Source organism: Rhinolophus sinicus, linkage group LG18 (genome assembly GCF_036562045.2).
Source record: "Rhinolophus sinicus isolate RSC01 linkage group LG18, ASM3656204v1, whole genome shotgun sequence".
Classification (NCBI taxonomy): Eukaryota; Metazoa; Chordata; class Mammalia; order Chiroptera; family Rhinolophidae; genus Rhinolophus; species Rhinolophus sinicus.
In genome coordinates, this window is record NC_133767.1 from 16,772,286 (window position 1) to 17,334,490 (window position 562,205).

General features: G+C 51.5%; 12 protein-coding genes and 1 long non-coding RNA gene across 49 annotated transcripts; 4 read left to right on the forward strand and 9 right to left on the reverse strand.

Moving 5' to 3' along the window:
- Nucleotides 1–4,132: 4,132 nt before the first annotated feature.
- Nucleotides 4,133–197,036, reverse strand: GSG1L (GSG1 like). Of its 2 annotated transcripts, XM_074322757.1 has the most exons (7): nucleotides 196,408–197,036; nucleotides 123,434–123,481; nucleotides 72,258–72,410; nucleotides 35,640–35,751; nucleotides 30,428–30,595; nucleotides 19,787–19,860; nucleotides 4,133–6,848 (listed from the first exon to the last, which is right to left on the reverse strand). In XM_074322757.1, the coding sequence occupies exons 1-7, from the start codon at nucleotides 196,742–196,744 to the stop codon at nucleotides 6,751–6,753; spliced, it is 990 nt and encodes a 329-aa protein (XP_074178858.1). In that variant the 5' UTR covers nucleotides 196,745–197,036; the 3' UTR covers nucleotides 4,133–6,750. The 2 variants fall into 2 exon arrangements, with proteins under 2 accessions (XP_074178858.1, XP_074178859.1); XM_074322758.1 differs by lacking the exon at nucleotides 72,258–72,410 and having other exon boundaries at nucleotides 6,605–6,848; nucleotides 196,408–196,872.
- A 17,702-nt stretch (nucleotides 197,037–214,738) lies between these two features.
- Nucleotides 214,739–314,766, reverse strand: XPO6 (exportin 6). Of its 2 annotated transcripts, XM_019754694.2 has the most exons (24): nucleotides 314,150–314,766; nucleotides 285,794–285,884; nucleotides 282,934–283,046; nucleotides 281,913–282,110; nucleotides 275,333–275,492; nucleotides 273,430–273,507; nucleotides 265,326–265,779; nucleotides 262,003–262,129; nucleotides 257,408–257,517; nucleotides 248,316–248,424; nucleotides 246,929–247,021; nucleotides 245,762–245,831; nucleotides 239,480–239,639; nucleotides 236,315–236,407; nucleotides 232,972–233,116; nucleotides 231,340–231,486; nucleotides 230,415–230,604; nucleotides 223,094–223,249; nucleotides 221,938–222,052; nucleotides 221,621–221,792; nucleotides 219,915–220,076; nucleotides 218,075–218,173; nucleotides 217,735–217,965; nucleotides 214,739–215,406 (listed from the first exon to the last, which is right to left on the reverse strand). In XM_019754694.2, the coding sequence occupies exons 1-24, from the start codon at nucleotides 314,150–314,152 to the stop codon at nucleotides 215,305–215,307; spliced, it is 3,378 nt and encodes a 1,125-aa protein (XP_019610253.2). In that variant the 5' UTR covers nucleotides 314,153–314,766; the 3' UTR covers nucleotides 214,739–215,304. The 2 variants fall into 2 exon arrangements, with proteins under 2 accessions (XP_019610253.2, XP_074179080.1); XM_074322979.1 differs by lacking the exons at nucleotides 282,934–283,046; nucleotides 285,794–285,884 and having other exon boundaries at nucleotides 314,150–314,249.
- Nucleotides 314,767–338,985: 24,219 nt separating this feature from the next.
- Nucleotides 338,986–388,346, forward strand: SBK1 (SH3 domain binding kinase 1). 2 transcript variants are annotated; one of them, XM_074322971.1, is made up of 4 exons: nucleotides 338,986–339,758; nucleotides 382,175–382,407; nucleotides 383,808–384,010; nucleotides 384,834–388,346. In XM_074322971.1, the coding sequence occupies exons 2-4, from the start codon at nucleotides 382,182–382,184 to the stop codon at nucleotides 385,665–385,667; spliced, it is 1,263 nt and encodes a 420-aa protein (XP_074179072.1). In that variant the 5' UTR covers nucleotides 338,986–339,758; nucleotides 382,175–382,181; the 3' UTR covers nucleotides 385,668–388,346. The 2 variants fall into 2 exon arrangements, with proteins under 2 accessions (XP_074179072.1, XP_019610290.2); XM_019754731.2 differs by lacking the exon at nucleotides 338,986–339,758 and adding an exon at nucleotides 367,163–367,988.
- Nucleotides 388,347–421,182: 32,836 nt separating this feature from the next.
- Nucleotides 421,183–426,674, reverse strand: LAT (linker for activation of T cells). The gene is made up of 12 exons (XM_074322593.1): nucleotides 426,216–426,674; nucleotides 425,994–426,021; nucleotides 425,870–425,904; nucleotides 425,559–425,646; nucleotides 425,363–425,427; nucleotides 425,239–425,268; nucleotides 425,095–425,158; nucleotides 424,931–425,025; nucleotides 423,293–423,355; nucleotides 423,014–423,076; nucleotides 422,838–422,923; nucleotides 421,183–422,351 (listed from the first exon to the last, which is right to left on the reverse strand). Exons 1-11 carry the CDS (start codon nucleotides 426,316–426,318, stop codon nucleotides 422,856–422,858), a joined length of 702 nt encoding a protein of 233 aa, XP_074178694.1. The 5' UTR covers nucleotides 426,319–426,674; the 3' UTR covers nucleotides 421,183–422,351; nucleotides 422,838–422,855.
- Nucleotides 426,675–427,142: 468 nt separating this feature from the next.
- Nucleotides 427,143–435,000, reverse strand: SPNS1 (SPNS lysolipid transporter 1, lysophospholipid). Of its 3 annotated transcripts, none has more exons than XM_019754727.2 (13): nucleotides 434,861–435,000; nucleotides 434,318–434,609; nucleotides 434,157–434,222; nucleotides 432,031–432,167; nucleotides 430,801–430,952; nucleotides 430,634–430,700; nucleotides 429,748–429,893; nucleotides 429,362–429,517; nucleotides 428,989–429,178; nucleotides 428,585–428,650; nucleotides 428,241–428,339; nucleotides 427,748–427,919; nucleotides 427,143–427,481 (listed from the first exon to the last, which is right to left on the reverse strand). In XM_019754727.2, exons 2-13 carry the CDS (start codon nucleotides 434,556–434,558, stop codon nucleotides 427,387–427,389), a joined length of 1,587 nt encoding a protein of 528 aa, XP_019610286.2. In that variant the 5' UTR covers nucleotides 434,559–434,609; nucleotides 434,861–435,000; the 3' UTR covers nucleotides 427,143–427,386. The 3 variants fall into 3 exon arrangements, with proteins under 3 accessions (XP_019610286.2, XP_019610288.2, XP_074178692.1); XM_019754729.2 differs by having other exon boundaries at nucleotides 434,879–434,985; XM_074322591.1 differs by having other exon boundaries at nucleotides 434,318–434,625; nucleotides 434,861–434,976.
- Nucleotides 435,001–442,185: 7,185 nt separating this feature from the next.
- NFATC2IP (nuclear factor of activated T cells 2 interacting protein) lies at nucleotides 442,186–456,765 on the reverse strand. 3 transcript variants are annotated; one of them, XM_074322582.1, is made up of 8 exons: nucleotides 456,310–456,763; nucleotides 455,541–455,613; nucleotides 448,069–448,186; nucleotides 447,291–447,371; nucleotides 446,999–447,185; nucleotides 445,927–446,071; nucleotides 445,686–445,795; nucleotides 442,186–444,313 (listed from the first exon to the last, which is right to left on the reverse strand). In XM_074322582.1, exons 1-8 carry the CDS (start codon nucleotides 456,742–456,744, stop codon nucleotides 444,155–444,157), a joined length of 1,308 nt encoding a protein of 435 aa, XP_074178683.1. In that variant the 5' UTR covers nucleotides 456,745–456,763; the 3' UTR covers nucleotides 442,186–444,154. The 3 variants fall into 3 exon arrangements, with proteins under 3 accessions (XP_074178683.1, XP_074178684.1, XP_074178685.1); XM_074322583.1 differs by lacking the exon at nucleotides 445,686–445,795 and having other exon boundaries at nucleotides 443,823–444,313; nucleotides 456,310–456,764; XM_074322584.1 differs by lacking the exons at nucleotides 445,686–445,795; nucleotides 445,927–446,071 and having other exon boundaries at nucleotides 444,017–444,313; nucleotides 456,310–456,765.
- Nucleotides 456,766–461,486: 4,721 nt separating this feature from the next.
- On the reverse strand, nucleotides 461,487–471,042 carry CD19 (CD19 molecule). Of its 4 annotated transcripts, none has more exons than XM_019754770.2 (17): nucleotides 470,906–471,042; nucleotides 467,785–467,950; nucleotides 467,248–467,420; nucleotides 466,746–467,009; nucleotides 466,215–466,418; nucleotides 465,783–466,076; nucleotides 464,634–464,741; nucleotides 464,315–464,363; nucleotides 463,906–463,994; nucleotides 463,383–463,493; nucleotides 463,156–463,260; nucleotides 463,005–463,073; nucleotides 462,841–462,900; nucleotides 462,661–462,717; nucleotides 462,032–462,124; nucleotides 461,832–461,933; nucleotides 461,487–461,666 (listed from the first exon to the last, which is right to left on the reverse strand). In XM_019754770.2, the coding sequence occupies exons 2-16, from the start codon at nucleotides 467,787–467,789 to the stop codon at nucleotides 461,842–461,844; spliced, it is 1,773 nt and encodes a 590-aa protein (XP_019610329.2). In that variant the 5' UTR covers nucleotides 467,790–467,950; nucleotides 470,906–471,042; the 3' UTR covers nucleotides 461,487–461,666; nucleotides 461,832–461,841. The 4 variants fall into 4 exon arrangements, with proteins under 4 accessions (XP_019610329.2, XP_019610330.2, XP_074178999.1 ...); XM_019754771.2 differs by having other exon boundaries at nucleotides 461,487–461,680; XM_074322898.1 differs by lacking the exon at nucleotides 470,906–471,042 and adding an exon at nucleotides 468,807–468,934.
- A 1,333-nt stretch (nucleotides 471,043–472,375) lies between these two features.
- Nucleotides 472,376–484,943, forward strand: RABEP2 (rabaptin, RAB GTPase binding effector protein 2). Its single transcript, XM_019754701.2, has 13 exons — nucleotides 472,376–472,838; nucleotides 473,321–473,530; nucleotides 476,838–476,995; nucleotides 479,210–479,320; nucleotides 479,408–479,755; nucleotides 480,592–480,687; nucleotides 480,776–480,874; nucleotides 482,107–482,250; nucleotides 483,110–483,287; nucleotides 483,426–483,437; nucleotides 483,522–483,577; nucleotides 483,813–483,929; nucleotides 484,344–484,943. The coding sequence occupies exons 1-13, from the start codon at nucleotides 472,520–472,522 to the stop codon at nucleotides 484,443–484,445; spliced, it is 1,950 nt and encodes a 649-aa protein (XP_019610260.2). The 5' UTR covers nucleotides 472,376–472,519; the 3' UTR covers nucleotides 484,446–484,943.
- On the reverse strand, nucleotides 484,900–500,576 carry ATP2A1 (ATPase sarcoplasmic/endoplasmic reticulum Ca2+ transporting 1). Of its 2 annotated transcripts, XM_019754695.2 has the most exons (23): nucleotides 500,262–500,576; nucleotides 499,904–499,921; nucleotides 499,390–499,472; nucleotides 497,866–497,970; nucleotides 497,058–497,196; nucleotides 495,061–495,141; nucleotides 493,709–493,794; nucleotides 493,287–493,584; nucleotides 492,964–493,130; nucleotides 491,322–491,410; nucleotides 490,956–491,058; nucleotides 490,604–490,735; nucleotides 488,968–489,090; nucleotides 488,630–488,848; nucleotides 487,530–487,865; nucleotides 487,166–487,386; nucleotides 486,868–487,070; nucleotides 486,599–486,684; nucleotides 486,363–486,496; nucleotides 486,132–486,249; nucleotides 485,894–486,011; nucleotides 485,584–485,628; nucleotides 484,900–485,181 (listed from the first exon to the last, which is right to left on the reverse strand). In XM_019754695.2, the coding sequence occupies exons 1-22, from the start codon at nucleotides 500,377–500,379 to the stop codon at nucleotides 485,624–485,626; spliced, it is 2,982 nt and encodes a 993-aa protein (XP_019610254.1). In that variant the 5' UTR covers nucleotides 500,380–500,576; the 3' UTR covers nucleotides 484,900–485,181; nucleotides 485,584–485,623. The 2 variants fall into 2 exon arrangements, with proteins under 2 accessions (XP_019610254.1, XP_074178997.1); XM_074322896.1 differs by lacking the exon at nucleotides 485,584–485,628.
- A 4,415-nt stretch (nucleotides 500,577–504,991) lies between these two features.
- SH2B1 (SH2B adaptor protein 1) lies at nucleotides 504,992–512,991 on the reverse strand. Of its 5 annotated transcripts, none has more exons than XM_019754699.2 (10): nucleotides 512,848–512,991; nucleotides 509,852–510,873; nucleotides 509,493–509,594; nucleotides 509,172–509,263; nucleotides 508,904–509,079; nucleotides 507,190–507,393; nucleotides 506,773–506,984; nucleotides 506,468–506,639; nucleotides 505,905–506,004; nucleotides 504,992–505,752 (listed from the first exon to the last, which is right to left on the reverse strand). In XM_019754699.2, exons 2-10 carry the CDS (start codon nucleotides 510,782–510,784, stop codon nucleotides 505,716–505,718), a joined length of 2,028 nt encoding a protein of 675 aa, XP_019610258.2. In that variant the 5' UTR covers nucleotides 510,785–510,873; nucleotides 512,848–512,991; the 3' UTR covers nucleotides 504,992–505,715. The 5 variants fall into 5 exon arrangements, with proteins under 5 accessions (XP_019610258.2, XP_074178998.1, XP_019610255.2 ...); XM_074322897.1 differs by having other exon boundaries at nucleotides 506,412–506,639; XM_019754696.2 differs by lacking the exon at nucleotides 505,905–506,004.
- A 9,070-nt stretch (nucleotides 512,992–522,061) lies between these two features.
- Nucleotides 522,062–525,617, forward strand: TUFM (Tu translation elongation factor, mitochondrial). The gene is made up of 10 exons (XM_019754718.2): nucleotides 522,062–522,414; nucleotides 522,518–522,712; nucleotides 523,168–523,334; nucleotides 523,508–523,612; nucleotides 523,697–523,861; nucleotides 523,991–524,123; nucleotides 524,208–524,312; nucleotides 524,430–524,581; nucleotides 524,664–524,783; nucleotides 525,263–525,617. The coding sequence occupies exons 1-10, from the start codon at nucleotides 522,372–522,374 to the stop codon at nucleotides 525,434–525,436; spliced, it is 1,359 nt and encodes a 452-aa protein (XP_019610277.1). The 5' UTR covers nucleotides 522,062–522,371; the 3' UTR covers nucleotides 525,437–525,617.
- A 1,572-nt stretch (nucleotides 525,618–527,189) lies between these two features.
- On the reverse strand, nucleotides 527,190–539,729 carry ATXN2L (ataxin 2 like). Of its 22 annotated transcripts, none has more exons than XM_074322891.1 (24): nucleotides 538,905–539,728; nucleotides 537,327–537,363; nucleotides 537,049–537,105; nucleotides 536,892–536,963; nucleotides 536,153–536,303; nucleotides 535,639–535,763; nucleotides 534,212–534,303; nucleotides 533,556–533,756; nucleotides 532,834–533,009; nucleotides 532,563–532,676; nucleotides 531,839–532,051; nucleotides 531,678–531,749; nucleotides 531,392–531,462; nucleotides 530,927–531,219; nucleotides 530,784–530,853; nucleotides 530,108–530,254; nucleotides 529,937–530,009; nucleotides 529,656–529,843; nucleotides 529,196–529,325; nucleotides 528,985–529,106; nucleotides 528,597–528,809; nucleotides 528,298–528,487; nucleotides 527,935–527,971; nucleotides 527,190–527,670 (listed from the first exon to the last, which is right to left on the reverse strand). In XM_074322891.1, the coding sequence occupies exons 1-23, from the start codon at nucleotides 539,204–539,206 to the stop codon at nucleotides 527,940–527,942; spliced, it is 3,141 nt and encodes a 1,046-aa protein (XP_074178992.1). In that variant the 5' UTR covers nucleotides 539,207–539,728; the 3' UTR covers nucleotides 527,190–527,670; nucleotides 527,935–527,939. The 22 variants fall into 22 exon arrangements, 16 of the variants coding, with proteins under 16 accessions (XP_074178992.1, XP_074178991.1, XP_074178995.1 ...); XM_074322890.1 differs by having other exon boundaries at nucleotides 527,190–527,693; XR_012493179.1 differs by having other exon boundaries at nucleotides 527,190–527,693; nucleotides 527,935–528,487; nucleotides 531,839–532,033.
- On the forward strand, nucleotides 538,392–547,083 carry LOC141569486 (uncharacterized). The gene is made up of 4 exons (XR_012493185.1): nucleotides 538,392–538,527; nucleotides 542,484–542,587; nucleotides 544,773–544,972; nucleotides 546,968–547,083. It is a non-coding gene; the product is annotated as an uncharacterized LOC141569486 (long non-coding RNA).
- Nucleotides 547,084–562,205: the final 15,122 nt, after the last annotated feature.

Here is a 562,205-nt window from a genome sequence, read left to right on the forward strand (position 1 = left end):
GAATCTCCCCGCAGACCTCCATCCCCGTCTCTGTCCAGCAGTGGGACGGACCTGCTTCCGTCTGTCTGTCTGTCTATTTGGCTCCAGACAGACAGCTCCGGCATTGGCAGCCTGAGCTCGGAAGGAGCCAGAAGGCCCCCAAAGCTTCCGAGGCCGTTTTTGCAGCCGACAGGTGGCACTGCCCCAGGCCCAGGCGTTTGCCCAGATGTCCTGGTCGTCCCCAGGCTGCCCCGCCCACCCCACTCAGGGCCAGGATGGTCCCTTTCTGAGGCCGCAAGCCCCTCTCAGCCTCATGAGTGAAGCTGCAGGTCGCATCTGGTGGCTCAGCCTTCTCAGGGTCGGCTGGCTGTGCGGGTTTGGGCAATTCCCGCTTCCCTGGAAAAACTGGGCGATCTGGGAGCTCTGGTCCCACATTCCTGGGTGGCTCCTGAGCCCGGGCAGGTGCTCGCCAGGTCCCCGAGTCCCCACCAGCCCTTTTGTCTCCCACTCGCCTGCTTCCCTCACCTGTGTGACCTTCACAGTTTGTACCCTTGAGACACAGGCCCTGAATGGGGGGAGCAGGACCAGATGGGGTGACAGTGTGGAAAGTGCCCGTGGGAGTCCCCCCGGGTGTGCAGAGGGCTCTCCTGGGCCCTGGGACTCAAACCTCCGGATGCAGGCAGGCCGCAGGGAGGCAGGCAGGGCCTCTGTTCAATGAGTCGCATTCCCGCGGGCTGTGGGGCTGAGTGCCCGCTGTGCAGGCCTGTCCCTGGACCGCTGTGTGATGGTGGCATTCACGACACCACTTCCAGGCTCCCAGCCTCTGGGAAACTGCTCCACTCGCGGCCCCTGCTGAAGGGCCAGACTTTGGCAGCCATATGGTGGTGTGACCTTGGCAAAGGCTTCCCTACCCAGCAGGGTGCCAGCCAGCAGTGCCTGATTCAGGGAGGTGCGGTGGGCACCCTTAGTTAGAGCAGCTCCTGGGAGGGGGATGCACTCGCTAAGCTCCGTGATGACCCTCACCTTACAGGTGTGCAAACGGGCTGTCACAGTAAGAGAACCACCTAGGGGCACGCCCGGCTCCACACACGCTCCTCACCAGCACCCCCGCCCCCCCACCCCTGCCCCCTCCAGGCCCATCTCAACTCCCAGGCACCTACTTGGCTTCAGCTGCCTGGTACTCGGAGGGCACTAGCCTGGGAGCAGGTCACTCTCACTCCTCTTGCCAACTCTTGCCCCGTTCTGTTGCTTCACTCCATCCCCCCCACACACACCCTGGAAGTTCCCAGAGGGGCCGGGAGGGTCCGAAGAAGGGTGCTGGGTCTGCCGGGGGGCTTCTCCCTTTCAGAGTCCCCTTCCCGCTCCCGCTGGAGTCCCAGGGCCACCCCCCACCACGTCCTGGCCATTCCTGCCAGCTGCCCACTGCCCTCCCCTAAGGCTCAGACAGTTACCAGTTCAGGATGAAAGTGACCAAGAAGGGTGTGGGGACAGAGTCCCAGGAAAGCAGTTTCCAGGCTCTCGGCCTCACGTGGAAAGGTGCTGGCTCAGGTAGTAGATGGTCATCAGCTGTGACTGGTTGGCCATCAGCTGTAACCGGTTAGCATTAGCTACTGATATAACTGCCGTGGCTGAGCTAGGAGGGTTGTTGGTTGGTTAGTGGAGAAGCGGATGGAGGATTTGGCTCCTGCTTCCTGTGTCTCCAACCCAGCCGCCAGCGAGACTATAGTGGTGTGACTCCCCTACCTATGGCTCTGTGGGTGTTCCTTTTTGGCCTCACCATGTCCTGTGTTCTTGTGCGGGGAGTGGGAGCTGAGACCCCGCATGACAAAGGAGGGCTGGGTGGCTCAGTTGGTTAAAGCACGAGCTCTCAATAAGGTTGCCGGTTCAATTCCCGCTGCGCCCCCTGCAACTGAAGATTGAAAACGGCAACTGGACTTGGAGCTGAGCTGCGCCCTCCTGAACTAGATTGAAGGACAACAACTTGGAGCTGATGGGCCCTGGAGAAACACACTGTTCCCCAATATTCCCCAATAAAATTAAAAAATAATAAAAAACGTGAAAAAACGTGACCAAGAGGCAATTGCCAGGGAGTGGGGCAGGGCCGTGAAGAAGGGCAGAGCCGATTTCTTGTCTGTCCTCGCAGTAAATCCTCATGAGGAGACTGGCTTTTCCTCATGACTGACGGTCCCCGCCGGGCTGAGCTGTCCTCAGTCCCACGGCTGCTCATCCACTTCCACCCGTGCAGCAGCCGATTTGTTTCCTGCCCCATAGCCCCTGAGTGAAAGGGCTGACTGGGCAGAGCTGAACTCCAGCCCAATCCCCTCCCAGCTGTGCTTCCAGCTGAGGCTCCGCGGTTTGCTTGTGGGGGTTGGTTGGGGACAGGAGCTTCCCAGATTCATCGGGGGGGGGGGGCATCTTCTCCTGATTTCCGCCAAGGCCCCCTCCACCCCGTTTCACGGCAGCACAGCATCCATACCCAAACCGGGCTCCCTCATGCCCCCCACGCCCCTCACCCCCCACCCCCCACGCCACTCACCCCCCTCACCCGTCCAAGCCACGCCCGCCCGTGATAGTTCTCTCCATCCCCAGTGCCACAGCATAAGCCCCACTGTCCCCACCAGCTCCCTCTCTGGCCACCCTGCGTCTGTCCCACACCTCGTCTCCCAGGGCCTCCCTGTGCACAACCAGCACAACCTCCCAGATGCAGAGCTGAGCATGGCCACCTCTTCAAACCCTCCCTCCTATCAATGGCTCCCTGGGGGCCCCCAGGTGAAGGGCAAACTCCTGACATAACCTGTCCTGTGCTCCTGCCACACACAGCTGTGTGGCGTTCCTTGCAGCCCCAGGGCCTTTGCACGTGCTGCGGCTTCTGCCCACACACCTTGCCGCTTCCTTCCTCATTTTCCCGTCCCTGCTGCAACGGCCCTTCCTCTGAGAGGCCCGCCCTCACCCCTCCAGTTCCAATCAGGTCTTTCCTTCGTTCATCTGTCGCGGTTCTCACATTCTGAAGCGACATTTCATTGTTGAAATGAACTCCGCAGCCCCAGATGCTTTCCTCCATCCTCACTTCCTCCCAGCAAAGGGTCACATCCCGGCAGCAGCGGCTCTTCCCAGGGGATGAGCCTCCCAGCCTGGCTGTCCTCGGGTCTCGCTGTTTCGGACGAACGCCCATGAATCAAGTTGACGTTTCCATTACCGGAGGCTGGATGGGCTGGCTGTGGTGGGGGCGGCGGGGAGATGGCTCGTCACACAGCCACCAGCCAAAGAGGGACATGAGCCCAGTGACTGCCCATCAGCCCTCCGCCCAAGGGAAGGACTGTGGCTCTGAGGACTCACTGCTCCTGGGGAGAGAGGGGGACGTGGGCAAACGAGAGGGCAGAGCCCCATTTCAGAGCACCGAGCGTGTGCAGACACGTGCCCAGGGCCAGCACACGCACCCATGAGTGTGTGCACGGGCCAACAGGAACACAGGCATGACAGTGCCGTGGGCACACGCTAGCACGCGTGCACACGTAACGTGCTACCTTGAGCTGGTGCAGCGTGCAGGCTGGCGTGGCACGCAAGCCCAGGGCGTGTGGCTACAGGGACGAGGGGTCCGGGTGCCCAGAGCAGGACAAGCGCATGAGAAGTACTCTGAGTGGGGGGTCAGGCCAGCTTCTGGGGGTCAAGGCGAAAGGCAAACACCCAAAGCCAACAGCCATTCAGGGGTCAGCACATGTCTGCTCAGCACAAGGGTTGGAGCTGGCAGAGCTGTTTGCAGGAGCAGGAGGAAGGGGCCTCTGCTCCCGCTTCCAGCTTCCCGTGTGCTCAGCCAGGCCCCCCCAGCCTTCAAGCCAGGTGGCCCCCCTCATGCCAGATGTGAGCAGACAGTGCCCCGTGCTGCCATCATGAAGACAGCCTCCAGAACCCTCAGCAGGGACCCACTGGGACCCCGCACCCAGCCTGCCTGGAAGTGCTCCTTCCGTCTCACCAGCAGCCTTCTTGCTGCAGGCTCTGTGAGGCTGAAAGACAGCTAGTTCTCACGCCTGCGCAGGAGGCGCCCTGGAGGGGACAGAAGGACTTGACACCCGAGTGACCTCCTTCCCCTCCCTCCCTGGCCTGTGCAGGCGGAGAATGTCCCCCACTTGAGCTGTTTTCACACCATAATCACATAGCACTTGCACAATTTTTTATTGAATATTTTTCTTTACGCTGACTCTGTTTCTTTCTACTTAAATGCCTATTTTGGTTCCATCCTAAGCAGTAACATCTGTGAATTCATGGCACTTGTGTGCCCGTTTGACATTTTTTTCTTAGTACACATTTACATAAACACAACTATTAAAATAGATTAAAATTTTGCCCATGTGTCACCTAGAATCACCTCCTGGACCTCAGTCCACGTGCCAACTTCAGAAGGACCCCAGGTGACATTAAAGAGGTCCGAGGTGCCAGGGTCCTGGGCCAGTTTCCCGTGAGACTCATCCGTGCCCAGCACCAGACCTGCAGCACTTTTTCTGGCCCCGAGGCCAAAGCCCAAAATCCTTGTCCTGACATTCAAGGCCTTGGAACGGGGCCCGGCCTCTCTCCCAGACCCCTCTCCTGCCCCGCACAATAGGTCTGAAATATTTCCTGAACAAATGGAGACTGGGTGAATGAAGCACTCACTTGGTTAATCCACGCACGAATGAATGGGCACACACCTCCACCCGCTGTCCCTGGGGCACCGGACTCCAGACCTCTGACCCTGGCCCCCACCCAGCCTCACCTGAGCTCACCACCACGTTCTCTTCCGTCCGCATCTGTCCACCCCAAGCCTATTGATTTTCCCGCCTGACTAGTTCCTCCACCCTTTTCTCTCCCTTCGAGTGTGGTCAAGAGGAGGGGACGGGGCTTCCCACGTCTTCTCTGCCCACAGCTCCGGTGACGTCCAAGATGCACGCCACACTCCACTCTGCCGAAAGCAGCCGGGCTGCTGCGGGCCTGGGACAAAGTCTACGCTTCCTCAGGGGCTCCGTCCCCTCTGGCCCCCACAGCTGGCTTTCTCATCACCCCTGTGCCCTCCTGCTCTCCACACCTGCCGTCTAGACTATTCCAAAGTCCCCACAATGTTCTTGCCTTTCCTTCCACACTCCTGCCTGTCTGACATCGAGATATTCTTCACGTCTTGGCTTAAGTGTCATGTCCCCAAAGGAGGCTCCCCTCACCCCTCACCCCTGCCAGCATGTGCCACCTTGGGCTCCCACAGCCCCCCGTGTACCCCCAGCAAAGCCCTTACTCCGTACCAGGCTCTGTTCTAAACGCTTCACGTACATCAGCTCATTGAACCCTTAGAATAGCTTTAGAGGTAAATACGAGGAGGGTCCCATGTGCCCATGGGGACGAGGCACAGACAGGGCGTGCAACTGGCCCGAGGTCTCAGGTGGAGGGGCTGCGATCTGGACCCCGCTGTCTGGCCCGGAGCCGGGCGCCACAGCACGTCACACACTGAATTATAATCGTCCGTCTCATTATCCGTCCTGCTCGTCTGTGAGCTGCGCGAGGGCAGACACCCTCGCTGGATGTTCAATGTCCAATCTCAAGAGCCGCCCACTGTGCTTGGCCCACAGCAGGGGCACGATGGATCGTATCACTGGAGAGATGATACACAGATGGGTGATTGGATATGACGATGGTGATGCATGAAAGGATGATGGATGGATGGATACAAGGAGCAATGACAACTGATGGGTGGACGATGGATGGATGGATAATGGACGCGTGATGGATGATGGATGCGTGATGGATGATGGATGGGTGATGGATGGCTAAATGGCTGATGGCTTTATGGAAAAGTGAAGAGCATTCTCCGCTCTGGGGAATGCTCTAGAAATCCTTCTGGAAAAGGGACGAGGCCTCTTGGAATCAGGATTCCTGGTTCAAACCTCGGCGCTGCCATTTGCTAGCTCTGTGGTCTTGGGGGCAAGTTTCTCCATCTCTGTGACCCTAAGTGTCCTCATCTTTATAATAGGAATCTGTTTCCTCAGGCATCCAAGACCCGGGATTTGATGGAAAGGTGGCTGTAGACATGGGGGTAGGGCGGCTTTGGGTCTGGGGGTGAGGGCCTCCCTACATCTCCCGTCTGCACAGTGCCCCACCTTGCCCGCCCTCTGGAACCCAAAGCAGCCTGCCAGCCTGGCTCCATCGTGACCCCAGCCGCAAACCCAGCCTGGTGGAGGCTTCCTGCCTCCCACAGCTCAGCGACCACAGCACACGCGGGCCGTCTCCCCTTCGGCTCCCTGAGGACCCAATAGGATGGGGCCGGGAAGAGGCAGCCACAGCCCAGGGAGCAATGGGCCTCCACACACAGCAAGAAGCAGGTTCAACAAGCATTTATTGAGCCCCTGCTGTGTGGCCCCCGTGCACCTCCTTCAGGAAGCCCCACCCACACCCTGCCCCTTGCAGGGCTCTGCAAGGCTGGGCACCCCCTGAACTTCCTGGCTGGCTCGGGGGTCCCCAGGCTTTCAGTGGCCAATGTCCATGTTTTTCCTGGCATCCCAGCTGCACCCAGCAGGCTCTGCATGTGATGGTGCCAAGAGTCAGGAGTCGCTGTCCCAAAGTCACTCGGTGCAGCTGTGTGTGTCCCCACAGGCCACGGCGGCCCCAGGGCCACTCTCTGAGACCCAGGCAGCGGTGGGCAGCAGGTCTGGTGTCCCCCACACAGGCTGGCTGAGTTCAGAGGCCAGGTCTGCACGGTCGCCAGACCAGTGGCCTTGTGGTGGCCTGAGGTCTGGGGGCCAGGCCGGCTCTCGGTCACACCCAGTGCCCCAGGACCCAGCACTGGCGGCTCAGCTCTGCTGCCTCCTGCGCAGAGCTCCGGGGCCAGGAATCTGCCATGGGCGGCTGGTGACCTGCCGAGAGACAGGGGGTCAGTGCCAACGGCTGTCCTCTCACCCACACCGCTCTGCCCACTGCCCCACCCACTCACCACCCGCCCACCCTCCAACACTCCTCTCCACCCGTCTACCAACCCGCGTGCAGCTCTCTACCCGTCAGTCCACTCACCACCCACACCCAGCTCTCTGTGCCCTCCCATGCCCCCATTACCCACCATCTACCCACCAGTTCACGGCACTAAGACATGCATACATGTGCCAGTGTCTGCTGCCCTCCAGGTCTCAGCCACCAAAATATGCTCCACTCCACTCCCGCTTCCCACCCACAACTCCCCACAGCCGTGCCCCCCACCTGCCAGCACGCCCACCTCGCATGCCCCTCCAGCCCCGCTGCTCACATGCAATCGACCTGCCACCCTCAAACCAGACCCGCCCACTCGTCCATGTCCACGTCTTCTCTACTTCCCGACCTGCTGACACATCCGCCACCTCACCAAGACCCCAAGCCCCATCTTCCTGCCCCAACCCCCCAATCCTCCTTCCAACAGCCCCCCTCCAACCCTGCACACCCAGCTACCTGCACATTCACACACCCCACACCCAGCTACTCACCCACTCAGGCCATCTACCCACCCACGTCTCACCTCCCCACACCCTCCGTGAACCGCCCTGCCCTTCTCCTGCCATGTCCCCTGCCCTGCAGTCACCTCCACCTACCCATCCACCATCTGCCAGTCAGGCGTCCCTGACCCCACTGTGGCCTCCACGCGCTAAAGGCTGGGAGGACACGCGAACCGCCTCCTGGGCCGTCCTTACTGAGTCTGAGCAGCCCCACGGCCACGGCAGAGGACAGAGGCCACCCCTCCCCACCACCGCCCCCTGCTAGGGATGGTTGGGCCTTGGGAGGCCGGGCCTTTGTCCTGACCCCACGCGCTCAGCAGCGCGCTCCCTTCCTCCGTACAAACGTCACCTTGGCGTTTCCCACGCACTAGAACCACGTCCATCTCCACACTGACCAGCCTAAAATGTTCTCGTATCTACTGTGAACCAAACCCTCGTCTTCCCTGCTACAGGAAACGCCCCCACATCCTCTCCTCGGCGCTCAGGGGTCTTCACCATCTTGGAGCATCCACCCCGAGTGGCTTTCCCCAGCTTCACCTCATTAGACGGGGAGCCCCGGAGAGCGATGGCTCGACCCAGGAAGGCTGCTCCACGGGGACGATGGAGGTGGAGCCGGAGAGAGGAAGCAAAGGGAGGGCAGACTGGCGTGGTGGGCTCTCTGGGGGTGACAGGGGCACTAACTGCCACCCAGCACTTAAGATCCATCCATCCACCTATATTCCAGTCTCAAGCCTGGGACGCAGCTGCCACCATTTCACAGATGATGGAGCCGAGACTCAGCAAGGATAAACGGCCCCCTTAGGATTCACGGCTATAGCGGAGCTGGATTGAATCAACTTCTTCCCGATTCCAAATTTCCTTGTTCAAAGAAATTTGCTCCATTCCCCCCCCCCCACCCACCCCTTTGAGCTCTAACAGATGCTCAGACGTCCTTGTCATTCCTTAGGGTCAGACAGGTCTTTACAGCCCCTTGAGGTGAGGGTTCCTGCTGAAGCCAAGCTCCTGCTTGCACACCTCCAAGGACAGACTGCTCATTCCTCTTCCTGCACCTCCAAAGCAGCCCTGACTGTGGGGGATTCTCCCTTATAAATAAGGCTGGAAGGCAACAGGCAGAAATGAAGACGGTTTTGTCCATGGTGGGGGTTGGGGTGCCCTTTTTTTGGCTCTGGTTTTCTTTCTTTCTGTTTTTAATAATCTTTAATGTTGGATGGTGCTTTGCTAATTTTACTGTATTTTTAAAGGAGTGGGAAACATTTGGCAAACATTCTGGAATCATTTGGCCCCAGGAAAAACATTTGCTTTGGCCCCAGTCACTGAAACCATTGTATTCTTTGGAAGTGCTTGCTGCCGAGTGATAGGTGTTTGGGTTTTTGGTGTTTTTTCTTTTTCTTTTTTTTTTTTTTTTTAATCTGGAAGCAAATATTTGGTGTACAGAAAGGTTTATTTTTCTAAATGAGTATTTAGAAGTGGTTGTAGCTGCTCTTACCATTGCAAGAGGCGGAACCTTGGAGAATTCACTGCAACACAGAGAAAGTGATCACGAATTTTTAAGGAATAACAAAGACCACAATCGGGGGCCGGCCCAGTGGCTCAGGCAGTTGGAGCTCCGTGCTCCTAACTCCGAAAGCTGCCGGTTCGATTCCCACATGGGCCAGTGGGCTCTCAACTACAAGGTTGCCAGTTCAATTCCTCGACTCCCACAAGGGATGGTGGGCTCTGCCCCCTGCAACTAAGATTGAACACGGCACCTTGAGCTGAGCTGCCGCTGAGCTCCCGGATGGCTCAGTTGGTTGGAGCGTGTCCTCTCAACCACAGGTTGCCAGTTCGACTCCCACAAGGGATGGTGGGCTGTGCCCCCTGCAACTAGCAATGGCAACTGGACCTGGAGCTGAGCTGCGCCCTCCACAACTAAGATTGAAAGGACAACAACTTGACTTGGAAAAAGTCCTGGAAGTACACACTGTTCCCCAATAAATTCCTGTTCCCCCTCCCCAATAAAATCTTTAAAAAAAAAAAAAGGAAGACCACAATCGCTATCCTTCCTTGGGTTAAAATCAGGTTCCCTGTCCCTGGATCCCGAGGCCAAATCATTAATAACGGGGCCCTGTTCCCTCTCCAGGCTCCCGGGAGAGACTTGGTGCCCAGAGGCATTTACAGAAGGGAGAGGGGGCTCTGTCCTCACACCTGAGCACCCCGCCAGCCCACCAGGACTCCCCACTCACTTCCCTGCTCCAGTCCCTTTACTTTGGGGCCAGTCACCAGCCAGGAAAACAAACAAACCTTATGCTGCAGATGGAGGAATCCCACTTCAAAATGTCTACGGCCCACGCCATGACGTAAAAGCCATTTCTCAGCTCTGGACAAGTGCCGCTGTGGGGAATGCGAGCTCAGATCTCGCCAAAAGTTCAGAGAAACAGAAAATTGGGATTTCGAAATAAAATTAAATCTCCTGGCTTTTAAATGATGACAACTAAGGTTTTTAAAACCTTTTCAACCACCTGCGGACCGTTGAAGGCGCATTTCTGACCTGTTTCCCCAGAATTGCGTCTTTGTTCTGTGGCTTTGCATGGTCTGGTCTGGGCCAGGGTCACCTCCCCTGCGGTTCTCTGGCTGCTGACTCCCCCACTCCTCTTTCAAATGCTCCCTCCTCTGTGCCCCACAACACGCTGCATTCCCCTCTCCCTGTGCTCGTCACTTTGTGTTGTGGGGTCTTCCCAACTAACCTGGGGACTCAAGGCAGGCAGAGAGCAGGTCAACTTCATCCTGGAGCCCTCGGCCCCCAGCCCCCGGCAGGGCACGGAGCAGTGCTGAGCTGACTTTATAACACAGGAGGGAACCATGCAGCAGGAGGACGGAGTGGTTCCTACGCTGCAGGGATGGGCTCCACCTACCCTTCCTAGTGTGAGATTCTGGACACTGTGAGGTCCTTTGCAGCCTCTCCTTTGGGGGAAAAAACTGGGCTTGCAGTCTCATAGTCAAATGTTCAAATCCAGACTCCTTCCGTAATAAGTTGTGTGACTTTTTAAAGCTGTGTGTCTTTTGACAAGTAACTTCCCTTCTCTGGGACTGCAAAGGGATGTGAGTTACAAAAGAATCAATAGGTGCCCTGAATAGAAATACTTCATTATCCGATTTCAGATAGCTGTGAAAATAAAATGCCATAAATAGCTGGTGGGGGTTCAGTTCAATCGCCTCTCTTCACAGATGGGGCAGCCGAGGCCCATAAGTGGGAAGAGTTTTATCCAAGGACCCACTCCTAGGGTTGGTGGCAAGTACTGTGTTTTAAACTCCCTTGAAACCTCCCAGGCTTAGCAGAGTATCCAGCACAGAGGGGGTTCTCAGATGGGGTCTCTCTTCCCTTTTTAATCCAAATGTTAAAACATGGACATTTTTAACATCCGTCTCTTCTAGTCCTAACTTCCCAATCCTTCAGTGGGAAATCAGTCTTACACTCTCTCCAAAGGGCCGGCCTGGTGGCTCAGGCGGTTGGAGCACGTCCTCTCAACCACAAGGTTGCCAGTTCGACTCCCACAAGGGATGGTGGGCTGTGCCCCCTGCAACTAGCAATGGCAACTGGACCTGGAGCTGAGCTGCGCCCTCCACAACTAAGATTGAAAGGACAACAACTTGACTTGGAAAAAGTCCTGGAAGTACACACTGTTCCCCAATAAATTCCTGTTCCCCCTCCCCAATAAAATCTTTAAAAAAAAAAAAGGAAGACCACAATCGCTATCCTTCCTTGGGTTAAAATCAGGTTCCCTGTCCCTGGATCCCGAGGCCAAATCATTAATAACGGGGCCCTGTTCCCTCTCCAGGCTCCCGGGAGAGACTTGGTGCCCAGAGGCATTTACAGAAGGGAGAGGGGGCTCTGTCCTCACACCTGAGCACCCCGCCAGCCCACCAGGACTCCCCACTCACTTCCCTGCTCCAGTCCCTTTACTTTGGGGCCAGTCACCAGCCAGGAAAACAAACAAACCTTATGCTGCAGATGGAGGAATCCCACTTCAAAATGTCTACGGCCCACGCCATGACGTAAAAGCCATTTCTCAGCTCTGGACAAGTGCCGCTGTGGGGAATGCGAGCTCAGATCTCTCCAAAAGTTCAGAGAAACAGAAAATTGGGATTTCGAAATAAAATAAAATCTCCTGGCTTTTAAATGATGACAACTAAGGTTTTTAAAACCTTTTCAACCACCTGCGGACCGTTGAAGGCGCATTTCTGACCTGTTTCCCCAGAATTGCGTCTTTGTTCTGTGGCTTTGCATGGTCTGGTCTGGGCCAGGGTCACCTCCCCTGCGGTTCTCTGGCTGCTGACTCCCCGACTCCTCTTTCAAATGCTCCCTCCTCTGTGCCCCACGACATGCTGCATTCCCCTCTCCCTGTGCTCGTCACTTTGTGTTGTGGGGTCTTCCCAACTAACCTGGGGACTCAAGGCAGGCAGAGAGCAGGTCAACTTTGTCCTGGAGCCCTCGGCCCCCGGCCCCCGGCAGGGCACGGAGCAGTGCTGAGCTGACTTTATAACACAGGAGGGAACCATGCAGCAGGAGGACGGAGTGGTTCCTATGCTGCAGGGATGGGCTCCACCTACCCTTCCTAGTGTGAGATTCTGGACACTGTGAGGTCCTTTGCAGCCTCTCCTTTGGGGGGAAAAACTGGGCTTTCAGTCTCATAGTCAAATGTTCAAATCCAGACTCCTTCCGTAATGAGTTGTGTGACTTTTTAAAGCTGTGTGCCTTTTGACAAGTAACTTCCCTTCTCTGGGACTGCAAAGGGATGTGAGTTACAAAAGAATCAATAGGTGCCCTGCATAGAAATACTTCATTATCCGATTTCAGATAGCTGTGAAAATAAAATGCCATAAATAGCTGGTGGGGGTTCGGTTCAATAGCCTCTCTTCACAGATGGGGCAGCCGAGGCCCATAAGTGGGAAGAGTTTTATCCAAGGACCCACTCCTAGGGTTGGTGGCAAGTACTGTGTTTTAAACTCCCTTGAAACCTCCCAGGCTTAGCAGAGTATCCAGCACAGAGGGGGTTCTCAGATGGGGTCTCTCTTCCCTTTTTAATCCAAATGTCAAAACATGGACATTTTTAACATCCGTCTCTTCTAGTCCTAACTTCCCAATCCTTCAGTGGGAAAGCAGTCTTACACTCTCGCCAAAGGGCCGGCCCGGTGGCTCAGGCGGTTGGAGCGCGTCCTCTCAAACACAAGATTGCCGGTTTGAGTCCCGCAAGGGATGGTGGGCTGTGCCCCCTGCAACTAGAAATGGCAACTGGACCTGGAGCTGAGCTGCGCCCTCCACAACTAAGACTGAAAGGACAACAACTTGACTTGGAAAAAAGTCCTGGAAGTACACACTGTTCCCCAATAAAGTCCTGTCCCCTTCCCCAATAAAAAAAAACAATCTTTAAAAAAACAAACAACAAACAATCTCTCTCCAAGGCACCAAGAACTGGGGGATCACTTTCAGTTGCGCTGAATTGAATGAATTCACATCCCAAATGGATTCATTCTGTTGGGGGCCCTTCAATGCCACACAACGTGCAGATGGGGAAAGCGGGGCTCTCAGAGGGGAGGTGAAGGGGCTCTGCAGCTGGTAGAGGAATCAGAGGGCAGACGGGGCTCAGCGGTGGCCAGGCAGCTGGTATGGGCGCTGCTGACCCCATAGCAGCCCAGCCTGGCATGGAAGCGCTGGATCCCTTGACAAGGGAGCGCTTTGTGGAGACCACCCGCTGTCCAAGGTGCTGAACACCTCTCTCCAGGACTCCTGGCCCATCCAGAGCTGCTGTCTGGCTGCCCAACCTTGAACCCTGCCCTCTACAGAGTTGAGACGCGGAGAGTGATGGAGAAATGCTCCAAGGTTAGCACCGAGGTGCCAGGCTTTGGAGACCCTGCAGCTAGTGACACCACCACCCCTCTTCCGTTGCCTAAAATGTCACAACCTCGGCAAAGGCACCCTGACGGCCTCTCCGAGTCAACTCTGCTCTGTAAACCTGGACCGTGAGGAAGCTCCGAGAGGCCATCACATACGGTAACGTCCGTTTACATACTAGTTCCCTCCCAGTTTCCATTCTAGGCTGCATGCAGCTTGAGGACACAGACTAGCTCCACTTTTATTCACCCGTGTCCCCAGCGCAATTCCAGGCACAGTGCTGTGTTGATAGGTCTGTTGAATGAATAAATGATGGCGGATTTGGGAAGAACAGGTTTGTTCTACGTGGAGAGAAAGGTTGGGTTTTCTGCTCCACTTTGGGGGCAGGTTTCCTTAGGAGATGCAATGGGGGCCCCCTCCTGCTCTTCACTAGACTTCACCTTCTGGGATCCCATATTTTGGGGCTAAACTATTCTTTTCATCTCTTTTTCAGTTGAAAACGAGCTGGGTCCACGAAACCCGCCACCTCTCCCCAGAGCCACTGATTCCTTCATTCCCTTATTAAACATTTGTTGTGTGCCTACTATGTGTCAGCCTCCATATTGGGTGCTGGGTCTACAGACACGAGTGAGACGCAGACCCGCCCTCCGGGTGTTCAGTCTAGGGAAGGAGGCAGACACGTCTATGAAGCGACAAGAGCCAACTTGCCTTCAGCTCCTACTGTGCCGGGAGCCATTCACTGTGCCCCAGGTTCACCGGCTCATTTAATCATCAGAAATATGTATGAGTTAGGTGTCATTACTATGCCCATTTTATGGACGAGGAAACTGAGGCCCAGATAGGTTAAGTCATCTGTCAAAGGTCTCACTACTGAGATGTGAACCCAGGCAGCCTCACTCCAAAGGCTGGGCTCGTAACCACCATAAAATTCTGCCTCATAGATGCAAGCACCCGGACAAGTTAATGGGAAGACGAAGGGAACCATCTCTGCCGGGATGGGGAGGGGCTGGCTGTCATTCCCAGACATTCAAGCTCGACTTTGAAAACACTTGTCACGTTCATGGTTCCACTGGTTTTCGCCGAACTGAGGGAGCAGGTGATTTCAGGCAGAAGGAACAGGGTGTGAAATAGTTTCTTGGCAGGTAAATGCGGTTTCCAGGAGGTGTGAAACACCTGGCAATGTTGGTGTTTGGAGGAAAGCAAGGTATGGAAAGCAGGGCACAGGGGGCTGGCTGGGTGAGGAGTGGAGGGGTGGCTGCATAAGTTTCTGGGTGTAAAGCCCAGCTGGCCCCCCGGGAGGTGAGGGGCTCCTCTGTCCCTGGGGAGTTACCCGATGACATTCCTGGCCTGCCCTAAACCAAGGCATTGGAAGCTCCAGGGAAATCTGTATTTTCACAACTGTTCCCAAGTGTTTCTTAGGATTGCGTGTGATTGGAGGAGCCCTGCTTCAGGCAAAACCAGGCATAAGAAGAATAATGGCATAGCTTTAGTTTGGAGTCACCCAGACTTGTGACCCAAGACAAATGACTATTTCTGGAAACCCAAGGATCCTCACCTATAAAATGGAAATACTCCTTAGAGCAAAACACTGAGAACAAAGTGAGTGGAATCAGTCGCCGGAAAGGGATTGGTGACGGACTAAGGGGCTGCCACATGCACGTGGGAACAGAGTCCCTGTACCTCGTGACATTGTCATTCTAGCGGGGGAAGAGTTAGCAAAGAAGGACTCAGGGTGACGGGCGACTGAAAGAGAAGTGCAGCTGGGGGGGGCTGGCCAGGGAAAGCCTCTGCCGCCACCGGGCGTGGAGCTGGGGTGGGTTGGCGCGGAATTGGCTCTAGACGCAGCAGTTTCCGTCCAGAAGCTGCTGGATCGTCCAGCCGAGGGACAAATGTAGGCTCACGCCTGGCAGCAGCTTTGACACACAGCCCAGCGCTGAGTACGGCTCAGAAGCAACACCACTGGGAATTTGCTAGAAATGCAGAATTCCAGGCCCCATCCAGCCGTCCTGAGTCAGAAACTCAGGGGTGGGCCCTGTAACCCACGCGTCCAGGAGCCTCCCAGGTGATTCTGAGGCTGACACCGAGTTGGAGATCTCAACCCCAGTGCCAGGGTCTCAGATACGTCCCAGCTGCAGGCCCGTCTGGGGGCCCAGCAGGTGCCACTGACACTTATTTCAGAAATATTGTTTCCATTTTAATAAAGGAAGCAGATTAGAGCAGGACTATATTGGATTTGATTTTAATCTAATAAAAATACCAAGTTGCTCTGAGCCCAGAAAAGTTCTTCCTTGCAATTCCCTCTGCTATTCTGAGGGCAGCAGTGGCAGAGACTCCTGTAGATGGAGCTCCCAGAAGCCACCTCTCTATCCAGCAAGCGACAGCTTCTTGCCCAGTCCAGCTTTAAGGACACACCTGGCAGAATCAAAAGCTTGTCTTGGGCATTGAACTTGACAGCTGCCATCAGCCGCAAACTCCAGTTGCCCCGAAAGGAAGATGCAAACACCTGGCTCATACGGCAACGCCACCTCCGTCAAATGTCACCTCTGATGTGCTTCTGAGCTAGCTGGTGGCACTGCAGAGCCCCAAAGGCAGGTTTCAAAAGCAAACTCTTTCCTCGGGAAAGAGAAATTGTGGCAGAATCCATATCACAGTAGCCCAAGGAAAAAAATAGCAAATGTGGAGCGGTGAAGATAACCAGAAGTTCATATACCTGTTTCTGTAAAAGTGGCTGTGGGTGTGGGGGAGATAGTGGGATAAACCTGAGGGTGAGAGCCAGCAATCGAGCACCGGCTGTGTGCCAGGCACTGCTCTCGGCTCCCAGGATCCAGACATGAACCAGACAAGAAAGGGTGACCGTTCTGGTGGAAGTTAGTGCAGGGAGGCAACAAAACAAGAACCAGGTACATAGATAGATAATTTCAGAGAAGGGCAGACGCTCTGAAGAACAGAAAACAAGGCGCTATGAGGGCAGCTGGGGGAGCAGGTGCAGCTCCGGGGAAGCAGCCTTCCGGCTGAAACTTAAAGATGAGACAAAATGAGTGGAGCAAAGGTTTAGAGGGAAAGCGAGACAGGCGGCGCGGACAGCGAGTGCAAGGACTCCATGAGAGAAAGAGCAAGGCCAGGGTGTGTGGAGCAGAATGAGGGAGAGGGTGAAAGGAATGAGGCCAGGTGTCGGGGCGAGAGCAGAACAGCCTTGCTCCCAGGGTGAGGGGGAAAGGTCTACACGCCCAGCTGAGCTGTACGCAGCAGGGGAGCAGAGATCTCAGCCGAGTCAGTTTGCCTTTTGCTCTTTAGTTGCCGCTGTGCACAAGCAGAGCCGTCCTTCCCAGGGCTGTACCGGCAGACAAGCCAGAAGGCTATGAAGTGCTTCGCGGAGACCGCACACAGAAAGCGTTTCATGACGTGGGCGCCCTGGCACCCCTCCTCCCCACTCCCCTGTGCCCGAAAGTCAGCCCACCACAAAAGCTGAGCAGCTGCTTGGTGCAGAAATATTGCAAAACTCAACCAGGCATTTCGAAAATATTTTCTTGGCCAAAAACCCACTAGCAGCTAAGAGGCTGCCTTCTGGAGATGGCTTCGTTTTCCTGGATGGACTGGTCAGGCTGCTTTTCCAGCCCACGGGCGGCGCTGGGAGGACCAATCACGCATGCTGCACCACGAACCCTCACGCTGCCCAGGCCTGGCAGGAGGGGCGTGCCCAGCCCGTGGAGCCGCTGAGCGCCAGGCAGCAGCTCGCTCTGGTGGCTCAGGGCTTGGGCTCTGGAGTCAGATGGGCCGAGTGCAGATCCCAGCCCTGCCACTTCCCGGCACAGCATAACCCTGGGCCTCGCTTTCCCTGTCTGTAAAATGGGCTGTATTTAGGATTGAATGAATGGATTACGTGAAGTCGTCAGAATGTACACAAGGCTGAGATGCGATCATCACACCGGGTGGCACTGAGCTCCTGCTGGGGGTTCTTCTCACCATCAAGGCCCGGGATCATTATTACAGCTGCAGAAGTCTACCAGGTTGGACCACCCTTGGCTAAGAACCCACCCCGCCCCGCCCCTGCACCCCCACCCCACCCCAAGCTGGAGGAGGTGTCTGCACTGACCCCAGGGTAGCTCCGGCCACACAGCACAGCAGGAGCCTGGGAGCTGCCCGGTCCAGGCTCACTATTCATCTCCCTGCTCCAGACCCACCACGGGACCCTGCCCAGGGAAGCATTTTCAGGAAAGATTTGTTGAGTAAATGAATGGATAAACGACCTTCATGTGGCCACGGACGCAGCCCAGCTCAGGATAACTAGTGACCAACGCTCTTCCACAGGCATTAAGCCCTCACTGGGGAAACTCCTCCCTCAGCTCTGGCAGCAGATGGGGCCTTCTTCTTCATTGTCCTTTTAACTCTGGGACCCTGGCACCTGGGCTGGTCCCCTGGGAAGCACAGCCGTCCCAGCTCGCTCATCTACCTGATAAAAGGCACATCTGGCAGAGCTGCTGTGGGATCCGAAGTCCCCCCCCCCCCCCAGGAAGCTGGGATTGGGAAACCTCTGGGGGCAGCTGACAGCTTTCTGCAGCCCCTCCCCCTATCCTTCCTCAGCTCCTCTGGGAGCCCCAGGGAGTTCAGACCGCATTGCTTCCCTGCCTCTCCCCATCCTACCTTCTCCCTGGACGATCTCAGCAACGCTACCTGCACCCCCAACTCTACACACCCCTCAGACTCTACACACACAGACAAAGCACCACTGTGCCACACAAACCGGTCCCCCCCAAAGCACCAGAGATGGAGCGCACACTGACCCCCGCTGCACCAGGGCTCTGCCCCTCCCCCCGCAGGCACCCTCCCCAGCCCAGCAGCCCTCAAACAATGACGAGGAAAGTCGCAGTCATATCTGGGGTGTGATTCAGACTGAGCGCTGCACTGGCTGCCTGAGTCCCCCTGGGGGGCCGGGTGACTGCTGGGCCAGGTGCCTTTCCCCACCGCCTCCCTCTCCCCATTTAGTGCCCCTCCCCTGCTCCCACCAGGGTTTTCTGGGGTCACACCAATGACCTACTTGCTGTTGAATCCTTATCTCAGGACCTGCTTCTGGGGGAACCCAAATTGAGACACTGACAGTTCTTCTAGCAAAGAGTTCTTGAATCTACCCCTTTTATCTCCACTGGCTCCAACCCTTTTCCCACATTGCAGACGAAGGGAGGGCGGGAAGGAGGGATATGAATATATAGACACGGTACATAGATGTACAACTAATTAAATAATTTGGATGTGTCTCTTCCCAGCTCAAAGGGCCCCGGGCCGGTGCCTCCTCTGAGAGTCTCCTTAGAAAGACCAGACCCTCTGCTCTGCTCCCACCAGGCCTCCTCCCGACCTCCTCACCCACCTGTCTCCTCCCTCCCGTCAGAGCCATTCCTCGCTCAGTTACTAGGATCACAGGATTTGGAGTTAGACAGACCTGAGTTCCACTCTCCACTGTCTTAGTTTGGGTCTCCCAGAGCAGTCCCTGAAATAGGAATTCGAGTGTAGAGAAGATCTTAAGGAGAGAAGGCAAGTGGCCCCCGGAACAAGGCGGCCCACCCAGGGCGGGCTGCTAACCCTGGTAACGCCAGACTCCAATCCTGCAGGGGGCTCAGTGCCATCCCACTGGAGGGGCAGGGAGCTTCCCGGCACTTCCCGCCCTTCTGTGGGTGCAGGTGGGGGGGGGGCCTCAGGCGCTGGAAGACACCAGAACTTCCTAAAGGAGCTGAGGGGCGTGGGCAGGGCACTGACAGCCTCTGCTCTAACTGCTCTTCCACTGACTCGCTGAGCTGTGTGGCCTTGGGCAAGTCACTCCACCTCTCTGAGCCTTCATCTCCTCATTGGCAATATATGGAATCATTTCTGCAGGGGCTGTGGGTCATGTGGGTCGGCCAGCACACAAGATCGGGCATGAAAAGCCCTTGGTTGGGGGTGAAGTGGCAGGAAGCCCGTGATGGGGATTCAGCAAGCTCAGCTGAGGTTCTGCCATTTTAACTTGAACCTCATGTTAATTCTTTCTCTTTCTGGAGTGAGACCCTGCCCCCTGTACCTCCCTCTTGCTTCCTGGCCCAGACCTTTGTCTTCCTAATGGGAGCCCTAGATTCTGTCCATGGCATCCCCACACCGAGGCTTGCTTTCAGGGTCAGTGCTTTGGAAGCTGTTTGGCAAGTTCAGCCCTTGAGGCCAGCGGCTAACCCCGGCCTGGGCGTGAGTGTTGCCTGCCCGTCCTGACACACCCCAGCCTCCGTCATGCTTTCTTGGCTTTCCCACCGCGAATGTGAGGGCCGTGGCTGCTGTGCAGACAACTCGCTCCGCTAAGAACCCAGCCTCAGTTTCCCCATCTGTCGTGCGTGTCTGTGGGACCGAGCAGGGTTGCGGGGAGAGGTTGGCGGGCTCATCTCCAGGGTCTTTCTCCTCAGCCAGCCCAGAACCTGTCACACAGGCTCCTGCAGGTGAGGCCACTTACGGGTGGGGTGTCTCTCGTGGTGACGGCAATCTAAGCGAAGGTCTTCTTCCTCGCTCCCATCCCCCTTCTCCATCCTGGAAAGAAAAGAACCCGACAATTGTGTGAGAAAGAGCAGGCTGAGCTGCAGAGACCGGGACCTGGAGAAGGGCAGCCCCTCCCCCACCCACGGAGAGCATTTGTGAAGCAACTTTGCCCCCTGAGAGCTTTCCCACCATCCTGGGAGAGGGGTGTCATTCTTTCCACTGTACTGATGAAGAAACCGAGCCATCGGAAGGCGGTGTGACCGACCTGGTGGGACCCAGCTGATGAATTAGAGGCGGAACAGGGACGTAAATGCACGTGCTCTCACAAAAAGACGGTCAGTTATTGTGCAAATGGTAGCTTGCAAAGGCACGGGTTTGGTTAGATTTGCTTAAAAACTGTACTGAGATGCACAATCATTTGGCTGAATATATATCGAAAGCCTAATGGTGATTAGCCCTTGATAACGTAGGTATCGTGGATGAAATCTAGAGCCTTCTTTTCCAACTTCCCTCTATTTTCGGATTTGGGGACAACAGACTTTTATTAGCCTTGTCACTCTGCTTTACTCAATTAAAACTCTTCCTAAAGCCAGTTCTACATATAAACAAATTCCCGGGCTTCTGACGCCTGGCACAGCGACCTTTCCCACCGACAACTGTGAGGGTCTCTCAGGAGTGGCCTCCTTCTCCTCTGGCACCTCCAGATCCCTGCAGTCCCAGAGGGCACTGCCTGCACTGGCGTGGCAGGCGTGGCACGGGTGACAGGGGGTGACGAGCACGGAGCAGAGCCCGACAGGCTCAGAGCAGGACAGCTGCAGGCTCTCTAACACGGCTCCAGGCCCAGACGCTCGTGTCCACCACCGATGACGGGCCAGAGAGTGGGAAGGGCCTTTTCCCCCACTGCACTCATGCGTCTGTAACCCACCTAAGTCCCAGAGCCCTGCGGGGTCCAGTCCAAATGTGCACCCCCTTCAGAGAAACAGTCTGGTCCCTGATGTAGAAACCACTGCAACCACTGTGTGTCCTAAGCCCGAAAGCACGCCCAGCCCTGCACCTGTGGCCGCACAGCCTGCGGTTTCCCTCCATCCCTCGCTTTCTACTCGCCTGCCGCTGTCCTGAAACCTCTCCCGCCTCATGTCTCACGCTCAGAGCTTCTCCAAAACTCTCCCCGGGGCTCTCCGCATCCTCTTGCCTTTCCTCCACCCTGCTTTTCTCTCCACTGCTACCCTCTTTGTTCCCATGCAAGGAAGTCTCAACACTCTCCAAGCAAGGGCCCCGCTCCTCTTTTCTGATTCTGCCCATCACCTCTTATTCCCAGTAACACGGCCGGCTGGGTCCTGAGGCTGGACGAGGTATGGGGCAGGTGGTGAGTGACAAGCCAGCAACTTGGGAAATGGTCTTAGGGGGGGAAGGACTCCTGCACTGGTGAGCTCGGTCCCCTCAGGTTACTCATTCAGTCACGCAACAGGGATTTCCTGAGGCCCTACTGTGTGCGCTTTGCACCAGATGCTGTGTGGACAGTAGGTCCGCTTCTTAGTCTCTGCTTTCAGAGCTCCCAGTCTGGTAGGTAGGGTGCTGAGCTCGGACTCTAGTTAGCCAATGACAGGCACCAACACATCCCACCCACGCCTGCCCGCGTTGTCCCCACTAAGGGACCAGGCCTGTGCTCCGCAGGAGGCAAACTCTGAACATAGTTCCGGTTTACAAACGCCTTCTGGGGCCTGGCGGGGGGGGGGGGGGTTGCAGATGGCAGAACGAAGGCCTGAGTGAGGGTGCTATGGGATGGTTCCATTTAAGGGGAGATGTTTTGTCTTTTAGTGGAAAAAAATCATTGTTCTTTTCCGGATAGCACAGGTTTAAAAAAAAAAAAAAATCCAGCTTCATAAAGACAGCAAAAGCCCCCCTGGGTAATGACACCTCCATGGTGAGTAGTTTCGTGCTTATCTTGTCAGAATTAATACTTTTTTATATTCATGGCCTCAAATGAAACACACTCTTATAATCTGATGTCTCGAATGTACCCATATACTTCCAACATCTTCCGATATCAGCACACACGAATTTCACTCCCTTTTCTTTCCTGACAGTATGTGGGGGGGAAAATTAACGTTCAGTACCCTCTTGATAAGCATTTGGGTGTTTTCCAGTTTTTTTCACTCTTCCGAGTAATGTTGCAGGTGGAGCCCACAAGGGGTTCCCGTCCGCAGAGACATTCACGGCCCGTGTCACGGGTCCTGAAGCTGCGGCTGGATTCGAACCCTGGATGGGAGGCTGGGCCCGATAACTGAGCCCAACCTCATTCCAGAGCGACACTGGCCTGGCCTGCCCGGGGCGGCCTCGGGGTAAAGAGACAGCAGTCCTGCCGTGCAGTGGGCCCCCCACACCCCTGGACTTCACAGCTGTAACCTTGAGTGACCCCTTGATCCTCCCAGGCTCCCAGTTCTCATGGCTTCTGACCCTGAGTTATCTTCCTCCAGGCCTCAGAACCTCAGCCCGGGGAGACGGGCCGGGGAGCAAAGGGGCTGATGTCTAAGGAGAAACCAGCCCTCCTGGCACCTGGCAGACCCTCGGTCTCCCCGCTCATCTTAACCTCGCTGTAAAGATGCCCAAAGGCGAGCAGTGAAATTAGCATATGAACGGGCACCTGCCAGCGAGTGAGCACCTGTGTGGGTCGGGCCCTGGGTGGCCCTTGAGGAGCCTTTGAGAAGCCCCACCTGTTGTACATAAGCAAACAGTCACGTGAATGCGTGAATACGATAGAGTTTAAACTAGAGGCTGTTAAGAAGGCTGAATGGAGGGAATGTCTAATCCAGGGGTTGGCAAACTTTTTCTGTAAAGGTCTAGATGGTACATATGTGAGGCCATATGGTCACTGTCACGGCTACTCAAATGCCCTTGTAGTTCGAGAGCAGCTGCACACGATACACAAACAAACGGGCGAGTTATTTAGTAAACGTCCGTGTCTGGCAGGTGGTGGCCTGGATTTAGCTTTCGGGAGATGCTGTGTTAACTTTCGGTCCCGCCCGCACTTCTCAACTTGGAGGCCCACTGAAGTCACCTGGGATTTTAAATTACCCGGTGATTGCAACGTGCAGCCAGGGTTGAGAACCGTTCGTGTCAGGGCAACGTTTCCCAAACTTGACGGTGCCCATAGATCATCAGAGGAGCTTGTTAAAATGCAGATTCCGGCTCAGCAGGTCTGGGGTGGGGCCTGAGGTTCTGCATTTCTAACAGGTTCCCAGGTGAGACCCAGGCACGACCCCGGCTTTGGGTGTCTGGGGGGCTCCCCTAAGCTTCAGCCCGGTCGTCCTTCCCAGGGCTCTAGGCTGCCATCCGGGGGCCCAGGCCTCCAGGTCCTCCCCATAGGACTGGCTACAAATGGGCATCACCAAGGAGCCAGCAGTAGTGACACTCGGGCATGAGGGCTCCAGGGGCCCTCCCAGCGCTCATTTCCCCGCAGCTGGCTGACATTTCAGAGGAAAGACGGGTGCTCAGGGAGTGGCCGCCCTCCCACCTGCTCTTCCCACCACATTTTGATCGGTTTCTACCTCATGGACCATTCTGTGCTGTTCGCTTTCCTTTCACGGGTCATGGTCAGCGATCTAACCCATCTGATGGGGGGAGTCGGGCGAGGGCCCGGGGTCTCTTTGTGCCATCTCTAATTTCAGGGCGCCACACTCCTCTCAAGAAAAACACAGCCATTTCAAAGAACCCCAATAAAGAGTGATGAAGTGTGAGGTGGCGCTGAGACATAACGTTCAAGCAGGGGAAGTGGAAACGGGGTGAGAGGAGCTGTGAAGGAACGGGTCTCCGAGGTTAAACGTCTAGGCAGAGGACAGACAGAACCGCAGTTTTTCAACGATCCAGTTTGCAATAGAATAAAGGCTCACATGACAAGGGATGTTGGCAAATGAATGACCACACGTAGGAAATAAGGTTCCATCACGGGAGGGAGATGAGGGTAAAGGGGATCAAATATAAGGTGATGGAAGGAGAACTGACTCTGGGTGGTGAACACACAATGGGATTTATAGATGATGTAATACAGAATTGTACACCTGAAATCTATGTAATTTTACTAACAATTGTCACCCCAATACATTAAAAAAAAAAAAGGGAAAAAAAAGATTCCATCACATCACATCGTTTAAGTGCCACTCCAAGATGGGGGGAAATAAATGGGTTTTTAAAAAAAATTCCCTTTTTTTCTTTTCCCGTTTTATGAGTCACATCGTCATAATGCAAAACCTTGGGGCAGCACAGAGACAATACGGATGCCTGGGGTCCTCCCCTAAGCCTGGTGTGCAGCTGACCGGCTGGTCTCCCGTTCCTCCAATATTGGGTTTTCAAAAGACACGTCTAGATGTTATCACCTTGAGATTATTCTCTGAACTGAATGGGTTAGAAACTATTACTTAGAAAAACAATGACTAGGATTCGTGGAGCCCCCACCTGTACCCTCAACAGCCTCCCGGGGGCTCCGAGGGCCCCATGACAACATGAAAACATCTCTAGACTTGGTTTATCTCGAAAGTCTCTTTCTCAGCCCAGCCTCGGCTACAAGGGGAATGGACTAGTGAGGGAGCAAAGTCCCAGAGCCCGAGTGTGGTACTGTTCAGCTTGGCAGCTGGGGAAACAGTGGGAAGGTCAAGCGAGCCAGACCACGGGCAGCTCCCAGAGGGCAAAGGTCACCTGGCCTGAAAGATGGGCCAGTGACAGGGCCTGGAGGCTCCCTCCGAGAGGACTTGCCCTCTGCTCTGTCACTCTCTCCATCCAGCCCCATATTCTGGAATAAAGAACGGGACATGGCATGTGCCCCTGTGTCCCAGGAGTCTGCAGGGTTACCTGTGGGGCTAGACCTATGACGAGTGCCGTGGACGGGCCTCGGGCTGGGCGAGGACGGGTCTGGTCTGTTTTGGGATCAATACGTGAGGTGTGACCTGCAGGCCCCAAGGAATGGGGGGCGCTCCAGGCAGAGAGGGTGGCAGTCCAGAGGCCTCATGGAGGCAGGAGAATGGCCAGTCTGGGGACCGGTGGAGGTCTGCAGGGGTGCTGTGTGCAGGGGGCCCCAGGGGCCATGGTGGCAGTGGAGACCTCGAAAGTCACGCGAGGAGCTGGGCCCGTCCTGGAGCTGTGGGAAGTCGCTGCAGTGCTTTAGGCAGAAAGATGGGTACAGGTACCTAATCGTGTTAGCATAGGGAAGCCATAGCATTCTGTCTCCCGGGGAGGACAGACGAGGGGAAAAAGTCACATGTGGGACGACATGGGACATCCACACAGGAGGAAAGGGCTGACGTGGCCTCGGCTAGGATGGCGGGAGCCGAGAGAAATGAGCTGCAGGGAAATAAATGCACTGGATTGGTGCTGACCCGGCCATGGGGGCGTGAGGACTTGCAGATGTCTGGCTGCCACCAGCAGGGCCCCCAAGGACAGAGATGCGGGACTAGGACTGGGTTTGGGGACACCAGCACGAGTGGGTCTTGGCCATTGAGAAAATCCCAAGGGAAAACGCCAAGGAGACAGCGGGATGTGGAGTCAGGCGTCTGGAGTGGACTGAAAATGTGGGAGTCCGGGCGCAGGTGTGGCCACGGTGACTAAAGTCATGTGAGGGGAGAAGTGGGGCCCAGAACTGACCGTGGGGGCATCGCCCTGTAACAGGAGGGGGGGAGGAGGTGCTGGTGGGAGGAGGAAGAGGAGGAGGGGGAGGAGGAGGAGGGGAGGAGGGAGACGGGTGGGAGCCCAGGGGGAGGGTGTATGCAGAGCACCCAGGCTGCTGGGAGCTCTTTTGGGGGGGAAAAGGGGCAGGAGAGCAGACTGCAGAGGGTCGTGCTGTGCGTGGCAAGTGAGAAAGTGGAGATGAGCCTTTCTAAAAGTTTCCCTCCAGCAGACAGGCTCGAGCAGAGCTGTGAGGAGTGGGGTCCCCGCGCCCCAATCTGCACCAGCCCTTGCCTCCTGAGGGATGGCAGCTGGGAAGCAGATGGGGTGCATTTCTATTTCACCTTCTCATCCCGATTCGTGATTCACTCCGTTGCCACTGCAGCTGCCGCCAGCCCCCACCCGAAACGCTGTGGGAGGATGAACGGGCCGAGACCCCGGCTAACTCCCACCCATCTCCTACTCTCACATCACACCAAACTGCTAAGATTTTCCTAAATACACATGTGTGTCCCCCGTCTTGGCCTTTGCTCATTCCTGCGTTTGCTGCCTGTGCCTGAGGACGCCTTCTCGCACCCACCGCCCATCTGGCCGGTGAGCGCTGTGAGTGTCTTTAAAATCTGGGCTCAAGGGTCTCATCTATGAAGGCTTTCTGTCCTCTCCCTCCCCCCGGGGTGGGGGGGGGTCAGCCCTTCACCTGGAGTCGCCCCCAGCAGACCCACCCATCACAGCACCCATGGCACTTTGCCACACTCAGCAGCGCCAGGGCCAGAGGGCCAGGCAGGTGACAGCGGCAGGCGCTCCCCTGTCCAGCCTATTGTCACCATGTCAACATGTCACCAGGGGCCCAGTGTTTCCAGACCCTCAGCTTTCTCATGACAAGCCAAAAACCTTGATGTTTTTTAAAACAAGAAATCTCTTGATTTTTAAAACTCACACAATACTTAAGAAATGTAAAACCATCATAGGGGCCAAACTAAGCACATCTACAGGCAAAATTCTCTGAGGGCCTCTCGTTGGCAACGTGTGTTATGCTCTCTTCTCCGGCACAGGCTGTGTCTGTACAGGGGAAGGTTTCTGGCAGCGGTAGGGAGTGGGGACCCCCCGCCTCCGCTTTGTGCCAGAAACTTAATCGCATCATCTCATGTAAGCCTCACATCAAAACTGCAAAAAAAGTTCCAGCCCATTTTCCAGCCAGAAAAACTGAGGCACAGAGGCTGTGCATTCACAGCTAATAAACCACAGAGTTCATTTCAACTCTGGTCTATTTCTTCATGTCTCCTGCTGGGGTTAAATGAGTGCGTACAGGTAGGTGCCAGAAGAGTGCTGGCAACGGGAGACAGTGTACAACTTGGTGCTACGATGAACAGCATCGGCATTATGGACACTCAGCACTGTAACTCACTGAGCTCCTATGGATCCAGGGACCCGGGACCACGTGGAAAGCAAGGACACCCTCTCGCAGCGAGCACACAGGAGGAGGCAGACCCAGACAAGAAAGCAAGTGAATCAACAAGCTCAGAGAGGTACGCGCTGCCATGCAAGGTGGAGTGACCGAGGGTGATCTGAGTGGAGCAGGAGCTGCCCTCTCTGGGTCTTTTGCTCCCCCCACCAGCCCCGTCCCCAAGCTTTCCTGTGGGAGGCAGATGGATGTTCATTCAGTGCCGCTGAAATCCCCCTGGAGTCCAATCCAATGGGTCTCATTTAACTTCCACACCTTATTACTTGGACCCTCCCCTCGAGAGGCCACATTAAGATGCTTTCCTTGGGAAGAATACACAGGTGACACTGGGAGGGTTTAATTCCAGAAGTTTCTCCTAGCAGGCCAGGCTGCTCAGAGGCATAGGGTATAGGCTCCCTCTACCCCACACCCAACACGTGTGCATACTGGCCCCTGGGCTATTCTCTCCTCTCTCCTCTCCTCTCTCTCTCTCTCCCCCTCCACCCCTCCCTTCCTTCCTTTTTCTGCACATCGCCATGTTTCAGAGCCCCTGAAAACCTGTCAGGATTTCAACTCCTCCTTAGACCTGCAATAGCCTCACTCCTACAGAGAAAAATCCAACAGGACCGGGGTGGGATGAGGCTGGGTGGGGGTTCAGGCCCTTCCTGCTCCCTCAGTCCCCCCAGCCCCAGGTCACCATCTTGCCCTCAGCCAGGAGGACGGCAGTAGAAGCCTAGATGAAGTGAATCCACCACCTCTCCAGCTGGTGACGGGGAGACCCTGCCCGCCCTCCCCCGGGCACGAATCCTCTTACCCCCTCTGCATTCATGACCTGCCTTGCATGTCACCTGCCCTCACGCTGTGGGCCTCGTGGACTCCCCTCAGTGCCAGGCACAGACTACTGCTCAGTCCTGAGAGGCCACATATCCCAGGGACTGACCTGGTTCAAATCCCAGCATTGGCACTTACCAGCTGTGTGACCTTGAACAAGCCACTTTACCTCTCTGTGCCTTGATTGCACATCTATAAAGTGGGGATACAACAGTCCCTACTACCTCACAGAGGTGCTGTGGATTTAGCGCCTAAGGCATTTAGAGTCGTGTCTGGCACAGGGCAAGTACCACGTAATTGTCGGCTGTGCTCATATGAGAATTACAGTCGTAAAATCTAAAGCGCCATCTTCATCTCCATCCTGAGCTCACCATTCCTGAACTTTATCCACTGCATCTGTAGCAGAAGGGACAGGAACTCACACACACACAAAACGCCCTCCCTGTGTCCAGCACATTACCTGACTTATCAAATGTGAGCCTTCCCAGGACGCCTCTGGGCCTTCCCAGGATGCCACTCTGGGCTCTCCCACTGTGAGTCACAGGAAACCAGACCAGAGGGGCTAAGTGACTTGCCCTGAGACACACAGCAGCAAAATGACAGAACTGGAACACTCACTGAAGTAGGGGCGGGGTGGGGTGTGCTCCAAAACCCTGCTCTACCTACAGCACTCCCCGGAATCCCCAAGGAGTAGGAAACATGCACAGGTGGTGCCCTGGATCTCTTCCTATGTCCCTAGCTGCAGGCGGGGGGACCTGGCCACTGCAGGATTTCAGCCCCGCCGCTGGGCCACCTGCAAACCTGTGCAGAGATCTGTTCCTGCGTTCGAGGCTCCTTGTGGGGAAGGTACCAAAAAAAAAGACAGAAAAAAATTAGGACAGCCCAGCTAAGCGGAAATGCTCTCCTCGGAGAGGAAGGGAAATAAAATTTGATGAACCCCTGCATAACGCTCAAGTTATGAATGTGGAAAGTGATATCCGGCACGGACGCTGGGAAGCAGTCATCTCCACACCGTTGGGGCCCGAGCAGTTAGGGACCATTCGAACCGGGGCACCAGCTGACAAAGCCTCTTGGTACGAAGCAGCCCTGTCTTCTGCCTCAGCAAAACAAGGTTGCCACAGATGCCCCAGGCTCCCCCACAGCTCAGGGGACAATTGATATAGTGTTAAGGGGAGGGTTAGACATCCAGCTGTTTATATGGCTGCTCTACACATTTCCTGAGCGCCCTCCATGGGTCCCACCTTCCTAGTGGACATGCTCTGGCCACAGCTGCGGGCGAGGCAGGCCATATGCCAGGTGAGCCCGACCTCCCTGGCCACAGCTGACTCACCTGGACACCTGCTCTGGGACTTTGGTGGCAGGAGTGGGGGGTGGGGGAGTGCTGGGATGCTGACTCTGATGGTTGTGGGGCTCGAGCTGAAAGGGCACGAGGCAGTCAGGGCTGAGGTCTCCAAAGAAGAGATTTAGTCAAACACAAACACACATACACACACACACTTAATGAGCACTTACTAGGTGCCTGGCTCAGTTCTAGGTGCTCAGAATACAGTGGGGACAGGACAACACAGCCCTTCTATCGTGAAGCTCACCGTCTACACACCATCAAACAGATAAACAAACGGAATGAGGTCAGACTGTACAGGTGCTGTGATAAAAACATAGCAGCGGGGTAGAGCGTAACCAGGAGAGGGTGTAGGGGGCGTGTGCAAATTTAGGCCAAGTGATTATGGAAGACGTCACTGAGTAGAGGCCTGAGTGAGCCAGCCAGGTGAGTTTTCTAGGCAGGCACACAGCAGGTGCAAAGGACCCAAGGTGGCGTGAGCTGGCAGTGTTCAAGGCACAGAAAGGAGGCCCACGTGACAGAGATGACAGCTTCTGTAACAGAGAGAGGTCCCTGTGTGGCCCCCACTGTGGCCTGCCATGTGACCCCTTGGCTTGCACCCCTTCCACGTGCCCCACGGAGAGTCCGACTCCTCAATGCTGCCCAGTTGCACAGCTTCCTGCCCCCTTTTCCTACTCAGACTCGGTCCTGAGAACCTTTCACTTCCCTGCCACGGAAAGACATTGTGGCGTGGCCAATCGGCTGCCCCAGAAACAGACTGTGTGATAAGACTTTGGGTAAGGTCGTTTCTGCAGGAGGTGGTCCCAGGAAATATGCTAACCATGTGCCTGCCTGTCCTTCCACCCACCCATCCATCCACACATACGTACATACATACATACATACATACACCGCCATCGACTGTCACCTCCTCCGTTCCCAGCTGGACTCTGAGGATTCAGGTGACCAGATGTGGTCCCTTCCCTCCAGGAGCCCCCATTCTCTAGTTGCCATCCCCAGTCCCGCTGCTGCTCCTCTTGTCACTCAGCGCTGTGACAGCCCAACAAGGACACCTCCGCTCAGCCTTTGCGTGCCTTGGTTCTAAGACGCGTGGGGCCAAATGGCAAACACTCCAGTGCAATTTCCTTCCTGCTTTCTCAGGTGCTGCTTACCTAGGCCTGCGGCAACCTGACGCCCCATAACACAGCAAAATGTCCCAGGAATTCCAACACAGTGGGGTCCACACTGCCTCGTTCAGTCGGCCCCTTGCACCCCCACCCCCCCAGAACACTTCTGTCAGACCACGACTGGAGCCCTGCGGCCACCGAGCCTACACCCCGGTGATGGCCGAGGCGACCGTGTGCACTGACCTCTCCCGGAAGTACTTGATGGCTTCAGGGTCTATGAAGGTCGGCTCCTCGCGGTAACCCTGCTCGAAGACCTTGCGCTTGTGCCGGAACTCAATGACCGTCTTGGTGTAGGAGTTGAGTGTGGTCACAGAGGCTGCCATGCAGCAGGTAAAGGAGCCCCACGCCAGGCTGCCGAGAGGTGAGGAGAGAGGTGCCAGTGAGGGGGGGCAGGGGCAGCGAGCCCACCCACCGCGCGTCCCTCCGCGGCCCCCTCACATCTGCGGGAAGACAGTCTTGTTTGACCCCTGTAATGCACACGTGACAGAGGTCGTTCCTGGGAGGCGAAAAGAGAACGAGTCACGCCCCCCCCGGGGGCCCACGCCGGGAAGGTCACCCGGATACACGCCTGCTTGTGCTGCGTCTTGGAGGATGAGTCAGGGTTTGCAGGGGAAAGGCCATTCCAGGAAGAGGGCAGAGTGTGCGCCAAGGCACGGAGGCAGGCGGCCTCGGAACCTTCCACAAACTAGGGGGTTGGGCATGCTGGAGCAAGAGGGTTGGAGCTGATGATAGAGAAGTAGATGGGGGGCAGACACCCTAAAGCCTGGGTTTCCATGGGAGTTAAATTACTTTCGTTCACGTGTGACCTTGGCGGAGATGCCTAACCTTCTGCCTCAGTCCTGACAGCCATTTTAAGGGACGTAACGAGAGCTCCACCTCGCAGGCTTGTTGCAAGCATTGAAGGAGGTGACGATCCGTTAAAAAAGCGTCTTAGAGTAGGGCTGGGCACAAAGCAGGTGGCACCAACCTTAATCTTACCCCGTCCCTTCCCCTCCCTGGGGGGCCTGCCTTGGCATTGTCACAGGCAGACCCGGAGAGAGCGGAGACCCAGAGCTGGAAAAAGGAGCCGGCAGGAGAGCTGGAGGGTTCAGCGCGAGAGCAGAGGCTGCAGCCAGGGCTGGACCCTAATGAAATACTTAAGTCCGGGGAACCAACGTGAGCAACAAGCCAGGTGGGGGATGGGCCCCGGGCGAGTAGAGCGCGGGCTGCGTGCGCGCTCCCTGGCTCGCATCCTCTGGGATGTTTGGGTCACGTGCTTCTATACTCAAAGGCCCAATGTCATTATCACCATTTATCATCACTGTCTCTTACCGAGCACGCTAAGAGCTTGGTCCCACAGTCCTGACAACGGCCCCTAAACTTACATTCTATTAGCTCTGCCCTCCAGACGGACGCTGAGGCGCAGAGAGACTGGCTCGCCTGCCTGTAAGGCCAGCATTCTCTACTCAGTGGTCACACACGTGGTTTCACAGGGTCCTCATGGTAACTTGTCTCCAAAGAAGGCCCCCGTGAGCCACACGTCCTGGGGCTCATGGTTCCTTGGCTCCTTCTCGATGAATCTGGCCCCATCAGATGCCCTTGCACCACAGAATACAGCAGAACTGACCCTGTCCCAAGGTCATCAAATAAACTCGTAGCTTCTGCTTGGATCTCTGGGAACGCTCGCTCCCTGCCGGGACCCAGCCACAGGCTGGGAAGCCGCTCCTGGGGGCAGCCCTGTCTGCGCCCCCGGTGCCCACCGCAGCCTGCCAGCCCCATGTGGGCCCGTCTTGGCCACCCAACCTGGCAGTGCCCCAGATGACCCCAGGGCCAGCTGACATAGGACTGAGGCCACCCACTGAGAGCAGTCAGCCCACTGAACCGTGACAGGTGATCAGACATTGTTATTTTTTGCCACTAAATTTTGGAGTGATGTGTGATACATCAACTGAGCACAGGAGTGCCACTCACAGGAGTTCCGTGTGGTGGAAACTCAGGCTACGCCCGTTTTACGGCTGAGGACACCAAGGCACAGGGAGGGTGAGTGACTTGGCCAAAGTCCACAGCTGGCAAGAGTCAGAGGCAGGAGCTGTGGCAGAGGCCCCCCGTCACCACCCGTGCACACTGCCTCAGAGGCCCAGCACGGCATGTCAGGGTCAGGTCTAACCTAACCCGGTGAGGTCAGACTCACCAGGCGACCTTCACCTTGCTGAGCAGGTGTCCCTCCCAGGAGCTGGCCTCCTCCCACCCCCCTCAAGCCCCTGTAGTCTGTTCTTTCCTGCTGGGCCAGCAGACAGAGGCTGCTGCGGTCTTGCCTTGGAGCTGGTCTGCTCTCCAGCGCCTGGGGCTCTGGGGCCGGAATTTTGACAAATGGCCTGACACATATTAAACAAGAGAGATGACACTGCATACCCCTGGCAAGGCCCCAGATGCGAGGGATGAAAAATAGAGCTGATCCATCTTGCAGGCCTCGGTGACAAGGAGAAATGGACCAGCCCCAATAGGGGCTGCAAGTGAAATGGGAGTCCGCTGCTGCTTGGGAGGACGGCCCAAGGGAGCAGAGCAGCAGGGCAGGACACGCGGCTTCCAGGGCAAAAGGTTCGCGTGGCAATAGCTGCGGGCTCGGTTCTAGGCGCTGAGTGCCATGGGCTTCAGGGAAGAGAGGCCTGTGGGAGGATGGGGTTTGGAATCCTGGGCAAGTGACTTAGCCTCAGTTTCCACATATGCAATAACAGTATATCAATAATGGTAACATTAAAAGAGCCGGTGTTCACCGCACACTCGTATGTGTCAAATAGTGTGCCAAGCACCCGTGAACTGTCGTACTGTTACCCCATCGTCTCCTAGAGGCAGGTTGGAAGCATGGGCTCTGGAGCCAGACTGCCTGGGTTCAAATCCCGACTCTGCCACTCACAGGCTGGCTTACCTTGGGCACATTACTCAAGTTCTCTGTGCTTCCTTTTACCCTCCACGTAGGGCCCACCTCACACATTGTCGTGATGACACGCCTGTGGTCAGTACATGTAAGAGAATCGTACAGATGGCCAACACTCAAAAATGTCCATTCCGTTCCTTTGTCTCCTGCTCTAACTCAAAATAACTAACCTCCAAGGTGAGGATCTCAGGAAGTAACTTCCAGTACGGGAAAGGAAGGATGCATAAAAGGGAGCCAGAGCCTGTGCCGGTTCCCTGCCGTGATTCTACATAAAAGGAGTCGGGGATGGTGTTGACGGGTCAGGGTCCCTTTAAGCCACACAGAGCGGGGGAAGGGGCAGAAATGTAGCAGGAGTCACCACTGCTCTGCAGTGGGGTCTTTCTTAGTCATAGCTCTTCCTGCCCCATCCTGACCACCTTTCCCCAAAGATGCTCTCTCACCACCACGTCCTTCCATCTGCTGTTCCCGCTGCCCAACACACTAGCTTATCCCCTCCTCTGCCTGTTTTCCTGACCACATTCTTTCCTGAGGACCCCCCCGCCAGGAGCTGTGTCAGTGACCACTCCTCTGTGCTCCCACAGTTGTCTGTGGGGACCCACCCCCAGCATCATAGCACAGTTCATGTGTCTCGGTTGGGTTGCAATGCTGTCTTGGCCACTGTCGTACACCCGCTTCCCTGCCACCCTGCACCTAGGAGACTGGTCCCAAGTACGTGCTCAATAAACGTGTTAAATGACTGAGTGGATAAAGGGTCCCCAGCCACCAGAACCAGACCTGCTGACCCTGGGGAACGGACGACTGTGGTCACTGTCTTTCCAGCACATATTCCTTCTTCTGATAACAGCCCACTCCACCCCCACCTCACCCGCAAATTTTCCACTGGGGACCTCCCCTTTTCCTCTCTCTGTCCAAGGCTTTGGGTGGGGCCAGCACCATCCTCTGGACCATGTGACTCAGGCCAGGCCAATTAGAGCAGCCCAGTTTCCTCAGGGCCTAAAATCATTGGTTGAGGGATGGTCACGTGAGTTCAGCTGAGACAGTGAAAGTCATCACCAGGGTTTTGGCTGGAAATACTGGAAAGAAGTCCCAACTCTCTGCTCATATTGCTACATTTGTAAGATGTAAGCCTAGAACTGGGTATGCCAATCACCATTGTTATCCCTTGGGGAAAAGATGCTTGTGAATGGAGCCATCACAAAGGGAACAGAGACAAACAAGAGGGAGAGAATGACTGAGTCTCTAATGAATCCCCCTGGTCGCCTGGATCCAGCCATGCCTGAAGGAGACTTTTGGTTGCTCATTCAGCATCCATTCCACCCACTCACCATTTGAGAGCTTTTGACTCATGCCTAGCTCCAGAGATGGGCCTGGTCAAGCTGAGCTGATAAGCTCATGACATTCCCCCAGCCGTGGTGCTTATTTAAGAGAGAGAAAATGGCCTAAGTTGTGCTCATCAGAGGGAAGCTTGGGATTTTAGGCAACACTGGGGAAAGAGAAGCCCTGTCTTTCCCTGTATGTGAAGGAAGAAGCACCAGCCTCAGGAAGAGCTGTCTGACCACCAGGAGGGACGCCTGCCCAGGGACAGAGTTAACGTGAGGGGGCAATGCTCAGACGATCACAGAAGATGAGAACTCAGGCCTGATGACATCAGCAATGCTGGACCGAGCGGACCCGGAAGTCCATACCACAGCTGCACTTTCCATGTTCAGGAACCAGTGAGTTTGCATATCGCTTAGACTAGTGTGGGTGGATGTCTCACTTACAACCCACACCCCCTACCTGACCCACTTGTACTTTCCAGTTACATGAACTAATACCAATCCTTGTTTACTTAAGCTTGGGGTTCCATCACTTGCAAGCAAAAGAATCCTGACAGATTCTGCCTTTCTGTTGCACACCGTGCTCTGAGGTGCTGACCCTGCCCCCTCACTGGGGTCCCCCTAACCCGTTGGGCCACCCAGAACCCTCCATGGCTCACATGCCTGCAGGTCTCAATACTTTCTATCTCCAGCAGCTACTAAGGCAGGGGTTGGCAAGCTTGCTTTGCCCAGGGCCAGGCAGTAAATATTTTAGGCTTTGTGGGTCATTCAGCCTCTGTCACAACTGCTCAACTCTACCCCAGAGCGAGAAAACAGCCGTAGACAACATATAAATGATGACCGTGGCTGTGTCCCAATAAAACTTTATTTATGGACACTCAATTTGCATTTCACATCATTTTCCCATTTCACAAAATATGATTCTCCTTTTGATTTATTTTCCAGCATTTAAAACGCAAAACCGTCCTTTGCTTGAGGGCTGATTAAAAGAGGTGGTGGGCTGGATTTAGTCCGCATCCCCGAGTTCGCTCCCAGGTCTAGTGTCTCAAAGCACCTTTGGACTCTGGACTTTGTACCCCGCCTTCCTCTGTACCGCTACTGGGCTGAGCTGAAGTCCCAGCATGCCTCGGGGCTCTGTGTCTGACAGTCACAAGCCACTTACCAGAAGGACCACCCGTAGTCCCAGGAATGGGGTCTCCAGTCTTCAGGGCCAAGGCTCACGGTGACCTGGAACACCTGTGTGTACATCATGTGGGCCACCATTCCCAGGAGACCTGTGGGCAGAGCAGAGAGAGGCATCAGCAAGCCAGGTGGGGCCGTGTGCAGCGCCACCGGCCTGTTAGTGCTGGGGGACAACGTGGATCCCCCCAACCCCCCCACCCCCACCTGGGGAGGACGGTTGCCCGGATCAGAGCACAGGAGGCCAGACAGAGGCAGTTTCTAAGCCAGCGGACGAGCTTGAGTTGGAGCCAGAGAGCAAAGGGCAGCCCTGGAGAAACTGAAGCAAGGGAGACAGAGTCAGATCTGCGTACGGAGGGGCAAACTGTCTCCATTAAGAACCAGGTAAGTAAATATTTTTGGCTCTATGGGCCACTTGGTCCTGTTGCAACTATTCAGCTCTACTGCTGTCGTGCAAAGGAGCCATGGACCGTATGTCAATGGATGAGCATGGATGTGTTCCAATAAAACTTTATTTACAAAAGCAGGATCGGGCAGGGTGTAGCCCGTGGGCTGTGGTCTGCTGATGCCCGTGTTAGAGGCTCATTCGGGAGAAGCAGCCTAGAGAATGGTTTTCAAACTGCAGGTTTTTCTTCACTCACTAGACTAGTGGGTCAGGAAGACAACTCTACAGATTGCAACCAGCAGTACAAAAAAAAAAAAAAAAAAAAAGAATGGAATGGAATCGAACAGAAATATCTGCTACCATCGAATGTAGCAGGAGTAAATATTGTTTTGAGTGCCTGTGTGTGGGTGGTGATTGTAACATGAAAGGTTTTTCTGTGGCTCGTGGTCAAAATCCTTTGAGCCCACTGGCTGGGAGAACTGTGATTCCAAGCCATCTGCGCAGGGACCCGCTCTCCCCCATGTCACTGGGCAGTGCTGGGCAAGGCCCTTCACGCCTCTGAGCTCAGCTCTCCCAACCCTAAGATGGGGATTATGACAGCTAAGGGGAAGAAGAGTGCGTGAGACGAGGCAGCCTCGGGCTCTGGTGCCCACAGGACATGCACTCGTCACAGCCACCAGGGTTATTTGACACCTGGGGACACTTCTCTGGGTGAACTATGGTATCTGGATCCCTCATGGGTGTCACGGTGTGGGGCGACCTGGCATGGACCCCACTTCAGAAGGAGTGATATAGTATTGATGAGGAGGGATGGGGTCGGTGACAAGAGGAAGAAAGGAAACCAGTAAGGCTTGTGCACCTACTGTGTGCCAAGCACTCTGTCAGACTCCTTCACTTCCATGATCATTTCTTAACCTTCCCAACAACCCTCTGAAGTGCATGACCCTGATCATCGAATTTTCTCCAGAGGCTCCAGTGTGCTCAGGTTGCCTTCCTGTCCCTTGTCCCCAGGCCTGATGGAGACAGAGGGCTCGGAAGAGGTGGTCTGTGGCTCTGGGTCGGGATCAGCTCTCGTGGACACTTCCCACTGCTCTCTGACCTCAGATGAAGACTATTCTCCAGGGGGGCACCTGCATCAGGGAATCCAGGGGAAGGGTGACCATGGCAGGTGCTGAGCCCCCCAGAGGCCCCCTAAAGGCTCAGCCTCCCCCAGGCCCTCTGTGCCACACCCCACCCTTCATCACCCAGTGGGTGTGCTGGAGCTTCTCTGCTCCCTCTGCCTTGGTTCTGCTGGAAGGAGGAGACAAGGGGGTAAGCCATACGGATATCTTATTTTTATTTACTGGACACAATTCTTGGTGAACTTGCCAAATGTACATAACACATGTAGCTTATTTTTTAGAACAGGTGCGTGGGATTCCCTGATAACGATGTACTGTGTTTTATCCATCGATGATACCTGAAGTTACTTCCAGTTTTTGTTCTATAAACAATACTGCAATGAACACCCTTCTTCCAGTCTCACACAAATCCTCACTGAGACTTGACATTATAAACATTAATAATTTACCCATCGCGTGGTGAAAATGACACCTCAGCATCGTTTGCTTTGTATTTCCCTCATTATTGGTGAGCCTGGGCATTGTCCTCATGTTTATTAACCGTTTCTATTTCTTTTCCGATGAATGTGCCTGTCTGTATCCTTTGTCAGTTTCCTTCCTTCCTTCCTTCCTTCCTTCCTTCCTTCCTTCCTTCCTTCCTTCCTTCCTTCCTTCCTTCCTTCCTTTTTATCTGTTCCATTATCCATTGGTAGGAATTCTTTATATATGCTGGCTACTAATCCTGTCTGTTTATTAAATAGTTTACTGCTTGTCTTTTCCCATAGACAGATTTTTTTTTAAAGTAACAGACTTTACTTTTTTAGAGCCGTTTTGGGTTTACATAAAAATTGAGCAGAAGGTGCAGAGTTCCCATACGCCCCCTCTCTCTGCTCCTGTGGTACATACGTCACAATTGATGAACCAATATCAGTACATTATCATTAACTAAATTGATAGAGTATGCTAAAGTTCACTCTGCGTTGTACAGTTGTAGATTTTGACAAATGTTAGTGACACGTATCCACCATTATTGTGTTGAACAGTTTCATGGCCCTGAAAATCCCGTGTGCTCCGTTTATTCATCTATCCCTCCCGACCCCCACTGGGCCCCTGGCAACCACTGATCTTTTCATTGTCTCCATCGTTGTGCGTTTTCCAGGATGTCAGAGCTGGAATCACACAGTGTGTAGCTTCTCATTTAATAATCGGGATTTAAGTTTCTTCCATGTTTTTTCATGGCTGAATAGCTCATTTATTTTTACTGATGAACAATATTCCATTGTCTGGATGTGCCATGGAGTATTTATTTATTCACCCATTGAAGAAAGTCTTAGCTGCTTCCAATTTTTGGCAACAAAGCTGCTTTTGTCATACATTTTGATGTTTGATATAGTCAAATTTTATCAACTTTTTCCTTCTTGGTTTACACTTCCTGTGTCTACGTTAAGAAAACCAACACCATAAACACATTCTCCTAGACTTTTCTAACATACTTTTAGGTATTTGTGTTAATTCATCTGGAATTTATCTTGGTGAATGGTGTGAGGTAAGGATCTAACTTAATTTTTTTTGTTGTTTTTTTGGAAGGGAAACAGGACTTTATTGGGGAACAGTGTGTACTTCCAGGACTTTTTCCAAGCCAAGTTGTTGTCCTTTCAATTTTAGTTGTGGAGGGCACAGCCCAGCTCCAGGTCCAGTTGCCGTTACTAGTTGCAGGGGGCACAGCCCACTATCCCTTGCGGGAGTCAAACCAGCAACTTTGTGGTTGACAGGACGTGCTCCAACCAACTGAGCCATCCGGGAGCTCAGCGACAGCTCAGCTCAAGGTGCCATGTTCAATCTTAGTTGCAGGGGGCAGAGCCCACCATCCCTTGCGGGAGTCGAGGAATTGAACTGGCAACCTTGTGGTTGAGAGCCCACTGGCCCACGTGGGAATAGAACCAGCAGTCTTCGGCGTTAGGAGCACGGAGCTCTAACCGCCTGAGCCACCCGGCCGGTCCCAAATTAATTTTCTTAAATGAAAAAGCTAATTGCTTTGAACCCTTACAGAATGAACCAATCTCTCTCCACTGGTTTTAAATAACACATTCACACCATATTCCAAGCCCCACAGGTACATGAATCTATGTCCTACCCCTCATCATTCTGTGCCATGGAGCTCTCTGTCCCTGTGTCAGAGCCACACTGCTTTACTTAGTATAACTTACGGTGGAGCCTGTTACCTAGAAGGACATGTCTCCCCTCCTCCCTCCCAGTGCTCACTCCCTCTGCAATGGTTGCCCTACCCGGGAGCCCTGCCCCCCGGCTGGACCCCGACCCCTTCCTTAGCCCCCACCAGTACCCTCCTGAGGTCTGGACTTTGCTCTCCAAACCTCAGCTTTGCAACTTCTTCAGTTTCTTCCTCACATGAACAAGTCTAGATGCTCTCTGAGTTATATGACCTCTCAGTGCCTTGGTTTTCTCATCTATAAAATGGGAATAGTAGTAGACATTAGCAATTCCAATGAACATCCACTAAAGAAAGAATACATTCCTGAGAAGGCCCACTCCTTCTATCAAGACAGCGGAGACAGAACAGTATTTTAACACAAAACCTCGGCTTGACCCAGAAGCTGGACCCAGCCTGCTGGCAGAATAATTAATTTTCTGAATTGTTGGTTTAGAAAAGCATTGATCTCTCAATTGAACTCCATTTATCCCCAAATCTGAAAGGCCATGCTTTAAGAAAATTCAATAGATGAAAATTGCAATTCACTCAAAGATTGATTGGTGAAATTCTTGGATTGCATTTTAAAAATGCGGCTTCAAAAACCTGGCTCTCACCTGCGTTTCTGGAAGCATGTTTGTAAAGGGAGGTCCACCAACCGCTAGCATCTGTCACACGAACCCTCAGCAGAAGGAATTGTTTCCAATTCGTCTAAATTAAAAAGTGGCTTTCTGATGAGTTATGGCACCTCCTAAATTAGTGGCGGCTAAATGAACAAGGCTTCCTGCCGCAGCAGCTTCCTAGAGGGACCCACACCAGGAAAATCAGAGTTGTAAATCTCTTGCCCTCCTGTGGTTTCTGGAATCTCCCCCTCCTGACACCATAAACGGAATTCCCAGCCTGTGGGATGAGGCCGGCATGGCCCCTCCCTTCCTGGGGAACCCTGGAGGTGGGGGCTGCTGGCCAGGGCTCAGAGCTGCTCTGGACATGGTATCACCCAGAGCAGCAAGAGCTGTGTCGCGCCCAGCCTTGCCCTCACCAGTCAGACTGAGGGAGCCGAATTCTGTTGTCAAGTCCAGAGGGGCTGGCGTGGGGCCTGAATGAAGACACAATGTCAGGAGGATCAAAGATGAGCCCAGAGTAAAGCAGGGTGAAGCCAAGTCAAAGAGAGGGTCTGGTGTACTAGCTATGTGAGCTTGGGTAGGCTACCTCACCTTTCTGTGCCTCAGTTTCTTCTCCTGTAAAATGGGGATAACAGTCCCCACCTCATAGATTGGCGTCAGGATTGTGGCTTATGCTTCTAAAGTACTTAGAACAGTGCTTGGCACATAATAAACTCAATATCAGTGTTTCTTGAATGAATGAATGCATGAATGAATGAATGCATGCATGAATGAATGAATGAATGCATGCATGAATGCCTGGGACTCAGTGCATTGACTCACTAGACTACACACTAGCGCTGGGACTAAGTCTGTTTTGCTCTCCACTGAGTCCCCAGCACCTAGCCCAGGGCCTACCACACAGTGAATCGTCAATATGTGTTTGTTGAATGAATACGTGACCGTTGATTGCAAGTCACTTGCTGGTGTCAGGCTGCCTGGTGTAAAGATCTAGGGTCTGGGATATGTCTGGGCTAGGAGACGGCAAGATGTGAAAACTTGTGAGAGCAAGTTGTCAGCGTGAGCAAATGTCAGCGTCAGCACTCATTTATCCATCATTCACATTCCAGACACTGTGATGGGGGGTCGGTGGGGGGAGACTGGAATTAACCGACAGATGCCTGCTCTCAAGGGTCTCATGTTGTAGTGGGGAGACGCAAACAACGAGCACGCGATCTGAGAAAATGTCAGGTCGTGAAAAGGGCCGTGATGAAAATAAAAGAGCAAAGTACCAGAGAGTGAGTGCCTGGGGGCCATTTCAGAGTGGGCGGTCAGGGAGGGCCTCTCCGAGGAGGTGCCATTTCAGCAGAGGCTTGAAAGGGGAGCTGGAGGCAGCCACGTGGAGGCTGGGGGAAGAACATTCCAGAAAGAAAGGGCAAAGCCTTAAAGGCAGGACACAGCCTGACCTGTCAGGGAAAGGAGAGTAGACACTGGCACAGGGAGAGAGGGTAGGGTGGAGATGGCCAGGAAGGAGGGCAGAGGCCAGGTCACCCAGAGCTGCAGCCTCAGTGAAGAGCCTGGCTTTAACTCTAGGGATGATGGGAAACCAGGGGAAACCGTGAGCAGGGGCCTCATTGCTGTTTCAGGGTTGTTCTGGTTACTTTGTGAAGACAGATGATGGGTGTGGGGGAGGGGAGGGAGCCCTGTTGGGCGGCGGTTCTGGCCGAATTGCTGTTGGGCAGCTGATGGTGCCATTTTACTAAGATAAAGAAGACGCAGGGAGGAAGACGTTTGGGGGGGCAGAACCCCACTTGGGCCGTATTTGTGGGACATGCCTGTTTTATACCCAAGGTGAGATGTCACACAAACAGCTGGGTGTATACGTTTGAGGTTCAGGGGGCAGCCAGAGCTGGAGGTTTCACTGCATGAGCCCCTGGCATCTGTATGTGGGTCAAGACGACACCCCCTGGAGAGACTGGAGAGAGAGCAGAGAAGGGCCCAGATGGAGCCCGAGGGGCCAGCAGTGGAGGCCAAGGAGAGGCCTGGGCAGCAGGAGACACCAGACACCAGCCATGGAGGAGGGAGTGGCCCTTCATCAAAGATGAATGGCCGTTGGATTTGCCACCATGGAGGCAACAGGTGGGCACTGATGATTAACAGAGGCTCGGCTGGAACAGGCGGAAAGAAAGGAAACAGCCAACACTCGAGAGAAGGCGGAGAAGGAGGCACAACGTGCATGGCTGGTGGAGAAGCAGAAACGGGGGGAGCTGGGGAGCGCCTGGGCTTCGAGGAGGGGTCCCGAGGGAGGAGGGATCCCCAAAGTGACCAACTGGCAGGGAGAGAGTGATGGTGCAGGGCGTCCCCCCAGGGCAACTGCTGGGGCAAGAGAGAAAGAAGCCGGAAGTGTGGGCGGTTCTAGAAGACAAAGGGCTGGCTTGGACGGGAGCTGGGACACCTGGCCCAAGGACACAGGCAGGGGAGTGCAGACCCCAGTACTGGGGCGGCTTTGCCTCCCTCCTCCCCACCGAGGGGGGGCAGGCCAGCAGCTGACAGCCCCCCAGCAAGGCGGATGGTGTGTGGAGGGGGGTGGGGGGAGGTTGAGGAGTGAGGAGAAGGTGTGAACCAGTCTTTCCAGAGAGCAGGAAAACACAGACAAACCGGGGTGTGCACGTGGTCGGTGGGGCAGAGCGGAGGGAGTGCGCGCTGTGCACACAGGTTTAAGCGGAGCCCAGGCAGCACAGCTGGCCATGCCAGCGGTGCCTCCTCAGTCTGGGGGACACACAGTGGTGCCAGCCCATGATTCCTCTCTGGGGAGCGGGGGGATGGCTCCTGGCCCAGGAAACCCTCCCGGTCTGGAGATGCTGCCATCAGGATGGGATCTAAAGCAGACGCCCCGCTGACTCCCAGCATTCCTCTCGCATCCGGCCAGCCTCTCTTGCAAGATTGGATGCATTTTGCTGATGGCACGCTCCATTTAATTGAGGTATCAGGGAAGTGGCTGGTTAATTAACTTGTAATAGAGTTTATTTTAAAACATGCTAAGTTATTACTTAGAACACTCGGAGAGCACTCACGTCGACATAAATATTCTCGTGTCTGTGGATGTGATACCGATTTGCCGGCATCCACGCATGTCCTGTCAGGGACACAGGACATGGAGGGGCTGGTCAGCCCTGGGAGGAAGGTGAAGTCAGGTGACATATGGTAGGTGGCAGCAAAGGGACACCCCCCTCGAGGTGGCCTGACATTTAGTGAGTCACTGAGCATATACTGAGCCCCTGCTCTGGGCCAGACCTCCTTCTCGCTGTGGGGACACACCTGGAACAAGTGACCTGGCCCCCAATGCTGGGGGGGAGAGACAGACAAATTGGGGGCGGAGCAGCCACTAGGGCAAACCCAGGGGACCATGGGAAACCTAGCTGGGGAAAGGCTTCCAGAGGAGGTAACCTCCAGCTGAGAGATGAAGGGTCAGAGGGAGCAGGAAGCTGGGCCTGGCTGTGGGACCAGCTCCGGCAGAGCCCACAGGCAAAGCAGTTCGGTGGGGCTGCCACGAGCCATTAGGGCACATGGGTGGGGAGAGCAGCCGCTGGAGGGATGAACAAATCACTGCACAAAAAGTTCTGGAGCCATCTTAGGGAGTTGGATGTATCCTGAGGGCAATGGGCAGGAAACGGACAATGGTAGGCTAGCCAGGGGGTGACAGGTCTCTAGCTGCTGTGTGGAAGCTGAGAAGGGAGGTGGGAGCAGGGAGGCCCTGGAGGGGCAGAGTCAGCCCCCAGAGCGAGAGGGCACTGGGCCAGGGCCAGGGGTGGGCAGGTCCCCGGGGGAGCCACAGAGTGCCTGGCCCTGCTGGGATGGATGAATTCCCAGCAAAGCCCTGGCTGAGGAACCGGGACGGACTGGGGGAGCTGGTGGGACTGAGCCAATTCATATTGGCCCCAAAATCTCCTCCCACAGAAAACTTTGAGATTCTAAAGGCTGGCATCTCATGACACCGATCAGTGGGGGGCCGACAGAAAACATAAATCTATTTTATAAATTACCTGTGCGTATCTAAAATCCCCAGATGCTGTCCCAGCAGGGACCAAAGGCTGACTGTGCCCCGTGCTCTCCAGCCCCGGGGGGTGGGGGGTGGTGGGGGGGGAGGGACACCCATGCCACCAGGTCTACCTGCACTTAACACCATCCCCAAGAAGCTGAGCTGATATGTTTCAAGTTTGCCGAGATCTATTTTTAAAGAACAGGCTATTTTTAGATACTCTCCCGAGATCCCGCAGCCTCTCCGGGTAGCATATTTCAGGATTTACAAAGTCCTTCCTTACAGAGAACCTAAATCTTTCCAGCTACAATTTAAGCTCATTTCTTGCTCTGCCCTCTGAGGACCAGGGGGCTGAACGGCTGGCATCTCCTTGAGAGGAACCTTTCAGGCGTTGGGCAGTTACTGAGTCATCCCTCCTTCCTGTCTTCTTGGCACTCGCTCATCCTGGTTACTCCCCTTCTGCAAAGGTCTCCATCTAGACCACTGGAGTCATTCTCACCACTCTGTGTGGATACTGCCCATTTCTATCTGCCTTTCAAAGCGAAGGGGCTCACATCGGAGGTGGCATTTTATGGGAGACCTTCCCGTTTCAAGTAATAGGTTCACTAAACCTCCCCCCATCCCCCACCTCCCCTGCCCCCGCACAGCCTCCATCCAGCCCTGAGGCAGGGAATGGGCTCAGACCCTGTCCCCTAGGCGGGTCTGGAAGCGTCAGGAGGCCGTGACCCTGGTTCCTGGTGACTCTTGGGGTCGCCCAGGGCAATTTGGTGGTGGAAGGATTTTTGAGATTCATAGGTATTAATGCTGTCGCCACCGTTCCCTGTTACCCGCCTTCATTCCGGTAGCTAGCTATAAGGTCTCCACGGCCGCAGGGCACAGCTGTCACAGAAGACCGAGAAAACAGGACTGAAAGTCCTCAGGGATTTCAAAAGCCTACAGGCAGGCAGGCGTTTGAAGAAAAGGTTTGGAAGAACCTGATCAAGCAAATCTGCCCCTCGCCCTGGAGACCAGGTAGACCAGTCACCTGTCTCGGGGTGGGGGGAAGAAGGGGAGGAGGGGGAGAGGCTGGTGGGTCCCAGCAGAGAGTCCAGCTACAGAGACATGAGCATGGCACCTTCTGAGGACCCCCGATCCAGTATGTCTCCGGGAGCACAGAGGAGTGAAGCCAGCGCCACGACCCGAGCGCACACCGGACATCCTGGGAGCCGGGCCACGTGCTCGCAGACTCAGCCCGCATGTCCTCTGTGCAGAAAGAGTGATGGGATATTCATAAGCCCCCCAAGACGGAGGTGGGCCATCTCCCTAGAGGACGATGGTGGGAGAGGGAGGAGAGAGGCCCCTGGCCTGTGCTTGGGTGGGAATGAGTAAAGCAAGCTGGCGATCTCACACAGACACTCAGGACCCCTGGACGTGTACACACTCCCCAGCGCTCAGCCCTGCACCCCTCTCCTTAGCCCTCTCCCACATTCCACCCCAGAAAGTCACCTGCCGTGGGCACAAGGTCTTGACATTCTGCCCAGGCCTTGGACTAGGTTTGCCTCTGTAGACAGGTAGGGGCCACACGGACGGCCCCGGCCCTGTCTGCCGTGTGGCACCTTCTCAGCAGCTCCCAGCCAGCCCCACCCTAGCCTCTGGCTTCCTGCTGCTACATGGAGATCCCACACTTAGTAAGAGCCGGTCCGGGAGCTGTGAGAGAACAAGCAGACAGACTGCAGGGCAGAAGAGGAGGCAGTGCGAACGGCTCCCACAGGCCTCGACGACCTGTTCAGCTCTCCACATGTCCTTCTAGACACAACTGCCTGAGGCTGAGGAGACCATATCATTTATTGCCCAAATCAGAACACTTGAGCGAAAGGGGCCACCATTAACAATCACCCTGGGAAGCAGCCGTACAGGCACTGGATAATGACGGCAGGAAAAATGAATGGGGATGAGCCTCAGTCTCTCCAGGGATCCCTTTCCCCTTCCAGGGACTGACCATTTGATGCTCACAGCAGTCCTACTAATGTGCCCATTTCACAGGTGACAAAAAAGTGTGTTGAGGAGACGGCAAGAGCCTGACAGACAATGGGGAATCCAGGGGCGACACCCCTGTTTCTTCTTTACCAAATTTTCATTCATTCCGCGTATATAACTACCGAACGTCTGCTACACGCCAGGCGCTGTACTAAGAGCTGGAGAAAGAGACAAACGAGACCCACTGGCCCCTGCCTGCTGGAAGCTTCCCCTCCAGTGGCGGAGACAAACACAAGCAGAAATCCACTGCCAGGTCAGACAGGAGACGGGAGGTGCAGCGGCCACAGGAGCCCACATCTGGGGGCCTCAGTTCTGGGGATCAGGGAGGGCGTCCCTGGGGTGTGGCGTTTCAGCTGAGGCTGAAGCAGCTGGAGGAGTGGCCAGTCAGAGCTGCCGAGTATGGAGCACAGCCCCCTGGGAGCGCACGCTTACTTGAGACCAGGAGTCTCGAATCTCAGCACTACTGCTATCTGGGGCCCGACAACCGCTGGTGTAGGGGGCTGTCCTGGCCTCTATCCATGAGATGCCAGGAACTTTACCTCCCCCTCCCCAAGTTGTGACACCCAAAAATGTCTCTACACATCACCAAATGTCCCTGGGGTGGCGTGGGGGGGCGGAGGGAGCAAAATCCTCCCCCATTCAGACCACTGTTTTAGATGCTACGTAAACATTTGCACAACGGTCATGCTTTTATTTTTATAGTTCTCTTCTACGGATTACACGTGGTACCGGCTTTTCATTTCCGGTAGTGATCTGAAGATTCCTTTCTGAATAAATTCAAGTTTCAAAAACCAGTGAGTGATTTAGAGAAAAATGTTAACATAAATACTGGGACGTGATTGTGGGTGGCAAGGGTCGTGGCTAGAGAACGCACACGGCTGAAAAGTGAGAGATACTGGATCAGGAGAGAGCGTGAGGCCCCCAAGGGCACTGAGGCTGTGGCACGTTTCAGGGTACATGGGGGCAGACTCAGGGGAGCCTCAAGCTGAGTGTGACATGCTTGGGGATCCCTCGGGAGCACAGCCTTTCCGTCTGCAGCTCAAGGCCAGTTTCCTCCACCCTGGCTGCACAGCTTCTCTTGGGCTGGTCACCAGAGGAAGGAATTGTCTTAACTTTTGGGGCCCCTGAATAAGGACCGGCAGGCACACCTTGCTTCGCTGAGCTTTTGACAGCCCACCCCCCACCAAGCAAATCTATCGGCCCCATTTCTCCAACAGGCTCAGATGATGGTTGGCATTTTTCAGCAAGGAAGTATTTTTTTAATTAAGGCACGTGCACTGTTTCTAGATATAATGCTCGTGCACACTTAATCGGTTATAGTCTAGTGTAAAACATAACTTTTATGGGCACCGGGAAACAAAAAACTTCGTGTGGCTCGCTTTATTGCCACATTCGCTTTACGGCTGGGGATGTGGAAGGGACCTGCCACATCTCTGAGGTCTGCCTGAGGCAAGATGCTTGCACTAGGAAAGGCGGGGGGTGGGGGTGTTCTGCAATCAGTGGGGTGGGGGGAGCACACTGGACACCCTATCCCACCATCCTCAGGCATGTGCTCTTAGGGACCCCTGGGCAGAGCCCTCCCTGTGGCCCTGTTCTCTCTTTCTGCCTCTGGCTCTGTCTCTTTGTATCTCTGCCTTTGACTCTTACTGTCTGGTTCTCTCTCTCTCTCTCTCTCCCTCTCTCTCTCTCTCTCTCTCTCTCTCTCTCTCTCCCAGGAATATTGAGTTAAATGCGCCCATGTCACAGGCAGGAATATTCACTGTATTCAGGCCTCCAGTCACCTCCCACTTGGCCCTAAGGGACCCTGTCCTACACAGAGAGACCTGTGATGGGTTTGGGGCTGAAGCCTCAGGCCCCCCCCTCCCTAGCTCACGCCTCCGCATCAGCACAGAGGAGCCTTCATAACCAGCCTGGAGAACCTTCCTCCCAGAGCAATCCTTCTACCCCTCCCCTTGCATTAGCTGAAATGCAAATCCTACTCTTCTGGCCATTTAGGTTTTAAGTGCTCTGAGCGTCCACACTTCCCCGGAGCAACACTGGGATACCAGCCAATTAGTTTCACTGCCCAGAAAGCTGCCTGCGCGGGAGGAAAATGAGAGCGGCCGCCTGGCTGCAGAAGCCCCGGAGAGCACCACCTCTGGACAGCCCTTCCTTCCCCGGGCACTTTACAGTTTGCAAAGCACCTGACTGTCCCACGTCACATGCCATCTGTGCCTTACCCCAGGGAGGCTCCGTTTCGTTACCCACTATTTGACAGATAAGCAAGTGAAGTTCAGAGAAGTGAAAAAATCCACCCAGGGTCACACAGCATGGAAGAGTGTGTGTTCCGATCCAGGTCTGCCCCAGTCCAATGTTTATCATTCCACCACAGCCTCCTTCATTCATTCATTCATTCATTCATTCCACAAATATTTCTTAAGCACTTACTATGTGCCAGGCTCCCTTCGTGGCACAGGAAATGAAGGCATATATAAGACAAACCAGCTCCCTGCCCTCCCAGAGCTGATATCCTTCAGAAGGAAGGTAGAAAATAAACACACACAATTAAAATTCAGAGTTTAACAAATGCTAGGAAGGAAAAGAGGTGGATGAGGAAAAGAGTGGTAGTTAGTGTGGCCAAGGCGTCAGGACAGGCCTCTCTGGGAAGGTGACATCTAGGCTGAGACCTGAAATCCTGTTTGCAAGATGCTGAGGAACAGGGGAGAGTGACGGGTCCCCCCAGCAAGGCCCTGCCAGGCTGCCACACAGACTCGTGGCCACAGGCCCGGCTGCCCTGCTCCTGGCGCAGGCCTCCCAGGGCTGGGGTCTGCGTGAGCCTTCCCTCCTTAGGGTTCCTCTAGGGATGGCCCTGTACACCCCACCCTGCACCCCCAAAGCTGCCAGAGGCCTTCCCCAACCAAACTGCCGAGTTCCCTCCCAACCACTGACGGTCCTCTAGGGGCCATCTCCCCACCTCTGCACCCCAGACTAGACCCTCGCTCCCACCCTGGCCCTCTTCCGAAGCCCCATCAGAGGCTGTCACGGGAGGCTGGACAGTGAGAACTCAGGCGTCACACTGCCTGGGTCCAACTGCTGCCTCCCACTCTCACTGGCTGCGTGACCTGGACAACCTGGTGAAATGCTCTGTGCCTCCGTTTCCCCGTCTAGTTGTGAGAATGAGCTCACGCGGCTCTGTAAGTGCTGAGGCCACGCACTGCCGGCCTCACCCCTCTGACGCCAAGACTCCTGCTGCAGCGCTGCCCCCGCCAGGTCCAACTTCAATGGCGGCTGACACGCCTGCACAGAGTCAGGTCTCCCCATTTCTCTGGACCCTGCTCTCCCACTCCTGCTGGCTCCCCGATAACCCCACCGCCCACTCTCAGCTCACTCCTTTCCCCACCAGACCCAGGTCGACTTTATGACACAATGACTGACGCCTGTTTGGCCATGACTTGTCCCCGCAAAGGGGGTTCAGAAATGACATGTGTGTCCTCACAGAGAAGGGAGGGAGCTTTGAGAGAATGCAGAGTGGGACACTCCAGGCACACCAGGGGCAGGAGGAAGTCCTCACAGGGTGACAGGGGCTACCGGGTGACCAATCTGAAGCTGCCATCACGAGGTACCTGACTGCACAGCAGGCAGGAACTCAAGATGGACCATCTCACTGATTCCACACGGGGACTTTATGAGGGAGGAATTGCTATCATTTCTCCTTAACAGATAGGGAGACTGAGGCTCGGAAAGCTTACGACCCTGCGTGGAGGGCCAGGAGGGCTGGCTCCCGAGGGGGCGCCCTTGGCTATTACTCTGCTGCCCGTGGAAAGGCCAGGTTCTCCAGAGAAATGATCCCATCCCTGCCCGCCCACACAGCCTGCACCTCAGGAGAGGAGCTATGGGTAAAGTTGATAAGAAAAATGTAAATCTGGCTGGAGAGGAGGAGCACGAGGTCATCAGAGGCGGCCTCAGGCTGCCAGGAATGGAGCCCCGGAGAATCAGGTCAGACGTGGGCGCGGGGAAGGCTGTGGCTGGTGACGCAGATCTTGCTTGTCATGTCACTGGTGGACTTTTACGCGGTCTCCACCCAGCGGGTCTTCGAGTTCCCGGGCCTCACCAGGACTTGCCGTGTCCTGTGGGCGGCGTGTGGCTCGGCTCTGTCCAGAGAGAGGATGAGAGGCCAGCAGGGTCTCCGTCCAGCCTGCCAGACGCCCTGGGACACCTGCCCAGACATCCCAGCCTTCAGGTCTCAAACACCGGCCTGCCACCTGTCCATCTTCTCTGGTCACACGGCCATGTCCCTCACGACATCCAGCAGGGAAGATCCCTGCCCTGGAGTCAAGCCCAGGCCTGGAATCTCAATTCTGCAACTTCCCAGCTGTGGGTCCATGGACATGTCACGTACCATCTCTGCGTCCCTGTTTTCTCATTTGGAAAGTGGGGAGAATAAATGCCTAGTTACATCCACTCATATAACCAATTCTCCTCGAGCACATATTGTGTGCCAGATGTTTTTCGAAGTCTTGGGGACACCATGGAGAGCAAGACAGAGTCCCTGCCCTTCAGTGGGTGCTGACATTCAGTGGGTGACACAGACAGTACATGTCACGTCCAGGAAGAAACAGAGTGGAGACCCAGAGTGACCGGGAGAAGTTACTTCGGATGAGATGGTCAGGGAGGGCGTCTCTCTGGGAAGGGGCTTCACGCTGGAACTTGAAAGATAAGTAGTCTGTCATGAGAACGGCTGGGGAGAGTCCCAGGCAGAGGGGACAGCAAGTGCCAAGGCCCTAGGACAGGACAAAGGGTCAGTGTGGCTGGAGCCTGGGAGGGAGGGTATGAGGGGCACAGGGGGAGGGGAAGGGCCAGTGGGGGTGGGATTTTATTCAGATCACAGCAGGAAGCCACTGGAAGGTTTTCAGCAGAGGGGGATAACACATCCCCATTTATGCGGGGAAACACAAAGCACACAATAAGTGCTTGATAAATGCTGGGGGAACTTATGTGGTCTCCACCCCAGTGCGTCTCAGAGCCTCCAGGCCTCACCAGCCTGGTCATGTCACATGAGCAGTGTCGCTCAGCTTTATGGGCGGGGGTGGGGGGAGGGAGAAGTCGGAGGGGGCAGCAGCTTCTCCCTCCTTTGGCAGATTCTGCCAGCCGGCCACCTTCCCAGAGATAAATGGTGGGCCAGGCAAGCTCAACTCATTGTCTCAAAATAGCCACCAGGGAATTCCCAGCATCTGGGAAAAGCACACAGAAGACACTGTTTGTGAGAAGTGTTTTCCAAGGATGGCAACTGCCATCGAGATCGAGGGGATACATCCTCCAAGGGGCTCTTATACTCCCCAGCCATGGGGGGCAGCAGCACAGCCTCCTGGAGGGAGGGGGTCAGACGGAGGAAAGACAGGAGGGAGCCTGGGACACAGCCCAGCCCTGTCGTGTGAAACAGCCAGGGCAGGCCTCCAGGCCCAGGCCGGGACCAGGCAGGTGAAGGGCACACAGGTCCCCCAGAGGGGGCCAGCAGGAAAGCCCGCTCCATGCAGGGGAATTCGGCAATGGCTGTCAAACCTGAAAACGCACCTTCCTTTTGACCCAGCAATTCCACTTCCAGGAATTTACCCTCAGATATAGCTGCATTTGTGGTCAAAAGTATATGGATACCGAGATTCATTGCAGCAGAGGACGGAAAACACCCGCAGAGTTCACCAACGGGGCTAACGGATGCTGACACTAGGTTTCAAAAAGACTGCGGCTTCCATTTGGGTTCTTTCTCTTTCTTGGAGGAAGCAAACTGCTGTGCTGTGACCAGCCCTGGGGAGAAGCCCGCATGACAGGGCATGGCACTGAGGTCCCAAGGCCCATGAGGCCGTCACACCATGACAGTGGGCTCAGAACTGGGTCCTTCAGCCCCAGTCAAGTACTGAGGTGACTGAGCCCCAGCCGACAGCCTGACTGTGACCTCAAGAGAAACTTGGAGCCAGAGTTTTAAACTAAGCTACACCCAGGATCCTGACCACAGAAACTGCAAATGTGTTGTTTTTAGTTGCTACAGTTTGGGGTAATTTGTTACACAGCAATAAGGAACTAATTCAACTTCTGTCAGGTTTCTGTTCAAATGTCCCTTTTCCAAAACGACCTTCCCTTATCACTTATAACAGATACCTTCCCCCACCTGTATAGCACACATCACCACCTGATATGTCATTTGTACATTTATCTATTAACGATCTCCCCCTATTAGCATACCAGCCCCCTGAGAGCAGAAGTGGTATCTGTTTTGTTCACTGCGTTCCAGGGTCTGCAGGGCCTGGAACGGTGCCCAGCACATAGTAGGGGTACACTAAATACTAAGTTAATAATTAGTGAGTGAAAAAGAAGTAGGTAGACTAAAATATGCTGACCGAGAATGACCTCCAAGAAAAATACTAAGTGAGAAAAGCAAGGCACGGGAAAGTGAGTCTGCTGTGCTACCGCATATTTTCTTTTTTTTTTTTTTAAGATTTTATTGGGGAAGGGGAACAGGACTTTATTGGGGGAACAGTGTGTACTTCCAGGACTTTTTTTTTCCAAGTCAAGTTGTTGTCCTTTCAGTGTTAGTTAGGGAGGGCGCAGCTCAGCTCCAGGTCCAGTTGCCGTTACTAGTTGCAGGGGGCACAGCCCACCATCCCTTGCGGGAGTCGAACTGGCAACCTTGTGGTTGAGAGGACTCACTCCAACCAACTGAGCCATCTGGGAGGCAGCTCAGCTCAGCTCAAGGTGCCGTGTTCAATTTTAGTTGCAGGGGACGGAGCCCACCATCCCTTGCAGGACTCGAGGAATTGAACCGGCAACCTTGTGGTTGAGAGCCCATTGGCCCATGTGGGAATCAAACCAGCGCCTTCGGAGTTAGGAGCACGGAGCTCTAACTGCCTGAGCCACTGGGCCAGCCCCCGCATATTTTTAAAATATTTAGAATAATTTTGGAAGGATAGACGAGAAACTGGTAACAGTGGTTGAGGAAGGTGTCCCAAAGGAGATGTTATCTGACCTGGGGCTTGAGGGGAAGGCGGGGGGGAAAGGAACAGTGTTTTAGGCAGGAGAAGCAGCATGGGTCCCCTCTGGAGACCAAGATGGCACCAGCCCCAGACACTCTTCTCTGAGGCAGCCCAGCCTGCCCCCACACCCCCTTGGCTCCTGGCCACACGTAGCTCCGGTCCAGTAACCTCCGGGACTCCCTGCTTGCTCCCGAACTCATCCTGCTCTGCTCCAGGCCCGCCAGGCTCCGGCCCTTGGTCTTCTTGCTCCTGGCCTGGACCTCAGAGGGTGTCTTCCCGAACTGGATTCATCCAGACAGAACCACCCACAGCCCCTTTGGCTGTATGGCCTCCTGACCACCCTGAGCAGCGTCCCCTGCCCCAGCACCACTGGGGATCCACCTGGCTGTTCTGTCTGCTTGACCAGGAGCCCCGTAGGCCTTCTCAGTCCCTGGGGGATTCAGGCAATGGCCACCTGGTGGGGAGTGGAGGTGGAAGTGGCCTCAGGGGATAAACATGAACAGCGGAGGTTAGCTGTACCTCCCCAGCCCTCTGTTTATGCTCTAACCACAGACAGTAAAGACACTTTCATAGTTTCTCTTGCTCTCTCTCTGTTCCTTCCCCATTTTACTCTGTATGTCTCTCTCGGCCTCTCTCGTTCCATCTCTGTCTCTTGGTATCTCTATGATTCTCTGTCTCACACACATATACATCCTTCCCTCTCTTCTGCTCTGGTCTGTGCTCCCCCTCGTCCCCCCCATGGTCACTGTAATACCAAATCACCACCACCTACCGCCATTCAAATCACCAAACTGCCATGATATTACCAGTTCTGTTACAGTCATCATCTTAAGAGCCGTCCACATGCGAGCAGCAGGCTGAGTACTTTACACGTGCTCACTCCTGAAATACGTGCAGCTATGGGGGAAGGGGAAACTAAGGCTCAGGGAAGACAGAGAACTTGGCCGAAGGCACAGAGCTGGCGGCAAGACCAGGAGTCACACCCAGGCTCTCGGCCCTGCATCCCCGCCCAAGGTGGCTTCTCACTGTCACTTTCTCAGACCTACAATGGAGCACTTATTAGGGAGTCTCCAGCTTGCACCCCAAGAATGAGCTCAGGCTGATACATGCAGCTCATGCCCAGCCCCCCTCCATTCCCTATCAGTGCCCACTCTGGCCCGGGGCCAAGGAGACAGCTGCCTGTTTGAGGGGGCAGGAAGATTTCGAGGTCTCCCCCAAGCACCTCCTACCACACCCGACCCCATGGAGCAGGTTTCTGGTATGTGCCTCTTGTCAACAAGCACTGACGACGGCCAACTCCGAGCCAGGTACTAGGGTCCCAGGAAGAACAAGGCCGACTCGGTCCTGCCCTAAAGCAGCAAGGCACCTGCACATTGGTGACCAGGTGGGAAACCCTGGGCGCAGACGGTGGGCCTGGCCCCCACCTGCATCAGTCGCTGGCAGTGCAGACAAGCGGTCCCCACACCATGAGCCAGTCAGCCCTTGCCCACCATGTGTAAGAGACTCCAGAGGGCAGCCTTCTCCCCTACAACAGGCCTCCGGCCTCAGTTTCCCTGCCTAGTTCCCTCCCCAGCCCATTCCCCCAGAGCTGGATCCTATGCCTGCACAGTCCCCCGCTGGCTGGAGTCCTGGCCACCAGGAAGGGGGAGGACAACGCGTTCCTCCTGGGACCTCCAGTTGCCCAGCCAGTCTGCCAGGCTTCCTCCTAGGGTCACGCCCCCCGGCTCTGCCACTTCCTGGCCACGCCCCTCAGAGTCCAACCTTCTACTGAGAAGAGCCTCCTCCTGTGGCCCCAGAGACCAGGCTCCTGAGCCCCCCAATCGCTTGCTACACCCACTCACTCCACTAACGGTTCAAACCACTAGAACCGAGCACTTCCAGGACCAAGGGTTTTACTTCCAATTTTTATGAAACTTATTAAAATCGTTGTGTCTTCCTATCCCCCAAAGTCCAATTTCCGCCTGGCTCTGTGCCTGGGGCCAGGCTCATTTGTATGAAAAGCCCAGTGGCCTGCATATTCCCCCAGTCCTTGTTTCCAAGAGCGTGCAGAATTTGGTAGCATTTTAATCACCAGCCTCACTGAGGCCGAGGACACAGCCCGCCCCTGAGCCTCACCCCTAAAAGACATGCTGGCTGCCTGCCAACTGACAGGTCCTGGTTCCCTTCTAGAATCTTCTGACCCCTCTGCAGGCCACTGGCTGCTAACACTCCAATTCATTCATTCAACTAACATTTATTAAGTGTCCTTTATATGCAAAGCGTTAGACCAGCCACTGGGGACCCAGCTGTGAGTATGGCATGGCCATTCCCCTGAGGCTAATGAGGAGAATGACATAAACAGTGAAACAAAATCAATGGTTACAAATGCTAACATAGAAATATATACAGTCATGACCGAAAACTGGCTGAATCCAACCTGCAGATGTTGGCTAGAGCTGTACAAACTGATTCCTTTTTTTTTTTTTTTGCCAGCATTTACAAATCTGGAGGATTTCCACTAAAATATGGGAGCTTGGCTTCTCTCGTAAAAATCAGAGACTCTGGCAACACTGGGCCCACGTGTCCCCTTGGGAACACTTAGCCAGGGCTGATGGGAGCTGTGGCTCACAGACCACACCATACCCATCGTCTGCCTGTCCGCTGTCCCTGCCGTTCCTGCAGGGTCCTGCTCACTCAGTCACATTTCCTTCAGAGCCACCGAAGGCATTTGCCTGTTCGACCCTGAAAGGAGCCTGAGGGAGAGAAGAGGTCAGCTTCACCTGGGCGTGGGGAACCCTCGGGAGGGGCGGGGAGCTTCAAGCTGGGCCTGGAACCATCGGCATTTGTTCAGAGGGGAGAGAGGGGGAGGTGACGAAGAAGTGAGGCAGCCAGGGCAGTGTGAACTGGGGCAAGTGTGAACTGGGGCAGTGTGAACCGGGCAGTGTGAGTCAGTCAGTGTGAGCCAGGGAGTGTGAGCAGGGGCAGTGTGAACTGGGCAGTGTGAGCTGGGCAGTGTGAGTCAGTCAGTGTGAGCCAGGGCAGTGTGAACTGGGCAGTGTGAGCCGGGCAGTGTTAGCCAGCGAGTGTGAGCCAGGCAGTGTGAGCCGCCCAGGCAGAGGCAGGGAGGTGTGACATAGCCAGTCCCAGCCCTCCCAGTCCTGCTGGTTTCGGTACTGCCTGCTCTGATGGGGGTCCTGACTCAAGACTGTCCCAGTTCTACTTGCGATCTCCTGGGACCAGCCATGGTCAGGTGAGTGCGGACCACAAAGTGGAGGGGACATCAAAAGGAGAGGTTTCCAACCAGATCACCTCTCAGGCACCCTCTCACTCTAACTGGAATTTCTGAAAAAGAAAAGCTTCTTATTCGAAAACAATTAGACATTCACAGGAGGTTGCAAAGAATGCCCAAGGAGGTCTTATGCACCTTCCCTCAGTGTTAACACTTACGTAACACCGTTGGTCCTCAGTCTACTATCAGTGCCTCGAGAAGCTGACTTTGACACAATCCATGCCGTTGATTCTGATTTCACCAGTTATGCGTGCACCCAGGAGGGTGTGTGCACCCAGCTCTGCGGCCCTGGGTCCACACCGGCCTGGTGCACACATGCACTGCTCCGTGATGCCAAGTTCAACTGCACAGGATGACTACGCAAGTCAGCAGAAACCACAGCCAGTCAGGGAATTAGACGAGGGCAGAGACCAGCCCCAAGGCTCCCAGGGCCGTGGCTCAGCTCACCTCGAAGCAGGCTCTGCAGGGATGGTCTCACTAGAAGGCCACGATCACCCAAGCACATGCAAAAAGAGAAAGAAAATCTAACGCTTTATGTAGCAAGCACAGATGCATGTAATATACATAAGCAGATATACAGTCTATCTGTGGAGTTCAAAACCTCACGAGGGGATGGGCATTAGAAAAATGAAGTCTAAAAAGTGGAGACAGAATACAAAAGAGGTTGATAAACGGTCCTGGCAGCACGTCTTGGCCTCCTGCCTGTGAGTCAGAGGGAGGAGGCTGCCCGGCTGGCAGGAGGCAGAACAGGACCTTCAAAAAGGCACTCTGAGCACCTCACACCCCTGGTCTAGAACCATCACTGGCTCCCTACTGCCTCCAGAGCAAGTCTAAACTGCCCAGCATGGCCGCCTCTCCAGCCACATCTCTCCCCGCAGCCCCCAGGCCTACAGCTCATGTCACAGCTGCAGGAAACCATGGGTTCACCTTTATTCTCCAAACCCTGCCTGCCTCCTTGCCTTCTGCCTGAAATGCCTTTCCTCCATTCTTTACTCCATCTTTGTTCAAAGAACAGTCAACCTGTCACCTCTGTGAAGGTTCCCTCACCTTTTCAGGTCTCCAGGTGCCTGCCCGTGTCGTTCAGGCTTCCGTGGCCGCCTTTAACACATCATACTGTCACGCAGCTGCAGCTTAGGTGGTTTCTCCTACTGGCATCTGAGTTCCGTGGAGACGGGACTGCGTCTTACTCACCTGCAGCATCTAACCGGCATCTCAAGTCAGCGGCCCCAGATTGGACCTCCCGACCCCCTGAAATGCTCCATCCACCCAGTCTGCCCACCGACTCAGGACTGTCCATCCTGTGGTTCAGGGTACAAATCCCAGAATCAACTGTGACTCCTCCTTCTCTCAATCTCTCTCCATCATCGCCACTTCCATCACCACCACCATCTCCATCCCCGTCCCCTTCTCCATCTCCATCTCAATCTCTCCTACCGTGTTTCCCCGAAAATGAGACCTAGTCAGACAATCAGCTCTAATGCGTCTTTTAGACCAAAAATTAATATAAGACTGGGTCTTATTTTACTATAAGACCCAATCTTATATAATATATAATATAATATAATATAATATAATATAATACAATACAATACAATACAATACAATACAATACTGGGTCTTATATTAATTTTTGCTCCAAAAGACGCATTAGAGCTGATCGTCCGGCTGGGTCTTATTTCCGGGGAAACGTGGAACATCTGATCCATCAGTGCATTCTGTTCGCGCTGCATTTAAAACGTAGCCAGACGCCAACTACCTCTCACACCTCCATGGCTGCCACCCTGGTCTCAGCCACCTGCGTCTCTCACCTGGATCATTGCAGCAGCCTCCTCCCCGGTCTCCCTGCTTCTGCCCTTCTCAACATGGCTGCCACTCTGATCCCTTAAGAATAGGTGAGATCGTGCTTCTCTGATCAGAATCCTCCAGGGCTCGCCACGTCCTGGGGTCAAAGCCAAAGTCCTCACCATGGCCGGCAAAGCCTCCACAATCTAACTCCTTCTTCCTCTGGTCCCTCGTGACCTTCTACCACTCTCAATCTTGCTCATTCCACCCCAGGCACATGGCTTCCATTCTTCAGGAAACACCAGACACACTCCTACCCCAGGGCCTTTGCACTTACTGTTCCCTCTCTGGAATGCTCTTCCCCAGATATTCACATGACTCCCTCACTTCCTCCAAGTCTCTACTGAAATCTCACTCTGCGGAGAGGTCTTCCCTGAGCGATCTATCTAAAATAGCCCCTCCTTCCGTTATTCTCTAGCTCCTTACTTCTTGTCAAAGCGTTTATTACCACCTGACATTATTTCATCATAGCACCTTTGTTTATCTAATTATTTGTCCATCTCCCCACACACACTAGATTGTACATTCCACCAGAACAAGGAGGGTGTGTGTTTTGATCACCATTGTATCTCCCAGATCTAGAACAGGACCCGACAAACTATGGCCCTTGGTCAATAGCCTGTTTTGGTAAACAAAGCCCCCCCCACACCGTTTTATGGAGGTATAATGGACACATAGGATTGTATTAGGTTTAGGTGATGGATGATCTGATATACCAAATCACATCATGATTTCATATTTGCGTATGTTGCAAAATGATCACCGCAAGAAGTTTAGTTATCCATCCGTCACCTCACATAGGGACAATTTTTGTTTCTTGTGATGAGAACTTTTAAGATCTACTCTGATAACAACTTGCAAATATACAACCCAGTATATTAACCGCAGTCACCAGGCTGATCATGAGACCCAGGGCTTATTGGTCTTATAACTAGGAGCATGTGCTTTCTGATGACCTTCACCCATCTCACCCAACCCTCCTCCCACCAATCTGTTCTCTGCATCTGTTGAGCTTGGTTTCTTTAAATTCCACATATAAGTGAGATCATACAGTACTTGTCTTTCTCTGTCTGACTTATTTTACTCAGGACCATGACCTCGAGGTTCGTCTATGTTGTCACGGATGGCAGAATTTCCTTCCTTTTTATGGATGAATAGTGTTCAAATGTATACAAGCACCATGTTTTCTTTATTCATTCCTCTGTAGAAGGACGCTATGGTGTTTCCGTGTCTTGGCTCTTGAAAACAATGTTGCAATGGACATGGGGGTGCAGGTATCTCTTCAAGATAGTGATTTCATTTTTTGGGATAAATACACAGAAATGGAATTGCTGAATATATGGCAGCTCTTTTTTTTTAATGTATTTCCTTTTTTAAATTAGTTTCAGGTACACAAGACAAAGTAATACTTAGACGTTTCTCATTTATATCCCTCACACTGTGTGAACCCCCCTCCCCCATCCACTATCCCTCTGACATCACACAGAGCCATTACATTTCCACTGTCTCTATTCCTAATGCTGTACTCTGCTTCCTGTAACAATAACATACAAATATATAAATATACATACATATATATATTTATATAAAATTATAGTTGGCATTCAGTATTGTTCAGCTTCAGGTGTGCTGTGCAGTGATCAGGCATCTACATCATCCCTGAGGTGGTCTCCCAAATGGGACATGTGTCCATTGGATACCCTACAAAATCTTTACTGTATTGATTACGTTCCCCAAATTAATTTTCAAAACCCCGTGGCCATCTTGTGGTTACCGACTGTTTTCTAATCCCCTCACCTTCCCCCTTATCCCCACCCCCCCCGCCCCTCTAGCAACCCTCAGTTTTTCCTCTGTCTCCAAAACTCTTTCTAATTAGTTCATTCACTTATTCTTTTCTTTAGATTCCGCATATAAGTGAGATCATATGGTATTTGTCTTTCTCTGTCTGACTTATTTCACTTAACATAATGTTCTCTAGGTCCATCCAAGTTGTTGCAAATGGTAAGATTTCTTTCTTCTTTATGGCTGCGTAATACTCTATGCTATAAATGTACCACAGTTTCTTAATCCAGTCATCTACCGATGGGCATTTCAGTTGTTTCCATGTCTTGGCTATTGTGTATAGTGCTGCAATAAACATAGGGGTGCATAGAGATTTTTGAATTACAGTTTTGGATTTCTCCGGATAGATAGCTAGGAGTGGGATTGCTGGATCATAAGGTAGTTCCATTTTCAGATTTTTGAGATACCTCCATACTGTTTTCCATAGTGGCTGCACCAGTCTGCAATCCCACCAACAGTGCACAAGGGTTCCCTTTTCTCCACATCCATGCCAGCCCTTGCTGTTTGTTGATTTATTGACGATAGCCATCCTGACTGGGGTGAGGTGGTATCTCATTGTGGTTTCTATTTGCATTTCTCTGATGGTTAGTGAGGTCGAGCATTTCTTCATGTGTCTGTTTGTATGGCAGCTCTTTAATTTTCTGAGGAACTGCCATACTTTTTGGACCAGGCCCGTGTCCATCACTTTCATGTTGTCTATAGTTTCTTTCAGCAGCAGAGGTGAGTCATTGTGGCAGAGACCTATGGCCTGCAAAGCCCAAAATATTTACTATCTGTCCCTTTTACAGAAAAAGTTTGCTGACCCCTGTTCTAGAACAATAGGAGCTCAATAAATATTGGTTGAGTGAATGAATGAACCAATGGTAGCAACAGCTATGGCTGTTCTCAGAATTCTCCCACGGTAATTCGTTAAGAATAAACACACATGGGGCCGGCCCGGTGGCTCAGGCAGTTAGAGCGCCATGCTCCTGGCTCCGAAGGCTGCCGGTTTGGTTCCCACATGGGCCAGTGGGCTCTCAACCACAAGGGTGCCAGTTCAATTGCTCAACTCCCACAAGGGATGGTGGGCTGTGCCCCCTGCAACTAGTAATGGCAACTGGACCTGGAGTTGAGCTGCGCCTGCCACAACTAAGATTGAAAGGACAACAACTTGACTTGGAAAAAAAAAAAAGAAAAGAAAAGGCCTGGAAGTACACACTGTTCCCCAATAAAGTCCTATTCCCCTTCCCCAATAAAATCTTTAAAAAAAAAAAGAAAAGAAAAGAATAAACACACACAAATACACACAGCTGTATTTCAGGCTTTATTCAACAGTGGAGGGTCCCCAAGTGCCCAGGAGTTGGAGAGAGGGCTAATCATGGGATTGATCTTGATAATGGCCTAGTACACGGGTAGGCTCAGGACGTGTTGGTGTCTTTGCTACTGTTTGGCTCCTGTGGATGAAGGAGATAAACAGACCTTCTAGGAGGGACGGAGACAAACACATAGAGACACAGGGAGGGAGGGAGGGAGGGAGGGAGGGAGGGAGGGAGGGAGGGAGGGAGGGAGGGAGGGAGGGAGGGAGAGAGGGTAGGGAGGAGGGAGGGAGGGAGGGAGGGAAGGGAGGGAGGGAGGGGAGGAAGAAGAAATGAAGGAAGGATGGAAGCTGCCTGACCCCTCAGCCTGTCTGCACTTGTCCTCCTGTTAATAAAGATGCTGGGACTGTCCTGGGCAACCAGGACACATGGTCACGTCCCCTTAAGCACACTCAGCGCCTGCACTGGTGCCACTGTCCTCCCCGAAAGCCCGACCGTGCGTAACAAGCATGTACTGAGAACACGCCACATGTCTCCGTGCTCCACTGGCTTTTCACGTGGCTGATTTCACTTCATTGCTCAAACCCGTCTTTGCGCTGCTTTGTCAGCTGGGACGCAGGGGCTCGGAGAATATGCGCCACTTCTAGGCCGCACAGTTTAGAGATGGCCCAGCGGGGGCTTGGTCCTGTCTGGCCAGTTCCAAAGCCCACGTCGCACCGGTGGCAAGTTGCAAACCCCAAAGCTCCCACACCGACGACGCCTGGGTGCCTCGCCCCGTGTGTCCCTGTGCATTGCCCTCGTGCGTCCGACGGGGCAGCACCTTGGGATGCAGCAGCGAAGGAGGGAGACCAGGCCCCTGCCCTGACGGAGCCGACTGTCTAGGGCAGCGCTTCTCAACCGAGTGTGACTCTGCTTCCCGAGGGACCTCTGGCAACGTCTGGAGACATTTTGGGTTGTCAGGATTTGGGAGGGGGGTGTCCCTGGCACCTGGAAGGCAAAGGCCAAGGAGGCGGCTGGACACGCAGTGCCCAGGACAGCCCCTCGCCCCACAGCAAAGCGCGGTCCAGCACCCAGTGTGGGGCCAAGGCTGAGAAACCCGGTCTGGAGCGGGAGGTGGAGCAGCGGCCACCTCACCACGTTAGGGTATAAGTGCTTGTCTCCACTTCACCTGCGTTTGTGAGCGTCTACCACCTTCTAGGTGCTGCTCGGAAAGCAGTAAGTGCCGTGAGGGATACGAAAACCGGAGAGAATGGGACATGGGCAGGGGAGGGCGGAAAGGGAAGCCCTCAGGGAGATGACATTTGAGGGGACACCTGACTGATCAAGGAAGGGAGCCAGGAGGGGGGGGAAAGCCGTGGAGCCGCAGCCGCCCAGCCTGGGCAGGAACAGGCTCCGAGCACGAGGACCAGCGAGGAGGGGGCTGCGTGGTGCAAGATGAGGTTACAGAGCAGGGCAGAGGCCGTTTCAGAGTCAGGGGAAAGAGTTTGGATTTTATTCTACGAGTGTAACGTTTGCTACATACCAACTAGAAATGACAAAAACAGACGCCGTTAAAATAACAACACCCATAACATGGTCAGATTGGGCTCAGTTAAGAGAAGACGTCTGTGTGTTTCTCAATGTCTAGAGGGGCTGGGACTCGATCACGCAGAGAGCTGTGCCTTGGATGAACATCGACTTTCGTTGAGGGGAAGCAGAGTTGGCCACCCTAAAATATGCCTTTTTTTTTAAGGTATTATTTTAAGTTGGTTATTTTTAAGAAATGAAAGACAGGAAAAACCTTTGACCTTCCCCCTACCTGCCTAAAGGAATTTAGACAGAGGACCTGCTTCACGAAGGGAGCTGTCATCATGCATAACTGTAGCGTGATATGAATTAACTACGGCAGACAGGGAGGAACCCAGCACCGCCTTCTGTTCAAAGCCCTCTTACCAAACATTTGCTCTGCTACGGTATCTCCACGTGAACTGCCTTCCTGCACCCTTTCTCCTTAGCTCAAGATGGCATATTGTACACCTGACATCTATGTAACTTTACTAACAATTGTCACCCCAATCAACTTTAATTAAAAAAATATAAAGATGGCATATAAGCCCCAACTGTCCGATTTGTCCTAGGGTCTTATGGAATCCACGTATGTACACATGTAACACATTTGGTCATTTTCTCCTGTGACTCTGTCTGATGTTCGTTTCATTATTAGTCCAGCCAGAAGATCTGAGAATGGCAGAAGGAAAATTATTTTTCTTCCCCCACAAGGCCAATTGTGTGTTTGCAAAGGGACCGACAGGCAAATAGTGTGGCTGAATAATATTTTGAGATGTTAATTCATGATTGTCGCCCTGTATTTTCCCCCTTTCCTGCCCCTTCATTCTGTGGGTAAGAGACTCTGGAGTTCCTGGTCCCAGAGGTTTTACATGAAAGGGGGGAAGGAAAACCCATCTGCAAGCCCTTCCCTTCTGGCTTTCATCTTTAGAAGCCTAATTTACTGAGAAGATTAGGTCAGGGGCCTCTGAGCAGGGAGAGAAAGAGTGAGCTGTCTTCTAACCATCAGGGCAAAAAAGGGTTGGATTTTTTTGGCTGGGGCAGGAAAGGCGCTGAGGGTTTGCAGTGATGTTTTGTTGGCTGGCACGATGGTTTAAAACATGTTGAAGAAAAAGTTAAACGTAGGGTTACCAGGTGACCCAACAATTCCTCTCCTGGGAAAACACGTGTCCACACACATGCTTGGACACACATGTTCGTAGCAATATTATTCATACCAGCCCCAAAGTGGAAACAACACACGTATCCATCAACTGATAAATGGAGAAACTTGATGTAGTTTATCTGTGCCGTGGAACAGTATTTGTCAATAAAAAGGAATGGAGGCCTGGCACATGCTACGCTGTGGAGGAACCCTGAAAACACCATGTTAATTGAAAGAAGCCAGTCATAAAAGACCATCCAGGGTATGGCTCCATTTATGGAAACTGTCCAGAGCAGGCAAATCTATGGTGATAGAAAGTAGATCAGTGACTGCCTGGGACTGGGGGATGTTGGTGAAAAGCAGGGCGTGACTGCTAGCAGGTATGAGATTTCTTTGGCGTGATGAAAATATTTGGAAATTACAACACCATGATGGATTAAACACTATAGATTGTGCACTTTAAATGGGTGAATTTTACAATATGTAAATTCTATGCCAATAAAGCTGTTTAAAAAACATTTTTAAATGAAAAAATCAGGGGATTTTCCTAAAAAAAAACAGAGTTTGGCTTTCCTTGAATGCCACACATATGTCTCCGTGGCAACAATGCATTCCCAAGCTGGCCACCATCCTCACATTCACTGCTGTATCACATCTGGCCAGCTCTGCCACTTCATGTCACCTCCATGGTCCCAGGGGCCACTGGACTTGAGACCTCTGAACTGGAGGAACGAGACCACAGGGACCGAAGTTACCAGGTTCATTCTCCGCTCTCCCCTCTGGCCCCAGCAGCCACGAGCCCTGGGGACGTGAGGGACCCTGTGGATAGGCAGTAGCAGCTCAGCAGTAACCCACCAGGACCCACCTCACAGTAAAGCACAGGAGGTCTGCAGCCAGGATTGGCACTTACCTGCTCTGTGCCTCAGTTTGCTCGACTATAAAATAGGGATAATATAGTAACTACCATCAAAGGGTTTGACAAGAGGTGACGTGCTTAGAACGGTGCCTTGCACATAATAGGTGCTCAATAAATGAAAATTATTGAGCCTCTAATTTCCTGTCTGCAATTTCAAACCCCTAGAAGTTCTGAAATCTGAAAGCTGCTTCATAACTCGTTCTGGCCTCAAAACCTGACTTGGTCCGAACTCATTTAGCAGCCAAGCCTGACCGGAATGGGTGAGGGCTATTGTTTATCTTTAATTATTCCCCATCATATGAAGAGTCATGGGTTTTACTGCAGAAATACGAATGCGCTTTCCCCCAGGGTACCGCCCCAGCTCCCTGCTGGGGTGTTGTGAAATAGCTGGTCTGTGCATTACGTCACCCCAAATCTGAAAAGTTCTCAATTCTGGAGCCGTCCTAGCCTCCTGGGTCTCAGGTCGGGGACTGGGACCTGCATGATAAAGATGATGATGACACGACTAGACCTCACCCTGTCTTTATCTGACACTGCATATGACAAGTGACAATTGTTGCACAGCCCCAGGCAAAGACAGGGGGGGAGAAGCCGCCCAAATTCTGAAGATAAGTCTGGTACTAGGCTGGAAGCATGAAAGCACAGAAATAAAATTAAGTTCCTCTCCAGAAATGACAGGGCTACCGTGCTCCTCGCACACCTGGCTTCAGGGGAAACTGACCCGGCCAGGTTAGCTCAGTTTGGGGGTGCTTTGGGCGGTCCACCACCTCATGGCACAGGTTTGGAGGCGGCAAACCGGGGTGTCCCCACCCTGCCAGGGCCTCCCACCGGGGCCACGCAGGCCCAGCCCTCCTGCAAATGTTACGGCGTCTGTCCCAAGTCAGAGAACTACCAGGGGCCTCCCTCCCTCAAATGTTATCCATGGCTCCAGTCTGCCCAGCCAAACATAAGCTGCGGGCAGGCGACACCTCAGCCTAGGTAGAGCTCCTGTCTGCCTATCCAGGCCCTCAGTTGTGCATCAGAGAATTCGACGGGCCTGTTCCCTAGTTCCTGGGAGGGAGACTGCACCCTTGGAATTTCCTGAGAAGAGGGGTGTCTCTGTTCATGAGTCCCTCAGATCACATAGGAGTTCCTGCTAGTGAATGAGATGACCAGGATGGGGGCTGGTCACCAGAAAGACCCCCCATGATTAGAGGGTTAGGGCTTTGAGCCAGCCTGCCCTCCGGGAAGCGGGAAAGGGGGGAGCCAGAGTTTGAGTCCAAGTGTGGCCGATGAGTCAATCAAGCATGTCTATATAATGAACCTCCAGTAAAAACTGGACACCGACCAGGCCCAAGTGAGCTCCCTGGGTAATGAACACACTGAGGGGACGGTCCTGGGGGTGGGGTGAGGCACCCTGATTCCACCAGACGGGTGAGGGTGGGCGCAGAAGCCTGCACCTGAGACCCCGAGCAGGCGTCTCTTCCTGTGGCTGGCTCATGTGCACCTTTAATAACACTGTAATCCTAAGTCCAGCATTTTCCTGAGATGTGTGAAAGGCTCTGGTGAATTAGCAAACCTGAGGGGCTGGTGAGAACCCTGACTTTGCAGCTGGCTGGGCAGAAGCGAGGGTGACAGAGGGATGCTGGCATCTGCGGGTGGTAGGGGGGTGGGGGTGGCTGTCTTGCTGGGAACCGTGACATCTGATACTAGCTCCCGGCGGATAGTGTCAGAACCATCTCACAGCGCACCAGCGGGGGTGAGGACACCCCTCTTTCTGTGGCAGACCTGTCAGACCCCCATCCGTATCCCCTTGGCCCATGCCAGAGGTCACCTGCGGTATGGGGTAGGCAGTTCCTGTGTGTGAGTGGCTTCCTTCCTCAATCACCTGCTTTCTCAAGTGGAGAAGGCTAGACGTTCTGGGGGTGACTGTCTCCAGAGTGACCCTAAACCTGTGACAGACGGGGGCAGGTGGACCAACACCACAGCCCTCTCACCCCTGTGGGCAGTTGAGTGTTGTACACAGTCTCTCGGAGCGCCCCCTGCAGGCCGGACCCCAGTTTCCCTCAGCGGTCACTTGCTCATCAACACCCCCTTCAGTGGCCCGTCCCCCTTCCTGTCTTTCATCCCCACTCTCCCGTCCTACTTCCTGGGGTCACTTCCCAAATAAACTACTTTCACCTACATTGTCATCTCAGGGTCTGTTTTGGAGGTACCCCAATGAAGACATCTGCCATTCTTGGGGTTGACCCCCTGATACTCTCTCAAGTTGACAAGCCATGGGGACTTGCAGTCAGCCAGTTCCTTTGGGCATCCCCTTGCCCACCACTGCATAACAATCCTGATTGGTCTGGGGCTAAGCCTACACCCCGGGTGTGCCGAGGGACCCAGGCAGGGCTAATCAGAGTCTTTTATCCTCCGGCATGCTGATTGGTTCAGGAATGAGCCTCTGAATCTAGTTGGTCCAATCATAGGCCTCCTTGGAGTTTTGCAGGACTTTTGCAAGAGCTCTTGCTACCTCTGGAATCTTACGTAAGCCTGGGGCTGCTTATATCCTCTCTCCACATGGACAGGACTGACTGAGAATGACACTAACGCAGAAGGAGGCAGAGTTTGGAGATACAGATTCCTGATGACGTGATCACCTGGATGCAGCCGTGCCTGAAGCCTAACCACACCGCACTTTTCCATTCTATGAACCTATGGATTTCGACCACCACCCCCGTTTTCTCCTTCAGCTGATTTGATTGGGTCCTTGTCATTTGCAAGCAAAAGAATCTCTAATAATATGGAAATACTCATTTCTCTGACTTAGAGCCTCTGTACTTTTAGACACAAAAACACATAAAAGTACTTGCTCTCTATACTATGGGCAAAAGATCCAGGCTGGTCTGGGCAGGGGAGCTGAACAGAGAGGGCATGACCCACAGTGGCAGGGTGGACAGTGGAGTTAAGATCTCAGGAAACTCATCCTATAATATTATGTGGCGGTTTACAGTAAGAAGTTATAAATCACTACACCAAGTGTAAGTGCCAAGAAAAAGCCAAGGAGTGAAGGGAAACGTGGACGGGGGAGGAATTTAAGACCACAGGAAACCTCACCTGGGGGGAAGCTGCTCTGACGGAACCCCAAACTGAGAGCCAAGCTTCCTGGCAACCAATGAAAAGGCACAGCTCATGTTCCCTCAGAGAAAGCAGCCTGGGACCAGGGCCGGAGGCAGGTGACTCTGCAAACGTGCCTTCTGGAAACTCACAGGCTTCGTGGCTCCTGGGGCTGGAGACCCCCCGCCCCCTAGGGGAGCAGCACTTTTACCTGCCCCACAGCTCGGTTCCCGAGGATTTGGGGACCCTGTGGGATCTGCACACTTGGTCCCTCGGGCACCACCCCACAGGTCCCCAAACCTCTGTCCAAAATACCCCGGTGGTGTCTACCTCACTGCAAATAGCTCCTGAAATTCTTTTAAGTGTTTCTAACGGTTACGACCCAAAACCTCCTTCAAAGAAAGACATACACGATTCTAACTTGAGTTCCCATTCGAAACGTCCACTAGCTCTGTAGTTTTGGTCACAGAAACAGCAAAACATTCATCTTTCCATCACACTGCATTAGGTTGCCTTTCAAATTTAGCATATTCCGCATTTTTAAAAGAGAACTTAAAACAAAAATTTTCAAATCACACATTACGCATCTAATATAACAAAATAATGTATAAAACATGGTTGAAGGTTAAGAAATCAATTACAAGATTTATAGCGAGGTACTATGCAGTTAAATATATGTTATATTATGAAACCAAATATGCCAAGATTACATAAAATCTAAGGTCCTGGCTTCCTGGCCCCCAACGAGCTGCCTCGTCCTGGGTCATTTTTTGTTTAACTGCAAATTGTCCTTGCTCCTGAACAAAACAGAGTTTGCTGACTTTTCCATGAGGTCTGGTTATTTCCTGGAAGTGCACATGGAATTCTCCAAGTGACTTTCTTTGTTTCCTAAGTAGATCAGCCTCATTTTTCAGGGGAACTGGGGAAGAACAGACATCGTCCAGTCTGCCCTCAGTCCCTCGTGGGACATAAGAGCCTGGCCTCCGGGGGGGAGGGCCTGGGGGCTCTCGCCCTCTCTATCCCCTCTCAGCTGAGGCCGCAGGACTGGGGGGAGCTGGGCTGGAACTGGCCTTGCTCCATCCTGAGTGATGGAGAGAAGCTGTGGCCCCATGATGGGCCCCAGGCACTTCTGCCTTCACGGAGCTGGTCCTCCAGAAAAGAATTATTAACCATTACATTTTATGACTGTGATGGCAGAAAGACAAATATCATCCAGTCCAGATTCATTCTTATGCCTTCATTCTGATTATCTTCTTTTTTCTTCCTGCTGATTTTAAAAGCAGGCAAAAGCATGTCGCGGATCCCAAGACGTAGGCTGAGCTCTGAGCTCTGGACCAGTGGGCTCACCTTCCCAGCCCCACCTCCGGCCCTCGGGCCGAGCGCTCTGTGCAGCCACCCTTCTGTCCGTCAGGGTCACGTGGCTGGGAAGACAGCCCTGCCGGTGGGGCCCTGCCACCCCTCCTCAATCTCTGAAAGTCTGAACCCCTGCACCCCAAGCTCAGTGGGGCAAGGCTGGTCCCTGGGGCCATGAGCTGCTTTTAGTTTATTTCAGGACAGCTAGCAAGAGTAATGACACAATGACAACCTGAAGTCCCCATGCTAAGCCCTGCCCGAAGCCCTTTATGTGGCAGGCTCTGGGGTTCAGCTACGCGACTGGCGTGACTGCAGGAGTCGGTTTTCTTGTCTGCAGTAGGGATGTGTTCATCCTTCCTTCCCTCCCAAGGATATTAACACCCGTGGCAGACGGGCTGGGCTGGTGCCACCCCCCCGCTGCCCCCCCAGTCACCATTGGCTACTAGGATTCATCATAACTGGTTCATTACAATAATTAATTGTAATAATTAGTTCCAGTAGAGGTTGCCCCCCCTCCCCGCTTTCTCCTCTAGCCTAGAAGGGGTGACCTTGGCTGAGGACCCCTCAGTGTAAGCTGGTCCCATGGACTCAGTCGAAAGATCTCCCCAATCCTGCTCGTTCCTTCTGGAAGCCCAGCCCCTCCTCGCCTGTCGCCCCCTTTGCTCTGTTCTCAAGGGGCTCCCGAAGTCCCAGTTGCTCAGGGCCAGGCAGGTCCGAGGCTCCGCTCTCCCCCGGTGTCCTGTTTCTCCAGGGTTTACCTTTTCCCAGGCGTGAATATAAAATTCTTTCTCTCCACCACCTGCTACTTCGGTCTTATTCCATCATCCAACTACTACATGCTTCTCAGTTACTGTTTTCTGAGACTTAAAAGTCTTCTCCCTCCCACGCCTGCCCGGTCACTCCTGCAGCTCCAGGCTGTGAAAACACAGGGCTCTGATGCCAGCATGAGCCAGAATTAATCCAGCTCCACAACTGACCAGCTGTGTGACCTTGGGCAAGTCAATTAACCTCCCTGAGCCCTGCATTTTTCATCTGCCTGAAATTACTGCGATGAGCTTATTTTCTATAAACTAAAGCTAGATGGAAACCGGGGTTTGTTTTGGCAGGTGGAAACTTTGATCAGCTCTTGGAGGTCGGGGAAGAGCCACCCACCCCTGCCTCACAAAAGGCCTGCTTAAGGAACTGGAGGTGGCTGCTTAGGGCCGTTCACCAGGTTTGTTTTGTGACTGGAGCAAGCTGGTTGAGGGGGTGGGTTGGCTGCTCGGTGAAGGGGAAGAAAAAGAGATGAAGCCAGTGAGAAAATCACTGCAGCTTTAAGACAGTCACCCAGCTCTCCAGTCTCCTCCGCCAGCATGTCTGCTCTCCCTGTTCTCTGCCTGCCCGCCATCCCCAACTACTTGCTTGACGTTTCCAGAACTGCCACCTCACGAGGCTGTGGCTTCTGCTGTTCCCTCCACCGGGAATGCCCTCCCCAAGCTGTCCGTCAAGCAAACGCTGACATTTTTTCCAAGTCTCAGCTCAAATGGTGCCTTCCCCACGCCGCGCCCCACCTACTGCCACCCCCTGGGCAAACGTGGGTGCCCCTGCTGCAGGACTGACCACGCCCAGGACACACAGGTCAAGGCCCCACCCCCTGCCATGTTACTGTCGTTTGACAGTGAATCTGTGTCTCTACCAAACTGCAAACTTCAGGGGGGCAAGGACCCAGTTTTTTGCCCAGCAGATCTTCCAATGAATGTTGGTTGAGTAAATGAATAAAAGATGAAAAAAATAAACAGACTCTGTCTGTAATAGCTGGGGGTGGCGTGAGCCAATGGACACTGTTATGAGGATCACTGTATCCCCCCATCCTCTCCCCTCCCCTCCCCTCCTCTCTCCTCTTCTCTCCTCACCTTTCCTTTCCTTTTGTGGTTAGATTTCCCACATCCTGGGAATGACAGGTCACACATGTTTTGATCTATGGAATGTGCTCTAATTTATTGAATTCAGCTCTCTTTTCTTTGAGGGCTCCCTCTGTTATATACACAGACCTCAATTAGGGGGCGATTATTTCCCTTACCAAAAGGCTCGGCGCTTTGGTTTCATTAAATAGAGAGTTCTTCCAATGCATGAAGAACGGGATTAGATTTATAGAAATTCAATTTACATTTGGCTTTTTAGGAACAGACGTCTTGCACAGCCAAGCCACCGCTCTGTCAGGCCGCCTGAAGTTATAGTTTATGGGCTCCTTTCATTTCCTTCTGGCACACTCCCGCTTAACCCCTTATGGTCTGGACCAATCGAAACCACTCTGGGCGCCTGGCCGCCTAAACCAAGGGCTGCTTCTTGGAATCGCCCATCGGCCCCTCCCCGCGTTACATGATGCTGTTGATTCTCCCCTTCTTCCTAAAACCCTCCAAATCCTTGGCTCCCTGGCCTCTGCCCACCCCACACTCGCCCCTGAGCCTCCAGATGCGTCTGGTGACCCAGCTTCCCGCTGGGCACCTCCACGTGGATGTGTCAAAGGCAAAAACGCTAAAGCAGACGGGAGCCCGCCATCCCCAGATGGGTTCCGTTTCACATCCCTGGGGAAGACACCACGGTGCGCCCATTCTCACGACCATCTCCCTCTCCCTCCTGCCACAGATCTAATCCATCACCAAGCCGTCAGGCAGTCATCTCCCCAATACGCCTCAAGCCGACCCACCTGTCTCTGCCTCACATTAAGTTCCATGAGCGGGGGAACCGCCGGTTTCTCTTCATGCCCATAACCCAGTACTTACTAGCACAGTGCCCGGGATGCAACAAGACACTCGATAAGCACGCGCTGAATGAGTGAGTAAGTGAGCGAAGAAACCCCATTTTACACATTGTAACACTGAGGCTCAGAGAAGAGCAGTGGAACAACCAGTACTCAGCCCGAGGGTGGCTCGGGGGCCCACGTGCCCCCTGCTCTACGCACCTGCCCAGGGCGCCTGCCTTACCTGAGAGCACCGTGAAGACGGCCGCGAAGGCGTTGAGCTTGAGTCCGTCGATGACATTGCTGGAGTGGAAAAGCTCGAGACACATGAGGCTGAAGCCGACCACCAGCAACAGGATATAGAGCACCTCGGAGACGACCGACAGCCACAGGACCCCTGCACGATGGAGGCGGGGCGTGAGAGGGGGGCGCAGCCTGGACGCTCCCGGGGGCAGCCTCCCCACGCCCCTGGTCGGGGGATCCACTGGTTCTAGAATAGACCTCAGTTGGAGAATGGGTCCCGAGGAGGGTACGGCCGTCAGGGCCACCCATCCTCCTCACCAGACTAACTCAGGAACCCAAGCCTAAGTCAGTCGGATGTGGCACGCTCGGGGTGACGGTTACTGGTGCAGGGTGGCACGTGACCGACAAGTGGGCCCACTCAGATGGGAGGGAAGACCTTCCATCCCATAGCTACGTGCCAGCCTCTCTTTCTCTTGTCATCTGTGAGACGCCTGCCACGGGGAGCCAGGAGGACCTCTGCCTTAGGATGGAGCTGACACTGTAGTTACCCAGTAAGTGACGGAAAGGTGCCCGCATCGGGCCAGGCAATCACCACCCGGAAGGCTTCCCAGAGGTCAAGCGGGTCCGCGTGATATGCTATTATCTGCAGCTCTAAGCACCCCAACACACGACACCTCCAGTTTTATCTGCCCTGTACCCCACTCCACTTTTTTCTAGAAACCACCACTGCTGCTCCCCCAGCTTCACCTTGTGGTTCTCGGAGGAACTGTCACGCTCTGCTGTGGTCCCACCCTTCTGGGCACAGCTGACTGGTCTGATCAGGTGACCTGTAAGCGGCCAATCAAAGCCCTTCTCTAGGACAGTGCCCCTGGAAACATGGAAGTAGATGGGGAAAGAGGCTCGGATGAGATTCCAGGTACTCTGACAGCGTGAGTGCCTGGTTCCAGCTGTTCCTGAAGCCCAGATGCACCCCTGGCCTTGCAGCAGTGTGGCTGTTCAAACCTTTGTGTATTCCCTAAGACAGCACAGCTCCCCTTTCCCCCAAATTGGTCCACACTGGGTTACCATCATTTGCTACTTAGTTTAGGGAGCACCTTCTGTTTCTCCCACCCCACGGTATATCATCTTCTCCTTACATATCCTTTGTTCGGAGAGCACCTTCCTTCTGTCTGTTTATGCAGTTTGGTTGCAACTGACCGCCTCTTGGCTCCATGTTGGGGCAGAGGACTCATGTCTGGCCAATCAGAGCTCTACGTTCCCCCCGCCCCCCGCCAGGACTCTAATCACTGGTTCAGGAATGAGCCTCTGAGCCTCTCTGTGCCTCAGTTTCTTCACCTATAAAATGGGGATCATAATAACAACTATTTCACAGAATCGTGCTGAGGATTCAATTACACAGCAATGAAAAGGGGTCATGCTCAGCATGGAGTGACCCCTCAATTCACGTGCATTATTACAATTGTTTTATGGGAGGAACATGGTGGAGGATTGGAAATGGAGCCTGGTGGCTCTTGCGTGAGGTCAAGGCTACAGAGAGAGTCAAGAGGGAGACATGAAACTGACCTATACGCAGATAAGATTTCTGAGGCAAAGGGTGGAGAGTAGACAATGGAACACATCCACGTGACCTCCCAAGCCTCACTAACCACATGGTTTGAGCAAGGTCCCTCCTTTAGAGAAGGGACCGTGGACCAGGCTTGCCCAGCCAGAGATGGACACAAGACTCGAGTCGTTTTTCCGAGACTCAGCCACAGGACTTGTGCTGGAACTACTGGGAGATAAGATTCCTTTCTTTCCACCGGTTTTGAGGCCTGGAAGATGTAAGGAAGGAACTGACTGACTCACCAAGCGACCAGGAGCAGAGCCAAGAGATGGAGGAAGAGTGTGTCCTGTGTCATTGTTGGAGCCCCTAGATCCAGCCATGCCTGAAGCTGCCTTTCAATCACACAAACCAATTAATACCTTGCCTTTGCCTAAGCGGGTCTGAGGTAGAATTTCTATCACTTACAACCAGCAGTCCTGATCCTCAGCTGCTCTGTTCTCTGAAACTCTCAGACATGTTCCTTCCTACTTCTCTGCCTTTGCACAAGTGGTTCCTTCCCCAGAGTATCCCAGGGACATCCAAGGGAAGTTATTTAGTGAAGGAAGCAAACAAACAGCAATTTCGGAGTCTCTCTCTGCTCCCTGAGGAAAAACACAGGTTCTCAAACACACACTGTCATCCGTGGCACAATGGAGCTTTTAGAGCTTTGGAGAACTCTTCTTTCTTTTCTTTTTTTTTTTTTTTTTAACAAAAATATCGCATCTCCTGGGCAATCCCTTGGATTTCTGTAAGAGAATAATGTGCACTTGGCAGCCTGGATGTTGTTTCAACACCCCCTGGCTCCGCACACTCGCAGCCTCCCAGGCCGGGCACTGGCCCAAGGCCCACCGAGCAGCAGGGGAGAAGGCAGGAGATGCAGGGCTGCCCCTGCATCTCCTTCCAACAGCCTCTGCCTCCAGCTGCTGTTGTCCCGCTAATGGGCCAGTGACACTCCTCACCACGGTGGCTCTGATTCAGTTGCCTCCCCCACACCCAAGAGCCCCACTCCCCCAGGGGCTGCTGTCATCCTGCCCACGTGAGCCCTGGGCCCCCACAGCTCCCCTCATAACAGGGCCCAGCTCTGCTCTTTTAGGTGGGATGGGAGTTGGCGCGGTGCAGGGAGTGGGGGAATGCTTGGGAAGTAAGTGAACCATGGAGAAACAGGCACCGCATTCTCAGATGCCTGACTGGGGTTATGCTTCTGATTCCCCCCAGATTTCTTTCCCTATCTGCCCACTGGGCTAGGAGCATCTGTCTGAAAGCTCCAGCCCACCCCAGAAACCGAATAACAATAAGGAGTGTTGTTGTTATGCTATTAGTAGCAACAAGAGGCTCAGAAACAGGCCAGCAGGTATTGGGCGTTTATCACCTGCCAAATCACCTGGATGACGGCGCTCCACTCACGCCTCTCACACCACCTTTTACTGTTTCTCTCCCTGGAGGAGTGTCCTTGGGCAGCTGGACTCCATTTTGCCACCTTCAATTACAAAGTGCCTGGAAATGGACATTTCCCTCTGTGCTCTCGTCCAGCGGCAGCTGACCGGTGGCCCGGCCCTGTGGCTCTGGCTGAGACAACCCTGGGATGTGACCCACACTGCAGAGCCCCCCACCCCCATCCTGGGGGCAACACTGCAGCTGCTTCCCTGGGCCTTGGACTGACACTGTCCCCTTATTTGCCTTCCTCCTTCCCCAGCTGGCTTCCCACTTTTCCTACCATTCTCCCCTGGGGCGTTTCCTTTATGAATCACCTACGTGGATCCCCACCTCAGGGTCTGCTTCTAGGAAATCGGACCTCAGTCGCGAGTATACACATGCATTACCCCCCCAGTCCTCCTAACCACTGTGCACCCATTTTACAGATGAGCAAGTTTAGGATCACAGAGATTGAGCAACTGGTCTACACATCTAGATAGCGGGTTAGTCTGGATTCAAACCCAGACTGTAACTCCAGGAACCATCATGGGGAGGGAGGTTGTAAGCTGGCAGGATATTGGGGACACCTTGAAATCATTGTTCTCCACAATCGGGCTGGTCACAGGGGCCCGTCTGGGTAGGGAGGCGTAGGGTTCCTTGGCCACAGTTCTCGTTTACATGCTCTCCAGCGTCCCAGACAACTCCTGAACCAGGATTCCTGCAAGTGACGGCCACTGAGTGGGAAAGGAGTGGCGGGGCCTTCCGTTCCCAGGGGCACTGAGCCCCGCGGGCCAGCGGGGGCGTGGGGAAGGAGGCTACGGGCAACAGCTGGATCCTGAAGGTCTCGCGAGGCACAGACGGGAGGGCGTGTGGTGGGGACAACAGATGGAAGCTTTCGCCACACTCCATCCGAGAGATGACTGTGGTCTGGGTCGTGGCGATGACGGCAGGATGAGTGCGGGACTCCAGCGGTCCCGAGAGGCAGGCTCGGCCTGCTGACCCATGAAGGTGATGGGAAGGGACAAGGAATAGTCCAGAGGGGGCTGTGCTTCCGGCTTGGGCACCTGAGCAGGTGACTGAGTGCTTCTCTGAGAACGAGACTATGCTAAGGCCCAAAGAAGATGAGGCCCCTTCTGGACTGGGGTGACGTAGCCGCTATAACTGTCCCATAGATGGCAGCTGCCTGTGCAAAGCACGTGGGGCAAAAGCAGAAACGGGGAGATGTGGAATCCACGGAACATCAATAATCCAGGGGCGGGGCTCTAAAGGTGGGGTGACACGGCGTGTCCCACCCATCCCTGCCCACAGCACTCAGTGCCCAGTGCCACCTGCCAGCACCTGCAGTCCTCTGCCCTGGTCTCCAGAGCCCACCCTCCACCTTCCCCCACCTTTGCAGCAGGCTGGGGACTCAGGCCTCCCTGCCCTCCACCCCCAGCAGCAGCCCTCAACCAATGCCAGGAGTGAGCTGATGAGTAATGGGTGGGGGGTGCTATCTACATGTCTGTTTCCCACGAGGAGAGAGGTGGTGTTAAGGGTGTTGAACCCCAACATTAAATTGCCTGAATCATAGAGTGTAAAAGCTATTCCCTTTTCCATTAATATTTAAATTCGTAACACCTCCATCAGGAGTCTCTGTCTGGTGCTAAGGTATCCTGAACACCTTTCCAACACTTGTTAATTGCTTTTTTAAGAAAAACGAGGGCTCAGAATCTTCAACAGTTCCTAGGCAGACCCGGAGAACGTTTCAACAGTCACATTCTGTGCTAGTGCTTCTCGGCGCCCCAGCCTCTCCCTCCCTGTACTCCCTAGAAAGCATTACCAGGCTTCCTGGCCCTGGGTCAGCCATGGGGGCACTGGCTGGAAACCGGAGGACAAAGGGTCAGCGTGTCTCTGCCCTGCTCGCTTTCCGTCTTGAGCCACTTTCCTGGTGGTGGCCTCCTCCTCCTCACCATGACGACAGCTCCAAGGTTCATGGTCACTTCTGCAGCTCTTACAGCCTCCAGAACAGGGCTCCCGCCCTTTTCTCCTTCCGCCCACCCCGGGCTGGTAACGGCGCCCAGCTTCTGGGAGTCTGGGTCTCTTAGCCCTTCCTCTGCCTCTGTAAGAAGTTCTTTCATTCAAGTGCCTTCCTTTGAACCATTTGGGGGATTCTGTTCGCTGCAGGGACCCTCCCTGACACATCCTTTTTATGACAAGGGATCTAATCAGGGTAACGATCTAAGCCAGGGGTCTCTGTGTGGCCGCCTGACCAGCGGCAGCCGCCGTTGGGAACTTTGGAAGCCAATTCTTGCGCCTCACCCCAGACTTACCGAATCAGAAACTCAAGAGGGGGACCACTCCTGGTTTTCAGGGGCCCTCCAGATTATGCAGTGCACACCCACATAGGGCCACCCCTGATCTAAAGATCCCTTCTAAACGTAGGCATAAGAGAGTGAGTGGACTTCAGGAAAAACTGAGTCAATGCTAGCCGGTCGGTGCCAGCATCTGGCAAACAGAGAGCAGCTGGAGCGGGAATGATGAAACAAGTGCACACTGCCTGGATACAAATAGCGCTCACACTTACTGTGCGTGCAGTGACACGCACGCATGTGCGAAGAAAGGAAGTGCGAAGGACAGTGGGCTGGCATCTCTGGGCAGACCCAGGGGGCCTTGCCCTGGTGACACCAGGAAAAGCTCACTAATCACGGAGATGATTGTTTCGAGTCTCCGAGTCTCTGAAACTTGCTGCTAATGGCTTGATTTGCCGCTGAGAACCGGTGACCTCCAGGAACAGAAGAAAGGAAATGATTTCTCATCAGGAGTGAGGCTGGTGGGGTGACAGCTAATCCTGTTAGCTGCACTTCTTGCCTTTTTAAAAAACAGCTTTGTGGCACCAACTCTGACCCCGCATTGATGGAATTGATGGGTTTGCAAGAACGGTTTCCCTTTCGTCCCATCCCTCCCTTACTGAGACAGTTTCCAGAGCCAGCTCCCTGGCTGAGCAGAAAATCATGGGCGGGAAGCTTGTCTGGGGTGTGTGACCCTGGCTGGGGCCTCACCCCTCTGTCTCCCGGTTTCTGCCCGTGAAAAATGGGCATACCAAACTTGTCGTGAGCATTCAATGAGACACTGTCTATAAATCACAGAAGCTGACACTTGGAGAGTATTCCAGAAAGCTAAGTATTACTATTACTGTCTAATAAGTATAATTATTAGCAATTATAATAATTAGAAGAGGCTGTGAGGCGTAGGAGTGAAAAGCACAGACCTGGGCCAAACCACCTAGATGGACGCCCAGTCCTACCAGTTACTCACTGGGACACTGGGCACGTGACACGGTATGTTCCCCTTGGGCCTGTTTTCTTGCTTGTAAATTGGGGATAGAGATCGTACCCACTTCATGGATTATTGTGAGGATAAACTGAGGCAACCAATGAGTGATGTGCGTCTGGCGGTGCCTGGCACACAGCAAATGTTACACAAGCATTACTGGTACTATTACTGTGTGGTTGGTATTCCCATGGGATGCAGCCCGGGCAGCCTGGAACACGTGCGTCTCAGCCACTGGAAAAATAAAACCCTTCTGGGGAGCAGAGGGAATTATGGCACAATCATACGAAATCCCAAGATGCAATGGCACTTCAAGAGAAAACATTTTTCCCTCCAAACCCATCCGTTTAATATGTCAAATCAATAAGTCACGGGGCTCGGTGACACGCTCCCTGAAACCCAGCAAGTGAAATCATGTAAATGACGTGGGCCTGGGCACAGGGGCTGAGGTTTTGTGGGGAAAGGGGCTCAGAGAGGACCTGCAGCGCGGCCAATGGATGGTGGCTGCAGCCCTGGGTTCCAGCCCTGCTGCTGTGGGACTTCTGGAAGGTCCCTGTGCCTCAGTCTCCCTCCCAGTAGGAGAAGTGGATTCCCAAACAAGCTGCCTACAGGCCAAATCCAGCCAGCAAACATGACTTGTTTGGCCCACACAGTATTTCAAAAATATCTGAATTCATTATCTGCACTTAAAAATAGGAGACTTCACATAAAAATACAGATTTCTGGATTCGTTTGCAAAACGGTTGGATGCGGCACTACTGGACCTGCCTCTCCGCATGATGACAACCGTGGGGCTGGGCGGGGCCTCACGCAGCGCACAGGCGGAGGGGCGAGCACGGAGCCCCACCCCGCCCACCCCCGGACCCGCCACCCCCGCGCGGTTCCTGCCTCGCTCAGTTTACAGCCCCCGCAGGAGGACGGCGAAAGTCGTTTCTGCCCCTGACACTCCAGCGGTGTGACATCGTAAGGCCCTACAGGGCCGTCCCTGTCACCGACATGTGGGAGTGGAAGAGACAGCAAACGCTCCCATATCCAGCTTGCTCAGGAACAGGGGCTTCTAACAAACGCCACGCCACCCCACACACGAGGGTGCCAATTTTAAAAGGGTGAGATGGAAAGGAAAGGCATTCAGCTCTAAAAATACGCCTGGATGGGTTTAAATGAGCCAGACCAGTGATGTGAGAGCGATTTCCCAAGAGCCGTCAGCATCGCCGGTCTGAGAGGTCCCGTGAGGTGCCCACGGCCACGACCTGGGGAATCTCCCTTTAGTGAGACAGGACCTCCGAGGCTTTGACTGGAGGGCGCATGCCGACCCCCGGGGACTGTCCTTGTGGGATGTGCAGAAACACTGGGAACGCTGATTGGCTGTTCCAATGCCAAACAGTGCGCTGCCCTGGAAACGCAGGGCCTGGTGGGGCTGTTCTCTGTGTCACCACTTCTAGAGCCTCATGACTCAAAGCCGGGTCCACAGAGCAGCAGCAGAAGCCCCTGGGAGCCTGTGGGAAATACAGAATCTCGGCCCCACCCAGACCGACTGACTCAAGATCTGCCTTTTAAGCAGATCCCCAGGGGGTCTGGTCAAGTGTGAGGAGCTCCACTCTAGAGGGTGACATTCAGGTGCCTTAGTGTGGCTGTCAGGGCCACACAGGCTGACAGGCGGGTCCCAGGCAGCTTCACTGAGCGTTGAACATTCCGCACCCTGTCGTGTCTCCAGCAGGGCCCCAGCCCTGGGACAGCTGTCCCCTTCTGGCCGGCAGACACCCACCACATCCTAAAACACTCCAGAAAGCCCACGTCCAAAAGCCACGTCCTCACATGGCAGAAGGGACTCTGCAGGCGCAGCTGTAAGCTTGAGAAGGGGACGTTATCTTGGATTATTTGATGGCGCCAAGGTAATCACCGGATCCTTATAAGAGGGAGGCAAGAGGGTCCGAGTCAGGAACAGGAACTGTGACAACAGAAGCAGAGGTTGGAGTGACCTGGGGTCATGAGCCAAGGAATGCAGCAGCCTAGAGAAGCTGGAAAAGGTAAGGACACAGGCTCTCAAGGAGCCTCCAGAAAGGGAGACACAACTGCTGAGTCTTTGACTTTAGCCCATAAGACTCATTCCAGAATTCTGACCCCCAGAACCATAAGATAATAAATCCATGTTGTTTTAAGCCATTAAGTCTGTGCTAATCTCTCACAGCAGCAATAAGACACGAACACACCTTCTTTCTTCATTCAAGGTCACCTCCTCTAAGAAGCCTTGCCTGACCACCCTAGCCCTCGCTGTGGCCCTCAGACAAACCTCAGCAAAGAAGGATGTTCCTTCACCCCTTTCAGGTCAATGCCTCACTGAGGTGGAGAGAGCCTGAATGTGGAGGTTAAGCAGGTCTGAACTCGACCTTGAGCCTCAGGCTCTTTGGCTATAAAATGGAGTCAACACTGCCAATCTCACACGTTTTCAGGCTGAGCTAAATTGGATTCTGCTGCAAACTCTCCAAGTGGTTTCTGGCACACTCCAAGTCCTCTGCAAATGCCAGTGTCGCAAGCTGGCGAGTTGGGCCCGGAAAATCAAGTCTTTCTCCTCTGCTCCCACAACGGGACAGACGAGTTTACTGCTGGAACGGATGGTGACAATGGCGTCTTGCTCCCTAGAATTCCACCACGCTCCCGTCTGTGTCAATTTAGAAATGACTCTACCAGACATGCCCTTTAGAAATGGCTCTGTGGAATCTGGGGACAGTCCCTGAGTATTTGAGATGTGTCGTGGTGCCCTTGACCTTCAGCATCCGATGACAATGATCTTTCTCTTTAGAATCCAGAAACTGGCCTTGAAAATAAGCTCTGGCCCCATGGGCTGGGACCTGGGAAGGAGGCGGGAAGAACACAGACTCCACGGGCGAGATGTGGCCCCATCCCCCACCCCCCATCTGCGTGGGAAAGTTCTCTCACCTCCCTGGGCCTCCCCTGCCCCCATCTCTAAATGGGGTTGCTGTGAAGGCAAAGGAAATAGGACAGGTAGGTCAGAAGTTACAACCCAGCCTAAAGTCAAGTTTTTGAGTTTTTGTTCTGTTTTCTTTTTTGTTTGTTCTGTCTCTCTACCTCTCTCTGTGCGTCTCTCTGCCTCTCTCTGTCTCTCTTGGTATATGTGGCATTTTAAACAATTGGAATTAGATGCTAACATTTAAAAATGGGAAAATCACATGAAAATTTAGACGCTTGGAAATCTGGCAGACCAGGGCCACATTCCCCCATGAAGACGGAGGCTGGCGCTGAGCGGTGGCAGCTCCCTGCAGGCAGGTGGGTCCTCTCCACTTTCCACAGTCCCCACCCTGCCGTGGAGGCTGAGCACCAGCCCAGGGAATCACCCCAGAGCACAGAAGGGTACCTCGCAATGAGAGCTGGAAGAAAGCAGCGAGAGGGGAGAAAAGGCCAGGTGGTGTGCAGTCGGGGACAGAGCTGGGCAGGGCTTGGGAGGAGGTTGGCATGGGAGGCTGGCATAGGCCCTGCATCAAGAGGGCCTGCCAGACACCCGCTGCTTACTTGCCAGCTGCCAGCCAGGAGGAGTGGCCCCTGAAAAACATGCCTGTGGAGATTTCCAGTCAAGATGGCAGACTAGGTAAATGCTGTCCTCACCTCCTCTCAGGAACACATCAGTTACAAACCACAGAACAGCCGTCATTGAGCATTGCCTGAAGTCTAGTTGAATAGAAGCCCTACAACCACGGACATACAGAAGAAGACACCGCGAGACTGCCCCTCCCTAGATCAGGGTATCAGTGCTGGGGAGAGAAGTCCCCATAACTTCTAGCTGTGAAAACCAGCAGATTGTGGCTGAGTGAGACAGAGGGCAGCTGCACTCCCAGGCACTCTTCTCAAAGGGACCACGCATGGACTTACTCACTGATGGAATCACTCGCTCTGAGCTTCAGTGCTGGGGCAGCAGCTCGAAACGTCCCAGGGACATATGATTAGGAACTGAGTTGTCTGGCTTCAGGGTGAGGGCTTGAGGGGCAGCTTTCTCCCCAAGGGACGGAGAAGCTGGTGGAAGCCATTGTTTCTTTGTTAAGACCTCCCCTCCCAGCGTGCAGATGCAGGCAGACACCATATCTGAGTCTCCGTTAAACTGGTTAACACCTTTCATCTGTCCCGCCCTGTGATTCCCCGAGACCCCACCCAGCATTTGGGCACACCCAAGCCACTTCCAGTGGCCTTTCTGTATAAACAGCCTGCCTTGGCTTATGCTACAGACATTCCTAAAACCTCTCAAAGGTTCACAAAACCCAAACAAGCAGCATTTGGCTTTGACACGTCCCGTACCTCTGGCTGAGCAGCCCTAAACCCATCACTAGCAACAGCTGCCTTGGTTTGCAGCTTGGCCTCTCAAGGCATCTCCAAACCGAGTGTGAGCAGCAGCCATCTCTGGATTGCTTTGTGGCTCATGCCAGGTGGCCCCAGGCAGGGCACAGACTGTGGCTGAACTTGGCCTGCAGTGGGTCCCCTCCCAGGAGGCCCCAGGGCTGGCAGACCCAGTGGCCAGCTTCAGACTGGGCCAGAGCATCATGGCCACCTCCAAGGATGACACACCCAAAGGGGACACTGGGCAGGCACCAGAGCCCCGCTAAAGTGAATCCTGCTCTGTAGGATCAGCCCCTGCACCACAGCTCCTCCCCTGTAGTCACGGCCAGTCCTCACAGCCAATCAGCCTGCTGGTCAATCACTCACACTAATGTGCAAACAACAACCAAGTTTCAACTACCACAGGAGGGCACACACAACCCACACAAGGGACACATTCCCAGCTCAGGTGACCAGGGAGACTGTGCCACTGAGCTCCACAGCACACCTATTACTTAAGGCCACTCTACCATGACCTGGAGGCATAGCAGCCCTACCTATACACAGAAACAGACACAGGGAGGCAGCCAAAACGGGGAGACAAAAAATCATGTCCCAAATAAAGGAACAGAACAAAGCTACAGAAAATGAACTAAACAAAATGGAGACAAGTAATCTACCAGATGCAGAGCTCCAAACACTGGATATAAGGATGCTGAATGAGAACTTCAGCAAAGAGTTAAGAAATAAAAAAAATGGAGACAGAAAACATAAAAAAGAACCAGTCAGAAATAAATAATACAGTAACTGAGATGAAGAATACATTAGAGAGAATCAACAGCAGATTAGATGAAGCAGAGGACTGAAACAGCAATTTAGAAAATAAGGTAGCAGAAAACACCCAATCGGAACACCAAAAAGAAAAAAGAATCCCCCCAAATGAGGATAGTTTAAAGGGTCTCTGGGACAACATCAAGAACACCAACATTCACATCACAGGGGTACCAGAAGGAGAAGAGAGAGAGCAAGGAATTGAAAATCTATTTGGAGAAATAATGACTGAAAACCTCCCTAACCTGGTGAAGGAAATAGACATACAAGCCCAGGAAGCACAGAGAGTCCCAAATAAGATGAACCCGAGGAGGCCCACACCTAGACACATTGTAATTAAAATGCCAAAGGTTAAAGACAAAGAGAGAATCTTAAAAGCAGCAAGAGAAAAGCAGTTAGTTACCTACAAGGGAGCTCCCATAAGACTGTCAGCTGATTTCTCAACAGAAACTTTGCAGGCCTGAAGGGAATGGCAGGAAATATTCAAAGTGCTGAAAAGCAAGGACCTACAATCAAGATTACTCTACCCAGCACAGCTATCATTTAGAATTGAAGGACAGATAAAGATCCTCCCAGACAAGAAAAAACTAAAGGAGTTCACCAACACCAAACAAGTATTACAAGGAATCTTAGAGGGACTTTTTAAAGACCAAAAATAAAAACTAAAAAATGTGAAAAATAAACATCAATTACTACATATGTAGCAACAATAACTTTAAATCTAAAAGGATTAAATACTCCAATCAAAAGATAGGTAGCTGAAAGGATAAGAAAACAAGACGCTTACATATACTACCTACAAGAGACTCACTTCAGACTGAAAGACACACAAAGACTGAAAGTAAAGGGATGAAAAAAGATATTTCATGAAAAGAAATGAATGAATGAATAAATAAAAGCTGAAGTAGCAATACTTAAACCAGACAAAATAGACTTTAAAACAAAGGCTGTAAGAAGTGACAAAGAAGGACCCAGTAATCCCACTTCTAGATATGTATCTGAAGAAACCCAAACACTACTTTGAGGTGAGATATGTATCCATAAGTTCATTGCAGCATTGTTTACAATGGCCAAGATGTGGAGGAAGCCTGGGTGTCCATCAATGGAAGAATGGATAAAGAGGAGGTGGTACATACTATGTTTTCCCGAAAATAAGACCTAAATGGAAAATAAGATTTTTCAGGATGACATCCCCTGAACATAAGCCCTAATGCATCTTTTGGAGCAAAAATTAATATAAGGCCCAGTCTTATTTTCGGGGAAACATGGTATATACAACAGAATATTGCTCGGCCAGGGAAGGGAATGGGTTCCTGCCATCTGTGGTGACATGGATGGACCTGGAGGGTATGGTGCTGAGTGGAGTGTGTCAGACAGAGAAAGACAGATGCAATGTGATTTCACTTATATGTGGAATCTAAAGAACAAAATAAACAAACACATGAAACAGAAAGAAACAAATTCATAGATACAGAAAATATTTTGATGGTTGCCAGATGGGAGGGAGGTTGGGAATGAGTGAGAAAGGGAAGGGATTAAGAAGTGCAAATTGGTTGTTACACAGTAGTTATGGGGATGTAGGTATAGCATAAGGAATACAGTGAATAATACTGTAATAACTATATACGGTGTCAGATGGGTACCAGATTTATTGGGGTGATAGATGGGAGGGGAGTTGAGGGGCAGGGTGGAAAAGGTGAAGGCATTAAGCAGTACAAATTGGTAGTTACAAAATAGTCCTGGGGAGGTAAAGTAAAGCACAGGGAATACAGTCAATAATATGGTAATATGGCCAGGTGTGTGCTAGATTAGTCAGGGGGATCACTTCTTAAATTATATAAATGTCTAACCACTATGCTGTACGCCTGAAATTAATATAAAATAGTGTTGAATGTCAACTGTAATTGAAAATTTTAAAAAGGGACAGAAAAGGTGAAGGGGCATAAGAGGTCCAAATCTCCAGGTATAAAACAGTAAGTCATGGGGATGTAATGAACAGCCTGGGGAATATAGTCAGTAATACTGTGACAGCGTGGGACGGTGTCAGATGGTGCTGGGCTTACGGTGAGCCCTTCTTTGGGTATGTAAATGTTGAATAACTCTGGTGTACCCCTGAAACTAATATTGTGCGTTAGCTATATTTTAATAAAAATCTTTAAAAGAAAAAAAAAATCATGCCTGTGAACATAGAATGGGGCTGGTCACTGCGGACAAAAGAAAAGAAGGAAAATGCTTACTTTCCCAGTGGGTAAGGGCATGGCTTGGGTAGCCAGACCACCTGCAGGCAAACCCCAGCTCTGCTGCTGACTTGCTGTGTGCCCTTGGGCAAGTTACTTCACCTCTCTGAGCCTCAGTTTCCTCATCTGCCTCAGGTGGTTGCAAGAATTAAATGAGACATGTAAAGAGGCATAACCCAGGTTTAGTTCATGAGAGACCTCAATATGTGCTAGCTGTCCCCATTTAACAGATAAGAACATTAAGGTTGAGAAAAAAGAAAGACAAAGACTCATCTGTCTCAAGCGTGACAGAGCCAGGCTAAGTGGGTGGTAGGGAGACACTGTCCAATGGGGTGCCATGGATTCAATATGTGCCCCGGACCCCAAGACCAGGCAGGCTCTATCCCACTGCCCTTTGCCTCCCTGCTGAATCCGGGGGCTCCTGTGGCCCTGATGGCATTTGACTTCCCCTCCCTAACCCTGACCTCTAAAGTAAGTGTCTCTCCTCCCTTAAACCTGTGAAATAGCAGTTACTGCACCAAACCAATGTCTGAAACCCAGACTCTGTGTCAGCTACTATGGGGGGTGCACAGGCGAACAGGACTTAGGTCCAGCCCTCTGGGAACCCCAAATTTAACCTGAGGGGTAAGATACCCCCCGCCCAATAATGACAACTATCTTTTATGTCACCCAAGCAGTGCCACCCATGGTGCCAGGCCCTTGTAAATAAAAACCCCTTTCATCTCCACAACAACCCTATGACTTGGGTGCTATTATTATCTCCAGGGTATAGATGAGAGGAAACTGAGGCACAGAGAGGTTAAGCACCCAGCCAAGAACCCCAGCTAGTAAGAGAAAGAGCTGGGCTTTAAAGCCCGGCCAGACCCCTGCACTACAAGCCTGGCTGGCCTCCTGGCTCTGTTTGCCAGCGCGACAAAGGGTCTTTGCAATGACCCCCTGAGTGGCCTGGACGGTTCCTCCCAACAAGCATTGGAGTTAGGCGCTGCGCGCTCCATCTTACAGATGAGAACACTGAGGCACAAAGGAGGCAAGTGATTTTCCGAGGTCCCACAGTGGAGGCGCCCCGCTCTGCCTGCGACCCCCCCCCCAGCTCTTTGCAGGGGTTCTGCGCCTCTCTAGGCCAGGGACCCCTATGGCATCTCATGAAGTCTAAGTGCTTTCTCTGAATACGGTTTTAAATGGATAAACATACAGAGGATTACAAAGGAAACTGATTATATTGGAATGGAGTTATCAAGACATTTTAAAAAAATCAGATTATAAGATTAACCCACATGCTGCTTTACTAATGCATGAAATAACAAGATCTAGTGGAAGTCTAATAACTTCCACCACTTGGAAGCAGCAAGAAGGAAGAGCTTTCAAGATCTCCACAAACCCAGTCACGTGCCATAAAAGTCTGCGAGGCCCATGGGCGAAAAATCCCAGGTGGGGCTGGGACTCCACACGCCACAGAGGGAAAGATTAACTGTCAATCAGTGGCCCCCACCCCCCCGTCAGCCTTATCTCCCCAGCCTCATTTCCAACACAAACGTACGAAACTCATTCCCACCTCAAGGCTTTTGCACATGCTCTCCCCACCTTTGCGAGAAACATGGAGACAAGGAATATTTTACTTCCTTCCTTAAGTAAAGGCACAGGCACAATCATACATGAGAAGGGACACTGCTTCCATGTCAGGATGTGGTGACAACCGCAGCCATCAGAAGGGCCCATATCCCGGATAAAGGGAGAGGCCGCAGCTCAGTGCCAACTAACTGGTGGGTGTGTGTAACCAGGCTTGCCAAATCTTACAGCTTTTCCAAGGAAGCCAGAAATACTGATTTGTATGCGACACGCCCCATTTGGAAACCTCAGCGATGAATTCTAATGTTTTCAAACACCACGTGAGTCAATTAAACACAGGCGAGGCATGCTGGCCGTAGGGCACCAAAGCACAACCCTTCACAGACCTCAACTTCCAGTCCTAACTGTGTCCACGCCACTGCCTTGCTCTGATGGTAAAAATTCACCCCAGAGAGAGACCACGAATCAAACAAGGTCACACAGCCTCCAGGAGCACACTGGGCTCCAAGCCGGGACGTCTGATTCTTCCCAACCAACTTTTCTTTAAGTCCTGCTATGTACTAGGCGAGACCACACACAGGCGGATAATGCCACCCAAGTTAATGCCAGCAACTCTAAGGCAAGCTGGACAGAACAAGGAAAAAAATGTGGGCAGAAATCTTTTAGGGCTTATCTGCAAGGAAGCGTGAAGAAGGGTTAGTGGAGCAAAGGATGGACTTCTGAGTAGGACACTGCGGGGTGGGGGGAACGCCTGACTGACTGTGCCCGAGTCTCTCTTGCACTCCAATCTCTATTTTATTACCCAGGAAGACAGAATCTTTTCTTTTGCTACCCTCACCCTCCATCTAGCAGAAGGTTATAAAAATATCTAGACTCCCCAATTCAGGGGTTTATTCTCACATCTGGGAAGCACCCACAAAGCCTTTGCCAATATAAATGGCATTTCCTTTGGTATTTTTAAAGTTCAGAGGATCCAAGAAGCTCTGCCAGCTGGAGGGGGCCTTGGAGACCACAGCTTCCAAGCGCTTCATGAATGAGGTTTAAAAACAAAATGTTTTTACGGAGGCCCCAAAGGTTAGATTTCCAGATATCTCACACACACACACAAAAGAAATGAACATAGTGAAAATCATGTGGACAAGTATATTCTAACTCACTAGTAATCAAATTTAAATTAAAACATTCATGTGATGGCACTCCTGGCTGGTATGCTGAGCAAAGGTTTTCAAAAGGTTTTTCTTTCTGGTAGAAGACAGTGAAGGGAAAGCGGGTTTCCCCTGCAGGAACATTTACTTCTCACTGAATAGTCATGTGGTTCCCCCACATTCCCCAGGGCCCTGCACAGATGGGAAGGGCCGGGTGACTGGCCCCGGCCCCTGGGCTCTGAGCAGACACAGGCCTCACTTTTGAGCAAATGCTGAGAAACGGAAGCATGTGACCTCTCCAGCGCTCACCGCCCCCACCCCCCCCAGCTTACAGGGAGTTGGAGCCACATGTTGAGAGGCTGGTGTGCCCATTAGACTGGGTCCCTTTGCACCTAACTGTTCCTTCTAAAATGTTCGTTCCTCTTATCCTCACATGGCTGACTTCTTGTCTCCACTCAGGTCTCAGAAGAAATGCCACCTCCTCAGACAGGATCCAGAAAGGTCCCCATCTGCCCACCAATCCCACCTTCCTCTCCCTGGACCCTCCCCACTCTTGTTTAATTGTCTTCCTAGCAGCTTTCCCATTTTGAAATGATCATATTCTTGACTCAGTCTCCTCATCTGTGAAATGGGCAATCAGACTCAACAGTTCCTAAGGGTCCTTCCTCTCCAACATGACTCCCGAGACCCTAGTAGGTACCAACACCCTTCTCGGCCACCACTCACTCCCGCTCCTGGGCCCTGGGCCAGCCCAGCCTCCCTTTTGGGAATAGAACCTGAATTTCCTTCCAGGGACCACAGTTCCCCGACTCTCAGCCCTTGTGCTGTGGTGTGGTGGGTCAGACTACCCTTCCCAGTTCTAGCTGGACTGTGACCCAGGCCACAGTGGTTGGTTCGGGGATGGGCACGTGACTCAAGCTGGGCCAATCAGAGCCAGCCCTGGGACTTTGGAAAAGAGACGGTCCCTTGCCATTGGGGGTTGCTAAGCTGGAGAGGATGGAAGCCTAGCAATGTTGGGGGGCAACTCTACCACTCCATAGCCCACCTGAGAAGGAAGCTGGCACAGAGACTCCAACCAGAGAGAGGAGCTGCCTCCTGAGAGTATGGTGGGCCCAGTGTGGTGGCTGAGACCTACCCCTGAGTTACGTGAGCAACTGCCTCATTTTACCCAAGATTGTTGGAATACGTTTTCTGTCTCTTGCAGCCAAAACAGCTTTTAGCCTGCACTGTCCCTGTGAGGCTGTTTGTCACAGCCCCCAATGTTTGTTTATTGGTGAGTGTCCCTCCCAGGCTCTGAGCTCCCCAAGGCTCTGGCCTGTCTGCCCCTCCACAGCCCTGGCTGAGCGACTGGAGGACACAGGAGCTCAGGGTCCTTAATTGGGGAGCTGCTCTGTCAGTTCTAGAAGCTTCAGGCTGTGTAATCTGAGCAATTAACCTTTCTGCAGAGGCCAACGCCAATTATACCCTGGGGGCCATGTGTGGCATCTGTGTAGCAGACCAAGTGCCTCCACCGGATGCCTTGGTTTTTGCAGGACGAATGAGGCACAATCAATCCTTCCAGCCCCACTGCTGCTGCCCTGTCAGCCTGGCGTTTCTTCTTGTGGCCGCAGCCACTTCCTCCTTCCTCCCCTCTTCTTGCTGGCCCCTCATGTCCATTCCCCCCAAACTCGTCCACTGTGACCTCTGCAACGTCATCTGCAACTTGCCCAGGCCCCAGTCCTCCAGCGCCCCTAAACCCTGTGGGGTAGGTTGCAGACATGGCCCCAGGCTTCACCTTTTTGTGCATCTGTGCCTTCTGCAGTAGCCCCCTGCTCAGACTTGGGGCTCAGCCATGTGACCTGCTATGGCCAGTGGGGTGCTAGCAAGTGGGACACAGCACATTGCATAACTGGGGGGTGCCCTCTCACTCCCCGCTCTGCTATCGCCAGAAGGTCATGCCGGGGACAGCCTGCGGGAGGCTGGGGGACCCGTAGAGCAGGGCTGGGTCCTCGTCATCCCAGCTGAGGCCAGGGTGGCTCAGTGACACTCCGGCTGCACCCAGACATGTAAGCAAGGCAGCTGAGGTCTGCAGGGCACCTGGCCAAGCTCCCCTGGGACTTGAGCTTGTTCCCGCACACCTGCGAGGGCTGGGTTCGCACGCGGCGTTACTGTGGCAAGAGATAAGCAGCACATCTCCATCCCCCAAATACCTCCAGCCTTCGCGGGCGCTCTCCCATCTGCCGGGCGGCCTCCCTGCTCCCCGCTCTCATCTGCCTGGCCAACTCCTACACATCCCTCAATGCTCGGCTCAATGTCTCGTCCAACATGAAGTTACCTTCAGCGACTTCCTCCCCCAGCCCTGCCCCGGGGCCCATCAGTCATTCTTGGAGCCTCTGCAACACCACTCTGTTAAAACAGGCTGCAGTCAGATGGAGGGGTCCACGGGCTGGCACCACTGCTCACTAGCTCTGGGGGCTTTGGGCCCATCAGTTCACTTTTCTAAACCTGTTTCCTCACCGGAAAGTGAGGACGAGGATAAGAGCACGTGCTCGCAGACCATCCACGGGAGCGGCTGAGCCGGGTCTGGCAAGAAAGAAATGGGCTGAAACCCAGCGGTTGCCCTTGTCACTCTGGAGCTTACCGTACCACGAGGCAAGTCTGATCTGCCGCCCCCCACGAGATGTGGGGCCCTCGGAATCAGGACCCATACCTTGTTCACCACTGTTTGCAGGGAGCCTGGCCCAGAGAAGGAAATCTAACGCAACGATGGAGAAGGTAAAGAAACTGACCCAACACCCACCATGACCCCCCCACTCCACGCAGCTCTGGATACGCCGGCGCTGCCAATTCTCTGAGGAGGGCACAGAGAGTCCCATTTTGTTGCGAAGAAAACCATTGTTCAGAGACGCAACGTAACGTGCCTATGATCACAGGGCATTTATAAATATAAATATAGCAAATACATAAATATGATATTATAAATAAAAAGTTTGCTGAACCCTAGACTAGAGCAATGAGCTACACTCACAGACCGAACTTCATCATTTTCATTTTTTAAACTTGGTTTTTAAAAATTGAAAGTATTACATGCTCATTGTGAAAAACTTTGAAAATACAGAAACATGAAAAACAACAACACAATTTCTGTATAAGATCACCACCCGGCAATAGCCATTGGTGAACTTGGGGGATAGTTCCTTCTGTTTTTCCTTCTTGACTGTATCTGTGGGTTTCTCTCCCGCCCTATAACCGGGAACACGCTGATCATGCCATTTTGCTGCTTTTGACTTAATATCATCTCAGGAGCATTTTTCTGTGTGGCTTAATTACATTCAATTTTTGCTATGATAAGTAATGATGCGATTAGCATCCTTGTACACACATTTTTGTTGACAATATGAAATATTATATAGTCGTCCAAAATGAATTCTTCAAGGAATTCTAATGATATAGAGCCGGCCACGGCTGCACAAATGATACTGGCAAACAGACTGGAAGCCCTGCGGATGGCCTGGCGGTCGGAGGATCGTTACATGAACTTGGTACCTCACGGGATGCAATATCCTGTAGCACTTAAACGTGACGATCACAGAGAACAGAAACATGGCTACCTTACGGAGCCTCAGTTTCCTTATCTGCAAAGTGGGGCTACACCTTGCGGAGGATTAAAGAAGATGACATTTTTAACGCCTCCAGCACAAATCAGCCTGGCTGAACGCTGTACCCTCTACGAGAGCCATTACTATTTAAAAGGAGGGGGAATAGGATACAAGCAGCGGGAAAAGGGGGAAAGCAGGTTGATAGGTTAGTCCTGCCTCCTACCAGCTGTTAAATAGTTTGGAGCTTGCCCCTGGCTACCCCCACGCCGAGGGAAAGCAAGTGTCTGGAAGGGGCCCCAGCAAAGCGGCAGGCGCTACACTCCCAGCGCTCTGCAGCTACGGGATTACTGTTCCCCCATCATTTGTGTCATAATTGAAGGGCCGTGATCTCAAATGGCTTTGATGAGAACCTACCTGCAACCAAGAAAGGAGCAAATGGCTCCTGATGGCAGACATAATGGATCCGCTACCACACAGGCACTGATGGGCTCTGAGGTAGGGCCCAGCCGAGGGCTGGGGCAACTGCTGGTGGGGACAGAGAAGCATTTGGTCCCCAAAGGGTGCGTGCAAGCATGTGTGTGTGTGTGTGTGTGTGTGTGTGTGTACGTGCACACACCTGGTTTCAAACCCAGGAGGCAGAGAGGGGCAGGGTGGGGGTCTGAACACGTGGCATGCTGCCAAGAAGTCTGGTGATTTAGGGCTGGCTGGGGTGGAGGGCTTGCCAGACTTCTACTTCAGATAGAAAAGAAATATTTGAAAGCAAAGCAATCCATGAACACCAGGAGGCCTTGGGGGCATCAATAAAGATGGCACACAACGCAGGGCAGCGAGCAAACAACCACAGTGGAGAGCCAACCTGGTCTTACTCATCCCCCGAACGAACGCTGAGTGAGAGGCACAGAGGACACGGCTGAGACCGGAACCATGAATCTACTCCCTGCAGAGACTGAAAATAAACAAGCTGCGAAATAAGTGCGATCCGTCCGACAGTGAAGCCGTAGCAGAGTGGCTGAGGGTACAGAATCCAGAGCCAGATTGTGTGGGTCCCAATTCTGGCTCTGCCCCTTTCTATGTGTGATCTTGGGCAAGTCATGTAACCTCTTTGTAATGACGCTGCTGGCGGCCTGGCCAAGTCCCCCTTCCACTGAGACTGCAGGCAACTGAAGGTTTACGCAGCCTTCAGCCGAACTGGAGCCGTCTCAGCTAAGAGATTTTGTTCCTCTCTCTCACCCCTCACGCAGCCAATGAGAGGAAAGGCCCTCCCCTGTGGCTGAAGGTGGGAGCAACTCTCCACGCCATTCACTCTCCAGACCTCCCCCCAGGGCCCGGCAGGAGCCAGTCTCTTAGACACCACGTCCTTGCTTAGACTTTCCCTGTCACATCTCACTTCCTTCACGCCCCTTCTCTTAAAAGCATCAGCCCCAAAATTCAAGGGCACCAGAATCCCCCTTTTAGGCTCTGTTTCTAGGGAACCCAGCTTCAGACACACTCACTCTTCATCGGCAAAATGGGGACAATAATAGCACCGCGCTCACAAAATTGTTGTTGACGATTAAATAGGTTAATAGATTTCCCGTTTTCCCCAGCTCGACTGAGATGTAACTGACATGGAACATTGTGAAAGTTGAAAGTGTACAACACGATGATTTGAGATACATGTACACTGTGAAATAATCACAAGAAGGTTAACGTATTTCTATGGAGGCTTAGAACAGCTCATTATAAATGCTATTTAAGCATTCACTACTGAAAAAAATTAAATTGTTTAATGCAAACGTGTCGAAGGAGCTACATTAGCTAAGAGTGTCCAGGGAAGGTGTCTATGAGGAGGTTACACCTGAGCTAAATTCTGAGCGATGGGAAGGAGCTGGCAAAGGGAAGAGCTGCATCACGAGAGAGCCATGCACAGCAAGTGCAAAGGTCCTGCGGTGGAAACAATCTTGCTTTGGGTTTCGTTCTTGCAACAGAAAGGCCAGTGTGGCTGGCTGCCCAGAGGGTTTTCAGTAAGTGTGTAGAATACTTTGATTTACATTTGCAGATCCCTGTGGCTGATGGGTTGAGAGCGCATTTACTAGCTGAACAAGTCTTTCCTGGTGGCCAGTTTCGTACAAGGCAGTGCAACAAAGACTATTGTGAAGGACTGGAAGACGGGCCTAACCTCAAGGGGCTCAAATGCAGAAAGGCAGTGAGCCTGGCATCAGTCCTCTACAATCCAGAAAGTACTGTGGGCTGACACAGAGGGGCAGGTGAAAGCTGCAGGAGTGAGGGGTGGGAGGTGCTGGACCTTAAACAATCACAGGAATGTAGATGGAGAGAGAGGGGTTATTGCAGGTGGAGGGAACAGAATGAGCAAAGGCACAGAGGTGGGAAGGAGGAGACTACGGGGGGGATTTAAAAGTCCATTCACCTGCAGTACAAGATGCCCTCATCTGAGGCCAGAGAGCCTGTGGAGACAGGTCGTGGGAAATCGTGGGTGCCAGGTGAGAATCTGAACATGCCTGCTAAAGCAGTGGAGAACTAGCCTCAAAGTTTTGAAGAGATGAGTTTTAAACCATTTGTTTGTTGCATATGGAATATGAAATGTATATCAGTCGTCTTTGAGTTGTGAGGGATAGAAAAAGCAACCCAGACAGGCTGAGACAGAGAATAGTTTTTATCAGCTGAAAAGTGTCAAGGCAGGTCCACCTTCAGGACCAGCTGGATCCAGGACCTCTACCTTTTGGCTCCACATTGTGGCGTGGTCCTCATGCAGTGGCAAGACAGCTGCTGGTAGCCTTCAAGCCAGTGGAGTGCTGGCAAGCCGGCTGTGGGGGGAAATATCCCTGATGGGTGGCAAATACTTCTACTGTGATTGATTTTGAGCTACCAATGTGACATCACTGAATGCGAGTTGACAAGATGTGCAAACTCAGGTTTCGAGGCCACAGGAAATAGCCCGAGTACATGCAGGCCTGTCTCCTACCACCTGCAAATCCACAGGCACAATCCTCCTCCAGGCGGTTGCAGCAAACATTTCATTACATCGCAACTTCTGTCTGGTCATGGAGACATCTCTGGACCCACCGCCATGGCCACGGATGACGGTGCAGGCCTGGGTCTTACGCCATGTTCTCAGCCTCAAAGCACGTGGCCTGAGCTTACACAGGACTTGGTGACCTCTCAGAAAACTGGAGATGGTTACCAGAAGAAGGGGTACTGGAGGGGAGGCCAATGCAATGGATCGTGCATGAGAAAACTGCACGAGAATTACTGAATGAGAAAACGGCCATGAAAACTCTTTGCAAAGTGGGAAGCCCTGTATAAGCTCCCTCACTTGCTGGACACTTTTATTCTTAGCCTGCTGCTCCAAGATGCTGATACATGTGACTTAAAGCCCCATAAAATGCTACTGCAGACACCTCCGGGAGCTTGTGGTCGTGAGACGAATGCTGCACAGCCCCCTTTCCTCACCCGTGGCAGACATTGCTAATTGATCATGGCACTTTCCCACAGAGCCTGGGTGAGACTCACAATCCTTCTCCACAAAGCTGTCCAGGCAGGCACGACCGAGCAGAGAAGGGGTGAAAGACAAAAATCTTCTTGTTATCCTGAAACGAGTCCAACTCATCACAAACCAGAGGAGAAACAGGCCCAGAGAGGGGTACCACTGGCCCATTTCACTGAACAAGCGATTAGCAGTGCTTCCAGCTCTTAATTAAACCTGGTAACATCCAAGATGACTCATATGGAGGGATGAGTCAGGAGCAAAGAAGGTTCAAGGACGTGGGGGACGCCCAAAGTGGTAATGGCTTCACATCGCCATTGGAATAAACTCCAAATTCCCTGTGATGGACTCAAGGCTTTCTATCAGCTGGCCCCTGCCTTTCTCTCTGGCTTCATCTCCGACCGCCTCCCCTCCCATGCCCCAGCCGTTCTGTCTGTTCCCCCCATCATTGTTTTGGCAGGAGGTCCCCCAGGGGAAACAAAGGCGTTCCCACAAGCCCCAGGCTCACATCCCCCCAGCTGAGCCCACAAGCCCCACAGAAGGAGAGCTCCCCTTTCCTGGCAACTGCAGCAAGACCTCCAGGCTTGAGTCTCAGGGGGCGACTAGGAGCCAGAACCCATCACGGCAGCCAAGGGGATAGAAAACTCGCATTGGCTGGGCCTGGATCCTGTGCCCACCCCTGGAGAGCAGAGTCACAGATAGTAATGGAGAGGTGGCTTCCCATGAAGAAATTACAGTGAGTGACAAAGGAAGGGAGAATGGGTTCCACATTACACTCTGGTTGACAATGCAGAGTCCATACAATTTGGTTGTCACCTGGAAGGAGGCATAGGAGACAGGTGGTCTAAATGCTTATTTATGTCCTAGGACCAAGAGCAAGGGGTGCAGAGGTAAATGGATCCACTTGTATCCCATCTCCCCTCATGAGGGTCCATCCTACCCCATGACAAAGGGCATGTTCAGAGGGGGTGGAAATATTGAGGCATCTTGCCTGGAGGGAAGGGACCTCTTATGATGTCATCAGAATGTCCTCCTTTGAGGCCCTACATGGCCATTGTACTTCCAGAGGGCAAAAGAAAAAAGAAGATGTGTCCTATTTTAAGCTCCCCCCCCAAGCTCTGAATAGCCAGCTCTCACGTCCAGGTTCCTGCAACATCCAGGCTCGGTGGTGCCACGATCAATTAGCAATGTCTGCTGTGGGTGGAGGAGTGGACACAGTGGTTGGCCTGCTGTGTAGTTGCTGACCCCAGTCCATGGACTTTCTTGGACTCTAGCATGGTTGCCGAGGCCAAAAAGACCGCCTCCTGGACTTGAGCTGTCAGCACACCAGGCTGACTTACTTAAAATGAACAGAATCACGAAGTCGTTATTTAACGGCTGCAAAGCACTTCCAGGAGTCTTTGGGGGCAGAAGCCACCACCTCCAGGGGAACAGCAGCACGTTCTGTCCTCCACCCCGGCTGCGTGACCCTCTCTCTTTCATCCTCTCTCCCGTAGCAAGTGTTTTCCCACTTGCTCTCTCATCTTCCAAAACGGGAACGAGCCATGTTTTGCTCAGGAAAACGCAGAGCATCCCGGGAGCGTGGGTACAGGCGCCATGCCGGGAAGCCGCTGTGCATCCCTGCACGCGCCCGCCCCCCTCCCAGCGGCAGCCTGCGGCAGCCCTGTGAAGGGCTGAAAGGCCCTCAGGGAACCTGTAATTAAATCCCAGCAGACTGCCAAGTCTCCTCCTTGCAAGGGGAGAAAAGAGCAAGGCGCAGCGGGAGTGTCCAGACAGAGCTGAGCAGAGACAAGCAGCCAGGGACAGAGGTGGCTGGCCAAGAGCAGACAGCGTGGGGAGCTGGGGATACGTTTCGTCCCAGGGAACGTGGGGGCCAGATGGAAGCAGGTGATTTCTGGCCAGGCCCAGAAAGGGAAGGACTAGAAACTTTTACATTCTGTGCGATGGAAAGGAATCAGCCCGGGTCCCTACTCATTCTAAAACTCTATTACCCATCAATCCAGCTGGCGAGCAAACATTTGCTGGGACCAGAACCTCTCATCACGCATACATCCATTGTGTCATTCCCCTGCCCTAATACGGCCTGATTCTCAGCAGATATGCACATGTGCAGCCATTGATGGCTCAAATAGTGACATCCTTTCATATCAGTGTGGACCGATAAGCAGTTGCTATTCTGAGCACCCCCCCCAGATGACCCCCATGCACACCGCTCCCCCCTCTCTCCAAGATGTGCTGCAGCCACACAGCCAGCAGCTACTGTTCTTCCTGTGGAGTCTTCAAGATTTTGAATATCATTCTTCTTGCTGTTTGAAGTCCATAGCCTTTCACCTGGCGTGTCCGTTCTAACTCCCACTCTAACTCAACTTTCCAGCCCCATGTGCCACAACCCAACCGCCACGAACCCCAGTGACCTGCACACAAGGCACATTCTCGCTACCTGGATTTCCCTCCCCCTTACCTTTCCTCCCAACTCCTACCCCTCCTCCAAAAGCCTTCTCAATTCATGCCCCAGGTCGTCACTGAGCTTCGTGCCCACTCAGGGAACTGGCTTGAAAGCTTGGATACGGCCTTGTGGATAACAAGGTTTCTATCGGTTTCTTTTCCAAGTTCCTGTTTTTGTGACGTGGCTTCGATGGGCGCCCTCTCCTACAATGAGTACTCGGCTCTGACCATACCGACCACCCACCGTTTCTGGCAGCAGCAAGCAGCAAGGAGACAGACCAAGGCGTCAGGATGTCACAATGTCTAGGAACGCAAGCCAAGCCCCCAAGACCACCAGGAGTGCCTCTCCTTCCTTCCCCCCATCCACTGGGTCCTCCAGTCAACTATCCTGATGAACAGAACGGAACAAACCAATCCATTAACACTTCATTTATTTACCTTTGCCGTGACCAGGCCCATACATATCTCTTTATCTACCTTGAAAACGACTTATTTCTCTCTCCTCTGCACTTCTCTAGTTCCTCCACCTCTCTTGTGGCCACAAGACTGTCAAACCTGCAATTTCCACCTGTTTATCATGCCTGCGTCTCCAATGCCTGCTGTGCAAGGTATTTGTCTAATTCCATTGATCCACTGTATTCTATTTCTCCCAACAAAACATAACTAGAAAACATTTCCCAACCTGTATGGCTTTATAATTATACTTTTCTCTCCCGTGCCTATAATCAAATATATCTTGTATACGTCTTGCTTAACCTACCACATTTCCTTACTGCTTTACAAATAGATTGGCCCCCATCGATGGCCCCCATCAGCTCTAGGGGAAGACGGAGTCTCTGATGCAGGGGCTGAGCTGGATTCCCTTCCCTGGGGCTCCCTCCCCATCTCCTTTCCGTTTGTTCACTCTGCAGTTTGCCATCTCGCAGGACCCCAGCTTTCAGCACTGCCCGCTGGACAGCTCCCCAGCTCCATTTGCCATGGGTTCCAGTGCAGTGTTGGATGGCGCTCAATGCTACACACCAGCCTTCTCCCCAAACACAGAAAGGGAGAGGCATCTATGCTGATGTTCACGAATCTCCTCATCCTCCCTCGTGCTCCAGAACGGCTCCACCATTTCATCATTTCAACATGCTATTTGCATATATACATATTTGACCAATCGAACCCGTATTTACTGGCTGGGTAAAACCTGGTGTGGGGACATGGGCGGGACATGATCAGCAAGCTTTTCTCTGCTCTCTGGCCAGGGACCAGCCTCTGTGTGCCCAGCACAGGTCAGCCAGCTGGGCAACCGTTGCTGAGCCTCTGTCCCTGCACCCCAACAGGCTCCAGACACGCCCCCCCACACACAGCCAGGACAAGGACCCTCTCACCCCCACATCCCTGACTCACTCTGTCAATGCCCAGCCCTATGGCAAAAGGGGGAGACTTCACCAGAAACCCATGGTGCACAGGGTACCACGGAAAGTGCCAGGAAGAAAGAGTGTCCCTGGGAAGCTGTGTTGGCTGTTGGAAGTGAGGAGGTGTGGAATGTAAGGTTAGACAGAGGCCACACTGGGGAAAATGTTTAAATACTTATTGAAGAAGGCTGGACTCAGAATTTGGGGGCCCTGGGAAGCCACTGAAGATTTCAGAGAAGAAAAAAGACACAGAAGAGCTGAGCTTTTGGGGGGGGGAATCTGCATGTGGATACAGGATGCACAACAGGGGAGAGATGGGTAAAAGGAGGCCAGTCAGAAGAGGCCATGGTCATCCGAGGATGGTGGCACAGGCTCACTCCATGGCCGCACTCAAGGGAAGGAGGTGAGAGAGTCCCCCAGGCAGGGAGGTGGGCCCCACAGGACCAGCGGTACTTCATGTCAGGACAGGCACCCAGGGGCAGCAGGTGACGAGATGAACCAAGCCGGCAGAGAAGCAAGGACACAGGACCTACCAAGAATACAGCCCCGCCTGTAGGGTGCATGGAGTCCGGATTTCCAGGCGAGGTACCAGCACCTCCAGTGGTGACAGCAGAGAGCAGCCCAGGAGACCCAAACAAAATGCATTTGCTTCTGCCAACATCAGAGGGGAAGAAAACAACGAGCTGAATGAAGGGCTGTGCGTTGTTAAAGTCAGGGAGGCATGTTCTGTGGAAGTTTTCGTGCATGAATTGCAGTGGGACTTCTCACAGGACTTCAATAAAACAGGCTTCATGGACAGGAGACAAAGAAAAGAAGAGACAAAGCCTCATCTACCGTTCTGGTCCCATCTTCTCCAAGGAGAGATGGTAATGTCGGATGCCATCATGGAAATTCTCTACAACTGCCTGACCGCAAGTGGGTCTGGGCTCAGTCCTGGCTCTATGACGTGTGGGAAGAGTCATCCATTGATTTGTTCCTTCACAGATGCATTCATTTACCCTCAGACATGTAGTAAGAACCTGCTACAAGCCAGGCACTGGGCCAGAAACAGCCATGATCAAGGTAGTTACGGTCCTTGCGTCTGCAGAGTTCGTTGTCAGTCTAGTGGGAGGGGGAGGGGGTATAGACAAGGGCAGCTTGATTGAAAAAACGCTTTGACAAGGAATCCCAGGGGAGAAGCAACAAGCTGGAAGACACAACGTCTGAGGCAAGGCCTGAGGAGTGAGAGGGAGTTACCTAAGTAGACATCAGGGAAGCGTCTACTGGGATGCAATTTAATTATCACAACACTGCGAGGCGGCTATTCCTACGAGCCTCGCTTTCCAATGAGGAAACTGAGGCTCCTCTTCAGAGACTGACGCCAAACCCAAGCCTTGACCTCCACACCCTCCATCTTGGTGAGATGACCTTGGCATCTCCCAGGCCCCTCGGATCCCCCTTCCATCTACCCTCCACACAGCAGCCAGAGGGACCTTTTGAAAACGCAAATCTGAGCTTGTCACCCCCTACCACAATCCTGCAGCGGCTTCCCTTACGATTCAGATGGAGGAAAGACACCTGACCATAGACTTCTGGGTCCGGTGTGGTCTGGCCCCTCCCCTGTCTCCACACTCACCCTCAAACCCCCTCCCCAGTGCCACAGGCCCTTTGCACATGCTGTTCCCTGCCTAGAATACTCCTCCACACCTTCCCCGCCTCCACCAAGCTCCAACCTTAGTTGGCTCACACCTATCCCTCAGTTCTCAGCCCAACTGTCACCTCCTCCAGGACACTCTGTGACTTCCCAGTCTAGGCAAATTTCCTTTGTTGTATCTAGAAATCATCCTTTCATTAGACCCATGATTCTCTACTCTGGCCACACACTGGGATCATCGAGGGAGGATTTAAAGAGCACTGTTGCCCAGACCCCAGCCCAGGTCCAAACTGTTTCTTAAAATCTCCAAGGCGGAGCCACCCTGGAGCACCAGTGCCTTAGCATGCATGTTTGCCCCCTCCACTAGACTGTAAGCTCCATGAGGGCACAGCGTTTCCCCAGTACTGCTCACGGTTCCTGAGAAAGTGGGCACTCAGCAGATGAGGGTAACATCACAGCCAGTACGTGCCAGGCCCGCGGACTTCAGGTGTACTGCCTCGTTCAGTCTCACCCAAACCCTGCCAGGTAGGAATTGCTAATAGTCCCATTTGACAGATGATGAAACTGAGGCTCAGGAGGCCAGGATCGAGATCAGGGAGAGAAGCAAGTCCCCGGGTGTGGATTCTAGCCCCTGCCCATCTGACTCCAGAACTTTCTCCCTCCTCAACTCTGCCCATCTCCTTAAGATGTGGTAAAAAAAAAAAAAATCTGTGAAGATGCCACCACTGAGTAGTTAAGTGTTTGACTTGGTCCTTCCCGGTCTCTTGGCCCCTGGGCCTAGTTCTAAGGAAAACGAAACCCTTGTGAGTGGAGAGAAAACCAAACAAAGACCCATGACCGTGACCATGACCCAGGCTCCCCAGCGTCTTGGATCCACTTCACACCAGGGAGAAGCCTCTAATTGGATTCCCTTCAGTGGAGCGCAAGCTTCCTGCTGACATGGGGCTGGTGGCAGAAGGCACCTTGAAGGGTGGGTCAGATGATCCCCCAGCAGCCCAGGGCCTCCGCAGCTTTGATGCTCGCTGGAAGCCACAGGCAGCTGAGGGCCATTCTGAGCTCCCTCCCAGGAGACGCGACCCCCGCCCCGAGCTCAGTCTAATACAAAGCCAGAGACTGGAAGGGGAGGTTAGAGTCTGGTTATGGGTTTCTGTCCCTCTGAGCGGTCCTCCTCATGAACTAGGAGACTGAAAAATCTCTCCGAGCCACCGAATGATGACACATGGAGTGAATGAAAGGGTGGGGACTCGGGAGAGCAGTAGTTCTCAGCCCTGGCTGCCAGAGGAGTTTTAAAAAAAATAATGGTGCCCGGGTGCTACCTCAGGCCTACTGCATCTGAGTCTGTTAAGGTGGGTGGGGCTCAGGTACATCTTGTTTCTTTAAAGCTCCCCAGGTGGTTGCAATGTGCAGCCAGACTCGAGAACTGCTGCACTAAAGGATAAACGGTTCTTGGAGCTGATGGAGGGTGAAATGGTAGAGTACAAGGGGTGGGGGTGGGATCACCCAGCCCATCCTCCCTTCTGATAACACCTGCCTGGTCTTCTTTAGGGAACCACCCCTCCCCTACCCACCGTCATTCAGGCAGTTTGGGACAGCTCACTCCTAGCCCCAGATGGTCGCATGACATAGGCCTGGCCAATCAGAGCTTTGCATCTCCCTAACAACAGTGTGATTTAGGAAGGGTACGTAGCCCAAATCATCCCAGTGAGAATCAGCCTGGGGGTTTTGTGGCTACTGCTGAGAGAGAAAAAAAAAAGTTCTCTCCCCTCTGGGATTGCTATGTATGGACCCCCCAGCAGTCATTTTGTCACCTGTTGGAAAGAGCGGGCCTGAGAATGAAGCCGTAACAGAGGAATCACAGAGCCAACGGCTGAAGAGGGAGTTTGAGTCCTGGATCCAGCCATACCTGAAGTCTGCCCTTCAGTTACTTGGGCCCCCAAATTCCCTTTTTCCTTTCAGTCTGTCTGAGTTGTATGGTTTTAAAAAGCCTTAACTGCCATGGGTATGTCTGCTCCCTGGTGAGCTTGGTGAGGTGGGGCTGTGGGCCAGATTCCATCCGCCATGCCCCAGGGCACCCAGCACAGCGTGAGAGGATGAGGAAGGGGCGGGCAGGGTCCCAGCTCTCTGCACTTCTCCATGGCATTCTCTTCCTTTCCTGCTCTTTTGGTCTCCGACAGCCCAGGTTACACCCCAGAAACAAGCCTGTGCTGGGAAAGCAGCAGCCGAGTCTCCCCTATGCATGTGGCACCTACTGGCTGCCTCACCGTGTGTGTTAGAGTCAGAGACCTGCATTTGAGCACCAGCTCCGCCTCTTAGCCAGGGACAAGACTTACATGTCTCTGAGAATGAGGGTCTCCTTGAATCTCAGTTCCAACCTATTGCTACGGCTTTGGGCAGGTCACATGACCCCTCTGAGCCTCTATTTCCTCAAACAGTAGTTTTACGGGTGCCTACTCGGTGTCAGGAGCTGCTCTCATTGCTTTTCTATAATGCCCCACTGACCCACATGGCTGGCACCCTCTCCTCCTTTGGGTTTTTACTCAAATGACACCCTCCCAGGGAGGCCTTCCTCCAGCCCCCTGCTTACATGGCAACCCCCCTGCTCCGTCTTCCTCCTTACACGTCACACCGTCTAAATACTCTGTGGGCTGCGTACTCATTTCTTGTCTGAGTCCCCCCATTGGAATGGGAAGGTAGGATTGCTTTCCTTTTATTCATTGCTGGATCCTAGGACCTAGCATGTGCCCAGCACATAGTAGGTGTTCAATCAGTGTTTGTTGACTGAATGAATGGATTCAGTCCTCACAAACATCCAGTGAAGTGGGTCCTGTTATCAGCCCTGACGTGATATCATTACCCTTGAAAATTCAATGTGTAGGAGACCTCCCCAGCACATAGTAGGTCCTCGACTGATGCGATTCAGATATGCTCTTTTATGATTCCAGAGCAACCTGAGAAAGAAGAGCTTAAGGATGCCTTGTCAGCCATCTCCCAGGTCAAATAATTTGACATCTGCTTCTTCACTCAGGTTCTTTGTGAGGCCAATCACAGCACAACAAGCTCCCCATCTCAGAGCTGCTAATGAAGGTTGAATAACAAATGCCAGGGCAAAACAGAGGAGGCTGGACGGCGTTCCGGCTGCAATCTCCCGCCGGGGCCCACTGCACGCCCTGCTTGGACCTCAGCCCCACGTTCCTTCCAGACAGCCTCCACTCTGCTACCCCGGCCCAGCCCTCGGCCCAGCCCCTGGAGAAAAACACACAAAGGGCAGGATGTGAAGAGGCTGCTTCCAGGAGCGGAAACCCAAACCTGAGAAGCAGATGAAGAGACACCCAGATGCACTACTAATCAGAGAAATGCAAATGAGGGCAACGAGACATCACTTTATGCTTTCCACTGATTAGACAGGCAAACATCAGAAAGCAGGAGAATGCCCGGTCTGAATGTGGGGGTGTGGGAGCAGTTGCTCACTTGGCAAAGTAAATATAACCTACCCTCCGTCCCTGCAGTTTTACTCCCGGGTGGACATTCCCACACTACTCAGAACGGCATGCAATTTAACATGTATGAATTGTTTAGTGCTGGAATTCTCCATTTAATATTTTCAGATGACGACTGACCACACAGAAAGCAAAACCACAGATAAGGGGGGGACAACTATACAGCTTTCTAGCAGAAATAGCTGACAAGTACACTTACTATTTACATCAATTTAAAGTATGCAAAAGTGACACATTCGTAAGAACACACACAAACATAAACACCTTACACAGAATGGAGAGCTGCCGGAACGGGAGGGGGGAATGGCAGCTAAAGAGAGAAATGAATCAATCGGTCAGTTGGACACTCGCATGTACCGCCCTGATCTGAGCAGGTCACTCTCCACCCCTGAGTTTCTTCCTCACCAAGTCAAGTCCACAGGCCGGGCACAGGAAGAGACCCACTCTCATCAGTAAACAGTGCCCCCCACCTCCCGCCCTGGGAGGGGCAGCCAGAGGCAGATGGGACAAGGTCTCACCCCCAGGTCCTCAGGCCTCTGGAAGCAGCCTGAGTCCCACCTCCCCGCTGTCACACCCGGATGGGGAAAGGACAGCTTCCCAGTCAACAATGGGGGTTCCACCTGAGTTTTTAGTTCTCACGCCACCTGGAGACTCTGGTACAGGTACTGAGTGGAGGCTTTTTCCACCCTGAGTTTGTAGGACATGTCATCAAAATCTCAGCCGAGCACTTTCTCGGTGCCAGGCTCTCAGACACAGACATGGAGACCTGCCGCTCAGGCCTCCATGAGTTCATCCGGAGAGTTGGTGGCTGCTGCTTCAAGCCGGTGCCACGGCTCTGGCCCGGGACAGCTGTGAATCACAGTTTTCGGACTTCAGATGCGCTCCTACCACCGCTGACCTCGTTGCTTATCCCCCAGTGGCTTCCAGGTACAGTCCAAGGTTGCGGATGTGTCACGGGAGGCTTGCTGCAACCGGGCGCTGCTGGAGGCGTCACTCCAGCCTGGCTGCTGCCTTTGCCCGTCTCTGCCCAGCTAGAGCCATTAGCTGTTTCGCACAGAACAGGCCGTGGGCATCCACCCCCCTTGAATGCTGACCCTCCCGCTTACAAAGGCCTTTCCTACCGTGACCACTCGGCCTGCAAGATGCATCGAGAGGGCACCACTCAGTGACTCCCGCCTGGTAACCGGATCCCCTCCCCAAGCTCGGTCAGGTCCCGCTCTGGGACCCACACTGCAGCTGCGCCATAACCGAAGACCCTGGATCTCAGAAGCCGGGGAACCAACCCTCCTTTCAGGATCCCGCCTGCCCGCCATCCGGCCTGCTAAGGATTTCACACGCCCGTTCCAATCGGAACCCAGGCAGGGGAAGAAGAGGTGCTAATAGTCACCGAATGCCCCCTGGGGGTGATCCTGCCCACTTTGCAATAAGGGAACTGAGGCTCAGAGCGGGTAAGATCATCCAGCTCTCAAATCACAATCAGGGTGTGACCTCAGATCTCGGCTTCCTCTGGCTCCACGTCATCCTTTCTGCTACACCGAACAACTGAACAACCGTTCACGCCCCATCCCCCAGCCACGTGCCCCGCCAATCATTGCCTCCGTGACCACACCCCTTCTTAAGGAGACTGACCAGTCCCGGAGCTATCCTGTGGGATCCCGCCCCCCGCCTCAGTTCATTGGACCCGAGTGCTTCCCAGCTCCAAGCTAGACCAATCAGATTCGCTGTCCTTGGGTTATTGAAAATGGGATCTAGAGACTCAGCTGAGCGCTGGAAGGTTGGCAGACTACCATGGGGCTATGGTCATCGTGTAGACGTGGCCACAAGGAAAGAGAAAAGCAGATGTGCCGAGGAATAGAGAGGAGAGCCTGGTGGTCAGTCCCCTTCTGGTGCAAAGTTCTGACTTCTCCACTGGGCCCTGGGGCGTTGTCCTCTCACGACCCCCTTTGTAGCTAAGCTGGTCTGAGCAGGCGTCTGGCCCTTGCAGCCAATCTGTCTTCTAAGCCCACCAGTCCCCAACCCAACAGTGCTGCCAGGGATTTAGGAAGCAGTGCCTGGGTCATTGCCGGGTCTGCCTCTCTGGGTGAATAATCTAGGGGTAGATGACCGCCCTTTGGCAGACCCCCGTCAGCAAGGGAGATGGCCTCACCAAAGGACAGAGGACCACACAGGAAGACCACTGACCCCAAGAATCCAAAATTCTACTTCCCCCAAGCAAGGCAAACGTGCCTCACCACACGGCTGGAGTCTTGGCAGGGATGGGAGCAGCGCCCGAACGCAGAGGGAGATGGAAGGCGCTGGACAGGCAGAGGTCAGGATGGGGTGAGAGAGCGGCCAAGGCCGTGAGGATCCCGTCGGGATGGGAGGCGCCCGACCTGGGGGTTGAGCAGGTAAAAACCTCTGGTCAGAGCCAAGGGCTCTTCAGTTCTGTTCAGAACAGAATAACAAGGCAGAGATGAACAGGCTGCTCGGAGCCAAAGGTACGATGTCAAAAGCGTGGCACCAAGGGGGCAGGACTCTGCCAGTCGGCTTTGTCGCTGACTTCTCAACGAGAAAGAGGGTCGTGTAAAGCGAAATGTGCAGAGTGAGTGCTGGGGGGTAGAAGCAAGTCCAGATGGAGGCGACCCCGGCGCTTTCTGAATGTGCTCCCACCTCAGGCCATGAACAAACACCCTACAGCACCGGTGATCTCCGCATGGGATTGGCTGCCCTTGGCTGGTGCATAGTGGGATTCTGGGAAACCAGCAAGGAAACAAGCCCCCGAGGTCATGGTGGTCCAGTTTCAAAAAGGACAAGAAACTAGCTCTGCAGACGAGGGTGACAGACCCCCAGCCGGATTCTTGAGGTCACTGCAGAGGGATAATATTCTGAGACATTTGTCCAGCCCCACTGAACCCCTCGCGCCTCCCCACCTGTGTGCCGGGTCCCGGGCAGGGCTGGTACGGTGGAAAGCAGGGCCAGCTCTCAGGCCACAAGAACTGGCTTCTGAATTCAAAAGCCCCAGTTTTTACTGTAAATAATATCCCAGGGGTGCCCAAAAGAATGTACACAAGTGGACACTTTGGTCAACGTTGCTCAAGCAGTAGCTCACCATCATCAGAAGTGTCTGGATGTTGACGGGAACCACTCTGAGCACCTCTTGGAATTGCAGAAGTCAAATGGGGCCTGTATTAATCTTTTGTTGTCGGTATATTTTAATAGAGTTCTCCTCTCTTAAAAGGTGTATACATTTTTTGGCACTCTCTGTATTTAGCAGAGACAAAAGTCTGGGCTGCCTCCCCTCTCCTGCCTCCTCTCCCCCACATACTGAATAAAGCTCCTGACCTAGAAGACAGAGGAAGTCAGAATGTGTGGCAGAGACTTCCATGTGTCACCAAAGCCCATGTCCTTTTCCTCGTGGGCAAACTACATTTCCCCGTGCAGCCATAGAACTGAATTCTGGGCAAAGGAACGTGGGCGGCAAAGAAATGAGCCTGGCCCACAGGGACCGCCCACACCATCTTCCACTGTCTCTTTCCCAACCGCTGGCTGAACCAGGAAGACTCGAATTCCTGCAAGGAAGGAGCCTGAATCTCCGGATGAACACATGGAAGGGCCGCTCCCCCAGGAATGCCTGCACTGGACTTGGTGGGAGCAGAAAAGCAACTTTTACCATCAAAAGCCACTGAGCTTTGGGGGGGTTCTTTGTTACAGCAGCTGGTGTTTGACACAAAGGGACGCATAGAAAGCATAGCGGCTGGAGTGGATCACTGAAGGGGCGCCCTGCACCCTCCCCCAACACACACACACACACACACACACACACACACCCTGTAAGGTAGAGAATCAGAGGCCAGGAAATCTTAAGGCAGAGATAATCACCAAGGAAAGTAACAAGACTCAAGCGTCATCCTGCACCCGTCACACTGCAGGAGCCAATGAATGTTTGCAAGAAAACCCCAGACAAATGGGTCAGCTGTGGAAATACACAAACTACGGCTACGTGATTGTTACAGGCTAAATGTTTGTGCCCCCACCCCCCAATTTCATAGGTTGACATTCTAACTCCCAATGTGATGGCACTTGGGGGTGGGCACTGGGGGCACAATTAGGTCATGGAGGTGGAGCTCTCAGGAATGGGCTTGGTGGCCCGATGACAGAGGCCACAGGGAGTTCCCTCATCCCTCTGCCTTGTGAGGACACAGTAAGGAGACGACAGTCCATGAACCAGACACCAAATCTGCCAGCGCCTTGATCTTCTCAGACTTCCAGCTCCCAGAACCGTGAGAAACTAATTTCTGTTGTGTATAAGCCCCCCAGTCGGGGTGCTCTGTGACAGCGACCCAAACTAAGACTGACCAACATGATGTTGAACAAAGCAGCCAGACACAGGAGAGCACAGCTTATGGTCCCACTTATTTAGTCAGTTCAATAACAAGCACCTCTATCACGCTTAGGTTTGCGTGCTTGGCGATACACTACGAAGCAGCGTCAGCACCCTTTTCCGTGAGGAGTCAGGGAAGAAATAGCTTAGGTTTCGTGTGCCATACAGTCTGTCACAACCGTTCCACTCTGCCATTGGACCATGAAAACAGCCATAGACATACCTAAGGGAATGGGTGGGCCTGTGTTCCAATAAAACTTTATTTACACAAAGAGGCAGAGGGCCGCCTTCCTGGCCCCTGCTGTACGTGAAAGCAAAGCAGTGATCCTTCTCCAGTGGGCACAGGAGTTGGTAGGTACCCAGGAAGGGGCACATGGGGGGCCAACAAGGATCACTTTGTTGACCTCAGTGGCGGTAACGTTTTTGCTCTACAATGATGTGTTAAGCTATAGATTTATATTGTATGGACTTTGCTGAATTGTCTATTTCCCAATTTTAAAAAGGTTTAATAAAGAAATAAACAGCACGTAAAACATGGTATATCCACACAAAGAAACATTATTTGGCAATAAAAGGCAATGAAGTACTGATAAATGCTACAACATGGGTGAACCTTGAAAATATTATGCTAAGTGAAAGCCAGTCACAAAAGTCCTTATATGATTCCATTCATATGCATCCAGAATTGGCAAATCTACAGACAGAGAGGAGACGGGTGGTTGCCCAGATCTGTGGGGTCTGGAGGATTGAGGGATGATGGCTAAAGGAAATAGGGTTTCTCTTCTAGGTGATGAAAATGTTCTATAATTGATAGTAGCTGTGGTTGCATAACTCTGTGACTAGTCTAAAAACCACTGAACTGTACGCTTTAAGTGGGCAAATTATATGGTAAGTGAATTCCATCTCAATAAAGCTGTTACCAAAAAAAATTTTAATTAAACTTAATGAATAAAATCAGTGGCCTCTGGATTTCAGGTCAAGATGGCAGAGCAGGTAAACGCTGTGCTCACCTCCTCTCAGGACCACATCGATTACAACTAAACCACAGAACAACCATTACTGACAATTGCCTGAAATCTAGCTGATCCGAAGCCCTACGACTACAGACATACAGAAGCCACAATGAGACTGGCAGGAGGGGCAGAGACGCAGAACAGGCTGGTCCCACACTAGTGTGTGACCATTAAAAATCAAGAGGGATATCTGGCTGCAGAGGTCCCCCCAGGAGGAGTGAGGGGTCCCAGCCTCACCCCAGCCTGGGGTTCCAGTGTCGGGGAGAGAAGTTCCCATACTTACTGGCTGCGAAAACCAGTGGAGATTGTGGCTGAGTGAGACAGAGGGCAGCTGCATTCCCAGGTGCTCCTCTTAAAAGGGCTGCACACAGACTTACTCGGTGACGGACTCACTCACTCTGAGCTCCAGTGCTGGGGCTGCAGCTCGAAAGGTGACAGAGATGCACAGGAACTGAGTTGTCTGGCTGCAGACTGAGGGCTGGAGGGGCAGCTTTCTCCATGACGGATTGAGGAGCTGGTGGAAGCCATATTGTCTTTGTTGAGCCCTCCCCCTCCCAGTGTACAGACACTGGCGGCTGCCATATCCGAGTCTTCATCAAACTGGCTAATGCCATTCACTTGCCCTAGTGATTCCCTGAGACCAAGCCCCACCCAACCTTTGGGCACACCCAAGCCACTTCCAGTGGCTTTTCCATATAAACGGCCTGTCTTGGCTCATACTATGAACATTCCTAAAATCTCTCAAAGGTTCACAAAACCCAAACAAGCAGCATTTGGCTTTAATGTGCCCTGTACCTCGGGCTGAGCAGCCCTAAGCCCGGCACTAGCAACAGCCTGTCTCGATTCACAGTTTGGCATCTCAAGACACCTCCACGTATAGCACAGGTAGCAGCCATCTTCAGATTGGTTGGTGGCTCATGCCAGATGGCCCCAGGCAGGGCGCAGACTGCGGCTGAACTTGGCCTGCAGTGGGTCCCCTCCCAGGAGGCCCTGGGGCTGGCAGACCCAGGGGCCAGCTTCAGACTGGGCCAGAGCATCACGGCCACCTCCAAGGATGACACCCCCAAAGGGCACACTGGGCAGGCACCAGAGCCCTGCTAAAGTGAATCCTGCTCTGTAGGATCAGCCCCTGCACCACAGCTCCTCCCCTGTAGTCACGGCCAGTCCTCACAGCCAATCAGCCTGCTGGTCAATCACTCACACTAATGTGCAAACAACAACCAAGTCTCAGCTACCACAGGAGGGCACACACAACCCACACAAGGGACACATCTGGAGCACCCAGCTCAGGTGACCAGGGAGACTGTGCCACTGAGCCCCACAGCACACCTACTACTTAAGGCCACTCTACCATGACCGGGAGGCATAGCAGCCCTACCTATACACAGAAACAAACACAGGGAGGCAGCCAAAATGGGGAGACAAAAAAACATGTCCCAAATAAAGGAAAAGAAAAAAGCTACAGAAAATGAACTAAACAAAATGTAGCCAAGCAACCTACCAGGCACAGAGTTCCAAGTACTGATTGTAAGGATGCTCAGTGATCTCAGGGAGAACTTCAACAAAGAGACAGGAAATATAAAAATGGAAATAGAAAACATAAAAAAGAACCCATCAGAAATAAAGACTAATAACTGAAACGAAGAATACATTAGAATCACCAGCAGACTAGATGACGCAGATTATTGAATCAGTGATCAAGAAGATAAGGTAGCAGGAAACACCCGATCAGAACAGCAAAAAGAAAAAAGAATTAAAAAAAAACATGAGGATAGTTTAAGGGGTCTCTGGGCCCCAACATTCACATTATAGAGGTACCAGAAATAGAAGAGAGCAAGGAATTGAAAACCTATTTGGAGAAATAATGACTGAAAACCTCCCTAACCTGGCAAAGGAAATAAACATACAAGCCCAGGAAGCACAGAGAGTCCCAAACAAGATGAACCCAAACAGACCCACAACAAGACACATTCCAATTAGGATGGCAAAGGTTAAAGACAAAGAGAGAATCCTAAAAGCAGCAAGAGAAAAGCAACTAGTAACTTAAAAGGGAGCTCCCACAAGACTGTCAGCTGATTTCTCAACAGAAACTTTGCAGGCCAGAAGGGATTGGCAGGAAATATTCAGTGATGAAAAGAAAGGACCTACAACCAAGATTACTCTACCCAGCAAGGCTATAATTTAGAATCGAAGGACAGGTAAAGAGCTTCCCAGACAAGAAAAAAGTACAGGAATTCATTACCCAAAATAGTATTACAAGGAATGTTGGAGGGCCTCCTTTAAAATGGAAAAAAAAACCCACCAACATTATGTATAACAAAGTGGCAATAGCTACATATTTATCAACAATTACTTTCAATGTAAATGGATTAAATGCTCCACTCAAAAGACATAGGAGGGATGAAAGGGTAAGAAAACAAAACCCTTACATATGTTGCCTACAAGAGACTCACTTAAGATCAAAAGACACACACAGACTGAAAGTAAAAGGATGGAAAAAGATAATTCATGAAGATGGAAAGAAAATAAACAAAATAGCTCTGGTAGCAATACTTACACCAGACAAAACAGACTTAAAAACAAAGGTTATAAGAAGAGACAAAGAAGGACCCGGTAATCCCACTTCCTGATATTTATCTGAAAAAACCCAAAATGGTGCTTCAAGGGGACATGTGCATCCATATGTTCACTGCAGCGTTGTTTGCAATGGCCAAGATGTGGAGGCAGCCTGGGTGTCCATCAATGGATAAATGGATAAAGAGGAGGTGGTACATATATACAATGGAATAGTGCTTGTCCAGGGAAGGGAATGGGTTCCTGCCATCTGTGGTGACATGGATGGACCTGGAGGGTACGGTGCTGAGTGGAGTGTGTCAGACAGAGAAAGACACATGCAATGAGATTTCACTTATATGTGGAATCTAAAGAACAAAAAAAAAAAAAAACAAAACAGAAACACAGTCATAGATAGAGAGAACATTTTCACGGTTGCCAAACAGGAGGGGGGCAGGTGAAAAAGAAGTAGGGATTAAGAAGTACAAATCAATAGTTACAAAATAGTCATGGGATGTGAAGTAAAGCACAGGGAATACAGTCAATTATATGGTAATAACCATGTATAGTGCCAGGCGGGTACTAGACTAGGCAGGGGATCACTTCTTAAATTACATAAATGTCTAACCACTATGCTGCACACCTGACATTAATATAAAATAATATTGAATGTTAACTGTAACTGAAAAATTGTAAAAGGGACAGAAAAGGTGAAGGGGCATAAGAGGCCCAAATCTCCAGGTATAAAACAGTAAGTCATGGGGATGTAATGTACAGCCTGGGGAATACAGTCAGTAATACTGTGACAGCAGGGACGGTGTCAGATGGTGCTGGGCTTACGGTGACCACTTCTTTAGGTATGTAAATGTTGAATAACTCTTGTGTTCCCCTGAAACTAATATAACATTGTATGTTAGCTATATTTTAATAAAAGTCTTTTTTAAAAAATGAGTGGCTCTTCCCTCTCCACTCGTGACTGCCCAGAGGGGGACATGTGATGACAGAGAGCCACCAGCTTTGGAGAAACCACTTGTTTCCCTTCTGTCTCCAGAAGCACCCCTATCACCGCCACACTGGGCCTTTCTCTGCCTTTTGGCAAAACATGTGCTGGAAACCCGAAGCCCAGAGTCCCAAGAGGCCAAAGATTCTGACAAGAAGAAGCCAGGACACCCTTGCCTAAAGACACAGGACTTTTTAAACTCAAAATGAGATTTCGGCGAAGCCAAGCCCTGTGGGAGCCAGGCTGGCTCTGTAGCGGCACCAGGTTACAGGAGCCACGTCTGGGGCAGCAAATTGGGGTGTGGCCTTCTGCCCTCTAGGAACCGTGTTTCAGAAAGGGCATCTCTCTCAAATTTGTAGTTCCTGGCGGCTTCTAGGTGTGGACAGGTTCTCGGGCTCAGTCGGGGGCTCAAGGCCCTCTGCTCCTCACACAGTCTGAAGGCGGCATGTTTGGGGGGGGTCCTTGGCATGTCCCAGGCTTTGCAGAGCCTCCAGGGAGCCCGGCAGATGGCCGCAAATGATGAGGCTGCAGGAGTCGGCAGATGGGACGCGAGGAGCAGAGGGCGCTGTGGCAGAAGCCGCGGGGAAACCTCATCTGCCGCCTCCCTCTGCCCCACGCAGCCCCGGACAGCTGTGCGCCAGGGCATTGTCTGGCTGGATCAGAACACCCAGCAAAGCCGACCAAAGAACTTCCCGGGCCCGAGGAGCAGAAGAGCCTCCAGGAGGCAACAGGAACAGTGAACAGACCTGTGAGATGCGGCAGAAATTGCATGGGGCTCTGCTGTGTGACCTCAGGCAAGTTCTCAGCGTCTCTGAGCACGTTTCCACAGGTGTAGACCAGAGATAACAGCACCTGCTCCCAAGAGCTGTCGGAAGAAGGAAGTGAAACAAGGGGTGCGGAGGTATCTAGCCCTGAATGGAATTCTGTGCATTATTTAGTCAAGGTGTGTTGAATGTCAGGCCAATAGAAATAAACACAATTGAGTTACTTCCCAAGTTAGCTTTCTAGCCGGCTGGGCCAAACAGAGGAGACAGGAGGAACCCAAGGGGATATGCCAGCTGGCGTCGATGGAGCCAGACCCTGGGCCAATCCCTCGTGGATCATTCCATTTCCTGCAGAAGAATCCGCAAAGCGGATGCTGTCGTCCCCTTTACAGATGATGAAACGGAGCCTTACAGCAGGTGCGTTACAGGCCTGGGGTCCCACAGCCAGTAAGCAGAGCCATGCGTCACCTGCGCTCAGAAGCTCTGGCCCTGCCGCCACCTGGACCCGCAGGACTTTTCATAAACTGTCTGGGCCCCCGCTTCCTGGCCTGGAAAAGGCGGGATACTAAGAATCCCGACGCTGGGGGCTGTCGAGAGGCCAAGTGCGATGATAAGCCTCAGAGCGAGCGCTCGCTGTGCTGTCAGCGCTGGGCTGGGGGAGGCCTCCCAGGCGGGGAGCCCCGTTTCTGAGGAGCTGCTACGCAGCAGGCATTCTCACTACACGCAGCCCGTGGCAGCCACGGAGAGGTTCTTCTTGGGGCCCGAGTTTCTTTCCCTGCAAAATGGAGCAGACGAGGGCACCTCTCTGAGCCCTTCCGACCTGACAGACTGTGCCTGAGGGTCAGAATCTGGCCTTTGAATTGGAGGACACGTGACAGGAAGGAAGCAGAGGAAGGTGCATGAGGCACCCGAGCCCTGAAGACCCACAAGTGGCCCCACGGGGTCTGATGGACCTTTCCTCGCCCTGGCCCCACCAGGCCATCTCTCACCTCTTCCTTCCTTTCACCAGCGCTATCTTTCCCCAGCCGAGGCTCACGCGGGCTTCTTTTCTAGCTGAATAGCTCATTGCGAGGGAGTCAGTGAACCGGGGGAGCCAAGAACTCTGCAGCCCACCCGCCCAGGTTCCAGTCAGCTCTGCCACTCACACCCCGTGTGGTCTTGAGCGAGATGATCTCACGTCTCTGGGCCTCAGTTTCCCCACCTATAACAGGGTGTCAACAACAGCACAAACCTCATCCAGTTGTTGGGGGAATCAGCTGGCACTGGCATGTTGGCAAACCAGAAATAATGGGGGGTATTATTACTAGTACTTATTTTAAAGCATCTTGGAAAACAATAACGTGGCACGCTAAAACCACGAGTCGACAGATATCACTGCTCAGGATGAGGCTAAAACAATTAGACTTTCCAAGTGAATCAGAGAAAGGAGAATGAATAAGTGAATAATAAAATGGTGGGGAGGGGAGGTGGCCTGCACGGCCCGAACGGGGAAGGCAGTACGCAGTGAAAACGCAGGGCCCTTTACGCATGGGACCCGAGGTGACCGCAGGTCCCACGCCACAAAGCCACAAAGCTGGCCCTGGTTCTGGATCTTGACAGGCGTACAGGTTGTTGCATGGATGGATACGTTCTTGAAACTCACTGAAGTGTCCATTTAAAACCTGTGCTTTTCACTGTTTCTAAATTATAACAATGAAATCATATCGATTAAAACAAGGAAACACGACAGAATACGGTTACAAATTCCCAGCTCATCTCAGGCACGGTGGTTCCGCATTGAGGTACAGGGGTTGGCTGGTATGACAAATGTTGTCTGCTTTTAACCCTATCTGTGCATCCCTGCCCCCCACATACAGTTGTACAGGATGTGCACTGCCCAACCCTACACCATTCACACAAACCAGCGTATGAATCACGGCCCCCAGAGTAACTTGCACAGTGAGTAACCTGCACAACTGTACTATATACGTGGTGGCCCTGATGTGTAGCTGTATGTCTGACTTCATTTGAAGGAATCATCACGTCTGAAGTGAAGGCTCCTTGTGCATGCAGGGTCTGGGCCAAATGGAAGGGTCTTGCTGCAAATTCTGTTCCAGGGAGAGATCCAGCAGGAACCAGCCCTTGATAAGACCTGCCTGGGATGCAGAAGGAGCCATCCTTCAGATTCCTCAGACCCGGAGCAGCTTAGCGAACCTATTCCCCCAACACGGCTGAAACCTCCGCTCAGAGAGGCAAAGGACTGGATTTCAGTGTCCGAGGTAATTTCTCACACCAAACTATGATAAGACCACAGTCATTTAGAAATTTAAATTACCACTGTTTACGCTGAGCAGTCTTCTCACCACGGAGAAACTGTTTCTAATTACAAAACATGAAAGCTGGTCCTCATTTGGGGTTGATAAGATGCTCTCCAAGAGTGAGCAGGTGTGACTACCCAGACATGTAATTGCTTGGAAAGATAATCTTGAATAATTGGAATTAGAGCGACTAAAGCAATTATTAGATGTGCTGACCTCCAGGAGCAGCCCTCCACCAGGCACAGGCTTTCACCACCTTTAGCAAGAGCATGTCATTAGAGAAATCCAGAACTTCAGAACAGAACGTGGCAGAACCAGCCCTTCAGCATGAGGGGGGGAGGAGGACACGTGTGATGCTGGAGAAAATGAGGCTGGAGGGATGGTGGGATGAGGAAGGATACGGGAGTTTGGCGGGGCGGGTGGTGCTGCTTAAAAGACTTCAGGAGCCTGGAGCCTGATTCTAACCTAAACTTGCTGTGTGACCTTGAGCAAGACACTTCACCTCTCTGGGCTCTCTGTCGCTTCCACTCTTCGGTCATTCAGTGAATGACTATTACACGTTTGCCATGCACCTGGCACTGAGGACACTGGGTCTCTCTCTTTGCCACGTGCCATTGAGCCTCCAGGAATGAGCTCCCTTGAGCCCCTCATGCAGAGAAGGAACGCCGCCCTGCATCAGCACTCTTCCCACACGGCGCCCTCCAGCAGCCTGGCAAGACTGTCACCGTTCCTTCCACAGCCCTCTGCCCATCCCGTCTGGGCCCCTGATTCACAGACGTGACTCTTCCTCCTTGTCTGTCCCCCCACCAGAAGGCTCGTCAAGAACAGGGACTGTAGGGGGCGTCTACTCACTGCCCCAGATCCTGGCACACAGCCTGGCACAGGGATGCTGACCGCTGGCCTGCGGCCATGGCCAGACGTCACTGCGGCCCCTTCCTGAAAGCGAGGCTGCAGTCGGCCCTGCCTCCAAGACTCACATGGCACCAGGTGAGGCACCTGTGTGGGCAGTTTACTGAGAATGGCCAGGAGACGGTCTCCTTCTGTGGGAGCTCCGCTGCCCCCACAGACGGGCCAGGGCCATTCAGACGGTTGGTCATTCCCACCCTCAGCCAGACGGCTGCAAGAAGGATCGTGACGTTGCCTGGGGGTGGCAGGTAAGAGGGAACAATGTCGTGTGGACCACTCTGGCCAGGCCTCCTGCCTCTCTGTGTCCTGAAGTGTCCATCTGCTCGGGATGAAAACTCGCAGAGCTCCCACTAGGTCACGCCCTGGAGTCCACGAATGGACTCGGTGACTCGGGAGCACAGAGCAGGCGTAACAAACAGTCTGTGGACGAGAGACTTCGCAGAGGCAGGGGCTCGGGTTGGCTCATGAAGATGGGCAGAAGTTCCCCAGGCAGCCAGGGTGAAAAGATCTCCCAGAATTAACGCACTGGCATAAGGATGCCCCAGCCCCTGGCATGTCTGGGCTGCGGCCAGCTTGCTGACCCATTCCTAGCGCCCATGTCAGCGTTTGGGCAGCTGTGGAAGTTGGTTCCCTACCCTTCCCTGTGCAACATGTTCTGATCTCTGTACGTTTCAGTTCCATGACATAAATCAATAAAATGCACTAAATAAATTAAGTGAGCAGCAGAACTGTAAATCGATTTCAGACAGAGAACAGAGAGGTTGAGGGAGCCAACAAGAGACTGTTCTAGGAACTGAAGTGAGAAACGACTCAGGCAACACTCAGGATTGTGGCTGTGGAGCCACCACATTGTCACACGTCGCTGAAAATAGTAAACAAATCAAACCTACAAGCTTTGGAGATTGTTTCGCAAAAACTGCCAGCTGGTGGCTGCCAGAAATCCCAGCTCACAGGGAGTGGGGGCAGAGAGCAGGGGTGACTTAGAACTCAGCTCGGTCCAGGGGTGTCAGAGGCCACCATGGCTTCCGGAGTCAGGACCCAGGTTTCCAAACCCAAGTGGGCCACCCAGTGCCTGGGACATGGCCCCATGTTCCTTCGTTCCTTCATTCAAGAAACCTTTACTAAATTTGTGCTGTGTGCCAACCCCATGTGGGCAAGGGAGCCCCCGGAAGGACAAGATCCAGCGCCTGTCCTTAGGGAGTGTCCAGTCTGGTGGAGGAGGTGACCTCAACGCAGGGTGATGGGAGCTAATAGGACCAGTCCCCATGGGTACTGCTGAGGTTCAGAGTGGCGTTTCAGAAGAGGTTGTGTCTAAGTGGGGTTTGAAGGATAAATAGAAGTTGGCAGGACAAACGGGGGGAAAGGCAGTTCTGGCAGAGGGAACAGCAGATGCAAAGGCACAGAGGCAAGAGGGATGGTGGAGAGTTTGGGGGAAATGTACGCAGGGAGGGAGGCAGGGCCGGTGCACAGGGTCACGCCACAGGCTGCAGAGGTAGAGTGACGAAGGGAGACAGTCACCAGATCTCGGAGGGCCACAACCGCCATGTTGCAATGTCCTGGGTGAGTCGGGAGCTATGAAAGGGGTTTAAGAGGACGTAGCTGGGTTTTCATTCCAGAAAGGTAATTCAGAACTCAGTGTGGGAAATTTTTGGTTTGCTTTTTATGAAAGCATCCCGTACACAGAGGGTGCCCCAAAAACGTCTACACATTTTAAGAAAGAAAACCGTATTAAAATCGTAATAGTCAATATATACCAATAACAAAAGATGAATACAAGTCACGTGGGACTTCTGCAATTACAAGAGGTGCTCAAAGTGGTTCCCATCAGCGTCCAGATGCTTCTGATGACAGCGAACTACTGCTTGAGCAACGTTGACCAAAGGGTCCACTTGTATACATTTTTTGGCACCCCTGGTATACAGAGAAGTGTGTGTGTGTGTAGATGTCTCACAGGTGTGTGCAGCCTGACAAACTTGCATAAAATGAGCACCCAGCTGGAGGAGCAGACGTCACCGGCTTCCAGAACCCTCTGCAGAGTCCCTTTCAGTCACCCTCTCTCCAAGGACGACCACTGTCCTGACTTCTCACAGGACAGACTCGTGTTGCCTGCTTTGCAGCTTTATAGAAATGGGGTCACCTAGGTGCATTCCTTGCTGTACACGGTTCATTCTGCACAGTCCCCACTGTGTGTGTGGATGGAAACTGAGGAACTGCAAGAAGGAGGTTACTGCTGCCGCCTTCACAGCAAATCTGAATCCTGAGCGGCTCAGTCCATTCACTCGTTCGTTTGTTCATTCGTTCATTCATTCATTCATTCATTCATTCATTCCCTCACTGACACTGAGAAGGTGAGTCCCACCGGAGGCTTAGGAACTGGGAACTTTCCTCGCATCAGCGTTTGACAAGTGACTTGGGACAAATCTTTACTGGGGAACATTGCTAATATGCCATGTTTCCCCGAAAATAAGATCTAGCCAGACAGTCAGCTATAACGCATCTTTTGCAGCAAAAATTAATATAAGACTCAGTCTTATTTTACTATAAGCCCTGATATAATATAACATAATATATATAATATTGTATATAATATATAATAAACATAATATAATATATATAAAATAAACATAATGTAATATAATATAATACTGGGTCTCATATTAATTTTTGCTCCAAAAGATGCATTAGAGGTGATGTCCAGCTAGGTCTTATTTTCGGGGACACCCGGTAACACAGGGAGGAAACCCAGACGCGTTCATGGACTCGGCACAGGGATCTGAGGTGCAGGCATGACACCCCTGGCCAGGGGAGGGCACGTCCTGCATGGATGGCTGGAGCGCTGCCACCACTCATGGACCGTTGACGTAGCCCTTTCCCGCTCGTGCAGGGCAGGCCTTTCGCCTCCTTTGTCCTTGCTCCCCAGTGCGCAGCCCGGAGCCTGCACATAGTAGGTGCTCAGGAAATACTTGTGGAAGAATGGCTGGTACACAGAGGGTGCTCGACTGGTTTGGTGAGAAAACGAATGTTTGTTACCTCACCCAAATACTTCGATCACTTTTAGAGAAATAAATAGGTCACTTTTGGGTGACAATGACCAGGGGAGACCTTGACAAGTAAATTAACTGGGCCAGTTCCAGCACAACCAGCTGCCAGCCATCCCTGAGGCCTGTAGTCAGGCCTGGGCGTGGGAGCAGACCCTCTGTGCCTCAGTTTCCTCATCTGTAAAATGGGATTAAATGAGCCAATGCGTAGAGTTCTCAGAACCGCCCTTGGCACGTGGAAGGGCTGCATGAAGCTAGTTAGTGTGTGTGTCACGATTCGTGTCACATCTTGCAGACTAGCAGGGAAGCCCCAGGGGAGCCGGTGGGAATGGGCAGGGGTGAGAATCTGGGAGAAGAATGTTCTTTGGGGGACAGCACAGCTGGGCTCAAATGTCAGCCCCAGACTCCCTGAGGGGCCCTGAACAAGTCACTCATCTGTGCAGCTTGGGTTCCTTATTGGTGACACGGACAGAGAGTGTGGTGGGGACATGGTGGGCAAACGGACGGGCCGTGAGCACCACTCCTGCACGTGCCTCTGGGAGGGCCGGGCGAGGGTCTGGGGAGAGGTCCCGGGGGCGGCGGGGGGCAGATCCTGCAGACCCAGAGGGAGGCTGGAGTGCTCGAGGGGCCCCAAGCACGTGACCACTGCCCTGCACCTTGGCAGCAAAGCAGCCCACTCAGCCTCCTTGTAAACATGTTTACAGAAGGTCCTCGGGCGGCCGCCAAGCCTGAAAGGAAAATCACCAGGCCCGCAAAACACACAATCTCTCTGGGGCCCTTGGGCCTCGTAAAAGCCGCAGGAATAAAGGTCTGATGCTTCCAGAAGGAGGCGCCGCAATCGCCTGTCCCTGTACACAGATGGACACACTCACGCGTGCACACACTCATCCACTCACGTGCGCCCGTGGGCACACAAGCACACACACTCACACACGTGCTCTACACCCCCACGCTCACACATCCTCACCCACCAGCCTGAGTGCACGCACACACGAGAGACATGTGACACATTCTCACAGGGGCACCTGCGCACGAATGCACACATTCACCCACAAGTGGACACGCGTGGGTCCTGCTTGCTGGAAGCCAGACTTGGAGTGGAGTTGACCCTGGAACTTCAAGGCCCCGAGGGATTACGGGCTGAGCCCCCAGAGGGCTGCCTCCAGCCACCAAGATGCAGTACAATGGAGGGGGCTGTGTCCCTATGAGACGTGAGACTTAAGTGGCTTAACGTCTCCAAGCCTCAGTTTCCTCATCTGTCAAGTGGAGTGAGAGCCTGTGAGGAGGCTTCTCAGTTAAACCCTGGACAGCGCCTGGCACATAGTAACTGCTCAATAAAGACCCGCGGTTATCAGGACTCATACGTGTAGTGTTTCCCAGAGACCTGTTTGGAAGCTGGGGCCGGGGTCGCTCAGCCCAGAACTTCACGTGGAGCAATGAAGAAGACACAGCCGTGGGGAGGCCGAGCAAGCGGAGGAGGCCGACCGCGCTGCCCAAAGCCAGCTCAGCGGCGGGGGCCTGTGGGTTCCCTGTCATGTGCTGAGTCTCACCAACTGCCACTTGGATGGAGCTCTCCAAGGAGACAGTGTCTGCGAGAGAGGAATGTCACCAGCCTCCATGACACACTGGGAGGGGTCAGAGGCCAGCCCCCCAGGTCCCTGAACCTCCTGACATGGCAGGGAAACCACAAGCTCGGTCCCACCATCCGGGGACATGGGTGGCCCCACGCCCTGGACTTAAGGATTTCCCCCGAGCTAAGCCACCAAACCCTACGTTGGGACAGTTCATGTGACTGGATTTCTGCCTTCGTTTCCCCATCCCAGCTCCCAGGATCGGAGCTGTTTAAAGAAAACTGCATACTTGTTCTCTCTTGGTAGCCACTCCCCTTAGTGGCACTATATATCCTCCAGGATCCATTCTCCTGTTCTTCCCTAATAACCAAACCCCTGGCTTTCAGCCGAACACAGAGCTGCCCAGGATAAAGACTTCATTTCCCAGCCTCCCTTGCAGCTGAGTGAGGCCATGTGATCAAGTTCTGGCCAAGGAGATACGAGCAGGTGATGTGGGGCAACTTCTGGGAATGTCAGAGTGGACAGGCAGGCTTTCCCCTTTCTCCTTAGCCCTTCCTCTACCCAGTTGCCGGGATGCAGACGTGACAGCTGGAGCTCTCGCCGCCATCTTAGATCATGAGGACCAAAGCCATTGGGGTGATGGAGAGGGGAGCAGGGGCCCAGCTCCTGAGGCCGTAGGGAGCAGAGATACCCCGGATTGCCTACTTTCAAACTTTTATAAGAGATAAGTAAGGGTCTCAGTGAAGCCTCAGTTTGGATCACTCTATCCCTTGCAGCTAAACTGCATCCTGAAGGCTGTACCCCCACTCACGCTGCAGCCTGCTCCTACCATCCTGCACGGCTCTGAGCATCATTGGGGGCTCAGAATCTCTGCCTTTGGGCCCCAAACACCAGTGAAACCTCCCTGCATAGCAGCGTCCAGCCAGGCTGGACCTCCCTACCCCTGAAGACAGTGGAGTAGGGACCTTTGCTTCCCTCCCCTGAGGTCAAATCCTACAGCTGAAGGCAGTGCCCCCAGCACAACACCAGTCTTACCCGACCCCAGCTCCTCCACACATCCTGCCTCCCGGGGCGTCCCAGTGTGTCCTGGAAGTAACAGGGTAATGACTCTCAGGACCACCGCCCTGGCCAGGGGGGCTGAAATAATCCTCCCCCCGCCCCCCACTTCACTGACTGCTGAGAAACTCGGGGCTTTGTAGCAAACAGGGTTCCGGCTCCCGGGCCACACTTACCTTTCTCGGATGCTGGGGCCAGGTCAATGAAGCTGCGGCATTTTTCACCTTAGGGAAGAAAAGAAGAGTTTTCAGAACATGAGAGGAAACGGGTGCTTTGGGCTTTCACCTCTCCCCATCCCACGAGCCCTGGGGCTGAGCGGGGAGAGGGGCCCGAGCGTCTCCAACACAAGCGGCATCTTTCTCCAACCAACCCTTATTCCTGGCAAGACGGTGTCCCCGCAGCATGTGGACAGTGAACCTGCAAACTCAGCTGAACAGCACCCGTAACGGCGCCCCTTGCTCCTCCCCACGCAGCCCTGTCACCCCCATTCCTTCAAAGCCTTCACTCCCCTGCCACAGTCTCTACCCCACATCCACCACACAGCCCCTCCCTGGGCCCCGTGGCCTCCACTCAGGGCTCTGTCCAATCCTCTCTCCACACTGACGCCAGCGGGATGTTTTCAACACACAGGTCTGATCACAGCAAACACACACGTGTGCACACGCCTGCTCAACACCCTCTGATGCCTTCCCAAGGGACAAAGTACCAATTCTTCACCTGGACCCAGGACCGGCCTCTACCACCTCTCCCCCCACACCCCATGGCGGCACCTCTCAGCCCCTGTGTCCCTGTGTCCCCGCCCACCATGCCATCCCCCTGCCAGAACACACTTGTCCCTCTTGTAAGCTCTCACGGCACCTTGGTCTTCTCCCGTGGGCCACCAGTCACCTTATAGTCCCTCCTGTGTGCGTGAATCTTAGATGGGGACAGGTGCCATAGCCTCAATGCATCTCCCGCTCAGTACACGGTCATCCCATCTCCCAGGTTCTCCGGCCCAAGCCTCGATCTCTCTCTTTCTCTCACGCCCCCACATCTGATCTGCGGCCCCTGCTTCACAGTCCATCTAGAATCCGACCACGTCTCATCACCTCCTCTGGTCCAGACACCATCGCCTTCCACCTGGGTTGTTGCAGCAGCCTCTGCAGCAGCCCAGCATCCTGTGATAACCTAAGATTATGCTGTTTCTCTGCTCAGAACCTGCTGTGATTCCCAATGCACTGAGTCAGAACCTACGTCCTCGCTGTGGCCTGCGAGGCCCTGTGTCACCTGTCCCCCCACCACCTCCCTGACCTCGTCTCCTAATATCTTCCCCCTGGCTCCCGCCACACTGGGCTCCTTGCTGATCCTTAAATGTGCCAGGCCCACCCCCTGCCTCAGGGCCTTTGCACATGCTGCTACTGCTGCCTAGAGCATTCTTCCCCTAGAGAGCTGAATGGTTTATCATTCCTCTGCTTTATCACGTTCCTCAAATGTTGCCTTCTCAGGAAGCCTTTTCTAACTAATGTATTTAATATTCCAAACGTCCCTTCCCAGTCACTCCCTATCTCTCTTCCCGCTGGACCCCTAGCACCTAGAACAGTGCCTGCTACACAGTGAGAGCTCAGTAAATATTTGTTAAAGGAGTATATGAATGAATGAACAAGCAAATGAATTAATGAACAGTGAATGAATGAATGAGTGAGTGAATGAATGAGTAAATGAGTGAGTGAATGAGTGAATGAATGAGTGAGTGAATGTATGAATGAGTGAATGAATGAATGAGTGTATTAACGAATGAGTGAATGAATGAATGAATGAACACCTTCTACCTAGAATACCTTACACCTATAAAAAACTTCAGCTCGTCAGTCTTTCCTCTCAGGCCTCCCTGATGCCAACCGCTGTGCTGGCCACCAAGAATGTCCCCAGCCTCCAGGCCTTTTCTTGTGAAGGGAGCACACACTGGAACCCCCACTCACAAACACGTTTTGTTTGGCCCATGCAGGATCCTAAAAGTAGGGAAAGTATTGCCTACAAATCCAGACTTCTGGCTTTCTCTTGGAGAACCAGAAGAGCAGGCCATGCTGGGCCCACAGCCTCACCCAGCAGCATTCAGATAGGGCTGGGCAGAGGCTGCCCACGTCTGCTGGGGCACACGCGCTCTAGTTCGTCACGGTCCGTCCTTGCCACATCCTCACTCCCTGCTGCTCTACCCCTAGCCTCACTTAAACCTCCCAGCTGGCCGCTGAGACACTGAATTGGATGACCTTTACGGGAGCCTGCAACCCCTGGTTTAAAGATTTTACTGCTGATCCCAGCAAGGAGATAGATTTGGGGTCAAAATGGGACCAAGGTAGGTTGGGGGGGGCATGAAAAAGATCTGGAAGCTTCCAGCATTGTCCACTCTCGTGTCTGCCTGGAGCTTCCTAAGTTCTTCTCTAAGAAGGTCCCTGATGCCGCTTTGGGCTCCTGAACCTCCTTCCAGCCCCACAGAAATACAGAGGCAAATGTGGGGGAGTGCCGGGAGATGAGGTTGACAAGGAAAGCGGGCCAGATCACGAAGGGTCTAAGCCAAGGAGTAGCCTCCCCTCTTCCTTATATGATCCCTTTCCAGAGAGTCACAAGGCCGCAGGTGGGTGGATGATCTTTCTGAGGTTCCATCCTACCTGCTTCCTCCATAGACTACACTGAGAAGCAGGACTCTCACCTCCCTTTACAGAAGAAAATAAGGCTCAGAGCTGCTCAGTGACTGGCCGGGGCCACACAGCGAGTCAGTGGTACCGAGATTACCACCTGCTAAAACAGATGTTTGCGGAGAACTGGAAAGGAGGATTTTAAAAATGAAAATAGGTGGTGAGCTAGCATGGATGGATTTTCAAGGAAATATTTTTCAATGTCTTTAATATTCCTCTTGTTTTCTCAAAGCTGGAGAGGGAAAATGCTAACGGCCAAATTCAGACCAGCACCCAGGGCTACATTTAAACATTGGTGAACCCTGAGCACGTCTGCCTTTTGGATCCCTTCCCAAATTTAAAAAAAAAAAATTAGATTAAAAATTGTATTTTACCACTGCATTAGCTCAAGATGAATATATTAACTTACATATTAAAATTTTTCTTTGCCTAAAAGTTTATGTTTGTTCTTCTGATTTAAAAATTGAAACAGTTTCATGGACCTGTGAAAGTATTGGGGGCCCGGGGCTCTGCCCCTCGGGGTCTGAGGGGCCAGCAGCTCCCGGTCCCCCAGTTCCCACGCCCGGCTTCTGGATACTAAGATTTCTGTGCTAGGCCTTTTCCCTTTGCTTTTTCTTTAAAAGCTTTATTGAGATATAATTCACAGGCCATATGACTCACCCATTTAAAGTACACAATTCAGACATTTTTAGGGTATTCTTAGTCTATTCCCAAGGTTGTGTAACCATCACCACAATCAGTTTCAGAGCACTTGCATCACCCTACGAACCCCCACACCTACCAGTCAGTCCCCGTTTCCCCCTATCCTCCCGGCACTGAGCACTAATCGATTTCCCTTCTCTATGGATTGGCCTGTTCTGCACATTTTCCATAAATGGACTCATAGAAACTGTGGCCTCTGTGCCTGGCTCCTCTCACTCAGCATCAGGTTTTCAAGGTGCATCCACGTTGCAGGCTGTCAGCGCTAAACATTAGCCCCCTCTTTACTGTGGATAATATTCCATCATTGCAGTACGGCTACGCCCTATTTTATGTATCCACTCATCAGCTGATGGACATTTAAGTTTGTTTCCACTTTTTGGCTATTTGTGAACATTCATGTACAAGTTTTTGTGTGGACAAGTTTTCATTTCTCTGGGGTCTAGACCTAGGAGTGAGAATGCTGGGTCATGTGGTAACTCTGTTTAACCTTTTGGGAACTGCTAGACTGTCCTCCAAAAGAGGTGCACCGTTTTACATTTCCACCAGCAGCACAGGAGGGTTCCAATTTCTCTACACCTTTGTCAATGCTCATTATTGTCTGTCATTAATTATTATTATTAATTATTATTAGCATCCTTGGAGGTGGGAAGTACTATCTCATTGCGGTTTTGATTTGCATTTCCCTAATGGCTAAAGGTGTTGAGCATCTTTCCCTATGCTTATTAAGGGTCATTTTTGTGGAGAAATTTGGGTCCTTTGCCCATTTTTAATTAGATTATTTTTCATCTTAGTGAGTTGTAAGTGTTCTTTACATATTTTGCAAACAAGTACCTTATTGGATATCTAATTTGCAGGTATTTTTCTCCTATTCTGTGACCAGTCTTTCCACTTTCTTTTTTTTTTTTTTTAAGATTTTTTTTTATTGGGGAAGGGGAACAGGACTTTATTGGGGACTTTTCTCCAAGTCAAGTTGTTGTCCTTTCAATCTTAGTTGTGGAGGTTCTGTTCAGCTTCAAGTTGTTGTTCTTTCAGTCTTAGTTGTGGAGGGCGCAGCTCAGCTCCAGGTCCAGTTGCCGTTGCTAATTGCAAGGGGCACAGCCCACCATCCCTTGCGGGAGTCGAACCGGCAACCTTGTGGTTGAGAGGACGCGCTCCAACCAACTGAGCCATCCGGGAGCTCAGCGGCAGCTCAGCTCAAGGTGCCGTGTTCAATCTTAGTTGCAGGGGGCGCTGCCCACCATCCCTTGCGGGACTCGAGGAGTTGAACTGGCAACCTTGTGGTTGAGAGCCCACGCTCCAACCAACAACAGAGCCATCCGGGAGGCAGCTCAGCTCAAGGTGCCGTGTTCAATCTTAGTTGCAGGGGGAATTGAACTGGCAACCTTGTGGTTGAGAGCCCACTGGCCCATGTGGGAATCGAACCAGCAGCCTTCGGAGTTAGGAGCACGGAGCTCTAACTGCCTGAGCCACCAGGCCGGCCCTCTTTCCACTTTCTTGATGGTATCCTTTGAAGAGGAAGAACTTTAAATTTTAATGAATTCAAAACTCTTTTAATTTTTTTTTTAAATGGAAAATTTTTCAATTCAACATTCCCCCCCCCCCCCAACTTCAAGTGAAGCCGTTATTCTCAGCCTAGTTGTGGTGGACACAGCTCACCGGCATGGCGAGCTCAGTGTTAGGACAGCGCTCCAACCACCGGAGCCACCTGGCCTCCCCTGTCAATTCAACATTTTTTTAAATCTAAATTTTCTTTATTGCTTGTGCTTTTCTGTCATATCGAAGAAGGCTTGGCCTAACCCAAGACCATGAAGATTTAGTCTTACTTTTCCGCCTAGTCTCTATCAGGTTGGTGCAAAAGTAATTGCGGTTTAACAGGTTAAAAATAACTGCAAAAACCACAACTACTTAGAGTTGTGACTGGTGTATAAAAGGAATCTGACTTCATTCTTTCGCACGTGGACATCTAGTTGTCCCAGCCCCATTTGTTGAAAGCCTATTCTCTCCCCACTGAATTGTCTTGACACCCTTGTCAAAAATTAATTGATTCTAGGGGCCGGCCCGGTGGCTCAGGCGGTTGGAGCTCCATGCTCCTAACTCCGAAGGCTGCCGGTTCGATTCCCACATGGGCCAGTAGGTTCTCAACCACAAGGTTGCCGGTTCAACAAATCGAGTCCCGCAAGGGATGGTGGGCTCTGTCCCCTGCAACTAAGGTTGAACACGGCACCTTGAGCTGAGCTGCCGCTGAGCTCCCGGATGGCTCAGTTGGTTGGAGTGCGTCCTCTCAACCACAGGGTTGCTGGTTCAACTCCCACAAGGGATGGTGGGCTGCAGCCCCTGCAACTAGCAACGGCAACTGGACCTGGAGCTGAGCTGTGCCCTCCACAACTAAGACTGAAAGGACAACAACTTTAAGCTGAATGGCAACCTCCACAACTAAGATTGAAAGGACAACAACTTGACTTGGAAAAAAAGGCCTGGAAGTACACATTGTTCCCCCAATAAAGTCCTGTTCCCCTTCCCCAATAAAACCTTAAAAAAATTTAATTGATTCTAAACGTGATGGTTAGTTTTGTACTTTCAATGCCTTCCATTAATGTATGTATCTATCCTTATACAGGTACCACACTTTTGATTACTGCAGCTTTGTAGGAAGTTTTGAAATTGGGAAGTGAGCCCTCCAACTTTGTTTTTCATTTTTAAGATGACCTTGGTTATTAGGAGTCCCTTGCATTCCCATATGAATTTTAGAATCAACTTGTCAATTTCTGCAAAAAAGCCAGTTGTAATTTTGGCAGGGATTGCATTCAATGTGTAGCTCAATTTGGGGTGTATTGCCATCTTCACAATATTAAGTCTTCTAATCCATGAACGTTGGGTATCTTTTCATTTATTTAGGTCTTCAATTTCTTCCAATAATGTTTTATAGGCTGTAGAATATAAGTTTTTCATTTCTTTTGTTAGATTTTTGTCCTAAGTATTTTATTCTTTTTGATGCTGTGGTAAATGGAATTGGTTTCTTTTCATTTTCAGATTGTTCATTGCTATGTATATAAATATGATTAATTTCTGTATATTGACCTGGTTCCCTGTAATCTTGCTGAATTCATTGATTAGTCCTAATAAGTTTTTAGTGGACTCTTAGGATTTTCTGTATAGAAGACCATGTCATCTACAAACAGAGAAAGTTTTACTTTTTCCTTTCCAATCTCAATGTCTTTTATTTCTTTCTCTTGCCTAACTGCTCTACAAAACCTGCAGTAGAATGTTGAATAGAAGTGTCATGAGCAGACATCCTTGTCTTATTCCTGATCTGAGGGGAAGGGATTTATTCTTGTACCATTAAATATGAGGCTTTTCACAGATGCTCTTTATCAAATTGAGGAAGTTTCCTTCTATTCCTAGTTTGTTAAAGTGTTTGCCTTCTCTTTAATCCCATAATAACCTGCAATGTAGTTCTGAGAATCCCCATTTTAGAGACAAGCAAACTGAGGCTCTGAGCTTACAGTGATTTGCCCAAGACCACACAGCCAGTAAGTGATGGAGCAGGACTCAGCTCAGGTCTATAGACTCCAAACTCCATGCCCTAAAGACTTTCCAGCTATCTGTTCCCCTTTGTGATGTCAGAATTTCCTGTGCAGCGAGCTATTCCCACTGTGTAGAGCTGCTAAATGTCCTGAAAGGAATCCGCTAAGAATATACCTACATGCAGATTAAAAAAAAAAAATCCACCAGCGTCAAATAAAGTAGCTCTCATACGTCTATTTCTGCTCCATGGACGAGACTGACGGAAGACGCTTGAGCAGAGATGGTCAAACTTGGCCCAGACTGCAATGGTTGAAGGAAAAATCAGAGTGATGACCTGAGGAGGACTAGATATTTCAATGGTCAATAAGTCGAATAACTGAAATCCACACACAAAGGGATTTCTGTCTCCAAACCCTTGCTCGCCAAGATAAAGGTCAGCTGTCCATTTGTGCGAACGACGTCAAACGGTACCACATTAGTTTGTTGCTCTCAGAAGTGGCCCTTAAAACATTGTCATCCTTGTCCACTGTTAATTTTATAGGTTTAACAAAGGGATTTCGTGTGGGTATAAAACTGAAGACAAGTGCACGTCTCTCCTCAGAGGGAGGCCTGCCGATGAGGTCACGGAGCTGAGCATGTTACCTTCTGTGGCCCGTGAAACTCGAAACCTTGAAGGATCCGAAAGGTCATCCAAGTTACATGGTTCTCAGCCCTGGAAAGCCCAGGCCCCACCCACGTGGACCCTGATTTAACTGGTCAGTGTGAGGCCTAGACATCAATAGGGTTTTAAAACCTCCACAGGTGCTTCCGACGTGCAGCTTGAGTGACAGTCACACACCAATCTGACTTGTAAAAAACCTATTTTCAACATTAGAAAAATAATAGTAAGTCATTTAAAGGACAGCTCATGCTATTACACTGGACACCTTTCCAGCAACAACCTTCGTGGGGCAGGATAGCCAGATGGCCAAGTGCCTGAGCTCTGGAATCAGCAGAGCTGGGTTCCAATCCTGCCTGTCACTTCCTGCCATGCGACGCCCCAGTCTTTCTGTGCCTCGATTTCCTTGACTATTAAATGGGCACAGCACCCATAGGGGTGTTGTAAATACTCAACGCAGGTGAAAAGCTTAGACACGACACCTGGAACACAGTGGACACTCAGGAGATGGTGGCCCCAACCATCACCTCCCACATATGGATCAGAGGAGACGTGGGACAGGGTCTTTCGCAGGCTGATGGAGAAGAGACGAGATGGACGCACAAATCACCATCACGGCGTGGTGGTGGTGTGTGTGGCTCCGAGCAGGGGCCTGAACCAGCCAGGCCTGGGTTCAGCCTGACTCCACCACTTACTAGGTGTGCTATGTTAACCTTTTGGTGCCTCCGTGTCCCTACCTATAAAAAGGGAAACCCACCAATGCTAACATTTCTATAGCGCTTCTTACAGAGGGGTCAGTAGAGGGTATGCCGACCACTAGGTGCAGCTAGGACCACCCAGGGGGCAGCATCCAGACCGCCAAGTGGCAGCTGCAGGGATATAAGGACGTCCCTCGTCCCTGCTGGCTGGTGTCTGGGAGTGGCCCTCAACCTTCCATTGTCTCCCCCAAACCCAGGGACATGACCTGGTCACTGCCTTATTTTTGCCCCTTGAGATGTGCTTTCTCCCATCACTCCCTCCTGCTCTGCTGCCCTTGGACCCATGGCGAGTTACTCAGATCAAGAAAGTAAATGAGGGTTCCCTACGGTCCACTGTGTTCCCAGAGGCCCACGGAAGGGGAATGCCACCCCATTTCAGGGAGGGGACAGAGGAAGGAATGTGTATGAGAGGACGGGGCAGCCAGCAGACCCCAGGGGAGAAGTGTGTTGGGGATCCATGAGCAGCAGGACCTCATAACCCCTAAAAGGATGTCAGGGCCTTCCAGGATAATGTCCTGGGAAAGCTGGACATGGGGTCAGAGGTCACAGGCTCCGCAAAAATCCTGCACCTGAAACAGATTTTCCGGTCAAGATGGCAGACGAGGTCAATGCTGTCCTCACCTCCTCTCAGGACCACATCAGTTACAACTAAACCACAGAACAACCATCATTGAGAATTGCCTGAAATCTGGTTGAATAGAAGCCCTACAACTATTGACCTACAGAAGAAGCCACCCCGTGACTGGTAGGAGAGGCAGAGACACAGAATGGGCTGGTCCCACACCCCCATGTGACCTTAAAATCGGGAGGCATAGCTCGGCTGTGGAGGTCCCCCTATCTCCTAGGAGAGCGAAGGGTCCCAGTCCCACACCAGGCTCCCCAGCCCAGGGTTCCAGTGCCAGGGAGAGATAAAAAGATACATAGAAACAAATGAGAATGAAAATACATCCCACCAAAATTTTGGGGATGCAGCGAAAGCAGTTGTAATAGGGAAATTTATATCATTACAGGCCTATCTCAAGAAACAAGAAAAATCCCAGATAAATAACCTCACGTTACAACTTAAAGAACTAGAAAAAGAAGAACAAATGAAACCCAAGGTCAGCAGAAGAAAGGAAATAATAAAAATCAGAGCAGGGCCAGCCCGGTGGCTCAGGCTGTTGGAGCTCCATGCTCCTAACTCCGAAGGCTTCCGGTTCGATTCCCACATGGGTCAGTGAGCTCTCAACCACAAGGTTGCCGGTTCGACTCCCACAAGGGATGGTGGGCTGTGCCCCCTGCAACTAGCAACAGCAACTGGACCTGGAGCTGAGCAGCGCCCTCCACAGCTAAGACTGAAAGGATAACAACTTGCAGCTGAACGGCACCCTCCACAACTAAGACTGACAGGACAACAATGAGACTTAAAGTCTGGAAGTACACACTGTTCCCCAATAAAGTCCATTAAAATCTTCAAAAAAAAAAATCAGAGCAGAACTAAATGAAATAGAGAACAAAAAGACAATAGAAAAAATTAATGTGACAAAGAGCTGGTTCTTTGAAAAGATTAATAAAACTGACAAACCCTTGGCTAGACTCACCAAGATAAAAAGAGAAAAGACACTAATAAACAAAATCAGAAATGAAAGAGGGGAAGTTATCACAGATGTGACAGAAATACAAAGGATCATCCAAGAATACTATGAAGGACTATATGCCACCAAATTCAATAACGTAGAAGATGTGGACAAGTTCTTAGAAACATATCGCCTGCCTAGGCTGAATCACGAAGAAGAGGAAAATCTAAAGAGACCGATCACCACTAAGGAAATTGAATCAGTCATCTGAAACCTTCCCAAAAGCAAAAGTCCGGGACCAGAAGGCTTCACTAGTCAATTCTACCAATCGTTCAAAGAGGATCTAATACCTGTCCTACTCAAACTCTTCCAAAAAATTGAAGAAGAGACAGTACTCCCTAACTCATTTTATGAGGCCAACATTACCCTGATACCAAAACCTGGTAAGGATAACACAAAAAAAGAAAACTACAGACCAATATCTGTGATGAATACAGATGCAAAAATCCTAAACATTTATCCATAAAATCTGAAAACATTTATCCATAAAGACACGTGTGCTCCAATGTTCATGGCAGCTTTATTTACAGTGGCCAAGACATGGAAACAACCAAAATGTCCTTCAATGGATGAATGGATAAAGAAGTTGTGGTATATATACACAATGGAATACTATTCGGCGGTAAGAAAAGATGAAATAGGACCATTTGTGACAACATGGATGGATCTTGAGATTACAATGCTAAGTGAAATAAGTCAGACAGAAAAAGTAGAAAACCGTATGATTTCACTGATATGTGGTATATAAAACTGAAAACAACAAAAGAACAAGACAAACAAGTAAAGGAACAAAAACTCATAGACACAGACAATAGTTTAGTGGTTACCAGAGGGTTAGGGGGAGGGGGGTGGGAGATGAGGGTAAAGGGGACCAAATATATGGTGATGGAAGGAGAACTGACTCTGGGTGGTGAACAGACAATGGGATTTATAGATGATGTAATACAGAATTGTACACCTGAAATCTATGTAACTTTACTAACAATTGTCACCCCAATAAACTTTAATTAAAAAAAGAAACAAACAAACAAACAAACCTGACAGGCCAGAAGGGATTGGCAGGAAATACTCAGTGATGAAAAGAAAGGACCTACAACAAGGGTATCATTTAGAATCGAAGGACAGGTAAAGAGCTTCCCAGAAAAGAAAAAGGTACAGGAATTCATTACCCAAAATAGTATTGCAAGGAATGTTGGAGGGCCTTCAAGGTGTGTGGGGGGGGGGATCAACATTATGAATAATAAAGTGGCAACAGTTATGTATTTATCAACAATTACTTTCAATGTAAATGGATTAAATGCTCCACTCAAAAGACATAGGGGGGATGAATGCGTAAGAAAACAAAACCCTTACATATGTTGCCTACAAGAGACTCACTTAAGATCAAAAGACACACACAGACTGAAAGTAAAGGGATGGAAAAAGACATTTCATGAAAATGGAAAGAAAACAAACAAAATAGCTCTGGTAGCAATACTTAAACCAGACAAAATAGACTTAAAAACAAAGGTTATAAGGAAGTGACAAAGAAGGACCCGGTAATCCCACTTCTGGGTAATTATCTGAAGAAACCCAAAGTGGTGCTTCCAGGGGACCTGTGCATCCATGTGTTCATTGCAGCATTGTTTACAGTGGCCAAGACGTGGAGGCAGCCTGGGTGTCCATCAATGGAAGAATGGATAAAGAGGAGGTGGTACATAGTATACAATGGAATATTGCTCGACCAGGGAAGGGAATGGGTTCCTGCCATCTGTGGTGACTTGGATGGACCTGGAGGGTATTGTGCTGAGTGGAGTGTGTCAGACAGAGAAAGACAGATGCAAGGAGATTTCACTTATATGTGGAATCTAAAGAACAAAACAAACACACAAACAACACAGAAACAAACTCATAGGTAGAGAAAACATTCTGATGGTTGCCAGATGGGAGGGGGGCAGAGAGGGTGGGTGAAAAGGGGGAGGGATTAAGAAGTACAAATTGGTTGTTACACAGTAGACATGGGGATGTAGGGTATAGCATAAGGAATATAGTCAATAATATTGTAATAACTATGGTGTCAGATGGGCACTAGATATGTTGGGGTGATAGATGGAAGGGGATTGGGGCGCAGGTGAAAAAGGTGAAGGAATTAGAATATACAAACTGGTAGTTATAAAATAGTCACGGGATGTAAAGTAAAGCACAGGGAATATAGTCAATGATATGGTAATAACCACGTATAGTGCCAGGTGGGTACTAGACTAGGCAGGGGATCACTTCTTAAGTTACATAAATGTCTACCCACCATGCTGTATGCCTGACATTAATATAAAATAATACTGAATGCCAAAATGAATAAATAAAGTGTAAACAACAAACGAGCAAAGAAACTCTGCACCCCAGTGAGGGTCCTGCACCCCACAGGGCCAGGAAACCATCAGCAGGGCAGAGCAGCAGGGCTGGAGGAGACCAGAGAGCTCTCCCCAAAGTTCTGACGACTTCCCAGGACCCAGGGACTGGGAGGGAGCCTCAGCTGGGCGGTGAGTTTCTAACCACCCCGGAGAGTAGAAGCTCAGTCTTTGGGGGGGGGGGGTCCTCACCACTGCACTTTGCCCTGAGGCTGATGGCAGACAGATGGGCCTTGGAACCCAGTCCCCAGGCAACGGTGACCAACTCACGAGCTCTCAACACCCCCCTAACCCCCTCAAGCCCCCCGTAAGAATGGAGGCGAGCGTCTGGGGATGGGGCAGCCTGGAGAGGGTGTGCCGTGTCTAAAGGAACATGGATTGGCTTCCAGGCCATCTGCACCCGTCAGGGCCCCTGCAGCAAAGAGAGGACACCTGGGTTGGGGGGCTCCCTGAAGACTGCTGAGCGAAGAGGCTCGGTATTCACAGACCTGCGGATGGGGTGAGGGGCATCTCGGAGCCCGCACCTCCCCCAGCCTGCAGGGACAAGGGAGGGACAGGAGCCTGGAAAGACAGACCCAGCAGGAGCAGTGTCCCCTCTCTGAAGCAAGCCTCAGAACAGGAATTCCGGGGTGGGGCCCAAGAATCTGCATTTCTGCCAGGATCCCGAAGCCACTGAGGCTGCTGCCCTGGGGACCACACTTTAGAGCAATGCAGTTACTATCAACACCTCAGCGGGGCAGAACACTGCGGGGGAGAGGAGAAATACCCCGACCTTTCTCCCCTTCCGCCCTGGGATTTCCTGCTGCTGCCTCCCACCGGCCTGAACCAATGAGAAACCAGAGGGTACAGGAGTCCAGGCCATTCCATGTGTGCAGGGCATTCTCCCCCCACACAGAGGGGCAGAGGGGGATGGGGAGCAACCAGCACAGCACTGCACCCCCGGGGCCTCTGCCCTCCTCACCCACCACTCTCACCCCCCACCCTGCCTTCTCATCTCTTTCACACAGTGTTTGTGGGAGAGCAATTGCATTCAGCCAACGTTTCTGGATCACCTACTACATGCCAGGTGCTGTTCTGGGCTCTGGGGGTACATCAGTGAACCAACAGACAAGTCTCGTCCTGCTATTCAAATGTCTGTATCAGCCACTCGGAACCCCGGCTCCAAAGAAGAACGTTCCCGGGCTCTTCTAAATAGCGCCCCCAGACAGCACCCCGGCGACTAGGTAGCCACGTGTTTTCAGCCAGAAACAGAAGTTCCGGGACCATATGTCTCATTCCCTGCTGTGTCCTCCAAGCCTGGGACCGTAGCAGGCGCTCTGGACAGGACTGCGGAATGAATAAACGAAGACCATTTCACAAATCGCCTTTATCACAAATTACACCACGGCGGGGATTCTGCAGAAGAGGCAAACAGAAAGCGGGTGTCGTCACTATCCAGGGAAGAGGAGGTGGCCCCAAGGGCAGCCATTGGGCAGCCATGCCCCACCTCATGCAGCCCTGACAAAGAGGAGACCTGCCATCCCCTGGACAGGACCCTGAGTGCTGCCGTTCACCCCCAGCCCTCCTGTTCTGTTGCTTCACACCAGCGAGCTCAGGGTGACGTCCCTTCTCTTCCCCGCCTCTCCCGCTCCTTTTCTCTCCCTCCAATTCCACCCTCTGAACCATCCCAGCCTTCACAACCCAGCTCAAATGCCCACCCCCTCCCCCACCACAAAACCTGCTTTGTTCCCCAACCACCTGCCCTACCCCGAAGAAATGTCTCCTTGCTCTGAATTTCCAGTGTGTTTTCTAGCAATCGGTCTCCTTCTATTGTCACATTCTACCTTCGGCATAGTTTGGCCTCTTTGGCTCAGCCCCCTTGGGGCTATAAACGGCAGCCCACTCCCCCAGCAGGTGGAAGCTAGAGCTTGTCACATTTCCTAAGGTCCAGCATCCGATGATCCCGGGAGAGTCCAGGGCAAGCACCGTGCTGAGAAAACTTGGTATCTCAGTCTATGAGGTCAGCACCCATCCCCGCTACACCGATGAGGAAACAGGCTCACACAGCAAAGCAACCCCCCCCAACACACACGGTTACACGGCCGAGAAGTGGCAGAATCAGAGTTCTTCCAAAGCTCTTGCCATCGTTCCAGGGACTGACTTGTCCAGAAGTGGGGCAGAGACCCAAGATATTCCACAGCCAGAGCAGCTTGTCTGGACTCAGGCAAATAAACGGTGTCTCTGAAATACCCTTTTTAAACATTTTATTATGGGACATTTCCATCTTTGGCAAACAGAGAGAGACTAATATGAAGGCCCCAGGTCCCCTCCCAGCCTCCATAACTGACACCCCACGACCAGCCTTGTCTCGTCTACACACTTGCCCCCACCAACATGGGGTTACAGTGGTGCCTCGGTTTTCGAACGTAATCCGTTCCGGAAGACCGTTCGCGTTCTGAAACGTTCGAAAACCGAGGCACGGTTTCCCCATAGAAAGTGATGCAAAATGGATGAATCCGTTCCAGACCTTTAAAACCAACCCCTAAAACTGCAAATTTAGCATGAATTTTACTATCTAATGATACCATAGATCCATAAAATTTACAGCGTTCGTAAACCGAAATGTTCATCAACGGAGATTTTCAAAAACCGAGGTACCACTGTATTCTGAAACAAATCCCAGAAGTTGTATGTCATGAAGGGCGGCCTGCGGGGTCTCTAGTCCCGTCCCCCACATAAGGACTCAGGACATGGTGAGGCCAAAAAACAGCACCCACGGAGCCATAGATAGGGGAGTCATACCACTATGTTCTCGCTGGCAGCTGGGTTGGAGACACAGGGAGCAGGAGCCACACGATCTGCAACCTGCTTTTCTCTGACAACCAACCTCACTTGTTAGCTGCAATCCGCCGTGCTAACTGCAATCCACGCTTGCTAGCTCAGCCACGGCAGTTATATTAGTGGCCAATGGCTCACTGGTTACAGCTGACGGCCAACTAGTCACAGCTGATGGCCATCCAATCACAGTTGATGGCCATTTACTACCTGAGCCAGCACCTTTCCATGTGAGGCCGAGAGCCTGGAAACTGCACTCCTGGCTCTGTCCCCACATTGTTTCTAAATGTCTTTCTGAAGGGCTTGCTCCCTGCTCAGAACAGACGAGTGAAAGTTCATCTATTCCTAGATCCCGTGGCGTCATCTCTGGGGCCGTTGTCGGCTTTTTGCAGCGTGGGAACAGAGCCCCAGAAAGCAGTTTCCAGGCTCTCGGCCTCACATAGACAGGTGCTGGCTCAGGTAGTAAATGGCCATCAACTGTGATTGCATGGCCATCAGCTGTGGCTAGTTGGCCGTCAGCTGTAACCAGTGAGCCATTGGCCACAATATAACTGCTGTGGCTACGCTAGAGAGAGAAAGAATGGGGGCTAGCAAGAAGATGGCGGCTGGGCTGGCAAGTGTGGATGGCGGTTTGCAGACAGTGTGAATCCAGCCTCCAGTGAGAGTATAGTGCCGCCAGAGAGAATATAGTGGTATGACTCCCCTACCTATGGCTCCGTGGGTGTTCCTTTCTGGCCTCACCATATCCTGCGTTCTTGTGTGGGGAGCGGGAGCAGAGACCCCGCAGGCCGCCCCATACGACAAATGGCGCAGCGAGCAGGGTCTCCCGCATGACATTGGGTGTGTTTTTTTTTGCCAATAAAGGAGGCTCATTCCAGCCTCATGGGGCACTTGAGGGCTAAATGAGGTGGCGGGTGTGACACAAGAGGTCTTCAGTGAGAATTTAAATCAGGCAGCCCTATGAGGGTTCAGCTTGCTGTACTGACACCCACATGGCAATGGGACTGCCATTCATCAAGCTCTCAGACTCCCTCCTTGCAAAGGACGCTGTCGAGCCCCGCGGAGGTGTGTGGGCTCCAGAGCCACAAGACACGAGTTCGGGTCCCTCTTCTGCCTCCTCCAAGCCACGCGATCTCAGTGAGGGGCATCACCTCTCTGAGCCGTTTCCTCACCGGCCAAATGGATGTCACTGAGGACCTGGCCGGCCTTCCAGGCTCGCGAAGAGGATGGAATAGAAGAGGTGCATGAAGACGCCTGCCCCGGGTGTGGCTCTTTTTGATCCCTTTCCTGTGTCCTGGGCGAGAGGCACGCTGCACGCTTCCCGAGGAAAGCCCGGATGTCTTCCCAAGCCAGAAGCGGGAGGCTGTGCTTGGGCCACCTCCGCCCGAGCAGGTGGAGAAAACCTGGCAGGACCACGGGCGGTAACAGGGAGGTGGCCCGAGCAGATGCCCGAGGCTGGCAGAAGGTATGTGGCGTGCTGAGGGTCGACCAGTTGCCCTTGGCACAAACACGCAGGAGCCCAGCTCTGCCTGTCAGCAGGAAGACGGGCAGAAAGAAGAGGGAGGGGGCCTGGCGAGCCCAGGGTCCTTGGCTACGTCACCAGTTCCCGGGTCTCAGGATCATGACTTAATTACAAACCCCACCAGCTGGTGTTGTTGAGGTTTCTGTAGAGTGTGGGGTGGGGAGAGGGTATCGGGGACCCCTGGTGACGGACTGGGGACCTTAGGGGCAGCGAGAGAGGTAGTCTCACTGGTCTCACAAAGCTGGCCAACGAGTAATATTTGCTAACATATATTTGTAGGCACTTTGTGCTGGGATCCAAGTGCTTTCCAAACTACCACCCCCATTTGACAGATGAAGAAACTGAGGCATGAGAAGACTGAGTGACTTGTCTGAAGTCACACTGCAGTGGAGCCAGGATTCCAAATGGGACAGCCCAGCACAAAGGCTTTGCGTTTGGTCATGACTCCTCACCGCCTCTTAGCAGGGTAAGCCGGTTCTAGACAAATCCATGCTCACTACAGCCAATCTCAGGTACCCTCCAAAGATGACGCCACGCGTGGCAGGAGAAATCAGCAAGAAGTGGCTGCATTCCGAGAAGCCCCGCCAGCAAGACCCAACAAGGCTGGTTTGGAGTTTGACTCTGGTTCTGAGACTCAGATTCCACAGACCCCAGCTTCTTGGCAGGCGCGTGGCTAGTTTTCTCTATAGTGGGTGCTTACAACTTGCAGGGGTTGGCGGGGGGAGCAGAGAAGAACTGGTTCTGGCCCCCAACAAATGTGGCCGATGAGAAAACGATGGTAACAGTTTGTCAAGGACAAACATTCCCCCACCGTCACTCGCTAGATTCAAGGAATTCAGCAACGGGAGAAGGGAGCAAAGAAAAATGCCAGCAGATCACGCGTGAAACTTCTCCTCTCACTTCCCAGGCTGGGAGTGGGGGGTGGGGGTGGGGTGGGGGGTGCTTGGCAAGTGCTTCCCTGGAATTCTCTGGAGGCCTCTGTCAGTTCAAGTGACAGGGCAGCAGATGGCACACACTTATCTGCTGATGATATTTTGATTTATTTATCTCTTACAGATGGTACCGTGCCTTGATTTCTGGCAGGAGTCCAAAATGTGGGTTAACTTTCTGGGGATAATTGTTTGTCCAAGTGGATGAAATACCGAAGACTAAAATCCTGCCTGGCTTCATGATAGTCATGAGAGCTTGGCTGGGCATTTGGGTACCCCAAAGGGAAGAGTTTGTTCTGCAGAATTTTACAGCTGGAAGACTCTAAAGGCCAACTTAAAATGAACACCATAGCGGTTAAATGTAAGGGCTCTGAATTTACAGTCTTCAGTTCAAGTCCCAGCTCCGCCATTTACAAGGTCTGTGATCCAGGCCAGACTCTCTGGGTCTTAGTTTCCTCATCTGTAAAGTGGGTATAATGTCCACCACATAAGATGTGACAGAAACAGCCAGCTCTCCACCAACAAATGTGCTACTCCTTCTGTGGTGTGGAGTTAAGGCTAGGAAGCGGCTGCCCAGCCAGGCACGGTATTTCCCAGCATCTCCTGCATCCCCGCGAGGCCATGGACTGGTTCTTGCCTCTAACATTTGAGTGTGAGTGTGAGTGATGTGTGTGTGCCACATCCTGGAGACAGCTTTTATGCAGTGGGTGTGTCTCCTCTTTCTTCTTCCACACAGACGCAGAGGTGCCAGGAGATGGTGGAGGGACAGGATGGGTGTTGCCTGGTCCCCGAATCACTGCCTGGAGGGGAGCTGTCACCCCCCCCACCCCAGGAACATCTGTACACGTGCATTACATGAGCCAGAAATACGTGGCCACGGTGTTGATCCACTGATACCTCAGGGTCTATTTGTTACAGCAGCTGGTGCTGCCTTACACACAGTTGGAGATCCCATGGAATCACACATGTGAGACAGCCAGTGCGTGACAAGGTCTCAGTAAGTGTGCACAGTGAGTACTATCCCCATCTTCCAAGGGATCTTGACACATGAAGGGTACTGTGATTTTTGTGTGTTTTTTAAATGTTAGCCCATATGTTGGGTTGTGAGAGCGAGGCAAATCTGATTTTCCTCAGCTTCATTTCTGCCCTTTTTGGATCCTATCACGAATCCTTCATGTGTTGTCCTATCTCATTCCCCAAAAGCATTTTTGGAAGGAGAAATGAAGGGGAGAGGGAGCTGCGGGAAGGTTTTTTCTGGCACACTGTGGCAGACACAGGAAGATCGGGGTCCCCGTTTTCCCTCTCACCTGCCTCGGCACAGAATTATCCACCTTGATTGGAGATGGAAGGAGGGACGTAAGGACCACGCAGCCCACTACCCTCAGGATTCAGGCGTGAAAACCAAGACCTGCAGAAGGCTTGTGAGTTGCTTAAGTTCTTGTCATGAGTCAGATACTGAGCTGAAGCTGGAACCTGAGTCCCCTGCCTTCTAATCCAGAAGAAGGAATGGAGGGAAAGGGTCCCACAGGCTACAGAAAGGCTACAGAAAATAATAATAGCTAGCGTTTACTGAGCACCTACTATGTGCCAGGCACTGTTCTAAATCTCCATATGCACTAACCTGTCTAATTCTCATCACAACCCTATGAAACAGGCACTCTGATTGTTCCCATTTATCAGGTGAAGAAACTGAGGCCCAGTGAAGTTAAGTACCTTACCCGGAAGCACAGAGATAGTGAGGAGTGGATCTAGGATTCCCGCCCGGGCGCTCGAACTCCAGAGCCACCCGTTAAGTCATGTTTGGAGGGATGGAACTTAGGGGAAGGATTTGATTCATTCTGTTTGAGTTCAGGGAGCAGAACTGAACCCAGTGGCCCCAGGAGCAGGACTCTGTCTGAGGCACCAAAGGCGAGTCCAGCCAGAGAAAAGGCCCTTCCTTCCGTGATGGCATGAAACTTGCCAGTGGTGAAAGAATGTGGGAAAGGCTTGGACCACCGCGTGGAGGCGTCGCCAAGAGATTCAAGCAGCCGGCAGGGCATCAGACTGGGCCTGTGTCCTCGGATGTCCCACGTGACGGGGGCTGTGGCACTAAGTGACGCTGAATCACGTCGTGGGGACGATTCTCCCTTCCCAATTCCCTTCCAGCCTCTCAGATTACTTCCAGGAGAAAATGTCAGTTTTGCGATAGCCTTTCCTTATCATTGCTCTAACACTTGCTAATCGTCTATTTAGAGCGAGAGGGGGAGAAGACGGCCAAAGTATCCCGCTAGAATTGGACGACACTGTTTTGTCGTATGCACACACATACACGCACACACGTGTATACACGTATATACATATTTCTTCCGTCTCTGGCAAGTTGAGCTGGTTTTCCATTTCCGATGGTAATATAAAGCTTCCCTTTCAATTCATTTATGTAGGAAAAATGTGAGCCAACATAGAGCAAAAAAAAAAAAAAGAATCCTAGCAGAACGGGGTATGTGACCAAGGTGAGAGGAGAACGACCGCAGTGGGACATCTGGGATAAAGGGACGCTGAGCATCGAGGCCCACGCCAGCCAGGCCGAGAGCCGACAGGGCTGCCACGCTGCATGACAATGTCCACATCTCGGGCGATACGAATGACACTCCCTGGAGTCGTGCAGTACACAGCCTGTGGCTGTACACAGCAGCCACAGATATTTTTAGAGTCACAAATATCCCAAACATAGGAGGGAAGAGGGATTGTGTTCTGTTCAGTTGCCTGGAAATTGGCAGCCAAAGATGCTCACCCTAAATGATGGCACTCTCGGATCCTTTGGCAATGTCCCCATGCCCAGGGGCGCCACCAGGCTGCCCAAGCAGTGCTGGCACCAACCCATCCTCAGGAGGAAGGAGGAACGAGACCAGCGCTGCGTTTGGGGGAGGCTGCAGGAAGATAAAATGGCAAGTGAGCTGTGCCTGCAGGTCGGGAGGCAGCAGGCAGACATACTTGACAGGAAAGCACTTGGAGAATATAGGTTCCAGGAGCCACTCTTGAAAAAGCTCGTTGACACTGAAATCCAGCTCACCCGCAGAAGAATCAAAATAAACTCAAGACTGGAGGATGCACAGTAAAAGCGCCAAGTAGGTTTAAGTACCTAGAGACTCAAACTGGTGGAGACAGTGTGGTTGTGACACCCTGGCTTTGGAAAAGTCGCATGCACATCAGAGGTCAGAGGCCAGTGTCCTCCTCTTTCTCAGAAGGGGTCTCATGCTGGAAACACTGTGTAAAGGCGGCCGTGACACAATTTATCTTCCCCTCCCCTTCACATCACATCATTATCTACCCAAGGTCAAAATGACCAGGCAGAAGAGAAGGGAGGTTAGAAATCAGGCCTGACAAGCGAACACCTGGGTCTTGCTTGTCCTTGGGGAGCCTGGTCTCAACATGACTCTCTGACCTAAAGGCTAAAGAGAAAAGAGCCTCTGATGTCTTAGGAATTTACAAAGCTGATAAAAACAAACAAACAAACAAACAAAAAAACGCAAGAAAATCAACTTACACTCACACCATGCCAGGCCACTCGTAAACATCTTTCCACCCCTTCCCCCTTCACACACACACACACACACACACACACACACACACACACCCCTCTCCAGGTCCACTGCCCCAGCCTCCCCACACTGGCAGACACTCAGGGATGTTAGTAGAGCCCAGATCTGAATTCTGGTCGGGAATCTCCACTTAATTTCAGTTCCCCCCACAATCATCACGCCTCCAGACATTTATTACAAATGCAGACTCGTAAAGATGTATATGCTCTGTGACCCAACAATTTCATTTCTTGGAATTTATCTTACAGAGATCCTCACATGTATACAACGTAACACAAGGTCAAGATATTCCACTGTAGCATTATCTTAACAGCAGAAGACTAGAAATAACCTAAATTTCCATTAATTAAACAAGACACATACATTCAACTTACGGAAAACTCATCATCATTGAAACGAACAAGGCGGCTCTCAGAATATTAACACAGCATATTAACATCAGTTAATATTAACACAGAAGGCAGAATATCAATATTCTGTGGAAAAGTGGGTACCGCACGGAAGCTGGAGACCCACTGCTCACACAGAATAAGTCTAAACACCGCTACCTGCCCCTTCTTCCGTCCACTGTATGGCCTCTTGACATCAGACACTGTATTAGTTTTCAATTGCTGCTGTAACAAATTACAGCAAACTCAATGGCTTATACAATACGAAAATTTTATCTTGTTAAGTCTATAGGTCAGAATTCCAACAGGATGGCGGTCCTCTGGGAGGCTCTAGGGAAGATTCCATCTCCTTGTATTTTCTAGCCTCTTCAGGCCACCCACACTCCTTGACTTGCTGTCCCTTCTTCCATCTGCAAAGTCAGCCATGTTGACTCTCTCCTTTCCCAAAAGCATAGCTCCCTTTCTGACTGCACCTTGGAAAGGGTCTCCCCTTTTAAGGACTCATGGGATTAGGTTGGGTCCACCGGGAAAATCAAATAGAATAATCTCCCCAACTCAAAATCCTAACGGCAATCACAGCTGAAAAAGTCTCTTTCACCATTTGAAGTAGCATGTTCACAGGTGACAGGGATTATGATGTAGACATACTGGGGTGGGGACATCCTGGGGTGGGGTGGGTTCTGCTTACCAGAGCCACCCTGCACTCCAGCCACCAAAGCACTGGTCACATCTCATTAAACACAAGACCTCATGATGCTGTAACCGTCCCTCTGCCCGAAATGCTCTCTCAGCTACCAGATTCCCACACAAACCTTCAAGGCTGCCTTCAAAAGCCCCTCCTTCTCTGTGAAAGCCCCCCAGATTCCCCAGCAGAATTAGTGACAATCCCAACACTTTGAAAAGACCCCTCTGCATGACACTTGTCACAACATTTGAATCATTTGCCTACACGCGCAACTCTCAGCAGCCTGCAAGCAACTTAAGAATGAAACTGACTAAGGCAACCACACGTTCCCCACCATTTAGTGTGATGCCTGGCACGTAGCAGGAAGGAATGAAATATCGAGTCCTTTCTATTTTACGGTGTATAATTTGAAATCCAAAATACGATTTTATGTATCTGTTGTTGTCATTGTTGTTTTAATTCACATGCCTCGCACATGAAAGGAGCTCAGTAACTATTTGCTGAGTGAATAAATACACACACCTAATAGTTATTGAACATTTTCTACCGTGTTTCCCCGAAAATAAGACCTAGCCGGACCATCAGCTCTAATGTGTCTTTTGGAGCAAAAATTAATGTAAGCCCCAGTATTATATTATATGTTATATTACATTATATTATACCTGTTCTTATATTATATTAAAATAAGACTGGGTCTTACATTAATTTTTGCTCCATATGACACATTAGAGCTTATGGTCCGGCTAGGTCTTATTTTTGGGGAAACAGTATTCCAGGTATTTTGCTGTTCTTTAGAAGCTCTGCCCCTCTCATTTAATTTCTCACAATAGCACTCAAAAGAAGACTACTTATATTCATTTGGGTAGTTAATACTAGCTCCTGTTACAAATACCTCAAAATCTTAAAGGCTTATTTCTCAGCTGCCTCTTCTGCATGACTCACATCCATGGGGTGACTCAGGGATCCAGGTGCCTATATAGTAGGAGCTGCACCACAGACAAGGGAGAAAAAGTATGGGGTAGACGCCCTGTATCCTCATGCATCTCAGCCATCCATCACTTCCACTCATACCCCATTGGCCACACCAGTTGCATGGTCAAGCCAGATGCAAAGAAGGCTGGGAAATGCAGGGAGCTGGTGGATATTGACGAGCACGACCGTCACTGCCACAATTATTATCATCCTCATGTTACCGTCAAAGAAATAGAGGTTCAGAAGAATGGAGACATCACCCCAGATCTGGCAGCTAGTGTATGTGGGAGACAAACTCAATCAAGGGTCTACCTGGCTGTACAGACCTCACTCCTAATCATTGCTTGCTCACATTTGCACATCCCGTGTGTTCAAACGTTCAGCCACCACAGAGGACGAAGACCTGGGACCTTGCTGACTGGCAGGACGGGGCATTTCCTCTGGACAATCCCGCAGGGGATAATCCACATTGAGGTGATCGGAGGTTGGTTGGTCCCATTCACCACCCATTTGCTTCCCCCTGCCAGTGTCAGTTTGTTCATACACATCTAAATGATGACACCAGGCAGATGTTATGTGCTTGATTCTCCCCTTCAGGCTGTTGCAAGATGGGAAACAAAATCTATTTTTTTAAGCGAGCGTCAGATGAAGCTTGAACAAAACCAATAACTCTTTCAGGACGAGCAGCTCTCTAGGTTTCCCACAGACACTCTTGGAGTGTCATTTCTGGGGTTGATTTGGCAGTTGCTTACTATCTAGAAAGAAATAATGCTCCTTCGTGGATACATGTCTCCTCTCCTCTTCCCTGCATACAATTCTCCCCCTACATTGTTAGCCCTCTGCCCTTGTAGTAGAAAATTGTAACAAAAAATTTTCCCCTAATCCCCAAGTTGCTTGGCCAGACATTGGTCCCAGATCCTGGGCTCTCTCTCCAGACCCTATGGCTTTCTTCTGCCTGTTCTGTCTTCCAGTGTCAGCATCTCTAGGCTGAGCCAACAGCAATTACAAGTCAATTCTCAAGTATTGAGGGCTGATTATTCATGGAGTGGATTATTCAGGCTTCTTGATTCCCCCTCTCTGTGGGTTGGCGCTCATTAGCACCTCCGAAAAAGGAAAGTTAGCTGAACTGCCACGCATCAGGCCAGCCGCTTCTGTTTGGGAGGGAAGCAGCTAGGACCCTGGACGCATCAGCTCATGCTGCCTCTTCCTCATTTGCATAGATAATTGGGTGTTTACAATCATTTATCCAGAAAGGAGAGGGAGCTACGGCCAGGGCTGCTCCCACCAGCCTGTGACGTCTGCACGCTTGACAACAGTGAGTGTACGTGTGGGAGTGGTGAGGCTGTGTGCGCGAGACACTGATGCCAGCTACGGCGCCCAGCTTGATGGCAGGGGCTGTCTCTTTACAGCATGAAATATGCCGAGGCATGTTGTGTAACGGCGTTGCTAATAAATACAATGATTTTTAAAAAACAAAGCAGAGAGAGACAGACGGAGTAGCTCACCCTCGTGTGAAACGGTCTCCTTTGCCAGCTTCCCGAAGACGGTGCTTGTTTTCAGACGTGAGGCCTTTCCCCAGCCCAAAGCCCCCATCTTGGGGAATCTGAACCATAACCCTTCCTGGAGGACTGCAGGAAAATAGGGGGCCATCCTGGGGGCAGCATCCCCAGGGCGCATAAGAGACAGAAAAGACACTGGCCCAGTGGACAGACTGCCCATCAGCTGAGGGGAACGAAGGTCAGCCCAGGGGGAACTGCGCCACTTCCGTGGCACCCATCCCTGGGAACCATTAGAACCGCCACCTGGGTCCGAGCAGCTGATGGGTCCTGCCTGGAGAGAATGAGAGGGGCCTACGGGTGATCTCACTCTCAGCACTTTCACCATTTTTTACATTCGATCAACAAATCTTCATTAAGCACCTACTGTGTGCCAGTCACTGTTCTAAACACTGAAGAGTCAGTGGTGAACAAGACCTGAAGTCCCATCAGGGGAGACAGACTGTAAACAAGTAAACAAATAAGTCAACCACAGCTGGTGATATGCACTCGGAATAAAACAAGCAGGGTGTTGCGATGCGGTGGGAGGGCCTTCTCTCTGATGAGAGAATGTTCCAGCTGCAACCTGAGGAGGACAAGTCAGCCGTGTGAGGGTCCTGCCAGGGCATCCGAGGGAGAAGAACAGCAAGTGCAAAGGCCCTGGGGCAGGAAAGTGCTTAGAGGCTGGAGGAGCAGGGCCTGTAGGGCCTGGGGCAGAGTGGGTCCTGGGCTAACGGCAGGCGGGGATGCTGGAGGAGTGGGCGGGGCTGGGTCACCCAGGGTCAGGCGAGAGTGTGGCGCTGTGCTGGGGCTCAGGAGGGATGCAGGCAGCAGAGCGCTGCGATCTGATTTGCATTTTTCAAAAGCTCTATCTGGAGGCTGTGTGGTTGCAAAAGACGGAACCCACTCACAAGCTTCCCCACGGAAGCCTGTGAACATGGAAAGATACAAGATTCTCACGGAACCCAGGCGCCGGGGCCACAGGGACAGGGGAGCCATCCAGAGCAGGGCCGCCTCTCTCTGGCTGCCTTGGCTCCAAAGTCTCTCTTCTCAGCTCCTCTCTGCTTCTCTGAGCACAGGCCCGACTCAAGGACTCAGCCCCTGCGCTGTAGCTGGCCCTCCCCGCCTGACCTGCCTTTCAGAGTCCTCCAAATTCCCAGGAGAGAGATGCTAATTGGCCCCCCTCAGGTCAGGTGTCCAGCCCTGTGGCCCATCAGCACGGCCAGGGAAGGGCAAGGCCACACAGGGAAACATGGCTGCCAGCAGCGGCCGTGACTGTAGGTGGGGCAGCTCCCAGAGAAGGAGCACCGGGCTGGGCAGACACGTCCGAGGTGCCCGCTGCTCTCCATTCTCCACAGTGTCCTCTGGGCAGCTTTCGTGGACTTCCTCTAGCCCGTCTCCTTGTCGGTCCCCACCCCCAACTCTAGAGGACACCACTGGCTGGCCAGCCCACCAGAGCTCCTTGGAGTTTAGGAAGTGGGGAGCCTCCCACTCAGAGCAGCAGGGGACCCCAGCATCAGGGACAACCGAGGCTAAGGCTGGCGTCTGGCAGGCAGAGAGGCTTCTCTGAAGACCCTAAAGCCAGAACCAGGAGCAGACACACAAGGGGTCAACGCGGCAAGGTCACAGGGACTGCTGAATGGCTGCTGGTACCAGGGCTGGGGTCCACGCCAGCCAGGCCCAGCGTGGCAGCGGGGCTGACAGCCACTTAGCTAGAGAATGCTGTGTGCACAGCAGGGTCAGAGGGGAAGGAGCGAGCCCGCGGGGTGGGGCAGGCAGAGTGGGGCGTCGGAGGGGGCCTCAGCAACACAGGGGGCCTCCTCTCTCAACAGGGAAGCCTCTGTGCCCAGCCTCCTCGGCGCCAGCCAGCTGCCAATCCAGCTGTGCCAAGGCCCCAAGAGGAGCCAGTGCTGACGCCCTGGGACTATCAGCAGCAGTGCAATTCCAGAGGGTGCCCCCCCACCCCGGGAGAAACAGTGGGGGTGGGGTGGGGGGAGGGGCGGGCGCAGGGAGGCCGTCCTCTCTGTCTGCACGGCCAGGAGGAGGCGAGGAAGGAAAGAGGCAGAGAGAGAGAACTGGCTTAAGGGGGAGAGAACAGCGATGGGGAGAGGGGAGAAGGTCCATGAGAAAAAGACAGGAAAAGAAGAAAGATGGAGTAAGACAGAGACAAGAAAGAGAGAGGAGAGAGAGAGAGAGAAAGAGAAAAGCAGTCAGAGAGCCAAGGGCCACTGCCTGGGTTTGACAAGCTACGTGTATTGGTTTGCTAGTCCCCCTGACTGGGCGGCTAAGAGAACAAACGTATCCTCACGCGGTTTTGGAGGAAGTCCAAGGTCAAGGTGTCAGCAGGCGCCCCCCACCCCCACCCCGTAGGCACGTGTATCTCCCAACCTCCCATTTTACAAGGACACCAGTCATACTGGGTTAGGGCCCTAAGGACCTCATTTTAACTAGAGCACCTGTATAAGACCCGCTCTCCAACTGAAGTCCCGCTCTGAGGTACTGGGCATTAGGACTTCAACCTATGAATTCTGGGGACACAAGTCAACCCGTACCATTACTTATCCTCTCGGTGCCTCAGTTTCCTCATCTATAAAACACTCATAAGAATAGAACCTTCCTCAGAGGGTCATTCTTAGGAGCCAGCGAGTTTCTCAACATGAAGTCAGGCCTGCAGTGCATGCTGAATACGTGCGAGTTAGGTTACAATCTTTATTACCAGGAGCTGGTGTGGCAGCAGAAAAATGGTTTCAAAGAAATCCATGCCTTCATCCTACAATTACATTACTTTCCACAACAAAAGGGACTTTTGTGCAGATCTGGAGATTCTCTGGGATGACCCAAGGAGATCCAAGGTCATCACAAGTCCTTCCAAGCAGAGAACCCTTCCCAGCTGTGGTCACAGAAGGATGCAACGACAGGCAAAGGGTCATTGGGGCTTTGAAGATGCAGGAAGGGAGTCACGAGCCCAGGAACACGATTACCTCAGGACGTTAAGAACAACATCGTCTTACAGCCAACCGGACGACGGGGACCTCACTTCTACAACCCGAGGAGCTGAGTTCTGCCAACGGTCAGAATAAGCAGAAACAGGTGCCCCTCGACAGCCCCCAGAAAGGACTCCAGCCTGCCGACATCTTGATTTTAGCAGGGGGAGACTGTACGTACGGCACCTCTGAGCTCCACACCTGTAGGACCATAAATCAGGGGTGTCAAGCCCGTCCACTGGTGGTGACGTGTTACAGCAGCCGCCAGAAACGAATATATTCTGGAAACACCCGTCAATACAAGTGGGTGAGCTGGTCGACCCAGCCCTCTAGTTGGAGACCAGGAAGCCACCGGGGCTGCCAGGGCAGGGAGCAACCCCGGCAACCACAGAGGACCCCTCAGGAACAGGGATGGGACGCACACACTGGCATTTGGAGCTGGACAGCAATGGAAGGTAGAGAACAGAAGCCAATGGGTATCGGTGCCCAAGGAGGGAGGCCCGAGAGCCCCCAAGGAGTAAGAGAGTCCCCAGACCCCATGCCACAGACCCTCCACCCCCCAGAGCAAGTACCCGGACTACGGTTGGCTGAATAACGACCCCCAAAGATGCCCATGTCCTAATCCCCAGACTCTGAGACTATGTCACCCTACACGGTAAAAGCGGCTTTGCAGGTGTGACTAAGGATCTAGGGCTGGGAAGATGATTTCGGATTATCTTTGTGGGCCCCACGTAGTCCCAAGGATGCTTAAAGAGGGAAACAGGAAGATCAGAGTCAGAAAACAGAGCCAGAGGCGGGAGTGATGTGCTCTGAAGATGGAGGAAAGGCCAGGAGCCCAGAAACTGGAAACGGCCCGGAAACAGTCTGCCCTGAACCATCCAGAAGGAACACAGCCCTGCAGACGCTTTGAATTTAGGCATCTGACCCCCAGGACGGTGAGAGAACATGTTTATGTTGTCTGAAGCCCCGAAGTGTGTGGTCACGAAAGGCCCCTGGCCAGGACTGATTTCTGTATCAGCCACCACGGTCCCTTGCCCGGAGCCCTGCCGCAGGGGCTCGTGGCCTCCCTGCCTCCTCCCCACTCCCTGCCATCCGTTCCAACCTGGCCACCAGAGAGTTCTTCTAGAAATGTCCATTAGAATGTGTCACCTCCTTGCCTGCCCTCCAAAACCTTCTTGTCACAGTCAGAATAAAACCCACGTCCTCACAGTCACCTGTGGGGCCTAAGACCAGGGGTTTGCAACCTTTGCTGTACATGTGGGTCACCTGGAAGCCAGGAGGCAGGCCCAGGGGCAGCACTTTTAACTCCACCAGCGGTTATAAGGTGCAGCCAGGCCCGGGCAATAGGGGACCTGATGAGGTACCCCCTTCCTGTCCCCTGCCCTGCCCTCACTCACTGTACCCCAGATTCCACACTGCTCCCCACGCCCCCAAGCACCACCCAGGCTCAGAGCTTTGCACCTGCTTGCCCTCTTTCCCCAGATGTCCTCGGGGCTTGTGCCCTCAAAGAGGCCTCCCTGCCCCCAACTATGAAAGAGCTCCCCGCCCCTGAACCCCTCCCCTGGACTCTCCCGATGGGCCCAGCAGCACTCACACCTGACTGTGGGAACAGAAACGTGTGTCCCCACTGGACTCTCAGCTCCATGTTGGCAGGGTGTCACCACTGGTCCCCAGTCCAAGGCCCAGCAGAGCACGGGCTCCTTACGTATTTGGTGAATGAGTAAACGAATGCCTGGCTGTCCCCCAAGGTCCCGGTCATACCAGGCAGGCTCACAGTGGAAGCAACGTCTGCGCCACAAGCGGCAAAGAGGCTTTGAAAAGACAGAGGTCCCGCAGAACGGGCACTGGGTTTGGAGTCGGCAGGCCTGGGACGGAGGCCCAGGGCACACCTCACCCCGCTGGGTGACCCTAGCGACGCGTGGCACCTCTCTGAGTCTCAGTTTCCTCATCTGTAACACAGGGTGATGACCTCGTTCAGCCCATTTCACAGCTGGGAACAACGTGACCCGACGAAGAAACTGTCTTATCCCAGCGGCCGGCACCTAAGTTCCCCTGAGGGACAGAAATGACTGATGAGCAACACGCTTGGACGAGTGCTGGAGTCTGTCACCTGCCCACACCGAGGCTGTCTGCTGTTCTCACAGGAAAGAGGGGATTCTGGGGGGCAAGTGACAGGCACAGGGTGCTTCCTGGGGAACCAGATAGAAGCAGGGGGGTGGGGGGGGTGGCCAGACGCCAGAAAGGCCACACTGTGCAATGTCACCTCCCACGGGTCGCTCTGAGAGTGGTTTGTCACCATGGAAACCAAAGAAGGGACAGCATCTCCTCTTGGAGCTAATCCCATTCAGGAGGGGAGTTGGCTGTGAGAAACCCCCAAACCCCAAGTGCCCAGGGGGCCCCTGGGGAACTTGGAAACACTAGGGAAGGTGTGGCCCCCAGAACCCACGCGCCCTTGAGGGACTGTGTCAAACGTGCCTGGGGCTCGAGGCGCAGCCGCCCCAGCTGAGAGCTGGAGCTCAGGGACCGCGTTGGAGCAGAGCTGTGCTCGTGCGTCCGGAGGGCCTCTTCCCTGCTGCGAAGGCTGCTCGGCCTTGGGGTGCTTCCATCGCAGGTCCCGCCCGCAGGGGCCCTGCATCTGCAGGAGCCCCACACCCGCAGGGAAGCCGGCTTCTTCCTCCGGCTCCCACTGACCCATTCACCGGCATTTGCCATGACGGAGTGTCAGCCATGGAGGCCAGGTGTCTGGAATAACAGGATGGCAGCAAATGTCCCAACCCAGGAAATCGGTCCTGGGCAACTGGTCCCGGCAGCGCTGGCGAGAAGGTAACCTAGAGCTTCCGCGGGGCCTTGACTGCAAAATCCACACGCGGCCTAAGTGCCCACAGTTGCCTCTGACAGGAAGTTTGAACAGCAGCCGGTTCGAATGGCCCCCGCCGGGCCACACTCAGCCCTTTCTGGAGGACAAAGCAGGTCCGGAGCCCCTGTGGGCGAGGCTGGGGGTGTGTGGGGAGCTTTGCTGGCCAGCGGGTGCTCCCCCCTGTGGGGGACTCACGGAGACATGGGCTCCCAGGACCATGAACAGCAGCTGTGCACACATTCGGGAAAGAGCCCCACCTGGATATCCAAAGGTTTCCTGGAGGATCCCAGGATGTGGGAGCAGAGGGACTTAGCTGGACTGACTAGCACTGACCAGGAGGACGGAAGGACAGTGTCTTGGCACGAAGTCTGGGGCGAGTCTGCAAAACCAGCGCTGTCCCCTGCCAGCCACCCCCGCCCCCCATTGCCGCCTGGCTGCAGGACACCCCTGCGAAGGCAGGTGCTGTGAACGCACGTGACTCCGGGGCCTGGGGGTGACACAGACGAGTGAAGGGACTGGTGTAACATGATTGGTGCCAACGGTGTCAGGGGTACAAAAGGGAGTGGTGGGGGCTGCAGAGAACTGGGGGCACAGGCCCCAACTGAAAGGGTGGCTGCTCCTCCCCTCCAGCCTGTTGTGGCCGTGGTGACCCAGTGCTGCCAGATTCCTCCTGTTTTCCAAGAACCTTCCCCTTCCTCCTTTGGAGACTGGATTCTGACCATGGCCGTTGTCTGTCTTAGACCAAGTGGACAGGGCAGTGTGTGGGAGACGGCAGAGCAACCATCTAGAAGAATCCTGCATCCCCTGAGAGGTCTGACTAGTTCAGGCTTTTATGTGAGACAGGAAAGAAGCTTTGATCACGTGGAAGCCACTGGTATGTTGGGGTGTTTGGCTCAGGGGTTGCACTTAAAATCCTCACGCATCTGTGAGGCAGCTCTGTAGCCAGCAGGTGACAGCTTGCAGCCCTGCCCTACGGTGACGCTCTAAAGGGAACCTACAGAGTCGTGTCGCTCTCCTGCTTATGAACCTCTCAGTTTCCATCAGCTCAAGTAAGTCCAAACTTCCTGCCACCCCAAAGCAGGGCCTGCGCCACCGGCCCCCCATTTGGTTCCATGTTTCATCCTCCTACACGGTCGCTATAGCTACTCCGACTACCACAGCTTCTAAGTCTTCAAGGTCGCCGCCTCCTGCAGGCAGCCATCCACTCCCCCAGGCTGAGTCAGTCACGCCCCCTCTGCCCTCCCACAACCCCTTACACGTACCTGATTAACACCTATTATAGCACACATCATGTGATACCTTCACTGCATCAAGCTGTGAACACAAGGGCTCTTGTGTTCAAGGCAGACAAATCTCAGAGCCCAAACTCACTAGCTGTGTGATCTTCAGCCAGTTACCCACCCTCTCTGAGCCTCAATTTCCTCATCTGTGAACAGGCAATAATATTGAGTAAACATTTAACAAGTATAAACAGAATGCCTGTTGTGCCAGGTGTTCAGCGAGGGGCTGAGCAAACAAAACTGCACCTCTCATCGTGAAGCTTACAGACTCATGGTAGGGAACGGCTTGACATAAAATCGTATACCAAAAACTAAAAAGTGACTCCAGTGCAATTGTGATAAAATGTACAGAGGAAAAATACAATGTGTGGATAACAGGGAGCTCCAACCTAGTCTGGGAGAGGGGATCAGAGAAAGCTTCCTGGAGGAGGTGACATTTATGAAGAGACAAAGTAGGGGCTGACTAGACAGGTGAGGAGACAGCTGCAAGGGAGGGGTTTTCAGGAAGAAGGAACCGCATATACTAAGGTCCTCAGGCAGGAAAAGAATATCTTTTTCCAGGGACCCAAAAGGATAACGATGTTTCACAGCAGAGTCACTATGGCTTTGTGTCGCCAGCCCCAGAGCAGCAAATGTTGAGAGCTGCCAAATGAGGGAATGATTCTGTCCAGAGTCCACCATCTCTGATTCAATGACTGACTACATGACAATGCACTGGCTGGCCATTTACCAGGCAAAGACTACGTGCCAGGCAGGTGCTTGGGACTGAAGGAGGATGCAAAGATGGACCCGTCCTGGATCCTGCTCTCCCAGCCTTGCCACTGCCAATGCCAGGAAACAGGACCATGAGATTAACTCATCAAGACCTGTGGCAGACTAGCTGTTGCCCACACAAACCTGTTTCCTTTCTTCCATGGCGCTCAAGGGCAATCTGTTCTGCTACAGTAAGGCAGGCTCCTTTGACACAGGTCACCTCGTTCATGATTGGTAAATGAGGAAAGATGTTAACGTAAGAGGGAATCGTCCCTGGTTTTGTTGCTGCTCAGCTGTACAGATGACAAGATTTTACAGGGGCACACGTATGGCATGAGAGCAGTGACGCCTGGAACTTTTCCCAGCCCCACCACCCACGCCTTGGGTGAGAACTAAGTGGCTGCTGACACGTATTGGGCTCTTACTGCATGCTGGCATTGAGCTAAATGACTTCTACACCCCTTTCTCCATAATAACCCAGTATCATCATCCCCGTTTACATAGAAGGGGACGCTGAGGCTCAGAGAGGTTGGGGGGCCTGTCCAAGTCAGTAATTAGAGCCCCGAGAGCCCTCTTGCCTCCTTTGAAATCGTCTTGCAGGCCCCACATCGTGTCCAAAATTACCATCTGCCCGCAGCACACACACCTGAGAATCCTGCAACTCGCCTCCACCTTTGGAGTTGATTACTCAACATACACAGAGAGACCCGAGGGAGATAATCTGGGTTCTGACCTTCAAGAAAAGCTCCTGCTGACATGTGGGCAAATGGAACCAGGTGCAATGTTCATGGCTGAGTGTCAAATCAGTTTTCCCTCTTCCTGGGGACTCCAAACTCCATAGGTCCCTGAGAGAAAGGCCATGCGTGGGACAGTGGCCCACCTTGCAGACCCCCAAAACCCTGTGCGGTGATGAGTTACAGAAATATGAATGCTGACAGCGGGGCAGGACGTCTTCAAAGGTCACAGGTCAACTCCGCTTGGCCACAGGGCCGTTCAGAACAGCAGGTGCCCTGGACCAAACATCAGTGAGGATGTAAGCAGCACAAGCGGCCAGCCCTGCTGGTGGGAGTACACGCGGTGCACCCACTCTGGAAACTGTTTGGTCTTCGCCAGCAGAGAGGTAGCGTGTGCATTCCAAGCACCCAGCCACTCACTGAAAGGCCTATTCTCGTCTGGCTGCGCCCTAAGACGCAGGCAAGAATGTCCGGGGCAGCCTCACTGGCGATGGCAAAGGAACGGCAAACGCCCCAAACATCTGTAACCCGTAGGATAAATACAGAACCTGCAAGCTCATCCTACAAGAAAACTACACAGCTGTGGCAACGACAGAACTGCCACAGCACGCATCAATGTGCACAAAACTCAAAACAACATCACACACAACTTGTGGGACAAAGAAAGTGAGTTACAAACGAATGTGCAGAAGAGATCCAAGATGGCGGAGGAGCGACACGCGGTGCCGGCCTCTCCCCATGAACACGTCGAAATTACAACTGAATTATAGAACAGTCAGCCTGGAGAACCATCTGAAGTTTAGCCGAACACAGGTTTTATAACTAAAGATATACAGAAGCCACGTCAAGACTGGTAGGAGGGGGAGAGACATGAGATGCGCTATCTCGGCCACAGAGGTTCCCCTCGAAGGAGTGAGGGGCCCCAAGCCCCCACACCAGACTCCCGAAGTCCTGGCACCAGGAAGAGGAGCCCCCCAACTTTTGGCTGTGAAAAATAGTGTGGATTCCGACCATCGGGCGGACAGTATGCAAGGCTGTGGGAAACCCAGGTGTCCCTTTAAAGGACCCACGCAAGCACTCACCCTGGGCTCTGGTGGAGGGACGGTGACGCAGAGGACACTGGAGTCATATGGGGAGACACTGAGCTGTGTAACTTTGGGACGAGGACCGGAGAGGCAGTCCCCATTTTCCCGGGAGGAAGTCCTCCTCCGGTGCAGCCAGCAGGCGGCGCCATCTCCCGGTGTGGTGCCCCCCCTGCGCCTACGGCCAGATGTGAACCTGATTGGCCAGGTGAGCTCCGCGGCTCCAATGAAAACCACAGGGAGGCTGAATGGATAAGAAAACAAAACCCTTACGTCTGCTGCCTGCAAGAGACTCACTTCAAATTGAACGACGCACACAGACTGAAAGTAAAGGGATGGAAAAGATATGTCATGAAAGTGTAATATAGTCAATAACATTGTAATAACTACATACGATGTCAGGTGGGCACTAGATTTGTTGGGGTGACAGATGGGAGGGGGTTGGGGGGCAGGTGAAAAAGGTGAAGGAATTAAGTACAAACTGATAGTTACAAAATAGTCCTGGGGATGTGAAGTAAAGCTATGGGGGCAGGGCCCCAGAAAGTAGTTTCCAGGCTCTCGGCCTCACATAGACAGGTGCTAGCTCAGGTAGTAAATGGCCATCAACTGTGATGGGATGGCCATCAGCTGTGGCTAGTTGGCCGTCAGCTGTAACCAGTGAGCCATTGGCCACTAATATAACTGCTGTGGCTGTGCTAGCAGAGAGAGAAGAATGGGGGCTAGCAAGAAGATGGCGGCTGGGCTGGCAAGTGTGGATGGCGGTTTGAGGACAGTGTGGATCCAGCCTCCAGTGAGAGTATAGTGCCGCCAGCGAGAATATAGTGGTATGACTCCCCTACCTATGGCTCCGTGGGTATTCCTTTTTGGCCTCACCATGTCCTGCGTTCTTGTATGGGGAGCGGGAGCAGAGACCCTGCAGGCCTCCCTGCACGACAAATGGCGCAGCGAGCAGGATCTCCCGCACGACAAAAGCACAGGGAATACAGTCAATAATATGGTAATAACCATGTATAGTGTCAGGTGGGTACTAGACTAGTCAGGGGGATCACTTTTTTTAATTGGGGAACAGTGTTTTTCCAGGACCCATCAGCTCCAAGTCAAATTACTGTTTTCAATCTAGTTGTTGGGGGGGCGGGGTGCAGCTCACTGGCCCGTGTGGGAATCGAACCAGCGACCTTGGTGTTATGTGCACTCTAACCACTGAGCCATCCTGCCGCCCCTGGGGATCATTTCTGAAATGATATAAATGTCTCACCACTATGCTGTACACCTGAAATTAATATAAAATAATATTGAATGTCAACTGTAACTGAAAAACTGAATGGGACGGAAGATGAAGAGGAATGAGACGTCCGAATCTCCAGGTATAAAACCGTAAGTCACGGGAATGTAACGCGCAGCACAGGGAATGTAGTGAACAATATTGTGACAGCATGGGACAGTGTCAGATGGTTGCTGGACTTATCATGGTGATCACGCCTTTGGATAGATAAATGTTGAATAACTACAGTGTACCCCTGAAACTAATATAATATTGTGTGTTAGCTCTTGCCGAGATATGGGGGTTTGCTTCTTCAAGAACAGGTGCTCCTGAGACAGGCCACAGACACCCCTTCCACAGGGGGTGTGTGAGGAGCCTGACCCTGGGGCTGCAGGCAGGTCGCCACCTGCATAGAAATCGTCAGCGGGGAATGAGCTGGAAATGGAGTAACGCGGTGCTGCCACCCGACCCTGATGTAAATTAGATAAACGTGCATCTGACACGATGCATTTAGAGCAAGGGCACGCCGGTTCTCAGCTGCTCCCAAGCAACGAGCCACTGGGAGTGGAAAATGAAACAATCTAGGAAGCTACAAAACGCAATAATGACTGATAACAGGCCCGACGGCCACAGGGGAGAATTATTGTTAAATCAGCTAAGAGCCCATCAGAAGGGAGGCCTGAGTGGCTGGTGGCAGGAGATGGTGGCTTGTGGCAAAGAGAGGGCAGGGCTTGCAGTCGGAGAAGCCTGGTGTGAAGTGCTGCCCACACTCGCTGGCTGGGTGCCCTTAAACACGATCCTGAAGCTCTCAGACTGTTTCCTTGACTGAAGAACAGGAGTGAAAAGCAGGACACACCAGACCTCCTGCTACTGCCCTGAGGACTAAATGAGACACTGACCAGGCTTCCACGCACAGCTGCTCAGCTTGTGCATAAACAAGCACCTGAGGTTGTGAGTGGGGCTGTGGTCGAACCCATCCTACAATGTGTTCAGCGCAGGAGGCTTCCTCAAATTTGCCAAAGCCCCCGTGTGCTGCAGCAGCCCTGACAGTGCCAGGCATGGTAGGTGCCAGGCACATAGTAGGTGCTTTGTAAGTGGAGGGTTACGATCACGGCACTCTGATGTCCCACTTGGGGGCTCAGGCCATCTGACCGTAGCTGTGACAAGAGCTCTTATAACCAAGAGAAAGCCCCATACAGGAGTCCCACACAAACCTTGCAGGGCTGAGTGGAATGAGCCGTGACCCCGCAGCAGCCCATGTGGGAAAGCCTGGGGGCTCCAGGAAGAGAAAACAAAGCGGGAGTGGCCATGTCCTGTGCCTGCCAAGGAGCTGCTTTGTACCTACGCACGTGCACAGGGGAGCCACATCCACAGGGAAGAAGGCGAAGGGCCTCAGGGCTGCCAGGTGATGGGCAAGCTTGTCCTTTCCTGTTTGGAGGAGACCAGGAGCCCCACCCCCAATGGGCCATCCCTACCTACAACTCGTGCTGTTCTCTGCCTACAACACTGCTCTGCTGACCTCACCCATCCTCCCAGGCTCAGCTCTAATGCCGCCATCTCCAGAAAAACCTCCCTGGTTCCCCAGTCACTCCACTCCCTCCCCCCGCCCAGGCTAGCTCACCCATATAACCACTGCCCCCCAGCAACTGGACGTAACTGGCTTCCTGTATGTCTGATAAATTAATGAATGAGTGAGAAAGAGGCAGGCCTGTGCCCAGAACCCCATGCGCAAGCCGGAACCCCCAGCCCCACCTGTCCTTTTATTATGAGGACCAGTAAAATCTGAAGTCACAGAACTGGGGATAGGGCAGCAGCAGACCGACAGTTGGGCATGACGTGCCATCATTCTGATGGCCCCAGGGAACTGCAACAAGAATAAACTATGACCCACAGCCAAGGCAGAGAAACGCCATGGCAGGTGCTGGACGGAGGCTGATGAGCTGGGGGAGAATGCAAGCTTGCCACAGAAAGAAGACCCTTTGGAGCCCTTTCCTTTGCTGGGTGACCTGCCCTATGGGACCGCACTTCTTTTCCAGGGTCATTTTTAAAGAAACGAATCAGACAAACTCAGTGCTACGGGTCCAAGGCCAGCCTGAAGTTCAGCCAAGCCGAGCTCCCCATCGTCCCAGGCCTGGGTGCCTGGGCCCTACTCCTGCAGCCCCTTGGTTACCAGCTCCCGATCTCTGTCCTCCAGCTGTGAGCCCCTCCAGGGCTGGGCCTGGGTCTTATAAGATCTTGCAGCTCCAGCTTATCGCAGGAGGAATCAGGAGAGGAGCGAGCCCCTGTGACGCTGGCCCGTTCGCTCTTCACTGGATTTGATTCTGCCATGCTTCTGCCATGCACTGTTGTGCTGCCTTGGCGGAAGCCCAAATTGACAAGAGCAGGGAACGGGATGGGACTGGATCAGGGAATATATGAGGCAGCTCTTGCTACAGCCACAAAGGGTCCTGAAATCTCAGTGGCTTTCAATACCATTTATTTCTTGTTCTTGTTCCAACGATAGCAGGTTGGCTGCAGCTCAACCAGGCTCAGCTGGGCTTGGGAGGTCTTGGCTGGGCAGGACTCCACATGGCCTCTCCCTCTGGGACCAGGGAGAAGAAACAGCTGCTCTCTGGGGCACTGTATTCTCATAACAGAGGGCAGAAGCTAGAGGAGGGCAGAGGCTCACCAGCTCAGATACGGCATGTCACATCTGCTCACATCCCAATGGTCAAAGCAAGTCATGTGACAAATCCCACTCCATGGGGATGGCGAGGTACATACAGCTTCTAGGGACACATGGAAATGGCGGGAAGAAATAAATAATTGTGAACAAATAATACCATCCATCGTGGTATGTTATTATTTGCTCTCCAGCCTGTTCTCTCTTCCATTCCAGAAACATATTCCATGAGGTTTGAATAGGCCTAAACATCCCCACCACTGGATAAGCACATGATTTAGACCAGCCAATCAGAGTACTCCATTCATACTCCAAGCCATGGTGATTGGTTCAGGAATGGACATGTGATATAAACAGGCCAATAAGAGCCTTCCCTGAGACCTTTCTACTAGAGCTAATAGGAAAGGTGCTCTCTTCCCTCTAGGGTTGCATAGCAGGTAGGGTACGAGTGCAGGCTTAGAAGTGACACACTGGTCTCCACAAAGAACAGCACAGTCCAGTAGCAGTGACAGACATGTTCTGTGCTGCCCAATAACATGTGAAGTGTGGCTGCTGTGAATGAGGAACTGAAGTGTAAATTTTATTTTGGATTTAATTTAAATTTTATTTTCATTCATTTACATTTCAATCTATAGCCCTGTGTGACTAATGGCTAACATATTGGGTATAACCACTATAGGGAGATTCTATGTAAGATATGAAAGAGTCTTTTGTGATTTTTTTTGGGGGGTGGGGAGGGTCCCAGCATCCAGTTGAACATGAGGTCACCTAGACATTATCATTTATATGAGCAAATAAATTTATTTTCTTTGCTTAAGCTAGTATTACAGGATTTCCATCATTCGAAGAGGAAGGAGTCATCCTAAGAAAAAAAGAACAATACTGGAGGTATCACCCTCCCTGACTTTGGCTTGTACTACAGGGCAACAATAATCAAAACAACATGGTATTGGCAGAAAATCAGACATACAGACCAATGGAATAGAATTGAAAACTCGGAAATAAAGCCACATAAATATGGACAGATAATTTTTGACAAAGGAGCCAAAAATGTACAATGGAGGACAGACAGCCTCTTCAATAAACGATGGTGGGAGAACTGGGAAGCCATGTGCAAAAGAATGAAACTGGACTGCTATCTGTCACCATGTACCAAAATTAATTCAAAATGGATCAAAGATCTAAACATAAGACCTGAAACAATAAACTGCATAGAAGAAAACATAGGTACTAAACTTGTGGACCTTGGGTTCAGAGAGGATTTTATGAATTTGACTCCAAAGGCAAGGGAAGTAAAAGCTAAAATAAATGAATGGGACTGTATCAAACTTAAAAGCTTCTGCACAGCAAAAGAAACCATCGACAAAACAGTCAACCAACCAAATGGGAGAAGATTTTTGCAAACAACGCCTCCAATAAGAGGCTAATATTCAAAATATATAAGGAACTCATACAATGCAACAACAGAAAAACAAGAAATCTAATTAAAAAATGGGCAGAAGACTTGAAGAGACATTTCTCCAAAGAGGACATACAAATGGCCAATAGACATATGAAAAAATGCTCAACATCACTAATCATCAGAGAAATGCAAATCAAAACCACAATGAGATATCACCTCACCCCAGTCAGAATGGCTATCATCAACAAGACAAATAGTAACAAGTGTTGGAGAGGCTGTGGAGAAAAAGGAACCCTCACACACTGTTGGCGGGAATGCAGACTGGTGCAGTCGTTATGGAAGGCAGTGTGGAGGTTCCTCAAAAAATTAAGAATAGAATTGCCATATGACCCAGCAATCCCTCTCTTGGGTATCTACCCAAAACCTCTGAAGACATTTATCCATAAATGTGTGCTCCAATGTTCACTGCAGCTTTATTTACAGTGGCCAAGACATGGAAACAACCAGTGTCCTTCAGTAGATGATTGGATAAAGAAGTTGTGGTATATATACACAATGGAATACTCTTCTGCCATAAGAAAAGATGGAATAGTGCCATTTGCAACAACATGGATGGATCTTGAGATTATTATGCTAAGCAAAATAAGTCAGACAGAAAAAAATCAAGAACCATATGATTTCACCGATATGTGGGACATAAAACTGAAAACAAAAAAGGAACAAGACAGACAAATAAACAAAAACTCAGACACAGACAATAGTTTAGTGGGTACCAGAGGGTGAAGGGGGAGGGAGTGGTAGATGAGAGTAAAAGGGATCAAACACAGGGTGATGGAAAGAGAACTGGCTCTGGGTGGTGAACACACGATGTGATACACAGATGATGTAACACAAAATTACACACCTGAAACCTATGTATTAGGTTGGTGCAAAAGTAATTGCGGTTTAAAAGGTTAAAATTGATTGCAAAAACTGCAATTACTTTTGCACCAACTTAATAACTTTAGTAACCATTGTCACCCCAATAAACTTTAATTAAAAACAAAAGTGGAAGGAATCTCAACTAATGCCCGCAGCAGCAGTTATCTCCTCTATTTGTTTTGTCCTTCTATGTGCCAGAGATTCAGCTGATGTCCCTGTGTCATCTCATTGCTCTTTCCAAATAAGCCGTGAGGAACTCGGGAGCCAGACAGCCTGCGCTTCAATCCCACCTTCACCACCTGCTGGTTTCTGGCTGTCTCAGTTTCCTCATCTGAGCAATGGGGATGACGGCAGTCCCTACCTCACAGGCTTAAAGGCCCAGTGAGTTATGCCACGTGGACGGCCTGCAACTGTGCCAAACGTGGAGACAGTGCGCCCTGGGCTTGTCTGTTTTTTGTTATTTCCGTCCTGATCCTGCAGGTGAGTAAACTGAGGCTCCCAGAACTTTGCAAGTCACTTGCAACGTGGCAGAGGTACCAGGCGACAAAGCTGGGACTGGAATGGGCCTGTGTGATTCCAGAGTGTAACCCCTTTACCACCCTCCTATTCTGCTAGTGGCCTTTACACTCTGCCCACGGTCATGATAAGAGTGCTAGCAATAGGCGCTCACACTCAAGGCACGCCCAAGAATTTAAATCCCGGGCAGTTTTGCTCCAGAGCCCAAGCTTTTCACTCTCGGAGAAAGAGAATTACTCCGTTTTTAATGCTTCCCCTGTCCTATTAAAGCCAAGGAGAAAGTCTCAGCTCAGTGCTGATATGTCTCTAATACCTCTCTAGCACTAGCACACAGCCAGCAAGGCTCAGAGCAGTCATACTTTCGGGAGGAGATTTAATAGGCCCTGTGCTTAAGGCCTGTCTATGCTCCCTGCCCCCCAAAATGCAGGAATGCCCCTCTCGAGGTGCTAAGGCTGCCTGTAGCCAGAGGCGGTGGTTAGAGAAGGGACGCCTCGGCTTCAGGGACCTCTTGGCGTCTGCAGAGGTGACCAACAGTCAGCCAGGCTCGCTCATTCCTGCCCAGGTAAGTTTCAGATGGATGGCAGGGCACTGGGGGGGCCAGCAGCCATCTGTGACACCAAGAGATGTCACGCAGCCTGTATCAGCCGATGGACAGATTCTCAACCCACGGTGAGTGAAGCTGCAGAGAGCACCTCCTCACAGCTTGGGATCAGGAACCACTGGCCTATCTCCGAGTTCCTTCTCTGCCAAGCCCAAGGGGCGGGTCCTCGGGCAGGTCCCTGCCCTCTCTGGGCCTCAGGTTCCTCATCTGAGAACTAGAGGTAACAGTACCTATTCCCAAAGAGTGGTCCTGAGAAGTAAATGAGGCCATGCATGCGAGAGCACTGTGTGACGAACTGAACAAATGCAAACCAGTGCCATCTTCATTATTTGACTATAAGTGTGTTATACAGAAGCGGGAATCATCAGCATAAAGAAAATGGCTGGGGCCAGCCCGGTGGCTCAGGCGGTTAGAGCCCCGTGCTCCTAACTCTGAAGGCTGCCAGTTCGATTCCCACATGGGCCAGTGGGCTCTCAGCCACAAGGTTGCCAGTTCAACAACTTGAGTCCCACAAGGGATGGTGGGCTCCGCCCCCTGCAACTAAGATTGAACACGGCACCTTGAGCTGAGCTGCCGCTGAGCTCCCGGATGGCTCAGTTGGTTGGAGTGTGTCCTCTCAACTTTAAAGTTGCCGGTTCGGCTCCCTCAAGGGATGGTGGGCTGCGCCTCCTGCAACTAACAACGGCAACTGGACCTGGAGCTGAGCTGCGCCCTCCACAACTAAGACTGAAAGAACAACTTGAAGCTGAACGGCACCCTCCACAACTAAGATTAAAAAAAAGGACAACAACTTGACTTGGAAAAAAGTCCTGGAAGTACACACTGTTCCCCAATAAAGTCCTGTTCCCCTTCCACAATAAAAAAAAACAAACACCAAAAACCAACAAACAAAATTAAAAAAAATATTTAAAAAAAAAAAGAAAAAGAAAATGGCTGGCACTAGGGTAAGACAGGATCACCTGTCTCTCTTGGACTTATCTTTGTTTTTGTATCTCTCTCACTACGTCTTGCTTTTCCAGGGTGGGGATCTTCTTATCCAGCTGGGGAACCCACTGCCTAAGGCCCACTGGCTGGCACAGCAGAGGCATCAGCACCTATTTGTTGTATAAATGGATTATGGATGATGGATAAATAGATACTGGATGGGTACATGGGCGGGTGGATGGATGGATGGTGGGTGGATGGATGGATGGATGGATGGATGGATGGTGGATGGGTGGATGAATGGTGGGTGGATGGATGGATGGATGGATGGATGGATGGATGGATGAATGGTGGGTGGGTGGATGGATGGATGGATGGATGGATGGATGGTGGGTGGATGGATGGATGGGTGGATGGATGGATGGTGGGTGGATGGATGGATGGATGGATGGATGGTGGATGGGTGGATGGATGGGTGGGTGGATGGATGGATGGTGGGTGGATGGATGGATGGATGGATGGTGGATGGGTGGATGGATGGGTGCATGGATGGATGGTGGATGGATGGATGGATGGATGAATGGTGGGTGGATGGATGGATGGATGGATGGATGGATGGATGGATGGATGGTGGGTGGATGGATGGATGGGTGGGTGGATGGATGGATGGTGGGTGGATGGATGGATGGATGGATGGTGGATGGGTGGATGGATGGGTGGGTGGATGGATGGATGGTGGATGGGTGGATGGATGGGTGGGTGGATGGATGGATGGTGGGTGGATGGATGGATGGATGGATGGATGGATGGTGGATGGGTGGATGGATGGGTGCATGGATGGATGGTGGATGGATGGATGGATGGATGGATGGTGGGTGGGTGGATGGATGGATGGATGGTTGGTTGGTGGATGGATGGATGGTTGGTGGGTGGATGGATGGATGGATGGTTGGTGGATGGACGGTGGATGGATGGATGGATGGATGGATGGATGGTTGGTTGGTGGATGGATGGATGGTTGGTGGGTGGATGGATGGATGGATGGTTGGTGGATGGACGGTGGATGGATGGATGGATGGATGGATGGTGATAGACAGATGAATGAAGAATGAAGGATTGATGGGTGATGGATATATAGTGAGTGGATGAAAGACTCATGGATGGATGGATGAGGGATGAGGGATGACAGGTTGATGGGTGATGGATATGTAATGAATGAATAAATAGATGGCAGATGGATGGGTGATGAAATCCAAATGTGGTTTCAGATGCAACTCCTGGCCAGGTTAGAATCTCACTCCGGCACTGGGTCCCAACCACGCAAAACTCTCAGACCACTAGGATTGTCTGTGCGTGTGACTGGTTGTGCTGTCCTAAGCAAGAATTTGGCAGAGAATGTGGTTGAGGGGGGAACGTTCAAATAAAAATGTACTTTAAAACCAACTTGCAGAGCCTGCCCTCCGCAAGTCCACATTCTCCCCAAGTGTCCTCCCAGACCCGTGCAAGGAAGGGTCTGGGTCAAGGGGAAAAGCCAGGAAGGCATCTGTTGTGCCCCTAGGGGCACTGGTTTAGCTCAGATGGATTTTCACAAATGGTTGGGAATGCGTGTGTTCTGGCTAATTCCGTCCCTGGAATTTTCAGTCACCTGGAGTGGCCCATCCTCCAGGCAGCCCACATAGGATGGGTTGGTCTCCGAGTTTGTCTGCTTCACCCTGGGTCTCTCAGGACTCCTTGAGCCAGAGGAGGGGCCGGCAGTAACTCCTCCATCCATAGGTAGTAACCTGGTGTCGTGCACTTTGCAGGCCCTCTTTCTAGCCTCACTAATAAGAGTGCAAAGGCGGGGAGGCTGACCATGGCTCCAGGGGTCAAGGAAGCTTCATCAAAGAGGTTTTGACAGTGTGGGCTTTGAGTCAGGGTCAGAAGGGGATGGGATGGGGTGGGGTAGGGTCGGAGTGGCATGGGTGGGGTGGGGTGGTTGGGGTGGGGTGGGGTTGGGATAGGTGGGGGTGGGGTGCGTGGGGTAGGGGTGGGATGGGTGAGGTGGGGGTGGTGGGTTTAGGTGGTGTGGGTGGGGTGGGGTGGGATTCAGCCTGGCCCTTTACAGTAACTGCGCCCCTGCCAGGCTGAAACTGTGAACATTATTACTTAAACTCAACTATTCGCTTTCTCAAAGGGGGGTGTCCAAGAGCTTGAGGCCCCTCTCGGTTATAAATGGATGTGTCCACTTGTCCATTTATGAGAGACTTGACCTTAATTTCCTGACAACTTTAAGACCCCAGATTCTTGGTGGCCAGCTGATGGGCCCTGAGAGAGCAGCTCGGGTCTGACCCCAGCACGCACAGCTGCTGCTCCTTAAACAGCTGTCCGACGAATTAGCTAACGCTGCCTTATATAAATGTTAACATAAAGGCAGGACTCACTTTCTGGACGTGCAGGGCGCCATTTCTGACAGAAGGCCAGCTCGGAGCCAGCTGCCAAAGAGCAGCCCCAGGCCTTGACATCGGAGGGGGAAGCATGTGTCCTGGGGCTGCCTGAGCTTTGACAGGAACTATAACCCCGCTGGAAAGGAAAATAATCTGGAAGTAGAGAAAACTGGGACTTAGAATGAAAAAGCAACTCGAATTCATTACAAGATCAGCGCGAGCCGTGTCTCTTGGGTATTCGGGAGGCACAGGAAGAGGAGACAGCTTCGGCTGTTTGCCGGAAGGTTCCTCTCCAGTGAGCACCCCTGACTGTCAGAGGAGAAATGGCTGGAGATGCATGAATGTGACCGGAAAACCAGAAAGGCTTTTCTTCTTAATTTGGGTCTCCGGCAGACGTTGATTCTCACCCCAGATTAGGGAAAGCCATTAAAACAGGCATGAAAGCTCCTAGAATCCAAATGTAAGCAGCCACACAATGTCTTCAAATTCACGACAAGCCATGTTTGCTTTGGGAAATTAGAACATTATAAAATAATGTACAAAAATGAATGATAGCCCGCAAAGCTGGTGTAGTTAGAGGGAAACTAACAGATTCACACAGTGACGCCTGCAGGAAGTGCTCCCGCGGTACCAGCTGATGGCTTCTAAGTCAGTATCTCTGGCCTGGATCACACCTCTGATCCCTGGGGCATACTTGGTTATCCCTCTCCCCACCCCCCACACCCCCTCTCCCTTCCTCCCACCGGGTCTACTTCACATTGCCCCTGGGCTGTCACAGCAACACAACAAACTTAACCCAGCCAGGGCTGAACTCAAGCTCCCTCCCCTCCCACTCAAACCACAAAACACCCATTTCCACGTCAGTCTTTCCCATTTCAGAAATGGACACAGTTGTTTGTCCCGGACAGAAATCCAGCAGGTGTGCTCGGCGCCTCTTCTCCCTGACTCAACATCCACTTACCAGCAGCTTCTGTTGGCTCTACCTGCAAACTTTATCCTGAGTTCATCCTGTTCTCTCCAGCTCCCCCCAGGGCCAAGCCACCAGCATCTTTCACCTGGACCATCACTTGTTAACCCTCCTATTTCTGCCTCTACCCAATATTCTCCACTCATCAGCCAGAATGCTGTTTTGTTAGATGTAAATCATATCCTATCACCCCCCTGCTTAAAAGAATTCAAAGGCATCCCAGTGTATTTAGAATAAAGTCCAAGATTTATGCCACAGCCAACCAGGCTCTGCATAATCAGGCTCTCCATCCCAAGACACTTGATACCTCTTTCTTTCTTTCTTTCTTTTCTCTCTCTCTCTCTCTCTCTCTCTCTCTCTCTCTCTCTCTCTCACACACACACACACACACACACAGACACAAAACCCCACTGGTCTACTTAGAGTTCTTCAAATCTGCCAATCAATTCCTACCCCAGGACCTTTGCACTTGCTGCCTCTTCTTCCTGGTCCACTTTTCCTTCCACTCTTGCCATCCTTTAGGTTTCCACTCATATGTCACCTCAGAGGCCTTATCCACAACCCCCCATCTGAAGGAGAGCTGCTCCCACATACACCCACAGGCAGAACAGCAGGCAGAGTATGACACCATTTATAAAACATGGATGTACATGATACTTGAAAACTACCACCAGTGGTTGCCCCTCGAGAGGAAGTGGATGGCTGGGAAGAGGGAGACTTTTTTACTGCGCGTTGTTTTATGCCTTTGAATTTTAAATCATGTGCATATATTACTATTCCAAAGTGTTTAAACTAAGTCAAATAAAATAATGAAGGAAGGGAGGCAGGGAGGAGAGAGAGAAAGAAAAAGAGGGAGAGGGAAAGAGAGAAGATAGCGAGGGAGGGAGGGAAGGAGGAGAGAGAAAGAAATACTCTTGGGAAACTGTGCTAAGGAAATAATTCCACAAACAAAAATGTTCTCTTCAGAAAAATAATCATTGTGATATTAAACTATAAGGAGCCAAAAGAAAGAAATGCCCAGCAACAGGCCTGACTCAGGAAGTAGCGTTTTGTGAATAGGACGGGGCCCTTAATCACGATCATTATGAAGACTGTGCAAAATGTGGAGAAATGTTTACGACTATAATTAATGGAAAAGCAGAAACTATAAAAGAGTATATTAAGAGAGAAAAGAGTGGAGTGGAAAGTGGAAAATTGCTGAAGAGAGAAGATACATAGCTTTCATCACCTTCTCAAGGGAGCCTACAACACGAAATACGCTGATATCTCACTCTAAGCATGGGCCCACCTTTGAGACTGGAAACTGGGTCTCCCGAGGTGCCCACGCAGAGCGGAGGTGGCAAACAAAGGCAGCTGAGAGGCCAGGGTTAGGACTCCGGGAGGTCTCTGCAGGGGATGCCAGGCCAGGCTTTCTCAGCCTCTTGGGGCTGGACCATTCTGGGTCGCAGGTCATCTCATGTGCTGTGAGACGTTTTGCAGCATCTCTGGCCCCCACCCACCAGATGCCAGCAGCAGCCCCCACCCTCCCCAGTCATGACAAACAAAAACGTCTCCAGACATTGCCAAGTATCCCCTGGGGGGCAGGATCACCCCAGCTGAAACCCTCTATACGAGGCAAAGTACAAACTTCTCTGACTGCCGGTTTCCCGATGAAAATGGGACAGTGTCCATTATAAAATGGGAGAGTGCCAAGCAGGTGGATAAACTCTGTCCCCTCCTACATACACACTTGTTATGGCTATACTTTTGAAAGAATATGTATATTAAGTGGTTTGTTTTTTTATGGTGACTTTTAAATTACAATAAAATAGTGAGAATCCTTCTTTCGTGGCAACTGCTAGTTTCTCACCGGCATGCCTCAGTGACAGTAATTATTAATCATCTACTCACGCCTCACACACACACATCCTGCTCTGGTTTTATCTGATGCATGTACTCCCTCACAAGGGGGCTTTAATGAGGCCACGTCTAATTCATAAAATATTAGGAAACCCTTTGCCACACCCTGATAACAGCCCCGATTTTCACACAAGCTCTTTGTCGTTTCATGGCAGCTCAAATAATAAATTGCTTTAACACTTCATTCAGGCTTTTCCAGAGACTGAAATGTCAGCTCTAGAATTAGAGATGTCCTCATCCCAACCCTCATTCTGCAGGTGGGAAGCCTCGGGGAAAGTGGCCTGTCTGCAGTCTCACAGCACGGAAGGAGAAAGCCGGCATGAGAGACCGTTCTCCCGATTCATGGGGCCACCTCTTTGCCACGAGGCCACACTCCCCTGGGAAAACACCATTAATCAGCGTAGGATTCATTTAGGTCAGCAAACTAAGCACTTTTTTGTCCAAGAGCTGAGCAGCGGAGTGGGCTCCCGTGGTTGGAATGAGCCTGAGAGTGAGACTGGAATGGGTGGTTTAGGGAAAAAAAAAAAAGAAAAAAAAAGCTTGAAAAAGTTATCCCTCCTCCAGGTCCACCCACCTCCAAGCTCCCCTCTCACCTGTGGGATAACACGAACTGGAATCACAGCATCTCTCAAATGGGCCACGCATACAAGGCCCGGGGGAGACTCTGCCCATCTCCCCACTAAGTCATCTAAGCCCTCCTTCCCTAACTAGCCCTGTTCAGGAAACTCGCTGCCAGCCCCCAGCACTGCCCAGGTGCCCCTGGCGCTCGCCATTCCCATGTTCCCTCTGGCCCCAGCACATGCTCAGCCAACACCCAGAGCAGGGCAGAAGCTAGCAATGCCCTCGGGTGACGGCTGATGGCAGTGGATCAGCAAAACCCTGACTCCCTCACATCTGGGGGACATTTGCCAGAGTCATCGGTGGGGACCCAGGTGCCCACAGGTGACCTGCTCAGGAACACACACAGCACCGGCCACTCTCCTGCCCTTCTCACAACCCCCCTTCTTCACCAGGTCTTGCTGGAATCCCCTCCCAGATTAACTGCCTGCATGCAAATCCTCAAGCCCTCACTTCAGAGTCGGATTCTGGGGGACCCACCCACTGAAGCAGCAGCCGAGCAGCCCAGGCTGGTGCCTGCGAGCTAAGCCTCCTTCTATTGGGTCTCCCCAGGACTGTCTCCCTCTAAAGGTGACTCGGGTCTCATAGGACAAGTCAGGCCCCTTTTCCCCAACAGAACCCGTTGAAGCCACTTCAAAGCAGCTCCCAGATGCCCCCAGGCCACTTCCCCTCCCATTTTTTTCTTTACTTCGCTTAAAACTCTCCTCCACACATCTGGAACCACACACACACACACACACACACACACACACACGCTGTTAAGTACATTTCCCGTTGCGCGTGAGATTCACCTGCCCGGTTTATGATTTTGAGTCAACGTGTCTTGTCAGCACCACGGACAGCGCCTCTCCTCCCCCTCTGGACCCCGGGCCCTCTGGGCTAAACCCCCCCAGACGCACTGCACCTGCATCTGGTCCACCCCCCCACACCTCCCCACCCCACCCCCACCCTGTCCACGGTGGTGTAACAAACTCTGCCAACACTGGATATCAAGTTTGATCGAGTTCGTTGACATGGTCCTAAAAAGCCTTACAAATATTCATCCGTGCCGTCTTCATAACAAGTCTGCGGTACGTGCTATTATTAGCCCACTTTACAGACGAGGAGCAGTGGCGCGGAGAAGTTAAGTAACTTGTGACTACACACCCAGTAAGGACAGAGCAGGGACACGGCCCCACGCACAGGCAGCCGCGCTCCAAGCCTCAGGCTGCAGGCATCGCAGTCGAGGTCTTGGGGGGTCTGGTTCTCAGGGACTCTTATCAAACACCTCGGTAAACACAGTGAGTCTGGGCCCTACGGTGAGGGCACGTCCTGACCACAGGTCTTGGCGGTGTTTTTTTATTAAACAAGGATTTCGATTACTGGAAGGCTGGGTTCCTGAGGTCCTTTTTAACAGGATAGCAAGTGAGGCCAATTCTGCAGTTCTGGAGAGTTCGCAGAGCTAGCTCTGCCCCAGGAGATGGTGTCTGAGCCCCACACCCTACGGGGGAGGAGGCACTTGATCCTGATCTGGCAGATCAGGAGGTGGGGGCTTTCAGAGGCTGAGTGGGTCACCCACGACCACACACGCAGGAGTGGGGCAGGCAGACACGGGACTTCAAGCCGCCACCCTCGTGTCCCGATTCCAGACGCTGTCCCTCTCTAGGGTCTCCTCTGTCCAAGCCAGACGGAGGGGGGGGGACGAGGGGGTGTGAGCGTGGTGTACACATATGTGGAGGAGTGTGGAATCAGCTCCGTGGAACGCGGGGAGGAAGTCTGTCTCCATGGTTACGCTGAACCTGAACAAAACACATGCGGATTACCGTAGCCTTGAGCATCACCACAGCCCCCCTGCAGGAGCCGTAGACCGCCCACCGCCAGCCCACCCAGCCCGCCTGCTCCGAAAGCCCTCTTGTTTCATTACTCCCATTATTAAACCCCGTGTTTTATAACAGCTGCTTTCTAATTATTTACAGGTTCACCTTCGCAGCACCCTGTGAGATAATAATCCCACCACACATTTCTGTAATATGCTGCCCGCCTCCAAAAACCCAAATTGAGTTGCCAAGATTATTCTATTGATTCTCCCACTTAAGGCTCTGTCAGATCCGTAGAAAGCAGTTCGGATGGCTTTCATCGGACATGCAGGGACACCAAGGCACAGACAGGTACAGATTGCTGTCTAGGATTTTACTCCAAGTGTGTGGGCCCCAGAAAGCATTCTGGGTCCTTTTTCTTGGAATCCTAGAAGAGGGAGAATACATAGGTTTCATCTCATTGCCAATCCCAGTCATTGATAATGGCTACCAGTCAGTGGTGTTAAGAAGGATTCTGAGGCAGCATCTGAGATTTCTAGGAAAAAGGAAAACGATCAATTACAGATGGCAATTAAGGAGGGAGGGTGCGGGGCTGGCACTTGAGCTGTGTATCTGCCTTTCCTTCCTATGATGACAGCCAAGGTCCCTGTGAAGACTTCCTGTTGGTTCTCAACCAGGAGCAATGCTGTCCCCCAGGGGACATTTGGCAAAGAAGACATTCTGATTGTCACTTTGATGGTCACCCATGGGCATGCGGGGGTGCTACTGGCATCTAGTTGGTAGAGGCCATGGAGGCTGCTAATCACCCTGCAAAGCACAGGACAGCCCCCCCCCCCCAACAAACACAGCCCCGGTCCACAGTGTCAGCGACACCAAGGTTGAGAGCCCGTCAGCAGGACACACTCACACACACACTCACACAGTCACACACAGACTCACACTCAACACTCACACACACACACCCGTGCAGACTTCCATCCTTGGTCCTCAACAGGTCAGAAGCCAACATCAGTCCTTATACCTTAATGTGCCCAAAAACAAAATTCCTGATTTTCTCCCTTCACCAGGTTCCTCCCAATGTTTCTCTAACGCAGTAAATGGCACCAGGCACCAGTTTTCCAGGCCGAACACCCAGGGGTCAGCCCTGACTCCTCTCCTCCCTTGGCGGGTTCATCATCAAGCCCTGTTGGTATTTCTTGCAAAACGCCTGGCAAGCCCACCGCCGCTCCACCCACACCACCAGCTCAGTCTGCCATCTGCGCTGACCTCTGCAATGACCTCCAAACCCGACCCCAGAGGCGCCCACCACTCTCAGCTCCCTGCCTCCACCCCAGGGCCTTTGCATTCACTGTTCCCTCTGCCTGACACTCCCTCCCCAGCTCTTCACTGAGGGGCTCCCTTTTGTCATTCAGGTCTCCAGAAAAGCATCACCTGACCAGGAAGGCCTCCCTCCGCTTTCTGCCCAAACTAACATAGCTCGTCAGTCACCCTCCATCTCATGGCTGTTTTTCCTTTCTTACATCCTAATTCTCACTCTCTGAAACCATCTTCTTTGTTTCTTTGTTGCCTCGCCACTCCCCCACAAAAAGAATGAAAAGTCCATAAGGGTTGAGACCTTGCCTTTCTCACACTGTATCCTCATTACAAAAAAAAACACCCATAGAACATAAAAACAGTGCTTGGCCTACAGTATACACTCACAACATTTTCTAATAAATGAATAAATAAAATTTCAAAGATAGATGCCTTGCCACCAGCCTAGAAGAGACTCTCAGTGGGATGGGACCCAGGAGACGAAGGCAGTGTCACGGTCCCCAGAACCTGAGAACCTTCTCTCTGCTGAGCTCCGCCCCCCTGGACAAGCAGGCAGGTGCGGGCACTTCAGGCAGCTCCTCCCGCCCCCAGGCAGCGCAGCGCTTACTGGCTGTCTGGGTATTTCTTGGAACCAGTTCCCTTTTCCCACCCAGTGCCCCCAGCCCAGCCCCTCCCTCTGCATTCCAAGTGCCTTATTTGGACTTAAAAGTACCAAACACACACAGGCATCCCAGTCCTGCCATGAAGACACCTTGCCTGTATGTTGCATCCTCTCCAGCCTTGGGATGTTTGTCTTGATGGGTAAAATGAGGCACCATTAGGCTGAATGTCACGCAAGAGCTGGTGTTGGAAGAACGCCTCCCAGGAGAAAGAGTCAATGCTATTGGTCTTTTTTTTTTTTTTTTAGGTTTTTTTTGTTTGTTTGTTTTTTAATTAAATTTATTGGGGTGACACACAATGCTATTGGTCTTTTACCTCCAGTACCTGTCAGGATAAAGCACCTGATAGAAGAGCAGGATACCCAGAGCTTCATAAATGGCCGCACAATAAATGAGTGAATGAGGGAACAAATGGGCCACGCTTCCAAATCCTTGATTCCAAATCCAGCGGAGAGTCTCCCACACTTGCCCTTCTCTTTATCAAAACCCGCGCTCTCCAAAGGGGGCGGGGCTTCGGGGGTAAGACGGGCAGGCCCGGGATGGACGACTGGTCTCCTTTCAGTCAAATTGCCAAGGGACACAAGAGGCAGTGAGACGTTACAAGGGAGCTGGGCCTATCGGCAGTGATCTCTGACAGACCCAGGACTTTCCATCTTTGTAGCCAAGAGGACAGAAGGGCGTCCACCCCGCTGCGTCACCGACAGCGCTGGATCTGGCAGAGGCAGCCCCGCCCGCTGCAGCCCATGTGCCACCCCCGGTGAAGACCAGGACTATTTGCCACCCCGATGGCCACCCATGCAGCATCTGTGACGTCCAGGGAGGGCACGTGGCCTAAGTGGACGGACAACAGTGCACCGCATCTTCAGCTGAAGGAAAACGGGGCAACGAGCAGGAAATAAATGTAGGCAAGGTGCACCCTGGGAATGGTAGTTTTCCATCGATCATTCCTGTTCAGAAAGGAAATACAAAGTTTGCCTAATAACATGGAGACACACTCTTTTCCACACTCATACCACCAGGAGGTGAGAGGGGGAGGTCCTACCTCCAATGTGAACAGAGTCCCAAAAGGGAGAATCCTGGAGAAATAGGAATCGGCTTAGTGATATAAATGCCAACCTTCGGTACCACTTAAGATGTGGGAGGGAGACTCTAACAGCAGCAGGTGGAAAGGAAAAGGATGAAAGAGAATCCTGTGGCCCCCTCCTATCTATGAGTAACTACTGAGCGTAGAGAGACCTTTCCAGACCCAGAGATGGGGAAATGATCACAAATGGGGCACTGGGGACAATTCTACAAGCCACGAAGAGGAGTGATCTACTCGAGGTAGAGAACAGAGGCCCATCTTTGAAATGTACTTCCCACAGGACGCACGAGGTAATTCCCAAAAGCATTTGTTTGAGTCCCTCAGAAAATATCAACTCTTTGACCAAGACTCGGCCGGTCGGAAGCAAGAGAACTGATTTCCCCGAGGCAGCATCGCTGAAGTGGGAGCCGAGGCAGGAGAGGAAGGCCTGCAAAGGAATTAGAGACGCAAAGCAGAGCCACGGAAGCAGGAACCGGCCGACTAGGCCCCAGAGAAAACCAAGCCAACGATGCAGAGTGACAGTGACACTAAGCGTAAGAAACATCAGTCACCGCCAGAGAGGAGACGTGTGATGTGATTCAAGTACACAGGGAGGCATAGCTCAAGGGGCAGAGAATTTTTCCCTTTTGTGCCTCTGCTTCTGTGACTGGGATCGAAACAAAGTTCTCGAGCCTCCTCTTGTTTGGGTGCAGACACCCCATTTCCCATCCTTAGAGGAGCAAACAGAACCAGGCTGGGGCTCAGGGGAGAGCAGGAGTGGGGCCCTCTTGGGGTAAACCAGGTCACCCTCTGAGCTATGCTAGCATAGCCGCCTTCATCACTAGAGTAGAAAAGCACGAGGATTTGGGGTTTGACTTCCTCCCTCTTGAACACTCAGAGATACCAAAGGCTGGAGAACAAACTTTCTAAACTATCTGGAATGCAAAAGAATGAGACAGGACTTCCGGTTTCCGGTCCAGCGTGTAAGAAACTGGGAAGGGGCCAATCCATCCCAACAACAAATGAAAAGCTGAACCAACTGGAAAAGGCACAGCTCTTCTGAGATCCCTCACAGAAGTGAGGTCCCAAGGCCAACTGCTGTCCCCAACATTGGAGAGACAGATGGAGATGGAGAATCACAGTTTCCCAGACCAGAAACCGCCCGCAGAAAACAGAATCGCTAACTGAAACTGACAGATTGCAGGAGGCTCGGTATGGACAAGTCTGAGAGATGGAAACTCCGGGGGACCCAGCCATTGAGGGTGCCCACACTTTTATGAGTCTTACCTCCAGAAGCTCCATATTCCGTGATGAAATATCCTCATAGTGAATATCAGAAAAGTCCTCTCATGCTGGGGGGGGGGGGGGGGAAGAAACCATTTTGAAATTCACCAGACCACTGTTCTTCCTAATGAAGCCTGCCCTCAAGAGAAACTACCGTATTTTGTCGTGTATAGTGTACACTTTATTGCCCCAATTTGTGAGGGAAAAATAAGGACACGCATTATACATGGATAGTACTAAGTCCGTATCTATATAAATGTTAATTCTTTTATTTATGCTAATGAGTTAAAAGTGTAACTCCAGAAATCAATAACGGTATCCATATGCAAAATAATACCCTGGAATATACGATCGTAGGTTTTGGTGAACTTACGACGAACTTGCAACAACGAAGAGTTCTTGGCCTTCTATGATGTGTAAATATCGTAAATCTGTTACCGACACATAAAATTTCTTGTACCTTGTATCTGTTTTTGTGTTTTGTAATTATTTGCTACATAAAATTTTTTGTGCCATATATGTTTAAAAAATAAAATTCCTTTATAATACAAAAAATAAGTACCTAAATGTAAACAAATAAAAATTTGAATTTAAAAATTAAAATGAGGGGGCCTGCCTGGTGGCTCACGTGGTTGGAGCGCCGTGCTTCTAATGCCCAGGTCGTGGGTTCGATTCCCACATGGGCCAGTGAGCTGCGCCCTCTACAGCTAAGATTGTGAACAACAGCTCTCCCTGGAGCTGGGCTGCAGTGAGCTGCTGGAGCTTGGCATGAGCAGCTGTGGGCTGCTGAGTGCTGCCTGCTGTGGGCTACTGTGTGCTGCTATGAGCAGCCAGTGGCCAGCATGAGCGGCCGGCAGCCGGCAAGAGCTGCTGTGAGCGGCTGACCGACAATTAGCAACCAACTGCCTCAGCCAGGGGAGCACAAGGCTCATAATACCAGCACAGGCCAGGCAGCTGTGTCCTACACAACTAGATTGAGAAACAACAGCTTGAACCAGAGTTGGGGGGGGAGGCGGAAGAAAGGGGGGAAAAATTAAAGATTTTTTTTCCCCTGAAAGTTTGGGCCAAAAACGTGAGTGCACATTATACACAGCAAAATACTGTCATTAATCAGCACCTAACCTGCTGGGGTTTTATCAAGGCCTAACTGACCTGGAGAAAGGAAATACTCAACTTCAGCCTTCTGTAGCCATTCTGAGCCACCTAACAGGGAAGGGACTGAGAAGTATGTGTGAAGTTCACAGCCCAGGGACACAGGATCAGGAAAAGCCTGAGACTTGAAACCTATGTAAGTTTACTAACCATTGTCACCCCGATAAACTTTAATTAAAAATTTTAAAAGAAAAGCCTGAGACCTACTCATAGGGCTCGGGAACACCTGCCCTCCCCCTACACCTCACAACACGTCACTGAAGACCTATATACAGCAGTTCCCTTTACCCAAAACATCATGTCTAGCTATCAAGAAAAAATTACCAGGCATACTGAAAGGAAAAAAAAAAATCACAGTCAGAAGAGACAGAACAAGCATCAGAACCAGACTCAGAAATGGAAGGGATGCTGGAACCATCCGGCCAGAAATTGAAAAAAACTATGATTAATATACTAAGGGACAAAGTAGACAGCATGCAAGGACAGACGGGCAATGTCAACAGAGAAATAGGGAGTCTAAGAAGAACCTACAAGAAATGCTCGAGATGAAAACCACTGTGACAGAAATGAAGGGGGCCTCTGATGGGCTCATTAGTAGACTGGACACAGCTGAGGAAAGAATCTCTGAGCGTGAGGATATCTCCATAGAAACCTCCAAAACAGAAAAGCAAAGAGGGAAAAAAGCCTGAAAAAAAATAGAATATTCAAGGACTGTGAGACAACTACAAAGGAGTAACATGCATGTAATGGGAATACCAGAGTAGAAGAGAGAAAGAAACAGAAGAAATATTTGAAACAATAATGACTGAGAAGTTCCCAAATTAATGTCAGACACCAAACCACCGACCCAGGAAGCTCAGAGAACACCAAGCAAAACGAATTCCAAATGAATGTGACAAAAAAACAAAAACAAAAACAAAAACCGTTAAGGTTATTAAGGTTACGAGAGAGAAAATAATAGACATAGAAAATATAAAGCAATTCTCTAAATAAATTATGTTCCTGAAGAGCCTGGGACAAAAGGGATAGCAGAAATAATTGAAAATATAATACAATCAAGCCTTCCTAAGCTGATCTCAAAAGGTACCTAGCCAATTATAAAATATCAACATTTACATTATATTTTGTGATGAAATTCTCTATTTTGAGGATGAATGTCGGTAAAAAAAAAAGTCATACAACAATTCAGGGAAGAGAGAGGCAGGCAAGACGGTGTGGTAGGTAAGCGTTGTGATCACCTCCTCTCCCAACTACCTCAAAATTACAACTAAACTACAGAAAAGCCATTATTGAGAACCACTGGCAGTCCAGCTAAACCGAAGCCCTGCAACTCTGGACATACAGAAGAAGCCACCTCCAGACTGGTAGGAGGGGCAGAGACGCTGAATGGGCTGGTCCCACACCCACGTGTGACCATTAAAAATAGGGAGAGGGTTTGAGGAGATCCAAGATGGCGGAGTAGATAAACACCGTGCCTGCTTCCTCCGTGAACACATTAAAATTATCACTAAATTATGGAACAATCAACCTGGAGAACCATCTGAAATTTAGCTGAACAGTTTTATCAGTAAGGATATAAAGAAGCCACATAGGGACGGGCAGGAGGCTGGAGACGCAAAATGGGCCCCACACCTGCGTGTCGTGGATGAGAATCAGGAGAGAGATCTCAGTCGCCTTGGTTCTCCCCGGAGGAGCCATGAACCCCAGCTCCACTCCCACCTCCACAGCCTAGAGCACTGGTGCCGAGAAGAGGAGCCCCCACAACATCTGGCTGTGAAAACCAGTGGGGATTCCCACAACTGGGTGGGATGGAAGCTGCAGGAAACCAGGCATCCTCTTAAACGGCCCGCACACAGACTCGCTCGCTTGCTCGCAGGCACTCACCTTGGGCTCCAGCGAAGGGATGGTGACTCAGGGGGCAGACTGAGGTGCGTGGTTTCCAGACAAGGGCTGGAGGACAGTCAGCATTTTCCCATGAGTCCAGCAAGCAGCCGCCACCTTCCCTCTGTTGAGCCCGCCCCCTACGCTCACGGCTAAATCTGAATCTGATTGGCCAGGTGAGCTCCATTGCTCCACCCTGCTGACTCACTAAGACCCTGCCCCACCAATTCCCTCAATGCTGGAGGCATTTTCTCATGAGCAGCCTGCCCTGCTCACATTGCATTCTTCCTTGGAAAACTATCAAGAGTGTGACAGACCCCAGGCGGGTGGCAACTGGCCTCGGTGTGCTCTGAGACTTTTGTGGAGTAGCTCCAGGCTCAGCACGAACACCAAACCAGAATTTACATTCAACTGATGACCACAACTCATCCCACTCTAGTGACTCTCTGAGACCCAACTTGCATATTGAACAAGGTTTTATCAGCAGCTGAACGTTAAGGGAGCCAGCAGGTGGCAGCCAGCCTCGGGGTGTCCTGGCATGTCACAGAGCTACCCCAGGTCCAGTACTGGTGACAGACATCTGCGGTTCACAGGGTGGCCTCTCTCACATGCCTCCAGGTTTGGCACAAGGCAAACAACTGCAAATCCTTTTGTAGCTCCTACCAGGTGGTCCCGGCTGGTCCCAGGTGGTGGGTGATACCTGGGCCTGCACCAGAGCCCCTCCCAAGGGGCCCCAGAACCGGCATGCTTATGGGTTGGTTTTGGAACACAGCTGAGCACCCCCCCCCAATTGGCCCCACAGGTGGCACTCACAAAGTGCAGTCTCAGCAAGTACCAGAGCCTCCTGGGTCAAATTCCACTTGGTGGAGTGGGTCCCCCTGCCCCCACACAGCAGCCCATAAGCAGTGCATGTGGCCAAACTCTTCAGGCAGTCATCTTGGGGGTCAATCCCACTCACTCATGTGCCAATAGCAATCAAGGCTCAGCTGTAATGGGGGTGCACACACAACCAACAGGGGAGACACTCCTGGAGCACCCAGAGCAAGTGACCAGGGAGACTGTGCCAGGGCCCCACACAGCACCTACTAAATAAGACCACCCGGCCAAGACTGGGAGCCGTAGCAAATCTACCTAACACATAGAAACAAACACAGAGAAGTAGCCAAAATGAGGAAACAAAGAAATACATCCCAGGTGAAAGAACAGTAGAAAACTCCAGGGAAAGAACTAAACGAAATGGAGACAAGCAAGTTACCACATAGAGTTCAAAACAACGGTTATAAGGATGCTCAAGGAACTTAGCGAGAAGTCCAACAAAGTGATAGAAAGTGTAAAAAAAGAACACAGAAACCTTAAGAAAGAACCAGTCAGAAGTGAAGCATACAGGGTGGCCAGTTGGCTCAGTGATTAGAGCTCAGCGCTCATAATACCAAGGTCACCGGTTCGATTCCCACATGGGCCAGTGAGCTGCGTCTTCCCCAACTAGAGTGACAATGACGACTTGACTTGGAGCTGATGAGTCCTGGAAAAACAATGCTTCCCAATAAAATTTTTTTTTTTTAAAGTGAAGAATACAATAGCTGAAATGAAGACTGCACTAGAAGGAGTCACCAGGAGACTAGATGAAGCAGAGGATCAAATCAGTGATTTTGAATAAAAGGTGGGAAACACCGAATCAAAACAGCAAAAAGAAAAAAGAATAAAAAAATAATAACGAGAATAGTTTAAGAGGCCTCAGGGATAACATCAAGTGCAGCAACATTTGCATCATAAGGGTACCAGAAGGAGAAGAGAGAAAGCAAGGGATTGAGAACCTATTTGAAGAAATAATGACTGAAAACTTTCCTAACCTGGTGAAGGAAATACAAGTCCAGGAAGTGCAGTGAATCCCAAACAAGATGAACTCAAACAGGCCCACACCAAAGCACATTATAATTAGAATGGCAAAGGTTAAAGACAAAGAGAGAATCCTAAAAGCAGCAAGAGGAAGGCAACTTAGGAACTTATAAGGGAGCCCCATAAAATTGTCAGCTGATTTCTCAACAGAAACTTTGCAGGCCAGAAGGGACTGGCCCAAAAGATTCAACGTGATGAAAAGTAAGGAACTACAGCCAAGATTACTCTACCCAGCAAGGCTATCATTTAGAATCAAAGGACAGATAAAGAGCTTCCCAGACAAGGAAAAGCTAAAGGAGTTCATCACCACCAAACCAGTATTACAAAGAATGTTAGAGGGACTTCTTTAAGATGGGGGAAAGAAGGGGATCAAAATTATGAATAATAAAATGGCAGTAACTATATATCTATCACCAATTACTTTCAATGTAAATGGATTAAATGCTTGGATCAAAAGACATAGGGGGCTGAATGGATAAGAAAACAAGACCCTTACATACACTTCCTACAAGAGACTCATTTCAGATCAAAAGACACAGAATGAAAGTAAAGGGATGGAAAAAGATATTTCATGAAAAACAAAACAACAAAAAGCTGGGTAACAATACTTATACCAAACAAAATAGACTTTAAAACAAAGGCTATAACAAGAGACAAAGAAGGACCCAGTAATCCCACTTCTGGGTATTTATCTGAAGAAACCCAAAACGCTACTTTGAGGGGACATGCTCATCCATATGTTCATTGCAGCATTGTTTACAATGGCCAAGATGTGGAGGCAGCCTGGGTGCCAGATGGGAGGGGGATTGGAGGTGGGTGAAAAAGGTGAAGACATTGAGAGTACAAATTGGTAGTCACAAAATAGTCATGGGGATGTAAAGTGAAGCATAGGGACTATAGTCAATAATATGGTAATAACTATGTATAGTGCCAGGTGGGTACTAGTCAGGGGGATCACTTCTTAAATTATATAAATGTCTAACCACTATGCTGTACACCTGAAATATAAAATAATATTGAAATTTAAGAAGTGATCCCCTTGACTGTACTTGAAAATGTTAAAGGGGGGGTGGGAGGTGAAGGGGCATAAGAGGTCCAAATTTCCAGGTATAAGACAAATAAATTATAGGGATGTAATGTACAGCATGGGGAATATAGTCAGTAATACTGTGACAGCGGGGACGGTGTCAGATGGTGCTGGGCTTATGGTGATCACTTCTTTAGGTATGTAAATGTTGAATAACTATGGGGTACACCTGAAATTAATATAATATTGTATGTTAGCTGTATTTTAATTAAAATGTTTTGTAAAAATAAATAAATAAATAAAAATAATTCAGGGACAACACCAAATTACCTACAAAGGAAAAATTAGGCTGAATTCAGACATTTCTTCCTCAACACTAGATGCATGAAGCATGGAGTGACGCCCCCATGGTGCTAAGGGGAAAGGCTTAAACCCGTGGATTCTATACCCAGCTATGGTGTCATCCATCTCTAAAGGCCACAGAGAGCTATTCTTGGATAAACAAGAGTTAAGAGGAAGATGGCGTGCATTGAGGATACAGTCCACCCCTCAACTCCTACAAGGCCCTGCTCTTCTCTCTGCTCTCTCTCTCACTTTACCCCACTCCACAGGCAGGGCTCACTACACCTCAGCCTTCACTCCATGCTGCCTACTCACCAAGCTCTGACCCCTTTGCACGTGCTGTTTTCCGTGACTGGACACAGTCCACTTCCTCTCACTCTTCAAGTCTTACTTAGATGTCCCTCCTCAGAGGGGTATGGGTTTGCTTCCTTGTGTGTTATTCGCACCGACAGACACTCACACCTGAGCACACCTGAGCATGCACACACATACACACAACTAGAAGTCCCACGAGGGCAGGAACCTACCCAGGTGTCAGCACACTCCATGGCAGCACCCCCAGCACCTAGCACAGGATTCGGCCACACAGCTGTAGCCAGCACCTGCTCCATCACATCTAGCATTCAGAGCTAACCACGAGGTGAATAAAACTGGGGGAACAGTGAAGCAAAGCGACTTGCAATTAGCACTGAAACCAGTTAAGAAGAGATCCAGTGGCAATTATTGTTACAACTATGAGTGTAAAAAACAGAATTCAAGAGCAACTAATCTCCTCATCTTACCAGAGAAGATGCACTGTTTATGGAATTGCTTTTCAAAATTATTAGAGAAATAGAAGTCCAGGTACTGAAAACAGCAGTGTGTATACTTTTTAAATCATTAGTAAAGATAAAAGAAACAAAACCTAATCCATATAGTATAAGATAAAAACAAATAAAATGTATAAAGGAAAAGGAATAAAGAATTGAAAGCATTCAACAAAAATAGAGACATACGATCCAACATATTTATTATAGAAATAAAGTTTATTTGGTTAAAACCCTCAGGTTGTACCAAAAGACAGAATCTAACTATTCTGTTTTTACCAGATATGCACCTAACACAAAGACATGGAAAAGTTAAAATAAAAAGGCCAGAAAGATACATCAAGGTGACACAAACAAAAGAAAGCAGGAATAGCAATATGAAAATATGAAAAAATAGAATTCAAAGTCAAAAGCATTCACTAAAGGAAAACAGTTATTTTATATTGACAAAAGTAAAATCCACAATGCAAACATAACTGCCACGAATCTTTTTGTGATAAATAACATAAAATGAACTTTTATAAAAACAAAAACTGCCAGAAACACAGTAAAAATGAAAAGGATTCTATTGAAGAGAAAGACTGACCTACCTCATCTAGCTTCTGGCAGATCAAGAAAGCAACGAGAAATAAATAACAAGATAGTCTTTGAAGAACACTTTCTGTAAAACTGCTTTACTTTACACACAGAAAATATACCTGCTTTTTCAAATAAAACAATTACCCCAAAACAATGGAGCAGAAACTTCACAGGCCACCTTCTCTATCATTCAGTAAAACTAGAAATTAATAAAAATAAAAAAGTTAAGCAAATAAAACAAAGACCTGGGAAATTTTTAAATGCTCTACTAAATTATCCTTGGATCAATGAAGAAACAAAAGTGAAATTTCAGAACTGTTAGAAACAAAATTATAATTTCAGAATTTTTTGAAAATCATTTCAAAGAAAGCACTGCATTTTGAAATTCACAAGATATAGCCAAAGTGGTACTCAGAGGCAAACTCATAGCATTAAATGAATTCTTTGTTTTTAACTATGGAAACAAAGTTTTCAGCTCAAATATCTGAACACACTAGCAAAACAAACCTCAAAAAAGTAAAGCAAAAGAAAACAAGGATGTATTAGAAAACTTAAATAGAATTGATAAATACAAAAGTACTGATTCTTTAAAAAAGGGGGTGGGAAGTGGAATAAAACAGCCAAGCTGGCAAGACCTCGACTGGAAAAAAAGGGGTGGGGGGAGAAAGATGGAACAAGTCACCAGAACCTCTAACAGATCCCATGAAAAGATTGTAAAGATTTCAAGCCAGTCTACCATTTCCAGAGGGTCTGAAAAGCAATTTTTACCAGGGCTCATATCACCCTCAGCAGACTTAAGCCAGAGAAATCAAAAGAAAGAGAGAAAATGCAGGATTAGGAGTACAGAAAAGAAATGAATCGAAAAGAAAATTTTCCTTTTAATCATAAGAAAATTCTATGCTCAATTTTATGCAAATAAGTTTGAAACTCTTGATGCATATATTATTTTCTAAGAAAACACAACTCACTAAAAAAAATGACTCAAGAAGTAGAGAACTGAAATGACTAATCACCAAGGATAAACTTACTCTGCCTAGAATGCTCCTACCTCCCCCAGAATGCTGCATGGCTGTCTCCTTCTAGTCGTTCGTGTCTCTGTTCAAATGTCACCCCTTCAAAAACATTTCCCTGACACCTCATCAAAAACTCCACCACAAGGGCTATCTCCTGACCCTGTTTCACAGCACTTATGAAATTATTGATTCTATATGAAATTATGGACTTATCTACTATTTTTTTTAACTTATTTACTTTCTCTCCTTGTGAGCAGGGATCTTATTCATCAAAGTCACCAAGAATTCATAGTGCTTAGCAGAGTAAGTGCTCAATAAATGTAGTAAATGAATGAAGATCAAAGACAAGACAGCTTCCAGAAAATCCTTCCAAATAATCCCTTATTACAAAGGAGGATAACTCTTTCAAGATGGAAGAAGCTACGCCGAAAAAATACTTGAAATTCTGGAACAACTGGGCTGCATAGGAGGGAAAGACGACTGTCTCAAAAATTCTACGCCATCACTACTGGAGGGGAAAATGAAAAGCAGCCTTGAAAAATCACAGCGATGTGACTGGCTCATGCAATCAAGAAGCAGGAGTGGTCTGTTGGCCTTCACCCCCTCATGGTGTCCAGCTGATTCCCTGACCCCTGAGTCCCAGGGTCATTCTGGCCTGAATCTGGCTCCATGCGAGCCACAGTGAGTGATAAGCCCGTTCTCATGGTCTGTCCCCTCTAGAATGTCAGCTCACAAACATAGGGCCTTGGTTTTGTCCCCCACTCGATCCACAGTGGCCTCAGTAGGGGCTCAATAAATCCAGGTTAAAAGCACAAGTCAATAAACCACTTTCTCCTGTCAGTCTTCCTGCTCTACGATATAACCTCCATGAAATTAAAAAATGTCATCTGAATTGTAACAGCCATATACGATGTCAGAAGGGCAGCTGATTGGAGGAGGAGGGGTTATCACTTTGTGAGGGGTGTAAATGTCTAACTGGTACATTGCTTTGTACACCTGAAACTAATAAAAATATATATTATGAAAAACATTTTCATCTGTCTTGTTTCCTGCCATCATCCCTGCACGTAGACAAAATCTGGCACATAGTAGTTGTTCAAGAAAAATAAGAGTGGAAATCTGGGGAAAGAGTGTTGAGGCTGAGGAGACTGCACGTGCAAAGGCCCCGAGGCAGAAGCATGCCTGGGGGTGTTTGTGCAAACGCCCAGAGGGTCACGGGGCTGGAGCAGAGGAGGCTTGGAACAGTGTCACGTGAGAGGAGGCAGAGGGACCAGGACTGGTTCCGTTGGGTCTTGTAGCCACTGGGATGACATTTGAGGTGGGTGCCATCCAATGCACAGTAGGATCTCTCTGCAGACCGGTGAGGCGGGGCAGGAAGACCCATGAGGAGAGTGATAGAGTCTTCCAGGCAAGAGATGGCGTGGGCTCAGACCGTGGTGTGGAGGAGAGGGGGACAAACGGTTGAACTCTGGATATGTTTTTAAAGGAGCCAATAGGATTTGCTGATGGCTTGAATGGAGTGTGTGTGTGTGTGTGTGTGTGTGAGTGTGTGAGTGTGTGTGTGTGTGTGTGAGAGAGAGAGAGAGAGAGAGAGAGAGAGAGAGAGAGAGAGAGAGAAATAGAGAGAGGAGATGGTTCCAAGGTTTTTGCCTGAGAAATTAGAAAGATGGCACTGTCCTTTATTGAGATGGGGCTGAGAAGGGCAGGGTTAAGATAAGGTAGCCATCCATGCTGTCACCAATCTTCCTACCTCTGCTTTCTAGGCACACAGTAGGACTGCAATTCTCCAGCCCCCGAGGAGATTAGCTGCGATCGTGGGAAATGCAAATCAATTGGTAAATTTCTCCCTCTTCTAGGCAGAAACCCACCCCCTTTCCTGCCCCAGCAGCCATGGCAGCCCAGAGATGGAGCCTCTTGGATCTGGTGCCTGGTGAGGACGGCCTGGACCAGCCCAGGGCTGCTCAAACCCTCCCAGATTCGCAGACACAGCAGCATTTTCCAGTCTGTCTTGGCCAGTGAGGGTGGACGAGGAGATGGCTGGTGTGGGACTTGTCCACTGAGGTGTCGTTAGACCTCAGTGTGGACTCCCTGGAGACGCTAAGACCCCCCCACTGTGACCTGGGGAGGGTCTCCCTCCCTGTGTGCTTCTCCAGGACCCCCCAGAAGATCTCTCACAGGAGGCATTGGACAAGGCTGGCAGGCCAGACTGTGGGGGGACAGACGGAAGCAAGGATTTAAGCTTCTCCCTCCCCTCTTCCAGAACTGGCCCCTTCAATAAAGAAAGCAGGGTAAAGAGGGGAGATAAGGGGGGATAAACGGACATGGACAGGGGTGTGGAGCCGCCACATGTGTGTCCCAGAGGCGACAGAGGCAGCGATCCAGCTGGCTTGTCGAGAAGCTGCCCCCGCAGACGGAGTTTACTTAGATGGTGAATGATTAATAAAAGTAAGTTGGGACGGTTTGGAGAGAGGCCAGTGAGCTGTGATGAGCTGAAGCACCCCAAACACCAAACCCACCGCTCTGCACCGGTGGGGGGTGTGGGGGGACGGAGAGTGGGAGAGAGACTGCTGGAGGGTCTACGCCGCCTTCCCCGCCTGTCCCTCGCCGAGGGCTGCGGCCCTGAGAGCCACAGGTACACAGAGCTGCCTTCTCCGGTGGGGGCTTAGTCTCTCCTGGAAAAGAGCTGTCTGCTCCTCGCCACCTCCCCCGGACTACGTGGGGCTCCCCTCACTTGCCTCTCTCCTCCCGCTCCCCAGGCCTGCTCTCTCCCTGCGTGTGTGCACGTCTGTTTCTCTTTCTCTCAGTCTCTCCCTCTGTGTCCGTCTCTCTGAATCTCTGTCTCTCTGCCTCTCTCCACCCCCTCTCAGCTCCTCACCTTTTTGTTCCGCTGTCTGCACCTGCCCCTCACCGTTTCCCTCTCACCCCCCTTCCCCCAGGCCCCCTTCACCCCAACACACATACAGCCTGGCCTCCTGGGAGCTTCAATGGTTTTGTTCTGAGCGTTTCTCTTGGGCTTCCCGTCTGGCCCTTGTAGAATTTTAGTTGGTGGCCCCAGACCTGAGGGAGGGCCCATGAAATGGGGCCTCCAAGAGCCCAGGGGACCCTGGCTCTGGCCCCCAAGGTCTGGTCACCTCACCTGTGCCTGGACTCTGTGGGCGTGCACTTCCTTCTAATAAACTCCCCTTCGTTCTTATTGGGCTCAAGTCTGCTTCCATCACTTGGGACCAACAGAGCTGCACCAGCTCTGTCCTGCGGGCCACACAGAGGTCACAGCACATCCGGAAGACGGTTCTGAGTCTCGCACCCCAGAATGGAAACCGGGGCACCCGTGTGGGTCCTCATAGCACCCCACTGAACACACTTCCCGGGAGCAGAACGGGACGGGGAGGAAGGAGGAGGGAAGTCGGACAAGTCCATGGGACTCGCAGGCACAGAGCACAGAGTCCAGCCTCTCGCGGCACGCAGATGCTGGAGCAGTTCCTAGAATCCCAAATGCATTGAACAGACAGTCACAGAACCCCTCCTGAGTGCCTTCTCGTCTAGGCTCTGGGATGTGGCATGATGTGACATGGACCAAATCCCGTCTCATGGGGCGAGCACCGGAGCAGGGGAGGGAGAGAATAAAGAAGCTAAATGAGTGAGACAGGTGGTGGGTACGGCAGCAATTACAGTGATGAGGGGAATAGGGTGGGCCAGGGATATGCTGGGAGGTGGGGAGGTCACCGATGTAGACAGCGCGAGGTCCTCGATGCCTCACTGAGAAGGGGACATTTGAGCAGAGACTGGCCTGAGAAGGAAGGGAACCTTGCAGCTCTGTGTCTGACAGAAGAGTTCTCAGACGGTAGGAACAGCAGTGCAAAGGCCCTGTGGCAGGGGGTGTTGGCCATTCAAGGGTCAGCCAGGAGGCAGGTGTGGCTGGAGCAGAGCCACTGAGGGGAGGGGAGGTGAGGGGTCACAGAGACAGTGGGGGGCAAATCCCCCAGGCCCACAGGCCCTGGGATGGTCACTGAGGAGAGGGAACCCACGGGAGAATCCTGAATAGAAGAGGGAAGGGATCCGACTCCATGGCTGGGCGCCTGAGGTCCTGGGCGGTGGCGAGTCACCTCAGTACTGAGGGGGCAGGCGGGCGTGGGCAGTCTGTGGGTTCCGGCTGGGGCAGCTCCCACTCCCACAGGAGCCAGCCCACGGCCCACAGATCAGCCAGGTTTGTGAGAAAAACCATGAATCCATATGTTTCTATGACGTGTGTCAATTTTCAAATGTTGGCAACTGATTCAAATATACTGTAAACACTGATGAGCCAAACACACAGAACAGGCAGCTGAGAGCTGACCCGCAGGCCGGTCTGCGGCCTCTGCCCCGGGGTCAGATCTCAGCAAGCGCAGTACGTCCTCGCTGGCCGGGTGCCAGCGGAGTGCTTGAGTATCTGCTTGAACCCCACAGATGCAGGGAGGCATATATTATCGTCCTCGTGTCCCAGCCAAGGAAACTGAGGCCCAGAGAGGCAAGTCCCGACCAGACACCACACAGCAGGTGAGTGGTGGCCTGGGGGCTGGATCCAGGACCGTCTGTGGTCATGGCGTGCTCTGCCTCCTCCGTCATCCAGACAAAAAACAAAACAAAACTCTCATTTTACACATAAGGAAGAAAAAAAAGCGACGTATCCACAGTTGCTCTGCAAGCTGGCATTTGCATCTAGACTTGAACCTGGGGCCCACGACTCCTGGTGCAGTGCTCGTCCCAACAAGGCCTGTCGGAGGAGCTGGGGAGCCTGAATGAATTGGGGTGGCAGCGGTGGGGTGCAGTGTAGTACAGCAGGGTCTGAAGCTTCTGCCTGGGTGAGCGTCCCGGCTCTGCCATGTGGTAGCTGTGTGATCTTGTGGTCATCTCCCTGGGCCTCAGTTTCCTCATCTGGAAAATGGGCATTAACCATGGTACCTACCTCATAGGGCTGTTTTGGGGCTGGAAGGACGTAACACATGTCAAGGGCTTAGAGCCACACCTTTCACAGTCGGAACCTTCCCCTGTCAGATACTCCTAACACGAAACCCATCAGATATACACCAACACACTCCTAAGTACTAGAAACTTCCCGGCTGGGGATATCACACGTGTCCTCAAACTTGAGAAAATACAGCAGCAGCATTTAAAGGAGCAGGCAGAAAAGCTGGGATTTTTCAGTAGAAAAGAAAAGCAAGAAAGGCATGAGGGCAGCTGGGGGTGCTGTCTCGTCCTGGGAGGGAAGAGCCCCACCCGACACTCACTTGGGTGTGAGAAGGAGGGTGCTGTGTGGCGGCTCCTCAGTGGATCGGGGGGAGGTCCCGGGACAGCCCTGGCTCATTGCATAGTGAGACACTCAGAGCCTCGGAAAGAACTGGATAAAAACAAGCACCACCACCACCCATAACAACATAGCAACTTTCCTCCCAAGAATATTGACTGAGCACCTACTATGTGCCCATGGGAGCCCTGCACAGCCAGCAGATAAACGCAACCCAACCTTCACAGAGCTGGTGGGCCACACACAAAACAAGCAAGGAACCTGGAGGTAAAGTCCATGAGGCAAGTGCTAGAGAAAAATCAAGTGGGGAGATCAATTTTGATTTGGGGGCTTGGAGAAAGCTCAGCACTGACTCAAAGAAATTTCTAGAAACAGTCTTGTGGTAATCTGGAGGAAGAGTGCCTGGTGATGGGGCCAGGGTCTCAGGAGCCGGTATCTGCAGGGAGGTTGGGGGGGGCGTGGAGAGGGAGAAGAGCTCAGAGGGGGCTGTAGTGGGAGGGGTTGAGGGTCCCCTTCACACACAGGATACCCTGGCTTTGACTCTAAGAAGAGGCTTTCGGAGGGGCGGCAGGATCTCACGGTTACGCTGATTCTGGGTGGAGCGTGGGCTGGGGGGAGCCATGGGGGAACCATGGCGGAAGCTGGGAGGCCACTGCAGAAATGCACCGGAGAAATATGAGTGGCTCAGACAGGGTGGCACCTGGGCCAAGTGCGAGCTGCTCCAATCCCCATTCTACAGGGGAGCAAACTGAGGGACTCGCAAAAGCTACACAGCTAAGAAATGAGGCAGAGCCTGGCCTTACACTGGAGAGCCTTCCATCCTTCACAAGAGAGAAAGGGTACGGCTGCCCCCGTCACAGGGGAGACAGTGGTCTAGGGACGAGTCGTCACCCAGCCACCCGCGTCTGCTTCCCATCTCCTCTCTGGCCACCCCAGTCCCAGCCCTGCAGCCATCTTCCAAAGTCCTCAACCCAGTGCCCCATCAATTCCCTAGTCACTGTTTCCTCAGGATCAAGTTCAATCACCTGTGATCCCAGTTAGCCCACGCACCTGCTGGCCACCGCTTCTCCTCACCACCCCAGACCCCCATGGTCCCTCCTCCAGGCCTTGCCGCTGCAGCGGACCCCAGACTGCCCGAGTGTGCACCCACCCACCCCTTCGGAGCATTCAAACCAGAGAGAACTCCAATTGGCGTGAAGGGCTCGGGTAGTTCCGTGCCGAGGCCACACTTCCCCTCCTTTCTGTTTGCTGAAGGAGGTTGACGCTCCTTCTTGGAAGGAAGGAGAAAAGGTTCCTTTGTGCTGGGTCTGGGGAAATTGCGTCCGTTTAGGACAGGCTGCAGTTTTCTTTGTGAATGCTGTAGATTTTTAGTGTGTGTGTGTTGGGGGGGGGGGCGAAGGGGCTTATTAGATTTCCCTGTGGCTGCCCAGAGTGGGGAGAGGTTTTGCTGAGCACAGAAGGAAATTACCGTGAAGAGGAAGGAACATTTAGCAGCTGCTTCTCACAGAGAGGTTAGGATTTCGTGGTTGGTGTTTTCATTCGGTGAACGTGAAATTCCTTCTAGTTTCACGGGTGGGAGGGAAAGAAGTGGGTCTTCCATGTTCTCAGGGGTGGGGGCAGGGGAGGGCAGGATTTTTTTTTCCCCAGGATTTGTTGGGGCGTTTTTCTCCTCTTCAAGTAAAAAAATACATTTAAAAATGGTCACAGAACCCAGAAAAAAGGTTGTCATAGCAACAAAAGTTTGAGGCCAGGTACTTTCTGACACCCTTTCAGGACCATGGCAATGGAGGGGCAGGATTTGAGCACTGTGGCAGGGGGGACGGGGGTAACCATCCGGGCTAGCTCAGGCCTTCCAAATTTCTCACCGGCACTAACAGGTTGATAACTATTTTCCAAGCCCCCAGGGAGGAAAACTGTGATTTTCTGGGAGGGACAATCTCTAGCCAACAGTGTTCAAGAGAAAACTGTGGGTTTGTTTTATTTTCCCAACAAACTAACCATCCTCGTTTTTACTAACAGGACTGGTAGAGGGGGTCTTAGGCTGAACCCGCTAAATCACCCTTCCTCCCATCCCCAACTGTGCCATCCTCTTCCGGTACCCCCTCAGGTACCCCCTCTTGTGGACTCCTTTCTGCCCCAGAAGACAATTCAGGCCCCTGGCCAGCTGTGAGACCTGGCCAAAACCCTTTCTGAGCCTCAAATTCCTCATCTGAAAAATGGGCACGATAGAAGTGTCTGCCTCAATGGTACTGGCCAGGATTCAACAAGATCTGGGAGTTGTGCCTGGGGCACAGGAAGGGCTCAATCAATGTAACCTGACATTGTTCTTAAATGTTTTTCAATCAAGACTCTTTTTTAATGCGTGGGTTTAAACATCCTGGATGCCCTATAAGTGAGCGACAGGGAAATAACGGCAAGAGTTGGGAGCGTGACCTTCAGGCAGAGGCCAGATACCCCTTAAACAAAGAGGCTCGGCTGGGGCGGGGAGCGGGGGAGACCACTCCGAGCCTGAGATGCCGCCACCACGCATTGTGTGGGAAGAAGCAAGGTGGCTGCTTTCCCCGCAAAGGAGACTCCTGGTGGGAGGAGGAGGTGACGTGTCCAAGGCAGGACCTTCCAAGCCCTGAAACATCTTCCCAAGCTTGGAGAAAGACGTGTGGGGACCTCACCGCAAAGGGCACAGACAAGGGCAAGACGTAAGGAGGCCTCAGTGCCAGAGGTTAGGGTGGGGCTGAGTGGAAAGCAGAGGATTTTAGTCAAGATGCCTTTTGGGATTAATTCTTTTCATGGCATCCCAGAGGAACAATTCACCACGTGTGTGCCCGTCAGAAGTGAGTCCGATGGGGTGAAGTGGGTCAGGGGTGGGACCCTATGCAAACACCCAGTATCTCCAGCAAACAGCCAGCGTCCAGCAGGAACACAGAAGAGTTCAGTGGAGCACCCCCCCCACCAGGTGAGAGAGCAGACAGCCCCCCAGGAAACCTCTGGTCCATCATCCCGAGGCCTCATCCAACATTATCTTGCAAATAGATATTGAAGACCTATTATGCACTAGACACTACGCACAGGCTGGGGACAGCAGTGAACAAAGACGGCCGGGCTCTGGCCCTGTCCTCACAGGGGGCCATCCTGTGGGGACAGGGGACAAGGAGCTGGCGACCAGAGGCAGAACCCAGAAAACTTCAAGTTGTGCCATGTGTGATGAGGGAGATAAAGGTGGTGACGAGCTACGAAGACCCGGAGACTCTGGCTACTCTCCAGAGGACCCTGCCTGGGAAGAAGCCAGGCCCGGCAGTAGCCCTGAGCTGCGCGGGAGCCAACCGGGGACGCCGTGCAGGAGGGGCTGCAGGCAGAGGCAGCAGCCTCCCAGCGTTCCCTGCTCACCTCCTTCCCTCTGACCTTTCAACCAGTGAGGCAGTGACTTCTTCAGGGCAAACGGTGGGTGACGGCCCCTCCATCCACTCCGTCTACGTTTGCGTCCCCACAGACACCACGACTATGCATGCACCGAGGAGTTTTAACCTTGGGGGGGAAGGTCAATTCATTCAAGAGCGTCCCCACACCTGGACTTCGGGGGACTGGGTGGGGAGGACCAGCGCCCGGCCTCTGCACCCCCGCGCTCAGCAGCTGTCCCCCAGCCTTGCCTCACCGCCTGCCTCCGGGCACGCACTCCGGTCTCGGCTGCATTTCGGGCGGCGGAGGGGGGGGCGGTGCGAGGCAAAGGGAGCACTTTGATCTACCTTCTAAAAAGTCACACACACCCCCAATCCTCTGGGAGCCTCGCCCAGCTGTCCCGCTTTCCCTCCTGCCTCCTTTCCCCCTCCAGCGGCGTCCTCTCCCGGGCGGGGTCAGGACACGAAGGGCTCCCTGCCCAGAACCCACCCCACGGCCCAACTCCCCACTCGGGTGCTTGGCAAGCCCGTCTGGGAGCGCATTAGTGCGGGCTGGGGGTGGGGGAAGCGTGACTCCCTCGGCTGCCGGCCCTGTGGACCCGCGGTGGGAGGAGCGGCTCCCAGCAACCGTCCCAGCGCCCACCCCCGGGCGGGACGGGGTGGGTGGGAGGCACCCGGCGCCCCGCGAAGGAAAGAGGGGGAGGGGCGAGCACGGAGAGTAGTTCTGGCGCGGAAACGCACGCGCGCCTCAGCGACCCGCAGCTGGGGTGGGTGCCCGGGAGACGCGCCTCCCAGGGCGCGGCAATGCCCCCCGAGCCGCCCGGCGCTCCGCCACCGCAGGAGCTCGGCCCTGAACCTTGTAACGGAGGAGCGTCCGGAACGACCGGCCCCACGCGCGTCCCCCCGCCCTGACCGTGGGGCCGAGCCCTGCGCAGCGCCGGCCACGGCCGGCCGGGAGCGGGGAGCTTGGCGGGGGGCTCGGGCCGCGCAGCCCGGGGGAGCCGGAAGCCGAGCCCGCGGGGCGCCGCCGCTCACTCACCGCGCCCGCCGAGCTCCTCCTCGCAGGAGTACCAGATGCCGGTGTGGAAATTCCTGAACAGATAGCGGTCGTCGCCAGTCTCCCAGCTGTAGAGCGCGCCACCAGGGGGGCTGTGCCCCGCGGCGGCGGCGGGGGCGGGGGCGGCGGTGCCGTTGGCCGTGGCGTTGGCGCCCGAGTTGGGGCAGTCGGCGCGCCCGCCCTGGCCACAGCCCGGCTTGGGCACCCGCTGCGTGCCCTGGCACCAGTACGTGGTAAGGAAGGCGGTGGTGGCGAACAGCAGCGCCAGCAGGTTCAGGGCCACGGCCAGGAGCGCTCGGCCGCGGCGGCTCGTCTTCATGCCGCCCGCGCCGCCGGGACCGCGCCGCCGGGGAGCTCCGCGCGCGAAGTTGGCAGCCGGCGCCCCGCGTCAGCGGCCGCTGCCCGCCGCGCCCCGGCGCTCGGGTGCCTGCGATCGGCAGCGGCGGACGCGGCGTGGGCCCATGGTCCCCCCCGCAGTGGGGGCGCGGCGCTGGGGGCGGGCGGCGGCGGCGGCGGCGGCGGAGCGGCTCCGGCGCGCCCGGAGCTCGGAGCGCGAGTGCACCTCGGCGAGGAGCCTCTGGCGCCTGGCAGCAGCCACGGCGCAGGGACGCGCGCCCTTCCGTGGGGAGACACCTGCAGGCGGCTGGCGACAGTGTTCCGGCTCCCGCCCTCACGGGGAGAGGGGGCGCCCCACACCAGGCGCGGGTGGGGCACCCGGATAGAAGGGACGCCCCCGAAAGCGACCCGCACTCAAGTGCAGGATCTAAGAAGCAAGGAGTAAGCCAGGCAAGGCGCTCTCGGAGAAAGAGGCTTCCCATGGGAGACGTGGGGCAACAAACCCGGCCGGGAGGGGGCACCCTGCAGAAGACGCAGAAAGGCCCTGCCCGGGTGAGGCCGGGCCTCCCCTCCAGGAACGTGAACTAGCAGGACCCCCTCCCGGAAGGAGCCCCAAAGGGTCTGGGCTGCAGAGTTTGCTGGGCTTCCAGACAGCTGCAGGAGCCTCTGGAAGGAAGGAACGCCTCGTGCTGGACCTGGAGTTGCAGGACCAGGCAGGAGGGGTGTCCCGCCAAGAACGCAGTCAGGGCTTGTGTTTCCCCTGGACGCTGCCCAGGAGAACCAACAGGAAGGGCTCTCCTGGCAGGACAAAGCTGCAGTCACCGGGGGTCCCTGTCACTATCATGGAACAGCGGGAAGGGTGGCAAAGGAGTGCCCCAGACAGAATGCCAAGGGTTGAGGGTGACGAACGGGGCTTCCCCAGGCAGGCCATCACCACCTGAGATCCTGAGCAGCAGGACCCAAGGAGGTCCCATGACAGACACAGAGTTTTAGCGGTTCCGAGGCGGGGAGCCCCACAAAGGCTGCCAACCCCAAATCTTCAAGGTTTGGGGTGGGGACAGGAAGACTGACCTGGATCAGGCACATCTGACACTTCACCAACCATGAGCTTTGAACAAGCCTCTTAACTGCTTTGAGCCTCAGTGTCTGTCTATAAAAAGGAGGCACACTGGGCTGTTGAAATGGGATCATCCCTGTAAAACGCACTTGGCACTTAGTAGGCCCTCAATAAATGCCAGGCACTATCGTTAACCTATGAACCAAGGGCAATTGACCAAAGTCCCCCAAACCTTTGCAGATCTCGGCAACAAGGGGGATTGTCCAACGGGGAGCCACCCCATCGCCCACCTCTGCTCTCAGACTGCGTTCCCTGAAGTCCCTTCACTCTGCACAGCGCTGGTGCCTGGATGCCCAGGGTGTGCAGCGATTAATTGCATGTTGATTGCCAGAGCTCATTTGAATGCTGCCCAAGCTGAGAACTGCTCCAAGAAGCTGCTGCTTGAGGAGAGGCGGGGCTTGCAGAACTCAAGGTTAGGGGATTGGGAATTGCTTTACTCCGGTAGGTGAGCAAACGTTCACTGTCAGCTGCTGCTATGCTGCCTAAGGGTGGGTGAGAGCCATCGTGGCCCATGTACCTGGCAGGAACCATATAAAAGACGGCCAGCCAGGGGTCTCTGGACTTGTTTATTGGGTCCCTTTTCTGGCCCAAGGCAAGGCGTTCCCAACTGTTTTTGAGAAGGACCTCCCTGCAGTAACAGCAGTGTTGAGGGTATTGGTTCACAGAGAAAATATGTGACGGCCAAAGAGGTACAAGGAATTCAGTAACACTTTTAAACAAGCCTGCAATATCCATCGGAGGAGTATCTGTCCACATTTGAAAACCAATCCCTCAGAGGTGGGCTTGAGAGTGGTTGGTGTGCACGTGGGCACGACCCACAAGCTGGGAGCCCTGTCCTAGGCGTCCAAAGCCAGGGGAGCCCAGGTGACATATGTCCCAGGGCCACACTCTCAAAAATATCCAGAGGAAGGCAGAGGGGTTTAAAATTTCCATCTAAGACACTCTTCCACTCACGGATCACCCACTGCATGCTTGACACTGGGGAGAAAAGAGGCCACAACATGAAAAAAAGTGTTGTAGAGTGTGAGGGTGTTAAGAGGCAGGGAGAAAAAGCCAGGGAGGTGGCCAGAAATGAAGGGAGCAGGTTGTGGTTTTAAATTAAGTCTTCAAGGGGAACTTGCTGAGAAGGTGACATTGAAACAAACACTTGAAGGAGGGTGGGAGAAAGCCCTAGGGATATCCCAGGAAAGGAGCTTCCGGGAAGAGGGAGCAGCAGTACACAGGCCCTGAGGTAGGGGATACCAGAGAGCAGTGGGCAGGGAGAGTCGCAGAGCATGTGATTGGAGAGGTGACGGGGGCGGGGGGGGGGGGGCGGTCATGGTCTGTGTAGGTCATCAGAGGGATTCTGGTGTTTACTCTGAGAGGGGTGGGAGCCTGGGGAAGTTCTGAGCAGAGGAACCCCGGATTTGACGTAGGGTGTAACAGGCCCACTCCAGCTGCTGGGTCAGGAAGCGTAGAGCCGTAGAGGTGAGCTAAGGGCTAGTGAGTGAGTTGGGTAAGTAATGCAGCAGCTCAGACCCGGGGCAGTGGCGGGTGGGAGGGGTGGTGGCAAGGGCCCTGGAGGTTCTGGGTCGATTTTAAAGGCAGACCAGCAGGATTTGTTCAAAGATCGAACCTGGGGCGTGAAAGACGACTTTGAGGTGTTTGTGAGGAGCTCCTACAAGGACAGAGCTGTCCTTTGCTGAGACAGAAGGCCCAGGAGGAGCAGCTCTGGGGAGCGGGAAGATCAGAAGTTCTGACTGCCTTTGCGCTCGCTGGGCCTTAAATAGAAGCCTGGGGTGACATCACGCCCCCGGAGGCAGCCGCTCCCAGTAGCCAAGCGAATGGACGCAAACTCATTAGACAGCTCCTTGCCTAGGATGGGTATTTGTATCTTCAGATAGTGACACTCTTGGAAGTACCTTGGGTGTGGACAGAGGTGAAAGAAAACTTATTTGTGACACGCGTCACGACAGGAAGGCAGACTTCATTCAAGCGGCCTCTGCATGGAGTTTTGCCACAGGGGAAAGAAGCAGGCCGGACTCTGAGCAGACGAGCCCAAGGGCACTTACAGACAAGGAGCGGGTGGGGTCCGTGGACGGAGAGTGCATATCAGGTAAACCTCAGGGGTGAGGCGGCTTCTGGCGAAACCAACAGCAGCCCAGGGGGACCAGATACTGACAGTGGAGAATGAGGAATCTGATTGGGCTTCCACGGGGAGGGATTCTCACTAAACGGACCAGTAGGATTCTGCTAAAACTGGACTAAGTGGACCCAGGACCCCCAGGGTCAGGGCCTGGTTGGGCAGAGGGGCCTGACTCGGGTTTGGTAGAGGAAAATCATGCTCAAGGGTTGGAGGGGTTGGGATTTGTTAAGGAGGCCAGGTACCCTTCTCTTTAGACGGTCACAGGGCATGGCCCACCCGCCCTCTGCACAGCCCTCCTCTCCGGGACGTGGGGCCAGAGACATCCACGCAGCGTGCCTAACCTCCGGGCACTCCCCATGGCCTGCCCCCAAGTCTAAATGCCACTCTAGCTCCTGCAGAACTGGCTTTACCACGTCCCCAGCCCCTCTGCCCACCCCTCCCGCGGCCACCAGCACCCACAATACTTTGCAGCCCCTGACCAGCCCCTGCGCAGACAGCCCTTGCAGGCTTCCACCTGCCTGCCTTCCACTGCCTGGCATGACTTTGCTCTGCCTGTCTCCTGTGCCCTTCAAAGCATGTTCAAACGCACGGCACTGCAGAGCCTGCCCCACCGCCCACCCCGGTCCACCCCTCCTCCGAGCTGGGATGCTGTGTTCACACCTGTCTCCTCCACAGGCCTGGGAGCCGTCCAGTTGCCCCACTGGCAGCCTGCAGGCCAAGGTCAGCCCATAAGCAGTTCTGTCTGGCCTGGATGGAGCTGGCCTCCTCCATGTGTTAAATTTTCATGAGTTGCCAACATTCAATAATCATGAGATTTCACATAGAAATACAGACATCTAGCTTCTCTTGCAAGATCACGCTACCTGCCAACACTGGGCCTGCATTTGCGCCTGGCCATCACTGGCAGATGTCCCTGAACTGGGGACACAAGGGGCCACAGTCCCACGGGCACCCCCCTCGTTAAGGATACCTGTCGGGTATGCCCTGGGGGCACCTGAATCTGAGAACCTGGATTCAAGGCCCACAACGTTTTTGATAAACGCAGCTTACAGTGTTAAAAGTCAGGGTGACGGTTACACTTTCGAGGTGGGGGGTTGGGGGGGCTTCCAGGGCTAGTCACACAGCGAGGTTCAGTTCATGAAAAATCATCGAGCTATACAATTGGTAACCGTGCCCCTTCTATAATCAACAAAATTTACCAGAAAAAGTGCTGCTATTAATAATGAAATTCCCGTTTTTCAGGAACTGTGAATATGCTTTGAAGAGACATGACCCAAATGCCTTTTGCTTTGGACTTGGGCTGCGACAAAGACATTTGCTAGCTTCTGGGCTCCTAAGTCACTTCCTGTTTCCTAAACCTTCCAAACAGAGCCGGGGAAAGCATCCCAGCCTCCGGGACCCTCTAATTATCACAAGGGATTAGCCAGTTTCCAATTATCGGAAGTTTTTAAAACATTCACTCCCAAGGTATCTAAGCCTAATACCCACTTTGCTGCCTGGTTAAGATGCCACTCCAGGGTTTGGATGAAAGCCAACATCCAGGTGACGCTGTTTATGAGGCTCCTGGCTGCAAAGGGCCAGTGTTCCCAGGGGAGGAAGGGGCCCTGGAGCTCTGTGCAAAGAAGTGCCCGGGGGGTGGGTTCTCCAGAAGAGAAAGGAACCACCTTCATTACCTCTGCACATTCTTTGAAACTGTCTTAGCTTTTCCAACTCTTCAAGAAGCATTCAATGGGCCCCAGCTGTGTGCCAGGGTGAACAAGACGAACCAGGTCCATGCCTTTAGGGGGCGTACATTCTGGAAAAGGAGACAATATAAACCCGGAGACAGCCAACCGATTCGATAATTGCAGATGGTGACATGCCACGAAGGAAAGGAAACGGGATGTGAGAGGGACCAACGAGGGCTGGCTGAGGAGGGGTGTTTGAGCTGGAAACAGTTAGGAGAGGTCCCAGATGGAGGGTGGAAGTCTGGACTTTTTAATCCTGGCTCTGCCATTTCTGGGCCAACCCTCCCTCTCAGAGCCTCTGTTTTCTCATCTGTAACTCGGGGACACCACATGGGCTAAGTGTCCTGACCATGGACAGAGTTTTCCGCACGTGTCCTCCATCCCATCCCTCTCAACCCTCATGGGGTTAGTTGCTTCCATTTTGCAGACGAGGAAACTGAGGCTGCTTGGAGAGGTTCCATCAGTGGCCCAGCCCCACGCCTGTTGGAAGAAGAGCCACTTAGAGGGAAGTGGCTCGGAGAGCTGGGGGCTGGGGAGAGCGCCTATCCCGTGGCCTTGAACGCTGGCCCAGGAGCTCTGATCTGACACCCTCAGCGATGGGGTTCCAGAGATCACCTTGGGGCAGCAGAAGCATGACACGCTCGGGGTTGTTTCTGGAAGGTCACCCAGTGGGCCGGCAGGGTGAGTGGATGGGAGGTGTCTTGGAGCTGTGTTAGGAGGCTCATGACGTGGTCCAGGAGAAGGGCCCCCAAATACCCAGCTGTGTTCACAGAACACGAGGCCCCCAGCATGCAAGCACTTCTGTTCGAAAGTGTCCTCAGGAAACACAGCAATATGGTCACCAGCAAATTTGCCTTGGCTCTGACATCCAACAGAGCTTCAGGTGGCGCGCTGGCCTCACACGGGTCCCCACCATCAGTTATGATGTCCTCTGAGTGACCGGCCAGGAAAAATCTCCGTGGGATGAAGCACTCGTGACTCAGGATGAGAAAGCCACTCAAGTCAGAATCTGTGAATGTTGACTTGCCATCAACTGCATGGCAGGCACTTTGGCCAAAGGGACGTAATGGGACTCTGATGGAATTCCCACTAGCTCAGCTGGAGAAACTGAGGCTCCGGCAGCAGCAGGGCAGGGGCCGGGTCTCTCCCACCATGGGACGACCGACCGAGGTGAAGCCCGACAGCTCAGAATGACCCTGAACGTCACTGACTCACTCCCCTCCTTGTTCCCAACACTCAGTGGGATTCATCTCAATTTCCGTGGCCTGAGGGTGGTTTGTTTTACTCCAGTCCTGAGGAGGGATGACGGAGAAAGCTGGGGAGAAAACAGACATTTTAAGGTGCCTTCTGGACCAGAGCTTCTTCCAGCTTTTTCCAAGCGGTTGTTTGCTTCCCTCTGCTGCCCCCTAGGGGCTGAGAGCGGCGCTGCGCGCGGGTCTTGCTTCCTTCCCTGGACTAGGGAGAAAGCCCCGCCCTCCCCACCCACCCACCCACCCACTCACCCACCCACCCACCCACTGGAGAAGCTAAGAAGAGCCACCAGAGACCTGAGGGAGAATCACTTAGAATCCTCTAAGTGATTCCGAGCAGAGGTCTCCAACTAGGTATAAATATTTATAAATTACATAAGATGCACAAATATATTAGGAATACATACAGCATATATGAAAACGAGAAATGTTTAAAGGATGACACATAAAGATTAAAGAAACACTACTTTTCAATTTTTTTCTTTTATTTACTAACAGTATAACAGACCTTTTGGCTTTCATGTAAACATTCGTAATATTTTTTTAATGTTTACTGCTAGCAATGCAACTGCATGTGCCTTTTAAAAATTATTTTCCAAAAGCATGTTAACACACTGCGCTGGAATGATTCAAGAGTCTGGTTCTAGCAGGGTTATTTGCATACTTGATGTGAGTGGCTGTTAGAGCCATAAACAACGCTGAAATTTGGATTTATACAAAGATGTATAAATCCAAATGGGTAAGTGCCTCGTGGGCCGTGCTTTCTCAGGACCAATATTCATCTTTGAGTCCCATTCACCAAAGAGGGAGCTGTTTTTTGGTGAAGTTTGGCTAGTACAGTTCAATAACACAGGTGTGAACTGCACTGGTGCACTTATCGGCCCATTTCTTTCACTAAATACCTGTACTGTTTTCGATTCCTCAGATGTGGAAGGCTGACTGCATGCATTGTACCATTTTATATAGGGGACTTGAGTATCTGCAGATTTTGGTGTCCAGGGGGGTCCTGGAACCAACCCCCCACGGATACCGAGGGACAACTTAAGTGTGGGGCAGTCCAAATTTACCTGCGAATTTTTGACAGTTCGGCAGTTTGCACCTGTAACCCTCACGTTGTTCAAAGGTTGACCGTATCTGTCTATCTTTCTTGATATCCATCATTCAGTCTTGCAAAGCAAGAGGATTGGTATTCGTATGTTTCTAACAAATGGATTCAAAACCACCTAAAACTTTTGGAGATTTTGAAATCGGTTGGAATTTTCTGTTTTCAAGTTCTTAAAGTGTGCACACTTGGAGAGTTTTTAAAGAAAAGACACTTTCATTGCTTTTTGGCAATAAAAGCCTATAACAATGGAAACATTTCTAAACATCTGCTTTCAAAATGCTCTTTCCAACACATTAGTTTCTCTCCAAAAGCAGTTACATTCTCACACATTGTTTAAAAATCACTTTCCTCTTGAAGGAACAGATTAGGTGCTTTGTCTGGGGGAGGACAAATCGCTGATAGTCATGTGTCACCCCAGAAGAGGTCACTGAATATGGCACTTGTCTTTTTCACAAAAGAAAAACGAGACATCTTCAGGCACAGCAGCTGTTTTAAGCCACTTTCAAGGTCACTCCCCATCTCATAACAAAGTATCATTGAAGAATCTTCTCTGTAAAGGTCTTGTTTTTAGTGGTAATAATATAAAGAATAAATATAATCATAGAAAATATTGATTCTGCTTCAGGCGCTATACAAGGTCTGACAATTAAGTTCGTGAACTCATCCTGGAAAAAGTGCTCCATACCTCATTGCTGAATATCATTACGGTCACCTTCGAAGGACTCTCCTTGGGAAGCTATGCACCAATGTCAGTGCCTAGTCCACCCTTCAAAGCAATTCTGGAACTCTTTTTCTGGAATGGCCATCACAGCTGTCGTCATATTACCCTTGATGTCCTGAATGTCATCAGTATGTCTTCCTTTCAATATTTGCTTTATCTTTGGGTAAAGAAAGAAGTCATTGGGGGCCAGACCAGGTGAGTAGGGAGGGTGTTCCAACACAGTTATTTGTTTCCTGGCTAAAAACTCCCTCACAGACAGTGCCGTGTGAGCTGGTGCATTGTCGTGATGCAAGAGCTGTGAATTGTTGGCAAAAGTTCAAGTTGCAACTTTTTCATGCAGCCTTTTCAGCACTTCCAAATAGTCAACTTGGTTAACTGTTTGTCCAGGTGGCACAAATTCATAATGAATAATCCCTCTGATATCAAAAAAGTTTAGCATTGTTGCCGCAAGTTCACGAACTTAATTGTCAGACCTCATATAAGCAGGCTCACATGTATTAACTCGTTACCTCCAGAGATAACCCATGAAGCAGGAATGATTCTAGTTCTCTTTGACAGATGAGGAAACCGAGGCACAGAAATGGCAGAACTGGGAGAGGTCAACCAGCAAGCATTTTGGGGACATTATTGTTGTAACTATGACAGATGATACTATCAATAGGGAGACTGTTGATGGGACACCGAGGTGGGGCGGGGGGGCAGGGGGGTCCCAGTGTGAGAACATGACTTTCTAACCTGGGAGCCAGAGCTCCCCCACCACTCAGAAGACTTATGAGCTTCTAGCAGACTTGAGGCCAGGCCTGTGGTTTTGGCAGAGGCACAAGGGACGCCCCAGTCCCATAGGGATGGATGGTGAGGGACAGAGCTGGGCAGAAAAGTGTGAATCTCGCCTGAGCTGAGCATGGCTATACCTTCCCTCAGGTTCATGATCAAGACGCCTCTTCTGGAGCCCCTTGTCTGCACCACACAACCTGTTAACCAGTGTAGACATACACACACACACACACCTGCCTGACACTCCTTTTATTATTGCTTTAGTCTCCCAAATAAAGCAAAGAGAAAGACTACCTGCTAAGAGCCATGCCTATTGCCCAAAACTTTACACACGACCTCATTGACTCCTTGTAACAGCCTTGTAAGACAGGTGCCTTTCTATCCCCATGTTACAGATGAGAAAACTGAGGCTGAAAGACAGATGCCCGGGCCAAGTTCAATGGCAGAGCTGGGGTTCAACCCCGGGCGTGTGGCTCCAATTCCAGGGGCCCAGGTACCTGCCCTGGAAGCCGGACCTCGGGAAGGGGTCTCCCCAGGGACCCTCCGCGTGCTCAGCCCATTCGGTACGGTGGGAGTTTTTTTTTTAACCAGAAAAGAAATCTATTGAATTAAAAGAGGTTTCCATGAACACAGGTGATGTCAGAGAAACACGGAGAATCAGAAACAGGAGTGGGCCGTATTCCCCTTTGGCCTCCCCCGGAGTGAGATGAGCCAAGCCCTGGGCTCAAACCACGGGGAGGCATGGGGCTTCCTCCTTGGCTTAAGGGGGAGAGGCACTCGGAATCGAATCGAAAACCGAGGTTTGAAAACAACCAGACCTGAGTCTGCTACCTAAACAAGACCATTCCAGCAACAGAACGGGACCAGAAGCCATGGAACCTGGCCGGGCTGGCATAAGGCGTGGCCTGCAGCTGTGGGCAATTCTGTGGGTCATAAAAGTAATCATGACAATAGCAGCGCCCACATACAGTGCTTCCTGCACCCCAGCCAGTCCCAGGGCTTTAGTTTAGGAACTCTTTTCATCGTAATGCCAACCCTATGACATTGTATTATTACACGATAATATTATCTCCATTTGAAAGATGAGGAAACTGAGGCAGAGAGGGTCAGACACTTGCCCAAGGTCACACAGCAAGAGGCAAGGAGCCAGGATGTGACCCCAAGCCGTGGGAACTCTGAGTCTGTAGCTATGCTATCTCCTTATTTTTTGAGAAAGGAAACCATTTCATGCTTATAGTCCAGTGAGTTAAATGTCCCCAATAAACCAGTCACTTAGTAGGTGCTCAAGAAATGTTACCTCTCTGGCCTTTTCCTGCCACTGGTGGGGGTTCTCAGAGGCATGGTGAGAAGGATGGAGCCGAGCCTGGATCCTAGCTTCTAACCCTGGCTCTGACCCCGCTCGCACATCTGGCAGGTTCCCCACACTGTCCTGAGCTGTGACACAAGGGCACTGGGCTTGGCTGTGATCAGAGGCTGTGGCCACACCTCCTCGGCAGGTCATGCATTCTCTGCCTCCTCAAACAGTTCCTGCTCTCCCAGGTGGGTCTCAGATGGGTGTGTGTACATGCTCGCACATGTGTGGGCATGTGCATGCGTGTGTGTGAACAGTCACTGGCTGTGTCTCAAGGGTGGCAGCCAGTAGGACAGGCAGATCTGGAGGCAGGAGGGGCCCCAGGGAAGCCCCACGGTCCACCGGCCCCCAGGCCTGCCCAGACCACCCCGGGATCCCAGAGTGAGCCCTGGGGGGCAGGGGCGCTCAGAGCAGACCTGGGCTCGAGCTCCTGCTCTATCGTGACGCAGACAAGTCTCGGGTTCTCTCTGAGCTTTCAGCTGAACCCCAGTCGCTCCTGAGTGCAGAGGTCGGCAGAAACTGGGCCTCTGGCACGATGGGTTACGTACAGCCCGGAAAACACTGATTATTGAGCAACCACGCGACCCAGGCTTGAAGCCGAATAGGCTACAGGCTCATGTCACTGGTCCTCCACCCTGGGAGGAACGCCTACAAATTCCACTTTAGGGACAAGTGCTGAGGAGCAGAGCCTAAGCGATGGGCGTGGGGTCACACAGCAGGGCTGACTGACGTGTGCTGAGAAGCATGACAGCGAGAAACCAGCCTACGGATGAATGTCGCATGCCTTTGAAATATTACATCGAATTCTGACTTAGTGTGTTTGGGGGTTGTTTTTTCCATTTCCCCCCTCTTATTGAGGTGTGACTGACGTAGTGTGGTGTTTGTGTTGAAGGACTTTGGGGTGCGGCGAGGGGTTGGCCCTATGCGTTCCCCAGTGTTTGGTCTGGCCCTGCAGTTACTGGAAGCCATTGCATGTGTCCTTGAAACCGATCGGCCGAGTCTGCCTGTCACGACCCAGGCCTCCTCAGCAACGTCCTCCAACCTCCCAGAACCCACTATCTGGCTGCCTCGGCAGGTCCAGAGGGGCTGGAGCGGGGAGAGAGAAGAGAGGGCAGGGTCCCTGGAAGGCCCAGGCCAGCCCCGTTGAACCGCTACCCCCTGAGCTGGAGGGCGCTTCGGGATCCAGAATACTTGTGTGGTCCTCTAGACACAGGGCGCACATGCCTTCGTGTCTGGGGAACTCGGATGAGTGCAGCTCCCCGGCATACAGTGCAGTCCTCATATCCCAGCCTCCCTTTCGCCGTCAGATGTGCCCACCTAGGATTCCAGGGTGAGGGAGAGGAAAGCTTCTTCCTGGAGCAGGAGGCAGAGCGTGGCTGGTGGAGGATGTGGGGATTCGAGAGGCCGGCCCTGATTAAAGCTTCCCTCGGCAGCCTGCTGTTCGGACCAAGCCCTCTGGGCAGCACTGAAGGGTGAGAGACGACTGGATGGGAAGGGAAGTCCCGTGGTTCTCCCTGACTTGGGCAGTCGGCATGGCTCCTGACCCCTCAAGGATGCAAGTCCAGCACTGATCCCAAAACTCTGTCCCTGGGAGGCTGCAGGGAGCTGGTGAGCAGGAGAGGACAGAGGGGGAGAGAAAGACAGAGCGTGAGGAGAGGAAAGGGGACCGCTACCTGTCACCACACCCAAGCTGCTGGACGGCAGGCTGGCCAGCAAGTGCCAGCCCCCTCGGGAGCCACGTGGTCCAGAGGCCTTCCCATGGGCAGCAGCCAGCGTGATGCCCAAGGACTGACCAGCAGGACAGTGGGCGCTGGCTCTGGCTCTGACGTCACCTCTCGTTGCCAGCTCGCTTTTCTATGGCCATGGTCTCTCTAGAGTTATCTAGAAGAGCAATGGTAGCCGGACCCCTGGGGGTGGTTGAGGGTGGTCAGGAAAGCCCTATACCCCGGGGCCCGAGGGGACTGGAGGGAGGCCAGCCTGGTCCCCCGGGTGGAGGGAAGCTGAGATCAGTTATGGAAATAGATTTATTGGGTGTGCACATTCGAGTAGGGTCAGAGTACAGAGCACCACCCTGACACGCACACACATGGACACACACCCTAGCACGAGTCATGTAATGTAAAGCACACGGCACACAGAGGACCCTCCCTCCTCTCGCCGAGCCCGTGATCAGTATGCACCACAGAGCAGGCCCCTGGTAAATGCCTGGTGATGGACTAACGATTTAGTAGGTGACTGAGGGCGGGTCAGACATGCGTCGCCATATTCAGGGAACTGTACACAGTGGGCCTGTAAGTCCACAGCCCGGCCACAGAGAAACCCCAAGGAGCCTACACTTGGGAGCTGGTTGGAGTGCCCGAGCCTCCCCAAGTCACCTGAAAACTGGCTTCTGCAAAGAGCTCTCCAAGCCCCCAGGAGAAGCAGCCCAGCTGGACGTGCAGCCCTACTGTGCACCAGGAAGGGGGCCTGCCTCTCACAGGCTGGCTCCAGTCTCTGGGAAGAGACAGGGCCCTGAAACGGACAAGGATGGGACAGGAGAGACACGGCACATCTGGGGCCCACAGAGACCCAGACTCCAAGCTCTCAGCTTCCTGTTCCCGGCCAGCTCAGGCTCTGGGGCTCCCCCCGCGGCTCTACCCACAAACAGGCCCATCAAGAAGCAGAAAACAGCACGGGGGCCACTGCCTCCAGCCAGGGACAGAGCAGAATGTGGAGTCCTACTGACCTGGTTGGAATCCCTGCTCTGCTAGTTTCCAGCTGTGTGACCTTGGACAAGCCACATAACCCATCTGGGCCTCACAGTCCTTCAGGTTCAGTGGGAGCAGTGACAAATGTCCTGTCTCCCTGACTCATCAGAACAGGGGCCTAGCAGTGGCTGCCATGGGCACAGAAGGGGCTTCCCAGACCCGTCGGCATGCTAAGGGTACCCCGGGGCGGAGAGGCGGGCACCGTGAGCACTGGCACGGCAGGAAGAATGCTCAGACCGAAAAGTGGGCCCCAGCTTTGCCAGCAACTTGCTGTGTGGCCTTGGGCAAGTCACTTTCCCTCTCTGAGTCTCGAGCACGTCACCCTGTAAGCATTTGCTCTGGGTGAGTGGAAGCCTGCAGAAGGCAAACGGGGCTGCATGTGGGAGGCCTGTCTCCTGCTACAGCAGGAAAGGGGGAATCCATTTTTGGAAATGCCACAATACAGATCAATACTGTAATAAAAGCCCCCAGAGCTTCCTGGGGGCTCCTGGCCCCTCCGAGGCAGGCTGGGCGAGGGGAAGACTGAGATGCCTCACACATCCTTCCGAGTCTGAATCGCTTCTACTCCAGTGCCCTTCAGAGGCTGGAAGCAAGGTTACTGCGTCTCCCGGGAGCTCAGGATCCAGCAAGGTGCAGGGGACAGGCAGGCAGGGGAGAGGAGGCCAGGGGAGAGACAGGCTGGGGGAAGGCGGGCAGGGGCAGGCGGCAGCCTCTGGGCCTCAGGCTCCACCTCTGCAAAATGGGGCTTAAGCCGTCCTCCAGCTCCCAGAACAACGGTATCTGACTTGGCTTGTCAGGGAGAAGCTGCAGCTCTGGGCGTTCCCAGGCTCAGCCCCCGCCCCCCACTAGCTCTGACACCAATGTGGGCCGGAGACAAGTCCCGGTCACTTGCCACAATGCTCTGCAGGCTGCTCCTACCTCATTGGCCCCTCGGGCTTAGGCTGAAACAGCCATAGACAGCTGGGGTCCCCAGGGGCCGTGGGACCTACCAAGAGGCCTAAGTGGGCAGAACCCTGCCACACAGGTGACATGGCCTTATTCCCACTGAGACAGGTGTATGGATGGGTCCGCATGCAAATGCAAGGAAAGGCCCAGAAGCATCCACTGAGACGTTATTAAACGACTTCAGAGTTTGCTCTTCTGTCTTATCTGCAAAGAACATGCATTATTTCTATCATAAAGAGGAGGGGGAGAAAGCTAAGCTTCTTTTTAAATCTACCTGTTGGCAAAATGTCCCCGTGTCAGGCCTGCGGAGTTTCTGGATGTTGTATTTAAATAATTCACTTTCGACCCTCCGAGCCCCAGGGCTGACCCTCAGCTCTGGCCGGGAAGAGCTCCTATGCCCGTCGTCAGAATCCCTGGGCCCACAGCCACCTCTGGCCGGCACCACACAAGGCTCCCGGCCCGGCCCCGGGGGTCTGCCATGAACCCCATCACCCCAACCCCAAGGCCTGAGCCAGTTAACTAACACGGCTTCTGAAGGCTGTTCCAATGACGCAGGCAGGGAGCGTGGAAAAGGGGGTCCTTGGGCTGAAGAAATAAATCCTTCACTGAAGAGCCATTCACTCCAGAGCTTTTCCCAAAGGAGCCCTACAAGGCACGGCCTGGCGTTCTGAGCAGACACCAAGGACGTGGCTTCCAAACGTTCCCAATTCGTCAGGAGACGCCTGGGTGTGACTCCAGGCCTCCTCCTGGGAGGAAAAGCCCGTTTGGATTGATCGGGCACATTCTCACACACTCACATCTGGGCAGCTGCTTTGGGCCCAGCCCTACACCAAGCTCTAGGGACATAGACCAATCCCTAGCCTTCAGTTCTCACTTTGGCGGGAACACCACAGGCGCGTGACAAGGGGACACAGGTGCCAGGAGGCTATGAGGAAGGTCCTCACTGTCAAGGGCAGTTCAGGGGAGCGTCAGAGGGGGAGGGGCAGAGGAGGGGGAGGGGCAGAGGAGGGGAAGGGGGGGCCAGGGACGCCCTCGGCTCCCTCAGAGCTGGTCCACAGACAACCCAAAGGGGTCAAACCCCATTCACCAAGACGCTCGTGGCACGGAGGGAAACACGGCCCATCGTCTGTCCGTCCGTCCGTCCGGGGACCAGTTCAGAGTGGATGAGCCAGGTTGCGGGCTCTGAACCAGAAAGGAAGGACCAGACACTCGTCTCCTCCCATCGCTGGTGACGCGAGCCTCTCAGCCTGGCACTTCCCCGTCCAGGCAGGGGGACCAGACGTGCCAGCTTATCCCAGTTGTCCCAGAATTACTGCTGACACCAGTCTCTCTTTACTTAACACATCCTAGTTTTGGGGGGAAAAATCACTCTACCCGTTTCCCCATTGAAGCTTCAGAACAATCTTCAGACGTGTCCAGGTAATTGCAGCCTGCCGGCCAGGCCAGCACAACACGCTGTCACACCCGAGTCGCCACCTTTGCCCCCGGCTTGCCCACTGCCTCCAGTTACCTGCACTGCAGCAGCCCCTCATCACCCACCCACTTCCCCTCCTTAGCTTCTTCTATAACCCTCCATCCACTTCCAGGACTCCCAACCCCCATCACAGCCCTTGGCACAAACTGCCACCAGCCTGTCTGCCTGCCTCTCCCCACCAGTCTGGGGGTTCCTTTCAGGCACAGGCTGTGTCATTAATCTCCGAGTCCTTCACCTGCCGGCCAGCACCTGGCTTCCAGAGGCACTCAATAAATAATGTCTGTTAAGTTAATGAACTGCCGTGGATCGTGGCTGCTGTCAAAGCCCAGGGAGCCAGCTAGAACTATGAGCTCCGTTCCCTTCCTGGTCCCAGCACGCTGCAGAAATGGTTAGGGCCCCCCACTGACCGGCCAGGGGCCCTGGGCCTCAGAGTCCCCAAGAGTAACAGAACCTGTCGGTGGTCTCAACAGAGCCTTGCAGCTCGGACGTTCTGCAACCCTGAAGTCTGGACTTCCATCCTTCTTCAGATTAGAAATCGGGCCCAGAAATATCTACCACGAGCCTCAAAAACCCTCTGACCCGGAAACATCACAGGTAGGAGCTGAACCTACGAAAATTATCACCACCCCAAGATTTACACACAAGGACGGTCACCAGAGCAGCGTTTGAAATGAAGGAAAACTGTAAACAAAGCTGGGTACATCCCCTACGATGAAACCGCCACGGGCCATAGGAAATCAGGTTTTCGTATTTAATAACATGAGGAAACAGTCGCAACACGTTAGGTGAATAAAAAGGAGACCACAGTAACAGCTCGATTGCACACAAAAAACTGAAAAAGGAAAAGCAAAATCATACACATTTGCACACACAGGGAAATGTGGAAAGAAAATTCACCCAAAATATTAACAGTGGTTTTCTCTGGGCAGTGGGATTGCGTTCGTGGGAAACTGGTGGGATTAGATTAGGTGAGTGCACTTTATGTAGTTTTCACATGTTCTTCTACAAACACAGTCAGGAGGAAAAAACAGCTGTTAAAAGTCAACCCTCTGTTGCCTAAGGCCAATGGTAGGTAGTGGGGAAATGCTGAAAACTGGGGAGGCTCACGTTTCATCAGAGCCGTTCCCACGGCCGTGTCGTTGGCAGATGTAACTGATATAAACCTGAGGAAAAGCAAGACGTGGGCCCAGAATGGAGTCAGGACGGTCTTCTCACACTCCAGGTGGCCAGGAGAGCAGCCCGCCTGGCCGAAACGCCCGCCATCGTCCATTCTCCATCCCCTTCCTATGAATGCAAAGACAATTTTGGGATTTGTCAACGGCCCGAGAACCCGTCCAGCTGCACCCACACTTTTCCAGGCCTGAGTGGGGCACGGCAGACAGAGCAGTCCATCGGAGGTCTGTCTGACCTCCCTCCGAGGCAAGGGGACCGTTTCGTAGGTCACCCAGCCTCCGTTTGCACACCTCCAAGGACTGGGAGCTCACTACCACCCACAGGCAGGCCATTCCCATCAGTGTGGGATCAAAACCTCCCATCCCAGCCTTACTCCCCTCGGCCTTTCCTCTAGCACTCCAAGTCCTGTCTGAGGGTGGGGCCCACAGGCGACAAAGCCCATCCCCTCACCCCGTCCACCTCTAGCCATTCAACTGGTCCTTTCTTCATCTCAGGCACAGCAAGCGAGGCGGTATTTATAGCTCAGGAATAATCGCATGTTAATTCCTTTCTGCAGATTAGCGGCTGGAGTTTCAATTCCCTCCTCCCTGAACTCTGAAGTGGGGAGGCTGTGACTGACACGAAGCAAGGGGCTGCAACACACATACACACGCACGCACATGCACACGCGAGGCTCAAACCCAGCCCAGAGCCCCATCCCCAAAGTGATTCTCACCAAGACGTCAGGAGGAGAAGCCATCAGCCCCCAACTCCCTTCCTCTCTGGTTCTCCATCAAACCATGGGCCACCCTCCCTCTTCCAGTTACCCCCCCACACTCACTTTCAGGTGAGCAAACCTCTTCCTGCCAGGTATGGGGTCCATATGAGAATCTACCGCATCCTGCCTGTCCTGTCACTGTGACACCTGAAGCAGGAGCTGACCTGTTGTCCCAGGAACTTCGAGGACAGGTGCCATTTCCACTCACCAATGGCTGAGCAAGGCCCCACTCCCCACCTCTCACACAGCCATACGCCCCCTCCACGCCCTCCCCGTCCCACCACTATTCTCAGACAGTCCATTAGGAGGCGACCACCTCCCTTCAGTCCACTGAGGGACAGTGTCTGGGTGTCCCAGGAAGGGACCCGTTCTCTGGGTGGTGGAGAAACGAAGCCCACACTTTGAGGAGCAGGGGCAGCCCCTGGACCCCACATTCACCTCCCCAACTAGGCTATCAGAGAGACCAAACTCCCTGCTCTCTGAATTTCAGAAATGGGGACGGGACCCTGTGTCATCACCGGCTTAAAAGATGTCATCCAGAGGGTGGGAGGCAGGCGACCCTACGAGCTGGAGCCCTCTGACGCCCTCCCTCCCTGGGCGCACACACCGGCCCCTCCCTCACTGCCCCGCTCCCCCCAGCCCAGGACGGTCCCCTCCCCTGCATGCCGGCCCTGAAGAAGCTCTGAGCGGAAAGAAGCTCCCTAACCAGTGTTTATATAACAACAACATAAGCATTTTATTTTTTCATTAAGCTTTTTAGTTTCTTAGTATCACAATGGAATGATGAGAAAACAAGAACAAAAAAACCCCCACGAGTCTGCAAATCTCTAACACAAAGCAGAGACTTCAAGGCAATGGGGGGGGGGGGGCTTGACAGAAGTGCCAAACAGTTCCTACTTCACGTTTCTCTTCAGCCAGCTGGGCCGGGATGGGGGGTTGGGGGGTGGAATGGTGAGAAGGTGGCACTGTCACAAGCTGTCCTTGGCATTTGTCTCGTGACTGACACACGAAGGATTTGCACGTCCCACCCACAGGACTTGCCAGGGCCTCACGGGTACCTGGCCACACGACCCTCCGTCTGCCCCAAACGCCCTGGGCACCCCAATGAGTGCTAAGACACCCCCTGAGGCCAGTTCTGGGTACAGGAGGAGCGTGGAGGAGGGTTGAGGGCGTGAGGATCCAGGGAGTGGCCACCACTGTCCCGGAGTCACCTGGCAGGAGGTGAGCTGGTGCAGTGGCAGCGGCAGCATCGGTCCTTCGGGCGCCGGCGGCCCCGCCTAGAGCTTCACGGTGCCGGGGGGCAGGCTGTCGTTGCAGAGTCGGTAGTAACGCAGGTCGTTCACCAGCCTGTGCACGTTCTGGGTGAACGAGGGCAGGTCCTGGACGGGAGGGGCACAGCTAAGCCCCCGGCACCCTGTCACCCGCCCACCACCCCAGTCACCCACCTGGCACCCCGAGTCACCTACCCGCCACCCCAGCACTTGAGTCACCCATCTGCCATCCTTACCACCCCGAGTCACCCACCCACCATCCCCGAGTCACCCACCCACCATCCCCGAGTCACCCACCCACCACCCCCGAGTCACCCACCCGCCACCAGCACAGCGCTCCCCCACCCCCCGAGTGTGACCAGGGACCTGCGAACATCTCCCACGCCTGACGCGCAGCTCATACCCCTTCCCACATGTGTGAGCACAGGCGCCGTAGGGGAAAGAACGCAGCTCGCACCTGCCCGTGTGCGTCCAGGCCACCTCCGCCCAGAACTCATCCCTCATGCCGGTCGTCCCCAGCGTGTGCCCGGGCCACCTCCACCCGGGGACTCCCAGCTTGCGTGTCGTCCCCACACACGCCTGCTGCATGGGGTCTGCTAGCACCACCACTCTAAGGGTGAAGATGGTGAAGCAGAGGTCGTGGAGCTCGCCCCGGTTACGAGACAGGAGGGAAGGAGGTGAGCACGCGTGTGGCTGCAGTGTGCGTCTCTCCTTCCCCACGGCCAGCCGAGCCATGTCCTCTGGGCAGCCCACGTGACAGTCATGCTGACAGCAGCCCACAGACTACATGGAGGGAGCCCCTCGCAGCTGGAACCCCAAAGCCCCAGGCAGCACCAGGAGACCGCCGGCCCAAGGCCCGCGTTCTTATCCTTCATTTGGGGTTACTGGGCGCCCGACTGTAGGGCCACCTGCGGAGTCGCACATCACAGCTCTCTGACTGGCTGGGAGCGCCAACGCGATGGCTTCTAAAAGCCCAGTGATGGGGGAGGCTCAGCAAACAGCTCTCCTCTGCCCCCACCACCTGGCTACCCTCCACTCCTCTCCAAACGGCAGCACAAAGCGCACCAGCGCCCAGAAGGCCCCCAGAAGCTGCCGCTTCCCAGCCCAGCCGGCAGGTCAGCGCGTCCTCCGGGGCCACCAGAGCGGCCTGCTTACTGCGCTGCTGGTGGAGCCACAGCCCCAGGCCCGACCTGCTCCGGGCGCCCCAGGGGCCTGCCGCCCTTTGGGGCCTGGGTTCACCTGAGAAACGGGGTAACAACAGGACCCACTGAGGCATGGCTGCCAGGCTTCCCAGCAAGACGCCTGGGAGGCAGCAGCATGTGGCTCCCAAATGCCGAACCTAAACTCCCTGGTGGGACACGCGACACACGACATGCGACCACGCTTCTGTACGTTTAGTAAGCCCCCCAGGTGCTCTGATGCATGACTAGACCGGAGACCACGGCTTTCAGTCAAGACGCTAACTGATAACGACATCAGTAGAAACTGATCATTAAATATTAGGACCTGGCCTCTAGTAAAAAAAAATACCCAAGTGGCTGAAGTGAACTTCAAGAAGCTCAAGAGAGACCAAGGTAAGAGCCAGGAAAGAAAGATTCCAAGACAAAGGAAAGCAGGAGCCGAGCCTAAGGAAAACGTGCCCCGACACCCAGCTCAGGAGACAAGCAGGAGAAAGTCTGCTCCAGCACCAGCCCCCGTGATCTGGGGACGAAGCGAAGGGGTGGGCGGGCCACACGGGGGACGCGGGCGGAAGAGGTTCTGTTTCCTCAAATGCGAGGCGCTGACGGCCGAAAACGACTTCTCCCGCAGGGGAGCCCGTCGACGGACCGGCACGCAGCGGATCTAACAGCTACAAGAAGGAGGCCCCAGGAGAGGAAACGCAAGGCGCCGCGGGGCCGACACCCAGCGTCAGGGCTGTCACCCCAGCTCTCACCCAAGGCACGGAAAAGGAGGGGACAGCTCACCAGACCTTCCCCGGGAGGGCAGGTGGCAAGAGGGTGAGTACTGCGGGGTCCTCGCCAGACCTGGAAGCAGGTCGGGCCCCTCTAGCCGGGCGGGGGTGGTCGGGGAGGAGCCAGGGTCCATGTCTAAGCCTGGGGCCCCAAGAAGCAGCTCTGAACACCCATCTTCGCAGCCCATGACCATAGGAACCAGCGGCGCAGCCCCATGTGCTCAGCGGGGGACAGTGACTGAGAAGCTGAGAACACAGCTGGGCTGCCGGGGCCCAAACGGGGGCCCAGCGGCTGAGATGGAGAACTTGGTGCTGCTGAAGCCCAAATGGGGCCAGCACGGACCCTGCATCCAGGAGCTGCACGCGCGGCCCGGGGCTGCCAGGGGCACAGCCCACACGCGGAGGCAGCCCGGCCCCTCGCTGAGCAGGGCCGGGCGTGGGGGCCCACAGCCGTCCTCCCGTTAGCCTGGCCGCTCGCGCCTCACCCGGTCCATCTTGAAATTCCGGCCCAGGACGTTCTTCTGGTTGGCGTCCACGCCGTCGCAGCTGCTGAGGAACTCAGGCAGGAAGGCTGCGAAGAAGCCGTCGAAGTCCACGGAGGCCATGTTGTACACGGCGATGCCGATCTCCTCCTGCAGGAGGTCGTGCGACCGGTGCACCAGCACCTGCAGCAGCACGTTCACGAACTGGAACAGCATGGTGGTCCGGAAGGGCTTCTGCACAGACAGCGGGTGTGATGGCTGCGGCCGCGCAGGGCGCCGGGGCCGCTTCCCACGCGCAGGGGGCAGGGAGCCCGGGGAAGGATGCCTTCTGACGGGCTCTTACCTTGTGGTACAGCTTCTGCTTGGTGTTCAGAGTCTCCAAGTAGAACAGATTTTGTTTAAACAAGTGGATGTCAGGCTGAAGAAAGGACTGTCCAAAGGCCTGTCCAAGGAAGGGAGACCACCACCTATGAGCAGCACTGAGACCGGCCCCCTGTGCCGGAAGCGCCCCCACGCCACAATGGCTCCTTCCACCACGGCGGGGCCACGGGTCACCGTCCAGAGGCTTCGGCCTGTCGGGCACACCTGTGGACCCCCGCCCCCCGTAACCTTGGCTCCTAAGGCCTCCCCACTGGGCCTCACTTCCTCTCTTGGTCTCACCCCGCACCTTTTGTTATAAAACTCTAGACCCCTCCACGGGACGTGTCTCTGAAGCAAGAAGCTGACGACTCTAGTCAAAAACACCGCAGCTTCCCCTCAAGCCGACCACCTGCACCCCCTCAGCTGCCCGCTCCCTGGCGTCCCAGGCCTCATAAGCCAAATCCGCAGCAGCTCCTTCACAGCTGGCTGCCTCTGCCTTGGCGCTAAGCAATAGCAAGTTTTTTAAACTGCTTTGCAATTTCTGGGCTGTAAAAGTTATTCGTTCAAGGGCAAAAAGACCCCCCACACACATCAGAAAAACCCAAACAGAGCTGTGCCCCGACAGGCGGTGGGAGGAGCGGAGGAGGCCCTCAGAATGGAAACCTGGGGTGTGCAGGGCAACCCCTCCAACAAGCTGGTGGCCCCTCTGCCGTTCCGTCCTGGGCTCCTGAGCTACAAGAAGGGTCTCAAGACCCCTGCGGCCGTGACAGCATCTCCATGCTGCCTGGTGGTTCTCATTCACTTCTGTTTTGAACGTCGGCTTACTGAAGCATAACACAGTAAGTCACCCTTCACGATGGAATTCTGACCCCCACAGCAGCTCACCTACCGCCCTCCCCATCAGGACTCAGACACACACACCTGCAGCTCCTCCGGAAGTTCCCGCACCCCCCGCACCCCATGGTCAGGGCTCCCCGCGCCCTAGGCCACCCCTGTTCATTTCCCATCCCTGCAGGACTGCCTCTTCCAGAAGGTACATAATGGAGTATGTGTGCGCATGTGTGTGTTGGTGGGGCGCTGAAGGGAAGACACCTTCTTGCTTTCCCGTGAGGAAAAACATGCTCTAAAGAAAACAAAAAGGAAACCTACTTCCACCTGAAGTTAAAACACAAAAGTCACATAGCTGTGTGCAGGACACGCAGGGCCCCTGGAAGGGGACACGGACGGACGCCCTGAGGAGGGGAGGCCGGCCCAGTCCTCCCTGGCACGGCGGGGCCCGCCCCACCGGGCAGCTCTGACGGGAGCGGACTCACAGGGCAGCGCCCCGCCCAGCGCGGCACAGACAGAAGTCTCTCTTCAAACGCAGCTCACGCCCCCCCACCTCCTGCCCCAGACACTCCTGTTCAGTTCACTTCCAGTTAGAGGGGCCCGGTGACTGGCAGGCAGTGTCCTTGCACTTGGGGACACAGTCTCTAGGGCAGAGGGGCGGACATCTCTCCAACATGTGCACGTGCCAGGTGTTCTGTGCGCTCATTTCCCCGCACGACCCCGTGAAGTCGGCAGTCTGAGCCCCAGCCGCTGATGGAGACCCTGAGGTCCCAGGAAGTCACTCAGCTCCGCGGAACTGGGAGGGAGGCTGAGCTCCGGCTCTAAGGCTGCAGGGCTTCGGAGACTGGCCCTGTCGCAGTGGCCACTTTAAGAAAAAAGGGCCCATGTGCCCAAGAAGCAAACCAAGGACGACAGTCGGCCGACCGTGGCGGTGTCCCGACCGCGGCGCCTGGCACTGGCTCCGCGGGCACCCCCAGCTCTGCCACGCTTGGTACCTGCATGATGGCGCTGAACTGAGGCTCGTTCTCCATGGGCTCCTCGGCGAGGCCCCTCTGGACGCTGGCCAGCACGGTGGACTTGAAGAAGTACCTCCAGTTGTGATGGAGCGTCCGGAAGAGGAGCTCAAACAGCTCGGCCTTCACGTCAGGGGAGGGGCGCTGGGGACACACACAGGCCTTCAGACCTTCCCTGCCTGCAGCGCGGGAGCCCCTCAGCGCCGGGCCCAGAGCGACACAGGCCGGGGCGCAGCGTCCCACCCCACCCCACTCCTGTCCTGTCGGCCCCCATGGCAGCAGCTCACACCACGAGCACATCGGTAGAGACCAGCCACATCTGAGACATTTGCCTGGGTCAGCACCAGGGGCCCTTTTTCTGAGGGAAGCACTCAGCTTCTCAAGCTAAGAAGGGGCTACTAAATGGAAAAACAATTAGGAATATGGATTTTCTGTTCAGAAAGCAGCTGAATTCACCGGCCACTTCATCAGGGTCTGCTGCCCCTTTTCCAGGATAAACAATGCTGTCCCGCTAACCTTGTGATCTTATGCGACCCTTGAGGCGTAAAGCACATCTGCCTCTATAGAAAGGGAGTGGAAAGAGCACTTAGGAGCCACAGACAGACTCGTCTGAGGGCGTCCGGGAGGAGGCGGTGTGCAGCGCTAACCACTCTCTTCTACCGGCAGCTGCCGTTCTGGGATGAGGAGGGAAGAGGGGAGCAGGCTCAGCATTATTTTCTAATTTGACCAAAAATCTCCAAATCACTGGAAAATATGACAGGTCACATTATTCCAGATGTCTCTGTAGAATTCAAAATTATAAGCCCAGATATTTAATTCAGCCTGATTAAGATGAAACGGGACCTGAAGGCACAAGCTGCCACGGCTGAATCCTTCCAGGGCCCACGTTTTAATGATGCAAAGCAACGGGGCTCACTTAGGCCTCGGTGCGGGCACTTAGAAGGCTGGCTCTTACTTGCATGACTACTACATACAATGGAGCTAAGTCTACACAGTGGTACCTCAGTTTTCGAACGTCTCCGTTGACGAACATTTCAGTTTACGAACGCTATAAATTTTATGGATCTGTGGTATCATTAGACAGTAAAATTCATGCTAAACTTGCAGTTTTAGGGGTTGGTTTGAAAGGTCTGGAACAGATTCATCCAGTTTGCATTACTTTCTATGGGGAAACCGCACCTCGGTTTTCGAACGTTTCAGAACGCGAACGGTCTTCCGGAAGGGATTGCGTTTGAAAACCGAGGCACCACTGTACTTATTCTGGCTCTTGTCAAGCTGAGTGTCCGTCTGTTTTCTAAGAACAAAGAGTTTTCCTGTAAGAAGGAAAGCTGTGACTCATTCCAAGAACTTGCCTTGTCACCTTGAGGTCAAGGATTTTCTTAGTAGGACAGGACACCTGTTAAAATGTTTGCTACAGAAAACCACATATTCACCTAAAGTTATACACTTCGCCTTGGGAGACGGATCTGATCTACCCGCCAACCTTGTAACAATTCCCCTGCCTGCTCACACTGGACTAGTTTAACTGACTCAACCAACATGAAAATACTGATCCAAGCTAAAGGCCTTCTTTCTTGGAAAACAATCATTTACAAGGAAACTGAAACAACCAACTGGCTTTAAAACACAAACCACGTCCCTTGACATTTCAACCTGTCCCCGCCCAGTCGACGGGCGCCGCCTCCTACCTCGGCGATGATGGGGTACACCTGCTCCATGCACAGGGAGACGATACTGGGCAGGAAGGGCTTGAACACCTGGCCGGGCTCCTGGACCACCACCTGCAGGATCTTCAGGAACTTCTCGACCACCCGGCAGCCGGTGCTGCCCTCGTGGAGGATGCTCTCAGCCAGCTGTTCTCTGCAGACGAGAGAAACCACACGAGAGTAGCCAAGGACAGGTTTCCCTGGGGCGAGCAAAGAGCCGCGGCCTCTGCAGCCAGGCCCCCTTCACTCCTCCTCACTGGGACTCTGAACACCAGGGACAGACAGCAGCGGGAGGTTACCTGGTAAACATATTGAGGAACGTCTGTATGATCTGCTCAGTGAAAGGCACACCCATCTGTACTCTAAGGCCTCGGAACAAAGTGAGGAAAAAGCTCAGCATCTCATCAGTCACATCTAAACAAAGGGACAAAGCAAAGGCTCAGGCGCGCGCACACAGGAACAGAATCCCTGTCCGACGGACTGCCTCCTGCCATCGGCACTGCCGTCTCTAGGCTTCCTGCTGGAAGTAACGTCCCAGCACCATGGGAGCTGGGGGTGGAAGTGGAAAATGATTAGGGGCCCACTGAGAAACCAGCTCGGGGACGGCGAGCCTCTGCCCGGCACCGCACCTTGGGAAACGAAGCCCCCCTCCCGGCCCGGACTCAGCGATGCTCAGTTTTCACTGCAGGTGGATCATTTTGTGAGCACATGATGGAACTAGTCAATGGGTCAGCACCCCAGTGCTTTAGCCATTTCTCTCTCTGACCAATAATCCCTGCAGCTGGGATTAAATCAGGGTTAAGTGGCTAAAAGTGGATCGTGAAGGTATATTCAGATTGTATAGCCCTGGTCCATTAAATGCATTAACTGCAGAAAATATTGACTACATTTAATGTGGTTCTATTTCCAGATCTAAACAACCATCTTGTATAGCATGTTTTGGCTCTAGCCACACAAACTCTGCTTACATGAGGCAATCAGTGCATTCTGGCTGGCTGAGAAGCTCCCGATATTCTTCTCATAAGACTAACAAGACGACGACTGCAAATGACTCAGGAGAGCCAGGCACGTGCCTCCAGGAAGCCAGCGACAGTGACAGAGTGGGGTGAGGGGAACCATCTCAGCAAAATCCCCCTTGTCGTGGAAGTGAATGAGCAGCACTTATGGAAAGTTCTTTCCTCGCCTGTGTACTGCCCCCATTCCTCCCACCACGTACGCCCCATTCTGGAGAAGGCGAAGCCTTAAAATGAAAATGAGGACACAGGTGTGAGGCCCGTACGAAGGCTCCAGGGGGCCCTGGCCCAGGCCCCACAGAACCCTCCCTGCCCTTGGCCGTCAGCGTCAAGGCCGGCCCGGCCCTGTGCCTCGGTGGGCTCCGCAGAGCTAAGCAGTCTCTCTGACCCTCGCCAGCACCCTGCACCCCACCCGAGAGGCCTGCCTGCCGCCAGCGCCTACCTGACTGATGAATAAAAGCTGGGAAGAGGGCCAGGGAGACCTGAACGGATTCCTGCAGTGAGTGGTAGCAGATCTGGCGGGACTTGGTAGATTCCCCGGAGACGTTCTCCACGATATCTTCCAAGACACTGAGTGTCTGGTGGATGATCACTTTGGCTGCAAATCAAGAGGAAGCTGCAGGTCATGACTTGTCTGAGGACACAGCAGAGTAACAGAGAGCACGAGGGAAGTGGAAGAAACCTGCACAGGTACTCAGAGGACAGTAACAGACGTCTTGCCAAAGGAATCCCCAGTCTCTTGACTGAGTTCTCTCTCTCTCTCTCTGTATCTCTATTTCTATATCCTTTTCTTTCTTTCATTTTTTTCCTTTTTACCATTAGGACTCGTTGCCTGCTCAGCTTTTCCCCCCTCTAGTCTGCTTCTATCCACCAGAAACAAGTCCACAGAGAAGACGAAATGTACCCTCAGGTTAGGTGCCTTGGACTTAATCAAGACTCTAAAATGGTGAACTGACTGGTGAGAAAATAAGTGTCGTAAGATAATTACCACAGGCAAGAATGGATACATGCAGGTCAAACACTCCCCTTCAACTCCAAATATGACTCTGCCTGGTAATCCACACAGCACCTCCTGTGCACACTGTGAAAATACTGCGAAGCCCTGAAGGGAGAAATTTCACACACGTACCGCTCGGTGCAGCCTGCGTGACCCGCAGAAAGAAGATAAGAACTATTTTGACAAGGGAGGTGATTTTTCACATAGGAACTTCGTCTCCTGCTTTTAAGAAAAAGAAGGAGGCTCCCTCCCTGCCCCAACAAGGACGCACTAACCACCACTTGCAGCCAATGGGAAACTGCCACAACCTCCAACTCTTGTTCTCCAACAAACTTCGGTTCAAAACATCCTCCCCAGTTTCCTCCTAAAACCAAATAAAAGCTTCCCTTCCCTTTGTCTTTCCAGACATGCCTGTAGCTTGCTACAAATTGCTTGTCCCAAACTGCAATTCTCTGCTATTCCCAAAGAAACCCATTTTGCTGGTAAAATAAGTGGCTATTTTATTTTTGAGGTTGACATTATGTGGTGTCAGAAGTGGGATCCAAAGGAGACGGCCCTGAGCAGCTAGTGAGGGCCCCACCTGAGCGGCGTGTGCTCTCCACTCCCAGGAGAGCTCCCTCTCCATTCGGTCTGGTCTATCTGTGCGGTGCCGAGCTCCCTCCCTTTGGCTGAGCCCTCCGACTTCATCTGGGATCTATTGAAAGGCGTTATCCTTTCGGTTTGCATGGAGACATGCCCTTCCTGGTGAGTACTCTTTCTGTTTGGAATTGCAATGGCCATTCTGGGGACCCTTTGTTTTAAGTAAGTCCATCTTAAGGGGTAGAGTACCCTTAAAAGAGATAACTCCAAACCTCTCAGAGACAATGAAATGTATCCTTTGGTTGATATGCAGAAGCTTCAAAATGATAAAATAACTCCAGAAACAGCTCTAAAAAGGATCCTTACAGCATGCAAATTTGAAAAAATCTTTACTATGAAACTTTGGCCATTTGAGCAGGAAACCTTAACTTACTCCGTATCTGCCAGAAACACAATGTGGATCCAACTATTTTCTTTTGAGTTTTATGCCTGAGACATGGCTGATATTTTAAAAAATCTGTGTCTATTTGTATGTCTATATATGTATGTGATATTTTTCTACCTTCAGATGGTATTACCAAAATTGATTAGTAAAGAGCTCTATTTAATGGGCTTTAAAAAATTAAGCATTTATATAAATTAAGCATACTCTCAGAAACATATCAGAAAATAACCCAAATGAATTTCAGGGAAAATACTCAATATTCACGTTAGTGCCAGGTTGTCGGTTTAATTAAAATACGCATGGCTTTAGAATTATTAGTGTAATACTTTTATGCTATCTAGGTTTACTGAAAATCAAATAAGTTCATATTATCTCAGTTACAAAATTTGTCAGCAAGGAAATAACTTAAGATGATGGTTAGCTGTGTAATGTCTAATCCAAGCATAACTGTTAAAAACAATTTAAATAAATGCAAATAAGATCAAACTTTATACTAAGTTAAACTAAATAACAGATATTCACTGAATATCTAAATCATTTCCAAATAAAATAAACAATGAATGCTAAACATAAATTTATCCACTTTTGGCACTTTGAGTTTTATATAAAAAATGTTGATTATGAGGAAGACTATACCTCCAAAAATTATGAAACGTATTTATAAGTTTGCTGGTCTACTACTGCTGGATGCTATTATATGATAAACAGTTCACTACTGCCTGTTTCCTAGTTTTCACTAGAAAGCAAAGATTACAAATAGTTTAAAAAGTTGGAAGAAGAGCTAAGAATACAAATAACTACAGAGAAAATATCAAAACACCTAGAGTAATAAGCATAAATTAAGTGCACAAACTACGAGCACTGATGCTGAGAATGGGAAATAAGAAGCAATGGACCTCGCCTGCGAACTTTCTCCCACTACAGAGATGCACTGTAACTTCTTGTTCTGTAAACTGTGATGACAGCCCCTGCTGAGCTATGATTAACATTTACTGAAACAGAAAACATACACATTATCTGTATTTGTCAGTACTGACAAATGGATAAGGTATATCTTTAAGTTTATCTATAATTTATAGATTGTAGATTGATAGATATGTAAATAAGAGTAATTTTATAAAGTGCAAAATGGACGGCATGCATGGCATATCCTGAAAACAGGAAACACACGTCAATTTGATAAACTCTTATTTGTTACTTAGATGATTCTGGATGTGCAGGTATATGCTGGTCCATTTATACCCTGTATTTCTTGCTGTGAAATGACCCCAGTCTGCAGCTGGCTGCAGAGGCCAGTCCAAGAACGACACCTTTCGGTCCTGTACCCGCAGCGTCAGTTCCTCAGGCCAGGCTGTCATCACGCTGAGAGGCTCCTACTTTGCTGCCTGTCTTTTCAGATTTGTCACCAGGCAGTAATCTTGATTGAAAAGAACGTCTCCCATTTCTTATGACTTGCAAGGCTGAGGATTCTGGTCGTGGCTCCCCAGATCTTTACCGCTCTGCCATCAGTTTAGAAGTTGCCCCATCTTTCACATCTTTATTCTGCCGACTCGACACAGAGCTATCCTTCTCGGCAACAACGGGGGCTCCTACTGCCCCCGCCTCTTCTAATCGTTATTCTAACTATTTATGTCGAAAAAGTTTATTTCATTTAACGTGATGCACAGGCAATCACGCTGTCCTCTAGGAGTAAGGCTTAATTACTCTGTAACAAATGCCTTGCATCACTTCTTTCCTAGACCAGATTTGTAAGTTTCTGAAATTGAGAAAATAACACTTAAACTAATAACACTGAAATTATTACCCCCGAAAAAGCTTTTTTACAAAACTACTGGGAAATAATGAGGATGAAAGAAAATGATTGTATATGAAAAGTAGGATGTGTGTTTTTTATGAAAAAAGGTCTGAGGAATAGAGATGCATTTTTTGGAAAGGGGGGAAAAAAGAATTTTGTCCTAAAGTAAAATGATTATTCCAAAACAAGAAAGAAAAAATACAGGACATCACCTAATTGGATATGAAAAGTTACAGAAGGTTTATGGAAAAGAAATCTTGAGAAAGGAATTTTGTCTTGACCGGAGATGGGAATTCCAATAAGCAACTACAGTCTGCTTGTCCCCAGATGCAATTCTCCACTAGTCCCAAATAAACTCATTTTGCTGGTAAAAGAATGGGCTATTTCATCTTTGAGTGTGAGCACATCTACCGCTGACGTGTTCAGGAATAAACTGCCCGATCAATCCTGGGCCTAACAGGCCTGTGGCCTGACAACGTTTTCAATTATTGTCATTACAGCGGACTGTATGTTGCTGACAATACATACTTGTAACAGTACCCTGACGTCTGAGCTCACTGGATGACTCAAGACAGCACAGGGGGCAGAGATGGCTCGGCACCCCGGGCTCGGCCCACAGCCCCACCCTGCACAGCGGCGTGGGGACCAGAGACAAGGGTCAGAGTAATTCTGGCCCAGTGTCTGGTGTATCAGAAGGTCCAGGAGAGGAAAGCTGCCGTCGTTCCCCAGCAAGGGTGGGGTGCTTTCCCCCTTAGACGTGGCTCCCGAGCTGGGCTCCGAGAGCTGCTCTCCACTTGGCAGTTCTTTCTGGGTCGCACGGTCCCCCGAGCTCAGCAGCCTGTGGGGGGCTGAGGCGGCTTCCAGGGAAGGGGGCAACATGCTTGGAGGTGGGTGGAATCAGCTTTAACTCCTGAGCTAATCAACTTTAACATTCTGAGGCTCGGTTTCCTCATATGAAGAAGTGGAAAGATGACGCGGCCTCACTCACGGGGGCTGAGCACGAGAGGAGAGAGCGGCTCACACAGGCCTGGTCCACAACGGCTGGTCCCGGGGATGCTGGACAGTGGATGAAGGCCCACCCGCCCACACGGCTGATCACGGAGCCATCACTCACCACGACCACAACGCGGGGACTTTCCGAGCCAGGAAACTGCACCGAGCAGACTTTTCCCCAAGAATTACATACACGAGGCACAAGGAAGGCAGTTTAAGGAAAGGCCAAGAGTCAGGGAACCAAAATCTGACCTCTGACGTGTATGGAAATTGAAACAAGAACCAAGATTTATTCACAAAAGTATACAAGTAAAAAACTGAAAGCACCATTAAATACATAGTAACGGCACAGGCATGTAAATGGTGGTACTGCCACAGGCTAGGCTATTATAAGGCAATGAAAGACAACGTTTTCCAGAAAAAGGGGCAGTGTGGGAAGAGCGCAGGTTTGGAGCCATTCAGCCCCACGTCCAACTCCTGCCCCAACTTTCCCTCTGATCCTGAGCGCCTTCCACCTGCCAGGCCCGGGGGGCGGGGGGTGAAGGCACTTTGACAATGGAGAGAGCAGCAGACACTGCCTGAAGCAGGCAGGCACACTGAGCATCCAATAACGGGACAAACAGAAGCGATGCCACAGGCACACATCACCACCTGGGTGGTGTCCCTGCCAAAACCTGCGGGGAACGATCAGACAGAACAAGATACAGGACCTTCTACCAAAAAAGCCACGCCAGGACTCTTCAAAGTCAAGGTCAGGAAAAAGAAGAAAGAGGAATGCTTGTCTGTATTAAGAGACTAAAGAGATCTGGCAACCAAATATAACACATGATCCTTGATTGTATCTTAGATTTTTAAAAAGCAAAAAAAGGACATTTTGGGAAAATCTGGACAGGGTCTATATGTTCAATGACATCATAATAATGTGACAGACACCGCTTGGTTGTGTTAATGGTATAATGGTTATATTAAGAGGGTATCTTGTTTTCAAAGATACAGGTTAAATATTCAGGGATAGTGTCAATGTCTGCAATTTGCTTTAAATAGCTCAGTTAAAAAGAAAAAGTACATGTGAGTGGGGGAGAACACAAATGTGGCCAATTATTAACAACTGGTGAATCCTGGTGAAAGATATATACTTGTTCATTTGCTTATTCTTCCAACTATTCTGCAGGCTTGAAAATTTTTCCAAGTTTAAAGTCAGGCTAGGAAAAACTTTCCAGGCCTTCATTTCATCAGTTGGAAGATGAGGATAAGATATACCAGACAGGACTATGGGAAGACTAAACGAAATAATGTGTATGATGTTCTCAACCCACTGTCTGGCATGCAGTAAACATTCAACAAATGTTAACTATGTTTTTAATTACATCCACTGTGGAAATCATTCATGCTTTTCAGCAAGTATTTCCAGCACATGCTGGCATCACACTTTAAATCCCTCTGAAGTTAAGCCACGGTCATGTAACCATGCACTCTGGCCAACGAAATACAAGTGGAAGTGGTAAGTACCACTTGTAGGCCGGAGCTTTACGAACAACTACATGACTCATAGGAAAGCACTCACTGGAATGGACCCTTCAGAAGCCTGGGTCCTTCAGTGACTGGAATGAGCAGGAGCTCCCCAGCCCTCCTGCCCCAAGCTGGACATGTAGTATCAACAGGAAATACAGTTCTCCCTGCATTAAGCCACTAAGCTTTTGGGATTGTTTGTTACACATACCATAACTTAGCTGGTGCTGACTGATACAAGTACATGTAAGATAAAATAAAAAAAATAAAAAAGACAAACTTCATAAAACACGATTCCACAGTAATTATATGTAACACCCGAGCAAGTTACTTAACCTTCTCATACCTCAGTTTCCTCATGGATCAAGTCAGGATAATTCACAGTACCTAGCTCATAAGGCTGATATGAGAATTAAATGAATTACTGAGTGTAAAACACTCGGGATCAGACAAGTACCAGACTGTGACAGCTGATACTGGCACAGTCAGAGATCTGATGATGGAGAGAAGATGGCCAAAGCCAGCATGCCCTCACACAGCACGCCCTCAGCACGTCAGCCATTCTTAAGCAACTAGGTAACTATAATACATATTTGAAAACAGGACAATTAAAACGGTCACTTTGTAAAATACTAAAACTGTGAGATTTTAGAGTTTCTTTTTTCTTCTTTATACTATTCTAACATTTCTGTACAATGAGCATATGATAAAGTTCCTAATTATAAAAGTAATTTTTTTTAGATGTTGAGTATTTATTACTATTTCTAACACTTCACAAAGCATTTTGTTAACATTCTATAATGATGTTACCCAGTAAATGTCCCATTATTTCCTTATGTGAAACAGACCATATTTTAGAAGTACATCTAATCTCTCAGGAAGGTTTTTCAGAGAAATCTGACTCCTTCTACTTGACTACTGAGAGCTCCTGATGGAGTTTTCCTCCCTCCTTTAACATAAACAGTCAACTTAAAGTGCCGTTTGTGAAGATATCGAGCTCTTGTGAATCTCTCTGAAATATCTATATTTGGAGAAAGGTTAAAACGTTTCAAAAGATAATTTTTAACTTCTTTGCTCCCCAGTGTGTAGAGGCGCACTGCTCTGCTTGCTTGTACAAGTATCTAAAATAGATCGGTCATCCCTGCAGGACTTTTTTATCCACAGAAGGCACCATCAACAGTGCTTCCAATAAACGTTTTTCTTATTTTTTACATTTCAAATACGAGAAGGGGCAGCCTGCCCTCAGGAAACAGGCCCCGCTGATGTGTTCACTGAACCCCACAGCTAAGTGGTGTCTCCCCAGGCTGACTCTTCCCCGTGACAGCCATGTGACTGCGCACAGAGAATTCACCGCATGAGCTTCAGATGCAAATTGCAGCCGCCACAAAGCAAGAACACTGCGGCCCTGCTAGCTCCTGGGATGTCCCTGCCCGGCAGCCACTTACTGTCATCCAGTGGCATCTTCCTCTGTGGGGCCACCGCATTGGCTTTCAGGTTGCGATAGTCCCGGGACAGTGCGGAGATGAGGCTGGCATGGTTGATGGAGCGCACAGGCCACTGCTGCTCGTTCTCGGGGAGGTTTGGCCATGGGAGCAGCAGGATGTTAGAGAGAGCGCGGCACACCAACACCTGAGCCTGGAAGAGACCCCACCGCATGCATCGTAAGACGTTCCAGAGCATCGGAGAACAGAGCGGCCATGCGTCACAGCCCTTGGTACCCGAGCTCGGGCCCCAGGCTCCTTTCTTAAAACCTGGACCTGGGGCTTTGCTTCAACTCGGGAAACCCAGGGAGGAAAGAGAAAAGGAAGCATAACACCAGGGCCAGCCCCAGTAACCAATCCTGGCACCGTCACTTCCCCTCTAATCTAGTGCTTGCCCCAGCAGAGGGACACGTCTGACCCTGCCTCTAACTGGCCTCCACAGCTGGCTTCTGACACCCTCTGAGGAGCTCAGAAGAGTGCTGGTGGGACAATCGCTTCCCATCAGTGTCCCCTGGCGCCAGCTCAGCAGCCAGGGGCTCGGAAAGAACTGTCTTGAGCCCCTCCAACCATCTGGATTGTTTCTGAGCTTCCAGCCTGAGCCTCCCAGGAGGCCTCGCGCAGTAGCAGCCACACTGCCAGCTCTGCCAGCAGCACGGCCGCTGTGCGTTACCAGGAACACTGCTCCTGTGTGAACCAACACGCCGCCTGCCCCGTCAGAGGGCATTACAGGAGGGCATAGAGGCTGCTCAGCGCCAGGCCTTAGGAAAGCCGTCCACATTGGCATGGCCATTAAGTGCTGGGCGCAAAAAGCAAGGCCAGACTCTTCTCCGCAGCTTCCCCAAGGACGAGCCCCGGCTCCGGTGCCCACCAGGTGGCCCCGTGGCCTCACCTTGTCAACGAGGCGCTGGGCAGAGGCGTCCGTGATCCTGTTGAACAGTTTCTGCACAGCGGGGATGCTGATCAGGAAGACGGGCCTCACGGTGGTGGCCAGAGACACCAACAGGTGGCACGCAGACAGCAGCAGCTTGTCCTGGACCTGACGGGGCGGGGGGAGAGGACACGTCAGCTCGCTGCACCCCGAGGGACTGGCATGAGAACTCTGAGGAGGCAGCCACAAGCGAAACGCGGTTCTTGGCCGCCAAGCTAGGGCGCGCAGGCTCTCTCTGAAAGGCGCTTTCCTCCGGTGACGCCCGTCAAGAGGCGTCCTCTTCTCTGCCGTGTGCACAGCTGCTCCTGCAGGCCAGCACCGCCACCTCCAGCTCCTCCAGCTCAACAACCTACAGTGGCTCCCGTCAGCCCTTGCACCACATGCCCACCTCCTGGGCAGGGCATCCGAACCACTCAGACGGGTCACCTCCTTCCTCTACTCCAAGCAAACAAGACCCCGCGGCCGCGCCTCTGTGCTCCGCCAGTCCCCAGGCTCCCCACTGCCTGCACGCAACGTGCCAGTCAGAAACGGGATTCCAGCACCGTTCTGCCCTTGTCACAGTAGCAAAGGAGAGAACTTTCTATAGGCAAGACTTTATGCTGGGAAGACATGGTGAAAACAATACACAAAAGCGTCAGGGGCACGCAGACGTGCTTAGGGAAGAAACGTTACTATAATTTCCTGGGAGCACAAAGTATCCCTAACCTTTCACGCTACAATCCCACCAATTCCAAGGAAATTACCTAAAAGGAGGAAGTTACGTTCATGAATACACGCACTTTACAAATATTTGCAATGGCTGTTTTCAAGTGGCAGCTACTTAAAAGTCCAGCAGTAGCTAGGGAAACTATGAAAACACCCCCCTCCGTGGGATATCACAACTCATTTACAAATTACAAGCATAAGCACAACGGAAAGCTGTGGAAAACAGTTCATTATCCTGTCAATAGTGGCACAGAACGCTGTGTGTGACTGAAACCATGGGACAGAGAAACGAGCGTCTATACGCTCTGGTGATATAAGCTGCTGTCTTCCTGGAGCATAACTTCCTAGAACCTATCAAGGCTTATGTGGACATAACCTTCCGCCCAGCAGTTCCACTTGCAGGGACCCACCTACAAGGGTCCAACCTCCGCTAACACGAGCGTTATAATACATCCCACTGCAGAGCCACAGGAGGCAGTTTGCAAAACTGAAGTGGCTCTGCACGTGTAAAGGACGCCAAACCACACTGTTAGGCAAAGGAACCCGTATCTCCAGGCATCGGCCAACTGTCAGTGACATGTGTAAGAGGAACACGTCTGAAGGACACACAGCCGTGGAGAAGGTTTGGGAAGAAGGGCGTAAAGGGCACCACAGCTTTTCAGTCTATAAATCTGAACTGTGCTGTACTTTTCACAATAAGCGCGTATCCACATAGGACTCAGAGAACTAAAACCAGGAAGTCCTATGTGCCTTTATGTGAAATGACGCATACTGTACCCCAGCAGTGTAACAACTGAGTCTAATGCTATGTAGCCTTCGGGGCTACAGTCAGCGGGTTCGAGGACAGAGGCACAGAGGAAGCTAAAGGGGCAGCTTCGCCATTGAGACCTTGGTGCTGATCAGGGGTGTGACGGCATCCATGGTGGTGGAGATGAGCGTGACGAACTGCTGCGTGTTCTGCCGATGGGCGTCGCTGCAGTACTGCGCCAACCAGTGCGAGTAAGCCTGCAGAGCGGCCAGGGACTGGGCGTGCCTGCGGGAAGGAGACAGGGCGCGAGGTCAGAGGTCACGGGCAACGTACGGTAGCGTCACACGTGTCGCAGGAGGAGACAATGCCATCTGCTGCGTTTCCTGTTCCAGGATCCGTCCAACAGCATGGAAATCGTTTACTGGCTCACGCAGCACCTAAAAACTGAAACCATGAGCTAAATGTTGCCACCACAGCCTGAAACCCAGGGGGCAGTCAGTAAATGTCTCCCAGATCTTACTCGATCTCTCTGTGACACCCGTGAGCTCCCCTGAGAAAATGATAATAAAAAACAGAACCAAAGAACTTAGGTGATAATGACTTGACTTGGGAACTAGCAAAAATGTAACATCCACAGCTGCGGATCAGGGTGTAGACACCTACCAGGTTTTACCGCTTTACAAACAAGTTTTGCTGGAAGCTTCCACAGTTTAAGCCTCTGTCCCACCATGTATTGTATCTGACTATGGGACAACTCTGGAGGTGGCAAACACTATTTGGTTTATGCCAATTTTGTACTGCATTACAAAATTGTACAGGCAACAAAATATACATCATGACAGCTCAGAATTCATCAAGGCTAATACATCTTAAAGTGGGGCAGACCTTACAAACACCACACCTCCTAATAAACCTAAATGTAACTTCTCCCTTTCCTATCATAATCTGTGGGGTGACCCTCGGAGACTATGTAAATATTCTGTTCCCCAACAAACACCCATGGTTTTATCACCCATTGAGGATCCCTGCCAAAATCATTACTGCATTGGTGAACGCAAACTGGTGATTTTTCTAATTCTACTTTTTCTTTTCTGTTCATTAGCTGACATTCTTCTGTAAAAAAGAGCTTTCCTTCCCCATCTTTTTTCAATCACTATGGATGCATGGATTCTTATATTCAATGTTACAATCCATTATCATTGTTATTCTTTCTTGATGATCAACTTGTCACCTCTGGCAGGAGTAACCCTCTCAGGCTGGTCCCTGCATCCTTTACATGTCCCTGACATTCACTGAGCACTTCCTTCCTTCCTGACTCAACAAGAGTCTCCAGGGTCCCCCTCCCCAAACTCAGAGCATTTCTCAAGGAGCCCCGCCTTTTAGTGGAGAATGACCCTTAGAAACCGAGAGCCGGGATACTCGGTAGCACTACTTCTAGGATCTTTCAGTAGACAGTGCTGGGACGTATGCAGACCCACTTTAAAATCAAACTTAGCATCAAAACTCACAGGGCAAGGTAAACTCAAGTGCCTCCAGACATGATGCAAGAGGAAGGACACACCACCACCTACGTAGTCTTCTTGCTAAACATGTTTCTAATATTACAGGAGGAAAAACAACTAGACAAATCCAGATTTTTAAGATTGCTTTAAAAAACAAATTTCGGGGCTGGATCTCCGAAACGTCAGTCTGTCTCTCTCTACCCCTCCATCTTCCCATTCCTCTTCCCTGCAAACATGCACAATCGGAAGAACTGTTCTAGATTTTAAGAGACAAATGTAATCTGTGGTTCATAAGTAGTTACGCTTTGGATCCAAATCGATACATGTATATATGTATACAGGACACACCTGGGACAATTGGGAGCATATGAATATAGAAACGTGTATCTGTATGTGTGTCTTCTCTCTCTCTCAAAAACACTAGGTGATATTACTGTATTCATGCAAGTTTCTTAGCGTTGCTAAGGGTATTATGGCTACACAGGAGAATTACCTTGTTGCTAGGAGACACATGCTAAAGAATTTATTGGTGAAGCAACATAGTCTGCAATTTATTTTTAAGTAGTTCACACACACAAAAATGTATGTATGTGTGTATGTACACATGTGTACACAGAGAAAAAGCACAAGAAACAAGAGCAAATGTGACAGAATATTTACAATCGATGAGTCTATCCTAAGAGTATAAAGGTGTTCCTTATGTTTCCCCCTTTTCTATAGCTTGGCACTTTTTCAAAATAAGAAGTTAGGTAAGAAATGTACTAAGTGCCTTAAAGTAAGAAAATATAGATATTGAGAGAGTTTAAAATTCATAGCGACCAGGCAGTTCTTTCGCCTTCTGTACTGAGAATCCAGTGACCGTTTTACCCTTCGTTTAGGATCTGAGCACAAAGGCAGGAGGGAGGACTTGAAGTCTGCCTCTACAGGCTCAGAATTTCGGTCAATCCATCAGATTGATGGAGCTCCTTAAGGACAAAGGGACGGGCTCTAAAACTTCCAGAAATCGTGTGCAAGGGGATTGTGTTTATAGGCAAATTAGCGCCTTTTGCAGGAGAAGATTCACAGCTTTCTTTAAGTTCTCAAAAAGGAAAGAAATATTTACAACATGGAAACCACCATAGTGAAAAAAGATTCTATCATTTATCTAATTTGCAGCTCCAGAATGCTCCAGAACAGACGTCAGCAGACTTTTTCTGTAAAAACCAGTGTAAATATTTTAAGCTCTGCAGGCCACACATTCTCTGTCACATTCAACTCTGCCATTATAATGCAAAAGCAGCACAAACAATATGTATGTACATGAGTGGGCATGGCTGTGTGCCAATAAAACTTTATTTACAAAAGCTGGCAGCGGGTTAGATGTGGCCCGCTCTAGCCTAGAGCAGGCCTTCTGGGCAGTGTGACCTCTGGGCTATGGCCCATGTCAGTCCCCATTCCTCTACCCCATTTGTCACTTTCCTAATGGCTTCCGATCATCTATCCAGTCTCTCAAAGCGTGGTCCCTGCAAGTCCTGTGTCAGCATCGCCTGAGGCTGTTTCCTGGGCCTTATGCCAGCCTATCCATCAGAACCTGTGAGCAGATGTGTCCCCACGTCATTCTCTGCACATCACAGCGCCGGTCCGTTCTAGGCTCAGACCCACGGCATTCACGGTGCTTCCGCCCTGGCTCCCATGCCCACCTGTGCAGCCCCACCTCCCAGCGCCCGATGTGCACCACCTCGCCCCGTCTCGGCCTGTGCCGTCCTCTCCTCCTGAAATGACGCCCCCTCCGTGGATCCCCCGTTCCCAGAGCTCCGCTGCCTGATGGAGCCCACTCTCTCCGACCACCTCGGCCCGGGCGTTCCATCAAACAATCTTCCTCTTCCAGGTTTGGAGGTGGGAGTTTTCTCGTGCAGCCACCACTGTGGCCTTTATCTGCACAATTCCTGGGGGCTGGGGGACAAGGTCCTTCCCGAGACGACAGACGTCTGCCTGTACTTACACATCGATGAGGTCCGGTTTCAGGACCGACGGCACGGCAGTCTCAATGTTGTACAGTTTGATCTGAGAGCCGTACAGAGTGACTTTGACCAACCTGCCGGCAAAGGAGGTGAGAGAAAACACTCAGCTTCTGAACCAAAGGAAGACAAAAGGAGAGAGGCGCCAACAGAGGTCCCCAAAATAAAGGCCAGACCTTCAGTTTCATCCCAGAGATATGACCTGAGATGTGCATAAAAGATTTATCCACAGACACCCACGAAAGCATTACTTACAGTAGCAAAAATTTTTGAAAACCCTATAAATATCTAACATATACTCTCTATGATGTACTATAATATATACAATAAAAATAATTAAAATATAAGTTTTGGTTGTGTGTTTTACAATAAAAAAATTTTTTTTAAGTAAACATTTCAAATGGGTAGATCTATATGATAAAGCAAATACAGCTCTGTAGAATCTGGGTGATGGGCGTAGCCTGTATTATTTTCCCACTTTGCTGAAGATTTGAAAATGTTCATGATAAAATATTGGGGCAGTGAGTGGAGGGAGCAAAAGTCCTTAGAATGAATCGAGGGTTTTTTTCGTTTGTTTTGCTCTGATCACCCTCACTGGGTGCCAGAGGCACACGGTGGTTTTCCTGGAGCAGCTGCACAGTGGCCACTTGCGACTGGACCTCTATCCCTCCATTGGGTTCCTCTGCACAGAACACACCAGAAATGTGCCATCGCCACCTCCACCAACAGTGACACTGCGTGGTGTCAGAATCCCCAAACAGCTCACTGATGCTCACTTACTCCAAGCAGCAGCAGCTGCGTAAATCCAGGTGTTTTCTTTCCCAGCACAACTTTCAGAAGCGAGCGGCTGAGCCTGCTGCCGCCCGGGGCTCACTGCACACCAACGAGCATTAAATGCAGGAACTAAAAGCCAGCTCTCCTGGCGCATGGAAAACGCCTCTTTCCTCAGAGACAGACAGACACTCTTTTCCGAGTCAAGAGGGAAAAACTGGCGACCTGGCAAAGTTCCCTCCGTGCCTGCTCAGAAAGGAAAGCTGCGAGCAGGCCTGACCGGACGCCAGGGAAGACAGCGTGCTCCTCCCTCCGTGCAGCAGAGCAGGGGTTCTCGAGCTTCGCTGGGCGTGAGAATCACCGGCGAGCTTGTTACCAGGGCGAGCTCCCCGTCCTACCCCACAGACCATAGCTGGAAATAGGCATCTCTGGAAAGCACCCGGGGGCTCTGATGCCTGCGGACACCCTCTGGGAATGCTCCTCGGCTGCGGGCAGAGGAGGACTTCATCACAAAGCTACAAGCTGGTCAGAAAGGGGCAGACAGGCGGGCACTGCCAGTCAGTCAAGAAGGGGAGGGTCAAAGAGCCACGGCCCCCAGTCTGACCTCCCAGGAAGGGGGGCGGTGACTAGAAATCTGAACAGTTACTACAGGAAGGAGTACACATGTGCCCTGGGGTCCACTCTTCAAATTGCTCTCCATGCTTACACTCGTACAGTAAGTACTAAGTATATTCACAACGGGCAACTATCACCACCAACCATTTCATCCTGTAGAACTTGATACCCATTAAATAATAATTCTCCATATCCCAGCCCCGGCCCTGCAACCACCATTCTCCTTCCCGACCCTATGAATCTGACGCCTCTAGGGACCTTCTATGCGTGACTCACACAGGACGACCACATTCTGTTTTTACATTCCACGGCGTTCTTTAACGCTGTTCCACACTAAAAATGGACTTTTGAATGTCTTTTAATGTTTCTATGGTTAGCAGTTTTAATGCCAGGTTTGTTTTCTGGAACCTATAGGTGAAAACACTGCTAAACACACTGGCTATTAAGATCACGTGGCTATAACAAGGCACCGCCTCTCACACTTTAAGTTGAAGACAAAATTAGCTGAGTTATCAAGTACTGGTGCTCTGGACTGAAGCGGTGCAGAGAGGTCCCAAGCTGTCACTTCCCAGGTCCTGAGAGATACATCTCTCTGCACTGAGGCCTGGAAGCAAAGGGCACAGTCCTGGACTCAGGGAGCTGCTTAGTCCACGGGCTCCGTCACAGGAGCTGTGTGACCCGAGGCAAGGCACTCAGCGTCTCTGGGCCTCGCTGACTCGCAGGTAAAGTGACAATACCTGTCCTTCCAAGTACAGATGGAAGGTGCAAAATGACTTTCGAAAACATCCTACTACTATAGGCCGCTTTTATTATTGATATTAATCTGGCTTTTAAAGAGTCACTTAAAATTCTTAGTTATCTCTATTTTTAAGCTTAGAGTAACAGTTAAATAAAAACCTGGGAAGCAAGTGACGAGGCCTGCAGCTTGGTGTCCCCTCAGTGTGTTAGCAGTGATGCGGCTACTGGGCCAGGGGAAGCACCAAGCGTCTCCATCTTGACTTTGGGCTGGACCCACATCCACCCAGTTTTGATCCAATCAACTCAGTGTTACTGTGAAATGCACGAGCCGCCCATCACTTCCATCTTAAGCGTACGACTTAAGTGTGTGAGTTCCTGAGCAGAGGGGCAGCGGGCAGACTATGTAGCATGAAATGTTCCTCAACAAATGCAGCTGTGAACCCTACGAGGGACCCAGGGGAGGAAGTCGCGAGAGGGCTTGGTGGTGGGAAGGATGGGAACCCCTCTCAGGTCAGGCGTGGCGGCAGCCCAGCTTTAACTCCCTAGGACCCGAACAGGACGAGAAAAGCAGTCCTATTACACCAGGACAGGGAAAGTCCCACCTGTGACATCTAGCTGCCCATTACCTGCTTGTTTGTCCTTTTATTAATTAACATGGCCTTCCTGATGTCTCTGTAGCCTCTAAGCAGAGACCTCACCTTCTCATCTGGCTAATCCTGTCTTTACATCTACATACGAGACCCTCAATGAAATTAACAGCTGTATTTTTGTCTGCTACACAGCAGGCCCGGTGCCAAGTGCCTCATCTCATTAATTCCCCCAAGAAACCGACGAGACTCCTCCCCACTCCACTCTACCAGTGAGGAGCCTGAGGCTCAGAGGCCACGGGACCCACGTCTCCATGTTCACGTTGCAGGGGCAGAGCCTCGGTTTCCCTGGCGCCAGGGCAGCGGCTGGCGGGAGCGCACTGCCCTCACACACGAAGGCACAGCGGAGCGCCGCAGAGGGCCTAGCGGCCAGCCTACCTCTCCACGACTGTGAAGGCGTCGCTGAAGCGTGCAGCGAACACGTCTCCGGTGAAGTACTCGGCCAAGCGGCCGGCAGCCTGCAGCAGCGAGCTCAGGTCTCTCAGGGAGCAGTGCAGCCGCCGGCAGTCGTTCTCCGCTGTGATGTTCAGCCTGTGGCCTGCAACACAGCAGTGCAGACGTGTCGTCATGGGAAGAACATGCCTTAGTGACCACGACAGACAACGGCTCAGCCAGGCCAGATACGTTTAGCAAAACCCATTCTCTAAACTCAGCAACCCACAGGCTGACTCCCGGGACCACGCAGGGCGGCTGGGCCAGCCTGGGGGTGACAAATGGACCGAGCACCTGTCAGGTCCTGACGCCACCAGTTTTACAGACAAGGGAGCACACCCGGGAGGCCCAGTAACGTGCCCAGTGTGGGCCCCATTTCCGGGGCAGAGCTGCTGTCCTCATCAAGCCCGTCTAAGCAGCTCCACACCTCCCTGCCCTCTGCACACGGCCCTGCCATAGGATGATGTCTCCATGGGCTGAGGGGCGGGACTGTCCCTGCTCAAAGAACAGGGTCGCTCGGCGGCCCAGCCCAGGAGAGCCGTAGGCGCAGAGCATGAGACACCCAGCACAGCACTGGGACTCGGGGCAGGTTCCCTGCCACCTGCTGGCTCTGGGCCTCGGCAAGCCCTTCTGTCTCATCTTCAAAATGGAAAAATATGCTACTATTTCATTCACTGTTGTAAGGGCCAAGCTGGAATGCACAGAAAAACCCATACACTATACACCATTATTCAATGTTTGCAATAATTATGACAGAAAAAGCTAGTGATTTTCTAAGGCCTGAAACTCCCTTGCTTTTCAACATCATTTCTACAAGCTGAGCAAGGATAATGCAAAGATGAAAGACAAAACTGCCTCAGTTCGGCAACCTCTTGGGCCCCTCTCCCCACAAGGCCCACAAGACAGTAAGAACCATGAGCCAGAGGGGAGGGCTCTGCATTCGATAAAGTCCTCCTCCATCACCCAGCAGGACTGAGGGGGGGGCAGTACCAGTCAGACCACTGCCCCCGGGTACCTGCGATCCCACCAGTCCCGACACTGTCCAAGGCTTTGCCCTCCGCTGCCACTTCAGGGCTTTACTGTCAGGAGACAAGCACCTCAAAGCGCTCATCACCAACCCTCCTCCCGCGGCGCTCCACAAGCACCTTCCTAGAACCCCGATGGAGGCGCACAGCGCCCTGCAGCAAGGGGCCAAAGCCTCCTGGGCTCCCGCCAGCTAAAGGGGGAAGCCTGACCTCCCAGTACCAGCTCCAGGTCTCCCACGACCTCACCGCCCCCGACGGTTCCACTCTATCATTGCGACCCGATAACCCCCAGGGCACCTCATGCCTGCACAAGGGTGTCCCTTCCTGGACTGCCCACCCGCCTTGCTCGCTCTCACGTCTCCTGCACACCCACGTAACCAGCACCTCTTCTGGGAGGCCCGCCCCCCCACCCTTCCCCCAGCAGAGAACCTGCCTCCCGGGCACCTCCTGAGCTCCTCCCGGGCACCTCCTCCCGGGCACCTCCTCCCGGGCACCTCACGCACAGACAGATAAACTAATGACTCACAAGTCTTCTCACTTTCAAGTCCTTCATGGGAAGGGGCCACGCCCAGTGTCACACAGCACCTGGTACAGCATAAGTGACCCCAGGTGCAGAAGTGAGTTCAATACAACAGAACAAAAAGCAAACTAGACAGAGCAGAAGAGGGAATCTTGGGAGCTTAACTTCCTCGAACTGCCCTTGGGGATATTCACATTAGTATTTAAAGGTGAATGCGGATGAGCTACACCTGTGGAGAAGAAACCAGCAAGGCTGAATGAACACCTACGAAGGTGATGGGTGAAGTAGCCGGTTTGATGCCTGACCTCCTACACCGACTTCCGAGCGGTGAAGCTGGGGACGGACCTGTGACAACACATGGAAAAGGGGACACTGTGTCCAGGGCACTGTGGGTCACATCCCAAGGAGAACAAAAGAAGGGGCAGGTCCAGGAAGGACCTTACAAGGTGACAAAGGCCAGCTCTGACCGGCCCCGATCGCGTGTTCTTTCCTCCACAGAGAGCAAGCAGAGCCTTCGTGCAGAGATGACTGTCCGCCCCCAGGCAGCCCTGCGAGGGCCCCGGGGGGGCATCCAGGAGCCTGAGCCAGGCCCCCCAGTCAGAGCAACAGGAGGACCAGCCCACAGCACCAGCCTGGTGAGCCCACAGCAGACCGAACCAGGAACCATTTCTAGCCACGCTGGGTCACATGAGAGGACACACCCCTCTCTTCATCCCCACCCCGTTAACAAAAGGAGCACAATTATACACCTCCCGAGTGTCTGGGATTTTCAGGGTCAAGGAGAGCCAGCCGACTCCCAGGGTAAACTTCTAAACCCTGCGGCTCCCCTGCACACCCGCCACGCCTTCCGGCTCTGTGGGAAACAAACCTCCTGAACACACCTCCGGGAACGGATGTGGTGGCAGGACAGGGACAAGGCCAGCCTTTCCTTCGAAAGCGGTGTGGGTGGGCTCTGACTGAGAGCCCGCGGCCAATCACTCTCCCTGCACCCACCCATCTTCATCTTCACTCCGTCTCCCACAAGCTCCACCCTGATCACTAGTTTTCAGCTTATCTGTTGTACTGAATACCTGGAACGAGGCACCCTCAGGTGTATGTTTAAGAACTAGGTTCTTAAATATTTGAAGCATGAAGGGAAACATTCTGTTTCTGTCTTAAAAACCAACTCCAAACACCACCGTAAGTCAAGGTCCCGTCTGCGTACAGCCCGACAGACAGTCATTAGACAGCCAAGAGCCACCCTGCCCAGGCCTGCGGCCCTCCCCTCCGCCCACCCGCCATCCACACAAACCACCTGAGGCACGGCCCTTCCCTGGCACCGCACCCAGATGCCACGGAGCCCAGTGCCCCTGGAGGGAGCCCCCACCCATGGACGCCTTGGTCAGACGTGGGGAACCTCCTGCCTTTACTTCCTCCTCACGTCCCCGGCCCACTCCTGGAGGGTGGAACACAAACTGAGCCGGAGCCTGCTGACACGCGACAGGCAGTCCTGGAGGGATGTGAAGACAGGGGAGACGTTCCTGCAAACTGCACTTGGCTGACATAACGCCCGAGGGTCCCTTCCGTGTCCCATCACCCTCCTGGGAGTCCTCACCATCCGGGTCACTCCCCGCTACACCTGCCCTAACTTGTCTAACGAGGAGCCGTGTCCACAAGGAGAAGCAGCTCGGACTGCCGTGCGTGGTTTCCACTAACTAGGAGTTTGAACCATATGCAACTGCTGAGGTTTGGCCATTTCTGGCCGAACAAAACTGCAATTCCATGTAATTCATCTTAACACACGTGCCATCTAAGGTGCATGTTAACCCAAACTGCAGCTGGTTCTTTCCCGCAGTACCTGCAAGCCGGACGAACACACAGGCAGAAGGACCCCGTCCAAGGCTCCGCCTAGGAACCTCCTACCCCCAGCCCCACTGCCAGGTCACCAGGCACCCCCTCCCCCTGAGGAGGCAGGCTGGGGCTCCCACTGCGGAAAGCCATTCAGATCCCCCCCCTTACTCTACTTGGCTAAGCTCAGGGCTCCCCCCAGCAGCACAGTCTGCAGAGTGGGGCGTTCAGGTGAGAACACTGCTCCGTGTGGGTTTGAAACAGAAGAAATCATGGCCACGCTCAAGTCCCATCTTCCAGAAACCACCCCCTGAAGCTGCCCACATGCACTCTGAGCCACCTCCGAAAAGGAGCTCCCTGGCAAACCACTGCCCTGGAAATAAACACCTCCTGTCATGCGAGTTCAGTCTTCTCCTTCTGAGGGGGCTGGGGAGGTGAAGGTGTGAAAATGAGCGATTGCGGTTTGCGGCATTCCACCCCAAGGAAAAGGCAGGCCCTAAACAAACCCAAGCAGAACAAAGAATTAAGTCCCAAACTCTTACATATTGTAGCTGAAGCACTTGGTTAGGACAGACAGTCTACATGGCCAAGAGGAGGGGCTCACAGGGTTTCTCAGGGCAGAAATACTGCCCCAGGCAGGAAACATCTCAGGAGAACAGCAGACATCACACTCACAAGAGGAACGGATCCCTCGGGCCAGAAAGGGCACAAACGCCAGGTGAACGGAAAGATAGGCAGGGTGAGGGAGCCCACGGCAACAGCCCTGTCACAGCGACATGTCTGCCTTGGACTTGACTGAGGAAGAGGAAGCAGGAAGGTGAGCAGCAGTGGAGAAAAAGTGAGGCTGCCATCCACACAGGCTCCAGGAGACCCAAGAATTAAAGGCCGGGAGGATAAATATGAGTGGAAGGCGTGGGCCACAACCTATGGGGACAGGACACCGTGGCTTCTGCTGCGAGGCTAATAAGCACGCAAGTTATGTGGGGGGTAAGCAGCCATGGGAACCAGGGACAGAATGTACTCAGAGTTTCCATTTGTTAATAGCCTTTGCGTTGGAAACTTGCCTTTGGAGCCACCAAGGGATGGGAGAATACTTCGTTATGGATTGGAGAGCTCATTTTAAAAAAGGAAATAAGTGTTTCTGTGGCCTGAGAGGCAGTGCCACTGGAGTCTGCACTAAGGAGCAGGCGAGGGTGAGATTTAGAAATAATCTGGAAGAGCCTAGCACACTGTGAAATTGCCAGTAAATGAGCAGGGATACGGTACCGCACTTGGGGAAAACTAAGTCAGATTATCCTCCTCGGATGAGAAGCTCTAAGTGATCGGCTATGTCTCAGAAAAAGGATTTAAGAATCATCACTGAAAATTTTCACCTCAAGACAGACTCGATGTAATATACGAAAGGCAGCTACCACACTAAAAAGGAAGCTGAGGGGTCGATTCTGGGGGGAGGGAATACATGCTTAGTGTTTTATTTTTAAGGTCAAGAACAGTGTCGTCAGGGTCCTGAGTACATTTTAGGAGAGACCCCCAGGGTGCGCTTTTTCCCAAGAATGGATTCTGGAAACATCCGTAGCATCTGTACACAGTCAAATGATTTTCATTCATGTTGACAACCTATTTTACAGGCGTGCTTGCTCTGCAAAGTTCTGTAGAAGCTGTTCTTGCCCTGTCTACAAAACCAGGGCCTGTACTTGGGCCATGCCAAGTCCCATCAACCTCCAGGGGCCCAGTGGATTATTTAGAAGCTCATCTAGTCATGGAAAGAAGCCGTCACAGGCCACCCAGAAGGGCGGTCTCAGAAAGAGCACCCCAGGGAGGCCGTGCCATGAAAAACAAAGTGACCAGGAGCCGGGCTGCACCTTGCAGCTCGATGACAGGCTGAAACAAGAGTCACCCAGCCCCGGGGCTGCAGGCCAGGGCCAGGCCAACTCCGGCAGGGAAAACCCTGGAGGAGGAGTGCGAATGACTGCAGGAGATGCGCCGGCAGCCCGGGCGTCTGCAAACGCACTGTGAGTGTCTGGTGTTTGCAGCAGGCATGATGCACGTCCGAGTTTAGTTCATTCAACTTGGTATCCTTTCCCGTCACACCATCTTGGGACCAGCAGAAATGAGCTACGTGACTGAGTAAATTAACACCTTTGAGCAGCTCTGATTTCCTCTTTTGTAAAATAGAGCTAACGAGTATTAATGCTAACACCTCACAGGCCAGCTAAGGGAACGAAAGAAGATAACATAAGCAAATAACACAATGCGTGGCATGGAATGAGTGTTTTACAAATGGAGGTTATCATTATTACTACTATTGTTATCATTACTAGCAATAAATAAACAAGTGCTAGCCCTAAACCCCAAGAGGTGAGCTGGGTACTCAGCAGCCCAGAGCTTTCCCAGCGGCCGTTTCTACGGGGGACGCTAAGGTCCCCGGGCTCCAGGTGCTCCCCACCGGCCGGTCTGCTCCATGACTGCTCTTCTGTCCTCCTGGACTCTGACGTCCAGACAAGAAGACGTGTGTCACGGCACAGCCTTGGGTCATGTTTTCCCAGCACACCCGCAGATTTATAGGACATCAGGACATACTCCAAGGGCCAGAGTTTTTAAAAAGCCCCACCTCTGCTCCAGATTATCTCCTGCCCCCACTGAAACCTCTGGAACAGACTGTCACAGGCTTATCTTTGAGCTCCCCGTGCCCCTTTTTATCATGGCTTTTCCTTTTTTCTGTTTAGAAGTGAGGGGAGATGAGCAGCAGGGAGGTGGCAGAGGAGAAACCATGTTCTGACAGTACAGAAAGCAGTAATTGAATGTTAGTCAATCTGTTTGAATGTTGGTTAAATTAGACAATAAAAACGAGTTTACCTGACCCTGAAGTAACTACAAACTGCTGTAAGCCCAGATAAACGTCTAAATTGTCCTGAAGAACTGGGAACTGAAAACAAAGAAACAAAGATTAAAAACAAAATCATAAATGTGAGTTTTAACAGCATTTTTCCATTAAAACAGTACAAGTCCTTGGGAGGGGGCAGGCGCGGGATAAAGGTTCTCCTGGGAACCTTTCCAGGCAGCTAAGAGGTGGCTCCCTTCAGTGTCCCCCCGTTCCCACAACTGAAACCACCACGTCATATTTGGACTAAGAAAAAAAACGTCAGTTTGACACTTTTTTAAATTTTTAAACAAAACAGTGGATGCTAAGTATGCCTATTACGCTCCTAGAGGCCGTCCAGCCCCCAATGATCTCCCCCTTTGGGAGCTGAGACTGGCCTAGCTCCCTTCAAATCCAAGTCCAAGGGAAACCCGACCTTTGAGAGAAATGTACACATGCCTTTAGTGAAAGGCAGGCCGAGTGAGAAGACGGCTGGACTATATGGAAGTCAGCTTCCCTTACTCATTTAGTGACAGGACCTTCAGAACCAGGGCGGCAGCTTCTCTTTCTAAACTGCTAACTCCCCATGAAGATAAAACCTAATGTGACAGGTCCCTAAGAAAGGCAGATGACAAAATAAAATGCCACTTTCCATCGGAGAACATGAGATACAGAGCGGCTGCACAATGCACGGCCCCCCATTAGGTTAGCTTGCCTGTGAAGAAGAGACAGGTTAGAGAAATCTCCTCACAAGACAAGCACCACCTAGGGAATGAATGGGCCGTGTGATGGAAGCTGCCAGCACCTGAGCACAGGCAAGCAGTGCCAGCCCCTGCCAGGATGCACCTCCCAGCGGCTCGCTGTTCAGCAGCGTAACTCGTGGAAGTAAACCCTCTATGGCCTGGCCTGTCAAACCACCGATGAAGGCAGTAGTAACACTCACATTACGTCCCAGAGCCGCGCAAAGAAAAACAGGGCTTCCCAAAGTTGACTTAAAATATTTCGAGAAAATGCTAACATTTGATCAATGGAAGGGTCGGGGCTGGCACTTAGTTTCTGTTTGGCATACTCACTTTGGTAACACCAGTGACAAAGCAGCCCTCCTCCTCACACTGTCTGCGAAAGGAGAGCGTGAGGCTCCTGCCCCCTACATGGTGACTTACCAGGGTTGAGAAGGCGTGTGTGGGAAGCAGCTCCATCACTCTGGCCACGACCTCCAAGCTCTGGCGTAAGTACCGCTGCCACTCAGTCTGCTGCTGCAGGGGGACACGGAAGGATCAGCTCTCCTAACGGGCAGAGTCTTGTCACCTTCCCTGCCCACCTGTCCTCGGCCTAAGGCCACTCTCAGACAGAACATTTTGAAGGAAAGGCTAGTGATGGAACCAGGTTATTTGGTACTTGAAAAAGGCCAAGCTAAAATATATCTTAAATCCAATGAATTAATGTCATTAAAAGCTTTTTCCTGAGAAAGCAAATGATCCACGCAGAATGAACCGACTCTATCCCCTACAGTCATAGGAACAGATAAAAAGGCACTTGGGAAATGCTCGAGTCCCCTTTGCGGCAGCCCGACTGTAAGACCGGGCCCCTCACTGCCCTCTGAGCCAGTCCACACTGCATTCCTGTAAGTATAACCTCAGTGCCGTGCCAGGTGTGGTCTGCAGACGGCCTGTCAGAGATGCAAATGCTGGGTCCTGTCCCCAGCCCAACCCTCCCGGCGAAACTCATCCATGGAAAGTGCGAGAAGCACTGGCCTCAATCACACAGTTCACAAGAAGTGAAGCTAGTTCACAAGCACCTACTATGCACCAGGCACCAGGCACCAGGCACGCGGCCATTCCTGCCTTGTGAGTTACCCTCACATAACTGTCAACACCGACATATCACCCCCTTCCAGGAGATGAGAAACTAAGGCTCAGAGAAATCCCATGTCCACAGCTCAGTCTCCTTCATGCGAGGTTGCAGATTCACACCCAGGATACCTGGTTCCGAGAACGGGACTCTTTCTAACCCTGTAGACACGGCTCCCTCAAGGTCTTCACAATGCCACACTCACTGCTCTTTTGAAAGCCATACCAGTGACTTGAAAATGTTAAAAGCGCACGTGGTCAAGCAAAGAGCACAGGAGTTGGGGCCTTAGCGCCGCGGGGGACACCGGCATCAGTAAGTTCAAGGCTGACTTGACGAGAGCAGTTTACAAAATGTGCTCGGAAGCAACTTCCCCTCCTTCTAGCCTTATCGTGACGACTCCACCAGCAGCCAGGCGCGGGCGCAAGGCAGGGGAAGCGGGAGGCACACAGAGCTCTCACTAAACCACGCGTCCATGTACACGTGTACTTACGCCTCCCGACCACACAGGTCAAAATGCCTGAAAAACTGGTTTTTTACAATTAATGAACCCAAAGAGACAGGCTGGATACAAATATCACACGTGCAACTCAAGCCCTAAGATGACTGGCTTAGAAGACTCAGCAGAGGCTGACAGGCTCCAAGTCTCCTGTCAGAGCGCGAGTGACAGTGGCCACAGCTCAGGGAGGCTGTGTCCCTTACGTCGTCGTCCAGAGTCTCGTCGTCCAGCTCCTCCAGCTGCGCCTGGTTGTATCTGAACTGGATTCGATGCAACACCTCCGTGAGCAGGAGGCCGAGGGCGTCTTCGTACCTGGGTGGCGGCAGGAGGAATTCAAGGTCAGGTGACAGCAGGCTTTGAGCGTCGGGTCTGAAAAGGCCCCCAAGGCCCCCCGCACTGTGAAGGGTGTGTGTGAGTCACATACAAGCGGCATCTAAGCTACACTCAGCTGATGGGGTGGCACATGTGTATGTGACAGTGGAACAGCAGCAGGTTTCTCTTTATTTAGCTGTGTTCCAGGCACCTCGATGGACTGACCCTTTCTTTTCTCATTATATAACGTCCTCCTTTGTCTCTGGTAGCAATTTTTGTCTTAAAGTCTATTTTGTCTGTGTAACTACGCTAGATCTCTTTTGGTTATTGTGAGCATGGACTATCTTTTCCTATCCTTTCACTTGCAACCTAGTTGTGTCTTCGAAACTAAAGTGAGTCGCTTGGAGACAAACAACATGGAGTTGGGCCATGTTTTTTAATCCCTTCTGCCAATCTCTGCTTTTTAACTGGAGAAGTTAATCTTTTACATTTAACGTAATTACTGATAAGGAAGGACTTCTACCATTTTGCTGTTTTCTCTCTGTCATATCTTTTGTTCCTCAATCCCACCACTACTGCCTTCTTTTGTATTTTCTAGAATACCATTTTAATTCCCTTGCCATTTTTTTTCCTCTTCTTCCGCCTCCCCCCCCCCCACTCTGGTTCAAGCCGTAGTTTCTCAGTCTAGTTGTGTAGGACGCAGCTCCCTGGCCCATGCTGGTGTTATGAGCCTTGTGCTCCACACCCCACCCCACCCCGCTGAGGCAGTTGGTTGGTGGTCAGCCGCTCTCGACGGCTGCCGGCCACTCACAGTAGCACATGGTAGCCCACGGCAGCTCACATCAATCTCCGACTGCTCATGGCAACTCAGCTCCAGGGAGAGCTGTTGTTCACAATCTTAGCTGTAGAGGGCGCAGCTCACTGGCCCATGGGGGAGTCGAACCAGTGACCTCGGCGGCGTTAGGAGCAGGCGCTCCAAACACCTGAGCCACGGGGCAAGCCCTTTGCCATTTCTTTTACCATATATTTTTTAGTTATTTTCTCAGTGGTTGTCTTGGGAAGTACAGGTACTATATTTAACTATCAGTTAATTCAATAATTCAATCCTTTTAACAACTGTGAGAGGCAGGTGGTATTGATGGTGTTTTTCTGACAATTTTAATAAACCCAAACCTTAGTCCTAGGGGTGGAGCTGCTTCCTGTAGCTATCGTCTGTATCATCTCAGGGCCCCCTTTTGCTTTTCCAGTCCCCTAAAGCCAGTTTAATTCATTTCCTACATTGAATTCCTAAAATAATTAAGTGTGGTTTCTGTTTTCCTGACAGGACTCTAATAAACCACCTAATCTACTCAGGTGAGTATTAGGATAACGAGATAACCAACGCTAAAAGGTATCCAATGCCAATATCAAATGCAGTCCATCTAGACTAAGAGTTCCAGACTCTGGAGAGACCGTCTAAAGACATTTCAGAGTGTGGTGGGGGAAGAGATCATTTCTTCACTAGAGACAGAAATGCTGCCCACTCTCCCCACCCCAACAATGACTCCCTCGGTCTTTGTAAGTGACTAGACTTAACGGAGACTAGATTGCCAACAGAGCATGGGGAAAAAAAAGGAGTGATGGCAGGAAAATCACTAATAAAATAGGCAATTATTTGTGGAGAAAATTGCCAAGAGAATCAAAATCCCACTTAGGTAGACTTCAGAGAGAGGTAAGACCAAACACTTGAGTCTGGAGCCTATATTTGCCATTTGTTCAAGACATAAATTCCTAACATTACAGAAGTTGCGTGCTATAATTTACTATGATGAACCAAAACATTTTCACAATTTTGCTAAGAAAGAAAATCTTCTTCACACTAGAGGACAGATAAAATCTGTCATCTATAAACTGTCTTATTGAGCTAAAAGGGAATTTAAAGACTTTGTACGCAAAGGGTACCCCTAAGTTAGACCTAAAATCCTTACTGGTAGTTGGTAACTATGGCTGCAGAAAAAAACCATATCACTTAGAAAATTAAAGCCGACTGGGAACCAGGCTGAAGCACACTAAGGTGACTCATCCCCCGAGTGTTGGGTGAGGGCTGGGGAGCATATGGAGGTGGCAGACGCCAGTTGCCTACCCAGCAGCCATTCTTCCCTCCTCTGTAAGAGAACACTGGGCATTGAGGCCATCCATCTGTGAGACTACGTTTCCCAGCCTCATTTGCAGATTAGGGGTATGGTCAAGGACGTATTAAAAGAAGTCACCACGTGGGGCCTTTGGGAAAGCTTCTTTGTCCAACTTCCCCCTCTCATTCCTGCTCCCTGAATTGTGGGTATGATGTCTGGGAATTCAGCGTGCATCTTTGACCATAAGGGGACAGCAGAGATGGAAACCATGTCTAAGGCTGGTAGAACAAACAGGTAAAAGGAGCCAAAATATAAGTCAACACACCAAGAAACGAGAAGGCACTGACCCTTTTATCAAGGGAAAGACAATCAACAGGTGCCAACCTCAAGATGACACGGATGCTGGAATTATCCGACGTTTACAGCACTTACTATAACCACCCTCCATGAGGTTCTTCAGGTGGGAGGTGTTATGGGCTGAACTATGTCCACTCAAAATTCCTATGTTGAAGCCTGAACCCCTAGTGTGACTGTATTTGAAGATGGGGCCACTAAAAAGGGAATGAAAGTTGCATGGGGTCATCAGGGTTGGAGCCTTAATCCCACAGGACTAGAGCTCTAAATGAAGGGCCACGAGGGCGTGTGTGTGCCTGCCCGCTCTGTCCTGTGCATGAGCAGAAGAAAGGCCATGGGAGACACAGAGAGAAGGCAGCCCCTGTGAGTCGGGGAGAGTCCTCACCAGAACGGCATCTGCCAACACCTCCAGTCTCCAGAACTATAGGAAAATAGACTTCCATTCTTGAAGCCACCCAACCTGCAGTATTTCATTATGGCAGACCGAGATAATATATAATACGAGGTTGGTGCAAAAGTAATTGTGGTTTAAAAGGTAAAAAATAGTTGCAAAAACCGCAGTTACTTTTGCACCTACCTAACAGAAGGTAAATGATTATAAGAAAGAAACCTGGAACTTCAAGAAAGAAGGTAAAATAAGAGACCTGGCAAACGCCTGGGTAAATACCATAGACTATTTCTCTCCTGTTAAGATCTTTAAAATATGAATGATGGGTGAAAGCAAACACTGAACACTGTCTGATGGGGTTTTCAATGTACACAGATGTAAAACATACAGCAACCTCAATATAAAGAAGGGAGCGTGAAAGGATCTACGTGGTGATGAGGTTTCTACATTACACTGGAAGTGGTCAAAAAATGTGCGAAGTATATATGATACCCAGAGCAACCACTTAAAAATCTCATATAATGAGATATATAGTCAGACACTCAATAGATACATTGAAAAGGAAAATTAAATTTGTGTGCAACTAACAGTCTCAAAATAAATGAAACAAAAACTGACAGAATTGATGCGAGACATGGACAAATCCACAATTATACCAGGAGCATTCACCTCTCTTGGTAACTGATGGACCAAGCAAGATAAAAACAACACGTAGAACATGATTGATCGACCAGCCTGACCTGACTGAAATTCACAGAACACTCCACCCAACAACAGCAGAATACACACTCTTTTCAAGTGCACGATGAACAATCGCCACGAAGACTAGGTCATACACAAACTGTAACAAATGGAAAATAACTGAAATTATACTATGTTTACAGATCAATATCAACTAGAAAACAATAATAACAAGATATATGGAAAACTCTCAAAATATTTTGAAATTAAAGAGGAAATCTCAAGAGAAATTTAAAAATATATTGGACAATGAAAAGGAAAATGGGACATATTGAAATTTGATGGATGAAGCCAAAGCACTGCTCAGAGGAAAATTTATAGCATCAAACACTTCAACATACAATGGAGATAAACCTATAGGCCTGTGTGGATCAAGCCCACAGATGTGATTCCAAAAGCACCCCAACTTCTTCTGAGAGTTAAATAAAGTTGTACGTGTTAAGGCAACTACATAGTAGGTTTGCTCAGTAAGTATATGATGAATGAAAGAACAAACGAACAAAGAAATAAACAACTCGGGCAATAAACAAAGTTCCAAGTAGGATAACTACGAAGGACTGAAGCATAATCCTAGATAGCTTTTTCAACTCTAAGAAATAACTAAGATCCATTCACTCGCTCTCTGGGGCAGTCAATAGCACAAACCTCTCGTAGCAGGAGCTAGAAAGTTACTGGAACCCGACATACACCTGGTTAACACCTTTTATTAGTTGTAGCAAAACGCCATGTGTCATAATGGCACTTCCTCTTTATTAAGCAGAAAACTATATTAAGCAGGGAAAAAAGGGGCAGCAATTTTTCTCACGCTCACCTACATTTGTTTACAGTCCAATCTAATGTCACCCAGAATCCCTGGCTGGTCTGTGGCCAGAGCTTGCCCGTGTTCTCAAGACAAAGAGGTTTACAGGCCATGGCTCAATAATGTTAGGTTGCTTAACTCACTTCAGGTTGCCCCATCTTCCTGTAAAAATAAGTTTGTACACAGGTGACTCCCTCCACATTGACAAGCACAAAGTGAAGGGAAGGAGAGAAAAGGGAAGAAAACCAATACTTATTTACTCAGCACTCACTGTCAGCCAAGGTACGTAGTGTGATCAAACAATACGGTGAATGTTTAAATAAAGAAAATTTATTATAGTACAAGACACGTTGCCATTAATTCCCTTGAAATACTCCCCCTTCCTTCGAACACACTTACCCATCGTTCTTGTCACTTGCTGAAGCAGCTCTGGAACGTCCTCTTTCATGAGTATCTTCAGTTGCGCTGTTGTGGCTGCACTGATGTCCTGAATCATCAAAAGTCACTTGGTGCCAGATCCAGTGAATAAGGTGGATGAGGACACACCATAATGGTTTTATTTGACAGAATCGCCGTACCAGCAGCGATGTGTGACACAGAGCGTTGTCATGATGGAGGATTATTTACGGCACACTTTAAAACACACCTTCTCTAAACCATAGCTCACACCTGACTGACTGCACCGAACAAGTTGAAACTTGTCCCACACTGTTACTAAGGTTCGTCGCGTCGCTCCCCGTATTGAAGATCCTGCCTTTCCGTTGGATGGCACTTGGCAGCAGCATCCACCGTGGTTTGTGATCACAACGGAAAGGCTCCATGTCACATATCACTTCTTGTACAGCATTTTCGTTCAAATAAAAATGTTACAGTGTGTCCTCATCCATCTTATTCACCAGATCTGGCACCATGTGACTTCTGGCTCTTCCCCCAAGTTAAATGATTCAGGATATCGAGGCAGTCACGACAGCGTCACTGAAGACACTCAGGAAAGAGGACTTCCAGAACTGCTTCAGAAAGTGGCAAAACGATGGGATAAGTGTGTTCAAAGTGAGGGGGAGTATCTTCAGGGCGGTTAATGGCAATGTGCCTTTTACTGTAATAAAATTTTTTTTAATTTAAACATTCACCGTATTGTTTGATCACACTGCATACTTTACACACACTGGTTCATTTAATTTTCTCAACAACTTGTAAGACAGGTACAACCATCCCCAAAGTACAAATGAGAAAAGGAAACTGAAAATTCAGGTCTCTCCACACCACTTGAAAATGGTGAATCTGGACCATGAGCCCCATCGGCAATTCCGTTCAGCGGGGTATGTTACAGAACATTCATCCCATGAACACTGGGAACCAAGCTCTCTGAAGTCCCCACCCGCTCTGACCAAGACCCTCTGAGCGTTCTCACTGAGCAAGGAACACGCAGAGCCAACACGCTCCAAAGACTGAAAATAAATGCCCGTACGGTTTGTGCTTCTCCACGTGTGGCCCCCACTGTGTTGTGATGAATGATGAGAAACCTTTAAACCACAAGAGACAGGAACTCAGCGCTGCCTCTGTGACTTAACCACACCTACATTTCCCACTGAACACACAGAGAAAACATTCGACTACTTCCAGCAAGATCAGTTGTTTCTGAAATTCTGACTCAAGCCACAAGTGTGATTCCAAAAGCACCAACTTCTCTCAGATATATTTTGTCAGCTGCAAAACACCTGATCACATTTATAAGCTCCTGGGTAAAACGAATGTGGTAACTACCAGGAGCCAGTGCTCTTATCAGCTGCTTCTGCAAAACCACGTACTCTGATAATCGGGGTCTTTTATAACCCAGAACAATGGCTGTCAAACTTTCCAGACTTTCATTTAAAACCTGTGGAGCACAGCCTTGTATCCGTGTACAGTGTAAGAGGTAACAGGTAAAATATGTAAGTTTCACAGGCAGGTGCCCAGATGATGGTTACGCTAACAGCATAAACCACAGACCAGCTTTGAAGGTTTGGGGTTTTTGTCTTTTTTGTTTAACTAAAGGCATAAAAGCGTTATAAGTGTTCTGTTTAAAAAACAAAAAAGGTCCCGCATAATTAGAAAGCCTTAGGATGATAATCAACTGCTCACAGAAGAATCCCTCAGGGGTAAAGTGCTCAGCCAGAGCCACTGCCAACTGTGCGCTCAGCCTGTATCGGATGACAGGGGCCTGGGCAGACAGGTCCACATCTGCAGGAGGGCTCCAGGCTGTCCAGGGGCCCTTGTCACCTAACTGCATGGTCACCACCGCAGCCCGATGGCAGCCACATCACCCACTAGCTATTATCACTGTGGGGTCACCTCTGTAACCATTTCCTGAGTGCCTACACGTGCTAGAGGCTGTCCCAGGCAGCTTACACACGTGGTTTTCCTGAATCCTAACCATCCTTCAACGGAGGTATTAATTAGTATGCTCATTTTGCAAGAGGAAATGTGCTCAGCACATATAACCTGACCAAAAGTAACAATGCGACCATGAAGCAGAAAAGGAATTTAAACTCTATACCACTGCTCCTTCTACGGGTTGGTGCACTAATTTGAGTAAGTGTGTATCTAATAGCAATACTTTGTTGCTGTACTTTGCTCAATGGAACCATATTCTCCATACCTAAAGCACAACCGTACTGTGCTTTAAAAAGCATTTTCATATTAATAATTTCCCTAAGTTATCCTTCCAACAGCCTGAGATATGAAAGAATATCTACCACTCAACACAGCAAAATCAGGCACAGTTCCCAGACCAAAGGATGAGACTGCTAAGCATCCCAAGAAAGACAATTTGGTGGAATTACCTTTTCTCTGAAGAATCTCATTCAAGAACACAATTACTCACAGCTGGCAAATTCATCAAAAACAGGATCTACTGTTGTATAATAAGGTTTCTGATACATGAATATACTACCCATAACCACATTTGACCCAGCACCATGGCAACCTGGAAGCTATTTTGCAATCACAAAACTAAAGTTAGGAGACAAAGTGCAAATGTTGAAACTTGGAATGCAAATCTTCTGTTTAAAATTTTTAAAAACTCAAAACCTCGGCTCTTCCTGGGCAAAGGGTTCTAAAGGATGGGTCCAGCCTCTTCCCGGGAGGGGATTCTCCTCCCAGTTCCGCCTGGCATGGTTCTGGGGAAGGGGTGGGTGTTCACGGTGTCCACCCCCCAACACTGACACCATTTACTGAGCACTCAGAATGTGCCAAGCATTCTAGACACATTAGCTCATTGTTTCATTTCTGAAATGAAATAATCACCACAGTGCACAGGAAACATACTTTCTGCCTGCAAGCAAGAAAAACAGGCTTGAGAAACATAGGGAAAAAGCATTTCCCCATTTTCTATTTTTAAAAAATACAATGAAGGGCCGGCCTGGTGGCTCACGCGGTTAGAGCTCCATGCTCCTAACTCCAAAGGCTGCCAGTTCGATTCCCACATGGGCCAGTGGGCTCTTAACCACAAGGTTGCCAGTTCAATTCCTCTAGTCCCGCAAGGGATGGTGGGCTCCGCCCCCTGCAACTAAGGTTGATCACAGCACCTTGAGCTGAGCTGCCTCCCAGATGGCTCAGTTGGTTGGAGCGCACGCGGGCTCTCAACCACAAGGTTGCCAGTTAAATTCCTCGACTTCCGCAAGGGATGGTGGGCAGCACCCCCTGCAACTAAAATTGAACACGGCACCTTGAGCTGAGCTGCCTCCCGGATGGCTCAGTTGGTTGGAGCGCATCCTCTCAACCACAAGGTTGCCGGTTCGACTCCCACAAAGGATGGTGGGCTGTGCGCCCCCTGCAACTAGCAACGGCAACTGGACCTGGAGCTGAGCTGCGCCCTCCAAAACTAAGACTAAAAGAACAACAACTTGAAGCTGAATAGCACCCTCCACAACTGAGATTGAAAGGACAACAACTTGACTTGGAAAAAAGGCCTGGAAGTACACACTGTTCCCCAATCAAGTCCTGTTCCCCTTCCCCAATAAAATCTTTAAAAATAAAAAAAAAAATACAATGAAAAGTACAAAAGTCATTATCTTGGATGGTGGGATTATGGATAACTTATCTTTTCTATATTTTTCGATCTTTTCCTGGTTTCTAAAATAAATACCTTTCAGGAAATGTTCAAACATGTACAAAAGGAATAAGAATATAATGGAACCCAAGTTCCTATCAACTAAGTTCAACGTCAATTATCAACACGTGGCCCGCCCACTTCCCCTCCTCCCTAGTGGATTACTTTAGAGCAAATCCCAGGTGTCATATCATTTCGTCCCCTAAAATACTTCAATTTGTATCTCTAAAGCAGTGCCATTAAAAAGAAACAAACACAAAAGCATTATCACACCTTAAAAAATTAACAATACTCACTACTTTTTTCATCAGAAAAAAAAATATGTTTTCAGAAAATGAGATATTTAAGGGGAAAAAAGAAGAAGAAAATACTCATTACTACCTAAACAGCCCATGTGACTCAATTTCACTAAAGGGTCTGGCTGCATGGCTGCCCCTTTAGGCCGTAAGAAAAATAGGCAAAAATGTCTATTTCTAGTTATCAATGTTTCTGGGGTTTACCTGTTGAGAACTGCTTCCTTGTCTCCCAGACGACTTTTAATTTTACTTGTCAGATAGTCCAAAAAGAGCGTCCAGATATCCAAGCAAGAGAAGTAACCTTCATGAGTAGGCTATGGTGCAAAAGAAATCCAGACAATAAAATTACTTACTGCAAATACTCCGTAGAAACACACCCACCAGATTACTTCCACCAGAAAGTTACAACCATGAGCCTAGATGCCCTCAGCGTCCTGGTAACCATAACTGGTGTCGTACAGTCGGTGTTTCCAATCGGACCCCGTTCACCCTCACAGGACAAGGGTACAATGGGAAACATCATTAGGGAGCGGCTATTTAGGGCAGACACAGTTACAAACACGCCGAGCGAACACCTGTCTTTGATCCGAGACTGCTGAGGAGGGCTCTTACAGATCACCCACTTCAAATCTGTTTTACAGAGAAAAGAACTGAGATCCAGAGACGTGATTTACTCAAGGTCAGGGGAAGGAGTAGGCCCGCTTTCCCCCAGCTAACGCTCTTTCCACGGCAAACCATCAGAAAATCAAAAATAAGTTTCAGTGGCTCCAAAGGTGCCAAGTGGACACATCTGAACAGCAGGAAAGTAACTCAATGTAACGGACTGACAATGAGCTGGTTGAGTCTGACCACTGGACATTATCTCTGTACAAGTAGGGGTGTGCAACACGTAACAGCAAGCTCTAAGCCGGTGCTGATAAGGGCAAAGAAAGGAGAGAAGAGGAAGTGTCTGCAGGGTCCGTGTGCTAGGCCCCCGCACCAACCACTTCCAGAGCCTGGAGATTCTATTTCAGGCGAAACCCAGGCGTTAAGCTCGCCAACATCTAGTCCTTCTCACCCATACTCAGTTTCGCCTTGTGGTCCCCCAACCCCTTACACAGCCACTCAAATTCTTGAACCTGCAAAAGTTCTTTGGTTTTATTTTTCATTGCTTTATGAGCCACGTGATTGGTGGCAGGATCAGATATGGAAAGAAAGAATACCATCGTCTCTTTGGATCAGTTTTCCTTCCATTTCTGATCCATAAGGAAATCCAGTTCACAAGGGCATGTATTGAGTGAGGTGCCCAAGAGGTCCCTGACAGTAGGCGGTCGCACGCGGTGGGAGTTCTGTACCCAGGCTGGTTCTGAGACAGAAAACTGTAACTTAGAGAACGGGCAGACTCCAAGCCCATAGTCCACAGGGCAGCCCCGGAGCCAGACCGCTCTGCTCGGTCAGGACCACTGACAAGCCACCCAAAACACCCGTTTCCTGTCTCTGAAAAATCCAGGAGATGCAATGAAGCAGAATAAGCAGGAAAAACAATGAATGAGCCACGTGGACATAAGATGGGTAGTGATGGATGACACTCAACTGGCACAGCCAGGAAATGTCGTCTCAGACCCATTTTAAAAGTGTACCTGTGCTCAGATTTACTTTTTGGATTCCAGGGCTGATTTACCACTGAAGACCCGGGCCAGTTCCTTCAGGAAACTAGTGAATGACACCACTCTTACCCCCCAGTGGTTCACAGTGGTTGTTATTTGCATTGGTCAGTTTGATCTTCACGATCGTCCTGGAAAGTGGACAGATGTATTTTTTCTTCTTCCCATCTTACAGATAAAGAACCCAAGGTTCAGAAGTGAAGTTACCTGCCCAAGGTGACAAGATAAGAACCAGAACTGGAACCAGAATGTGGATCTGAAGACTCTGCTCTGGAGCCCGCCCTCCTCTCCGAGGCCACACCATCGCAGGCAGTTTTAGGAAGAAGGGGCAACAGGAGAAGCGCAAGACCAAGAAGGAATCGCGGATGATACAATAAGAGAAGGAGCAGGAAGACAGAAAGCATATGCTCATGCAGACACCTCAGGGGCTCGGCAAGCCAGGAGGTGACAACGTGACAACACTGGAGAGCGCTGGGTCTGAAGGGACTGCGGCCAAAACTCAGGTGGCAGAGCGAACGCAGGGAGAGGAACAGAAGAGAGGAGCTGCTAAAAAAAGGTACGGACACCATCCTGTCTTATTACGATGCTTTCAAAGTATGTTTACCAGCACGTAAATGTCTCAGAATTTTAGAAACAAAGGGCCAAAATAGTGAGCACACCCCTAGTAATCCTCTAGACAAGAAGAAAGACGCTTTCCCGCTTTACAGGTAACTACCTATGATAAAGTAAGTTAGTAGATAAGAACTTCAAGCTCTCTCGGGAGGGCATGGACTTTCTTATTCTTAAATCTTACCCCCAAAACTCCCCTCCGACCAGCTCCTGATCCGAGCGCGTCCCCTGCCATCTCTTCTCCACGCTCCCTCTGCAGCACAGGGCTGCCTACCCCTCAGTCAACTGCACGAGCCTGGACTTGGGGACACCAGCCCCCACTCTGTGAGAACCTGTGCCCAGAAAGAAAGGTCCTCACCCAGGAGGCCAAGCGAGCAGAAGGGAACTCGGCTGACAGAGACCTACAGGGAAAGGGGGAAGAAAGAAGCTTGCTGTTTGCCCCACGACCGCATCTAGTTCTTTTTCCAGTGTATAGATATAATATATACAAATACATGAAACCATCACTTTCAGTTCCATGGCAAACTAACAGGCAGGATTCTAGGGAAAGAACCCTAACGGTCGAACGCTGGGAAAGCCCCTGAAGATGCTCCCTGCAGCCTCACTCCTCAGGCGAGGAAACTGAAATCGAAGGAAATTAAAGACTTTCCAAGGACACAGACCCGACAGAAATAACCAGAACTCAACACAGAACTTCTGGTCCAAGTCCAAAGGAGCAAGCGTAAGACGGGCACACTTCAACACACTTGTGTAGCTTTCTCCTATCCCATAATACCAAGGATCCTTTTACACAGGGAGCGAAACTGCAAGATATTCTTTCCATTTCCCCAAACAAGCCCCTCCTTTCTGACCTCAGCACAGGCTCTGGACCTCTCTTGCATTTCTGCTACACTCATCCTGAGGCATCTGTCAAATCCTTCTTTTTTTCTGGGTCCCCTTTTAGATTTCTCATCCTGCCCCTCCCACAACTCACCCCGTCTTCTATTTCTTCCTGGGCCTGGTGAGCTCTGTGTGCTCTGCCTGCTCTGCCCTTACCGGCCCCTCTGTCAGACATTTCGACACCTCTGTACACTGTGGCCACCCTCCCCCGAGCCCTCCCCATTCCCAGGAATGGCTCACCCTTACCATGGGGCACTCGGGCTTGTTTTTTTCTCGCCTCCTAATACATTTCTTTAAATTTTATTAACTGAGTACTCTGACTTCCACGTGCCAGGTACCTCATTGCAGGGCTGGCTCCACACAATCCTTACTCCAAACCCCGTCACACATGCACTCCTCCCAGCCTCGGTCCTTGCTTCGCCTCTAGCCTCATAAAGCCACAAAAGTAGTGGTTTAAACAACCAAGAGAGTCTACTTATAAAATCAGATGCCTCACTAACCCAGAGAAAGAGCTACCTATGTGCCCCCAAAATGCGTGCAGACATGTTCACGTTTGCTGCAGCATGAACTGTGACCATCCAAACGGAAAGCAGCCCGAATCCGCAGTGAAACGGACTTTCAGGTAAAGACTCTATAAGCAAGATGAACGACTGCCACACACACGGATGAATCTCACACGTGTAACATACAGAAGAAAAGCCCGGGAGAACAGAACCAATATACCTTGTGTTTCCACTGAGAGAAATTCGAAAACAGGCAAAACCAATGTGGGGTATCAGAGTCAGGATTTGGGGTACTCCTGGGGAACAGGATGGGAAGGGACAAGACAGGGCTTGTTATGCTCGTTCTGGACTCAGCTGGTGGTTACAGTCTGTTCATTTGGGGAAAATGCATCGGGCTGCACCTGTGCGATTTATGTACTTTCCCGTGTTTGTAATACTTCAATAAAAAGCTGCTTTTAAAAACACACAGGGGGGCACAGAAATAGGGCCCGATGGTAATGTCTCAAACGGGACTGTGGTGATGGCTGCCCAAGTCTGTAGACTCATTGGGCATCACTGAATTAGACAATGACAACGCTGGATTCAGCAGCACCTAACTTTCACCTTCATAAAGCTGGTAAAATGTATACAAATACAAAATACTGGGTCCCTAGACTGCAAACTCAGTGGCAGCAAGGACTTTGAGGGTTAGATGCCCAGCTCCCGAAATATAACAGGAGTTCAAGAAAATATTTGCTGGATGGGGGAAAACCTGGATCCACAAAAACTCAACTCGAGAGCTTCACTATAACCTCCTTCTGGGAAGTTCCCGGGACAGTTTCAGGACAGAACTAGAGGCCTCACTTCAGACTTCCCCTTTAGTTTGCTTCTCCAACACAACAGTGGGTAAGAGCACAGACTCCATGGGTTCAAATCCTGGCTCCATCGGTTACTAACTGTACGACCCTGAGCAAGTTACTCTGTGCCTCAGTTTCTTTCTCTGTAAAACGGTGATGCTGACGATGGTGCTAATGCCACCTACCTCACAGGGCTGTGATGAAGGATAAACGGATTCACCTTCACACAGCACGCACTACGTAAATCTCTGGGAAATAAGGTAGTTCTTTCTCCTGAAAATAACCAAGTAGCCCGTTTGGGGAGGAAGCGCTGGGCCGTGGTGCTTTACCTGGTGAAACGTGTACTTGAACAAAAGCGTCAAAAACTCCACCACAGGGAACTGGGAGTAGGACTCGATTCTTCTCAGGTGAACACTCACGAAGAGACGCACAAAGTCCGTGAACTTCTCGATGTAGCTGAGACGACAAGAAGACAAAGGCGACAGTAAGAAGCCCGGCCACCTCCTTGGAAGAGAACTCAAATTCAATCCAAATTTCTTTCAGTACAGAACTGTACAGATTGATATTTTCAGTTAAAAATATAAAGGCCTGCAACAATTACCTACAGGTCAGGCAACCCTTCATTCCATTACCACCTGAAACATAGCAGAAAAGCAACTTTAATCCTCAGACACCACACACGAAGGCATCTTATCAGCTAGTGCGCTCAGATCGCCTATCTCATTAGTGTTATGACCCAGCGAAAGGGAATGGTACTAAAAAGGCGAGGGACACAGTGTGTGTGTCATTTCAATGTGGTAAGTCTGGAAGGCTGGTTTTCTTGGCGAGGAGGCCAACACATTAAAATGCATGTGCTACAAAACACAAGAACAGAACCAGGCTGTACAAAAGGCACGGGTGGAGTCCAGGTAAGATATCCAGGCTTGCCCGCTTGTTCCTGGTGCTAATTAAACACAGCACATCCCAATCCACTCCAAAGTGATTTCAAATATTAGAAGGATGGCTGTTCGAGCTGGAAAAGCTTGAGGACAATTTATCTGATGCTTCATGTGACAGACAAGGCCCACACAGGCGAAGTGACCAGTCCAAGGTCACTCGGCCAGCTCCTGGCAGAAGGGGACCACCACCCACTCCCAACCCAGGGCTCTTTCTTTTCACAGCACAGTGAATCCCCAATTCGTTTGTACTCAGAAAATCACTTCACAGAAGAGTGTGGGTCACAGCTCAAGAATAAGAGATTTGTTTTGCTATTAAATCCACAGCACATCACCACGCTCACATTTCAGAAACTGTCATTTAAAGCCCCTAAATACCAAAAGGTGATTAGAAAATGAGATGGACGTAGCTCCATAAATCACATTTCAGAGACCAAAAAAGAAAAAAAAAAAAAGATACAGACGTAATAGGCCTTAGCCAAAAATTAAATAATGGCTAAAACCAATTCCAAAACTCGTAACTGGAAAAATCTATTTTTTTAAAGCACAGATATCTGAAATAATGAAGGGGGAGAGGAAGACGCGACTCAGAAGAGCCAAACTGGCCCATAAATAAAATGTCCCCATGGCTCCTGGGGCCGATCGTGCCGAAAGGACCAACCCGTACACCTGACCTCCACATGTGTAAACTTATCTGCAGCTTTAAAAAAAAAAAAACATTAATGGGTTTGATAAGGATTATGGGGCCAAATACTTGAAAACCAGTGAGGCACTGAAATCAACCGTTTTCAGAGCTAGAAAAGTACAGGGACTTCTCTCCGATGCCCTTGATCGCTAACAGTTACGAGGAGGAGCTTCTCACTGCTCGCTCAGCTTATGACATCGTTTTTTTCACATGGATTTGCAAAGTCGTCGACCAATCCCTCATCTTTAGGGAGATGCACTCAGTTCCCTCCCACCCGTAAAAGAACACAGAGAAGCCAAGGGTAAAATGTCGCACAATCTCAATTTTATTTTCATCTCCAACCCAATTTTGGAAAGAATACCAACAAGGCCGTTGAGTAGCTAAAACTACGGATTTTATTTCACCTCATTTTCTTTCCCTTGCCCACCTTCTGGTACAGGTGCTAATGAGCAGTAGAAAGTTAGGAAAAAGGCAGGAGAGGAGAAGAGAAGCCAGGACCTGGTTAGGAAGCTCCTAAACAACCGAGAGTGGCCTTAGCTGTTTAGAATTAGTGGAGCCGAGAGGCAGGAAGCAAGCACACAGTATACTGTTTATGTCACCTTTCTGCTCCCAGGCACCTCTCAGCTTTCACAGGGCAAGAGGAAGCATAGGATTAAAATATAAAACCAAGAGCACAAAAGTTACACGTAACACAATCAGTACAAAGATAACCCATGATATTTCTACACCACCCGAAGGTAAGCGTAACAAACATGGTGCTACAAGAAAAAGTCAAAACAACTGATACGTGCTGAATGGTACAAGCAGCTAGATTTCTTTTAAACATATGAAAATACAACCTTTCTTAACCAAAGCTAGACAGAATATAAAATTGGGTTTGAATACTGCCGCCTTTGAATTCATAGAGGAAGTTATTACCAAATAATGGAAAATAAAATATATTACCATACCGAATTATGAGTTCTTTTGTGATACAGAGAAAATTTTACACAGAGCTTGTTTATCATGAAGCAAAGCAAAATCACCTTATGTACCGATATTTTTCACCTTAGAAACTTATTAAAATTGCTAAATTTGCAAAGCACCAAAAGTGTCTTAACTTTAGGCACTTGATTTTATATTCTATTTACTCTAAGGAAAAGGAAATGGCTTACCTCTATGTACCTTAATAACAAAATTCAGCCCAGGAAAATTTATTAAAATATTAATGTTGGCTGCCTATACACATTTACTACCTCAATACAATGTATCTGCTTGGAAGTTTGTGAACAGTCAACATGAGGTTGTTATATAAGTTTCCAATTTTTCCCTCTGGGTTTTTACCCGCAGGAGCACCATATTAAGGACAGTTGTAATCCAGGTAACTGACATCATCTGCAAGAGAACTAATGAGACCAGGTGCCTGGGGGGGAGGACTGTGATGGAGTCATGTTCAGAGCACTTAAGAAAGGCCAGGTGATTTTAGGCTCCATTCAAAAGAAGAATGACAAAGAAAGGCGGCTGTGTGCCACACTAATTCACTTCTGCCTGCATGAACACGCTCTCCTTTCTTTTGATGACAACTTGCCGTCTGTGTAAAACTTACAATAGTAACGACAATCCCTTATGCTGCCTGATGTTCACTTGGGGAAAGTCAAACAGTAACAAGTGACAAGCCACACCAAGTGAGAAAGGGCGACTGTAACTCCTGTACCTCCGCCGACCTCCTCTCCTGTCCTTGGCTACGCATGAGCAGAGTCTCAGTTCCTGCACCACCTCAGACCTGCAGGCAAATAGTAGGGGGGCGGGGTGGAAGGGAGGACAGGAGATGGGGGGGAAGAGACAACAAACCTACACAATTCACAGTCACTTTGCAAACTCACCTCGGTTCCCCTAACCACCCGAGCCCTTCCGGCTAAGCTCAGACTCACTGGTACACACCTACCTTTCCGTTCCTCAGAAGCCCACATTCTGAAACCAAAGAGGGTTACAGACACCATGCGCGCAGCCGCGGCCCTTTCTCAGGGCAGCGACGCCACGCCTGTTTCATTACCTCTCCTCGAGCTCTTCTAGCCTGTTCTTCACCGTGTGCGCATTGTGGTCCTTGGTGATTTTCTGCAGGAGGTAGAAAGTCTGCTGGAACATCCGCAGCAAGTACTCCTCGAATTCCATAGGCACGCAGTTCTTGGACATGAGTTCATTGATGCAGGACATGGCCAGGACCCCGAGGCGGCCGCGCTCCTGACCCAGCACACAGTTCTGGCTGCTGCCGTTCACTGACGCCATCTTTCGGGCCCGGATGTCGCAGCCAAAACGCGCAAAGTGGAAGATGGTGGTCAGGAGGGATGGGGTGATGCTGGCAGACAGAGGAATCCAACTGAAGAGGTGGGCCAGGCACTCCAGGGCCAGGGAACACACATACTCACTGTCGGCGTCGAGGAGGGGGATGGGCTGACTCAGCAGCTTGGCTGAACTGGGGCTCTGCAGCAGGTTACTGAGCAAGTCACCTGCAAACACAAGAGGCTTCTGAGGCCCGCACGCTCACACCTCTGACAAACCCACCGATGTGACTCTCCAAGCTTTACGATTCAGTAGCACTTCTCACAATTTGGTCCCAGGGACCCCGAGGGGCCCCAAGACCCTTCCGGGAGTTCACAAAGTCAAAACTGTGTTTTGTTTTGTTTTAAGACTACCATAATGCTATTTCCTTTCTCACTGTTACTAGCTTACAAAATGGAGCGTTCCAGAGGCTACGTGCCATGTGCTACCCAACAGAGAGAAAGCCACAAGCTCTTCCATTAAACCACCTATTACAGAGATCTGCAAAGATGTGAAATAATGTCGCTCTTGTCAGTAAACGTTTTCATTTGCTTTGGAAAAGTTATTTTTCATTAAAATATGCTTATAGATAATGAGCTCATCGCAGTTATTTTTAAATGAGTAAATATTTGTAAGTTTCCTCAGTTTTAATACCAGTAACTCACGAGAGTTTCTGAAGACCTCAATGATTTATTTTTTATTTTTTTATTTTTTTAGGGGGGCGCAGCTCACAGTGGCCCATGCGGGAATCAAACCAGTAACCTTGGTGTTATTAGCACCGCGCTCTAACCAACTGAGCTACCCGGCAGCCCCTCAATGATTTTTATTTAAGAGGAAAGGAGTCCTGGGTGATGGAGGTCAAAAGGTACAAACATCTGGCTACAAGCTGCGTACGTCCTGGCAATGGCAGGTCCAGCACCGTGAGTATCGCCAACAACCTACCTGAAAGCTGCTGAGAGAGTAGATCTTAAAAGTTCTCATCACGAGAGAAAAAATGGGTAGCCTTGTGTGGTGACGGATGTTAACTAGACTTGTTGTGGTGATCATTTCACGATATACACATGTATCAATCAAATCATTATGTTGTACATCTACAACTATAAATGAACACCGTGCTACATGCCAATCATACTCAAGTTTTTAAAAAGAATAGAGGAGTCCAGAGACCAAAAATTTAAGAACTACTTGCTGGGCTAGACAAGGTGCGGTGTGTGGGCCTGTGCCACCGGCACCACCGTGGGCTCGTCAGAAACACAAATTATCAGACCCCATCCCCCCCACACCTACTGAAGTGGAACCACGAGGGACAGGCCCAGGAATCTGCATTTTCACAAGCTCTCTGGGAGATTCTTAAGCTTGCTTAGTTTTTGAGAAGCACTGGACAAGGAAATTATGTCAAATGAAATGGGGGGGAGACTATAAAATGATTTCAGAAAACACAAAACGAGAAAAATATTCAAAACTATAACAAGGAGAAAATTTTCCTGAAGATGTGACTATACAAAATAAAAGGACTTACTCAAAAATTGATAAAGAGTAAGGAAGAAATGTAGGCAGAAAAAGCATATATACAACAGAGAAAACGCTAATTTCAGACTCCACAGAAACCTTCAAAGTCAGAAAACAGTGGTGCAGTGTCTCCAAGTTCTAGGGCAAAAAATGACTTAACCCAAAGCTCTACTATGAGTATAAAGGAAGGTGACATTTCCTCCAAATGTGCAAAAACTCAGATAACATTGCTCACAAATGCTTGAGGAGGATACTGAACAATGAAACCATGCAAATAAAGCGATAAACAAAAGAATTAAGGAATGGAGCAGCTGTGGAAAGGGACTAATGCAAGCACTAAATTAAATACAGAATCGAGACCAAACAAACATAGGAATTCTAGAAGGGTGTGCTAACTTTCTCATCTTTCACAAGCAAGACGTCTCTAAATACACGGTCTACAACTAAAACATGTAGTAAGAAACTGGCTTTCATCATCTTTTTTTCTTAACCTTAGAGGTTAATATTCTTTGTGGAAAAAGCATCTCAAGGTCAGCAATAACTTCCATTTAATACCTTCTGTTAAATTCAAATAAAACTAAAAGGTTTTTATTCAAAATAAAAACATATGATACAATGCCATTTTATCTTTGCATCCAGTTTTCTCTCTTACCTACATCTGTGTAGAGAGCGATGTCTGGAATGACATTATTTTGTATGGTTGAACACTGGGTAAATTTTTATTTTATTTTGTACCTTAACAATTCTCAAATGTTTGAGGTCTCAGAACCCCTTTAAGGCTCTAAAAAATTATTGAGGACACCAAACAGCTTTTGTGTATGCAGGCTGTTTCTACTGATATTTGTCATATTTGAAATTAAAACTGAGTTTTCATTTCAATCATTTAACAACAAACCTATTACATGTTAGCATAAATAACATTTTTAAATGAAAAGGCTATAATTTGCTCTCCCCAAATTAGTGAGAAGAGTAGCACAGTTTTCCCATTTCTGGACATCTCTTAAATGTCTGGCTGAAAAGAAGACAGGCTGATTCTCTCATCTGCTTCTGCATTCAATCTGTTGCAATATGTTATTTTCATTGAAGTATATGAAGAAAACCCAGCTTCACCTAGATATACGACTGGGGAAAAAAAGTGTTTTAGTGGCTTTTCCAGATAACTGTAGCTATTGTTTAACATAATATTAAAATTGGACACGTAGTAATTTCTTAAAAGTTAACTGCTATTCGGTATACTCATGAGAGGATGAGAATAAAAACAACAAACAATGTCTTACTATTTTTATGAACACCTGTGTGACCTTTGGGACCCCTGAAAGGGTGTGGGGGACCACCAGGGGCCCCCAGACCTACTGAGAACTGCTGCTTTACACTGAAGCAGGATGAATAAGAACAAATCAGTTCATCTTTCTCAACTTCAATCTTCTCAGCCATTAAAATGAGGAGTTTGTGACTTATTAACACAGAGATTAATTTCCATTGTTAGAAACAGATTAAAAGGTGTCCCTTGGCATTTTATCTAGAAGAATGTTTGCTGGTTTCTGTGGTGAAAAGGGCGCATGGAATGCCTGACGAGACTCATCACCTCAGCGACCCGAGCTGATGACCAGAAAACTTGGCGTCACAGTATAATGTTCAAGCAGGGTCTGCAAACGTTCCACTCTGTTAGCCACTGGACTAATACTGTTGATTTTTGGAATCGCTGTGGTGGCTTTCCACTTGAATCATACTTTCTCTCTTCCAGTGACACCAACTGTTTCTGGTATTACTTTGTTCGTCATCCGGGGATTGGTGGCCGTTAAAAAAAAGATGCCGGAGTGAGCGGAAACCTCCACTAGGCAACTGGCATTCGTGGGGTGTATACCTACCCAGGACCAAGCTGAGGTTTCAGCAATGGAGGAACCGACAGACGCCGCCTCATTTGATCTTACACAAAAACCAGACATCTTTGGGCCCTCGGAACCTTGTAAAAGTCTCTTGAACGTTTTTAAATAGAAATAAACTCTGGCTTTAAAAACAAAAACCAGAAACGTCTGAACTCGTTGGCTCAGAAGAATTTTCCAGGACGGGACTGCTGAAGGAAAACTGATGACAGTAACACAGGGCTGTTATCATGTGCCGGGCGCTGGCCCGAGCACCTGACACACACATGCTGACTTCGGGCGCACAGCTCTGACGTGGGTCCTATCACGACCTGCATTTATGGGTGGTCAGAACAACTGACACAGACAGACAAGGCATCCCCCGCGTTCCTCAGCTGGTCAGAGGAGAGCTGAAATAAACCCCAAACCGACAACTCCTCCCGAGAAGGCGGGTCTTTTGGAAAGATTACGCAACCAGGAAAAATGGTCAGTAAGAAAGCTCAGATGCAGATCGAGGAAAAGATGGATGGTCTAACGTCACCCGTAAAACGGCACGTGGACACTGTGACCGCAACTACTGGACAGTATCAGGCAAAGGTAGAAATTACTGAAGTGGATAGGATGACCTATCATTTTTATCCCCTCAAAACAAGAATGTTTTAACGTTGTTTCTCAATAAAAGTGATTTTACTCTACTTTAAATGTTTCGAGATATTTTTGTAGATTACAGAAGAGTTTTTCTAAAACTGTGTTCTAATCAAAGTAGAAGCGATCACCACACCAGACTCTGCTTCATGCTTCATGCTGGAGCATTTCCAATGCAAACCTGAGAGAGCTTTAACCAGCTACCTGTGTCAGAGGGCACCTGGTGAGTGGGTGACGTCATGCTCCCTGACCTGGGCCAGCCCTGGCAGCTACACGCACCCATGCCCCAGGAGGCGAGAGGGCGACTCCGGGGCATTTCCTGACCTGGGAGCAACCCGGACATGTGGTTGCAACACCTATAATGGGCGTTCGTGCAAAGATCCCCTCGGCTCTTTTACTTTTCTGAATTACTGAAATTTTCTGTGTTCTCTTCAGTTCTACATTTACTAACTCAGAGTTTCCCAACCTCAGTCCTACTGACGTTTAAGGCTGGTTAGGCCCTGCTGTTCTGTGCACTGTAGCGTATTTAGCAGTGGCCCCAGGCCTCTCCTCTAGATGCTGGAACCCAGGGGGCACGTTCTCCTCTAGATGCTGGAACCCAGGGGGCACGTTCTCCTCTAGATGCTGGAACCCAAAGAATCCCTCCGCATTGCCACACACTCTCTGAGGGCGAAATCGCCCCAGGTGAGAAGCACTGACCTAACTGCAGCCTCACTCAGCCCAGTAAAATGGGAGGGAGTATTCAAGGCACCTGCAGGTGGAGAAAACAGGATGACAGGAGTTGGGAGTGACTGTCCCAAGTCCCACCTTTCTCTAAGGAGCTTACAAAGGAACACGAGAAAAGATTTGCAAATGCACAAAGGTATGCAATTTGCAAAGAGTTTGGGGAAAAACCAGAAGGTGTCAATTGGTCTCCATCAATCCGAACTCTCTGCACCCTGAAAAATCTCCCATCACCACTGCACACACAGACCTATAACTGCAACGACATGCCTGGGGGACAAGAAATTTTTACTGCAGAACAATGAAAACTAACTCAGAATTGCAGGATTTACAGAATTTCATTTCGTCCATCTGTCTAAGCAAAGAGAAGACCAGAGGAGACTAATTCAGAGGGCTGAGGCTGCGCAGATGACAGCAACAGCTGCAGCAGGCACAGGACACAGCCATGTCGTCCCTCATTTCATCCTCAGAGGACAGCTGAGGACATCACAGTGAGAGAAGGCACAGAGTGAGGGGCAGAGCAGGGACTCCAAAGCAGGGGGAGGGGAGGCCACCAGAAGCGGTGACCGTGACCAGGAAAGCCACCTTAGGACAAAGACAGGGCAGCCAAGTAGCATGATGGGCTCGCATCCCTGTTCCACCCTTTACTGGCGATGGGACCTCTGGCCAGTTGCTTACTCCCCACCAGCCCCAGCTTCCTTGTTGGTAAGCGAGACATAAAACCATCATCTCCTTCACAGGACTCTGGCCTAGTGAGGGGAATGTAGGCGCGATAAGGCAACAATTTGGGGAACTAGTCTGAGAAAGCAACCACACACACCCTTCAAGACTTTTTCTGTACCGACCGTTAAGAGTAGTTGCTGCAGGAACTAGTCCCTGAGTTTTATTCTTTGAAAGTGATCAGACGGAACTCGGCTGAGAAAGGAGACGGAAGGCCCACAGGCCTGTGTGACGGGGCGCTGCCCAGAGATTTGGGCAGAGAAGTGAGAGCCGGCAGGACCTGCTGAGGGCGGGTGTTCAGGAATTATTATACTTGGTTACTCATGGGGCCCTACGATTTCTCAGAATGAATTTCTTCCATAAAACTAAGCTTACGATCAAGAAAGTAAAACAATTCTCTAGAAATTTTACGCTTAACTTGGTGTCTTAAGTTCACAAAAGCTGTTGAGCAAAAGCATCAAAACAAACGTTGATTAAATCATCAGTGCTGTCCAAATAATGAAGCAAGATCTGATGACTTCACTTGTAACTGTCACAGAGAGAAAAAGGCATAACAAGTGAGTGTGCAATTCTGTTTTTTAAAGGGGAAGTGTTACCAGCTTAAAAGCTGACTTAACTCCCCAGGCCACCGCCACCCCCCATCTCAATTTATTTTGTTTTTCTCAAATACTAAAATTCAAGACTTCAAAAGTTTTGCAGAGTGTCTAAGAGGCAATTCTCAAGAAGCAAGCTCCATATTTTTAGGTTTTATTCATGTGGAAGTGTCAAATTAATTCTTATTTTATTTCACCTAACCTCATAAACAAAACCTAGACAACACATGAAAGAGCAAGCATGCATTTTGATTTGTATTATTTGATATTCCCAAACTGTCCTCCAGGAAAAAAAACATCTATCAAAGTATAAACTGAGTGATTAGCTCAGAACATGTACCTGAATGAAGCCAACTAGAACACACAGCTTTTAGTAGCAGAGAATCATCCCAGAAAAGCACATTTCACTGGAGTAAACTGCAGCTAACTTAAGCTGGATGCTAAGTTAGTGTTCAACTAGCTCAAAACAAATCAAATTAAAAAAAACACAAATCAAATTCAAAAAAAAACAAAACAATGGCTCTTTGCAAACTATTATTTAAATAAAATGACACATTTAATATCAGCCAAACTACAGGAAATTTCAAGGGGTACATTCATAAAATCAATTTCTACGTCATTTACAATTTTTTCTTTAATCATTCAAATATTGCAAAATATAAATCTCTAAGTCACCTCGAATATCCACCTTGAAAATGAAGGTTTGCCACCAAGCACAAAGTTCAATTTCTTGTAGGCTTTTAATATATACTGGACCTCTGTAATAGTTTTTAGTCCAAGAAGTATGACAAATGACTCTAGTAGTTTTTATTCCAAGTTTGATAAGTGGAATTTGGAATGAATATATATACTATGAGCAGTCCCCAAAACTTCACAGATTTTCAATTCTCCAGTAACTGCAAGAATTTCCATCTCCACATATTAACAACAGGCTATATGAAACAGCTTGGGCTGAGAGATGTCTGATTTCAACAGCCCGTTTCCTTGGGGTAAAGGAGAAAGATGTGGAAATATTTCTCATCAGCCATATCAACCTTTACAGTAGAGGAAGAAGTATGTGCCAATTCACGGGACGTACTCTACTTAAAAAGCATGTGTGATCAGTTAGTGTAAACAGAAGCATTTAGAAACTAAAAGTTCATGCTCAGACACAATTTCCCCTTTCCGTCCATCCTTGAAAGTAGCCATTTTTAGGTGAACTGCACTCTGACTTCTGAAACCAATATTAATATAACAGTGGGCAGTAACTTGCCACCAGTGAACTATTTAATGACTGCTGCAAATACACCCATTCTTTATCAAATTATTCTGGGCTGATGGAGACTGCATACTGGTTTTCAATCCATCCCAGCCAACAGGACATTGCCCTGAGCCCAGTGGGGAAGAAAGCACCCCCACGTTCCCCTGTCCCCTCCTGCAAGCTGCATAACAGCAAAGCAGACCTGTCAAGCCCACAGGCTCATACCAACTTCAGCATGAAAACTGAGAAAAAGAGGAAAACAAACCAGGAGGGTCAGCAGGAAGTGGATGACAGGTGCCACCTTCCCAATGGGCAAGGAAGAAACAAATTATGTTGTTCAAAATATTCTATCAGACAGCACTAGGGCTTACGAGGAACTAAGAAAGTTAGCTGCTCAGAAAACAGGGGCAAGAGGACCAAAAATAGATTAAGGAAGAATCGGTGTCTGGCATAAATGAGCAACTGCTGTCTTGCTGGGACCCTCAACTGCACATAAAAGGGGAAACACATGTGTGGGGGTGGGTGGGGGTGGGGGGTGGACCATACCACTTTCTCCTGAGGTCGGGGATGGTGGTGGGGTGGCGGCAGTAACGCTGTGCTTATCCCAGACGGTCTCCAAGATACCTACACCGAGAAGGAGAAACCACGTTTAAGAAAGAAATCAAGTCCAACATGTAAGGCAGATTTAGAAAGTCAATTCACTGCTGCCTCTGAGCAAACATCAGCGTCTGAACATCCCTCCCTGAACCGCACGTCTAACTGCTTCTTAGATACTCAAAACTCAGTGCATCCTCCCCACAAGTGTGCGACGAACCCCGAGGCAGGTTCCTCATGTAAACAGCACCACCCCACAATCCAGGCCTTCCCCCCACCCCACACACAAGGCTTCACCATGCTGAACAGTTTGCTGCTCATTCCACGTGTCCTTCTCGTTCTCAACCTCTGACCTGCTCTCCTTCCTCTGAACCCCAACCTGACGTTCACACTTGTCAGGCCCTCAGAATGCCATTCTGCTGTCACCTCCTCCAGGAAGTCTTGCTGGTTAGGTTTTACCTATCCATAAAACTGTGACTTTTCACACACTGGTTTAAACTATCTTTCTCCCGCACTAGAGCAGACATTACTAGAGGGCAGACACTGTTTTATTCCTCTTCGTATCTCCTTACAGAACTTGGCACCTAAGATAATCATAACAGCTTTTAAAGATATTTTGTTCTCAAAATATTTAATAGTATATCATGGATAAACCTTGAAAATAGCATGTTAAGTAAAAGACGCCAGACACGAAAGTTCACATACTGTATGACTCCACTTTTATGAAACATCCAAATAGGAAAATCCAGAGACAGATAATAGATTAATAGTTGCTAGGGGTTGTGGGGGGCACTGAAAATGTTCTGGAATTAAATAGTGTGACAGTTGCACAACCTTGTGAATATTAAAAACCACTGAGTTGTTACACTTTTAAGTGGTGTATTTTATGATATGTAAATTATATCTCAGTTTAGAACAATTTTATGTTCGCACAGTAGAACAGAGAGATATCAGACACAGTCCCCTCCTAACTAGAAATGTAACCGCCATCCAGTTGGGGATGTCGGTAAGTGCTCGGACTGAATAAATGCTCGGATTGAGTAAATGCTCTGAGAGTTGGGTTTGCCCCTGGGGATCCAGGGAAGGACGGGGGCAAACGACACGACTGCTTTCAATCAAGCGTCTCACAGCCCGTGAAGTGCTCACCACATGCCAAGCACATACAAAAGGAAAAAGCTCCTACGCGTCCTGGAAGAGCCCTGGCAGGGGAGCTGGAGATGAGGACACCTCCTCCGAGCAGCCCCGGCTCCCGGTGCCTCCGGGGCCCCGGCTGGCACCCTCTGTGCCTCCCAACAAGCCAGCCACACGGCAGCGGCAGCACAGCGGTCACGGCCCCATGATTCAGGATACTCGCTCCTCTCTCTTCCTACCTCACGGACTTGTTCTGTGGTTTGCTTTCTGTTTATTCTTCCTCTTCACACATTGTCATGGGCGCCCATGACACAAACAGGATGATAGAGAAAACGCTACAACCTAGCGCAGGGCGCCGGTTCCACACCCCGCTTCATTGCCCTGCACAGGATCTGAAATGTTCCTATCTTCCTCCTCCTCCACCTTCTTCTGATCTTAAATTCCAATCACTCCAAATACAGCTTCCTTAGATGCAGGTATCAGCATTTCAATCACATTCCTATGACCCAGTCCAGACCTCCTTCAGCACAGCAATAGCGAGGACCAATGAATGGAAGTCTGACTTATCAGGAAAGCCAGTCACAAACACGTCAGAGGTCCTGCCACGCGCTGGGCTAGTGCTGGGAACACGCAGCGCATTCTTCCTGTTTCCACGCTCAGGCTAGGAGACAGCGCCAGGCGCCGGGTGTCTGCAGGCCACGGCTGCGCACCGCCCACTGCTCACCTGTCAGGAGCCCGAGCACCGTCTGCACCTGGTCCAGCAGCAGCTTCCGCAGCTCCTCCTTGCGAGCCACGCTGAGGTCCTCGCGGGGACAGGCCAGCTCTTCGGAAGTAGTCTTCAACATGATCAGCCCGAGGGGGGTGGTCACAGGGGACTGGATCAACTGCCGAGAAAACACAAGTTGTGAGCAGGCCATTTTAGCCGCTGAGAGGCAAAGAGGACTGAGTCACAGTAAACCTGCCAGTACCTCTGGGTGCTTAATCTCACAGGAACCAGTTACACCCATCAACGCTTGTGAAAAATGACTTAACAGCACATTTACGTACCTTATCTAACCATTCAAAATATATTCTCATCTTATTTTAAAGACAAAATGCTAACACCATGAACTTAAAAAAAGACAAGAAAACAATGCTCTTTTACACCTAACGTGGCAATTTTTATACACGTCCAGATTCCCAAAAGAGCCTGGGTTACTTTGCCCCGATTAATGTATTACTGATTAAGATATGTATAAACCAATTTGTGTTATCTTTTCAACATTCAGGTGTTGAAAATCAACTTTACATTTCTAAACTTTGCATGCTTGTAAGTTCAAGAGTAAACATGTGGCAGGGCAGAAACATATATACCGTGTTTCCCCGAAAATAAGACCTCACTGGACCATCGGCTCTAATGCGTCTTTTGGAGCCAAAATTAATATGAGACCCGGTCTTATTTTACTATAACACCTGGTCTTTATGACATGATATGATATGGTATGATATAAGACCAGGTCTCATATTAATTTTGGCTCCAAAAGACACATTAGAGCCGATGGCCCGGCCAGGTCTTATTTTTGGGGAAACACAGTACACATCATTAAACTGTGACTAAGGTTATGATTCTGCAAATACCTATGCAGCAAATTAAGTAACTTTTTCTAGCACCTGCAATATCCACTATACCATAAGAAAGTTTCCTTCAACGAAAGACAGAAAAAAGGTACACCTTCGACAGCATAACACTACTTACTATATCTTAGATCTAATCAATTTCAGAAAAATTCAAAGCATCACTACTGCATTTATTTTTCAGTTTCCAGAAATGGTCAAAGTAAGCACATTGCCACTAAAATTCTCTGTTGAGTTACATGCTACAAGCTATAAGAGAGCAAACAATTTAAGGAACGCTTGACCATTTTCTTAAATCATAATTAACTCTAAATGTAGTTCATTCTCTGATACAAATAAAATTTTTATGTACTCAATCTACAAAATGAAAGCCTTAGGGAAGAGGGGGACACCAGGCATTGAACCCAGATAGAATGTACATTCCCCACTTCAAGAAATACAAGGCACTTTCCTTCCCCTTGAAAACAATTCTTCCCATTGCAGGCCAAGGAAAAGTCCTTCCCCAAAAAGTAGGAAAAGTACTCAAATAATGACAACTTAGGATAAATTCTTCTGCCCTCAGAAGCAGCATGAGGTAAAACCTGCAGAAATGACTGGCATGTTACAAAGGCTCTGGGTGGGTAAGTAACAGAAGGAAACGAGGCTTGGGTGGTGAGCCTGCAATAGAGAGTGCGAATGGCGAGTTATTAATATAATGTCCACCTGAAATGTATATGGTGTTGACCAACACGACTGCCATGTTAAAAATGCTCTCTATGAAATCAGTTCTTTAGAACGCTAATAAAACTTCAAGTCCATCCTCCACAAGTTTTCTCTTCATTTTCTACAAGTTTGGACTATTTCTAACACCAACTTAAATTCAGGTAATGCAGAAGGGGAGGACAGGAAACCCTCACCTAACAGTGTTTCTTTCCATAACAAAGTGGAACTGACCCTTCCCAGGCTCCTCTATCTGCAGACCTTTGGCTTATCTGCCTGTACTTTGTAAGATTTCCGTTACTTCCTCCCTCCTTTCACTTCTTTCCTTCTCTGTCTACCGCTTGTGTCTAAGCCCCCAACTTTACTCTCTCATCTGGAATAACTCGTCCTACCAAATATTCCATTTGGCAATACACTTCCCTGTAGATATGAAATGCTCTGTGCTCCCCAGAAATAAATTCCCGCAGTATGGGAAATGTATCTTAAAGCCCTCCTCTTTCATCCTTTGAGAGAAGGGGAGACAGTCGGGCAGGAAACAGGCTGAAACCGAAAGTCATTCGTTACTTGAAAGAACAGCCTGCTAAACGTGTAATTCTACTTCTCACTAGCTTGTGTCCAGAAGCTTTTTATTACAACAGTGTTTCCCTTTACCATCTTCACATATGTAACTTAAGCTCAGGACACAGGTGACCTCTGCAACTTACTTTAACAGAGAATAAGCACCTTTCAGTTGAAGATCAAGTTCAGCTCTTAGCGTGAGCTTCTGAAAAGGTACAATTTTTATTACAGCACCAACCAGAGAAGCAAAGGCAATTCTTTCCTATGCTGCTTGCTGCTTGTCCTTTAGTCACCTGGCCCTGCTTACAGTATGACTACAGGCCTTTAATCTGGCCCCGCACACAGTGTGACTACAGGTCCAGCTCGGCAGACTCCAGACAGCTGTGGTGTGCGTGTGAGTGCACAGGGGGTGAGGAGGTTGGGGGCAGGTCAGTTTTGACTTCAACCACTTCTGCAAGTATCTTTCTGGGACCCTAACTCAACTCCTCTCTGCCTGGTATGGTGGTTGCCACAATTATGGCATAAATCGTATAGATAACCCCAGACAAATGTTAAGACTTAAAAATTAGAAAAAGAAATTAAAAACTATCACCCTAGACTACAAGCAGACCAGATGGAAATGAGCGAATAAAACTTTTCAGATGGTTTAACCAAGGGACCGTATTCCAGAACCGGTTTGGTCTTGTTTACCAACACCTGAAGAAAAGGTTCACTTTGTCGTCATTATCTGAAACATCAGCAATTGAAAACCAACCATTCTTGACTTTCATACCCCTGGCTGGTTCTGGACACATAAGCAGCAGAGAATAACAACACGACTGGAAAGGATTTTAAAGCTTACCTAGTCCATCCTCTCATTTCACAAGGCGGAAATGGAGGCTCCGCCACACGGCGGCCAGACTTGCTAAATCCAAACATGCTCTGGGACAAAATGGACCAGACCCCAACCCGCTGCCTGTCAGTGCAGCGCTCTTTCCGCTGCGGGGGTTTCACAGCCGTGAAGGCTGCAGGAGGTGACAGGAGGCGCGTGTGAAGGGGCGGAAAGACTGAAGCAGCAGCGGACAGTGGAGGACAACTAGCCTTTTTAAACCTCCACGACCACGTCACCCAAAAGCGCTCTTCCAAATGCCCGTTTATCATCATTAATTACACATAGGGTTTCCAGGCGGAAATTCCTGCCCGTTCTCAGGAGTTTTTCTCCGCTTTCCCGGTGCCAAATCCCGAGATATAAACTGTTTTCTGTTCTCCACGATGCATCGTTTCAACAAGGTGATGGCCGATACTGCCAACCACCTGGGTTCAAGAAGCCGATTTTCCTGATTTCCCAACCAAATTTTCTCAGGATTCAGGAACGGAAAAACAAAAAAAAATTCCCAAGAACAGGCGGGAATTCCCGCCCGGAAACCCTAATATACGTCATGGGTGGACGGAAACAGCTTCCCTGAAGGGACTGAGCCCGGCTCCTTCTCTCGGCCTCCGTCTGGCAGGACACTGGCCGCCAGGCTCACGTCCCACCGCTGCCTGCACAGGACATGCCCACAAATGAAGTCACTAGGCCTCCAGCCCTCTGGGCCTTTCCATCTCCACCAGACTTACTGGCTCCCTCCCAGCAAGCCCTGGAGTTACCACAGCTGTCCTCAACGTGGCGTGGGGGTAAGGGAGCCACAGGGAACCCGCAAAGCCACTCACCTCAGACCTGCCACTCCGGGCTCCGCACCCTCCCTCAGGTTCCTGGCACGTGTTCTGTTCTCTCCGCCTCAAACACTGTTCCCCTGGGTACCCACCCACGTGGCTCCCTCCATCACTTCCACTCTGGCTTCTGCTCAAACGTCTGCTTCTCAGAAAAGCCATCCAGGATCACCCCATCAAGTGACACCCTGATAGTCCCCTTCTCCTTACTCCAAATTTAGTTTTCATCATTCTCCTTTAATTACCTGCGAGTATTTACTTGCTCACTGTCTACTGATGCCTCCCCCTTGAGATTTCAAGCTCTGTGAAGACTGGATACTGGATAGTTGTTCGTTACTATAAACTTACCACACACTTAGTTATTAGCACACGGCTGATATTCAACAAACAGTTTACTGAACAAATGCATGAATCTCGTTTACAAGATCAATTCAGTAAAACTCTACATAAGTGAGCAAACAAACAAAACAAAACTGAATGAAGAATTTGTGGGCTATTTTGAGCAGCAATCTGAGAGAAGCAATATTGATGCTAAATTTTTTTTAATTGCTGCGTCATTCAAATGGTTTGTAGCAAAAGCAGGCAGAATATCAGAAAATGGTATTATTCTGGAAAATCCTGAACCTACTACAGTCACTGACATCATAACCCATTATTTTTATTTCTATAAACTGTGCGGTAACATCCATTTCCTGAACACCCAAGATTGTCTCAATAGTGTGATGTTTCCAGCACTATCACATGATTCAAAGAGCATCACCTGCCTCTGAGCTTTCAGGTCACACCTATTCCATCCAGGTCATACCTATTCCAGGTCACACCTATTCCACCCAGGTCACACCTATTCCAGGTCACACCTATTCCACCCAGGTCACACCTATTCCACCCAAGTCACACTTATTCCAGATCACACCTATTCCACCCAGGTCACACCTATTCCAGGTCACACCTATTCCACCCAGGTCACACCTATTCCACCCAGGTCACACCTATTCCACCCAGGTCACACCTATTCCACCCAGGTCACACCTATTCCACCCAGGTCACACCTATTCCACCCAGGTCACACCTATTCCACCCAGGTCACACCTATTCCAGGTCACACCTACTCCAGGCCCCACCTGTTCCCTGATGACTTCCAAATCCTGACCTGCATGTAGTCATACCTCTTTCCTGAACCTCAGATCCACATTTCCGAATGTCTTACTAGATACACACAGACGGAAATACAAATCCTAAATGCATTTTCTGCCAAACGGAACTCATCATCTATGAAAATCCAGTCCTTCTTTCTTCATCCCAGGCCTGGAAAACCTGCTCTCTCAGCCAGACACTAGAAGGCATCCAGAGTGCTCGCTCCCTCGTCCCGGCCGCCTGGTCTGACCAAAGCGCCTGGTCTCCACCGCTGGCCGAGGTACAGGGCAGCCTTCCTGGCCGCCTTCACTCCAGCCGCATCCCTCTTGATGCAGACTCCACAGTACTGCTAACATTGCCCTTGCATCGTAAAAGGGGGCATGCTTCCTCTCTTCTGCAGACTGTTCATTAGCTCACGAGGAAAGACTACAGTTTACACACTGAAGCCCCGTAGGAGCCAGGCCCTTCCCCGCCCGGCCTGTGCCCATCAATCCAGCCTCTGACCGCTCCAGCACCGCTCATCTCATGACCGACACCATGGAAACCGTCACAGCTCCGAGTCTAAATGCTTGGCACCACCGCACTTGACACCTACCCCACCACAGTGATTGCCAGTGTTGGATAATCACTGTTTGCACAGCTATCTCCCCACTACACTGTGACTACCGAAGCCCTGTAAGCCAACACCTGGCCAACACCTGGCACAGCACCAAAGAGGCGTTCAAATATTTGCTGAACAAAATTTCACAAGAGGTCAACAAAGCGATTGGGTTTCCCCCGCCCTTTCTCCACCGCACAAAGGTACAACATGTCATTGCAACAACATGGATGGGCCTGGAGGATATTACGCTAAGTGAAGTAAGTCAGACTGAGAAAGACAAATACCACATGACCTCACTTATACGTGGAATCTAAAGAACAGAATAAACAAGCAAACAAACAGAAACAGATGCACAGACACAGAGAACAAACCGATGATTGCTAGATGGGAGGGGGTTGGGGGATGGGTGGGAAGGTGAAGGGATTAGAAAGTAAGTTGGTCGTCACAAAATAGTCACGGGGATGTGAAATACAGCGTGGGGAATACAGCGTGGGGATCACGTTGTAAAGGTTGTATGGGGTGGCAGACGGGTACTGCGCTTCTCGGGGGATCACTTCACAGAGTATGTAGATGCCTGACCACTGTGCTGTACCCCTGAAGCTGATGCAGAATAATACTGAATGTCAACTATAATTAAACATATATATATGTATAGTCACGGGATGTAAAGCACAGCATAGGGAATATAGCCAATGGTATTGTAACAGCTATGTACAGTGTCAGATGGGTGGTAGACTTGGTGGGGTCATCTATCACTTTGTGAGGGGTGTAAATGTCTAATCACTATGTTGTTCTGTACACCTGAAACTAATAATAAAATTAAATTTAAAAAAATATTTAAAACAAAGAGAGACAACATGTCTCAAGAATACAAAGCGAATCTATCCTGTATCGACCTTATTACCGCAGTTCCAAACAGCTAACCTTAAAACGCCTCTTCAGGACGAGAAAATAATCACTTGCACAAAGCAACGATTTACAAGATGGAGTTTCCGTAGCATAGCCTTACCTGTAAAATGTTAGTAAAGAAGTCATGGTAGAACATGGGCCAGTCCTGACGGCCAATGTCGACGATGACTTTGCAGAGCTTGTTCCGGATAAAGTACGGTAAGGTTTTGTGGTGAGCCAGGAGGAGTTTGGGTAGGCAGCTACGAATTTCCATCTTATCCTGAGATGGCACCCCAAGCCACATTTTATTGATCAGATTCTGCAAAATACATACACACCTTTTAAGTTAGCAATCTATACACAAAAAGAACTGGTTTCATCCAGTTGTAGCTGTATCATCTTACATAAGAAACCCTGATCTTAAACAAAGGTTTGGGGCAATTTGGCAATCAAAGTAATAAAAATATTCAAGTCTTATGAGCTACAATCCCACTCCTAGGAAGAGCTGCTAAAAAATTTAATGGAAACAAAAAGCTGTATGGGCAAAAACTATTTATTATACCACCGTCGCTAAAGGTCCCCCAAAAAGTAATCTGAAACAACTTTAACATTCAAAAACAGCAGAACAGCTTGGTGTTGAGTGGTATTAATACAACCGCTTATGGGAATGTAATAGGAAGGTTAAGTTGGGGGAAAAAATGCAGAACACAAAAGGCCATGAGAAATATGATTGCTATAATTAGGCATTTTTTTTAAGTACGCATAGGAAGACAAAAATGGGAAGAGAGTGCATAAAAATGAAAATTTTTGTGGTTGGGATGATGGTCAGGGCATTCGCCTTCCTTCCAAACTGTTTTTCTTTCACTATCTTTCTTTTTCAAATGAGAACATGAAAGGAAAAGCTATATGCCACCACGAAGGACCTGCCTGCCTAACGCCACCTTACCTTGCTGGTGTCGCACATGAAAGGGGGCCCAGAACACCAGACATCTCAACCCAGGCAGCATGCGGAGAAGCCCCTGAGCTGAGGTACCACTGTTTCCCAGCCATCACTACATCAAAGCTATAGCCCAGTGCCAATGACGTGGCTGTGTGACTAGGAAATACTTTTCAGGACGGGGTAAAATGGTCTGACGACTTACCTCAAACACCGTCAAACTGTACATCATTACATAGTCATTCCTAGTGCTGGAGAGAAAATACAGGCAGAACCTCCAGGCTCCTACTTGCTGGGCAAAGTTATTAAGAAGCTCCTCTGGAAAAGTTAAATGGCAACAAAAGAAGGCTATGAACATACATGCAATGAATCCAAGGCCGGGCCGTCTTATTATTTTCTAATCTCGCCTCTCTTCATATACGTATGCAAATGAGGTCAGGACCAACTACAAACCCGAGCTGACGCTTCAGCACGAAAGGACAGGCCAGACTTTATTGTCCCGACTCTGGGCGACCATAAACACTGACAGTGTATTCAGCCATTGGAAAGCCAGTGGCTTCTAGAGACACTTTTATAGGCAGAAAAACATTCATTGTTCAAGTTCTTACTTAACCTAACTCATGGATAGACCATGATAAGAGTATCATTTCACCTTATAAATGGCTAATTGTTAACTTGTTTCCTCGGGGGTAGAAGCTGTATCTCCTCACCACTCACTCTGTACACACACACACACACACACACACACACACACAGACGATGGCTTGAGAAATAGGAAAAGTTTAAAACTAACCTTATAAGTAAAGGATAGGAAAAAGGCAAGAATATTCAAGAAGGCTAATCCTCTTCACTTGGGTTGGTTTCATTTTTAACTACCGCCCGAAAAGGAGGACGAGCAGCCATCATGGGAGCTGCCAGGAGCTGCCCTGTCCACATAAATCCGTTAGAAACGGTATTCCTCGTCCCTCGGGCTGCTGGCAGCACCCACGAAACCGCAGCCAGCCAGCATTACGAGACTGCCACCACACAGTGGGCACACTGCCCCTTGTCACCTTAACCTGCCGCACTGGTCATGAAACGCAACAGAAAAGGGGGGACCACAAGGGCAACAGCCTGAGAGAGTGTAGGAGGCCCTGGCAAAGTGGGCGGCATGGCCTGTTCTGATCCTGCAGTCTGCCCCACTGGGCACCCCCAGGAAGCCGACGGCCTGTCTATAAGGAAGGAAGTTTCTATGAATCCCAGAGGTGAAGTCAAACTGGAGAGAATGAGCTCTGGCCGGAACTGAGGAACCGGGCTCTGTTCTAGACGTTGCCGCGAACTCGCTGAGTCTGGTCCCAAGTGAACCACTGCTGCCCTTCGATGTGTCAGCTTCCTTCACTGCTGCAATGACCTTGGGGTCTCCTGGGGCTCCCCACTAACAGCCCTATCTCTAGAGCACTAATAACACACCTCTGGTGGAGAGTGGGTGGAGCCCCTATAATGAAAGGCCTCCCGCCTCGCTAGGAAAGCCAGAGTGGTTCCAGCCCACACACTGGAATACAGCTACGAAGACTGGTACAAAGAGAACTGAACTAAGACACGCTCACTGCAGAGAAGCAAACCCCCGGATTCCCCTTAGTCCGCATTTAAATTAAACATTTGTAGCATCTGGTTATTTAAAGATATTTTTAAATAAGATTAAAATGCGAACATGTTCAGAAGGTTCTACTTGTAATTCATGAACGCTGAAGCAGTATTTGCTTTGCAAACCAAAAATTAAGAGGAAAACTAAAAGCATTTCAAGTATAAGCTAAAACCTGGACTTTACAGAAATGAGTGTTACAATACGGCAGACTGATATAAGGGAAAGGCCCTTCAGCTTCTTTGGTAAAAATCACGGGTGATGTTTTTACTATAAGGTACATACTCTGGTAGCACAAAACTAACAGAGGGGTCACTCTGGGGGCGGGACGAGGGTCCGAGCACCGAGTAATAAGAGAGAACCTAGGGAAGCAAGCAGAGGGGCTCCTCTAAGCCAAATGCCTCGTCACCCACGGGGCTCTGCTTCTGTCAGCACCCAGTTTACACACTCTGGTTCTCTGCAGGGCACCCCCTCAGAAAAGAGGGGCATGCACAGGGCAAGCCCAAAGGAGACCACCAAGTTTCAAATTACGAGGTAAGAGTTAGCATCTACCAGGAGCTGCTATGATGACGCTAGAGCAGCCAGTGGGGGCTACAGAGAAAGGTCTACGGCCACCTGGACATCCTAACCCCGGTCAAACTCTGGACCAAAGGCGGACAGCAGCCCTGACACTTAACTGCTCAGAGAAGCCAGTGGAGCCAAGAAATGGGCCTCCGAGGAGGTGAGAGCAGTGAATGTGAGGTCAGCACAGACATCCAAGGGAAAAGCCACCAGGTGTGAAGAGAGGAAAACATTTTTCATTTTCAAATTCAGGGCTTAAGTGAGGGCTCGGGGGAAAAGGATGATTCTAGGCCCACAGGGCCACGTGGCCCTGAGGCAGAGACCTGACACCTGCATCCACTTTCCAGTTTACAGCCCGCTTTAATGAATATTGTTCATGTCAATGAATAGAAAATTCAAAGAGGTTCTAGAAGGTGCTGAGGTTCTCAGGAGACCTGAGTGATGACACCTACACCTCTCTGAACGAACAAGGTAACAGTGGAGACGAGGAAAAAGAAAGGGAATGGTGGTAAGAGGCTCTCTGGGCACTAGGTGGGGTTCAGCTGGGACATCTCCACACCAAAATTATGTTCCCTTTGACACTTAGAGGAGATTCTTGAAACTAACAGTCGCAGGCTTATAAAGGTCAACCCTGCTGAAATGAAGAACGACACAGGGAGGGCTTTCCTACACTTCCCCGAAGGAAAGAAAATCCAGCATCATGGATTACGAGTGGGCTCCCCGGACTACAGCCCTTCCGGCTACATGTGCAGACCTCCCCGGCCTCCAAGCAGCAGCCCCAGGAGGAACGCGCAGGCCTGGCCGGCCCAGGCGGCGCTCCTTCCTCCCGCGGGGCGGGCCTTTCTGTTATAGACAGCTCTTCACAACTCAGTACTTCACTTACCTATCTCTCGTTTTCTTTCATTGGTTGTACAGTCATGAAAAAACTCTGACATCAGACTTTCCAGTGCCCTGAGGGAGGCTTCTTCAGATGCCTAACAAAGGAATTTGGGGGGGGAAAAAATCAATAAAACTGTATCTTTAGTTCTACCATTCCTCAGTTCCTTCCAGGTCACATGCAACAAGCAATGGTAATTTACTTCCTCAAAACATTTTGGTTCAACATTCTTCAAATACATGGTGTAAGCCAGAAAGACTGAAGGGACTTTCCCGACTGGCTGGAAACGCAAAGTTTTAGTATGCTCTATAAATTCATGCTGCTGCGAAATCAATTTTCAGTTATTTATGCTAAGGAAAAGAGCAAATAATTCAAAATTTAATTCTGGAAACATACTGAAAGCAAATTAACAGCCTGGCCCTGGCTGAACAGGCGGCGTGGAGACATTAGGGAAAAGGTTAGGGTTCCCTACAGCCGATCCCACAACACATTTGCCCCATGTCGGAATAATTAGCCATATTTTGATGCAGGGCCATTGTAGGCAAGCTGTGTGTGGATTTGGGGGTTTCCTGAAGGTGCGTCAGGAGCCGTGTGTCCAGCCCACTCTCCACCTCCCCTGAGCAGCCCACAGAGACTGAGGCGCAGCTACGAGCCACGCTGCGCAGGGACTCAGAACTAGACAGCACCCCCAATCCCACGCCCACACAGCCAGATTCTCAGCAGAACAGTTCAGGGGGGGAATGAGAAGAGAGGGGCCTTCAACGTTCTTCCGTCCCTCTCTACATGGAGCCCCAAACCCACTTCCTCTTCTCTCCCTGAAGTAGGGGCGTCAGCTGCAGTGGGGAGCTTGAGCCAGCACCCCTCCACACAAGCCAACTGCCAAAGTGAGCACGGCCAGACCCCCGTCTGCCCTCCCTGGCGTTCACCTCCCCAGGGACCACCCAGAGCCAACAGCAGTTCTGGTTTCTTAATTCCCGTCTTCCCACCCTCCTGCTGCCCCTCCTCCCTTCCCCCATCCTCTCCGTGCCCCCAGGGGGAGCGCTGAGGACAACAACAGTATTTTAAAACAAGTCCACATTCAAATGTGCCCCATAGCCAACTGTGCTACTGCGGGAGGCTGGCTTGGTCACTGATTTTGGGGGAGACGGAAGGACTCGGGGTCTGACTACGGAGGCCGTCAGGCTGGCACCAGCCCCACGTCAGCGGCTCGGGCAAGCACACGACAGAGCACTGGGGGCCACATCCGGGCACTGCCAGCCCACTGTCCCGGCCACACTGCAGTCATGGCGGGACGGCTGTGTGATGACAACTGAACCGGGACGTGCTGAGTGACAAATCACTGTACAATAGTTTCAGCACTTGTGAGTGTGACGTACGTTGAGTGTTGTACTTATGATAAAGATCAGCCTTCTACTCCTTTTCTGACCCAATATGTCAGGACAACTGAAAAATATCCCTGGATGGCAAGCTGTAAAAACTATGCAATTTTTTCAAATGCAGAAATAACTAGACTATGGGACTAAAATAAGACTAATCTTTTTTATAACCCATTTCAAGTTTTTGTGATCAAAATAGCCTCACTATTCTCACTGACTTTCTGAATAAATGCTATAAATTCAAATTTCTAAAATGAATTTATATAAAAAAAGACTACTTTAGTCTGTTTCATGAATCAACTTGGTGTAGCACTTCTCTTGAAAAAAAGGATTTGCTGCTTAAAAAAAGTTTGTGGGATGATTTTAAAGAATGAAAGGGAAATCTCACGTTAAAGAAACTTACTAGCCAAAATAAAAATAAAATAAACGTAACTCAAGAGGTATCAGTTGAACTAAAGTCAGCTATTTAGTTAAAATACATCCATAATTCTCTAGGAGCCAAAATGGATTCCTGGAAACTCAGGCCGTACCTTCCAGTGACAGCTGCCCCACAGCTTTTTCTTGCAGTGAATCATTTTAGAGTAGCGCCTGGAAAAGACCTGAGCTCATCACATCCAGACAATCAACCACCGTGGTCTAGTTAAGAACCAAACAAGTCTGTGACCTTGACAACTATGGACCCTGCACTAAAGGCTACTGGGGCATGTTCCTGACAATCTCCCCCAAACAGTCCAGCTCCATTCCCGGTCCCACCCACCCACCCTCCCTGCTCCAACCCAAAATGCCAACAGGCCAGCAGAATGTGGAAAGAAAAAAGTATCCACAGAACGGATGCTCCCACCCCACCATGGTCCCATGAAGAAGGAAACTCCGTAACCTAATCCAGTGGCGGCGTCACCAGGAGTTTCTCAACAGAAACGACGTACTGTTTGCATTTCCAATCACTTCTGTAACTGCAGGACTAAACTAACCACCTACCTCAGGGGTTTTATAAAGATCAAATGAAATGACCCATGTAAAGCTACTACGAAAACTCGAAGGAGTTATCTAATTCACAGTTATGGCCGCTACCCATTTTGATTTGGTCTGAGCTACCAAATGCAAACAGACCAAAGCAAAACAATAGAAGAGGTCAGGCCCACGTGACACTGAGATTCATGACCCCAGGATGAAGGGCTTTGACCCAAACATAGCTAGTGGGGCTTTTCCAACTGGATTTCCAAATGAAACTACGTCAAGTCACAGAAGGAAGGGAGGCCGAGACGTTGCCAACATCACACAATCAGAACAGAGATGTAAAGACAAAAAATATGTTCGAGACCTGCAACTGGTTGCAAGACACTGGCAGAGTCCCCCCGCCCCCCATTTGGCAAGGAGGCTGTTTCAAGCAGGTGGTGAAGCCGAATCCACACTGCAGTGAGGTAAGGAATGAATGGCAAGTGAGGACGTGGTCATATTCCACGTAGGCTACACTTTCAAGTAATAAAGGGACAAAGGACATAAAACAAAGAGCAAGCGCCGTGTGTGGCACGGAGAAGAGGTGAAGGCCACTCGAGCCCCGCTCGGATTGTCTGATGCGGACACTGGGAATCACACACACCCGACTGCTCCCGGTTTTGTGCTTGGGATTCAAGGCCCAGAAGAACTAAGGACAGATGAGATCAGCTTCAAACCAAGGGAGACTTTCACGCAAAAAAAAAAAAAAAAAAAAAATCTACTTGGACCGCAGAGAGAAAATGTGAGAGGTAAAACAACAAAGCTTCTAAAAGAAAATGTAGAACATCTTCATGACCTGGGGGCAGGGAAAACTGTCTCGTCCAGGACACACGAAAGCAGTAAACGTAAAGGAAAAGACTGGTCACAAGGGGTGTCCATCAGCTGGCACAAAGAGAGTGGGAAAGAAAGCCACCAACTGGGAGACAGTCCTTCCAGTACAAATAGCTAGGAGAACTCTCGTCAGAGCACAGCAGGTTTTGTTCTAACACTGATGAGACGTCCGAGGAATTTAATTCTTGTTTATATCAATTAAGCCTATGGTAAACTAGTTTCACTGTACATCGTTTCGCTGAAAGTCGCAGAACCTATCCATGAGTCAAGGGAGGCTTTACTGTACAAAATAAGTTCCACCAATCAATCAGGAACAGACAAGCACCTCAATTACTTTTGACAAAGTTATAAAGGGGTATTCAAAAAGCCAATACATAAAATTAGCGCTCAATCTCACTAATCGTCAGGGAAATGCAAATTAAAAACAACCAAACAGGGCTCGAGGTCCACCAAAATGGCTAGAATCAAAGTCACAAATGTCGGTAAGGAGGTGGGCACCCGGGACACGTATATACTGCTTTACATTATGGTTTATGCACTTTTCTATAAGTATACACACAGAATTTTTAAAAACTTAACATACATCTTGTTAACAATCAGGTTGGTATTTTCAGACTTGGACCTTAGAACCTGCGTTCTCCCCGTTAGCACAACTCTTAAGAGCTGTTGGGGGCCTGCAGGGAGCCCGCTGCTGCAGTCTGAGCTGCGACTCCGGATTCCCCGGAACCATCACCTACTTGTCTTCAGAGATGCCAGGATATGACGGACACAAAGCATTACAATCCCATGAGCCTGTGGGTTAGACCTGGCTTCCCTCAACGGCAAATTAAAATCCTTGGCAGGATCATGAGTCCAACTTGGCTCAGAATACACTCTTGCAGAGCTATGACTATATTTCAAACAAACCAAACTTTTCTGCTCCAGAAAGAGTTAAAATCTGCACAGCGGTGGCGCTCGCAGCGGTGCCTGCCGTCCCCTGACCTGCTCCTTCACCGCGCTGCTCATGGAGCAGCAGTGCAGACACCTATACTGCTGACTTGTTTACTGAGGAACTAAGTCAATCGAGGCCCATAATCACCTACTAAATTATAAGGAAACCGTGCAAGAACAGGAGGGGCACATCACTGGAAGTCTCCGTTGGCTCTGCCCCAATCCTCTAGGCCCACACAGATGTCACCAGGCCCGAGGCTGGCTTGACACTATTTCTCACATTTGTAGCTTTACCCCACACTACTCTGCCACGCCCTAACCACCTCCTGCCCAAGTTACTGTCATTTCTTTCACTTGGTCGCCCTGATGTCAGCTCTCCCAATGCCAATCCAATCTGTACTTCACCACCAGATAAATTCTCCTAAATAACAGAATTTCTGCCTCAATTATTCTAAGCCTGGCTTTAAAGAGCCTTTACATCTGGACCCACTGAGAAACTCAGCTATTCATTCAACAAACAAATAGGCTCAATACTCACTAAGCAACTGATCCTGCATTTAAGCCCCTGAGACACAAATTGAGTCAGACTGTCCTTAACTTCAAAGAACTGAGGGGGGGGAAGGGTAGGATCTATGAATAAAAAAGCAGAAAAGGATGGTTTACATCCCATAATCGTGACATCCACATAAACAGCTCCAACAGCCCAGAGAACTAATTCTGTCTGCGACATGGAAAGCTTCCCAGAGATGAGGAGATACTTTGGATTCTGAAGGATGCAGAGGTCTCCTGGGAGGAGACGAGGAGGAGAGCTGGCCTGACTGACCCGCACCCCCCGCCCCCGAGAAGCCATCCCTCCCGTCTGAACAGTCTGGGTCTCAGCAGCCAATTCCCATGGTGCCCCTGCTCCGGAGCAGAGCACACACGGCGCGGTCCCACTGCGGTCCCGTCCGTGTCCTCCTCCTCAGTCTGCCTTCTCACCGGGGCTGCACGTTCTGCCCAGGGCACCGTTCTCTGCCCACTGCAGAAGGACACAGCTAAGAGCACAGGTTCTGGTGCTGGGTTCCTTGGGCTCCAATCAAAACGCACCTCCCTTCAGCCTAGATATCCAATCTGTCACTCTTCCCCTGGTGCACAGTGGGGATAACAGAGAACGTGACACATGGGTTACTCTGGGGCTCACACACCACAATCAACGTACAGCACACGGTAATCACAATGCCAGAAACAAAGGAAGGGCAGCAGGTCCGCTCTGCAAATACCCCACAGACACGAGGCCTGTGTCCCGACCGGAATATCCACCGTCTGGGAAGAGGCTCTGCCTGACCGGTTTGGATCTTCTGTAGCATCCGGTACGGACTGGTGCTCAAACAAGCTACAGATCAGACTCAGGAGAGGAAAAGGGACAAGTAGACGAGCAGTACCACTTTTCACTTCTCAGGAAAGCTAGTAGTTCCTCTAAACTCAAGACACCTACGACTGTTCAACTTCCCCCTTGATGGACTCCGACAATGACCTTTGCTCAGAAGCACCCAATGAAAACAGAGACTAAAGGTGGATAACATAGTGCTTTGGCCCTTTAAATAACAAGGCACCTAGGTGACCGTTTTCTCAAACCCTGATCAAATCTGTAATGTTTTATCTAATTGGCTCTAAAACATCCCCTGTAAAGTATAACCTTTTACAAAACTGGAAGTTGGGGGGAGAAAATGAATCTTTTTAATCAAAAAACTGTACTCAAGCATTCTGCCACCCTTTCCAAGGGCTATGCTTCGCAGACCCTACAAGGTGAATCGTCTGTGCCTCCTGACGGCAAACCTAGAACAATGGGGACTAGCATCTCAGAGTCCCATTCAAATATTCCTGTGGCGTCTCTAGAACAACTTTCCGACTTTATTTACTTGGATATGAAGAAAGGTTCAGGGAAAAGTGATGCCATAGCAGCTGCTGAGCGAGGTTGAAAGGTAAGCGAAAGATGGTGTTACAACAGCGGCCGGCAGCCAAGACAAGAGCAAAGAACTTACACCTCATACAACCCTGGAAGCGAACGGGGTCATCACAGACGCCTGGCCTCTCTCTCCGAAGAATGCCTCATTCTTCCCTGTCTTCCCCTCTGCAGGAAAACACCTCCTCGGCCTGGAGGCCTGCGTGGAGATGAATGCTCGGCTTAAATAACACACACTGGGAATCAGTGCGACACCCATGCAGCCCCTCCTGGAGTCGGCTCAGGCGCCAGGAAGCAGGAAAGCACAGCCGGTGCCCCAGTTAGAAGAACGACACTCAGAACAGGTCTTCTTCCCATCTTTCCTGTCACTGCTCTCATGTCTCCAACTGCAGACCCTGTCCTTTTTTAAGAAACCAACCAAATCCACCGCGAGGAAGCAGACATCTCGTCCGAGTTCTCTCAAAGCAAACTGGTAAAGCCAGCCGAGTCTCCAGTCTAGCACCCAGAAGTGAGGCCCGGAAAGCCCGAGGCACTGAATGCCTCTCACAGGTGCACAGCTAGTACGCGGCAGCCAGGTCTCCCCTCGGTCCCTCGGCCAGCTCGTGACAGGCAGAGAAAGGTTAAGCGGAGGGGAGACCGAAGGTTAAGGGTTAGGGGACCGAACCCCCACACATTCAAAAATCTACATGTCACTTCTGTCTCCCCAAAAACTTAACTACTAGTCGCCCACTGTTGACCAGAAGCCTTGCCAATAACAAAGCTGATTTTGATAATTCTAGGCGACGTGGTTGGCCTGAGTTTTTTCAATTGCTGCAAATCTCAAAAAACACGTTCCAATATATTTATGGAAAAAACCCTGTATATATGTGAACCTACGACCACAGCCGTGTTGTTCAACTGTACACTGAAGAAATTAACGCTAAAAGTATGTACAAAAGTTGCTGGAAAAGAGTGTCTTCTACTGAAGGAAAGCAACCGAGAGCCAGGCCGCGTGCCACGAGAGCCCGGCCGAGGGGGGTGCACTGCCCCAGCTTCCGAACGAGTGTCCGGAAGTAACCACTGGAGTTACGCGTTGGCCCCCACGGCTCCTGCTGTCCTGCCTACAGCTTCCATCTGAACGACGTTTGCCCATTGGGAGACCACAGACACCACCTGGCACACCACCACGAGATATTTAATGTGTGATTCAGACAGATACTCTGGCCGCACCCAAACACAATGCTAGTCGTTAAAAGGTCCTTTTAGGCTTCAGGCTCAACGGCTGTCAAGCTGACCACCGGGAGAATGTTCCGCCCAGAATTCCTCGGCTTGGCACCAAATGCCCAGAGTCTCGGGCTCTTCCAGGAATAAAGGGATGTTTACTGCTGAGGACCATGCGTTAGAAGCAGGATGACCGCCAGGCGTCGCGGCCAGAAAGCCCAACTGGTCCCACTGTGGCAGCAGTAAGGCAGAATATTCTGTCCCCGTGGGACCAATCAGAGGAAATGTCTTGTACACAGAGGAGACGTACGACTGGCCAATACATCGAAACAAGCAGCACCAATTAGCTGCCGACCGACAGGTGCCCTGGTTTCAAAAATTTAAAACAATTCAAGATGAACTGGTCATAACAAGTAAACGGAACATTTGACTCTCCAGTAGGTCCTGTACTGAAGGGGGAAATGCTACAAAGGACATAACCGACTGAACTGACAAAAGCAGAATGCAAACTATAGATCAGAAACAAGCACTGACCCTGCATCTCCTGAAGTTACCTGACGTTGGTAAGTGCACTGCGGTTATGTACGCGACGGTCCCTATTAGAAAACAGACTGCATCGGGGGAACGGCCCAGGATGCAGGCCACTTACTCTCTAGTTCAGGACAAAAACATCGTGACCATGTGTACATACGTAGATCTGCATGTTTACGTACAGCTGACGCCAGCCACACGGGTCCACTTACACAGACTTTTCTCAGTAAACACACGGCCGGCCCTCCATGGCCCTGGTTTCCATCTGCGGGTTCAGTCAAGCCCAGAGCGGAACCGCTGGGAGTCCGGGGGTGCAAAGAGCTGACTTACACTGCGTTCTGCACCCTTTCGTACAAGGGACCTGAGCATCCTCCGGTTTGGGTACCCGCAGGGGTCCTAGAACCAGGACCCACTGATCCCAAGGGGCGACTGGGTTTTGAGGGAATCAAAACCCGTATGTAGATTTTCGACTGCATGAGGTCAGCGCCCCTGAGCCCCGGGTTGTTCCAGGGTCAACTGTATATACGCCAAGTTCAAATAAAGCAAATGGCAAGATGTAAACAACCAGGGGAGTTTGGTAAAGGTAGGAGTGCTCTTTGCACTGCTCATCCTTTGCCATCTTTCCATCAATTTGAAATTACTTCCAAATAAAAGGTGGGACTGGTACCCTCCACCTTGCTCCACACTGTTCTAAACCAGGTGGGCAAAGAGAAAATGAGGAAAGGGGAGACTAAGTAGGAGGAGATTACTTTATTCTCTCGGATGCCAGGTTTATTGTCACACTTTTTTTTTTCCTGTGGTTTTTCTTTGGGTTTTTTTAACACATTGTTCTTGAAAAACGACATTAAATAGCCCAGACATTAAACACTTTGCATTTGCTGGTTGGGCAACAACCATATCTCACTAGGGAGGAGCTGAAGGCATATTAATTTATATACTTATTATCTTTATATTCCAGTCAGAAGGCTTTAATAAGACAGCCGAAAAAAAGCAAATGAGAAAATAGTTCTGTAAGAAACTGTCTGAAATAAATGAGTAATGTAGCCAAGAACAGGCTCTCTTCACAATCCCATCTGCTTCTCTTTCCCAGGTACACATCCCAGGAAGACGAAACGTTTCTATCTGCCTCCCTCGTCAGTTACACTCCAAAGCTACTCACTGAGCACATTAACACAAGGCACGCTACCAAGAAATCCTAGACCGGGATCACAGAATCTTTGGAAACAAACAAACTCCACAGAACAGCAAGTCCAACCTCATTTCACAGGTGAGGAACACGCAGCTCGGAGAGAACACCTTGCCCGAGTTACCAGCTCTTGGTCAGGGCAGCGGGCGGGGCCCCCAGCGCCTTGTCCCAGCCACAGCTCCTCCGCCCCCAGAGCAGCAGAGGAGTTCTGCGCCAAGGGCTGGCTGCAGGGTGAAGAATGAGCTGGCATCACTTGACAGCGAGTGAAATCAGGAACCCACGAGTGTGAAGCTGATGGCCCACTGGAAGTGCACGCTGAAAATCTACAATCACAATCAACACTCCCGGTTATGCGTAAACCATTTCATGTCAGCTGCTGCTACTATCTGCAACTGTTTAAGACAAGTCCCTTGTAAAACCCACACCACCTCCATCCTGAATTATTCCCGGACAGAACTGGCATTTTAAGTAAGTTCAAATAACATGTATTTTGACTTTGGCACGATTCTCCACTGTTGTGCAAACTGCTAGGATTTGGGGCAGCAGAATCACTTCCTTTCTCCCCTCCAGGTTCTATCCAGGGCCCTCTAGTCTCCAGAGACCAAATGCGGGTCCCAGTCTAACGTCCTCTCCACGCGGGAAAAGCTACAACACCTCCTCAGTCCCACCCAGGCCTAGAACAACAGGAAGGCAGGACAAAGAAGCCGAGCTTCTCCTGAGGGCAAGCAGGTGGTGCTCTGGGGCAGCGCATGGGCGGGCCAATGGTGGGAGGCTCTCCCCAGCGCCCCCCTCCCCAATATATAAAACAGGAGAGAAGGGAAAGCTGAGAGAGTAAACACAGCCCAGAAGAATGCACGCCCACACTGCTCCCACCTGGGACACACGTGTCAACCCCCCAATGTGCGCCAAGGTAAGAATGAGGGGACACAGAAAGGTGCCCTCTGCACAAGCAGCGCGGGAACTAACAGGCTCATGGGACTCGGAGCCACCACCGAGAGGCACGTGGCCACAACAGGGCAGGCAGAGAAAACGACAGGTCTGAGCCAGTCCCGGTGCCACCAAGTCTGTGGGACTCGGGCAAATCCTGCCAGTTCCCGAGCATCCCGGTTACGGAACGCACCCAGGTGTGGGAGCCGCGTGCTGACGACAAAGCCTGTGCAAACGCGGGCTAATAGGCCACCCTGCCTCCCAAGTTTCTGTTGCCCAAACTCCACGTTTGCCTTTGTTCTGATTAAGCAAACTCCCCAGTTGTCAGCAGCCTGAAGCTCGCAATACACCCAGCAGCGCGGTAACACGTGAATTCCCTGTTGTGACGCTCAGACACATCACTCGGAGTCTCTCGGCCTCACCAGCAGCCAAGGGTCCTTCTGTGTCGCCCACCATCTGCTGCGTGGGCGGGACTGTGAGGTGTGGGGCTGCGAGGGCGGGACTGCGGGGGGGGGGCAGTGAGGGGGGCGTGGTGGGCGGGGCCTCGGTGGGCGGGGCCAGGGCGGGGCCTGCAGGGCGCACCTCATGCCGGAAGCGAGCCGGCGCTGCAGAAGCCGAGATGCGTGTGCAGTAGGAAGTGACTCTTCCTGGCTGGGGTTGTAAGCGCTCCTCCCACCCCGCAGATGACGACTGGCAGCAGAGGAAGAGGCTGCTGCGCGCTGTGCGAGCGTCTGGGGTCTGCGCGGCACTAGCAGCGATGCCATTGCAAGCTCTACCGCCCACAGTGTGCGTGGTGATCAGACTATGGTGTTTAAAAGCTGTGACTTTGACACGATGGAAAACTATATCGTAACATTGAAACTACACAGGATTCCCTTCCTCTATCCCCCTGCAGGTTGCCTGGGTTAGAAAGGCAGAAAAGCAGCAATGTGTTTGTTTGTTTGCGGGGGGAGGCGCACAGGAGAAAAGGCATGGGGACTTCGCTCCCGTCCAGCTCCCCAGTCCCCCAGGAACCGTGGCCTTGCTCACAGACCTGCACGCTGAGGGCTGACTTTCTACACGCAGTTTTCCCTCAGCCTCCAATGCCCCCAGGACAAGCTTGAGAGGCGAGCATGTGTCACCGTCCCCACAGCCTCCACGACCCTGCTAGAATCCAGGAACAATACCCTGGGAGAGCTGCTTTTGATTCACTCTGAACCCTAGTTCTGCCCCTTCCCGATGGGCAATAGCGCAAAGCCAAGGCCTAGAAATTCCAGACCATTCCACCTGAGCCCTTCTACTTCCGCAGGTGGCTGGCGACTCCCTATCCTGGGAGCGCCTCACCACCCATTGTCCAGTGTAACCGGGAAGGGTGTGGCCTCTCCAGTCGGCCCAGATCTGCATCTCATTTCTGACTTCGCCACTTCGCATTTTCAGGACCTTGAGCAAATTACTTAACCTCTCTGAGCTCAAGGTTCTTCACTTGCAAAATGGGGTTACACCACCACTCCCACACAATATATGCATGTCCCTTGGCACCTTTAACCATAAATAAGCTAGATGATTTCACTATGTATTTCACTGGTGAGTCACTAAGCTTTAAGAAAAAGGAAGAAACCAAATAAAGTTCCCACATAACAAGTCAACTAAATGTTCAAAAAATCCCAAGAATGCCAAATGCCTTCTCTTTCACTTTTCTACAGCTCGCCGAGCAGCGCTGGGAAGAACGCTAGAAGGCACCACACCTTCCAGGCTCGTGTGTGTGGACATCATGGGTTTGGGGTTAGGTCCAGGATTCTAGCAGCAAAGCTTTTTTTTTTAATATCACATAGACCCCAATATATAAAACATACTCAGAGACTATGCTAACTTAGTGGGGAAGTAGGAGGGGGGCCCAAAGGCCTCTATACCCCCCAAATCAGCATGTGACACTCCACCAAGAAACCCTATGGGCCTACAGAGCATAGAACCCCCCACGCTAAGATACCACTGCACTGGAGGCCTCCAGCTTTATGATTTGGGTTCTACCAAGTCCAGAAAGTTGTCTTCAGGTAACAAATGGTTGCTGAAAGACTGATTTGTAAATACTCTCAGGCATCTTTCAACAGCAAGCCCCTCACCACCACACAGGGTCTTTACCACCTGACCCTGGGGGGGGGGAATCAAAGCCCTGCATCACAGGGCCCTGGCCTGCCCCCGAATTTCCCTGTCCCACACTCCCTCATCCAGTCTCCCTCCCCACCCTAAGCTTCAGCCAGACCCAACGTCTCACCTTCCCTCCACATAACCTTCCATGTCTTCACACATGCCATTTCCTCTATCTAGACTGCTCTGCTCTACCTGGAAAAGTCCTACCTATGCGTTAAGAACCCTTGAAAACGTCACCACCTCTGTGAAGCCTCCAGTTCCTCGCCCTCGCACGGCCAGTCACTCTCTGGCCTTCCTAACAGTGCACTGCACACAGTAAACTGAACTGGATTCCTTCCCGCTCACACAGCGCTGGCGAATGCATAACTTAGTACCACCTCCGTGGGAGATGACTTAGGTCGACCTACCAAAGTTTCAATGCACAGACAACTTCACCCAGTAAGTACATGCTTAGGGATTATTTTCCTCCGAAGGTTTTCGTGTAAAAAAATCTTCATGTCAACGCTCTTTGCAAAACAAAAGATTGGGAAGCACCTGAATTTCCATCAAAGCAAGATCAGTTGGGTACCGCATGCATACCCACCCCCTGGAATACGACGGCTGTGAAAACCAGTAAGGAAGCCCTACGCGTACACATACGAGGTGGGACACTTAAGATCACAAATCCTGGAAAAAGTGCTCCATACCTCACTGCTGAATATCATTGCTGAGTATCACTGCTGAATATCACTATGGTCGCCCCCAAAGGACTCCCCTTGGGAAGCTATGCACCGACGCCAGCGCCTAGTCCACCCTTCAAAGCAATTTGGGAACTCTTTTTCTGGAATGGCCATCAGAGCTGTTGTCATATTATCCTTGATGTCCTGAATGTCATCAAAATGTCTTCCTTTCAACATTTCCTTTATCTTTGGGTAAAGAAAGAAGTCATTGGGGGCCAGATCAGGTGAGTAGGGAGGGTGTTCCAATACAGTTATTTGTTTCCTGGCTAAAAACTCCCTCACAGACAGTGCCGTGTGAGCTGGAGCATTGTTGTGATGCGAGAGCTGTGAATTGTTGGTGTAAACTTCATATTGTTTTAACTTTTTCACGCAGCCTTTTCAGCACTTCCAAATAGTAAACTTGGTTCACTGCTTGTCCAGTCGGTACAAATTCATCATGAATAATCCCTCTGATCTCAAAAACGGTGAGCAACATGGGTGCCACAAGTTCATGAACTTAACTGTCAGGCCTCATCTGTATATATGCAACTGTGTCCAATATAAATGAAATGTTTTAAAAAGGCACAGAACAGTGTGACAGTGCATACAGTATGCTACCCATTCACAGAGACAGAGTGGGGAACAGGAAAAAACATATCTCTATGATACATACACAGACACACTTTTTTCCTAAACTGGTGACAGTGGTTGCCTCTAGGGAAGGGAATGGGGTTCTGGGGACAGGGCAAAGGAAAAAGGCTTCACTCTACACATTCTCTTGTATCACTTAAATTCTATACAATATTCATTTGTTTTGAAAAATGAGAAAGAGAAGAGAAAAGAGCAATTACCTGCCAATGTGCAGGTTTCCACAGTAGCCTGGGAACGCACAGGCAGACTACTTCCTATCTCTACACTCCCAGGGCCTAGCACACAGTAGGCCCTTAATAAATATCTGCTGCAGGAATTACTTTAACTCTTTCTCTGATACTAAGTGAGGCTGTAAACTCGTCACTCAATGGCGTTAACTTAAAAAGCTGCTATTTACTGAGTAACACCAGGCTCTGTCCTGAGGACGTGACGTCATTACCTCCTTTAATCCTCCCAACAATCCCATTGCACAGATGAGGAGACTGAGGTCCAGAGAGATTAAGTAATCTGTCCCTGGTCACACAGATGGGTAAGTGATAGAGCCAGGACTCACATGCGGATCCCAAAGTCCTGCTCTTACACACGAGGTTACACTATTCTTCACATACCCAGGAATGCACTGAAATCACGAAGCACTGACGTGCACTCCCCACTGAAAACCTGCTACAAACATCTCCTGTCCTTACCACTGAATCAAAAAAACTGGTGAAACAAAATGAGCTAGGCCACCGCCTATGTGGGGACTGAGGAATCCCTCTAATACAGTATCATCCGCCATTGTAAACACGTTTTATAGGAAATATCCAGAATAAGCAGAGCATGGAGACAGAAAGCAGAGACGTGGTTGCCAGTGTTTGGGGGGAGGGGCAAGTGGGGTTAACGGGTAAGGAGTTTCCTTTGGAGCCATGAAAAAGCTCCGGAACTACACAGAGTGGAAACAACTGCACAACATGGTGAATGTCCTTCAATGTCAGTGAATTGTACACTTTAAAATGGTCAATTTTATGTTATGTGTATTGGACCACAATAAAAAGACAAACCACCACCTTAAGACTGGAAAACAATATATTAACGCATCATTTCTGATACATGAAAGTAGGTATAAAGGACACGTAAGTAAGCATAAGGGACCGCTCTCCTATAAACAGACAAAAATAAAATCTAACTTGATAACTTTTCCGGAAAAAAAAAAGGTATTGATGAACAATGAAAAGCCATTTTTAGCCTATTAAATCTGCAACATTTTTCTTAAGACTACTCAATGCTGATGAGTGTATTTGTCTCCAGTTGGTAGGAAGAATAAATTGGCATAACCTTTCTGGAAAATATCTGATGACGTACCTTAAAAATGTTCACACTAAATCTAAAACTATTTTAACATAAAAGGTTTATTTTTTTAAAAAAATTTTCATACCCTTGAGCCCTTCTGGGAATCTAGCCTGAGGCAATTTTCTGAAATACAGAAAAAGCTTTTTGCAAACACATTAATCACATATTATTTACAATGGCAAAAAATGGAACAATCTAACTGCCCAAGAATCCATGTAACGCAATCTTATAAGCCACTGTAAATATTTATGAAGTATTTAATGATTTGGAAAACCACTTATGCTATAATGTTAAGTGGAAAAGGCAGGAAAAAAACTGCATTTACACTGGGATCTCAACCATGTTTAAAAAGTAAATACAAAAAAGACTAGAAGGAAACAAACCAAAATGTTATTAAAGGTTGAATCACATGGTGATCATTTCTTGTCCTTTTTATACTTATCAAATTCCACAGAGCCCCAAATACCTTCTACAATCAAGAATATGATAACTAAGCAAGGTCAGGAGGCGGCTTTCTGAGAAGCATCAGTGCCTATTTTAATTGCCAAAGTACTATAAGCAAGAAGGTGCAGAAACAGAGCTAACCTGTGAGCCACAATTCTTGGAAGGCTTGGCTGTTGCATTTTGGGGGGAATTGTTTGTTTGTTTGTTTTTAAATAAATCCCTATGGGAGAAGAGCATACAAGAACTCCCTGTACTATTTTTGCAGTGCTTCTGCAAGTCTCTAATTACCTCGAAGTAAGACATTTAAATGAAGTAAATCCTTGAGAGACCACTTAATTTGGCTTCCACTAAAAGCAATGCACAATGTGGATGAACAATCTCCTGGGCGGTAAGAAAGTGCACGGCTCCTTTCCCCAGGAATTAATAAATAAAAGCCTTCCCGGGAGGAGCTGCCCTCACAGAAATCACCTGTGCCGCCTGCTAGAAATCTTGCTCTTCAACATTTCAAAACCTTCATCTTCACAAACTCACCTAAACACAGAGCTTTCTTATTTTACCATAAATATCCACGGTTCCATCTGCCCCAAATGGCCCTTCTGCTTCCTCACTTCAGGCCCCGAACTCTTTTCCAGTGACTTCCCACTTCTATTTTGAAACCCAACTCAGCTGTCACCTCCTCTGGGAAGCCTTCCCTGACAGAGCACCCCCCATCCCCAATGTAGCCAGATTTTTATATTTAAGTGCAGTTGTACTCGTACAAGATTCTATTTCTGTATTTCTCCCTCAGCACGCTAATCATGTACTGATACGCACATCTCCTCATGCAGGCTTAGAAACTTCCAGAAGCTATAAACTTTCCCAAGGCACCCTTTCCCAAGCTTACATTCAATAGCTGTAAACCAGATGAATTCCCAATTATGTTGCCACCCGGCTGCAAGTACTCCCCCAAATTCACCAACAATGCCTCCTTCCAGCTCCCAATTTTCTATTTCAGTAAAGAATTACAAATGACACACCTCCCAGGGCATCGACTCACATGAGGAGTTAAATATGTTTTCAACTTTCTCTAAATAGTAAACAAGGTTTGCAAAGGCCCACACTCAGCCAGTCCTAGGAACTGCTTTCCTTTCTTTCTACACCTCGAGTATGGCAGGTCCAAGACACCAAACTTTAACATTCTACTCTCTGATTTACCCGTAACTGTTATTTGCTAACTAAGAGCTTTAACTTCCTCCTATCTTTTAATGTTGCATCACCAGTGCTCAGTTGGATTTCTCTGGGAGGTTACCGTCCATAAAGTAATGAAGATTTTTATAACGCACGAGTCACAGCCTTGGCAAGTGAAGACGCTGCAGGCTCCACTGAGCTGGGTGGGCTGGGCCCACTCACCAGCCAGCTAAGTGACAAGGCGGACAAAACAGCCAGTGATTTGTCGAAGGCTTTGACGGTTACTGACAAATCATCAAAAGACGAGTGTTAAACAGCCAGGGTCTACTGAGTATGCCAATCAAAGCTCTTTCATCTTCAGTCTGTTCCCCACTGAGGTATAAAGGGGACTCTTTGCCTCAAAATGTTTTCTTCTATCTCTCTGAGTTGTTTTCTCTTTATAGAAGTCTCTTCTGCAGATCCACCGGGACGTGAGTCTCCAGCACTTCTCCATACAGCCCTCCTGTCCAAGCTCAGCAGGCGCCGACCTGTTACCTCCACCGTGAAACGAGAGGGAGGCGGCGCCGTGTTCCTTAAAGATGACCCTGTGCCTGGATCTTCAACTGCCTTGTGAAGACAGAGAAGGAAGGCATGGAGGGATGGGAGCAAGGATATATACTGACTTGTAAACAAGCAGTGTTTAAGGTACAACCCAAGATTGTTAAGAAATGTCAGGTTTACAGAGAGCTGCTCCGACCTACGTACAGACCCAGCACGGGGCTTAACCAGGTGTAGGCTCTCTGTGCTCCTGGGGGAATTTCAGTGGAAACTGAGAGAAACCCTAAGCATGACTGGTAAACTCTCCACGGAAGCTACTTCATCCAGCCTTTAATAATCTAAATTCATACTCTGGTTCATAAACCCAATTAACAGAACCAGCAACAAGTGATTACCAGAAAAATACTTTCTCCAAGGTGAGCTCTACAACTTTCTGGCAATGTAATGTTTTCCTATAGTTAAACCTGTTCTTACGTTATGTTGTAACAAATAAACATGAAGCTGAGTCAGGAGGAATATATATCTTAACTGCAAGGATCATCAGAAAAAAGGTAAATAAATGTATCATAGTTCAGAAAACTACCAGAGTATATCTAGTTCCATCACCAAAAGAACCATTTTATTCAAGTCCACAATATTTGTCCACGTGAAATGTTAATGTTCGTATTCTGTCTAAAATCAGCAGCATGAAATTCATCAACCAACTGTGCAAGCTATTCCAAATCTCATTTCATCAACATTCTAAAATTATTCAGCCAAATTACAATTTAAAAAAAAACAACTGTTGACTGACCCAACAAAAAAAAGTGCAAAGATCAAATAAGGAATGGTCAGATGACATAGGAAAAAATACATACGGTAATAAAATATCACAAGATGGTCCACATCACTCGTAACTAAAGGGCTGCACATGTAATTCCTGCGATGCCATTTTCACCTTTCACGTTAAAATGTTTTAATGGTGTTAGCCAGAAGTTCAGGAAACAGAAACTATCCCGTTAGTGAGAGTACAAATTGATACGATACTTTTGTAGGAATGGCACTATCTACCAGAATTTTTCAATGCACGTATCACTTGCCCCATAATTCCACTTCTAGTCATTTATCCTACAATCACACAAAGTGGACAAATATATGTATATTCAGTGTGTTTCTTGGAGTACTGATGGTATCCACAGTAAACACTAGAAATCTAAAATAGCCAACATTAGGGAACCAGGTAAATATATGAAGGCAGGCACACCATGTTCCAGGGCAAAATGATAAAAGAATGAGCCAGGCTAAGAAGCATCAATGGAGTTACTGAACTTCAGCAAAATGGATTTCTGCCAGCAACTATGGCTGAGATAAAGGGAGAGCACTATGTGAATTAGACTAAACAAGTTTTTCCACACATCATTCAATGACAGATAACAATGAGAAATAGCTACAGACTTCTTAGGACAAGAATTGACACCCAGCCAGATTGCCATGCACGGGTAAGGACAACGGACAGATGTTTTCAAACATGAAATAATTCAGGAAATTAAGCAACTATGAACTCTTTTGAAAACAAACTATATCAGCTAATCAATGTTCAATGCATTATAAGGGTCAACAAAACACTCAATCCCAAATGGGGGAACAACATCTAGAAGAGCTGAGGGAAAGAGTAAACCCAAGAATTTCATACCTAGCCAACATGTCCTTTCAAGTACAGAGCCAGGCAGGCAAATGTTCTTAATTCACAAAATAAGGCACTCTTTTTAAAAACTGACAATAAAATCTAGCCAACAGGGAGATGAATCAAAGAATTCATATATGGAAAGACTACAGTTAAAAGAACCAGTGGGAAACACTGAATTCTTTAAAATGTAAAACTAGTACAAAATATTAAAGGAATTATGGGTATAGACCAGACTATGCTCTAAAGACACAAAATAAACAAGAGTAAAGAGGAGAAAGTGGAAGGAGTACAAATTTTCTTATTTTTCCTGTTATGAAGTATACTGATACTACCTAAAACTGAAACATGGGATATACATTTACATAAAATGCCATCATGTTAATATTTTTCATAATCTTTCCCCTTAACCTACATGGATTTATCAAGAACATTATTAAATTATTAAAGCAAAGATTTATTTAAAATTTGATAATTCCTTTTTCAGTTTCGTTTGTGGGTTTTTCGTGGGGTTTTTTTCTGCTATTAAATTCAAGTAAAATGAATAGACCTCAAGGGCATTACGCTTAGTGAAAAAAGTGAATCTGAAAAGGTTACATAAGGCAGATTATACTCATGTGTCATTCTCAAAATGACAAAACTCTGGAGATGGAGAACAGACTGGTGGCTGTTAGGAGAGCGGGAGGGGACTACAAACACAAAGAGCAAGGGGAAATTCTTTTGAGGTGATGGGACAGCTGTATTCCTTGACTGTGGTGGTAGCTACATGAATCGATACATGGAGTAAATTAGAAACACACACACACACACATACACACACACACGAATGCAGATTAAAAACTGGGGAAAACTGAATAAGGTCTGCAGTTTAGTTAATAATTGCTATGTACTAAGGTCGATTTCCTGGTTTTGATGTTGCCCACACACAGCTACATAAGACTGGGGGGAATCTGGGAGAAGGTACATGGGACTCTGTACTCATTTCGCAACTTCCTGTGTGTACACATTTCAAAGCTCTTTTTTTTTTTTTAATGCAAGTGACAGTAAATTGATTTTTTTTTTTTTAAACTAGCATGAGTCAAAAAATCAGCACTTTTTTAATAAAAGTACTTAGATTAGGTGTCCACTCCCCTTATGGATGGCTGGATGGATAGAAACCAAGACATACAGAATGTTTGGATAATGTTAATCATAGTTTAGGGTAGAGGATATGGGGCGATTTCTTTTTCTGCCATGTCCTTTGTATCTTTTGATACAGCTTGATTTCTTTAATAAGCACATGTCATTTTTTAAAAAATTATCCAGTTGTTACTCTAGAAAAAAATCTTTGCAGTCTGATTATCAGCCAATTTAGAAAACAGTGATTTTTTTTTCCCCAGCTGCATTTAGCTATTAAATACCTTCAGCATTTCAGGGAGTCTGAGACCAGAGATCTTTCTCATTATAAGCTTCATATAAAACAGCAGCAGGCGGCTTGAATGTAAGTGAACCATCGCTAAGCCTAACAGGCTGAACTGAAACGCATACAGACATGAAGCAACTGGTCCTCAGTTTTAGAAAGTGAGGGTGAGGTGAGAGCAGGGTGTGCCAGAGAAGAGATCTAACAGGCAGTCAGATACTGGACGGGTACCTGATAAAAGGCCAGGACTGAGGGGAAAACGTGCAATTGTAAGACTGGGTATTATTATTATTATTTTGGTGAGAACATCGCCACACGCAGCTGTTTGTGCCTCTTCCTTCAGCTCCTCCACTAGGCTGGCACTTCCTGTAAGGCACTGGGATCTACGTATGGAAGCTGCTTCAGAAGCCTACTGGTGGGACGGATTTTTAGCAGGCCCATCATCAGGGGGAAGAGAAAGGAGGAGCTGCTACTGCAGAGGTAATCAGACGGCGTCAACTAATGCTCTGAGCATGGTCTGCAGTGTTCCCGGTCCACGGCAAAGCAAGTACAGAAACCGCGAGTATTTGGACTGTTCTATCAGGCTGGCCTTGCCCTAGCACCCAACTTCATGTGTCACATACAGTAACACCAACTCTGGGACTGGATTTGGAAGGACGTTTTGCATTTCATCTTGCTAACAATTCATTTTTATTGCCTTCCACTAAAGCACTGGCCCATGATGCATTGAAAAACATCAATAAAAGACAACTAGTTCTTTACCATAAAAACCAAGCAACCGTCCTTTCTGTCGATGTCCTGTAACGTGGTCCAGCTACGTCTGCGCCCACAAGAGTCATACTTTTCTATCACAGTAGAGGAGATGCAGAAATACCTATTTTCTCTTTTGTTATCAGCAAACTTTGACCATCTTGCTCTGTCTACGATGAGGTAAATTTTGCAAATGTTAAGGTTAGATGACTAGATGTGCTGTTTTTCCTGAAACAGTACTTCCAATGGACTACATTTCAACTGGAATACACACGCCCATGTAAATGTGTACAAGCTTAAGAAAACACCTAGTAATGGGGGGGGGAAGGGCTGTAGGTCTGAATCCTGCCTGTCAACTTGCTATGTAATTTTGGAGAAGCTACTCCCTGAACCTGTGTCTTCATCTCCCTCAGCTGTAAAATGGGAACAGGTACTAGTAACACCTTCCTTGTCGGGTGGCTGTAAGCTATTAAATGACGTGCGGACAGTGTGCATTCCACGAGAGCCCCCAACAACGGCCGGCACCCTGTAATTAGGAGACATGCACAGGCGTTTTTCTCTCCCCCTGAACCCCAGCTTCCTTCCCTTCCCATGAGCCTCTTTCACCTCCCTCACTTCTCTCCGCCTGTGGGCTTCCTCGGTCAGTATCCTCAAGTCCCCCACCTTCCCCGCCCCACGAGCAGTGGTCCCCCAGCACTCCTCCCAGCACATCTGTCACCTACACAGCAGTTGTTCCAACAACTCCCCTTGCTCACCTACTCCACACCTCCACCTGCCCAGGGGAAAAACACCTGAGCTTGTGAGCTGCCATGGGCTTTGGGAAAACAGGCTGTTCAGCTGTGTTCATACTGTTTCAATCTTACCACCCTCTAAACACTACTACCATCAGTCAGTAACTGCAAGGGCTGATCTTGACTCTCTTGGATTTATTTTCACACCTGACTCTCAATGACCTAAGTATGCAGAGTGAGACTCATTCTAATGTGGACTCGAGACAGCTAATCCCTCCGCCAGTGAGAGGAAGGATGCAAGTTTCACACTTTACTCTTCAAACTTCTGAATTGTTTGACACTTACTATAAGAATAAGGTCTGTAATTCCTATATCATAAAAACAAATAAACCAAAATAATAAAAGCAAAAAAAAGGCCGAACTATAGTCAAAGATGAGAAATGTGAAACTAGTGCTTTCCATTACTCTGCTGTCATAAACGACCATGGTCTGACGACAGTGGGGACCCTCTGTCCAGAGTGATTTGAGGTCACGGGGTACGATCACATCCGAGTTCCACGAGGTAGCTCTGGCAGGAATACACAAGACGACAGTGAAATCAAAACACAGTGAAATGGAGACAGTGACACCGACCACAGCAAAGGGAAAGGCCAGGGTCAGGACACACGCAAGTTAGCAGCAACGCCACCAGGTCTGGGGGAGGGGGGAGGGGGACCTGAAGGGGGACCTGAAGGGGAAGTTAAAGATGACTCAGGTCTATCACTGGAGCGTCTTGTGAATAAGGTCACGAACAGAACTAGGGCATGGGGGAAGGAGCGCTAACCTGAGGGGAAGGTGATGGATTTGGTTCAGACATGTTAATTTGATGTCTACGGGACACTCAGGTGGGGGGACACTCAGGTGGGTGTCGAAGGCTGGAGAGGGAGGCGGAGTTCTCACGAGCACACCGGTCAAAGCCATGAGAAAGAAGATCAAGGGAGACTGAACCAAGAGACCAATACCACGGAAGCCAAGGGAGCCAAGGGAAAAAAAGGATTTCAGGAAAAGAAAAGGAGACAGGTGGTTGCAAAAGGAAAAGTCCGATGGCATAAGGACGGAAAAGAGGCTCAGAAGAGGTGCTTCCTACTGGAGTCTGCACACAGTGGCTACAGGTGACCTTGAAACGTAGTGAAGACAAGACGTCAGCCTGCAACGGCTGCAGAATGAACCTGAGGGGTGGGCAAGGCAACAAGTCTGGAAAAGGAGGCAGAGCGGCTGCTGCACGGTCGGGATTCCCTCCCTTCACCCCAGGCTGCGCTGGGCTGTGGTGGACACGGCACGGCCGCCATCCAAACACCTACAACCGTCAAGACCCTTGCCTTGCCTTGCCCGATGCCGGTGACTTGGTCTCCACAGCAGCAACTGCCCCCTCCCTACAGACAGCGCCCACGCCCTTACGTCATCAGCACACAGCCCGTCGCCTATCTTCTTCCTGTCAAGTTCTTTACCTGTCGTCTCTTCCATTCCCATCAAATCCAAATCCAGTTCATTCAAATTTCCCACTATTCCCAAGTGAGAGGCTTCCAAAATCAGGTTGAGCTTTCCCCTTTTCATCAGCCCCTGAATCTGGAATCAGTCGGTTTTAAGTGACACCTGTCTCCCTCTTCCTCTCCATTCTTAATTCCACACCCAAAACAGGCCTTTGGCACATCCAGCCAGGCCTGGTGTCACACCTGGCTTCTCACACCAACCTACCCTACACATGACAGATCAATGAAGTTTCCTTTAAGGGAAGACCAGCCAAACATGAAAGCCCAGCTGCCTAGAGCTAGTCCTGGAGGGCCCTCCACAAACTACCTTTGCAGCTTTCGCTCCAACTGCTTCTTCACAGGAACCTCCACCGTGGCCAGGCCAGTCTCTCCTAACGTTACATTTTCAGTCACACCCTTCTCTCCTGACATATCCTCCCTGCAGGTTCTATTCATCACAGGGAACCTAGCTTCCCCCTCTGTCTACAGCCCCCTTGGGACACCCAAGACCTCCTACTACAATTTAACTGTCTACTAGCCAGGACCTGTTCTACACGCCTGGGATACATTAAACAAAGCAAAGATCCCTAGCTTTATGGAGTTAATATTTTAGTGGCAGGAGATAACAAAATTAGATTTCCTAAATGACATTAAGTATATAAAATGGTTACACACTGTAAATGCTATAAAAAGAAGGAAGCCAGGACATGAAGTCCTGGGCGCCGTGGAGTGGGCTGACGCTTTTAAACAGCATGGTAAGGACAGGCCTCGTGGGGAAGGTGACTCTTGAGAAGGCCTGCAGAAGGTCAAACTTGTCGCTTAGGGAAAAGCGCCGTCCCAGCAGAGGCAACCGCGAGGCAGGAACACACCTGAAATGGGGAGAACTGCCAGGAGGCCAGGGGAGCTGAATGGAGCGAGCCAAGGGAGGGTAGCAGACGGGTTCAGAGTGTAGCCACGGGCCAGAATGTGGAGTGCACGGTGGCTCGTGCCGTGGCCTTCGCTCTAAGTGAGATGAGGAGCCACGGGAACAAAGACATGACCTGCCTTCAGCTTTCAAAGAATCACTGAGGCCACTATGTTGAAAACAGTCTCGAAAGGGGCCAGGTCAGAAGCTAGAACAGTCAGGAGGCAGCCGTGGTAAGGCAGGCAAGGTCTGAACCAGAGTGGCCACAGCGGAGGGAATAAGAAAGTGATACAGCCCTGGCCACGCTTTGAAGGTAGGAAACAATCATCTTTCCCGATACAACCAGACGTGGGGAGTGAGAGAAAGAAAGGTCCCGGATGACTTCTAAGTGGCTGGCACAGCAGCTGAAGGATGGCGCTGCCCTCCAATGAGATAGAGACGGCTGTGGGCAGAGGAGACGTAGAGGGAACCAGGAAACACGCTGTGACGTGTTACCTTCGAAGTGCCTGACAAACAAGCTGGCATGTCCAGTAGCAGCTGGATACGTGAGAACTGCATCTGAGGAGAGAGGCCTGGACCGGGCACCCCCCACCCACCTGTTCAGAGATTCAGGGGGGTGGGGGGGACCAAAAGCGCTTCTCAGAGTCCTGGATACCAAGAGGAGACTCGGGGAAGAGGGCGCGCCCCATGCCCCACACGTGCAGAGCTCCTGACAGACCACCTAAGGGGAGGACAGAGAAGCAACCACCGCATTGAGCAAACGTGGCAGGAGGGCCCTTGACAAGTGAACTTCAGAGAGAACCAAGGGAGACCCCTTAGAGACCACTCTTACCTAGTTTCCGTGTAAAGGGGAACAAGGAAATACAGCAGCTGCTGGCAAGGAAAGTCGGGGTGAAAGTATTTACGAGGAGAAAAAGGCCATGTCAGTAGCACATGCGCATGTGTATATGCACAGGACGCCCTAAAAGGCCGAAACACTCAGTGTGAATTCCTTTCTTTACTCTCCCTTCACACCTCACTTTCTATTATCTTCGCTGATGTGTATCTGATCTTAACGACCAGCAAACAACTTTCACTTGGAAAAGGCCCTGTTTTCCTGTGTCCAACTACTCTCAAACTCTTCCTAATCCTTCGGGACTCAAAACCCCTCCGGGGAAGCCTCCCCAGCCTCACCTCATCAACCTCCCCCGGCAATGCTAACTTTGTGCCAGCGCATTCTTCTGCTGTCACCCTTCTCACAGTCCCTTGTAATTATCAGAATATACGTCCCATCTTCCTTAAACTGTCACAAGTGTAACTTTCCCAAAAGCTGTTGAAGTCATTTCATGGTATGTCACCAGTCTCCCCTCTACCTCTAATCATGTGACTGACCACGGGCCCTCTGAGGAAGCTGGACCTTTCCCTGCCACCCCCTGTACCACCATGGCTCCTTCAAATGCCCCCACACGGTGGGCACCCCGGAACACCTCTGATGAACAAGTGGCTGAGACACCTGAGCGGCCAAACCTAAGGTCGGGTTCTGCCTCCATTATAGGGACCCCTGGCAGAGGGTGACATTCAAAAATGAGAAGTCTCTGTAACCAAAGCAATTTTCTCAGCAACTGAAAAATGTAAGCCAGGGCTGAAGTTTCCACAAAATTTCCATAATAATCATTTAATATGAAGTGACAACTTTTCAGAGAGGTAACACCTCTAAGAGGGTACAGCACTCATGAACTCATGGGGATTCAATCCAAAATGATGATCTAATCCAATGCAGCTCCAGCAGAGCTGTTCTAGCAATTCTGCACTGCAACTACAAGTCTTTTTTAATTCATTCTAAGATCCTCCCTCCTCCTAGAGGGACAGTTTGAAGGAACCCGCATGCTCCCAGCCCCCATCACTGTCTATCTCAGAACCAAACAAAATAAGTTGGATGACATTCCCGATCACCTTCACGTGAGGCGACACAGGTACTGCAGAGGGCACCGTGGGGCCACACGCGTGTTAGACAGGCGTCACACAGCACGTCTGCTCATCTCCCCCTCCCACAGTAACTGCAATAACGTCACTGAGCAGGTGGGTGAGGTTACCTGATACTGAAGGACTTGAAGAAAAATGAATACATGAAGAACTGGATTATAACAGATACTAAATAAACTGTAGTTTTATCATGTTACACCATTTTCGCCGTATTAGAGTTGAAGTTTTAAAAAGAAGTTATTACAAAGGCTCAAACATATGCTAACTAATACTCTTAAAAGTAAGAACATTGTCAGTAAGAAATGGAAAGGAAAAAGCTGTGACTCCCCTCCTGTAAGATACAAACCAGGCAATGGCTTCCTTGCATTTGGGGGACAAGGCCCGCCCGGCCCACACCCCTGACCCTGGGACACCCACAGATGAACCCCTCGTATCAGTGACACAGAGAGGACACGATTAGACGGTCCTGTTCACCACACATCTACTGTGGTCATCCCTTTATGTTTAAATATGTGACTCAAACTTATTTCAAAAAAAAAAACATACGTGATCATGAAATCAATTACTTTACAATAGCTCAAAGGTGGCCGTTTCACAGTAATGCTCCCGATTGCCAACGAAAATGACACCTGAATACGAGGTTGCTTGGCTAGCTCAGTGATAACTAGTAACATTCTGCCCAGGGGGCCCAAAGCTCCCTGAAGGGAAGACTGTACCTGTTCATCTGACTTTCTCTAGGGACGGGTACATAGTGACTATTTAAAAGTCATTGAAAGATGTGCACCCCTGTTCACAGCAGGATTACTCACAGTGGCCAAAAGGTGGAAGTAACCCAGGTGTCCATCAACAGATAAACGGATAAACAAAATGTGTGTACACACAATGGAGGATTATTCAGCCTTAAAAAGGAAGGAAATTCTGACATATGCTACAACACGGATGAACCTCAAGGACACTAACAGAGTGAGAAAAAGCCAGTCACAAACACACACGGCAGGAGTCCACTAATGAGGAACCTAGAGTCGTCAAGTTCATAGAGACAGAAAGTGGGATAGTGGGTGCCAGGGATGGGGAGAAGGGAATGGGAGGTAGTGTTTAATAGGTACCGTTTCAGTTTTGCAAGATGAAAAAAGTTCTGGAGATGGACGCACACCTCTAATCGTGTGACTGTACTTAAAGCTACAAAACTGTACGCCAAAAATGGTTGCAATGGTAAATTTCAGGTTGTGCGGATTTCAGTTTAAAAAAAATTCACTGAAAGAATAAATGAAGGAATACTCAGTACTATTTTCATCACTCACTAAAGGTTCTATTTCATATCTATGGACTATTCATTAGAGAATTCCTAGTTCCCCATCTTATAGATGGGGCTACAGGGACGCAGACAGCTTCAATGACCTGCCACTAAATGGTGTGGCCTATCTAACTGGTTGTAAGTAAGCCAAGCCCCATGAAGTCAAGGGCTATGCCTCTGGTCTTCTTTCAAGCCCAGAACCTGAACACAACAGCCACAGGCCCCTTCAACGTTCTGAAAATGCCACTGGCCTCAACATCTTTATCACAGATGTCGCTGTGTCCCTTTTTCAACTAAACCACTAATTTAACGGGGAAAATGGCCAGCCTTACGAAGAGTTTTGTCACTGGAGGTGCTCAAACACAGACTGGGCCATTAACCACATCCCATGGCTTACTATGTGCCAAGGGCTGGGGCACAGAAAGCTTCAGACAACTTCTCCTTGGAGGCAGCTAAGTCTTCTGCAGTAGACGGGTAAGATTCAGAAACACCGACCGTAACAAAACACAAATGCTTAATACATAGATGAGAGTACACAAATCTAAGGGAGTCTGAGAGTGGCTTGGGTCAGAAAGACAAGTAGCTTCCAGCAGAGGCAGCTTCTGAACTGGATCTGGAAGGATGAATAGCTTTCCAGGCCCTGCCAGGGAAAAAGCCACAGCATGTAGCAGAAAGAACAGCAGACTGGGTTTCAAAAGAGCACCACTCCTTGTTTGCTATTACCTAGATAAGTGACCTCTGAAAATCACAAACCCCGTTTCCCCAAATACAAAGCCACAACAAGACCCCGACCAGCTCTGGGTGTTGCATCTAACAGGAGACCTGGAGTCAGACGGCCTGGGTTCCAATGGTGCCACTGTCACTTAAGAGTGACCTTGAGCTGGGTAATTAGTTGCTCTGTGCCTCAGTCTGCCCCCTTCCGAAGAGGGCTAGTGGGCTAATTAAACCGTACACGTCAATCCTCTAGCGCAGGGCCTGGCACTCAGCAAGCCCTCCCCAAACGACAGCTACTGTAACGACGAGCTCCACGGAAAGACAGGCAAACACCAGGCGCAAGGGTGGTGCCTGCCGCGCTTCCAGGTCCCTCCCAGGCCCGAGACATCCCTGGAGGGGGATGGGAGCCGAGCCGGGCAGCAAACCCCGCACGCATGTGTCACTGCCCTGCTCGGCACGCGCCTGTCCCCGCCCCAGGGAGAAGCGATGGCTCAGCAGTCCCAGGACCCGCTCCCGCCTCTCAGGCCGGGCACCCGGGGAGGGAAGGGAGTCGCACCCCACTTACCATGCTGGCAGGGGGAGGGGACGGCTCAGGTGAGCTGGCTCTCAGGCTTCGGACACGTCCCGCTCGCACAGTTCAGGTCATGGTCCCGGCAGGCTCGGGAAGTCCCCCGCCCAGGCCTCGAGCACCGCGTCCCCACCCGGGCCCCGCCGGGCCCCTCTAAAAAGAGCGCGGCCCCCCGGCCCGCCTCATCGGGGACCCCCGCAACAATTCATCAAGACGCACCCGCGCCTCCCCAAGGAAACTGCAAAAGCAGGAAGTGGGGCTCGGAAGCCGGCAAGGAGTGCAGGGGCTCGGGGGCCCCCTGCCCGGGCCCGACCCCCGAGGGGAGGCTGCGGGCCCAGGCAGGGACTCCCCGGCCTCCGCGTTCAGAAGCAGCCGCGGGCCGGGCCCCGAGGCACAAGGGGCGGAGGCTGAAGGAGCCTCGGAGGCGCAGCCCGAGGGGCCGGCTCAGGGCAGAGGCCGGGGGCCCGCGCTGTCCTCGCCGCCTCAGCCTACACGGCCGCCGCCGCCACCCTCTGGAGCATCCCTGCGCGCGTCAGTCCCGGAGCCGCCCGCTCGCGCCGCGCGGCCACCCCCGACCAACAGCCCCAACGCGCCGGAAGTGGCGAGCGCCCGGCGTAGCCCCACGGCACGGCCGCCGGCTGCGGCGCTGGAACCGGACCAATCCGGAATCGCGCGGGGGGCGGGGCACGTAGGGCGGGGCCGCACCTGACGGCTCCCGCTGGCCCCGCCCCTGCCCGGCCCCGCCCCCTGCGCCCGTCCACGCGGGCCGACGGCCATGTTGGTAAAGGGCGCCGGGCCTGCCATCTTAGTAAAGGGGCGCTTTCTCTTTCGCTTCCTGGGCTCATTCATGCCGCACGTGTTTAGGGAACGCCTCTTACGTGCCAGGCACCCGGCCTGCCTTCGCGCAGGTTCCGTCCATTCAGGGCACACACATTTCAGCCCTGCCGTGGCCCTGCAGGCGCTGCTACGGGTGCAAGGACGGGCAGCAAACGAGACTGCTGTAGTCCCGCCCTCGAGGAGGTAGGTTCGCCACAAGGAGAGAGCAAAGGAATACATTAACTGTAAGGAACGAGGCGTGCTGTGTTATGAACGCCACCCACACGCGTGTGCTGAGAACATGGAAAGGGGAGCTGGGAAATGTAAACCGGGACCTGACGGATTCAGGGCTGGGAAGCGTGATCCAACCGGAAGGGACAACTGCAGAGGTTCTGGGTTCTGAGACTGCAAACAATGGGGAGAGTCCGTTCCTATCCTCCAGCCCACTTTACTTGGAAAAGTGTTGATTTTAAGAGACAAGCCCTAGAAGCGCAGCGGCTGCCCAGGTGTGCCTGCTGCGTAGACTTGGAGCAAATCTGTAGAACCCAGTGGCTCTCAAACTCCAGCGTGAATCAGAACCACCTGGCAGGCCTGTTGAAATCAGATTGCCATCTAAACCCCATTCCCAGAATTTCTAACTCAGTGGGCCTCAGGTAGGGCCTAATTTACATTCCTAACAAGTTCCCAGGTGATACTAATGCTGCCACCAAGGGACCACACTTGGAGAACCGCTGATGTAACACAGGACCACAGAAAGCTTTCACGTAGTCTTTCAGCAAATGTTTATTCTTGCCCACTAAGTGACAACCTCTGTTCTGAGGATTCAGTGCTGAGCAAAACAGACACATTTGTGCCCTTACGAACAGAGAGGCAAATTATTTTTAAAGTATTATACAAAAAGTAATCCGTTGTAAGTATGATAAGAGCATGAAAGAAAAACACAATCCACCATGAGAGTTAATAGCCAAGGGATCTAAGCTAATCTTGAGGGGTGAGGTGGGGAGAGTGTCAGGAAGTGACATTTATTTAAGCTGTGGCCTGAAAGAAATGCTGCCATTTGCTAGGCAAAGAGAGGAGGCATAGAATATTCTAGAAACTGCAAGTACAAGAGAAGGTATCTGTGGGGGCAGAGCCCCAGAAAGTGGTTTCCAGGCTCTCGGCCTCACATAGACAGGTGCCTGGCTCAGGTAGTAAATGGCCATCAACTGTGATTGCATGGCCATCAGCTGTGGCTAGTTGGCCGTCAGCTGTAACCAGTGAGCCATTGGCCACTAATATAACTGCTGTGGCTACGCTCGCAGAGAGAAGGGAGAAGAGAGAGAGAAAAAGAACGGGGGCTAGCAAGAAGCTGGTGGCTGGGCTGGCAAGTGTGGATGGCAGTTTGCGGACAGTGTGGATCCAGCCTCCAGTGAGAGTATAGTGCCGCCAGAGAGAATATAGTGGTATGACTCCCCTACCTATGGCTCCGTGGGTGTTCCTTTTTGACCTCACCATATCCTGCGTTATGCGGGGAGGAGGAGCTGAGACCCCGCAGGCCTCCCTGCATGACAGTATCTCAGAAGGTAAGCAGATAACTCAGGACTGGGGCCGTTTCTTGGCTCAGTTTAGTGCTATGAACAAATGCTTTTAGATGAGAACTAAGGGTTGAATCCCAGCTCTTAGTGTTAGCTGAGGTCTGTTGAGCACGTTACTTTCAAAGTCTTGGTTTCCTCGCTGTGTACTTGGATGAAATAACAGAAACTCAACTCAGACTGAATTAGAGGTGTGTCTTTGGCTCAGGTAACTCCCATAGCTAGACATCCAGAGATAGGTCAGCTTCAGGCTTGGAGTGTTGGGAGCCCTGGATCCATCATTGCTCTAGGATTTTCTTGGCTCTGCTCTCCTCCCTGTCTTCAAGATGGCTGCTGGGAACAGCCAGGGCCATAAACTTCCCCATGCACCTCCAGCAAGAGAGAGCACCTTTTCTCACACCTTTTCTCAAGGCAGTAAGCTTTATCCTACTGGTCCTAATGGACGCAGGCCTGCCCATCCCTGAACTAGCTGCTGTGGAGGAGGATGGAACTGCTGTGATTGGCTTAGAGATCAACACCTGGAGTTGATTTCAATTCCCCAGAATAAAGTGGGTTTGGTGGAGTCACATGTCTGTTGCCAGGCTGGCGTGAAGATTAAATTTAATATACACAAAACACCTGGCGCATAAGGCATATAATAAATCACAACTATTATTAATTTTACTCCAGGGATTTTTGTCCAAGTCAACCAAATAACATTTTGTTATTAATATTAATCTCAATCCTGTCTATTCAAAACAAAAAAAAGATTTAAGGCTGCTATTACTTTTTGTTGGCACTGCAGGGACGTCCCCCACACACCTCCTCCTGCCCGTTCCTGCTGCTACTGCCTCGGTCTCATTCATTCAGTTACTCGTTCAACAAACTTTCAATGAGTTAGCATCAATTTGGTGCCCAGCCTTTTGCAAAAATGAAGAGTTCCAAATGAATAAGATTCAGGCAAATCGTGTACTGCCTCGTGGTAGAAATAGCCACCCAAACAATTATGGCTCGGTGTGCGAGGTGCTGTAATAGAGGTGTGTATCAACCTAAGCATACAAGTGAGGAGGGAGCAACTATGGGGGAAAAACCAATTGGAAGGCTGAACAAAGATGGTGACATTTCAACTAGGTCTTGATGGAAGAATTTAAGTTCACCTGACTGCTGCAGTCCGTACTCATCTTCCCGCTCCAAGCTATCGTCCATTGTGTCAAGACTCTTTCCACTGCAAGTGACAATGTTGAGACTCTAGAGTTGGGACTCTATCATAAAGAAAAAGGGGACTATCGGGTCTCACGTAAAAGAATCATCCAAAAGGTTGTATGGAGGTCAAACATGGCTGGATTCGGGGTCTGAAATGGTATCGCAGAATTCAGTTTCTTGGTTCTGCTTCTGTGATTGGGCAGGGAGGGGGTCCTTTATCCACACAGGTGGCTCCTGGCATATCCAGGCTTTATCTTCTCTGGGTTGAATCCTGGTAGAGAAGAAGAGGTCAAGCTTCTCCTATAAATATTTCAGGAAAATAATCCCATTGGCTTGGATTGGATCACCCCTGAACCAATCACAGTAACCAGAGGGAATGTGATGCTCTGATTGGCTGGACCTTGATCACATGCTCTACTCCCAACTTCAGGAAAGCTCTCAGCCCCACCAAAGCTCTGCAAGGCTATCAGAGCCTAGAGAATTCAGCAAGAGGAGGTCTAGATCTGAAGAGGCAAGAGTAGGAACGGTTTCCAGAATCGGACAAGGGAATCATGTGAGAGCAACTGAGAAAAACAACCAGCCAAGGTGATCCTGCAGGGAGACCAATGGGATACACTGACTACAATGGGACAAATCCAATGGGAAGCCAAAGAGCAAGGGAGAATGGTGATGTCATCCATAGGCACCAACCTCCAGAGCACAGGGCTGGGTAGAGAAAGGGAAAGGGACTCCAGGGTACAAATGGAAGAAACCCAGGGAGCACCCTTACTATAGGAAAGCTCAGGGCATGTGTAGAACTGTGCCTGGCACATGAAAAGATTTTCAATACATTTTCGTTATTATTATATTTCCATCCTAGTTCCAACCCACCTTTCTCTCTTCTCTTCCTCTACAAGCCCACCAAGCTCGATTCCTCATGGCTCTTGGAGCACAGCAGGCTCTTTCATGTTTCTTACTCATCCCAAAGGCCCAATTCAAATGTCTCCTACTGAGTTGACCTCCTTGTGTGGAATAAATGGCTGTTTACAAACATCCACTAATATGATTAATGGAGAGATTTTGCCTGAAAAGCTACCTAATGGTGACATCCAACAGGAATTATCCATGGATGCAGCAGAATGGGGGAGAGGCCGCTACTGTTCAGCCATGTCTGCCTCTGCTCTCTTCCAAGTACAAGGGAGGAGTCCACTTCCCCACTCCTTGCAGTTGGATGGGACGGTGCCAAGAAAGTGGAAGTGACTCACGCCACCTCTGGGCCAGAGCATTTCCTTGCCTGTACAAGTCCCTCTGCTCTCCCCCACCAGAGTGAGCCCTGACGTGTCATGTGGAGATTGTGGTGTCATGAGATGAAATGACTACTGGGGACAGATCCCCTCTCTGACCCCCACCAGGGTCAGCAGAACAAGCTTTTGCATATTGAGGCAGAGATTCAGTGGTGGTGTTTTCCTGGCCTTTCCTGACTGGCACACGTGGTCATGTGCGGCAGCTGGTCTACAAATGTGGGCCCCCACTGAACCAGGTCTGTCAGTATTCACAGACTGTGAAGTCCCCTGGCCTCAAAGCTGGGCTGGTTCTGTGAATTCACTTCTGACCAATGAAATGGAGTGGAAAGAAGCATGACTTCCAAAGTTAGATCTCAAAAAGCTTGACAGTGTTGGCCTGGCTTTCTTGGAATATTGCCTCTGGGGCAAGCCAGCCCCCATGTGAGAAGTCTGATTACCTAAGAATGCCATGCTGTGAAGAAGTCCTAGCTAGCCACACGGACAGACCACGTGAAGAAGAGTATTGCCTGCTCAGCTTCTGCGGCGGCAGCTAGGCCCCTAGAGACACCAGCAGTGTGAGAGAAGAGGACACCTTGGACAGCTGAGCCAGTCATGACTTTCGAAGACCCCAGCCCCGGCACCTCTCTGACTATATAACTGCACCCACAGGAGAGATCCCAGGTGAGAACCATCTGTCTTGGCCCAGGTAAGCTGCAGAATTCTGCGAACTACTAAGTTATGTTTTAAGTCATTGTTTTGGGGTGTTTTGTCATGCAACAGCCCATAACCAGAACACTATAGTAAAGGTCTGCCCTCTAAGGAAACTAAGAAGGAGCCATCACAGCTCTTGTCTTGTATGACTTTGAAAAACCAGTTGTCCGTAACCCCAATCAACCCTAGGTGACCACGTGACATGAGACCTGGACCATGTCTGTTGACTGTATCCTAAAAGACAGGAAGTGTCTGTAGCTCACATTATGCAACAGCACCCCCTACCCAAACCCAAGACACACCCAGATGTCCCAGCTTCAGTGAGCCTGGGATCAGAGACCCTGCAGCTGGAGCCCAACCCTCCCTCCCCCTTCACTCTTAGCTAGTTGCTGAAATGCATCTCTGTTGGCATGGCAAACTTTGGAAGAAATTATGAAGTGATAAATCAGGGCATGTGTATTATCAACAGAAACATTTCTGGGAGCTGTAGTACCCCCCGTTCTGAACCGTGTATGTAACCGTTATGTTGATCTAAATTATTTCCCAAATGACATCTAAGTTCAGAAAATCGAGTGTGTTATTAATCAATAATTACTTTTTTAATGGCAAACAAAAATGGGGAGGATAATGAAAGATCGCAAATGGACCCCAAAATACGGTGCTAACAAATGAGAAGATGAGCCCTGGTCAGTGAACAAATGAATACAAATGGAGTGTAAAATACCTCTATTTTATATGCAGTTTAGAACGAATGAAAAAATGTAAAAGCAGAAAATTAAAAGGACAATTTATTATGAAGCAGATGACAAAGAGGAAATAAGCCTAGGGCTGTCATGAAGGAAGGCACCAAAAGACTAAGTGACGTAGCTACGATATAATCAAAGTCTTAAATGCAGGTGCAGCCCAGGTGTCAGCTGTTCCTTTATCCTTTGGTTCCTGTATGCTCTGTGTTTTGCCCAATATCAACCTGGCTGCACAACTCAGGACATCTTTAAGTTCCCCCAAAACAATCCACTCACACCAAAGCAGCGTTTCCAACGGAGTTGCTACTGGTCTTGTGCAAGAGACATCTCACCAGTTATGATCCAGGTCGCAGTCAGTGATGCCCCTTTTTACTGCCCCACCCCCAAGCCATCACTGTGGCACGTAAACCCAGCCGCAAGTTTCCGGGGCTCCTGGGGGCAATACCACCTTCAACAGAGAAACCCTGCCTCAAAGCAATAGGGACCCATCTTTACTGAAGATTTTATAGGGATACAGAAGACAGAACTTACACCACACATTCCATCGCCAACAACTTAGAACCTTCATTTACACTTTCTGCTTTTTCCCAGAATCCTTCATCAGCTGGACTGCTACTACATCATTTTTTTTCCTTAGCTCCTCAACTCAGAATGCCTGACTGTCTAATTCATCTCTTCTCCTTCCAAAATTTCATTCCAAATCTCAAGTCTCTCTCCCGGCTATTATGCAGAGAGGTGATTCAATGCTGCCCTGGTGGATACCCCAAATCTGCATAGCCACAGTGCATCAACGCAAAGGGCCTTCAGGTTAATAGAAACTAGCATCCTCACAGGTGGAGTAGCCGCCAGCTCTGGTTACCTGACCACACCTCAAAATCTCATTCTGAGTGCTGTCTCACCTTTGGTCTCCAGCATTCTGATGAATGGAGTTGTTTGCATCTTGTTACACAGGAAGAGGACAGATAACACAAGAGACATCTATTTTTTTTCTTATCTCTTCTTCTGATAACCCCAACTTTGTAGGAAGGACCACCTCTCCTCCAAGCTCAGTTCTTGAAGTTTGGGTGGGGCTACCCCCACTCCTTGGAGTCACGGGTAAGCATGTGACCCAAGACAACGTGGCTTTCCTTCTTTTACTGACAAGACCAATGCTGTAAAAAATCATGCATATAGTCCATAAGTGTGCCCATGTATCTATAGGATAAATTCACAAAAGTAGAATTGCTGGCTCAAAGGGTAGATACCTTTGTGTTTTCGATGGATTGTGCCAAATCTCCCTCCATAGGAGTTGTGCATTCCTACCAGCACACAGAGAGGATCGATTTCCACATAGACTGGCCAATGCGATATAGCCGCAAACTTCTGGATGTTTGCCAATCTGAGGTGAGATATGGTACCTTAGTGTCATCACAGCTTTTGGGGAACTGTCTGTTCATGTACTTTTCGCCTCTTGCTACTTAGTTGTCGGGCTCCTTTGCCTACAGTTCTAGGAGTTCTTTATATAATATGGGGATTAACCCTTTGTGATATTAACTTGCAAATATTTTCCCCAGATTGTTGTTTGTCTTTTGACTCTGCTTACAGTTTTACTTTTCCATGAAGAAGCTGTTAATTTATTTTTTAGAGTTGAATGGATCAATATTTTATGGTTTCTGGATTTTGAGTCATACTTAGTAAGAATGTTCCCATGCCAATGTTTAAAGGAATTTGCCTATGCTTTCTTCAAGTACTTTTATAGCTTTAAAAAAAAAAAAACAACAAGTAAATTTTTTATCTACTTGGAGTTTATTTTGGCGTACCGTGTGAGGGATAAATTCAAACTGTTGTTTGAGACAGGAGGAGCCAAAGCCAAACCAGGCACAGATTCAGGTGACTTAGTCCCCAGAAAGAGGCCAGGCCACATGCAAGGATCTGACACATAGAACAAAAACAAGTGCCCGGAACTGGCCAAGTTTAGACTCCAGGACAGCTGGACGTAACACCATGTCACAGAAAGGTGATGGCAAGAAGCGGGATCAGATGGCAAACCCAAGGTCCCAGCCAGCAGAGGGATAAGGAGGTCAGGAAAAGGGCCTGGGAAGCTGCTTCCACATGCCAGACAAATGCCTGACCTCTGGGAAACCTTGCGGCTCAAAGTCGCTGAAGCTTCACAGTTGTCAGTCCCCTAAACCCTACTACTAACTGGGACACAGTTGGGAAAGAGTCCTTGCACTCATTCTTAGGATTCACAACCAATCCTAATAAAAGACCGAAAGCAGAATAAAGATCAAAGAACGCTGAGCAATGTCTTCTGACCAAGAGGTCTTCATGGAGGAAGTGATGGTATTTGAGCTGAACCTTCAAGAATTGATGAGCTGTTACCAGATGGAGATTTCTTTTTATTGCAATAACATTAATTGTGTAGTTCTTTATGCGGTTGACTTCTCTTTCAAGAATAAGTTTGCCATCCCATGAGTTCAGTCTTCTTTTGCATCATTCTGCAGTATTTTAAATGTTCCTTCATAAAGAGTTCATGCATTTCTTATTAGGTCTATTCTTAGGTCTTTTATGCGTACCTTTTGTGTTGCTATTGCAAATGGAGTTACCACTTCTATTTTATCTTCTAAGTGGTTGCTGTTGGTATAAATAGGAAAGCTATTGATTCCCTTAGTTGAATGTTGGACCCAGACAACTAACTGAATAGTTGTATTGTTTTTCAAAAGATTCACTTGGGTTTTCCAGATATAAAACTGTATCATCTGCAAATCATGTTAATTTTACCTCCCTTTCTCCATTTTCTAGAGGTGACTGAAAAGCGAGGAGGGCATTCCTCCTGATTTTAAGCCTTGCATGTTTGATGAGGAGGAAGATGAGAGAAATTTGCATCTACTATAGTACCTCATGGTCTTGACATTACGTTCTTTCCTTTGCCACACACCCCCTTTACAGAGTACAGTAGTCCCCCGTTATTCCTGGGGGATATATGTGTATTCTGCAACCCCCAATGGATGCCTGAAACTGCAGTTTCTGTATACATAGTACAAATCCTCTATATACTATATTTTTTCCTATACATACACACCTATGGTAAAGTTTCATTTATAAGTTAGGCAATTTCATAGATAGAAGATCCATTCTTACTATAAATCTTAGCACCTCAGCATATTTTTTTTCTTTCTTTATAAAGTTGAGACCCTTCACCTTTTCGCTTAAAGGTAGCACTATATGGCTTCTATTTGGTGTATCTGAATTCCCAGCATCACTGCTCTTGAGCTTTGGGGCCATTTTTAAGTAAAATAAGGGTGACTTGACACAAGTACTGTGAGGCCACCACAGTCGGCTACTAAGTGACTAATGGACAGGGATCGTCTATCGTTCTACAGTGTGGATACACTGGACAAAGATATGATTCACATCCCAGGCAGGATGGAGCGGGATAGCGCGCGATTTCATCACGTTTCTCAGAATAATGAGCAATCTAAAACGTATGAGTTGTTTATTTCTGAAATTTTTCATTTCATATTTTCAGACCATGGTTGACCCCAGGTAACCAAAACCTTGGAAAGTAAAACCATGGATAAGGGGGGAGTACTGTAGCTCCCCATCAGTCTTCAAACCTGAGAGCAACTGTCACTTCCTCTGGGAAGCTCCCCTTGACCTCTCGGCCCAAGTCTGGTTGGCCTGTACTTCCCCACCACGGAGATCAGCCCAATTCATCACACCACACTGTGGAGGATAGGGTTCGCCTGAGCCTTCCCCAGGTTGGAGCTCTAAGAGGGAAGGGATTGTGCTCACTTGGGAGAGCTCTTGTTTTCAGCCTGCGTAATATCCCTCTCCCCAACAATTCCCTTTGGAGGTTTTCCTTTCATTAAATATAGTAAGTAGGGACTAAAATCAAAGGTTTTCTCTTCTATAGCCAAGGGGAGGGGCATCTGGCTAAAGCAGACCAGCCGGACCCCATGACCAGGAATTTGAATATAAAGACAAAGAGATGAAAATGGTTGCACTATGCTCCGGATGCATAGATGTCACTTTCAATGAGAAGGCCCCCTTCCTAGCCTCTAGGGTGCCCATCTGCAAGCCTCCTGTTGATTCCACAAGCAACCCATTTCTTTCCAAGGAATTCACTTTTTTTCCAGTTGGTCACAGTTGATGTCAGAGTGGGCTGTGCTGCTGTAACAAACAACCCAAAATCTTGGTAGCTTAACACAGTAGATGTTTGTTTCTTGTTCATGTCACAATCACAGGGGTTTGGCAGGCGAGCTCTGCTCCATGCAGTGATTCAGGGTTCCAAACCTTGGCCCTCTTGGGACTCAACTTTCTTGTAGGTCCCTGGAGGCAGATCTTCTGCATCTGCTGGCAAGCAGAAAAAGAGTGTGGAACATTCCACAGGAAGCGGCTTGGGAGAAAGATCTGGAAGTGTCATATATCACTTCTGCCCCAAATTCCATTAGTCAGAACTCGGCCATATGGCCCTACCCAACTGCAAGGGAGACTAAGAAATGTAGTCCCAGTGTATGCCAGAATGAAAAATAACCAGGGTTTGCCACTGTTGCTTGCCACCAACCAAAGTTTGTCGTGACTGATATGCTCACCATTGTATTTTCAGCCCCTAGCCCCATGCCTACCATCGAGTGTCTTCATAATAACACTCACAAGGCTCAGAATAGTTAAGTAACGCTGAAGTCATCCAGCTAGCAAGTGGCAGAGCCAGGATTCAAAGCCAGTTTTCCTTCCATTGTCCCATGCTGCCACCCGAAAGTTCTACCCGTGTGCTGAGCCCTGAGCTGTGTGGTAAACGAACAATAAGAGCCAGCCCCTGGCCTGGAGCTGACCTCCAAAGAGAAAAGCTGAAGAGCAGCCCAAGTTTGCCAAGAATTAAAGACCAGCTCAGGACAACAGATGAGACAGCATGTACTTCAGTGCCAAGTGCACGGCGCAGACAAACGTAGAGAGCAGAGGGATGCACTTTGGGCTGAACCAAATGGTCTGGGAAATCCCCCGAGACAAGGCAGAGCTCAAACATCAAGAGAAACGATGTGCACACGAATTCTCCCGGGGATACTTGGGATTCGGGCTCTCATCAATCCAGTGCATTGCCCTGGATCAAACAGCAGGCAGTTTGGGCCTTAGGTCTCAGCCTAGCTGCGTACAGGTCTCACCATCTGCCATGGGGTGGACTTCTCAGGACTGTCTTAGTGTGTGTGAGAGAAAAGCAATTCCGATTGGCTTTAACAAACAAGGATATATTCTAATTCACACGTGTTAAAAGTCTAGGTGTAGGGGGCCTTCAGGCACACCCTGATCCAGGGGCTTCTACCATGTTCTCAGAGCTTGGGCTCTCTGTCTCTTAGTTTTTGCTTTGCTCTCAGCGAGGCTCTCTCCTACATAGTGGTGGACGCTGGCTGCTTCAGGCGATTCTCTCAGGACTAGCGAAAAGAAAAAAAGCTTTTCTTCCTGCGTCATGCAGGGAAGAGTTCTAGGATTTATTGTTCAACCAGAACGGCTTGAGCTGGATGGAATGTGATGTGAAGTCCTGGCTGGTGTATGTGCTCCACACGTGTCTGTACTCTGCCACCCCTCCACGTACAGGCCAGGGAGATTTCCGTGGAGGGAGGCTGGAGAAGGGAAAGGCGAGCAACGGCACATCTCCTCAGAGCTCAGGCTGCCATTTGCCCTTGGAGCAGTCAGGAACCCATCCAACATGCCATAACACAAGAAAAGCCTCTACGAGACAGGTCTGGCTTTCCCTCAAACATTCAATAAATGGAGGTTGCTGGTGCTCAGAAAGGGCGCCAAGGAGATAGTGTAGATCCCAAGGTCCAGCCTACTTGAAGGACCAAGCATGGGGACCACCAGAACAGAACTGGGGGCTGCGCCTGGGCTGAGCAGGATGGAGGAGGGTGATTAGGAACTGTCTTGCATGACATGGGCCATAATTCAAGACACTGTCGCTCTCTGGGCACAGTTTGTGACAATAAAGAGAAACCCACTTCTGTTCATGTAAATAAAGTGATAGTATGTACATTAGGAACGCTTTCTGCAGAAAGTAACAAGGGCTTACAGATGAGGCTTCATTGTTCTTGCCGAATAGTAAGTAAGTGATGCTGTGTAGACTCAGCTGCTCAGTGGTGCCGTGGCATCTGGATGATTCTCTTAGCTTTGCCTTCCTGGTGGCAAGATGGCTGCTGCAGCCCAGCAGCCATCGTGTGCACCTTCTAAGTAGGAAGCAGAGGGAAAGAGATGATACCAGCCACACCTTGCTCCTCTTTGGGATAAAGAAAAGCCTTCCTGTAAAACTTGAACAACCTTTGCTCCCGTCTTATTAACCAGAACTGAGAAACACAGCTTCCCTAAGCTGCAAGAGAGTGTGGCAAAGGAAACATTTAGCTTGTCTAGACTGTACAGTGGCAGAAGAGAGAAGTAGGTAAGGAATCCCAAAGAACATAACCACTGGAAAGTTTATTATAAATATAGCAGGATAATGTTTTGAGGGATACTAACCAATGTTCTTTTCAATTTTCGTATATTTTCTTTTTTCTTCCCTGCTGTCAGGTCAAAACCAGTGCTTGTCACCACAAGAGAGGAATGTGAGAGGGTGGAAAGCAGGGGAAAAAGCCATGAGTCTGACCTTTGTGTCCCAATAGCTCATACCTTTATTGGAGAAACATAAAGACCAAAAATAGACATAGGATAGCTGAATGGATAAGAAAACAAGGCCCATTTACAGGAGACTCACTTCAGATCAAAAGATACACACAGACTGAAAGTAAAGAGATGGAAAAAGATATTTCATGCAAATGGAAATGAAAAAAAAAAAAAAGCTGAGGTAGCAATATTATATCAAGACAAAATTAACTTTGAAACAAAGGCTATAATAAGAGACAAAGAGGTATATTTCATAATGATAAAAGGATCAACCCAACAAGAGGACATAACATTTGTAAACATGTATGCACCCAGCATAGGAGCAGCTAAATATATCAAGCAAATACTGACCAACATAAAGGGAGATCCACAGTAATAGAATCATAGTAGGGGAATTTAACACTTGATTGACACCAATGGACAGGTCTTCCAGACAGAAAATCAACAAGAAAACAAAGGCCTCGAATGACACACTAGACCAGGTAGATTTAATTGATATTTTTAGAGCATTTCACCCCAAAGCAGCAGAATATACATTCTTTTCAAGTGTACATGGAACATTTTCTAAGATAAACCACATGTTAGGCCACAAAACAAGTCTCAATAAATTTAAGAAGATTGGAGTCAAATAAAATATCTTCTCTGACCACAATGGTATGAAACGAGAAATCAATTACAAGGGGAAAAAAAACTGAAAAACACACTAACACGTGGAGGTTAAATAACATGCTACTAAATAATGAATGTGTCAACAAGGAGATCAAGGAAGAAATCAAAAGATTCCTTACAACAAATGACTATGAAAACACAATGACAGAAAATTTATGAGACACAGAGAAGCAGTCCCAAGAGGGATATTCATAGGAATACAGGCCTACCTCAAGAAACAAGAAAAATCTCAAATAAATAATCTAACTTTATACTTAAAGGAACTAGAAAAAGAACAGCAAACAAAGCCCAAAGTGAATAGAAGGAAGGAAATAATAAAGATCGGAGCAGAAATAAACGAAATAGAGTCTAAAAAAAAAAATACAACAGATCAATGAAACCAAGAGCTGGTTCTTTGAAAAGATAAACCTTTAACCAGATCATCAAGAAAAAAGGAGAGAAGACCCAAATAAATAAAATCAGAAATGAAAGAGGAGGAGGGACAACTGACACCCCAGAAATACAAAGAATTATAAGAAAATATTATGAACAATTATATGCCAACAATTTGGACAATCGGGAAGAAATTGATAAATTCCTAGAAATATACAATCTTCCAAGACTGAATAAAGAAGAAACAGAAAATCTGAACTAATTACTACTAACAAAATCAAATCAGTAATCAAAAAAATTCCCAACAAACAAAAGTCCTGGCTTCACAGGTAAATTTTACCAAACATTCAAAGAAGAATTAACACCTATCCTCAAACTATTCCAAAAAAAATTCAAGAGGAAGGAAAGCTCCTATGCTCATTTTACAAGGCCACCATTACACTGATTCCAAAGCCAAACAAAGATATTACAAAAAAAAAGAAAAGAAAAGAAAATTATAGGCTGATATCCCTGATGAGCATAGATGTAAAAATCCTCAATGGGGCTGGCCCAGTGGCTCAGGTGGTTGGACCACTGTGCTCCTAATGCTGAAGTCGCCAGTTTGATTCCCACATGGGCCAGTGACCTGTGCCTTCTACAGCTAAGATTGTGAACAACAGCTCTCCCTGGAGCTGGGATGCCATGTGCAGGCGGAGGTCAGTGTGAGCTGCCATGTGCTGCTGTGTGCTGCTGTGGGGCGACTGACAACCAGCCTCAGCTGGGGCAGTGCAAGGCTCATAATACCAGCATGGGCCAGGGAGCTGTGTCCTACACAACTAGACTGAGAAACAATGGCTTGAACTGGACAGAGTTGAGGGGGAGGCGGAAGAAGGGGGGGGAAAAATCCTCAACAAAATATTAGCAAACTGAATTCAGCAATACACTAAAAAAATCATACACCACGATCAAGTGGGATTTATTCCTGGGGTGCAAGGTTGGTTCAATATCTGCAAATCAATTAACATGATGCACCACATATACAAAATGAAAGATAAAAATTATATGATCATATCAATAGATGCAGAAAAAGTGTTTGACAAAATTCAGCATCCATTTATGATAAAAACTCTCAGCAAAGTGGGAATACCTCAACATAAAAAGGCCATATATGACAAACCCACAGCTAGCATCAGATTCAACAATGAAAAACTAAAAGCATTTTCCTTAAGGCAACAACAAGACAAGGTTGCCCTCTTTCACCACTTTTATTCAACGTAGTATTGGAAGTCCTATCCACAGCAATCAGACAATGAAAAAATAAAAGGCATCCAAAGTGGAAAGGAAGAAGTCAAACTGTCATTATTTGCAGATGACATGACACTATATATACAGAACCCTAAAGATTCCACCAAAACACTATTAGAACTGATAAATGAATTCAGGATACAAAATTAATATTCAGAAATTGGTTGCATTTTTATACACCAGTAATGAACTGTCAGAAGGAGAAATTGATAAAACAATCTCATTTAAAACTGCATCTAAAAAAATTAAATACCTAGAAATAAATTTAACCAAGGATGTAAAAAAACCTGTACTCAGAAAACTAAACGGCACTAAAGAAAGAAACTGAAGAAGATAAAAATAGATGGAAGCATGTTCCATGCTCACGGATAGGAAGAACTAAATCGTTAACATGTCCATACCACCGAAAGCAATCCATGGATTCAATGCAATCCCCATCAAAATACCAACAGCATTTTTCACAGAACAGGGACAAGCTTAAATTTTATATGGGACCACAAAATACCCTGGACATACACAGCTGTCTTGAAAAAGGAGAACAAAGTTGGAGGTGTCACACTACCTGACATCAAACTATACCACAAAGCTGTAGTAATCAAAACAGCATGGGATTGATCTTTATATAAAAATATACCAACAGATCAGTGGAACAGAATGGAGAGCCCAGAAATATATGCACACCCATTAAATATGGTGATTTAATCTATGCCAAAGGAAGCAAGAATATACAGTGGAGTAAAGACAGTCTATTCAATAAATGGTGTTGGGAAAACTGAACAGACACATGCAAAAAAAAGAAACTGGACCACCTTCTCACACCATATACAAGAATAAACACAAAATGGATTAAAGACTTAAATGTAAGACTCGAAACCATAAAACCCCTAGAAGAAAACGTAGGCAGTAAACTCTCTGACATTGCTCTTAGTGATATTTTTTCTGACATATCTCCTCAGGCAAGGGAAACAAAAGAAAAAGTAAGCAAATAGGACTGCATCAAAATAAAGTTTTTGCACAGCAAAGGAAACCACCAAGAAAATGAAAAGGCAGCCTACTGAATGAGAGAACATATTTGCCAATGATATATCTGATAAAGGGTTAATATCCAAAATGTATAAAGATCTCATACAACTCGACACCAAGAAAACTCAAATAATCCAATTTAAAAATGGGCAGAGGATCTGAATAGACATTTCTCCAAGGGGACACACATGGCCAATAGACACATGAAAAGATGCTCAACGTCACCAATCATCAGAGAAATGCAAACTAAAACAACAATGAGATATCACCTCATACTTATCAGGGTGGCCATCATCAATAAATCAACAAAGAGTGTTGGTGAGGAGGTGGAGAAAAGGGAACCCTCATGCATTGTTGGTGGGATTGCAATTTGATGCAGCCACTATGGAAAACGGTTTGGAGGTGTTTCAAAAATTATATATAGAACTACCTTATGACCCAGCAATTCCACTTCAGGATATTTATCCGAAGAAACTCAAATCGCTACTTCAAGGGGACATGTGCATCCATATGTTCATTGCAGCACTGTTTACAGTGGCCAAGATATGGAGGCAGCCTGGGTGTCCGTCGATGGAAGAATGGATAAAGAGGAGGTGGTACAATATACAATGGAATATTGCTCGGCCAGGGAAGGGAATGGGTTCCTGCCATCTGTGGTGACATGGATGGACCTGGAGGGTACTGTGCTGAGTGGAGTGTGTCAGACAGAGAAAGACACATGCAATGAGATTTCACTTATATGTGGAATCTAAAGAACAAAACAAACAAACAAAACAGAAACAATCTCATAGATACAAAAACCGTTTTGATGGTTGCCAGATGGGAGGGGGGTTGAGTGGACCGATGAAAAAGGGGGAGGGATTAAGAAGTACAAATTGGTTGTTACAAAGTTGTCATGGGGATGTAGGGTACAGCATGGGGCATATATTCAATAACATTGTAATAACTATGGTGTCAGATGGGTACTAGATATGTTGGGGTGATAGGTGGGAGAGAGTTGGGGGACACAGTGAAAAAGGGGAAGGCATTAAGAAGTACAAATCAATAGTTACAAAATAGTCATGGGATGTGAAGTAAAGCACAGGGAATACAGTCAATGATATGGTAATAACCATGTATAGTGCCAGGTGGGTTCTAGACTAGGCAGGGGGATCATTTCTTAAATTATGTAAATGTCCAACCACTATGCTGCACATCTGACATTAATATAAAATAATATTGAATGTCAACTGTAACTGAAAAATTGAAAAAGAGACAGAAAAGGTGAAGGGGCGTAAGAGGCCCAAATCTCCAGGTATAAAACAGTAAGTCATGGGGGTGTAATGTACAGCCTGGGGAATACAGTCAGTAATACTGTGACAGCGGGGACGGTGTCAGATGTTGCTGGGCTTATGGTGAGCCCTTCTTTAGGTATGTAAATGTTGAATAACTCTGGGGTACCCCTGAAACTCATATAATATTGTATGTTAGCTATATTGTAATAAAAACCTTTTTTAAAAGAAATACAAATTGGTAGTCACGGGATGTAAAGTACAGAATACAGAATATAGTCAATAATACTGTAAAAACTATGTATCGTGCCAGGTGGGTACTAGACTTATCAGGGGGATCACTGCATAAATTATATAAATGTCTAACTACTAGACTGGACACCTGAAACTAATATAAAATAATATTGAATGACAACTGTAACTGAAAAATAAATACATACATACATACATACATAAATACAAATTTAAACCATACTGAGAGGTTATTTTTCACCTATCAAGGAGTGGCAAAAATAATTCAAAAGCCGGACAGTTCATCATGACTTCTACATTTTCAAAGTTCTTCCCTCTTAAAAAACTAGTAAAGTAAGTCCCACTTGCCCTCTGCAGGCACTACCTTATTTCTCTTCTCTTCTCCACAAGCAAACTTCTAGAAACATCTCACTGCCTCCATTTGCACTCCTCAAAACACACAGCCAACGCAGGGATGTTCAACAGGCAGCCACTTGGCCCTCCAGGGGATGTTGGGCGGTGTCTAGAAACAATTCGGGTTGTCACAGCAAGGGGGTGGGGTCCTGCCAGCATCTGGTGCATAAGAGCCAAGGGCGCTGCTTAACATCCTTCAAAGCACAGGCCAGCCCATGGCACAGAATTATCCCACCCAGACGACACCAGTGCGGGGCGGAGGACCCCCAGATGTCACCGGTGCGGGGCTGAGAACCCCCAAACGTCACCGGTGCAGGCCGAGGACCTCCAAACGACACCGGTGCAGGACTGAGGTCCCCCAAACGTCACCCGTGCGAGACTGAGAACCCTGGCACTGAGGTCATCTTTAGCATCAACGTCAAGTCCAATGGACTTTTTCTAATCTTCATCCATCTCGGTATTCAGCAGTTGACACTCCCTCTCTCCTCGAAAAGCTGTCTTCTGTGACACTGGTTCCCCTTTCTCCATTCCCTTTACTGCCCCATCCCCCTCTAGGTGGCATGTAAATTTGGGGGTCCCATAAAGATGAGATAAGTGGCGGTGGCAGCAGCCCTGGGTTTCCACTCCCAGGCATTCTATGTCCCAGGCCAGTGCCCTGAACTCCACACCATACGGTGCTTACAAAATGCTCTTACAGCCTTGTAACTGCGGAAGCCTGGAAACAACCAAAGTTCCCACCAGCAGGGAAGGGATTTAATACATTACAATACTAGATACCTTGTAATAGCGTATAAAAGCAACCTATAAACGAATTAAGTGGGTCTATATGTACTTATTGGGAACAATCTCCAAGATACTGTTGAGTGAAAATAGCAAGATGCAGAACGATCCATTGCATATGTTCTTACCTGTAAGAAATAAACAGGATATTCACACACACAAAGGTTGAGTGTGCAGAGAAATGTCCTGAAGGGCTTCTCCAGAAACTGTTGAGAAGGTAGAGGAGAGTCTGGGGGTTTCTGGTGAGAGGAAGCCTTTGCCTGCGATTTGATGTTGTTAGGTTTTCAATCATGCACATGACTTACTTTTCTCCAGCAACGTAAATCTTCCACATAGTTGGAAACTCAAAAAAAGCTACAGGGCTTAATATCAAAAATGAGCAGCCCCCTGTCCCACCCTTCCTTACTCCACGTCTGTTCCTACAGACAGTGAATTGAGCTCTTTTATGCATTCTTTCTGTTTGCTATTCTGCTACGTCGGGGTTTCTCAAACTTTCAGAGCACGTGAATCCCCTGGGGTCTTCTTAAAACACAGGTTCAGATTCAGCTGGCCTAGGGTGGGGTCCAAGGAGCTGTGTTTCTAATAAGCTCCCAGATGATGGTGACGCTACTGGGCCGGGGACCATTCTTTAAACCATAAGACTCCAAATGACATGCTAATGCAGCAATGTCTTGATGTTTCTGTTTTTGATTGTACTTCGTAGTATAAAAAATAAAAATGTAGTTCCTTCATACCCTAGGCCTCCTCTCCCACACACGCACCCTCTCTTCGGCCCCCCCAATATGCCCTTTTCGGCTAAAATATCTTTTAGCATTTATATGATTATGCTTTTATAAATAATGTTCACAGCTCAGTCACATAAAATGCTATGATTACACTTCCTTTCTTGTGCAACATTTTGTTTTCTCTGGAGTTAATTGCTTCATTTTTTTTTCTTTTTTTCATTTTACCTTCAGTAATGCATTCTCCTGACTAAACTGAAAACCGCTTCTTGGTATATTCAAACACATCGTATAAGCTACATCTCGGAGCCTCTGTCCTCTGTGGATTGGTTGTTCCATGTATTTCCTCAATTAAAAAGACCCAAGTAATGGACTGGTCCACAGCCTGTTGCAGGAAGCAGAGAGGAGAGTTCAGAGCCAGCTCTGACTTAGGCCTTCATATCTATAACTGTATCCTGTTCTCCCTCTTCCTTTTACTGATACCCCATTCCTGCCCGTTTTGTGCAGTTAGCTATGCAGACAGAGACGGAATTTCCCCGCCTCCCTTGCAGCTAGGAGACCAACTACTTGCTGACAGAACACACGTGGAAGTGAGGCAGCCACTTCTGTATGACTCCATCTTCTCTTCTTCTCGAGGACTAAAGTGTGAATATGTTGCTGAGCTATTATAGCTTCAGCCAAGAGGGCCACCTACCTCCAGCGGTTACCTGAAGAGAAATGAAATTCCACCTTGGGATAAAGAAAACTTGGGCCAAACCTGGTTTGAGACATAACCTTTTCCATGGGTTATCATTCCCAGGTTCCTTCTGGGAAGACTGGCATTTTTGACAAAAGGCTTCAGCAACGTTCTAATAAACTTGAATTCAAGCAAGACCTTTTCTAAGAAGTGAGTTTCCCATCCACCCCGCTGTTGGTTATTCAGGGCCCTAACAATCCAGAGTGAGACGTGTTTTTTTCTTGTGTCTGGCCAAACAAAGAACATCTAATCATTATCTTTCCTACACGAGGGAGAGTTTGCTTTGAACCAACCTGCTCAGAGCCTCTTTCCTTGTGGCAAACCAGAAATAAAACTTTGGCACATGCTCCTAGTTCATTTGTCAGAAGACTTATTTGAGCCACTGTAATGCAGGGCCTCTTTGTTATAGCAGCTTGGCTGCACCCTAATTCGTAAAGAGAGAAGGGCCATCTCCCAGCTCCTGGGCAGAGAACCCCCACAGGTGGCCCCTTTTCCTCTCTGGGCCTGTCTGCGCCCCACACACCGCTCGGCATGTAGCCAGGACTACATGTGCTGAATCTGAATTTGAAATGGGAGGTGGTTGTGTCCTCTTTGCTTCCCCCAGACTATGAGCACATTAGGTTCACTCCCAGGCAGCCATGCTCACGTGTACCGCTGAAGGGGAAGGGGTTTTGTCCAAGCACCCAAGACCCCAGGGGAGAGAGCCAGACCAGGAGACGAACTGGACCTTCACTGACCGGTCCCTGCGTGCCAGGCACTTTACACGCTCTGCTCACATGATTCTCCCAGAGAGCCCACAGGTGGGTAGCAGCTTCGCCTGCCTACCATCCATGGGAGCAAAAGGGAATAGAGATTCATAAAAATGTGCGGGGGGGGGGATGGGGGGACCAAGAAAAATAATATGCTGTGAACTAAAGAGAAGGATTAACTCTGCCTTCTGCCCCGCTGTGAGGGGTGCCCCAAAGTTCCTTGTCTGGCCTGGGAGTGGGCCTGGTGTCCCAGGGCCTGGGTGGGGGAGGGCAAGAGACCGGGCTGGGCCTAGGGGGGCACGATGGAGGGGGCCTGGCAGTCACCATTCTCCACATCCTGGTGCCTGGGTTCTGGAAGGTCGCAGCACTAGGCCAGGAAGCCCGCAGACATCCCCTGGACGGCCCGAGCATTTCCAGCCAGCCAGGCGTGGACCCTGGGTCCGTGGATGAGAAAGGCCAGAGCTCTTTGGGAAGCAGGCAGGGTCTCTCCATGGTCAAGACACCTTGGGCCTCTTCCTTTTCTGGAGGTTTATTGCGTTCTGGAAGCATGAAGAAATGCTGAAAACAGCGTTGTGGCGTGTCTTCCATGTTTATGCTTCCTAATTAGCACTTTGAACACACACACAAATACAGCACGAGACAGTTGTTCTATTCACCGGATAATTACAGGATTCATAGAGGATGTGGACTCCGGGGCAGGGGTGGGGGAGGGTGTGGTCTGCGCCGGGACGCCTTCTTAATGCCCCACGAATGTTCTCGGCTCAGTCCTGTCAGGGAAATTGTCTGAATTTATAACTGAATGTATAACCGCACAAAGCAATAATATCAGAAAGTTATATTTAAGTCTCTTCAGGAACGTGAGGTCTGGGCCAGATCTCCCCGTGCCCGAGACGGGTCTGGGAGCCCGGCCTGAGCCCAGAAGGACGAGCAGGCTGAGGCCGGCCCTGAGTGGTGGGCAGCGGAAACCTCCCCCAGGCTGAAAAACACCAGAGCCAGGAGCTACAGGCCTGACTCCAGCCCCCCAAATCTGGGGCGGGGGAGGGGCTGCTCCTGGGGCTCCCTGGGGCCCATTGGGCTGGTGCAGGGGCCAGGAGGGTCTGCTGTCTCTTTTGGGGGAGGGGGCAGGAGACAAACGGCTGCTCTGACATGCTAGGGGCAGAGTCTAGAGCTGTCTGGTGACTCATCTTCCCTCCCCAGGATGGTCAGAAAGGGGCAGGGCTAGGAGAGGGCAAGGGGGAGCATCAGCCTCTTGCGAAGAAGGAAGGATCGGAGTCTGAGCCTCCACCCCCAGCCCAAGAGCCAGACCCGGCCACCCAAACAGGAGACAGACAGACCTTCACAGCCACTGAGAATTAAAACCGATTGATTTTCCCCATTAGCTAGAGAACTGCCATCAGAGTGCATTAAAACCAGGCAAAGTACCAGCGTCGTGAATAATTAACATCCGCAAATGACAACCCCGTGGGACCCAGGGGAGAAGGGAGGGGCGCCTGGAGGCCTGGGGCACCCTGACCTTCTCTGACTCTCCACCCCAGGGAGCCACAGCCTGGCCTGCCCTTCCTCCGCTCGCCCCCCTCCTCTAATCTGCACTTTCCTCTTGTGGCTTCCTCTTCCTCGGACAAACACTGGGCCTCTGGGCCATGAGACCCCGGCTACCTTAGAGCAGGGAAGACAGAGCCGAGAGATGAGAGACAAAAGGGGCCAGCTCCAGTGTGTGACCTCGGGGAGTCGGCCCTTTCTGGGCTCACAGGGTTTGGGTCAGTTGGCCTCTAGCTCGTGTCTAGGTCTGTGGCCCCAGAGAGGGACAGTAACTGGCCCCAAGCACACAGCAAGCCTGCAGGAGAGCCCACACTGGAACCTGGGGTCCCTACATCACCCCCCCAGCCCAGCCTCTGAAGTGCCTTTGTACAAATCAGAAACAAGTCAACCCCTTTGGATAGACTAGTTCAAATAAGGCAGCTCTCTGGATGGGCCAATAAGAAACACACACACACACACACAGTCACAATTCTAAGGGCAGAGCAGAGGCAGGTGGGTATCAGCCCCCGCTGGCCATCTGCCCGGGGTGCCCAGGCCACGCGTGCAGCCTCAGCATCTCTATGTGGGGCTGTGTCCCCAACCCCAACCTTTCCTTGGCCAAGCAAGCCCACATCTGTCCTTCCAGCCGGTGGAATTCCATTTAACAAACAGGTGTTTCCTTCCAAGCCTCTCACCCCCCATCCACCCCCTCAGCTGTCCCAGATTCCCACCTCCACCCTCCAGCCACCCACCCTTGCTCCTCAGAGCCCTGGGGGGGGCAAGTCTGCAATGAATACCTCCTGTATCTCTGAGGGGTCACGCTGTCTTCTCCCTGCTTTGCGTGCACCATCCATCCTATCATGCCCCTGAGCCTTTGCATATGCTCTGTTCTCTCTGCTGGTGATGTCCCACTGCTTGGGTTCCCTGGCAAACTCTCCTTGCTCGTTAAGTCTCAGCGGGAAGACCTCCCCTGCTCCTCCCCCTCAAGCATGCCAGCTCTTTCCTGCCTCTGGGCCCTGCCATCCCTCTTCCTGGACTCTTCTCCCTCCAGATCTGGCCAGCCCCCCTCCTCCCTGCAGACCACAGCTCCAACTCTATGTCCTCCAGAGGTCTTCCCTGAACAGCCTATCAACCACCTTCCACCGTCAGCCTCTTTCACATCGCCCGGCTTTCTGCTTTTCGTAGCACTTTTCACAACCCGAATTTATTTTCTGTGTTTATTTTCCTGGCCACTGTGAATGGTTGTGCGTGTTGTAAATTGCAGAGGTGAGTGGGGCTGAAACCCAGCCTGCAATCCACACTATGTGCTGGCGGGGGGGCGGGGGTGGGGGGAGGGGGGAAGTTGGCTGCACCTGCCGGGAGGAAGCCCTGTTCCTAACTCACTCTAGGGTACCACATAGACGGGCTGTGGCCCCATTGGCCTCCCATCGTGACACGCAAGCCCACTGAGGGAGAAAGTCTCTGCCCTCTTCATTGCTGGGTACCTGGACAGAGGACGTGCTCTACAAGCGTTTTAAAGCAAACAAGTTCTACTCGGATTCCCCTGCTCCCACTCTCCTCAGTAGAATAGACGGCTGTGTACAGTGCATCTCTGGGTCCCATGGCGGGGGGGATGCCACGGGGGGGGGTGTCCCACGGGGGGGGGTCCCACGGGGGCTGCGCGTGGTTCATCTGGGTGGGTCCCACAGGAAGCCAGTGACAGAACTGGACCCAGAGTCTGTGATGCTGTTTGTTAAGGGACATTGGGGGGCAGGGGAGGGAACCCAGTGAGCTGAAGGGTGGATGTGTGAGTGGAGGAATCCTGGGGATGCTTCCTGGAGCTCAGCGTCCTGCCCATCCCAGGGGTGCTGTCCTGAACCCCAAGTCTCGCCTGGGAGGGTTCTGGTGACCAGGACACTGACCAAGATCCAGACGCCCGAGTGCTGCTTAGAGACTCAGTTGGGGGTCCTATGGAGGCAGGCTAGGGTCAGATGGGGGAGAAACTGAGGCACGGCCCTTCCGTCTGCTCCGGGTGGCTCTCCCACCGGCCTCCCCAGCTCTGGCAGGGAAGGAGTTAACCTCCCGGCTTCTCAGCATGAATGTGGAGCTATTAATACCCACAGCCCAGCCGGTCTGCCAGAGCAGCCTCTGTAGTCGGAGGGAGCAAGCGGAGCGAGGGAGTGAGGAGCGAGGGAGTGAGCAAGCTCGGGCTCTGCTAGGACTCCAGGGGGCCCGCGCGGGCACTGTGCCAGCCTCACCTGGTCCTCACCCACCTTCCAGCCTCAGGTCCCGACCCTCCCTCCTGGAGGGCACCCCAGCCACCCACCCCAGCAGGGAAGAACAAACTTTCTTAGGGAAGCCACCTCCGATGCCTGTGCTGGCTAGAGAGGGACAAGCAGAGGGACGAGCAGACGCCGGGACAGGTGGATGGTACCTGAGAGCCTGTCCTCCCAGTCTCGCCCCTGACAGACAGCAGCCAAGGGGCCCAGGGCTCCACAAGGGACAGCACGGGGCTCTGCGGGACCTCTGTCCACCGGTGAGCTACCTCTGAGTCCCAGCGACTGCAACTCGCTTGCCAAGGCCCAGCCCTGTGGCTGGAAGTCCCGTGGCTCAGAACAGACACCCCCATCAGACAGAGCCACAGGCTCTTTCACCCACCGAGGCGACGGGTAATCTGAGTGAGAAGGCACGGGTGGCAGGTGGGCAGGCAAGGGGCCCCGAGGCCAACAGGCTGCTGACCCTGGAGCGTTCTGGCTCGGGGACCCCTGCCCAGACTGGGGAAGATGCTGCTGAGGCCACCAGCACCAGTCACCCCTGTCCTGTCCTGGAGCTGCCTCCGGCCTGGCCCCTGGGCTGTGGATTGGAGGATGTGCCAGCCTTCTGCTTCGTCTGCTTCCATAGGGAAGAGGAGGAGGAAAAGCTGCTGGAAGAGGTCCCACTGCAGAGGTCAGTGCCCATGGTGGGCAGGGGGTGGGCAGGAGGTGGGCACAGGGCTCAGAGGTGCGGCCCCTCGGGGCATGGCGGACCTGCTTCTGACTCTCTCAGGCCACTGCCACCACCTCCCTGAGCCAGACTCTGTGATCTCTCACCTGGTTGTCACCCCAGCCTCTCCCCGCCAGGCCCCAGTGACCCTTCTGGCCTCTCCCATTGCAGTCATGTCCCCTCTGCTCAGTCCTGCATGGCTCCCAGGCCCCACAGGATGTAGTGGAGACCTGGCTGGGCATTCACCTGTGAGATTGGATGACCCCACCCATCTCATCTTCCTCGGCTCCTCTATATTCACCCCCAATGAAACTGTGCAGATTTCCCTTCCCCAGCCACCCGCCATCCAGGCCCAACTGCAATGCCTCCTCTTCCATGAAGTCTTCCAGGAAGCTCCTGCCCCACCCCAGCCACTTCTCCTCCCTGCACTGAACTGACACCTGATAACAGGGAGTCTTTGTTGAATTAATAAGTGAAAATGCATGTATGTGCGTATATGTGTGCAAGCCTGAGAGAGAGGGTGGTGCGTGAAGATTTGTGTCACTGGTTATGGGAGGGGTGAGTAGGTGTGATTCTAAGTGTGGGTACAGTTTGTGGGAGCGAATGTGAGGGAGAGGCACTGTGCTTGGGTGGCAGTCATTCCCTAGGGACCATTGTCCCTTTAGCTGGTTCTCCCCACCGCCACCTACAGGGAAACCCAGTCTGCGGCCAAGTGCATTATCCACGCCCTGACCATAGGCTCCTGTAATGGATGGAAACTCTGCAGGGGAGACAAGGGTCACCTCTGGCCCAGCCCAGCACGCCCACGCCTCCGCCACCGCCTGAGTCAGCACTGACCTGTGTGAGGAGAAGGGCAGGCTCAGGGCCACCCAGGTGCCCTCTCCAGGCCCCTGGCAGGAAGGTGGGGCTGTGGGCTCCTGGATCCGGGGCCAGCTTCCTCCCTGACTCTCTGTCAGACCCCAGGTCTGTACTTGTCCCTCTGTGGGCCTTGGTCTCCTCGTCTGTGAAATGGGGGGGATACTCCTGCCACCGTTGTCAGTTTGTCATTCGGCAAACAGTGACTGAGCTCCCACAGAATGCCAGGGCCTGAGCTGGGGCCTGGAGCCCCTGCCCTAAACCTCACAGGGTCACAGCCTGCGGGGAGAGACCCACACGCAAACAGATCAGTTTGATGGAGTGCTGGGTGCCTCGATGGGTGTGGGTGCACTGTGCCCACAGAGTCAGGGAAAGACTGGCCACCTCTGCCCCAAGGAGCCCTGCAGGTACGTCTTATAGTCCAAACTAAGTTAGGAGACTCAGTGAGCTAGATCACAGATGTGGACGTGCTTCGTGAACGCCAAAGCAATGGGCTCTGGCCAGAATCACTATTTCTACAGTAGGAGCTCAAAATGTTTGTTGAATGAATGAATGAATGAATGAATGAATGAATGAACGAATGAATATGACATGGGGAGATAGGGCATCACCTAGTTGACTGTTAGAAAATACACATGCACAGTCCCTACCCTGAGACTTTGCGACCTCTGGTCTTAGAGGGGACAAATGTGTCATTGTAATCAGTCCCCCAGGTGAGCAGCTGGAGGAACGCAGCATTGGGAAAACCCCAGAATGAGCTAGGCGCATGCCTTAGGGTCAGGGTGAGATCTTCCCCACCTCCCCTATCTCCCACCACCAACTTTGAGGACCGCCTGTGGGGGCTGCCCATCTGTCTCCTGCCCTGGCAGCACAGTGGCCTGAGTTCGCAGGAGCCAGTCTCCTTTCCAGCTGCTGAGTGCTGGCCCTTTAAGGCATGTGGAAGGGCCACCGCCAGGCTGGGCAGAGACAGTGACCACAGGTGCCAGGTGGTGAAGCTAAAAATACTGAGTGATGTGGTCGCCCTGGCTCCCTGGCAGTGCTGGCTGGGGCGGGGGAGGGAAGGCTCTGGAATGCCTCTGTCCTGCTGGAGGTTTGGTGGGGTCACCTTGGGGATTTAGAGGAGCTTGCCCCCACCCTGCTCCTCTTGGCCTTTCTCCAGCCTCTGGAAGGCTCCAGGATGCACTCCCAGGAGCCAGCTGCCATGTTAGCAGCCCTGGGGCACGCCAATTTGAGGCATCCTGCTTCTCCGTGACCGTGACCGTGGGGAAGTAATTGCTTCTTTTGGGACCTCTGCAAAATGAACACATTGGACTTTCTCGGGTCCTTTAAGGGACAGAGAGGCAGAGAGGGGGGCAGGTGACCAGTTCATTCATTTGCGGATTCCACCAACATGCCCCGAGGCCTCCTGGGGGCTGGCTGTGGCAGCCACGGAGATGAACCGACATAAGCCTTCCCTGGAGGAGCCGGGTGAGACCCAGACAAGCACGCTGGCACAATGACATGCCAGGCACCGTGAGCCCCTCGCCTGGCTTCTGTGGGGGACTTTGCCAGAAACCGCCCGCCCGCAAAGAACACGTCTGCATTTGATGAAAACCGGTCAGCAAACGCGTCACCACTGGCCACCTCCATGAGATGCTTTGGTGTACTAATTAAGGACAGCTGACTGTCCACAGCTACACTGGCTGGACTCAGTAGAGCCCCTATCCTGCTTATGCAAAGTCCAGGAGCGATGGGGGGAGACTGTGCCCCCTCCATCTTTTGGGGACCCAGCCTCCTCCCACCCTGTGACTGTTGTCACCCGCTGTCGCCACTGGCAGAGGAAGAAGAACAAGAGCAGGAATCCCATGTAAGGTTTTCATGAGCCAAAGCTGGAAGTGGCTCACTTCACGTCTGCCCACGCTCATCGGCCAGAACAGCTCATTGCAAGAGGAACTGGGAAACGAACAACCTCATAGGTTCTTGTGAAAATAAAACCCTGGGTGTACATGGAAGCACCTGGCAGGCAATAGGCGTCCAGCGTGCCCACTCATTCGTTTTACCCACTCATCCCACAGATGGCTTCCCCGAGCACTCTCCGTGAGCTTGCACTAGAAAGTGGGCAGTGAAAAATACCATGCCTGCTCTCAGGGGGCTGACATCAAACGGCAGAGCCAAACAAAACACAAGGACACAAATCAATGAGTATGATCGTCCATGTTCCAATCCCACTATTATGGACATAACCAGAGGGATGGTGGGGAAGGCAGCCACCTTGCCCAGGGGAACAGGGACATGTCATCTGAAACCTAAAGAATGAGTTGGAGCTGGGCAGATGGAGATGGGAGCATCCAGCAAGAACAGACATGCAAAGGCAGAGGCAGCCTGGAGTTCTGCTTGAGTGTGGGGCAAATTCGAGCAGTGTGGCTAGAGCAGAGCGAACGCTGGGAGAGTGACACGTGTGCTGGGGACAGGAAGGGGCTACAGCTCGTAGGCTTTGTGGGGGAGAGAATGGATTTTTCTCGGGGTGGGGTTGGGAAGCCTTTGGAGACCGTTAAGTGGGGGGAGCAATATAATGATTGACTTTTTAAATAATCCCTCTGGTGGCTCTGGGGAAAATCGTGGCAGCCAAACCAGAGTGGGTATGGGAAACCAGTGTGGAGGTCGTGGTGATGATGGAGGGGGCATGGAGGTGGCCTGGACCAAGGCAGACCTTGGAGACAGAGGACGTAGATGTATCCTGGATATACTTAGGAGACAGAATTCGCTGATGGGTTAGAGGAGCAAGAGGCTAGAGGACAAACCTGGGTTTCTGGGTTGGATAAGTGCGTGGACGATGGGAAAGCTTAGGGGAGGAAGGAGGGAGGGTGAGAAACTCAAGAATTCTGCCACGGATGCTTTCAACTTGAGAAGCACATGAGACGTCCAAGAGGAGCTATCAAGTGCAGACCTCCTAGTAAGAGTCTGGCGCTCAAAGGGGAAGTCTCTTGGCAGGCAATAGACTATCAGAGATGTCAACAGAAAGATGGCGTTAAAAGTCACGAGGTCACACTGGAGGAGAGGGGTGAGAAGAGGTCCAGGATCGAGCCCGTAGGAGCTCCACCATTTTGAGGTCACGTGAAGGAGAAGCCAATGAGGGTGGAAGAGAAGGAGCAGCTGGCCAAGTAGGAGGAAGACCAGGGCTGTGGGCAGTCATGGAAACCAAGAGAAGAGCATCTTAAGGAAGAGAGAGAGAGTGGACACCGGACTTCAAAGGTGCTGAACAGTCCGGGAGAGCAGGATGGATTTACAGACATAAGAAGTCAAAAGTGACTTGGATAAGAATGTTTCCTGGAGGGTGAGACAAAAGCAGGTGCGAATGTAGACGTCTGGCGAAAGATGGATTGAACACACACATTGAACGTCTCTGTGTTCTGAAACCCCGTTAAAAGGAAGGGAGTGGATATTTTAAGGTTCGACAGTAGTCCCCTCGTCACCTGCAGTTTGACTTTCTGAGTTTTTAGCTACCTGCGGTCAACCATAGTCTGAATATTAAAAGGAAAATCCCAGGGAAGAAACAATTCATAAGTCTTAAATTGCACACTGTTCTGAGCCACGTGACAACATCTCGCGCCATCACACTCCATCTCACATCACCAGGCTTGTGTTCAAATCACCCTTACGTGACGTCACGATAGCCCCGAAATACAATTCGGATACGCCACAGAGAAGCCACGAAGTTCTTCCTTTACGTGAAAAGGTGGACGTTTTCAACTTAAGGAAAGAAAAACAACGTATGCTGAGGTTACTCAGTTCTACGGGAAGAATGGATCTTCCATTTGTGAAACTGTGAAGAAGGAGAAAGAAATGTGTGGTAGTTCTGCTGTCGCACCTCAGCCTGCAGAAGTTACAGCCACAGTACATGACAAGGGCTTAGTGACGGTGGAAAAGGCATGAAGTTTGTGGGTGGAAGACATAAACAGAAAACTGGTTCTGGTTGATGGCAACGTGTTGCACCAGAAAACATTAAGATTATACTAAGACTTCAGCAAGGGGTCCCCTGAAACAAGTGACATCCAGCCAGGGACTGCAAGTAAGGGATGGTTACACAGACTCAGAAATAGGCTTAGACTGAAAAATACAAAAATTACTGGAGAGAGAGACCACATTTACATAACTTTTATTACAGTTTATGGTTATAACTATTCTATTCTATTATTAGTTATTGTTGTTAATCTCCCTACTGGGCCTAACTTATAAATTAGACATCATCACAGGGATGTATGTATAGGAAAAATATAGGCGACATAGGGTTAGTATGATCTGTGGTTTCAGGCATCCACTGGGGCTCTTGGAACGTATCCCCCACAGAGAAGGGGGCACGACTGTATATCAGCCTTTTGTTGCTGCCATAACAAATTACGACAAAGTTACTTAAAACCAAACAAATTTATCATCTTACAGATTACATGTCAGAAGCCCAACACAAGTCTCACTAGGTTTTAAAATTAAGGAGTTGACAGGGCTACTCTAGGACGCTGTTTCCGGAAGAACTTTCTGGAAGCACTAAGGGAGAATCCATTTCCTTGTCTTTTCCAGAGGGCACCTGCACTCCTTGGCAAGGTGGCCTCTGTCTGGCCCTCCTTCTCTCGTCAGGTCTTTATCTCTGACCACAGCTGGGGAATGTCCTCTGCTCTTCATGCTTCGTAGGCTTAGACCGCACTCACCTGACCAACCCAGGGTCCTCAATCCATCTCAAGGTCCTGAATCTTAATCAATCTGCAAAGTCACAGGTTGTGGGGATTAGGAATGGACACTTTGGGGGGGGGACCATTATTCACAGTATGAATCAGCAAGAATGAATCAAGTGAAAAAGAGCCAAGGCAACAAAATTGGGAATCCGGAAGGCAGATAACTGTGTGGTAAGTGATTTAGCAGTCTGAGGACGTTGCATCTAAAGTGAATTCTAAAGTGGGAGTGAGAAAAGCCAAAGGCACCAGAGGTGACCCCACAAAACCCCCAAAGGCATGGGTGTTAATGGACTAAGTACCCCTGGGAAAGGACAGCAAAGCTGGGGCCAAAAAACGGGAGGAGTGGTCTAAGTAAGAAGGACTTTAATGCTCAGATTTCCTTCTCTGCTAAGCACAGCTGGGCAGCTGCCCCTCCCCCACCCAACAAAGACGGAAGGTTCATTCTCCAGAGAGGAGAAAACACTGAGTCTCCCAACCGAGGACAAATAGCTGGAAATGACAAGGCGGGAGTCACACGCCTGACCAGAAGGTCTATTTGAGTGCTCCATCCTGAATGTGAGAAGCCCCTGCCCCCTATCGCCTGGGCCCTTCTTCCCCCTCTTGGTTCCCAGAACAGTGACGTCAGAACTGAAAATCTCCAGGCAGAACACTCTAGCGTTGACTCCCTTCAATCTCAGACTATATCAGTGATGGATATTTTGTTACTGTTCTCTTGTTTCCTGTTTGTTTCAGTTTTCTTCTCTCTGCATAGTTTGTTGCCTCCAAATTGCCTTTTGTTTTTTTCCTGTTTGTATTCATTCTCTTTTATCTTAAGAGTCCAACTCACCCAGAAAAGAATACCTAAATAGGTTGTCATCAGGGATTTCCCAAAGAAACAGCCTGGCCGGAACTCTCTGCATTAAACCCCTGAGCCAGCCGCCTCCCCCCCCCCACCAACAGGGCTTCTCACCAGCTTGCTTTCATAGACTGTTTTTTATATTCTTTAATCCAGGTAGAATTCTAGTGAAATGCAAAAGTCTTAAGTGGTCAGTTTAATGAGTTTTGACAAATGTATACACCTATGTAACCCAAACATCACCCCAGATACAGAACACTTCCGCCTCCCCAGAAAGTCTCTTCATGCCCCGATCAACACCCCGCCTCCCACCACACACACACACACACACACACTCACACACACACTCACACACACACACACACTCACACACACACACTCACACACACACTCACACACACACACACTCACACACACACACACACACACACACACACACACACACACACTCACACACACACTCACACACACACTCACACACACACACTCACACACACACACACACACACACACACTCACACACTCACACACACACACTCACACACACACTCACACACACACACACTCACACAAAGGTAACTGCTCTCCTATTCTATGAGCTCTTTAAATCGCTTAAATATGAGCAGATATTTAGGGATCATCAACATCTAAGAAAAACTCCTAATACAAAAGGCAGAACAAAAACAGAAAAACAGAATTTGGGGGACACAGAATATACTGGAAAAAGAAAACTTAAAAACAAAGCTATTATTATGTTCAAATTTAGGAAAATATATTACACCTATGAAACAAAAATTGATGCTATTTTGAAAAAAAAAAAACCACTCTGAGAATGAACGAAGCAAAACAAAAACTTAGACATTAAAAGTATCGTAGCAGAGGATCCAAGATGGTGGAGTAGATAAACGCTGTGCCTGCCGCCTTCTGTGAACACATTAAAATTACAACTGAATTATAGAACAATCAACCTGGAGAACCATCTGAAGTCTGGCTGAACAGAAGTTTTATAACTAATGAAATAAAGAAGAAGCCACGTCAAGACGGATAGGACGGGCAGAGACGCGGAACTGGCTGGCCTCACACCTGCGTGTGGCGGTTGAAAACCGGGAAGAATCTCTCGGCTGCAGAGCTTCCCCTGAGAGGAGTGAGGGACCCCAGCCCCACACCGGCCTCCCCAGCCTGGAATACTGGTGCCAGAAAGAGGAGCCCCCACAACACCTGGCTGTGAAAAATAGTGGGGATTCTGACAGTCCTGGTGGGACAGAGGTGGCAGGAAACCCAGGTGTCCTCTTAAACGGCCCGCGCACCGACTCTCTCACTCGCAGGCACTCACCTTGGGCTCCAGCGGTGGGGCCATGACTCGGGGGGTTGGAGATATACAAGGGGCAGACTGAGGTGGGTAGCTTCGGAAAGAGGGCTGGAGGACAGTAGGCATTTTCCCTGTAAAGGTTCTTCCACCCATGCAGCTGGCAGGCGAGTGCCATCTTTCCTGTGTTGAGCCCGTCCCCTTCTCTTACGGCCAAATCTGAATCGGATTGGTCTGGTGAACTTCATAGCTCCTCCCTGTTGACTCCCTGAGAGCTCGCTTCACCCAAATCCCCCAATGCTGGAGGCATTTTCTCCAAGAGCAGCCAGCCCAGCTCACATTGCACTCTTCTTGGAAAACTATCAGAGTCTGACAGACCCCAGGCAGGTGGCAACTGGCCTCGTTGTGCTCTGAAACTTCTGCTGAGTAGCTTCAGGCTCAGCACTGGCACCAAATTAGAGTGTACATTAACTTGGTGACCACTCTCTTCCCACTCTAGTGACTCCCTGAGACCCTGTCTCACCCAACTCATGTACCACATGGTGTTATCAGGGGCTGAACCTTAAGGGAGGTGGCAGGTGGCAGCAGGCCTTGGGGTGTCCTGGCATTTTGCAGAGCTATCTGAGGCCTGGTACTTGTGGCAGACGTCCTTGGTTCACAGCGTGGCCTCTCCCACGTGTCTCCAGGATTAGCACAGGCAGTGAACAAGCGTGGATTGCTTTGTAGCTCCTACCAGGTAGTCCCCAGCCTGTCACAGGCCGTGGGTGACCTGGGCCTGTACCACAACCCCTCACAAGAGGATCCAGAACCAACATATTTGGAGGTTGGCTTCAGATCACAGCAAAACACTGCCCAATTAGCCCCACAAGTCACATACACAAAGGGTAATCTCAACAGGCACAGAGCCCCCTGGGGCAAATCCCACTTAGTGGGGTAAGCCAGCCCCCACACAGCAGCCCGTAAGCTGTGGGCCTGGCCAAACCCCACAGCCAATCAACCTGAGGTTCAATCCCACCCACTGACTTGCCAATAGCAACCAAAGTTCAACTCTAACAGGAGGGCACACATAACTCACAAAAGGGACACTCCTGGAGCACCCAGCTCAGGTGACCATGGAGATTGTGCCACTGGGCCCCACATGGCACCTACTACATAAGGCCACGCGGCCAAGACTGGAGAATGTAGCAGACCTACCTAATACATAGAAACAAACACAGAGAGGCAGCCAAAATGAGGAAACAAATACATCCCAAATGAAAGAACAGGAGAAAACTCCAGAAAAAGAACTAAACAAAATGGAGGCAAGCAACCTATCAGATACAGAGTTCAAACGATGGTTATAAGGATGCTCAAGGAATTTAGTGAGATATTCAACAGAGAGATAGCAAATATAAGAAAAGGACACAGAAACCATAAAAAAAGAACCAGTCAGGAGTGCAGAAAACAATAACTGAAATGTAGAATGTACTAGAAGGAATCACCAGCAGACTAGATGGAGCAGAGGCTCAAATCAGTGATTTGGAAGACAAGGTAGCAAAAAACTACCCAGTCAGAATAGTAAAAAGAAAAAAAGAATAAAAAATTTAAAAAATGAGGATATTTTAAGAGCCCTCTGAGACAACATCAAGCATAACAACATTCGCATCATAAAGGTACAGAAGGAGAAGAGAGAGAGCAAGGAATCGAAAAACTTTGAAGAAATAATGACTGAAAACTTTCCTAACTTGGCAAAGGAAATAGACATACAAGCCCAGGAAGTGCAGAGTCCCAAACAAGATGAACCCAAACAGGCCCACACCAAGACACATTATAATTAGAATGGCACAGATTAAAAACAAAGAGAGAATCCTAAAAGCAGCAAGAGAAAGGCAACTGGTAACTTATAAGGGAGCCCCATAAGACAGCTGATCTCTCACAGAAACTTTGCAGGCCAGAAGGGATTGGCACAAAATATTTCATGTGGTGAAAAACAAGGACCTACAACCAAGATTACTCTACCCAGCAAAGCTATCATTTAGAATCGAAGGACAGGTAAAGAGCTTCCCAGACAAGGAAAAGGTAAAGTTCATCACCACCCAACCAGTATTACAAGGAATGTTAGAGGGACTTCTTTAAGATGGAAAAAAAAGATCAAAATTATGAATAATAAAATGGCAATAGCTACATCTCTATCAACAATTACTTTCAATGTAAATGGATTAAATGCTCCACTCAAAAGACATAGGGGGTCTGAATGGATAAGAAAACAAGTCCCTTACATATGCTGCCTACAAGAGACTCATTTCATATTGAAAGACACACAAAAAGTAAAGGCATGGGAAAAGATATTTTATGAAAATGGAAACAAACAAACAAAAAGAGCTGGGGTAGCAATATTTATACCAGACAAAATAAATTTTAAAACAAAGGCTATAACAAGAGACAAAGAAGGACCCAGTAATCCCACTTCTGGGTATTTATCTGAAGAAACCCAAACACTACTTCCAGGGGACATGTGCATCCATATGTTCATTGCAGCATTGTTTACAGTGGCCAAGATGTGGAGGCAGCCTGGGTGTCCACTGATGGATGAGTGGATAAGAGTAGGTAGTACATATATACAATGGAATATTGCTTGGCCAGGGAAGGGAATGGGTTCCTGCCATCTGTGGTGACTTGGATGGACCTGGAGGGTACTGTGCTGAGTGGAGTGTGTCAGACAGAGAAAGACAGATGCAATGTGATTTCACTTATATGTGGAATCTAAAGAACAAAATAAACAAACAAACAAAACAGAAACAAACTCATAGGTAGAGAACATTTTGATGGTTGCCAGATGGGAGGGGGGTTGAGGAGGTGGGTGAAAGAAGGGGAAGGGATTAAGAAGTACAAATTGATTGTTACACAGTAGTTATGGGGATGTAGGGTACAGCATAAGGAATATAGTCAATAATATTGTAATAACTACGTATGATGTCAGATGGTTACTAGATTTATTAGGGTGATAGATGGAAGGGGGTTAGGGAGCAGGGTGAAAAGTGAAGGGATTAAAAGGTACAAATTGGTCATTACAAAGTAGTCATGGGGATGTAAAGTACAGCATAGGGAATACAGTCAATAATATTGGAACAACTACGTATGGTGGCAGGTGGGTACTAGACTAGTCAGGGGGATCACTTCATAAATTATGTAAATGTCTAACCACTATGCTGTACACCCAAAATTAATATAAAATAATATTGAATGTCAACTGTAATTGAAAACTTTTTAAGCGGGGGGTAAAAGGTGAAGGGGAATAAGTGGTCTAAATTTCCAGGTATAAAACAAGTAAGTCATGGGGATGTAATGTACAGCACGGGGGTATCGTGACAGGATGGGACAGTGTCAGATGGTTGCTGGACTTACCATGGTGATCACTTCTTTAGGTATAGAAATGTTGAATAGCTATGGTGTACACCTGAAACTAATATAACATTGTATGTTAGCTATATTTTAATTAAAAAACCTTTTTTTTAAAAAAGATGTCATATCAGAAATAGAAACTTATTTAAAAGGGGTCAGTAAACTGCAGCCCATAGACCCAATCCAGCCTCACCTGCTTTTTAAATAAAGTTTTATTGGAACACAGCTACACCCATTCATTTATGTACTGTCCATGGCTGCTTTCTCATTGGCAGAATTGAATAGTTGTGACACAGGCCACATGGCCCACAAAGATTCAAATATTTACCATCGGACCTTTTATAGAAAAAATTTGTTAACCCCTGGGTTCGAAGATCAAGTTAAGGAAATTTTCCAAAAAGTAGAGCAAAATGATGATGATATCTGTGTCCGTTTGGATCCTCCAGTAAACAGATGCTGAGCTGGAGCTAGGAGCGCAAGGAGTCATGGGATGGTGGGGGCCTGATGCCTGTGAAAAATAAAGGAGGAGGAAAGCAGGACTGGGCAGGTAGAGTCTTCAGTCCGTGACGCAGACGTGACACCTGTGAAATGAACGAAGGAGGGAAACCGTTCTGGGCAGGGACAGCCTGACTTTGACAATGATCAAAAAAGTCTTGGCCACCCCAGTGGGGTCCCCAGAACAAAGACTGTGCATGAGAGGAGCCCCACACTGGACAGAAATAACCAGGCCCCTGTGTCCCCACTGTGCTTGCTCAGTCACTGGCTGGGGCTGCCCAAGGTGGATCTCAAAAGCTGTCAATCAACTTGCAATCCTTGCATTTGAGTGGCAAGTTCTTTCTGGAAAGGAAAACCCACCTCCATGGCTGCCACCATGTGGACAATAGGAAAGAAAGAGTAAAAAAATCAGACCAGTGCAGGAATCTAACAAATGAATGAAGGAGTTCCCGAAAAAGAATAGAGAAAACAGAGGAGAGGAAATAGGCCATGAAATAGTTCAACTATTTATCAGAACAGACCTGAGATTTCAGATTGAAAGGGAATCCAACGACAGGGTAAAAACAGACCCACACTAAGGCCAGTCACCTGTAAATACTCTTCAGAACAGAGGGGCAAGAAGAACATTCCACAAGATTCTACAAAGCATCAAAAATCATAATGGCATCAGACTTCTCAACAGCAGTCATAGAAACCAGAACACAAGGGAGCTGTTTTCAACAGTATAAAAATTATTTTCAGCCTAGAATTCAATACCTAGACAAACCATTAATAAAGCAAGGGTAGGGCCGGCCCAGTGGCTCAGGCGGTTAGAGCTCTATGCTCCTAACTCCGAAGGCTGCCGGTTCGATTCCCACATGGGCCAGTGGGCTCTCAACCACAAGGTCGCCAGTTCAATTCCTCAAGTCCCACAAGGGATGGTGGGCAGTGCTGCCTGCAACTAGCAACTGGCAACTGGACCTGGAGCTGAGCTGTGCCCTCCACAACTAAGACTGAAAGGACAACTTGACTTGGAAAAAAGTCCTGGAAGTGCACACTGTTCCCCAATAAAGTCCTGTTCCCCTTCCCCAATAAAATCTTTAAAAAAATAAATAAATGAATAGAAATAAAGCAAGGGTAGATAAAAAGATCTCTCCAAATTTACAGGGGCTCAAAAATTTTACCTCCCATGCACCCTTTCTTAAGAAAGCTATTGAAAGATGTGCTCCACTAAAAACAAGGGGGGAAAAAACACAAGAAAAAGTAAGACCTGGGGCCTAGGAAACAGGAAGCCAACACAAGAGAGTGACAGTGAAGGGGGTTCCCAGGGCAGCAGACCTGGAGGGCAGGCAGTTCCCATTGGAATAAGTCAGAAGGTTCTAGAAAAGATTTCTTCCATGAGATGAAATTGACAGAATACCTAACATATTTGAACTTTTGAGAGATTTCTATAACTTAGAGAGAATGTGGGTTGAATTAGTCATAAACACCTAGAAAAGCAAGCCCTCCCCTGAAAAAAAAATGTTATTAAACCCAAGAAATCAAAACTTTTGTTCGGAAAAGGGAAACCAATTTAAAACTTCTGCTCTGCAAAAGACATGCTTAAGAGAATGAAAGACAAGCCGTCGAATGGGAGAAAAATATTTGCAAAAGACGTCTGATCTGATAAAGAACCATATATCTGATAAAGGACTATTATCCAAAGTATACAAAAAAACAACACTTAAAACTTAACGATAAGAAAATAAAAAACCCAATTAAAAAATGGGCAAAAGATCTGAACAGAGATCTCACCCAAGATGATATACAAATGTCAAATCAGCATATAAAAGGTGCTCAGCACCACATGTCAGTAGAGAAACCAATCACAAGAACAATGCGATACCGCGACACACTTATTAGAATGGTTGAAATCCAACACAGTGACAACCCTAAGTGCCAGTGAGGACGGGGAACAGGAACTCGCATTCATCGCTGGTGGGGATGCAAAATGGTGCAGCCACTTTGGAAGACAGACTGACAGTTTCTTTCCAAACATCGTCTCACCATATGATCCAGAAATAGCGCTCCTTGATATTTATCCAAATGAGCTGAAAACATATCCATACAAAAACCTGCCCATTGGATGTTTATCACAGCTGTATTCATAACTGCCAAAATTTGGAGGCAACCAATATGTCCTTCAGAAGGTGAATGGATAAACATATAGTGGTCCATCCATACAATAGTAATAAAAAGCAATGAACTATCAAAGCCACGAAAAGACATTGTGGAACCTTAGCGTATTGCTAAGTGAAAGAAGCCAATCTGGAAAAGTGACATACTATATGATTCCAAATGCATGACATTCTGAAAAAGCCAAAAGTGTTGAGACCGTGAAAAGAACAGTGGTCGCGAGGGGCTTATGTGGAGGGAGGGAGGGAGGGATAGGAGAGCACAGGGGATTTTCAGGGCCGTGAAACTATTCTATATGACACTGTCTGGCGGGTCCATGACACTTTGCATCTGCCAAAACCCACAGGACGTACAACACAGAGTGGGCCCTCATGTAAACGCTGGACTTTAATTAAAAATAGTGTGTCTATTAGTTCATCAATTGTACCACACTAATGCAAGATGTTAGTCACAGGGAAAATTGGGGAGATGGGCCATATATGCACTTTCTGCTCAATTGTTCTGTAACCTAAAAATGCTCTAAAAAATAAATTATATTACTGTGTTTCACCGAAAATAAGACCTACCCAGGCCATCAGCTCTAATGCGTCTTTTGGAGCAAAAATGAATATAAGACCCAGTATTATATTATATTATATTATATTATATTATATTATATTATATATTATATTAAGACCCGGCCTCATAGTATATTAAAATAAGATCGGGTCTTATATTAATTTTTGCTCCAAAAGACGCATTAGAGCTGATGGTCCGACTAGGTGTTATTTTCGGAAAAACACAGTATGAAAAATGGGGGAAAGGAAGAAATCATAGTATTCCACATAAAACTGTGAATAATGTTTCCACAACGTGTAAGTTCTACCAACTTTACCAATATTATTAAGCAACTGTATTGAAAGGGTGGGAGATAGGAAGTGTGTGTGTGTGTGTGTGTGTGTGTGTGAGAGAGAGAGAGAGAGAGAGAGAGAGAGAGATAACCCTCATCTTCCAAAGTGGAATGGATGTTGACAGGTAAAGCCTAAAACTGAAAAGAAACAGTGTAAACAGGCTATGTAGGAAATATGGAGGTAAAAATCGCTAAAAGAGTTGAAATGATTGTCTTTAAGAAATAGGAGTGGGGTATCCCCATGTTTTGTGATTCTAAGCTATGGGCATGTTTAATCTGAAGAAAAATTAACACTCTATTTACAAGGGGAAAGTGGAGAGAACAAAAAGAACAAAAGAGAGACGGGGAGGTGGCAGAGCACTGAGGAGAAGCCAACTCCGTCAGAAAGCTTTGTCGTGGGAATGGTCCTGGAAAAGGAACAAGGATGGTGCAGTGGGGAGGGAGGGGGTCCTGGAAAAAGAAATTAGGCCTCAGCAGAAGAAGAGCGTCCACCACTGAAGTACGTGGGAACAAGTGACGAGTGAAGAGCTAGGAGGGTTTGTGCTTTGCTGGTAGGAGGCGATGGAATTTCATCTGATTCATCTGTTTTCTCAGTGAGGAGGGAGCCACGTTTGGAGGAGAAAGTGGAAAAAGAATCATCCGAGACTTTGCCACTCAGAGTGGGCTGCATGGACCAGCAGTCCGCACCACCTGGGGGCTGGTTAGATGTGTAGAATCTTGCACCCACCCCCACCCCCAGATCCCTAGGAGATTCACAGGCAAATTAAAGTTTGAGAAGCACTGCTCAGAAAGTGTGGGGAAAAGCAACTAGCAGACATAGCGGGGTTGTGGGGCGGCAGGGAGTGCCCTTCCCAGACCAGGAAGTAGAGGGGTCCTGCCAGCCTAGTGTAGGACGCTCTGAGCGGTGTTGGCTGGCTCAGTGCAGGCAGAGAGCAGGTGATGGTAGGCGTTTGGCCCGGCAGGTAATACAACACGAGAGGTGGGCGCCAGAAGGTGGTTTCCAGGGAGCGGTTACAATGATGGTGGGTAAAGACCAGGCAGCACGCAGGGGACAGCGGTGGCAGATGGGAGCTGATGGGCAATGAGAAAGGGACGGGGCAGTGGATCAGTGGTCTCTATATGTGGGTACCAGATAAGTGAAGCGGATGATGCGGGAACGTAAAGGGGAGGGGCCAAAATAGAGCCCTCAGAGGGGTGAGGGGCGGGGTCACTCGAGGTCTGGGTGGGAACCTGGGAATAGCAGCGGTCAGGGAATTGGGGGGCCTTCTGGAGGCTGCCTGAAATCAACTGTCCTCCCCGCCGAGGTTTGTGCCCTGAAAATCTAAACCGTTCGTTGAGACATTCATTTGCTCTGAGTGTGGCCCGGGCGTCCGGGATTTTTAAAGCTACATTATAACTGTGCAGCCGAGTTTGAGAAGCACACGTGTAGACAGAGACCCAGCCTCAGAGAGAAAGAGACAAACAGGAACAATAAGAAAGGTATCCTGGGGTGGCATAGCCAGGAGAGCCTGACCAGGGAGAGCGGCCTTGAGTGGAGCAGCCGAGGAGGGCTGCATGTCCGGAGCTGGAGAGGAGCAGAAGGTGGGAAGGTCATGGTCTTCCCCTGGAGAACCAGAGTGAACATGTGAGCGCGCGCGTGCATGTGTGTGCGTGTGTGTGAGAGAGACCGACAGAGAGACAGAGAGAGAGACAGAACCGAGCGCCTAGCGGCCCATCGTCCGTCCTGCACTGCGGTGCAGCGGTCACTAGAGGGCGTGCTGCGCTCACAAAAATGTGTGTCCCCAGCAGGCAGCGGGTGGTCTGGCTCCCGCCTCTTTTGCTGACAGCTTCTACATTCAAAGTTCAGATTTTGCAGCCACACACCCTGGGCTGAATTCCAGGTCTCACCACTTCCAAGTCCCCGTGACCTTGATCAGGTTACCCGACCGCTGTGCAACCCAGTTTCAGCAGCGGGGAAATGGGCCCAGAGACAGGTCCCATCTTCTGAGGTTGTCAGGACGCTGAGATCAGCTTGTGAAACACAGGCCATCCTGGGTGACGGCTGACTGAGCTAATGGTGGAGAGCCTTTGCCACCACCTCTGTCTCTCTCTGCTTTCCTGACAGCCCCTCTGCCCAGGCCAGATCCAGGACAGAAATGGAGGTCGGCTTCCTCTCTTTGGTGGCAGAGCAGAGGCGGGGTTGAGGGTGGCCTCTAATGCAGGACAGGGCGGGGCCCAGGAGCCCCCTTCCTGCTCAGTATTGCAGGTGCTCTGGTCTCATCGCCAGCCTCACCTGTGGCTCGTTCCTGGCCCTGGTCTCACCTCTCACCTTCGGTCTCCCCCTCCTCCAGGTGCCAAACGACCAGTAGCTGCCCTTGCATGGCAGCCATGTCACTGCCAGGCGCCCAGGGGGTTCAGAGGGGGTGCTCCTCCTTCCTAGCCATTCTCCTAACTGCCCCTCGCCCCCCTCCTGCCAGATCAGCAAGAGTTGACCGCTTAGGCCACACCGCAGTGGGGTCTCTGCTCCCAGGTTTGCAGAGGACCCCCACACACACTGTGCAGAGCTTGCCGCTCTGTCCTATCCTTGGGCTCACAGAGGCTATCGCCCGCCCTGACTTTTTAAAACTCATTTGCTAATATTTAAAAACTCAGGGCGTTACATCCTAAGATGCACATTTCCGACTTCTCTTGAGAAATTGGAAGCTCTGGGCACGAGAGTCCCCATTCCCACATGACAGCAGCGGGCCACAGGGGAGGGAGGCGGCCGTGCAGGTGGGCGGGGCCTCTCCAGTGGACCACTGTCCCTGCCATGTCCCCATTCACAGTCCCTCCCTGCCCCCCCCCACCATGAGCATCTCAGTCTGGACCCTGCGAAGGAAGAATTGTGCCTAAAAGGGGCATGTAACGTTGCAGCGCTGGCCCAAGGTGGGCAGAGATGCAGAGATGGACAGGTGGAGGTGCCCCTGAACTGAGTGCAGAGGTCAAGGAATCTTGGGGACCAGAGAGCTGTTCAGTGTCCCCAGGTGTTGGTGGAATTCCATGGTCCAGGTGCCTAAGGCAAACCGCGCACACATACACACACACACACACACACACACACACCGCCCCCATGGTCCCATCTGTCAGCAGATCCTGGCACTTCTCACCACCCCTACTCCCAATGCCCAGTCCAAGTGGTATCTTCTCACCTGGCTGGATGCAGGAGCCTCCTTCCACTCTTGCGCCCCACACTCTGTCTTCCCCACAGCAGCCAGAGGGAGCCTATTAAAACCCAAGACACGCCTCATCCCTCGGCTGCTCAACACCCTCCAATAACTCCTACTTCTCTCGAGTGAAAGCCAAAGGCTTACGGTGGCCCTGAAGGAACTGTCCCATTACCTCACGTCTCCTCCCACACTCCATCCATCAGGCTTCTCGTCATTCCTGAGCATCCCAACCACACTGACCTCAGGACCTTTGCACTGGCTGTTCCCTCCGGCTGGCTCGCTGTACCTGCCCCCTGCCCCACATCTGCATGGCTCCCTCCCTCACCTCCGTCAAGTTTCTGCTCAAATGTGACCTGCTCTGTGAGGACCTCCCTGTACACGTTGTTCCCTCCCTGTGTTCTTCCCTCACACAAATCCCTTGAAGCATAATCCTTTATGTTGTGCTCTTCTCCCCCCACTGGAATGGATAAGGACAGGGAATCTTTTGTTTTCGTCATTGCAAACAGTGCCCAGCACATGGGAGGCAATTGATAAATATTTGGTGATTGAATGAATGAATGAATGAATGAACAGATGAATGAACGAGCATGTGAACTGGGAGCAATAACAGGACCACGTATGCAGAGCGCCTGTGAGGACTGAGTCAGATCCTATAACATGAGGGGTGTGACCAGCACAGTTGCACAGGGCCCCAAACTTGGGGTTTAGTGTTGTATGGTTGGTGCCTTGCCGTTCTTAATCATTTCATCTTAGAATTTGTAAGTGAACTCTGACAGCACGAGGGAGCATGCACCGGGGCAGTCCCAACCGCCCTGGTCCCCTGGGTGGCTTCCCAGCCACCCACTCTTTGCTCCCACCCAATCACCACTGCTGTCGCCGCTGCTGTCCTTTGTCTGGCAGGGGCCTGTGTTCAGGAAGGTTTGGTGTCAGGTGTGCAGTGGGGTGGCCCAGGGCACCTGCAAGGACCTGCGCTGGTCTCGCATGAATCCCTGTGCCCAAGGGAATGCGACATTAAATAGCAAATAAAAACCACCCTGACAGGCTGAGAGAGAGACCTGGGTAGAAAGCAAATGCTGATTTTCTGCTTTCTAAACAAGAGGCCCCCATTCTGGCAGCTCACAAATGTTCTCTTCAGGGAGCTGTTGTCATTATTCGGGACCCCACAGTGAGAGAGAAACAGGCCCCCAGCAAAGGAAAGCCCTCAGACTCCTGGTCAGGTGCTAACCTTCCAGATGACACACCCCTGCCTCCACGGTCTGGTCTGCACGTGAGCAGCAGGCTGAGCAGGAGCCAGGGCAAGTCCCGCCCTGCCTGGCCTCAGTTGTCCCATCTGTGAGCTGGGACGAGAGTCCTGCAGGGCTCCCTTCTGGCAACAAAAACGGGTGCGCACGTGTTTTGTAAACTTAATCGTGGGGGAGAAGTGTGGCTGGTGGTCATGGTTCCCAGTCTGTCACAGGGATTGTCATGTTGCTCTGAGGGGTCCCTGGGTCAGAGCTCAATGTCTGTTCGCCTGAAATTTTCAAAGGGGATCTAGCTTTGAGCCCTGAGGGGTGGGTGACAGGCCTCCATGGGGATTTCAGATCCAGGTGTCAGTAGCATACATGGCCGTGGTGAGGGCTGCAGACCCTGATGGTCACTTCAGACCAGACCCTGGGGGTGGCTGCAGACCCTGAGGGTCACTGCAGGTCTTGGGAGTGGCCTCAGACCCCAGTGGTGGCTGCAGACCTTGGTGACACCGCGAGGCACCAGGCATTTCGTTCTCTCCCCTCCATCCTGTCTGAGCCCCCATCTCTCCCCAGCCTAGAATTTGAACCATTCTCCAGGATCCACTTAATTAGCCAAGCTCATTAACTCCCACAGGCTTCTCCTCCCTACCTAATTAACTGACTTAATTAGGGCTTGCAGGCCCGGCTCCGCCAGCCCTCACTGCTCCTACCCCCGGCTCCTACCCTCCAGGGCCCTGGCTCAGCCAAGCCTCCAGCAGGCAGGGAATGGATGAGGGTGTGGCCTGGGCCCCTCCAGGCCTCAGGCCTCCAGCCTGTGTCCCTGCCCCAGGCCCAGGACACCAGGACCGTGCCCCTCCTGGGCAGCCCACAGGCAGGAGTGGAAATCGGGACAGGGAGGTGGGTGAGGAGAGGGATGGAACAGGAGAAAATGGAATCAGATGCAAGGAGAGGAGGCTGGCTTCGGACGGACGAGCTGGGCAGTGGGTGTCACGCAGGGCGTCATGCGGGGTCCCTGGTAACTGCCCTCTGGGACTCTGTCCTCACAGGGTGTGTAGGGGCCTGGACTCCAGGGACCCTTGGGTTCGAGTCCCAGCTAGTGTGTGAACTTCAAGAAACTCACCTCTGTCTCAGGCACGTAATGATTGCACCCACACCACAGCGCTGCTGGCAGGTTTAAGTGAGTTGATACGTGTAAGATGCACAGGTCTGTGGTGGTGACATCAGTGGCTGGGGATGAACAGAGACTCCTGGAAGGCAAGGGGCTGGAGATGGAGGGGAAAGCCAGCGGGTGCTGTTCCCAGGTGCCAGGGGGTGCCAGGAACGCACCCGGCCCAGGAATCCCACCAGAGGATGCAGACTGGGAGGGACCCTTGGCCTGGGAGGGGTTAGAGGGATAAGTAGCAAGAAGGGAGCAGGCCAGGGCACCTGTTCCCACTTTGGGGGTGGAGGAATCTGGCCTTGTTAGTTCAGGACCTCAATACTCCATGCCTCAGTTTCCCCACCTGGGGGAAGGCCTAGCTTGTGGAAGTACCTGGCATACCCTCAAAGCCTAATAAATGTCTAGAGATTCATCCCTGAGAAGGGAGGTGACACGAAAGCCTTTAGGGGGAGGTGCTCAGCTGCCCTTCACCACAGCGCTGGGACCTGCCCTTCACCTCCCCTGGGACCAAAGCAAAGAAAGTGGGCTGTGCTGACAGCAGGCAGGAGGCAGGTTAGACATAAAGCAGGACTTCCAGTAGTACAAGGTCTGGAAGGTGGGAAGGAGGAAACGTGTGTCTGAGCTGCTGGACAGGCTCTAGGAGGAGATGGCCAGTCAGTACCTGCCAGTGAGTGGGAAGGGCTGAGATGCGGCCCTGAATCCTGGAACGGCCCTTTACCTGCTCAGCTCAGAATGTATTGCTGTGATTAGTGTCGTATTCCCTCCCTCCCACGAGACTGGAAGCTACTGAAGGCCAGGATTCTCCACTGAGCCCCCCTTTCTATTCTAATGCCCTCCTAGAGGAGGTGCCCATTAACAAGTGTGACTGCATGAATGAATGAATGAATGAATGAATGAATGAATGCACACACACCTTGGCCAGGAACTCAGAGGTTCCTGGAGCTTAGAGAGAAAGGCAGCCAAGGCACCTACGCTGGATGCTTAGCTATGAGCCCCCCAGCTCTTCGTGTGGCCCCAAGAAGAACCACCCTTAGGGGGCGGGAGCTGGACCCCAAGAATCCAAGGACTCCTGACTAGGCTGAGCTCCTCTGAGAAACCCCTTGCACGAACGGGGACTCTGAGGAGAGTGATTATGGGGGACAGAGGGGAGAATCTTTCGTTTACCCCTGCGTTTTTAAGCCCTTTAGAAACCCACACTTATACCTAATGTAAAGAGCATGGGTTACACGTGACAGCACCCCACGTCCAAGTGACATAAGCACGACATGGACTCTTTTGGGTTACATACAGGCAAAGTGCAGCCTTCAGGCATGGCTAGATCCAGGGGCTCAAATGATGGCAGGAGGATTCTGAGTCTCTTCGCCTCTTGACTCTACTGTCTGCTGTGTTGGCTTCATTTTCTGGGAGGGTCTCCCTGCTGGTGGCAACTCCAGGCTTACATCCCACCCTCTGTCAAGTGCAATGGAAACAGACTTGTATCAGAATCAGATTGGCTTGGCTTGGGGTGCAGACCCATCTCAGAAACGATAGCTCTGGCCAGGGGGCTGGTGTACACTGATTGGTGGGGGCTGAGTCACAACCCCCCCCCCCCGCTACAGCCCAACAGGGAAGCACTGCCATCAGAACCCCTAATGAGTAAGGAAGGATATGCCAAGAATGGGGGTCCCCAAAGGAGCACGTGGGTTCATTGCTAAAACATGAGGGACATAGGAGGCTGAGTAGCAGAGTTCTACTCCTCTTGGAACAGTGTCACCTCCCTTTTCAGGGCCATCAAGGCAGCCATGGCCCTGTTCTAAGGGCTGGTCATTTGTGGCAGACACCATCCCCGCCCACAGCTTCCTGGGCGGCCCCTCCCCCTCTGCTCACACCCATGGCACTGCCCTCCCCCTGCAGCTCCCACCAAACCAGACTGGGCTTGGGGTACAATAACGTCATGTGTGTGTTGATGGGTGTCCTGCACTGTCCCTGAGAGCTCCCCAATGGGGTTCCCACCAGGTGCTCCAAGTGGTGACTTGTTTGATTATGTACCCCTGTCACTGCCTTCCTGTCTCTTCTCCACTCCCCTCCCTGGGATCACCTGCCAAGTAAAAGACTTGCTCTCCAATCTGCTAGTTCAAGGTGTGTATCTGGGAAACCCAAACGAGGACACCACTGAAGCCAGGCCCTCCAGGGATGTGATCCAGACTGCGTTTGTTTCCTCCAATTGCCTGCAGTCCTGGGGTGGCTTTGGTGACCTGTCCTCGTGGAACGAGCTGGGACTGACCACGCTCTGAGTAGCCCCTGCCTATGTTCTCGGGATTTCAGAAGATGCTACCCGCTCCCCGGGAACACGCATGGGTTGCGGGTGGAAACCTATCCGATCCTCACTCCACAACTTCCCAGAGAAACAGCCACACCCAGCCATAGGCCAGTGTGTGTGTGTGTGGGGGGGGGGGGATAGCCAAACCTACTTCCCACTCCCATGCCACTCAGGGTGAGAGATGGGGCCATACTTACATAGTTATTGGGGGTGGCTTTCAAAAGTGTAGAATCCCACAGTGAAAAAGTTATTTCTTTGTCCCCCCCCCCTTGTTTTTACAAGACCCCATTTAAAAACACGTCTACTGCATAAGTTTGAATGATTTTGGAAACAAAAAAGTGAAAGGAAATACAGAAAAATAAAAACCTATGCAGCCCCACGGCTAGAAGCAATGTTAACATTTTATCCTATTGGTGTCAGATATTTTTAAGAGTAAACGAAAAGAAGCAAGACAGAGAAGGATGACTTCCCCTCCCCTGCCCCAGCCCCATTTCCTGGACTGTGTCCCTCAGGGGCTCCCCGCGGTTGGCTGACAGAGACGTTCGCCTCAAGTCAGCGGCGGGCTTTCAGCGGCAAGGGACGTCAAAGCGTCTCCCAGGACGGGAGCGGCTCTGCCATGTCAGAAAGAAGCAGGCTGTTCCCTCTTCACACTGTACTTCCCATCATCAGTGACATCCTGCTGGCCTCGGTCACACAGGAGGGGGGGAGCTCGTCAGAACTCTTGCTGGAATGCTGTGTTTCTCACTTCAGAACAGTTCTCCGTGGAGCGTTTCAAAGCTGTGTGGCCTCCAGCCACTGCAGGCCCTGGGCTGCCCGCTGTCTCCTTTCTGAGCCTTCGTGGGTTCTGGTGGAACTCTTGGTTTTCCTTCTCAGCCAGAACTTGACCTGTGTCTCCAAGTGGCCCTGGACGCTTCTGCTCCTGGCTGTGGGCAGTTTCTTCTGTAACCTTTGCCCCAGATCGCATCCTCTTCAGCGTCCTAAACCTAATCAGCTCTCTGAGCTACTCAGTCACCAGTGCCACCAGGGTCCCAGCAATGCCCTTGGTGTGTTGGTGGCCATTGGGAGGAGGGGTTCTTCCTGTACAAGACCACCGTCATGCAGACCAACAAGCCAGGAATACCTTCTGTCTGTCGTGACAAGGAGCATCCGAGATCTAGAACAATCTCCAGATGCCATCATTTCCCCCAACATGGAGACTCAAGATGGCCGAAACAGTGTCTTTTAAAGAGCGTCGTTCACTACAGCTGGTAGAGTTACCCAAACTCGTACAGTTTGAAACGTTTAGATGCATAGATTCGAGAGGACAGGGATTCTATTGCGATTTCTTCCCATCCCCGCCCCCTCTCCGCCAGTAGCAGAAACTCTGACACATCAGTGAGTATAAAATGCAACCAAAGGGAAGGTACATAGTCATGAGGCTTCCTGGCCTCACGTGCTTCCTTGTGCGGCAACTGGCTGCCCAGTAGCGGGAGGACGTGCCAGGACTAAGGAGGGTTGTGGGCTCGAGGCGGAGGAAATCTAAGTGGAGATCTCTGTTTTCTGATGTTTCTTCTGTGTCGCTATGGAAACCATAGCCAAGTTTTATCTCTGTGTTCTGCTGTCTAAATTACACCCATCGAGACCCTCCCTGGCAAGGCTGCACTGCTGTGGATACAAAACTTTGAGCTGGCAAGACTAGGTGGTCCCTGGGTGTTTAGAGAAAAGGACTGTAGCATCACAAACACGTGCTTTAGTCCCTCTCGTCAGATACGTGGTGTTGGTTCAGACCTCGGAGAAGCAGGCCAAGATGGGGTCAGACGCACAAGCGATTTGTTGGGGAGAATGCTTGGAAAGGAAAATAGGGAACGAGTCAGAGGGCACTGGAGAACCATCAGAATGCAACGGCGCCAACATCTGAAACAGGGAAGGAAGGAAGGAAGGAAGGAAGGAGGGAGAGAGGGAGGGAGGGAGGGAGGAAGGAAGGGAAGGATAAGAGGAATTTTAGACTGCAGTGCAACGTTAAGAAAGTTTCCACGAAGCCAACAAGGGCCCTTGATCCCAGGTTGCCCATCCGAGAAGCCCTGTCTTCAAGACATCTCTGCCGTGCTCTGTCATTGGCTGGGATTAGCTAGAAGGAAGCAAAGCAGAGCCTCCTCTGTGAGCCTTGGAGAGACACCACAGCTGCTGCCCTTGGAATCGTGGTCCTTGCAGTCAGAGATCACGGTGGTGCATGTTCACGGCCACACATCCCACCCCTGGGCTGCACAGCTTCTCTGTGGATGCTGTGAGCCTCTCTTCCGAAGGGGGACACTGAAGAGGGAGGTGGGTGGTACGAATGACAGCTCCCCTCCTGCTTGCTGCACTTGACCTTGGGGCCGTAACTGGTAACCATCCTTTACCCCATCCACCATTCACTCTCAATTATCCACACCCTCAACTGTCACCTTGGCAGGTCTTGATGGGTCACCTGGTGATGTGACCCAACCCTTCAGTCCTGAGGGGGTCTAAACTCTTGGTTATCAAAACCAGTGGATCACTCCAGTGGACCCCTGGTTTCCACATTCCGGTATTTCTCCCTGTTCCCACTTTGTAAAAGCATCCCTGTCTTCTTCTAGTAACTTCTAGTAACTAAGGGTCAGTTACTGAGTATCTAGTAGCTTTTAGTAAATGATGGTCAGTTACTACTTGGTCCCAGAACACATGGAATCCAAAGTGTCCTGGCAGCAGCCATAGCTTAAATTTTAATGGGACCCTTGCTGTGTCCCCTGTTGAGTGTGTCCCCTTTGGGGACCAAGACTCACCACCCTGCAGAGCTCGCTGTGGGGGGATTTGCTCACCACATGCGTTGTGGCTAAACCTTACTGATCACAATGGAGGTAATCAAATCCCGTTGAGGATCAGGAAAGACATCCCAGAAGGTGACTTTGAACTGTGTTACCCCTTGATAACGATGGCGGAAGCATTTCAGAGCCTGATTCTATCTCTGCCCCTCTCTCGCCCTCAGTTTCCTTGCCTGTGAAAAGAGGAAAGTGCTCTCTACATTAGAATGATCTGGCTCGGTTGTTAGATACAGGAAGACAGTCCCTTCCCTCTTCCTCCCTCTCTAGCCTCCCTCTACTGCCGGCCCAATGACTCATACTCCCCCATCAGTTTGCTTGCGGCCATAAGGCCTTGCTTGAAGAGGATTAGAACAAAGTTGGGGTGAAATTTGAAACTTGGGAACGTTAGCAGGACGGGGGAGGGGTGAGAGAGGCAAGAGAGATATAGAGGAGGTAATCTTGGAGGGTAACTTGTTTGGGGAACAAAGAAGAAAGGAAAGATGCTCTAGACAGAAGAAACCAAGTGTATAAGGCACAGACAGAGGTGCAAGAAAGCAGATGTTCTAGGAACACTGGCTGAAGGGAAAAGACGGAGCCTCAAGAGGGGGAACGCAGGGGGCCCACAGGCTAAAGGATTTGAATGCCCGGAGATGGAAGTTAGTTAGCTTTTCACCCCAGAGGTTACAGGGAGTCACTGGCAATTTGATGTAGAGAAACAACCCAGTCCACGTTGTGTTTTACAGAGCTGATGATGGTCACATAGGACTTGGATTCTAGAAAAAAATATTCTAGCTAAGTCAGGAGGGAGACACATGAAGAGCTAAGGCAATGTTCTCACCAGCAGAGGTTTCATAGTGATGGCCCAGGGGCCAGATTTGGCCCAAAAGAATGTTTCATTTGGCCCATTCAGTATTTCTGAATTTGGGGAATTTGTTTCCAACATTCACGTGTGGAGGATTTTATGTCCAACTACGGATTCCCTGCTTCTGTTGAAAAATCATCTGTCCACACAGGGCCCACGATGCTTCCGTGTGCTTGGTCCACCACCCCCTATCACCTTACACCAGTCACTAATTTGTGTGACCTATAGGTACTTGCGCTTACAATCCCTGGCTCTAAAACGTCTAGAAATAGTCAGGGTCGTCGGGAAGAGTATGCTGGGGGGAGAAAACAGCCCGAACAAAGAGTGGGAAGAAATAGGGAAGGTGCAGGGTGTGTTGGGGGCTTTCTCCTTAGGGAAATTGTGGCGGGGGGCTGCATGCGTGAGGCTGAGAAAGACAGAATAGGGCCTGGGAAGATGAGCGGTCCCTGTGTCATCTCCATCTTCAACCACCTGGCTTCCTCCCAGGCCACCAATTTCATCAGCAAACACACGATGCTCCTTCACGCCCAGGTGGTGCCTCTGCACACGCTGCTCTCTAGGCCTGGAATCCCCTGTCCTCCCTTCGAGCTCGTGAGCACTGAGCATCCCACGACAATCACTGCCGTTTACAACAGGCGTCCAGAAAGAGCTCTGGGCTGGCCGTGACACCCCGGGCCCCAGTTTCCGACCTCTTCCCTGAGTAGACTTAGTTCTCTGAGGTCTTGCTCAAAATGGGATGGATGGATGGATGGAAGGACATACCGACGAATGAATGAACGCACATTTGATTGCAGAGCTTGGTTGGTTGTTTCCCTCCTTGAAGCAGACACAGGCTCCGCCCCACAAGAACAGACTGGGACAGTCTGGGGCAGTCTGGTCCCGCAGGGGCCAGGAGGATGGACCAGGTGACTCTCTCAGACTCCCCCGAGTCCTCTCTAACCTCGTTCTCGCCCCCTCGCGGGCTCTGACCTAGAAAAAACGGGGGTGGGAAGATAGAGCGGGAGCGCACCGGCGCTAGGACCCAGCGCGGGCGGAAGGCGGGGTGCGGGCGCCGCGCGCCGCTCCTTCCTCGCGGAGAGAATCGGAGCCCAGAGAGCGCGGCGGGAGGGCGCGGCGGGAGGGAGGACGCGCGCGGGTGCCAGTGCGCGTGCGCAAGGGCGCGCGCCGAGCGGGGCGGACAAAGGGGCGGGCGGCGGCGCGCGAGCCAGAGGGCGGAGCCGCGGGCCAGGCGGGCAGGTGCGCGCGGGCTGGAGGGCGGAGCCGCGATGCCGCGATGGAGCGCAGCCCGGGCGGGCGCCGGGGCCGGAGCCCGAGCACCAGGCGGAGCGCGAGCCGGAGCCGCAGCCAGAGCCCGGACCAGGCCGGGGTCCGGGACCGCAGGGCCGGGCTGCTCGTAGCGGCGGCGACGGAGGCCCCCAGCGGCTGAGGGGCTTCCTCCCAGCCCCTTGCCGGTGGCCGGGACTCAGCAAGCCCCCGCAGCCGGGGAGCGCGGGGATCCCCCACTACATCCAGGACCCAGAGGAAAGCGGGGGGGCCCCTCCAAATCCAACACCGAGCGACTCCCCAGCCGGGTAAGGCGAAGACTTCGTCCGCATTCAGAAAACAAGCGACGTTTCTACGGTACCGCGAAGACTCCCCTTCTTCAATCTGGGCCCCCCAAGACCTAGAACGCAGTGACCCTTCCTGTCCGGCATTGCGGGGCCCCCCTTCTCAAGGTCCTGGTCAATACAACTCCACACCTCAAAACACGAAGACCCAGCTCCGAACGCCCCTAGATCAGGGGGTCCTAGACACCCCCAGTTCCGGTACACAGAAACCCCGAATCTAGGGACCCGAGGACAGCAAGAGCTATCCCTTACCAGCAGGAGGCCTCGGGGACCCCCCCTCGCAGAGCTCCAGGACGGGGACAACTGAGCCCCTCGCGGCGCCTTCGCATCCCACCCAGCCCATGGTTGTGGAGCCCTGAGCCCCCTCGGGCCGGGCTGACGAAAACCGAGACGGCGCCCAGGCCCCCTGCCGCGGCGTCCCCGCGGCCCCAGCCCAGGTAAGCCGGGCCCAGGTGAGTGGCTGCAGAGGCCGCTAGCCCTGCAGGTGGGAAAGGAAGTATCGGGTGCCTACTGGCCCCCCCCCCAGCGTCGCCATGGAGCCGAGGCTGAAGGACGTCTCTTTGTGTCTCGGTTAGAGGAGCCGCCCCCTCCTCCTCCCTTCCCCCACCCCACACCCTAGCTCTGGGGTTTGGGTGCAGCTCCCGGGCCCCACTGGGGCGTGGTGGCAGAGCCCCTTGGGCGACAGAAAGGGGAGTAGAGTGTAGAGTCTCCCCCCCAAAAAAAAAAATGTAAGCCTGGAGCTGTTGGATGCTCGGTTTGGGGGGTATATGCACCCCTCCCCCCAGGGCCAGGCTGAGTTCTCAAGTGAAGTCCCTCTGCCCCCCCCAGGAGAAGATTTAGGGGTGTATATAGGTGAAGTGGCCTGTAGTGTGTGGCCCTGGGGCTTTGGGTGTGTGTCTTTGTCTGTGAAAGGGAAGGGGTGTGTTGAAGAGAATGGGTGGGAAGCCCTTGTTTTCTCTGTGACTCCACGCCCCACCCAGGCCACGGGGGAGGTCTTCACCCAGGCCATACTTTGTGTTCCCTGCAGGACAGGGAGGGGGCAAGCCCTTTCCAAAGTGAGGCGCTGGTTTCTGGAGAGGGGAGGTCATCTGGATGGAGAGCCATTTCAGGTCACTTTTCTGTCCCCACGTGCCCCAGGGGCAGCAAAGCCCAGGCTTTCCCTTCTTCCGACTCCAGAACACCTGGGGCCAAACCTCAGATTGGGTCAGTGTGTGCTGGGCAACTGAGTTGGACAGTTCTAGGTTCTCACCTTCGCTTTCCAGGCCGTACACAAAGCAGTACCCCACCTGGCCCTCACTGAGGTCCTGAACCCCAGGCTCATGGAAGAGGAGAGGCCCCAGGGACGTCGTACCCTGAAATTCTGGATCAGAGATCCCTGAGGAGGGGCTGGACAGTGCCCAGGAAACACACTCTGGGCTCCTGGGGTCTCCAGCAGTCTCTCCTCTCTGAGCCCTCTGCAGGGCTGGGTACAGGCAGCCCCGCCAGGAGTCCCTTTGTTCATTCATTCATTCAGTAAACCTTCAGCTGGTGTCTGTGAAAGACCAGGCACCGGAGGCAAGGTCCTTTCCCCCACTTCATTCTGATCCCCTTCCTGATCTTTCCTGTTCTCATCGGCCCAGGCCACGCTCAGGGGGACCGGCTAGGTGGGCCTGGTCCGGCCCCGCCGACCAGTTCTGACCCCAAGCCTGAAGCACCTGGTCCCCATCCTGCTGCAGACTCAGGGGCCGTGAGGCTGGGTGGCCTATTCCTCCTCCTCTTCTCCCCTTCCCAATACCAAGTACCCCCACCCCCACCTACTGCTGCCAGTGGCCCAAGAGGGAGGATGTGACCAGCAGGAGAAAAGGGTGGGGGTGCTTCTGGTTAGACCTCTGGCAGCCCCTCCTGCAAATTCAAGGACAGTTGAGGCCACCCCCCTCAGCACAGGCTGTGGGGGAGCCAACTGCCCTGAAGAGTAGGTGACCTTGGGCAAGCATGTGGCATCTCCCAGAGATCACGACAGAGTGAGCCACCCCTTCTGCAGCTGGAGGGGTCGATGCAAATCGTAGTGGGGCCCCGGGAAGCCTCCAGAAGTGTTCCTTCATCTCTGAAGGAGTTTGTTTCCCATAGTGGGTTCCCAGGAGCCCAGGGTCTCATCATGTGACCCACAGGCGAGGGAGTGGAGGGGGAGGCTAAAGAGCGGAGATTTGAGGGGTCAGAGAGTACGAGCTCCCCTCCTCACTAACCTGCAGTGGCTCCCTATTCAGTTTAGACTAAACTGCAGGCAAAGCCGTTTGCAGTGTGGTCCCAAACCACCTCCTGCGTGTCATCTCCCACTGTCACTCTTCATCCTCTGCTTCACCTCTGGCTCATCTCCACATCCCCTACCTAACTCCCTCCCTCCTTTCCTCCCTCCGCCATGTGCTGTTTCCCCACCTAAAAAGCCTCACCATTGGATGGCTCAGGAGCAATTCTGTGCCTCCACCTCCCCCTTTGCTCTGACCTGGGCTGGCACGGAGTGGAGAACTGCATTGGATTGGTGGATGGGTTCGTGGCTTGGAGACAGTGGCAAGTGTCTGCATGTGCTGTGAGAGTGTGTCTCCACATCTAGACCCATCTGGTCCCAATAGACCCAGAGCTCCAGGGGACGCGACCAGGTCTGCCTGTCCCCACTGCGTCAGCTTTGTCAAACCCCAGACAGAGCTCAGCATGTACAGCACATGTTGTAAAATACAGCGTCTAGACTCATTTTGTTGATCTAAACAGTGTTTTTCTCATATTTGCATTTGTTGCCAATGCTAAAAAAAAAAAATGTAGCAGTTTCACATACAGTTTTACATACAAATATTGATTTTGGGATCCTCTTGAAAAAGCAGATCATGTTGAGCCCAGGCCAGAGCCAAAGAGTGACAGTGACGCCCTTCTTTAGATCGGGCACCGCTCTCCAGCCTGCCCCAGGTGCCACCTGACCTGTTCACTCATTGACTTGACCTGCTGGCCCCTCCTGACCCGGGGTGGAGCCAGAAAGGGTTTGCTCTGTGGGTGACCTTTGTCCGTGTGTTTTGCACACGTGCGTGTTCCCTGCCTCCCCCATGGCCAAGTTAGAACGTGCACAGAGTACATCCCTGTGGGATCTTAAGGGCATCGACAGCCTGGTCCCACTTTCCACTCTTTGGCCTCTCTTATGCCCCTCTCAATGCGAGAAGGATTCGGCCATCCCATCACCTGTTTTACTTGTCCCACGTGCCCGGGAGTAAAAGCTCAAGGTCTAGGCCCAAGTCTTGCTGAAGACTCTGGGGGAGGGCTACTCCCTGGGCCTTAGTTTACCCATGTGACAGAGGAACCGGAAGCTGGAAGCAGTCCCCTTGTTCTAATTTTCTAGGGCTAAGTCCAACCTGCTCTAGTTTGGCTCAGGCAGGAGACATGGGAGCCTGGAGGCAGAAGTCACTGGAAAAGATTGACACTCTCTAAACATGAATGAAACCCGTGGGTGTTGCCAAGTAGCCTAGTTAGGCCAGGGGCCAGCACCGGCCACCAGGCACTCGGCCTGGCCCTAGGTGAAGGTCTACAGCATCCCGAGATCAAAGGAGATGGCCGAGCACCGTCGTTGAGAGCACGGGCTCTGCACTCTGCCTGGGTTTGCATCCCACAGAAGCTGCTGTGTGACCTTGGGCGAGTCACCTTAGTTTACTCACGTGGAAAACAAGGATAATGCCTACCTCAGGGTTTTCAGGGGGCTTGTGTGAGCTAAAGCGTGAAACGGGCTAGGACTGAGTCCGGCATGTGAAAAGTGCTCAGTAACTTGGCTCTTATTAAAAGGGCCGCTGGCAAGCGGGAGACCAAGCCTCAGTAAGCACCTTGCTTTTCCTGTAACACATCTGAGGAAGCCAGAGGACATTTGGTGCTGTCCCCGTGAAGGGGAAGCGGGTCATTGAGAGGCGGTCGTGTGTGGTGCTTAGGAGCGTGGAGCCTGCCTCTGCCCCTGGTGGGGTGGGGTTCAAGCCCGAGGGTCTGTGAGGGGCCTGAGGGGTGGGATGGAGGACGGCCTGGCCCTGGTTCTGCCACTGAAGCCCTCTTCCTTCCCGGCTCTGCTTTCTAGGTGCTCCGCCCGTCGCTGGGCTTTCTGCCCCACGTGGATGGGCCTCAGGCCCAGGCCTGGACCAGCACCTCCAATAGACCCAGAGCCTTCCCCCAACTGCCCCCGCATGCCCCTGGTCTCAGGGAGCTCTGGCAGTTAGGCCTAGAGGGGTCAATTAAAGCCCCCTCCCCTCCCCTGTCCACCCACCCTCCCTTCTCCCTGCCATAGCTTGGCCACAGTCTGAAGAGGGGACAGGCCCAGACTCCCAGCTCAGCCCCCACTCGGGAGCCATGTAATATGAGGGTTGGAAGGAAGCAAGGGAGCATTTTCCAATGTCAAGTGTTCCATGCCCAGCACGGGCCATCACTTTCTCACTGAGCCCTGAGAAGAGCATTAACCCAGAACAGGGATTGAGCTCAGCTCTGAGCCCCCCAAGGTTGGTGTGTAACTGGCGTCAAACTGCCTCGGTTCAAATCCCACCTCTACCATTCACTGGCTACATGACCTTGGGCAAAGCAGTTGTCCTCTGTGCCTCAGTTTCTTCTGATGTAGAATGGGAATAACAACTGCTCCGACTTCCTAGGGTTATGGATGAAATGAACCCCTTACTGGTTAAGCACTTGTAGCAGTGCCTGCCGCCAGTGTTTGTTCTTATTACTTCTGCCACACCCTGCCGGTTTATGCAAATGAGCTCATCTGGGGGTATGGTCTGGCGAGGAAGTCACTGTGACTCCCCACTGCAGAGCTGCCCTCCCTGTGGCCTTCGCCAGTCATGAGAGAAGCAGAGAACGTCCAAATGCCTCTGGGTGTTGGGATGGCACTGAGGGGCATTGCGGGGGGTGGGTACTGCACAGGACAGGGTCGCGTCCTCCCCCTGCTGATCCGGACCCACAGAGGCTGCAGAAATCCCTGCCCCAGGGCAGTTCCCCAGGTCTGTTGCCCACCCCCCACCTCAGTAGGGAGATGGACCCCGTGTGTCTCCGGAGGAGCAGTGGGGCCCGCAGTTAATGTGGTTTAGTGGTAAAAAGGACACCATCTAGACCCTGCTGCGTGACCTTGTGCAAGGTGTAAGCTCTGTGTGGGGATCCCTCATCTACAAAGAGTGGATGGTACTAGTACTGGCCGTGTCGGGGTCACGGTGAGGATGAACTGAGTGAACGTGCAAAGTGCTGTGGTGGCACTGAGTACCCACTAAGGGTTCGCTCTTAATATTTGTCCTCCAAAGCTCTGAGTAAAAGGAATGGCAGCCACAATTACATAGGTGGGGGAAAAAATGGAGGCTCAGGGGTGGAGGTCTTGACTCCAGGTTCCATAGCTAGGATTTAGGGAAGAGTCTTCCCACTTTTCCATCACTCACACGGTTTCCAGGGCAACTCCAGCCAAAGACCCCAGAGGCTCTAACCTGGGCTCCGGCTGCAGCCCTCCTGGGCAGATCTGGTAATCGGCTTCCCTGCCCCCCTCCTCTGCTCACGTGGGGTGACGGCAGGCAGGCGAGAGCCTCAGCACAGAGGAATCTACATCTGGGGCCCTCAAGAGTCCTCGAAAGCCTCAGCCTTCCCTCCCTGGCTCTGCCCTCAGCCTCACCCCACAGACAGCGGGGGAATGCCTGGGGGCTGGACTCCGGGACTGCGAGTGTCTGAGTGCAAGCTGGGTCGAGGTCCTGCTGTCTCTCTCCTCCTCTCAGGCCCTGGCTGGAGCACCTCACTCAGTGGAAGGTCCTCACTGGGGGCTCCAGGACCCTGCACAGTGCCCCCCTCCTTACCTCCACCCTCATCTCCCGCCCCTCGCCCTTACCCACCACCCTGCAGCCATGCTGGCCACCTCGCTGTTCCCTGAGCAGGGCACACCCCCCACCCCCCATACCTCTGCCAAGAAAGCTTTCCCACCACAGGATCCACACGCACGCAGCCTTCTCCTCACCTCTCCCTGCTTTGTTTTCCCTTCAGGGCTTCTTACTGTCTGACGTACGTATGTCTCTTATGTATCTTACTGTCTGCCTCCAAACTAGAATATAAGCTCCTTGCGGGCAGGGCTGTTTGTTGGGCTCATGAATGATCACAGCTCCAAGGACTGTGCCAAGCACATAGTAGGTGCTCAACAACAAATACTTATTGAATGTTCTGGAGCGAGACATATCTCTAAGCCACGTCCTCGCTGTGTGACCCTTGGTCCTCCCTTCTCTGAGTCTCAGTTTCCTGAGCTGGAAGGGATATACTGTAATGGGAATTATAATAGCAGCTTCTCCTAAGATGCTTGTGAGGTTTAAATGAGTCAATATACATAGACATATAAAGTACTTATACTTTGAGTGTTTCATAAATGTTGGCTATTATTAATAATACTTTAACTGGCACCGTTATTATCCCCATTCTACTGATGAGCAAATGGAGGCACAGAGAGAGAAGGCAACTTATCCCAAGCTTCTGGGCTCTGGGCTCCATAGCTAGGCTGCATCCCTATTCCATTCCTCTATTGGGGCTCAGGGCAGGGAGAAGAGGTGAGGGCTGTGTCTGGGGAAGGGCTGCTCCCTTCAGGGAGCCTCTGCTCACCCAGCCATCTCTCTAGTGGACAGTGGCCACTTGTTGTCCACTGCTAGACCCCCGGCCAGGGCCCCAGGGGCTCTCCGCCCTCCACTCCTGCTGATACCTCTGAGTGCTGGGCTGTCCCCTCACCCAGGCAGCAAGGCCCGTGCCTCCTCCCGTACCAGCAGAGGCTGCCACAGGTAGGCTGGGAGGGGTGAGGCCACGGTTCCCATCACCCCACAGTGCCTGGCTGGGGAGGAGGGCCAAGGAGGCTGGTGAGCCTGTTCCATCCCTGGGTACCAGCTGTGTAGACAGCGTCACAGGCTATTAATAACCACCAGGATGGGCCCCGGGAAGGGCAGATTCTGCCAGCTAGAGGGAGGCTGAGCAGAGGCCGGAGCCAGAAGCCGAGCCTGGCAGCAAGGGAAGCCCCAAGGTTGCCCCGGTGGGGACGGGAGTGGGAAGAAAGTTGTTCCCAGTTTCTGCTGCTCAATCTTGGGAAAGCCCCAGCTCTTCCTCTGTCTTCTCACCTGGGAAATGCGGCAGCTGGGTCACATGACCTCCCAAGTCCCTTCTGGCTTTAGCGGGTTCAGGGGCCACTGGAAAGGCATGTTTGGAAATGTTGCCATTTATTTAACTGATGGACACTTGGGTCGAATCCAGCGTCCCCAGCCCTGGAGGCGCGGGTTCTGATTCTGCAGCACTTCCTCCATCCTGGCTGCCTCGCCTCCCCCACCGCCTCGCATGGGCCTGCCTGGGTGCTGTCCACGCCTGTGGTGCTGAACAGTGGGGCCGGAGGGAGGCCTGCGCTGCAAACCAGAGACCAAGAGCAGAGAAGGGGGAGCTAGAGCGGTGGAAGTTCAAGGTTCAGTCCCTGGCTCTGCCTCTCCCCTGCTGAGGGGCCATGAGAAAGTTGCTTAACCCCTCTGAGCGTCAGCATCCTTATCTGTAAAATGGGGTTGCTATGAAAATTGAATGGCAGCAAACATGTAAAGCGTTAGCATGTTGAGAAAATAAGTGATAATTTTTACTCTCTCATTCTAGAAACAGTAAGCATAGTTGTTAAGCTTTTGGACATTGCAGCGATAACGCCTGGATTTGAATCCTGGTTCTGCCACTTACTGGATAATCTTGATCAGGCGACATGACCTCCCTGTGCCTCAGTTTCCTCTTCTATAATTTGGCGTGAAGAATAGTCCCTGTGTCATAGGATGCAGTGAGGATTGGATGAGCTAATTCATGTGAGGCAGTGAGCGCGTGACGGGTTCCCTCAGAATTAGCTATTATTAGCACTTTCCTCTCTGTTCTTCTTGTCATAGCACCTCCAGCCTCTGTCCAGTGACCAGTGTTACTCCCAGCCGCTTCCATCGCTGCTGTGCTTGGGGCGGGGGCGGCAGACACTCTGGCTTCCAGCCCAGCCCTGCCGCGGACTTTCTATGTGATTTTGAGCAAATCGCTGTTCTCTTCTGGCCATCAGCCTCCACAGCTGTAAAACGGAGCTGACGATACCCCCACACAAGCCCCCGGGAAAATAGCTGTGTGCCTACAGGGTCACATTCAGGAAAAGCCACGATATAAAAAGTTACAACTTCCCAAACATGCAAAGAATTATTCACCCAGTATTTGTCACAGCCTGGCTAAGTGTCAGAAATAGCAAGATGATGAAGGCACGAGGCCGGCTTGCACGGAGCTCTTGGGTTTCTCGCTGAATCGGTAATCCCCTTCCAGGCTCATTCAGGTGCACCTCCTCCAGGAAGCCACGCTAATCCCCACTGCCAGTGCCCTGACCATTGCCTCCCTGGCCTCTGGTTACCTGCCTCCCTAATTTGTAGGCTCGTACCCTCTATCTGCTGTACGTCACTCTGACCTCCTTGCCCCATGCCAGCACCAGCATGGTGCTTGGACTGGACTAGACACGCGTATGCCATCTGCAGGCTTTCGGTTGCAAGTTACATCAACTCAACTCAAACAAGCTTAAGCCGAAAGGGAAATGTTTTGATTCATGAAACAAACGTTCAGGGATGTAATTGGCTTTCGGCAAACCTGACCGAGGCATTCAAGGCCATCGGAAATCTCCCCATCTTGCAGCTCTGCTTATCTCTCTGTTGCCTCATTCTCAGGCAGGCTTTCCTGTCCTGGTGGCAAAACCAGCCCCCAGCAGTTCCAGGCCTGTGTCCCCCAGCCTTGCAGCCCGGGGGTCAGAAGGCCTCCCTTTCCTGATAGCTACAGCAAAAGCCCTAGGGCAAGACCTCAGTGGGTCACCGTGGGTCACATGCTCGTCTCTGAACCAGTCACAGTGACCCAGTGGTGGGATGGGTCCCTGGGCCTGGCCTGCCCCGCAAGCCAGGGTGGAGACAACCCTACTGAACCACATGGGCCAGAAGAGGCCATTGCCTGAAGAAGGGGAAATTGGTGCTGAGCAGGAAAAAACGTCACAGGCCCATTCAGGACAGCACTGAAAACGCGTGAGCTAGGCAAGAGCCAGGTCCGATCTGCTCTCCAGAAAACTGATCTGACCACGCGTCTAGGGGGTTGGAGGGGAGGAATGGGGAGGCAGGCAGGGGAGATGTGGGGGTGTGCAGAGCTGACTCAGCCACGCAGGCGAAGGGAATGATGCGCCAGCCCCTTACTTTACAGAGAAGCGAAGTGAAGCAGGTGAGAGGGTGGAGGGGCTCCCTGTCTCCGCTCGGTACCTGCAGTCCCATCTGGGGGCTGCTTTCTCACAGTGACTTGTAGTAATACCGACCCAGAGAGGCGACTCACCCTGGAACAATCATCCCTTCAATGGCTTCCCTCCAGGCGGGGGCTTTGTTGAGGATCCCCTTGGGGTTTGCCTGTGCTGAGTAAGGGACAGCATAGGTCCAGGGACCGGAGGGAGGGGACAGAGCATCTTAGAATCCAGGAGTGAGAGTCAAAAAGGTCTGACTGCCATTGCTTGGTCTAACCTCGCCCTCCACTGATCACGGATTCCCCGACTGACAGGCATCCAGTATCTGCCTGTCAACCCCACACACACACCCCACCCATGATGGGGACTGAGCACCCTCATTCTGAGCTGCTGTCTGCCTGAGTCTGCCTTCAGAAGCCACGAAGGATAGAGCGCTGGGATCTGAGGCCTGGTAGCCTCAGTTCAAATCCCAGCTGTGCCAATGGGTAGCTCTTGGGCAAGTCACTTAGCCCATGTGCCTCAGTATCCCTGCCTATGAAATGGGGGTAATTGTAGCAGTGTCTGCCTCCAGGACCTGTGATTGTTCAATGATTTAATCCAGCGTGTTAGCACAGCACCTAGCATATGATAGATGCTCGATCAGTATGTACCAGTGTTATTATTCTGCCACGAGACAGGAAGGGACAGGCCCCCTGGTTCTCAGGCTGGCCATCCCCCATCTGCTCCTTTTATTGGATTCTTGTCATTTGGCTCCCGGTGTTATTACCTTGTCTGGCACACCTGGCAGTCGGACACACTGGGTTCACATCTTACTCTTTTGCTCACTTGCTCCATAACCCTTGACTGAAGTGGTGCTCCAGCTTCTGTAACGAATAAGCCCCTGCATGGCAGCCACCTAACACAGCAGAAGTTTGCTCCTGGTTCAGCTGAAACGCAGAGCGGATCGTCATCAGCAGGAGGCCCCCCACACACACACACCCCGGCTCCCCCTCTTGTGGCTCCACCATCTTTTTAGCGTCTTGGAGTCTATAACCAACCCAGCGTGCCGAAGACAGAATGCAGAAACTCCCCGTTCTTCAAAGCCCCAGCTTAGCAGGGACACACGTCATGTCTGTTCACATACCTTTGGGGAAAGCCAGTCCCGGGGCCATACCTGGACACAAGGCAGGCAAGACACAGTTCCCTGTTGCCAGCAACGGCTCTGTATTACAGGGAAGGGAACCGTTTGGTGGACAGTTGGCTGTGTGTGCTGTAACCGTAGTTTGCACCTCTCGCACTCTGTGCTTCGTCTATAAAATAGAAAGCATCAGTTGATTGTGGCCACGCCGCACATTTACTAAAATCACTGAATTGTGCACTTACTTTGGGAGAATTTTGTGCTATGTAAGTTATACCTCAGTTAAGCTGTTTTTAAGAAATAGGAAGTAGGTCTCCCCTTCCCCTCGGGACTGGTGAGGACTCAGTGACTGAAGTTTTGCCAACCTGGCACTGTGTATATGTGGGCCCAAGGGGTTCCGAAGTAAGCCTGAGTTGGGTTATGCGTTGGGTGTAGTTTTCATAGGGCACCCAGCTCGAGGGGCCTGCCAACAGGAAGCCACGCAGTTCAGCCTTGTTTCTTGCTGGGGAAACCCTCCCCCACTTGTGGGGCCCTGCCAGCATGTGGCAGAAGACCCCACCCCCAGGGCCAGAGCCTCTGTGGTCAGAGCCACAACTGCTGCCATGAAAAGTGGGTGACACCCTCCTGCCTTCCGCAACAGAGGTAGGAAACCGAGGGCCTCCCTTGGGGCCACCGAGGACATACATTGAAGGGCGAGTCACGTGGGGTCCCCTGGGTGTTGTCAGCTTGAGTGTGAGCAGAGGCAGTGCCAGCGCCCGGGGTCAGCCAGGGACCTCCCCACATGCTGCCGGGAGGTTCACCGCCACCAAGCCCACAGCGGCTCCTCAGAGCACAGGAAGTGACGGTGGTAAAGGTAAAACTTTTAGGTCACGTTCCCTGCTGATGCCACACAAATGCCTTCAGGCACTCAGTGGGGCAGGTGTGTTGATTCGCTCTGGGCTCCAGTGCCCACCTGCAGAGAGCAGCTGGTCCCCACTGCCTGGACCGCTGTGAGGACTAAGCGAGTTAATACACTGAAGCAGCTCACCGGGACCCACGCATGCGTGGCTGAGGCCCTCTTCCAGCCTCAGTTTCCTGCTTGGATACTGAGGAGTCTGGAGGAGAGGCTCCAACACGCTGACTTGGGAAAACATAGTAGTGGAAGCGCCAATTCTCGAGCCATCCCAGCGCGAGCTGTCTGCTCTTGGGCACGTTATTTGGTCCCTGCACCTCTCTCCTGCTGTGGGGGTGACAGCACCCCCCTCACGGAGCTGTGAGGGCGAGAGGAGTTCATCTCTGGAACAAGGCCTGACACGCGCGTACCATGTAAGTGTTAGCTGCTGCTCTTATTATTATCATTATTTTCTTCATTGTATGAGGTGGAAACTGAGGCCCAGAGAAGAGCTGTGACTCGCTCAAGGTCACCCAGCCAAGCAGTGGTGCACGTGAGGTCAAGGCCGAGCCTGCTGCGCCTCCTGTCACGTGTGTCATAACTGGGTCAGAGGCAGCGTGTACCTGGGGGGATGACGCAGCAGCAGGGACAGTGTATGGATTGGTTCCTTGTCACCACTGACACCTTGCAGAGAACAGGCCTGAAAGGGAAAGGAGGGAGGGGGCACTGGGATGACCCCCCCAAACTGGACCCTAGGAACCAAGGGAAGGGATGAGGGCGAGTTGATCTGACGTAGTCCCAGCCCTCGGGGCTCATGGCGTGTTGATGGGGACAGATGGGAAACCGCTGAGAAGAACCCAAGATATTCCCCAGGAACCCTGAGAGAGACACACCCTCTCTGAATCCTGGGGCGGCAGGCAAGGCTTCCTGGAGGAGTGGGACCTGAGGGTAATGAGACCCCGGAGTTGGGGTGAGGGAGGAGGTGAGGGCAGGCAGTGGGAACGGTGCAGGAGACGGAGACAGGCAGTGCCGCTCCGTGTTCAGAGTATGAGTGGAGTCTGGGCTGCGGGGCAGGTGTGGGGCCCAAACCCACCCCTGCCCGGTGCCCACCCAGGACAACTCTGAGGCCAAAGCAGCAGGAGGAGCCAGGCACCATCAGGGCTTCTAGGTCAAGGTCCCAAGACATGTGGAAACAGACATGAACTGTTGTGGCCAAAGCCCAAAGTGCGAGCGTTGCACACCTGTGTACGCGTGCCTGCACACACGTGGCCCCCCCACCTCAGCAGCCCTGGGGGTCCACACACATCAGAAGCAGGGCAAAGAGGACGTGTACTCATCAGCGCCCCTCGGGGGAGCCCCACTTCCCAGAAGGACCTGGCACACAGCCTCAGCGCCCCCCGCTGCACAAGAGCCATTGCCTCGCCTCGGGATCCGCTCCCCCAGGCAGTGGGTGGACCCCTTCCAGTTCTGAAACACGGGAAGACTAGTGGGGGGTTGTCACCCAATTCAGCCCAGGTGGTGGCTGCAGCTAGAGGGGCCAGTGCTGTCCAGCCCAGAGCTGGGGCTGCATGGATTTGGTGACAGTGCTATGGCAGGATCCCACACACATGGTGACACAGGGAGGGGATGCAGGACCAGGTCTGGGAAATGAGTTAGAGACACCGAGGCCGCTTGTGTTGCTTTTCAGACGGATAAGAGAGGAAAACCAGCAGGCAGAGTTCTGTCAGAACAGATTCGTTCATGAGCGGAGGGGAAGGGGACTGAATGGGGAGCAGGAGCCTGAGGAGGCAGGAGGGGCGGGGGGAGGGCTCCCTGCTCCCCAGCCAGCTGGAGGACGCGCAGATGGAGTTCCGTGTGGGGCTGGGTGGGAGGCCAGGAAGTTCCCTCCTGATGTTTCTCTCCCTGTGGAGTGGGAGGCTGGGTCGTGCAGAGAGGGAAGGGGAAAGCAGAGGAGGAGAGGAGGGTTTGGGGTGGAAGGGGAGCGGCGGGGATGCCAGGCCCCTGCGCCAAGCCTCTGGCCACACTCAGCCAGAGAATGACCACACCAGTGAGAGAACATAGCCACAGCTGACCCTGACCGTGATGGAGCACGTACTGTGAACCAGGCACTAAGCATTTCATGTCTGTTAACTCACTGAATCCTCACAACAGCCCAGAGGGAGAAGGGATTCTTCTATCCTTTTTAATCGACGGGAAACTGAGGCACAGAGAGATGAAGTGACTCATTAGCCAACCAGCTAGCAGGAGCTGGGATTCAAACCCGGCTGTCTGGCTCCAAGTCTTCTTTCTCTTGGAGCCATGGGTGGTCCTGCAGGGCTGGCTGTGGAGTGCTGGGTGACGCACCTGGGACCGGAGGTAGGGGGAGTGAGGGGAGGGCAGAGGAGGCAGGCGGTGGGGCCAGCCTGTAGGGGCTTCTAGAGGGTTCGGCACCAGCCTCCTGCTCCTACACAAACAGGCTCACAATACACGCATCCCTGCTCCTGGAAGCTCAGCCACTCAGTCTAACCCTCCCCTCATCAGACAGACAATCAACGCATGCCCCAGGACGTTCACTGCCCCCCAGGCCCAGACTCCCCGCTGCAGCTCTGTCCCCCAACACCATCTGGAGGCAAACTCAGCGCCTCTGAGGGGTGGGTGCTTCCAGGAAGCCCACCCAGCTTGTGTGGACGCTGAGGGGTCAGGCAGGCCGTGAATGGGGAGGCCGGGGCCCGGCGGGGTTCTGGGACCACAGCCATGCTGTGTGTACCTGAGCGGCGTTGCGGGGTTGTGTGTGGTGGGTGTGCACCAGCCTGCCAGTTTTCTGAGGCTACAGGCCTGCGGTATTTGATATTGTGACCTCTGCCCTCTGGCTTCGTCTCCCCACCCTTTGCCTTATTTTCTCTGCAGCCCGGATCACCTTTTCTCACAATATAGAATTCCTGTGTTTACTGTGTTTATCATCCATCCCCCCCAGAACGGAAGTCCCCTAAGGCAGGGTGCTTACCTGTTCGCTTAGTGCTGTGTCCCCAGGGCTCTGAACGGCCCCTGAGCAACTGGCACCTGAGCAACCACAGGTGTGGTTAACACTTGTGAATGGATGCATTCGTGTGAACTCAGTCTATGGCACGTCTTTGTGTCAGAATCGTGCCTGACACTGTGTCTAGATGACAGCATGAGACAAACAGGCCGGTGGTACCCAAGTGCCGCGGGACTGCCACCTGGCAGGCGCTTGCTCAGCCTGAAGCTTTGGGGAAAGGTGATGCAGCAGAGATGCTTGTCGCCCCCTCGTGGCCATCTTGGGCCTGGCATCCAGCCTCTGCCCCAGGGATCCTGGCTGCTGGGGCGGGAAGAGGTGGGTGAAGGAGGGGGCCCTGGCCTGATACCACACTCTATGCCAAACACCCCACAACAGGGAGAAGATGAGCGCGGGCTGCCCAGAGCCCGAGCCACCCCACTCCTTGCCCTGCTGTGGGCCAGGGGCTGCCCCTGGACTGGGTGTAGGCGTGCCCCTCCTCACAGAAGACATGCAGGCACTGACCCTCCGAACCCTGGCTGCTAGCGACGTCACCAAGCACTATGAACTCGTCCGCGAGCTGGGCAAAGGCACCTACGGGAAGGTGGACCTGGTGGCCTACAAGGGCACAGGTGAGTGTCTGCAGCGTGGCTCGTTTGAAGGCTAGGGTAGGGACTTCACTGGGCTCTCGAGTGCTCTCTGCAGGGGTCAGGACAGCAGGACACAGAGTGGCCCAGGGAGGAGGAGACCAGGCAGATGGGACAAATGAGGAACCTGGGGGCAGAGCGCCCAGACTGGAGGGTGGGCTGCTTGCAGGACATCCAAGCTGCCTTTGGGACGCCAAGGGGATGCAGCCAGGGGCATCTGGAGCTCAGGAGGTCAAGGTCAGGGCTGGCAGTGATGTTTGGGGCATCACCAGCATATCAGTGATAGCTGACCCCAGGGAGAGGGCAGAACTAAGGGTGGGTTCTCCAGAACAGGGCACTGTGCTTAAAGAGGGGTGGGAAATGACCCTGTGAGGATGTGTGGCCATGTCCCTTTCTCAGGTGAAGACACAGACCCAGAGAGAGTCAGTCACTCAGCCAAGGTCGTACATAGGGTCTGAACGAGGATGAGACCCCAGTCATCAGCTCCAGAGCCTTCTGGCTTAACCACTGAGCTTGATGCCTTCCCCACAATGTAGGCTCACAGCCGAGCCCCATTCACTCAGTCAATCAGGAATGGGAGCTGCATGGGCTACCACAGCTGCACACAGCTGGGGCAGGCAGCTCTGCCAACTGAGAGCAACCAGAGGAGCACTAGACAGGGTCACATGAGCTTTGCCACTTGCTTGCTGTGTGACCTTAGGCAAGTGGCTCAACCTCTCTGTGCCTAGGTTTCCTCCTCTGTAAAATAGGGTGGCATTAGCGCCCAGCTCATAGGGCCATTATGAAGAATGAGTTGTGAGTATGAATTGCTGAAGGCAAGGCCTGTGGTAAGTGCTCTGTGGACACACGCATGTGTCACTCAGCTATGTCACCAGGTGGGTACAGGTCGGGCACACGCGCCCTGCAGGCCCTCACCTCTCAGCGTCTAATTCCTTCCTATTCATTCATCCATTCAACAAACATTTGTTGAGCACCTACTATGCGCCCGATGCTTGTGGCCACTGGAGAAACAGCAATGAACAAGACAAAGGCCCCAGCCCCCAGGAAGCTGTGTCCCAGTGGGGGCAGACAGATGAGATCACTAAGGACAGAGTACATCAGGAAGGACGTGTGAGAGGGTGGGGGCGCAGCAGGCGCCCTCCTCCAAGGCTGCAGGCTGGGTGCCGGAGGCCCGGCCTGACCCTGACTCGCCCCATGGCTTCTGACAAGTACGTCCGTCTTGTGGGGTCTGTTTCCTGTAAGATGCCTGTAAGCTGAGGACTGTAAGCCGTGCCCGCTGGGCCCCCTCGTGCCCTGTGGCTGGGACAGGATGTGCAGATGCGCGTGGGGATGTGTCGGGTCCAGGAGGGCAGGGAGGGGCGGCTTCACCACTGTTGCCCCACCAGGCACGAAAATGGCGCTGAAGTTCGTGAACAAGAGCAAGACCAAGCTGAAGAACTTCCTGCGAGAGGTGAGCGTCACCAACAGCCTGTCCTCCAGCCCCTTCATCATCAAGGCCTTCGACGTGGTGTTTGAGACCGAGGACTGCTACGTCTTCGCGCAGGAGTTCGCCCCGGCCGGGGACCTGTTTGACATTATTCCTCCACAGGTACGGGCGGTGGGCGCTGAGGGAGGGGCCCCAGGAGTCAGGCCGCTCATTTAACCGATGAGTCTTTATTGAGCACCCACTGTATGTCAGTCACTGTTTGGGGGCTGAGGACTCATAGCCTACAAGGCCAGGGCCTGGCTCCGGGCCTATGGGGGACACAGACACTTGGCAATAAGCCACGTGACAGACCGATGAGCTCTGGAAGGGAGCAGCCCGAGTGATGGCGGAAGTCCATCTGCAAAGGACCTGGCGGGGGGGGGGGGGGGGGGAGCAAAAACGGTAGGCAGCAAGGCCACCAGAGGTTTCCCAGACGTGGGGCCCTGGAGTGGGGACAGTGCCATGAGCATTCCAGACACTGAGCTTTGCAACGGGCCAGCGCAAGGTTTGACTCTGCTCTGCCGCCTACGGGATAAGTGACAAGGCCTCTGGGAGCCTCAGTATCCCTACCAGGGAAATGGGCGCTGTGAGGAGCTGAGACAGCCCTGGATGGGGCTATTAACGCAGCACCCGGCCCACAGCAGGTGCTCAGTACCCCGTCAGTCGCTGCAGTTATTGCGGGGAAAGAGGGGAGGTGAAAAACGATGGGGCCAGACAGGGAGCTGGAGATGCCCAGGTAGGGTGGGGGAGGGTAGCCGGTTCTAAAATGGGGGCGGGGCCACAGGCGAGGCCAGGCCCGGCTGGAGGTAGGACCAGGGAGTGGGACCGGAGCGGCAGCACCAGCTGGCTGGTCGTGGTGGTGGAGGGGTGAATGGAAGGAGAAGCACCGAGTTGGGGGAGGGGCTGTGGCCCTGAGCTGCTCCCCGTCCCTGTCCCCTGGCCCCAGGTGGGGCTCCCCGAGGACACGGTGAAGCGGTGCGTGCAGCAGCTGGGCCTGGCGCTGGACTTCATGCACGGGCGGCAGCTGGTGCACCGCGACATCAAGCCGGAGAACGTGCTGTTGTTCGACCGCGAGTGCCGCCGCGTGAAGCTGGCCGACTTCGGCATGACGCGCCGCGTGGGCTGCCGCGTGAAGCGGGTCAGCGGCACCATCCCGTACACGGCGCCCGAGGTGTGCCAGGCGGGCCGCGCCGACGGCCTGGCGGTGGACACGGGCGTGGACGTGTGGGCCTTCGGCGTGCTCATCTTCTGCGTGCTCACCGGCAACTTCCCGTGGGAGGCGGCCTCGGGCTCCGACGCCTTCTTCGAGGAGTTCGTGCGCTGGCAGCGCGGCCGCCTGCCCGGGCTGCCCTCGCAGTGGCGCCGCTTCACCGAGCCCGCGCTGCGCATGTTCCAGAGGCTGCTGGCGCTCGAGCCGGAGCGGCGCGGCCCGGCCAAGGAGGTCTTCCGCTTCCTCAAGCACGAGCTCACGTCTGAGCTGCGGCGCCGGCCCTCGCACCGGGCCCGCAAGCCGGCGGGGGACCGCGCGCCGCCCACGGGGCCCCTGCGCCTCGAGGCGCCGGGGCCTCTCAAGCGCACGGTGCTGACGGAGAGTGGCAGCGGCTCCCGGCCCTCGCCCCCCGCTGTCGGCCCTGTCCCGGTCCCCGTCCCGGTCCCAGTGCCCGTGCCCGTGCCCGACGCTGGCCTGGCCCCGCCGGGGCCCCCTGGCAGGACCGATGGCCGCCCGGACAAGAGCAAAGGGCAGGTGGTGCTGGCCACGGCCATTGAGATCTGCGTCTAAGCCGCTAGGCCGCCCTCGGGCCGGCGTGTGCACGCAGCCCGGCCAGGCGCTGAAGGCGCCCTGGGCCTGCGCCAAGCCCGGGGTGTTGGCCGTAGCGACACCCAGCAGCCCCTCAGCGGCAGGAGGGAATAGTGCTAGACTAGGCAGGACAGCAGGCCGGGCGCCCCCCCAGCCGCGGGGCTGGCAAGAGCCACCAAAAGGCCCCTGGCCCGACCTGTGTGGCAGGGGCCTGGCCCACAGCAGCCAAGCCCCGCAGACCCGAGGATTCAGAGGACCCCCCCCCCCCAGGCACACAAACACACCAGGAGCCAGGAAGCTTGTGGGCCGACTCCCCGACAACTCCCTGAACCCTGAAACCCTGACCAGTTGCTCCTGACCCTTTGCACCCCCTGGCACACCATCCTGCAGCCCCATCCCAGGTCCTGCCCTCCTGCCCCCTCCACACGCGCCCTGGGTACAAAGGGACTGAAGTGTTGGGGCAGAGAAGGGGCATAGGGCCCCTGGGCGCTGGCTGCAAGGAGGACAGTGAGCTCAGGGCTTGTGTCCTGCCCTTCCTGGGAGGCTGCAGGGGAGAGGCCAGGCCCTCTGCAAAATGTAGCACGCGTCTGGATATTACAAAATGTGTGCAGGCACAGGCCCCAGGAATCTAGTGACTGCCCCCAAGCCCTTCCCCTATGAGGACACAGCTAGGGAGGAGGGCAGCTGGCCTCAGGCCACACGGCTGCTGAGGTAGTGCTCTGGCACCCCTCCCTGTCCTCCCCAGGGGACAGAAGGGCTCCCCGGGCAGAGCCCTCAGCTGCGCCAGCATCCCTAGGGCAGGAAAGGGAGCTCAGAGCCTGCAGTGGGACCCAGCTCCCTGCCATCTCCACCTTCCCCAGACCCAGGGAACCTCTCAGATCCTCTGTCTTTGATGCCCGGCCCAGATGGCGGCCTGAGCTTTGGCGGCAGCGACGTGATTTGTGCCAGAAATTTCTCCTGGGTTTCTGCTGGGGTCCAACATGTCAGCCTCGGGCTGACCCTGTCCTCACACCTCCCACAGTTCTGGTCCTGGAGTGTGCCACTGTGGTTATGAGAACGGGGTGCAGAGGCAATGTGAGGGCCGTGAGTGCTGGGCGTGTGTGCAGGGGGAGCGCCCAGAGTGCGCGTGTGCACGCAGCCTTGTGTGTTGACTGACTGCGTCCAGAAGCCTCAGTATCTTCGCCCTGCCCTGGGATGCTCACCAGGCAGCTGCCAGAGGGCACCCAGGCCTGCTTTTCACCACACCCCTCAGGGAATCGGCTAGGAGGCACCTGCAGGTTGGTTCAGGCCCTCAGGCAGCAAAACAGAGGAGAGGAACCCAGCCTCGGCCGGCTCCCTCGAGCCTTGCCCTCTCTGTGGAGGCCTGGGACCCCGCAATAACCTCAGCCTGGGAGAGGCTGCTCCCTCTGCCTGGCAGTGCCCCATCCGCCGTCCCTGGCCCCAATGCCAGGGGCCCTCCTGGGGTCTAGGCCATTTGAGGGGGCTCCTTGATGGGCCTGGCTGTGCAGAGGGGACCCCAACTACCCTCTGGCTGGGAGCCCCCACCTCCCCATTCACCCCTCATTCCCACCGCACAAAAGGGCTATAGGTCCCCCTATCCTGCCTGGGTCCAGTTTACAAACAGGTTGCCCCAGGGCCTGGCCCCCGCCTCCTTGGTGTGCCCACTCCTCTCAAGACCCACCTCTCCAGCGGGCATTGGGGCCCTCCACACGCCAGGTAAGTAGCAAACCCCTCCTCCGACTAAGGGCCAAGGCCCCCCCTCCCTGTCCCCGGCCCACCTGGAGCCCATCCGGGCACCTCTCCCAGTCGCAACTTCTTTTGCCTTAGGCCTCTCGACATCCTGTCTCCTGCAATAACAAGGAAGCGAGATTCCAAGTAGATGTCCCTGGTGTGCGCCCTCTCTCTCTCTCTTTCTCTGTTGAGACCCTCGTCTTAGTAGCTAGGATGTTAGAGCTGGGAAGGGACTGTAGTTACGTAGCCCAGCCCTGTTTTCAGAGGCACCGACGGGGCAGTGATGGTCTGGACCCTTCGCTGTCAGGGCCCCACTGCTGCCTGTGCTGGTTGGGTTGGGACCCTTTGCCCCTTAGGAGAGGTGTTGATCACAGATGTTTACCTCAGTTTATGTCATTGTTGAAGAAAATAAATAAATAGCAAAAAAGTTAACACCATAGATATGAAGACTTAGAAGACACAAAAATTCATGAGCCCCCCCCCATGGTTCTTCTGTGAAGGTATGTGTGTGTGTATGTGTGTGTGTGTGTGTCCCAGCCCCTGTGCCCCCCACACTGCCCCTCTTCCTTCGGTGCTTCCCAGAGGCCCCTCTGAGCTGGCCTGTGGGGTGTGGGGAGCCACCTGGGCAGGGAGCAGAGCCACAAGTTAGCTCGAGGGTCCCCACCAGGCTCCTGAGCGGAGCCTCAAGGCCACCAATGCTCTCCAAGCCCCACGCTGTGGCCAGTGGCACAGCTGTGGCTGGCTTCAGCATCCAGGCCTGGCTCAGGGCCTGGGTGGAATCCCAACTCGGCGCCCTCATGTATTACCGCCTCCCCCACCACGTGTTTGTAAATACTCTGCCATCCTTTGGCCCTGAGGAGGTTTTTAAATGTTATTTACTTCTCTAATCATGACAATTGCTATAAAATAAACAGATGTTTAGAAAAATTACCACTGGGTGGCTGTCTTGTCTCAGGTACAGGGTAGGAGTGTACACAGAATTAGTGGTACCTCGGTTTTCTAACGTAATCCATTCCGGAAAACCGTTCGAGTTCTGGAACGTTCGAAAACCGAGGCACAGTTTCCCCATAGAAGGTAACGCAAAATGGATGACTCCATTTCAGACCTTTAAAATCAACCCCTAAAACTGCAAATTTAGCGTTAATTTTACTATCCAATGATACCATAGATCCATAAAATTTATGGCGCTCGTAAACCGAAATGTTCATCAACGGAGACGTTGGAAAACCGAGGTACCACTGTACCCTGGGAACTGCAAACGAAAGGTGTTATAATGTGGGTCTGCAGAGTCTGACCTCAGCCCCAGAGCAGGCGCCAGCCAGGGCCTGAGCAGGAAGGAACAAGGACCTGGGTTCTGGGGATGGGGAGGGAGGGGTCCCTGGCCTGGAGTCCCGTTTGGAACCCGTCCGACTGGGTAGGAAAAAGTAGCAAAACCCCCGAGAAACAGAGTGGGCCTCTCAGCAAATATTTACCTAGCACATTCCATCTACCGGGCTGCCTACTAGGGACCCAGAGACGGCAGTGAGCCGGTCCGGTGGGGCCCCTGCTGTTCTTGGCAGCTGGTAATCTAATGATGGAGCAGACATTACCCACATCTACGGGATGGTGTAATTGGGAAACTCATCGAGTTTGGAGAAGTCGGGAGCCCCCAAAAACCGAGCCCAGAGGATCTGGGGTTCTCTGGGCCGCAGGCAGAGCGGGCGGGAAGAAGCCGCATGGGCGTTGGCTGCAGAGGCAGCAGGCCACGCGAAGCTGTACGCGGGAATCGGGCAGGCGGCAGGCATCACGATTCCGCATTCACTGAGCAGGTATGTCTGACCTGCTGTGTCACTCACCACCTACTGTGGTATCAGCTCCGCCTTCAGATACAGGTCTACCCAGCACCCGAGCTGTGTCACCGCCTGCATCGCCCCCTCTGCATGCAGCCATCCCTTGCCGGCCGGTGACAGTGGCTCCTCGCTAATGTCCCTGCTCCTCTCCCGAGCCTCATTGGGCTCTCTCAGCACAGCAGGCATTGTCTTTTCTGTCACTCTGTTCCAACGACGCTACAGTACTCCCTGCTCCACCCGAATCAAAGCTGAAGTCCTTACTGCCGCCTCCAACGTCCCGCCTCACCTCTGCTCCTCCCCTGTGCTGCCTCCAGCCACAGTGGCCTCTAGGCCAGCCAGCTGTCACTTGGGCCTGTGCCTCGGTCTCTCCCAAGCCTTGTTCCAGTGTCAGCCTCCCAAGTACCTACATGGAGCAGAAGGTACATGTATGCTCTGCACCCCAATACATTGTGCTCTGCACTCAGCGTCCCTCCAGCTCTCCCTGCGCCCAGAGAGGAAGTTCCATGAGAACAGTCCGTGTGCGGCCAGCTGCTACTCCCCTCCCACCCCCTGCCTGGCACATGGCAGGTGCTCCATAATAATTTGTTGAATGAATGAATGAATGCCCAATACTATTTCAGGGGCCAAGGATACATCGATAAACAACACAGACGATCTCTATCCCCTGAAGCTTTCTATTAATAATAAGGAAAGCAGACATTAAATAGGTTACATAATTATCTATGAAATAGAGGTTGGGGGGGCAAATAAGAGAGAGAGAGAGAGAGAAAAGAAATAAGAGAAAAAAACATCCAACCAGACCAGATCAGAAAGTGAAGGATTCCTACCTAAGAATTTGATCAAAACCCTGTCATTTCAGAACGTCTGCCACTTGTCTGCAATGAAAAGAGCGGCTAGCTGGAGGCAACGTTCCCTTTACTTAACATAACATTTTAATGGATTGTTAAGGGGTGTAGGGGAAATCTACAAATGCAAACGCTTCCTCTAAGTGATGTACAAATACCACCTCTTTGTAACTTCCCAGGTGCCAGAGAAGGCCAGCCCTTACCACTAGGGGGCGTTGGTTTTCTGTTCCTGCCTGTCACTCAGCAGCAGGGCGGACCCCAGGCGTCTTTTAGGGTGACAAAGCCATCCTCCTGCCAGGACAAAGGGGTTTGACCTGAAGGGTTTCCAGCCTCTCCCACACACTGTATCAGAAGTAGACAACCCCCCGTGATCCCTTAGGTTTTTCCTTTAGCATGGGTCACCTTCCCTTGATCAGGGGGATTTCCTCCTTGAGGTCACTTAGTGTGTCCTTTCCTGCCCATCCTGTTCAGTCCAGACTAACTCAGTCCATCAAAAAGGTGCGTATAACATTGAACTTCAGAAGAGAAGGGATTGTATTTGTGATTACTTTTTTTTTTTTACCCAAGATTCTCCTTGAGCCCTAAGCAAAATTTCCCAACTCCTCATCAGTGACAGCTAAGCGTGCCCAGACAAGGGGCATTGGAAGTGGCAAACTCAAAGGTTGCATGACACCCTTCACTCAGGGCATCAGATATCTCCTCTCAACTCACATCGCTGAGGGAAAGACTCCCTAAACAACATCTCTCTCTCTCTCTCTCTCACATGTGAAGCTCCGCCCACCCATCATCTAGTGCCTGGTTCACAGTGGAAACGTGGGCATAAGACAAGTCATTGAGAAGTATTTACTGGCAGCTGAGGGGAAGAGATTTCATTCCCCAGCCTTGGGTTACTGGAGCTTTGGGGCAATGGAGAAATTGAGGGGTTTCCTTTTGGAGACAAAAAAGGGCATCATACAGGGATAATTTGGCTGTGTAATTCGCATACTACATTGTATGCTGGAAATTGCTAAGAGAGTATAGCTTAAGTGTTCTCACCACAAAAAAATTCTGAGTGAGGTGATGGATATGCTCATTAGCGTGACCGTGACCATTTTGCAGTAGACACGTGTACCAAAACATCAAGTGGCACACCTTACATGTACTTGTTCATATTTCCTCAATAAAACTGAGAGGCAGGCGGCTGGGCACAGCCTGATTCAGGAGACAATGAGCCCAGCCTGTAATCCTCAGAGACATCATGGAGGGCCCTGGTTGTCCTTAGGACGTGGTAAGGGTCCAGTTATTCTCTTTCGATGTTAAAAGAAAATAGAGGGTGACTGCAGAAGGTGGAAGACTTGGGCTTATATTTAATTAGTTGTGAGAAGGACCATGAGATGCCCATGAGAATAATGTACGATGTAGTGGCGGCGGCCGGATGGCTCAGGTAGTTAGAGTGCAAGCTCTGAACAACAGGGTTGCCAGTTCGATTCCCACCTGGGCCCTCCACAACTAGATTGAAGGCAATGAGCTGCCACTGAGCTGCAGGTGGGGCGGCCAGATGGGCTGCGCCCCCTGCAACTAAGATTGAGAACAGCAACTGGACTTGGAGCTGAGCTGCGCCCTCTACAGCTGGATTGAGGGACAGCGACTGATGGGTCCTGGAAAAACACACTGTTCCCCATGTTCCCCAATAAAAAAATTAAAAATAAAAAAAGACGTAGTGGATGGCTGCTGTTGTTGCCTGTTCAGCACCAAATCCCCCTTTTTTGGGTGATGGCATCCCAACTTTCCCTTCCATGTGGTTCAGGTGGGGCTGACTCCACCCCTTGGCACCAAGGGGTGACCATGTGACTCAAGTCATATTGCATCCGAGACACAGAAATTGGCTCAGGCATGGACATACACCAGGGTTATGCAGCTCCTGGCTTTTCTCTACAGCTATTAGGAGGAAAAGTGTTCTCTTTTCATTAGAGGTGCTCAGCTTGTGGGCTGTAAGCCTGGACCTGCTGGCAGCCATCTTTGCTACCACCCAGAGAGATGGTGGCCAAGCATGGAAACTACACAGAGTGAATGAAGCAGGGCCAAGAGAGGAGGAAAGAGGGATTCTGATGACATCATTTGAGCACAAAGATCCATGACTGAAATTAGATCGAAATGGGCTTTGCAGTTAGGTGAGCCAATATATTCTCCCAAATCCCCTGAGTTTGGTGTCTATCGCTTGCAAATAAAGGAGTTCTGTCCGCTCCCCAGAGAAACCTCATCTGTAAGCTCCCTGGAGCCAACAGCGTCTGTGAGGCCTCCCTATAGCAGCTCCTGTTCAACACGATTACTTGATCAGTAGAAGCGACAGAGCCTTTTGGGGACTAGATGTTCACTTCTGAGGCTGAGATTACTAGAGTATTCGTCAGGACCTATTTGGTCCCAAATAACAGAAAATCCAGTGCAGGCTGGTTGCTTTCAAACTAATTTGAAAAAGAAAAGTCCAGAAGGAGAACCAGTTTCAGGTGCAGCCTAATGCAGAGGTTTCACCTTCCACACCAGGACAGCTTTTTCTCTCCATCTGCCCTGCTTCCTCAGGGTAGAATTATTCCTGGATTTCTTCCTCTCTCCTTGTGGCGTAAGACGACTGCCAGCCACCCCAACTTGCATCCTCTCAGAGTGATACCCAGCGGGTAAGAGGGAGTCCCCTTCCCAGTCGTCCTATCCCGATTGGTGTTTGCACTGTGTTTAGTTCGTTCTGATTGGATTCTGTATCTATCACTGATAGAATCACCGTGGCCAGGGCAAGGCAATTCTTTGACTGAGGCCTTGTCACACGCTCTACTCCTGAACCCCTGGAGGCCCACCCAAAGTAATTTACACAGTGGGGGTGTTCTCAGGTGAGGGTGGGGTGGGTGTACCATTCGGCCCCACCTCTTCACCCTTCCCTGTACCTGCGACCTTTTCAGTGTTATTTTGCAGTGCCCTCCCACCATGGGCAGGGTGGCCTGCCCCCTTCTTTTGAATCTAACAAGTGGATTGAACAAATGATTTGCTGCAGTCAGTGGGATGGTAACAGATGTGACAAAATCAGAGGCTTAAAATGGGGCCTGTGCAGTGGTGTTTGCTGTCTCTTACCTTCTGCCATTGCCATGAGACCACGTTTGTTTCTTCTTCGTGGACAGGGGATAACTAACTGCCTTTGTATTTTTCCCTGTTTCCCTCTTATTCCTTATCTACCTACATATGTGTTTTAGGAACTGGAGAGTATTGCAGTAGACATCCTTTTAAAGATTATCTCTGCATTTCTACTGACAGGAAGAGGGACCTACTGCCATGTTCGCATCACAGCTGATCATTTTAGCAGAGGTCTGGAGCTGTCCCAAGTTGGGCCAATTAGAGCTTCTCTCTTAAAGAGTTAGAAGTGAGACTGAGAAGCCAGTCAATATCTGCTTAAAAACAGTATAATTTAGAAGTTGTGGGGCAGCTCTGTGTAGTGATGAGGGTAGAGACACAGAGATAATCAGTGTGTTAGTTAAATGGACGTTGGCCACTGGAACAGATTAAACCCCAAATCTCTGTGGCTTAACATCACAGAAGTTTATTACTACCTCACAGAATTATCTGAAGCTGTTTTTCCATGTGGTGATTCAAGGACCCCTATCTTGTGGCTCTGCTCCTCCTGAGGCCTCAGCTAGAGGATGGCAAACAAGACAAAGAGAAGATATAGCCACTCTCATAAGCATCTTAGTCCCAGAAGTGGGACACACTCTCTACTCACATTCCATCAGGGAGAAATAGTCATATGACCAACCCTAACTGCAAGGGATGCTGGGAAATATGTGCCCCAAAAGAAAAGGAACCATATTTCTCTACCAAAGCAGGACTGACAGAGCAAAGCAAAGAGGAAAGGCAAGAGACAATGATGAAGATAAAAATATATAAAAGCATTACCAATTTTCTGGTTCTAAATCCCTACCCATGTGAGACTCGCTTCCTATACTTGGATTTCATGATATATTCTGGGCCCTCATAAGGTATCTACATTTTTTGCTTAAACTAAGTTGGAGTGGTTTTCTGTCACAACCAAAATGAACTTAAAACACATGTTTACCATTTGTATCTGGCTTTTTTTCCCTCAATGTTGTCTCATAAACATTTTCTAAGTGGCTGCCTCATAATCACCATTTCAATGTCCTGACAGTATCCTCCTGAGTAGATTTCCCCTCATTTCTTACTGTTAGTTACTGTGTTTCCCCGAAAATAAGACCTAGCTGGACAATCAGCTCTACTGCATCATTTGGAACAATAATTAATATAAGACTTGGTCTTATATTACATTGTATTATATAAGATCTGGTCTCATATTATAGTAAAACAAGACCGGGTCTTATATTAATTTTTGCTCCAAAAGACGCATTAGAGCTGATTGTCCAGCTAGGTTTTATTTTTGGGGAAACACGGTACTTGAGTTACTTCTAATTTTTCACTATTAAAAATGCCCCCTGTTGGCCAGCCCGGTGGCTCAGGTGGTTGGACCACCAGGCTCCTAACGCCTGACGGTTGGATTCCCACATGGGCCAGTGACCTACACCCTCTACAGCTAAAATTGTGAACAACAGCTCTTCCTGGAGCTGAGCTGCTGTGAGCAGCCAGAGGTTGGCATGAGCTGCCGCAGGCTGCTGTGTGCTGCCATGAGTGGCCGGCAGCCAGAGTGAGTGGCCAACCGATGACTGGCGACCGACTTCCTCAGCTGGGAGTAGCGCAAGGCTCATAATACCAGCATGGGCCAGGGAGCTGTGTCCTACACAACTAGACTGAGAAACAACGGCTTGAACCGGAGTGTGTGGGGAGGGATAGAGGCAGAAGAAGGGAGGAAAAAATGGAAAAAAAAAAGACCCCCAGCAGTGAAAATCATCATTTTGCCTTTCTTTGGATTAGCTCTTTAGGATAAATTCCCAGAAGGACAATTTTTAGGTCAATTGGTATGAACATTTTTATGGTTCTTGATAGATATTGCCAAATTGGTTTTCACAAAATTGTCCCTACCTCTTTGGAAGACAACCTGGCAATTGTATTTTAAAATACATAACTGTTGCAATAATCCTGGATCCAGAAAACTGAGGGGTGGCATAGGTCCCTGGAATATGAGGGTCACACATCTGTATGTTGGTCGTGGAAGGAGTCAGAGGTGCTCTCTCTGCCAACCTAGACCTGATGGCCTGCAGCCATTCTCTATCTGGAGTCCCCAGGTCCCTCATCTCCTCCCAGTCTCAGAAGATGCCCCAACTTTCTCTGCATTCATCTGCTACCCCTCCCACCCCTGGGACAAATAATCTGAAGTGACTTCCCTTCAGCGACCTTGGAAATGCAGTGCTGGTTCCCTTCCTAGGGTGGTGATGAGGAAAGAGGAGTTTCTTTCCTAACAACTCGCCGCTGGTGTTTGTTGTGGTCCTGACTCCAGGACCCAGCAATGGAGCTCCATAAGGATCCTGAATTCAAGGTCTGAGAGTACTGTTTGTCACTGCAGCTCTTCACCTGGCTGCTCATGAGCTTCACCTACGTGGAGAGGTTTTTAAATGTTTAAGGATAAAGGAACAAGGGAATTGACACCCTGAGGAAAGAACCTGGCAAATCCAGAATATGGAATATTCTGCGAGACAACTGTTCTCTTCAAAAAGTGAACATCATGGGAGCAAGAAAAGGCGGGGGCCGCTCCGTGCTTCTCAAATTTGAGCCTGAATGAGACTCACCTCATTCTGGATAAGAAACATATTCCCGCCTCCCCCCCCACCCCCCCAGAGTTTCGAGTCTGGAGATCCAGAGTGGGGCCAGAGAAGTCGCACTTTGAACAGGTTCCAGCTGCGTCTGGTCCCAAACCTCACTGTTCTAGACACTAGACACTGAAAAGACATCACAACCAACCGCAATGTACACATCTCACTGGGTCTTGATTTAGAAAATGAACATCTATAAAATGCCTTTTGTGAATAACTGGGTTCATTTAAATACGGACTCAATATGTATTAGAAGATATTAAAGAATGACTGTTAATTTTCTTGGGTATGATGCTGGTGTCATGCGGGAGACCCTGCTCGCTGCGCCATTTGTCATGCAGGGAGGCCTGCGGGGTCTCTGCTCCCACTCCCCATACAAGAACGCAGGACATGGTGAGGCCAAAAAGGAACACCCACGGAGCCCTAGGTAGGGGAGTCATACCACTATATTCTCTCTGGCGGCACTATACTCTCACTGGAGGCTGGATCCACACTGTCTGCAAACTGCCATCCACACTTGCCAGCCCAGCCGCCATCTTCCTGCTAGCCCCCGTTCTTCTCTCTCTGCTAAGCGTAGCCACAGCAGTTATATTAGTGGCCAATGGCTCACTGGTTACAGCTGACGGCCAAGTAGCCACAGCTGATGGCCATCCAATCACAGTTGATGGCCATTTACTACCTGAGCCAGCACCTGTCTATGTGAGGCCGAGAGCCTGGAAACCACTTTCTGGGGCTCTGCCCCCACACTGGCATGTGGCCACGGGGGAAGATGTCCTCACTTTTAGTTGATTCCTCCTGATGTATTTAGGGGTTAAGTGTCAGGATGCAGAACTTTCAGCAAAATGCACGCACAGTCACGGCGATACGGCAAAATGGTCATTTTTGAATCAGATGGTGGCCATCTCAGTGATTGGTACACCATTCTTTCAGCTCTTCTATGTTTGAGCATTTTAAAAAGAAAAGGGGAGGGAGGAGGGTGGGAAGAAAGCAGAACTCGTGCAGCTGCAGCATAATTGTGGGATGGGGTGAGGCTGCCCGCTCTTGCCAGCCCCTCTGGGTCTTTCAAGGGTCTTGGATTCTGTCCTGAGTCCATGATGAAGCCCTCGGAGGCTTTGAGCAGGGTGTGACATGATCTGATTTTTTTCTTTTTAATTTATAGCTTTAAAAAAGATGTTTCCCTTTTGAAGCTTGGCAAAATGGATGACATAGAAAATGGTTCCCGGCCAAGCACCAGCAGCTGTGAAATGTCTACAGCAGGAAAGCGTAATTATCAAACTATTCAATCAGATGCCGCGTGTGTTGATCGTTCTGACTTAGCCGGGATTCTTTGGTTCCCAAAAGCTGTGTGAAAATCGAAACTCATAACCATTTACAGATTATTATTAACACCGAGACTGGGGCACCACCCAGACAAATGAAATCAGATGCCTGGCACCAGAATCTGTCTGAAGACCCCAGCTGATCCTTCCTCGCAGCCTGGGGTGTCCTGGGGGGATGGGTGCCAGCAGGCTGGTGATGGCTCTGCTCCCACAGTCCCTGAGACCGAGGCTGGCCCTGGGTCGATATGAAGGCCCTGCACTGAGAGACATGTTCCTGCACGCTGGGCCTCTCCTAAGTACAGAGAGACCTTGCTCTGTAGGACCAAGGTCAAGGAGACCCACCCTCCCAGAATTTAGGACCTCTCACTTTTTCTTTTCTTTTTCACTTAATTGACTTCTCTAATTATATCAATGATCCATATGCATTATAAAAAATTAAGAACAAAGAAAGTACAATCACCTCAAATTCCACTACCCTGACACCGCGGCCATTTTGCTTGGTGACCACACTTCAGGGATTCCTTTAGAAGGCTAGACACACGTGCAAACACGTGGAGCTGCCCATCAGCGGGGTTGTACCACGTAGACAGTTTATCCCGGGCAGTCCTCGCTCTTCTTTGGGCTCACTTCCTACGCTTGTCCCATCTCCACTCCATCTGCGGGGACAGAGCCCCAGAGAGCAGTTTCCAGGCTCTCGGCCTCACGTAGAAAGGTGCTGGCTCGGGTAATAAATGGCCATCACTGTGATTGGATGGCCATCAGCTGTGACTAGTTGGCCGTCAGCTGTAACCAGTGAGCCATTGGCCACTGATATAACTGCCGTGGCTACACTAGCAACAAATGGAGGCTAGCAAGAAGATGGTGGCTGAGCTAGCAAGAGCGGATTGCAGTTAGCAAGTGAGGTGGGTTGGCAGAGACAAGTGGACGGCAGGTTGCGGATTGTGTGGCTCCTACTTCCTGTATCTCCAACCCAGCCGCCAGCGAGAATATAGTGGTGTGACTCCCCTTCCTATGGCTCCGTGGGTGTTCCTTTTTGGCCTCACCATGTCCTGCGTTCTTATGTGGTGGGGCGGGAGCTGAGACCCCACAGGACACCCTGCATAACACCATCCCTCCTCAGGTAACCAAAGCGAACAATGCAACGTGCTGTCTCTTGTACCTTCCATCTCAGATCATCCCCAAGCACGTGTGTTCAGAGGAAGGGGATTGCTTTTGATTTACAAAACTGGAATCCTATTATTCACACTTCTCTCTGTTTGTTTTCCTTTCTTCACTGAACACTGGGAGGAATCCCACCCAGGCAACAGGGGTAGATCAATCTAATTCATTCTGTCTTGTGGACACATACTACTCTACCCTGTGGGTGTTTCACAGTTCATTCAGCTGCTCCTCTTGAGTGGACACTTGTATTCCCAGGTTTTGCTGCTGCAAACCCTAATAACCACGCTTTAAAAGCGTATTGGGGCAGAATGAAATTTGAAGGATACTGCCTGAAAACGTCCTAAACTTGAAAGACATTACTCTGTCCCTCCAAGAATCTTAGCGAACATTTTTATAACTTGCAAACTCTACTCAGACCTGAGCCCTGTAATAAATTACAGTCACCTTTCCTTTCTGTACAACCTTTTGCGTTCCTGGTATTAGTCATTTTTCTCATTGGCTTTGAAAAGTCTACTTATTGGTAATTCAACCCCAAACTCAACCCCAGCTGTTTAAAATCATTTCTCAAGATGTTCAGCTATACTCAGTGGTTTACAAGTTTACTCTTGAAAACAATCTGTGCTGGCGCCCCCTGCCCTGCCTCAGTGTGACCCGGCTGCTCTCTGCTGGTCACAAGGTGTCCTCCTGGGGTCTCTCTCATCTCGTCATTTCCCCCGAGGAGTCCTTTCCCCTCTTTTTAAGGTTGGTGTTCCTATTCTGGTATCAAAGTATGTTCCTTCTACTTGGTTTTCTCTCTTATTTTGGTGGAGCACCAATAAAGGGTGCATAAGAAGTCAATTTTTTGAGATCTTGCAAAAAAAAAATCTTTTTATGGGATATTGCCAGATTGCTTTCTAAAACGGCTGTTAACAGTTTGCATTTCCATCAGCAATATATGCTCCCCCCAGACCCCCACCAGAGCTTTCATGTTTGCCTCCCTGAGGGTGCTTTAATTTACCGTCCCCTGCTTCCGACTGAGACCGAGCCTCTGTAGTTTATGTGCGTGCCGCTTGGAGTTGCTCCTCTGTGAATTGTCTCTTCCGACCCTCGGCCATTTTTCGCTGTTTGTCTTTTTGCTGTCAATCTGTAAGGACGGTCTGTGCAACTCAGGCCTGGCCCGTTCGTTCCTCTGCCATGTTTGCAAACATGAGTCATCCTTGCACTTTGCTTAGGGTATCTTCCCATAATTTTTGCCTCCAATTTTAACAGATCTATCTAAAAGGCTTCTTTTCTTGGTTTCAAATTTTCCCCCAATCCCTGGATTATAAGTACAGTTTGTTAAGTTTTCTTCTAAGACTTTGATTGAGCCTCTAGTTCACCTGTAATTTCCTTTTGCCTATGGTGTAAAGTATTGATCCAATTTTAAGACTTTCTTTTTTTCCAAGTGGATAGCCAATTGCGCTGGCCCCTTCTGACTGAAGTGAAGTTCCACGTTTGTCGTGATTTAAATTCCCATAGAAAATGGGATCCATTTCTGGGCTATTTAGTGGCCCGGGTTGCAGGTTTTTTATATTCTCCATGTGAAATTTAATACAGTGTTATCTGAATTTTAAAAGGCCCCGTTGGTATTTTCATTGGAATTGCACATGGGAACATTCATATTTTTCTGATGTTTCACGTCATCCCATTTTCTTTTTTTTTTAACTTTTTAATTTTAAGTGTGTTTTTCCAGGACCCATCAGCTCCAAGTCAAGTAGTTGTTTCAATCTAGTTGTGGAGGGCGCAGCTCACAGTGGCCCATGTGGGGATGGAACCAGCGACCTTGTTGTTACCAGCACTGCGCTCTAACCAGCTGAGCTACCCGGCTGCCCCGTCATCCCATTTTCTGATGTTAGCGCTTTCTCTTTGTCCTTCAACATGTTTTTTTCCTCATAGAGGTCCTGCACTTTCCCTGTTAAATTTATCCCCTGGCAAGTTGATCTTATCTATTCTTTTTTCAGTAGTGACCATTTTATTTTATCCCAGCGTCTATGATAGAACATTCCAAAACACTGTTTTGTTTTGATTCTCAGGGAAATGGCTTTAGTATTTAGAATGATGTTTTCTGTTTTGGCAAGGAAACTTTATCATACTTAAGTGGTTTATTCCTTTCTTTTTTATTCATTGTTTTAGCATCTTTTAAGAAAAAGAATCTCCAAGATCCAATAAGCATGGTGGGAAGGGCTTAGTGCAGGGAGGGGGATTTAACTAACCTCATGTAACAGGTGAGCAAACTGAGGCACAGAGAAGGGAAGTTCCTTGCCCAAGGTTGCACAGCTAAAAAGGAGCGGTGCTAAAATCTGAACCCAGGTCTTTCTGATGCCAGGCCTCCCAGTTGCAGGGTCTACCCGCCCCTCCCCCCAGAATCTGAGAGACACCCCAACCCTCCATGGCCCACGTGCCACCACTTCTTGGTAGGGACGTGCATCACGCCTTGTGTTCTGGCACCTTCATACCTGCCCCCGCATGAGTCACTCACCAGAGCCAGAGTGAAAGAATCCGCCTCCTGGGGGCGTTCTCTGTGTGAGTGCATTTCGGGTTCTCGTCTTAGTCACCACTTCTCTTGGTTCCCACCCCTCCCCCGATGGGTGAGAGATGCCTGTGCCCTCCACCCCTCACCCCGCAGTGGGCTCAGGCCCTGAGTGTGGTGGGGGCTTGGAGGTGAGGCTGGTGAGCCTGGGGCAGGGTGGCTGGGAGCACCAGGCCACGCAAGCAGCATCAGCCTCCCTCAACCGAATGAAAGCGGGGCCTTGCTGGGGAAACAGACGGCTGGCACCTCCAGAATGCTCACTGCAGCCAGGCCCAGCTAGAAGTCCTTTGCATCGATGAAGACATTTCATCCTCATAAAACCCGTCGTGTACTAGTATCCCTACTTTATCAATGAGACAACTGGATCTCAGAAGGGGGACATGTCACATTGCCAGCAAAGGACAGAACAGGGAGGCCAACTCAGGCATAATCTGTGTTCCAGCACAGACCCTGGGTCCTGGCCTGGGCCTTGTCCTGCCCCTTGAGCCCAGCCAGCCAGAGCCCCTGAGAATGGCAAACAGGGGCCACCCTCTGGGGAAGGCACCCTCTGCTCAGGGGTTTCCTTTGTTTGTAATACTCTCCTCCTTCTCTCCACTGGACATATCCCCATCTCTGTACAACCCAAGGACGGCAGCACCTCCTCTGGGAAGCCCTCTGGGATGTGCCCCAGAAGCTTACATTTCCCCTGGGGAGTTCCAAATTCACCATTTGATTGCTGTGACCTTAGGCATTACTGAATCTCTCTCAGCCTCAGTTTACTCCTCTACAAAATGGGCCCAGTGATACCTCAAGGGGTTGTTGTGAGGATGAAGAGGTGTGCTTATCACAGGGCCTGGCCCACAGTAAATACAGCTCCTGGGCTCCTGGATGTGTGCACACTGGGCTGTAATCGCTAGTGGATGTACGTATCTCTCACTAGACCAAGCATTTTGCAAAAGCAGCAATGGACCTATCCTGGTTCTGTGCATGTCCCAGAGCCCAGCACTGGGCCTGCCCTGGAGGACAGCTCAACCCATCCTGCTTCTTGACTGAACAGCCAAGGGTCCAGCTCCCTGCAGGTGAGTGGCGGCTGAGGCCTGGGGCCCAATGTGCACTGAATGGTCAGGCTGGCGTGGGGTTCAGAACGAGTCACCCCACGATGGGCCTCTGCGGTGTGTGGGCTGCTCTGAGCAGAAGGCAACTTCAGCTTCCAGCTCAAGAGAAACTGCTGCCCCCCCCCTTAACTGCCTGGAAGAACTTGACTTAGGGTCCTTCCCCGTGATAAGGGATGAGCAGAAGTAACCTCTGCTGACCTGTCTACAGGGCAGGGCGAACTACTGATCACTGAGCTTCTGCTCTCCTTACCGCCCTGCAATGACCCTTTCAAACCCGCACACACCTTACCTCACCCCTAGCTCAGGATGTCTTATGTTCTCATGCTCCCTTTCTGCCTCTGAACCTCTCCTGCATGTGGGGTCTCCGACTCTCTCATGTATGCAGGGTTCCCACACCCATGTTTATATGCAGTCTGGTTATTTTCTCTCACTAATCTCACGTCTATTTGATCATCAGACCAGCCGACAGAACCTGGAGGGTAGAGGAGAGTTTCTTCGTCGCCCACCCTGGGCTGGGCCTACACAGGGATGTGTGACCAGGATGTATGACTTTGGGCAAGTCACTTAAGTCAACCTCCCCACAACTCAGTGCCCTCTTGGCCACGCAAGGACAACTACGGCCTCCCGTCCAAAGGCTGTGATGCGGAATCATTGAACTGACACCCACACAGCACTGCAGACAGTCCGTGCTGTGTGGGTGTGGTTGAAATCAAAATAAGGGGCTTTGCCCCCTCCAAGGGTCAGCCTATCTGTCAACATGTGGCCAGCTCTTGCCTCCTAGCCCGGCCACCTCAGGGTCTGTCACTGGGAACGCTTCTGCAGGCACCTCCTTCTCCGTGCCACGCCCTGGCTGTGCCAGCCACCATCAGGGCCTTGCGCACAGATGAGCTTCTGGGGCCTGAGTGTCCTGTGCCCTCCCAGGCGCTCCACGCCTGGAGCCAGTAGGACAGTCGGTCCACAGAATCCAGGAGTGGAAGGAAGCAGCGGAACTTGATTTTCCAACTGAACACAATTTTCTTGACCCTGTCTCCCACCCCTACCGCCTCTGACAACATAATCAAGACATGTTCAAGGAAATTCAGTCCAAATGGGTGAGTTTTCAGTCCTGTGGATGACACTGAGTCCCAGCCAGTTTATGACACTTGCCTCCAGGCAGGCCCACACATTGTGACATCATTTTCAAGATTACTATTGAGTGTCTCTTAATGTGTATACATTGTAATAAGGTAAAAATTATTTTTCTGTTTTTCTTGAAAAAATAGAAAATTCTATTCTTTTTCTATTTTTCTTTCACAGAGGTTCTTTATTATTTTCCCTTTTCTAAGCCAGTCTGTGCCAGTACACTTTCAAGCCACAAGCCATAGGTAATTTCCTACCCAAACTTTCCAAACTTTCTAAACTGGCCTGGATCATTGAAGGACAGACTGAGTGACTAAGTAAGTTTGGATGAAAAAAAAGAAAGAGAGAAAAGAGAGACCAAGGAGGAGAAGGCAGGAGAAATAAAGGAAGGGTGGGCAGGTGCCCGCTAAGGTGCTGGATGAGGTGACAGGTGACAGGGAGAGCAGGTTTGGACTGAGCTGGGCGGGTTGATGCTCCGGCCCCACCCCCTCCCACCTGCCCTGTGGTGCAGGGTGAGCAGGGGAGCTGTGGTTTCCCCTGCAGCTTCAAGGCTTTTGGCTTCATGGTCGCTGTTGCTGAGGTTTCTCAGGTCTCCTGCTCGACGCCTGGTTGGGCACCAGCCCTCAGCTGTAAGGTCATATAAGACCCGAGAAACGTGAGCCTCTCTGTTGGCATGCACACTCGCCATTCCTCCCAGCTACCTTCTGTGTGCCCATGGGGCCTGCAGAAACGTCTGGAAGGCCTCATCACGATGCAAATACCATGAAATACCCCCTCCCACTTCCCCAGAAATGCCCTCTCTCCCCTTCGTGCTTGTGGGGAGGCTTGTCAGATAAAATACAGGATACCCAGTTGAATGTGAATTTCATATAACCAACAAATCATGTTTTGGTATAACTATGTCCCAAATATTGCCTCTTGAATTTTTATGTGCCAGATGTGGCAGCAGAACTCACAGGGCTGGACTTGTCTGGAAGGACCTGGCCCAGCAAATCGAGATAGGGCGTGGGGGGAGGGCTGTTGGTCTCGCTTTCCCTCAGAGTCCCCACACCCCTTGGGGACCTGTTCTCTGTGTCGCCTTCCCTTCCCTCTACCCTCCCCACCGTACCCCTGCACTGGCCTCCGAGAGCGGGAGGGAGGAAAACCTGGACGCTTCTCAGCCTCTCAGCTCTCCCTCAGCCTCTGGTCCCCTTTCCAGCTGGCTGACGTTCCCCTCTTGCTGCAGGAGAAACCCTGTACTCCCACTTGGGCTCCTCTCCCAGGTCCCTTCTGTCTCACACCTGGCACAGTCCTTTGAACTGGCAGTTTGGGGTCCCCGGCTCCCTTCCCAGCTGCTTTCATGGGGGGGGGGGTAGAACACCGAGCACACCATTTGATGTCTCACAGCGCTGGGCCACCATGAATCAGCCCTCCGTGCCGCCCTGCTGTGCACACACGCACCCCTCTCCTGGGAGTCCTGCTGACCTGCCCACTGGGTAGCTGACCACATGGAGGCTTAGAGAGGTCGGGGCCTTGCCCCACGTCACACAGCCAGCGAGTGGAGGGCTGCCCAGCGCAGGCCTCTCTCCTCCTAGGAGACCTGGGCGCGAGCAGCGCCTCAGCAGGCCCTGGAGGGAGGGGCTGAGCTGCTGAAGCTCCAGCTCCCTCCACCTGCAAGGTCTTTTCACACAGGAGCTCCTGCTGCACGTCCTGCTGAAGCCTCATTCCACACCCGCGGCTGGGGCCCCAGCCACAGCCACTGGGCTGGGGAGGGGGGAGAGGAGGCCCCTCCCACCCATGAAACTCGGGAGAAAACTGTCTGTTTGAGGTGGTCGGGCCCATTCATGTGGGGCTCAGGAACTGGCAGGCCACTTTCAGAGGTAGGGCCACCGCGCCCCAAGGTCCCGGGCCAGTCATGTCACGGCTCAAAGTCTCCATTTTCTCATCCACAAATACTTTCTCCATCACAGCGGAAGGATTCAAAATGGCCCTAAATAACACCAATAAATGGTGAACCCTTACTGTGTATTATATGTTGCACACTCTTCTAGGCACCTCACATAATACATTAAATTATTTAGTCCCCCCAAACACCCTGTGAGCTAGGTACTATTATGCCCACTTTATAGATGAAGAAACTGAGGCAGAGTGGAGTCACTTGCTCCAGGTCACTGGAGTCGGTATTCTGAGGGTTCAAGGGTACAAGCTGTTAACTGCAGTGCATGGGTTAAAACACAGCCCAGAAGTACTCAACAAACCTCAAAATGAGAGCACACGTTAGCGAATGGACCAACAATCCAGAAACGGCCAGGGGAATTTAGTATACAATACGGTATCATTCAGATTAATAAAGAAAATACAGATTAGTCAGTAAAAGGCATTGGGACAAAGTTTAGCCAAATGGGGAAAAAGAAACAAGGCTGCTGTACCTCACACCTTACACTAGGATAAATTACATGAAAGATCTAAACGAAAACAATCAAACAGCACCGATACTAAACAAAACCATGTCAGAATTTCTTTTGAATCTCAGAGTGGGAAAGGCCTAACTATGACACAACACCTAGAAGTCGTAAAATAAAAGATTGATAAACTCAATTATGTGAAAATAAAAAGCTTCTCGTGGCAAAAGCTCCAGTGATATAAACAGTGATAAACGAAAAGTGACACAGGTGGCTTGCTTTGTGACGATTCATCAAACTGCACACTTTGCTGTGTATGTTATACTTCAGATGTTTGTTGTTGTTTTTTTTAAAGGAGCCAAACTGGGCAAGTGACACACCGGGAACACGTTTGTTCTGCATATCACAGACGAAGAGTTAATTTCCCTAAGACATAAAATATTTCTAGAAAGAAATAAGAAAAAGACTACTCCAAAAAAAACATGGCAACGGACACAAACCAGGTCACAGAAAAGGAAATACAAGTGACTCTTAAACACATGAAAAGATACACGTCTTTTCTCAGAATAAGAGAAATGCAAATTCAAACTACAGTTAGATGCCAGTGTGTGCCGGATCACTTGGCAGCAGATAAAGAGCTCAATAGCACACTGAGGTGGCAAGGATGTGGGGAAGATGGGGAGCTGTCGGATATTGTTTGTGGGGGTGTCAGCAGGCCCCCTCCCCCGGAGGGGAATTTGGCAATATCTATCAAAATCACACATGCCTGTTCACTTTGACCAAATGACTTCACTTGGAGGGATTTGTTCTACAGAAATGCTCCCACATGTGCTTAGTGACTTATGCCTAAGATTGCTCACGGCAACTCTTTGTGTTTTTTTTGTAAAGTAAATGATTGGAAATGATCTAAATGTCCATCGCCTGAGAACTAATTAAGGTACATCCATCTGATGGCAAACTATGCAGCTGTAAAAACAACAAGCAAAGTTTTGGGGTACAATAAGAAACAATCTCCAAGATACAACGAAAGTATAGACTTATACCATTTATATTCAAAAGGAGGGGTGGAGAATATGCATATCCACATATTTGCTTGTATTTACATGAAAAAAATCTCTGGGTGACAGAGCACCCCAACTGCACCTTGGGACACAAACTTGGTGACAAGGGATGGGACGAGAGGGAGACTTTCCACTGTCCACTCTTTAGTACCTTTGGGATTCTGAAGCGCAGGAATGTAATGCCTATTTTTTAAAAGTATTAAGTTTTCATTTGGAAACTTTGCAAATAAAACAGGGCAGGTTCTATCTACACAGCTCTGGCCAGTCCTTGCCACGTGGGAATGCAGACCCTGCATAGCCAAGTCTCCTGTTTTCAGGAGAAGCTGGAGCTGGACTTTCATGTGGAAATTACCTGAGTTCCTGACGTTGGCAATTGTGGGTGCCCACAGCTGCTCTCTCATTCTTAACTTCTTAGTTATAGAACTCTGTATTTGAGGTTCCCACATGCTCGGGTAAAAGAATGCATTTTCGAGCCTCCCCTGCAGTTAGGAGTGGCCAGTGAAATAGAAGCTATGGTCGCCCTGAATGGAGATGCATAAACCTCTCTTGTCGGGGCTTAAATTGGTGGGAGAAGGGCCCGTTTTGCTCCCCAGCCCTTACCCGCTGTCTTCCTGTCAGAACACAGATGTGAGTGAGCATGAGTCGCTGATGTGCAGCAGAAATCGAAAAGGAAGCTGGGTCGTTGGTGACGCTGTGGGGTTGGTGCAGCTCCCGGGACTGGGGCACTGCTCGCCTCACAGGGCACTCTGTGTGAAGGGACACCATTCACGTGGACGACGCTGCAGGTTTATATGTGTATTGTCTGGAATATAGTAGTGAAATATCTTATTTAAACAAAATCAACACATTACAACGATTTTCCAATATGTGGGGAAAAAGTCTCTTGGAGAACAGATATCTTTTTCTAATTTGCCCAAAGACCCAGCTGCCTCCCTCTAGTTTTTTTTTTTTTTTTTTTTTTTTTTGGGGGGGGGTTTGTTTTGTTTTTTTACACCCAAGAGAATTAGACTTTTATTTTGCCTGAGTTACTGTAGTGAGGTCTTTACTGCTTACAGTCAAATTTAATTCTAACTGATACAGAGCTAATTTTTAAAAAATTAAATAGAAAAAAACCCAACCTAACTTCATACGCAATCTCAAGGATCTCCAAATAGCCAAAATAATCTTGAAAAAGAAGAATAAAGTTAGAAGACTCATGCTTCCTGATTTCAGAATTCATCACAAAGCTATAGTTGTCAAAACAGTGTGGTACTGGCAGACACATAGGCCAATGGAACAGAAGAGAGTCCAGAAATAAGCTCTCACAAATATGGTCAAATGATCTTTGACAAGGTTGCCAAGACCGCTCACTGGGAAAAGGATGGTATTTTCAATAAATAGTGCTGAAAAAACTGGATATCTACATGCCAACGAATAAAGCTGGATCCTTACCTTATACACTATATACAAAAATTAACTAAAAGTGGATTAAAAATCAAATGTAATACCTAAAACTCCTAGGAAAAAAATAGGGGGAAATCATCCTGACATTGGATATGGTAATGATTTCTTTGATATGACATGAAAGGCACAGCAACAAAAGCAAAAATAGATAAGTGGGACTATATCAAACTTAAACACATGGTCAACAGAGAGAAAGGCAACCCATAGAATGGGAGAAGATATTTGCAAATCATATACCCGATAAGGGGTTAATACCCAGACTATGTAAAGAACTCCTACAACACGACAACAAAAAGCCAAACAATTGGGTTTAAAAATGGGCAAAGAATTTGAATAGACATTTCTCCAAAGACAACATACAAATGACCACCATGCATATGAAAAGATATGTCAACATTACTAATCATTAGGGAAATGCAAATGAAAACCACAATGAGATATCTAGCACCTCTACCGAATAAAATGGCTACTATTGAAAAAACAAACAAACAAACAAACAAACAAGGGGTGGCTGGATGGCTCAGTTGGTTAGAGTGTGAGCTCTCAACAACAAGGCTGTTGGTTCAATTCCCACATGGGATGGTGGGCTGCGCCCCCTGCAACTAAAATTGAAAACGGCGACTGGACTTGGAGATGAGCTGCGCCCTCCACTAGATTGAAGGACGACGACTGATAGGTCCTGGGAAAAACACACTGTTCCCCAATATTCCCCAATAAAAATTTAAATAAAACAAACAAACTAACAAACTAGAAAATAACAAATGTTGGCAAGACTGTAGAGAAATTGGAAATCTCGGACACTGTTGATGGGAATATAAAATGGTGCAGCCACTATGGAAAACAATATGAGAGTTCTTAAAAAAAATTACAAATAGAATTAGCAGGGGGGAGATCCAAGATGGCAGACTAGATAAACACTGTGCCTGCTGCCTTCCGTGAACACACTAAAATTACAACTGAATTATAGAACAATCAACCTGGAGAACCATCTGAAATCTGGCTGAGCAGAAGTAGTATAACTAAGGGGCCGAGATGCGGGACTAGTTGGCACCAAACCTCTGTGTTGTGGTTGAGAACCGGGAAGGATCTCTCGGCCGCGGAGCTTCCCCACAGAAGAGTGAGGGACTCCAGCCCTACACCGGCCTCCCCAGCCAAGAGTACTGGTGTCAGGAAGAGGAGCCCCCACAACATCTGACTGTGAAAACCAGTGGGAATTCCAACAGTCCGGTTGGGACAGAGGCTGCTGGAAACCCAGGTGTCCTTTTAAAGGGCCCGCGCACTGATACACTTGCTCACAGGCACTCACCTTGGGCTCCAGCAGTGGGGCGCTGACTCAGGGGGCCTCAGAGACAGATGGGGAGCAGACTGGGCTGTGTGGCTTCCGCAGGAGGACTGGAGGACAGTCAGCACTTCCCCTGTGAGGAGGTCTTCCTCCCGGGCAGCCAGGCGCCATCATTCCCGTGTTGAGCCGGCCCCAACACTTACGGTCGAATCTGAATCTGATTGGCCAGGTGAGATCCACACTCCGCCCTGCTGACTCACTGCGACTCCGCCCCATGCAACTCTCTCAACACCAGAAGCACTTTCTCCAAGAGCAGCCAGCCCCACCAGCATTGCATTGTTTCCTGGAAAACTATCAGAGTCCAACAGACCTCAGGCAGGTGGCAGCTGGCCTCATTGTGCTCTGAGACTTTTGCTGAGTGGCTTCAGGCTCAGCACTGGCAGCAAATCAGAATTTACATTAACCTGTTGAACACACTTCCTACTCTAGTGACTCCCTGAGACCCTGTCTCACCCAACTCATGTACCACACTAGGATTTATTAGTGGCTGAAACTTAAGGAAGCTGGAAGGTGGCGTCAGGCCTCGGGGTGTCCCAGCATTTTGCGGAGCTACCCCAGGCCCAGTGCTGGTGGCAGACGTCCTGTTCTCAGCGTGGCCTCTCCCACGGGCCTCCAGGATTAGCACAGGCAGCAAACAACCATGGATCACTTTGTAGCTCCTACCAGGTAGCTGCTGGCCCGTCACAGACAGTGGGTGACCTGGGCGTGCTCCACAGCCCCTCACAAGAGGACCCAGAACAAACATAATTGGAGGCTGACTTCAGACCACAGCAGTGGGGCCCAATTAGCCCCACAAGAGGCAGTCTCAACAGGCACCAGAGCCCACTAGGGGGAATCCCATTCAGTGGGGTAAGATCCCGAACAACAGCCTGTAAGCTGTGGATGTGGTGAGACCCCACAGACAATCAGCCTGAGGGTCAAGCCCACCCACTGATGTGCCAAGAGCAACCAATGCTAAATTATAACAGGAGGGCGCACACAACTCACCAAGGGACACTCTTGGAGCACCTAGCATAGGTGACCAGGGAGACTATGCCACTGGGCCCCACAGGGCACCTGCTACATAAGGCCACCCGGCCAAGACTGGGAGACACAGCATATCTACCTAATATGCAGAAACAAATAGAGAGGCAGCCAAATGAGGAAACAAACAAATACATCCCAAATGAAACAGGAGAAAATTCCAGAAACAGAACTAAACAAAATGGAGGCAAGCAACCTACCAGAGACAGAATTCAAAACAATGGTTATAAGGATGCTCAAGGAAGTTAGTGAGACTCCAACAAAGAGATAGCAAGCATGAAAAAGGACATAGAAACCATAAAAAAGAACCAGTCAGAAGTGAAGACTACAATAACTGAAATGTAGAATGTACTAGAGGGAATAACCTGCAGACTAGATGAAGCAGAGGATGGAATCAGCGATTTGGAAGACAAGGTAGCAGAAAACATTTAATCAGAACAGTAAAAAGAAAAAAGAATCCCCCAAAATGAGGATAGTTTAAGAGGCCTCTGGGACAACATCAAGCATAACAACATTTGCATCATAGGGATACAAGAAGGAGAAGAGAGAGCAAGGAATTGAGAAACTTTGAGGAAATAATGACTGAAAACTTTCCTAACTTGGCAAAGGAAATAGACATACAAGCCCAGGAAGTGCAGTGAATCCCAAACAAGATGAACCCAAACAGGCCCACATCAGGACACATTATAATTAGAATGGCACAGATTAAAAACAAAGAGAGAATCCTAAAAGCAGCAAGAGAAAGGCAACTAGTAACTTATAAGGGAGTCCCATAAGATTGTCAGCTGATCTCTCACAGAAATTTTGCAGAAGAGATTGGCACAAAATATTCAAAGTGATGAAAAGCAAGGACCTACAACCAGAGCACCAAGGGTGCTCTACCCAGCAAGGCTGTCATTTAGAATTGAAGGACAGGTAAAGAGCTTCCCAGACAAGGAAAAAGTAAAGGAGTTCCTCACCACCCAACCAGTATTACAAGGAATGTTAGAGGCACTTCTTTAAAATGGAAAAAAAAATCAAAATTATGAATAATAAAATGGCAATAGTTACATATCTATCAACAATTGTTTTCAATGTAAGTGGATCAGATGCTCTAATAAAAAACATAGGGTGGCTGGATGGGTAAAAAAACAAAATCCTTACATATGCTGCCTACAAGAGACGTACTTCAGATTGAAAGACACACACAGACTGAAAGTAAAGGTATGGAAAAAGATATTTCATGAAAATAGAAATGAAAAAAATAAACAAAAAGGCTGGCTTAGCGATACTTATATCAGACAAAATAGACTTTAAAACAAAGGCTATAACAAGAGACAAAGAAGGACCCAGTAATCCCACTTCTGGGTATTTATCTGAAGAAACCCAAACACTACTTTGAGGGGATGTTTGCATCCATATGTTCAATGCAGCAGTGTTTACAATGGCCAAGACGTGGAGGCAGCCTGGGTGTCCATCAATGGATAAATGGATAAAGAGGAGGTGGTACATATATGCAATGGAAAATTGCTCGGCCAGGGAAAGTAATGGGTTCCTGCCATCTGCGGCACCATGGATGGACCTGGAGGGTATTGTGCTGAGTGGAGTGTGTCAGACAGAGAAAGACAGATGCAATGTGATTTCACTTATATGTGGAATCTAAAGAACAAAATAAATAAACAAAACAGACACAAACTCATACATATAGAGAACATTTTGATGGTTGCCAGATGGGAGGGGGGATGGAGATGAGTGAAAGGGAGAAGGGATTAAGTACAAATTGGTTGTTACACAGTAGTCACGGGGAGGTAAAGCACAGGGAATGTAGTCACTGATATGGTAATAACTGTATAGTGCCAGGTGGGTACTAGACTAATCAGGGGGATCACTTCTTAAATTATGCAAATGTCTGATCATGTGCTGTACACCTGAAGTTAATACAAAACAATATTGAATGTCAACTGTAATTGAAAAATTTAAAAAGGACGAAAAAGGTGAAGGGGCATAAGAGGCCCAAATCTCCAGGTATAAAACAGTAAGTCATGCGGATGTAATGAACAGCCTGGGGAATATAGTCAGTAATACTGTGACAGCGGGGACGGTGTCAGATGGTGCTGGGCTTATCATGGTGATCCCTTTTTTAGGTATATAAATGTTGAATAACTATGGTGTACCCCTGAAACTAATATAACATTTTATGTTAGCTATATTTTAATAAAAATCTTTATCTATAAATAAATAAATAGTTACAAAATGACCCAGCAATTCCACTCTGAGTATATGCCCCAAAGAACTGAAAGCAGAGTCTCAGAGCGATAACTGTACACCCACACAGCAGCATATTCACAACAGCCAGGAGATGGAAGCAACCCAAGTGCCCATCGACAGATGAAGGGAAAAACAAATATGGTCTATGCATATGCACAATGGAATATCACTCCGCCTTAAAAAGAAAGGAAACCCCACCACACGCTACAACGTGGATGGACCTTGAGGTCATTACATTAAGTGTGATAACCAAGTCACAAAAAGACAAATACTGTGTGATTCCCCGTATATGAGGTACCGAGAGGAGTGAGATGATAGAAACAGAAAGCAGAACGGTGGTAAGTTGTTGTTTGATGGTTATAGTTTTAGTTTTGCAAAATGAAAATATTCTGGAGATCTGTTGCCCAACAACAAGAATATGCTTCATACTACTGACTTGCACACATAAAATGGTAAGATGGGGAATTTTCTGTTATGTGCTTTTCTTGCCACCATCAAAAAAAAAAATTAATATAGTGGGCCACTAGCTTGCAATCTCTTCTTGAGACAGTGCGCTCCCAAGGCTGGGGATGTACCACACGTGAGGCCTGCAAGGACGGTGGGCGAACATGTCCCTTAGTGGCTTCCATGCGTGTCCTAAGTTCTCTTTTCATTCATTCATTCAACAGTATTTACCAAGCACTCTACACCAATCTCCATGCGAGGCCCTGGAGTGACAGGTGCACAGGGAGCTCAAATCTAGAGAGCGACAGACGATAAACACCAAACGCACAGAAAGATCAGCACTGCGATACCAAGTCAACGAGCTGGCAGGAGCCAAGGTGACATGAAGGGGGACAGGGGCAGCGGGGGGGGGGCCTCTGAGGGGGCCTTTCATAGGACATCCAGATGACAGCAGTGGGCCATGTGCGGACCTGGGAGAAGAGCTCCAGGCAGAGGGAAAGTCATGTCACATCCAAAGACCTGGAGGCAGAAATTAACCTGGCCTGTCTGGGGTCCCCAGGAGCAGGAAGCCCAGCCTGACGGATTCAGGAGGCCAGGGGGGGTGGATGGCTGAAATCCTGACCGCGGTCCCATGTACATGAAACAGATCAAAAGTCTTTTATCAGCATAAACTTGTTTTGTGAATTCAAATGTATCATTATCTTTTACGATAAAAAATAAATTACAACAATAAACTGTTTTGTCCTAGAGAATAGCTGGGTCAACAGACACCCATCAAAATCTCCTATTTGCCTCAATACATACAATGCCTGCTGAATCCCTGAATTAGCTCTTTGGAGGGATTTTAAATCCAGTGACCTGTTTGGGCCCATGGGTGGGGGGAGTACCAGTCAGCCAATGGGTGTACTGAGCCCCAGAGCGGGGGAGGGGCTCCAAGCAAGGCTGGGGCAGAGCAGGAGTCTGTGGTGAGAGGCACCTGGCTCCCCAGTCAGGGGTGGGGAGGCCTGGGAGAAGGGGGGTTCCATAGGCCACCGCCCTCATTGCATAGGAGGAGCTGCAATTGTGGGGCCCTGGAGGGCCTGGGCCCTACTTCCCATATGGGGAAAACTCCCGCCCCAACCACAAGGCAGCCTGGGAGTGGGTGTGGAAACTGGGCTGGTCCAAGGGCATGGTGCAGGTGACCAAAGCGGAAGGGACAGCTGGGGGTCAAGCCAGTGGCCTGCTGGCAGAGCTGGGAGTGTCTGGGCACAGCTGCAGCAGACATCTGCTTAGCAGGACTATCCCTTCACTTCCTGCTGGCTTTCCAAGCCTGCTTCTGCCCTCTCCCGTGATCCTCTGGGCCTGGCTTCCCCTCCAATGAATCACGCAGCCCTGTTGGTTTCTGTTGCTTGCTACCAGCAGCTCTGAAGGAGCAGAACGGTCTCCCAGGCTACGGTGCCACAACAATCATCACTACAACCCTGCAATGGCTGCCACTGGCTGGCTGTGTGGTCTCAGGCAGGCAATTGGGCGGCTCTGCCAGACTGGGAGAGACAAGGCAGAGCCAGAAAAGGGCTCTCAGTCTCCAGCTGGTTTTGGATTTCCTAAAATTTAACTCTGAATTCACATTCAAGATCTTAACCATATGCATAACTGCCTGTACCCCATTTTCTTATCAGTTTTCTTTTTAAACGTAAATTCATTCAAAAGGCAACTACACGTCACACTCCTTGATGGAGCACCAGTGTTGCCCTAAGTAAAAGGAAACCCTAAGAAACCAATCCAGCAAAATCAAAACAAAGATCCAATTCCATAGAGCTGCCTGCTCAGGGCACTGCATTTGAGGTGTCCTGCCCTTGTGTAGAAGGGAGGTTAGCAAGTGTCTAAAGGCATCACATAGCAGCACCCAAAAGAGCCTTTCTCTGTAACCAGGATCAGAATTGAGAGGAATTTACGGTGAGCTGATGCTGCCTCTACTGAAAATGGGCACGTATACAGCACAGCCAGACCTCGCCAATGACCAATCTGATTCCGTCAGAGTCCTGTAAGGTCGAAGGTTCCTAGCTGTGTGACCTTCGGCAGGTCACTGAGTTTCTCTGTGTCTCAGTTTCCCCATCTGTAACATAGAGTTAACAACAGTATCCCCCTCAGAGGGGTGTTGTGAGGATTGAAACAGTGAACAGTAGACAGGACCTGTCACACAATAGGTGCTGTCAGCCATGGTACAGATGGGACCACTGAGGGGTGGGGAGCCCATCCCCCCTCTCAGCCCCTCAGCAGCCCCAGCCAGCCTCACCCTCAGACACCCCAGCACGTGCCCGCCTACCCCTCACTCACTAGGTCTTACTGAGCCCTGCTCTGGCCCGGCTGCTGGATTTGATTCATCAGGCACCCTCCACCGAGGGTGGGACTGTGACCCAAGGAGGTGACATAATTCCTCTGTCTATCTGCGCGTGCCAGGGCTGGGAGGAAGACGCAGTGGATTCTGGGCTCCCCCCACCCCCATCCAACCCCAGCGCCCCCCCACCCCGCACACATTATCTTTAGGCGACAGCAGCTGAGCCTCCCAGTATCTCTCTGATCCCCCAAATTTCCGGTTCCCCAAAGACAACTCAGGATGTGGGAAGGGAGGGGCAGGGAGAGGAGGAGGGAGACAGAGAACGAGAGAGAGAGAGAGAGAGAGAGAGAGAGAGAGAGAGAGAGAGAGAGAGAGAGAGATCCAAGACCGAGACAAAGAGACAGCGAGACAGAGGAGAGATAGAGCTTCCAAGACAGAATGAGAAGCAGATTGAGGCAGACGGAGGAGTCACAAAGGGGACCGGTTACAGAGACACACAGAGACAAAAGGAGACAGGAGAGAGAGGCCAAGAGCCTAAGACTGAGGCAAAAAAAGAAAGCAGCAAGTGGGACAGGGAGAGAGGGGGCCAGAGCCGGGGCTTGGGGTGTGAGGTGTTGGAGGGGAAGCCCGGAAACAGATAATTGGTGAGCCTGAGGGACAGGTGGAGAGGGTGAGAAATGCTCAGAGGCCCGCCAAAGTGCATGCAGGGGCAGACAGGTCCAGGGGTCCCCCGGGGATGAGGTCACAGACCCTACACCCGACCCCTTTCTCCAGGGGCCCTCCCAGCCCACGGGACCACAGATGCTCCAAGCATCCCCCCCTCGGTCTCACACAGGCCTGTGTCCTTGGCAAGAGGGCCCCAACGTAGGCCCAGAGTGGAGCTGCTCACAGCCCCAGAGCCGGCCTCCGTTGCCCAGCTAGCTCCCGGTGGACAGAGAGGCCTGAGGTGGGACTAATGGGCACGGAAGGGGGCACGCGGAGCAGGGGCTGCCTGGGGGCTCAGGGAGAGGGCGCCAGCGGTTCCCTCGGTCCGACCACAGGCCTTCTCTCAGCCTCAGCTTCCTCCTTGGTAAAACAGGGACAATGAGACGAAACAGGCGTCTGTGCAGTGTGTGGTACCACGCGTGGCATGTGTGAGGCCTGACGGTGGGTCTCATTGAAGGTCAGCACTCCACAGCATCCTGTCTAAATGACTCAGGGCCCTTTCATGCAAACGAGGCGCCAGCTGGAGCTGAGCCAAGTCAAGGAAGGCTGTTGATGAGCGAACAAACGTGTGACTGAGGAGTTCAAGGGTGGAGCCAGTGTCAGGAGCAAATGGATCCAGGCGTTCAGCCCCCATCGCAGAACCCATCCTCCCCGCCCTCCACCACCCCCACCTCCCCCACCGGCATGCTCACCTCCATGCTGCCTTCTCCCACGGGTGCCCTTCACGTGGTGACCCCCGGAGTTCAGGCCCACGTTTTCCCTGGTGAGGGGTACCAGAACACAGAGAGCCTTATTCCCCACTTATGCAAAGGAAACTGTTCTCCAGAGAACTTCTCTTTTGGTTTGCCTTTTTGTTTTCTCCTTTTGCACTGTGGGGTTCAGAACGAGTCACCCCAAGATAGGCCTCTGTGGTATGTGGACTGCTTTGAGCGAAAGGCAACTTTAGCTTCAAGCTCAAGAGAAACTTCTGCCCCTCCCTTAACTACCTAGAAGAATTTGAATTCGGGTCCTTGCCCATGATAAGGGATGAGCAGAGATAACCTCTGCTGACCTGTCTACAGGGCAGGACAAACTACTGATTATTGAACTGCTCTTCTTACCGTCCTGCAGTGACCTTTTGAAGGCCCCACACACCTTACCACACCCCTAGCTCAGGATGTCTTATAGTCTCATGCTCCCTTTCTGCCTCTGAACCTCTCCTGCATGTGGGGTCTCCAACTCTCTCATGTATGCAGGGTTCCCACAGCCATGTATGTATTCCATTTGGTTTTCTCTCGCTAATCTCGCATCTATTTGATGATCAGACCAGCTGACAGAACCTGGAGGGTAGACAAGAGTTTCTTCCTCCCCCACAGCACCAACTTTTAACCAGTACATAGCCTCCCTACCCCCACCCTAAAGTAGGTTGCATTTCTATATGTAACTTTGGAATTTGCTCTGTGACCTTAAGCAAATCGCTTAACCTCTCTGAGCCAGTTTCCTTTTCTACAAAAGGGGTTCCTCATACCTGATAGACCGGAGTGTATGAGACTCAATAAAATTGTGAGTGTGGCACACAATAAGTGGAACAAATGCATCTCAATAGCCATCCTCCCTTCTTTCAGCAATAGCCCCAATTTTCTGGGGGTGCCTTCCCTGTTTCCAGTCCCTTAGAGTTGGGGGTAAAGCATATGACACAGGCTTCCGTATCAGCACGTGGCATTCTGCCAGCCCGTGACTGGTTCAGAGTGTCATGTGTCCCAAGCTAGGGCACCTAGAGTAAGTTTAGGCTTTTGATGGAGATTCAGGGGCACTTCGTCCCCAGGATGGGACATGGTCCCTGGAGCTGCTAGACCCTTTGCATGACCACACAGGGACAGACTCTGAAAATGGAGGCTATAGAGAAAGTAGAGGTGGCGATCAGTCAGGCCTCTGACTCCTCAACGTTTCCGACCTTCTCAGCAACAAGGGTTCCTACTCGTTTGTTTGCAGGGACACGTTTTGGGGATGGGGGTCCCAGAATAAGAAGGTTTGCAAATTTAAGTCCAACATCCCAACTGTCCCCAACGTCCAGAAACCTAATGGCAGCGTTGAGATTAAAATTTAAGCCTCCTGACGTGTACGTGTTTCCCTGAAAATAAGACCTAACCGGACACAGCTCTAATGCATCTTTTGGAGCAAAAATTAATATAAGACCCAGTATTTTATATTATATTGTATTGTATTGTATTGTATTGTATTGTATTGTATTGTATTGTATTGTATTGTATTATATTATATTCTCGGTCTTATATTCAAATAAGACTGGGTCTTATATTAATTTTTGCTCCAAAAGACACATTAGAGCTGATGGTCCGGTTAGGTCTTATTTTCGGGGAAACACAGTATTGCCACCAAACGCAGTCTCATCAGTTCCAAGACCAATAACACCAAAACATAAAGAAGAGCTGAGAAAAGCCCAGAGAGATTTCCCTGTGGGGCCTGCAGAGGAAGCAGGACACTGGGAAGCTGTGTGGGCAGACCCGCGTGCCGGGACTGATGGGTTACGTGCTGTAAAACCCAGGGGTCTCTGAGGAGGCAGTTAGATGAGGTGGAGGGTGAGCAAAAAAAGCAAGTCTGGAACTTCCTGCCTTGCCAACATCCAAAGGCATCACTGGAAGGAGGAGGAACCATGCTGGCAAGGCAACAGCAAAAGATACCCTCTAAAAGATGTTCAAAGGTGGCCTGCAAAATGCTAATAATACCATTGTTTTAAAGGAAGTCAAATCAATTTAGGAAATGCAAAGATATTTACCACAGGGTTTCTGTCAGAGCCATCAACTGATGCATGTGCATTTCGACTCTGCAAACGGGTATTGGAGAGTGCGGCTTCTTTCAAATTGCCCTGACTGCAGGATTCTTTCTTAAGAAGCTTCTCCCAGAACTCATGAGCCACGCAATGCATGCTGGGAAAAACCACACCACGCGCCACCAACAGCCAGCACTCCTGCTGCACGCAATACCTTGACAGCAGGCCCTTGTCACGGTTCAGTGTGCACCAGCCTGCAAGGCTGCCAGCGCCTGGCTTGCTTTGCTCAGGGCTTGCTCTGGCCATGGGAGCCCTCTGTGCCCAGATGAGTGGCAGGCCTGAAAAGCTGAACAATTGACACCCCTGAGAGCAGCCCTCCACCAGTGACAACTGGGAGGGGAGGTATAAGTACCCCAGGTCCCTCCCCAGGCAGGAGGGCTCACACCCACCACTCCTTGCTGCCTCCCAGCTGCCCTGGCAGGATGGTGCCCTCGAGACCCACAGTGGTACCTGGCTCTGTGATGCGTGCTTTGTTGGCTGCCTGTCTTTCCTGTCTCACTCCTCCACTCCCCTGCCAGGGTCTTCTGGAACCATCTCCCAAAGAAACCACGTGTGCTAAGACCCTGTCTCGAGGACTGCTTCTGAGAGAAACCAAGTCACAAGAACTGTTACCTTCTGATGGCTTTTAGAAGCACCCAGACGTCTCCCCCAGCAATTCTGGAAAATACTCACTTATTGCTAAATCTGCCTTTCTTCCAACAACCGACTTCAAGGAAAAAGCTGTTTCTGCTCCCCAGTTTCCATCTGCAGGGAGTCTCCCTGGCAACCCACTCTGTGCTAAGAAACCCCAGCCCCAGCCCCTTACCTCCCGATGCATTGACTGTCTGTCTGTCCAGCCTGACAATTAGCTGGTGGGATCAAGGCCATATCCTATCCCTGGTCTAAGAAACACACATGGAAAGGTGCCTGGTACCTCCCAGAATGTCCCCGACCCACCCACCAAAGCAAGGAAGCAGGTTCACCCTGGGCTTCCCTGTGACACACAACTCACAGCCAACCTGTCACCACATCCCAACCTTTGCCTCATTCTACCTCTCTGAGTTGCCTCTGCCACGTCTGCTAGGCTACCACCGTTTCTCATGTGGATTACTCCAACAGCCTCACTGTTGCCACCTCAGGACCTTTGCACATGCTGCTCCTAAGCCCTGGAGCGCTGTATGCAACTCACCCACTTGGCACAGACAGCCCTGTGACTCTCAGCCTACTGTTCACCATCTCCTAAAGCTGCCCGACCCTCCCCCCCATCTGTGCTCTCTTTGAGCCCTGCTCTCTCTTCTTATTATGAAATCATTCAGATACACAAACACTTAAGAGAATCATATTATCAAACACTTGTGTGCCCAACCCTGCTTAAACATAAGATGCTACATGCACCACTGAGGCTTTCTGACCTCCTCCGCTCACTGCCCCACGGTCACCTGTGCCCTGAATTGGGGGTTCCTCACCCCCATTGCCTGTCCTGAAATCCTCGCACACAAACACACGTATCCCTGAACAACACATCTCTTTTCCTCATGGTTTTAGTTTCATGTAAATAAAACGTGTTCCCTTTTACTACTCCACATTCTCTTGGTATGTTTACCCCAGATGACGGGAAATATGCATTCGTTCTTATCTGCTGCTGGGTCCGCAGGGGTAACTGGCGGTTCTCCTGAGGTTGTCTGTTTCCAGCGGTTGGCCATCACACTGCTGCCCTGAGCGTCTTGTACTGGCCCCCTTAGTCCCTAGGCTAGTTGGTCAGGTTTATACCCAGGAAGGTGCTAGGTCAAGGGAAACACCACCTTCGATTTATTGGTGTTGCCAGATTGTTCTCCAAGGGGGTTGTGCCAACATACCTTGTTGGTAAACGGTTTCTGTCCACTAGACCAGGTGCCTAGGGGCCTCTGCCCTTTCCTATGTCTCCCAGATACAATGATTTCACGCCGCCTGTTGATATCCATTCGGTCCAACCTGCTTCCCCAGATCTCCCTCCTTCCCTTCTCCAATCAGGCTTCTCCTGAGCCTCCCCATTTGGGGCCGAAGGCACATTCAACAACACCCTGAGCAGGAGCCTGGCAGCTGTAACTCTGGGGGCCGAGAGCCACAGAGCGCAGCCCAGATTTGCCACTCAGTCTAACTCATGTCTCCCTTCCGAGACTGTGTTTCCTCACCTGTGAAATGAGGAGACCTACAGGAACCCACAATACAGGAGTGATGATGATTGCGTGAGAAAAGCAATCGATACAGAGAAGCTATTACTGTTACCTTTGGAGGCCACAGGGACCCCAACAACGTTACCACTCACGACTCCTTTGGTTGTAGGAGACAGAAACTCCAGTCAAGCCAGTGGGAGAAAATGGTAATTTATTGGCCCATGGAACTGGGAAGTCTAAGGGGTGTCTTGCTTCAGGCAGGACTGGATCCAGGGGTTCTGACGCCATCAGGAAGCTGGCCCTGTCCATCTCTGGGCCATTGTGCCCTCCATGTTGGCTTCATTCTCGGGCAGGGGCTCTAGGACTTCATCTTTCCAGCTTAACAACTTGCCATCAACACAAAAAGCGTCTCCTTTCCTATACTTCCTGGCCGAGTCCCACGGCTGGTCCTCATTGGCCCAGGCTCGGCCACATGCCCACGGCGGAGCCAATCACAGTGGCCTGGGGACCCACCAGCCCCTGCTGCGTCCAAGCAGCATCAGAGCCACTTAGGAGCTCCTTGGAAATGCAGGATCTCAGGCCCCGTCCCAGACGCGACTGAGTCAGAAGCTGCATTTTGGTAAACCGTCCAGGTGAGCTGTCGGCACACAAGTCTGAAAAGCGCTGCATTGGGCATTCCTCTTTTCAGTTGTTCAGACAAGTTTTAGGTTCTGTTTTGTTGAGAACCACAAAAGGCAAGATCTCAGAAAGTCCTTCAAGGTCATCAACTCCTCGCCCTTGTTTTAAAGAGAAGACACTGGGGGCCAGCACGGAAGGGTCTAGATGCCCACCCAGTGCCTCCAGCCCCACGCCCTGCCCAGCCCTCATCACCCATCAGCACAGCCATCATCTCCTCAGGAGGAAATGCATCTGGGCCCCGGAAGTGCCAGCCTGGGTCAGACTTGCCTCACTCAGAAGGTGACATGTCCTGGCCATCACTCAGCCCCTCAAGAGCATGGAGTCCCCATGGAGAATCCACACACACACACACACACACACACACACACACACACACGCCCTCAGGCACAGCCTGCCTCTGACCACTGGGTCCTCCAAAGCCAAAAGCACTACAGACCATACCAGCCTTTATTCTATTACTGAGTAGGGCTGGGGCCAGAGCAGTTCATTCTCAGGCTGTGTCAGAAGGTGCAGAGTGTTGGGGGTACACAGACTGGACCCCACAGTAACAATAAGTTAGGGGGAAAGTTCTCAGGTTGTTAGGCTGGAGCCAGGGCAGGGTGCCAAGTGGTCCCCCAGGGGCACTGCTTGCTGCCCAGCTCAGGCCTCCCAGGCAAGGCTAGTTCCCGGACAGGCTCGCCTCAGACTGGAACACAAGAGGGTAGGGAAAGAGGGAGCGGTTATGGGGTCAGGAGGTGTGCGTATGGGGGTGGGGTGGTGTCCCCAGAGTCAGGGAGGATAGGCTGGAGATGGTAGGGAGGGGTGGTGAAAGAAGGGCCAGGAGCCCACAGGCCCAGGGCAGGGCTGGGCAGGGCTGGACAGGGCAAGGCAGGGCTGGGCAGGGCAGGGCTGGACAGGGCAGGGCTGGGCTGGGCTGGGCAGGGCTGGACAGGGCAGGGCAGGGCAGGGCAGGGCTGGGCAGGGCTGGGCAGGGCTGGACAGGGCAGGGCAGGGCAGGGCAGGGCAGGGCAGGGCAGGGCTGGGCAGGGCAGGGCAGGGCAGGGCAGGGCAGGGCAGGGCAGGGCTGGGCAGGGCAGGGCTGGGCTGGGCTGGGCAGAGCTGGACAGGGCAGGGCAGGGCAGGGCAGGGCAGGGCAGGGCAGGGAGGGGCAGGGCAGGGCAGGGCCTCTCACCAGGCCTCAGTGCAGCCCCTACACGTTCTCGTAATCTGGAGCAGCCTCCTCTTCCTCATCCTCTGCCTCCTGGGAACTCACGGTAGCTGCGGGGGGGAGGGAAGTTGGTCTTCAGCTTGCAAACCAACCCCCCACTCAGGGAGCTCCCCAGCTTCTGAACCTCCCCCAGCACACACCAGGCTTGGTCCTAGCCGTGGGCTGCAGTTCCTGGGACACGTTCACGTACTCCCGGCTCCCATCTGCGGGGACAGGTCAGAAGGAGGGACAGCCACACCGCAGGTGAGAGAGCAGGAGGTGAGGAGGCCATAGAAGGTTGTGGGCAGTACCACACTGAGAGTGGGGCTGGGGTGGCAGGGGGAGGGAGAAGGGGAGGGAGGGAGGGAGGGAGGGAGGGAGGGAGGGAGGGAGGGAGGGAAGGTGAACCCTAAGGGCACCGTGGGGCACAGGCCACTCACCCAGAGATGCTTGTGCACTCCCTTCACTCTCAGGAACATTCACATAATCTTCTCCCGACTCCACTATAGGAAACCATCAGAGCCATCAGCGCTGTTACCCAGAGCCCCCGAGTGCAGACACCCAGCCACAGCCACTAAAGACTCCCGCACAGACACCCGGACAGGGGGCTCCAGACCAGTGACGCCAGTGGCCACGACGAGGGCAGAGGCCGTGGCAATGGAGAGAATTGGGCAACTTGACCAGAACTGGTCAGAGGGAATGCAGTTGTGGAACAGAAGAGGCAACAGACCGCATCAGTGCCCGAGTTGGGGAACAGGGACAAAGAGCCGCTCAGAGCAGTGGGGTTGGATGGCATGTGTGGCGGGGGAGACGACACCCAGGGCTGGACGAAGTCAGAGATGCCACTGGCCGAACTGGCCCCTCTTCCTCAGCCAGGCCTGCCCTGACCCCCCCACCCCCACCCCACCCCCACACACACTTCTGCCTTAGTCCCTTCCTAGGACCCATCACCATTGATAGTATCGTGTTTCTCTGTGAGAACGTGGACAAGCCTATGGAGCCAGACCACCCACGTTCAAATCCAGCTCCAGCACTAACCAACCACGTAACCTCAGAGAAGCTACCCAAGCTCTCTGGGCCTCGGTTTTCTCATCTGTAAAATAGGATGAGAAACAGCACGCATCTCACTGTGGTGGTGTGAGGACCACAGAGTGACTATGAAGTGTGAAGTATTAAGCAGTAGGTGCTACCAAGCATCTGTTACATAAATAAACCCTGCCTTTGTCCAGAGGGGACAACTGAGGGACAGGAGGGGAAGGGACAGGCTCAATAGCTCCTGGGAATTGAGGCTTAATATGCTAATACACGTGAAACTCTTAGTAGAGCATGTGTTAGGCTCTCAGTAATATCAGTTCTTCTATCATGACTCTGCCTCATTGGCTCTTCTATGCGAGGTACCCAGTAAATCCATGAATGGATGAGCGAACGAAGGAACAGAAGCACTTGGACAAAGGGTCTGGAGCTCAGGAAAGAGGCGACGAGTTGAAAATCTGGATGGCAAATGAAGCCAGGGTGTAGAAGTGAGGGGCACGTATATGTAGAGAAGAGAGTAACAGACGCTGAAGAAAGCTTTTCACAGGCAGGATGAGACCAAAACGAAGGGAGAAAAACAGCTCAAAGGAAACAGACAATGCAGGAAGCAGAAAAGTTCCAAAACAACAAAAAACAACAAAGACAACCTATAGTCAATTCCCTTCGAGATTTACAAGGTGACCTTGCCCCCGTGAAACAAGAACAGGAAGCTATGAAAAAGGACCATTCGGAAATCGAGAAAGAGTTTCCCGAGTGGCGACAAAAACCAAAAAAAGAGAGTCAAGGAATAGCACTGAAAGAAGAACAAAGTCAAGGAAATCTCGCAGACAATAAAAGGAAAAAACAAACAAACAGAGAGATAGGAAATAGGACAGAACAGGTAGGAAAATCAGAAGATTGGAGCAGGAAGTGCACTCTCTGAAGGACGGCAGTTTTATGGAGAGAAGGAGAACGCAGAGGGGTCGCAAGCACCAAAGAAACAACCGGAGAGGAGAGCGTGGAGGGGCTGGCACTGAGAGGCGGGCGGTGGTCACAGTGGGACTCACTGGAGAAGGCGCTGTCTCGGAGGCCGGGGTTGCTGGGCACCGGAGCTGCAGGGACAGCGGTGCCAGTGGCCGGGACAGTATCAGGAAGCACCTCCCTGAGGGGAAGTCAAGGGCGAGTGAGCAAAGACCGGGGCTCAACCCCCTCCTCCCTCCTGACCACTCACAAGTAGCCCTCGGTGTGATAATCTTCCTCGTCATCGTCTTCATTGTCGTCCTCACAGACTGGCTCTGCGGTAATGACACAGGGGTCAGCAGAGCCCGGGTCAGGCCCCCCACCCCCAGCCAGGGCACCGGGGTCCCTGACGCACCCTCGTTTTCGTAGCTTGCCACACTGTTGGCTGCAAAGAGAGCGAACGAGAGGGAGACTGAGTCAGCTGAGGTGGGGCCTCTCGTGTGCCCAGCCCCAGGCCCTGGGCCCCGCTCCACACTTACCGCCATCTGAGTCCTGCCGGGAAGATGGCACGCGGTGGGAACCCCCTGGGGGCTGTGGGGATCTCCTGGGAGTCAAAAGTCAGAGGTCATGCCTAGGTTGGGGCTCTGGGGCAACGGGGGTTGCAAAAGAGAAGGGGTCCCAACCCAAGGAGCTGAGAGGTAGAGAGAGGGGGTTAGAGGAGAAGGGGCCACTTACGGGATGGGGAGCAGGTCTGGCTGGCTCAGGGGTGGATAGGACGTAACAGGTGGGTAAGAAGTGGCTGGTGGCCAGGGGGCGAGCGTGGCTGAGGACACAGGATCAAGCGGAAGGAATGACTCTGGACGTCATGCCCCTCCCGCAGTTGAGGCCCCGGAGGGCACACTAACACCCTGAAACTTCTGTGCCCTGGCCAGTTCTGGGGGCACCCGTCTTCCTCCCCATCCCAGCTCAGGTCAGGCACACACTTGCTCACATGCCAGGACACTCTTTTCCCTCCCCCAGAAGGAAGGGACCCTCCATGTACTCACGAGGCCGTTTGATCATGATGCTACTTGGGGTCAAACTGGCAGGAGAGACAGAGCTTGGTAAGGGGCCAGGAGAGGTCCCAGGCCCAGCCTCGCATTGGGTGTTAAGGGCCAAGGGCAGACTCACCTATCCGACGGTACACTGTCATACGAGTCTGCGGAAGAGAGGGCCAGTGAGGCAGGAAGAGGGGGTGACTGGGGACAGGATGATGAAGTCTGGGGCTCTCCGTGTCCATGTGCAGGACAGAGTTCGGGACACTTAACAATGGCATAAGGGATCGGGCATGGGGGGGCGAGGATCCCTGTGGGTCCGTCCGAGCTTCTGGTGCCCCTGCCAGCGCCCACTCACCTGGCAGCTCTCGGCAACGCACACACAGTGCCGTCAGCAGCACAGCCAAGAGAGGCAGCAGCAGGGGGCCCAGCACCAAGGAGAGCAGGACGGCCGCCTCCATCTGCAGGAGAGCTGGGACCAGGCCTGGCTGCTGGCCGAACGCCCTCCGGGGCAGAGCTCCAGCGGGGGCAGAGCTGGGCTAGCAGGGGTGCTGGGCCCAGCACACCCGGCTAGGAGCCTACTGAGGGGGCAGCCGCACCCTCTTCGAGGGCTGCCCGGATCCCCTTGCCTCACTGGGCTGAGTGGCGGTCAGAGCCGGCTCTGGAAGACCCTGGATCCCAGGGTGGTCAGGCCAGGGCCTAGCCTGGAGTCTGGGGCACCAGCCACCGGTGTGGACCCCGCGCCCAGGCCTACCTGCCCCCCGGCTCCGCGCCTGCCTCCTCAGCGCCTGCCCGCCTGCCTGCGGCAGGAAGCTGTGGTGAGCACCGGGTGAGGGCAGGAAATCATCGGGCTCCTCAACCGGCTGCACCCACCCCCTTCCCACCCCCACCCAGCCAGTGGGGACGGGGGGGAGGAGACCTGAGGAGCCACCCCCAGGTCCTCAAAAAGGGGCTGCTGGCCTCCAGGACATACCAGTGGGGGAGGATGAGACAGCTGCAGGCCAGCCACAGACGCAGCACGGAGAGGCTGGCACTGGGAATTCGGAGGGGCCTGGGGCAGTGCCCACCCCATCACCCTAGCCAGCCTGCCAAGAGGGGCGGGCCCTCGGGAAGCAGGGGCGTGACTCACAGTCACACGGAGCCAGCTCACGCCACCCTCCGGTTCACCAGCCCAGGAGCCCCACACGACTGACCCAACAGCCCCCAGGGTTGGAAAGGGGGCACCCGATACAGTCCTGAGATCGGAGGTCACCAGCACCCACAGAGACTCAAGCAGGCAGTTGGGGACTGGCTACAAATTTTATTCAGTTACAAATAGCACCGAGCCCCTGGGGCTGCTCCAGGGGAGAGGGGTCCCCCCCTGGACTCACACCGCCCCCCTTGGCCACCCATGTAGTGTATGGGAGCGGGAACACAGCCCAGTGCCCCTCCTGGAAGCGGGGCCAAGTCGGGGATTTGGGCCCGGGCACCTCCGGGGGTGGGCCCGAAGCCCGCTGTGTTTGGTGTGCAGATAGGCAAGGGACAGCCATTCAAATGAGCACGCTGGACACGGGGACCCGGGTGGAACGGCCTCGCTGGGGCACCACAATGCGGTCATCTTCCGGGCCTGCCTCACGCAACAGACCTGGCGGGGGAGGGGTCAGAGCCAGGGTTGGCTAGACAGACAGACACAAAGCCACTGTGGGACAGACAGTGGGAAACGCATGGGGCCCCAGAGCTGTGGGCAAGGCGGGACGTCAGCCTGTGGGCTAGGCAGACCCGAAGCTGGATGAGGGGAGAGCTGGGGCGTGAGGTGCCAGGGACGTGGGCTAGGCCATGGATGGGCTGACGGATGACCGAACAAGCAGGCAGAACCATGACCCCGGGCAAGGGGCCGGGGCCCCGACTGACCCTGCACGTGCAGCTGGGCCTGCCGGCGGTCGCCCTCAATGAAGATGGCGGTGCCCAGGAAGGCGGCCCCGCCCAGGGCCCCCACGAAGGCGCAGAGCATGAGGGAGAACTGCAGGGCCCGGAACTCGGACAAGAAGGAAGGGGGCCAGCTCCGGCGGAGGCGGTCGGACATCTGTGGGGAGACGAGGAGGAAAGCCAGCAGGGTCACGGGGAGGGCAGCAGGGAGAGGGAGGCTCAAACTCCAGAGAATGAAGGGGGGACCTGGAACCTCCAGGGAGAGGACCACAGCCGCCCTGTGGAAACCTGCAAAAACAAAATCCTTCCCGCCTAGCGGAGGACCCAAGCTGAGGGTTGCCTGGCACAGAAGACCCGGACCCCTCACTGGGGCCAAACCGTCCGGTTCAGCCCAGGCTCAGGTCACCGACCACTGGCCAGTGCCAGGAAGGCAGGGGGCCCCAACCCCGACCAGGTCCAGTGAAAGAGCCGTGCTCACCAGGCCAATGAGGTAGGGGCTCCCAGCGTCCCCCAGCAGGTGGGACAGCACGATCTGGAAAGCCTCGGCCGTGGAGCGCCTCGTAGGGATGACCACGTACTGGGAGGAGGGCAGGAGACAGCAGGCAAGGAAGGGGTCAAGACTCCGCCGAGGCCGAGGTCAGAGGTGTGATGAGGGAGGGCAGGGCAGGCCTGGACTACAGGCCCACCTGAGGCTGGACTTGGAAGCCAGTCTGGGGCTGGGGTTTGAGGAACGGACGAAGGCCACAATTCAAGGCAAGTGAGGCCTCCACTCCCTGCACCCACCAGTATCTGGCCCAGTGCTGGACCGGCCCACCTACTTACCAGCAGAATATCAGCCACGATGGCCCAGTTCATGGACAGCAGTGTCTCCCCAATAAAGATGAAAATCTGGGGAACCAGAGGGGAGTGGGGGGGAGCAGGGATGATCTCATCACAAGAAGAGCAAACACATGGAGGCCCATCTACTAACCCGTTTAATCCTCACAATACCCCCATGAGATGGGAGCTATTCTTCCCATTTACAGATCATGAACCTGAGCACAGAGAAGTTAAGTCACTCGGTCCACACCATACAGCTGGGAAGGGCATGAGCTGATTCAGAACCAGGCCCTCCTGCTCCAAGCTGGCTCTGAACCACGGGGCTGGCTGAGCCCAGTCCTGCCCCAGCGCCCCATTCCTCCACCCTGAACTCCTAACACGCCCCTGGACACCTGCTGGCTACTCACGTAAGTGGCTACAATGCTGCCGCGGGCACAGGCGACAGACAGGAAGAGGAAGGGTGCAGAGCCCAGGAGGCCGGCTGCGCAGACCAGCGGGTCAGCCCGGGGGTTGCAGCGGCGGAGGCGACGGCTGATCTCCACGCCCAGGCACACACCCAGGACCCCCGTCAGGCAGGTGATGAGCCCAAAGACGAGGCTGGGGAGGCGGGGGCACACGGGCTAGTCCATCTGCCTGCAACGCCCCCCCGCCTCACCCCAACGGCCTGGAGAGAGGATGGTCCACCCCAGTCGCCCACACAACCCAGGCCCCGCGGCCCACGGGTCACCAAGCCATCTCCTGCCACCTGCAGGCCACCCAGCCCAGTCCCCATCTGGGTACCTGTCAGAGGACGAGCAGGAGTCTCCAGGAAGGCAGGGTGGGGTCTCCCCCAGGACCACACGGGAACGCAGCAAGAACGCAGGAGCCCAAAGAGCCAGAGAGCCCGTAACAAAGGCCACAGCCGTGAAGCCAAGGGAAGACAGGACGAAACTGGGGCTGCACAGATCGTTGGAAGGGAGGACGTCAGATTCCACCGAGGTGTCAGGGGAGGGGACTCCGTTCTCCCCTCCTGGTGTATTTTAGTCAGGTCAGGGCACTGGGGGTGGAGGCCACCCTGGTTCCCAAGGTCTGGGCCTGTAGTTCCTGCAGCTGCCACAGGGGGCAGTAGTGACTGCATTCCTGGCCCCAAGGAGGGCCAGCTTGGGCTGCGACGGAATTAAACTCACTTTCTGGCCAGAGCTCTCAGGTCTGCCCACCATGAGGTTGGGTGCAGGGGTGGGGAGTCTGAGTGGCGCTCCACAGCTCCCCTCGGCGGCTCCCGTACCACCAGGAATAGCAGCAGTACAGCCACCACTCCCAGACCTGGTGTCACCTGCGGAAAGAGTGGGCTTCAGGCCGGGCACGGGCGGACACCCTCACCTGTGGGGCTGGAGAAAGGGAGGGTTTGTAAAGGCACCTCAGGCCCCAAGACCTCACACACCTGGGCTAATGCTGGCTCAAGGAAGCTGGCCTGCACCTGGGGGGAGGAGCAATGGCCACTAGGGCCACCCCCACTTCTGCATGCTTAACTGCTCCCTCTTTGGTAACAGCACCCTAATTTTCTTCTGGGAAACCACTCCCCCCCTTCTCTCAATCCATGGGGTTCAAACGGGGCTCGGAACCCAGACTTGTCCAGCCTCAGTGACCAATTCAGTGGCAGACACGTGACCCATGCTCATCTAACCGGATACTATCCAGGATTCCTACGCAAGGACCCAGGGTGCCTAAGTCTCTAACTGAGGAGATAAACGTGTGGAGCTTTCTCTTGCTCGAGAATGAAGTGAACACAGAGGAAAGGGGAGCTAAGACAAGGATTACCCAGTTCCGGTGACGGTGGGAGTCCTGAATCAAGCTATACCTGAAGCTCACCCTGGGACTTTCCATTGTGACAGCCAGCCCTGTCCTACGTGGGGGCTTACACTTTCACAATGCGTTTCAGTCACGTGCAGCCAAGAGCTCCGTCTGGCACATGGCTTTGTGGGAAGCGAGGCTTTCCACAGGCTTGGCAGAGTAAACACTGTTCTGAAAAGAGGTGCCGAGAGGTACCTACCCCCAGGTGGAGACCAGACTCACCCTCAGGGCCCAGTGCCAGTCTCCAGCCATGTCCTTTACTTTGGAGCCTGCGATGTAACCCAGACCACTGGTGGGGAGGGGTGGGAAAAGAGAGGGGACAGCCGGTCAGTCATGCCCAGCGCCAAGCCCTTCTGACTGCCCACCGGGCAGGCCTGAGGCCCACGCACCTGCCCACGGGGATGGCAAAGTAGAACACACTCAGCATGCGACTCCGCTGGTCTGCCACGAAGAGGTCGGCGATGAGGGTGGGTGCGATGGTGGAGTAACTGGCCTCCCCGACCCCCACCAGGCCCCGGGTCAGGAGGAGCAGCCAGAATCGCTGGGGAAGGAGACAGGGGGAGGTGGTACCCTCCCTGCAGCCAGCCTCCCAGCCCGCCTCACCAGCTAGCTCTGGAGAGGCGGCAGGGATGGCGGGAGAGGCCAGGGTTTCAGAATCAGACAGACCTGAGCTTGAATCCTGGCTCCACTACTTACTAGCTGTGAGTTTGGGAAAGGAACTTAACCTCTCTGAGCCTCAGTTTCCTCATCTGCAAAAGGCGGATAATAACAACTTCACATAACTATCGTGAGGATTGGATGATAAAAGGTCTATTCATTACCTCGTGCCCAGTGAGGACAAAATAAATCTTAATTTCTATCTTGCCCACCCCACCCAAGACACCCCAGTCGTGAGTCATGATCTTAGGTGGGGGGTTATTTGTCTATCAAAGACACCGGAAGCAGAGTGTGCAGTGTCTGGGGCTGAGGACAGAGTTCTGGGGAGAGAGTGACAACGGACAGAGGAGATTTCAAAAGAGCAAAGAAGTAACAGCCAGGGAGGCAGGAGGAAAACCAGAAGAGTGGCAGCACAGGAGTTAGAGGAGAGTTTCCGGAAGGAAGAAGTGGGTCAACAGAGCCAGAGGCTCCCAGGAGACATAGCGAGAAGAGGACTAGGAAATAGGGGTATACTTGGCAAGCGAGAGGTGACTATTGACTTTGGCACTGGAGTGGTGGGGGCAGGTCAGCAGGCAGCGCTCAGGGGGAGAGTGGAGAGGAAATGCAGGCCGAGTGAGGGCCTCTCCCCGGCTGCCCCTTCACCCAGACCGGCGCTTGCTCAAGGGGCCCTTTCAGGAAGTCTGACTAGGAAAGGGGAAGAGGGAAAGAGGACGGTCCAGGTGAGGTCTATTCCATGGCAGGAAAAGAAACATGAGTGTTTAGGTATTGAGTGGAAGGGGTCCACGAACGGGGGGGAGGGGATGATTTTGGAAAAAGCGGGAGAGGACAGACAGGTGGGCAAATTAGTTTAGGCAAGCAGGGGGTGTAACGTGGCTGGACCAGGGAAACTGCAAAGTTCCCCAGGCCCAGTCTGCAATGATGGGGGATTGTAGGGGGAAGCAGGAGCCATCGTGGGGCCTCACCTCTCTGGGGATGAAGGACGACCCCAGTGTCACCAGGGACCAGAAGGCAATGCCCCCGCACATGAGATACTTCCGATTGTACCTGTCCCCCAGGTAGCCAAACACAGGTGCCAACACCATGTAACTGGAGATGAACACTGGGCAGAGGAAGCAGAGAGTCACAGTCCAGCCCCCGTCCCCCTACGCACCCCCCACCCCAGCTCAGGGAGGGTAAGGGGGGCAGGAATAACTCCCAGCCCTGAAACTATCAGAGCTTCCTGCCCAGGGGGAGTCCAGCCCCATCCTCGATGTCTGTCAAACCTTCCGCTGCAGAATGATGGCCCAGCTGACACATCACTTCCTCCCATCCAGCCCAGAACAAAATCCAAACTGCACACCATGGCCCACAACGTGCTGTCTGATCTAACCGCCCCCCACTCCCCCAACCTCTCCACCTTCACGCTCATCTTTTCTGTTCTCTGCACCCCAGTGGCCCAATGGCCAAGCTTAATATCCCCTTATGGTTTCTGGCACCTGCTGTTCTATCTGGAACATTCTCTCCTCTTCCCTGAGCTTCACTGAGCTTAGCTCCTTCGGGTTCCAGCTCAGACCCCTTTCCAACCATCACATCTGCAGCCTCTTTCTACCACATTCACTGTTTTCTTCTATCCAACACTGATTCCTATGGAAAATTATCTCATTATCAGTCTAGATTTTGATGGACTGTTGTCCCCTCACACTCCATGAAGACAAGGATCTCGCCTGTAATGCCATCCCTGTGTTTCCATCATTTAACACAGGGCCTAGCACAAAATAGCTGCTCAATAAACAAGTGTTGACTGAAAGAAGTGAATGTGGCTGCTGAAAAAGACTTGCTTCATCTCTAACTCAACAACTCTTTAGAGTTGGCCGACCTTGGCCTGCGATCCCATTCTTATCTCTCTAGACTTTGCCTTAAATACTTCCAGTTCCTTACTGGCCTGGATTGGAGCAAAGAGCATGTGGCTTCAGACCCCTCTTCTGCCTCTAACTTGTTGTGTGACTCTGGGCAAGTCTTAACTCTCCTCCAAGCCTCCGTTACTTTATAAAAATGTAATTAATGCAAACTATTAGGTTGGTGCAAAAGTAATTGTGGTTTTTGCAATTCTTTTTAACCTGTTAAACCGCAATTATTTTTGCACCCACCTAATACTTCCTCTGTAAATTAAGGACAACACTTATTCCTTGGCTGATGGAAGGATTAGGAGACACTGGGCATGGGGCGACCAGATGGCTCAGCTGGTTAGAGCACGAGCTCTTAACAACAAGGTTGCTGGTTCGTTTCCCGCATGGGATGGTGGGCTGCGCCCCCTGCAACCAAAGATTGAAAACGGCAACTGGACTTGGAGCTGAGCTGTGCCCTCCACAACTAGATTGAAGGACAACAACTTGGAGCTGATAGGCCCTGGAGAAACACACTGTTCCCCAATATTCCCCAATAAAACAATAAAAAACTCGTTAAAAATTAAAAAAAAAAAAAAAAGACACGGGGCATACAAGGTCTTGGTTAAGTTCCGTGGATGTTATCACTGCTTCCTCCAGGGCTTGGCACATAGTAGGTGCTCAGAAATGTTCACAAAATTAATGAAGGAGGCAAGAAAGGAAAAGAGGACTTGGCCTTGTCTTTGCCTCTCCCTTGAATCCCAAAGTTTTGAATAAGTGAAGCTCACCTGGCCCCATTCCAGACACCCTCTTCTGCCATTACTTACTGGGTGCCTGCCATGTCTCAGCACCCCACTGCACACCTCACATTATCCCATTTGATCCTCACATCAGCCCTAGGAGGTGATCTGGGTTATGACTAGTAGTTCCATCTCACCAACAAGGAAAGTAAGGCTGAGCGAGACGTCGGGCCTCGCCAACCATCACCCTGTGAGTAAGCAGAAAGCTGAGATTTAAAAGCCCAGGTCGGCCTTAACCATCACACCAAACTGCTCCCTCTTTAATTGATATAGGTGTCCCACTAAACAGCACGACGCCAGAGAAGAATCACGGCCACCTCTGCCCCTAGCTCTGGCCACCACACGTCCATCAGTGAGGCCCCAGACACGCCAGCGTGTGGCCCCCACTTGGGTGGGAAAGGAAGAAGGGCTGCTGCCTCCACTCACCCGTCTGGATGAGGCCGGAGCTGCTGTCTCCGATGGCGAAGAACTGCTCGATGTCGGGAAGGACGCCTGGGAAGAAGACTCGTATGGGCTCCGCGAGGCAGCCCCGCCGTGGGGACCCCCGCTGCCTTCCCCTCCTCTGACATCCTCCCAGAAATCAGTACCAGCCACGGTGAAGCGGTCCATATAGTTGAGGAGGTTGATGTAGCACAGCACGGCCACAATGAGAGCCGAATGGCCCGCAGACAAGCCCGTGATGCGCTGCAGCCCCTCGGGGTCCGGGACCTCCGGGACCTTAGACTTAAGGTTCCCCAGGGTCCCCGGGAAGCCCGGGGTGCCGGGTGCCGGCGTGTCGTCCGTGTCATCCGCCTGGCTGAGGAAGGGCGCGGTGTCGGACCCAGACATGGTGCCGGGGGGCCGCGCCCGCCCGCGCTCCGGTCCCACCGACGATCCTACCTGCGAGGGGAGGAGGCTGGAGAAAGGAGGGTGGAGGGAGCGCAGGAGAGAGGTGCGCGCAGAGGCCGGGAGGCGCTCGGCCCGACGCACAGAGCACGGCTGGGGTGGAGCTTGGGCCCCGTCCTGCCCCCCGGTCCCGGCAGACACACCGCGCGGAGGGGGTGGGTGGAATCAAGTGATGGCGGGGAAAGCAGCGGGTTCAGGAGGACCAGACCCTTCCACCCACCCTCCAGGGGGAGGCCACCCCTCACCCCGGTAGGAGCCCCTGCACTCGCTGTCGCTCAGCCCCGACGCTACACCACGGCCGCCGCCATGATGGCCAAGAGCCGGTCATGTGACGGCGGAGTCTGGAGGGGCGGCCGCCACCTGGTGCAAAGCCGCGACACGTGACCCGCCGCCCGGCTACCGAAGCCGCGTGCGCATGCCCCTTGGGCTTCTCCGCAGGCTCCCGCACCACGTGACTGCCGGCGGGTCGCCCGGGTAACCAGCGAGCGGGACCAGACGCCCCCACCCTCCTCGCCCGGCCCTCTGAGTCTCGGCTTCCTTCTCTGCAGCACCCTTTGGGCAGCCTTCTCCCCAAACGAGATAATGGAATCGTAAAACGTTCTGCAAATAGTCAATATCTCTAGACATGGCCAGCGAACAGTTCTCGCACTAGTGATGATTATTGTCTTCACCAGTGACTGATTTGGGCTTCATACATGCTCGCTACGAGTTCAATGAATGCGTGCTGAGCAGCAGCCCCCAGCCCTGGCCTCTCCCTGTCGTTCAGAGTCCCCAACCCAGCTGCCTGAAAACCCTTGAGCTTTTCCTGTAGACATTGAAGGGAAGCGTCCGCAGAACCCCACCCGCCGCGTCTGGGGCAGGTTTTCTTTATTGAGACCGGGACCCAAACCCTTGCGCCCTCTGGTGGTGTCCTTTGCGACAGGCAGTGGCTGGAAGCCTAAAGACTCCTACCTGCCGGACTAGGGGCAAAAAAAGACCAAAGATCCCTGGCAGCAAAGGATATCTTGGAGCGGTTCCTCATGTCACCCCACCCCAATCCCCAAGATACAGATAATAAAGGCACACTCTAAGTAAAATTAGTTCTTTTTGAGATTTATTCATGTATGTATCTTTCAAGACCCCTCTTCCAACACACCTCTACTGAAATTCTAGGGTCTCAGGGCGAAAGCTGGGGCCCCCAAGGCGCCTTCTCAGAAGCTATTTGGAGTTACGGATACCCCTTGTTGGCATTGTTCCAGGAGATATTTCATGTTGCAGAACCTTAAGCCTGGTCTTCACTGAGGGTTTAAGGGAAAGAGATGGAAAGGAACTTCAGATTGTAGTCCCTGAATTTTGTCAACAAAATATAATTGAGCGTCTAACCCTGTGCCTGGCGTTGCATCAGACAAAAGCAGATTTAGTCCCAACCCGGGTGAAGCTGGTCTGGAGGAGACAGATATCCATACACATGTAATACTCCACCTATGACATGCAAAGGCAAGCCACAGATTGGAAGAAAATATTTGCAGAGTGTATCTGACAAAGGCCTTATATCCAGCTGTATAAAGAACTCTTAAAACTCAGTAAGATAGAAACACAATATTTTTCATGGGGAAAATATTTGAACAGACGTGTCACAAAAGATATACGAATGGCCAACAAGTGTATGACACTATTGGTCATTATGGAAAATGCAAATTAAAACCACAATAAGGGGAGGTGGCCGGTTAGCTCAGTTGGTTAGAGCGCGGTGCCAGTTCGATCCCCACATGGGCCACTGTGAGCTGCGCACTCCACAACTAGATTGAAACACCTACATGACTTGGAACTGATGGGTCCTGGAAAAACACACTTAAATAAAAGTTTTTAAAAAAACACAATAAGATACCACTATACTAGAATAGCTTTTAAAAAAAACAACTGATAATACTAAGTACTGAAAATGATATGGAGCAACTAGAACCTTCATGGTGTTTGTGGGAATGCAAACCGTACAGCTGCTTTGAAAAGAGTTTGGCAGTTTCTTTAAACGTGAAACATCTACTTCCCATATGACCCAGGAACTCCACTCTTAAGTATCTATCAAGGAGAAATAAAAACGTGTCCAAAAACCTGTACTATTCATAATAGCCGACAAAAATTAAAAGAAAAAAAATAAACGTATCAACAGGTAAAAAAATATTTCCATTAGATGGACTACTGCTCGATGATACTCACACATGGATAAATTTCAAAAAAATGCTAAGTGAGGGGCTGGCGGATGGCTCAGTTGGTTAGAGTGCTAGCTCTTAACAACAAGGTTGTCGGTTCGATTCCTGCATGGGCCACTGTGAGCTGTGCCCTCCACAGCTAGATTGAAAACGACTTGACTTGGAGCTGACCCGTGCCCCCTACAACTAGATTGTAAACAAGTTGATGTGGAGCTGATGGGTCCAGGAAAAACACACTGTTCCCCAATATTCCTCAATTTTAAAAAATGCTAAGTGAAAGAACCCAGACACAAAAGACTGCATATTGTATTATTCCATTTATATGAAAATCTAATGAAAAAATGAAAACTCTGGAGTTAGGGAGGAGGGGCAAACAGGTACCACGAAAAGTCTGCAGGACTATGTACATCTAATAAAGTTCATTGAACTGTAGACTTAATATGAATGAACGTTTAGGCATGTAAGTTAAACTTCAATAAGTTAAAAAAAAAAAAAAAAAGCCTGTAGTCCAAAACAATACCCCTGGATATTAATGAAAATAAAACTTTCTGGTTATAAAGCCAAATATTTTGATGCTAATTGGTTTTGCCAAATGGGAAAAATATTTGGTTCTTCTCTAAGTACAGGTGCTTTTCAAAATGTGATGGATCTCTTAACACCCGTTTAAGATCAGATAAATAAACATGTCTGTCCAGGTCTGTTGGTTTAAACTGGAGCCCAACACTTGCTCTATTGGCTTTTGTGGAAATTGTGGTTTCTGAACTATAAGTCCATTTGGAATTTCTCGAAAAATAGTTCACTTATAGTTTTCCTGCAGACCTGGAAGCAGGTCTGATGGAGAAACAAGCTCAGTCTGGATGATCTTAGCTGAGACAGGAGTCTAGTAGAAGGAAGAAAAAGAATGGCTCTTTCTCTGGGACGGTTGACATTCAAGGACGTGCTCATGGAATTCTCTCCAGAGGAGAAGGCATGCCTGGCCCCTCCTTTCTACGAGGACTTGACATTGGAGAACTACAGGAACCTGCTCTCTGTGGCTGATAACTTCCCTCCAGAAATCGGAAGGCTTTCTGTTGGATTTGCAATCAAGGAATTATCATCACCAGAGGACATCAGTAACGATGACTTATCCATCTAGTGACACTGGAAAGAAACGATAGCTGGCATCAAAGATTTGGTCCTCAAGGAAATCTGGAAAAATACGCCTACGTTTGAGAATGAGCGGGGATATGAGGGAATTATAAAGTGCCTTTGACCCATAACAGAAATCTCAGTCATAGAAAAGATCAACAGTATAATAAATCCACAATTTTCTTCCAAAAAAAGGTTCACTTATGACAAGTGCCTGAACAAAGAAGTGTGGCGTATGTGTATTAGAAGGACCTGATAACAGGGTCATTTGACCTGGCCAGGGAGGTTGAGAGCCTCTTGGGAAGTGCTCCTTGAGCTCAGATGTGGGGAGGAGAGTGCAATCATTGACTTCCTGAGAGGGGAATGACCCTGTCACAGAAGGAAGCATAGGAACACAACGTTCTGAGAGGAGGTCAGTGCGAAGAGCAGTGAGAAAGGGAGGCTGGCCAGGGAGCAGGCAGGGAGAGGCCTAGGTCATGGGAAAGATGTCCCCCATTTTAAAATCAGATTTGCAGTTGAGATCCCTCTAGCTGCAGGGTAGATGGATTGGAGGGGGCCATAGGGGTGCGTGCACATGTCAGGTGACTGTGACACTAGACTAGGACGCAGGCAGTGGTGGCTTGCCCCAGGATGGGGTGTAGGGAGACAAGTGAGCTGGTCTGAGAGCCATCTGGGGCCGTTGATTTGGCGATGGAGTGGATACGGGGTGAAGTGTCAAGAGTGAAACTCGGGTTCCAGCTTATGCAGTGAGATGGATGATAGTGGCATTCTTTGAGACGCGGAGCTTCCTTAGTCACTCAACAAACATTTGTCAGACACAGAGCTAGGATCTTGAGAAAAACAAGATCTATTAGGTTGGTTGGTGCAAAAGTAATTGTGGTTTTAAAAGGTTAAAAATCATTGCAAAAACCGCAATTACCTTTGCACCAACCTTATAGTACAGTCATGCATCACTTACCAACGCGGATACATGCTGAGAAATGGGTCATTGGGTGATTCGGTCGTCGTGTGACCAAATCACAGAGTACACTCACGCACACATAGATGGTCCAGCCTCCTCCACATCCAGGCTCTGAGGTTACGGGCCTGTCAGCCTGTTACTGTACAGAATACTGTACGCAACTGTCATACGATGGTATTTGTCTGTCTAGACATATCTAAACTCGAGAAAGTACAATCAAAATACGGTATAAAAGATAAAAACGGTTCCCTGCATAGGGTAGAGTGAATGGAGAATGCAGGGCTGGAAGTTGTTCTGGGTGCGTCAGTGTGAAAGCCTAGGACACGACTGCCCACACTGTTTAAGCTACACGCAATTTGTTTACAATTTTGTCTTCAATAATAAATTAACCTTAGCTTACTATACAACTTTATAAACTTTTTTAACTTTTTGACTTTGTGGTAACACTTAACCTAACGCACTGTACCGCTGTACAAAACTTTTTTTCTTTACATCCTTATTCTATAGGCTTTTTTCTATTTAAATTTGTTTTCTTATTTAAAGATTTTATTGGGGAAGGGGAACAGGACTTTATTGGGGAACAGTGTGTACTTCCAGGCCTTTTTTCCAAGTCAAGTTGTTGTCCTTTCAATCTTAGTTGTGGAGGGTGCAGCTCAGCTCCAGGTCCAGTTGCCATTGTAGTTGCAGGGGGCGGAGCCCACCATCCCTTGCGGGACTCGAGGAATCGAACCGGCAACCGTGTGGTTGAGAGCCCACTGGCCCATGTGGGAATCGAACCGGCAGCCTTTGGAGTTAGGAGCATGGAGCTCTAACCGCCTGAGCCACCGGGCCGGCCCTGTTTTCCTACTTTTTAAACTTTTTTTGCTAAAAACGAAGACACACACAGCAGCTTCAGCCGCCACAGGGTCAGGATCAATATGTCGTCTTCCAGCTCCACACGTCGTCCCATTGGAAGGTCTCGGGGGGCAGTAGGGCATGACGGTCACCTGTGATGGACCCACCGGAGGCTCTTCTTGAGGTGTCACTATTTTCAGAAAGTGCCATGACTTTGGCTTGCGGCTATGTCCCCAGACGATAGGAATTTTTCGGCCTCGTCTTGTGAAAATTATTGCGACCGCTGTCCTGTCTGTGGTATTCTCGCCACGGCGTCGTTATGCCGTGCGGTGCTTGTTTTCCAGGCCCTTACGGCCTCGTAGGGGAGAAAGACATAGACCAGTGGGTGTAAGAGGATGCTGAGCGGGACCCGTCCTGGGCTGAGATGGGACACACAGGAAGACGCAGCCAGTCCCATGGGGCCTCCATGGAGGGAATGGCAGGCCTGGCGAGCTGGGAGGCTTTAAGGTGGGAGGCTGCAGGAAAAAGGCGAAGTTGCACCTTGTGATCAGCAGGGTCAGGACACCTGGGAGTCTCTTCGAATCTCGGGCCCCACCCCAGAACTGCTGACGCTACATCTGCATTTCCACAAGCTCCCAGCTGACTTGTGTGCACACTCACGTGTGAGAAGTGCTGGCTGGCCCCATTACGCATTCCGAGTCACGTGTCAGGCCCACCTGGCTTTGCGTCTGGCTTTGCAATGCAGTGGCTGGACGGTCTGGGGCAGGTTAATTAATCTTTTTTAGCTCCGGTTTTCTCTTCTGTAAAATCAGAATAGTCATCGCCCCTGATCTATGGGGGATACATTTCAAGACACCCAGTGGATGCCTAAACCCATGGATGGTACCAAATGCTACACGTTGTTCTTTCCTATATATACATACCTACGATAAAGCTTAATTTATAAATTAGGAAGAGATGAACAATAAAATAGGACTATAACAAGATAGTCACATACCCCATGTCTCGGGATTGCACCATCATCTCCTGTGGCTGATTTAATCTCATGTTGTTTTGTCCCGTAACCAGCTGTACAGGTTTGTAACCTCAGAGTAGTAGGCTGTACACAGAGCCTAGGTGTGCAGTGGGCTGCGCCAGCTAGAGGTGTGGAAGTGTACCCTGGGCTGTCCCCATGACAAGACCGCCGACCTGTGCATTTCTCAGGACATTTCCTGTCATCAAGCAGCACACAACTGTACTGTGACAAAAGTATGAATGTAGTCTCGCTCTCAAATCTTATTGTACTGTATTCACCATTCTTCTTGTGGTGATGGGAGTGATACAGTGCCTACATGATGAGATAAAGCGAGGTACTCAGAACTTACAAATTATTTCTGGAGGTTTCCATTTAATACATTCAGACCGTGGTTGACTGTGGGTAACTGAAACTGCAGAAAGCAAAATGGTGGATGGGGGATGGGGTGGGGGGCACTGTAATAACCAAACCCACCTCAGGGGATTGCTCTGAGGATGATGAGCTCATGAAAACTGCCCAGCCTGGTGCATGTAGCACCGAGCAAGGGCTCACTATGGTTTTGAAGGTTTTTCTAATCAGGAGAGTTTTAGAAAGATCATCTCACTGGTGATCAATCTCTTTGACCAAAAGGATAAACAACCTCTCTCATCACAGAAGAAATGCAAATGCTTTTACAACGACTAGTCTTTCCCATATCCTCCCCAGATTAAGTGCTGATGGAGATAAGAGGAAACTGGAAGCTTCTAGCACTTGCTAGTGGATGTAGAGGTCAGCAGGCTGGCAGTACTGAAGAGGAACTGGCTAAGTACACGTGCGATGACCAGTGACCAGTGACCCCCTCGTGGATACACACCTGAGAGCTCACTGGGGGTCCCTGAGCAGCACTACAATACTGCTGGCAGTAACAACATCCTGGGGCTAGAACTGGGTTTGGCTCTAAGGGACAGAAATCCTCAATCAGCAGTGATTGAAACGCGACAGAAGTTTCCCTTTCCTGTGAAAGCCCAGAGGTCAGCGGCGCGGGGGCTCGTGAGGTCCTGCGTGGAGGTGAGACTCAGCCTCCTTCTCTCCATGTCCCCTGCGTGGCTTCCCTACCCAAGGTCACTTCCTGTCAGTAGTGTTGCTCCATTTCCAGTCAGCAGCAGGAAGAAAGGGAAGGGGGCACACATACCCTGGAAGCTGCACCCCTCTTCCCTGGACACCCCGTGAGCCCTTGGCCACAGCTAGCTACAACGGAGGCTGTAAAGTGTTGTCTTCATTCGGAAGTCTCTGTGCTTTGCTAAAAACCAGGGGTTTTGTTGCCCTGGAGGAAGGAAGAATGGATGTGAGGGGACAGCTAATGGTCTCAGTCATAGCAGCAGCTGTTGTGGGGGGTCCCCTGAGGGCCACAAAGACAGAAACCCTCAATACATGTATTCCCATTTATTCTACTGAGACCGAATATGTAATTTTAATGTGTTCAAATTTATTAAGACATAAAAGATCTGAAGAAAATGAGAGCTTTACCAAATCGTGGATTATTTAAATGTTATAAAGGTTCCTTTCGGTTTTCCCCACATCGTAACTTCAAAGGAATGCCACATTCCAACAAAAGACATCTTAAGAATGTGATACACTTTTTCCAAAATTATACCACATATAGTGGAAAATTAATGGCTTTATTAGTAGACAGCACTGAGAAAACTGGCTCATTATACGGTGAAAATAAAACTTGGATCTCATGTGAATTTCAAATAGTTTAAAAATGTTCAATATTTAGCAGCCAGTACAGCCTGGCATCAACCATGAGAACAAATGTGTGACCGTGCAGAGCAGACGCCAGTCACTGCAGATGCCAGCCTGTGCTAGCTGGACTCCAGCCCTACGGAGTGGCCTAAATGTGAAAGGAAAAGCAAGCAAGCCAACCGAAGAAAATGGAAAGCAGCTTAACTACTTTTACATAAGAAATCAAAATGCAACAAATGACATGACAAAATAGTTAATTCACCTACATTAAAAGTCAAAATTTCTGCTCAGTAAAGCACACCCCTACATATCCAAACCCAAGGGCCACTCTGAGAATTATTTGCAACTGCCCAGGAATATAGGGGCAACTCTTGAGAATGAAGAGACAGGAAGCCTGCATGAGAAAAAAATGAGTTCACAGAAAGGGAAATCAAAAAGCCCGAGTCTCCGGGTAGATGAAGAAATTCCAATTCCTGGTGATCAAATGAATGAATGGACCTTAAAACACAGCAGCCACTTGAAACCCAGCAGGCTGACAAAAATTAGAAAGTTGGGCAATAAAAACGCAGGGGAGATGAGGGGAAATGGGAAGCGTCCAGTGGGAGGGTCAGGGTCCATCTAAAGAAAAACGTGGTACCGCAGAGAAATTAGCCTGCGTGTCCCATGATCCCGTCCTGGGCAACTACGCCGGAGACCTTTGCACAAGCGTAGAAGGGGACACGTAACAGCATGTTCGCCGTGGCCTCGTCCACGTACTCAGGGGCTGAAGGCACCGAGAGGCCCACTGAGCGAGCACGATAAGTAACACGCGACTGACGCCCACCGCGGAATGCCACAGAGTCCAAAGCCACGAAGCAATACACGTGGGAGAAAAAAGCAGCGGCACAAGTGGACAGCACGAGAGCACAGACATACAGGAAATGCACACGTACAACGCTGCGTGTTACAAAGACGCAGCGTTACAAGGATGTGTTCACAGGCAAGGACAAGCCACCCACACCCGAGAATGGATGCTTATGGGAGAGGATGGCCTGAAGAAAGGGGGAAAACCGTTAAACCAGAGAAGCCTGGCACGGACTACAATCACATCCCCAAGAAAAAGGCTGTGTTCTCAGTAATGTGTTAAACAACGTGTGTGCTCCAGCAAGGGGTTCAGAAGGGTCCCGGGGTGAGTCAGACGCCCGAGGCCGAGAACCTGCTCTATCCTTAAAGAGGCGGCTCCACCGTCTGCCTCTGCTTAAGGTTATGCACATGTGAGCTTGGTCATTTATTTTCCTGCCAGCCAACGAACCACACCTGTGTGTGTGCCTTAGGCAAACTACAAATGCCACCGAAGCCACTACTGGTCCTAGATGTAGTGTACTCAACCCAAATTTATTTCAATACCCTCTTTAAATACGAGCAGTTTCATAACACAGACATTTTGGTGAAGGGTGATGGTGGACGTGACGGGGGGGGGGGGGGCGTGAAAACTCAGTCTGCCCAAGGCAGCAATGACGACCACACAACCAACCAGGTAACTAACAGCCTGAAACCAGGGTTAACAGGACAGGAGGTCAGTGTCATGCCTCAGTGTTGCTTCCGCTTAAGGTAAGTTCTGCCTCAGCCTCAGTGGGTCCTTATGGGGCCAAAAGGGGGCAGCCGTTCTTCCCAAGTCCAGGCTGGGCCCCAAACAGGGAGCCGGTTTTCAACCCCAGACCTCAATGAGGTCCCCAGATTCCAGGCCCAGGTCAGCAGGCAGCTCCTTGCCTGAAAGCTTTGTCCCATCAAAGAAGAAGGAGAGGTTGTGGCCCGAGAGTCCCATGGCCTCCTCGTAGCGGGACATGAGGGTCTTGAGAGGAGAATCCTGGAGAGATTGGAAAAAATGGACGTAAGAATTTGAAAAGAAGGGCTGGGGAGAACATGTAGGGACAGACAGAGGGACAGACAGGCAGGACAAGATGACAAGTAGTCAGCACCCATGGAGGGAAGGTGAGCGGACGAAGAAGCCGGCTCAGCTGGTCTCTCTCCTAGAACCAAGCCACAGAGCCCAAGGCTCAGGGTGGAGGCTCTGGGTCAGGCGGGTTCTCCAGGCCCCGTCTCCTCACCTACCAAGGAGGCCCTGACGAGGGGAAGCCAGCCTACGGTGAGAAAGATCTGAGCCGGACGCCAGGCTCTCCCACTTAGCTGGATGTATGACCATAGGCAAGTGTAACAGGTTGAGCTATGTGTGTCCCCCAAAAAGATACCTTGTGGTCCTAACCCCTGGTAAGTGTGAGCGTGCCCTCATTGGGAAATAAGGCCCCTGCCGATGTCATCAAGTTAAGACAAGGTCATACTGGATTACTGAGCACGAGGGTGTCCTTGTAAGAAGAGAACCGGGTGGCCGGATGGCTCAGTTGGTTAGCGCGTGTGCTCTTTAATAACAAGGTTGCCGGTTCGATTCCCGCATAGGATGGTGGGCTGCACCCCCTGCACCTAGACTGAAAACAGCAACTGGACTTGGAGCTGATGATGGGTCCTGGAAACACACTGTTCCCCAATATTCCCCCCCCCAAAAAAAATTTTTAAAAGAAGAGAAGACTTGCAGGGAGAAGTCCGCGTGACAAGAGGCTGAGACGCAGCTGCAAGCCAAGGGCCGGCAGCCACCACCCCCAGCAGCCAGGAGGAAGGAAGGATTCTGCCGGGGTGTCAGAGGGGGCACGACCCTGCTGCCGCCCTGACCTGACTTGTGGCCTCCAGAACTGAGAGAACACCTTTCTGCTGGCATAAGCCACCCAGTATATGGCGCTGTCACAGCAGCCCTAGGACCCCAAGACATCAAGTTGCCCCACCTCTTGAGACCTCGGTTTCCTCATTTAATGAGGGTAACAACAGTGCTTTCCCATGTAAGATTGTTGTGAAATTCAGTCATATCCTAAATGGGAACTAACTATCCTTAGAACAGGGACTGTCACTTACAGTGTGGCTTTGTTACTTTGCTGGGTTTTAGTGGTGACTATCCAGGGGTCCTTTCTGCTTTAACTGGAAGGAGTTAGGAAACTAGAGCCGAGGTTCCCCACAGAAGGGGAGAGGGAAGCTGACCCATGGGTTCCTCCCACTAAGACGAGCGGAAACTCCAGAGCAGCGAGGGCAGTGTCTCCAGAGAATCAGGACTATGAGGGCTCCAACCTCAGTCAAGTGACCAGAGACTGGCAGAGGGAAGGGTGGGGGCCTGGAGAGCCACGTCTCCCACTCACTGGAGACAGCGAGACTTCCAGCATCTGGTGCTTCTCCTTCCCCTGCACCCGGAGCTGGAGCAGCTCGGACGTGTCTGCGGCCTCTGGAGAACTTGCTAGCACCACACAGTCTGGAGGAGGCAGGATCGGGAAGCCAGGCCTAAGGAGGGGTTAACCGGGAGCCGGGCCCCACCAGCGCCTTTCCCCTTAGCCCCTCCCTGTGACAAAAGCCTCGAGGCTCCACCCCCTGCCTTCCTCTCACCAAGGATGTCAGCCACTCCCAGCTTGAGGGTCCTGGGGGTGGCGGTAGGGGACAGCTCTGTCTCCCCGAAGAGCAACAGGATCCTGCTTGGGGACACCCCGAGACGCGCAGCCATGTGGTCCACCACACTCTGCAGGGGCTCCGACTGGGGAGGGGGACAAGAAGCAAAGGAGGTCCCCGGCCCGGATGGACCCCACCCCACCCGAACCCCGCCCCACAAGCTTCCGGCCTTTGCTACTGGCAGAGCTCCTCAGCTCTGAGTTTCATCCTATTTACCTGGCAAAGCATAGAGTGAAATCACATCAATGAGGGATTCCTTCCAGCAAGTAACACAAAGAGATGAAGCAACGTGGGTTAGGAGCAGATAGGTGTGGTGGGGACGGCAGCGAGGGGAACTCACTGGCCCATCGGAACAGGCCGGCTGTTCCCAGCTCTGGTGCCAGGTGGGGAGTACGGCCCGGGTGGTCACATCTCCCTACTTAGGAGAAGCCAGAATCTGGGCCTTTGTATGAAACACCGATGCAAAGCAACTCACGGATTGTAAAGCATTTTAAGGCCAGGAAAGATGCCCTTTTGATAAGGCCATGGGCTGCCCAGGTGCAGCCTCTGGCTCAGCTGCTTGCCCAGTGCATGGTTCTGGCTCAACAGGGTCAATTCTGTCATCATTCTTGTTTTTGCACGGAATCATCCGGACAAAAACAGCAGTCTTCACCAGGAAGCTGAGGACTGCAGAATGACTGAGTGACAGCTGTGTGCCTAATGCCATAAGAGCATTAAGCACATTCAGAGCGTCGAAGGGAAGGAGAGAGGGAGGGGGACGCAGCCTGGGGAGGGGGCGACCAAGCCACATTTCTGAGGATGCTGACGTGGAGCCTGGAGGAACGGGCGGGAAACATGCCCGAGGGGAGCATGAGGGACACCCAACACAACAGTTACGTAGAGGCACAAGGCCGGAGCGAGTGGGGCGGGTCGAGGGCAGGATGGGCTCGGAGGACAGGGTCCCTCTGCCAGACGCCAGTCTCTCCACAGGCAGCTCCCGGGAGCCTCTGCCACAGGCACTTCAGGCACTTACCATCCTGATGGGCAATCGGACCAGGTCCGCACGGCACCGGATTTTGAGCGGGAAGAGCCGGGGGCTCTCGGGGAGCACGGGGCCCTCCACAAGGACCACCTCGTCATCTTGGCTCAGGGGGTCCTGGCCCTGGCGCTGCTTGGGACTCAGGCAGGAACGGAGATCCTGGAGGCGCTTGTTCACCTCCCTGGGGTGCAGAAAGGACGGCGCGTCAGCCAGGGGGGTGCGGGGGGGGTCACCAGCCTCCATATTGCCCCTCCACACCCCAGCCAGAGCCCCCTGCCCTTGGCACCTTAACTTCTGCAGCGCCCGAGTGTGCTTCCTGCTTTTGGTCCTTGGCAGAGGTGGGGGCAAAGGAGAGATGTCCTGAGCCCTGCAAAGAGAAGAGGAGCGAGATGGAAAATGAGGCGAGACCTCAGCCCCACACTGCTCCTCATGGGCTATGAATCCCTGGGAACGGGGGGTGGGGAGGAGTCAGGAGGGAACACCTTCTGGTAACATCTTACTGGAAGACAAAGAAAGGCAATGATGGAAAACCTGGGCACCATTTTTATATTTACATGACCTCATTTACATCAGGGAGGAAAATGCCTAACTTAAGATACATCACCTCCCAGGTGACTGTGTGCTAACATCTAACAGACACCGAGCACTTACTATATGCCAAGGGTTCACCCTTAATCTACTGAAAAATTCTGACATGGGTACCACTATCGTCCCATTTTACAGAAGAGGAAAGTGAGGCACAAAGAGGAGAGTCCTGAGGCATCTGGCCTGATCTGAACCACAGGGAGGTCCCGGGAGCCACACCCATCACCGCTGCATCGCTGCATCGCTACCGTTTCAGACACAAAGAAACACCCCACTCCCGTGGGCGGTCCTGACGGGCCCACTGTCATTCTCTCATGAGGGCGGCTCTGCTCCCTGGAGCTTTTGCTCACCGAAGCCTCAAGAGTCCTTCCATCTCGTCTCCTTACGCTTTCAGGAGCCACTGAGGAATCCTGCCTACCTCAGACTACCCCTCCCCTTCCGCTCCACCCCGAGGGCCTCCGTGCTCTGGCCTCACTCACAAAAACTCCTCCTTTTTTTCTTCTTCTTCATCCTTACTCCGCAGCTTCTTCTTCCAGGGAGAATCTGGAAATGGGGGGTCCTCGGCATGGGAACTGCTAGAATCTGCCATGTCCCCTTCTGGGAACAGAGGAGGAGAAAGTGGAAAGGGTTAGCCAAGAGAGGGCAGCGGGGGGCTGAGGAGACGTGACAGGCGGGCTTCGGCCTCAGAGAGGAGACACAGGACCACATGACAACATGGGGAAGTGCTCCAGGGGCACGAGTCAAAAAGGAAATGCCTAACGCAGACGGAGCTGGAGTCTGAAAGAGGAGAGCGGGATAGTATCCCAGCCTCGTGCTAAGGCATGAGACAGTGTGGCAAGTCGGGAAGTGGCCAGCTCCAAAGAAAGCAGTGTTCTCACTTTTTTGATGACATGCACCCCACAAATACCAGGCACACAACCCAGAAAATACTTATTTACTTAACACTAGCATACAACGATTCTAATACTATCAGTATTATGCATTACTATACATGTACATACTGTTATGCCTATTATGAAACATACATTAAATGCCATATTTTCTTCCTGTACTCAGTTTCGTGGGCACAAAGAGACTACGTGGGCGGGGAGGGAATGAGGTATACAGATTAGTACAGACCCTCTAAGCCCATGTCTCTCAAATTCCACCCATGTGAGTGCCACTATCACAGTTTGCTGTTATCTCTGCATTATTTATTTAGTACCTTTCTTGAAATCACTTCTTTTAACTTAAATTCCTGATAAAAGGAAACTAGGTATTTTCTTCCTCTTTTATTGAGGGATAACTGACATATAACATTACATTAGCGTCGGGTGTACAACATAAATGGTTTGTTACTTGTAGGCATCGTGAAATGATCAGAAACCAGGCATTATTCTAGAATAGAGAAGCTCTTTTCTACTGCTTGCCACCAGAGATCATCATTCAGCATAAAAATAAATACTGTGAAAACAAAACAAGGATAATAAATCCTAGCTCAGTGGTTCTGAATCGGAGGCAATTCTGCCTCCCAGGAGACATGTGGCAATACCTGGAGAATCTTTTGGTTGTCAGCATGCAGGGACTACTGGCATCTCGCGCGTCGAGGTCAAGATGCTGCTACACCTCCTACAGTGCAGACAACACACTTGTCCAGTCCAATACCAGCGGTGCTGTGGCTGAGAAACCTGGTCCTGCCTAGATAGGGCAGCTGCTGGACAGTGTGCGTTTCTGACAAGTTTCCAGGGGATGCCCAGTACTGCTGGGCCCACAGTTTGAGTGGCGAGGACAGGGGTCCACTTTATATAGCATTTCTACATGCCAGGTACTATCCTAGACAACACATATAGCCCAAGAAAGGGCTCTCCATATATTCTCTTTCAATCATTCTCACTAAAATCCTTTGACATAGGTCCACTGTGATCCCTGTTTTTCTGATAAGGAAACTGAAGCATTGAGATTAACTTGTCCAAGATCACACAGCTACTACAGGGCAGAGCTGGGATTCGAATCCAGGCAGCTGATTCTCACCCTGTCAGACTCCCTCAAGGTACAGAAGTCTTGGTCCAAGGTCTGCATCTGCCCACTGGATCACTTCCTTATTAGACTTCACTCTTAGTCACTGCCCTGAGATGGGTTACAAAAATCACATCACTGGGGGAGGACAAAGGCTGGGCAGTCCTAATAAGACTCAAAGAACACAGTGCTGGCTCCAGAGTGTTCCCAAGGAACTTGTCCCAGATGTAACAAGATATTACAGATTCTCAACACGTCTTCCTCCCCCGTCCCAATGACGGAATCAGCATCTCAAGGGAGGGGGCCTGGAAACCTGTAACATTAGCCCACTCCTAGAACTGGGAGTCGGGGGAGGGTAGTTTGACAGCACTTCCCGAGCCTCCTGATTAACAACCCAGCTCCTAGTGGTCCTAGAAGGTGGAGGAGGTAAACGCTGTGCTCACCTCCTCTCACAATCACATCAACATTACAACTAAACTACAGAACAACCATCACTGAGAATCGCCTAAAGTCTGGCTGAACAGAAGTCATATAACTAAGGACATACAGAAGAAGCCACGTGGAGACTGGTAGGAGGGGCGGAGACACGGAACAGACTGGTCCCCATACCCACAAGTGGCTGTTAAAAAAAAACCGGGAGGTCTCAGCTGCAGAGGCCCCCTGAGAAGCGAGGGGTCCCAGCCCCACACCAGGCTCCCCAGCCCAGGTTCCAGTGCCAGGAAGAGAAGTCCTCATAACTTCTGGATGTGAAATCCAGTGGAGATTGTGGCTCAGTGAGATGAGGGCAGCTACACAGTCCAATGCTCCCCTTAGAGGGACTGTGCACGGACTTACTCGCTGACGGACTCGCTCGCTCTGAGCTCCAGCGCTGGGGCTGCAGCTTGAAAGGCACCAGGGACACACAGGGAGAAACTGAAGTGCCTGGCTTCAGAGCGAGGGCTGGAGGTGTAGCTTTCCCCCAGACAGAAGTGCTGGCAGAGTCCATTACTGCTTTGTTGAACCCTCCCTCCTCCCAGCGTGCAAACGTAGGCAGATGCCATATGTGATCTCCATCAACCTGGTTAACACCATTCGCCCTGCTGTGATTCCTTGAGACTCTGCCCCTCCCAATTTATGGACCCACCCAAGCTGCTTCCAGTGGCTTTTCCATACAAACAGCCTGTCTTGGCTCATGCTGCGGACTTTCCTAAAATCTCTCAAAGGTTCACAAAACCCACACAAGCAGCATCTGGCCTTGGCGTGACCTGTACCTCATGCTAAGCAGCCCCAAGCCCAGTATAAGCAGCAACCGGTTTCAGTTCACAGCTTAGCTTCTCCTAGGCACCTCCAAGCCCAGCAAAGGTGGAAGACATCTGCAAATCAATTTGTGGCTCATGCCAGGTGGTCATGGGCAGGACACAGGCTGTGGCTGAACTTGGCTTACAGTGGGGCCCCTCCCAGGAGGCCCGGGGCTGGCACTGTACCAGTGCACACCTAGTCACCTCCACAAATGACACACACAAAGGGCAGACTGGGCAGGCACCAGAGCCCTGCTAAAGTGAATCCTGCTCTGTTTGTTTCTATGTATTAGGGAGGGCTGCCATGTTTCCCAGTCTTAGTAGAGTGGCCTCAGTAGAGTAAGGTCAGCCCCTGCACTACAGCTTCTCCACGGTAGTCACAGCCAATTCTCACAACCAATCAACCTGAAGGTCAATCCCTCCCACTGATGTGCAAACAGCAACCAAGGCTCAACTATAGCAGGAGGGCACACACAATCCACACAAGGGACACACCTGGAGCACCCAGCTCAGGTGACCAGGAAGACCGTACCACTGACTCCCAGAGCACACCTACTACAGAAGGCCATTCTACTAAGACCGGGAAACATAGCAGCCCTACCTAATACATAGAAACAAACACAGGGAGGCAGCCAAAGTGGGGAGACAAAGACACATGTCCCAAATGAGAGAACAAAACAAAGCTCCAGAAAAAGAACTAAAGAAAACGGAGACAAGCAATCTACCAGATGCAGAGTTCAAAACACTGGTTATAAGGATGCTCAATGATCTCAGTCAGAATGTCAATGGAGTGATAGGAAACATACACATAGAGATAAAAATCATAAAAAAGAACTAGTCAGAAATGAAGAATACAGTAACTAAAATAAAGAAAACATTAGAGAGTATCAACAGTAGATTAGATGAAGCAGAGGTTCGAATCAGAGATTTGGAAGATAAGGTAGCAGAAAATACCCAATCAGAATAGAAAAAAAAAAAAAAGAATCCAAAAATATGAGGACAGTTTACGGGGCCTCTGGGACAATATCAAGTATACCAGCATTTGCATCATAGGGGTACCAAGAAGAAAAAAAGAGAGCAAGGAATTGAAAATCTATTTGAAGAAATAATGATGGAAAATTTCCCTAACCCGGCAAAGGAAATAAACACTGTGTTTCCCCAAAAATAAGACCTAACCGGAAAATAAGCCCTAGCATTTTTCAAGATTACATCTCCTGAACATTAGCCCTAATGCGTCTTTTGGAGCAAAAATTAATATAAGACATGGTTTTATTTCCGGGGAAACAAGGTATAGAAGCCCAGGAAGCACAGAGTCCCAAACAAGATGAACACAAACAGGCCCACATCAAGACACATCATAATTAAAATGCCAAAAGTTAAAGACAAAGAATCTTAAAAGCAGCAAGAGAAAGTCAGTTAGTTCCTATAAGGGAGCTCCTATAAGACTGCCAGCGGATTTCGCAATGGAAACTTTGCAAACCAGAGGGATTGGCAGGAAATATTCAAAGTGATAAAAAGCAAGGACCTACAACCAAGATTACTCTACCCAGCAAAGCTATCACTTAAAATTGAAAGAGAGATAAAGAGCTTCCCACCCAAGAAAAAGCTAAAGGAGTCCATAACCAGCAAACCAGTATTCCAAGAAATGTTATAGGGGCTTCTTTAAGAAGAAGAAAAAATATCAAAAATCTGATAACAAAATGGCAATAATTAGATATTTATATCATCAATTACTTCAAATGTAAATGAATTAAATGCTACAATCAAGACATAGGCTGGGGGCTGGCCCGGTGGCGCAGGCGGTTAGAGCTCCATGCTCCTAACTCCGAAGGCTGCCGGTTCGATTCCCACATGGGCAAGTGGGCTCTCAACCACAAGGTTGCCAGTTCGATTCCTCGAGTCCTGCCAGGGATGGTGGGCTCCGTCCCCTGCAACTAAGATTGAACACAGCACCTTGAGCTGAACTGCTGAGCTCCCGGATGGCTCAGTTGGTTGGAGCGCATCCTCTCAACCACAAGCTTGCCGGTTCGACTCCCGCAAGGGATGGTGGGCTGCGCCCCCTGCAACTAGCAACAGCAACTGGACCTGGAGCTGAGCTGCGCCCTCCACAACTAAGATTGAAAGGACAACAACTTGAAGCTGAACGGCACCCTCCACAACTAAGATTGAAAGGACAACAACTTGACTTGGAAAAAAAGTCCTGGAAGTACATACTGTCCCCCAGTAAAGTCCTGTTCCCCTTCCCCAATAAAATCTTTAAAAAAAAAAAAAAGACATAGGCTGAATGGATAAGAAAACAAAATCCTTAAATAAGCTGCATACAAGAGACTCACTTCAGATCAAAAAACACACAGACTGAAAGTAAAGGGATGGAAAAAGATATTTCATGAAGGGAAAAAAAAGAAATCTGGGGTAGCAATACTTATACCAGACAAAATAGACTTTAAAACAAAGGCTAGGGGTGGCCAGTTAGCTCAGCTAGTTAGAGCGAGGTGCTAATAACACCAAGGTTGCAGGTTCAATCCCTGCATGGGCCACTGTGAGCTGTGCCCGCCTTAAAAGAAAATAAAAAAAGGCTATAACTATGGAAAACAGTATGAAAGTTCCTCAAAATATTAAAAATAAAACTACCTTATGACCTATTAATAGCAATTCCACTCCTGGGTATTTAGCCAAAGAAATCCAAAACACTAATGTGAAAAGATATATGTACCCCTATGTTTACTGCAGCGCTATTGACAATAGCCACGATTCGGAAACAACCGAAATGTCCTTCAATAGACAACTGGATAAAGAAATTGTGGCACATACTCGCATGTACAAGGAGTATTATTCTTCCATAAAAAAGAATGAAATCTTACCATTTGCAATAATATGGATGGACCTAGAAGATATTATGCTAAGTGAAATAAGTCAGACTGACAATACTATATGATCTCACTTATATGTGGAATCTAAAGAACAGAATAAACGAACAAACAAAACAGAAGTAGACTCATGGAGAAAGAGAACAAACTGATAACTGCTAGACGGATGAGGGTTGGGGGATAGTAAGAAAGGTGAAGGGATTAGGAAGTATAAATTGGTAGTTACAAAATTGTCATGGGGATGTGAAATATAGTAAGAGAAATACAGTCAATAACATTGTAAAAACTATGTATAGTGTCAGATGGGTACTAGACTTATCGGGGGGGGGATCACTTCATAAATTGTATATATTTCTAACCACTAGGCTATGCACCTGAAACTAACACAAAATGATATCGAATGTCAACTATAATTAAACACAAGACTATACGGTCATGGGATGTAAAGCACAGCATAAGGAATATAGTCAACGCTACTGTAATAGCTATGTAAGGTATCAGATGGGTAGTAGACTTGCTGGGGTTATCATTTTGTTAGGTACATAAATGTCTAATTGCTATATTATTTTTGTACACCTGAAACTAATAAAAAAAGGGGGGAGGGGCTACAACAAAAGACAAAAAAGGACCCAGTAATCCCATTTCTGGGTATTTATCTGAAGAAACCCAAAATACTAATTCAAAGAGACATGTGTATCCACATATTCATTACAGCATTATTCATAATGGCCAAGACATGGAGGCAGCCTGGGTGTCCATTAAAGAAGGAATGGATAAAGAGGCGGCGGTACGTACATACATACATACAATGGAATATTACTCAGCCATAAAATAGAATGAAATCTTGCCATTTGCAACAACCTGGATGGACCTAGAGGGTATTGTGCTGAGTGGAGTAAGTCAGACAAAGAAAGACAAATGCCACATGATTTCATTTATATGTGGAATCTCAAGAACAAAATAAATGAACAAACAACATTTTGAGGGCCAGCCCGGTGGCTCAGGTGGTTGGAGCGCTGTGCTCTTAACGCTGAGGTCACCGGTTTGATTCCCACATGGGCCAGTGAGCTGTACCTTCTACAGCTAAGATTGTGAACAACAGCTCTCCCTAGAGCTGGGCTGTGTGAGCTGCCGCAGGCTGCTGAGTGCTGCCATGGGCTGCTGTGTACTGCCATGCGCGGCCGGCAGCCAGCATGAGTGGCCGGCAGCCGGCGTGAGCTGCTGTGGACAGCCAACTGAAGACTGGCTACCGAATGCCTCAACTGGGGGGGAGCGCAAGGCTCATACTACCAGGATGAGCCAGGGAGCTGTGTCCTACACAACTAGACTGAGAAACAACGGCTCGAACCAGCAGGTAGTGGGGGAGACGGAAAAAAGGGGGGGAAAGATTGTGATGGTTGCCAGATGGGAGGGGGGTTGTAGGGATGGGTGAAAAAGGGGATGGGATTAAGAAGTACAAATTGGTAGTTACAAGACAGTCACGGGGGGTGTAAAGTAAAGCATAGGGAATATAGTCAATAATATGGTAATAACTATGTATGGTGTCAGATGGGTACTAGATGGATCGGGGTGATCACTTCGTAAGGTATATAAATGTCTAGTCACTATATTGTACATCTGAAACTAATATAATATATGTCAACTGTAATTGAGAAATAAAATTTAAAAAATCCTGCTCATTTCAGGACTGGAGAGTTTTTTGGTTGGGATGCAGGAGTCAGCACTCAGGCCTTTCCCTGAGCCTCAGGCAACTATGAGCTACAGGGATGTAAACGCCCGCAGCTAAGCACCTCTCCCGACGCCCTCCTTTACCTTCCTCAGCCCCTAGGGCACAGAGTTTCAGGAGGGGCAGGTGATCTGGGATGAGGTGGAGGCTGCTTTTCACCTGCAAAGACAAAAGCGGATCAGCCCAAGTCCTCCCTTCCTGAAAGGTAAACCAGGATGGCTCTTCCCTCAGCCCCAGGCCTCCTCCAGGCCCCAAGTTCTCCCCACGGATGTAGACCCCACAGCCTTCTCCCGGGACTCAGCAGCCCAACTCCCTCAGGATCCAAAATCAAAGTGCCCTTCCTCTTACACCCCTTTTCCCTAAGACACTCTGAGGATCCAGGCTTAGGTCTCCTTTTTTAACTAGGTTTCTAACCAACCCGCTCTTAGAATCCTAGGGAATCCCAGGCCCCTAGCGTCACCCAACCGCCTGGGGACCCCAGTCCTCTCTGAACTTCCATGAACCCCAGCCCCCAATATCCCAGCTTCCTGGATCCTTAGCAATGGGTCCCCACCTCAAAACCCAATATGACCCAAATCCCAGTCCCAGGGCCTCCTCCCAGCGCCACTCTGAACTCCCAGGGATGCCCGCCCCATTGCCTCTCTATGCTCCCGACGGGAATCCCAAACTCCCAACACACTTCAAAGCCCCGCATCTTCCCAGTCCGCAGAAACCCCAGGAACCCGGCATCTCTCTGCCTCCAAGGCCCCGGTCCCCGCTACCGTTTAGTCACCCGAGGCCAACCCCGGCACCCTACCCTCGGCACGCCCCACACCCAGGCTTTCCGCGCTAGCCCTCCCGGGAACCCGGCTACACCTTCCCGGAGTACACCGGAACCACAGGTGCCTCTCCCGGATCCAGCCGCAGCCGCCGTCGCCGCGGCCTGACGAGGGTCGGAGGGGCTCCAGCCGGCCGTGCATCTTCCCCTTCGCTGTTACTGTCGCTGTCGTCCCGGGGCGCGGCCGGCACGGCGGGCTCCGGAAGCGGGACCTGCTCCGGGAGCCCGACCTCCACAGGGAGCGGGACGTCCACCGGGTCCCCAGCGCCGAGCGCCGCTGGGACCTCCAAAACATCCTCATCACTCTCGCTGACCAAGTCCACAAGTACTGAATCCAGGGAGCGCCGGGCTGGAGACCGCTGGGCGCGAGGACGCCGGCCCCGGCCGCCTCGGGCCCCCCGAGCCCCTCGACCGACACCGCCGCCTCGGGCCCTCCGGCCCCGTTTCCTCACCGGCTCCTCCATGACACACATCCGGCCGCCAAAGTCGCCCGCCCCTAGTCGACTCGCCCGGCCCCCTTCCGCCGACTTCTGCCTTTCATTGGGTAAATTGCCTGCTAGTCAGCTTTTCTCCCCGCCCAGCTTCTCTGGCTCCGCCTTTCCACCTTTTCACTGGTCGTTTCACCCGCCCATCACAAATCCACCACTGAAACCTAGGCGCCAAAGATTCCAATGAGCCTCCGCGCAATCAGCGTGTTTTAATTCGGCCGGGCTCCCCCATTGGCCGGGCTGCCTCTCTTCCAGCCCCGCCCATTTAAGAGTCCGTTTTCCTGGTTAGTGGAGGAGCGGGGCGTCCTGGGAATTGTAGTCCTCAGGCCCTCAGGGTGGAGGAAGGCGAGCTGGAAATTGCTTTTAGAAATCTCAGAATTGGGCCTCAGACATAATGGCTACCCCCATTATTTCCCCCAACCGCGTTCTGAACGAATTCTACGCAATGCCAACCACTCTCGCACACGCCCCTCCTCACGTGCAGAATACACACAGTACATACCCCGGACCAACACTTTATAACACCATTCAACTCTCTGAACAGCATACAAAGCCTCTCTCTCACACCAGACGTCCCAACAGGCACATTTCACGCACAATGTCACCACAGCATACACCCACGCAACACCCTCCCACAACATACAACTGGAAGGGCAAACACAAATGAAAAATAAGAGGCTTATTTCTCCCTGTTGAAAATAAGGGACGTGACTTTCCCCCACTCTCTCCTTTCTTTCAGAATTTCTTTCTCGGTCCTTTTCAATTGTATGTAAATCCTTATAATGGCTAAGTGAGCCTCTTGCCAGTCTCAGACCTCTGAAATTGCAGAGGAAGCCATCTTTTTGAAATGCAAACATCAAGGGAGACAGCTCCTGGAGGAGAATAACTGCCTATCTTGGGAGAGGTCCTTCATGCAATATACAAAGTACCTCTCCACTGAGAAGTTTGTTTCTCCCCTAACCCGCCAAAAAGCCTATAACTATTATAGAGTTAGAATGAACTATGTGTGACTAAAGGTGTTTCCAAGTCCTCTTACTTGAGGCGTTGTCATTGTTTACCTTGAAAACAAGATGAGGGTTTTGAAAATCTATCTTCAAAACAGGATAATGGGTTGTACCTGCCTGGCTACGTCAAAGGGAGAGAGTTCTTTCCGCCTTTGCGATCTTATCGGATGGCCTGTGATATGCATCACATTCTGATTAAAATGCTTATTTAATAAAAAAGAAAAAAAATGTTTTCTGTCTCTACTACCTCTGTGGGTTGGGAGAGCATTTTTTCTCATTATATTTCCCCAACACCCACCAACATCGCTCACCTTAGAGGCTACATATCCTCCACACACCTTAGTCACAACTCCTGCACAAGCACACACACAGCACACACACCCCTTCAACACTCACATCTCCCATATCACCTCCAACTGCATGACCCTGACACCTCACACCATACATCCCACACCACAGTTCACCAACACCCACAAACATACATTCCATACCACCTGCCTCGCACACACAGAATGTTCACATAACTTGTACTTCACACATCCATCCATTTGGTATAGCGTCTAGACCACCACCCACATCCCATCTCATCCCCCTTCTCTGCCACACTGATATCTCTGACACATGTACCCGAACTCTGTCCTCCAGGTAGACTTGCCTAGGCGAAGAGTGAAGGCACACAGACACACACACACAGACACACACACACAGACACACACACACACACACACACACACACACACACCCGCAGAGGGTGGGGCTGTTTCCCAGGGAACAAAGGCTCTTAGGCTCTGGCAGAGGGAGCACTAAGGGGTGCCCAGCCCCAGGAAGCCTTCAGCCATTCTTGGTAGCCAGGCTAGATGCATAGAGACTGCACCAAAAGCCCTTGTCAGTCTTGAGCCCCACCTGGGAGGCCAGGGCAAACTAGGGAAGCAGGGCGTGGACTGAAACACCCCCCAAGTCTCCTTCTTCCTACAGCGTATTCAAGAGCTGCAAGTGGTCCAGCCCCTGTCAAAATCCAGCTCAGTGTGGGAAGTTGAGAAGCTCCACATGGTCTCAGTGTCCTCTGGCTCCTGGCACACAGTAGGCCTTTAATAAATGCCAAATAATAATGGGTAATCCTTGAGGGCTTACTAGGCCAACTGTCATGTGCTTTCTATCTCACTGAAGACTCCCTATTTTACAGACCAGGAAACTACAGCACAGACAGCTTGAATCACTCAACTGGAATGGGGATTCAAACCTAGCTAATATGATTCCAGAACGCTGGGCTGGGGTGGGCACACCTCTGTTCCTCAATTTCTCCCAAGACTTCCCGGGGTGGCAGGGCCCTCAGGAGTTTCTCCCTCCTCTGCACCCTGATGTCATGACTTTCCATACACCTTCATTCACTCCTCCTTCCCCACTCATTTTCTGAGCTCCTGATATTTGCATCCCCTGTCTGGGTACCAGGGGCACCAAGAAGACCCAGGCATCGATTCACCCTCTAGAAGGCAGGATATTTTCACCAGGAGTCATACTCAAATGCATCAGGCACAGGCAGGAAACCTACACGAACGCAGCTGGATGAAAGGTAATAGGGAAGGGTGGGGATTATGGCAAAATGGAGAGCTTATTTTAGCTGCAGGGTAAGAATGCTAAGCTAGACCTGGGATTTTGATTGTTTTATTTTAGTTTTATTTTTGCCATGGAGACTGTGTTCAAGGTGGAAGCCCAAGGAAATGCTGGAGATTACACATAACTCCTTACATTACAAAAACTCCTTGGTATACAACTACTGCTTTCTTTCTTTTAAAGATAGTCCAGTTCAAAAGCAAGACACAATCTTCCTGATGCCAAAAATAACAAAGGAAATCAAAGCCACCACAGTGAGAGAGGGCCAAAATCAAGCAGCCCATGGGGATGCTGGGATCCCTAGGGCTGGAGTTTTAACATCCATCTGGGGACAGAGGTCGAGGTGAAAGCCCTGGGAACAGCAGAGAGCTGAACCTGAGTGCACTGCACAAAGGTGGGAGCTGAGAAAAGGCTGCCTCTTCTGGGCACAGATGACAGAGAAAAACATCCATCCATCCACAGGCCCTGGGCTGCAGTACGGAAGCAAGCCACCCAACACGCAGTGGATGGGAAAAGCCACGGCAGGAAATCAGAATCCCAAGGACCACCAAAGTATGAACAAAGTATGAACTTGGAAACCTCGGGTGTAAAAACCTGCTCTGAGAAACTCATGAATAAAATGGTCAGGAACCTGGGTAGCCTGTAAGACTGGGGCAGAAGCCAAAGCAAGCTGGCCCCAGGGGCTGGCAGTGGGGCCCAGGGGATTCCTTTGGACTCTTGCAGGCAGGAGAAACCAAAAAAAAAATTCAAAGAAATTTTACATGATGACATGCCATAGGGGAATTTACCGCACTGTACAAATAGTAACCACATTATGCCTCTTCCCCAGTGCTGTTTTGTAATTGGGGAAACTGAGGGTCACTGAGTTTGAGTAGGTTGCCTGAGGTCAGTTAGCAATTGAAGTATTTAATTTCTCTGTGCGTCAGTCTTCTCAGCTGTAAGATAATTGCAGTGTACCTTCCTCAGAAGGCTGCTGTGAAGCTAAAATGAGATGTTACCTGTGAAGCACTTAGAACGCCTGGCACCTAATGGTGTTAACCCAGATAAAGTAAGCTCTCCAGTTTCAGAGATAAAGAAGGAATAGTCTCTAAAACAAAAACAGGACATTAGGAAGAAAGAACTGGTACAGTAAGAAAAGGAAGGCTAGAAATAAAAAGTAGATACTGACAAAGTCCTGTCAGTCTCGCAGAGACACTGACACCTCTCAAAAAGAAGCCGGACTGGGTTTCAGATGCCAGCCCTGGGTTTCAGAAGAGCACTGAGCTGGGGAATCTGGGGACAGGGAAAGCAGGCAGAAGCCAGCAGGAATATCAGTGAGTGATTCCACTGTTGCCTGAGACAAGAATTTGGGCGTGGGGCAACTTGCTACATAACATGTCAGGACTTTTAGCTCTGAAAGTCTTTGTGGTCATGGTTTCTATCAGAAGTAGGCGTAGTACCTAGAAGCCAGATTTCTGGCTTCAGATCCAGCTCTGTGACGTGCTAGTTATGTGGCCTTAGATGTGTTCTGTGGCCTCTCTGACATTGGTCCCCTCTGCAGAATTGCACGTAGGACGGGAGTACGTCAATATTGAGGACAGACGCTAGAACTAGACTGCAAGAGTTCAAGTTTGGACCCCCACACTTGCTATCCAGGCAAGGCTTGGGCATGTTATTCAGCTTCTTTGCCTCATCTCCTCATCTATGAAATAGGGATGTTTGTGAAGATAAAATGAGCTAAGATACAGAATCACACATATACATAACATATACGCAAAATACATAAAATGCTTTGATACAATCCTGGCACATAAGTGCACACTAACCTTGTGAGGTTATTTTAAAGATTAAATGAGTTGATGAATGTTAGAACATAGTAGATGTTCAATAAATGTCAGTGGTGACTGCCAATCCCTGGATTGCTTCCTCTTCCCTGGGCACCCAGTACACAACTGAATGAACAATGATTGAATAACTGGCTGGTGGGAATGGCAGGCAAGTGGGGCAGATGGGGGCAGGACAAGCCACAGGAGGGATGCAACTCTCCATCCTCTACTGGATTCCAGAGACAACGCGAGTTCACCCAGCCTCACCATCCCTTTCCCTCCCACACAAGGGCACTCCATCACAGGATTGGAAGAGTTCATGGAGTTTATTTGGGCAGCGCAAAGGGGACTGGAGTTTCACTTGTAGACACAAACACACACAGATACACACATTCCTGAGCAACGTGGCTCCAGAGGTTGACAGTCTGCGTGGAGTCCCCAGATTTCAGAGTCAGGTGTGGCTCTCAGGAGCCTCAGGAGGCCCAGGCTACATAGGAAAAGCTGTAATGGGGAGGGGTCTAGGAGCCCCCTCCCTGCCCACGAGGCCTTGGCTGTCCTTTCCCCGCTCCCTCCCTGAGCACCAGAATCCCACTGCCACGCCTGTTTACCTCCCTCCTTCTCCCCCTTCCTCAGATGGCAGTTCCCAGCTCACCTGAACGGAATCACCGGGAGCTCCAGGTCCCCTTATGGGCCCCTCCTCCCCACGCTGGTTCTGGCTCATTGGGATTGTCCATGTTCTCATAAGAACCTGCATCTGGTTAGGACCAGGAAGGAGTGAAATGTACATACAGCTGGAAGTCGACTGGGAGGGGTCAGCCTCAGACAACAGGGCACAGCCGTAGATGCACCCACCTTCCTCATGACTGGGTCCAGGCTGGACACGCAGGGAGCGAAGCTGGGGGGCAGCATACAGGATCCCTCTCATATCCTCATAAGACTGGGACCCTGCGTGAGCAGGGGATGGAGAGTTGGAGGCCTGGGAGCCATGCTGGGGGCTTATGGAAGGGAAGTGCCGCCTAAGATACGGAGGGAGACTGAGGGGCAGAGGGAGGTGGAAAGCTTGACCCGTGTTGTACTAGGAAGGAGTGATGAAGGTCAGCAAGGATTCGCGTCCCTGTTCATTGGAGGCTTGGTCAAGTATGGGTTCGATTATGGTCATGGTCAGAATAAGGGTCAAGAACAGAATTGGAAGGAGTCAGAGTCATGAGGAGGCTGGGGTCAAAACTGAGGTCTGCACTGAGGCTGGGGTGACGTGGGGGTTCAAGTCCAGGCTGGAACTGGATTGGGATCAGAGCTGACGTTCACAGTTAGGGATGGGGTAGGGATTAGGGTTGGGGTAGGAGTTGAGGTTAGAGGTAAGAGTCAATTCTAAAGGGTTTGGCTTTTGGGTCAGAGTCAAGATCAAGGTTCTGCCTGGAGTTAGAGATGAGGCCAGGTCAACCCAATCTGCACATGGTTGGCAGGGCCCAAGCATTTCTCACCAAGGGAGGTTGCCTCCTGGTTGGGGTCCCAGGCTGTCCCATGGGGGCTGAGGAAGTCTGGAAGAGGAAGAGGGATGTCACGCTTTCTCCTGGCCTCCAGGTCACGCCCCACCACCACTACCATCACCCCCTCAGGAATGTACCTTACACACACACACACACACACACACACACACACACCTTTTGTCCTGGCAACTGGCTGGGCCAGCTCTTCATCCTCATTCTCATATGATTCAGATGCTGCAGAAAAACGAGAACTCCAGGGGCCACCCCTGCCCTGTGGTGGCTCCACAGCCCTGTGGGTCCTCTCAAATCTCTGAGGCCCCACAAGAACCCCAAATTACCATTGGAGAAGGAGTCTTCATCCTCAGGACCCAAAGCCCCCTCGTCAGGGTTCTCATAGCCGCTGCCATCTGGGGGAGAGGGAGAGGGGTCCAGCGAGGGTCCACATCCCCCACTGCGAAGGTGGGAGAGGCGTGGGGGAGGCAGCCTTACCCTGGGAGAGCTGGTCCTGCCCGAGGTTGGAGTCGTTCTCGTAGAACTCGGAGCCCTCCTCACTGTCGGGCTCCTCGTAGGCCTCCCCTTCTTCTTCTTCTGGGCCTGGAGTTGGGGGTAGGGGTGGGGCCCGAGTCACGGCCTCCCTCCTCCAGGCCCCGGTCCACGATTCCTGCCACGGGCCACTCCAACACCCCCCATAAGAGTAACGACCCCTCCCCCACTACCTGCTCCCGTCGGGCTCCGGGACCCAGCGGCTCCAGCCTCCTGGACGTCGCTGTGCGGGTTTCCGTAGGAGACGGCGGCTCCCAGGCTTGCAGCCCACCGCAGGGAGCGTCCTGGCAAGAGGAGCGTTGTCGTGGGGCGAGTGAGAAGAGATGCGGGTGATCAGGGTTTAGGGTCTGCGTGGCTGGACGGCGGGAAGAGATGCTTCAGGAGGCACCGGGGGCCTCCCGGGTCTAGGCCTCCGGCCTCGCGCTGAGGGGTCGGCATCTAAACCTAGGGGCGTGGCCTCAAGCTCTCACGTGAGGTTCTGCTCTCCGGACCGGACTTCGGGTCCCGAGTCCTGGGGGGCGGGCCTTGGTCCTAGAGGCGGGGCTCAAATCTGGGCGGGACTCCGCACCCCGGGGCGGGCTCTTTTCTGAAGGCGGAGCTCCGAACTCTGGAAGGCTTGGAACTCCCGAGATTGCGGGGCTGGGAAGAATGGGTGGGGCTCTAGCACTGGGTCAGAGAGCGGGCGGGGCCTCCTACCCGTGCCAGTGGTGGGCGTGGAAAGGGAGAGCACGTTTCCGTACTGGTTGTGGGCCCCGCTTCCCGGGGGAGGCGTCACTTTGAAGAACCTGGTGGAAGAAGGGGAATTGCACTGTGAGGCCAGGCCTGGAGGGGACTGGGAGATGTCCTCGAGATTCAGGCCAGACCCTCAGAGATGAAAATGTGGTCACTTGAATTAGCTCCTCTGTCCTGGGACAGCCTTCAGAGGGGTCTGGGATCACGCCAAGGGGGTCATCACAGAAGAGGTAGCTTTGGAAGTGGGCTTTGAAGGTTGGGGACTATTTCAACCACAGAGATGGAGAAAAGACACGGAGGGGACAGTAAGTGCAAAGCATAAAGTGAAAGCTCAGGAGTCGGAGACTGAGGGGGCACCTGAATCATTCCTTACCTTCTGGCGGGATCAGTCATTCGCTTTCTTTTCCTCCTCCGAATCAGGGCTGGTGAGAGTTAAGGGCAGTGATCAGAGGAGAGGCTGCTTGGCCAGGTGAGGATTTGGGGGTGCTGGGGAGGTCACTTGGGCCAATGGAGGAGATGGGAAGTTCACGTTCCAAGGGGCTAGGCTAGTTCAGAGGGCGTTTAGAGGAGTGAGGGGTAGTGCAAAGGGGACTGAAGTTTGTGGGGGCGGTTTGGGAGGAGAGAGATGGTTGTGGGCTCTCCTGAGGGAGATGGGGTACGGTTTCGCAGACCGGCTGGAGAACGTGACTCACCTTTTCTAAGATAAAGAAAGCCCGCCAGGGAACCCATGCAGAAGATCAGATAAAGTAAAGTTGCAATAGGGACTCTCCAGCCACCAGTCTCCAGCAGCCATCGCTGTACTGTTGGCGGGAAAGGAGCTGTGAGACAAGGGCCAGGGCTGGCATCTTACCTCCCAACCTCAAGACCTCAAAGGGCTGTAAATGTGGGGACAGGGGCAAGACACAGATCCTTAAAGTCCCAAACTACAAGGAGGGCTGTCCTCCCTCCATGTGAGGACAGGGACTGGGTCCCAGAGCCCGGCATAGGGCCTGGAGCAGTGTCTATTAAGCAAACCGTGAGCAAAGCGTGACTATAGTCAGAGGAAGTGTTAGGATGCAGGGGAGCATGATGGTCAGCTTGCAGCTAAGGGCAGCCATGGTCAAAGTCAAGAGCAGAGTCAGCATTCATACGGTTGGAGGGGGAGGCAGCCAGGTTCTGAGATACATTGGAAGTGAAAGTTGAGGTTGAGTTTGAGAATTGTGGCTAGGGGAGCATGGTAGGATTGTGTGAGGGAGACAATGGCAGAACACTGTGACGGGTCTGACGGATGGGGTGAGGCCAGGGAAGAATGCCCAGGGTCCTGGCTTGGGCACGTGGGCAGGTGGTGGGTGGTGTCCTTTACTTACACAGGGCCACCCAGAAGCCTACGCTTGGGGAAGATGTGGCATTTGATTTTTGTATACGTTGAGCCTGCAGTGTCCATGGGACATCAAATGGCAATTCCAGGTGTGGAGCCTAGGGCCAGGGTATGGAGCCTAGAGCCAGTCACCAAGGCGTGGTGGCCCAAGGAGCCCAGGGAGTAACGGAGGACGAATAGGGAGAGTGTGTAGATAAGGATGAGAGAGTGCAGAAGGGAGAAGGAGAGGGCTCAGGGCTCCAGTGCTGAGAGGGAGTGAGGAAGGGAGACTAGCAAAGCCGACGGGAAGGAGCAACCAGGGGTAGGAGAAGACCCAGAAAAGTCGTGTCTTTGGAAGCCAAGAGGAAAGCGGTGGGTCAGTGTTCCGTGTAGTGGTTGGGGTTTGGGCTGAGGCTGGTACTGGCCAAGGGCAGCCAAGGTTGACTGGCTTCCAGTTCTTCCCAACAGCTTCACACACAAGCCCCGCAGTTGAGAGACACCTTACCTGACTGGATAGTGACCTTCAGCTGCATCTCGATGGTCATGTTGCCATGGTAACAATAATAGGTGCCAGCATCTCGCTCTGTGGCCTGGGGCAGCCACAGAACAGCCCCTCCCTGGAGGGTGCCGAGGACCCACATTTCTCTGACTGAGGCATCCTCACTCAGGTTTAGGCTCAGCAATGAAATATTAGGCTTCTTGGGGTGCATGTGGATCCAGGAGACGGGGCCGCTGGCCACGGAGGCAGGGGGCAACCAACAGGGCAGACAGAGTGTGGCGCCAGGTTCCACGGTGAGGTCTGGGGCAGGGAAAGCCAAGGCTAGGAAAGTGTAGGCCTTGGGGTCTCCTCCCCTGCAAACCCCCAGTTCCAAATGACCATCCCGCATCTCTGGGTACCTCCACCCCTCAACTTCTTGGCATTTCCCCAGCACCTTACCTTGGTTGAGGCTCTGGTTTGAACTGCTCTTAGGTGGGGCACATGCAGGGTCTGTCTCCCAGATCTTAGGGTGGTCTTTGGCCCGCATATACAGCTGGGAGCTGGTGGGGTGACCAGAAGAGAGCCTGTGGTCCTCTGAGGACCTATTCTCCAGGTCACAACCTGAGTCATCTAGGTCTGAAGCCTTCCACTGGAACAGCTCCCCTGGGAAGAGACCCAGAACCAGATACAGAGACATCCAGGAGAGGCAGAGAAATACAGAGACCCAGCAAAACAGATAAATAGAAACAGACCCAGAGAGAGGCAGAGAAACACCGTCTCAGAGAAAGATGAAACTGACAGAGACACAAAGCTGCCCAGCGTGGAAGTCACAAAGCCACCGTTTTTAGGGGCCACCTACATCTGGCTCCCGGCTTGATCCACAGACCCTCCACTCCCTCCCTCCAGATCCATTTAGCAGCCAGACCTCCTCCATCCATGGTGGGCCTCCCTCTTCTCATCCAGCCCTCCCTGCCCCCCCCGGGACCTCACCGCTGCCATTCACGCTGACTGTCCAGCCAGGCTGCCAGGCCTGCTGAGAAGGGGACCCCTGTTGGCACAGGTAGAAGCCCCCCATCTGGTCAGAGACGTTGGAGATGACCAGGATGCCCAGGGGCCCCACCTGGATGCCCAGGCCTGGCAGCCCTCCACTCAGCTGTATCAAGCGTTCTGAGTGGCACGCCTCGTACAAGGCCTGCTGATCGGGAGGAACATCTGAGGACCGCTTGAGGCACGGCAGCACAGCACTGCTTCCCTCTGTGGAGAGAGAGAGGGAGAGAGAGGAGCCCCCAGCCCCCTTCACTCCTCCCCCTGGGTGATAAACCCAACGACCTCAGACCCCACCAACTGGGAGTGGAGGAGCCCTCAGAATCCTTCCTATCCCTCCCTGAATTTACAATTAAGAGAATGGAGTGTAAGTTACGTGGCCAAGAGTACCTAGCCAGAACCCGGGTTTCTAGCCCCGACTCCTTCTATCTGTGCCCCGTGGACATACCTTTAGCCTCTACCAGCTGTGATTTCTGGAGCCTGACTCCCACGGGGGTAAGGAAGAGAAGGAAGAACAGGAGAGGAGGTGGCATGGTGGCCAGACTCCCCGAGGCACCCAGCTTGGCCGCGCAGGGGATGCTGGGGCAGACAGAGGCCCGGTGGGCACTGAACCATGGGCATCTGCGGGGGCGGGCGGGCAGTCCCCCAGGAAGGAAGGGGTGGTCATGCCTCAGGCCCCCTTCTCCATGCACCCCTCCACACCCACAAAACCCCCCTCCTCCCTGCTACAGTTTTATTTTCCTCCCAGCAATGACCACCAATGAAATGATCTTATTTGTGTCTGTTTGCTCACTTCCCGTCCCCCCACAAGAATAAGCCCCTTCGCTGCAGCAGAGACTGCCGTGTTCACCCCTGTATGTGCAATGCACATTGTGGTCCCAGTAAATATGTATTGATTGAGTGGATCTAGTCTTAGGGGCTCCCTCCTTCCACTCCTCCCTCCTTCCACCTCAGGCTCGAAATCCATTTCCCTTTGCACACACACCTCATTCATTCATTCCACCATTTCTTGGGCCACCTTCCACGTCCACACAGCGAGCCGATCACAGATCCTTTGGGACCTCGCAGACCTGAATTTGAATTCTCCACCTTGACCACTTCCTTGGCCAGATTTCTTCATCTCTCTAAGCCTTCGTTCCTGTCTCTGAAAACTGGAGATAATAACAGTACTATCAAAAATGTGGGAGGCTGGTTAGCTCAGTTGGTTAGACTGTGGTCCTGGTAGTACCAAGGTTGCTGGTTCGATCCCCTCATGGGCCACTGTGAGCTGCGCCCTCCTTAAAAAAAAAATTAAATAAAAATATTTGTGAAGATTAAACAGGACCATATATGTTCGGCAGCTTTAGCCCAGCACTCAGCACATAGTAGGCCCTCAATTAATGGCTGAGAGCCCGAGCCCCACTGCCCCTGGAGCTCCTCTGTGCAGGGGAGCTGAGAAACCACTGGTGATTAATCCCCCTTTCTCTCCCAGTTCTTCCCCAGGAAGGAACCCATTTAGAAATGGGGAAATGGAGGCCCCCAGAAGGGCGGCGTGCTGCCCCCAGTTCACACATTGAGCCGGTGGTATAACGAGCATCAGAGCCCAGGAGTCTTGACTCCTAAATCTGTTCTGCCCTCCATCTCTCTCCCTCCTTCTCCTCCTCCTCCTGCTGCTCATCTTTTTCTGTTCTTTTTCTGTGCACCCTCCCTCGCCCTGTATGTGTATGTGTATCTCTGTCTTTCACTGCTGAAGTCACTCAGGGAAAGGGTCCAGGGACCCAGGAGACCTGCTTTCTCAGTCGCCGGTTCCCAGGGCCGCCTCACTGGGCTGTGACTTCCTGTTTGCCTCAGGCAAACCCCAGGGGACCCTCCAGCTGGCAGGCCCCCACTTCCCGTCGGTCGGGTTGGGGTGGCTCGTAGGGGGAAGAGTGGGGCATTGGGGAATGGAGAGGATGAGGTGTCAGGACTTTTTTGTCCTTTTTGCCTTTCACTCAACAGCATCTCTTCAATCCCGTTTTTTTAGCTTACCAGCTGCCTCATGGGGGCAGAGTCTTCTTGCGAGAGCAGATGAGTCCCCTGCTTAGAATAGTTCAGTAGTTTTTCACCTGCCTAAAAGAAACGCTCCAAACCATGACCTCCACAGACCTGAGAGAGGATGTGGCGGCCACGCTTCTCACGTCAAACCTCCACCACTCCGCTCCTCGCCCCGCCCTCGCCCCGCCCCTCGCCCCGCCCCCTCACCTCCGCATCTGGCGCAGCTGCTTCTCATCACTCAGGTCTCAGTTGAAGTGTTAACACCTTCAGAGACCCTGTTTCCTTCCCGGCATTTGCCCCAATCCCAAATTATGCTTGTTTGTTAGTCTTCTCATCTGCCTCCTGTCCCTGAGGGTTTCCTCTGTGACAACAGGGATCTTTACTGGCTTGTTCACAGACATCTAGTGGGTGCATAAGAAGTTTTGTTGTATAAAGAAAGGAAATTAGGAAGAGTAGAAGAAAACTTTCTTTTCTCGTCTCCCCATGCAGTGTTACTAAGGGTAGTCCACACATATTTCTAGATTCAATTTACTCATTGTGGACTCTTCCCTTAGCAAACCAGAACCATTTCAACAGCCTCTTTCGCGGGCTGTCTTCTACCTCTTTTGCTTCCCACCTGCACTCCACAAAGAGAGAGTGTCCTTGGTATTAATATTAATCTTGTGCTTCCCCTGCTCTGCAGTCGCCCATGGCTCCCAGGGCCTCAGGGTAAAACCCAAGCCTGATAGTTGACTGGAGCCTTATTTATAGTCGTCATTTCACCCCCTTTCCAAGAAACCCTGCCACATACACAGGGAGTCTCGAGGACAGGAAGCTGTAAGCTACTGGGGACTTATGAGCCAGACATTGACGAGGCAAGATCTGCGCTTTTTAAAACTCCCCCTGGCTGCAGTGTGGAGGAGGAATTGGAGGGAGGCCAGAGAGATCAGTAAGGTAAGTGTTCATTCATTCATTCTTTCATTCATTCACCGGATGTTTACTTACTACTATGTTTATTTTTCAGGCACTGTCCTAGGTCCTAGGGAAACAGCAGGGCACAAGAAAGACAAAGTTCCTGATCTCACAGAGCTTTGATTCAAGTTTTGGGGCCACAGAAGGGTAAAGGGGGACAGGTAATAAACAAGTGAACCAATGAACAATTTCAGATGAGAAGTCCCTGATGTAATCTAATGGTGGACAGATGATGGGGGATGTCTACTTTCCACAGGGTGGTCAGGGAAGATCTCACTGAGGAGGTGACTTCTGAGCTGAGACCTGAGATGGGGAAAGGCTTGGTGTGTTCAAGTAAGGTCATGTTTAGTTCTGTTAGAGACCGTCATACTCCTTTCCAGAGTATCTAAACCATTTTACATTCCCATCAGGAATATATGAGGTCTGACAATCAAGTTCCAGAATTTATTGCAACAATGTTGCTAACCTCTTGATATCAGAGGGATTATTCATTACAAATTTGTACCAACTATACAGTGAACCAAGTTTACTATTTGGAAGTGCTGAAAAGACTGCATGCAAAAGTTAAGATGACCTGGGCCGGCCCAGTGGCTCAGGCAGTTAGAGCTCCATGCTCCTAACTCCGAAGGCTGCCAGTTCGATTCCACATGGGCCAGTGGGCTCTCAACCACAAGGTTGCCGGTTCAATTCTTCAAGTCCCACAAGGGATGGTGGGCTCCCCCTGCAACTAAGGTTGAACACGGCACCTTGAGCTGACCTGCTGCTGAGCTCCCAGATGGCTCAGTTGGTTGGAGCGCATCCTCTCAACCACAAGGTTGCCGGTTCAACTCCTGCAAGGGATGGTGGGCAGCGCCCCCTGCAACTAGCAAAGGCAACTGGACCTGGAGCTGAGCTGCGCCCTCCACAACTAAGACTGAAAGGACAACAACTTGAATAAAAGGCCTGGAAGTACACACTGTTCCCCAATAAAATCCTCTTCCTCTTCCCCAATTTGAAAAAAAAAAAGTTAAGATGACCTGAACTTTTTGCCAACAATTCATGGCTCTTGCATCACGACAATGCACCAGCTCACACGGCACTGTCTGTGAGGGAGTTTTTAGCCAGTAAACAAATAACTGTATTGGGACACTCTCCCTACTCACCTGATCTGGCCCCCAATGACTTCTTTCTTTACTTGAAGATAAAGGAAATATTGAAAGGAAGACATTTTGATGACATCCAGGACATCAAGGGTAATATGACAGCTCTGATGGCCATTCCAGAAGAAGAGTTCCAGAATTGCTTTGAAAGATGGACTAGGTGCTGGCGTCGGTGCATAGCTTCCCAAGGGGAGTCCTTTGAAGGTGACCGTAGTGATATTCAGCAATGAGGTAAGCAGCACTTTTTCCAGGATGAGTTCGCGATCTTAATTGTCCGCCTGTTGCCTTACAGCTGCCGAACCGTCTGTTCCCCACGCCTTCCCCATGACATCACATGACGTGTCTAGAAAGCTGAGACCCGATGGAATGACAGTAAAGCTTCCTTGGGGGAGTGTCCCGGAAAGCTGGGAACCGATGGAATAATATTGGTCAGGTTCTCTTATCTGATGGTTTCAGTACAGTAATTGCATCCCCTGGGGTTATGCGTGTGTGAAGGCACAGTACGTGTTGGAGCACGCTGGGGGCTTTCGGGAAGAACAGCCAGTCAGGCACGTGACTCGTGGACCATGGAAAAATCACTTTACTTCCTTGTATGTAGTAATTGGGGCTCTTGCACTCTACTCTTGTCTACTGTCTTTCTTAACCTCCTGCAGCCCTTCTCGCTTCCCACTGCTCTTCTCATGCTGGAGGCGACATCCGCCCTCATATGAGAAACTCAGTTTACACTCACCAGTTCTTGGTATTACCACTTTTTTATTTTAGCCATCCTGGTAGGTGTGTAGTGCCATCTCCCTGTGGTTTTAATTTGCATTTCCCTAATGGCTAATGATGTTGAGCATCTTTTCATGTGCATATCTGTCATCTGTGACATCAGTGAAATGTCTGCTCGCGCCCTTGGCCCATTTTCAATTTGGATTGAGCTGCATTTTAAGCAGGGATGAGACGCGATCCATGTTTTACAAAGATTACTCTAGTTGCTTTGAAAATTAACTCAAGAGGCCAAAAGGTCATACAGGCGGAACAATTAGGAGAGACGAGATGGGGGGCTGAGGCTGGGTTTTAGCGCTAAAGGGATGCATTCTGGAACAGTCCTTGGAGGTAGAGTTTACAGGACTTCAAGGCTCTTTACAGAGGGAGAAACAAGTTTGAGAGAAGGGGAATCCAGGCTCTGGACTTAATTTGAGTTGCCTGACATGATCCAAGGGGAGATGTCAGGTTGACTGTTGGAGGGAGAGGTCACAGATAACGAGCTTGACCTAGAACAGTGGCGCAGGGAGGAGGGATTTGAGAGGCATTGGGAGGGGGAGGGGGATTAGCAGGAAGCGATGACAAGTTGAATATCAAAGTGGGGGTGGGGACTCGGGCGCCCAGAAAATAGGAGCCAACCCAGCCCTGTCCCCAGGGATGCTCCACGAGGGCGGAGGTGCAGGGAGGCCGGGCCACATTTCTTTGTAATGTGAGCCAGGCTCCAGCGGAAGGGCGGCCAGGGGCCGAGCAAGGGGCCGGCTCCGGGTCTCGGGAGAAACCGCAACAGCTTCGCCCTCCTTCTACCGAGGCCGGCGGGCGCCCCGGAGGAGGGTAATTCCAAGGTCACGTGGAGACGCCAGCAAGCCTTTGATGAAAGAACTTCGGGGTTTGAAGGACTGGTATCCTCGAACAGCGCTAGGCAGGAAAGAAGGCGGGGAAGGCGGGGCCTGGTGCGTGGATTCGGAAATCTTCGGCCGAGACTCGGCAATCCTGCCCCAACTCCGGCCTCCGGCCTCGGGCCGGGCTGATCCGGAAACAGCCGAGCGGATCCGGAAACAGCCGAGAGGACCCGGAAGCGGTGAGCGCCGTCACCAAGGAGTGCGGTACCCCGCCGTTTGCGCAGAGGCGATGGCGGCAGCTGCGCCGGCGGCCGCGGGCGAGGATGGCCGACGACTGCGGCCGGGGGCTGGTACGTGAAGGCGCGTCCGTGCACGCGAGGGGCGGTGAAGCCGGAGGCGGGGCCGAGCTCAGCAGCCTGCGGATGGGGGCTGGTGAGGAGCGACTGGAGAAAGGGGCGGGGCCACGCCGCCGGGTAGGAGGGGGCGGGGCCTGGAGTCGCCGGTGGAGGGGTAGGGCAGGTGAGAGGTGGAGCCCAGTGAAGAAGGGGCGTGGCCTTGTGGGCAAGGGGCGGGGTCATTGGACCGGAGGGGTTGTGTCAGAAAAGGGTGGGGTGAACAGAGGGACTGGGAAGAGGCGGGGCTATTGTCAACAGGGCAGAGCTAGGCGACAAGGAGGCGGGGAAGGGGCGGGGCCAGGTGAGCGGCGGGGCTAGGGGACCGGGCGTGGACCGAGGCTCAGTACTACTAGGTTTCAGGACTTTCGGATTTGGTGGCCTGAGTGATTGTGGATCCCAGGATGATGGGAAGAGAGGCTGATCCCTGTCCCCCACAGTGCTGGATCCCCAGCCCCAGGATGAAGCAAAGGTTGAAGCTGAGTCAGGGGAGCTCGGCCGACTTCGGGCTGAGCTAGCAGGCGCCCTGGCAGAAATGGAGACCATGAAGGCTGTGGCGGAGGTGAGCGAGAGCACGAAGGCTGAGGCTGTGGCTGCAGTGCAACGGCAATGCCAAGAGGAGGTGGCCTCGCTGCAGGCCATCCTGAAAGGTGAGGCAGGGTCTCTTTCTAGCCTCCCCATGAGCCCCATAAGCACTAGTGCATGACCAGAAAAGGGTCAGGGGGACAGATAAGCTATGGGGTAGGTAGCAGCGCACCCCTACCCCCACATGCACTGACTTCCTTCCCTCCCTCTGTATGTACTTGGGGTGTATCACCACCCCTTAGGGCCCCAGATCCCCCAGCTTCTTTTCCTATTTCCCCCTTGTCCTCCGGTCAGAGGCCAGAGTCTCTGAAATAGCTTCCAGTCCTGTCCCACCGCTCTGCTTCCACTGCCCCTGCTGTAGTGACGATCACAGCAACAATCCTGGACGGTTGCCACAGCCTTCTCACAGGTCTACCTCTACAATCTGGCCTTGACATTGGCCTCCAGAGTAAACTTCCTAAAATGCCCATCCCACCATGTCATTTCCTTTGATCACAACTACTCCTGGCTCTAGACTTCTCTGAGGCCGTATTGTCACATTTCAGGCATCCACACGCCCCCTGTACAACGGGGTTGTCTCCTCGTATGACTTACCCTGTTAGCTACTGTCATGCAGGGAGTTATGCGGGGTGTCATGCGGGGTCTTAGCTCCCGCTCCCCCCATAAGAACGCAGGACATGGTGAGGCCAAAAAGGAACACCCACAGAGCCATAGGTAGGGGAGTCACACCACTATATTCTCGCTGGTGGCTGGGTTGGAGACACAGGAAGCAGGATCCACACGATCTGCAATCCACCGTCCACTTCTCTGCCTGCCAACCAACCCCACTTGCTAACTGTAATCTGTGCTTGCTAGCTCAGTCACCATCTGCTGCTGACATAGCCACGGCAGTTATATTAGTGACCAATGGCTCACTGTTACCGCTGACGGCCAAATAGCCACAGCTGATGGCCATCTGATCACAGTTGATGGCCATTTACTACCCGAGTGAGCACCTTTCCACGTGAGGGCAAGAGCCTGGAAACTGCACTCCTGGTTTTGTCCCCACACTGCACCTCTACAGGGTCTCGCCTCACAATCTACGTGACAAGCGTCTTCTGTGAGGGGCCCTGTGCGAGGAGCCTGGAGGTGAATGCAATATCCTGGACACAGCCAGGCTCTCTGGGCACAGCCAGGGTTTCTCAGGACACCACCAGTCCTGGGCACAGCCAGACTTCCTGGGCTTCTTAGGGTACTACCAGTCTACCTGGGCACAGCCAAGGCCTCTCAGGGCACTGCCACTCTCTCTGGGCACAGCCAGACTTCCTGGGCTCAGCCACAGCCTCTCAGGGCACCGCTACTCTCTCTGGGCACAGCCGGACTTCCTGGGCACAGCCAGGGTTTCTCAGGGTACCATGCTGGAACAATAGTGGCTCACAGCCAAGGTGCTTACATATTCTCAATGGCGGCGGGTCGAGACACAGGAAGCAAACATCCACCAGTTCCACTGCATGGTGGTATGTTCCCAAGCAATCAGTCAAGTGGTCCATCAAATCGGGGATGGAAGGCAGTTCCCCATAGTCCACAGTCATTCGCCAGGGCTGTGCTCTGGCCCCACAACGTGTGCCCTCTCCGCAGGGCGAGGGCTCCAAGTCCTCCCCAACCTGGGGGTGAGGGATGACTTTGACCTCACCCTCATTTTCCATGGAGGACTTTGCAAGCGTTTCCTCCTGGGACTACAAGTCCCGCATCCGGGCTGCCTCAGCAGGCATTTCCCAGCCCACAAGGCCCCAACGACCTTTGCTTTCCCTGGCCTATGCTGGTTGGAGAACCATCCACGTCTTCCCACCCCTCCACAGGGGTCCAGCTCTCCAGCAGCTGCTCCTCCTGGTCTTCCTGAGACTGAGTGTTCATACGCACAAACTACTCCACCGCCCTTCGGAGAGCTTTGGCCGGCACCGTACCCTGCTTGCTGCGCCATGTGTCATGCAGGGTGCTATGTGGGATCTCTGGTCCTGCTCCCCACATAAGAACGCAGGACATGGTGAGGCCAAAAAGGAACACCCACGGAGCCACTTGCTAATCCGCGCTTGCTAGCTCAGCCACCATCCGCTGCTAGCGTAGCCACGGCAGTTATATTAGTGGCCAACGGCTCACTGGTTACAGCTGACAGCCAAATAGCCACAGCTGATGGCCATCCAATCACAGTTGATGGCCATTTACTACCCGAGCCAGCACCTTTCCACATGAAGCCGAGAGTCTAGAAACTGTACTCCTGGCTCTGTCCCCACAGCTACTTAATATTTGTTCTTTAAATATATCCACTTTTTAAAACTGAACGTACATGTATTTTAAAGGAAACGTCCTGTCCCTATAAAAGAAACTGTCCTAAATCATCATCATAACAATAATGATAAGAATGCTGGCTAACATTTATTGAGCACGTACTATATGCCAGGCACCGAGCTAAATGCTTTACAAGTGTTGACCCTCCATAGCAATCTCTGTGACATGGGAACTATTTTCCATCTCCATTTTACAGAGGAAGCGCTGAGGCCCAGAGTGGTTAGTTAACTTGCCCAACGTCATACAGCTAGAAAGCAGCAGAAGATTTGAACCCAAGCAGTCCGGTAGCAGAAACTGTACCTCTTTTTTTTTTTTTTAAACAGGGTATATTACAAATTTGTGTAAGCAATAACTTAGTTCACACCATGTAATAAAAAACTACCTTAATCAAAATACACAAGCTTTTGTGGGTTCTAAACTGAAGGATTTTTTTTTGTTCTGCAGAATCCTTAAAACCTGTGGCACTTAAAATTGTTTAGCCTTTCTACTGAGAGGTAAATTATACACAGCAGTGATGAAACAGACCAGTTGTCTTTTAGGAGTCATTCCAGCTTTGTTCAACAATGGCTGAAACTCTTTTCTCATCTTGTGTGTTTACCTGATAAAGTTGTGCTCCTGGCCATTGGCTGGACTGCTTGGATTCGGCAGAACCTTTAATGTCAGTATGTGCTAAAATAAATAACTATGCAAATAAAAAATAAGTACTTACTACTGTTACTAGATATTGATTGTTATGGGTATATATTAATAGGAATAGATAACATATCTTCACCATTATTATGTACCAGGAGTAGGGTTGAACACCCAGACGTGATCTCTTTGGATCCTGTAACAGCCCAGTGGGGTACTTGTTAGTGTCCCCATTTTGCAGCTGGGGACACAGACGAGAGGCTTATTGATCACCCAGGGCCATCTCGCCACTAAGCCCACTCTCTTAATTGTTATAGTAATGGTCTCATAGAGCAAGCACGTCAGTGATGGAGAGCCCCCACTCGCCCACAGAGGGGGCCAGTGCGCTGACCCCCCCTGCCCTTCCTGCCCCACCAGACTCCATCAGCAGCTACGAAGCCCAGCTCACGTCTCTGAAGCAGGAGCGGCAACAGCAGCAACAGGACTTGGAAGAGAAGGAGCGGGAGCTGGGCCGCCTAAAGCAGCTGCTGTCCCGGGCTCACCCCCTGGATTCCTTGGAGAAGCAGATGGAAAAGGTTGGGGTTGGAATGGCCTCCCCCCACCCCCACCCTGGGGTTTGGAAAGGTGTTGAGGCAGCCAAAGGTGACTGTGGGGCAGGGGGGTTGTGGGGGTGCCACCCCATTATCCCTGGGAGCAGGGCACCCAGTCATCATTCCAGGTGTAGCACCTGCTAGCTCCACACTTAGCAAGATGCTGGCGTGTCGCTTACTAGTGGCTTGGCTGGGTTCATTTACCTTCAAAATTAAGGGCCGTCATGCAAGGGAAACGGAGCTGACACTTGGGGACGCCTCTCACGCTCTAGGTAACTGATAACAACGGAGGCGCCCCAGCCTTTCCCCTGAAAGTAAGGTCCATCCAGTCCATTTCACAGATGAGTAAGATGAGGCTCAGAGAAGGTCAGTAATTCTCCCCGGCTTATGAACATGAAAAGGAGATTTGGGACTTAAAAATCTAGGCAGTCTGGTTCTCAGTTTTTTGTCCTTGGTCTCTACATCACCTCCTTTATTGGTGTGATTAAAAGTAGTAGGAAGCACATATTACCAAGCTCTTCATCTTTCAAAGCAAGTTTCTGTAGTTACCTCACTTGGTCCTCACAGCAGCCCTGTGAGGAATCTACTCTCCTCACTTTATGCACGAGGAAACAGAGGCGCAAAGAGATGGACTAAATCACCTGGTTAGAAAGGCAAAGATCCAAACAGGAGCTCGAGAAAGGAAGGCATCCAACCCACCGCTTCCCAGCACAGGCTGCTGCTTGCATCAGTATTCCTCCAGGAGCAGTTCACCAGGGCGGTGAAAGCGAGGGCTCTGCTAAATGAAAGCCACCTGGGGCAGAGGAAGGAGCAGCAGGTCTAGAATCAGGCAGGTCCCTTCCTGACCCAGCGCCTGCATTCAGCCATCGCCCATCCACGGCCTGGGCGTCTGCAAAGCTTGGGCTCCAGGGCTTCAGATGAGATCCAGAGTGTTTTGTTGGGGCCGCCCAGGCTTCCCCTGCCTGTTGCAATGGTTCACTTACGAGATTTGGAGGGTTAGAAAGAGCTTGTTTGAGACAGGTTTTTAGGGATTCACAAAATAGAAGTGGCATGGATTGGAAGAGGATGGGTGATTGGCAGTTTTCTGCTTTGACGAACAGGGTGGATAGCAGGACCATTCTTGCCAACTTAGCACTCGGGGGAGGAGAAATGGCGTGGCGAGTTGGTTCAGATTTGGCTCTACTAGGATAGAGGTGCCTGTGCGATATCCGAGTGGACACGTCCAGATACTGTTGCCTGTACAAGATCAGCAAGATCCTAAGCCTCAAAAGAGACTGAGACGAAATAGCGATACGGTGGTGACGGGAGTGTCACCCAAGTCAACAGTGGCGTCAATGAGATACAGGTTTATTTTTCTTCAAGTTCAGAGATAGATGTTTCCATGAGTGATAGGTCAGCTCCACACATCATTAGGGAAGCCGCAAAACGGTTGTTCTCAGGAGCATTTGAGATCTTGCTCCCCAGCATATATTGTCAGTTTGGCTCAAATAAACTCATAAAAAAAAAAAGGTGGAGGGGAATGGCCGGTTAGCTAAGTTGGTTAAAGCATGGTGCTGATAACACCAAGGTGGCCAGTTCGATCCCCACATGGGCCACTGTGAGCTGTGTCCTCCTTTAAAAAATAAAATAAAATAAAAATAAAAAAAGTCATTAGGAACTCGGGCTCCTCCTGTATTGCTGTTTTGCCATAGGTAGCTTACTGCCTCATCATCCCAGATGACTGCTTGAGTGCCAGCCATCACATCCACATCCTAGCGAAGAAAGGAGGAAACAAAAGCACACCTTCTCTCTTGAAGGAGTTGTCCTGGAAGTTGCACATGTCATTACCTAGGACTTAGTCATATGGCCGTGCTGAGTTACGGGGAAGCTGAGAAACGCAGCCAGCTGGTATTCTAGAATTTAGGCCATATACCCAACTAAAAATGTTAGGTTCTATGAAAACAGAAAGAAATGGATGTTGGGGAAGAAAAGTATGGTGAGCAGGTGGGCAATGGGAAGATAGTTGTGACTCTGGCCCCTTTACCTACCATGTGACCTGGGGCAGGTCCTGGAGCTCCCACAGCCTCTGTTCTTGTCTCTAAAATGGGGGTGCTCTGTGCCGTCTTGGGAGGGACTAGAAGAGCTAATGTACCTAGAGAAAGCCGTGGGGGCCTGCACTCAGGAGGGGTTCTGTCACTGCCCAACCCCTCCCTCCTTCAGGCCCATGAGGACTCGGAGAAGCTTCGAGAGATCGTGCTGCCCATGGAGCAGGAAATAGAGGAGCTGAAGACGAAACTGCTGAGGGCGGAAGAGCTGATCCAAGAGATCCAGGTAAGGGAGCAGCCAGGGACCACCCAGGGGGAAAGGGGCGCTGCAAGACCCTGGCCCCCCAGCCTCTTCCCTGCCCCCCTTCCTTAGAGACGTCCCCGGCACCCTCCTTCCCTGCACGGCTCCGCAGAGTTGCTGTCTCTCTCCCGGGACTCGTCTCCCCCACTGGAGCCTCTGGAGGAGCTGAGTGGAGACGGGGGTGCGGCGGCCGAGGCATTTGCCCACAACTGTGACGACAGCGCCTCCATCTCCTCCTTCTCCCTTGGTGGGGCCGGCAGCAGCACCTCCATACCCCGCAGCCGCCAGGGCCTGAGCCCTGAGCAGGAAGAGACAGCCTCTCTGCTGTCCACGGGGACCCTGGTCCCTGAGGGCATCTACCTGCCCCCTCCTGGTTACCAGCTTGTTCCCGACACCCAGTGGGAGCAGCTGCAGGTGGAGGTGAGTGCGGTGGGTGGAGTGACCAGTCTACGCCTGGGCACCCATCTGTCCCTTCACCAGACACTACTGAGCACCTGCTATGTCCCCACCCGAGCGCGAGCTGGGATCCCACAGTGAGAAAACTCCTTCCCTCTCAGTGCTTCCTCCTCAGGAGGGAGCCAGACCCACACACGCACATGGGCACATGAGGACGTCAGTGTCCCAGAACAAACAAATAGGGTCACGGGGTAGAGACCGGCAGTGCCAGAGACTAACCTGGACGGTGACAGAGGCATTCTTCAAAGATTTGGGGGCAGAAGGAACTGCAAGTTCAAAGGCCCTGGGGATGGCCAGACCATGGTGTGTCTGCGGCATAGGAAGGCCACGGAGAGGAGGAGAGATGACATCAGGAACGAGGGCAGGGTCCGCAGGAGGCCAGCCCAGTGCCGTGAACTTGGCATTTCAGACGGGAGCAGTGGGAAGCCTCTGAGGGAGAGGCCTGCTCACTTGAGGCTTTTAACAGACCTCTTGGGCCTCTGGAGGAGTGGGGGCAGGGGCAGCAGAAGCTGGTGGCCAGCTGGGAGCTGCTGACATCGTTTAGAGGAAGGTCGTGGCGGGCCAGAAGTGGCAGCAGAGATGGAGACAAGTGGGTAGCTTTGGAATGCCCTTTGGAAGCCGACTGGCAGGGCCCGCCCCTGGGTGGGACGTGGGGAGTGGAAACAGAAGAGTCAGGACCAGTACCTGGGCCTTTGGCTCGAGCAGCTGTGTGGATGATGGCACCCCCCGCTGACGTGTCAGAGGCATGGTGAGAAGGGCGTCCTGCCCTGGAGGGTGACACTGAGGCCGGGGTCTGGCAGGGGCGGCAGCTGCAGAAGGACCTGGAGAGCATCAGCCGTGAGCGGGATGAGCTGCAAGAGGGCCTGCGACGAAGCAACGAGGACTGCGCCAAGCAGGTGGGTGCAGCCTCTGCCTCAGCCCCGCAGAGCCTTTGGCCGCCTGCCTCTGGGTCCCGACTTCAGCCCTGCCCTCCTGTCCCCACAGATGCAGGTGCTCCTGGCCCAGGTCCAGAACTCAGAGCAGCTGCTACGGACCCTGCAGGGAACTGTGAGCCAGGCCCAGGAGCGGGTTCAGTTGCAGATGGTGAGGGCTTGGGGCTTGGAGCAGGAAGGAAAGGCATGTGATGGGAATTGGTTGGCGGCGGGGACACGTGTAAGCTTGAGGCACCTGTCCCGCCCCCAGCTGCTCGGGCTGCACCTGGAGCTGGTGTCAGATGGGTAAAAGGGTTTCTAGGGTACCTGGCCCTGTGGCCGGAGCAGGAGCTGTGCCAGACGGAACCCATTATGCATCTGCTCTGGAATCTTTGTTTTGTTTCCCCCTTCTTCTGCCTTCCCCGCCCCCAAGCTGTTGTTTCTGTCTAGTTGTGTAGGACACAGCTCCCTGGCCCATGCTGGTATTATGAGCCTTGCACTGGTCGCCGGTCGTTGGTCAGCTGCTCACAACAGCTCACGGCAGCTCTCGCCAGCTGCCAGCCACTCACGATGGCTGCTGGCCACTCACTGGTCACCCGCCGCTCATGGCCTCACTTGGCAGCCCAGCTCCAAGGGGAGCTGTTGTTTACAATATTAGCTGTAGAGGGCGCAGCTCACGCCCATGTGGGAATCAAACCGGTGACCTTGGCATTTAGGGGGGCATGGCGCTCCAACCGCCTGAGCCACCGGGCCGGCCTGCTCTGTAATCTTGACCTCATCCACAAGCTGGGAGCCTTACCCCTGCCTCTTGAAATGGAGATAATGGGCCCTCGCTTGCAGAGTCATGAGAATTAAGAGCAGGGATTGCAAAATCAGAGACTCCCCAAGACCAGACGGGAGATGTCAATGATTGAACGGACACAGGTGTGAGGCAGGAAGGAGCAGCGAGGGAACCCGGGACACCGGGACACCATGCACAGGGGTGGCTCCCCCCTCTTCTGGCCGCTGACCGCTGACTGCAGCCTTTTGAGAAGGCAAGCTCAATGCTGCCAGGTTTTCGGATTTGTCAAGAGAAGCCAAAAGTCTGGATATTTGTGTATAGTCTCCCAGTTTTCAGTTAACAACGAATTTTAGGTTTTAAAAAAGATATGGACCAAATAAAACACCTGGCGTGGCCTGTGGCTGCCACTGTGTGACTTCCATATCATTGAGGAAGGTGTGTAAACAGCTGGGGGGCACAGATGTGTAATAAAGGCTCTTCCTTCCTTTCTCAGAAGGGGGGGGGGAATGCACGGACTCTCTGGCTGGGAGCAATGCCTGGAGGAAGATTCAGGGTTTGGCCCCACAGGGGACAGGGGACATCTTGCCCCCCCTCATCGCTTCATACTAACTGTTCATCCCCAGGCAGAGCTCGCCACCTCCCACAAGTGCCTGAGCCACGAGGTAAAGCGGCTGACTGAGGAAAACCAAGGGCTCCGGGCCGAGCAGCCGCCCTCTCCAGCCCCCTGGGTTCTGGAGCAGGAGGAGTCACTGCCCAGCTCGATCACGGTAAGGAGAGCGTGGGCACTGAGAGCCTGGGGGCCGCCCTGGCGGCTCTTCTCCACGCACAGCACGGCACTGGCCTGGGACCATGGGACGGGGACAGATCCAGGCTGTCACATGTTAGCTGTGTCGTCACCTTGGCCAACTCACTTGGCTTTTCTAAGGCTCAGCTTCCTCATCTGAAAAATGGGCCCACACCTCCTCAGCATTGGCGTGAATGGACAATGAGTTAACAGAATGCCTGATATGAAGGCAGCAGGGATTTGGTTTATTTTTAAGTGACACGAGCCCCACCAAACTGAAGTGATTATCGTCTTTGGCTCATAACCAGCTCTCATCAGGGGTGTGTGCATGGCTTTTGTTGATTGAATTTATTAATGATATAATTTATTAGTAAATTAATTTATTAAAAATAGGAAGATCCCCTGGAACCCTTGCCCACCCTGAGAATACCACTTACATCTCCTTCTGTGCCCCCCATTCTCCTTGGTTCTGTTTCCGCCGGCCTGAACTTGACCATCCCCTTGCTCTTTTCTGGTACCGTGTTTTATTACATGTATGTGTCTGGCTAAACAATGGAGGGCTGACTTCAGTTGTTTCTGAGCTTTATGAAAGGGTGTCTTGCGCTAGGAAACCTGGGGCTTTGCACCATTCCGTGGTGGGGGTGGGGCAGGGGCGGGGCGCTGCCTGCTGTCACCCTGTCCCTGCTGGACCGGTGTCCTCGTTCGCTCTCCCCACGACTGTATTTGGGTTGTGTCCCCTGTTAACAGCTTCTTTCCTCCCTCCCCCCCTCCCCACAGCCCCCCCCATCTAGCAGGTGGCCCTGTGGCCCCTCCCACGCCCAGGTGACTTGTATCCTTCCCAGGAGTTACAGCAGCTGGTGCACCGCACGCGGCAGGAGGCGCGGGCCCATCAGCAGGCCCGGGAGCATGAGGCCGAGCGCCTTCGGATTGAGATCGTGACCCTGCGGGAGGCGTTGGAGGAGGAGACGGCGACAAGGGCCAGCCTAGAGGGGCAGCTTAGGGGACAACGGGAGGAGACAGGTGAGAGGAGGGGAGGAGCCACCCTGGCCCCGATGCCTGGGGAGGACGAGCTCCCCCAGGGCACCACCTGGGCGCCAGCAGGGGAGGGGACACAGTGCGACAACAAACCTTAACCTCCCTTCTTTCCTTTCCACACAGAGGTGTTAGAGGGTGAGTATGGGCTGGAGCGGGGTGGGGGCTGGGGCAGGAGGAGGGAAGACAAGGGCCTGACCTCTTGCCCTGCCCGACTTCTAGCCTCCCTGTGCAGCCTGAGGACAGAGATGGAGCGGGTCCAGCAGGCCCAGAGCAAGGTGAGGCAGAAGTCAGGCCCCATGGGGATGACATGGGAGGGGCGGCACGTGGGCGACAGCCTAACCAGCCCCCGGCCCTTTGTGTCTGCCTCAGCCAGGTGGCCTTGAGGCAGCCCCCAGGCTCGGGCCCCACAGAGGAGGCCAAGTCAGGGCTGCTGTGGAGGGGCTGCCCTTCCCTTCAGCCACACATGCTGCCATCTGACCCAAGACCCGAGCCTGCGTTCTATCCCCCCAGGCCCAGCTCACAGACCTCCTCTCAGAACAGAAGGCAAAAGTGGTGCGGCTGCAGGCTGAGCTGGAGACCAGTGAGCAGGTGCAGAGGGATTTCGTTCGGCTGTCCCAGGCCCTGCAGGTATGGCATGTCCCCTCCCACCAGGCTGCCAGGATTCCATGTGACTTGTCCTGGGGCGTGCAAGGGCAGTCCCCCAGCTAGGGGAGCCTTCCTCCTTTGGGGGCCGCATGGTCCTTTCCTCTGAGCTGCTGCTCAAAAACGTTCCAGCTCTCGTGTGTCGGTCATGGGAAGCCCCTCGCCCAGGGCCTGGCACGTGGGCATGCTCACTGTGTCGGCTGCACACACCTCACCCCACGCTTCCTCAGGCTGTCCCCTTAGGACCATTTCTTCCCTCGAACCTGGTTTCACCATGGTTGGGGGATGCAGGGCCCCTGGGGACACTGGCCCTGGGCCCTTGCTCCTTCAAGGGCTGGCCAGGGGAGGGGCCGCATTTCCCCACCAAGCACCCTCTGCCTCCCTCCCTGGACTCCACAGGTGCGCCTGGAGCGGGTCCGCCAGGCAGAGAGTCTGGAGCAGGTGCGCAGTATCCTGGACGACGCGCCCTTGAGGGACGTCAGGGACATCAAGGACACCTGAGGGGCCAGGGCCCACCCACCCTGGGGAGACTGCCTTTCTCCACTGCAGAGCCATGAGGCCTAGGCTTTGGGGGGGGTCTCAGGATGGAGTCTTCTCCCTCTCCAAGTCTGGGGTCCAGGGGACAGGGCCACCACTACCCTGCCCCCCCCAAGGACTCCTCCTAAGACTGGCCGGGCCTCCTGCTCCCAAGGACGACACTGGGTGAAGGTCCCAACTCCCTCCTGGAACCAAAGGTGCAGGCTCAGCCCTGTGGCTTTCTGGCTGCTATGCTGCCTCCTGGGTCCCAACCCCCTAGCCCGTCCCCTGTCCTCTTCCCAGGGGCACCGCCTAGCTGTGCGGGGTGGCTGGGGGCTCCCTCCACATGCGTGCCCTGGAGAGGCGACTGCTTTCTGGGCTGCGTGACACTAACGTGCTTGTCCCCAGGGGCCCCACGACGGGCGTGGAGACAAGGCCAGACTTTTCTGTCATTTATTTTCAATAAATAAGCAGCTCAGCTCAGGTGGTCGCCTTGCCCCTGCAAGCCCCAGGGGGTCGGGGAGGGGGGTTTACAAGGGTGACAGAGAGGGTGGGTTGGAGGGGGAATGAAGAGGGAAGGGGACATTGTGTTTATAAACAGAAGACTGTCAAGGGGCGGGAACATGGGGTCTGTGCCACAGCTCTGGCTGAAGATGCATCGCTATCAGGGTGGGGAAGAAGGGCAGAAGGGCTGGTTACTTCCTTCTTTCATCTTCCGGATCTGGAAGGAGAGAGGGAAGGGGTGAAGCCAGGGGCAGGGCAGGAGAGGAAGAGCCCCTCCCAGGCTCCCTGTCCCTGTCCCCACCGACTCACCTGGAGGGTCGCACCAGCCCCCCCATACTCACCTGTGTCCCCAGACCCCACTCCTCCCAACCACTGCGCCCCAGCGGCAGAGAGCGCAGCGCCAGCCAGCGCAACGCAGCGCAGCGCAGCCCAGCAGACGGTGGTGCCCAGAGGCCAGGGCAGCGGCCCTCCCCCAGCTTGGAAGCGCGGCTGTGGCAGTGGCAGCAGTGGCTCCAGGTGGAGCTGCGAGCGCAAGTGACCTCGGGTGCCACCCGAGGGGGAGAGGGGTCAGGTGGGGGGCACAGCAGCTGGGGGCGAGGGCAAGAAGGGGGAGTGATACCTGTGACACGGTTCAAAGAGATGGAGGAGGGGGAAACGGGTTATCCTATGGCCAGAGAGGACAGAGAGACAGCGGTTACTGAAGGAGGGAGGTGGGCGTGGGGGCCAGGGAGCGTGTCTGCACCAGGGGTGGGGCGGGGAGGAACGGCCCGGTGGCATCTCCCTGGCTGACAGCGGTCCTGCCAGGACCCAGAAGACACACCCGCCTGAAAAGGAAGAGGGTGGGGCGGGCGCCTTCGCCGCGCAGCGCGGGGGGCGGGGCTGTGCTCTGGGCCCGGGGCTGACACGGCCCAGGACCGCGGGAGCCTTACCCTCCAGGTAGTTCCGAGCCACGAACTTGAGCAGTTCGTCGAGCCCGATGACTGGCAACGAGATCTTGAGAACCATGAGCCACTGGGTGACGTCCAGGGCCCGGAGCTTGAAGATCATCTGGAAGGGGCGGCCCGAGGCGTGAGGACAGGTGCCCCGGGGCCGGCCCGGCCCCACCCTCCCTTCGTCCGCGCCTCTGGTTGGAGGCGGCGCTGCGAGGGGCGGGAACAGGGCGCTCACCGGCAGAGGGTCCACGTAGAGGATGAGGAAGTGGAGGGACATGGAGAGGCAGATGGAGCCCAGCAGCCAGATGTTCACCCAGGGCGGCATCCGGACGAGGGACTGGTTCTCAGACAGGCTGCAGGGAGGCCGCCGGCGGAGGCGAGGGTGGGAGACACAAGGAGAAAGAGCGGTGAGGGCGAGGAGGCGGGGGGGGGGGGGGGGGGGGAGCGGGGGGGGGGCAGACCCCACCTGTTGAGCGCATTACACATCTCGATGGTGACCAGCACGGACAAGGCCATGGTCATGGGCTCGGGCGCCTCAAAAATCTCACACTCCACACCCTCAAAGTCGGGGTTGTCTTCCGTGCACTGCATGAAGTGAGTCTGCAGGGGGAGGGGGGAGGCGCTGGATCCCAGGAAACCTCCCGCTGGCCTCCTGCCTCCCGCCCCTCCTCACCCCTCCTCCTCTTCCTCCTCCTCCCCTACCAGCTGGTTGTAGCTGACGTGGGGCCCGTCCTCCGCGTACAGGAACCACCAGGCAGCTGCTCCCACAGTCGCTGCACCCACGTAGCCTGTGGTAGAGACAATGGGAGTCAGGGGGGCAGGGCTGGGGATATGGGGGGCATCGAGCGGGCCTTAGGGCCATGAACAGCTGGTGAGGGAAAGGAACGGTAAAGCCACCCTGGGGGGCTGGTGTCCCAGAGAGGGGGTGCATCCCGGGGGTTGGGAAGGAACGTAGGTCCCATTCTGCTCACCCCCAATCGCCATGTAGCGGAAGAAGAGCCAGCCACTGATGAGGGGCTCCTTGGGGCTCCGGGGGGGCCGGTCCATGATGTCCAGGTCAGGGGGGTTGAAGCCCAGAGCTGTGGCCGGGAGCCCATCAGTCACCAAATTGACCCACAGCAGCTGCACAGGGATCAGAGCCTCAGGTAGCCCGAGGGCGGCCGTCAGGAAGATGCTGCAGAAGGAGGTGGTCACGTGTCGGCCCTGCACCCGGCCCCGGGCTCACCCCCATCCCGCCCGGGCCCCTGGGTGCCCGCCCTGGCTGCTCACCAGACCACCTCGCCCACGTTGGAGGAGATGAGGTAGCGGATGAACTGCTTCATGTTGTTGTAGATGGCCCGGCCCTCCTCCACCGCAGCCACGATGGTGGAGAAGTTGTCATCCGCCAGCACCATCTCGGAGGCCGTCTTGGCCACGGCTGTGCCTGAACCCATGGCAATGCCAATCTCGGCTTTCTTCAGAGCGGGGGCATCGTTGACACCATCGCCTGTCTGAGGGGACAGAGAAGCTGGGACCCGGCCCCTCCCACTCAGCCCCGCCCTCCCTGGGGCCCCAGCTCAGTGGACAAGAAGCCAACTGCCCCATGCCAGAGGCCACGCGGGCCCAGGCTGGGTGGCCCTGTTGGTCTTCTCACCATAGCTGTGATCTCATCGTAAGACTGCAAATACTCCACAATCTTCGACTTATGGGCGGGCTCCACACGGGCAAAGCAGCAGGCGCGACGGCAGGCCTCCCGCTGCTCCCCCAGGGGCAGGTCATCGAACTCCCGGCCCGTGTAGGCGCGGTCTGCCACATCCTCATTCTCCCCAAAAATGCCAATTCGTCGGCAGATGGCAATGGCTGTGCCCTTGTTGTCCCCAGTGATCATGATGACACGAATTCCGGCATCCCGGCACAGCTGGATAGAGCCTGTGACCTCCTTGCGAGGCGGGTCCAACATGCCCACCACACCAATGAACGTCAGGTCCATCTGAGGGGCCAGAGCAGAGTCGCAGGGTCAAGGAGGGGCTAGGAGCTGAGCAGGAGTGGGGTCAAAGGTCAGCGAGCTGCTGGTGGTGGGGAGCCTCAGCGTGGCCTCTGAAGCTCAGGGGCAGGAAAGGCCTGTCTAAACAGGGCCCTGCAGGCTGGGCGGTGTCAGGCCCATCTTGGGCGCAGACCATGTCTCACAGAAAGAACTTGACTTGGGAGTTTGCAGGGTGGTTTCTACTCTCAGAAGGACCACTCGCTTGGTCGACAACTGTGAGCAAATCTGTGTTACCTGTTGGGCCGCAGTGTCCCCTCTATAAAATGAAGGGACTGGGGCGGCCGGTTAGTTGAGTTGATTAGAGCGCGGTGCTCATAACACCAAGGTTGCTGGTTCGATCCCTGCATGGGCCACTGTGAGCCGCACCCTCCTTAAAATGCAGGGACTGGATTGGGTGATCCCACTTCCAGAAAAGGAGCCTGTGCCAGAATGTAGGTTGAGGCACTGCTTTGTGGCATCAAAAATCTCACTCTGGAAACGTCAGCTGAACCTAGATGCTTCAAGATCTAGCTGATTTTCATTCTGGTGCGAGCGCCTCACCGCATCGCAGACAGGTCCACAGATCCCATGCAAAGTGGCACTAGATGGCCCCTCAGGTCCTTTCAGACTCTAATGTCCTGTGATTCTAGGACCTGTGACAAATGACAAGGGGCGGGGCGGGGGGGGGCGATGACCTGGGAGCAATGGGCAGCTTCCTGCTGTCTGCTCACCTCGTAATCCACGAACTTGGCAGAATCATCCAGGAGCATGTCCTCTCGCTTCGGAGGGGTGTCCCGGGTGGCCAGGGCCAGGCAGCGCAGGGTGTCCCGGCCAGTGCCCCACTCCTTGATCACAGACATAATCTTCTCCTTCACTGGCCCCGTCATGGGTACTCGGGTGGTGCCAACTCGCACGTAGTTACAGCGATCGATGACCCCCTCGGGGGCACCCTAGGAGACCAGGACAGGGGTGAGTGTGTGCCTTCCAGGCCACAGCGCGAGGGTGGGGAGAGGAGAGGGGTTCAGAAGGAAGAAGGAGAGGGCGGCTGGGGCATCCTCTGACGTCTGACCTTGACAAACATCTTGTTGCCGACAGCAGCCCGGGACTTGGCTGGGGAGCAGTACACAGACATGGACTTTCTGTCTCTGGAGAATTCCAGGGTGCATTCCTTCTTCATCAGCTGACGGATCACCTGGGAGAGAGGAGACCGGGAGGGTGGGCCCTACGTGAGACTGGTGGGAAAAGAGGGATGACACGGACAGACATTGTGCTGGGAGGGAGGCATCCCAGACCCCCTGCAAACATAGTCCAAAAGGGTCTGGACAGAAACAAGACAAAAAAATGAAATAAAAAAATAACAAAGGGATCTGGACATCGTCGAGCAGACCCCACGCTGAGTCAAGCTACATGTAGCATCTCCTGCACCAATGGAGAGAATTCCAGCGTCTGGTTTAAAGCACAACAGAAACGAGATGTGTCGTGTGGTATCTTCCAAGAGAACATTCAGTGATGATGGCATGTTCTCTAATCGGAACTGTCCAAAATGGTGGGGCTGAGCAGTGGCTGCTGAACCCGGGAAACGTGGCTGTGGCAAGTGGCAGAATGCAGCGTGTACCCACATTTCATTTAAATTCAAATAACCACGTGCGCTTCTAGAGATGTGTTTTGGACAGGCAGACCTACTGCCTCGTGTGCAATAATAAATGCTCCGTAAAAATGAATGAGAGCCTTGTTCACCAAAAGCATCACAAATATTTCTCCACAAAATCAAATACAACAAAAATAAAAATAACAGGGGTGGCCAGTTAGCTCAGTTGGTTAGAGCGCGGTGCTAATAACACCAAGGTTGCCAGTTCGATCCCCGCATGGGCCACTGTGAGCTGCACCCTCCTTAAAAAATAAATAAGTAAAAATAACAATAGATGAAATAAAGAAGTTGATGTTTATAGTCTCGATTGTAAAAATTCGTGACTGATTAAAATAGATATCAAACATCTATCGATAGATACGCTGTTTTCATGAGTTCTGTCCTATCAAATTAAGCAGCAACGAGCATCCTGCATCTATAAGAATGGGTGACGTGGGGAACAGAGCATCCCAGGAGGAATTCAGTGTAGACACTGAGTACAAATTCACAGCAAGAACCTGGAGCAAGAAAAACAGGATCGGGCTTGTTCGTCTGGGCAAAGGGAATATCAGCAGTCACTTTTCCCAAATTCTGAGTCAGGTCTCAAGATCTGATCAAAACAAGCGTGCTTCTGAAGACAAAGAGATAACAGCGGGCGTCGGCGCTGCCCAAGGATGGGTCCTTGTGGTTTCCATGTCCGGTATCATCCCTTTCAACTAGGGACACAGCAGGAGGAAGTGATCTTAAATGCATCGAGGGATATTGGAGCTGAGCAGCGGAAAGAGCGCTGGACATTTGGGGACAGCAGGTCGACCCTACGTCAGTCTGACCAAGAAACGCTGTGAAGAGGCCATTTGCTCGTCCTGGATGGTGTCCCAGCATGGGGCACAAAGCCCGGCCCTGCCCTGGGCAGTGGTGGTGGTTGGGGGGCTCTGCTTCCTGAGGCTCCCGGGTCCTGGCCCACATAACAACGTGGGGTGAAGAAGGCCCGTTGGCGGGAGCAGACTCACCGAGTTGCAGGCATTGGCCCACATAACAACGTGGGGTGAAGAAGGCCCGTTGGCGGGAGCAGACTCACCGAGTTGCAGGCGTTGGCCCTCTCCACCTTGGAGAGGCTCCTCACGTCAGTGTTGAACACGTTCATCTTCTCTACCAGGGTTGTGAGCGCCGTCTCGGTGGCCTCGCCGACCTTCTCATAAACACCTTTGGCCTGAGAGGGCAGAGGACCAAGAGGAAGTAAGTGCCCTGGGCTCCTGGCCCCTTGCTCCCACCTAGAAGGGGACGGGAGCAAGCCACTCCCGTCCTCTCACACCCAGGAGAACATGGCACAAGGGACCCCATTCCCATGACCCGTTCCTTGCGACCTGTTGAGGACGCCTGGACTTGGAGTCAGTTGGAAGGGGAAGGAGGGATGGCTTCAGGAGTGTTACCTCATTGAAGTCCAAGGACGAGTCATTGCAGAGGGCACAGATGGTGGCCAGCTCCACCAGCCCATCATACTGCCCTGCTCGAACTGGCTTATCGTTCTTCAAGCTGGCAGCGGGGCAAGGGAAGAAGGCAGGGAAAGAGACAAGTCGAGAAGAATAGGGAATGAGATGCAGAGACAGCCTGGGGAAAGCGGCGAGGCCGGCAGGGAGATGGCAACCACCGTGGAGACCAGGTGGGAGACAGAACAAGGTCAGGGAAGGAAGAAGAGAGAGAGAGGAGGACAGCGCTAGCGGGAGGGCCCCGGGAGAGAGGTGGGACGTGTGTGGAGGGGGCATGAGCTGCTGGGGAGTGGACTCGGGGGGACTTACACCTCTCCTTCTGGAGCGTAAGTGGAACCAGTGATGGAGAACTCGTTCAGCACGCAGGAGTCCCCATCCACCTTGTCAATAATGAACATCTGCAGGGGACAAGGTGACGTAGGCCGATGTCTAGCTGTGCCCACCCCCGAGGCAGGCTGAGGGCGGCTCGGATCCTAACGCCTCATCCAGCCACCTGTGCAAACCATCTGGACTTTCCACCCCCCCACTGGCCTCTCCTTCTCCTTCCTGCGTCCTCCCTTCTTCCATCACTGTCTTGCCACCGTCCCCCATGACTGTGTGAGTGGCTTTAAAACAAGTTATGCCGGCGATGCTGGCGGCTCTTTTAGACCAGTGAATAAAATCAGACACGCGTACGGAGGTGTGGGGGGGACTGCGGCTTCAGGCCACCAGTTAGCACACGGCCCTTCCGCAGCGCCAGCCAGCCACGTGTGGCCAGATCTTCGAGCTTCGCAGGAACAGCTAGAAATTCAGGTTATTTTCCTATGAAGCCTCCCGACTTTCAAGCATGGGCAGTGAGTTCGTTTTTATGGAACGTGATGGGAGCCCAGCTGCACAAGGCTGAGGGAAGGTGTGTAGGCAATGCCCAGAGGGGAGCTTTCAAAAGGGCACAGCTTATGTCGCTGTGGTCTGACCACATACTCCAGATGCCCAGAACCATTTATATTTCATGGACATGCTATTCCAAGAACTCTGTGTAGGGCAGGGGTTCTTTGCCTGGGGTCCAGGATCACCCCACCCCTGCCAAGGGGGTCTGATGGCAAAAAAAAAAAAGACACCTTTAATTTTTCTCTCTGACACTTAGCATTGCCTTCCAATTATAAATACAGGCAAAGAACTCGATTCTTATTCGCGAAACCTGTGTCTTTGCCACCAATATAATCTCAGATGCTGAGCTCTCAAAATAGCATTGTGGCTCATCACTGCATTATGGGGGTTCTCAGCCCCACGATGCCTTCATAAAGAAGAAGTGCTACCAAATCACAAATTTGTTCTTTAAATAGCTTGATAACTGTATTTCCATCATCAGTTTCCTCTGTAATGGGATATATGTTTAAGGCGGAATCCTACATAGTTTATGGACACATTGAAAATAGTAGACTGAGAAGAGGTCCAGACTGCCAGCAAGTCTGAGGCCCAGAAAAGACTAAGAGCCTTGGTTTAGGAAATACTGTTGGAGATCCGTGTGGCTGGGCTCCCTGTGCCCCTCTGTGGATAGCCATCTGAGGGCAGTCTCCTCCCCGCCCCACTTCCCAGGTAGCAACTCTGGGGCCAGACAGACGTGGGCTTGAAACTCAATTCTGCTACTTATTAATTCCACAGAATCTCCCAGGGCCTCAGTTTCCTACTCTGGAAAATGGGGTGAAGGAGACCTTCCCCTGACGGGGCAAATTAGTGATAACCCAGGGCGGTGTCTTGCACCCGAGGGTGGCTGTCAGGACCTATCTGGCTGGGGCACTGGGGCCACTTGGATCCCTGTCATCGTTGGCAGGATGACACTCTGTCTGCCCTATGAGCATTGCTCTCCCAGGCCAAAATGAGAGCAGTCAGTGCTGAAGGGGTAATTCCCTTTGGAGAGCTTGTTTCACCCAAGGGCAGTCTTCTGAGGGGCAGGTGCCCACGCCTCTCTGACCTTGCAGACAGACATCTGGTTGGTGGTGAGGGTGCCTGTCTTGTCGGAGCAGATGACAGATGTGCAGCCCAGAGTCTCGACAGAGGGCAAGCTCCTCACGATGGCATTTTTCTTTGCCATCCGGCGGGTGCCCAAGGCCAGGCAGGTGGTGATGACTGCAGGAAGGCCTGTGGGGGGAGGGAACAGTCATAGGGGCAGGAAAGAGTGGCCCCCGAAGCCCTCAGCGCCCCATCCCTGGAACCTGCCTTTGGTACCTCACTGGGGGAAAGGGTCTTTGCAGAGGAGATGGGCCACGGGGGGGAGAGGGGGAGAGACTGCTGTACCTTCTGGGATGGCAGCCACAGCCAGGGCCACGGCAATCTTAAAGTAGTAGATAGCACCACGGAACCAGGAGCCGCCGTGGACGGGATCGTTGAAGTGACCAATGTTGATGAGCCAGACAGCCACGCAGATGAGGGAAATGACCTTGGAAAGCTGTTCCCCAAACTCATCCAGCTTCTGCTGCAGGGGGGTCTTGTCCTGCTCGGTGGCGGCCATCTGGTCGCGGATCTTCCCAATCTCAGTGCTCACCCCGGTAGTGGCCACGATGCCCAAGGCCTTGCCTGCTGCGATGTTGGTGCCCTGGAAGGTGAAGGGGAGGCACGGCGTCAGGCCGCGTGCACCCTGCCTCTTCTCCCACCGCGACGTCTGTCCCAGACCAGGGCCTCTGGCTGGCTCGCTCGACAGCTGTCCCTGGAAGGCTCACCGAGAAAAGCATGTTCTTTTTATCCTGGTTGACAGCTCGAGGGTCAGGAACAGGGTCTGTATGCTTGATGACGGAGACAGACTCGCCTGTGGAGAAGGGGACGAGAGTTTCAGAGGCTATCATGTCCTTCTCCCATAGGTCCCGCCTAGGGTTTCCAGGCGGGAATTCCTGCCCGCTCTCGGGAAATTTTCTCGCTTTCCCGTTCCCGAATCCTGAGAAAAGTTGGTTGAGGAATCGGGAAAATCGGCTCCTTGAACCCAGTAATACCCACAATGGGAAATAAACGTACTACTCACAATGTATCTGTTAGACATTTTTCCTATTTATCGCTAGGGTTTCTGGGCCAGAATTCCCGCCTGTTCTCAGGAATTTTTTTCCCTTTTCCGTTCCCGAATCCCGAGAAAAGTTGGTCAGGAAATTGGGAAAATCGGCTCCTTGAACCCAGGTGGTTGGTACTATCAGTCGTCACTTTGTGGAAACGATTTATCGTGGAGAACAGAAAACAGTTTATATCTCGGGATTCGGGAACAGGAAAACGAAAAAACTTCCTGAGAACGGGCGGGAATTCCTGCCTGGAAACCCTAGTCCCACCCCTAACTACCCCGCTGCTTGGCAGGACAGGGGCTGGTAAGGACCAAGCAGCAGCCCTGGAGGAAGTCTGGGCTCTGAAAGAAGCCACGGGAGGCACATGGGAAATCTATTGCACGTAGAGTGAAAAGACCTTGACCCGACCCCCGGCTTGATCGTTTACAGGCCGCAGGACCTTGGATCACTTAACCAGAACCTGTTTGCTCTTCTGTGAAATGGGCATGATAACAACAAACTTCAGAACAAGGCCTTGGTGAAATCAAATAAGCTGGCGTATGTGAAAGTGTGCTGTCCATTGTGTCTGGACGGCAGGGGCTCAGGCAGTCACGCTGCGCTGGCCCAGCTTGGCCCCCGGGGACCACGGGAATGCCCCTGCCTCTTCGCCCTCTCTCTCCCCCAGTGGAGACACAGAGGCAGCTGTGTTTTAAGTGCATCTGAATCCTCCATCTTGTCCTACAATCTACCGTTCCTCACTTGTGGGCTTTCGAGGAGATAGGACAGTTCCCTGGGTGAGGGTGTCCCTATGTCTGCGTGGAAGGGATGGGCTACCTGGGCAATGGCACACCTGTCCCACCCTCTCCCATGACCCCTTGCAATTCGGTCTTGCTGACGTCACTGCCCCTGCGGAGCCAGCAGGGGGCCCTACTGCTGGCTGTTCTCTTTCCTCCATCTACAGTTTCATTCCTGTCTGTCCACCCAGCTCCGCCCTGGCAAACCGTCATCCCCACACCCCTCGATGCATCCTCCCACCCAGCCCAACACACCTGTCAGGATAGACTGGTCCACCCGGAGCGTGGTGGACTTGATGGAAAGGATGCGGATATCGGCTGGGACCTTGTCCCCCACTGTGGACAGAGCAGAGAAGGAGGTCAGCTAGGAAAGGATGTTTCTTCCTTCCTAAGAAAAACCCGGTCTTTGGCCAACAACCTCACCTCCATCCTTCAGGTCTTGGGGAGGTCACCCGGGCTGGGCGCCTCCCTTCACCCCGGGCTCGAGTCAGGCCCTCACATGTGCTCCTGTCGCCCCAGCAAACATCTCCCTCTTAACATTCATCCAATTGTCCCCCTCCTTGTAAGCTTTTGTCCCCACTGGGCTATGAGCCCTGTGAGGGGAGGGACTGGCACGCTGCCTGGCACATAGTATGTGCTCAATAAATGTATGTGGAATGACAGAAGAGAAAACTGGGAACAATCCAGTTGTATCACAAGAAACAAAAACAGAGAGGGGCAAGAGTGAGAAAGGCGAGGAAGGAAAGGCAAGAAAGAACTACAGAAAACAGGATGACTTGGGGAGACAGGTGCTGGGGGAAGCGAATGAGGTGGAACAGTCGGGGAGGCTGGAAGAAACCCAAGAAAATGTCAACAAAAGGTGGAGCCAGAAGCAGGAGAGAGCGAGTGAGAGGGGAGTATGAGAAGGGAAGGTGCAGGAGGAGAGGGAGGAAGGCTGGGGCAGGGGGACACAGGTGCACATGGAGAGGACACACCTGAAACCTGCTGCCCCTCTGAGCACCTGAGGGAGGGCAGGAAGCTGGGGGAGTGAGGGCGGGGGGAGGCAGGCAGGAGAGAAGGGGAGGCCTGCAGGGAACGGGCAGTCAGGGGACAGTGAAGCAACAGCCAGCAGAGAGCTGGGCCGTGGGGGGAGGCCTAGGGAGAGGCCGGGAAGTCAGGGTCAGGACAGAAGCCGCTGTGGGGGAGGCTGCAGAGCCCACGCCCCACCAGACTTGAGACCTTTGAGGAGGCCGCATTCTTCCCAGGACCGCTGCCCAATCCTGCCTGGTGCCCAGGATGGTACTGGGGACAGGGTTCCATGGGTTTCCTTCCCCCTGTTTCTAGGGTGCCTCCTCCTGTGCCAGAGGAAGCCGACGGACGGCCAAGGGAGGAGGGTGGCCGTGGAGCTGGGCGGGACACCCTGTCACCCAAGCCCAAGTGATATTTATAGACATTCATGGTGCTGACTCCAAACTGTCACCGTAGCAGGGCAGCCTGGGGATGGGGCGCTGGGGTCTTCAGCCCGCCCTCCCTTCTTCTCCCCAAGGTTCCCATGGCAGCCACATAGGTGTCTAGAGGAGGGAAGCCGGCTGAGAAAGACACATTCCCTTATGCCAGGGGCCCAGAGATACGGGGAGGCCTGCACAGGGCAAATATAAAAACCGCTGAAGGGGGCAGAATCCCAGTAATCTTAGCTACCCGGCCCCCACCCCTCCCTGGTCAGGCATTAAGTGTCCCTCACTGGAGAGGCGGGGCCCCTCCTTGAGCTCGCTTCCCAGGTCCCGTGCTCTCTGCTGGGGCCTGAGTTTCCCTTACATGGTCGGGGGCTTGAGCCTTTGGCCCCCCTCCTCCCTTCTCCCCTCACTCCTTCCCCTTTGAGAGGCCTCAAGGGCACTGAGAGGTCAAGATTTAAGGCTGACCAAGCTTGGGGGGGGAGGCCAGGCCTCAGGAGGGGGGTGGAGACAGGACCATTGGCAGGGCCTGGGTTCCACCTGTTGCTTGCAAGTGCTGGGTGAGGGGAGGGGAAGTGGGGGTCTGCTTGCAGCTTCAGGGACAGGACTGGCTGTTCCTGCAGAGACTCTGACGGGGAGGGGGTGCTGTGGCCACAGTGCCCTGGGGTGACCTCCTGAGGAGTCTGGGAAGGAGAAGCAAAGACTCCTCCAGCCTGGCAACCTCCTGGACGCCAGAAGCCCAGCCCCCACCTCCAGCAGACACATCGTCCTGGCCTCGAACCCAAGGCCTCCCGTCCTGGACCGCTCGTTCCCATCACTCACCAGCCACCTCCACTATGTCCCCAGGAACGATGTCCCGGGCCTTGATCCTTTGCACCGACTTTCGGTCCGCCCGGTAGACTTTCCCCATCTCGGGTTCATATTCCTTCAGGGCCTCGATGGCGTTCTCTGCATTACGCTCCTGGCAGGACAGGGTGGAGGTCATCAGAGGGAGGAAGGTTGAGGAAGGGCAGGAGTTGGGCAGGGGAGGGTGGGGGGCGCAGTGTCGGGATGGCAGAGCAGGGGTCAGAGTCCTGGGGACAATAGGGACACCAGTGAGGAAGAGGGAGGTTATGCAGGGGAGTAGACAACCCCCCCCCCCAGGAGAGTCGGTGTGTGTATGTGTTCAAGAACCTGTCGCTTATGGCTAAAAACAATTTAGGGGGTTTTGGGAGAGAAGAAAAGAGAATCAAAGAAAATCAGAAAGCAGGGGACAGGAAAAGTAGAGGGTGGTAATAGAAAGAAGAAACTCAAACTAGCATTTATTGAACACCTACTATATGCCAGGCACCTTTACACTCATCATCTTTTTATATTTCACCACAACTCGAAGGGACAGGATTATTAGCCCCATTTTATGGATGAGGAAACCGAGCCTCAGACAGATTAAGGAATTTGCCCAGAGTTATACAGCCAGCGAGTGACAGTGGGAACACCAGCTCCCACCTCTTGCCCACACTCCGTCCCATTTACAAACTGAGCAATAGGACCAGAAAACAAGGCAAGCCCAAGGGAAGTGATGGGGGGCGGGTGAATGGGGCCTCATGTTCAGCGGCAGGACACGAAGCAATGAAGCGGGGTGGAAGCTAACCTGCCAAACCCCCACGATGGCATTGGCAATGAGAATCAAGAGGATGACAAAGGGTTCAACAAACGCAGTGACGGTCTCCTCACCTTCCTCAAACCAGGCCAGCACCTGGGAAGCAGGAGAAGGGAGAATCACAGGTGAGAGAGGCCCTTAAACAGGTAAAGAAAGCCAACGGAGGTGAGAACTCGTGCAGGAGCAAAGAAAGGGCCGGGCCTCACCGGGCGCGCAGCCGCGCAAGGGTCTGCCGCTCTAACACTCCAGGACGCGCGCACATACGCACACGCACTGCCATTGCGGACGCAGCACCGCCAGGCGGGCACAGACCTGCACCCCGCAGGGATTACCGAGGAACGCTTTCAGGTTTCCCTGACAGAGCTGCTGGCTTGTAAACAAAGCTCAGGGGGCACCCGGGCCAACTACCCCCACAGCCACATCCAACCCAGGGGAGCCACAACTCAATAGGAAAAACCCTGCGGTCTGCGCAGGCGGGCGCCTGGCCCACCCACAGCCCTCCCCCACAGCCCAAGGCAGGGAAGCTCCGATTTCATGAGGGAGCAGGAGGGGGGCGGGATAGTGTTACGGGGCCTCCTGTACACACCCCACCCCACCCCAGCTGTTGCAAAGGCAACAGCCACAGGCAAATGTCAAGGAGCAAATCTGAGAAGGGAGAAGTGAGGCCCTGCCAGCTGGTGCTCAGGGGCCCACAGGCCTGCATGAAGGAGACCAGGGGACGGGGAGACTGTTTTGCCTCCGGAGGCTTGTTTTCCAACAGGACTAAGATGATAAGGAAGAAACTCCACATTGCAGGGTCGACTGAGTGCTGGCACGGTGGGCGCCGAAGGGAGCCCCAGGCAAGGACCGGTGGCAGGACCCTGAGCAGCGGGCGGGGCAGCCCTGAGGCTGGAGGGGCCCAGGGAGGGCGGGGAAGGGGAAAGTCAGGCCAGTCTGGGGAGGAAGGCGATCCCAGGATTTCCAGCCCTGTTGGGGGGCAGAGAAGCAAGGCCAGCGACAAGTGAGGGGTCTGCGCCTCCGGGAGCCTTTGGAGTCACCCTCGCACCAGCAGCTTTCCCGCCTCTAAGAGGGGCATTGCCTCGGCCAATCAGCGCCAGGAGGGCGGGGCAGCGGCGCCAGGAGGCTCGGGGATTGGTGGAGAGGCTCCTGCGCCTCGGGCACCCAGGGAGTAGTGGCGCCCCCGAGTGGCCGCAGCGACGGAGCCGGGGAGCCCTTCGCTCAAGGGGGTAACCCGAGCCTTCGGAGCCCTGGAAGCTTCGGGGGGTGGCTTAGCTTCAGTGTTTTGGCTGAGAACACCGTTAAAGCTTAAAATAAAACTTCCCTGCGGGGTGTGGGGAGGACAGAGGGCGCAAATCAGCAACCCACCCCCCACCCCCGTCAGTTCTGGTCTGCAGGATAGGATGCCGAGGGCTTGGACGAGGGGGGCCTCGGCTTTGGAGCCCTCCCCACCCACGGCACCCTCTCCAGATCCCCGCACCCGCAGCCAACCCCAGAGGCTCCATCCACTACACTCACAAAGGAGATGCAGGCGGCCAGGAGAAGGATTCGCACCAGGAGGTCTTCAAACTGCTCTACCACCAACTCCCACAGGGATTTCCCTGGGGGGAGAGGCAAGGGGAGGGCGTCCCCGGGGTTAAGGTCTAGTGGAACCGAGCCTCAGAGAGATGAAGGAACTTGCCCAGGCCAAAGCCGGGACTCCAGGTGCAAACTGGGGGCCAGGGACTGAGGGCGCCCTGACTTCCAGCCTGGAGCGGGACGGTTGTGGGCGACGGGCAGACCACTTGGAAGTGAGAGAAGGGCTGAGGGAGCTTGCCAGGACGCCACGAACGGGCTCCTCCAAGTGGCGGGCAGTTGTTCAAGGGCTGGATGCCCAAGGAGAAAGTGCCTGGAAACTTCTGCCCCCAGCCAGGCTCAAACCCTTGGGGAGGGATATTTGCCCCAGGAGTGAACAGGGAGAGGCCGGGAAAAGGGAGTGGGGCCCAGAGGGGAGGGGGTCATTTATGACAGCTCAGGGATTTCAGTAACTTACCTTCCTCAGCAGGGAGCTCTACCCAGGGAAAAAGAAGAAAAGGACACGTTCATTTGGGGTTCTGTCTGATGCCCCCCCACACACACCCAGGATTTTGTGGCTAAGGTAAGAGAATCAGGCCATCGAAAGGGCATCTGAGGTTCTCCAAGGTCATCCCATAAAAACCTCCCAAAACTCTGGGTCTCAGGGACCCCGTTTTCTCCATATCCTGTTCCCTATCCTCTTACCGCTGCAGTCATTGGACCCAGCTCTTCCCTAAGATACCCCAGAGGGGGAGACTCCAGTGCGTGTGAGTGTGAGTATGCGTGTGTGCTGCGCGTGTGCGGGAGGGCATTACCAGCCTCCAAGGCACACTTACCATTGGGGCCATATTTCTCCAGATGCCGCTTAACTTGGTCCGGGGTGAGGCCTGTAGTCTCGCTCACCCCAAAATAGGCCAAACATTCTTCTGTGCTCTTGGAGTGTGCACCCTCCATTGTGCTCCCTTCCTGGGGGCCAGGGGGCCGTGTGTTTCTTCTAGGGGGGCTCTCACGTGTGGGGGGCCTTCCTCAGTGTGTCCACCTGCCTGTCTGTCTGGGCTTCTTCTTTTTTCTCTCCTGCCCCCCCCCAGGTTTTTCTTCCTTCCACGAAGCTCTGACCCCCGTCCCACTTGTAGCAGCCGGCCACCCCCCAGCCCCCAGCTGGTCCCTTATGAGGGAGTAGGGGGGGCCAGGCTCCCCCCTCCCCCAGATCAGGGATTGGCTGGCTGAGACACCAGCAGGAGGGGTCAGAAGAGAGAGATATTTCTGCTGACAGAGGGGGAACAGTGGGGCTGCAGCCTGAGATGTCACTCATGAGGGAAGCTAAGATGGCCCCGGCCCCAGGGAAGGGGGGCAGAGACTTCACTTTCTGTCTTCTGCTACGGACCCCTCCCCCATTGCCTCAGCTTCCTCAGTTGCACTGAATTTCCTATTCCAAACTCATCCCACCAGTTCTTCCCTGAAGCCCACTTCTACTCTCAGGCCTTCACCGTGCACTTTCCTCACACCCCACCCCCACCCCTGCGTCCCATCTTGTCCACTCTGAACCTGCCAGCCTCCTTCTTCACCTAGTTTGTTGAAAGGGCAGCAGAGATATTCCATCTTTCAGGGGATTGAAGAAGGGGAGAACATCCTTTGGGGGCCAAAGGAAGTGGCTCTAGAGGGACGAGGGGAAGCTGGGAAGGGAGGGGGTCAAGGGGACAGGGTAAAGATGGTAACCCTACCCTAGGGAGGGGTTGCCGCAGCCATCAACAGGGGATTTAGTGTCCAGGCCCAACGAGCAAAGCCAGGACTGCCTGTCTCTCCCCTAAACTCCCCCCCCACATCGCTCTAACTCAGCCTCTGGGAACATAGCCTCCAGCCCCCCCCATCTCTGACAGTGAATCCCACCCCCCGCAAGAAAATGGGATACCCAGGCAGCAAGGTAACCCAAGAGGCTACAGAATGTGCTGATGGCAGAGGGGGAGGGATAAATGTTTCAGGATGGGGGTGGGGGTCACCCCAAGTCATGGAAGAAGGGTCGCCTCGGTCCCATACTGTGCTCTCTGTAACCTAAGGGGTTTCCCTGGCAGACCCCACATGGCTTACGCTCTGCACTCCACCTGGCCCTGAAGTATCTGCGCTCAAGGGGAGTGAGGACCAGAGTTGTATGTCCAGGCCCTGGGCACACCCCCTGGGAAGCAGCAGGAGGGAAGGGGCATCCAGGAAAGGGTGCTGGGGAAGCTGGATAAAACAGAGGCTCCAGGCCAAAGGCGTGGGGAGAGGGCAGACTGATGGGGACACGTCTGGGGGAAATAAGGACAGACCAGAGCTGGGGGAGCAGAGAGAGAGCTGCCAGGGTCAGAAGGAAGTCTGAGGAGCAGTGGGGAAAAGGGACAGCAGGGAGCTGGCATGTGGCAGCCAGGTGGGTGGGGGCCCAGGGCTGGGTGCAAAGCCACAAGTTGTCACTGAGCGGCTGGCCTTGGTGTCAGCTTCCTCGCAGAAGCAGCTGCTCCGAGCCCCCCACCCCCACCCCTGCTCTGGGATGGGGGCATCTTTTGGTTATTACCAGGGCAGCTGCTGGAGGAGCAGAGGGTAGCCTGGGGTATGGGTGGGGGAGGGAAGGATGGCAGAGAGAGGAGAGACGTTCAGTGAGAGCAGTGGTGAAAGGTCAGTGAGGGGAAAAGCAGCCTCGCCACCCTGACCTCAAGTCCTTCCTCAGTTTCCTGAAATGGTGAGGATTACAGGCCATTGACTGAGTGGGTCTCCAGGCTGCTTCCCCCGGGCGTCCAGCTGCTAAGCAGACAGTGGCACAGGGGGCAGCGGGCAAAGGCAAGGGAAACCCGACTTTTGTGGCCAGCAGGGGGGGAGGGCATTTAAGGATTTGGCCCCCCCACTCATCCCTTTCTCCTCCTGGATTTCGGGGAGGGCAGCCTTCCGGGTGAGTTGAGGACACATGGACAGGGTACTCCCTCCCTCCTCCTCAGGGTTTCAACAAAACCTGCCCTGAAGCAGAATCCTGCTGTGACCTGCAGTGGGGCTCAGACAACGGGCATATGAGTCTCCATCCACAGGCACCTCCACCTGGCCCAGCACCCCCCCAGCTTTTAGGCCCCAGTGGGGTTCGGCATCTGCCAAGCCTTTTGGCGGCTGGCTGCTCCCTGACAGCACCTAGAGGAGGGACGGGCTCAGTCTCCAGCAGCAGGAATGCCCAAACATGGAGAAAGGGGAGAAGGCTGGACGGATCACAGGTTCCAGGGAGCGGAGTGCATGGAGCTGAGGAAAGGAGGCAGGCTTTGCAGGACGCTGCTGCCAACAGGGACCTTAAGGTTAGTCCTTTCTACCTCCATCAACTTCCCAGAGCGGGGACCTGACGCCAGAGAGGGACAACCAAGAGCCGCGGAACGATCTCCCTCAGAGAGCCTGGGGTTGTGAACTGCCCCGAAGGAGGCTGAGCAGGGAGGCCCTTGCTTGTGGATGCCACGCCACGCCACGCCACGCCACGCCACGGGGGTCTCCAGGCCCAGAGATGGAAGGTGTTTTTCCCCTCCTATCTGAAGGCTGAAGCTGAGAATGGGAGGTCTGTGAAAGCCACGCAGAGCTGAGCCAATCCCTGACCAGTTCTGAACTTCAGCTGAACAACCACAGAGGATGGGAGGGAAGTAGTCTCTTAGGCTCCTCCAGCCAAGACATGCAAATCTTGGGGTGTGGGGGGGGTCCTTGAACTTCTCCCCCACCCATCTTCAGAAGGCGAGTCCCAGAGGGCCGGCGGGGCTTAGGGGAAGGGGGAGCCGACACACCAGTTGTCGCTAGATGAGGAGGATCAGGCCCTGCTAGCGCGCGGGCACGCAGCCTTCACGGGCCATCTCGTTTTGAGACTATCGCACCCAGAGCCCCAAAGCATGCCCACCTTTGCAAAGCCCATTCAGACCCCGTCTCCTGAGGCCAAGGTTTGGGGGAGTCCCAGGGATTAGATAAAACTGGGCGAGCCAGCAGGCTTCCCCAGGCGAGCCCCCAGCCTGAGCAGCCTGTGAGCCCAGCTGTCTCCTGTCCATCTCCACACAGGACACAAGGCCCAGAATAGCAAGGTCACAAGCATGGGTAGGGCTCAGAGGTGGAGGCAGAGGCTGGGGGAGGGCGTGGGGGCGTGGGAGTGGAGGCTCCACGCTGACTGCGAGGGAAATGGAGGCAGAATGGTAAGAGGCAGAGGTAGGTGGACAGAGGTGGGGAGAGGAGGGGGCCACGTAAAACAGGTGGGAGTCTTGGGAACCTGGCCCCTCCTTGTTGGCGCCCATTACCCACAGAGCTGAGAAGCCCAGGGGCGCCCTCCACTGGAGGAGGGCAGAGCTGCAATTCAGAGAGCCGGGACTGGGTTAAATTGAGGGGCTGGGGAGAAACCGAGGAGCAGGAGACGTTGCAACCTCAAATACCCACAGGCCAGGCACGTCATGAGTGACAAGGTCTGGTAGGGATGAGGCAGATGCAGCACGAGGCTGTATCTTCTGATTTTCAAGAGAAGCCAATCATCTGAACTTTTATGTGAAATTCCATTAGCCAGGCCATCTAGGAGGGTGGACAATTCAGATCGCAAACTCATCCTAGAAAAAGTGCTACATACCTCATTGCTAAATATCACTATGGTCACCTTCAAAGGACTCCCCTTGGGAAGCTATGCACCGACGCCAGCGCCTAGTCCACCCTTCAAAGCGATTTTGGAACTCTTTTTCTGGAATGGCCATCAGAGCTGTCGTCGTATTACCCTTGATGTCCTGAATGTCATCAAAATGCCTTCCTTTCAATATTTCCTTTATCTCCGGGTTAAAGAAAGAAGTGATTGGGGGCCAGATCAGGTGAGTAGGGAGGGAGTTCCAATACAGTTATTTGTTTACTGGCTAAAAACTCCCTCACAGACAGTGCCGTGTGAGCTGGTGCATTGTTGTGATGCAAGAGCCATGAATTGTGGGAGAAAAGTTCAGGTCATCTAACTTTGTCACGCAGCCTTTTCAGCACTTCCAAATAGTAAACGTGGTTAACTGTTTGTCCAGGTGGTACAAATTCATAATGAACAATCCCTCTGACATCAAAAAAAGGTGAGCAACGTCACTGCCACAAGTTCATGAACTTAACCATCAGACCTTATATGTCACGAGCTCCATCCCAGATGAAACTACCCACTTTACAGATGAAGAGGCTGAGGCTGGAGTGGTTACACCTTGCCTTCAGCTCCCCAGAGTGGCTCTGAGAAGGAGGGCAGCCAGCCTGCCCTTGGGCCCCTCTGCCGCCAGACTCTGTGGCTGCCACATTCAATGTCTCCCCACACAGCCCCGTGCCCCCAGGCCCACCCCCATGACCTCTCTCTGCCTGCTTTCTCCCTAGGGTAGGAAGCCTTAACTGAAGAACTCAGAGCAGGAGGGGTCCTGGGAGATTGTGTCCTGTTACGAGAACGTGGCTGGAGACCCCAGGCAGCGCTGGGTGGCTCTGCTCTTACCCACAGGGCAGCCCACAGAGGAGCTGAAAGCACAGGACCGGGGCCCCTGCTGACCCCCCTGGCCCGGCCCCCATGCAAACACAGGCCACAGCCACCATGATGGAACCGAGATAAACCCTTTTATTTAGTTATGCTTCTCCATTTTGTTTAAAACAACAACAACAACCATCTTAATTTTAACTGACAGCCCTTCCCCCTCACCCTTCCTTGGGCTGGGGGTGTTTAATGGGGAAATGGCCACCAGGGGCGGGGCTGACCAGAAGAGCCCCTCAGGGAGGTAATGGAGCCCCAACCCCCACCAAGGGGACGGGGCACCTGTAGTGTACGAACCGGGAGTTAACAGGGCTCTCAAGCCTCTTCTTGTAACAACATACATGCCCTCGGCCACCAAGGGTCAGGAAGCATGGGGGGAGCGGGTTCCGACCAGTCCTCTACGCCCCTGCCCAGCCCCTCTCAGGAAGGAGGGCCAGGAGCAAGAAGAGTGGAGAAAGGGTTGGGTAGCGAGTCTCACACAAAGGAGTACTGGTTATTAATGGCTCTGGGATGGCCCCCTTCTTCTCCATCGCCCCCTAGTGGTAACTGCTGGAGCTGCACCATCGGGGTGGCCCCTGGGGCCCCACCAGATCCAGCACCTCCTTGGACCTCCGGGCCCGGAGCTACGGCCTCTTCCAATACAACCACGGGGACCAGCTCTTCCTGGCCCCCTCCACTGCCCGCTTTCTCTTTCTCTTGCCTCTCTTTGGCTGCTGCGGCTGCTGCTGCCGCCACTTCTGGCGCCGACGCCTCTTCTGCCCCAGGATGTGGGGGATCTGTCCATGAAGGGGGTTCAGGGGGCTGGGGTGGGTGGTGGGAGGTGTTCGGTTCTGGACAGGAATGGTGAGAAGACAGACTGATTGTGGAGGGACGCAAGCTCCGGCAGCAGCCCCCCCTTGACACCGCCCAGAGCCATGTGCTATCTCCCCCCCACCCATGGAAGATGGATCATGGGCGGCGGTGAGAGGAGGACCACACTTACACACAGTCACTCGCTCCGAAGGGCATGAGGGTGGAGGAGGCATCGGGGTAGCAGCGATCGCCCTCGCACACCCCTGCATGGCTCCCGGCCTGCTCTCGGCCTGGGGGGGAGGGGCAACGTGGGGACAGATGGGACGTCGGGGTGGGGCAAAGGGAGAGATCAGACAGGGACATCAGACATCGAGGGGAGGGCAGAGGGCCTGACTGAGCATCCCAAGAAGGGCAGGCCCACGGGGGGTGGGGTGGGGGGAGGCTGAGGAAGGGCGACGGTTGGGGAGAATGGGTCTGGGAGACAGACAGATGGCACAGAGGAGTCTGATGGAATGGGAATGCGCCCAGCCCCTTGCAGGCTCTCCCCGGCTCCGGCCAGCCCACCGCCTGCCAGCCTCCGCTCAGCGGACTCTGTCCCCTCTGAAGCCCCGACACAAGGCCGGGCCTCCTCTCCCTGCGCCCCTAACCACGCCTCTCCTCCTCACGGCCCCCAGCCCCACCTTTCTGGCACACACACCTCCTCATTTCTTGGGTGCACGGGCACCTCCTCCCCTGCAGACCTGCTCTGCTCACCCTGCTGTCGCTGGGAGGACACGACATAACTGCCAAGGACAACGTCACTGGGGCCCCCGGACTCCAGGGGGATGGGGTGCACCCGGAAGTGCTTGAGCATATCGAAGATGGACTGGAACCACAAGTGCTGCACCCGGCACTGACCCTCCTCGTTCAGCGACAAACGCAGGTGCTGAGGGCAGGACGCACACGGTGAAGCGGGGGCGCACCCCTTGCCCATCACAGCACCCAGCTCCAGGGCACCGCCATGACCCCCACTGCACCCACCAGCTCCTGCTGCGACACAGCCTTTTCCTGTCACTCACCTTGGCCTTGCCCTGGAAGTTGAAGGTGAGGACGTACTCGCCCCGCCTCGTCTCGCTCTGACGCACCAGGAACACGCCATGGGCGTCGGTGCCTCCAGCCAGTACCAACTGGGCAGCCTTGAGCCGCGAGAGCGTCCCGTGGAACCAGGGGTACCCTGAGAGGGGCTGGTCCCCCTCACCGCCCTCTGACTCTCCCTGGAACAGGAAGGACCCTTCAGGAAGGAGAGAGGGAGGGAAAGCGGGCTGTCAGGGAAACTGCCCCCATCCTGGGAGAAGAAAAGCCAAGCTTTCCCTCCCTGCATCACTCCCCGCCCATCCCAACCCCCACCCCCATCAGATCCCTCCGGATCCCGGGACAAGAGTTTCAGGTAGAGAGCAACCAGCCACGAGGCAGAAACACACGCACACCTCAGGTACCTGTGGCTGTTTCTGGAGTGTCCAGGGGTGGGTAGGGGGCCGAGAGCGGGTGAACCGTCCCTGCTGGCGGCCCCTCTTCAATGGGGATGCGGGGGGGCAACTCGGGGGGGAGCAGTTCCATTGAGTCAAAATGAGAGGCAGCAATGGAGGCGGAACTGGGAGAGATGGATGCCGAGGGGCGGTCTGACAGGCCCCCATACGCCCCTGGAAAGAAACGGAGAGCGAAGTTGAGAACCAGAGAAGCTAGCAGGATTGGCCTGCCTGGGCCACCTCCCCACCGGCCAGCCTGCCCTGTGTGGACTGCTGGGTCAGTGAGCTCAAACGCAGGGACCCCTGGTGTTTTCCACCAGTGGGGCCTCTGTTATATCTCATTCGACGCCTAGGCACTACACGCACTACAAGGTCCCAGAACCCAAAAGTGCCTCCATCTTTTTTGATTCAACAGCTGAAATTATAGCTACTGTTGCAGAAGTGAGGGTAGAATCCCTCAAATATTTTTGCATTAAAAAGGAATCCTTTCTGGCCAAGAGGACAAAGCCCCCAACTCTCAGAGGCATTCGAGATCCTCCTTCTAGCAACCCCTCAACCTAACCAACTTGACCTTCACCTTGTGTTTCTGTATCCTCCACGTGAGCCCAATTAGCCAACTTTCCCCAATCTCCTGGGCTCTCTGCTCTCAGCACGTGCCTCCCCCGCCCCCTCACCCCGGCCACTGTCCTTTCTCCCACCTTCTCTGTGTAGCACCCCGTCTGTTCCAGCACCCCCGATTCCTTTCCTCCTGAGCTCGCAAGGCGCTTCGTGGGGCTCAGAGGATACGAGGCACGGGCTCTCCAGAGCCCTGCTTTTTACAGTGATGTCTTGTCACCTCAGCTAGACTGTGAACCCACGGAGGGCAGGGGTTGCCTTTGAGGCACGTCTGCGTTCCCGTCCTGCCCCGGAGCCCAGCCCAGAGCAGGCGGGTACCAGGGCACGCCTACTGGCTGCTGAGTGGCAGGCCTGAAACGGTACCGAGTCACTGCTCAGAAGACACAAGTATGTGCAGGCTACACAGCAGTGGCTCAGGCATCACGCTGACAGAGCCCCATCTTCGCCAGTGACTCTCAGGGGACATCCGAAAAGCCATGTCCTAAAGCCGAGCACCCAGGGGACTGGGCCTGCTGCTGTGGAAGGCCTATTCCGTAACTCATTTCACTCACTGAAAGCAGCCTGCGTGCTAGGGACTCTGAAAATGAAACTCGGCGTGGCGTCCGGATAGGTGAACCGGGGGCCAGAGACACACAGTCTGCGTGTTTGTGTGTGTGGTAAGGGTGTGTGAGTGTGTAGAGAGACCAAGAGGTACAGACAGTCCAAAGAAAATGCGGTGCCATCGACACATGCACAGAGACACAGAGTAAGAACAAAACGAAGATGTGTGCAGAGCATTCTGGAAGCTTGGAGGAGAGAGCTGGGGTCTGCGCAGGCTTATGCAGGTGACGAGGCTGGGCAGAGGAGGGTGAGCGGGAGTCTGCTTCTGGCTTGTGTGGGGTGGTGATGCTGGTGGTCCCAAACGACCAATGGAGGTTTGGCGTCTTCAGGGACAAGAGACAAACGTGTTGGGGTGGGGGTGGGTAGCTGAGGGGCAGGAGTGGGGTACACAGTGGAGTCTGGGGCCTGAGAGCAGGGGCTCTGGCGTGGCAAGTTGTGAATTCACAGGTCTCTACGGCTCTGCCCTTACCCTGCGACAGGCGGTCGTTGCTCTCGCTGGGCCCCAAAAGCAAATCCTGGCTGGGCAGACTCTCTGAGTGATTCAGGCAGGGCAGCTCCAGGCTGTCCGTGTTCTCCCGTGTGAGAAATGAGGTCCCAGGGGCCAGAGGGAGGGTCATGGGGCGGGGGCTGGTAGCGGGGCAGGGCCTGCAAAGACAGGCGGGAGAGGCACCGGGTGAGAGGTACAGGCTGCTCCCTGTCCCCGCCGCACCCCGCGGTGGCAGAGGTTGGCTCCTCACCCCGGGCTCAGGCATTCCTGGATGTCCGACACCCAGGCCTTCACACGGACGGCGTCCGTGGTCTCCAGGATGTACTCGGAGGAGCCTTCTACCTGTGGGGACAGGGGGAGCCCCGAGGCCATTTCCACTCAAACGAGAACAAGAACGTCCTCCCTGTCTCTCCCCCCTCCTTCCAGAGGCCACAGCCCAGCCCCAGGGACACGCTCTCAAGGCATGTTACACACACGCTCCTCCTTCCACCGTGTCCCTTGCTCGTACGTGCTAAGAGCTTTCTCCCCAACACGAGCACTCCAGGGGCGCAGGGGAGCCCGGGGCGCCTACCTTCACCACGAACGTGTTCTCCCTGTCCGGCATCTCCAAGGTCGTGGTGGCCCGCACGTCCGTGATGGACGTGCACGGGATGCTGAGTCGGGGCCGAGAGGCCTACGTGAGGGGAGAACAAGAGCCGGGTTTTGGTGAGCAGAGGCCTTCGCCCCCTTCCCTCCAGACTCCGTCCACACCCTGAGGGACTCAGGCAAAAGGGAACAACACTTGTTTTTCAGCCCTGCCACGACTACTAACCCGGAGGCAGGAGCGGGCTTTGAAAGCCAAGGTCAGTAAAGCGACGGCCCAGCCGTGGCCACGCTGGCAGCCCCCCACCCTCGCTCCCAGTGCCCCCGCCACCCGCCGCCCGGCCTCACCTTGGGTGGTACAAAGAACTCCAGGCGACTTCCTCCTCCTCCTTCTCCTTCACTCCGCAGCAGCAAGCGACACTTGTGCCACTGAGGCCCTGCTGCCCCTGAGGTCGGCCCAGCGGCCCCTCCTCCCCGGCCCACGGCTGGGTCAGGGGCTGCCTCTTCTGCCCCCATGAAGCTCAGAAGCTCTTCCCTCTGCACCAGCCCTGCTCCGTCCTTCACGGCGCCCCCTCCCCGACTGAGTCTCAGCCTCTCAAAACGGTGAGTCCATTTGTCCCCCGGGGATGTCCCATCACTAGCCAGTCCCCTGCCCACGGTCCCGGCCCCGCCCGAGGAGTTGGAGTTGCTGTTTCCTCCTAAGACTGGGGGGCCTGACGAGGTCTCGAGGGCCCCCGTTGGGGAGGGAGGGTCCACAGTCCCTCGCCACTGCAGAATGCCGCGGACGGAGCCGCGGACGGAGCGCCCCACGGAGCGGAGGGAGAAGCGTTTCTTCAGCTTCGGCTTCGAGGAGGTCGCAGAAGAGGAAGAGACTGAAGACGGAAGGGGGCCGGCCAGGTCTTCGGATGAGCGGGACGGGCCCAGCACGGCCAGGGGGCCGCCTATCCTGCAGGTCTCAAGGGACAGGTCATGCAGTGGGACGTCCACACCAGGACTCAGGGGAGCCAGGATGGGTGGTGAGAGGGAGCCAGAGGCCCGGGCCACCTCAGCTTCAAAATGCTGCAGGAAGAGCTCAGCAAAACGGCGGGAGAAGGCAGCCTCGGCCCCAGGCCCTGCGTACTGGGGGTGGGAGGCCAGGTAGAGGCGAAAACGGCGGGCAAAATCCAGGGCAGCAGCCCGGGCATGGGACTCACAGAACTCCCGCCAACTAGGGGGAGGGGGCAGTGGCAAGGGGGGAGGAGAGGGGGAGGCCCCATCCTCCGGGGAAGGGGCACCATTCATGATGGTCCCCAGGAGGTGGCCGGGGGGAGCCTGTGGGGAGGGGCAGCAAAGAGGGAAGCGGCCAGAAGACACAGGGTGAGCGGCAGCAGCTGCAGAAGAAAGAGGCACAGACACCGAGTCACTGCTGAGGTGGGACTGGGGGTAGAGCCCCTCCCAAACCAGACTCCCTACGCTGGGCTGGACTCCTCAGAGAGCAACGAGGAACAACACAGAACAGCTCCGCTCCCCTTTCCCGGGCCCTCACAGCCCACACGCCCCGTCAGCGGGCTCCCTCCCGTGTCCAGCCTGCCGCCGGCCCACCCGCTTTCCCAGGCTTTGGTCCCACGAGTGAGCAACAGTGGCGGAGTGAGCACCTCTCTCTAAAAAGGCATCCTTTCCACATCACCTCCGTTCTCTCAAATGGAGCGGCCAGGTATGTACGACATGCTTCCCACATGCTGTTCTTACCTTTCCCCGCAAGAGGTTTTAATACCCTCTATAAAGGAGGAGGAGACCGAAGCTCAGAAAAGCCTCAGACCTCCACGTCTACCGTGTTCCCACTGCATAATCCTGGCTCCCAGGGACCGGGCCGGCCTCAGGCAGAGCCCCCGCTGCCCCAGCCCTCCGGGAAGCCCCGTCTGCACGGCTCAGAGACCCTGTCTCCCGTATCCTGAGATCCAGCTCTGAGGAGGGAGGTTGCTTACTGAGGAGAATGGATGGAGGAGGGACAGTAATTGTCTTGAAAGCTAAGCCCAGGGCCCAGCACCCAAGCGCTGTGTGAGGAAGGCCTGGACCGGTCACAGCCCACTTCTTTGCTGCCCCTTCAGTTGGGGGCTCATGGCGGCAGCACCAGGTGAGGAAAGATCACCAAGGTTGGGTCGGGGCAAGTCTTTGCTGGTCACAAAGTAGACAAAATGTAAGAGGGAGCTGGGCCCTAGGACTTTTCACCTCCCTCTTTTCTCATTGAGGAGAGCGCCCTAAAGGCTGGTCAGCCTGCCCGTTATGGCCCTGGGTTCTGGAGTCAGACTGGGGGTGAACTCCAGGCTCTGCCACCTATGAGCTGTGTGATCTTGAACAAATTACATGTCCCGTCTGAGCTTTAGTTTCTGTATCTATGACACAGAGCTAATGATTCTCAACCCCAGACGTGTTGGGAGAATTAAATGAGGCACGCCAGAGCTTGACACAAAGTAAGCACACAATGACTGCCATTATTACCCTCTTCCCGGGTTCCAATTTTCTAAATGAGAAATCAGAGAAAGGAAGAGACATCCCCACGTCTTCCGCTAGCAAATGGCAGAGCTGGGCATGGCATTTACAACCCGTGGCTCTTCTGGTAGTGTTCCTCCTCCCGTATTTTACTGGAAGATGCCTGGCACCAGGACGGTGGGGGGGAGGGCAGCTCAGGGGAGTCTCCCCAAAACCTCAGACTCCTGCTCAGACCCACAGTGGGCCACCCCTCCCGTTCCTCCTTGGCCTAGGCCCTCCACACTCAGACGGCTCCAGTCATAGGGACTCTTCCAAACCAACGAGAAGCCAGGAGATGCAAGAGTCATGGAGCTTGGGGGACTGAGCCACGAGGTGCAGACACAGCAGAGAAATCAATCTCCGGGCAGAGGCCACCTCAGCTCACACAGGCCCACCCAACCCTCTGCACCACAGGCAGACCCAGCCCCCTTCAGGCCCGCTGACCCTGCGGCTCCTGAGCTGGTGACTCAGTTTCTCTTCTGCCAAGCAGGACTCAGACACATTTTCCCGGTGCACCTGCCTCTTGGCTCAGTTCTGCTATTTCCCGAAGGGCGGGTGGTGGAGGGTGCAGGCTCCGCTCCCGGCTAAGGACCCTCCGGGCCCGGTGCAGTCCCCTCGGACCCGACCCTACTCCCCTGACACCCTTTACCCGCCCATTCCCCGGGGCCGCAGTCTCCGGGGGGCCACCCTGCCTGCTGCCCTCTCCGGGGCCGAGCGCCCCTCCTGACTCTGGCCACCCACGCCTTCTCCCACCCAGGGCTCCTCGCAGGCGCCGAGGCCGGGTCGCGGAGAGGGAAGAGGGACTCGAATAGGGGGGGTTCCGGTTCCGGTCCCACCTGCATCTCGGTCCCCGCGGTTAGCTCCGGCGGCGGCGGCGACGGCGGCAGCGGCGGCAGCTCCCACTCCCTGCCCCCCCACTCCGCGACTAGCTCCCAGCCTGGTTCTGCGCAGGCGTGGGGACCCCTCTTCCGGTCACCGCAGGAAGCGACCATAGAGAAGAGCGGCGAGAGGGAAGGGCACCTTCGCTCTCACTTCCGCCACCCTCCCACCCCGCGCACCACGGGAGACCTAAAAGGGTGTGACTTTCGGAGGGTTCGATGACATAAGCCGTCGTAGGGAGGGGGTTGGGTCCCACCAGAGCATCCCCCCAAGAAGAAATCCAGGACAAAGGAGAGAAGTCAACCATAGAGAAGCCACCTGAGGGGATAGAGTCGCGAGGCCCTGTGGGAGGCTAGAGCGACCACCGGGTACCGGAAGCCAACGAGTTGGAAAGGCGTTTGGAAGGACCCGTTGCAGCCTAGAGCGCCGGGCCCTGCGGCGGAGGGCTTCGCGGACACCGCCCCCAAGGAGCTGGGCCAGAAAGGACGCGAGTGACCTTGGGGAGGCCCCGCGAGGAGGCGGGGCCTGAACTTGCGACTTTGGCTTCTCGGAGGAAAGGGATTAGAGGCTCCAGGAGTCTCAGTCTCTGAGACGGGAGCTAAAGATGGGGGGCAGACATAACGAGGTCAGTTTTGGACGTGCTTGTGGGCGTCAGGAAGCAGGTGGACGAACAGTCTGGAACTCCGGAGAGCCATCAGAAATTGAGAATTATTAATGTATAGGGGGTAGTTGAAATCATGAGCACGAAGAGATCCTGTCAATCCCGTCTCTCATTGACCAGCTCCGGCTGGTCTAAGCAATAAGGGCCTCTTACTTGCTCAAGCATTTGAAAAATCCAGCGTGGATTAAGCTCCTTCAGGACCAGCTGAATAGAAGGGCCCAAAGATACCAAGAACCTGGGGTTCCCCTTTTCTAGGCTCTGCATTTGGCTTCACTCTCAGGCACTGTCCTCTCTGTGGCAAAGTGGCTTTCCATAGCTCCAGACCTCAGTCCTAAGAGCTGAGCAACTCTAGTGGAAGCAGCATGCGTCTTTTCTGAGATTTGCAATAAAATTTCCAGAACCGATTTTAGCTTAAGTGCTTTTCCTGGAACACAGAGGCAAGAGCTTGAGGATGGATACCTGCCTTGACCCACACGAGGATGTTTGTCCAAAGCTGAGGCTGCCGGATGGAGTTGGAAAAATTCATTGCGCAAATTCTGGCCTCACCGTCTCAAGTCTCCCAGCTGCACCTCTCTTCTAACCAAATTAGCATCAGCTCACAGGTGGCCTTTGTTAAGGCCTGGGCCATTCTCTCTGTCCACCCATCTTCCCAGTTCAGGGGAGCATGGCAATGCAAAGGATTTTAGTTCTGTGGTCCCCTTCCTGTCCCGGGTACCCTTACACACTCTTTCTCTACCCTTGGCCCACTGTTTAGGACAAAGACGCACGCTGGGGAAACAAGGGGCTGGTGGTAATGAGTTAGGTTTGAGCACGATGGATCTAATAAGCGCTCCGATAACACATTCTGCAAAGAATGAAATGTGTTACATTGGCACTGTCCAGTGTGGCAGCCACATGGCTCTTGAGCCCTTCAAATCTGGCTGGTGTGACTAAGGAACAAGTTTTCATTTTGACGGGTTAAAGTAGCTACACGTGGCTACTGACTGCGGGATTAGATACATACCCGGAAGGTGTTCAGGGACGAGGTGGGGCTGTCCCGCGGGGGGGGGGGAGGGTCTGAGCTGCACGAAGCAGTTTGCTGATGACCAGGCAGGAGTCGTGGTTGAAGCCCTGGACAGGCATGAGATTGTCCGGGTAATATATGGAGAGAGAAGAAGGCCAGGACCTAATTCTGGGGAACAAGCAGCATTTAACAGGCAGGCAAAGAAAGAGGAGTAAACAGTACTGAGATGTCTTGGGCCAGGTTTCCCCGAAGCAGACCCTGAGAACAGGATTTGTGGGAGTGATTTATTTAAAAAGTTCTACTGGGAGGAACCAGTAAGGGAGTGGGAGAAGCAGGAGACGGGAGGAGAGGAAACCAAGCAAGCAGTGATCTTGGGCCGACAGTAGTTCAACTTGATCTCACAGGGGAGCTCTGGATGTAAGTTATGCCTGAGATTTGTCCGGAAACAAGGGAGCTGGGCCTTTCATATACCAACACTGCTCAGCTGTTGACCAAGGACTACCCCTGGGACATGTCAATCCCCAGGCACTTCAAGGAAAAACGTCCAGTAGCCTGAGGGCATTCCTAAAAAAGAAAACCCTGGAAGTTCTAACTGTTGAAGAGAAACCACACACCAAAGACCAGGGGTGTGGGAGTAGTGTGTGTGTGCGCGTGTGTGTGTGTGTGTGTGGAGTGGACAAACATCACACACAAATGATAAACAGATCCATGGCACGGTTACTGTCTCCCATAGGACACTGAAGACTGTTGTTGCTGAGTGACCTTGGTCCTAGAGAGTAATTTTAGGGAAGTGGTAGAAGCGCAAGCCAGATGGTGGTGGATCAAGGAATGAATGAAGGTGAGTATGTGGGAGGGCTGTGGAGAGCTGTGCTACACAGTTTGGCCAAAAAGGGAAGGAGAGCGAGAGGGAGGGAGGGTTATAGTTTGAGAGGGTGAAAAGATGTGCTGTTTATATCCTGAGGGCGGCTTGGTTATGTCAGAAGTCTAAGGAGAAACGTGTCAGTCGAAAGGATGGTTATTTAAGGAATGAGGTTTAGGGAAGGTGTGAAAGGGCCCAGGTTAAGCCAAGGTATTAATATGAAATGGAGAAACGTGTCTTCCTCAGGAAGAGAGAATGAAACACTCAGGATGCTTCCAGCTACAAGTCATAGAAACCCAATCTTAGGTAGGTTAAGCATGAAAAGAGGTGTAGTTTACTGGTTCACAGAATTGAAAACTCAGAGATCGAATGACTTCAGGCACGGCTGGAGCCAGAAGCTCAAACAATGACCATTTGAACTTGGTCTCATTCCCTTAGCTCTGCTTTCCTCTGGACTGTCTTCACTCTCAGGCAGGTTGAACCTTCATAGGTAGCAAGATGGCAACCAGCAGCTGCAAGCTTACATTCTTCCAGATTAACAGCCCTGGCAGAAAAAGATCAGAGCTTTCCCAATAGCTCCAAAAAACGCAGTAGGGTTGAATCTCATCACTCAGCCTGGGACACCCAGTGACCATCTATTGTATAATAAAGAAATTGTTTGATCTGTGTCTCATGTTCCTCGCACAGATTTGTGGGCGATGACAAATGCTTGGTACTTCCCAAGTGAGACAAGTGTCCGTTATTCATGAGCCTCTTGGGTCCCACCTGCGCTTTTGTTGATGAGGTGACTCATGGCAAGCCCCTAGAAAGCTTCAGGATGGGGGCTGGTCACCAGAAAGACCAACCTTGGGATAAGAGGGTTGGGAATTTGACCTGGCTCGACCTCCAGGGAGGGGAGGCTGCCTAAAGATTGGGTCAGTCACATGGCAACAATTTAATCCATCGTGCCTAAGTAATGAAACCCCAATAAAAACTCAGGACAGTGAAGCTCAGTGGGGCTTCCTGGTTGGTGGATCCATTCATGTTCCAGGAGCGTGTTATGCCAATTCCATGGGGGGAGGGCACAGAAGCTCTGCATTTGGACCCTCCCTGTGTCTCTTCATTTGGCTGTTCTTGACTCATATCCTTTATTATAAAAGTGGAATCATAAACACAACATTTTCCTGCATTCTATGAGTTGTTCTAACAAATTATAGAACCTGAGGGGGGTCATGGGAAACTCCCAGATCTGTAGCGAGTTAGCGTGTCCATGGCTGGGGGACTCCATTTGCAGCTAGTGTCTCAAGTAGGGACCGTCTTGGGAGGGACTGAGCCCCTAACTTGCGGGGTCTGTGATCACCCGGCTGTGACTGCCAGGACTGACCTTCAGTGCATCAACTGGGGTTGAAACAATACTAATCCCATGACTGTGAGCAACGTGTACACACCTGCTCATGGACCCGCCTGAGCCCGGGACAGGTTCACCTCCCATCCAACTCCGTGGGCTGAGCATGGCAGAGGGTGGCTCTTCAAAGGAAAACCAGAGTCTGATTGAAGGGGAGGTGGTTGCTTGTGGGATTCTTTTAGAGGTCATCTTGACCCTCCCCCGTCCGCTCCCCCCAAGAGAGGGAATTTCTAGTACTTTGCCTTCTTTCCTGGGTGTCAGTCAGCCCCGGTGCTTTGGCCTGGACGTCCGGCCCCTCCAAATCGTAGTCTGCTCCGTCGGGACCGTCTGGCGGCGTAAAGCACTCCAGGTCTACTTGGGCTACCCCGGAACCCACACGCCATTTCCCTCGCTTCTGTCAATATTCCCGCCTCCGGTTTCAGGCTTCGAAGTGTGTCCTCCTGTAGGAAGCCAGGCATGGCCAACCTACCTGGGCCACCTCTTAAGTGCCTTTTACACAGTCGCTTTTGTGTGACCTTCACAAAGTGTTTCCGATTGGCGTGCCTCTAGCCACCTCTGTGTGCCATGCACGCGATCCGAGTTCTGTGCCTGAAAGGGCATCCGGGTCCAGTATGGGGCTGGGGCTGGGGAACTGGAAGCAGAGAGACTGGTGCAGTCATCTGGGAGAGGGCTAGTGCCACATGGCTGGGGTGGTGCAGTGCAGTCAGTACCCAGGGCACTGTCCACAGAGCTTTCTGCGGAGGCACTGCCAGGCTAGCTGGTGGGGATGAGTGAAGGATGCCCTCGAGCTTCCAACACGTTTGCTGAGGGGCACTGAGGACAAAGCTCTGGGTCCTCGTCCTCATTTTGCCACTAAGTTGGGGGCCAGCCCAGTACTCGTTTCGGTGACACCTGGCCCCGCCCTCCTTTGAGAAGTCAGAGCTACAGGAAGTCTTAAAAATCGTACCGTTTATCCTTGCCACTCCGTCCCCACCTTATGGGTAATACAGTAGAGGCACCAAAAGTTACAGTGACTCAGCTTTATTTTAAAAATGAATGTGAATACACAATGTGCTTTCCATTGCAAACAGCAGGAAACTTAACAAGCCCAACACAAATATCCAACTGCAATGATTCAACACATAATTCCCACAAGTGTCAGGCACTGTTCTTTGAGTAAAACACAAGTTCTTACTGTCATGAGACAGACAAAAATAACAAAACAGCCAAGCAAACTAAGATAATTTTGGATATTTAGGTGCTAGGAAGAAAATCAAAGGGGGAGAACTGCTAAAAGGGTGATCTGGGTGCTACTTTAGCTAGAAGAGGTGCCATCTGAGGTGGGACCGGAGTGATGAGAAAGAACGAGCCCCGGGGAAAGCGACAAGGAAAAACGTCTGCAAAGACTGTGAGGTGGAAACAATTGTGGGATGTTTGCCGAACAGCAGGAGACTCCCGGCTGGCAGGGAGAGGAGACACACACTAGATGGGCTCCAAGGGACCAGGGGCCAGATTACGCAGGCCCTGGGGGCCACAGGCCGAGTTTGGATTTTTGATAACAGCTTTATTGAGATACAACTTACCTGCCGTACAACTCACCCATTTCAAGGAGGAGTGTGGATTTTATGCTAAGTGTCAGAAGGACTCATTGAAGGGGGATTAAATTCTGATCCACATTTTAAAGACCCATCTGGCTGCTGCGTGAAGGATGGATTTGACAGGTACTGAGAATAAGAGGAGAAGCTGGGAGGTTCCTTGGAAAAATCGTGAGGCAGCCCAGGTGAGACACGGTCCCCGACTGAACCAGTGTTGACAGTGGCGAGAGAGACGTGCTCACGTTCAGCATATATTTTGGAGACAGAACCCGCAGGACTGGGTACTGGGCGAGGTGCAGGGTGAGGGGAAGGGAGAATGGTGATGTCGTGCATTAGGTGTGTGAGGAAGAGTGAGGGAGAGAACTGAGAATCCTGTTTTGGACGGTTAAGTCCAGGGCACCACATGGTGGCACTCTTCCGTCTGGAAGGCGCATTCATAGTTCAAGTGCCAATATTCAGAGACCGACAGTGGCCAGGCACAGACGATACGGAGATTAAGGAAGCCCAGTCCTGGCCTTGCACAAGTCACTCAGTCCCAGACAAGAAATATGTCTCAGGGTACCAAGGGCTGGAAGACACAGTGTCTGTCGGGACGCATTTGGCTGCAAATAACAGACAACTCTGACCCGGTCTGGCTTAAACAATACATGTACCATCCATCATCACATACCACACGGAGTCCAGCCTTCTAAGGTCCTCTTCGCTTCGCCCTCTTCTGGATTTGGGCTGTATCATCACCCGGGAGCAGGATGGGCACAGCAGTTCTAGGCTTCCCATTCAGACCTGATAACATTCAGAGGCAGAAGGAGGTCCATTTGTTTGGTGTCTCCTTCTTAAGAATGAAGGACCCTTTTTGGGAACCCCCCTCCCCTGCACACACACACCCAAGCAGATCCTTTACCAATTACTGGCCCCAAAGGAGTCACACCCAACCCTATACAAGACTCCGGAGAAGGAGAATGGGACCCCCACCCCCACCAGAAGTGGACTAGACCTGTCAGGATTTATTCCTGGACAGGAGAAAGGGCCGCCCGGAACAAACTCAGGGCCCTGGCTGCAGGAAGATGGAAAATGGCTGTTGAGCAGGAGTGCAAAGTGTCTGAAGAATGAACAGAGTTGAGGGGACCTGGAAGGCCATTGGATTTCAAGAGTATCTTTTTTAAAGAGTTCAAGATTCTGCACGAAGAACTTTTTTTTAAAACTGGAATCACAGAAAATAAATGTTTCAAAGAGAAAAATTTCCTCCTCAAAACAAATCCACAGCCTCCTAAAGTCACAGTGATTTTCGGCTTCCCTGGTCCCCAAGCCCAATGCCCGCCTTGTACAGATGCCACCTTCCTATAGTAGCCCGGCTTCCGCTTCATTTAACACGGCTCACAAGCATTTGCACAGGTGGCTGGCTCCTCTCGTCTCTGCAAGTCTGAGCCCATTCCATTAATATTTCATTTAGTGGCCATGCCAAAATTCACGCTACCATATCCACATACTGGACATTTGTGTTCCTTCTGCTCTTTCACTGGGATATTGGTCATAGGCAGGACTGGACATCTGGGGGAAATCCCTGCCCCCCCCATCAGTCAGAATGCATCTGTGAGCCTCCTGATACAACAACACTGACATACGATCTAGGCTTCTCCAATCAGACACCTCCACGGGAGGCTTTGAGTTGACCAGTGTTTGGGGGTGGGGGGTGCGGGGCAGAGAGAAGGTCTCTTTCTTGATGCAGAAATGGCTTCAGTGCCAACAGCAGCGGCTGTTACAGACAAGTCTCAGTCCTGGCACGTAGTGTATGGTGGTGTAGCAACAGTTTTCTTATCAGGTCAGATCAGTTCTGTGGCTTGGGAGTTATTTTTCCAGCCCATCCCACAATTCCGTAAGCTGTCGAATACCCTTAAACAAATGACTCTTCTGCTTAAACCAGCCAATGTAAATTCTGTTCTCTGTAAATCAAGACTCCTGCCTTACAGAGGATGCTACATCAACAGCTCTACAGAAATTTCTCTCCTTTTGGACTTTTCTGAGCACGGTTTCTCAAATCTCAGTTATTCATTTACCGCCTCCCCCCACATTTGCCATATATACACACCACTCATATTATCTACCAAATAGCGTTTTTGAAATGGATTCATTTTCTAAACACAGTATTTACTGTATTTATTCTTTGTTTTTTAACTAATACACATTAAAATAAATATAGCACCACGAATATGGAAAGCTTTAAGTTTCTTTAAGAAGAAAGTTTAAGTACCACCCCCAAAAATCTCATATCCCTTAGTGGCCAATAGTGTCTTAGGATAAATTTCCAGTAGGGTGACTGAGATACAGAGTGGGGACAAAGAACACCCTTTTATACTGTACCAGCCCCTCCCTAAGCAGAGCTGATGGGTTGGAGGACCAGAGGGAGAGAAGTGTTAGTATTAAGTTCCTCAGTTTAGATGAGCAGTAAAAGGATAGTTAAATGACAGTATGGTGCAGTAGTCAAGTGTACACTGTTTTGGAATTTAGTTGTATTGGGTTTCTTAATCACCCTGATACTCAGTTTTCTTACCTGTAAAATGGGGGTAATATGGGCCCTGCCACACACAGTAACGCTAGGAGCACTGACTGTGAACCAATGGGAAGCATTTGCATGTCTGATCCATAGAAGCTCGAGTTCACTGTGTCCCAAACTCTGAGCTTCAGAAGGGTGTGTGTGTGTGAGTGTGTGTGTGTGTGTGTGTGTGTGTGTGATAAATAAATATGGTTTCCCTGTCTATGTCCAGACCTTACTGAATCATCATTTCTAAGGAAGAATTTAGGGAATCTATTTGAAACAAACACCATCAAGTCAATTGAGTCTTAGGATGTGAGGAATTGTAGAAACATTAACCAGGGCTAAGCTGCTGCTATTATCATCCCAGGGTGATGAGATGATGGATGAAGGTTATTATATACTATCCTTGCACGCATTCAGTCAGTCAGCAGACATTTACTGAGCACTCACTGGGTGCCCCGTCCTGTGTGAGGTGCTAGGGACACCGTGGGGACCAGAAACGCTCCGGTTGCTCTGAAAGGTCCCTGAGGCTCACCCTCAGGTGTCATTAGGAAAATTGTGCGGGTGGGTTGGGCGACGAGCAAGGGAATTACTCCCTGGGCTCCTGAAGGCCATAGGGGTGGACAGCAAAACGTTGTCCCCGCAGGCTGTGAGCCAAGAGGGTGGATACTCGAGGGTCAAAGACTGGGGGACCTGAAGGCCCCACGACCCCATTCCTTCCTCCTCCCCAGCTCATTTCCTCTCAGAGCCAGACGTCAGGATCTCCGTATGAAGAAGATATCACTCCTGTATTCTCAGGTTACAGATAAGAAAACAAAAGCGCAGAGGAGAGATGGGTCACAGTTGAGTCCCACCCCAGAAAGGCGCCCAGGACCGTCTTTCTCAGCCTGGCCGCAGGGCCTCGTCCTACCTGCAGCTGCGGCACAAGGGCCGCCAGATCTCTCGTCTGACCCGCGCAGTGGGTCGGACACCAGGGGGTTCGCGGCCAGGACGTTCCTGAGCAGTCCGCGCCGGGGCCGCCTCTGCCTCCCGGAGGCCCGGACCCTCCCTCTGGACCCGGTCTAGCCCTCCCTCCCTCCCACACTAAGTGGAAAAACAGCCCGCCGCCCTGGGAACTACAACACCCATGAGGCTTCGGCGCGCTGGTGCATTATGGGACGGGCGCTCTACACCGCTCCCCGGGGCCGCGGGAGAGAACTGCGTGGACCTCCTCCCCCCGCGAGGCCCGAGTGCGGCGTGGAAACCTCTGTCCTTCCCCGCCCCGGAGACACCAGCATCTACCTACCTTGACATCTTCCGTCCCGCGCCCGGAAGTCGGCTAGGGCCATAAAAACTGGTGGCTAGAGGCGCCGGGATTTGCCCTCCGAGCCTTCACTTCCGCCGGAAGTGTCCTGCAGTGGCAATTGCCCTTTCCTTATTGCACGCGCGGGCAACCGGTACCGTCTTCGGGGCGGGCGTACGACCACCATGGCGGCCACCACCCTGCTGCGCGCGACGCCCCTCTTCAGCGGTGAGGGGGCGGGGAGGGCGATCGCGGCCCAGGAGCACGTGGGGGTCGTCAGGAGTGGCCGGGCTCGGCCCCGCGCCCTGACTGCAAACCTCTGCCTCGGCAGGTCTCGGCGCCGGCCCGACCCCCTTGCTGCAGGGTCTGTTGCGGTCGCTGAAGGCCCCGGCCCTGCCCCTCCTGTGCCGCGGGCTGGCCGTGGAGGCCAAGAAGACCTATGTGCGCGACAAGCCCCACGTGAACGTGGGAACCATCGGCCATGTGGACCACGGCAAGACCACACTGACTGCGGCCATCACGAAAAGTAAGCGGGGTTGGAGTGGGGGCATCGGCAGCGCCCGCTCTGCCGGCGGGACCTGGAGCCAGGGAGGCGGGGCCAGCAGAGTGGCCGCTGCAGGTGTGTAGTGGAGCCGCAGGTGCCGGAGCTCGGGTGGCCGGTGGGTTGGAAGCTGCAGGAGACAGCTTTCCCCTCACGTGAAGAACTTTGTGATGCATGCATTGGGGACGCTGAATGGCCTCCCTCCCGCCGTGGGGACTGCTTTGTAAGCAGGGGCTTTATTTTACCCTAGAGAGGTCGCTGGGCAGGACCTTGAGACCCTTGAACCTGCTTTTCTAACTCGGTTACCTTTGCTGGAGGAGTTGAGGGAGGGGATCATCCTCCTGGGTGGTCCGTTTAGGGTGAGGGACCCAGGGGTGTGGCCTGAGCCCTGCCTCCCTCTGGGACTTCAGCTGAGAGGTGTGTTCTCTTCCCTCCCTTAGTTTTAGCTGAGGGAGGCGGGGCCAAGTTTAAGAAGTACGAGGAGATTGACAATGCCCCAGAGGAGCGCGCCCGCGGCATCACCATCAATGCGGCCCACGTGGAGTACAGTACTGCTGCCCGCCACTATGCCCACACAGACTGCCCGGGTCACGCAGATTACGTTAAGGTGAGAGCGGGGCTGGGGACAGAGCCAGGAGCACCTGCTGTCAGGAACAATGAGGCTTGTGGGGAGGAGGCTAAGATACTCAAGATGTCTAGGTTTGAGACCTGTGCTTGGCTGGAGGGATGTGCACCCAGGAGGTGGCTGAAGTAGGTTGTTTCTTCTCTTCCCCCACCCAGAATATGATCACAGGCACCGCCCCCCTCGATGGCTGCATTCTGGTGGTGGCAGCCAATGACGGTCCCATGCCCCAGACCCGAGAGCACTTATTACTGGCCAAACAGGTAGGCAGAGCCTGGGCAGGAGTGGAAAGAGGAAGAATAGGGAGTGGGGCCACTTAGGACCCCATCTCTCTTTCCTGCCTGCAGATTGGAGTGGAGCATGTGGTGGTGTATGTGAACAAGGCAGATGCCGTCCAGGACTCCGAGATGGTCGAGTTAGTTGAGCTGGAGATCCGGGAGCTGCTCACGGAGTTTGGCTACAAAGGGGAGGAGACCCCCGTCATCGTGGGCTCTGCGCTCTGCGCCCTGGAGGTGAAGGCAGCCAGGCAGGGGCTGCCGTGCGTGGCAGAGGGTGGGTGGGCATCAGAGCTGTGCTGAATCTGGGTGTGGTTCTGGGTAAGCAGGATGGAAACGTCAGAGTCCTGTCACCTCCCCCCGTAGCAACGCGACCCTGAGCTCGGCCTGAAGTCTGTGCAGAAGCTGCTGGAAGCTGTGGACACCCACATCCCTGTGCCCACCCGAGACCTGGAGAAGCCTTTCCTGCTGCCTGTGGAGTCAGTTTACTCTATTCCTGGTGAGAACCGTGTCCGTTCGCATCCTGTCGCCCTGGCAAGAGCCTCCCCCAGGGTCCCTGATGGCCTGTCTTGTTCCCTCCCAGGCCGGGGCACGGTGGTGACAGGTACACTAGAACGTGGCATTTTGAAGAAGGGAGATGAATGTGAGTTCCTGGGACATAACAAGAACATTCGCACGGTGGTGACAGGTACAGGAAGCCTGGGCGCCCCGGGGCTGGCTCCAGGGTGACCGTTGTCCCTGCAGATGCCTTGTGCCTCCCCTCTGCCCCAGCCTGTCCTTCCTGGTCTCTCCTGCTCCCTCCTAGGCATTGAGATGTTCCACAAGAGCCTGGAGAGGGCAGAGGCTGGCGATAACCTGGGAGCCCTGGTCCGCGGCCTGAAGCGGGAGGACCTGAGGCGGGGCCTGGTCATGGCCAAGCCAGGCTCCATCCAGCCCCACCAGAAGGTGGAGGCACAGGTGAGGGTGCAGGTCAGGTGGGCAGGGCTGAGCCCAACTGTCCTGAGAGGCAGTGCTTCCAGCCACGTGCGGTCTCTTCCAGGTTTACATCCTCAGCAAAGAGGAAGGCGGCCGCCACAAGCCCTTTGTGTCTCACTTCATGCCTGTCATGTTCTCCCTGACGTGGGACATGGCCTGTCGTGTCATCTTGCCTCCAGGGAAGGTACAGGGGGCGGGGGGAGCGCTCTTTGTATCAGCTCTGCACTTACAGTTCTGGAGACGTGACAATATGGGTGACTTTGCTGTGGGTGGAGAGGCTGGCAGGTGACACAGATGAGACTAGCGATGAAAGGGTCTGGACCCACGGATTTGGGGTGAATGAGGCCTGATCCAGTATTCCCTGGGCTTAGCTGTACTTGCATTTATGCACAGAAAGGCTTCCATAAGACAGGTTGAGTTTCACTGTACGCAGGGCTCAGAGAAGTCCGTGACTAGGAAAGCTGCATAACCCCGAATTTCAGGCTGTGTTCTCAGGTACATTCCTGTGACACTGTCCCCTGCCCTCTCTGGCCTTCGCCTGTGCTCTGTGCCTGCCTGACAGCTGGGAGGAACCGTCCTGTCACGTCTGCTGCGTTTCCCAGCAAACAGGTGGAGGCAGGAGGGCACCCTGCAGGCCGCAGCTGACCTGTCTCTGCCCCTCAGGAGCTTGCCATGCCCGGAGAGGACTTGAAGCTGAGCCTCATCTTGCGGCAGCCAATGATCCTAGAGAAAGGCCAGCGTTTTACCCTGCGAGATGGCAACCGGACGATTGGCACCGGCCTCGTCACCGACACGCCCGTCATGACCGAGGAGGACAAGAACATCAAGTGGAGTTGAGTCTGGAACTGTGCTCAGGCTCGTGTTCAGAGCTGTGTGGCCCGTGTTCTGCTTCGGGTGCCTGTTCCAGGACAGTGGCTGCAGCGCAGCAGTTGCAGCCAGACTGACACTTGCCCTGGCCAGAGGGCCGCAGGCCTGCCAGGTGAGGTACTCAATAAACTGTTCTGTGAGTAGGAAGCTGGCCGGGGTCTCCTGTGCTCTGTGAGTTGGAAGGATGGGATGGTGGAATGTGAGAACGAGCCCCCGGAGGCACCTGTAACAGCCGGTGCTTGATGGGTCACCAGCTGTCACTGATTCCAGACAGGCTCGACAAGTTGTAGGATTTCATTTTCAACGTTGATTGGGGTTTAAAATTAAACAGGCTGTTCATCAAATATGCAGGGAGTAAAATGCTGAGATTTTTTAAAAACTTGCAATGACTGACGAGGATGCCGACTGCGAACCAAGAAGGTACCAGAGCAGCAATCAATGGGCACACCTTCGGGCGCGGGTCCTGACAAATACGTGCCTTCCACACCGCACACACACCCGTAAGCAGCCCTGATGGAGGCTCTCCAATCCCAATTCTAAACTGCCGCCTCGAAAGAAGACAACTCCTCTGCAGCCTGTTTTCCCTGCAGCCTGCGCTTGGCTTTTTTGTCCTGTCTCTAACCTAGTTTAGCTCCTACGCTAAGCTGTTTTCTGAAACGCAGAACCTGATCTGATTCTAGAGCAGAGGCCACCTGGGAAGAGGTGGAGGGAAGGACCTAGGAACTGACTAGGGCAGGTGTACTTTTCCCCTTTGTCCAAGGCGAGGCTGAAAGGTTTCACAGGGGTTCCTCCGCGGGTGGAGTTGAGTCAGCCCTGTCCACTTTGAGATTTCTGCTCTTTGGAGTAAGTTATAACCAACCTACAGTCCTCCCAGAAAGCATCGAAAGGACTCCTCAGTAACACCTGCAGCTACCTCACTCGGTAGGAGGCCTGTGTCTCTGTCTGCACCGCGCACCTCAGCCCAGCGGGAGGATTTTCCTCCTGTTCCTATCAGTGCCCCTCAACCCACTGACATCCCGACAGCTCTTCACCCTGGGACCTCAAAACTGCCCATTTTTAGCAGCCTGTCAGCTGCTGGATAAGCCTTTTTTCCGACCATTCCTCCAACCCCATGGCCACCTTTCCTATCTAACCCTGATTCTTCTGTCCTGGTCTCGGCAACTTCCTCTGGCTTTGGTCAGAGCTGAAATGCCCCTCCTCCCACTGAGCACCAGCTGCATCCTCAGTCCTAAGGCTGAAATGATCTCCATTTTGCAGACAAGAAAACCGAGGCTAGGTCAGGGAACTCCAAACTGCCACCCTGAAAAAAGAAAACACAAACACCTCTGAAGCCCATTTTTCCTACATCCTGAGCTGCTTGTCTGGTGTAACCCCTAGTTTAGCTCATGCACCTCTAAACCTGGCTCTGCCATCCCACTAGCAGCTTCATCTTTATGTCTCACGGGTACCCCAAGACCTGTCACCAGTGGCCACGCACACCTCGTGCTTTTCAGTAGAAGGAAGCAGACACAATACATGAGGCACTTACATCAGAAACTGAAATTTCAAATCACACCCCAAGAAGAGGCTGGTTCCGAGGTGAGAAAACTCGGGGGGGTTGGGTGATGCACCTGGGCAGCACCGTGGGGCCGCAGGCTACACGCCCATCTTGGGAAGCATGTCACACCACACTCGACACACCTACCACCGTACTCATCTCCAAAGAGAAACTAAGCAGGTTACGTTAGTTTAAAATTTTATTTTTTTTTCTTTTTTTTTTTAATCTTTTTATGTAATAAAAAGTAAAAGTCCTTGTCCAACCATCCTCGTGGGGGCGCCTGTCTCTCACACAGGTCACTCAAGTTAATGGGGAAGAAAGAACAGGGGGCCCAAGTCGGAGGTTATAAATAATAGAAAATAAAAGATCTTTCGTCTTCAGCGGGGGGTAGGTAAGAGGATGGGAGGGCAAGATGGGGGGACGGGCAGGGGCAGAGCAGGAACCCCCCACCCCCGCTGGACCCTGGCCCTGCCCACTTTGAGGCCCCCCCCATTCAAGGTGCTTGGCAGGAATTCCCCAGCTCCCCCTGGGGGAAAGGGGGGATTTGGGGGGCTGGGACTGGTCCGGGCTGCTGGGGGAAGAGACATAGGTCACTCTTCCCTCCACTCATGGAGGTCTCAGGTCGCGGCCAGGACAATCTTCAGTTCCCCGGGGGGTGGAAGGGGAGCTGCTGGGAGGGATGAGATTGAACTGGTTGGAGGGGAAAGAGAAGAGAGCAGGAGCATTAGAACCCAAGCAGCTGTCCCTTCATCCAATGCCGTCCAGTGTGGGGTGTGGGGGTGTTTGGGTAGGAGCGGCCTCCTCAAGGTGTCTCATGGGGCTGTGAGAAGCACAGGTCAAACGCTGTTCCCAGTGAGCCAGAGCCCTCACTTGTGTGCCCAGCTCAGCCCCCCACACCCCAGCCTGGCCCTGTCTGCTGCGCTGACCTTACCTCGGCTAAGTCAGGAGGCAGTCGGGGTCACTGAGAGCTGGGGAGGCAGTGGGGAGGGGGGCTGCTGGATCACAACTGAGCGAGGACGGAGGGAAGCAAAGGACAGAGCCAGGAACAAGCCCCTGGCGGCGGCGCCTGTGGCTTCTGCCCACCCTACATACTTCACAGACAGGGGCGGGTCGGCGGGCGCCCTGTGGGGCGGCCCTGCCTCCAAGACCCCTCACTCCCCGCCCAGAACCCGTGCATCCTGCCCCACCTGCAGCCCCTCAGCTCTTCCATGCCAAATTCCCCCAGCTAACGAGAACTCACGAATCCTGTCATCGGCTCCTCCTGGAAATCCAGGCGCCTGGCCAGGCTGCTCACCTTGGGGGTGTCCGATGTAGGGGTAGGGTGAGGGTGTGGAAGCTGAGAGTGCAGGCACCCCACTCTGGGGCACCGCGCCTTGGGGGGGCCCCCCATGACTCTGGGGTGGATGCAGCAGCATCACCTGGGGCGGGTGGGGAGCCCCAGGGTGAGGGGGCGGGGCTGCTGTGATTCCAGTTTGGACATGGGCCTGCAGAGAACAGAGAAAGTACTAGGGAGCACCGCGGAAGCAGGAAAGGGAGGGCCCCATGGCCCAGGTCCTCGTAGCAAACCCGACCCCGAGGGAGCAGGGCTCTCACCTGGGTAACATGGGCCATGTTGGTGAAGCCGTGGGGCAGCTGCTGGTGGGCATGGATGGCATACACAGCAGCTGGTTGGGGGAAGCTGCTCTGAGGGGACTGGGCAGAAGGTCCCGGTGGCAGAGAAGGCGGCGTGCCTGTCAGGGCCCCTGGGTGGTACAGATTCTGCTGAGGCTGTCCACTGCCCAGGTGTGGGGCCTGCCCCGCCTGGTGCTGTCAGGGGGAGCAGGGGGAGGGTAAGTGCCACCCACTCAGCTGGTACCCAGGCCTTCCACCCGCTGACCGCCGTCCGATCCTCCCCCGCTGGGGAATCACCCCTGGCTCTACCCCTCCCTTCCAGCCCCCCACCCACGCACCCACCCACTCAGCCCCCCACCGTGGCAGGCACCTGGACAGGACTGGGGGCTGCATGCTGGGACTGTGGCTGGCTCCCAGTCGGCGTGGTGGCCGGCTGCGGCTGGTGGGCATGGAGCTGCGTGGCATGGTGTGGATAGGACTGGTGAACAGTGGCTACAGCAGGAAAGACGGAGAGAATCAGTGCCGAGCACACCAAGAAGCTGAGGGGCCCAGCCTGGGAGGGGACGGGACCCTCAACTCACCGTACAGGGCCTGGGGGGTGGGCTGCTCCGCAGACGGGTACTGAGGGGTGGACGACGACACGATAGCCTGCGGGTGGCTCCCTGACGTCAGCATGCGGGGGCTGCTCTGAAGCATGGGGGCGAACACCGGCTGATGGGACAGGAAGAGAACTGGTCAGCACAGCACACTGGATGGCACGACCTGTGCCCAGCCCTGCTTGGCCCCGCCGCCACCCGCCTGTCTAACACACAATAACCCCACAACACGGACGCTCCTCTGCAGAGGAAAGCAGCGACGGCTCAGTGGACAAGGCCTCGCCACAGGTCCCACCAGAGCCCGGACCGAAGCCCACACCTGACGCCCCCACTCACTGCACTGCCTGCTGCGCTCCCCCAACCCCTCCAAGCCTGGGAGCTGGAAAGGCCGGGCTCTCCACCAGGGCCTCCCTCTGTGCCAACGTCCCTGCCGTGGCCCAGTCACCTGTGAGGGGTAGTGGGCCATGGGCTGCATCATGGCGGGCTGGCCCGGGAACTGCTGAGGGTTGTAGGGGATGTAGGAAGAGTAAGGTGTGGCGGCCACCAGAGGCGGGCCGGCGGCGGCAGCGGCCTGCATCATTGGAGGGGCAGAGGCTGGCTGGTGTTGGTCCGAGCGCTGGGGGGGCAGGGAGCCTGGGGGCAGGGGGAGAAGAGCGCAGGGCTCAAGCTCCATCTGCCAGGCGGCACTGGGCAGCGCGCCCCACTGCCCCTCCCAACCCTGCTCACCTTTGGCGCCCCGGTACTTGCCCTGCTGCCCAGGCACTGAGTTGGATACAGGATACGGATACATCTGAGGTGCCTAGGACAAGGGCATGGGTGAGGCCGGGTGACCTGTTTACAGATACCCCTCATTCAGCCACCAGATCGTGCCCTGGGCCCAGCAGGCTCTTCTCTCACCTGCACAGCTGGTCCCATGTGGATCTGAGGTATGTAGGAAATGTACTGGGGGCTGTACAGCCCACTCTGGCCTGCTGTCAGCACCGGGATGGAGGGGGTTGGATGTGTCCGGGGCCCCGGAGAAGTGGGAGTGCTGGTGGATTTATTCTGCAGAAGACGCGGAGGTTTGCATAAGGTATCTCCCCATTTCCTGTCTCCCTCCACCCCAGTCCGCCTACAGGGCAACTGCACCCGCGGAGGCTGCGTGCCAAACACTCCACGCTGTGCCTTGGTTTAGCCCCACATCAACCCTGAGACGGGCACTCTACAGTCTCCAACTACAGGTGAGGAAACCGAGGCACAGGTTAAGTGGCTGGCCAAGATCACACAGCTCGGTTAAGGACGGCGTGTTAGCCAATCAGTGCAGCCAAATGAAGGCCACGCCCACTGCGACCACACGCACACGCCCCCTGAGCCAAATGCTAAGTCCCAGCGAGAAGCCCACCAGTATTCGTCAGACATGTCACAATCCATGGCCACGCAGCCCTGACACCTGTCTGTTTCCCCCAAACCAGACCCTTGCTGCTGTCCCCACGCACCATCCGCTCCCGTCCCCTCACTGCCGAGCAGTCCCACGCGCCCCCTCCCATTCCCCTTTGTGGAAACACCAAGTCCACACTCTCCCAGCCCATCTCACCACAGACAGCAGAGGCTTCGCGGGGTTGAACTCCTTGGCGTTGGGGTTCAGCGTTGACTTCTTCACTTGTCTGAGAGAGAAAAACACAGTAAACCCACATGGCCCCCCCTCATCTCGACCCCCCCCCCGTGCCCCCCACTCACTCAGCAACAGGGCCATCGTCCTTGTCATCGGCCTTGAGGCCCAGCGGGGGGCTGCCGGTTTGGCTTGGGCAAGGGGCAGGGGGCTGCTCGGGCCCCTCCGTGCCTCCCGCTGCTGGCAGAGGCGGCTTGTCCTCCGTATCCAACATGGACTCTGTCTTGGAAGAGACCGGGGACCCCATGGCCTCTGAAGTCAACAGGCCATCAACTTCCTTCTCCTTCCCTTTGGCCTCCTCCTTTAAGATCCGGGGAGGAAAAGGATCCAGGCTCGTCTCAGGAGAGCTGCTGGGCTGAAGCTGAAAGGAGAGTCACACCTCAGTGCCGCCTGGTCCCAACCCCAGGCCATGCTTCCTTCCTCCTTTCACCCTTGCTCTTCTCTCTTCTATCCCCCCAGCACTTCCTCTTCTGTCAGCCCCCCACACCCCCTTGATCTCTTAGCATCCTAGAACATTTCTACCCTTCTCTCACCTTAAACTGCGCCCCAAACTTTCTCAGTTCTTCCAGTTGAAAGCGTTTCTGTTCATTCTGAAGGCCAGGGACTGTGAGAAACCGTGAAAAAGGAGAAGACATACATTTCTTTTCTCAAAGTGGCTACACAGTGCCAATAGCCCCCACCCCACCCCCCAAAAAACAAAAAACAACAGGGGGTCTTGAGAATCCTCTAAGAGAAATTACACTCAAAGGGCTAATAGACACCGTTTTTGAATTCCAACAACTTTTCTAGCGGAAAGGGGCAGAAAACAAGAATCCTCACCCTTCCCAGATATCCGGGACAGCTCCTGGGACTCCAGAGTCCTCCCAGGCTCCTTGGCTGCAAGTTCTTTTACTGAAGCAAGAAGAGACAGACGCCTGAAGGTCCTTCTGTCCAGAACCACACTTCACACTGTCCACAGCCCTCAACCATCTGGCTCTTACCATCTGCGGAGGCCAGTGAGATCTTTGGAGAAGCTGGGGAAATGGAGCCTACCCCAGGGTCCACAATTGATGACGTCACAGGGATGGAAGCTGAAGAGGTGGGTACTGCTGAGCCGATGGGAGACTCAGGGCAGGAAGGTGAGACGGGGGCAGGGGCAGCCGACTTGGGAGAGCGCGGGGGGTACATCCGGCCCACTGGAAGAAAAGGGAAAGCTGTACGATGGTTACTGCTGGTTAGTGAGCAACAGGTACAGAGGACTTACTAGAAGCCCCAAGAAAAGTTTACCCTCTTGTTTTATATACGAGGTCACAAACCTAAATGCCTACAAGGGCAAGGCAGGTAACACAACAGGTCAAATGGCCTCACAGGGAACGCACGAGAGACTTGAAGCAGTTGTGACTCAGTTCCAGCCAGCTGCAGCTAGGCAGCGAGACAGGTCAGAAAATACAAGAAGCTTTCTATGATTTCTCGTTTTAAAATGTTGGCAATTAACTTAAACAAAAGACCCCTGCCAGCTAGACAGACCCATGAGTTGCTATGCTGGGCTTTCTGCACAAGGGAAACTGAGAAATTCTTTCCTAAAAAGCCTCAATCCAAACCCCAAACAGCTTTCAAAGTTTTATCTAGCAGCGGTCTCCTACCCCAGCATTCCAACAACTGACTTATTTATAGTCCTCAGCAAACATCTACCCATTTCTTCACATAACACTACTGAAATTTTACCTGCAGGAGCAGCAGGTGGAACAGAAGATTCTCCAGAAGGCCTGCTGCTGGGTGAAGACAGAGTCTTGGCACCTCTCAGAGGTCGCTGGGCCTTAGGGGACATGCGGGAAGGGCCTATTGTTCGAAGATGGGAAACAAGAGGCAGAGGACTTGCTATTACATCACCACCAGTGCACCATCCTTCTCCGCCACCTAAGTCCCTTCCCTTCCCCTTCTCACCTCCTTACTGTGCCCTTCCCTGCCCTCCACAAAAGTCCGCTTCATTACTCACCTCCGTTGATACCACGTGTCTCAGAACCAGGGCCAGGGCTGCTATTGTCAAGATGGTGAGGGCCACGAGGTGGCAAAGAGCTAAGGCCAGGCCGGCCGCCCCGAGAACTACTGCACCGAACTCCGCCCCGCGGACCTTCCCGAACTCGCTGGGGCAGAGGGATATACTTTCCCTCCCTGAGGAGAGAGAGTTCAAACGAGGTCAAGTAGCCACAAAACCCACACATTTTGGAAAGATGAAGCTCTTCCTCCTGAAGTTCACCCCCCACATATACAAACGTCTGGCACACACTGGCTCCAGCTGTGTGCTCTATCCCACTTGAACCTCTATCCTGATTCAATGTTCTGTGGCTGCAGGCTTATGACCTTCTATTGTGCCACCCCTGACCTGGCCGACGCCCCACAATCCTACCACTCCTGACCTAGAGGAAAGGTGGCATCACATTGTAGTTCACGGGGCAGCTTTTACAACATATAGATCATCATGTACAGTTTGATTTTCACAATGGGAAACATAAGACGTACATGTGAATCTGCAGAAAAAATATACATATACATACATGTGTATATACATATTTAAACTCTGAAAAAATTTTCGCCCTAAATCCATGTTACTGCGGGCAAATCACTTAACCACTTGGTTTCCATCTCCTGCACAAACGTGTGCAGAGCTCTTGACCCAGACAGCAAGCCCCAGACAGACCAGGCTGCCTCGGTCATCACCTGGGCACCGCGCTGGGACTCTCCCGGCCCGAGCCCTGCCGCTGGACCCCACTGTGCTTCTCTTCCTCAGTGCGCCCATCATCGTTCTCCATGGCGATCCGCAGGCGGTACTGGGGGCTCGACTCAATCTCCCGAGCCAATTGGGCTGCACGCAGCTCCCGCTGACGAAACTCCTCGGAGTTGTCCTTCTCTAAGGGCACCCTGAGAGGACCAGCAGACCACCACCAGCCCAGTGCCAGGGGACAAGAGAGAAAGGGTGGAACATCCCATCAGTCCCATCACAAGCTCAGGTGTGTGGGTGTTAACTGCTTCCACAACTCAGCACATATTGCACGGGCATCTATCTAGAAGGTCCCAGACACAGGAGAAAAGCATCTCTGAATCTCAGGGACACTTAGACACACACTTAAGTACGTTTTAACTTCCAGAGGCAAAGTATGGACAAGTGAACAACAAAACGGTGAAGAGGTGGCCTGGCATCAAGGATACGAGAACACCTTCCTGGGAGGAGCTCACAAGGCACAACAGGAGTGGGGAGCAGGCAGCCTGGGCACCCAGAAAAGCACAAAAAACCTCTGTTGCACCCAGAGACCTGCCCTTCTGTGGGTGACCCCATGCCTCCAACTGCACCACGTGGGGAGCACACAGACACTCACGTGTAAGAAGAGAGACTGCTGTCATAAGTGGTCTTCACACCGTAATTCTCCTCGTTGAACTTGAACATTTCATTGGGATCCCATCCATTGGACTAGGGAAGGAGGAGGGAGAGTATTTTAAAACCCAGCAAGAATGTGATAACATGGATAGACCTAGAGGGCAGCGTGCTAAGGGACAGACGTCAGATTGAGAAAGACAAATACCGTATATCACTTATTTGTGGACTCTAAGCAAAATAAATAAACAAAACAGAGACAGACTCACAGATACAGAGAACTGATGGTTACCATAAGCGAGGGGGTTTGGTGGACTGGGTGAAAAAGATGAAGGGATTAAGAAGCACAAATTGGTAGTTACACAGAGGTACAAACTGCGATGTTAACGGACATTATGTTAATGCCACCCTCCTCCCAGCACTGAAGCAAAGGAAATAGAGTCAATAATATTTACTAACCATGCATAGTGCCAGGAGGGTACTAGACTTATTGGGTGATCACTTTGTAAATTGTATAAATGTCTAACCACTATACCGTACACCTGAAACTAATATAAAATAATATTTAATATCAACTATAATTGAAAAACATTTTTAATTAAAAAATTTTGCCAATCAAAATGAAACCAAACCACCAGCAAGAAAAACATTACATCTCATTCTCCACCAGGTTGAAAAACAAAAATCTGATCAAACCAAGAGTGGAAAAAACATGGCCGGTGGGAATATCAACTAAAACTACCAACTGCAGAACAAATTGGCAATAACTAGTAAAACTGAAGTCTTAAGACTAACAAATCCAATTTCAGAGAAGTTTTGGCGTATGTGCATGGGGCTACATAACCTACATGTTCTGAAAATTCAGGAAGGAACTATTTTGAAACCATGGCAGTAAAACACAAATCGGTAAGGACAGGGACAAATACAATTTGGTGGGTACACAAGTGGGTACACATGTAAGTAGAACAGTACACAATATAGTTAAAAGCAACGAACCAGACCTACAATTTCAACATGAAACGTTAAAAGACAGGCAGGAAAAGTAAATTACTGAGCAAATTAAACATAGCAAAATAATAATGCATTCACTTATGAAAAATTTTAAATGATCCGAAGTACAGCAGTTGTTTTTCTCAGAAGGGGAACGGGCCTACGTGGTACTCGGTTCTGTCTACATCTTGTTACGTTAAAAAAAAAATGACTGGAAGCAAATATTCGTTGTCAATCACAATTGTGGGAGAACAGTATTTTTGTTTTATTACTTTCTGTACCTTTCCATTTGGAATCTGACCGCCATGAACAGGCAGTAGTAACTAAAAGATTTTCCTCCCCTCCCCAGAAGCACGTGGGCTCCAGGAATGAGGGGAATGCCAATGCCTGCCCCCGCCCAGCAGCAGGGGGTCTCGCAGGCTCGGCAGGGGCCGCACCTACCATGTCAGACTCCAGGTCGTAGTCGTCGCTGTTGCTGTCGCCGCCCTCCCAGCGCTGAAGCACCTTCTCTTTATGCTCCCCGTTCACCTTTGAGTTCATGGCGATGGCCGAATCGGTGAACTTATCTGTGGGGGTACAGTTGAGGATCAGGAGCCAGGTGGTATTTCACAGCCTTCTTTCTACCCCCGCACCCACCATAGTTCAGAAGCAAAGAAAAGTGTGTGTGTCAGGGTTTGGGGGTGGACAGGTACAGCATAAAAAGGCCCAAACAGATCAGACCAGGCTGCCTCTTAATAGTTTAAAAGTAGCAAGGAATTGAAAACAAAGCAAGGAAAATACGAAGAACCACAACATAGGCCAAATTCATTCCACTTGATCTTAGACCTCAAGACATTCTCAAGAAGAAAAATCCACCCATCTTCCTCAGGAAAAAAGGTGGTAAAGCGGGTGGTGCTGGGGGTGATGGAACTGCCCTCTGCAGCCCCACTCGGAACCTACCAGCCTGGCACAATACCTTTCGTGGCGTAATTGAAGTCCACATTTCGGAAGTGGACGAGCATGACATCACTCGGCTTAAAGACCATGGTGTCCACAATGTCTTCCCGACGAGGGCCACCTGCTGGCTCAGACGCTTTCCGGTGCACAGCATCCACGGCTAGTTCAAACTAAAAATGTCCCATTTTCCAACACCCAAGGGTCAGTATCACGAAACACGAAGGCAACACACAAGACTATTTTTCTCCTACCCTTTCTAAACTTTTCCCAACATCACATTCTCATGTGTGATGTCTTCTCAACATCAGCCGTAAGACTTGGCAAAAGCCCCAAACTTAGAAACTTACGTTTTAAGATTTAAGCGTTTTGGGGGGTGGGGGGTGGGTGATGAAGGTAAGGGGGATCAAATATATGGTGATGGAAGGAGAACTGACTCTGGGTGATGAACACACAATGGGATTTATAGATGATGTAATACAGAATTGTACACCTGAAATCTATGTAATTTTACTAACAATTGTCACCCCAATAAATTAAAAAAAAAAAAAAAAAGATTTAAGCGTTTTAACATGAAAGCACCCAACCCTCAAATTTCAGACGCACGTCTTTCACTGCTTGCACGACTCTAGCACAGGTCTACAGAAATGAGTGACAGCCACGCTGCTGTCCAGCACGTCAATTCACACCTTCAGTTAACTTTTTTCATTCTCCTCCTCCTTGCATGCACTCGAAAACTAAGCTAATTTGAGGACACTGACCTTTGAGCTCAGAGTCTTGAAGATACCTTCATAGGTGGTACCATTCTTCACCTTTACATCACAAGTGGAGCCCTGGACAGTGGGAAAAATAAAAACGTTTCCAGCAAACAGATGCATCACATTTCTCAAACCACCCAGGGGTTAGGTTCCCACTTACCACCACAGCTGTAAGGAAGTGCAGCATTCTGGAATTGTTGTAGACACCCTCAAACACCTGTCAGTAACACAGGAGCAACAAATAAAGGAAGAGCCAGGCAACACCTTACCTTCCTTCTAAATATGCACACTCCAGCCCCCCCAAAGTACGTATGTGCTGAGCCCCCTGCTCTTCTGAGCCCACCTGACCATATCTACACCTAATCTGTCCTATATTCCCACTAACAATTGTGTCTTTTAAGGTGTCTTTTAAGTCTTGGGGTGGGGGGAGGCACTCACCGGTGACTGTGGAGGTCCCTTTCCTGTGCTTTGTCCCCTGTAAGAGAAGAAAACAAGAAACTAACATAAATCTGTTCAATGCCTCTGACACGACTGATTTCAAAGGACTTGGTATCCCAGAACCACAGCCCACGTGAAGATGCCGATCAAGACTACAGTGACTCAACATGACTTTCAAACTCTCACCTCAGAGGAAGAAAGGCATTGGCAGTATAGCCAGGAAACACATTTCCTCCAAATGCCAGGAAAACGCATCGCAATCAACCACTGTTGTCAACTGCTTGTAACAGTATATCCAACACAACTGTCTCACTTTCTCCAAGGAGCCTGGGCGGCACGCTTCCGACACACCAATGCTACAGTATTCGACAACCAAAAACCCACCTCCGATATAAAAATGGAAGCTCAGGAGTGCAGACGCGAAAGGACCTGGCTCAGGCACGTTACCTCCCAAACCGAAAAGACAATCATTTTCAGCAGCCTGACGCTCCGATCCTGGGAGGCGGGTACTCCCTTTACAGCCCACCCTCTCGACCTCTTTCCTCATTCAGCGCGGTACCCACTCTGGGAGGGGTCATCAATCGCCTGGTAACCCCGCTCCTCGCTGGCTGATGTAACCGGCGGTTGAGGAGGGTGATGAGGGGGCCGTTGGCGGGGCTGGGGGACAGCGCAGCCGCAAGAGCCATCCACCGGAGGCCTCGCCCGGTCTGCGCCTGCGCACTAAAGCCCACGGGCCTCTTCAAAACCCCCTCCCGCGATCAGAACCCACTGCGCCTGCGTGTTCCGCCACGCTCAATTCCATTAACCCACACTCAGAAGAAACCGAGTGGGGTGTCCACCCCTCAATCACGAAACCCCTTCACGTACCCTCCCGGCCACTGCCCTGTATATTACCCTGGACTCCCGAACGCCTGGGTCATAAGACAGACCATCCACGCGCACGTACGTAAAGAGCGCGCGCGCGCTGGAGGTGCCCGGCCCGCAGTCCTCCCAGTGGTCTCTCCTTCCGTCCCCCCGCCCACCCCGCTCCCCTCCTACTGGCCAGACCGGGGAGGAGGAGGTGGCCACACGCTCCCAAGTCCCTCCCTCCCCATTGGCCAAACTGTGGGCCGCGCGCCCCCCTCCATTGGCTACGGCCGGGGACCCCTTCCCGCAGCTGACTCCCCATTGGCTGAAGCCGGGGACCGCGAGACCCTCCTTGGTAATGGAGCCGGGGACCCCAGATCACCTCTTCACCCCCCAACTCCTGGTTCCGACGGGGCTGCCGGGAGGCGCCCTGCCTTCCCCTAAAGCCTGGGCCGCGAGACCTGACTAGGCTCTGAGAGCTGAGCATGGCCCCTAAGTGTCCCGGCGGCTGCCGGGGGACCCTTTTCCTCCGACCTGTTAGGACCTGCGGGGGCCCATTCCCAGCTAAGGGGGGGTTGCCCACTCCCCCTGGCGCCCCTCAAAGGTGGCCGGGCTAGGAAGCCGCCTCGCGCGGTGTACTCAAGTCCCGGCCGCCGGGCCGGAACCGAGCCGCCGCTGCCTGTAGCCTGGGCTCCAGCGCCCGGAAAACCACCCCGAACCACCCTTTCTCACCTGGCGCTGCCGATGGCCGCTGCCCCTGGCCTCTCCGGATGTTGCTGCTGCGGTGGCGGGGGCTGAGGCGCCAAGATGCCCTCGGGTCCCCGGCGGAGCCCGCTCCCGGCAGCGGCTGCAGGCCCCAGGCAGGGGGAAGTGGCCGCGGGAGGCCCTGGGGGAGCCGAGGTGGAGGCTAGGGGCGCCGGGAGGCCGCCGTTGGGAGGGCTGGTGCCCCCAGGAGGCCGGCGGGCCACGGCCTGTTGCGTGGGGGGCGGCTGCTGGGGCTGGGAGGTCTGTTGTGGCGGCTGAGGCTTCAACATGATGGCAGCGTCCGGAAGGGGAATTAGGGGGAAGGAAGGGAGAGAGGCCGGGGCTAGGCCCCCACCGGAGAGCGCAGGAAGCGAGGGGAATTGGGAAGCAGGGGACCCGCCGTTGGCGGGCGGGGGGGGAGCCCCGCGGTGTCGGGGTTGGATAGAGAAGACCGCGGCGCGAGAAAGCGCCGCGAGGCGGAAGGGGAGGGGGTCTCGCGGGCCAGAGGAAAGCGAGAGGGCGCGAGCCGGCCTGGCGCGCGTGCGCGTCGCCGGGGAGAGGGGAGAGGGAGGAGCGCGCGGGCGGGAGCTCCCGAAGGGGGAGGGGCAGGGAGGGAGCGGCGGCGCGGGGTCCGCGCGCACCGGGGCGGTTAGCTCCGGCGGGGGAGGAGAGAATAAAGAAAGTGAACCTCGCGCCCCTAGCCTTTGGAATGGGGAAGGAGCAGCGCGGCGCCCACGCGCACCGAGAATTTAAGGTCTCTGGGTCTCTAGCAGCCCCAAACGCTGCCAGCCGCTGTCGCTTCACAATGAGCGTGTGAAGCGCTAGGGGAGGAGCCGAAGCAGCCGAGGAAGAACCGGCCGCCCCGCCCACTCCGCCGGCGTAGCGTTGGGATGCCTCCGCAGCCGTGGGAGATGTGCACGACGTAACGTGCAGTTCTTCCGCCACTTGGGGGCCCTTGGGCGGAGTCAAAGTGCAAAAAAAAATCCCGGGACTAGACAGGCTGCTGGCAGGTTTCATGAGGAGCTACTCTCGACCTTATCTGCTTTAAATAAAAGACGCGGGCATTACAGTTGCCAGGTTGAGCACGGCGATTTATTTTAAACTTCAATGGTTTTCAAGCCTACATGGTTTCTCCATGCCCTAGAATGAACCCTTAAACCGGAGTAAGGAAAGGAAGGCCAAAGTACAAAATGCTCCACCCAACTGCAGTGAAGGCAGCCTTCATTCATTTAAAATGGCTAGATGCGCTTGATACAACTGTAATTAAACCCTTTGCCGCCCTCAGGGAGTTCAAGCTAGTGGTAGAGTCAGACAATTAGATGAGATCTGTAATACCTTGTTTCCCCGAAAGTAAGACCTAGTCAGACGCTCAGCTCTAATGCGTCTTTTGGAGCAAAAAATATGAGATCCGGTATTTTATTAATTTTTGCTCCAAAAGACGCATTAGAGCTGACTGTCCGGGTAGGTCTTATTTTCGGGGAAACACGGTATTAGGTGAAGCACAGGGCACTAAGAAAGCAGATAGGAGTGACCCAGGATTGGGTGATGGATTTCTAGGCAGGGGGGAATGGGATGTGACAAGTTAAGAAAACTTGAGCATGGCTGGAGAATAAAATTAAAGAGGGAGGTTTTACAAAATGAATCTGGAGGGGGATCAAATATATGGTGATGGAAGGAGAACTGACTCTGGGTGGTGAACACACAATGGGATTTATAGATGATGTAATACAGAATTGTACACCTGAAATCTATGTAATTTTACTAACAATTGTCACCCCAATAAATTTTAAAAAAAAAGAAACTGGAGAGGTAAGTAACCTGGGATCAGATTTTTAGGAGAGGAACCTTATCCTCAAAGCAGTGGGGAGCCTTTTAACAGAAAATGAAGAGATCAGACTTGTATTTTTAAAGCATTACTCTGCTACCAGGAGAATGGAGTGAAGCAGTGTTGGGTCTGTGGTCTTAATTCCAGCGAAACTTGCAATATCAGTCTCACTTCCACTCCAGGCGTTAGCATGGAAACTTCCTAAGCCCTCACCTGCAAGCACATAGGTGAAAGTCTGCCTTACTCTTTGGGAAGTATTCCTTCACCCCTGCCTCACTCCTAGCTTCAAGTGTGTTAGGTTCCCTTCCTGTGTGCTTGTCCAAGAATTTCCTCCACTTTATCCAAGAGCTCTTTGAATTCTGTCTTCCTACTAGTGTCAGCTCCCGAAGGGTCGGGATCTTACTCCTACTCACTGCTCCCGCAGCACCTATGGTAGCACAATGCAGGCAGTAAATTAAATCCTCGTGAACTGAATGGATCCAAGTGATTTTTTAAGGACCATGTCTCCTGGATGGCTCAATAACACAATCCAGCTTTTTCCTGTTATTCCCTGCACCAGCTGGTGCCATGCCACCTCTCCACCCTCATTACGGGCACTCAGGTATCCCCACCCACATCCCGCTTCCCACACTGGAATTCGGTTTTGCCCCGCTAAACTTCCATTTCCACAGCTTGTCTTACCCGTATCCAACTCTGCCTGTAAACGTGCTGTTTCTTCACCTACTTTCTCATTCTTCAAGCTCAGCTGGCAGTCGGACATCCTGTTCTCGACTCGCTCCTCAGAGCACTATGGTGGTTTTGTTTATGTGGCTCTCCTTTCCACGGGAGTCTAAGGTCATTAAGGGACTGTATTTTATTCATTTCTCTATCCATATCTAGCTCCGTGGCTGGACACAGTCACTCAATTGGTAAATGAATACCATGTCTTATATACGATTTAGAAATTATATCACTGATTTAAGATGGAGTGACTTCCAGGCTATCTTGTTAGGTGATGAAAGCCAAATTCAAAAGAATATAAACTATGCTACACTTTGTGCAAGAAAGAAGGGGAAATAAAACAAATGTATCTACACATTTTTGCCAAGAAAAACTCAAGAGGGATAAACCAAAAACTAAAAATCGGTTACCTATGAGGGGTAGGAAAGATGAGGGATCTTTGGTTGCTGGGTTATATTCTTCTTGAAGGAATACAGCTTCCTTGAGTATACCTTTCCATGCAGTTTTGACTTTTCAAAGCATGTTAATGGTCAACGTATTCAAGAAATTTAATCAAGAGAGATGGACGGTATCTAAAGTCTGAATATAGATATAAATAAATGAGCCCAACTGTATTTTCAATGAATAAAAATAACACTAAAAAGGAAAAAATAGGACTCATTCAAGTAACTTTCAAGCACCCTCTGTCTAAAGAAAAAACACAGCATATAACTCTTGAATTCTTCTTAGTAATTTTGCCGTAGGGCAAGACCATGACCATTCTGAAGCTATTGAGTGTATTGTGGATTGAGCACATGACAAAATATGTAGAGGTTGGGTGCCAGGGTTCTCACTAGGGAAGTAGGGAGAAGCATATATGGAATGAGAGAAGGGAACAAAAACTTTGTGAAGCTTGGAATGGGGAGTATCAGTATAGAATTTATGGAAAAAACAAGAGGCATAGACAAGATAGATATGTGATTGATAGATTGATTTACACACATCTAATTCCCAGATCTTGCTTTCTAAATACCATTCCATAGAAAGGACCCTGGGCTCCTTGAAGAAATGGCTGATTCCAGCCTGGGCAGGAGCAAGGAAGGTACCAGATGAGCTTGGAACATTTTGTCAAGCCGGAAAATACGACGTAAGTACTAAAAAAAATTACAAGCGTATCAAAGAGACAGAAGCCAGCTTGAAGAGGCCAAATCTGGCACAAGTAACAGATTATAACTCATTAAATAACAGAAGAACCCATGCACCCACACCAGTAATAGACACAAGCATATATGCATATACACATTAAAAGAAAAAACATACAGGAGAAATAATGACTATATTCTTCAAAAATGTCCCTGGCATGACAGCCAAAGAAAGGTTGGGGAACTGTTCCATATTAAAAAGGAGGCTAAAGTGACTAACACCTAAATGAAATATTTGATCTTGGCCTAGATCCAGAAAAAAAAATTGCTATTAAAAACATTATGGGGAAAATTGATGAATTTGGAATACAGACTATAAAGTATTACATCCTCGATAAATTTCCTGAGTGTGATTAACTCTGTAAATATGTAAGAGTATATTCTTACTGAATATATATAACATATATTTATGTTCAAAGGAACATGATATATGCAACCTACTATTAAATAGCCCAAATATATACTCAGCAGAGCTCAAAGTTGCCAAGATGAGAAGCAAAAATTCTACAAATGGGTTATTAAGAATAATCGTGAGAAGAACAAGGTCCATTTTCACCCCTTGATTCTCAGACCCATGTGTAGGGGAGACAGCACCATACAATATTGGTCTCTGATTAAAGTATATACCGCATCCTATAAAACAGAACCCCATCCTTTCAGGGTGTGGTCTCCCAAGGGACACCATAATTGAGTCTTTAATAAGCCTTTCCATCCTACCGGCCATGCTGATTTGTTCCAGTAAGGATGCTGCATCCGAGACAGCAGCTACCCTTGGAGTGACCAACTGATTAAGTTTACAACTGTCCACAGTCCAGCAGCCATCTGATGTCTGCATAGGTCAGATTCCTGTCTTTGAGGGTGGCATTCATCTCTGCTGTTCTCCCAGGGATGTGATATTTCTCCTAGGTAACCCTCTTGAAAGAAAGTGGAAGTTCCAGGGGCTTTCACATCGCCCTTCCTGCCATCGTGTTTTCACTGCACAATGTGGGGATTCTGCCACGTGCCATGGATGTCTATTCCAGTTATAGTCTTAGGAACTTGGAAATAACCACAGGGTGGGACCAAGGATCAGCTGAGCCCTCTGTGAGTTGGGCCCGCGCTAACACTCCATCTACTAATATTACCTGCCCACCTTAAGCCCCCACTTTGATTGGCGGCCCATCCGGGGCATTTGGAGCCTCAGGAATTAGTGTCAATTCAGAGCCAGTATCTAGTGGTCCTCAGAAGGTCTGGGTATTTTCTTCTCCCTGATGCACAGTCACTCTAGTAAACAGGTCACAGTTCCTTTCTCAAGGAGACCCAACCGCCCTTCAATCAAGGGGCTCTGGATCTATGCTGACTTTGGTTTAGAGACTGGGAGAGACCATGGCTCTCCATGGTGGAGACTTGTCAGGTTTTGGCTACCAGAGCAAGATCCCCGCCCCCGCCGTGATATAGATTAAGCAGTTCTTTAGTAGGCTGTCCATCTATGTGTTCTTGGGAACATGCTGACCCATTAGCTACTGCCCAAGATTGCTGTGGGGCCAAGGCATTCTGGTGACTGGTTAGTCCCTGTTGCCCTGTAGAGCAGATACAGCCATCCTGTCTTTGGTGGCAATCTGCTGTCACTTGGCCTCTGGTACCACAGGGTCCCGTTACCCCCACTGAAATCAGGGAGCACATTTCAGTGGTGGCATCCTCCATAGTAATACTTTGATTACACAAACAGCAACAATGGAGTTTTTCAATAATGCAGGTGCTTTCCTCACTAATTTATTTCTCAATGCCTTACTGACGGAGGTGTCTTATAGGCCTTCTCGTGGAATGTGGTTAGGGGGTGAGTATGTTGATTTCACATGATAAATATACTCTGATTTTCCTATCTCCCTAAGCCTTCAGGTTTTCTTCTCTACATCATGGTAGGGAAGGTCTGGCATCTCAACTTCATTAAAGGTTGGTCTCTGTCAAGTTCAAGTTTCAGTCAACTTACTGAGTACACTGTTAGAGCCACGTCTAGCTGTATGAGCCAACACACTAAATCCAGACTCTCTAGAAAGTGCACCCGTATCAATGAATTCGACCCAGCCTGGTCCCACATGTTGCTCTACTTGGTCTAACACCCTCGGGATCCCCTTCCGCACATATTCCCAGGTTTCTGCTGATCTATATACCCTTTGGTATGGGTCTCACGGCAACAGGAGTCGTCGTGGTGATCTTACGGAGGATGATGATTCCCTTCCAAGGAATCGATCTAAGATGAGGTCATCACAGAGTTTTCAGGGAAAGAACACTCGCTCCTCAGACATTAGAAGGCAAGATACTTCTACGGGCATGAGAGGTTCGGAAAACAGGTATTTAGATATTTTCAGTTTCATTGTGGTTCAATTAGACATCCCTATTCCAAGTTTCAGAATCCCATTCTTTCCCAATCAGTGCCCAGAATTTACGTAAAAGAAAGCTGTGAAACTGAATTCAACAGTCCTTATAATTTATCGACTCACAAAATTATTTTTGAAAAACAGCTTAATTGAGGTATAATTAAAATACAATAAATTGTACATATTTAAAGTGCAAAACTTTGTTTTGACATACGTATACATTCATAAAACCATCACTACAACAGTGAACATACCCATCCCCCCAAAAGGTTCCTGGGGACCCTTTGTAATCTCTCCCACTTGCCCCTCTGCAAGCCTCCCATCCACAAGCAATCACTGACCTGCTTTCTGTCACTACGTATTGTTGCATCTAGAGCAGGAGTTGGCAAACATTTTCTGTGAAGGGCCAAACACTAAATAATTTTAGGTGTTGTGGGACAAGCAAAAATGAGAATATTATGTGGGAATTTGTATAACAAGAGAAAATAAAAATTTGTATTGGTAAAATTAAAAATATAATCATGATTGAGTACAATTTTTGTAATACAAATCTCCTAATGAAAAGCATGAACTTTTTTTTCTTTTTTTGGCATAACATTTTGCTTAATTGGGGTTCAAAGTTAGTGTCCCCACGGGGAGGCTGGTTAGCTCAGTTGGTTAGAGAGCGGTGCTCTTAAAAACAAGGGTGCTGGTTCGATCCCCACATGGGCCACTTTCATGCAGGGTCTCAGCTCCCCACACAAGAACGCAGGACAGGGTGAGGCCAAAAAGGAACACCCACGGAGCCACAGATACGGGAGTCATACCACTATATTCTTGCTGGTGGCTGGGTTGGAGACACAGGAAGCAAGAGCCACACGATCCACAGCCTGCCCTCCACTTCTCTGCCTGCCAACCAACCACTAGCGTAGCCACGACAGTTATATCAGTCGCTAATGGCTAACTGCTTACAGCTGATGGCCAACTAGTCACAGCTGATGGCCATCTAATAACTGCGCCAGCACCTTTCCATGTGAGGCCGAGAGCCTGGAAACTGCTCTCTGGGACTGTCCCCACATGGGCCACTGTGAGCTGTGCCCTCCACAACTAGATTGAAACAACTACTTGACTTGGAGCTAATGGGTCCTGGAAAAACACAACTTTTCATGTGTTTATTGGCTATTATTATCTCTTTTTTGGTGAACTGTCGAAATTTTTTGCCCATATTTTAATTGTGTTTGCTTTTTATTGTTGAGTTCTGAGAATTCTTCATTCTAAACCAGATATATACTTTGCAATGATTTTCTCCCAGTTGACAGCTTATCTTTTCTTTTAAAAGTAGCTTTTGAAGAGCATGTTTTTTTTATTTTTTATTTTCATGAAGTCCAATTTATACATTTGTTCTTTTATGAATTGTCTTTTTGTTGGTGTTGCATCTAAGAAATCTGCCTAATCCAAAGTAACAAAAATGTTCCTCTATGTTTTCTTCCAGAACTTTTATAGTTTTAAGTTTTATATTTAGGTCTATGATTGTTTTCAAGTTACTTTTTGTATACGGGGTGAGGTATGGATCAAAGTCTTTTTTGCATATGGGCATCTAATTATTCTAGCACCATTTGTTGAAAAGGCTATCTTTTCTCCATTGCATTGCGTTAGTGCCTTTGTCACAAGTCCGTTGTCCATTCATGTGTGGGTTTATTTCTGGACTTCCTATTCTGTTTCACTGATCAATTTTTCTATCTTTACAAGATTACAGTGCTTCAATTACTGTAGCTTTATCATGATAACTTGAAATTACTGTAGCCCTCTACTTTGCTTTTATTTTTCAGAGTTGCTTTAACTATTTTAGGTCCTTTGCATTTCCACATACATCTTAGAGATAGCTTGTCAATTTTACAAAATGTCTGCAGGGGGTTGGAGCGCCATGCTCCTAATGCCGAGGTCGCAGGTTCGATTCCCACATGGGCTGATGAGCTTCGTCCTCTACAGGTAAGACTGTGAACAGCTCTCCTGGGAGCTGGGTTGCTATGAGAAGCCGAAAGTTGGTGTGAGCTACTGCGGGCTGCTGTGTGCTACTGTGTGCTGCCGTGTGTTGCCAGGAGCGGCCAGTGGCCAGCGTGAGTGGCTGGCAGCCTGCGATAGCTGCGGTGAGCTGCTGTGAGCAGCTGACTGACCGGCGACTGGGGGAGGGCAAGGCTCATAATACCAGCCTGGGCCAGGGAGCTGTGTCCTACACAACTAGACTGAGAAACAATGGCTTGAACCGGAGTGGGGGGGTGGGGGAGGCAGCAGAAGGGGGGGGGAAGTCCGCTAAGATTGTTGGGGATCGCGTTGAAAATTGATCTATAGACCAATTTGGGAAGCACTGCTATCTTAACAATATTGAGTCTTCCAATCCATAAACTAAGAATAGCTCTGAATTTATTGAGATTATTTATCTTTAATTTCTCTCAGACATACTTTATAGTTTTCAGCATGTGTGTCTTTCACATCTTTTGTTAGGTTTGCTAATTTTTTTGATGCTGTTGTAAATGGTATTTTTTAATTTTAATTTTCAATTGTGGTTAGAATATAGAAATACGATTTTTGTGCATCTATATTGTATGCTACAACCTTAGTAAACTCACTTATTAGTTCTAGTAGCATTTTTGCAGATTCCTTTGGGCTTTAGATATGATGATCGTGTACTCGCTGCAAAGAGAATTTTACGTCTTCCTGGGAGGTTAAATCTGGTCCATGTTACTCCTTCTTGGCTGGAAATGGAACTCCTCCACATAATTAAGTTTTGTTTTTGATTGTAAGCAAAATCAGCACCCGTAGCCTGTGGCTATGGCTGTTATGGCAGCTCTCTGGTTCTGAGATTGCAACATGAGCTGCGAGTTAAAAGACTTGAACGGGTCATTTTCTCTCTGTAGGCAATCCAGCGCATTCTGAAGAATCCATCCCACACTCGTTCTCAGCGTCCTCATTAATGATTCAACGGTCCAATGTGGCAGCCACTTGGGTTATCAAGGCAGGTGTTTTAGTTGGTTCTTAGTCAAAATAAGCCACAGGTGGCAGCCTGCATCATTGTGACGCTACTGCGTGCCATGGGTTACTAACACCCCATTTCCCGTTGGCAGGGAGCTCAGCACAACGCTCCAACCCAATGGTCTGGCCAAACTAGTCCTCAAATTCCATCTTTGTGGGTCTGTCTCCTAGCAACACCCTTGGTACTGATTCTGTATCAGTCAGGGTCCAATCCTGAGGCAGAAACCACACAGTAATTTAAACAGAGAAGTTTGAACATAATCAATGAACTATTTACATAGATATTAAATGTGAATTACTACTAACTGTGAATAAAGGAGAACGCTAAAAACTACTGAAGGCTGAGGGACAGTACCTATGGAAGGAGCAAACTTGAAAAGCGAGTGCCCTCAGCAAGGCTGGGATTCAGACCTCACTGGAGAGATGTGGCTGCAGCCCAGTGGAGGGTGGAGGAGTTTGTTGGGTTGTCCCAGGCCAGAGCTGGTCCCTAGCCCTCAGGCTGAGGCTGGTGGCCAGGGAACCACAAGCAGGAAACCTTCCCATTGGGGTGCTGGTGTACTGAGCCTGTCAAGCAAGGAACGTCGGATGGGGACTGGCAAGCTGGAAGTCAAATCCCACCATGTGTCCGGTCAATAGAGAAAGAAAACCCAGAGGAACCCAGAGAACCTTTTCTGCGGTGTTGCTCCAATGCCCTCTACTGGCAAAGAAGAAATGTCTGCAACTTCCAACTCCTGTCACAAGCAGAGCAATTGATGGATTTGCAGCTGAGAGGTAATAGATTGGTAACTGGCACACTGTGCTCATAGTCCTCTTCACCAGTGTGCACTTAAAAAATCCAGCTTTATGGGGCCGGCCCGGTGGCTCAGGCGGTTAGAGCTCCATGCTCCTGACCCTGAAGGCTGCCGGTTCGATTCCCACATGGGCCAGTGGGCTCTCAACCACAAGGTTGCCGGTTCAATTCCTGGAGTCCCGCAAGGGATGGTGGGCAGCACCCCCTGCAACTAAGGTTGAACACAGCACCTTGAGCTGAGCTGCTGCTGAGCTCCCGGATGGCTCAGTTGGTTGGAGCGCATCCTCTTAACCACAAGGTTGCCAGTTCGACTCCCGCAACGGATGGTGGGCTGCGCCCCCTGCAACTAGCAACGGCAACTGGACCTGGAGCTGAGCTGTGCCCTCCACAACTAAGATTGAAAGGACAACAACTTGAGGGGGACAACAACTTTCTTTTAAAAAGGGGGACTGAAAGGACAACTTTCTTTTAAAATCTTAAAAGAAAAAAAATCTAGCTTTACATAAGAACCTTTATTGAAAGACTAAAAATGATCAATTTTATGAAATCTCACCCCTTGAATGCATCTTTCTAATATTCTGCGTGTCAAAATGGGAAGTATGGATAAAGTACTTATGTTGCACAGAGAACCACAATGGTTATCTCACAAAAAGGCACTTGTGAAACGGAGCTGTGAGCCAAACGAGTCACTTCTGTTTTTAATGAACCACGATTTTTACTTGTAAGAATGAAGAACAAACTATTATTCAGAGTTGAGTATCTGGCAGACAGTTCTTCAAAAATGAACTAAGTAAGCCTGTCACACCAAGGAAAAAAAAACTGAGTGTTTGTTGTCAGTGATAAAATTCTACTTTTTAAGTGAAAATTAAAAATTTTCAAAAACTTGTATCCAGGGGCCGGCCCGGTGGCTCAGGTGGTTAGAGCTCCATGCTCCTAACTCTGAAGGCTGCCGGTTCGATTCCCACATGGGCCAGTGGGCTCTCAACCACAAGGTTGCCAGTTCAATTCCTTGACTCCTGCAAGGGATGGTGGGCAGCGCCCCCTGAAACTAAAATTGAACACGGCACCTTGAGTTGATCTGCCGCTGAGCTCCCGGATGACTCAGTTGGTTGGAGTGCATCCTCTCAACCACAAGGTTGCCAGTTTGACTCCCGCAAGGGATGGTGGGTTGTGCCCCCTGCAACTAGAAAACGGCAACTGGACCTGGAGCTGAGCTGTGCCCTCCACAACTAAGACTGAAAGGACAATAACTTGAAGCTGAATGGCACCCTCTACAACTAACATTGAAAGGACAACAACTTGACTTGGAAAAAAAAAAAGGCCTGGAAGTACACACTGTTCCCCAATAAAGTCCTGTTCCCCTTTCCCAATAAAATCTTAAAAAACAAAACAAAAATACTTGTATCCATTATCAAGATCCTAACAGCTTTCCAATACTTTTCCCCCCAATGAGATTGATGGTAAAGATAGACCAGTGGCTTTTAATATAACAGAGTATCATATATTCATTGATATGATTTCACCTTCCACATTTGTAACTAACCTTTTAAAAAACAACGCTTGGTCAAATATTAATGTAGTTTCAAAGAAGTATAATCATAATTATCTGAAAAAATAGTCTTTCTTTTCCCAACTAGGCACCTGTGTGAGGTTGGATTTTCTTTGTATACTTCAAGCCAAAACAACACAGCAAGACATCATGAATGCAGAAGCAGGTATGAGACGCCAGCTTCCTTCTATTAGGCCATGCATTAAAGAGATTTACAAAAATGTAAAACAAGCTATTCTCAGTAAATTTATTGTTTAAAATATAGTTGTTTTTCATTTAAAACCATGTTATTTGTTAACATGGTGATTTTGTATTGGTATTTTTAAATGATATATTAACATTTAAATATTTTAGTTTTAATTTCCAGCGGATAAATAAATATTGATAGCTATAACCCACATATTCTAAAGCATGTAGGGGTTCTCAATAATTTTTAAGAATCTAACGGTGTCTTGAGACCAAAAATTTGAGAACCACTGCTATGTGCCAAGTGTGTGTTCACTAAGTGTGGGTTGAACTGAAGAAGTTTTAACAGCTCTGAATTTTGACGTGTTGATTTGGGGAGCAGTTCTAAAGCCATGAAGGGGTGAAACTGATGGCAGCGGAAGGTTGGAGGCAGTGGTGAATTGAAGGCAGTGGTGGAGCTAAGCACGTGGGAACTATTTTCCGTAAATTTGGCAAAAAGCAAAGGAAGTGGAGAAGGTAGAAGCTGGGATCAGATCTGAGGGGATACTTTTTCACAGTATAAAATTTTGACTGTCTATGTGTATAGGCCAGTGGAATATTAGAAACTGAAAACAGAGTTGTTACCGTGCAAACGCCTCACGCACTCAGGCTTCCTCTCAATAACCATCTCCTGTCACTCTCTTTTCCATGCTCTGCACCTTCTCTAAACTTTGGCCTTTCCATACCTCTTTGACTTCCTCTGCAGTCTCTGCGAACTGCTTTGCACTCTCACTGCACTTCAATCACAGTATCTGTCGCAGGGCAGAGTGGACCACGTGACAGGGAAAGTCAGCTTCTTGATCTTAGGGCTGTAGGGTCAGGCTTAGCAGTTCCAGGTCAAAGGTGGCATCCAGGCCTGTTTGGGGAATCCAGCATCAGTCACCTGTGGGGGTTCCTTCCTATCCTACAGCCACCAGCCCTGGAGGACCCCTACTACTTTGACCTGTCGGAGAAGAGCGGTGTTCTCCCTTAAAGATACCTCGATTGGGAACAAGGAGGTGGAGGGGAGGAAGCAGCTAGAGGAGTGTGAAAAGGGAAAGAGGAAAATGAACTATTTTTATAAACATTTCTAACCCTTTGTCTGGAACTTTCTGTCTCAGATGCAAGCAACTCAGGGAGAGGTGGGTTATAGTGTTGTTGAGGGCACTGCAGAGAAGGATCTAGAAGCTTGGGAGTGGCCAGCCCCAAGAAATCCCTCCTCTTGGGGACAAGGTGCATTGAGGAAAGAGAGCCTTTGACTCTAATTAAGAGGGTTCAGAGAAAAATGTGCAAGAGACCAGTGGGATTATGAGGGCATGGGGATGCCTTCTCACCAGTGACCCAGAAGAGGGTCTCAGTATGCTGCTTTTCACTTGGTGGCCATGGCGTTTTTCTGCTGCATTCTGGGTATCAACAGGGAAGCATTGCCACAGAAATAGAACCTAAAGGGAAGGCCTCCTTCAAACTGTTCTCCTCTTCCTCCTCCTCCACTCCCAAAAATTAAGCCAAAATGTGCCTGGAGCATGACATGTCCAGAATAAACCAGACCAACAACGGTCCTTATACTGAAGAACATGTAAGCAGTGCCGACGAGCCCCTGGACCCATGAGTGGGGCTCTGTGTAGATTTATAAGTGGGAGCCTGAATGGGAGGGAGGGGATAATAGGGAAAGGAAGGGGAAAGAAGATGAGGGAAAGGTCAGAAAGGCTGAAAAATGAAAAGTAGAAAAGAAGAGGTAGAGAGAAAAGATACAGAATTGTAAGGAAGGAAAGAGGAAGGAAGAGATAGCACAAGTCAGAATCAGCATGTATTGCAATTTCAAATCCTCGACAGAAGAGAATGTGCTATAAACAACTGTATGTCAACAAGTTGGATATGCGAGATGAAATGGACACATTCCTAGAAACAACACAATCAACCAAAATAGAAAACCTGAATAGACTTATAACTAATAGATTGAATCAGTAATGAAAAACCTCACAACAAAGAAAAGCCCTGTACCAGATGGCTTCATTGGTGGTTTTCCTAAGCATTAATAGAACATCAATTCTTCTCAAACTCACCTAATTGCCTTGGCTAGAAACTCTAGTTTGAATAGAAGTGGTAAAAAGTGGACATCATTGTCTTAACCAAGAATTTTTTTTGTTGATATTTTGGGATTTTGTATATAGACAATCATGTTATCTGTAACAAACACAGTTTCTTACTCCTTCCCAATCTGTATACCTTTTATTTCCTTTTCTTGTCTTATTGCACTAGCTAGGACTTCCAGTATTATGTTGAATACTACCGTAGTGGTGAAAAAGGACATCCTTGGGCAACCGGTTGGCTCAGTTGGTTAGAGTGCAGTGCTCGTAACACCAAGGTTGCCGGTTTGATTCCCACATGGGCCAGTGAGCTGCGCCCTCCACAGGTAGGTTGAAAACAACTTGACTTGGAGTTGAGCTGTGCCCTCCACAACTAGATTGAAAACAATGACTTGACTTGGAGCTGACGGGTCCTGGGAAAACGCAGTGTTCCCCAATATTCCCCAATTAAAAAAAAAAAAAATCCTTGCTTGATTCCCAGTCTTAGGAGGAAGACATCTAGTTTCTCACGATTAAGTATGTTAGCTGTAGATTTTGTTCCCCTCCATTTGTAGTTTGCTGAGAGTTTTTAAAAAAATCATGAACGGGTATGGATTTTGTCAAATGATTTTTTTGGAATCGATTGATAATGATCATATGATTTTTCCTCTTTATCCTGTTGATAAGATGGACTATAGTGAGTTTCAAAGGTTGAATCAGGCTTGAATCTCTGGAATAAATACTACTTAGTCATGCTGTGTACTTTTTTTTAAACATTGATGGATTCAACTTAGTAATATTTGGATGAGGATATCTACATCTGTGTCCAAGGAGATACTGGTCTGTAGTTTTTCTTTCTTGTATTAATGGTTTGGGAATTAGCATTCCCGTGTTTTAAGTATACGTTTACAACTCATCTAGTTCCGTTTTCAAAGATACTGCTTCATGGATAGTGCAGGTATCTTTATAACAGTATTCCCAATTCTTCCCTCCCATCATTTTATAGCACTGCTGTCATTCGTTTCACTTCTCCATAAGCTATCATCACCCAATACATGGTTATTATTATCTGAACAAAAAGTTACTTATTAGATTAATGTAAAGGTTTTTTTTTACCTTCTTCATTTACTCCTTTAACACTTTCTTTAAAAAAAACATAGATCTGAGTTTCTGACCTGTATCATTTCCATCTCTTTAAAGAACTTTTAACATTTCTGGATGGTTACAAACTTTGTTTTTGTTTGAGAAAATCTGTTTCTCTTTCATTTTGAAGGATAATTTCACTGGATACAAAATTGTAGGGTTCCCCCCCACACACACGCCAGTGCTTTATTTTACTCCACTCTTTTCTTGTTTGCATGTTTGTGAAAAAAATGTCTAATGTAATTCTGATCCTTATTCCTCTATACATAAGGTGTTTTATTTCCTCTGGCTTTCCCCCCAAGATTTTATCTTTGTCTTTGGTTTTCTGCAGTCTGAACGTATGTCTAGGTATAAAATTTTACTATTTATCTTGGTTTATCTTCTCTGAGTTTCCTAGATTTATAGTTTGGTGTCATTAGTTTTGGAAAATTCTCAGATATTTCTTCTGTTCCTTTCTTTCTTCTCCTGGTATTCCTATTACACGTTACATCTTTTGTGACTGTCCCAAAGTTATTGGATATTCTGTTCCTTTTTTTAAATTTTCCATTCACATTTGTCTGGGAACTTTCTATTAATAGTGTATCTTCAAGCTCACTGATTCTTTTCGCAGTTGTGTCCAGTTTACTGATGAGCCTGTCAAAGGCATTCTTAATTTCCATTAAGTATTTTTAGTTTCTAGTATTTTCTTTTGATTATTTCTTAGTGTTTTAATATTTCTGTTTACATCACCCACCCGTTCTTGCATGTTGCCATCCATTCTTTCTTTCCATTAGAGTTCTTAGCACAGTCATTAAATTCCTGGTCTGATAATTCGAGAATCTCTGCCATGTATGAGTCCAGTTCTTTGCTTATTTTATCTCTTCGGACTGTTTTTCTTGCTTTTTCATCTTCTTGCCTTGTAATCTTGTGCTGAAAGCCAGATGTGACATATTGGGTAATAAAGCTGAAGTAAATAGGTCTCTAGTGTAAGGTTTTATGTTCATCTGGTTAGGAGTTATGCTGTGTTTACTGCTTGCTTGTAGCTGTAGGTGTCCGAGGCTTCAATTTTCTTTAGTGTCCTTGTTTGTCTTTCCTTTTGTCTTTGGGTTCCCCTATAAACTCCTTCTAAAACAGAGTCTGAGCCCTGTCGCTCTTTCAGCTGTAACCCTGTTATTATACCGGAGCCCTTTTCATGTGGTGGTAAGGTATGGCAGGAGGGGAAGTGTTCTGTTATCCTATGACTTGCTCTCAGTATTTTATTGGGTCTATGCCTGGGCTGTGATCTTTACAAGTGCTTCTCAGCTTCCGCCCCCCCAGCCCTGCCCCATTTAGATGAAACAGGAAGGCTAGAAGGGGTTTGAGTTGAGTATTTCCCTTTCCCCACATAGGTTAGGCTCTGGTAAAGTGGTTTCCCTTGAGGGTAAACAGAGAACAGAATGCTCTGGGCATATTTCAACATAGTTATTTTCCTCTTGTCCCTGCTGGAAGCTTGAGGAATTTTTATGCAGTCTTCACCATGTTCACCTGGCTGTGCTCCGTGACGAGAGTCTACATCTAAACCCTTAAGCTCAGCATCACTCTCTGCATTTTGAAGCCTATGCAGTAAAAATGTTGTACTCTTTTTTGGCCACCGACTCCTCTGTCCAGCCCCCGTTTGGCCTGGGCACACCTCCCAACTCCACCATTGTAACGACGGAGTGACACACATTGCTCCTGTAACGTGACATCTTCTAGATACTTGGTGGCTTTTCAGATAGGTATACCCTTGAGGGCCTGGGCAGTTTCACGAGGGTTCTTAAAATGAACATGAAGATTTGAACCTCTCGATTTACATGATTTTGTGGGGTTCTCTGGGTCAAGCAAATGTTCTCTGGGTCGAACATTTTCAGAGGTCACCTCAGGCCGCCTACAGGAAGAGGAAAACTTCAGATATTTTAATAGGTATATAGTGGTGCCTCATGGCTTCAGTTTTCATTTCCCTAGTGACTGATGGTGTTGAGCCTCCTAAACTACTGGTGGGCCACCAGTATATCTTTTTTGGTGAAGTGTCTGTTCAGACCTTTTACCCATTTTTAAATTGGATTGTTCTCTTATTTGAGTTTTGCAGGTTCTCTATATGTTCTGGGTAAGAGTCTTTCATCAGATGCGATTTGCAACTTTCTCCCAGTCTGTTTATCTTTTCATTGTCTTAACTGTGACTTTTGAAGAAGTTCTCAATTTTGATGAGACTGAATTTATCTTTTTTTCTTTTTTTTATGGCGCATATTTTTGGTATTATATCTAATCTTTGCTTGACTCATGATCACAAAAGTTTCAATGTATTTTCTGATACAGTTTTCAGTTTTGTATTTATGTCTTTGGCTCATTTTTAATTTATTGTGGTAAAATATACATAAGATGAAGTTTACCATTTAAAAATATAGTTTATTTTTTCGAGCAGTTTTAGGTTGACAGCAAAATTGGGCAGAAGGTACAAATATCCCCCATTAAACCCCCCATTCCCACATGTACACAGCATCTCTCATTATCAATGTCCCCCACCAAAGTGGTACATTTGTTAGAATGAATGAACCTATATTGACACGACTTAATCACCCAAAGTTCAGTTTCCATTAAGATTTGCTCTTGGTGTTACACATTCTATGATTTTGGACAAATGGGTAATGTCACGTACCCACCATTATAGCAGCTTACAGAGCAGGGTCACTGCCCTAAACATCGTAAGTGCTCCACCTATTCACCCTTCCCTCCCGCCTAATCCCTGTAACTACTGGTCCTTTTCATTGTCTCCATAGTTCTACAGAATGTCAAACAGTTGGAATCATAAAATATGTAGCTTTTTCAGATTGGCTTCTTTCACTTAGGAATCATGCACTTATGTTTCCTCTGTGTCTTTTCAGGTCTTGAAAGTAATTTTCTTTCTAGTGCTGAATAATTCTGGATGTACAAGTTTATCTGTTCACCTACTGAAGGATTTTGGTTGTTTTCAAATTTTCGCAATTACGACTAAAGCTGCAGGTTTCTGTGTAGACAGAAATTTTCAACTCCTCTGGGTATATACCAAGGAGCAGGACTGCTGGGGGGTACAGTAAGAGTATGTTTAGTTTTCTAAGAAACTGCCAAACTGTCGTCCAACGTGGCTGCACCATTTTGCTTTCCCACCATCAGTGAACACGATTTCTGGTTGCTCCACATCTTTGCCAACACTTAGTGTTGTCAGTGCACTGGATTTTGGTCATTTTAATAGGTAATTTTTAACTATTTTAAAGTACACAATTCAGTAGCATTAAGTACACTCACAATGTTGTGTAACCACAATCTATTTCCAAAACTTTTTCTCTCATCACCCAAAACAGGAACTCTGTAACCATTAGTATTTCCCCCGGCCCCAGCCCCTGGTAACCTCTATTCTTTCTGCCTCTATGAATCTGCCTGTTCTAAATACCTCGTATTAGTGGAATCACACAGTATCTGTCGTCTGTGTCTGGCTTATTTCACTCAGCATGTTTTCAAGGTTCATCCATGGTGTAGCATATTAGAACTTAACTCCTTTTTAAGGCTAATATCCCATTTCATGTATATACCACATTTTGTTTATCCATTTCTCTGTTGATGGATACTTGGGTTTTTTCCATCTTTTGGCTATTGTGAATGCTGCAACGAACACTGATGTACAGTATCAATCTGAGTTGTTTTCAATTCTTTTGGGTACATACCTAGGAATGAAATTGCTGTCGTATGGTAATTCTGTTTAACTTTTTGAGGTAATTCTATCTTCCACAGCAGCTGCACCACTTTGCATTCCTATTAGCAATGTATGAGGGTTTGAATTTCTCCACACTCTCATTAACACTCACTTTCTATTTGATAGTAGCCATCCTAATAGGTGTGAAGTGGTATCTCATTGTGGCTTTGATTTGCATTTTCCTGATTAGTGATATTGAGCTTCTTTTCATGGCTTATCGGCCAGTTGTGTATCTTCTTTGGAGAAATGTCTTCAAGTCCTTTGTCCATTTTTTAATCACGTTTTTGTTATTGTTGAGTTTTAAGGAGTTCTTTATACATTCTGGATATTAATGATCAGATATAATTTACAAATATTTTCTCCCATTTTGCAGGTTGCCTTTTCACCTTGTTGTGTCCTTTGATATACACACAACTGATTTTTCTTGTACCTGTAACTTTGCTGAATTCATATTCTTTATATGTTTTCTTGTGGATTCCTTTGGGATTTTCTCTATATAGGATCGTGTCATCTGTGAATATTTTACTTCTTCCTTTCCAACTTGGATGGCTTTTATTTCTTTTTCTTGTCTAATTACTTTGGTTAAAACTTCTAGTACAATGTTGAATAGCAATGGTGAAAGTGGGTATCCTTGTGCTGCTGCTGGTCTTGGGGGGAAAAGCTTTCAGTCTTTCACCATTAAGTATGTTAGCTGTTAGTGTCTCATAAATGTCCTTTATCATGGTACAGAAGTTTCCTTCTATTCCTAGTTTTCTAGTGTTTTTATCATGAAAAGGCATTGGATTTTGTCAAATGCCTTTCCTGCATCAATTGAGCTGATCATACAGATTTTTCCTTTGTTCTATTAATGTGGTGTAATGCAGATTAGTTTTATGTTGAACCACCCTTGCATTTGTGATAAATCCATTGGTCATGGTGTATAATCGTTTTTAATATGTCATTGGATTCAGTTTGCTTGTATTTTGTTGAGGATCTGCTAAGAACCATCTTTCCATTTAAAGTGTGTTTATGTTATTTCATACAGTACTGTTTTATTAGCTGCTTTATAGTGTTGACATGAGCTGGCATCTCTCAATAGACTTTTCCCTTGAGGATTAATTGGTCATATGGTAACTCTCGACTGTATCCTGGGCATTTTGAATATTATGTTGCGAGATTTGAGATTCTGTTAAAATGCTCTCATGAATATTTTTGTTTCAGCAAGCAATTTAACTTTTGGTCAGAAAGACAGGGTTCTTTTGAAGTTTTAGCTGCCTGCATCACCACTACAGATACAGCTCTATGGCAGGGCCACCCTTGGGCCAAACAGGAAGAGAAAAATAAAAGGGTGATTACCCTTCTTCAAACAGTGTCCCCTTTTTCTGTATCCTCTGCCCGGAAAAGAATTTTAGCTGCCAGAGCCAAACTGTTGCAGTCTTGCAACATTTGCCTCCCTTGAGGGAAGGCCAGGAAGGAAAAAAATAAAGAGAAAAAAAATGGATTTCCTACTATGTTCTCCACCTTACAGGGTCCCCTTTCCCTGGTCATCTGGCCAGAGCTAAGAGGGGTTCTTTTGGGGTTTTTGCAGCCTGACCGCAGAGGTAAAAGCCATGAAAAAGGAAAAAATACCAGGAAACACCTCTGTATGGATCGCTTAAGTTTTGACTCCCTCCCTAATCTGACTGCTTATATTTTCCAGAGTCCTCATGTAACCTTTTGTATTTTTTCCAATTTTCAGTTGTAATCAGTGGGAGAGCTAGCATTTTTTGAGAACTCATGAACCTGTACTTTCAATTTCACAAGAGCCAGTAGTGTTGTTTTCCTTCTAAATTTGCTCAAACCAATGCTGGGAGGTTACATTTGAGAAGACTTTGTAAATTTGAGCTTGCTTTCACAACAACAGCTGTGTCAGCTACATTTGCTCAAATTCATGGCAGGAAGTTAATTTTGAGAATTTATGAATCTGAGCTTAATTTTCAGAACAAGTGCTTCATTCTTACTTCATCTAGATTTGTTTGAACATGTTTTTGAGATGATGATCTTTTGGACTGGAGTTTCTTTTAACAATTGTTTTTTATCCTCTAGATTTGAGAACTTTTGAATCGGATCTTGTTTTCATAAGACCTGTTTCAGCTAGATGCGCACAATTAGCTCACCTTGAAAAGTTAATCTGCATTCATATGCACAATAATTACTGGGTTTCAGTTAGAAATGCTCAAACTCATGTTGGGAAGGTACTTTCAGAGTTTGTTTTCAAAACACTATCGTTTTCCATTTAAATTTCTATAAGTTGGCTGGAAAGATACTTTTAAAAATGTATGCACCTGGGTTTGTTTTTACAAAAACTGCTATGTTTCATCTCATGATGTGCTCACTTCAAAGGTTCTTTTGAAAATACATAACGTGTGAGTGACTCTTAGGTTGGTTGTTGTGTTTACAAAAGGCTACTATTTCAGTTAGGGTATGCACTGGGAGATGTCATCTCTTTCTCCTTTCTCCCAAAGGCCAGAGTGGAGGCAAAACCATGTCCAACATGTTCTAGGCGTCTGTCAATGCCACATCGTACAATTCCAGGGAGTGCCAATCACTCTGTATCTATGACAGGAGTGGGCCAGTTCTGGTCTGTGGTTTTTGTATGATCAGTCAGCCAAGAATAGATCTTACATTTTTAAAGAGTTGTTAAAACGAAGAAAAGGTGTATATGACAGATTGTATGTGGCCCACAAAGCTTTAAAATGTACTGTCCACGGCTGAGCAGAGAAAGCTTTGACTACCCCGTTTGATGGTTACCATGCACATGAAGGGTTCTCCCTGGAATTGGGCAACACAGTGGCTTTGCCTCCTGCCAAGGAATGCGAAACTGACCCAATTCAGTACAAGGCAGCCAGCCCAGGCCCAGGATGCATAAGCTCTTCAGCCGTCCCATCACCGCTCCTCTCTGGTTCTACCTCTCTGGCCACTGCTCTCTTTGGCTTTCCTTTCACTCACTACTCATATGCTGAAGAGTTCAGCCCTTAGCCCTCTCATCTACGCTGCCCACTCCAGATAATAATTAGGATTAAGTACAGTGGTTAAGAGCTAGAGTCAGGCTGACTTGCTATGCACCTATCCCCTCTCTTTCTAGTTGTATGATCTCAGGCAACTCACTTAACGTCTTTGGGCTTCAAGTTTCCCCATGTATAAAACGGAGATGATAATAGGGTCATTCTAAGAGGATGAAGTGAGGGAAGGCATGGAAAGCACCCAGCGTGTAAGAAATCAGTAGTATCAACAATGCTGATAAGCATTACCCACTACCATGCTTCTGACAACCATGTATAAGCCCCTCACTTCAAAATCCTTTGTTCTTTCCCTTCTGTGATAGACTAGTAATTGTCCCCCAGTGTCCTCTCTCTGTCTTTTAGTAATAGAACTCTCCAAGTTTAGACGAACACACAGCTACTCAGCTAGAGGCATTTTAGTCTCAGTTCTAGCAAATGGTATCAGTGCAGTTGCCAGGCCCTCTACTTCCTCTTCCCCCTCCTAGGGGCTTGAACAAGGAAGTGAGGCTGGTAAGCCAGCTTTAACCATGTAGATGAGAACCACCACCTGGGGGGGCGGGGACAGTGGAGCAGTAAGACAGTGACATGGAACCCTGGGTCCCTAGATGATCTTGTTGAACACAGCTACTTAACCCCAAGCCTGGGCCACTCACCTACCTCTGGACTGTCACACGAGAATCTACAGTTAACCTTTGAACGACATGGGAGTTAGGGGCGCGGACTCCCAGTACAGAGGAATATATCTGCACATAACTTTTGACTCCCCGCAAACTTAAGTTACCCCGTGGTGTCTGTGTGTAAGTGGACCTGTGCAGTACAAACCCGCGTTGTTCAAGGGTGAACCGTATTTTGTTTGAATCATTATTTTGGCGTCTCTTTGTTACAGCAGCTTAGCCTACAGCTTAATCAACACGCATCCCAAACCCTCAATCTCCAGCTGCCTTGCTTATGTCCCAAATTCAACACATCAGCCCACTCTGCATACCTGTTGTTCCCGAACACACAGAGTTTCAACTACTTGTTAATAACAGCTCTGTTGCCTGTATGTCCCCAGTTGGGACCATGTGTCATTCTGGACTCCTACGCCTCCCAGATTCTACTGTCACGGAAAGCCCATAGCTTGTCACACACACCCCTGTTCAAGCCCTGTCACCTCTGATCCTAACCACCCTGGCTTTAGACGCTTGTAAGTTTCTGGCTGACTCTCTGCCTCCAATTCCTTACTCTACAAGGCTGCTACACCACCCTTCTTCAAACTGGACCCCTCTGTGTACTTTGTTCCCAACAGCACCAAGCATAGTCTTCCTGACGCAGCCGCAGCCGTGCTCCACGCACTTACACTACCCACACTGCTCTTTCAGCACCGCCCCCCCCATTCCTTTGCCTCCATCAGTGCTTCTCAAACGTGGTAGAGGACTATTTTATAACAAGTTCCCAATCTACTATAGATGAATACTTTTGAAAATACACATAAATTACACATATTAGAAACACGATTACATGCTTAGCTGTCACGCAGTGGTAACAGTTCTGTGCCTACGCTTAACTGTGGTGCCTGTTTGGTCAGGGACAGGCCCACTCCGGGGCCACATTGGTCCAATGACCACACTTCACACAGGTTTAGACAAACTCCCCCTTTTCCCTGCTCGTGCCCACCACCCACTCACCAGTGAGATGCAGCCCTCACCACTGCCTCCTCCA

Bases quoted from the DNA above. Each gene is read 5' to 3' on its own strand.
- RABEP2 (XM_019754701.2), top strand. From the start codon at position 472,520: ATGAAAGAACTTCGGGGTTTGAAGGACTGGTATCCTCGAACAGCGCTA. The intron at 472,839-473,320 runs GTACGTGAAGGC...TGTCCCCCACAG, and splicing joins ACGACTGCGGCCGGGGGCTG to TGCTGGATCCCCAGCCCCAG. The intron at 476,996-479,209 runs GTTGGGGTTGGA...TCCCTCCTTCAG, and splicing joins TGGAGAAGCAGATGGAAAAG to GCCCATGAGGACTCGGAGAA.
- LAT (XM_074322593.1), bottom strand. From the start codon at position 426,318: ATGGAGGCGGCCGTCCTGCTCTCCTTGGTGCTGGGCCCCCTGCTGCTG. The intron at 425,159-425,238 runs GTGCGTCAGGGA...TCATTACCGCAG, and splicing joins GGCAAGCTACGAAAACGAGG to AGCCAGTCTGTGAGGACGAC. The intron at 425,026-425,094 runs GTGAGTGGTCAG...ACTTCCCCTCAG, and splicing joins TATCACACCGAGGGCTACTT to GGAGGTGCTTCCTGATACTG.
- SPNS1 (XM_074322591.1), bottom strand. From the start codon at position 434,943: ATGACCGGCTCTTGGCCATCATGGCGGCGGCCGTGGTGTAGCGTCGGG. The intron at 434,223-434,317 runs GTACTGATTTCT...TCTTCTTCCCAG, and splicing joins GGACCGCTTCACCGTGGCTG to GCGTCCTTCCCGACATCGAG. The intron at 430,953-432,030 runs GTGAGGCCCCAC...CTCCTTCCCCAG, and splicing joins CGTCCTTCATCCCCAGAGAG to CGATTCTGGCTGCTCCTCCT.
- TUFM (XM_019754718.2), top strand. From the start codon at position 522,372: ATGGCGGCCACCACCCTGCTGCGCGCGACGCCCCTCTTCAGCG. The intron at 524,124-524,207 runs GTGAGAACCGTG...GTTCCCTCCCAG, and splicing joins GTCAGTTTACTCTATTCCTG to GCCGGGGCACGGTGGTGACA. The intron at 524,313-524,429 runs GTACAGGAAGCC...GCTCCCTCCTAG, and splicing joins CATTCGCACGGTGGTGACAG to GCATTGAGATGTTCCACAAG.
- ATP2A1 (XM_074322896.1), bottom strand. From the start codon at position 500,379: ATGGAGGGTGCACACTCCAAGAGCACAGAAGAATGTTTGGCCTATTTT. The intron at 490,736-490,955 runs GTAACACTCCTG...CTGCCCTCTCAG, and splicing joins CGTCCTTGGACTTCAATGAG to GCCAAAGGTGTTTATGAGAA. The intron at 489,091-490,603 runs GTGAGTCTGCTC...CCTCTCTCCCAG, and splicing joins GGGCCAACGCCTGCAACTCG to GTGATCCGTCAGCTGATGAA.
- GSG1L (XM_074322757.1), bottom strand. From the start codon at position 196,744: ATGAAGACGAGCCGCCGCGGCCGAGCGCTCCTGGCCGTGGCCCTGAAC. The intron at 123,482-196,407 runs GTGAGTGAGCGG...TTCTTCCCTAAG, and splicing joins GGAGGAGCTCGGCGGGCGCG to GTGAAAAATGCCGCAGCTTC. The intron at 6,849-19,786 runs GTAAGTGGCCTC...GTCTCTCGGCAG, and splicing joins CCACGAGAGACACCCCACCC to GTCACCAGCCGCCCATGGCA.
- NFATC2IP (XM_074322582.1), bottom strand. From the start codon at position 456,744: ATGTGTGTCATGGAGGAGCCGGTGAGGAAACGGGGCCGGAGGGCCCGA. The intron at 447,372-448,068 runs GTGAGTGAGGCC...TTCTCTTTGCAG, and splicing joins GAAAAAAAGGAGGAGTTTTT to GGCTCAGGACATCTCTCCTT. The intron at 447,186-447,290 runs GTGCCAAGGGCA...TCTGCACCCCAG, and splicing joins CGGGCGCTGCAGAAGTTAAG to GGAGGTGAACAAGCGCCTCC.
- SH2B1 (XM_019754696.2), bottom strand. From the start codon at position 510,784: ATGAATGGTGCCCCTTCCCCGGAGGATGGGGCCTCCCCCTCTCCTCCC. The intron at 509,264-509,492 runs GTAGGCGCCCCG...CTGTCCCCACAG, and splicing joins AGAACACGTTCGTGGTGAAG to GTAGAAGGCTCCTCCGAGTA. The intron at 506,640-506,772 runs GTGAGTGACAGG...TCCTGCCCTCAG, and splicing joins ACTTCCAGGGCAAGGCCAAG to CACCTGCGTTTGTCGCTGAA.
- XPO6 (XM_019754694.2), bottom strand. The intron at 236,408-239,479 runs GTAGGCTGGCCG...CTTTGCCGGCAG, and splicing joins GCCTTCACAGTCGTGGAGAG to GTTGGTCAAAGTCACTCTGT. The intron at 233,117-236,314 runs GTAAGTACAGGC...TCCTTCCCGCAG, and splicing joins AAACCGGACCTCATCGATGT to GCACGCCCAGTCCCTGGCCG.
- SBK1 (XM_074322971.1), top strand. From the start codon at position 382,182: ATGAGCGCGGGCTGCCCAGAGCCCGAGCCACCCCACTCCTTGCCCTGC. The intron at 382,408-383,807 runs GTGAGTGTCTGC...TTGCCCCACCAG, and splicing joins GGTGGCCTACAAGGGCACAG to GCACGAAAATGGCGCTGAAG. The intron at 384,011-384,833 runs GTACGGGCGGTG...CCCTGGCCCCAG, and splicing joins TTGACATTATTCCTCCACAG to GTGGGGCTCCCCGAGGACAC.
- ATXN2L (XM_074322894.1), bottom strand. From the start codon at position 539,206: ATGTTGAAGCCTCAGCCGCCACAACAGACCTCCCAGCCCCAGCAGCCG. The intron at 535,764-536,152 runs GTATTGTGCCAG...GTACCCCCACAG, and splicing joins CTTCAATTACGCCACGAAAG to ATAAGTTCACCGATTCGGCC. The intron at 530,255-530,783 runs GTGAGATGGGCT...CGTCTTCTGCAG, and splicing joins CGAAGCCTCTGCTGTCTGTG to AATAAATCCACCAGCACTCC.
- CD19 (XM_019754770.2), bottom strand. The intron at 463,261-463,382 runs GTAGTGGGGGAG...CCCCAACTCCAG, and splicing joins CCGGAGCCCGACGGGAGCAG to GCCCAGAAGAAGAAGAAGGG. The intron at 462,718-462,840 runs GTGTGTGTGTGT...TTCCTCTTCCAG, and splicing joins GCCAGTTGCCAGGACAAAAG to ACTTCCTCAGCCCCCATGGG.